General features: G+C 47.9%; 5 protein-coding genes and 1 pseudogene across 9 annotated transcripts; 4 read left to right on the top strand and 2 right to left on the bottom strand.

The window, feature by feature from the left end:
• Positions 1-5,111: 5,111 nt before the first annotated feature.
• On the top strand, positions 5,112-6,065 carry GPR31 (G protein-coupled receptor 31; the record flags this gene model as incomplete). The annotated part of the gene is made up of 1 exon (XM_079716323.1): positions 5,112-6,065. One exon carries the CDS (start codon positions 5,112-5,114, stop codon positions 6,063-6,065), a length of 954 nt encoding a protein of 317 aa, XP_079572449.1.
• A 15,703-nt stretch (positions 6,066-21,768) lies between these two features.
• Positions 21,769-37,644, bottom strand: CCR6 (C-C motif chemokine receptor 6; the record flags this gene model as incomplete). The annotated part of the gene is made up of 4 exons (XM_079716752.1): positions 21,769-22,887; positions 22,986-23,095; positions 37,413-37,467; positions 37,567-37,644. 4 exons carry the CDS (start codon positions 37,642-37,644, stop codon positions 21,769-21,771), a joined length of 1,362 nt encoding a protein of 453 aa, XP_079572878.1.
• Positions 37,645-93,592: 55,948 nt separating this feature from the next.
• Positions 93,593-95,126, top strand: LOC307061577 (methionine adenosyltransferase 2 subunit beta-like; annotated as a pseudogene). Its single transcript has 2 exons — positions 93,593-93,661; positions 94,068-95,126. The product of its transcript is annotated as a methionine adenosyltransferase 2 subunit beta-like (transcript).
• A 7,748-nt stretch (positions 95,127-102,874) lies between these two features.
• Positions 102,875-128,162, bottom strand: CEP43 (centrosomal protein 43; the record flags this gene model as incomplete). 2 transcript variants are annotated; one of them, XM_079716918.1, is made up of 13 exons in its annotated part: positions 102,875-103,298; positions 104,875-104,971; positions 105,869-105,908; positions 107,531-107,599; positions 108,998-109,110; positions 111,181-111,407; positions 119,172-119,231; positions 121,669-121,749; positions 124,138-124,275; positions 124,728-124,816; positions 125,296-125,350; positions 127,277-127,330; positions 128,061-128,162. In XM_079716918.1, the coding sequence occupies 13 exons, from the start codon at positions 128,160-128,162 to the stop codon at positions 103,224-103,226; spliced, it is 1,200 nt and encodes a 399-aa protein (XP_079573044.1). In that variant the 3' UTR covers positions 102,875-103,223. The 2 variants fall into 2 exon arrangements, with proteins under 2 accessions (XP_079573044.1, XP_079573045.1); XM_079716919.1 differs by lacking the exon at positions 119,172-119,231.
• Positions 128,163-156,485: 28,323 nt separating this feature from the next.
• RNASET2 (ribonuclease T2) lies at positions 156,486-178,558 on the top strand (the record flags this gene model as incomplete). Its single annotated transcript, XM_079716563.1, has 9 exons — positions 156,486-156,562; positions 159,517-159,577; positions 162,655-162,707; positions 164,036-164,093; positions 167,541-167,614; positions 171,634-171,747; positions 175,133-175,175; positions 176,514-176,585; positions 177,379-178,558. The coding sequence occupies 9 exons, from the start codon at positions 156,486-156,488 to the stop codon at positions 177,568-177,570; spliced, it is 744 nt and encodes a 247-aa protein (XP_079572689.1). The 3' UTR covers positions 177,571-178,558.
• Positions 178,559-211,222: 32,664 nt separating this feature from the next.
• RPS6KA2 (ribosomal protein S6 kinase A2) lies at positions 211,223-549,439 on the top strand (the record flags this gene model as incomplete). Of its 3 annotated transcripts, XM_079716505.1 has the most annotated exons (23): positions 211,223-211,285; positions 214,966-215,025; positions 257,982-258,032; positions 464,574-464,690; positions 470,420-470,501; positions 484,405-484,485; positions 486,736-486,815; positions 489,611-489,717; positions 492,750-492,787; positions 495,094-495,236; positions 498,890-498,960; positions 500,628-500,716; positions 512,946-513,010; positions 520,764-520,866; positions 527,396-527,526; positions 528,533-528,658; positions 537,647-537,736; positions 539,499-539,657; positions 541,151-541,312; positions 543,860-543,936; positions 545,179-545,296; positions 548,515-548,652; positions 549,314-549,439. In XM_079716505.1, the coding sequence occupies 23 exons, from the start codon at positions 211,223-211,225 to the stop codon at positions 549,437-549,439; spliced, it is 2,277 nt and encodes a 758-aa protein (XP_079572631.1). The 3 variants fall into 3 exon arrangements, with proteins under 3 accessions (XP_079572631.1, XP_079572632.1, XP_079572633.1); XM_079716506.1 differs by lacking the exon at positions 257,982-258,032; XM_079716507.1 differs by lacking the exons at positions 211,223-211,285; positions 214,966-215,025; positions 257,982-258,032 and adding an exon at positions 391,820-391,946.
• Positions 549,440-551,590: the final 2,151 nt, after the last annotated feature.

Below are 551,590 nucleotides of genomic sequence, written 5' to 3'. Positions count from 1 at the left end.
GTGGCCCGCCCGGCGGTCCCATGCTGGGAGGGCCGCCCACCTCTCTCAGCCTTGGTCAGCGGCTTCCCCACAGACTCTCAGAAGTCCCCAGAGCCAGGCCACGGCCCGGGCCAGAGTCCTGCCCTTCCTCTTCCCGAGGGGCCTCTGCTCTCTCCCACGCGGGCTGACTCTGCAGGAGACTTGCTGACTCTTCACTCTCTCATCTGATTTTCACCTCCGGCCTGGGAGGGGAACCTTATAGAAAGGAGCTATGTCATTTCCAGGAAAAGAGGTCATTTCAGAGGAAGAGGCTGGAAGCAGTCCCAGAGGTTGGAAGTCCCCGCCTGGGGCAGTGTGCAGGGGTCCTGGGCACCAGTCTGAGTTTATGGTTCATGTCAAGGAAATTTAGCAACCTCAGAATATTGCTAGGATGTGAATAGCACCAAAGGAAGGAATGAGTGCTTCTTGCCTAAGAAATCACCTTGAGCATCATTTATTGTTGCAGAAAAAAATTTAATCTTACAAAGGTAAAATTTCAGCAAAAGTTGAATAATTGTACTTAATTATTTTTTTACATCTTTATCGGAGTATAATTGCTTTACAGTGGTGTGTTAGTTTCTGCTTTATAACAAAGTGAATCAGTTATACATATACATATATCCCCATATCTCTTCCCTCTTGCATCTCCCTCCCTCCCACCCTCCCTGTCCCACCCCTCTAGGTAGTCACAGAGCACCGAGCTGATCTCCCTGTGCTATGCGGCTGCTTCCCACTAGCTATCTACTTTACGTTTGGTAGTGTATACATGTCCATGCCACTCTCTCGCTTTGTCACAGCTTACCCTTCCCCCTCCCCATATCCTCAAGTCCATTCTCTAGTAGGTCTGTACTTAAACTCCAACACGGTGTGCAAATGCACTTCCTAGTTAAAAAAAAAAAAAAAGCCCTTTAATTTTTTTCTTCATTTTTTTTCACTACAGGTGTAAATGAACTGAGTCTCAAACTCAAAATGATGAAAATCCCCTACCTAGACCTTCCTGAGTGGATACACAAGAGGCAGATGAGGACAGACGTTAAGGTGGCAGCACAGGACTGGTCTTCAAAGGTGTCTTTTTAGTTTCATTGCTCCTGGAGAAATCAACTTATATCAAAATACGGCATTCCTTATATTTTTTGTGAACCTGAGAATTTGTAATTATTTATTCATTCATTTGTTTATTCAAGAAATCAGTGGGGACTTCCCTGGTGGCGCAGTGGTTGAGAATCCGCCTGCCAATGCAGGGGACACGGGTTCAAGCCCTGGTCTGGGAAGATCCCACATGCCGCAGAGCAACTAAGCCCGTGCACCACAACTACTGAGCCTGCGCTCTAGAGCCCGTGATTCATAACTGCTGAGCCCACATGCCACATCTACTGAGCCCGCGCACCTACAGCCCATGCTCCGCAACGAGAGAAGCCACCGCAATGAGAAGCCCGCGCACCGCAACGAAGAGCAACCCCCGTTCGCCACAGCTAGAGAAAGCCCGCGAGCAGCAACGAAGACCCAACGCGGCCCAAAATTAATTAATTAATTAATTTTAAAAAAGAACTCGGTGGATCACTGCCACACACCCAGTCCCGCTCTGCCCCTAGGGGTGGAGCTGCGTCTGATCCAGGTGACACACCTGGGTCCCCCAGTGGTGGTGAGTGAGCAGTGATGACGGCAGTGCTATTTTCGAAGGCTGGTCCCCGAAGGCCCTCTTGAGAAGTGACAGTTGAAGCGAGTCCTTGAAGGGAAGTGAGGGCAGGAGCGTCTGCGTGTGAGGGGGAGACACGCACGATGGCGCCTAGAGATTGAAGAAGTTTTTGTGACTTTCACTTGCAAGAATAAGTAAAAGTATCCAAGAGCATTTTGTAAATTAGATACTACCACGTAGTCTCAGGTTACAAAAATTAAAACAACCTCATCTTGATGCAGGATTAGAAAGTTGAAAGTTCAGTGGAAGGGAATAAGTAGTAAAGAAATAAAGTCAAATATGTAGAATATGATAAATTTGCTTTTGAATATTTTGTACTTTTGTTTAAAATTTTTCCTTCTGTTGCATCATGGGAAATCACAGACGCCCTTCTGTGGAGCTAGCACCAGCGAGTAGAGGCGGTCCATGGGGGACAGGCTCCCAGCGGGCGGGGTCGGCGTGGGGTGCGGCCAGCTGAGTGCCACCCGCTGTCCCGGCCAGGATCCCTGCAGGAGGCAGGTTTCAGCAGTGCCTTCATGCCGCTGTTGAAATTTCCATGTTGTAAATGAAACGAAGGTCACTGGGAGCCGTGCCACGGCAAGGAAAGGCAGGGAAATCGTTCCTAAGTCTTTTTTTATGTCACTAGCTATCACATTATGAAAGATTCTAAGACATGGAACTTGTGTCTAAGGTATAGGAGGGCTTTGCGTGTATTTGATTTTAATTTTTGTTGTTTGTTTTTAGTAAATAGGTGTAAAGTTGACAAAGAAGATCTTACGTTCCTTTGGTGTTCTTTCTAGATCTATTAGGCCAGGAATCCGGGGAAGAAAAATAATTTGAGGGGACCTGCCGAGGAGGCACTGAGAGTGGATTCTCCAAGGACGGGACCCTGCGTCCACGGGCACCAGGCCCTACCCCCTGACCCAGACTTGCACCCCTGGGACTGTGTCACGACCCGGCAGAGCTGCAGCCCTGTTGCTCTGTCAGTGACTTGAGACATACCCCTCCAGCCTGGTTTCACTGGGCTCGCCCCAGGTCTCTTCAGCTCTGGGAACTTGTACTCGGCCCACCGAAGTGTGAGTTTCAGGGACAGGCCCTCCTTTTCCTGTTTCTCAGGCTTGTGGTTACGAAGAGCCGGCCGCTCCCCAAGCTGTGACACTGGACGGGCAGCCCCCTCGTGGGTGAGTGGGTGGTAGATTCCCACAGGCCTTGGAGGTGAGGGAAACTTTGAAAGAGAATCACAGTTTACTGACCAAGTATTCTTCATTTATTGACATCGAACAAAAAGTGAAACCAATTGGAGTGAGAACAGAGAAGCTTTCTTAATAGGAAGAGTATTGAAGAAATAGAATGGTTTTTGAAAATGGAGTTTCTAAGGGTAAAAAGATTTAACAAGATCCCTAAGGGAAAAGCTCGAATATTATAACTTTAAAAGAGAGGAAGTAAAGGACAATTCAGTCTTTCAGAAGTAAGGAAAATACACCAGGGTGCTGAGAAAGACAAGCAGAATTTTCAAAAATTCTGTAACTTTGATTTTCTATTTTTAAAAAGTAAAATGTGTAATTATTAATGTTTATGTTACCTATTGAGCTAGAATATTTATAATTTAGAAAGTCTTTGGTGGACTGTGGACAGAAATCTGCAATTAAGGGGTAGCTTTTAACGTCTCTCAAGTTATCAATGTGTTAAGAGAAAGGATTTAATCCGTTTCTTCCCTGCATTTGTGTAACTCCCATCCCTGAAAAGATGAGTGAGTGCCAGCTTTCCTGGTGTTACCGTGAGTGTGCTATGGCATCCCTGGAGGTGAAACACGTGGTCCCCAGCCAACCCTCACCTGGAACAAACGCATCCTTTTGTGCGCCCAAGGAACCCTTTATAACAGGCATGCAGTTCATGGGAGGTGTCACTAGAGGCACCAGTCGGGACATTTCTGCAGCTCTGGACGCTTGGACGACTCTCCAAATGCACCTTCTTAGGAAACACGAGGCCGGTGAACCTGCGTGACACAGAGATGGGGGAACGTGTGGGCTGGTGGCCCAGCTGGAAAGGAAAACCCTGATAAAATTAAAGCAAGAAGGACTACAAGTCAAATGACCCGAAATGTCATGCAAATCAATAGTCGTGGTGGGCTTCATGAGACATAGACTTTTCATGCACACAGGAGTGAGGCTGCTGCCAGCAGGGAAGCGGTGGGCAGCGTGGTCAGGACCCTGGGCTCTGGTGCAAGCTGGGCTGGGGGGACCTTGCTTCTGCCGCTGACTGCCCTGTGACCTGGAGCGAGTGACCTAACCTCTCTGAACTGCCACGCCTTCATCCATAAAATAGAGCTTTCCCAATGCAGCCAAAAATAAATAAATACATTTATAAAAAAAATAGAGCTTAAAATTGTACCTACTGCACCTCGTGTTGCTCGGCTCATTGCAATAACACAGGAGAGCACATGACACGTGGAAAACATGCAGCGAACTAGTAATTCTTACTGTTGAGACCCCTTGAAACTTCCAAGTTAGGTCTCAGAAACGAAGGCATCGAAGCACCGTGGAACTGCAGTTGGGTGCAAAATTGTATTACTACATTGGGAGAGAAAAAAAGTTTTGTTAAAAGTCTAAGCATCAGACAGGTTAATAATGACTGCAGCAAATGTATCTGGCACCCGAGATGTCCCAGATACAGTGCACAGTGCTGTACCTGTAAGAGTATCTCACATACAAGGACCCCGCAGGCAGGTATTATCATATTCACCCCCACATTGCTGCTAAGTGGAGAGACCAGATAGAACCAGAGTCCATTTAATTCCAAAGCCCAAACCAGGCTGAGCAGGGACTTCCCTGGGAGTCCAGCGGTTAGGACTCTGAGCTTCCACTTCAGGGGGCACGGGTTCCATCCCTGGTCAGGGAAGCCTCCTCAGCAGAAAATCAAATCTAACAAAACGAAAGGACAGGTGAAAATGGGCAACTACAAAATGGCCAGGCCCTCCCCCACCCATACCCTCTTCGAGGGGAACGCGGGACCAGATCTACCGGAAAACAATGCAAACTAGAGAACAATCTATTTGTTTCTGTCATTATTTTAACTTTATAGACAGCAAGTCTTCCCAAACTTCCCAAGCCCCTTCAGTGACAGCTGTGGATGGAGAGCCGTGCACACACAGAGACTCTCGGGACACTAGGGCTTCCATTTAATGCCAGATGTGGGAAGTGAAACACAACTTCCCCGCTTTCAGGGCAAAACAAAACTGCAAGGGGTTTTTTCCCTCTGCCTCTGATCCTCTTTCCACAGACAAATTTTAGTTTGCCTTTGGCTTTATCCGGATGCTGGTCAGTGTGCTTTCTGTCCTTCTGCGGGAAAGAGAGCAACCTCGGGCCTGCGTCCCTGCCTTCCGCTGCGTCAGGCTCGGCCGTGGCGGGGACTCGGCCCCATGCTGCCACTCAACTGCTCGGTGGCGCACAGCTACGCGGCGGAGGTGACCACAGCCTTGCTGCTGCTGCTGGAGTGTGCCCTGGGCACGCTGGGCAACGCCGTGGCGCTCTGGACTTTCTTCTTCCGTCTGAAGGTGTGGAAGCCCTACGCCGTGTACCTGTTCAACCTGGTCCTAGCAGACCTCCTGCTGGCCGCCTGCCTGCCCTTTCACGCCGCCTTCTACCTGCGGCACAAGACCTGGGGCCTGGGACGTGCGTCTTGCCAAGGGATGCTCTTCCTGCGGTCCCTGGGCCGCGGGGCGGGTCTCGCCTTCCTCACCGCCGTGGCCCTGGACCGCTACCTCCGGGTGGTCCACTCGCGGCTCAAGGTCAACCTTCTATCTCTGCGGGCGGCCTGGGGGATCTCGGTCCTGGTCTGGCTCATGATGGCAGCCCTCACCCACCCAAGTGTGCTCCTCTCTGAGGCCGAGTGCCCCAGTTCTGAGCCCAGGACGGAGTCCTCCTTCAGCCTGATCTGGCAGGAAGCCCTCTTCTTCCTCCAGTTTATCCTTGCCTTCGGCCTCATCCTGTTCTGCAGTGCCGGCCTCATCAGGACTCTCCAGAAGCGGCTCCGAGACCCACACAAGCAGCCCAAGCTGCAGAGGGCCCAGGCGCTGGTGGCCGTGGTTGGGGTGCTGTTCACGCTGTGCTTTCTGCCCAGCTTCCTGGCCCGCATCCTGCTGGCCATCTTCCAAGGGGCGCTCAGCTGCAGGGCCCTGAGCTCCATGGTCCACGCCGCTGACGTGACCGGCAGCCTCACCTACCTGCAGGGCGTGCTGAACCCCGTGGTGCACTGCTTCTCGAACCCCACCTTCAGACGCTCCTACCGCAAGCTCCTGTACACCCTCACCCTCAGGGCCCGAAAGCAGGAAGCAGAGGCTCCGGGCTGTGAGCTCAGAGATTCTTACTCCTGAGGATGGCCAGCTCCCCCCTCGCGTCCACGACAACTACCCGGGGGACGCTGAGCAGTCACGATGGTTAGTTAAGATTCCGCACTACAAACTTGAACGCAACTTCAGCAAGTGTCACTGTTGTTTACCAGGATTTCCTTCAGCTATTTTGTGTCGCAGAGCAGTTCATCAAAATGAGCGATCAGAGCCTCCTTCACGCAATTCCGATGCACATTCAATCACTAAATGACTACGACACATTCATAGCTGGGAAAAGATGCTGTGGTGGACCGGTGACGCAGAAGGTGGTGGAAAGCGGCATTGCAGATGCGGTCCTGACTCTGTTTGGCGTTGGCAAGTCACTTTATCCTTCTGTGCTTGAATGCAAAAAATGCAAAAACTCTAAGCTCTTTTCCTACCTATTGCACAGACTTGTGGTAACTGACATGGGGAAGTGGAGCTTTGGGTCTAAAAACAGGTTCCATAAGGTGTAAGTGTCCTGAGCTCAGTTCTACTTAGCTCACAACTGATTGGTAAACTTGAGCTTCACTTGCACAGGTTACACATTACATCCAAGACAACATAGTCAGTGCCCTCGTTTATTATAAGGAATACTTTCCTACTAAACTTCTCAAAATTGCTTCTAGTACTTTCTTTTTAAGTTTGAATGTCTGAATGCTTTTGGAACTCAATCTGCTTCCCCTGCTCTAAAAAAAATCACTGTACTTTAAGCCTCCTGGGAGAAACACACAGTATGAGATACCAATTTGCATGTGAAATGGTGATTTTCACCCAATGGCAACTCCTGAGGACAGCAGCTAGGGACCAGCCCGGGTGCAAGGCCACTGCAGGGAAGGTGGGCACAGCCCCTGGACACCAACAACAGCGCATCTTTTCCTCTCACTCTTCTTAAATTATGTCCCAAATTTGTAGCTCATGCTGGTGACAAAGGATTTAGAAAGTCAGCTTCCTATCTGCCTTATCTCTCACTCTCTGTTCAAGGCGGTTGTGCTCTCCCCCAAAGGGACTCACCAAAATGCTTAGAAGAGGCCTGGGGTCTGCGTGTAATACAGGGTCCCATGCAGCCCACACCGGGCAGCCTCACCTGGAGCTGCACCTGTACTGCCCCCAGGGAGAGACCTCTGCTTTTCCCAGGAGGTAGTCCTATGATCGCTGTAATATTTAAGGTTAAAACTGCTGGCATTAGGCAATAGAAAAGGGCAAATCTACACCCTCTCCCGGAGCTGTTTGCCTCCCAGGTAGGTTCCTTACCAGAACCAGACTTGAAATGCGGGCGTGACCCCACTATTGTGCTTCTGAAGGCTGTAGACCCTGTTGACACCAGAAGTATAACGTACCCAGTGGTCCCAGGGGAGCGAGGCTCCCATCAGCAACCTTGTGCTGTTTTCTCGGGTTTTATTTCCTCCTTAGTGAACAGAATTTCAAAGGGCTTAGAAGGGAAATGTGACCAGATGAGATGCAAAGAGGTCGAATAAAATTCTCTGATGGGAACATTCTATGCTGTGTTTCTTCCCTTTCAAAGAAAAGAAATGTCTCCATTTTTCTTCCTTTGATCTTACTGCATATACAATTTTAAATGCTGCTTTTCAAAAAATCCAACATTTAATATAAATATTTTCCATATTATGATGAAATCCCCGTAAGCATGACTGATGACCTAATCATCTTCCCAGCAGCTGTTTCTTAACCATTTTCCTGCTGATGACATTTAGATCCTTTACTCCCTACACAAGTCAATTCCACACCCTGAAAGCATGTACCCATCTACAGACATCAGGTGCCCATAGGTGGGGCGAAGCCAGCTCATGTGGTTGCCTAGACAGGCCTGCTGGCGAACACTGGGCACGAATGCTTCCCACGCACGGTCGGTCCTGCCTGGCTCCCTCCACGATGCTACGGCCAGCGGCTCTGCCTGGCGAAACGGGCAGGTCTCCTCACAGCATTACTGCCTCTCGGGCTCTTGCTGACCTTCTGCTGGACTCGCTGTGGGATCCGGGAGCTTTTGAAACCCCCACGTCTCGGCTAACCCCGGGGCTGCCTGACTCGGTTGGTCTGGGAGACATGGGTAGCTTCAAAGTCCCCTCATTAATCCCATTACTGTGCAGCCAGGGCTGAGGGTCCCTGGGTTACTGGCCACGGTCAGGGCCTTTGGGTCAGCATCCTGCTCGGTCACTTCCCTGCTTTGTGACCCGGGACAATTCACCAAACCACTCTGAACTTTCCTCTTCTGTAAAATGGGGGTAATAACAACAGACCATACGGGATTATTGTGGAGACAAAACAATACATAAAACTCTGCTGGGCACAGAGCCTGGCACACGACAATATTCAGTGGGTGTTACTTTGCTGTTTCCAAGCGATAGGTTTATTCTCTGATCCTTGTTTACGTCTCCAACAGTCTGTGGTCCCTTTGCAGACACAGCTTTTCGCCGGTACACCCTCAACACAGAGCCTCGTGAACTGGGTGTTGAGCAGTTCTGCTAAGTCAAAGCTTTATTACTATTCTTTCTTTCTAGTAATTCTTTTCTGCATATTTTCTAAGGATTCTGTGAAAAGGACAATGTTTTGTAGTGGAAGCTTCAGGATCCTCTGAACACCCATCTCTGAGGATGTTTTTGTCACCCTGTCCTGTCACTCCCGTCAAAGACACCAGCTCTGCACTCAGACAGTTGTCTTCTTTAAAGACATAGAGTAACAAGGTCATCTTCTCCAAATTATTTTCTCTGAGAAAGGAAAAGACTCAAAATGAAAGTGTGATTAAGCAGTACATGATGGGCCTCAGAACCACAACTATTTTGCTACCAGTAGCAGATTTTGGTTTCTTTTCCCGTGCGACTCGCTTCTTGTAATACAGCAGGTACCCAGCCTTGGCTGCGAGGCTTGCAAATCTCAGCACTGTCTTAATCCTGACATATTCAGGAGCCCAGATTTTCATTTGGGTGATGCATTTCTTTCTCTATTCAGATAATGCCATCACTGTTTCAAAATCCTGGTCATCTTCACCTTTCTCTTTCCAAAATCCAGCAGGTAACTGAGCCCTCCCTGCACACATCCTGCAGGTGCCGGTGTGCTATCTGGGACACTCCAGTCTCTGTCCTGGGAATTCCTACCCGCCACTCAGGTCCAGCCTCTGGGACCTACCTCTGACATGCCCCAGGCAGACGCCAGCATAGCACCTGACTCAACCCAGCCCAAAGGCCTCCCGTGGGCCTCACGTCTGCTCTCCCCTCCCCGTCAGCTCCTTGCACGGGGCCTGGCACACAGTAGATGCTTAATAAATCTGTGGAATAAATACATAAACAAATCAACCAGATCTAAAGTTAAAAGGTTCACTTTATCCACTATTCAATAGGTTTTAAAAAAAAATTCACTTTGAAAGACTAGATCCAGAGGCAAACTTAAAATTGTATCTTAAAGAATCTTCTAGGGAAACACTAATACAAAGGAAAATATAATTTTCACATTTAATGGAGAAAGTTTTTCCTCTATATTTTCATAATAACTTCTGCCAAGAATTCAGGCAACGATTTTGATTTATCTAAGGGTCGGGATGGTGAACGGACCCCTTGTTTGGCCGTGGCCTTGGCGGGGACTGGGAACTGCATCACGTGCCTCTCAGAGGCTTCCCGAGCACACTGCCAGTGCTCACGGGAACCCCCCCCAAACCACAGTCACCCTCAAAATGTCTCTTTTATAAAACTGGGTAAAATATACATAAAATGTACGCTCTTACCCGTTTTTAAGCACACAGTCCAGCGGCATTAAGTACCTTCACACCATTGTGCGACATTGACACCTTCCATCTCCAGAACGTTTGGATCGTCCCAAACCGACACTCTGTCCCCATTAAACACTAGCTCGCCTGTGCCTCCCCCAGCTCCTCCCTCACGGCCCTCCTTTCTGTCCCTATGGATTTGACTCCTCCAGAAACTTCACATACGTAGAAGCAGACAGAACTTGGTTTTTTCTTAATGATTATTTCACTGCATATAACGTCCTCGGATTTCGTCTACGTTGCAGCCTGTGTCAGTCTTTCCTTCCTTTTTAAGGCTGAATAAGAGTCCACTGCACAAGTGCACTGCGTTCCGTTTATCCATGGGTGTCAGTGGACACATGGGTTTCTTCCTCTTCTTGGCTGTTGTGAATAACGCTGCTATGAACCTAGGTGTGCAAATATCTCTTCAAGACCCTGGTTTAAGTTCTTTTGAGTCTATATGCAGAAGAGGAATACTGGGTCATATGATAATTCTAGCTTTATTTGTTTGAGGACTCTCCATACTGCCTCCACAGAGGCTGCACCAGTTTACACTCCACCAACAGTGCAAGGGCTCCAATTTCTCCACACCCTCGCCAACACTTGTTGTTTTCTGGTTTTGTTTTTTCTTTGTTTGTTTGTTTGTTTGTTAGAGTAGCCATCCTAATGGACGTGAAGTGGAGAAATGCTTCTTTGAAAATCGGGAAAGTCTTGATAACGTCAGAGACTAAGAAGAAGACATCGCTGTGCCTGGATCCCGGAACAGCAGACCCAGGCCCACCATGAGTTCGTTTGTGGCCACACTGTTCTCTAATCCACCGAGATCTCACACAGTGTCTGTTTCTAAGGCTCTTTCTCACTGAAACCATAGGCCTGAGGACAAGTGCACCGGGGATTGTCAGAGAAGCCGTCCCCCGGATGCAGAGCTGAGCCACCCCTCCCCCAAGCTCAGCCACAGATGCCGGACGTGCCCTCGGCTCTGAAGTCAGGACCAGATAGGCTGCTGTCCAGCTGGGAGTCCTTCGGCCTCAGCTTGAGTTTAGCCCTGCTGCTCTTTGGCCAAGGGACCTCAGGCACATCACCCTGTGGAGGTTACGTCTTCATCTGAAAAGTGAGGGTGACGACCCTTTCCTGGAAGGATGGCTGGGAGGACGGCTGACCACCCAGGGCCATGTCCTGACCCATCCACGCTCGATGTCACGGGGTCTTCAGTGAAAGGGCCCCTGCAGAACAGCAGTCTGTGATCAGAAAACAGGAGAACCGGGGGCTGCGAGGCGCCGTCCCTCCTCACACCCGTCCCCTCCTCCCACCTGGTACCCACAGCCCAGTCTCTGCCCGCTTCTCTCTGTCGCACACGCCAGCCTGGCCCCGTGGCCTCTCCCTCTCATGCAAGGTTACAGGCACTCCTCCATGGTCTGGGCTCTTTTATCTTCTCTTCCTCTGTAATCTGACAGGATTTCCACTAATCGGGCAGGTGGTCTCAGGGTGTAGATGGTCTACACTCGCACACACAGGGCGTGCTGAGCTGCCGTGAGTCATCCAAGTCCAAAACAGTAAAAGGACCAGGAGTTCTTATTTACAAAACCTATGAGGTCAGCAAGGAAAATACTATCCCGATCTGCAAAGGAGCAAACTGATGCTCTGGGAGGTTTGGGAGTCTGGCCAGGCCCCCGCAGACGCAAGCCGGGTCCCCTGGAGCGAGCCCAGGGCTCCGCACTTGAGCTGCTCTCCCAGGGCCTCCTCCTCCCCCTCTTCTCTCTCTGGCCGAGTTTTGCCGGCCAGTACTGGACCCCCTTCTATGCAGCGGTGTGCTGGTACCAGGCTGTCTGGGAAGAGACAACAGCCCTGACTAGCAGGAATCGAGAGGTGTCAACGCTCCCATGTGGCTGACTTGAAGCTGTGACCGACTCACAGCGGCTTCCCGAAGGCTCCCCAATGAGTCTGCAGCTGTGGCCCCCTGTCTCACCCTGTCCTGGCCATCGGTCCCTGGGGATGATGTGCATCTCACTCCCGCACCTCGGGTCACCCGACAAGAAGACAATGACAGGATGAAATGCGCTAAGAAGAGAAGAATCTCCCGCAGACCTCGGGGCGGGGGGAGAAGTTCCCACTGAGGGTTGGCAAGGGGGCTGCTCGGGAGGGTGTAAGGTGCCCGTGATCCTGCGCCAGCATTTAACCCTGTCAGCCCTGCTCGGTGTCAACCAAAAGTATCACGTGCCCCTTGTGGAGACTTCTGGAAACATCCTGCAAAGAGAGCTTGTCTTAAAGGCCACCAAAAGGCCAGTCAAACCCAGGCACCCAGAAGAAACCTAGTGGGGTGCTTGAAAGTGTGAGCTTTAGTAAGTAGAGGATAACGGAAGACAAGACCTCGGATTTCTGAAGAGCTAACAGGAAGCCATGTGCTTCGGCAGATGGTACGTGAAGAGGTCGGACATTCTCAGGCTGGAACTCCAGCTTCTCCACTTACGGCTTCCAACTGCCCCCCTAGAGCCGCATGGCCACGCTGTTTGCATGTCTGCAGAGAGGAGGTGGTGCTAGTGTGTGCCCAGTGAGGTTGGCGTGTCCCCTGAGATGCTCAGCGTGACAAAACCTCTGGGTCCCACACATGTGGACGCACTGAGCTCGGGGCCCCTGTTGGGCCAGGCTCAGTCCTCCCTTCCCTAAGGCGTGAATAAAACAGCATCACATCTACAGACAGAGGGAACTAAGATGATTTCTGGAGAATATCTTAAATGAAAACTTACAAATGCACGTGATATTCACCAAAACCGCTACAAGATTTCCCTTTCACATATTTTATTGGAAAAGTATATAATAACACGGAACTTTTTTTTTAAGTGTTCTAATCAAGAATAGCAGCAGATGGGATGAAGCGAGAGAGTGGCACGGACATATATACACTACCAAACGTAAAGTAGATAGCTAGTGGGAAGCAGCCGCATAGCACGGGGAGATGAGCTCGGTGCTTTGTGACCACCTAGAGGGGTGGGATAGGGAGGGTGGGAGGGAGGGAGACGCAAGAGGGAAGAGATATGGGGACATATGTATATGTATAACTGATTCACTTTGTTATACAGCAGAAACTAACACACCATTGTAAAGCAATTATACTCCAATAAAGATGTTAAAAAAAAAAAAACAACAACAGCAGGAATATTGGGCCCAAACTATACTCTTATTTCCTAAGTTAAACCAACTGACTACAGCACAGCGGGAACTGGGGGAGGAGGTGGGGTCTCTTCGAGCCATCCTTAGCACGAGGGCGCCGACCTCCTTAGGGCCCCGCCTTCCTTTCTACACCTCGGGGTGCTCTAGTGTCCGTCCTGGTGAGCCCTGGGGGTTGCACTTCCAGACAGCGCCTGCTTCCTGGACGCGGAGACGTCACCAGAAGTCATGCGGGAACATGCACCTGAGTGTGCCAAAGGGCTGGGTGGAGCCGAGACCCCCCGACCCCCCAAACACCCCCCTCCTCCCAGGGTCACTCCTGGCCCCAGGCGGGGCTGCCAGGGAACACGATGGAATCTTCTATCTGCAGTCCAGCCCCTGACAAGCAGCACAGAATGCTTTCCACATTTTCATTCAAATGGGACGGTTTGCCCAATGGGCCACTTTGAACGGACCAGACAACAGTCTTTGTTCTGTGACATTTTACGTTACATCCTCAGCAGTTTCTTGATCCTGTAAAGGGAGGTCACGGCAGGAGATTGTGCTCCAGAGGATTCCTGTTGATCCTACCTGCCCAGGCAGCCCTGGCAGACGGAGATTCAGAGAGGGGAGGACACAGATCTGTGTGCAGTGGATGGGAGGAGAGACAGGGAGGAAGAGAGGGGGTATCGGGCCCAGACCTCAGGGGCCCTGCACAGCCGCTGCCCCCGGTCACCCGGCTGCACACTGCACCATCACTGCACCAATCTGACAGCCCTGGGGAGGTGGCTCTCCAGTCTGCTGCTGTGTCTGGATGGTTAAATCATTGTCCATCTCAGAATTCTTTAACAGCTGCCCAAGGGCTGCGTTTAGCCCACAGAAGGCTTTTGATTGACTCACAAGTTATTTTTAATGACTTTATATTATACGTAGTTTAAAAAAAAAACCCAAGACTCTACATTTTTAAAAGTTTAGATTTTCAGCTCTTCTTGAAAAGTGGCAGATCCGCCGCCCTGGGCGCACACTCCCCCGGCACTGGTGGGCTTGGAGCCCCGCTCCTCGGGTGGGTTTCACCTTCCAGTCCCTGCGTCTGGGCTAGTGTGTGTCCTTCCTGGTCCCAGCGAGCGTTTACGCCATCGTAGACTCTGATCTACACCTTACTGAGTTTCAAACGCAGTTTTCAGTTTCCCCTCCTGGGTACGTGTGATGGTTAATTGTCTGTGTCCACTTGGCCAGACAGTGGTGCCCAGTGACTCCTCAGACACAAACCCAGTTGTTGCGAGAAGGTGTCTGTGGACGAGGTCAGTGTCGTGAGCAAAGGAGATCCCCTCCATAGCGTGGCGGGCCTCGTCCAATCAGGAGAGGGCCTCAGAGACAGAACCCCGAGGTTTCCCAGAGAAGGAGGAATTCTGCCCCCAGACCGAACACAGAAACCCGCCGGAGCTTGCAGCCCTGGGAGCTTCAGACCTGTCACCCTCACAGACGTAGGAGTCAATTCCTTTAAAAATCCCTGTACCTGTGCACACACCTGCGTCCCCTACCTGCCCTGTTCCTCAGGAAGGAGACCCCTCCTCCACTCTTGCTGTCCGCCTTCCCGTTGATCAGAGGCAGCGATTTCAGTGATGGCTGCCAGCGCAGGTCTTCAGAAGGTTTGCTTTTATCACGTTATTTCTGCTTCCATCACCCCCAGGCTCTCTCACTCACATCTCTTCATGCTCTTCATTTCAGGCTTCGCCTGGGCCTCTGTCTCCTTCTCATCCAGAGCGTCCTCCTGTCCTGTGACGCCCTCGTTTCTCCCCCGACACACTTCAGACCCCTGCCTCTGGCTTTTCTCTACAATCTTCTTGTGCCTGCGCTGGGGACAGTCCAGAGCCCCCAGAGCTCGTGCATTTGGTTTCTGTTCAACATGAAACTGAACGGTTCTCGGTTACATTCAGCCTATATCGGATCCGGCTGTATGTTTGTACAGTCCTGTTAAACATGAATGTTCAGCGCAGAAGGTAGGTTTGTTTCTGACCTCTGGACAAAAGCTCAAACTGCTCTGTTATCTATACATTCGTATCACACCTTTTTTCATTTAGCAAGAAAAACGCAGCCGGGTGTCACCAAAATCCTAACCCCATCCAGCACCTGCATGAAATGCAATCACCAGTTCTGAACTACAAGTTTTTGTCAGTTAAAACTCAACAAAGGTATATTTCATAATAGCACTTATTCCCAAATTAAAAATACAGGCAAAAGAAACCTTCTTTAATCCTGGGGTGTGAACACACTGGCCGTTCTAGAGAAAATAAATGTGTTTTAGGGAAGTAATTCCTCCAGGCAGCCACGAGCTCGGCTTGGGGGAGACTCAGATGCACTGTTTTTGTTTCTAAATGTGCATTTCAATGTCGAGTGGGAGAAGTTCCCCAAGTCTTTACTGACTCACTTTTCTCATTTTTACTAGAACTCTGATGCAATCATATGTCTATTATCTGAGACTCCAGCCCAGCTGCATAATAACCAGCCTGTTATTCTTGTTAACAAGCCTGGGACTCTCCTGTGATTATATTATTTTACCCACAACGCATTAAAAGCATTTACAGCTTTAATTTATGCTAAAACATTTCGTTTGATTCCCAACACCAGCATCCTAAAATTTTAAGAGCTGGCTGCCTAGAAAAATCCATTGGCTATTGCTTTTGCCAATACAAAGGTAAACACTGTTAAGAAAAAGGAAGAAAACAATAAAAACGAGGTAGCAAAATTACCTGGAAAGTTACCATAGTTACCTAGAAACCATGGTACCTTAGCAGTCGCAATACTTGAAAATTAAATTCCCAACCTGACATTTAAGGGGTGTGGGTGTGTGTGTGATGGGAGGAGACTGAGAAAAGTGAACAGATTCACCGGCAGAGAGGCAGACAAAGGGACTCTGCGTCCCCAGTAGGCAAGAGATGCAAGGGGCGTCCAGTGGATTCTGATCAGAGGACTCACAGGCTCTTTGCCTTTTCACACTGGACAGCAACTTGAGTGTCTGCAGGTGGGAAGGGGCTTCCTGGGCGCTGGTGACAGGCGGATGCTCCCCTCCTGGTCCTGCCCAGCTGCCTGGTAGCCATGGTGGCCGTCACCAGCCTGGAGAGACCTCGGGGCCGAAGTTCCTGGCAAGTGTCCGGCCGGTGTCTCTTCCTCAGTTGTGAGACATTGACAGACTCCTTCAGCCCCGAGGGTGGGCGCACAGGGTATGAAAGTCACCAGGTGAGGGTGCAGGAAGCCCAGCTGTGACTTAACAGGAGGGTCGTCGTAATTCCCACACAGAGGGCTCTGCGTCTGCTGCTCTGCGTCTGCTGCTCTGCGTCTGCTGCTCTGCGTCTGCTGTCCCACCTCCGCGCTCAGCTTGGGTCTCACAGGGCCTGCGACCTGCACCCTCTTTTGCCTAGACAAATCGGAACAGCAGTGCTGGCATTTCAGGTGGGACCAAAGTAGTTACGGAGAGCAAAGCTAGGAACCAAGTGCCGACGACAGGCCAGACTTTCTAGGCACAGGGTGAGGACTTGAAAAAATGGCCCCCTGACCACAGGGCCACCCCTGGGGACCTTCTGCCGTTTGAACAGAAGAATGTGTGCTTTTTACACAGCACAGTGGAATCAGAGCTGCAGCCCAGCCCCAGAGATCAGGGAGAGTCGGGCAGAAAAGGTACTTGAGTATGAAAGTGTTAAGATCTGTGTCTTCCTCTGTGTGTTAATTAGACAAACACGCTTTGGGTGTGGAACCATGTGTTAGACACTGGCCGTCACTGGTGAGACAGACACGATCCTGCCCTAATGCTGGCTCGTCTAGAGTTGGGCACAGACTCTAAGAAGTGAAATACATAGAACAAACAGAGGAAGGAATGTGTGAGAGGCTAGGAGGCCACCAAGAGGATGCTGAGTTACAAGACAGCGTGGGGACCCACCTGGGTCAGGGAGAGACGTCAGGAAGACCTCACCAAGAAGGGCACCTTCCAAGGAAACCTGGCAGGGTGAGCAAGCGTGATCCGTGCCCAAAGAGGAGCGTCCAGGCGGAGAGGACAGTGCCAAGGAGGGAAGGCATGGCCTTGGGAGGAAGGGGGCCAAGCTCTGGCTGGGACCCTGGGCGTGAGAGGGGCCTGAGGTGGGTAGGGGGCACTGGGGCCCAGGAAGTCAGGCCTAGCGGGGGGCAGTCAGGATTGTCTTCTACTTGCAAGGTCAGTGACTGAAAGGGGTCAGGCAGGAGAGGGACAGGATGCACTTTGGGTTTACAAATCCACTCGGGCTGCAGTGTGAAGGCAGAAGGAAGGGTGAGAAGACAGGCCATGGTGCTACTGCAATGGTCTGTGTGAAAGAAGATGTGGTGGGATGAGGGGCAGTGGGCCCCGCTATGCAGAGAGGTGCTTAGAGACACAACCGGCGGGCCTGGGGACAGCCTGGAACGGGGGCTCTCCGGGAAGTGGGCTTGGTAAACACGGTGCGCAGAGGCAACAGTCATCAAAAAGAGAAAGACCGGGGCCAACGAGCTCTCTGGGAAAGATGGAGCGCTCATCAAGTTCAGTGTGGAATTCGAGGCTCGGTGGAGGTATCTGGCAGGCACATCCAAGAGACAGGTCTGTCTGCGAGCCCAGAACCTTGGGGAAAGTTCCAGACTTCTCATCAGCATGTGGCGGGGGGTGGGGGAGTCCGGAAATCCAGGGACAGGAGGCGGCCTGGGGGGGGGGCACGTGGGGAGGGGAGAGAGCCCAGTTGGAGCAGCTCTGCGTCGCGGGGGCGGGCAGAGCAGGAGGGGCCCCCACTGCCACACAGAGGAGGAGCCCCAGGAGAGAAAGCCCCCGGCCAGGACACATTTGGAGATGCTGCTGAGAGGCAGGTGGCCCCTGGGTCTGAGGAGATGGCCACCAAGGTCATGAACGTCTCCAGAGCTGCCACCCCGCAGCCCCTGCTCCCCAGATCCGGTGGGTCGGTGGAGGGTCTGTGCGTGGCGGCAGAGACTTGACCTTGGAAGTCAGGCCTGCGGGTGACCGAGGACAGCTCGTTGGGAAGGCTCTCCCCAAAGGTGAGGCTGTCAGCAGCCTTTGATGGGGGTCTCCAGTGCGGCCACCCCTCCCCACCCATCACTCACTCCAGCAGACCAGATGCCTGGACATCTCACCTGGAGCCCCTGTGACCGCAGCCTGCGTCCAGCAGGTGGCGGCAGCGCCCCGTCCAGGAGGCCAGTGGGCAGCACATCTCCAGTGAAGTAAGGACTCTTCTAAGGACCCCTTTACAGCGTCTCACAGATGCACTTGTTCGCTACTAGCGTGGAGAGATGTGCTGGGTCATCGCCTACATGCTCGGTTCAGAAAAAGGACCCCCAGATGTCCTTTGTAAATTCAAATTCTTAAATTCAAGGAGCCAGTTAATCTTTCAAAATGAGGCAGAGAAATAAAACTTTCTCATTAAAATATGAACCCTGATTCCAAACACGGTACTTGGACAATTTAGACTGACCGGCTCCAGATGCTGCGGCGCTGGTTATCACGAAGGTGGGGGGGAGGCCGCTCCCGGGCGGAGGGGGCTGGACCGACCCCTCTTCTCAGAGACCCTGGCCAAGACCATCCCCGCTTCTTGTGCTCTGTGCTTTCTACTGCAACTTGAACGTTTCTCTCAAATGTGCAGCCTTTGCTCTTTTTTCGAAGTGAGTGGTACAGCTGCACTTCCTTCCCTTGAAGTTCATTTTCCCACTGTCTCCCCTCCCCCCCCACACACACAGTAACAGTCCATGGTGACAGAGCTGTGGTGTATGCACTGTTGTTACACGTGTGTGGACACGTGGCCGCCCAGCGGGAGACATTTCTCCAACTCTCTTTCACCTTGTAACCACATGACTAAGTTGAGGCCAATAGGTTGGGAGAAGTGATTCCCACAACTTTCAGATGTGCCCTTAAAGAAAAGGCCACCTGCCTCCCCCTTTTCCTCTTTCTGTTGCCTGGGGTGACAATGTGAAAGAGGGAGTTAGAGCAGCCCCCTTGCACCATGAAGACACACTGAAGTTGAGGACAACAGCATCCTGCTAGTCATCCTGGATTGTCTACCTGGACTCTAATACAAGAGAGAAATAAACCAAGGGGTTAGAAAAGATACAGGGCTTCCCTGGTGGCGCAGTGGTTGAGAGTCCGCCTGCCGATGCAGGGGACACGGGTTCGTGCCCCGGTCCGGGAAGATCCCACATTCTGCGGAGCGGCTGGGCCCACGAGCCATGGCCGCTGAGCCTGCGCGTCCGGAGCCTGTGCTCCGCAACGGGAGAGGCCACAACAGTGAGAGGCCCGCGTACCACAAATAACAAAAAAAAAATTGTACTTTCCTGGCTTCACTTAAAAGCTAGGCTATCTGTCCTCAGAAGCAAATCAACATACAATTTGCAAGATAATACCTCCGTGCCTGAATTTTCACCTTTGCTGAGATATACATATAGTAAAATCTCAGTTATCCAGAAATAGTTGATCGAGACCACGTCTCAACCACTTTGTAACAGGAACCAAGAAAAATTATCCTTTGAGAAAAAGAAAAATTAGCCTCTGGTCAGCACACAGATGTGATTATACATAAACACACACACATACATATGCAATAAATTACACATGTGCATATGATTAATGTATTAATAACAGCCTGGCAGGCACGAACCCATTGTCCCTATTAATACACAGTCCTGACAAGTGTAGACAGATGATCCCCGAACACAGTGGAACAATGTTTGCAAAGAGTCAGAGGAGGGACGAAAGGCACACACTTAAGGTCCAGCCAGAGCCTGACAGTGAGAGAAGATACGAGAAATAGATGAAAAGGAGACCCAGGAACCGTTAAAGAACAGTCCAGAGCCCTTTAATGTAGGAGCAGAGACCCCGGTAGCCCCGGGTCTCCGGGGGTGTCAGCCTCTGCAGCACCAAACAGCTGTTGATGCACCTGTTCTGATGTCCAAGGCAGCCCGAAGAAAGGATGCCATTTAATGAAATAAAATATGTAGCACATTTTAGAAACACCTTTATTCATTATGGCTGAAATCTGAAAAGGGTTATTGCATAAAGAAGCAAGTTTCACTCCTCTGGAGACTGAGATGCAGAAGACCTTGATTCCAGCTTCGCCGAGTCAGCATGATGTTTCTGTGCCGGTTTTGAAACACACTTTCACAGATCTCATCAGTGCGCTGGTCAAACCGAAAGAGGCAGAGGAGGAGTCATGCCTCCTCTGCTTTGATTTCTGAAGTCACACGCTGACAGATTTGAAGGACGTGGGACCCCTGCACACCAGGGTCTCCCAGTCAGAGCTCTGAGACTGGAAGACAATTCCTACTTCACCCACAGAACAGTTTTATTTTGCAAAGCCAAAGCCATGTTTTAAAAATACAGGCTTTAGATCTTAAGAGATCATGTTGAATTTCATGTAGAGATGTAGCTGAAGCTTGTAAGAACAAGAGAAAGTTTCAGATAACACATTAAAAACACATCAGTATCTTTGCAGCTCATGTCAGGACTTTTCTAATACGCATTTGTGGGTTTTTTTGTTTTTTTGTTTTGTTTTGTTTTGTTTGGTCATGCCTCAAGCCTTGTGGGATCTTAGTTCCCTGACCAGGGATCGAACCTGGGCTCTCAGCAGTGAAAGCACGGAGTCCTAACCACTGGACTGCCAGGGAATTCCCATGTTTGTGTTTTTGTAAGATGTGTTGATGCTTTTCCACTTAGGTTCATATATTTACAAAGCACTTTCAAAACTTGAGTTCTATGAACTTTTGACACAGTCAAAGAGATTTGTTAAAAACTGATTCCATAGTTAAGCTCAGACTTTTGGTAAAACCACTTTACTGCAGCAGAAGCCAACGCGATCCAAGGTCTCTGAGAAGCTAATTTGAAGCTCGTCACTACCAGAGTCCCCTCCACACATCTTTCTTCAACTCCACGATGGAAATGAACAAAAGTTCTCTCATTATCGTCTCAGTAAAGTTTCCTGGTTCCTTTTTTAAAAGTACCCTATTTATTAAAAAAAAAAAAAATTTAAACGACTAACTCTTTAAACTGCACTATAAGCCCCAATTTTATTGTGTTTTGTTAAACAAATAATTATTAAGCCCCTTCTGTATGCTAAATGCATGCAGTCTAATGGATTTTTAGAGGAAAATTTCCAATCACAGAGGGAAATTAAGCCAACTTACGCTTCCTGACGGCCTGTTACAACCTCAACTGCCTTATCCACCATGACAAGTGTCACTAGTACTTATGCAGCCACCTCTTCTGTCTCTGAGCTTGTTTTTCTTCTGCTTTTTTATGAGCTCATGCTTGAGAAATGAGAAAAAGCTCATACTTTTTCACAGGGAAATGAGATAAAGCTCAAGTCAGCCCATTTTGCTATTATGATTACCAACAGTAACCATCGCAATGGAAAAATGTTTAACCTTCTGCCTGAAGTGAGTTACATGAGGGCTTTCATTTGTTTTTTCCATTTTGGTTTTTTAAGCCATGGGATGTTTTGTGATGACCAGAAGAAACTGTGGTCTAGGGCTGCTTAGTAAATGTTCCTGAAAGTGTTCACATTTGTCAGCAATTCATTTTCATTCAGCACTTCCCGAAGCCTGTTTTGCAGAATGCCAGCCGTCAGGGACAGGGGCACAGAGCATCCCCATCGAGTGAGTTTGGGGGATGCTGCCCGTCAGTGCCTGCAAGCAGCCCGAGCACGTGCAGCCCTGACCTTGCAGGAAAGACCCCGCTCGCTTTTGCTTCATGTCCACATGCCCCGTGCATTTTTGTCCTGTCTGTCCGCCCGTCCGCGCCGAGCCTGGGGGGCGTCACATGGTGAAGGAGGACGGGTTGTCATTGTCCGCCGTCTCGCTGTTCTGCCGGGAGGTGAAGTTGTCCGACTGCAGCCGGGAGCACGAGAAGCCCAGCGACTTCTGCCTCCTTCTCACACACCACAGGTCCTTCATGATCTTCAGAAAGTAGCTTCGAAACTTCTGACCGACAAAGGCATAGAGCACGGGGTTGAGGCAGCAGTGCAGGAAAGCCAGGACCTCGGTGACGTTCCTGGCGTAGCCCAGCAGCCTCTCGCTGCTGCACGAGCGGTCCGTCCTGCCCAGGTTGACGGCGGTCACGAGAAGCACCATGTTATGTGGAATCTGGCAAGCCAGAAAGACGAGGACCACGGCTATGATCACGCGGATGGCTCTGTGCCTCTTAGAATTCTGCGCTTGAATTAAGGTCTTGACAATAAACATGTAGCAAAATATCATAAACACCAGCGGGATGAAGAAGCCAAAGAGGAGCTGCAGTCCCAGCATCAGCAGCTTCCACCGGATTGGCTCGGAGACAGTGTGGTACCTGGGCTCGCAGACGTCGCTGCCTTGTAGCTTGTATTTCTGGTTGAACATGAAGGTCCAGCTGGAGATGAGGATCGACACGACCCACACGACCAAACAGATCATCCTGTGGTGAGCCAAGGTCCTGGACCGGAGCCGGAAGGACTTGGTGGCCTGCACGATGGCGATGTAGCGGTCCAGGCTGATACAGGTCAGGAGCAGCATCCCACAGTTGAAGTTGATGGCGTAGATGCCGCGGGTCAGTTTGCACATGACGTTGCTGAAAATCCACTCGCCAGTAGCATGGTTGACGGCCCAGAACGGGAGGGTGAGGACAAAGAGGATGTCTGCGACGGCCATGTTCAAGAGATAAACGTCTGTCATAGACTTGGCTTTCTTATAAAAAGCAAAGGTGACCACCACCAAAATATTGCCCAGGAGGCCAAAGACACATATCAAGGAGTAAGCAAGGGGCACAAATAGCCCAGAGAACTTTCTGACCTCCTGCAAGGAACAGAGAAAGCTGTCAACATCGAGTGAATAATCTGAACTATTAGCCAACCCAAAATAATCCTCATTTGCATCGTAGATGTTCGTGGAATTCATGGGTTCCTGGAAAGTGAACAAAGATAGAGTCAGCAGTAGTGTAATTTTCAAGGAGCACGACTGACCGAAATTATACTCCCAACCAAAATTAAAAAGATACTCACCATTCTCATGGTGGTGCTTGATCTGGGCAGAAAGTCTGGGCCTGGTCTAGAAGGGGAACGGACTTTCAACTCCTCTGGCTCACAGCGGAGAGAATAGGAGAGAAGTGAATCTAAGGAGGAAAGAAAGCAAAATGCATTAGTTAAGTATTCTCAGAGAGCCAGAGAATTAAGGAAATAGATGTCTTCCCATTTCAACACAAAGAGTGCACAGCATACTATTTTACACAGAAATATTCATTTAGAGCTGGTGCTAGCAACCCCTTTCTGTAAAAGGCCAGATGGTAAATATTTTAGGATCTTCAGGTCCTGTAGTCTCTGACACAACTACTCAAATCTGCAGGTGCAGTGTGAAAGCAGCTACAGACAACTACACAAATGAGTGAGCAGACCAGACATGGTGCCATGGGCTGTGATTTGCCGATCCCTGATCTAGAGCATAAAAAAGGGTGATATCAGCAAAACCACAGATTTGATCTGCAGAAAAATCTTCTGCAAAATTCAAATTAATTACATTCACAAGATTCCACTGAACAAAACCTATAGAAGTGTAGGTGTTGCTAGGATACTTTTAATTTATAGTCCTAGCCTGAAAATATTATATATAATATTAAAGGCTGGGTATATATTTATGGTTTTATATATATAATCCTTAAAAGCCACAGATATGTCCAATGGACAGTCTAGCTAACAACCACTAATCTGCTGGGGCAAACACATCATAATCCTCAGAAACCAGAGTTTGGGAAGGAAGGTTCAGGTTGGCATGGTTAGGGAAGGCTCTGTAGACAGGCCCACTCTGGGTCCTTGGAGAACAGGTCACCTGCAGGAGACCACTCTGGCTGAAAAGGAATACTGAGCACTGCATGTTTGTGAAACCGTGTGACCAGCCTGGCCGGGTCAGCCTGACTACTACCAAACAACCTTGATGGAGCACGTGACATGCTGGGAATGCCAAGAGGTGTGACACGGGGTCCAGGCTCAAGAAATTCACCAGGAGACTAAGAATGGATGGAGCTGGAGTCTCAGCACGCAGGACTCTGAAATCTATCATTTGAAACAAACAGGAAGAAGGAGTCTTTGCTCCTCCCACACTCACTCCTCCTTTACTTGGTGTTGTTCATCATCCTGCTTTATTATCCAGCCCCACCTCCAACAAAATCCCTGTCCTGGAATCCTGATACTTCTGTGAAATGCACATTCACTCTCCTTCTTTAGCTCCCCCTTTGCCATGCGGCCTAGCAAGGTCAAGAAGACGGAGGAACAACAGAAATGCGGGCCTCAGAGCTCAGACAGGAAGGAGAAATGTGTCCCATAACCCATCCACCTGCGCCAAGTCAGTCCCCACCTCCAGAGCCAACACTGACATCTGGGGGAAGGATTCGGTAGATCACAGAGGTCACCCTGAAGGATTTTCTGAACATACTTCTTGTATCATTTGATTCTCCCGCTGTTGCTTCCCAATCACAGATCAGGTGGCCTGAACCCACTCCTTCCCTGATGCCTGGAGACTGAGTCTTCGCTGCCGCTCCGGTCCCTGCTCTGGACACAGGACTGCAGGGAGGCTGGGCTCCCCTCTGCATTTTTGCAATTGCCTGCAAGTGTAGAGTTCTAATGGGCATTTCAGAGCATGCCAAAGACGCATAATACAGAGCTTCTGTGCTGCAAAAGCATATTGAGGAAGTAGACACGTCGATCAGATTATCAGATTAAACGTATCAATCAAAACTCAAGACTTGTGCTTCCAGTCATGATGGATTAACAGAGACCAAATGCACCTTACCGCATTAAACAACAAGAAAAGCCTATAAAATGCATTAAATCACAGTTTACAGACATCACAGGACTATGGTCCCCGACAGGAGACCAGTGAGGTGGGCAATGGTCTGAGCTCTGCGAAGCCCCCAGCTCTCAAGGGGAGCAGTTCCCAAGGGCAGAGCAGGGGGGTAACCCAGAGAATGGCCCTCTTGCTGAGTTGAGGAGACTGGGACCAGAATTCAGGGGGGCCGGGCGGCTGAGAAAGGAGGCCCTACACACAGAAAAATGAGGAGACCAGCAGAGTGGTGTCCTTAAGAGGAAGCGACACATGACTTGGGGAAGAACCACCAGAAAGGACGGGCAGTGGGGTTCGCAGTGCTCTCCCAGGCTGGAAATAGCTCTCCCATGGCCAGATCGCTGTTGCAACAGAAATTAGTTGATAGCCTCCCTCATGTTAAAATTTATTCTTTTAGCCCATCCGGCCACTCTCTCCCGCAGATTTTTTTTTTTCTTTTTCTTCTTGCTTAACTGCCGTTTGAAAATGATTGTTTTCTGGTTAGAATTGAACTATGCACCTGGTGTTTACTTCTTGGAGAAAACACTCCCTAACAACCCCTCCCTTTGTGAGCCTTCTTCATTCCAGAAAGAAGGTCATGGCACGATAGCCTCAAGGACCACCAGAGCCCATCCTGGGACCACCTGACGCCAGCTTTGATGGGTCTGAAACTTTCCTGAAGTCAAGAAGAATGTGCCGCTTGCACCCTTGTCTGCTGCCCAATTTCCTACCCCTAGACTATAGAGCCTTTCCTACTCTCAAGGGAGGGCACATCTTGAGGGCACTAGCCTGCTGTGGCCCCCTTTGCCTGGCAAAGCAATAAAAGCACTCTTTTCTACTTCACCCAAAACTCTGTCTCCGCGTTTCTACTCGGCACCAGTAAAGAGAGGCGGGGTTTCGGCATCAGTGGCAACCATGACCTTCCGCATCCCAGGGCCCGGGGAGCATCCTCAGAAGGGTGCCATCTTAGGAGTAATGGGGTTAAAATAATCCGACCTAAATGCTGCTCTGGACCTGCCATCCAGAGCAAAGCCTGAGAGGAAGTCTCAAATGATCCATCTGATTCCAATAATACAACTACATTCCAGAATAAAGCCCAAAATTACTTAAAGAAATAAAAAAAATTCAGCCTTCAACATGTAAAATTCATAATGTCAAGCACCCGAACAAAAATTTCCAGACCACAGTAGATTGAATGTGTGCAGCTCCCCAAAATTTGTATGCTGGAGCTGAACCCCCAGTGTGATGGCAGGGAGAGATGGGGCCTCCCCCCATAATGGGATTCGTGCCCTTACAAGAAGAGACACGACAGGGCTTGCTTCCTCTCTCTGCTCTGCACCTGTGGGGACACAGTGAGAAGACCGCAGACCAGGAAGCAAGCTTTCATCAGACCTGGATCCTCTGGGGCCTTGATCTTGGATTCCCCAACCCCTAGAATGTGAGAAATAAAATGTTTGTTGTTTCAGCAACAAATAACAATTTGTGGTAATTTGTTATAGTAGCTCAAACTGACTAAAGCACAGATATTTAAAATAACAGAAAAGTGTGACCCATGATCTACACAAAGAAAGAGAAAAATGACAGAGATGTTAGAATTAGCAGAAAAAGATGCTCCAACAGCTACTGTAAATATACTCCATATGATCAAGAAGGTAGAGGAAGGCATAAACATGATGAGGAATGTCATGAAAGATATAAAAAGACCTAAAGAAAGATTCTATAGATGAAATACACAATATGTAAAATGAAAATACATTGATTGGGGGACTTCCCTGGCAGTCCAGTGGTTAAGGATCCACACTTCCACTGCAGGGGGCATGGGTTCGATCCCTGCTTGGGGAACTAAGATCCCACATACCTCACAGTGCAGCAAAAAATAATAATAATAATAATACACTGATTAGGATTAACATCAGACTGGGCACCGATGATGATCAATTGTAATTCTATGCCTCAGCAACATTTGGAAATTGAAACTGAAAAAAAATCATAATAGCATCAGAAAACATGAAATGAAATACTTATGAATACATCCACCAAAATGTATACATATCCTGAAAACTACAAAACATTGCTGAGAGAAATTAAATAATCTAAATTAATGGAAAGATATGTCATATGTAGATTAAACAATTCAATATTGTTAAAATATCAGTTCTCTCCAAACTGATCTACAGATACAACAAAACCCAAATCAAAATTGTGGCAAGGGTTTTTGTAGAAATTGACAAGGTAAATCTAAAGTTTATTAAGAAATTCAAGGGATTTAGAATAGCCAAAACAACTTTGAAAAAGAGAACAAAATTGTAGGACTCACAATACCTGATTTCAAGACTTACTATAAGCTACAGCAATTATGACAGTGTGGTATTGGCAAGAGGATAGATTCATAAATCAATAGAACAGAATAAATACAGATTTTTAACTAAACTACCAAGGTAATTCAGTGGAAAAAACAGTCTTTTCAGTAAATGGTGCCAGAAAAACTGGATACTCATGTATAAAAGTTGATCCACACCTCTTATATCATACCGTAGGCAAAAAAATAATTCAGAATAGGTTATAGATCTGTATGTGAGAGCTAAAACCATAAAACATCTAGAAGAAAACATAGGAGAAAATCTTCACACCCTTGGGAATGAAAGAGATTTCTTGTATAAATTGCTCAACGCATGAACTGTTATAAAATTGATAAATTGTAACTGATCAGAATTTAAAACTTCTGCCCTCCGAAAGGCTTCAGAAAATGAAAAAGACCATTGAATGGGGAAACAATTGTAAATTTATATGTGATCATTGTAGCCAGCATATTCGAAGAACCCTTACAACTCAATGTCAAGAAGACAAACAACTCAAGTAGAATCAGGCAAAAATTTTAAGTCGATTCACCAAAGAAAATACATAGAAAATACATAGATGTATTTATAAGCACAAGAAAAGGCACTCCATGTCATTAATTATTAGGAAAATGCAAATTAAAACTGCAATAAGAAGTCGTTTCATGCTCACCAGACTGGCTAAAATCAAAAAGGCAAACAAGACTGTGGAAGAAGATGTGGAACCTCGCATTCTCACCAAAGTGGTGGGGATGCAACACAGAGACCCGCTCTGAGAAAACAAGTCAAAGTCTCTCATAAGTTAAACACACACTTACCACGTGAACCACAAGTGACCCCTGCGTGTTCACCCAGGAGAATGAAAATGAAAGACTTGTACTCAAAGGTTTATTCTTAACAGCCCCAAACTGGAAAGAACCCCAGTGCCCATCAGCTGGGGAACAGATGTGTAAATTGCACCCTACCCACACACTAGGACACAGTCAGAAGATGAAAAGTGGCTACTGATGCCCGCTCCACACAAGTGAATTACGAAAGCATTTTTCTGGGTAAAGAATTCAAACATATAAGACCCATGTACTGCATTATTCCATTTATATGAAATTCTAGAAAAGGCAAAACAATAGTGGCAGAAACCAAGTCAGTGATTGCCGTGGGTGAGGGATAGGAAGAAGAGACCGGCGGGACCAGGCTCGGGGACTTTTTGTGGTGCTGGAGATGCTCCCCGTCAGGATGGTGACTGTTATCAAAACCCACTGAAGGGTGTACTTCAAATTGGTGACATTTATTGTTATAAATTATGCCTCAAAAATCTAATAAAAATAACGTGCACACAGCTTCACACAAATGAGCTGATGCGGGGGACTTGTCCTCACTTGGGACTGAGCAGGTTGTGGAAGGTGTGTGGGAAGAGAGACTTTCAAGGACTCCAGAAGGAGGACAAGGTACAGACCGAGGGAGGGGTGGGCTCCAGGTGCATGGGAAGGGGGCTGGGAGCAGGGCAGGGGGGGTGCCACGGAAGCGGGGACACAGGGCTGCCGTGGAGACCACGCTGCTGGGGAGCTGTGCAGGGACCGAGGCCAGACGGAGTCCAGACCTGGGGAGGCAACAAGGGTGCTGGTGAGACGCGGCTGTGGGGTGCTGGGGTGTCAGACCTTCATACCATACGGAGGTGGGGTTGGCAACTGTGGGAATGGCAGCCCAAGAGGGAAGGGATGTGGGAACAGATGTATATGTATAAATGATTCACTTTGTTATAAAGCAGAAACTAATAAAAAAAATGCGGTAAGGGATGACCCAGCATGCTCGGCCCAGCTGGAACCCCACTTAGGGGAGATATTGTTTAACCACACTGTGGTAGATAATGTTTTCTGAATTCAAATTGAATTCAGTTCAACCAACGTTTATGAGTATCTACTGAGGAGAGACACAGAGGATGAAAGATGCATTGAACATAAGCTCCAGCTTCAAGAAACTGTCAGGTAAACAAATCATTATTAAACTGTGCAATACAGTGGGGTGTACAGCAATAATAGTGGGGTGTACAGAAAAACAAGCGGTTCCCTCTGGTAAGGAGAAGGCCAGGGTCAGGAAAGGCTTTGTCATGTATGTCGGCAGGAGGGTCTAAGCTGGCACCACAAGAAACCAGATATTCGGGCCATGCTGCCGGGGGGTGCACTCCAAGCAGAGACCTTAGAAGTTTGGTCTAAATTATGTCTATTCCTGAGACATTATTTTAATTTCCTTTGATTTACTCTTTTTTCTGATTAGAATGGCAGAATAAATCACAATAACCCAAATTTGTAAGTTCTGCATCTTTCAGGGATAGTGTTACCTAACTGTTGGGTGTAAACAATATAGAAATCTGGATGATGACACACATAATGCTATTGTGGTTGAGAATCAGTGTTCACAAAAAAGACTGCTCTCAGATTGACACGTACGCGAGGCACTTGCAGTCACTGGACGTAATTCACCCTGCCCCAGACCACCATTTTCATTACAAAAATCATGTGAGTTGTTTGGAGGAAATTGTGTTGGTGACAGATTGGCATCAGGGGCACCACAACATGGAAAGAACCTTTCTTTTTTCCTCAAGTAAATTACCTCAAATCTTGAGCAGCAATAGTCAGCTTTTTGGAGGAAGAATCTGCGGACTCTCTGTTATGAAAATTGTGATATTAAGACATTTCAAAAATAGATATTTTGTACCTTCTCTAATGAACTGAGAGTTAACTATATGTGTGGTAATTTGTTATGGAAGCAATAGAAAACTAAAATAATGCTCAATAAATGTAGCCTGTTAAAAGTAATTGATGTTTTATTTTTAGGCCAAATTATTGCAAGGCTTAGAATGAGGTACGTGATAGTTTCATCAAGTCTACACTGATCAGACTTACATAGTAATTTTGAGTTGAGCTACGGAAAAAATGGCCACCTGGAATCAATTGAAGCCAAGTGGCTATGATGGTGAAGAGAGACCCCCATGTGTCAGAACTGGAGATGTTCCACCTGAAAGGAGGGAGGGCCAGGTAGGCATGTGGTCATCAGCTACCCGCAAGGCTGTCATTTGAAAGGGGGTCTAGGCTTACCCGTCCCCGCACAGGGTAAGAACGTGCCCAGTGCGTGGAGACGGTATCCACAGATTTGACCGAACGTTAGAAAGAACACTTGAACCGTTTAGTAAGAATGGCACGAGCTGCCTTGGGGGACGGCAAACTCTCTGGCAGGCACAGTGGTGAGTCCTTACAGAACACGAGGTGGGTGTGAGGTGGGTCAGACCTGCTGAATCAGAGTCTCTGGTGATGAGCTCTTTGGTGAGGAAAGGGTTGAAGCAGGTGCAGCTCTGCCTTCCAGCTGCAGACACGGGGGCAGGACTAACCTTGACCGGCCTCCTTGGAGCCATGCTAAGTGCACTTGCCTGTGGAGTCCCTGACGGAGAAGCTTTGAGGCAGACAACACCCTTGTGCCTGGATGTGGAGAATGGGAGCCGCTGGAGCCAGATCCACGGGAGGGGGCGGGGCATGGGAAAGAGGCAGCCTCCAGCTGTGCGGAGAGCAGGTCACACCTGCAGAACCCTGAGGGCAGTGTCTTCACATGTACTGCTCATAACACTGCATAATGATCTGAAACCAAAACCCATGTTCAGTAAGCTGTATCTGATGGTTCGGGGCCCCTCCAGGAAAGCGATGTCACCCTGTGCCTATGCTTGCCTGTGTCTTCTGAGTCATCAGTAAAGTTGGGGGTGAGGGAAGCTCTGGAGTCCTGTGCATGTCCGCTGGGATCATGGACCGTCTCCTTTCACACTGTCTCCAGGTTACTCTAATGCACGTTTGTGTGTGAGAACTGTGGCTTCACCGGGAATTCCAGCATTCAGCAACTTAGATCATTGGAATTTAGATCAGCATTTAAAAGTGAGTTCCGGGAGATGCTCTGGGTACAAAGAACAGTGGGAGGGAGGGAGCGAGGACGAGAAGGGGAAAGATTGCTCTGGGGTGGAGTAAGATTGGGCAGCGCTCCCACCTGCATCCTCCTCTCGGATATTTATGTCACGGTTTGTTACCATGCCTCAGAGCCTTGCTGAGTCACCACATCTTCCTGACTTGCTCACACACAGGAACTTTAGAGTCGGTGTTCTTTGGAAAATACTTTGGAAAAAGCTGACCTAGAGGAGCTATCCCTTCCTTCCTTCCTTCCTTCCAACACAAGTATAAATGCCAGGCCCACATGCCGCCCGGTGGCCAGCAGCTCCAGGCTCTGTCCAACGCTGGCACTGCCTGCTAGGGCAAGCCGGTGAGGGATATCACTAAGGCGAGCAGATCCCCTATCTTTAGGCAGCAAGCTGGTCTCCACGCCGGCCTCCAACTAGGAGTGTATCCACCACTCAGAAATTGCATGAAAGGAAAAGTACACAGGCCTTGCACTAACTCCTGATGGATTCTTTTCTCATCGTGGACATACTGAGAAATCATCTATTATTAAAAGATGTATCTTTGAATGGCTTTTCTGCCATTTATAGAGACACACAGTGATAAGTCGAACCTTCATATGACATTTGCATTTAAGATTTGAAACCACAAGTATATTTACTCTTTTAAGTGAAAAGTAAAAGTGCTAATGTCCCAGGATCCAACGTCTGCACATGGGGAGAGCCTCTGCCTCTGAACTGCCACACTTCAAAGACTTTGTTACCACCCAGGGAAAAAAAAGTGTTACTTCAAGGAAAACTTAATGCCACTTAATTAGATGAACATTTTTAACATAGTGTTTTAAATGCTAATTTACTTTTTCTTTTTTTTTTTTGCAATTAAACAGTGTGGCTTCCTAGTACCATTTTCATTAGGTACAATATGCAAAAGAAGGTATCTCAGAAACTAACAGCTAATTGACTACATCATTCAAAAATGAAAAGAATCTCCAATAATACATGTCCTAAAAATCAGAATAGGCCCCACGAGCGGGAGGCAAGGGTCAAAGCCCACACCAGGCAGTTTAAGAAACTCCAGGCAGGGGGCTTCCCTGGTGGCACAGTGGTTAAGACTCCGCCTGCCAATGCAGGGGACATGGGTTCGAGCCCTGGTCCAGGAAGATCCCACATGCCATGGAGCAGCTAAGCCCGTGCACCACAACTACTGAGCCCGCGCTCTAGAGCCCACGAGCCACAACTACTGAGCCTCTGTGCCACAACTACTGGAGCCCGTGAGCCACAGCTACTGAAGCCCACGTGCTTGGATCCCATGCTCCACAAGAGAAGCCACCACAATGAGAAGCCCCTTCACCGCAACGAAGAGTAGCCCCCGCTCACCGCAACTAGAGAAAGCCCACGCGCAGCACACGAAGACCTAATGCCGCCAAAAGTAAATAAATAAAATTAATTAATTAAAACAAAAAAAATATTAAAAAAAAAAAACTCCAGGCAGTGTCCCTTCTCCCTACGCAGCTGCTCTCAAATCCGCCAGAGGCCGCCCCCCGGGCCTCCACTTCACAGGAGCCACCCCTCTGCTCTGGTCTTTGAGGGCTTTGGAAGCCCTCTGGTCACATGCAGAGGACCAGGGACAGGCAGAAAACAGTTTAGGTCATTAGCAGCCAGTGTCCTCACTGGTATCAGTTGACCAAGGACAGCCTTGCAGGGTCTGTCTGTCAGTTACTGGTCTGCTCTCTGTCCGGACCAGGAGTGGGTGGCAGCAAAAAGGAAGTAAGATCCCCAAGAGCAGAGAAGAGGTGGCTGAGAAAGCAGAAGGGGGTGGGTAACAGCCCAACTGCAACCTTGTTGTGCATTTGGCCAAGGGCAGAACCTACCCAACAAATTAAATACGGGGAAAACATGAATAATTTTAACAAAATATTATCAGCAAGGAAACTGTGTTAAATTTTTGATTTAAACAAATTTAATAACAAGTTTAACAGTTTGTTAACGTTAAAGCAGAAGATTTTAAACCTGTTTATTTTCATAAATAGTGATGGCCCACAAGACAAGGAACAAGAACTAAATGTGTATGTGTACATATGTTGAGTATATGTATACACATGCATACACATGTGTATGTAATGTGAATGCATGTATGTGTGTCACATTGTGTGTATAGGTATATGTATGTATGTCATGTTATGCATTGCATGCATGTGTGCATGTGTGTGTGTGATGTGTGTGCATGTATATATGTTGTGTACACACATATAGTCAGTCACATGTATGTATATTATATACGGGTGTATGCGTGTATGTGTGTGTATGTTTGTTGAGTGTGTGGAAAGTGGGTGTGCACGGTTTAAATTAAGTTCTAATTACACACTGGGCGTTGGGATCACTGCTTTACATCTATTATCCCTTTTAGCCTCACAAAAACCCTCTAAGGTAGACTTATACCCATTTACAGATGGGAAGACTGCAGTTCCTCTAAGGCTGTGAATTAGAGACCTAATTCACCTTGTCTCCAGCAGGTCTTACTGAAGGACTACAAACTTCCCACAAGGTCTTAAATAATAAGTTTATTTTAAAATGATATGTGTATCAGAATCTCACATACTACAAAAGTAAGTATTCAATAAATGTAGGTTCTCTTAATTCATCTGAACCATGGGTGTTTTATCCTTTTTTAGATGAACATCGGTGGAGCTGAAACTCTAGTCTGGTTTCCTTCTGCTTTTGAATAAGAGTGGTTAAGAAAGAAGCCAGAAGGTTTTTTCCAGTGATTGGTATATAGGTTTGTATTTTTTTTGTCTTGGTTCCCTTTGCTTCTTTAAAAGCTCACTTTTACATTTTCTTTTTCATTACAGAAATTATATTTCATATCTCTAATCATTTCCAGAATTATTGATTAATTAATTCAGACCTTGCATTTGTTTCTTTACTGATCTCTGCAATAGCTATTTTCTGCAACTCCATAGGGTCTGGATGGAACCTACGGCAGACTCTTTTAAAGACCACTGTGCATTCTTTTATGGTCATGAGACACTCACTCCACAATCATTGTGGCATTTACAGCCATTATCAGAGCTTTTCCTGTATTTCACTGAGTCTCATAAAAATTTCCACCCCATCAATTTCTCTTAAATGACTGCCTGAAAAGCTCCTTCCCAATCAATCTCGTCATCTTTCAGTGCATAATTCACCTATTGCATGGCCGCCAAAACATCATTTTAGCTCACGTTTTAGCTCTGCAAACTCTTTACGTACTTATTTAAATAAAGAATTGCTCTCCAGACAGGTGCCCCCTGGACTTTTCCCCTATGAAGCAATGCCCGAACCATCGCCCAAGCTCCAGTTCGAGGCAATTAGAATGAAAGGAAGTGTTAGAATGTACAGGAAGTGTCCTGTACATTTAGAGGGAAAGCCAGCTTCCTGAACACACAGTACTATTCCTAAAACTATTAGGACACTGTATGTGTGAAAGTGAGAATGTTTTACTAAGTGTAAACACAGACAACATGCCAGCATTCTGGAATTCTTAAGAGTAAAGCACTTCCATGTCTAATATTCCTTAGATGTGGGTATCAGAGAAGAAAATACACTTTTAAAAGGAGTCGAGGGGGCTTAGCAGGGCTCACCTTGAGAAACGCCGTGATCCAAAGTGCCCAGTTCGGTTACACGCCCCTCATGACACCCCAGGAACGCACAGCACCAGTGTGATTCTCTTAACCAGATGCACTTTCTAATGGTCATTAAGAAAAAAGCAGTGAGAGACCAGAATTAACCAAAAGCAAATCGCTGAATTACCACTTCCTATGTAAAAGGAACGCCTATTTGCCCAAATACAGATGGTTAACCATCTATATCCTGTAGGTTATAAAATAATCATATGACTCCCTGGAGCTGGTGGTAAAGTTGCTGAGAAGGGAGGGACCTGGGTGCTGTTATCTCCCAGAAGAAGGGCTCTGAGTTGCCTTTCAAGGTGTGACAATGAGTTTATGATCAAACACTCACTCCGTCTCCTGGTCAGTTACCTCTGGGAGCAAGGGCACTTTGTGGGCTGCCCGGAAAGATTTAGAAGTATTTAGAAAGGGCCATGTGAGCCTTGTGGTTAGTGATGCAGCCTCTGGAGCCCCCTGTCTGTGTTCACCCCGAAAGCTGTGCACCACAGGGAGGCACTGACCTTCTGCACCCCTCATTGCCTCCTCCGTACAATAAAGACCATGACGGGGCAGCCTCAGAGTGTCACGGAGGACAGCAGCCTCAGTTCATGTGACGCTGGTAGGACAGTGCCTGGAGTGGGGTAGCTACTCAATAAACACTAGTCTTTTGGGGGGATAAAAAAACACAAGTATTACTATTGTATCATTTGGGATCAAAAACACCACGTGTGGTGATGGATATTAACTAGACTTATTGTTCATTTCACAATACATGGAAATATCCAATCATTATGTTGTACACTTGAAACCAATATAATGTTATATGTCAATTATCTCTCAATTTAAAAAAAAAAGAAAAGCGTGAGATGCTAAAAATCTGGGCACTTGATCTTTATGAGATGGCAGGTGACAGATCTAACAAGTGCCCCGTCATTAAGTATAGCAGTTCATGGAAGGAAAAGCAATTCATGAGTCATTTGGAGAACTCATTTTTGGGTGCAAGTGATTTAAAAAAAAAAATGACAGAAAAATAAAAGAAAAAGAATTCTGGAATCATAAAAGTGTTCACCATGATGTAGTGTGTTGTTGTGATTCAAGTCTCAGGAAATAGGTTTTTTTTATTTTTTATTGTTTTTCTTATACATTTATTTATTTGTGGCTGCATCGGGTCTTCGTCACTGTGTGTGGGCTTTCTCTGCTTGCGGCAAGCGGGGGCTACTCTTCCTTGTGGTGCACGGGCTTCTCATTGCGGTGGCTTCTCGTTGCAGAGCACGGGCTCTAGGCGCACGAGCTTCAGTAGCTGTGGTGCACGGGCTCAATAGTTGTGGCTTGCGGGCTCTAGAGCGCAGGCTCAGTAGCTGTGGCTCACGGGCTCAGTTGCTCCGTGACATGTGGGATCTTCCCGGACCAGGGCTCGAACCCGTGTCCCCTGCATTGGCAGGTGGACTCTTAACCACTGCACCACCAGGGAAGTCCCAGGAAATAGTTTTACAAAAAAAATTTATAGCAAAGTTTTATAGCAAATATCAATTAAAAGCAAGACCAGGTTGACTGACATGTTCCCTCCTCCTTTCTCTTTAGCTTCCTTTCTCTTCCTGAGTTGAGCAAGCTGCCCACGGCCCACCCTCTGCTTTGTCTTGACTAAGAGTTAGTCAGGGGTGTCTCCTTCCTACAGACCCCAGAACGTGGCTTGTTCCCAAGTCTGAGCAGCACTGAAACGTGGACCTGTCCCCTTGTCAGCTTCTCTGGGGAATCGTCAGAGCACAGGGGGACCCTCTTCCTGGCCATTGTGGGTCATTTCCCTGCAAAGGTTCTGCTCATCCGTGTCTCCTTCCCCAACCCTATAGAAGAAAAGCCTTTTTCTGTTTGACTTTGAGGTGCTTGCCGACCTCTACCCCAGGGCACCGATGTCGCAATAGTCCCATTCCCTCCCTCACGATGATCCTTTTGAATGTCATTCGCTTCTTTCCAAGTCCTGACTTGTTTTTCTCTGATGGAGCTCACGATTCTGCACTGACACGGGTGTCCCATCCCCTCCCCTGTTTGAAAAGAGCCCTCCACGTGACAGCCCTCGGGGTCCCTGACCTGGGCCACTGATCCCTGGATGGAGAGCAAGGGAGCGTGTCTTTTCTGCGCGTCCCACCGCTGCCCGTCACCACCCACCACCTCCTCCGAGGTCCTGCTTCTTGCTTTGGGTGGAAGCTGCTGGAAGGGCTGCCTACCAGGCCCCAGGCTCCTGGCAGAGGAAAAAAACGGGCCACCTCGGGAGCTGGGGGCACGGGGGTCACGCACACACCTTTTCTGCCCGTTCCTTCTGAAATCCCCTTTGATGGTCTCATTTAGCCAGAAGGTGGGAAGATTGGGGCTTCCCTGGTGGCGCAGTGGTTGAGAGTCCGCCTGCCGATGCAGGGGCCACGGGTTCGTGCCCCGGTCCAGAAAGATCCCACATGCCGCGGAGCGGCTGGGCCTGTGAGCCATGGCCGCTGAGCCTGCGCGTCCGTCCGGAGCCTGTGCTCCAGAACGGGAGAGGCTACAACAGTGAGAGGCCCGCGTACCGCAAAAAAAAAAAAAAAAGAAGGTGGGAAGGTAAACCGTTTTGCAGCTCATTATCACCGTAGAACTGGCTTCTGTCTAAAGCAAGAAAAACAGCTTTGACTTCGCTGAGGACCAAGACAGGAACAGTGAGCAGGACTCAGCAGGTTGAACTACGGGCCGGGAGGCGCCCCCGCTGGAACCACACGCTCCGGCACCAACGCTGGCCCGCCTGTCAGAGGAGGGGGAGACACCCCAGGAGGGACCCCTGCCCCCCACACGACTTCCCTGCCCCCAGAGGGAGGAGAATCTGCAGCGGGTTTGGCCTGACCTCCGAGCAGCTCCAGCCCCGGGCCTCGGGCCTTCGCACCCCGTCCTCTGTGGGACTCCGGGCCTGCGTGGTCCTCATACACCCTCTCCCCAGCACTCCTCCTGTACTTCAAAGGAAAATCCAAATTCTGTGTCATCCCTGGGAAGCTCAGGCCCATTTTGTTTCCTCTCTCTAGAAAATGTCCCACATGTTAAAGATCCTGGGAGCTCTGGCTCCATTTAAATAACATGCTGCTGCTCATTTGCATGACATTGTGAGGGGTGTAAAAGGAAGAAGCACACAATCCGGTGATGCATTTTATAGAAATAGTTTCCAGTCTGACAGCAGGTGTGAAAAATTCATTCAGAACAAAGTCCAGGGACAGTTTGGTAAATTAATATCACGGCCAAGTAGGAAGTGCTTTACACTTTGCAGTGAGGCTGGCTGTGATCTCCTGTGTAGGTCTGGGCTTCCCGGGGACCCCTCCTCTTAACTGCCGGGGTTCACCCCTGGGGTGTGGAAAGGCAGCTTCTCCAGCTGCAGGTCCCTGTTTAATTAGAAGGAAAGGGAGTCTTGGCCACACAAGCACAGCAGAGAATACAAGTGGGTTCCCCTAAGAAGGAAGACGAATTTAAAAGGAAAAATAGGAACTTGAGAAATGTGTGTACATTATGAACAAACACATTTTTTCATTATAAAAGTTAAAGTGATTTTAGGCAACAATTTCATAAAGTTTTTCAATCAAATGGACTTCCTCACAGATGATATTGAATGTTCCCTTAAAGGACAACAAGGTTTTTTTTTTTTTTAATTCTTTCTTTCTTTATTTTAATTAATTAATTTAATTTATTTATTTTTGGCTGTGTTGGGTCTTCGTTGCTGCGTGCGGGCTTTCTCTAGTTGTGGCCAGCGGGGGCTACTCTTCTTTGCGGTGCATGGGCTTCTCATTGCAGTGGCTTCTCTTGTTGTGGAACATAGGCTCTAGGCACGCGGGCTCAGTAACTGTGGCGCACAGGCTTCGTTGCTCCGCGGCATGTGGGATCTTCCTGGACCAGGGCTCAAACCCACATCCCCTGCATTGGCAGGTGGATTCTTAACCACTGCGCCACAAGGGAAGACCCATAACAAGGATTTCATACATTTTCAACTTTGTGGATAATTTCCAAAGATGCATGATACCCGGATCAACAGTATCTGCCGATGGGCTTGTGGCGGAGAAAGCTGATTGCCTTTGGCATTTCAGAGGACCTCGGCCCTCACTGATTAACAGTTCCTGTGTCTGATATTTGCCGGCCACTGTGCAGGCCCAGCAGATGGTGGTTTGCAGGGCTTCTGAGGGACACGCTTGAGTCTTGATTTGGTGGCTGGAGTGTTGGGATCTCGGGGACCTGGAAAATGAACCCAGCTGACATCGGTGTTACCTGTATCTTAATGAGATGTCCATTTCGTGTGCTAGATAGTCTTTGGAGACCACCAGCTTCAAAGCCTTTTCTTCTAAAGTGAGCATGTGGCTCACATGTCAAGAGGTAAAATCTATTTCCCTCTTCTTTGGTCTGGACTGGCCTTGCTGACTTGCTTGACCAATCGTTATGTCGGAAGCAGTGATCCGGGATTCCTGAAGCTGGGTCACAGGAGCCCTGCAGCTCCCCACTGGGCTGTGCTTTCTTTGGAACCCAGCCTCTGTGCTGGGCTGAGAAGCCCAGGCTCTGCAGAGAAGCCATGTGTGGGCAGCGTGTGGAGAGCTCCTGCTGAGACCCCAGACAACAGCCAGCCCCATGGAGCCTTCCGACCACTCGAGTCCCAGCCACCCTCTGAATGTAACTGCATGACAGGCCCCTCCTGAGAACCGCTCAGCTGAGCCCCGCCAACCCCAGAGCCTTGAGAGGTAATAATAAATTGTTGTTTTGAGCCACCACAGTTGGAGGTCGTTTGCTGAGCAGCAGTGAGTCACGGGAGCTGTTCTCTCCTCTTCAGCTTGAGCTCTAATCCTCTTCTGAAGTAACGAGATGTGTTACAAATAACAAAAATCAAAACAAAAACCGACTTTCTTTGTTTAAAAAATATCCTCCCCAAGAAAGCCAACAGTTAGAAGAGATGCTAGAAGTGGGGGGGGATAAGAAATCTAAGCCAGCGATGCTGTTGGAGAGATGAAGCCGGGCAACTTTAAAAACAGAATATCTCCTCCAGCAGTGGCTTAGGTCTGTGCCTTGTGTCTTGGCTTGGTAGCTTTTCCTCCATATAGAAATACGGAAATGCTCTTCATCAAATTCTGCCAGCAAATTCCCCAGTAGGGACAGAAGTGCATTTGACAGAGGGAATGATCAACCATGCTGACCCCTCGTATTTTGGAACTGACAAAGGTTTCGGGTTGTACAGCCTTCGTGTTGAGGGCACATGCTGTAGCGTTGGGCCTGCACAGTTTGATACTCTTTTTCACTCTACGCGCTCAACGATCCAGCCTGAACGTTGTACTGCTAGAGAGTCAGGGGCACACCGATCTCCTTTGCCTGCTGTAAATTAAACTTCCAGATAGCTACCCCGTGCTCTACAGTACATACAGAGGCGCTTTAAAGTATGTGATTTATTTCCTGCCTTTAAGGGACTTCCACAGTTGCAAAGGTGGGGCACAAACACATGACATTTCAGGCAGTGAGTTCGAGGCTGTGACTGATGCTTCACAGCACTGAGAATGCGAACAGCTTGAGGAGGCACAGAGCGCAGTGTCTGTGGGGAAGGGGCCAGAGCTCAGCCAGGAGAGCTGACCCACTGGCCAGGTAGGGAGGGGAAGGGGACAAGCAGCAAGGCGAAGGCGTGGTGGCAGGAAAGCACCGTCCTGGACCAGCCTGGGGAGCAGTGGAGGGGCTGGGCTGCAGTGGGAAATCGAGGGAGGCTGGCCGAAGAGCTGGGCCTTGGTCTCAGTGACAACGCAAAGATGTGGCAGTTTTGTGAGCTGTGGAGTGAGAGGGAGCAAGTTCCCAGCACTGACGTGGACAGGAAGCCGTCCAGGAGGTAGGCGGCTCAGAGCCCAAGAGCGACCGGCAGGGCTGATGGCTCACAGCCAGGCGTCTCGGCGTTGCCCTCACCCTGCTCTGTTCATCTGCACGAGAAGCCTAGGGTGCTGCTGTTGTCAGACTGAAACTCAGAAATGGAGCGACTTCCTCAAGTTCACGCACCTCATAACTTGAAGAGCCAAGACGCAAAGCCATGTCATCCGACCCTGAAGTGTATGCGTTTCTGGGATAAATGTGAAGAAGCAATGATGTTTTGAAAAATCAGTAAAAAGCAAGAGGAAGAAGGAGTAAAAATGATGCCAGATTTCCCACCTCAACAGAAATAGGGAAATCAGAACTGGAAACTGATTTCTCAGTTTCTAACACAGCTCTAACCAGAGAAGGTATCGAAGCTGATGGAAGGGGAAGGAAATGAGATTCGTTTAAGGTGCATGGGGTGTGAGGAGATTGAAGGACTGTGTAACTGGAGAGTCTTGACTTTAGATCCGGGTCAGCCACGTGCTGCCCGGTTTTGAAATTAATCCCTGGGTGTCCGTCTCCTCATTATTAAAATGAAGCGGAGAGAGTTGTGGAGGCTTCGGGTGAAGAGTAGAGACACGGGAAGTGCAGACCTCCCGCACGTTTGGTACGTACCCACGGAGCTGACCTCTCCCGCCTCCTCTCCCTCCCCTCCCCTTCCTCCCTCTCTGCCTCCAACCCCTCCCCCGCCCCTCCCCCTTCTCCTTCGTCCTAAAGAGGAGCTCCAGCATGAGACGCAGGGAGAGTTACGCACGGGAGGTTGTAACTGAACTCAGAGACGCAGATGAAAGCTCTGGGAGCTTGCACTTCAGCACAGGAAGCAGGAGAACAGATTGAAGTGAGGAAAAAAGACAGAAAAGAAGTGCCCAGAAGAATAGGTCCCTTGAAATCAATACAGTGTTATTGGAGCAAGGGAGAAAAGTGCTTGAAGGAAAACCTGCAGAGTAGAGACTCTGAGGACTGAAACTGACCTGTGGATTTAATCACTAGTGTTTACAGTGCTCTTGGAAGATAAACTTTCAGTATGAATGTTCAAGTGAAAGCTTTATGATAAGGATCTAAGACGATAGTGTGGTCTCAGGAAATAGAGACCACAGATGTGGGAAAAAAATCTTTTTAATTGGCAGTGGTAAACAACAAGTTCCTACTGTATAGCACAGGGATCTATATCCAGTATCTTGTAATAAACCATAATAGAAAACAATATAAAAAAGCGTATATACATATAACTGAATCACTTTGCTGTACAGCAGAAACTAACACAACACTGTAAATCACCTAGACTTCAATTTAAAAATGCATAGGGCTTCCCTGGTGGCGCAGTGGTTGAGAGTCCGCCTGCCGATGCAGGGGACACGGGTTCGTGCCCAGGTCCGGGAGGATCCCACAGGCCGTGGAGCGGCTGGGCCCGTGAGCCATGGCCACTGAGCCTGCACGTCTGGAGCCTGTGTTCCACGGCGGGAGAGGCCACAGAAGTGAGAGGCCGCGTACCACAAAAAATAAATAAATAAAATAAAAAATAAAAATGCAAAAATAAAAAATAAAACAAAAACCAAAACCTGGCAGTAAGACGCAAAGAAGTAGAATGGCGTTATGGAGAGCAGCAGGCCCAAGTGAGGTTTTATTTTTTGAGCCCCGGGAGTGAGCAGACCCCACTGCTGACCCCACTCCACACCCCCGGCCCACGCCCGCTTTTAGCTGTGACTGTGGGAACAGAGACTGCCCCCTGCACAGTCCCCATCTCAACCCCCAAACCGCTGGTCTTCTGACTCCAGGCCTTGCTGCTCAGCCCTCAGGCACAGCCCAGGAGCACAGAGGAGCTGGTGGCCCCTGATGGACCAGCAGGGGGAGGGGAGTCAGCCCTCAGGCCACAGAAACGGAGGTCAACGTTTCACGCCAGCAGCAACCCACCCAGCCCCCCTCCTCGTGGGCTGCCAGGATTAGGGTGGCCAACCGTCCTGGTCTCCCAGAATGCGGAAACCTCAGGGCTGAGACCACGGCTGTCCTGGGCAGACCAGGATCTAATAGAAATCACGGCACTGAGGACCAGGGGCGAAAAGGCCTTCTACTCGGCCATGGTGAGGGCGGAGTGTGATTAGAGAGGTGAAGGGGCCTGGGGCCAGCACACGCCAGGAAGGAGGGGCTCGGGAGGGGACCTCAGGGAAGATGCCGCCTTCAGTGTGTGAAGAAAGCCAGCAAGGAAAAGGAACGGCCTTATTCTCCACTGTGCCAAAGGGAGGATGCGGGCCAAAAGACATGAGAGTGGAAGGAGGTGGTTTCAGCCGGGAGAAAGGAGGGATTTTGAGACCCCAGGCTGCCCAGCCACGGAGCGTGTGCCCTCCTCCCGCTGGTTTCCCCAGACATGCTGGGGAGAGAAAGGTTCTGTTAGCTCGTGTGCCAGAGGAAACGGGGTTAAACAGAAAAGATTAAAAAATGAAGCTCTGGGAGGTGGTGGAAGGAGGGAAAAGCTGGGAGGAAGGAGTGATGGGGTGTTGGGGAGGGTGTGGGGGAGGGTGTGGGGGGAGGGTGTGGGGGAGGGGTGTGGGGGAGGGTGTGGGGGAGGGTGTGGGGGAGGGTGTGGGGGAGGGGTGTGGGAAGAAATATATTGAAATGATAACTATGGTTGCTTAGTCGGGGGGGCTAGAAATATAAGAAATGTAATTTTGTTTCTAAGTCTTTGTGGTCTCCATGTGTTTAATAGTGAGATACATTGGTTGTACAATGAAACGATCTCTGAGAACCGTAAAAAGACTAATTGTAGTAACTGTTGCAGATATCACTAATGTTCACTTCTGGAAAATTACACCTTCTAGATATTTCCTGATAATCTTCATTGTCTCACTGCTCCCATATTCACTTTTCCCATCAGTGTCCAGAACAGTGAACATGCTATTTTGCTTCAAATCAGTTACAGTCAATGGTGAAAGGAATTGTTGGACACGACTCCCGGCTCAGAACAGGAAGACCAGAGTGAGATTATTACAATCAATGAAAGAGCTCTAAGTAGCATTAAAACTAACTTCCAGTGGGATTGGCTTTTCTCAGACTTACTTTAAAACTATCACAAAACTCTTCAACGAGGGCATGACTAATTTTACCACAATAGACAGGATTAGATCACAGAGTGGGGACAGCAGAAAGGCCCCCTTTCCACCTGTTCTACCCAATCAAGAAGGAGGACAGGAAGGGCACTGGGGCTGGTCCCCGGCAGACACCCCACAGGAAGCCAGCAAGTCCCTCCGCCTCAGGTCTGGAGAGAGGACGCCCACCCCTGACCAGAACACATGGGAGGAGTTATGCAAATCACTTCAGCCTATTTTACAGAATCTGAAAAGGCTCAAAGTGACAAAGAAGACTAAGCTATTTTATTGCATTTTCATTTAATTTCACATACAAGACAGTGGCTTTTATTTTATTTATTTATTTATTTATTTATTTTTGGCTGTGTTGGGTCTTTGTTTCTGTGCGAGGGCTTTCTCTAGTTGTGGCAAGTGGGGGCCACTCCTCATCGCACTGCACGGGCCTCTCACTATTGCGGCCTCTCTTGTTTCAGAGCACAGGCTCCAGACACGCAGGCTCAGTAATTGTGGCTCACGGGGCCAGCTGCTCCGCGGCATGTGGGATCTTCCCAGACCAGGGCTCGAACCCGTGTCCCCTGCATTGGCAGGCAGATTCTCAACCACTGCGCCACCAGGGAAGCCCGACAGTGGCTTTTAGTTTCCTAAAACCTCTGTTTATCGGCCAGAAACAAATCTGAAAGCCACACATCCTTTTATGTTGGGGACCTCCAATCAAATAGTTCTGATGTTAGATAAACCCTAGGCTCCTTCCTTGAACCCGGAAAGACATCACTGCACCAGTCCCCGGCGGTGCTCTCTGTGCATGGGAGGGAGGGCAGCCAGGCAAAGGGCCTGGGGCCTCCACTGATTCATTGCACTCCTCAGTGACCCAGATTCAGGCCTCTGTTTTCATTCTGTCTAACGGGAACAGCCAGGCTGACTTATAAAGGTGCTACAGAAATGAGAAAGGACGAGGTCATGATAATGTGACAACAGCCCCGCTGCTTTCCTGGCCGTCACCTCAGCAGCCACTAAGATGGTTGGGGAGAGAAACGTAACAACACAACAGCAGGAGGTGCCGCCGCCTCCGAAACAGTAACCAGCCTCTGGATTGAGGATTTCTCTGCCTAGGCGGGGCTGGGGAGGGGGGCAGGGGAGGGGTTCCGAGTGAGCAAACGGAGTGAGGGTCTGAATCCCCTCTCCAGCCTCTGACCGAGCGGGCCTGCAGCTCTTAACACCCCTGGGGCCGTTGCTGCCCAGGAGGCTACACGTGAGCAGGACAGACCAGGGGGTGCGCTAACCTGTGGCTCATCCTCCCTTCCCCCCCAGAATTTCAGGTGGTTGGTACGATGAGCAAGGAGACAGGGCACGGGGAGGATGACGTCCTTACACCTCCATTCAGAAGGGGGCTGAGGGGGGGCAGTGCAGAGGCCTGGCCGCAGCCCAGTCCTAGTGGCCCCTGCCAAGGGCTGAGGGCGCGCCCTGCTCTCGTCTGCCGCCGGCCCTCCCCTGGTCCTGGGTGGCTGCACCTCCCCCTCGATGGCCTGGCTCACCATCTTCACACTTCCCCTCTATCTCACTCCTTACCTCCTGCTCAGACCGCCCCTCCTTCATATCTGCATCCTTTCTTTGTTCCCTTTCCTCTTTTCTCATGCATCCAACTCCTCACGCTACTCCCCAAACAGAAGAAGTTGTGCAAAGTAAAATGGCACGCATTTCACAGACACCAGCCTTCTCTGACATGGAATCCTCTTTAGATCCTGAGACCTCACCCGGCCATCATCAAGAACTCGCTGGGTGCTTGAGTGTACTGGACAGAGGAACTTGGCAATGTCTAATTCACCATGTCCTGGGGGAAGGTAATTCTGAATTAACTTTCAACTGAGGTTGATCGTCTGCAGTTTTAAGTATTTTAAAATTTGAGACCTGATTGATGAAATTCTGGCTCAAACGCATCTTCTAATAAAATCGCCGTTGTCCAGCCCTGCCTTTGATGCCTTTGTGGTCACCACCGCAGACGTGAGCTTTTCTCCTCCGCAAGAAAGCACCAAATTCCAAGCAGAAGTCGCTCAAAGACTGAGGGCTCTTTGCTTGTGCGTTACGTGGCCCCAGACTGAAATATAGCGAGTTGTCGCCTCTGTATTTCGGGGTGTTCCCATCCCACCCTGTCCCCTGTCCTGCCTCGTTCCTCCCGGCGTCTGACTCCAGGAGTGACCTTCCCACTTGAAACTTTTTGCTTCTGTAAGCTCTGGGCTGGGAAACCAAACAGCCCTACTTATCAGAACCTCGCCTGAAATAAGAGTCGGTGCATCTGAACGTGCACCTGAGGGTCTCCCCCGGGAGAGGGGGTAGGCTTTGTGGTATCTATTTTGGCTGCAAGAGTCTCTTTTTGTGCCCATTTCCTCTTTCTCAAGTTGTCTCAGAGGGTTGATGTTATTAGACAAGAGACCTCCAGGTAAGCGAGGGCTCAGAAGGCTTAGGATGTTTAGTAAGAGAAGACATAATGCAAGATTACAGCAAATGCCCCCAGTATTGTCATATTAATGGAATAACAGTATTTTTTAAATGGCGTAAATACATGAACCCACAACACAGTGAAACTCATTGCCACCCATGTGTCACTTTCACTTGAAAGATGATTTTATCATGAGAACTGCTTCCCATGAATGCAGCCTCGTCCGTTCTCCTGAGCCAGACCCGTGAGTACGTCCACACGTGGATCTGTACCTCCGGCTGAGCGCTGAGCCGGCTCCAGGCTGCCGCAGCCCCTCCTCCCATCCCATCCCACCGCCCCCGTTCGTCAGCGCCCTGTGCCTCTCTTCTTCGTCTATGTGGGACTCGCTCCTGCCCTGTCCTCCTCACCTAGAGCACCGCCCTGCTCTCCAGGTCAATTCCTATCCGCCTTCACACAGTCGTTCACCTCCCCCCACCCCCACCCCCGCCCCCCGCCATGCTTCATCCACATTTAGATCCACCAGCACCCCTCATTCTGTACACGGGTGCACAGGGGTGCAGCCCAGCATGTTCACAAACGGTAAGTTAAGGAGACCGTGTCTGGTTTTGGTCTGTAGAGTGTGCGTTTCTTCTTCACAGTCATGGCTCACGTAAGTGAAGGCACTTTCAAAGGTGGCTGTGGTTTATCAGGTTCCTTGCCACTGTTCCTACAGTCCTTTCACAAGTGCTAGTCACCATCAGCAGGGCACAGGTGACCTGAAGGGACTCGATTCCCTCCACGTTACCCACGGATGGTGTAACTTCATCTCTCTAACCCTTTAACCACACCTGCTCTCAGGACTGCCGTCGGAATTATGTAACATAACATAACATAAGATTACTTAGAATGACACAGGTGATGTCTCTTGAACAGTGGCAGCACATCACGGACTCAGCAAACGTTAGTGTCTCCCCTTCTCTCCCCACGGCGCGGCTAAGCGGTCTAAGTGACAATCAATGTCTGGCTTGATACCATAAATGTTCGCAATTTTCTTTTATCTTCAAAGCATTAAAGAGTTAAGAAAACAGGGATACAATGTTTCCTAAATCCCAGGATGAAATAAAAACTTACCAACAAAGAAGTAGCTTCTTGTCCCACAAATGAACAGCCACAGGAGTTTCTTTCTTGAATGTCAGGTTTCTTTCATCTTTAGACGTCTCTTCACCAGTGCAAGGCCACTGGCCTTCATACGGATTAAAGCGGTTCGGATGCTGAGTGCTGAGCGCCTGCGCCTCGCGTGTGCCTGTGCTCGTGCTCTTACTTTGCCCACACTGGGTGGTGTGGTGAACATCTCACCACAAGCTTCATTCTTCCAGCTCACACCTCAGATCGTAGAAAGGTAAAAAATAAGATGGAGGAAGGAAGGCAAGCTGATGCAACTAGGTCACTTAATAATCTCAATTTTAGAGACAATTTTTTTTCTTGTTTCAGAATTATTAGTCTGTGAAATATTTTTTAGTCTTCCTGGAAATTACAAATTAACCAGAATGATTATAAAGTTCTCTGAAAAGCTCCACATAATACCTAATGAACTACCCACATTCTGGCTTAAAAGAACAAAAAGCCTAAAAAGCCACATGACTTATCCTTTAAAAGTAAAGATATGATAAACTGAGAATCTGCACGTCACAAATAATGTAGGTCAACGATCAGCTCCAAAAGAAGGCATAACCCAGTTGTAAAGGAGAAATATCAACCTCAAAAGATTCACGTTGCCTTCTCCACCATTTTCTACAGTGTGTGGCCATTATGTTATAACTTGACCTGTGCAGGGACAGCAGAAACCTGAGTGTCTATATCCCCAGAGCAACTATTCAGTTTGGGAATAGTCCTGTAATTTGAGGGGGAATCTGGGTTACGTCCTCTGAAATCTAAAATAGAATTAGTCAAGCCACAAATTCCCCTATGGAAAGTTCTAAATTGGCCCGTGGTAGAAAACACCAGTGACCCTGCTGGGCAAGAAGTGAGAATGTTCATCCCTGGTTTGTCTAACTGTCTCCTTTCTTTTTTATATGATTATAAATAGTATTGTTAATGTTAGCACATCTAATAAAATTGAAAGAACTTTCATATTTATCATTTCGCTTAATCCTGACAAACTATTTTGGTAAAACATTTTACAGATGGAAAATTACTAGCACATAAAGATGTTAAGTAATTTTCTCAAAAGTCTATAAACCAGGAGTAGTGGATTCAAAAATATAAGGCCTGGGTCTTCCAAGTCCTCTTTACACCAAACCACAATTCATTTATTCTTTCAGCAAGCGCTTACTGAGCTTCTACTATGTGCCAGGAACTTTTCTAGGCCAAAGTGTTGCAGCAGTGAGTGAAACAGACAAATTCCTTGACTTCATGGGATTTACATTCCAGTCATGGGAGCTGGTCCATAAATAAAATAAAGAAAAAGATCTACAATATGGTAGAAAGTAATGAGTGCCATGGAGAAAAATCAAGCAGGGAGGACAGATAGGGATTACCGAGGCAATTTTAAGTCGAGTGGACAGGGAAGGTGTCACTGAGAGGTGACACTTAAGTGGAGCCCTGAGACAGATGTGGGAGCGTGTCATGTGTTTATATGGGGGAGGGGCATTTCAGGACAAAGGAACAGCAAGGCACTGTCCCTGATGTAGACATCTGCCTGACATGTTCAGGGGAAACCAAGGAGGGCAGTGTGACTAGAGTGAGCCCAGGAAGCATGGGGAGAGTTGAAGTCAAAGAGGTGAGAGGGGCCAGGTTGGGGGTCTTCTAGTCCATTGTAATGACTTTACCTTCTCCTTAGGGTGAGATGGGAAGCTATTGGAAGGTTCTGTGTGACATTACATTTTAAGGACTGTCTGACTTACATTTTAAGAAGATTACTCTGGTGGCAATGTGAAACGTAGATTACAGGGAACCCAGGTGGAATTAGGAAGAACATCCCAGTAAGATATGATGGGTCTGTTTTGGAGATAAAGTCAACAAGATTTGCCAACAGACTGGATATTGGATTTGAGAGAAAGAGAAGCACAAAACATGACTCTAAGGTGTTTGACCTGAACAGTAGCAGGATAAGTTGATTAAATAAAATGGGAATATTGCAGAAGCAGTAGGTTGAGGATGGAAGAGGATATCAGGAATTTAGCTAGGAACTTGAGAAGTTAGAGATACCTATTAGAATATCCCAGTGGAGATACCAATACAATATATAATTGCTTATCTGAATGTGAAGCTCAGAGGACAGTGCTGGGCTGGAGATGTAAATTTAAGTGTCATGAGCCTATAGGTGGATGAGATCACTAAGGGAGTGGGCATAGATGGATAAGAGAAGAGGTTCAGTGTCTGAGATCTGGAGGCCAAGCACAAAAGTATTTCAAGAAGGGGAGAATAATCAACTATGTCAATGCTGCTAGCAGACCAAGCAACACAAAACTGAAAAAAAAAATGACCATTAGATTTAGCAGCATGCAATCATTGCAACCCCGACAGTTTTTGTTGAGTGGCATGGGGAAACCTAGCTGGAAGGGGGCTGGAAATAGGAGAGGATACAAACACTTATTTCAGAGAGTTTACACAAGAGGAAAGAGAGAAATGGTCAGGAGCTAGAGATGACGCTGGAGTCCAAAAATCTGTCGTTAAGATGGTAGAAATAAGAGATGTTTACACACTGGTGGGAATGACCCAGTAAGGAGGAAAATGTTGACTATGAAAGAAAGAGAAGGGAGAAGCACTCAGTCCCATCCCCAAGTGGACCGAGGAGGCTGGGAGACTGTGCACCAGCAAGAGACTTCCTCAGTTGTAGGCAAGGCAGCAGCGTCCATGGGCACAGTACACAGGTAAATGTGGTGGTGAGTGTTTATGCAGGTTCTTTTCTGATTGTTCCTTTGTTCACAGTGAAAAAGGAAGCCAGGTCATCGGCTGAGAGTGAAGATGGAAAAAGAGGCCTCAGAGCTTTGACAAGAGAGGAAAAGAAATGCAACAGCCATCTAGGGGAGAGGGAGAATGAAAGGGGTACAGAATTACATAACTGCCAGGCAACATCAGTGAGCAACCATGAATTTAATGCAAGACCAGTCACGACGATTGTTTGTTATCCTTTTCTAGACACATTCATTATGTCGACACAAGAGCCAGGGGGTAGGAGAGTTGAACCCGACAAGAGCTGTGGTTTAGCCAGCTGAGTAAGACAGACAGAGGGCCAGTGGGTTGTGCAATAAAAGTATAAAATGGCCTTCTAACCATCCAAGGATCACTCCACCCCACGATAGTCTAGTGATGGCCCACAGACAGATTCATTGAAAAGAAGCATAATGATCACCATCTAGATTCAGAAACGGGGTCTGTCCAGCTCACAGTTGACACTGGTCTCTGCATTGACAATGTCTCTGACATTGGTACCAAGGAATACATTCTGATGGGATATAATTGTCCTCTTTGATGTCAAGGGCAAATGTAACAATATTGTTAGTAATGTTAGTAATCTTGGTGTTATCTGTCCTTATTGATTAGGAAAATTTGCTAATGGTGCTTTGGACAAACAAATGTAGGTCCAGACACCAGACTGGGCTAGGGTTTGGGAGACATTACTCATGCATAATAAAATAACATGAGCAGAAATTTCTAATATTTGATTTTAGGTTTTCCTGGCCTTTTCCATGATGTAACCAGCACTCCAATATCCCCAAATGTTAAGTAAAATTCTGTTGCATACACTAGACATATGCTAGAGGTGCTTTCCAAGAATGAAAAAAAGAGATGGTCTTCAGAGTCAGGCACCCACAGTGGAAAGAGAAGTGTGCCTAGGGGTTGAGACGGGGTGTTAGCAGAGAAAGTGGCTGCCCAGGTCGTCAGAAGTCCCCAAGCATCCCCAAGAGAGGCCTTGCAGTGGTCCACATGACCCTACAAGCTTTCAACACACTACAAATAAGCATGAAATTGGAAGGTGACCCTGAGTTCCTCTCCACCAGGTTGCTTACTTGAGTCTTTACCTTCTGGACTAATTTAGTCATCTGAGCACATGGAAATGAATAGAACTGGTCAAGGCATATCACCTCAGACAGCACACTGGTTCACTACATTGGTGCCTTCGTGGCCGAGAAGACTCAGAAGCAGAAAGTCGTATTGCTTTGAAAAGACACGCATGGGTCATAGGGTGGGAGATAAGTCTTCTGACATCAAAAGAGCCTGTGTTCTCGAGGATACTCCTGGGAACCCAGGCATCTGGGTTGAAATTCTTTACCACAAGGAAGGCCCCAATCTATCTGCCCTCTTTGGGGTTTGACGTGACATATGAGACTATCTTATCCTAAACCATTTATTGGATGACCTGAAAAGATGCCAGCTCTCAATGGGTCCAAGAACAAGATAGGATTTCCCAGGGTGGTCCAGGCTGGAGTGTTTGCTGCCACTCCCATGCTGGCCTCGAGAGAGGGCTTTTGCTCCCCCTTCTTTATTACCCTCAGGCATGGACTGAGCCCTGATCTTTATTCCCACAGCATGTTAAAGACTAGTTCTTAAACAAGATCTTACTGAAGGTTGAGGATTAATAAAAGGAAGTGCCGATCCATGTGGGAACTTAGGTTGCTATTAGAAGTGACTTCGGGGCTTCCCTGGTGGCGCAGTGGTTGAGAGTCCGCCTGCCGATGCAGGGGACACGGGTTCATGCCCTGGTCTGGGAAGATCCCACATGCCGCGGAGCAGCTGGGCCCATGAGCCATGGCCACTGAGCCTGCGTGTCCGGAGCCTGTGCTCCACAACGGGAGAGGCCACAACAGTGAGAGGCCCGTGTACTGCAAAAAAAAAAAAAAAAGAAGTGACTTCATATTTCCAGAGCCATCCTCAGGGGACCCTCAGACGCCCACTTTGCTTGGCTCCTGGGTGGTCACCTCACTGCCATTGCACTGGGCAAGGCACTAGCCACTCCCACTGGAAAGGCAGTCAGTCAGCCTCAGAGCCCAAGCCTCAGCAGTGGAGGCGCTGGGCAGGGAGACGTCCCCCTGTGCTCCCTCATTGCTCCCTCATGAGGGGCTCTGGCCCCTCATTCCAAGATCTCTTTCTCAGTATGATTAATGGTGGGAATTTCTACTCCCTTCAGGAACCATGGGCATCACCGTCCCATCCAGGCCACCCCCGGGAACATGCCCCACCCTTTCCCAACAGAACTGCCACCTCAGAGCATTAGGTCCAGCTCACCGGAGTTACACATCGCTCTCAAACATTACACCCCCCGGAAGACCTCACCCATCCAGCCCAGGCGGCTGCCCCAGGCCCCATCCAGTGTCTGGCACAAACTTCTCCAGCTCCAGGTGACGGTCACACCTGCATGGCTGTCCTTCAGCCAGATCTTCTGAAAACTCTCCTCAAAGAATTGATAAACCACCCCCAAGAAAGCAAGCAAGGTGTCCTACCAGGATCGACTGCAAGCTCACGTGTTCCTCCAAGGAAGCAACCAGTTCTGCAGAGGCATTGTTGTGACACACACCTCATCTACATAACTCTGGAGACTCATGGCGTTCAGAAGTTCCTGCATTCACACATCCTCATTTCCTTCCAAAAGTAATGACCTTGGTTCACTGATAAGCCCGCTGATGGGGAGACTGTCTGTTTCAATGGGTGTTCAAGTCCTCATCACTTTGAAACCAAAATTCACTCAAACTTTGAAATTTTTCATCAGGGTAAATAATGCACGTTAAAATTGGGACAGCCTGCTAAGGTGGTAACCTGGTCATCAATGGAGCACTTGCTGTATGCACACATTTTATACTTTGTCTCTAATGCTCACAATAGCCTGTGAGGTCCTCAGTATTGTGCTCACTTACTGATAAGGACACAGTAGCTCAGAAAAAAATAGACACTTTGTTCTGATTCCCACCCCCCCCAAGAGGATTGAGAATTGTGCAGAGTATGAATATTCCTTCCAAGAAGGTTTAAAGTCATCTTTCGTTATCATAAACATGTAAGTTAGCTTTTGACAATATTTGCCATTGCTGAAAAAAAATTAGTAAGAGCCAAAGAAGACATTCAGCTTGAAAGAAAGAAGCAAAAATTGGTAAGTTTAAGAATTACATTTTCATCAGCAATAAGACATTCATTCGACCAGAGTATGGAGAGATGCTGTAGCGACACGATTTTTTCCACATTCATTTATCCAGACGTTTTAGTGAACGCTTACTGTTTCTACATAATTGAAAGTGATTTTCAAGCAGATATCGTGCGTGCCCTTCATGTGCCCTCAGGCCTCGACCTCCTAATCCAGCGGTCAGCCTTCCAGCCTCAGGCATCCTCCCTCTGTGCCCGGACTCCCTGTGAAACGAGAGCCTGCTGACCCAAGCATGGCAGACAGGAAGCGCTGGAGAACCAGCACCCACAGGAGTGGCCCCACTCCGTGTCTGGTGGGCCAGGGTTTCCCAGGGGAATCAAGCCAGTTACTCACAATGGGTCCTTGCTGCAAGGAGCCTCGCAGGACAGCACTGCTCTCACTGGCTGCCCTCTCCTCCTGCCCTCAGTCGCTCTCCAGGGTCCTGGACTACCCACCAGGTTGTAAAATACTTCCATTAGAATCCAGGTTCTGCTTCTAGCAAACCCCAAACTATGCAGAACTTATGAAACATGTAAACACTGTCGGAGTTTCATCCTGGGATAAATGTGTCCTTCCGTTTTAATACATACTTTTTTTCAATATGTACAAAACATATTTTACAATTGAGTGTTTTGGCTTTGTTTGTTGAAATACCCAATTACAAGGATGCCAATGGGACCCCAGCAGAGTAAACAAAATAGCCATTTGGAAGTAAAGTTTTTCATGTTTGCTGAAGAAATCAGTGCTAATCACAAAATTCATTAATTCTGAAAGAAGAAAATAGGTCCACATTCTGCCTCCTATAGAGCAAAAAGAACAATGTTGTAGATGATTTTTAAATAAGAACCATCAGCTACTAAAAAAAAACCTGAATTGTGAAGATCTGAGAATGCGCTACCACATGCAAGGAATTTGGAGATTCTGTGTGAATATAATTAATGAAGATTTATTCATTCTAATCCTCAATGTAATTCATTTAATATACATATTAAGATGTAATTATTTAGAAATATTGCCTGCTGGCATCTAATAGTATGTATTGGATTGCCATAATTATTAATGAAAAGCAAAGTTTCAATGATTAGAACAAAAAGGCTCAATCTTTCATCTGCTTGCTTTCCCTCCCGCCTCTCCTAAGAAAAGGTGCCCGTGTGAAGCCTTAAACTCTGAATAAACCGAACATACTCATTACCATTCCCAAGCGTAACCTTATTATTTCTTTTTTTTTTTTTTTTGCGGTATGCAGGCCTCTCACTGCTGTGGCCTCTCCCGTTGCGGAGCACAGGTTCTGGATGCGCAGGCTCAGCAGCCATGGCTCACGGGCCCAGCCGCACCGCGGTATGTGGGATCTTCCCGGACCGGGGCACGAACCCGTGTCCCCTGCATCGTCAGGCAGACTCTCAACCACTGCGCCACCAGGGAAGCCCTTATTATTTCTTAGAATTAAATTTCTAAGCAGCTGTCACATTAGGGCATTCAGATAGGAGCTGCCAAGGGCGAGGTTTTCATTGGTTTTCCCTGTTTCTGTATGTTAGTGCTTCAGAACCAACATATGGTCAAATTTAAAAATTTTTAATAAATAAAAATAAAAAGTTAATCAAAGCACCAAATGTCTGATGTTAAAAGGACAGTGATGATACAAATAAAATGTTGATTCCACTGGCTGAACCATTCAACCAATGAACATATTTCTCTCATTTCTTACTCTCCACAAAATAATTTCTTCCAAATCCTCTTTTATGTTTCTCTCCTTTACTGACACCGTATTTTTCTATTTTCCTTACCATCATCAAGCCTTACATCTCTAAGTGGGCAGAAAAGGTAAAAGAAACTTTCTGTGGCCAATTTGTATTTCGCACTCTTAGGAAGTAGAGCTGAGGATGTGTTGAGATGCCAAGGCAGGAAGCATTAGCTCCTGTGCACTTCGCACAGATCCACACCCCCCATCAAGTCCTTGGAGACCCTTCAAGTTTCACCACTTGTCCCATTAAAGTCATTCAGAGCAAAAGGATCCGACCTAGAATCACACATTGTGCTTAGTTCTCAAAGTCTCCCTCACAATCTGTTTCTTAGTCTTTCCCTGGCCTCACAACCTTGACACCTCAGTCAATTATAGAATAGTCCTCGGTTTGGGTTTGTCTCCTGTATCCTTATGTCTAGATACACGATACACATTTCTGGCAGAAATGTCACAGAGCTGATGCTGTGCTCTTCCCAGCAGGCCCTAACAGGTGCCTTGTCCCTCGGCTTGTACTAACTGTGATCACGTGATAAATGTGGTATCTGCCAGACTTCCCCACTGTGAAGTCATTCTTTTCCCTTTGTAATGAGTAAGTATTGTATGAGGGGAAGTTTTGAGACTGTAAATAAGCCCTACCCTCATCAGACCTTCACTGCCGGTTCTAGCATACCTGGATATTTCTTGGATTGCTTATTGTTACGAGGGAGGGTACCCAAGGGTGATGCTGCCATCCACCTGTCCTTCCACACTGAAAGGCTGGCATTCTGCTACCAAAAGCTTTCTCCTCTCCCGATTTATTTATGTCAGAACAGGATCACGGATTCCTATTTTGTTCAGTAGGTTACTGAGTAACCCATTATTACTTTCATTAATAATAACATCATTATTTATTTTGATGTAAAAGTCTCTCCAGGTCTTCCCTGGTGGTGCAGTGGCTGAGAGTCCGCCTGCCGATGCAAGGGACACGGGTTCGTGCCCCGGTCCGGGAAGATCCCACATGCCGTGGAGCGGCTGGGCCCGTGAGCCATGGCCGCTGAGCCTGCGCGTCCGGAGCCTGTGCTCCGCAACGGGAGAGGCCACAACAGTGAGAGGCCCGCGTACCGCAAAAAAAGAAAAAAAAAAAGTCTCTCCAGATTTGACCAAAATATCCTTTTGACATCCTACCACTGTTTGAGCATTTCCTTACTTCCTGTTTTCAGCCCATCTTGCAATTTCCCAGTCCACCCAGCCCTGGGATCTGCCATTTCTCCAAGTCTGTTTTTTTTTCTGTGGAGAATGGTACATAGAATCTAATAGCTGGGTCTAGCATGTTCATTGCTACAGGGGTGTCTGCTCCCAGCCGATTTTGGTGGAAAAATCTAAAGAGTGTATTTATGTTTACATATACACGCATACACACATACATACAGTAGTGCAAACACATACATACACATGTATGATACATCTATATTTACATTTACATCTATGTACATATATTGAAACCCCGACTCTCACCAATATCTCCAATTTGAAATCAGCACTGTAGGATTCATTCTAGTCTTTCCACATTTATAATTCCCTTCTTTGACCATGAGAAACATGGCTTCCATTAATCCTCAGAATATTTACCAATTTGATCAATCCTCCCTCTATGTAACAGCTCTCCCATCACCACCGCTGCCCTCCTGAGCAGCTACCCTCTCACTTTGCTTTGGTTCTGATCTCCAGTCTGGGTTGCCATCCACACCCCACAGAGACACCTTCCTTAACCCACTTGGGCTCTGTGTCCACATCAGCTCTCCAGGGCTCTTGAATGTTAATTTAAACATAAGTGACCCTGAGAAGGACTGCTGTTCAGAGTTACACAGCGTGTGCCCTGCACAACTCCAGCGAGCACAGTCTGTGTTTTTCAACCTGCCACTTTGGACCATAGTTTCCTTTCCAGCCACCTTGACATTCCTTCAGATGTTTACTAACACAACAGCACTCATGAAAAGATATCTAAAATAGTGAACTCGTGAGCTGTGTTTCTTTCCAACCATCTGATAAAACTTGTAAATAATAAAATTGTCCTCAAATATTTTTCTTTCACTTACTTGGCCAATACTTACCAAGTGTCTGTTTTGTGCTAAAATCTGAAACTTTTCATTAAGATTTATTAGGATTTTTCCAAGTCCAGACTTCCATTCTTCGTTCATTCCCTGGAATCAGGATGTCTTCTGGGCCACAACCTTCAGTTTCTGGGACATTTCCTGGGACAAACAAAAGTGAGAGAAATGACATGTCCATGACTAGGCATTCTAGTTGTTACCAGTAAAAGTCGTTAGTTACATACTTTCTCTAAACAGCCTGTAAACAAAGCCTGTTTTTCTTGTTCATAGAATTTTTTGTCTCTTATTTTGCTCCCCATGTCACCCCATTCACTTCCTGGGGGGTCGTGGTTTTAACCAAGCAAACCCTGGGCGTGCTAGTTACCATCATTGACAGGAGGGCCCTGCACCACATGCACTTTCTGTGTCATCCTCCTCTGGGGCCGGCTTCCTCTTCCCCCACTGCTCTTGGTGGCAGGCACTGAGCCCTGTCCCAGCTCCTTGGGTCTCAGTTGTGGCTGCCCCATTTGTAGGACAAATCTAGGATGATAACAGCTTTTCCTCCCTGTGTCATGAGATTCCAACCATTCACATGGTCACTTTCTGATTTTGAACTGGCTGAACCTGCGTCCTTTGTAGGAAGAATGGAGACAACATGCTTACACTGTGCTCAGGGAAGGTGGTGCAGTCACAGCATCACATCTGAACCAGCAAAAGCCCATGGAACAAGCACCTGAAACTTCTTGATTGTTTTGTCTTCAGGCCCATGGGTGATCCTGTATAAAGGATCCTGTTTAAAGTATAAAGGACATCTTTGCTCCTTTAAGACATGAATATGTGAAGATTGTAAAGGTGGGTGCTGTAGTAGAGACTAATTTCCCCCAATTTCAGTTCTCTCCTTCTTGCACTGTAATAGAATTTTTGCCTGGACACACAGGCACCTTGAAAAAAGGCCCCAAGTCTGCACATGAGCCTCCCTGGTATCTTGGAGCGGCCATGTGGTGAAGTGCTGGCTGTGAGATGTGGGTGCCCTTTGCCCCTCTTCTTTGTCTGTCCGTCCATGCTCCTGGCTGGAACAAGGATGCCACCTTCTTTGAGAGTTTGGGGCCACCCCCTGGTGACTGGGGACGGCTGAGCAGGAATTGCTGGGTTGCCTGAGGGCTGGTGGAGCGGAGCTGGCCCCGCTGACCTGGACGGAAGACCCCAGTCCCTGCCTGCTGAAGGCTCGACTGCCTTCAGTTTCTGTTCTGTGTAGGACCACTTGGTGCCACCTGACACACAGAAGATACAAGACAGCATAAACCAATCACCAGGGGGTTTCCTGGGGGTGTGATACAGTACAGATACCTGGGCTAGAGTTGGGAGGAGCCCTGAAGCCAGGTGTGCAAGGGGACGGTGTCAGCAACAGGACCCCTGGGCAAGAAAGGGGATCCCTGGGCAGCAACTGGACCCCGAGCAGACCGTCCCTGAGAATGAATGGTGGGAGTCAAGGGACAGGGGGAGGTCCCTGTGGGCGGCTTGGGGACAGTGCAGAAACCGGCTGGTCCTGGAAAGGAGACAGGATAAGGAGGTTTGCCGTGGGCTTTTCAGGCAGTGTTTGATGCGGGGGGACCACTGTGTTCGTCCATATTAGGAAACTCACTTCGAGGGGTTCAAACAATAAACGGCCGACGTCTTACCTGTCCCTGAACCTCCTGCCCAGAGCAGCGTCGAGGAGATCTGGGGTTTAGGGACACAGGAAGAGGACGGAGGAGAGGGAGAGAATTCTGTCCTGTATGCTACTGGGCGATTGTTAAAGGGTGGAAACTCAATCAGTGGGGTTTTGTGCCATGTCAAAATATCTTGGGTTGTATTGGTCCCATGAGAATAACTTCCCAGAGCATCTTTGGACACCCCACCTCTGTCGATGGACACTTAGGTTGTTTCCATGTCTTGGCTATTGTGAATAGTGTTGCAATGAACATTGGGGTGCATGTATCCTTTTGAACCATGGTTTTCTCTGGATAGATGCCCAGGAGTGGGATTGCTGGATCATACAGTAGCTCTATTTTTAGTTTTTAAAGGATAGACCTATACACACTGCTCTATTTAAAAGAGTTAACCAACAAGGACCTACTGTACAGCACAGGCAGCTCTACTCAGTATTCTGTAATAACCTAAATGGGAAACGAACTTGGAAAAGAATAGATACGTGTATACGTATCACTGGATCACTTTGCTGTATACCTGAAACTAACACAAAGTTGTTAATCAAATGCATTCCAATATAAAATAAAAATTTGTTTAAAAACAGATTTTAAAAAACCTAGTGAAACAATAGATGTTTTATACCAAAAAAAACCAAAAACAAAAACCATACATAACAACACACAGCCAGTCGTGCTGAATAGCCAGCCAACACGCCACAGAGCGGGGGACAGACAGAAGCCCTGGTCAGCCCAGCTGTGGATGAGGAGACAGCCCGCGTCAGGAATGTGACCGCTACCTGGAGGCCAGCAGGCTGAGCGCCGCCGTGCGCCAACAGGCTTGTGTGTTGGTCTGGACGTGTGGGTGAGGGGTGTGGGACATGCCCTGCAAATGTGCCTCTTTGCTGTATGGATTATTTTGAGCTAAAGGCTCTTGAGTACCAGCAGACACAGGAAAAGCTCTAAAACTATGGCAGAAGTTTTCCTTTTGTAAAGGAAATTTCCATTTGTAACAGGTCTCCCTCTGCTGTAAGGGGAAGAAGACCCCTCTTAACGATTCTCATTTAAGAGGAAGCTGGGACTTGGACCTGTGTTAAACCTCACTACACAGGCCCTGTCGACACCCCTCCCCGCCCAAGCCCAAGCCCCCTTTCCTCGCCTGAGCCCGAGATGGTGCACAGGCCTCCCTTCTAACCACGCCTGTAAGTAGCTCATCTCTGGGTGCGCCGTGTGTAGGTGTGATGCCATGTCACCACACGTCTGTCTGTCTTTCTCTTGGTGGCCTGTCTGCAGTCAGTCCAGTGTGCAGGGTCCCGGCAGGAGAACCAGGAGGGTAGAGGGGCAGGGGGAGGAGAAGGCCTTCCCCCCTACACAGGCCATGGGGGGAAGGAAAGAGGAAAAGGGAAACAGAGGAGAAGCATTCTGAAGGAAGAATTAGCAGAAGTGACCACTGACCTTAGAACCTGAGGGGGAAGGGGGATGCGCAGCTGTCACGTGGGCAGACGTCAGCACCCCCATGGGAGCGCGAGGGCTGAGCACCCACGTGACAGCGATGCCCAGAGACGCCGCCCCGGCCCCGACGGGCCGGCGGACCAGCGGGAAGACGGTAACGCGCAGCCCACACGCAGGTCACTCAGCCCACCGTGAAAGGTCTGGAGAAGCAAGGGTTCTTCAAGAGGGTCTAAAGGCTGGACTCGGATGGGGATCAGACAGCTTCCTTGAGTTGGGAGCTGGAGGGTGAGGAAGAATTTCCCACCAAGGCGTGTGCGGAGAGAGCCCAGTGCTCCAGGCTTCGGGGTCGGGGGCGGAGGTATGGAAGCAGGGCTCCCCCAGTTATCCCGGTCCAGGGCCTGCAGAGCGCTAATCTTGTAGGAGGGGCTCTGGGCCCAACAGGGGAGCTGTGGAGGCCCTAGTAAAAATCTGTCACATGTCCTTGATATATAAGAATATCTCATATATGAGAAAAATCAAATAGAAGGTATTAGCAAACGTATTGAACGGTATCAAACTTCCAAGTGAAACTTTTTCCACTTTTTAAGTGAAAAACTGAGCTTGCTTCCATGAACATAACTTGTAAAAATTTTTTTTCTTCTTTTTCTTCTTTTTTTGAAATTGAAGTATCGTTGATTTACAATGCTTCAGGTGTACAGCAAAGTGATTCAGTTATATGTATGTGTGTGTACATATATATATATATATATGTATATATTCTTTTTCAGATTCTTTTCCATGATAGGTTATTACAAGGCATCGAGTAGAGTTCCCTGTGCCAGACAGTAGGTCCTTGTTGGTTATCTATTTTATATATAGTCGTGTGTATCTCTTCATCTCAAATTCACAATTTATCCCACACCCCCCTTCCCCTTTGGTAACCGTAAGTTTGTTTTCTATGTCTGTGAGTCTCTTTCTGTTTTGTAAATAGGTTCATTTGTACCATTTTTTAGATTCCACATATCATGTGATATTTGTCTTTCACTGTCTGACTTACTTCATTTAATATGATCATCTCTAGGTCCATCCATGTTGTTGCAAATGGCATGATTTCATTCTTTTTTATGGCTGAGTAATATTCCATTGTGTATATATACAACATCTTTTTTATCCATTAATCTGTTGATGGACATTTAGTTTGCTTCTATGACTTAGTTATTGTAAATAGTGCTGTGATGAACATTGGGGTGCATCTATCTTTCAAATTAGAGTTTTCATCTTTTCCAGATATACTCCCAGGAGTGGGATTGCTGGGTCATATGGTAGCTCTATTTTTAGTTTTTAAGGAACCTCCACACTGTTCTCCATAGTGGCTGCACCAGTTTACATTCCCACCAACAGTGTAGGAGGGTTCCCTTTTCTCCACACCCTCTCCAGCATTTATTGTTTGTAGACTTTTTGTTGAGGGCCATGCTGACTGGTGTGAGGTTGTACCTCATTGTAGTTTTGATTTGGAACATAACTTTTTATTTTAGGCTAGAAATGGATACATAGAATTCCCTTGATTAAGACAGTTCAGTGATGATTCTTCAGATTCTGCATGGTCTGAGTGAGTTTTGTGCAGAGGCTAATGGCCTCTAACACCTGAGAAGGATGGAGAGAGGGAAGGATGTCCATGGAACTGCAGGTGACCAGTGTCCTGATGCCCAAAAAGGAGGGGGTGAGGAAGCGGGGAAAAAAAATCACTGAAGACTAGACTTGGCACCCCAGAAATATTTTAGAACATATTGCTTCATAAATATTTTTGTGAGCATTTAGAAGAGTGTGGTAAACACTGCGAGTGCATCATCACAAAGCAACTTCATTTATTTTTTCCAGCTTTATTGAGGTGTGATAGACAAATGAAATTGTAAGATATTTAAAGTGTGCAACGCGATGATCTGGCATATGTATACATGTGAAAGGATTTCCCCCCTCATTGAGTTAATTAATGCATCCATCATCTCACATAATTAACTCTTGTGTGTGTGAGAGAGAACATTTAAGTTCTACTCTCTTAGCAAATTTCAATTATGCATACAGTGGTATCAACTCTAATCACCATGTTATACATTATATCCTCAGACATTAGTCATCTTAAGACTGAAAGTTTGCAACCTTTACCAGCCTCTCCCTATTTTCCCCACCCTCAGCCCTGGCAGTCACTTTTCTACTCTCTGTTTCTATGAGTTTGACTTTTGTTTTTCTTTTAGATTCCACATATAAGTGATACCATGTGATACTTGTCTTTTTCTGTGCAGATTATGTCACATAGCATAATGCCTTCCAGGTTCATCTATGTTGCTGCAAATGATAAGATTTCCTTTTAATGGCTGAATAAGATTCTATTGTATATAAGGTGCCACATCTTCTTTATCCATCCATCTGTCGGCAGACCCTTAAGTTGTTTCCATATCTTGACTATTGTCAATAATGCTGCTATGAACATGGGAGGAGAGATATCTCTTCGAGATAGTGACTTAGTTTCCTTTGGATATGTACCCAAAAGTAGGATTCTTAATCATATGGTAGTTCTATTTTTAATTACTTGAGGAACCTCCACACTGATTTCCATAGTGTCTGTACAAGTTGACGTTCCAACAACAGGCAAGAGTCCTTTATCCCCACATCCTCACTGGCATTTCTCTCTTGTCTTTTTGATAGTAGACATCTTAACAAGTGTGAGGTGATAGCTCATTGAGAATTTGATTTGTGTTTTCCTGATGATTAGTAACGTTGAGCACAGTTTTATGTACCCATTGCCCATTTATATGTCTTCTTTGGGAAAACATCTATTTATGTCCTTTGCCCATTTTTAATTGAGTTTGTTTGTTTGTTTGCTTATTGCTATTGAGTTGTACGAGCTCCTTGTATATTTTGGCTACTAGCCCCTTATCAGATATATGGTTTGCAAATATATTCTCCCACTCGGTAGATTGCCTTTTCATTTTGTTAATGGTTTCCTTTGCCGTGCAGAAGCTTGTTAGTTTAATGTAGTTGCCTTGCTTATTTTTGCTTTTGTTGTCTTTGCGTTTGACGTCAAATGCAAAAAATCATCACCAAGACCAATGTCAAGGGGTCTACTGCCTATATTTTCTTCTAGGAATCTTACGGTTTTAGGTCCTATGTTCAAGTCTTTAATCAATTTTGAGTTGATTTTTGTGTAAGGTGTAAGATAGTGGTCCAGTGTCATTCTTTTGCATGTGGCTGTCCAGTTTTTCCAACAAAATTTATTAAAGACGCTGTCCTTTCCCCATTATATATTCTTGGCTCTTTTGTGGAAAATGAATTGACCATATATGTGTGTTTATTCTGGGTTCTCTATTCTGTTTTATTGATCTATGTGGTTGTTTTTATGTCAATACCATGCTGTTTTGATGAGCAGAGCTGTGTAATAGAGTTTGAAATCAGGGAGCAGGATGCCTCTAGCTTTGTTCTTCTTTCTCAAGATTGCTTTGATTCCTTTGAGTCCCTAGTGGTTCCGTACAAATTTTAAGATTATTATTTCTGTGAATATTGTCACTGGAATTTTGACAGAAATTATATTGAATCTGAAGATCTCTTTGGATAAATGAACATTTTAACAATATTAATTCTTCCAATCCATGAGCACAGAATATCTTTCCATTTATTTGTATCCTCTTTGATTTCCTTCATCAATGTTTTATGGTTTTCAGCGCACAGATATTTCACCTCCTTGGTTAAATTTATTCCTAAGTATTTTACGCTTTTTGATGGAATTGTTTTCCTCATTTTTTGTTCTGATCATTAACTGTGGGGTATAAAAATGCAATTGATTTTTTTATATTGATTTTGTGTCCTGCAACTGTACTGAAATCATTTTTAGTTCTAACCTTTCTTTTTTTTTTCTGTACAGTCTTGTAGGTTGTCTATGTATAATATCATGTCATCTGCAAATAGAAAGGATTTTACTTCTTTTCTGATTTGGATGTCTTTATTTCTTTTTCTTGCCTAATTGCTCTAACTAGGGCTTCCAGTACTGTGTTGAATAAAAATGGTGAGAACAGACATCCTTGTCTTGTTCCTGATCTTGAGATAAAACTTTCAGTGTTTCACCACTGAGTATGATGTTAGCTGTAAGCTTTTCATACCTGGCCTTTATTATGTTTAGATACATTCCCTCTATACGCAGTTTATTGAGAAGTTTTGTCATAAAAGGATGCTGAATTTTGCCAGATTTTTTTCTACATCTATTGAGATGACGATATGCTTTTTATCATTCATTTTTATAATGTGGTGAATCACATTAATTAACCTGTCAATGTTGAGCCATTGCTGCCCTCCTGGAAAAATCCCACTTGATCCTGGCGTGTAATCCATTCAGTGTATTGTTTAAATTAGTTTGCTTATATTTTATTGAGGATTTTTGCCTATAGGTTCATCAGAGATACTGGACTGTAATTTCTTTTCTTGTAATGCTTTTTTCTGGTTTTGGTATCAGGGTAATGCTGTCCACATAAAATCAGTTTGGAAGTATTTCCTCCTGCTCTATTTTTTGGAAGAGTTTGAGAGGGATTGGTATTAATTCTTCTTTGAATGTTTGGTAGAATTCATCAGTGAAGCCATCTGGTCCTGGGCTTTTGTTTTTTGGGAGATTTTTGATTATTGGTTCAATCTCCTTACTAGTAATTGATTTGTTCAGATTTTCTATTTATTCAGGATTCAGTCTTGGTAGGTTGTATGTTTCTAGGAATTTATCAATTTCTTTCAGGTAGTCTGGTTTTTTTGGTGTATAATTATTCATAGTAGTATCTTATGATCTTTTGTATTTCTGTGGTATCAGTTGTGATGTGTTCTCTTTCAAATTTTATTTGAGAGCTCTCTCTCTTTTTCTTGGTAAGTCTAGCTAAAGATTTGTCTATTTGGTTTATCTTTTCAAAAAAACAGCTCTTAGTTTCATTGATTTTTTCCTATTGTATTTGTAGTCTCTATTTAATTTGGGTCTGCTCTGATCTTTGTTATTTCCTTCCTTCTACTAAATTTGGGCTAAGTTTATTCTGCTTTTTCAAGTTCCTTGAGGTGTAAAGTTCTTTGAGGTGTAAAGTTAGTTGTTCATTTGAGATCTTTCTTTTTCCTTAATGTACATGTTTGTTGCTATAAACTTCCCTTTTAGAACTACTTTTGCTGCATCACAGAAGTTTTAGAATATTTTGCTTTCATTTGTCTCAAGATACTTTTAAATTTCTTTTTTATTTTTTCTTTGACCCATTTGTTGTTCAGTAGCTTGTTGTTTAATCTCCACATATTTGTGAATTTTCCAGTTTTCTTCTTATAATTGATTTATAGTTTCATTTCATTATGGTTGGAAAAGAAGCTTGATACGATTTCAATCTTCTTAATTTATTGACTTACTCCATGGCCTGACATATGATCTCTCCTGGAGAATGTTCCATGTGTACTTGAGAAGAATGTGTATTCTGCTGCTGTTGGATGGAACGTTCTATGTATGTTGTTTGGCTCCACTCGGTGTCATGTGTAGTTTAAGTGCAATGTTTCTTTGTTGATTTTCTGTCTGGATGATCTCTTTATTGTTACAAGTGAGGTATTATTGTATTGTATTATATGCTATTATTGTATTGCTGTCTATCTCTCCTTTCAGATCTGTTCATATTTGCTTTATATATTTAGGTGCTCCAATGTTGGATGCATAAATATTTCCAATTGTTATATCCTCTTGATGAATTGACCCCTTTATCATTATATTATGACCTTCTTTGTCTCATTGCAGTCTTTGGCTTATGTCTGTTTTGTCTGATATGAGTAAAGGATATAAGTATATATAAAACCCTTTGCTTTTTAAATTTTCATTTGCATGTAATATCTTTTTCCATCACTCCACTTTCAATCTACTTCTGTCCTTAAAACTGAGATGCATCTTTTGTAGGCAACATATAGTTGGGTCTTATTTTTGTATCCATCCTGTCACTCTGTCTGTACACATGTGGGTACATACTCCCTTCAGGGAGACACTGGGGATTTGGTTTTATTGCTGGAGTGGGATGAAGGGAGAAGGCATGAGAAGTGTCCTCCAGGAAAAGTGGCAGCCAGTCCCTTGATGCTCCTCAGGGGAAAGCTGGGATTTGGGGGTTCCCTCCAGATTGTGTGGCACTGTGCCAGGGATGGTGAGCGTGTGTCTTTATCTTTCCTACAGAATTAGAAGTGGGTATTTTCTCATTCACCTGAAGAATAGGAGTCACTCAGCTAGTCCCTGTCCCTCTTTCAGAGGTAACTGCTCCCTGTGTAGCTGTGTATCTGACATTTCTCTGAGAGCACGGGAGCTCAGGAGCCTCCTAAGTCACCACCTTCATTGGCTCCTGCTTTGTTGTCCTTCGTGACATGTTAGTGTGTTGGTGCATCAGGAAACACCTCCCACACTGAAGACTTTGACTTTACCTCCTGCACATCCTGATTTTGTCAAATATACCTTGATTTTAGAAAAACGTTTAAAATTCCTTCTGAATAAACTGGTAAAATGTAGGCTGAATGACATTATTCTTAGGCAGATTCTTAGCAGATTGAATTACAACCAGAAATGGTAAATCATTTTTTTCAGTATGGAAACAATTCATTGGTGAAATGATATGGGGTTATATTGATCTTGTGGTCATCAGAATTATTTTAAATCAATGACTTGGATACAAGTAGGAAAAAAATGCTTATCAAATTTGCTGAATTATAAGATTTGAGATGGATAACTAATAGTATATATAATGCCCAAGATTCTATATTATTTCATGTGGTTGGAATTCTGAGGTGAAAGCAATAAGACACAGAGATAAGAAAATTATAAACGTGGGCTAGAAGGACACTGTCTTGAATGGCGTCCAGCAGAGACATGATGTGAGTCACATATGTAATTTAAATTTTTCTAGTAGTCACATTTAAAAAGGTCAAAAGAAACTGGGAAAAGCAATCTTCAAAAATGTTAACTCAGTGTATCCAAAATATAATCATTTCAATATGTAATCAGTGTAAAAACTATCAATGGGATATTTTACCATTTTTGTACTAAGTCTTCAAAATCAGATGTGCGTTTGATATTTAGAGCACATCTCAATTCAGACTCACCACACTTCAAGTGTTCCATTGCCACACGTGGCTGGTAGCCACCATAATGAACAGCACAGGTCAAGAAACCGATATATGGGGATTTCCTGGTGGCGCAGTGGTTAAGAATCCGCCTGCCAATGCAGGGGACATGGGTTCAAGCCCTGGTCTGGGAAGATCCCACATGCCACGGAGCAACTAAGCCCGTGCACCACAACTACTGAGCCTGCACTCTAGAGCCCACAAGCCACGACTACTGAGCCCAAGAGCCACAACTGAAGCCCAACACGCCTAGAACCCATGCTCTGCAACAAGAGAAGTCACTGCAAAGCCGGCACACCTCAACGAAGAGTAGCCCCTGCTCGCCACAACTAGAGAAAGCCGCGCGCAGCAATGAAGACCCAACACAGCCAAAAATTAATTAATTAGTTAATTTTTTAAAAAAGAAACTGATATATGTAAAAATTATCAGATAAAGGTAACTGATCACAAGTTTGATGTAAGCCACTATAATAGATAATTCAATCTTGGGTGGCACTAGTTATACAATATATCAGTTATCTATTGCCAAAATAACACTGAATGAAAAACAACCCTGAGACCTTAATGGGATGCTACACTAACCCTTTATTATTGCTCACGAGCCTACAGGTAAGCTACGTGGTTATACTGATTGGGCCAGACAGCCGATGTGACTGGGCCTGCTCATGCACCTGTGCTCAGCCAAGAGGTCAGTCACCACTGGCCGGTGCAGAATGACCTCAGCTGGGACAGCCTGTCTGTGCCCCATGTGTTCTCTCATCCTTCCCAGGGTAGCCCAAGCCTCTCCTGTGATAAGGGAGATTTCTAAGAGGAGATAAGAAAATTATAAACATGTGGACTAGATTCAGAACTGGACTCCATCCCTTTGCCACACCCCATTGACCAAAACAAGTCTCAGGCCAAGGCAGGTTCACTGTCTGGGAAGCTGAGTTTGCCTTCTGATGGGAGATCTGTGAGACCACATCACAGAGGATGGGGTGCTGGATCCTGTTATTTGGGGCCACTGGTGTCATCAACCCAGCTCAGGTGGGGCACTACAGGCGTCTATGCTGAGCAGACAAATGGATCATTCCTTCCAGGCCTGGGTACCACATCTTAGAAGTGATGGGAGCTGCGCTCAGGAATGCAGCCTGAATGGCTGAGTACTTGGGGCTGTGCCCCTTTATGAAGAATTACAGGAACTATATGTGTTTGCTTCCAAAATGAGACGATTAGGGACAACCTGAGAGCTATCTTCAATTTGTAAAGAGCAGGCCTGTGGAAGGAACAGTCTTGTTCTCAGTTCCCCTACTAATTTCTGAAGGTTAATTCTACATCAGGAACTGTGCTAAATGCAAAGACAGAAGTAGAATAAGGGAAGTTTCAGTAGATACCGGCTCCCCCAAAGGAGAGCTTTCTAACAGATGAAAAGAATCTTTACTGTCTGACAACTCACCAGCCTCAAGTGAGTTCTGAAGCTGGAGGCCATGTAAAGGGAATCCCTCCCCCGTGTGGGCCCCGGAGCTGCCGTCTGAGGGGTCTTCAGCTCCCAGTTCTAGAAGCCGATTGTACGGTTGTGGTTGTTTGATTTCTGGGGATCCGTCTGAGCATGCTTTGTGCTCACAGACACATTCAGACCCACAAAGTGCTCCAACCAGAGACTGAAGACCGGTGTTAAAAGCAGCCCTGAGCTACGAGGTGTTCAGGACATTTTGTTATACAGAAGGGCGACAAAGTACAGATGGTCAAGTGACTTAGGTCACATGAGACCACTAGATAAACTGGAAGTGAGACAGGCTGTGGCTACTGACCCGTGCAGCTCACATGGTCCCCGGACCGTCTGACCGCAGCCCCAGAGGGAACGCCCTTGCGTCCTGGGGTCTTGGGAGACCCATGGTTCTCCTGTGGCTGGTGTAGGGGTCTGTGTCAAGAGAAAGAGCATCGCACTGAATTGTTGCTGTTTCTTTACAAATACAAGATAATCGTGAACCTTGGAGGAATTCACGGTGGGACCTGCTGTGGAGACGCAGGTGACAACAGCAGATATGCTGGAGGATGTGTCACTTCAAGGGGGACAGTCTCCGTTCTTCCGCAGCAGAAACAGTAGGAAGCCCTGGAACAGATCTCCTTGGTTCTCAGAAGTTGTTACGTCACTGTGGACCGCGCAGGCCACGGCGGCCAGCTGCCGTGAGACCTTCTGCGCTGGCTCTGCTAGGCTGCGCTTGGCCTCCGAGCGTGCAACACTGCGAAGCTCTGGGGAGAAGCTGCCTCAGGGCCGGGGCGCCCCTAGCAGAAAAGAAATACCTTTCCTGCGTAGGTTCAGCAGTACTAAAATTTCCGATGATGTGGATGGTCTCAGCTGAAGTCCACTGGCCAGGAGGGCATCCAGAGCTCCTGGGGAGAGGAGCCCTGAAGAAAGGAGGCGTTGCCTGGTGACTGGGACCCAACGCTCCCCCGCAGGATGGGTCCGAGGCGCCTCTGCCCCTGCAGCGGGGAGCTGAGCGCACCGGGAATAAACTCAAGCTGCGCGCGCTCAGGAGGCACCCACACTCGGCAGTGCCATCAGCTTCCTGTGACAACCCCTCTGGCCTTTGCGACGCTCTAGACCTGGCACAACAGGGGAGCGCTCGTCCCCCGCCACGATGCCTTCTCCGAGTCGCGGAAGCCCTGACAACGTGACAACGGAAAACGCCCCCCGCCTGTTCCAGCGAGGGGACGCATCAGAGGGCCCACGCCTCCCTCAGCCTTGCGTCTGCGAGAGGAGCGGGACACGCCCTCAAGGACAAGCTCTCAGGATTCTTGGGGGATTGAGGTGTGAGCAGGGCCAGGAGAGGGGAGCAGCGTAGACGCCGGGGCTCCTGCCAGCGTGGCCGGAAGAGCGATCAGGAAGTGACTCTGTGAACAGACGGGACGGTGATGGACTCGTACCTGCTTATCAGCTGGCTCCCCAGGAGAGAAGGAGCCCTGACTGGCAGGCGTGCCAATTCCTGTGGAGCAAATGGTCCCCCCACTCTGGCCGACGTCCAGCAACCAAGTTGATGTCACTGAACGCAGGACTCTGGGAAGAGACGCAGCAGCGCCTCCAGGTCCAGGACACCCTGGATGCAAGGGCGCCCGTGGGAGACTCGGAGAGCAGCAGGCGCCCCAGAGGAGGGCCCCCTGCGTGACGCCGTGACACGGAATCTAGGGGGAAGCAGCTGACGTACGGTGACATAAAAGCCATCGGCGCTGCGTGGAGCGGGGAGGGGCAGAGACCGACAGGAGAGGAGCGCAGGGAACCTTCGAGGGTGGTGGAGACACTTCCTGTTCTGGTTGCGGTTGTAGTTGCACTGGTATAAATTTGTGGAAACTCATTGAAACAATCCTGGAAATGAATGCTTTTTTTGTTGTATGTAAATTACATCTCAATGAAGTTGACTTTTTAAAACACGTGACACCCCTCCCAAGCAGGTAAAGATGCATGTAGGCCGATTTCCAGGATGGGGCCCAGGGGTTGGAGTGAGATTCGATGCCCGTTAGCTCAGCACAGCCTCATTCCCGTAGCAGGAGCCTCTGCCAGAGCGACTTTGCAGACTTGCCCCCAGTCTCGCCCTACTGTTTTCCACTATTACTAGTTCTAAATTCCGTTGGATGTGATGAAAGAAAAGAGGTTCGTCAGGCTCCTCTGCCGGGCCCTCCTCATCTTCTCTCCCTGGACATCCGGCTGCCCTGGGCTGGGCCCTCTGTGACCTCACCTGGACCTCACTTCAACACTGTCTCTACCCTGAGACCCTGTATTAATTTCCTGGGGATGTTTTCACAAAGTTCCACAAACCTGATGGCTTAAAACAAAAGGAATGTAGCCTCTCACGGTTGCAGAGGCCAGAAGTCCAGGGTCAGGGCCAGTCCCTCCTGCCAGTCTGATGGAGAGACCGCCCCAGGGCCCCTCCTGGCTGTGGGAGGGGCCTGCAGCCCGTGGGGCTCCTTGCTCGGCAGTCGCATCACTCCCATGCCTGCCGACCTTCACATCACCTTCCTCTCTGCGTCTCTGTGTCCCCTCCCTTAGCTTAATTACATCTGCAGAGACTATTTCCAGATAAGGTCACATTCTGAGTTTCCAGGTGTACATGAATCTGGGGGAGACACTATTCAACTGACTACAACCCCCCAAACTGTGTCTACGGTCCAGACCCCTCTCTGGAACTCCAGACATCAGGACCCCTACTCAGGACGTTCAGAAGAATCTCAAGTATCTCCTGTCTAAACCCAAACTCAGCTGTCCTTCCCTAAACTTGCTTGTCCACAAGCTCATTTCAGCAACTGGCCACTAAACCCCTTCAACCCCGGTGGCACAGGCTGTGGCCTTGGGGCCCAAGTTCTCTCGTGCTACCCAATGAGCACATCAGCCAATCCCCGTGGCTACCTCCTCGGGGTGTAACATAACTCCTGCATCCCAAACCCCTCAGCCTCTCAATCCTTCCCTGCGGACCACCTGGACCGGCGCTTTCATCTTCTAAGTGGTCCCCTGCCCACTCCTGCCCTCTGCGCTCTGTTCTCCACGCAACAGACCTGTGGGACCTTTACAGTTCTTCGAGTCATGTCTGTATTCCGTTCGAAATCCTCCAGGGTGCCCCCAGTACACGTCTGCACCCTAACCATGACCTACAGGGCACCCTAACACAGGACCCCCGCCCCACGCACTCGCCCTCCCTGCTTTATCTCCCACCCGCTCCATTGTTAACGCCCGGGACCCTGGCATCCGGGCTTTTCCTTGAGTCTGCTCAGCACATCCCTGATTCAGGGCCTTCGTCCTTGGGATTTCTCTGCCGAGAACGCATCCCCCAGACACCCTCGGGGGGCCCTCTCTTCCTTAGGTGTCTGCTCCAAGTCTCCTCCCTCCCTGACCACTGGCAGGCAGTCGCTCGGCTCCAGCCCCATTCCTGGCTTCTGCTTCACTGTCCCACCGGTCATTCCTTTGTCTGCAGCCACTAGTGTGCATGCCCCAGAGAGAAGGAGCCCGCTGTTTGACTCCTGCAGATGCCCAGTCACCTGGAACAGGGCCTCACCACCGGCAGGGACTCCAGAAAGATTTGCTGAGTGAATGAATGACTGGAGTATGATCGGCATGCAAAAATTAAAGAGTGTGGGTTTTTCAAAAGCTTATCTCAAAAGTGCTAAGAAAACAAAAAAAAATCTTATCTCGTTTTTGCAGTAATCTTGAGACCTGATCAGGTATCCACCTCTCGCTGATGCGTAGGTGGGGGAGCTCACCACAATCTGGGACAAGCCGATTTTGTGATTTGTCATCTCAAAAGGGGAAGAGGTTTTAAGTTTAAGAGAAATTAAAGTAGGTGGCCTTCCTGTGGGACACGTGCTCAAAGCTCAGTGGGGCAACTTCCCTTCCAGCTTCTCCTCCCTCTCGACCCTTCGCTTGCCACCTTACCAGAGGCCACAGAGGCGCTACGACAGTCTCGTCAGATGGAGCTCCTTAGTTTGACGGAATACACGAAGACTGGCCATTGGGCAAACGCATCTCAGGGAAACAGATGGAATCCCACACTGGGCTACATTAATTTTGGATTTCCTTTTAAACTTAAAATTCCCCCTTGGTTAAACAGAGATTACAAGCCTAGGACATGAAAGTAAATAACCAATAGGACACTGGAGGACGTGACTGGAGTGGGAGGGTTACTGGGGTAGACGTGCCAAGACAGAGGTCCTGACTGGACTAGGATGTAATACAGCTCAACAGACCTTGGAATTAGATCAGCATCTGAAGCTTATTAACTGGGAGGTCTGTGTAAGTTACTTCATCTCTCTGGGCCTCTGCTTCCTCGTGTGTGACATATGGGGATGTAGCCACCTCATAGGGAAGCGTCACTCCCCAAGTGACAGGTAGTGGATGCGACAAAGTGAAGAGCTAAGAGGGGGAGGAACAGACAGGTGATGCCTAAGTCATCGTAAGAGATGAATGACATAGATCTAATTTTTTGTTGATCCAACTTGTCAGAAGACTGTGAAAGACTTCCACTGAACAGCTAAACTACAGCTCCAGACCTGAGGCTGATAATGCCTTTTGGGAACCATCTCTTTAGAAGGTTAATAGGAAAATTACTCATTCAGGTATGAGGTTTGCAGACACAATCACTGTGTCAGCCAGTGCTTCACATAGAGGAACCCCCAAAGTGGAGGAAGTGGGTATGGAGGAACGAGAAAAGAAGGGAAAAACAAAACAGCCCCAAGAGGTGGGGTGGCCGTTCCTCTTCCTACCACCTGGCGGAAATCAAGGCTAATGACGGGGACGCCAGAGTTTCCATTAATTTGATTATTTAGCAGAGCCTAAAAACTTCCCCTTCTGAAGAGGTAAAAGGAAAATCCTTCACCTGCTATTCCGTGGAAGGAGGAGGACAAATCCAGTCCCCGCTTCCATCCGAGGTCCTCCAGTGAAGGAATCGCCCACTCTGTCCTGCCCACGCAGCATGTTCCAAGGAGCCCAGCCTCGATGCAGCTCTTCCTGTATGAGAATTCCTCCCCGCCAGCCCCATTTCTCCATTCATCGGCTGATCCCTATTCTTGGTGATTTGACCCAACACCAATGGCTACTTCTGCTCTCATCTTCACCTCCAGACCAAAGCCATGGTGGATTCAGGAACTCATGGCAACCTTGTCTGCCCAACCCTGGCCCCAAGGAATATGCTGCAAACGTGACCCAAAGCCAACCTGGGTCCCTGAAGAGATACTGCTGACCTTAGACCTCTGTCTGGAGGAAAGAGGGCAGTGGGATCTCACCATGACCCAGAGCCTTGTATTTGGAACCACACAGAGGCCCACACCAAGAGGCTGCTGTGGTCAGCCACACTTGGCCTTCAATTTCCATGGTCCCCAAGTTCCTAGATTCATCAAGGACACCCAGTTGTTCCCAGGGATCCTGATTTCTCCATGCTGACCACTGCAAGATATGACTCCTCGTTAGAAGGAGGGGGTTTTCTTGACGTTAGCCCACGCTGCAGTCTCTCAGCAGCTAGAACGTCCGTTTACCCCTGACTGAGTCTAGCCTACCCTGACTCGGCCCCATAACCAAGGACGCAGCACCTCTTCCCCTGAGGGTTGCCACCATGCGCTACAGGAGGACGCACGTTAGGAGGGTCCATGTGAAACAGGAGGCCTTTCCTCGGGGAGATGTGCAGCACCGGGCCCAGAAGGTTCCATTTTTAAACCAACTCTTCCACATGATTCTGATGTTGGCTGAACTGAAGAACCACTGAACTAAATGATGACAAGTTTTTTTTGTTTGTTTCCTTCAAAATTTAAGTCTCAGATTGACCCTTGTACCTTATACTTTTCCATGTACAACAATGTTCATTGATACTAGCAACTGATCTGAAATTACTACTTTAAGCCTACATATTTTGTTTTGAAACTTTCAAAGTATCGTATCTTAGTAGTTTGCATTTACAACCTTACACGTGCAACTCCTCCCCCTCCCATCATCTGTGCAACTATTTTCATATATTTTACTTCTACATATGTTATAAACCCCATTTACTATGTTTGCTTCAGTCAACAATCTTTTAAAAAGCTATAAGAAAAAATACTTTAAATATTTGTTGTTATTGTTTCTGGTGCTCTCCAGTTCTCTGTGTAGATCCAAATTTCCATCTGGTGTAATTTTCTGCAGCCTGAAGAACTTCCTGCAACACCTCTTGCAGCACAGGTCTGTTTACATAGTTATCTCAGCTTGTTTGTCTGAAAAAATTTAATTTTTGCCTTCAGTTTTAAAAAATATTTTGACTGGGTACAGAAGTCTGGGTTAATAGATTGTTTTTTCCTTTGGGTACTTTAAAGGTGCCACACTATTACCTTCTAGTTTGCTGAACATCTGACAAGAAATCTATTGTAATTGTTTTTCTTCTTCTTTTTGTAATGTTCCCTACCCCCATCCCCACCCCCGGATGCATTCCATATTTTCTCCATGTCTTTGGTTTTTAACAGTTTAGTTATGATATGTTTAGGCAGATTTTTGTGCTTTTGGGGTTTAGGAGTCTACTTATTTATTTTTGTATTTCTACTGTCGGGGTTCTCTGAACTTCATGGATCTGGAGTTTGTTATCTCGCACTATTTTTCGAAAATTCTTAGCCATTATCTCTTTAAGTGTTTCTTCTGCTCTATTCTTTCCCTTTTATTTATTATACTGGGACTCCAACTGAATGTGTTAGATTATTTGATATTGTCCCAGACCTCTTGTTGGCCCTGTTATAGTTTTTGTCTTCAGTCTTTTATTCTTTTTGTGTATCACTTTTTACAATTTCTGTTGACCTATCTGCAAGTTCATTCACCTTTCCTTAGCTGAGACTAGTCTACTGATAAGCCTGCCAAAAGAATTCTTTGTTTTATATCATTTCTTTTTAATTTGTAGCATTCCCATTTGTCTCTTATAGTTTGTCTCTCTGTTGAAATTTCCCATCTGTTCATGCACATTATATATCTTTTTCTCTAGATAATTTAACATATTTATCATGGTTATTTTATTATTTATTTATTTATTTATTTTTGGGTTGCACTGTGCAGCTTGTGGGATCTTAGTTCCCTGACAAGGGATCGAAACTGGGCCCACGGCAGTGAAAGCGCTGAGTCCTAACTGCTGGGCTAACCAGGGAATTCCCTATCATGGTGATTTTAAAGTTCCTATCTTAGACTTCCAATATCTGGGTCATCGCTAATTCTGGTTCTGTTGGTTGCTTTATCTGTTGGCAATGATTTGGTTTGGTTTGGTTTTGCTTTGCTTTTTAAAGTATCAACTTTGGATTGACTGCTGAAAATCATGCATAAAGAAACAGTAGAGATCAAAGTAAGTAGTTTTTATGCTCATAACAAATCATTTTATGTGTGGTTCCAGGGGTGAGGAGGTTGTCTATCTAGTCAGGAGTCGGGCTGGGTTTGAGATTTTTGGGTCTTTAATCATTACTTCCGGTGCACTACAGGCTGCCTTCCCTTACAGTGGGTAACGTGCTGGTGGGTTTCTCTCAGTGTCCCTGCTCCAGCCCCCCTCTCAGCCATTCCTGGGTCCCTGTGCCAGACCGAGGTTCTCTCTCCCGCCCCTGACCCTCCTGCAGAAATGGACGGCTACTGTTTATGATTCGTGCTCAGCTCCTGGTGGCAGGAGGAGGGATTTTCTGTTGTCCTGAGTCTTAGGTAAGCCCTGGGAATCTGGGCCTTTACATAAGGCAGGGGTCCCCAACCCCGGGGCCACCGACTGGTACCGGTCCGTGGCCTGTTAGGAACCAGGTCGTACAGCAAGAGGTGAGTGGCGGGTGAGCGAGCGAAGCTTCATCTGTATTTACGGCCGCTCCCCATTGCTCGCACTACCGCCTGAGCTCCACCTCCTGTCAGATCAGTGGCATTAGATTCTCACAGGAGCACAAATTGTACTGTGAACTGCACATGCGAGGGATCTAGGTTGCGTGCTCCTTATGAGAATCTAATGCCTGATGACCTGGGGTGGAGCTGAGATGGTGATGCTAGCGCTGGGGAGCGGCTGCAAATACAGCTGATCAGCAGCAGCGAGTCTGACTGCACAGAGACCATCATAAATCAATTGCTTGCAGACTCATCAAACCCTATCAGTGAGTGGAAAGTGAAAACAAGCTCAGGGCTCCCACTGATTCTGCATTAAGGTGAGTTGTATAATGATTTCACTACATATTACAGTGTAATAATAATAGAAATAAAGTGCATAATAAATGTAATGCGCTTGAATCATCCCCAAAGCACCCCCCACCCCCACTCTGTGGAAAAACTGTCTTCCACGAAACTGATCCCTGGTGCCACAATGGCTGGGGACCGCTGACATGAGGTTGTCAAAGCATCCCTGCCCCTCCTTCCCATGGAAGCTCCACTCTGCCTGTATTTGTGGTTGGTCTTGGGTGGGAGAAGGTTTTCTGTCCCACCCCCAGCAGCAACAGATCATTGTCTGTCCTTGGCTGAGAGATTTAACAGCTCTTCTCTCAGTAGCTCAAGGCTTTTGCTTCCTGGCAGAAAAGGGTAATAGGAAAAGGACAGAGTTTTGTGTCTGTTTCCCAGGAGCCTGAAGTCCTCGTGGGAAACTGTGCCACTGAGGGGACTCTCTCCAGGGTCCCGCCCCCAAGCACTCCTGTGATCACCTGGGGAGGCTGCAGAAAAGAGCCTGCAAGCAAGTATGAACGTCCCTGTGTCCCAGGCCCCGCTGTTTGAACCTGATCTTCCAGCCCATCTCTGGCCTTTAAGGATCCTTTGCAATCAGCTGCTCTCTTTGCCATGGTAAGACAGCCAGGTCTCTCTCCTTCCCGTGCCAAGCCTGGGATGCTTCATGCATCTCATCTCTCTTCTACAGGGCTCTCTCTCTCTTCGGAATTTGGCCCACATAGCTGTCTTGCACCTGAAGCTCTCTGAAGGGCTTAAGAAATGCTGTGATTTGACAGATGACCTGGAGTCTCCTTGTTGTTAGGATGGGAACAAATCTCTCCTGAGGCTTCCTTCGTCGTAAAAGGAGGTGGACGTCTAACATCCAGCATTTAATACTAAACACTTGTGTGATTCCAGGGGCTGCAACAAACAAATTCAGCCCCTTCACGGAAGAAGTTCACATTTTAACGTGTGTCCAATTTCCCTCATCCTGGGGTCTCGGTAAAATCCAGAAGGGCCCTGAGCAGGCTGAGGAGATGATGCACCAGGGTCAAAGCTTAGTGGGGCTGGGAGGCACCTGGAGTCACCTGGCGAGAGTGAGCAGAGGCTGCAACCCAGGACGGGCAGAAGGTGCAACCAGGGGCTAGCTCTCCGGAGCAGGGCCAGAAACACGAGAAGCAGCAATGAAAGCTATGAATCAAAGCAAGGAGGTGTGGTCCACATACACAATGGAATACTACTCAGCCATAAACAAGACTGAAATCCTGCCAGCTGCAGGAACATGGATGGACTTGGAGGGTATTATGCTAAATGAAATAAGTCAGACAGAGAAAGACAAATACTGTATGAGATCACTTGTATGTGGAATCTAAAAAATACAACAAACTTGTGAATAGAACAAAAAAGAAGCAGGACTCACCAATACAGAGAACAAACCAGTGGTCACCAGTGGGGGGAGGGAAGGGGGAGGGGCGAAATAGGGGAGGGGAGTAAGAGGTGAAAACTGTGATGTCTATTGTACACCATGGGGAATACCGTCAATATTTTATAACTATAAATGGAGTAAATAACCTTTAAAAACTGTGAATCGCTATACTGTACACCTGTAACATATCATATTACAACTACACTTCAGTTAAAAAAGTAGATTAATGCAGAAGATGAAAGGAACAACACAAAACAAAGAAAGCCCCCAAGCAGCTAGTTAAAAGACTGGCCACGTCCTAAGATGGAAGCCCCCTCTTATGCGTGCTGCTTCAGGAGGGTACGCTGTCCTCGGCTGGCTTACTTAGAGTGCTGCAAGTGCTGATATGAAGTCAAGGTAGAGCCAGGGGGGCCGAGAGGACGGGGCCTACGGACCCATCTGAGCAGCAGAGGCGAGAACATTCTCACATGGTTGTCCTCCAGTCATCCGTTACGGGCTGAGCTGTGTGTCATCTCTCTGTCCCACGAGGAGCCCCGAGTGTGGTCATTAGAGATCAAAGTGCGGAAGGAAACAGAAGACATTTCTCCTCCTACCAGAAGTTTAAAGTTCAGGGCTTGTGAAGCAGCCTTCTTTAATTAGCTGTGCAACAGCCCGTTCTTAAATGAGAACCCAGAAAACCATCATTTCTAATTCTGAGAGTCTCGTGCTTCTCAAATTTAAGGAGCACATAAATTCCCTGAAATCTTGTGAACGCACGGACACTGGGACCACAGCCCTGGGGTGGGCCCGAGAGTCTGCATTTCTAACAAGTTCTGGGTGACACAGTGCTGATACAGTACAGGGACCACTCGCTGGGCAGCAAGTTTCCAGAACACAGACCGGGCGCTGATCTAGGACCCACCGAGCACTCCTAGAAGGTCTGCAGCCCTCCCAGCTCTCCCACCACTAAATATACTCTGGGAGGGGCAAGAATGTGTAACTAGAAACTCTGCAAGTTGACTAAAAGGATTCTCAACTTGAGGACCTGAAACTGAGGCTTTTGTGAAGGGCCTCGCTGTAGCAACCGGGACTTCCCCAGGTTTCCAGGACAGAGAAAACACACAGCAAAAGCACTGATGGAGTTCCATTAAAGCAACTATCAAGCACCCACTCTGAGCCAGACACTAAGCATTTTTAGGTATGTTGCTACCCCCGTGTTCATTATTTACTTACTTTCCCACACTAATACACTCTACAAATGAATGTATTATCATAAGCCTGGGACAAAATACAAGCCTATTGTTTGTCAATTTCAGTTTGTCTGCACATTTCTAATCCTTCCCCTAACCCCTGGAATCTACCCTCCCAGCAGAAGGACGTACCCTTGTCACTCCATTACTCACAATCCCTGAGTGTTTCTGCTGTGTGTTCTTCTATATTAAGTAACATCTCAGTCAGTGGACACAGTTTATGCTAAAGCCAACTAGACATCTGCTGCTATCGGTGAGATCTTCTAAAGTTACCACTTACTGGAAGATGTGTACACTGGGCACACATCTTAAGAAAGACCAGTTCCCACCGTAACACAGAACTCGTGGGGTCTTATTTAATAACAGATCTGTTGGCATGAAAGTTGTCACCAAAAAAAAGTTCCTGCTGACACTTTAAATGGGAATGTGGTCCATATGAACCCGCTGTCTTTTCCTTAGAGGTTTTGTTATCAGCCTCTCAGTGGCAAAAATTGTTGAACACTTAATTTCTATTAGGAGCAATGATATTCAGCTTTTCACTTCAGATAAAATCACGGTTCCAGGCTCCAAGTCTCTAGGTCCCAAATCCATCTGTATCTGATCGTTAGTTCCTCGAAAAAGCTATTCCTAAACATCACTGTAAATTCAGCCGTGAAATGATGGGTCTTGTTTGGAATTTTCCTCTGGGAATCAAAGAGGACCACGTACCCTGCCATCCTCCAGTGCAGCGCTGCCAGAAATGCAGAGTCCTTTCAAGGGGGAGGTGGAATTGGTGTGCTCAAACACCCTGCTTCTGTATACATGTCCATACACACGCACAGGGCAGATTCCAGCTCCCCACCGAGTTGGTTTCCTTCGTGAACATCGAGACTGGAGGAGATCTCTCGCACTTTCAGGCAAGCCCCTTAAGTGCTGGCGTCCAAGTAGCCACATCCTCTCTCCTCTCGTGGTGCTCCAAACGGGGGAGCCCTGTCAGCTTGCCTCCCCAAGTGATGGCAGTGTGGGCCAGGCCTGGGAGGGACACGGATCTGGGAGAGACATGAGGCTGCCACCGTAGCAGAATCTAGCCTACCCTGAGTGACCTGGTTGGTTTATCATAAGTGACAAGTTTGGAAAACTCAAAAGGTAAACAAAGGTCTCCCTAAAGAGAAATGATCTAAAATTTTCTTAACTTCTTAGAACACTTCTTCAAGAGGCATACTTCAACGGCTCTAAAGCAGGGTTATTTTAGTCCTTTCTTGCCCTTTGAAGAGAGTGGGCTCCACCTCCTAGAGGGTATTAGAAAAGCTGCACTCAATTCCGGGTGCCATGCCTGGGTCCCTACCTCTGCTAATAAGCACTTTGCATGGGTAATCTGCTGTCTCCTCCACACACCTACGAGGAGGAAACATTACAAACGAGAGCAGAGAGGAAACGTGCCCACAGTCACATGGCCAGGAAGCAATGAAACCAGGATCGGACCCCAGGACCCCCTTATGTTCTTAGTAAATGGAGTACTTACAACATACTGACTTATCTCTATACCCACACCCTATGTACAGAAGACATACCATCTGGAGATGCTGACTTTATACTGGTGGCCCCATAGATCTTTGTTAAAATCCACACAGATTGCTTAGGAATAATAAGTCTTAGAAAACAGAGGTGAGGAGGAAGACGATGAATTAATATTGAGAACCCACTGTGTGCTGGATGCTGCTTTCTTGCTTAGTATTCACAACCTTTATGTCAATGAGGTGCTATCTCCATTTTACAGATGCACAAACTGAGGCTTGGAGGAAGATTAAATAACTTGGCCCTAATACATGTACTGCATATCAGAATTAGATTTCAATCCAAAATCTGTCCTTTATGTGGCCCATGCTCTCCCCGCACATGATGGTGCAAGGTGTTTCAGAAGTGGATTACAAGAAAGCCAAGTTTTTCTGGAGGTTGCTAGAAAGATCCGGTGCCTGGCCAGCTGCATCATGAGGAATAAGGCCACGGGAGACACCAGGGAGGAGAAACGCTGTAAAGGGAGCTGAAGAAAGCTCGTCTGCTTTGTCTTTCCATCCCACGGCCAGGCCCAGGCCAGAGCAGAGCCGCTTTGTCTCCCTCTCCGATCTGACTGAAATCAGAGTATTTTTAAGGGAGTACTCAAATCGGGTACTCTTAAGGAGAAATCAGAAATTTAACTGCTTTTTTGATAAACTGATGAAGTTTTATTCTGGACAGAAAAAGGCAATTTAACTGATGGCCAGTTTTCCCACTAATTCTATTCTCCCCTGCTTTCTGGACACAAGGCACGCAGCTGGGGAACAAACTTTCAAAAACTGGAGAATCAAACTTGATTTCTATCATGGCTACTTTTAACTACAAATCAAGAAATCATTTAGTTTAGACAAAATCTATCCAAAATTTGATATTAAGAAATCTAGTAACTGGGATTTACACAATACATGTGTAAATTATTCCACTCTAAAACCGTTTAGCAGGGCCTCCCTGGTGGCGCAGTGGTTGAGAGTCCGCCTGCCGATGCAGGGGATACGGGTTCGTGCCCCGGTCTGGGAGGATCCCATATGCCGCGGAGCGGCTGGGCCCGTGAGCCATGGCTGCTGAGCCTGCGCATCCGGAGCCTGTGCTCCGCAACGGGAGAGGCCACAACAGTGAGAGGCCCGCGTACCACAAAAAAAAAAAAAAAAAAAAAAAACCGTTTAGCAGATAAAAGCACTATAGGTAAATTGCCAGGTTTAAAAAAAAATAAAAGAGGGAAGATGAAAAAAAGGGTCATGGAGTTTCACCTTCCCTTCAGGAACCAACTTAGAATCTTTTTTTTTTTTTAATGTATTTATTTATTTTATTTTTGGCCGCATGGGTCTTCACTGCTGTGCGCGGGTCTTCATTGCTGTGTGCGGCTTTCTCTATTTGCAGAGAGCTGCGGTGGTTTCTCTTGTTGCAGAGCATGGGCTCTAGGCACGCGGGCTTCAGTAGTTGTGGCTCACGGGCTCTAGAGCGCAGGCTCAGGAGTTGTGGCGCATGGGTTTATTTGCTCCGTGGCATGTGGGATCTTCCCGAACCAGGGCTCGAACCCGTGTCCCCTGCATTGGCAGGTGGATTCTTAACCACTGTGCCACCAGGGAAGTCCCTATAGCATGGTTTCTAATGAGAAATCTGCATTCATTTGAATTTTTGTTCCTCTATAAGTAATGCATTGTTTGACTGCTCTAAAGACTTTTTTTGTCGAGTTTTCAGTAGTTTGATCATGATGTGTCTAGAATATGGATTTGGTAGAGGCGGGTGGTTATCCTGTTTGGAGGTTGCTGAGGTTCTCGAATCTGTTGGTTTATGTGTTTTGCCAGACTTGAAAGTTTTTAGCCATTACTTCTTCAAATATTTTTTCTGTACACTCTTTCTCATCTCTTTCTGGTATTCCAGTGATATAAATGTTAGCATTTTTGGTAATATCCCAAAGTTCCCTCTGTTCTTTGTTTTTTTCAGTGTCTTTTCTCTGTTGTTCAAGTCAGATAATTTTCTAGACCTGTTTTCAAGTTCACTGACTCCCTCCTCTGTTACCCTTGTTCTGCTACTGAACCCATCCAGTGAGTATTTTGTTTCCTTTTTTGAAATTTTCAGGGTTTTTTTTTTAACATCTTTATTGGAGTATAATTGCTTTACAATGGTGTGTTAGTTTCTGCTTTATAACAAAGTGAATCAATTATACATATACATATATCCCCATATCTCTTCCCTCTTGCATCTCCCTCCCTCCCACCCTCCCTATCCCACCCCTCTAGGTGGTCACAAAGCACCGAGCTGATCTCCCTGTGCTATGTGGCTGCTTCCCACTAGCTATCTGTTTTACATTCAGTAGTGTATATATGTCCGTGCCACACTCCCACTTCGTCCCAGCTTACCCTTCCCCCTCCCCGTGTCCTCAAGTCCATTCTCTACATCAGTGTCTTTATTCCTGTCCTGCCCCTAAGTTCTTCAGAGCTTTTTTTTTTTTTTAGATTCTATATATACATATATTTGTGTTAGCATATGGTATTTGTTTTTCTCTTTCTGACTTACTTCACTCTCTATGACAGACTCTAGGTCCATCCACCTCACTACAAATAACTCAGTTTCGTTCCATTTTATGGCTGAGTAATATTCCATTGTATATATGTGCCACATATTCTTTATCCATTCATCTGTTGATGGACACTTAGGTTGCTTCCATGTCCTGGCTATTGTAAATAGAGCTGCAATGAACATTTTGGTACATGACTCTTTTTGAATTATGGTTTTCTCAGGGTATATGCCCAGTAGTGGGATTGCTGGGTCGTATGGTAGTTCTATTTTTAGTTTTCTACAAACATTAAATGCTGGAGAGGGTGTGGAGAAAAGGGAACCCTCTTGCACTGTTGGTGGGAATGTAAATTGATACAGCCAGTATGGAGAACAGTATGGAAGTTCCTTAAAAAACTAGAAATTTTCAGTTCTAATTTCCATTTAGTTCTTCTTGATGCTTCTCTTTCTTTGCTTACAATTTCTATCTTTCCATTCAAAAAGCATTATTGGGGTGGGATAGGGAGGGTGGGAGGGAAGGAGATGCAAGAGGGAAGAGATATGGGGATATATGTATATGTATAGCTGATTCACTTTGTTATAAAGCAGAAACTAACACACCCTTGTAAAGCAATTATACTCCAATAAAGATGTTTTTTAAAAAATTCCAATTAGGTTAAAAGCTGAAGCAGTATAAAATATTTTTCTGTAATCACAGCTTGTTTTGGTAGCACTACATTTCACTTTAACTGCTGAAAATCCAAATTGAAAGATGCTCTAAGTGCAAAATACACACCAGATTTCAAAGACAGTATTTAAAATATGTAAAATAGCTTATTAATATTTTTATACTTTTTGCATGATGAAGTATATTGGGTTATATAAATATGTTTTTGCATGTTGGATCTGTTGTGTTTGAGAAAATATATTATTAAAATTAGTTTTCCCTGAAAAAAAAAAGAAGCATTATTATAGTAGCTACTTTGACATCTTAGTCTGAACATTAAGATTATTAATTAATGGATTTGCATTTTAAATATTTTCTATGTTAAAGTTTCCAAATCTTTTATTTAAAGGTAAAATTTAATTAACGAGAGCACTCCACCTATGAGTCATCTTACTAAGCAGGGCTTTACCTCATACACGTATGGCTGAATAAAGGCTGATGGGCAAGGACACCTACAGCATGGCTGCTGTTATATAACAGAACACACACTCAGCATATACATTATTTCTAAAACCACAGAGGCCAAACCACAGTGGAAAATTCAGCTACTCTGGAGAGAAATAGCAAGGTTATCTTCTGCAAAGTTTCCTATTCAGGTATGCATTCTAAGGTGGCCTATATTTCTAATGCTTCTTGAAACCCACACAATGAGTTAGTCTCTATGAAAAAAATGTGTCTTTTTGGAGAGTTTGCCTCTTTGGCCCTGTATTCAATCTCACAGACAGGCTTTAAATATTGGGAGGTATTTAAAATATTTCACAGCACTACAGATTTCACTCCTTTTTCAACATGCAAAGACAGACCTCAGAGAATTCTGGATTTTTTTATCAACTCATTTTTTGAGACTTACTTAGGGAGTAGACATCACCTATAAAAATAGCCTGATATATGTACCTCCCTCCCTGCCTTTTGGATTCTAGTAACCTCAGAACTGGACTAGGGAAAATCTGCTGGATTTTATATCTTGAAGCAAGTAATTTAGTAGATTATTTTGTCCACACCGCAGCAGTTGAGAATATTTCTTCCCAGGAAGTTTCTGTGGCTAATTGATCCCGAAAAGTTAATCACTGATAGAAGAGATAAGACAACTGTGTATGATGGTGGGTCATTACTGTATCGGCTGATGGCCCAGTCTCCTAAGAGGAAGACAAAGAGGGCTTCACATTCTTTCCCTGCAGGAATCATGGATTGCCCCCCCCCGGCCCCGCCCTTGCGCTTTCCTGCCGCCTCCTTCCGCCTCCCTCCTCCTGACCCATTTCTCTTTTTCACTTTCTCCCTTGTCTGTCTCCTGTGCTCTCCCTCTCCATCCTTACTTGACCATAATGAATCAACCAATATTTATTTCTTCGTTCTTATAAAGTTGGCCATTGTATAGACTTACAGTGTTAAAAACTTACAGAGTGTTTAAACACTCTATTGCCAAGTTTTTAGAGTCTTCTATTTTCTCAGTAAAAATTTTTAAAGTTTCTCTGCTGTTTCTTAGGAGACCCATTGCCAAATATCCGTGTAAGCCCATGGTAATTATTCTTTTCTTTTTCAAAGAAATGGAAATAGCTGCAGATAAACTGCGGCTCCTTCTCTAGTGCTAAGATTTCAGAATGCATACTGGGTAAATGACCTAGTTTGACTCGCTGCCACTACTAGGCATATCACAACAGATGATGTTATTTAATACCTAACCATGACACAGAACAACATGACACAGTTTTAGGTGGGTGGGTTTTTTTTGGGGGGGGGGTTGCTTTTAATACATTAATTTTAGTAATTACTCTCAGTAACTTTGAGCAAGACTCACTAGATAATAGTATACACACAAGGTTTTCTTAGAATATGCTGGCCGATCGCTGAGAAGTCCCATCTGCTTTCTTTACAAAACGTTGCTTTCTTCTGCCAGGCGGTTACACCTTCTGGGCAGCATGCTGACGCAGCAACAGAGGCACGCAGCCCAGCAGCATCCCCCAGGGCAGTTGTTAAAGGAAAATTCTTCTTTTCAAATATTAGAACTTGATTATATGTCATGGGCGGATAAGTGGCTTTCCATTCCCCCCTCCTCAGCCCCTGAGGCACCCTGAGAGGCCTGGGCTCCTACAGCCCAGCGTGAAAACACGAAACCAAGGGTCCAGCACCCTCAGCTGACTCGTGAGAGGCAAAGTCCACAGAAGGGGCCGAGCTGAGAGGTCCAGAACCCAGTTAGTTTGACTACAGCCCAGGATTCCTTCTTTCAAACAAACCACTTCCAATTTCCCATGAGCATTTGTTCCTCATTATGTTTGTTTGCTAATTCCACCTAAAATACATATCCTACTGGGTAAAAATTGACCAGTTCTTCTTTATCCTGACGCTCATTTGAACACCTATGTTAACACCTAAATATTTTGACTTAGCACTTAAAGCTCAGAATATTTTGGTCACCAACTTTCTAGAAAATGTCCAGATTTCATTAAACAATCATTTGGTAATGGTAAATGGTAATGGATAGGTCAATGAAGCCATTTAAATGTTCATTTACTATGATTTACCTTGGTTATATACAAACTCCTTCTCCACTGATACAGAGTACAACCAAAGAAAATTACTAAAGCTTCACTTTTTGAAAGACATTTCAAAAAGTTCACTGGTAAGTCAGCGGGTTAACATTCATTTTTTTTGTAGAAACATGTGTACAGAAGTGTAGAAAGCAAGGGGCCAACTTCCAGAAGTCGGCTCATCTCCTAATTTACTATTTCAACTCTGCTTCCTGCTCTGAGGCTTTGCAGCACATATAACAGATCACCCTTTGGATTCATCATTCTGTACATGTTCACAATTTCATGGAAGATCACAGACAGCTATGAAAGGTTGATGCCTAAACTTTATTTAAATTCAAGTGGAGTAATCCAAATTGTGAGAAATCACAGTAAATAGCACAGTATATGACAACTTCAACAAAGTTTGAGGTAAAAATGGGAGTACTCTGAGTCATTTTGAGATACGACCCCTAGAACAGGCAGCCTGGTAATAGGTAAGGAATGAATCAGGATACACTGTTGACTAACAGATGCAGGGTAGGGGGGTTTCATTTGCTGCAGAGTTGTCAAGTGGAAGTTCACAGATCCCCCTCTAGAAATAGCTCAGGGTATCCTATCCACTAAGAGAGGCACAGTTCCCTTTCCATATGTTTTCCTGCCTCCCCACCTCACTTTATGGACATGGGTTCTCTAAAAGACATAAAATTATATAAAGTAAAAATTATAACAGGCAATTCTTGGATTTGTAACACATATAGAGGTAATAACAAAAACAGCACAAAAACAAGGGAAGAGGGAATAGAGCTAGACAGGAGACATATTTCTATATCTCAGTGGAAATAATTTAGGATAAACCTAAAAAGATTCTTATAAGTTGAGAAGTATATTGTAAGCCCCAGAGCAACCATTAAGAAAATAACTTTAAAAAGATACTGACGATACATAGGAAGGTTGTTAACAGAGCAGACCATAAGAGTAATTCCTCATCACAAGAAGAATTTTTTTCTTTTTATTATATCTATGAGTTGATGGATGTTAACTAGACCTACTGTGGTAATCATTTTACAATACATGTAAATCAAGCCATCATGCTGGACTTAGCACCTTACACTTACATAGTGATATATGTGGAAAATACACACACACACGTACAGTGAACAAATAAGGAATCACAGTTACACTAGAAAAGATACACTTAATGCAAAAGAAAGCAGCAAAGAAAGAACAGAAAAACAAAAAATACATGACACATATAGAAAACAAAAAATTTAAATTGCAGCCATAAATCAAACTATATCAATAATAACACTAAATCTGAATGGATTAAACAATCCAATCAAAAGGCAGAGGTTATCAGACTGCACTGAAAGAAAACAAAAAAGATCCAACTATATGCTGTGTACATGAGGCAAACTTTAGATTCAGAGATACAAACAGGCTGAAAGAAAAAGGTACATCATGCAAACAGCTACCATAAGAGCAAGAATGGTTATACTAATATCAGGCAAAATGATTTTAAAAGGACAAAAAAAAATTGCTAGAGATCAACAGGGACATTTTATAATGATAAAAGGGTCATCCATCAGGAAGATGTAACAGTCACCTAATAAGAGAATTCCAAAATACAGGCATTTTGGACAGAATGAGAGAATTGAAGGAAGGAATAGATTGTTAAACAGTAACAGTTGAAGATTTCAATATCCCATTTTCAATAATGGATAGAAAAACTAAGAATAAGATCGAGGAAACAGAAAACTTGAAAAGCACTATTAACTAACTAGACTTAAAAGATGGCTATAGAACATGCTACCTAACAGCAGCAGAATACACCTTCTTAAGTGCACATGAAACATGCTCCAAATGCAAACCCAAACCACAATGTGATACGACTTCACATCCACCAGAATTGCTGTATTTAAAAAGAGAAATAGAGCTTCCCTGGTGGCGCAGTGGTTGAGAGTCCGCCTGCTGATGCAGGGGACATGGGTTCATGCCCCGGTCCGGGAAGATCCCACAGGCCAAGGAGCAGCTAGGCCTGTGAGCCATGGCCGCTGAGCCTGTGCATCTGGAGCCTGTGCTCCACAACGGGAGATGCCACAACAGTGAGAGGCCTGCGTACCACAAAAAAAAAAAAAAAAGAGAGAGATAATAATGAGTGTTGGTAGAAAAAGCTTTTGACAAAATTCAACACCCATTTATAATAAAAACTCTCCAGAAAGTGGGCATAGAGGGAACCTACCTCAACATAATAAAGGCCATATATGACAAACCCACAGCCAACATCATTCTCAATGGTGAAAAACTGAAGCCATTTCCTCTAAGATCAGGAACAAGACAAGGATGTCCACTCTCACCACTATTATTTAACATAGTTCTGGAAGCCCTAGCCATGGCAATCAGAGAAGAAAAAGAAATAAAAGGAATACAGATTGGAAAAGAAGAAGTAAAACTGTCACTGTTTGCAGATGACATGATACTATACATAGAGAATCCTAAAGATGCCACCAGAAAACTACTAGATCTAATCAATGAATTTGGTAAAGTTGCAGGATACAAAATTAATGCACAGAAATCTCTTGCATTCCTATACACTAATGATGAAAAATCTGAAAGAGAAATTAAGGAAACACTCCCATTTACCACTGCAACAAAAAGAATAAACCTACCCAAGGAGACAAAAGACCTGTATGCAGAAAACTATAAGACACTGATGAAAGAAATTAAAGATGATACAAACAGATGGAGAGATATACCATGTTCTTGGATTGGAAGAATCAATATTGTGAAAATGACTACACTACCAAAGCAATCTACAGATTCAATGCAATCCCTATCAAATTACCAATGCATTTTTTACAGAACTAGAACAAAAAATCTTAAAATTTGTATGGAGACACAAAAGACCCCAAACAGTCAAAGCAGTCTTGAAGGAAAAAAATGGAGCTGGAGGAATCAGACTCCTTGACTTCAGACTATACTACAAAGCTACAGTAATCAAGACAATATGGTACTGGCACAAAAACAAAAATATAGATCAATGGAACAGGATAGAAAGCCCAGAGATAAACCCACGCACCTATGGTCAACTAATCTATGACAAAGGAGGCAAGGATACACAATGGAAAAAAGACAGTCTCTTCAATAAGTGGTGCTGGGAAAACTGGACAGCTACATGTAAAAGAATGACATTAGGACACTCCCTAACACCATACACAAAAACAAACTCAAAATGGATTACAGACCTAAATGTAAGACTGGACACCATAAAACTCTTAGAGGAAAACATAGGCAGAACACTCTTTGACAAAAATCACAGCAAGATCTTTTTTGATCCACCTCCTAGAGAAATGGAAATAAAAACAAAAATAAACAAATGGGACCTAATGAAACTTACAAGCTTTTGCAAAGCAAAGGAAACTACAAACAAGACAAAAAGACAACCCTCAGAATGGGAGAAAATATCTGCAAATGAATCAACGGACAAAGGATTAATCTCCAAAATATATAAACAGCTCATGCAGCTCAATATTAAAAAAACAAACAACCCAATCAAAAAATGGGCAGAAGACCTAAATGGACATTTCTCCAAAGAAGACATACAGATGGCCAAGAAGCACATGAAAAGCTGCTCAACATCACTAATTATTAGAGAAATGGAAATCAAAACTACAGTGAGGTATCACCTCACACCAGTTAGAATGGGCATCATCAGAAAATCTACAAACAACAAATGCTGGAGAGGGTGTGGAGAAAAGGGAAACCTCTTGCACTGCTGGTGGGAATGTAAATTGATACAGCCACTATGGAGAACAGTATGGAGGTTCCTTAACAAACTAAAAGTAGAATTACCATATGACCCAGCAATCCCACTACTGGGCATATACCCTGAGAAAACCATAATTCAAAAAGATACATACACCCCAATGTTCACTGCAGCACTATTTACAATAGCCAGTACATGGAAGCAACCTAAATGCCCATCGACAGACAAATGGGTAAAGAAGATGTGGTACATATATACAATGGAATATTACTCAGCCATAAAAAGGAATGAAATTGGGTCATTGTAGAGACGTGGATGGATCTAGAGACTGTCATACAGAGTGAAGTAAGTCAGAAAGAGAAAAACAAATATCGTATATTAACGCATGTATGTGGAACCTAGAAAAATGGTACAGATGAACTGGTCTGCAGGGCAGAAATAGAGACACAGATGTAGAAAACAAACGTATGGACACCAAGGGGGAAAAGTGGTGGGGAGGTGGTGGTGATGGGATGAATTGGGAGATTGGGATTGACACGTATACACTCATATGTATAAAATGGATAACTAATGAGAACCTGCTATATAAAAAGTAAATAAAATTCAAAACTTCAAAAATAAAATCATATCCACCCTGATCACACACACACACAAAAAAAGAGTGTTGGTGAGGATGTGGAGAAACTGGAAGCTTCACAGATTGCTGGCAGGGATGTCAAATGTTGCAGCTAGTTTGGAATGCAGTTTAGCAGTTCCTCAAAATACTAAACATGGGGTTATCATATGACTCAGAAATTCCACTTCTATGTATGTATTCAAGAGAAAACGTTCTCCCAGAAACTTGTATGTGAATATTGTGCGAATATTCTTAGTAGTATTATTCATAACAGCAAAAAGTGGAGACAACTCAAATGTCCATCAGCTTACAAACCGACATATCAAATATGGTGTATCCATACAGAGTATTATTCGGCAATACAAAGAAATAAAGTAGTGATAGATGTCGTGACATGGATGAACCCTGAAAACATTATGCTAAGTGAAAGCAGCCAGTCATGAAAGAAAGCATATTATGACATATTGTATCATTCCATTTATAAAAGAGGCCCAGAACAGGCAACTTTCCAGAGTCAGGAAGTGGTTGTCTTGGGGGAAGGTCGGAGGGGTGGGGAAAAGGGAGGATGACTGCCAGTGGGTATGCGGTTCTTTTTGGTGGTGATGAAAATATTTTAAAACTGACTGTGGTGATGGTGGCACAACTCTGTGAATAGACTAAAAACTGTTGAACTGTATACTTGACATGGGTGAACTGCACGGTGTGTACATACCTCAATAAAGCTGTTTAAATGACTGGAAAGTGACAGGAACTGCATTACGGCATGTTCCGGCCTGCAATGCACACCCTGACCATTTTCTGGCCCCAAAGTTTGTCTCAGCTATCCCAGCTTGTTCTTTGGTGAGTTACACCCAGCAACTGGGTGTGGGACTGTAGGCTGCAGAGAAAATATTTCTATATTTCTGCATGGTTAGGGCTTACTGAACAAATTTTACTGGGACCTTGGACAAAGGGCAGGTCTTTACTGAATAGAGATTCACCTTTCTCATGGTCTGTGCTTACACTTCAAAAGGGTTTGAGACCTGGAGCCGTGGAGATATTCCAGCAATCTCTCCTCCTGGAGACATTTAATTACAATCCAAAGAGTAAGAACCCAGGAGTCTTCCCCCTTTCTTCCTGAGGAGGATTTATTTATACTGGGAGAATCAAGTTGCTTTCCCTCTCTCAGGAGGAGAGAGGAACAATGTGCATATAAGCCTGCAGATTATTTCAGGGTTTCTCACCTACAGTACAGACCCCCGAAAGGGGTAAGGTGACAGCAACCTGGCCCTCACCACCTCACCACAGAAGGGGAAAAACTAGAGTAAAGGAAACAAATCTGGTTATTGCTCTTGGGGATAATCAGTCCCCAGCCAGGAAACCCCACCTCGACTTTCAGGACAACACAAATAAACATGGGCGTGGGAAAATTACCAAGGTATGTCCACTCCGGCCCTTGCCACCATCCGAAGCAAGTCTAGGCCACTATACAGATTTCAACCAAAACTTCAATGCAAATTACTACCCGATTGCCTGCAGTGAGCAGTCCCACTCCTCAAAGACTCCACAACTTGCTCTCTGAACCACGTCCTGGTTCTGCTGGTGGACAGAAGCCCTGCGTTCTGCTCATCTTGTCAGAAAATGCTGAGGTCCTGCCTCTACAACCTACACAATCTTACCTGTAAAAGAGGAATAAGTAATTCCCCTTATGTTGGGAGCATCATAGAGGAGCATTTGTCACCGACCTAAAGGGACAGCAGTGACTGAAACAGAGTACCTGCCTTGTGAACTCCCATCCGCCTGGGAGAGCGCTCCACCAGCTGAAAAGGTTGTCACAAGCCGCTTTCGTCTATTCCTATGCATGGCGGTTATTGGTAACAGTTCCCAATGCAAATCATCTGTTTGAAGAGGCAAAAGGTAAAACCAATGAGAATGCATCCATCATGCCTTCCATTTCTCTGGTGTGTACTAAACAGTCTTGCTGGCTGAGAAACTTTCAGGGAGGGGTCTTTATAAACGTCAGATTTAATACAGTCTGATTTCTGATGAAGGAGCAAAGGCAGTTCGGTGGAGAAGGGATAGTTCTTCTCCAATGGTGCTCGAACAAATGAACATCCAATATGTATAGGGATGGCCAAGAAGTTTGTTCTGGTTTTTCCATATGACGTTATGGAAAAAATAAAATTAAAAAATAAAAATCCTGCTGCGGTACCACCAGGCTGTTTCTTTACCCATCTTCCTAGGCTCCTGCCTGGTTTTATGCCTGATTCTCCATCCTGTATCTTCCCAAGAAACTGCATTTCTGTCTAAGTTAGGGATAGACTGAGACCGTTGTCTGCAACCAGGAAGCTTGCCATTAAACCAGAGGGTACAGAGCAAGCAGCTGACGGCAGCAGGCTGCCGAGGGCCTCTGTGATGCTGATACCCCTGGAGCAGGCGTGATGCCCGGGAGACGACCAGATGTGTCCCTCTGCACGGAGAGCGGCAGGCCGCATGCCCGCTGCATGAAGGCTCGTGAGAATGGGGAGGAGACGGGTGCCAACGGCGCTGCGGACTCTCCCACCAAAGGTGCTCAGGATTCGAGTTTCAGGAAGGAACTTTCAATATTCCTCATTTGATCTACAGAATCTGCTCAAACTTCAGACGCCTACCTATTTTCAATGACCAGCGCTCCTTGATAACAGACTTACACTGTTTTTCCCTCTCCACTGTTTTCTGCTGGCTAGACTCCTAGCCTACTGACTAGGGCAGGGCCTCGCTCAGCAGCCTGTAACATCTGGGACTACCTTCTGCTAGAGGAGGGATACGAAACGACCTGTACAAAGCTAGCTATAAACATACATACTCTGAATAGACACAAGAGCCCAACAAACTATACATTTTAAAAGTCTGACAGATCGGCCGGCCCGGTCCTAGGGGAGGAGGGCCGAGGGCGCTGGAGTGAAAACAAATCTGCGGCGACGCCAACACGGCGGGCACGGTGGGCGGGAGACGGAGCTCTGTATCCACTTTGTCCCCGTGAACTGCCCTTTGGTGGAGGAGGAAGTTAGCAGCCCCAACTGGAGGGTTCTGATTACTGGTGCCACCAGGCTTCTTGGCAGAGCTGTGTACTAAGAATTTCAGCAGAATAATTGGCATGCTGTCGTCTGTGGTTTTAGAAGAGCAAGACCAAAATCTGAGCAGCTTAATCTCCTGGAGTCAAAAGCAGTTCATCACATCATTTATGATTTTCAGCCCCATGTCCTAGTACATCGTGCAGCAGAGAGAAGGCCAGATGTTGTCGAAAATCAGCCGGATGCTGCTTCTCAACTTAATGTGGATGCTTCCGGGAACTCGGTGAAGAAAGCAGCTGCAATCGGAGCATTTCTAATCTGCATTAGCTCCGATTATGTTTTTGCTGGAACAAACCCACCTTATAGAGAGGAAGACGTACCAAGTCCCCTAAATCTATATGGCAAAACAAAACTAGAAGGAGGAAGGGCCGTCCTGGAGAACAATTTAGGAGCTGCTGTTTTGAGAATTCCTGTTCTGTACGGAGAAGTTGAAAAGCTTGAGGAAAGTGCTGTGACTGTTATGTCTGATAAAGTGCAGTTCAGCAGCAAGTCTGCGAACAGGGACCACCGGCAGCAGTGGTTCCCCACACACGTCAAAGATGTGGCCACTGTGTGTCGTCAGTTATCACAGAAGAGGATGCTGGATCCATCACTTAAGGGGACCTTTCACCAGTCTGGCAATGAACAGACGACTAAGTACGAAATGGCGTGTGCAACTGCACACGCCTTCAACCTCCCCAGCGGCCACTTAAGACCGATAACTGACAGTCCTGTCTTAGGACGTCCGAGAAACGCTCAGCTTGACTCCTCCAAATTGGAGACCTTAGGCATTGGCCAGTGAACACCATTTCGAATTGGAATCAAAGAATCACTCTGGCCTTTCCTCATTGACAAGAGATGGAGACCAACGGTCTTTCATTAGCATTATGTGTGGTGGTGGTGTTGTTGTTTTACATGAGAAGTATGGGGCACTTTTTAAAGAAGAAAGGAAATAGTTTTGTACGAGTGTTCTTTAATTGGGACTCATGATCTTTCAGGTGAACGATGCTCTTGCACTGGTGAAACTGTCTAAGGAAACCAAGGACAATAATGCCTTGTTTGAACTAATGAGTTTTCTGTTTATCGTTCTGTTCTGGCTTAACCTGCTGTTTGAATATAGTAAATTATGATTCTCAAATATTTGAGAGCCAGGATGAAACACATCTGCTGTAGACTTTTTTTTTGGATGAAATGCATTGTTCATTCCTATAAATAACCTCTACATTTTCGGGACTTTTGCATCTGTTGGTCCTTCTATGTTTTAAAGTGTGTTAAATAGTATAAAAATCATTGGTGTTCATTATTTGCTTTGCTTGAGCTCAGATCAAAATGTTTGAAGAAACTTTATTTTTGCAAGTGTAGTTTTTATGCTTGAGATGTTTCAACTTGTTGTGTATATTGGAACTCCTGCAGCTTGATGCCTCCTGCTTTTGTAGCGGTGAATGGTGAGCCTCTGAGAGAATGTGCGTGTGTATTTGTTTAATATATATGAAACTGTCCTTTTCACTCCATGTCACCAAGTGATATTTCATATGTGTGGTTATACTAATAGTAATGGGCCTTGTAAGTCTTTTGACCATTCATGAATAAAAATAAATATGTACTGCTGGCATGGTAAAAATATAAAAAATAAAAATAAATAAATCTGACAAATACCACAAACATCGCAAAATACAGGAAAATAAATATTTTCATTGACTGCCTGCTGTATTTTTGTAATACATTTTTCCTACATTGCTTTAACGGCACACTTTCTGATATCACCTCTTCATATCAGAATGACTTTTAAAAATATCTTTCTATGGAGATAAAAAATAATTTGACTCTAGAATGATTGATCAAAATGGTTTTTCAATTACTGACATATTTTAAGAGTTTCATCGATGGATGAATTCAATTACAATTCATTTTGGAAATGTCATGCATCTAAGTTTTAGAACTGTCAAATTTTGGAAACCTTTTTCGAGCTCTTTTTTCACATGAGTTTGGAATTTATAGCATTTCAATGTTTTTTCAGTGACTAGTAACATTTTAGTAACATAGATGCTCTCTTTTAATTATGTCCATTCACCAGTTTTTCATTAATGTTCTTGTCATACAGTATATCATAGTGTTATATGGTCTTCATCAATATTTTGTGTCAAATCAGTAGTAAATCTAAATGTTTTTACAGTGTATTTACATGATGCACTCCTCTTCATTCATTGGGTTATCAAATAACACAAGAGCCTAGTGATTATTTCTATTCAAAATTTAACTCCTGAATTACTACTTTTGGTACGATCTGAGGAAGTATTCTGTTACAATTAGCTTTTAACGTCGGGATAACTTCTGATGTTCCGTCACTCATCTTTATCACACAGACCCCAGCAGCAAGACTGAGCAAAGATGCTCATCCTGTAAATTCAAGCTTGAACCTCACCCCTTAACAGCTCAGTCTGTAGTGCACTAAGAAATTACTTTTTAATCCCATAATTCTTTTGTGAAAGGAATTACAACACATTTTGGGGTGTTAAAATCATAGTTGATGTAAATTTTTATGGCATACTGTGACTTTTTCAAACAGTCTGGGTGGTTTTCATTCTGTTACCACACCAGGTCTCCTTTAAGTGGTGTGCAGTCACAGCTAGAAACCCCGGTTGGGACACCACTGACAGGGACACGAGGAAAACCCAGACCATGAACACGTTACACTGCGGGTAGCTCGGTGGGGGGAAGAAGGCTTGGTGGGAAGTGGCATCCGAATCAGGCCTCGGGAGAGCAACAGAAATTCATCTGCCATCACCCAAGGCGCTCTCTCTTCTCCTTGCCCTCCACATCCAAGTTAAACTACATCCCGTGACTCTTACCTTCTTAGTAAAAAGACCGTTAACATTTACTGAGTATTATTTGCCGAGAACACTGCTCAACACTCTGCATACGTGACTTATGTTTCACAACAACCGCCCCGTCCAGTCAGGCAGTATTCACTCGCCCTTGTACCGATGAGCAACCTGAGAACATCGATGATAAATCACTTGCCCAACAGCACTCAGCCAGGAGGTTAGGTGTCCAGGATCCTGCTCTGTGCAGTGGTTGCAACGTGTACACTCAATCCCTCTGCTACTCAGCCTCCTGCATCTCTGCTGCCACCCACTTCCTTCTGGTGACACCCTTCCTTCTCAGAAGGGCCCCTGGCTCATTCCCCATGAGTCCAGCAACCCTGGGCAGAACCCATCAGCCCACCAGTTTCCAGGGAACCAAAGTCCAAAGATCATCTCGAACGTCATCTTTCTGGTGGTGCTGCGTGTAACATTCTCACAGGGCCCGTGAGCAGCACACGGTGGCACAGACGTGGTATTTCCCAAGTCCCCATTACCGACTGTGCACAGAGCGTGTACACACCTGGCACAGCACCTGGCACCCAGCACCTTAAACGTTTGTAAACATCTGCTGGAATTCTGGTATACTTCCCCCACAACAGGATGTGCAGGGAGTCAAAGGGACAGACGACAAGTACCTGGCACACCAAGGAGACGAAACACTTGCTTCCTCTAACCTGGGCCTTGAAAGAGGAGAAAGGGTAAGCGTAGCCCAGGTGTGTGCAAAGGGGAAGAGGGGTCAGGGAAGGTGGCGCCCCAGCCAAAGAGCCAACACACCTGGGGCTGCCGGAGCACCTGCCATCAAGGCCCAACACCAGACTAAGGACAGTGGGTGCAGCACAGCATTCTGTATACCAAAATTTAAACATAAGGTCAGATAAAAATATCACACATCACATGGACTGAGACAGAAGGGGGAGAGAAATGCTAAATGCCTGAAGTAAAAAGGGAACTCATTCACCAAAAATTTCCATTTCGGAAAAGCTACCATTCAGTTTTACAAACTATAAATGATTTAAAAGAGAGATTAAGATCCATATCCAATAGTCTAGTGATTTATAAAACATGCCCAAGGGCTCCCCTGGTGACGCAGTGGTTGAGAGTCCGCCTGCCGAGGCAGGGAACACGGGTTCGTGCCCCGGTCCGGGAGGATCTCACATGCCACGGAGCGGCTGGGCCCGTGAGCCATGACCGCCTGTGCGTCCGGAGCCTGTGCTCCCCAACGGGAAAGGCCACAAAAGTGAGAGGCCCTCGTACCGCAAAAACAAAACAAAACAAAATGCCCAAATTGGCTTTTAGCAACTAGAAGTGTTTGAAAATTAAACATTTACGGGAAAAATAATTTCATCATCAAATCGGAAGATTGCATAAATTGCCAAAGCCACAAACGCAGGTGAAAATGTCAGAAACGACCCCTGTATATAAGGCCTGGCCCAGACACCTCTATCCTGCAGTTCCCCTGTCCCTAATTCTCTCCATCCACCCTGAGATGCAGGCCCGGGGACCCCCTGCCCTCTCTTCTCCTTCCTGGTTTTGGGGAAGCAGGCCCGACTTTACCCAAAGGCACCATTCTGCAGAGGCAAAGCCCTGGTAAAGGCACAGCGTGCCCCAGAAGGTGGGGAGGGGTCCACAGGTCCCCTCCCACTGCCGGTAGCAGCACAGACTGCCCCGCGGAGACGTGACTTAAGCCTGATGCCACGTGAGAGGTCAGACCCATCTTACCTTGCTTTGCGATCCATTTCCTACAAGGCAGAAAGGTTCCTTTTTTTTTTTTTTTTTTTTTTTCCATCAGGGTAGAAATTCTTTGCTCAAAATTCATTTTCCCTCCTAACTTTGTAGCTATTGCTCTATTACTTGTAGCATCCGGTCAGGCAATTTCATTCTCATTCCTTTAAAATGATCTTGGAAGAGTCTTTTTTTCACACTAATCAGGATCCACCCAGCTGTGGGCCTGGCTTTCCCTCATCCAGACACTCAGGTGTCTCCGAACCTATGCACATTTCTGCCAATGTTTCCTGCCTCAGTTTTAACCCTGTGGATGGACACGTAGCTGCTGCAGTCCTTAGTCAATCCTCTGTCCACATCTCCTGACCATTCTGTTTCCACCTTGGTCTTTTTGCTACACATGCAGGGGGTTCTTTAACTTTGAGGGTTACTAATTTTTTTTTTTTTTTTTTTTTTTGCGTTATCCCATCATTCAATCCATCCACCGAATGACTTGGCCCAACAATTTTTTAATCAAAAATCATTTTGGGGGCTTCCCTGGTAGCGCTGTGGTTAAGAATCCGCCTGCCAATGCAGGGGACACAGGTTCAAGCCCTGGTCCAGGAAGATCCCACGTGCCACGGAGCAACTAAGCCCGTGCGCCACAACTACTGAGCCTGTGCTCTAGAACCCGTGAGGCACGACTACTGAGCCTGCGTCCTGCAACTACTGAAGCCCACACGCCTAGAGCCCATGCTCCGCAACAAGAGAAGCCACCGCAATGAGAAGCCCGCGCACCGCAACAAAGAGTAGCCCCCGCTCACCACAACTAGAGAAAGCCCACGTGCAGCAACAAAGACCCAACGCAGCCAAAAATAAATAATTTTAAAAAATCATTTTGATTGCACCTTTTTCATAGTGGCCTTTTTAAAGTACAAACGTTCTCAAATCTCAAGTAGTGCCATTAGGTTACTTTAAAATTACTTTGTTCTCTGAATCGTTTCCCCCAAGATAAGCCATTCTGCTGGTTCGTCTCAGCCTTTGTCACACGCTGTTCACTTTCCTCCTCCGTCCAGTGTGGATGACCCAAGAGAGTGGCTGCCCTGATTTCCTCTTCACTTGTTTCCACCAAATACGCCCCTTCGTACAATGGGGGCTGGCAGGGTAGACCGTGTCAGGAGGGCAGGGTGGGTTAGTGTGCAAGGGCAGAGACCAGGTGGGGTCCCAGGCAGCCCGAGGCCGAGTCCAGGAGGGTCTGCACCTGCGCCGTGGGGCGTGCTCTTCCCCAGGTGAGCGCTGCCCTCCGGCACGTCCAACGGGGCCGTCGGTGCACGACCTCGAACCCTGCTGCTGCCCTGTGCCTGTGTCCACACTGAGCCGCAGACAGGAGGCCTGCCCACGTCTGTCAGGAGCAATGCTCCGACCAGCCTGGGGGGCAGGCGGGGCAGCCTGGCCCGCTGTCCCTGAGCCACTGCTCAGACTTGAAGCTGGGGCCTCCCTGGGTTCAGGGTAAGGACGGCTGTCCCCCTGAAAGCGTGTCGTGTTGTCCTCGGGCAGCAGCTGCCCAGCCCCAGACTGCGCTTCCCAGACCCCTGGATCTGTGGATGTGGTCGCCTTGGATCCTCACCGGGCACATACTGGGGCTGACTTCTGCTCCAGGCACCAGGGATACACACTGCTTACAAAGTCCCTGCTCCAACGGAGCTTATGGATGATAACCCAGTGCATCTCAGACAGCAATGAGAGATGAATAAAATACACAGGGCAAACGTGACAGTGACGGGGTGGGAGGGAAAACGGGCATCCCGTTCCGGCTGGAGCTTCTCTGAGAACGAGACGGAAACAAGCCAGCCCGGCAGGATTCTGCGGGAAGGACGATCCAGACAAGGAGAGGCAGATACACCCCGAGACAGGACCCACCTTGGTAGCTCGCAGGTGCTGTGCGGCGCTGGGGTGGGGAGCGAGGAAAGAGGGGCCGGGGCAGAGGCAGGCGGCGGCAGTTAGGGCAGGACCAAGGGCAGCACAGCTGGTGCCCAGTTACCGTCGCTACGGAACACAAAGGGCGTGAGCTTTCGCCCGCTTTAGTCATCATCAATAAAACGAGACTTTTATTGACATCCGACAAGCAAAGAAACATTTGAAACACTCCACTGTACAATACAGGTTTTACCATAAAAATGTTATTTCCTGGGTTAATATTTCAACATGTACTTCTCAAGAAAAAGAAAACACTAATCACACTCAAAACCTTCTATCTAATCAAGGGACACATGTAGAAACAGAGCTTTTTCGTAGCTGAATTTTAAGCTATTAAAACTATCTGATCAGATGTATTGCTGATGACAGAGGGAGTCTCATATTTGGCATTTTTCTCCCCAACCTCCCAGATACTATAAAAAGATCAGATTCTGTGGGTAGCAGAAAAATGACAAATTTCAGATGCTACTATTCAGAAGTTTTCTGCAAAATTAAAGCGCCACACCCCGATGATCGTTCCATTGAAATGATTTCAAATCATTGCACAGAAATCTAGCTCCTATAAAATAATATAAAAAATAAATCACACGTTTGACACAGATTCCAGAGGGCCAGAACGGAACCACAAGCTTTATAGAAAATGACTTTTTACAGAGGTGACATCCAAGGAAATACATTTTACAGCGAGCACACAGGGGGGCTTTTAGCAACAGACTGCATCTTCGTGCAGCGTTATTTCCTCACACGAAACAAAAAGCCTGACCGAGACTGAGCTCACGGCCCACGAGCTGAGGGCAGCTGCCAGAGCGGCTCCCAGGCTGCCCCGGCCCACATCCTGTCCTGCTTCCTCTTGGTGTTCGTGGCTCAGCTTCACTTAAGTTGTATAAAATCAGATTCTAATGTCACATAACCTTGATCCATACATTATCATTTCCCTTTACATTTCGGAGCCTACTAAGTATTTCTGTAATGTTTAGACTCGTATGCAATGAAACACTAACATCATACAAACCACAAAGTCTGTTCACTTCTTGAGATCAATGAATTAGGTCTAATTTGCTCCTTTTATTAATAAAGGTGACAATAAAAAGCTTTAATTTAACTGAAATTCAAAAGTACAAAATTTAACACAATCACAGCTTTACTTACATCAATATGAACATGCACGCATCACTTCCAATTGTTCTTTTTAATACTTCAGGATCAGTAATGTCAGCAACCTACATAAATAGCAGCACAATGGATAGAATGTAAACGAGACTGCCTGAAATTCTATCATTGGCTCAACTTTTAAGGGTTACAATGAAACTATGTACAGTGTATAAAGCTTGTCAAACTGGATATGGTCTTAGGCCATTACTACTGTTACAGTCCAATTTGGATTTTAATATAACCAACTTATAGATCTGAAATAAAAGCACTGCTTAATGGTTTCAGATGCATTTTGGTATTTAATATGCTTCAAGGCATCTTTACAAATAATAAATTATAACTATGACAAGGAGAACCTGTGAATAAAGCTTCTTACATGGACATAGCGCGGCGACTGCAAGTGCTGTCAGAGACAATTCCATGAATCAAAAGTCATAACCACATCTGGATTTTAATCTTTAAAACAAGCAAAACTAAGGAGCACACACATGAGTATTTTAATATAACCTTAATGGTCTAACAAACCTTCCAAATGGAAGGAAATATAAAATAAAGTCAACCTATCAAATGTAACTTACAGTGATGGGCTTCAGGACTGCAGATTTTCCAGGCCACCTGCCAACTACCTGCAGAACCACCTGCTGCCGAACGCGCTGACTGCAGACGAACCACCTGCTGCCGAAGTGCCTGACCGCAGGCGGCTACCCCACAGGTGGACACACGGAGCTTTGGGAACCTACGGCTTTACTGGCACCTTCGTTATGCGCTTAATACTGGCATTTCACAGGCTCGCTCCTTGTAGTGAATTTGAGCGTAATCAACTTCCATAAAGCACGGAGCTAAACCAAATTAAGAATACTGAATCTTCCACACATGGTCTCAAGTAAGAGTATTTTGTTTAGTATAATGAAAAGTTAATTTTTTTTTTTTTGCGGTATGCGGACCTCTCACTGCTGTGGCCTCTCCCATTGCGGAGCACAGGCTCCGGACGCGCAAGCTCAGTGGCCATGGCTCACGGGCCCAGCCGCTCCGCGGCACGTGGTATCTTGCCAGACCGGGGCAGGAACCCGTGTCCCCTGCATCAGCAGGTGGACTCTCCACCACTGCACCACCATGGAAGCCCAAAGTTAATTTTTTTAAATATCTGTAATCTTTTTGAAACACAAGGCACCAACAGGGAGCAGACATTTCAGCAAAGAGTGATTGTCCAGGAGAAAAAAAAAAAAAAAAGAACTGATCAGAGTCCTTTGTCCTTTGCTGATTAGAATACTTCCTTCTTTCATCGCCTAGGCAACATCTTCCAGATAATCCGCAACATCACTGAGCTGGGACACAGTTAGGTCCTGTGTCAGGTCATCAAGCTTTGTTGTTCAAAAGAAAGAAAAGAATTAGTGTCAGGATGCAAGCAGAGTCTTAAATAATGTTTAACATCTATTGCTATAACTTAAATACTATCTTATACTCTACAAACTGCTGCATAGTCAGAAGTCCTCGTCCTCACTTTCTTCTTCCTTTTCTGAAATTTTTTTGAAAGCTGAGCTAACAGTTGAACTCTACATTAACAAGAAGACTGGCTGTTAAAATAATCTGTCTGTAGTTCTTTTCGTAACTTTAAAGCAACCTTTTCAGGCCTCTTTGGGATGACATAAGGTAAAAAGAGAAAGACAAATTATTACAAACTTATACCGTATCAGGAATTAGAGAAGGCACGTTATATATTATCACTTAACCTTCAGAACAAGCCTACGAGGGAGGCATTGACACCTCCATCTCACGAATAAAGAAACTGAGGATCAAAGGATGCAGCTCGCCTGAGAAAGCACATACATAAAAGAATAGGAACGCGGGCCCAGATTCACTATAAAATGCTGCTTCTCTCAAAGGCCTTCTCCCTACATGATAGTCCTTGACAGTCACAAGCACTTGGAGAGTCCTTCCTTATTCTGGAAAGCAATGTTCACCTCCAGGCTGTAGGGACCTACAACCTCAAAGGCAGACTCACCCACAGTTTACCGGGGGCACTGATATCTGATCCTGAGATGCTACCTTACATCTCAGATCTATCACACACCGAAGTATCTGCCCTCTGTCCAATAAAAGGTCAAATGTGATCTCCAAAATGCACTCCTAATTTTACACCCTGACTCCCCGTTTCTGCTGTCTTGTCTCCCTGCCTGCTCAGACCTCACAAACACTCCACACCCCAGTCTCTGCTTCAGCTCCTGCATTCACAGGGCTCTTATATACACACAAACCTTCGATACTGACGTCTCTGAAAAGGACCTCCTACCTAGTGTCTACACCCTGAGGTGGTTGATTCTGACTCTCATCCTGACCCACCATGGCCCAGTTACACCCATAGCAATTGAAGCCCCAGTAATAACACGCCAGCATTTCACAAGCACTCAGTTAACAAAGCAGGCGACAACTGAAAACAATTTTACACATTCATTACAGACATTCTTTTTAGATTTGGACCAGGAAACTCTGGCATAAACTTTACGGAATTTTCAACTGCTTTTCTCCTAGTTAGTATAATTTTTTTTATTGGCGTATAATTGCTTCACAATGTTGTGTTAGTTTCTGCCGCACAGCAAAGTGAATCAGCCATACGCGTACACACATCCCCTCCCCCTTAGACCTCCCTCCCCGCCCCCCATCCCACCCATCTAGGCCATCACAGAGCACCGAGCTGAGCTCCCTGTGCTATACAGCAGGTTCCCACTAGCTATCTGTTTTACACATGCCAGTGTATATATGTCAATCCTAAGCTCCCAATTCATCCCACCCTCCCCCCTTCCCCTCCTGTGTCCCACACTGTTCTCTAAGTCTGCCTTTCTATTCCTGCCCTGCAAAAAGTATAAAGTTTTGAAGCTTTACAGTAACTCAAGGCAACAGGCACAGATAGCACTCCATGGGAGAAGCACAACATCATACTTTATCACTGGTATTGACGTCATCTATTTCCACAGAGAGGTCTTCCTCGATCTCTTCACCAATACTTAGCTCACTTTTTTCTGAGCGATGGCTGGTACTAATTTCAGGGGGAAAAAAAAGAAAAATAAGAACTTTGAATATAAACATTTAGAGAGAGTAACTAGCATTCTTCAATCTTTCATGTAATTATTTTAATTCTTTAAATAAAATAGAATAAACTATTACACATCATTAATTCCATACATCTCATCTCACTTGAGCCTTAAAATAACTTAGCAAGGGCACAGGAATAGTCCAGTCCATTTACCAGATGAGAACACTAAGCTTCATAATAGTGACTATGGTCACAATGGCATGAAAGAAGCAAACCCAGATTTTTAAAATTTCATCTCTCAAAAAACTGTATGTTAGATAGTAAACACAAATTCTAAATTGGGGGAAAAAAACTATCAGTTACATAAAATTCTCAAACTCTGATTTAAAATTTCTAATCATATCTACAACAAATGTTACTTCCAAATTAATTATTAGCCAAGTCACAGGTTATATTTTCTTTACATACATAAAAAAATTACCTGAAACAAAATATTAAGAAATGTCATGTGAATCAGAAAAACAACTTGAGAGGGCAATTTGTTTAAGCCGAATGTAGACAATTCCCACCACTGAGATCAGAAAGGGGAGAACGAAAGCACTGAGCATCCAGTGGCCTAACGGCTTCTGCTGGCTTCTGAGTCAATCCTTCAATGTTATCTCCTTTTCTTATTCTTATCAAGTTCCCTGCACATAATATAAATGTTCTTATTCTAACGTAAACTCAAAAACATGCTTCAAAGTCCAATGTATAATTCTGGATTAACTATGTTCCATTCACCTTCAATCAATACGAACAAGAGAATCAAAGACTAACATCAGCACCAGTGTAATCCTGTCACACTTCCCTGTTCCGAAATTGTTCACAATTCACGCATTTCTTTTCCACCACTGTTCTTACCTATTAAAATCATCAACATAGTCATCTTCCTCTCCAGTCCCTGGTAAGTTGAAGAAAAGATATATATGTTATACTTATATAAACACACCTCACAATTTATCTACAATTAGACACACATTTCCTTCAAAAACTACACTACTGAATTATATGGCATCATTAAAAAGAACAGCTGGGCGGCAGTTTGGATTTGGGGGAAACTAACCACTCCCCCACCTTCCTCCGGCTTCTGTAGCCAATTCAAGGACAAAATAGTCACTGAATAATGGGCTGGAGCCTAACATTAGCCTCTGACTTCCTGGTCACACATACAAGCCTGTCCTGAAGGCCAAATCCGCCCACAACCTGTTTTTGTACAGCCTGCAAGTTAGGAATGGCTTTTACATTTTTCAATGATTGTAAAAATACAAAGAATACTCAGAGACTACGTGTGGCCCACAAAGCCTAAAATACCCATTCCGTCCCTTTACAGAAAGAGTTTGCCGACTCGTGCTTTAAACATGTGAAGTGCCTGTCTGTGAACACGAGTGCCTTTGACTAATATTTTTGTCTCCCAAGCTAAACTGTGCTCTAAAGCCTTATTCCAGAAGCGTCAAGGTTCTGAGGGCAGGACGGTGCCCACAAGTGGCCCAGGGCACTTGGAGGCTTCTCCTGCAGCAGGAGTACCGCTCCCGCTGCTGCTCCAGGCCACAGGACGGGGCACAACACCCCAGAGTTCCTGTTACACGTCCATCCCCATCAGACTGACTCCATGGGGCCCGGACCACGTTCCGCCAGCCCCAGGGAAACGCCTCTGCCTCGGCACGCAGTGCGCAGCACGCACTGCGCTCACGGTCCGAACGTCAGGCTCTCCCCTCTGCCTGCTCCGGCAGGTCTCGCAGAGCAGTCACTTCCTGGGAGAGGCTCCCCCATCGCCAAGGCTAGGCTAAGTCAAACTACTACCCGCTTCCGTAAGGCTGCGGCCTGACTCTTCTAACACTCAAAGTACCCGTAAGGCACCTGTTTTTTGTTTGTTTGTTTTGTTTTTTTTGCGGTACGCAGGCCTCCCACCGTTGTGGCCTCTGCCATTGCAGAGCACAGGCTCCGGACGCGCAGGCTCAGCGGCCATGGCTCACGGACCCAGCCGCTCCGCGGCATGTGGGATCTTCCCGGACCGGGGCACGAACCCGTGTCCCCTGCATCGGCAGGCGGACTCTCAACCACTGCGCCACCAGGGAAGCCCAGGGCACCTGCTAGGTTTAAACCTCACAAGGACAGCATCTGCTGTGGTTACTGCTCCCTCCACCCCTGGCCGACAGAGTAAGCCTGGATACAGAAAAACCGTCCAACTGTCTGTGCATGAGGTGCTCACGGTAGGTTGACTGACACTTCATTTAAGATTTTATTCTAAAAAAATAATCGCCTTAGGCCTTCCCTGGTGGCGCAGTGGTTGAGAGTCCGCCTGCCAATGCAGGGGACACAGGTTCGTGCCCCAGTCCGGAAGGATCCCACATGCCGCAGAGCAGCTGGGCCCGTGAGCCATGGCCGCTGAGCCTGCGCGTCCGGAGCCTGTGCTCCGCAACGGGAGAGGCCACGACAGTGAGAGGCCTGCGTACAGAAAAATAATAATAATAATAATAATAATCGCCTTAAAGCAGTCAATACTGAAACTGGAAATCTACTTACCTAAACCAAGTGATCCAATTTTATCATTGACCAATTTAAGATCTTTCAAAATTGTGTTTCCCCTTTTACCTGTGAACAGAAAAAAATATTCACATTAAATTGACTTTTAGAATATAATAGTCTCTAAACCATGTCAACTTTTTTTTGCAGTACAGAGTTTGTTGATACATCATAACCGAAAACTAAGAAGAAAATTACAAACTGTGATTACACTGCATTATGCATTATTATGCATTACACAATATAATATGCTTACACTATGTATCACACATCCCTTTTTTCACCACACTATTACATATCCTTTCTGTATCCATACTACTCTTTATTGGAACCTGACCATCAGAATCATTTTCTACCCAACTATCAGATATCAGCCTTCTATAAAAAGCCCTACTGGGTATGAATTCACGGACTACAGTTAATTATTCTCATCAGTTTTATTTTTCCTTTGAACTTCTAAATTTTGCTTCAATTTAATCGCTATTTCATTTACCAAACTTATCTCCTCATTGGTTTTTACTTCTTCAGTCCCCAGTTCTCAATGCCCTCTCTAAATCATCATTTCCTAGTCAGTGTGAAGAGTGACATGATCATGACTTCCGGATTCCTTCACTGAAGGTGACAACACCGTGGGAGAGGAGAAAAAGAGGGAAACTGGGCCGAATTAACAGACTCATGGCTAGTGTACTTTACGTGCCCTGGGAAACCCTACTACAGTGGTATCACATAACACAAAACGGTTAGTAAGTACTACAAGATTATGCAAAACCCCACAGCAATTTCCTAATAAAGATCTACTCAACGAGGCACATTTATACTCTAAACACTCTGCCAATTAAATCCTGTATTTACTATGATATAGTATACAAAGCTCATCTGCATGATTACATGTTTAAGGCTTTGCTTTTTAAATCCTTGGTCTTGTCACTGTCTGTGTGCAGTAGCAGCGCCATTCCATGTCTAGCTAACAATTCCTACCTCTGCTGCATATAAAAAGATACATCTGATCCAAACCCTAAAGGGAGAATAGTATTTTAACATTCTTACGATGATTACTGTGCTATCTACAGAATCTATGAAACAAAGTTTTAAAAATTAATTGTAAGTAAATCCTACATAAGTCAATTTAAATGTCCAAAAAGGAGAGGTGGCTTAAAAATTATAATGTCTATTTATTATAGAAGACGGTTAAAAAGTCAATTTCCTAAAAATATTTCCATGGCATAGGAAAAGCAGAATACAAAACAATATAGAGAATATGACCACGCTCAAAAGAAATTTTAAAAATAAAATATTAACAGAAAATATCACTGAGTAGTAAAATTATGGGCTATTTTTATGATTTTACATATATTTTTCTGAAAAAATAAACAATGATCATACACTACTTAATTAGAGAAAAAAATATCATCAGCATTCAAAGTCCACGGCTTCAGTCAGCAAACCTAGGGACTTCAAGACACTCACTGTCAGAGTCTTTCAATGAGGGAGCTCCAGGAAGGGAGCTGAGTCCACTTTTTAAAGGGGGGGCGTCCGAGAGCGATGCAAGGCTTCCTACTTGCTTACTAGGTTCACTTCTCCTAGCAAGAAACAAGCGTACAGTTAAATGGGATCCTTACATTCTGCCATTAAAACATAAGCAGCTTGAATATATCTTATAGGCAACACAGGAGCTGGGAAATAAAGAATACACATTTCACAGATTCAAAATCATGAAGTATACCTGGCAAGGCAAAACAGCCTAAGAATCACTGCAGATTCATGCAGGACGTTACCACCTCTCTCTGGAACTGTGTGTGATATCTCGCAAACTAAACTGCTCCTCTTCATCGGCTTCACTGTCGGGGATTTTATCGGAAGCCCCTTCCGTGGCCCAGAGATGCAGCCAAGGGACAGCGCAGGAGCTGACGAGCACAGCACGACAGCCCAGACGTGGCCCTGCAGAGCGGGCCGCAAGTGACGCCACCAGCTGACCTCGGCACACAGCCCTGACCGCCAGCCTGCGGCGGACGCGGAGCGGTGCCCAGCAGCCCGCAGGCTCGCGCTCCGGCCCGGCGCCCTCTCACCTCCTCCGGCGCCGGCTCGGAGGCGCAGCACTCCAGGAATTCCCCTCTCCGGCTCTTACTTCTTTCATCTTTCCTCTTTAAAACCGGGTTGTTCTCATCAACACACGTACGTGCTACTGTTCTTCGCCGTTTAACGTTTCTAGCCCCACATGCCCGCCCTCCAGCCACCGCGCATCCCTCTGCACCCTGTATAGGAAAACTCATCAGGAAATCGCTCTGCCACATACAGTCCTCTCGTCTCAGGCTTTCTTGAACCCACGCTAACCCTGTAACACTGCCCCAGCCCCACCCGACGGGGCCGCCCGCGAGAGGCATCGGGGCTCCGTGGGGCCAAGTGCAAAGGGTGACTTTCAGCAGAACTTAACTCAGCGGCTCACTCGGGCCTCCTCCTCCAAGGACGCCTCTCTCTCCGGTTCTCTGGGTCCCCTTCCCGCTGCAGTGCCCCTTCCTTGGTGACCTCTTCCAGTCTCCTGGCTGCGACCTCAGCCAAGACTGATGACTCCCTAACTGTCACCTCTAGCCCGGACCTCTCCCTGAATGCCCACACCCACACCCGAAAACAGGCTTCACCTTTCCATGGCCGACCTTCTCGAACTTGCTGGTCGAGGGTGAGCTCCGGACCGCCGCGCGGCCCACCTGTGCGATCCGGCCTCGCTCCCCCTGCTCTTCACCCAGATCGATGCATTTCCAACGCCTAGTTACTCAGCCTGGGAACCCCGGAGCTGCCCTTGATAGTGCTTTTCCTCTCGCACACTTAGCAGCAAATCCTTTTGGATCCAAACTCAAAATACATGCCAAACCGCCTATTCCTCACCACTTCCACCATCACCTCTCACCTGGATAACCCTAACAGCTTCCCGCCCGGAGACCTAGCAGCCAGGTGGCCCTGTCACAGCGCAAGTCGGACCGGTCACGCTGCTGCTCACAGCCCCAGGGCTTCCGGGCCCCTCGGGGTCAAGCCAAGCCCTGCGGTCGCCCCGGCCCCGGCCCCTGGCCCGACTCCACCTCCTGCAAGCTCCTTCGCCGCAGGTCCTCGGACCCGCCACACCACACACCTCTCTGCCTGTGCAGGGCTCCGGAAGCCCAGCTCAACGCCTGGCCTGCTCTCCCCTCCGTAAGCTCGCCCTTGAGGTGAGGCCTTCTCCGACAGCTACTGAGAACCGGCCACCCTCCACACCCACACTCCCGCCCTCTGCCGTTCCGTTCTCTCAGTTCCTGTAACACGGGCTGCATCTACACGACACGGCACCTGGGGACTCTTAACTTATTGCTGCTGCCGTCCAGAGTATGAGCTCCCGGAAGCAGAGATTCTGCCTGTTTCATCACTGTTGCACCTGTACCTGAAACGGTACCTGGCATACGGCAGGCACTCAGTACAAACCTACCTGCTGAAATCATAAACATCTAGGTCCTTCAAAACTTGGAACTGTTTTACTACATAGAAGGCTTTAATGACACAAAATCAGACTTACGAATTCAATAATTACAGAACCATTGGTAGCTCATTACTTCTTAAACATAAAACATTTAGAAACTCTATTTTTAAGCCGCTAGTCTGATAATATAAAAGCACAGGTTACTCACCAACCATAGGTTTTTTCTGGTTTAGGAATGGGATCATCAAAGAAAGAATCTCCTTCCATATCATCTTCATCTGGACAAGGACCAGCTTTGTCTTTGACATCTAGACTTTTGTTGCTTAACAAGGATCCGATTTTTGCTTCGTGGGCCAGTAAGTGAGGACTGCTTTTGCTCTTTGGTTCTGGTGATGAGATACTGGAATCACTCTGACTAGCATCATTGCTGGCCTTCTAGGAAAAGAGAGGGAAAGAGAAAAGGTCTCCTTGGCGAAATAAAGCTTTAATAAGACATCTTAAATAATAAAAAGTCACGTGAACATACGCAATTCTGTGTGTGCACGCGCATACACACGTGGGGTCTTGCAACTGCATGAGGTGCAGTGGGACCCCCCCGGACCTACCAGTTCATCCCTAGGCTTCAGAGCGTAACTAACTTTTGAAGGGGAAAAACGTCAAACATGTTTGTACCATTCCTCTCCTCCCTCCCTAAATGGAAATACCTTTACCTAGCCCATTTATAAACAAATTTTCCCATTTCCTCTTACATATATATCACTGCTTCATAAATTACCTTAATATGTTTCCAACTCGCAAATTAAAAGCATTACTAATAAAGGAGATAAGGAAGATTAGTTCATTATCATCAGTTCATCACATAAATGAACCAAGCATTAAAACAAAGTGGTTGTCAACAAAACCAGCAGTTTTCCATCCAGTGCCAAATACAGTGGACATCAGGTGAAAGATGGCGCCTTTACCGTTCACATTTCTAAAGTAAAGTTTTGCTAGTTTTATCACTGGTCTTAATGCAGACTTTCAGAGTAACTCCCTATTCCACACCTCCCTTAAACGTCCATGGGTGCATGTATTGATGCATATGTTTCTATATATCTGAAACCAATGTACAAAATTCTCAAGCATTTTTACTCCTGTCCTACTGATCTGGTGATGTTAGCAAAAATATACTGCACACCGTATTTTCTTGTTTTCAGGTAGCCCTAACCCTCACAACCTAATTTTATTCTATCCTTGGTCAGATTTCTTTTTATCTTTAGACACTTCTATGTCAACAACAATAAAAATAATAACAACAAAACCAAAATATCATGATAGTAATAATAAAAGTAGCTAACATTTATGGAAAGTCTTCAAATGCTTCCCATGTGTTACCTCATTTTAATCCTCAAAATAACCTTATGGTGCGTGGGGCGGGTTCTGTTTTCTCTGCAGAAATGGAAAAGGAGATGTAGAGACACTGCAGTCACTTGCCAAGCCGGGGAGTAAAGACGTCTGATATCAAAGTCTGATTCCAGAGGTTAGCTCTAATGCCTTATGCTCTGCTATTAGGTTGAGTCATATGAAACTGTCGTTTTTATGGGTTAAAAATGACAGTTTCCCAAGATTCAGCCTTCACACTACAGAGAGCAGTGCTGAGTAAGATGCCACAGTGTGTGAGACGAGTACTCTCCTGAAACATGGAATGTGTAATGTAGTCCATACTCTACTACCAACTATATAATTTTAAGGAATTTAATGTTCTCAGGCATGAGTGTCCTCAAGAATTGAACCGCAGCAGTCTTTTCCAAGTCAAATTATTACTAGGAGGTAAGGAAAAAGGGATGGGCAGCTGGGGAACGGTGGTAATAATGCAGGTTAGGAATTACTCAACGAGACGCTGAGGATGCCTGCACGTTCAGTCTGTGCACAGACAGAAGGTGCTGTGCAGTAAGACACACATTTAGAGTTTCACACTAATTAGAGGCCATGATTAGTCGACAGAAGGTAAGATATATGCTACACAATTTTTAGGGCCTTGTATAGAGCTATACATTCCGTATGTTATTAATAGAGACACATCAATGGTTGTAAAAAGAGATGTCTGGAGAAATAAATACCAAGTTATCACCCTTTTAGACAACATAGGATATTTTCAAAGAAGCAGACACTTTTTCAAATTTCCCAATAACTTTCTTGAAGTTTTCCTATTATTATCAATTACAGAGAACCACCATCCACCTATGTATTTCTTAAGTATATTCATGCCCATTATAATTTGACTTATAAGTGTTTTAAAAATTGATTTATATCTTTTCAAAGGAATATGCATTTGGAAATAAATACCCTGCATTCTTGTGCTGTTTAAACACATTTATGATTACAGATACTAAGACAGTGAAAGACTGTCTCCTTCAAAACATCCCTGAGAAAATTCAAAAGGACACCTGACATGAAACGGACAAATACAAATGTAAAGCACATTACAGGAAACAATAATTATTCCAAAAAAGTCTTTCTTCCCCATGAATTCACAGCAACATAATTTAAGTCCATATAATGAACTATCTGAACTTAATAACCAATATATATCCATGATTATTTTTGACAGGTTTTAGTCTTGCTATGAAACAAAAGACTAGTTTTAGGAAGACAAGTTTCATGGAGTAGCACATTATGATGTTCAACACAATACATATTTTTTAAAATAATAATTTGTTTTAAAATTATAGTTCTATTTATCTATGGAGTAAAATTAAACTTTAAAAACACTCAATCTGCTTTGGAAGCGCTGTCAAAATCAATTTCTAAATCACATAGGAACGTGTCATTTACTTTGTAACTATGGCTCATTTTTTATCAAAAAGACCATTACCTAACCGGGTTACTAATGAATTCACTAAACTTAATTCCAAATATTTTTTACTATTAAAAAAAAAATCCACAGGAGGAGAAGCATTTATCAAAACATTCTGCAGATTGAAACAAAAGTACTGCAAAACTTTAAGAGCAATTTTCATGGAGGAAGTCCAAATTTTCTGAGCAACAACAGATCAACTCACGATGCATATACCCTGGGATCTATTTATTTTTTTATTTTTTAGATTTTTAAATGGTAAGTTTAATAATGGAGATACACATGGAGTACAGAGAGACACCAAATACAAACTTAGAAAAAAGGAAGCATTAAAATGTCTTCTTGGAGGTAAAGATGTCTAAGCTGAGTTTTAAAAATAAATAGAACTTTGAAGACAGGAGTTAAGGACAGGGTATTCTAGGCAGTGGATTAGCTAGAGCAAAGGCACAAAATTGAGAAACAACAGATATGCACCAAGAGACACAGAGAGTTCAGAATTGCTAAAGTGTGAACTTAAAGCAAGGCTCAGCAGAATAAAGCAAGACAGGTCCCAGATCACAGAGATATTTCACAGAGGAGTCATGTTTGCATATTAGAAAGATCACGTGACTACGTAAAAAAACAAACTTGAAGAGCCAAAACTCTTAAAAGAGGAGAACAGTTAGGAGGCTGTTTGAGTAACCCAAAAAAAGGTACAAGGGATTTAACTAGAGCTGTAAAAGCAGCTGGATGCTGTGCATAAATCCCAACTCTTCTATGTAACTTTACACAAGGCCCTGATCTCCCTATGCTTCAATTTCTTTATCTGTAAAGGTGGCATAATAATGCTGACAAGAATTACACAATATCATCCCATTTTGCATATGAGGAAACTGACAGCTGGAATAAGGATTAATTAGACGGGACAGTTCAGACAAGTATATACAAGTTAAGTTAGCAGGACTTGGTAATGGATTTAATATGGGAACCGCGAGAGGAGTGAGATTTAAGAATGGCTCCCTGTTTCAATTTTGGAGACTAACAACTGATATTGAGAACACAGGAAGAAGAATTGGTCTGGTGAAAATAAGGTCTATTTCTTATAACTGAAATTGAAACAGACTGGGATCTGTTCAAAAATCTTTTATCATGGCTTAAGACAAGTCTCATACACATAAACTTCAGTTAATTGAGTCTCTATCACCTAGATGTGGACAAATTAAGACTCAGGATAAATCTAAACAGCTAAGATTAAGAATTGTTTAAAATAAAGAAATGCAACCAAAAAAAAAAACTTCCTATGACAAGGCCTTAGAATTCATTCCCTGGACAACCTCAGAAGCCTTGGAGGTTATTATGGGTTAAACTGCATCCCCCCAAAAGGTAAGCTGACGTCCTAACACCCAGTACTTCAGAACGTGCAGTCATTTACAAGTAGGGTCACTACAGATGTAACCAGTTAAGGGGAGGGCACAGTGGAGGCAGGCAGGCCCCTAACTCAATACGCCTGGTGTCCCAACAAGAGAGGACAGGCACACACAGGGAGAAAGCCCCGTCAACATGATGGCAGAGACTGGAGCGATGTGTCTACAAGCCAAGGAGCACCGAGGACTGCTGCGAGCTGCGAGAAGCCAGGAGGGAGGCCGGGAACAGAGTCCCAGCCTCAGAAGGAGGCAATCCCGCAGACACCTTGATCTCAGACTTCCAGCCTCCAGAGCCGTGAGACAGTAAACTTCCGCTGTTTTGAGCTACCAACTTTGTGATGCTTTGTTACAGCTGCCCTAGGAACTAAGAGGTAATTATAATAAAACATAACAAAGTCTTGTCTTTCCAGATCAGGAGGAGGCCTACTGCACAGCACTACAGCAGTCACTTAATCCCTTGGATGGACCCCAGGGCTAATAAGCTTTATGGTAAATTACAGCCAAACTGTAAGGAAGTTCTAGTGTATGCTTAGTTTTCTACTAGTACACTTACACATTCAAGATTTCAATCATTTCTAGATTAACAGCAAATCAGCATCATAAAGAAGTTTCACAGAGAAATAACTACCAATTTTCCAGTACCCCAAAACTGAATTATCAGTAGAATGTCTTAAAAACCTGGAAAAAATAATTTTGTTTTTCTAAACTAAAGGCTTAATCTGCACTGTTCATAACAGAGGAACAGCAAAACCAAAGAAACATCGCCATTTTGCAAAAGTATTCAAAAATATTTGTGCGATTCCAATTCTCTTCCCCACCCATGCTTCAGCCCGCAGCTCCCCTCCCGGACTCCGCCAAAGGCAGTCTGTGACCCATGACTTCCTAATGAATTATTTAGAAAAGTAGTTTTACTACCATTGTAACACACATATATTTAAAGGTTTAATTTACTTATCTAGAAAGTAAACACTGTGGAATTTGAAAACCACAAAACAGACATACAAGCCCCTCTTTCTAAAAACTCAGTTTTTCTAAAGAAACGCTATCCCTATGCTGTATAAACAATCTGTAATTCCCACAGATGCACATGAGAACCAATGTCTGGCTGTGAAATCGGCCTGAAGGTTACCCTCTGTCCAGCCACTCTGCTCTCCTACCCTGTGCAGCCAGCTCACAGGCTCAGCGGACAAGAAGTCTGTGATCTGAAGCAGAAGGCCAGGCACAATTATGGGTTATGGGCCAAGTGCTGGCATCCTGTTCACCCACATGCATTCCTTCATTTAGGTGGTGTGGTGTGGTGTGGTGTGGTGTGGTGTGGTGTGGTGTGGGGTGTGTGTGTGTGTGTACAGAATAATACTGTTTTGTTCATCTAGAAAACCCTAAGGTGAGACTATACTTTCGGGGATCATTTCTACAGCTCAAAAACCCAAAGGCAACCGCAAAAGATGAGGAAACACACGCTCCCAACGTACACAACACGTGATCCCCATCAATGCCCTAAATAAACATAAAGCTGGGCTTATCCCAGAATTTTGAAAACAAGGAACAAATTAAGAAACGTCATTTATTAAGAACTTGAAGCAAAAAAATACCTCAACACAAATCAGTCTTAAAACACCTAAAAATCGATTATGAAAAGAAAGGATAACCTTCCATGCTACATTTAATGTGATGATTAAAACAGCTTCGTGTTAAAAACAAACAAAAACATCAAATACCTTATTTAGTTTTTTCAACTGAATGGTAAAAACCTTAGTGGAGCCTACCAAAAGTCTGTTGTAATAAATAAAACGCATTTATTTTTTTCAGACAACTAGCACCATGCTTGGTACAACAAAATGGTTCACACCAAAACAGCTTATCACGGATGATACTTTGGAAGTGTTAATGCACATTTAAAATGTTTAACGCGTTAAAGAAATGCCCTCCCGTCTAATATTTATGCACCTTGTATTCTAACTCTTCTAGCATCCTTTATTGTCCTACAACAATAACAAAAAGAAACATAACTTTTATTTTTACTCAAATTAAATTAGTTCAAAACCCTTAGATTTTGCTTTGCATATTAACGGGCTTACAATACTAAGTACAAATCAATTATACATGTAACTGATTTTTTAAAGTTTATTTCTGATATGAATATAGTTTCTCTGAAAACAGCCAGAAGTCTCTGAATGAGCAATTAATACTTGTGCCTTCCCGCAGGCAAAAGAAACAGTAAGACACAGACACTTCCTGCTGGGCGCCCTGGGCTACCACTCCCAGCTCTGCCCACCCGAAGGTGCCACTACCTACCCTGTGAACGGCTCCCCCTGGAGCCTGGCTGTGGACAACCCCCATGACCAGATGCAGCTCAGGATTTGGATTATTAAGATGTTAAGAAAGTTAGGATACTAAGGGTACTGGGACCCTGCTGCATGCACAGGGCAAAAGATGAAGGCAGAGGGAGGGAGAGCTAACGGCTCCTCTACTGGGCTGGAGACAGGCAACGGTGGGTACAACACAGACTTCTTATAGACGCAATTCGGAAACAAGAGCAGGGAAGTAGAAGGGAAAAGGTTTCCAAGTTGTTGAGCAAGTGTTTTGGGCTCAGGAATATAATCGTGAAATAAAAGGGGCCCAACTTGCAGCCTGCAGCTCCAGAATAAGGCCTGTGCAGACTCTTCAGTCACCCGCAGAGCACCTGAGGCCCTGCCCGGCGCAGAGGGAGGGCGATGTCTGGGCCCCCGCCGCTGCGTCCAGCACACAAAGTGAAATGTGCCTCCTAGTGGCTTTGGTTCTACGTATCAACTTCTTTCAAATGTTTTAACTTCTTTAAAACTCATGACACCAACAAGATTTTTAAAATTTAATATTATGAAATATACTTTACAAATGTACAAGAAACTGACTTAAAACATCTATAAAAAACATGCTAGTTTATATGCTTAATTATTTTTCTTAAGATCTGTCTCACGTCTCCAATTTGACCATAAACTGCTTAAGTGAGGACCCATGTTAAATCTGTCTTGCCCCCAGCACTTAACAAAGACTTTCACTATGTAAATGTTCAAACATACTCGAATACATTTTAAAACATCTCACGTAGTAGTGCATAAAGAATAGTGTGAACAAATATAATAACAGGAACTTACCATTGAAACCACTAGAACTAAAGCCAGCTAACACAGCAAATACAATTTTTCAAAAGCCTTTAATTTTGGAACTCCTCAACTTAGCGAAAAAAATCTATACATAAACCTAGGCTCAACAAGGACTAGTGATTCTCAAAGAATTGAACGTTAAATAACTTGATCTTATTCTAAATAAGTTCAAGAACTATACAGATAATTAATGCTTCTGAGAACTCCAATACTTAAATTTTATAAGCAGTTCATCTACTAGCTTAGTCGAATTTTGAGATCTTTTGGGAAGGAAAAAAAAGCAGGCAAGGCAGTGACACAGAGCGCCCCCGTGAGTCTGCTGTGAGGCAGCACTCAGAAAGGCTCACAGACATGCAGGGGCTGACAAGCTGCTCAACACAAACAGAAGTGTCTTGAAGGAAACTAGGGTTGGCCTTTACTCATCGGCTGGCACTTATCCGAAAAGTAGTGTGATGTTCTAGTTACCTCAGATAAAAATGATAATGTTAAGAATACAGAGGTGACGATCCATTCAAGAGGAAAGTATCTTCAACTTGTTTTTGTTGCTAAAAAAACAAGGAATTCTCAAAGCAAAACCGAGAGCAGAGTTTTAAAATACAAAACTATGATTTTCACCTGGATAAAAACTGAAAGTCAAACTACTTTTTCTTTTACGTCACCATGACTTTGGCATGTTCTGATCACAGATAAAAGAAAGTGACATTTCGAAGGAAAACGCAACCCTAGGCCAATGGGAACTCAGCGCCCGAGGAGGCCCGCGTGAGGCCGGCGGTTGGCCCGGCCCAGGCCGCTCTCCTCCTCGGCCCTCCCGCGTTACCTTGGCACCAGACTTCCGCCTGCTTGGCTTCTTCTTACCTTGTCCTTTATACCTTGGTATCTGAGCATGAGAATAAAATGACATTTTACCACAAAGTATAAATCTTTAAAAATAAACTAATTCATACCAAACCAATACAGATTCCTATTAGAAAATTTCTTAAAAATGGAAAATCTAACTAATGTGCTTCATTTTGAAATGCACTGTTTTAGTCTTTTCTTCACACTCTTCCTAAAGTGGTTCAGCTCACGTTTAATTCCTCTGTCCGACAGTCACGGGGTTCAACGTAGGGACCAGAGCCCCCTGCTCAGCTCCCATGTGTGGGGACTCACTCCTTTCCCGCTCCGTCCAGCAGCACGCTAAGAAAGCCAGCCCGCAGGCCTCAGCAGCTTCCTCTGGGACCCGCCCTGGCCTTACCTCTCCTTCCCCGGGAGGACACAAAGCGCGCTTCTAAGGGCCAGGCTGGACCCTGTGCTTGGCCCCAGCTTCCCGGAACTCTTAGTGCTCTCCAGACCGATGAGGCACCCTAATGTGTAGGCCCTTCGTAGAGCCCCCAAACCACTCAAAGACAGAAGAAAGCAGGCAAGAAAAGGGTGGGACAAGGGCTGGAATCCCAAATCCAGATCCTGTAGGACTACAGGGGAACTGCGGTTTAACTGCCAAAAGAATGCCTTGTCTTAAAACAGACCCCCATCCAGCCCACTGGAGGGGGGATAGAGATGGGCTATGGTGTCCGGAAGTGCTCACTGCGCCCGCAGGCCTAGGATGCCAACTGAGAGCCCGGGTGAAGCTGAAAACCATCGGAAGGTGGCAGAAGCAGGGGCCACCTGGAGACACCTTAAAAGTTACCATCACTTCTCTGTATTTAGAGCAACATTTCCTGACTTAAAACTTAAGATTCTCTTGATAATTCTCATGACAGAGCTTAATTAAAACTCTTTTTATGTAGAGAGCATACAGATATGTAAAACAGACATTAACATTTTATCTTGAAGACACACAATATGTGGAAAATTAGTATTGCCAGTATGCTTTAGAAAATAATATGCTAAAAAGAGAACTTCCAAATAACTCAATACTACAGGTATTAATAAGTATTTTGGAATATGGTTAATTTTAATCCCTCTAAAGCCAGATATTTTCACAGAAAGCAAACCTTTCTTTTTACTAAGGCTCTTGTATCTGGCACTTAATTTGAAGTGAATTTTAGATTCACTCACAACCTCGTTCTCCCTGTACAGCAGGTTCCAGCCTCCAATGAGCATCACGGGAAAATGCTTCCAAGACCAACCGACCCTATTAGGAAAGGCTAACTAGGCCTCGGGAAACAGAACAGCTACCAGCAGCATGAGAGCCTCATTCCCAAGGCACAGCATTCCTCTGATTTCTAAATCTAAAGAATAAAAAGGAGCAACAAAATCAAAGAACCAGCAATAAACAGCAACAGGAACCATTCACTGGTGTCTACGCCCAGGCATCTGGAAAAGCAAGGAACCTAGCAGTACAATTGCTGCCCTCCAGACATTCACCTAATTTAAAAAGACACAACTTGTATCAACAAATAACACAGCACCAGGAGCCACTTTTGGGAGGTACTCCATGGCACCTCTCCAAACAGAAGTCAGAGGAAGTCACACAACACAATCAGACCCAAGCCCACCCTTGGGTAAGATGGGCTGCTTCATCCACCGTGCTGTGCTCAGCCAGGCACAGGAAGATGCCCTTCCAGACCACCACCTTTCTATCCATTCCTACTATTATAGAGAGCCTTGATTTTAAATTCAAGTGTTCCATACAATTTTTTTCTCCGTTGATCCAAATCCCTGAAATCAGAAGGCCTTAACTTTAACAGCTCATACAAATATAACCAGAGTGCATAGACTTTTTATAAATCCTTAAAATATCTCATTAGTATAAAAAAATCATCGTGATTTACAATTCCAAATCTGGGCACCTGTCTACAGTATTCAACACAACAATTCTATATTCTGGAGCCTGATATTCTCAAATTACAGGAATTTATAAGTGAAAAGTAAATTTCCTTGTTAATTGAAGGACAAAACGCTCAATGTACCAAATGAATCCAAATATCCTACAATTCTGTTATTTAACAGCATATTTCTTTCTACGATACAATATTCAGAACAATATCAAAGCAAAAGAATTTTCAAAAATTAAAAATTTTTTTTAATAAATTCAGTATTTTAAAAATGGAAAGTATAGTACTGAGATCCAAATCTCATGTGGCTCAACATATAAATTGTTGATAAAAAAATTTAAGAGCATATTTACATGGCATTTTAAAAAACCTACTGTCTTGCATAATGGTCCCAAAGGAGCTTACTAAAGTTTTAGAAGACTCTCTAAATAAATAAATAAATAAATAAACATTAAAATATATACTTCATCAAAGACAAAAAAGCACTTTAACAACAACAAAACTTGTAACAAGAGTAGAGACAGAAAGCAGAGCCCCGTGGAGTCTTAGCCCACTCACCTTACTGGGAGGAGTGTGCGCACTTGTTTTTCCTTCTGGTGACTTTGGTGGAGAATGTACATCAGATAGATCTAGTGCACCCTGAAATATTTCACAGTTTAAAATTAAAACACTTAAAAATAAAGCATGAACATACCAATTATACCTTAACAGAATATCAGCATTTAAAACCACTATACAATATTGGCACTTTTATTTCTTCCTATTAATATAAATATCCTCATTAGATTTTCTTCAAATTTTACCAAAACACAAAGCAAACAGATTTGTGATTCTAATTACCTGTTGAGTATTTCACCCAAACACCTTAAACAGGCTATACTCAGGCCGCATTTAAACATGCCCCCCAGCTTCCTTTCCAGAGTTATTTAACCTTCTCACTTTGCTTTCCCAGCTCGCCACACTAACACTGTCCTGCGATTCTCAAAGATCTACTCTTTCTACCTTCCCTTGACTTGCTTCCTTACTTCACTGTCTCAAAAAAAAAAAAAAAAAAAAAAATCAACTAGCAACTCTCGTAAAAACAGGAGTACATTCCAAAAGTGGCTCCTGGTGCTGCGTTATTCGTAGATATAAGCAACTCTCATAAAAACAGGTAACTGGGTGGGGGAGGGATGAACTGGGAGATTAGGATTGACATGTACACACTATTATGTATAAAATGGATAACTAATAAGAACCTGCTGTCTAAAAGAAATAATAATAAAATTAAATTAAAAAAAAACAGGTAACTACTACAACTATGCAGGATGAGGCACTAAATTACAGGGGCTGACAGGAGGGAGGGAGTAAAAACAAGAGAAAACGTCCCCGAAGTCAGAGTCAAGAGAACATGGATGGTGGGGATTCCCTGGTGGCGCAGTGGTTAAGAATCTGCCTGTCAATGCAGGGGACACGGGTTCGAGCCCCGGTCCAGGAAGATCCCACATGCTGTGGAGCAACTAAGCCCATGAGCCACAACTACTGAGCCTGCACTCTAGAGCCCGCGAGCCACAACTACTGAGCCCATGTGCCACAACTACTGAGCCCGCGAGCCACAACTACTGAAGCCCGTGTGCCTAGAGCCCGTGCTCCGCAACAAAAGAAGCCTCCACAATGAGAAGCCCGCGAACCGAAACAAAGAATATCCCCCACTGGCTGCAAGTAGAGAAAGCCTGCACGCAGCAACAAAGACCCAACACAGCCAAAAAATAAAATAAATAAAAATAAATAAATTTACTAAAAAAAAAAAAGAGAGAGAGAACCTGGATGGTAACATTGCACAGCTGGGTACAGGAGAGGATGTACCATTTCAGGTGGAGAATAGATGAGAAAAGGGGGAAGGCAAGAAAGCAAAAGCCACTTTCAAGGGTAAGCTCCACCTGGCCTAAGCACAAGGTTGCACATTTCAAAAAAAGGCATAAGGCTAGAAAGCCAGGTTGGTGCCACATCATGCAGCATCTTAAAGTTGAGGAACCTGGAGATTATTTAGTTGCCATTACATAGTCACTGTGATGTTTAAAGAGGGAAGAAATAGACAAAGAGCTGAATTAATTCAGCAATCATGAATAGAAAAGACTGAAAAGATGTGGGCATAGCAACCTGGTTTTTAAGGGGGGGTTAAAATGCACTTTTGGTAAAAGCTTCACTGAGTTCAGTGGGCTAATCCACAGCTAGTTTTCTTCTCTAGCGTCACAAGTCCAAAGTCCGTTACCTTCCACATTCCTACAGACCAACCTGACTAAAAGCACACATTTAACCAAGTATCTGGAACAGTCACGACGTTGTCTACATCCATGAAACAGTATCTTTATGTAAAACTAATGTTTGTAAAGGAAATCAGACCATTAATCTCATTAGCACGATTTCTAAAAAGAAAGGATAAGACAATGGCTAATCAAAAAACGAAGTATGAAAATGTTTAGAAACTGCAAAATCAACAGCTTAAAGTCTTAAGCCTAGTTTTAAAAAGGCTTTAAGTTCAAAAAATTGTTAACTAGCCTATAATTCAGCCCTTCTATGTTTAAAAATAGTAGTAAAAGTAACAACCAACAATTGAGTGTTCTCAGCATTTCACATGCACCAACTCACGCGTGTACTAACTCACACTTGTAAGCCCCACAACGCCTGCCAGGAAGACTACCATCTCATCTACAAAGGAGGACCCGGGGAGGGGAGTCGCATGACCAAGGCCGGAGGCTAGTTAGTGGAGAAGCTGGGATTGGCTCCACACAGCCCAGCCCCTGAACTCCCTGATCTGAGTGTCACTCCCCAGGACAGGTGCAGCAGCAGCCTCAGAGCTACCGCATCTCCAATTTTCATCAAAATGTGCATTTATACGATCTCTGAGTATGTCTTCTTTTGTTTTGAAGGAATAACCTCTTTTTATTTAAACCTGACTCATTACGTATGCACTAATCTGCGTGGCCGCACTAGACAGGCAATGACTGGAAAACAGAAACAGGTAACAAAGGATAGGACTGTACTTACTTCCCCGCTGGGTGGCCCTTTTTCTTTCTGTTGACAGCGTCTGATCACTTCTAATAATAAGGGTCCACCCACCGTACCTTCTGCTTCAATAATTCCTAAATCGCGGGCTAAATTCTCTCGACCTTCGAGACCTTGAAACTGGGAAAGAAATAAGATATAAAGAAGTATAAATGCACCAAAATATAGAAAAGTTATTTTCAGAGATTAAAGAAAAATATTTTCAGAACTTACAGACATCTCTAAACTCAAAGAGGCCGTTTTTCTAAGGAATGAAATGTCCATTTTTAAGAATTATATATTTCTTTTACCAAGTCTCTGCATTCAAAGTCTCCATTACCAGGTATAGGCTTAGAGCAGAACAAGTTAACTCTATAACAACACTTCTGTCAAGTTATGTGAAGCAGGGACACTGATGCCAGCTATCTGACAGCTCAGATGGCTTTTGAGAAAAAGATAATCAACTATAAAATATAATCTTTATGCAAGATTAAACTAAGTAAGTTGTCACATTTTGCTAACTTTCAGCTTGTAATGAACCCATCTGTATCAAAGGCAGTTTCAAAGACAGACGTAAAAAGCATCATTCTTACTGTGCTAGTTTCAGGTTGAAAAACAGCCAAGGTGAAATCAAGATTGAAGAACTGAAGAAATTCGGCAACGAGACTAGCCACGAGCCGGCCTGCAAAGAGCAGAAGAGAAGGTGGGAGAGGGTCTTCAGGAATCCGAGGCCTCCCCACTGACACTGGGAGTAAGATAACCACAGTAAAGGGAGAAAAGAAGTTTCTCAGTGTTTCAAATTGCAAATTTCTTCTCTTGAATAATACAATTAAGTGATGAACATCTCAGTTCCACCATTTCCTCATTAGGACCATTGGTCTGGAACTATCAGTAACACAATGTGACATTTCATAAATGGATGAGTGTTTTGCTTTTCACAGTAAAATCAGCTTTTTACAACAAAATTGGCTTTAACCAACTATTTCCCATGACCACTGATATCTAATGGCAACTCAGTTGTACAATAATATACAATTTAAAATGAGAACCTAGAAGAATCAGATACTTAAAAAAATAATCTGAAATTCCTCATTTCTCCCAAATGGAGTCAAGATTTGAAAATTCAGAGACAGACAAAATAAACAACAACAAACATCTTACCATCTTTCGTATTTAAAAACTTTTTCAGGCTCTCATTGACTAAAGGAGTTTTGTTCTGTTAAAAAATGAAATATTTTAAGTGTTATACATTTATCCCCAAACGACTACAAAAGGTAGACTAAAGTTTAATTTTTTGGCAAAGATATTAAGTTAAATACTGTCACTCACAAAGTGATGGCTAAACCCATTCTATAACTACTGATTACTACAGGAGCTACTTTTTGCTAAGGTAAGGACTGAGATATACTCAATTAGGAGATCCTTCTTGACAGCAGCAAAAGAAATTACTTAGGTGTAGTAGGGATGGATTTAAGATGTTAATGAATTAGAGGGTGCCTGGAGCACAAGGAAAGATATAAGACAGACACAGTCTTTCAAAACTGAGGAAAAAAGTTGCAGAGGTATTAAAAAGCAGAACATGAGTCAAGAGAATCAGCTTTCTCCTTGAGAGAGATGTAAACATGTTTCCATGCTCAACAGAAGAGCCAGCAGAAAGGGAGAGGCCAAAGATAACAGCGTAGAGAAGAGGCACTGACAGTAACACCTAGAAGGTAAAACCCAGAGAAAGTGATTATTCTTGGACAAGATAGAGTCGCCTCTGCTAAAGCAGGAAGGAAGGAGAAACAGATGAACACAGATGCAGGGGAGCTTCTTCTGAGATGAGTGACAGATTGTGGGGGAGGACACAAAAAGGTAGGATCTGGGGCTTCCCTGGTGGCGCAGTGGTTGGGAGTCCGCCTGCCGATGCAGGGGACACGGGTTCGTGCCCCGGTCTGGGAAGATCCCACATGCCGCGGAGTGGCTGGGCCCGTGAGCCATGGCCACTGAGCCTGCGCGTCTGGAGCCTGTGCTCCGCAACGGGAAAGGCCACAACAGTGAGAGGCCCACGTATCGCAAAAAAAAAAAAAAAAAAAAAAAAAAGTTAGGATCTGATGCTTCTATTATCTAGTGAAGGGAGAGACAAGACCGTCTGTCAACAGTGAAGGAAACAGGTGATGTAGGAGGCTAACGTGAAGGCGAACTGGGAGCTGCTGAGCAGAGACGAGGATCAGCCAGCTCAGGACCTCAGAGGCTGGAACCACCAGCCAGGAACATGAGCAGTCCAGTGCGGGGTGACTGCTCCAGCGCAGACGGACACAAACGGGGAGGGGAGTTAATCTGCTCAACTAAATGACCCTTAAGATTTTTCCCCAAATCAAGTATGGCTGGAAGGCAAGGTAGGGAGGATTTTTGAGATATGGACCATGGGGTCCAGACCAGCTAAGAACAAGAGGAAGCTAAGAGAAGACTGACGTCTGGAAAAACACAGAAGAGCCAAGAACTGAAGACCTTCATGACGTTAAAGAGGAGCAAGGCATCTAGGTCTAAAGTGAGGAGGAGAAGAGGCTGATTTGTCACAGAGGAAGTTGAAGGCCTTGATTATGGAGTAACGCTTGCTGACGGCAAGTTCGAGGATATTTACTCAAGCTGGTGGCAGGACGTGCCGTAGAGAGAAAAAACTAAATACACTTATACACAGAGAAGTGACAGGACCTTTGACATAAGAAAGACTACATGATTTTAAAATGACTGGGTGACTGGATAGCTTGGAGAAAAGCTGCATACGATATTCCTCCCACCTGGTGGGGATTCACAGTGCATATTAGCATATTAAAGGTTCTAAGGGGTCCCGCAGTAAACCCACTTACTGTGAAACCGTTTCTTCAGGTGTTCTGGATTTCCCCTAGGGAAAGAGATCTATGAGATTTACTATTGGCCTCAGAGTTGTGGTGCCTTAACTTTCTTTAGATTACTCCAAACCTCTAAAATATACATGAAAAGAGAATAATCTTGACCCCCTCACAACAGCAAAGAAGTTTAATCCTTAGTTCAAAATTGTCCCTGGCTACACACTCCTCTAAACAGTGTTCTAGAGTGGCTTTTAAGTAATTAGAAATTAAACATAAACGAATACAGTCATTAAACTTTGTAGATTTCGTACCTCTACTTTTTCTTGCTCCTCTAGCGCTAAAAACACAGCTGCTCGGAGTTCAGCCTTGAAAAAAAGAGGGGGGCGGGGGTAAAGGAACAAAAATGATCTCAGGACATTTTCAGGACAAGAAGCTCACCAGCTGAAATTTCAAAAGACAAAAGGAAAACTAGCAAGGTGATAACGCTCAACAGGCAGGTGCAAAGAGAGGCCAGAAGGCGTCCCGAGACATCCCGAAGAAAGGGCGCAAGCTCTCTGGGCCCCGTGCCCACCGTCTGGCCCCCTGGCACTGTCAGCACCCATCACTCTGGCTGCGGTCCTGATTTCCGGTCCTTCATGACGCCCATCGGTCGCGTCAAGGTTGCAAAGTACACTCCGAGAAGCAGCCCGCCACCCGCTCGTCACCGCCAGCGGGAGGGGCTCGCTGCCCAGCAGGAGAGGCCAGGGGCGGGGTAGACCCAGGGGCGGAGGAGACCCAGGAGCGGGGGAGACCCAGGGGCGGGGAGTAACTCGACCACCGGGCCTGGAACGGGACCAGAGTGGGTAGCGGGCGACTCGACCACCGGACGCCGCGGTCGGCCTCCTCCGACGAAGGCTGGCCGGTCCCCCCCACCCGCTCGCCGCCGCGCGGCCCGGAAGCTCCCCGGGAGAGATCCTCGACCCGAGCGCGGACCGCCCCCGAGGTGGCCCGCGAGCTCGGACCTCAGCCCGGGCGGCCCGCCGGATGTGCCCCTTGCCCCTTTGTGACGCCCGCGGCCGGCCTCCCCTCCGCCGGACCCCCGGCCTCCCGCCCAACCTTGATGCGGTTCAGGACCCCGCTGTTCTCCAGCGTCTGCACCAGCAGGTCCCGCAGCTCCGTGTCCTCCTCCGCCACAACCGCGGCCGCCGTCGCCGCCATCTTGCTTCTCCAAGACAACCGCCCAAGCCGCGCCGACGGCCGACGGTTGCCGCAGCCCGCACGGCGCGCGGCAACGCGGCTCAGCCCACGCTCCCGGCGCCGGCGCGCAGCCAGCCGTCACGTCGGGGCGGGGCCTAGGGAGGGGGCGGGGCCTAGGGCGTCGCCGGAGGCGGGGACTTTGGGGGCGGTGGCCGACGCGGAGGAGGTTCTGGTGGCCCGTAAAAGCTAAAGCTGGCACCAAGTCATCTCAGTGCTGACAGCTGGAGGCTGACCCGGGTGCAGAAAAGGTTCAGCTGAAAGGCATATGCGAGTGCCTACAGACCTGCTGTACCCCTAATATCGTGAATGCTGCTGAGTGTTTTCGATCAATTATGGGCAAAGTTTGAAAGATGTAATCATAATTGCAGAGGCGAATGCAAATTCTTGACAGTATAAAAGTAAAACTCAGACTTATAACGTTGGTGGGGGGTGAGAGAGTATAAATCTACTAATTTCCTCATCTCCCTTTGCAGGGAGCCAATAGGGAATATGTAAGTTTATAAACAATGACACAGGTAAATAAAGTCACAAAATCTTCCACCATTAGAACTAAAAGTAATGTAAGTTTTAAAATTAGGAGCTGAAAGAGAAGATAAAATTTTATCCTTTGAAAATATGCTATTTATGGTTGATGGGTCAGGATGTATATTATTTAGAGTTATAATGAAAAGAACCAGAAGAATTAAAAACAAACTTCATTGTGGCTGAGTCTAGGGTATGGTACCAGGTGTGCGTAGGGGAACAGGGAGGTCTCAGAGACCTTTCAGTATTTTCCCCTTTTGTTTGGCTTTTTTTTTTTTTTTTTTTTTTTTTTTGTGGTACGCAGGCCTCTCACTGTTGTGGCCTCTCCCGTTGCGGAGCACAGGCTCCGGATGCACAGGCTCAGCGACCATGGCTCTCGGGCCCAGCTGCTCGGCGGCATGTGGGATCTTCCCGGACTGGGGCACGAACCCGTGTCGCCTGCATCAGCAGGCGGACTCTCAACCACTGCGCCACCAGGGAAGCCCTGTTTGGCTTTTTTTTTTTTTTTTTTTCTTTTTTTTTTTTTTTTTTTGCGGTACGCGGGCCTCTCACTGTTGTGGTCTCTCCCGTTGCGGAGCACAGGCTCCGGACGTGCAGGCTCAGCGGCCATGGCTCACGGGCCCAGCAGCTCCGCGGCATGTGGGATCTTCCCGGACCGGGGCACGAACCCGTGTCCCCTGCATCGGCAGGCGGACTCGCTACCACTGCGCCACCAGGGAAGCCCCTGTTTGGCTTTTTAACCACTGATCTGAGTAACCTCCACAGCAACAAAACAAATGCAAATGGACCGTAGTCTAGTCACAAAGCATAACTGTGAAACATCCTTACACAGAATGCAGGAGCTAAAGAGAATGAGGCAGAATATATATATATATATATATATATATATATATATATATATAAAGATGATTAGGAATTATGAAGTGAAATTAGTAAATTAAAAGACAGCGGGTGAGAGGGCTTCCCTGGTGGCGCAGTGGTTGAGAGTCCGCCTGCCGATGCAGGGGACATGAGTTCGTGCCCCGGTCCGGGAGGATCCCATGTGCCGCGGAGCGGTTGGGCCCGTGAGCCATGGCCGCTGAGCCTGCGCGTCCGGAGCCTGTGCTCCGCAGCGGGAGAGGCCACAACAGTGAGAGGTTCGCGTACCGCAAAAAGAAAAAAAAAAAAAAAAAAAGACAGTAAGCAAAGGATCCAAATTAGGGAAGTAGAAAAATTACTTGTGTGTCTGTAACATGTCTACGAAAAGAAGCTGTCTGCAACATCTCTGCTCGTCCCAAATAAACCTGTTCTGCCTGCATTTGAGGAAGACCTGAAGTGCCAGGGAGTTTGTACCTCCCGAGAGGGCCTGCAGGCAATGAGTGGCTGAGGACCCCTAGCCCCTCACCCCTGGGGGCAGGAGGTACATCTAAGTTGTGTCCACTAGCTTCCAGTGTTTCGAGTTTGAGCTCTAGTTAAGTAGAAACGTGCTTGAAAACACAGCCTTTATTAGTTCCTTCCCTGCCTGGCCCCATGTCCCTACTTCCCCACTGGTGCTTCCTGGCATCCTCTCCCAAATAAACTGCACCCAAAGCCTTATCTTAGGCTCTGCTTCTGGGGCACTCAAACCAAGACAGTCGCCCCACATCGGGTCATGTGAAGCAGACCTGGGAAGGGGGTTCTGGAATCGGGTTACTCATCAGCCGGATGGCCACGAGGACCCACCCTTGGTAGTAAGCAGGGTGGCCATACCCCCCAGGGTGGTGCCACAGCTTTGCAGTTGTGACTAAGCGGGAGGGGATGCACGTGGGGAGGGGGCTCTGACTTGTGCAATCTCTCCAGCATTTGTGGAAATGGGGGCAATGGTAAATTTTAAAGACTGTGGAGTCAGGTTTTTTTATTAATGATAGAAAAATGCTGAAGGAAGAATATGACAGCCAACTATCAACCCAAGGTGTGTTCCCATGATATCACATTGGTAGCTTGAAACCCACTATGGTAGGAAACACTAAGGAAATTGGCAAATACTGTAAATGAGGGCTTTAAAAAAAAGAAAAAACCAGAGAGCCAGGTGTTAAACGTTTACTAGCACATCTGCCTTCACTGGGTTTCCTGAGTCTGAAGATTTGTACCGTTTGTTACTTCTCAAGGCCTCTTGACCTTTCTAAGCCTCGGTTTCCTCAGCTGTCAAGTATTAACCTACCTCATAGAGTTTTGTAGTTTAAAATAACATAAATGTGGATCTGCTTCGTTGGTGATGGGGGTGAGGGGAGATGGACGCAGGCAGAGGGAACTTGCGGGCAGTGAGTAGGCCACTGTGCACTTGATCTTTATTTGGCTTTTTCTAGGTCTGCAACTAGAGTTCCTCTTTCAGCTAAGCTACGGTTCTCCATTTCGATTCTTTTAGCAGCTTTGTAAGAAAACTTTCGAAGTCACTAGGGTATTATTTCAATTACTACTCTATCATAAAAGTTAGTATAACTCCGCACTCCCAGGGAGTCGTTTATACAACGGGAGAATTTGCCTTAAAACGCATGCGTTTTTCCTATCATAAAGTCAACAAAGTAGAAGCTCTGTGCAAAAGCATTCACTTCCTTGAGCACTTTAAGGCCGAAGATGTCACTGTTTATCATTTGTAAACATGGGATTTTTAATACTACTGCTTAAAGTTTATTTTGCTAACTGAAGGAAACATACCATTAAATTTTTAAAATGTCCCAAATAAGCCTTAAATTAAGGAAGAAGAAATGGGAAATGCATTATTGTTTGAGTTGGGAGGTGAGAGAGCTACTCATTTATTAATTTCCATATCTCACCAAAACTGATGGATTAAAAGTTAAAAAAAATACTTACAATGAAATGATAGAAAAGATGCCCTTAGATGTGGTACCAATTTATGTGCTCACGTTTAGCTTGTTCTTGTATTTTCTAATTTAGCCTCCATGTTTTATTTAAGAGAAACAGCACACAGTTGATGGTTTGGCATTATTGAACTCACCTCCTTATGGGAGTTATTCAGTATATCGCTCTGTTTGTCACAGCTTTGTGGAGAAATAATTCATACGTCGTACATTCGTCCATTTAAAGTGTACAAGTCAATGATTTTCATACATCTGCAGAGTTGTGCAACATCACCGCATCCTAATTTTCATCCATGTTGTGGCATTGACACTGTAATTCATTTCGTATTACTATTAATACGGGGTAATATTGCATTGTATGGTTATAACATTTTATTTATCTACTCATTAGTCAGTGGACATTTGGATTGCTTCCTAGTTTGGGCTATTATGAAAAACACTGCTGTGAACACTCATGTACAACTTTTTGTGTGAACATATATTTTTTCAATGTATTTCTGATTGACACCTAAAAATAGACAATTTGCTTTAAAAAAAAAAAAAAAGAAGGGCCTGGACTCATGCTGCAATGCTGCAGAAGTGAGGGTACAGAGAAGATGAACTCAAGAGATGTGACTATGTTATAGAAACAAACTCTTTTACTAGATTCTGATAATAAGTTCAGGAGGCTGGAACAGGGGAAATGCCTTCTGACTTCCTACTTGCATATTCTTGGCATAGAAAGTCCCTGTTTCTTTAATATCAAGAAATTGAAAATGCATATTGACTCATGGGGATAGTCTCTCCACCTGCACTCAGGAGTATTAATGTTTTCTCTCTTGTGCTTGAGAGGTCGGGATGGTTTACACAGAGGTGAAGAATGAATAAAGTGCTTCATGACCTATGAGTTCTCATAAATGCTTCATAGATTGTGCGAACGACACTAACATGCTGGGAAAGAGGAGAAGTCTGTACTTCCCCTGTTAGCATATTCATCATACATTTCTGAAATTACTTAGTTCATTATTTCAATGAAGATTTTCTGATAACGGGTTTTGTGTCGTGGTTAAAAGTATGGACTTTTGGGGCTTCCCTGGTGGCGCAGTGGTTGAGAGTCCGCCTGCCGATGCAGGGGACACGGGTTTGTGCCCCGGTCCTGGAAGATCCCACATGCCGCAAAGCGGCTGGGCCCGTGAGCCATGGCCACTGGGCCTGCGCGTCCGGAGCCTGTGCTCCGCAACGGGAGAGGCCACAACAGTGAGAGGCCCGCGTACCTCAAAAAAAAAAAGTATGGACTTTTGAGCCATGTTGCATGAGTTCAGATCCTCTTACTGGTTGTGTTGACTGTAGCAAGTTCCTTAATCTCTCCGTGCCTTGGTTTCCGATTTGTAAATGGGGTAAAATTCTCCTTGTGTGGGAATATGTATAGTTAGAAAGATTGCTAGATAGTATTGAATGTCTAAAACAGAGAGCACGATAAGAATATTAACTATTATGAGTTGGTTTTATATACAGCCTCGTCGCATTTTTTCCATGATACTCTGAGCTAATTTTTGTGTTTTCTAAGCTCTGTTTTATGGATGAGACAACTAATGCTCAGAGAAGTTAGGCAGCTTACCCACAGTCACACAGCAGCTAAGGTGAACCATCCAAGTCTACTTGGTTTTCAAAATATTTTATGGAAATACTCCTCCCAATGTTTATATAATGTAACTTGATTAAATCAAATGGAATTAAAGAAATAGAAAAAAATGATTGGATGAAGACATGGACTGCAGGAGATAGGAAAGGTGAGTCTACCTTCCCAAAGATGCATCCAGAGCCACCAGGGGGCAGCGTGCACCAGGACAACTGGCAAGGATCACCTTTTCACTAATTTTCATTAACTGCTCTAAGATATGACAGCTAATACTGTCAGATAATAGATTCACCACTTAGCTGATGCCTTTAAATTAAATATTCTTCAATGCCGAGGACAATAGGAAAGTGGTTTTCTTCTACCCCACGACTTCTCTCAGGTTTTATTTACTTAATTTAGCTTTACAATGCTTAGCCCTCTTTATGAATTTAATTATCTTGTTGCTAAGTACATGTCTAAGCATAAGTAGCTGGTACAAGAAGCCATCTCTATGGTACCATATCAGTGTATGGTACATTGACACCTTGGAAACGTACACTCTCTGTGTTTTAGAAGCTGTGTACTACTCATTCTTGAAGAACTGGGATTTTTAAAAATCACTTTGAGTTGTCGTTACTATTTCGATCCATTGTTTTAACCCCTTAATTAAATACCTTTGATGCTGAAGTTCAGAATTTGACCAGTATGTTAGAGCTAGAATAAATTAATTAAAACCATTAACTTAATTAAATTGAATAGAATTTAATACCATTATAAGTCCAAGATAGATGTGAATTCATTCTCTAAAACGTGGGTGATATAGAAAATTAGGCTCCTTTAATTGGTGAATCTAAAAAATAAACAAGAAGAATAAAATATACACAACACACAAAGATCAGGATATGTCCATTGAAAGAAACCCAGCCTCTTCAAATGTCTCATATATACGTGTATATATACATATACCATCTCTTCTTTTTGCTTTTGACGTTTCTTGTACCATCGACTCTAAAACAGTGGTTCTCAACTGGCGATTTTGCCCTCCCCAGAACATCTGGAGACATATGGGTTGTTGGTGGCGGAGAGCTCCCTGCCACTGGCATCCAGTGGCTGGAGGCCAGCGATGCTGCTCAACATCCTTCAATGCCCAGGACACCCCACAACAAAGAATTGTCAGGCTCAGAATGTCAGTCAAACCGATGTTGAGAAATCACGCTGTAGAGCAACACCCTAATTATCATCAGTGCGACGTATGTGCAAGTTACCCACTTTTCGGCCCACTGTCAGTAAGGTTTCGGTCCAGATTAAACCCCTTCTGCTTTCTAACACAAGGCCTCTTTCTCGCCTGCTGAAGCAACTGCCGGCTCTTATTCGTAGCTTTCCATTCAGAACCCAATGAAACTTTGCAAGTCTAAAGCTGAAAGGAAACAAAATAATTTCATTTTTAACAGAAAAATGTATGTGTAACAAATTATTTTTAAAATAGAAAAGTATTCATGCATTCATTTTATCATAAGACATCTTAAAGAAAATTTTGAATCTTTAAGAAAGGCCACTTCAAGGTGCTATGAGAGCCTTAGACTAAAGAGCTACATCCTGTGTGACTTTCACGAATCAGTCATGTTTCCAGGACTTCATAGCCTATAGCAAATTGGGGTTGGAGCTTTTTGTTTCTGTTTTGTTTTTTTTAATTTAAGACGTACAGAAAGTGACAAGAATAGTACAAAGAACTATTTACCCAGATTTACCGAAAGTCACCATTTTGTTGTATTACTGTATTATTGTTTATCACCTATGAATGTATATCTACGTATTGATCAATTAATTGATCTATATTGAACTGTTTGAGAGTAAGCAGCAGACATTGGGTCCCTTTACCCTCAAATACTTCACTGTGGACTCCCTGAGAAAAAGAAGGTTGCCCTACACAGTAGAGGACCAAAATGAGGAAATTGAACATTGTCACAATCCAACTGTCACGTGGCATGCTGGTGCACTGGGGGTGAGGCAGGGGGCTCCTAATTCCTAACACTTGCCACTTCCATGGGAAATGGCTCACCATGGCTGATTTCAAGTTACCAATAATTTAGCACCCAGTTTGCAAAATTCCTCAATACTTAACCATAAGCTCTGGGCCACCTGGGCCCACTACGACTGGTATCTAATCTGCCATTCATAGTCAAACTTTGTTCCCATTTGTTTGTTCCCATAGCAGATGTTGTTCCCATTTCAGGATTCAGTCCACAGTCACCACTGGTCAAGTCCCCTTAGTCTCCTGTAATCTGGAGTGGCATCAGCCTTTCTTGTCTGTCATGACATCGCCGTTTTTGAAGAGTACAGGCTAGGTCTTTTGTAGAATGTCCTTTAATTAGGGTCCATCTGACGTCTTCTTGTGTTTAGATTTAGATTATGCATTTTTGGCAGGAATACCACATAAGTGATGTGTCCTCAGTTCGCCAGCTTAGAAGCACATGGTGTCGGTTTGTCCCATTACGGGTGATGCACATTTTGGTCACTTGGTGCAATGGTCTGAATGTTTGTGTCTTTCCCCCCAAACTCACATGTTTCAATCCTAACCTCCAGTGTGATGGTGTCGGGAGCTGTGCCTTACAGGAGACCTAAGAGAACTCTCTAGCTCTCTTCCCGCCCTGTGAGGACATGGGGAGAAGTCGGCAATCTGCCACCCGTGGAAGAGGGTCCTCCCCAGATCCTGACCCTGCTGCCGCCCTCATCTTGGGTATCCAGCCTTCAGAGCTGTGAGAAAGTAAGTGTGTGTTGTTTGTAAGCCACCCAGTCTGTGGGACTTTGGTACAGCAGCCCGAACTGACCAGGGCTCTTGGTTAAGTGGTGTTTGTGAGGTTTCTCCCTTATCAAATTATTGAATTATTGTTTTCCCCCGTAACTAATAAGCATTTTATGAGAAGACATAATGCAAATATCTTCTCCTTCATTAAACTTTTACTGATTTTAGCATCTGGTAGCCATCCTCCAAAATGGCCCCAGGTATCCCACAACTGGCACTTAGGTCCTCCCACACTGAACAGGGAGGACATAGGTGTGCACCCAGTGGGATGAGAGGGAAATGGTGGCGTCTGGCTTCGGAGGCTGGGTTCCAGAGGAGGGCGCTCTCTCCTATGTTGCTCTCTGGGATCACTGGCTCTAGGGAAGCCAGAAAGTCATGCCTCCCACATAGGTGGGAACGATAATCTGATATTTTAAAATAAATTAAGGTGGAAATTAATAAAGGGAAACCTCACTAAAAGATTGGAGTGGCCAGAAGGGGGAGCGCTCATGCACGTACCACTCAAGGTCAATACAGACTCCAACAAAAAGAGATGTACCTTGCATCTCCCCCAGGGATGGATGCTACTTTACTATCTCCCGCAGTGGGGAGAAAGATTTTTTTTCTCCTTGTCTGGAAACAGCTCAGCCAATGAACAGCCACTATACTTTAAACTAATTTCTTCCAAGGGTATTTTGTTTATTACAGCCTCCAACGTCCCCTTGTCCTCTAGAAAAGAGTTTTCTCTCCTTTGCTTTACTGGGCTTGCATGTGGTTCACCATAGTTGCCTGTCCCAAATAGCAATTCTTTGCTGCTCCTGAATAAACCTGTTTTGCTGGTAAAATAACTGGCTGTTTTATTGTTTTAGGTTTATAGCAGACATAAAGAATGACATAAGATATGGAAAGCAACATATGTCAGATTTAGAAAAACTCAGAAAGGAAGTGACAAACTCAGGAAAGAATTTAAATTTGTATGTGTTAAAAATAACGCATGAGGGCTTCCCTGGTGGCACAGTGGTTAAGAATCCACCTGCCAATGCAGGGGACACGGGTTCGAGCCCTGGTCTGGGAAGATCCCACATGCCATGGAGCAACTAAGCCGGTGTGCCACAACTACTGAAGTCCACGCACCACAACTACCGAAGCCCGCACATCGCAATGAAGAATAGCCCCCATTCACCGCAACTAGAGAAAGCCCTCGTGCAGCAATGAAGACCCAACACAGCCAAAAAATAAAATAAAATAAATAAATTTATAAAAAATAATAACAAGAGAGCAAATTAACCAAATTGATAATGCACTAAGAGAAATAAGTGAACAAAATTAGGAAGATATAAAAGATATGTAAAGTGGCCAGAATAATGGGTACCCAAAGATATCCACATACTAATCCCCAGAACTTGTGTGTATGTTTTCTTATCTAGCAAAGCAGATATTGCAGGTGTGATTAAATTAACACTTTCAACACATTACCCTGGATCATCTGGATGAGTTTAATCTAATCACACAGGTCCTTAAAAGCAGAGTATTTTTCCTGGCTGTGGTGATGCAAATACAGTAGAAGTGAGAAGTAAACAGAAGTCCTGGGAGGACAGGTATACAGAAGGGTTAGGAAGAAACCTATTTCTACTGGAACGGAGGATGATGCCAGAGAGACTAAAACAATAACTCCCCGATGTGCTGATATGCTTGGCCATTTGGAAATAGCAATTAGTTTAGTTTTGTTTTTTAACATAATTCTTTTGGCGAGGCTAAGAGGAGAAATGATAGAAGACACCTAAATTTTTAACCCTAGGAAAAGCAAACATTGTAAAAGAAAGAAATAAGAAATAGAATCATGGTATACAACTTGTCTTGCAGGAAAAAGTACTTATATTTTCATATAGGGTAAATTAATGTTGTTTTAATTCTTACTGCATGGCAGGAAAGAGGAAAATTTGGGAAGATGATTAGAGAAGCCATTAAGTCTTTTATCTTCCATTATTGGATGACCACCGAGAATGTCTTAGAGTGATACAGGGAGAGATGTAAGTACAAACACAGTTAGAATGAGGGAAATGAGTATCTGTGGAAACAGCAAAAGGAGCTGAAAAAGGCTGCTTCTGGGAACAGTAAGATATGACTGGAAACTATTCACGAATCAGTTGGGAAATAATTTTAAATAACTTTAAAAGGATAATAAAATGAATGTTTTTATTAGAAACAAAGTATGTTCTACTTTAAGATTTTCATTTTACTTTAAGAATATTTCTTCATTAAGTGAAACTATTGTAACACATGTTATAACATTAAAATGTTATACTTTTTAATTTACTAACTTCTTGTGTTTAGTATATATTTTATAGTAAATTTCATGTGGTAGACACTGACCTCCAAATGTTATTTAAAAAAACAAAGTATTATTCTGACTGATAATCAGTCATTTCATGCAGCTTGAAAGATTTTAATTTGGAGGTTTGCTTTAACATTTTTCTATATACTTCTATGCTACTTTGGGTGAGAATTCTATGCCTGATTTTCAGTATTGTGCCCAGTATTCTAGAACAGCTAAGACTTGTGAATTTAATTAGATTGACAAGAAACCAGATGAAGATGAAGTTTTGTATTTCTAGATTTTAATTTTTTAAATTATACCTCTGTTTACGAAAGTAGCATGTGGTCATTATAAAACCTTGGAAAATAAATAAAAGAACTTTTTTTCAGAGTTTTTCTCTAGGCTTTTTCTCAATACATATATATTATGTATACACATATGTGTTTACATCTATATTTAAAACATCATTATTTAAGACAAAACATTCTTAATGAGAGAACTTCTAGAATGTCATTTACATTCGCCCAACCCCGTTATAAAGGGACATAAGGTTACAAAGGAAAAAATGAGTTTGCCCGAACCTGAGTTTTATATTTAGGGCTTCTGATACCAGAACAAGGGCTACACCTGGATCCAGATGGATTTCATGGGGTCCTAAGTTTCCCCAAACCCAAAACTAATTGCCAGCTGTGAGATTTTCTTGGGATAATTGGTTATTGCCAAAATTGGATTCCAAATTTCTCTCTTAGAGCCAAACCTCTATATGTTTTACTCAACAGTAACACCACACACCCAATTTTATGGGAATAACTGGATGACATGGCTTTCAAGGCCTTAGAAGAAAGTTTGATGAACCCACCTTCCCTTGGGCATCTCAGTTATCACATTCCTTTTTGTACATGAAAAGGAAGGGAATGCCCTGTGGTTACTCACCCCAAAACATGGGGACCACCATTGACCCATAAGGTTATTATCCTCCAAAACTAGACCCTCTGGCAGAGAACTACCCCCTTGCCTCAGAGCCATTATTGCCTTTGCCCTTTTGGTTAAGGCCACCGAGGAAATCCTGGTGGATTCCCTTTAACCATTTTTACCCCATGCAGCGGAAGCCCTCCTGAATTCCCACCACACTCAGCATTTCTCAGCCAGCCACCTCACCTCTTAAGAAGCCCTTCTGTTAACTGCCCCTCACATACCTCTTTTACACTGTAATAACCTTACCCTGACTTCTCTGCCCTCCAGCAATGACAAAGTCCCTCATGACCATTTAACACTGATGGACCACATCCTGATTCCTTGTGATGAGCCACAGGAAATTCCATGGTTCACGGAGGGTTCTTGTGTAAAAGATGACAAAGGAAGACCTTGTGTTGGGTGTGCTATTACAACCACTTCTGATGTTGTCTGAGGTAAGGACAACAAGAACCTATGGCTTCTTCAGCCTAACAGGCTGAATTATATACTCCTGTGCTTTAGCCAAGGACAAAACTTCCAATATTTATACTAATAGTAGGTATACGTTTGGAGTAGCTAATGATTTCGGAATCTTGTGGAAACAATGTGGCTTCCTTACTTCCAGTGGAAGTAAAATTTAAAATGTTCCCTATGTTCAGGAATTATTAAATGCAATACTTTAACCTGCCATTTCAGATATCAAGATTCCAGGGCATTCTAAACTTGACCCTCTAGGGATCAAGTTAATTTTTGAATAATTATGAACTTATTAATAATAAATTAGGAATGCCGCCCTTAAAAGGACCAACAGGAGCCAAACCTCTGTCATGGTCCAAAGGGAAATTTCCCCAAAGAATAACTTAGAAAAATTGCCTAGAGAAGTCCAAGAACTGGCTTCAGAAAAGGAAAAACAAGATTGGAAATTCAACAACTGTTTGTTGGATAGAAAGAGAAACTCTGGTTGGGACCAAATAACCCAGTCCTACTGGAGACTCTACAATTCCCACTCCCCACTACTGTACATGCATCAAACCATTGTTCTGGCAAAATGATAGCTATTATGAATCAGTATTGGTGGGGAAACTTTTTTGTTTGTTTTAGCTGTGTTGGGTCTTCGTTGCTGCGCATGGGCTACTCTTCGTTGCGGTGCGCAGGCTTCTCATTGTGGTGGCTTCTCTTGTTGCAGAGCATGGGCTCTAGGCGTGCAGGCTCGGTAGTTGTGGCTTGCGGCTCTAGGGTGCAGGCTCAGTAGTCGGGGCACACGGGCTTAGTTGCTCCGCGGCATGTGGGATCTTCCCGGACCAGGGCTCGAACCCATGTCCCCTGCATTGGCAGGTGGATTCTTAACCACTGCACCACCAGGGAAGTCCCTAGTGGGGAAACATTTTAAAAGGCCGCAAAACTGCCTACCTCACTTGTCCCACTTGTCCAAAGTACAACCCAGGGAAGACAACTCACACTGCCCTGGACATTTAAAACTGCCCAAAGGATCATTCAAGTTCTGGCAAGTGGACTTCATACAACTCCCTTTATCTCTTGGATAGAAATATGTTTAGTCATGGTCTGTATGTTTTCACACTGGACTAAAGTCTTCCCTTGCAGACAGGCTACTGCCTCTTCTGTGGCTGAAGTCCTTTCAGAAAAGATTGTCCCCTCAAACTGTACAGTGATGGAGGAATCCATCACTTGGCCAGGTGCTCGGATAGGTCTGTGCTGTCCAGCTGCTTTTACAACGCTGCCACTGTGCTAACCACCTTCAATCCTCTGGTTTAATAGAACGTGCTAAGGGAATTCCTAAGACTCAGTTGGCAAAACACCTTGGGCAAAAGTTTGCCACTGGTCCTTGTAAATCTCAGATGCATGTTTTTTGGAATTCACAACCTCTCACCCTTTGAGATGGTCCCAGGGACTCAACGCACTTGGCTCCTCCTTCTTTTGACCCACGGCTGATAAAAGGAGAGATACTCCAATACTGTAAAAGCCTACTTGCTTCTATTTAAAAATAGCCATGTTGGGCTTCCCTGGTGGCGCAGTGGTTGAGAGTCCGCCCGCCGATGCAGGGGACACGGGTTTGTGCCCTGGTCTGGGAAGATCCCACATGCTGCGGAGCGGCTGGGCCCGTGAGCCATGGCCGCTGAGCCTGCGCGTCCGGAGCCTGTGCTCCACAACGGGAGAGGCCACAACAGTGAGAGGCCCGCATACCGCAAAAAAAAAAAAAAAAAAAAATAGCCATGTTTTGGTAAAGCAGTCTTCACAGTGTGCCCTCAGGAGATACTTTAAGCATCACACCTTGCAGCCTGGAGCTCTGGTCTGTTGCAAAAGTCACCTCCAGAAGAACTCTCTTCCAGCTCACTGGAAAGGTCCCTATCAGGTGCTGCCAACCCACCCCCGTGCCACCAAACTCCAAAGAAGAGACTCTTGGGTTCACATGGCACACCTAAAAAAAAAAAAAAGCACTGAACCCTGACTGGACCTGCATGTCATCTGGTGACCTGAAAGTAAAGATTTCCCAGAATTGAAGCAGACAACATCTGACGAGACAGCTTTCCCAAGATATCTAGACCAGGCCGGTTGGAAGTTTGTCTCCAAACCTTTGAACATGACATACTGCTTTAGATGATCTCCAGTGTCTACGATCTTGATAACATATAGACTTTGACAAAAAGTGTCAGAGTTCTCCCTCCCTCCTGGGTCTCCTTGCTACTCAAATGTGACCTCAATAGGTTTCCAATCTGTGCACTTTCCCTCCGACGTAGGACACTACACGCTGAAAAGTCCTTCCTGGCACTGAGGGACAAAAATCCACTGAAATAGAAAACCTGACTCTTGATCAGTGATGCTTTCAGAGAAAGATCTTGATCAAAAGGGGAAATGTAAAAAATTAATACAGAGAAACCTCAGTTAACCAGGGTTGGGAGACCAGAGGAGGAGCTGTCACTCCCTGTGATGGTTGATGGCAGAGCCCAACAGGAAGAGAAAGAGGCATCTTCTTCCCGCAAGGACTCAGCCAATGAAAAGCCATGGACTCTTTGTTTACTGTAGCTCCCGCCCCCCAACTTCCTTTTCCCTATAAAACCATTCATCATCCCTTGCTGCGCAGGGATGGCATGTGGCTCACACCGTGGTTGCAGACCCTGAACTGGTCTGCAATTCTGGTCTCCAAGTCTCTGCTGGTCCTGAATAAACCCATCTTTGCTGGAGAAATATCTGGCAGCCATTTGTTTTAGGTCAACAGCCCCGTTTAACCTAATTTCTCCTCACTCTCTGTATGAATTCTGCTCTCAGCCACGTTGAGCGATTATTCACGGGCCCTGATCACAGCATGATCTTTCGGTATTCTTCATTCCCTCCACCCAGAACATGCTTCCTTGTGTTGTCTACCTGAAAAGTCCTCATCCTCTAAGATTCAGCTCAAATGCTGTCTACTCTGAGGAGCCTTCTATGTCTCATAGGCAACTTGGCCATTTCTTTTTCTGCATCCACATAGCACTTAATTTACACTTTTATTATAACATTTACTACATTTCTACAATTATTTGTTACTCATCAATAATTTACAAATGTTTGTCTCTTAAGTAGATCATGGACCCTTTTAGGAAAGAGAGCATTTTCTTTTCGTATTTATTTCCCCATAATGGATGCCTGGCAGAGTAGGAAATTAATTTGTTGAGTGAATAGGTAAGTGAAATGACTTCAGTGTCATAATGTTTAGAAAAGGTATTTTTCAATCAACACACACACATGGTGCATGTACATATATGTATGTACATGCACCATGTATATATATGCATGTGCATGTGCATATGTGCATGTATGTATATCTCACAGGCAGAGTTTTGTGAGAGAAACCGGATAACAAATAGAAAATCTGTGAATTTTTCACTCTTAGTCATTTTTATAGCTTTCATTTCTATTTCCATTCCAGTTTGCTTAGACATTTGAGTGGCTTTTAGGATAGTGGCCTTGACCAACAAACAAACAGGAAAATTGAGCTTTCTGCACTTTATGATTTATATCAATTTTATGTAATTTAAGTAATTCAAAGCTGAATTTCTGAGCTCATAATTAGGATTTTAAAAGCTTATATAAGACTGTTCTTTCAAAGAGAATTACTTCTTAGATTTAGAAGCAGATATAGACAGAAGCATTTAGATGCTGTCAAAAGATATTTGTGTGTGTGTGTGTGTGTGTGTGCATAAGCCTCTCATGAAGACTGACATTACTTCCAAACTAAATTACATGACTGTAGCTTCTCGAAATTTAACCAAAAAGAATGTGATAAAAACATAGAAGGATAGATGCTTTCTGTTCAGTGATTAACCTCTATAGTTAATTTCACTGGATAAAGTTAAAATACTCTAAGTCAAGACTGTATTTATTCCTAAGTCAGTTATGGGAGAACATTCTTGTGGAAATGACTGAGCCTTTTCACCCTCAATTTAATGTTTAAAAATTTGGTCAATTGCTATTTTTCAGACTCTTGTCCATTGAAATCTTACACAGCTCATTGTTCCATACAATAAATGTTCAATATATGAGGCTGATTCACTATATATTGCTTCACGTGCTATTCTTGTTTTAACTATGAGAAAGTTACTGGAAACAGTTGGAAATGCATAAAATATTTTCCACATTTCTAACAGTTTTAATTTCTTCTGGTCCAGAATTTGAGCCTTCATCCTTTTGCAGAGACATAAGAAGTAGCTCTAACATAGAGCCAGAATATAGATGTGATTAAGGCTGAAAGCTTTAGCAGGTGGATGCTTTTCGTGAGGAGGCTTTAGAAAAAGAGCAAAGAAGCAAATCATCCACATATTGCAACACAGGAGAACCCCTAGGGAACTTTAGATCATCCAGATCAGCCTTCAGAATTTGTGAGAAATAAGAAGGACTCTCAGTAAAACCCTGAGGCATTATTGTCCAGGCAAATTGCTTTTCTTTCCAACTGAACGCAAAAAGGTATTGCCTAGGTTCATCCGCTGGGATACTAAAGAATGCACTGCATAATCAATTACCGGAAAGAATTTGCTTCCATGGGAATGGATGTTAGTAACATATGAGGGTTAGAAATAACAGGGTGTCACAGGGGTAATGATGTAGTTTATTGTTCAGAGGTCCTGGACAAGCCTTCACACTTGGCCCTTAGGTTTTTCTCATTGGTAAAATGGGAGTGTTTCAGGAGCTAGTACAAAGGGCAATGAGACCTTGAGCCTTGTAATCTTCTATTGCAGGCTGTATACCTTGAAGGGCTTCTTTACTTATAGGGTATTGATTAATTCTGGGGAGAGATTTTTGAGGGGTCTGTTAGAACCTCAGTGGGAGATGTGCTGTTAATTCTGCCAGTTGGAGATTTGGCCCATAAGGTGGTGGTAGCTGATTCAATAGGGACAGATGACCAGTGTTTTCAGAATCAGCTCTAGTACAACGAGAGACAGAGGAAATAAAAGATGTCAAAGCGTCATTTAATTCACTTGGTGGGTTACTTTGATGACTACTCCCAAATTCTAGAATTATTTCCACCTTTTGGGAGAAAGAAACTGTGGCATGATACTTCTCTAAGGAGTCTCAGCATGATACTTCTCTAAGGAGTCTCAGCCTGATAAATGGCTGGAAAGGACGAACTAAGGAGAAAAGGCTGGGTATTTCTCAAAGGGCCTAAACAAAAGGGAATAGATTTAAGGGCTTCCCTGGTGGTGCAGTGGTTGAGAGTCCACCTGCCGATGCAGGGGACACGGGTTCGAGCCCTGGTCTGGGAAGATCCTACATGCCGCGGAGCAACTAGGCCCGTGAGCCACAACCACCGTGCCTGCGTGTCTGGAGCCTGTGCTCCGCAATGGGAGAGGCCACAACAGTGAGAGGCCCACGTACTGCAAAAAAAAAAAAAAAAGGGAATAGATTCAGAGACAGGGACTTATTTTTTTTTTTTTTGGCTGTGCTGGGTCTTCGTTTCTGTGCAAGGGCTTTCTCTAGTTGCTGCGAGCGGGGGCCACTCTTCATCGCAGTGCACTGGCCTCTCCCATTGCGGAGCACAGGCTCCAGACACGCAGGCACGGTGGTTGTGGCTCACGGGCCTAGTTGCTCCGCGGCATGTAGGATCTTCCCAGACCAGGGCTTGAACCCGTGCCCCCTGCATTGGCAGGCAGATTCGCAACCACTGCACCACCAGGGAAGCCCAGAGACAGGAACCTTTTGAGGTTCATTAGAGATCCCCACTATTTGAACTGTGTTAGTACTCCAAGGCAGGGACTGTTTTCTATCAATAGTAGTGGGGCTCAGCACTGAGCATGTGGCTCCAGCATCAGTTAGGACTGGAAAAGGTTCATCCCCATCTGGAGAGATGTTCAGGCCAATGAAGAGGGAAGGTTGGGAAGAGCCCCTGTAGTTACTCGGAGCCCCGTCACCGGGAACCGGGTGGACCCTGGAGAGGCTGCTTGGAGAGCTGAAGGCCCCTGACATGTTCAAATTTGTAACCATCTCCTTTCCAATGTCCTGGCTCTTTGCAACAAGAGCAGGAGCTAGGAGGGTCTGGGGTTTGTTCAGGAGCCTTCATTTGCTGGAGGTGAAGGTGAAGAATTTTGGTGGCCTTCCTTGGAGGTGAGTGATCTAGAGTGTGGGAGAGCTGACTTGGCAGGGTAACTAAATCTGGAGTGGACACAGCCTCCCGTTCCATCCTGGCCCTTATGACTAGAAAGGTCCCAGTTCAGCCTATTAATAAACAGAATTAAAAGCTACCCAGGTGGAGTCAACATCTGTAGAAAGACCAGAATTTTCTTTAAAAACATTCTGAAGTCAATTATAATAATCATGAACAGTTCATCAGATTTTTGTGTGCAAGCTTGAATTTTGTTCCAGTCAACAGGCCTTGCAGAAGCCCTAGGAAGGACTGGTCTCCCAGCTGTGATTCTAGACACCTTTCGGGACTTTCCAAATTAGCAGTTTTCATTGAATCTGGGCCTGACCCTCGCTGATAATCCGAACTGGCTGCTACGAGTCAGAGAAACCACGTTGATAAGTTTGAGTGACTATATTAAACTCCTCAGCAAATCTGGGAGGGTCTTCAGTTACTTTGAGAAAATCCTTGGCTATGGGTTGCAGTTCAGCTTTAGTCCAGGGAATATGAAAAATGAAGGGTTTAGTCCCTGGTTTCTCAGAAGGCTTAATTTTAAAGGGACGGGTTCTGACAAGTTCAGAGGAAAAAGGAGTGAGAAAAGAGAAAGTTTGGTGGGAAAATTTGTGTGACTGGACGGAGGTTATAGCGAGGCATAGGTGGCTTAGAAGGAAAGGAGGAAGGTGGCCCTGGAGTCAGAGCCCGAGACAAAGAAGCAAAGGAGAGGAACCTGAGGCTTCCGGAGCTATTTTGTCTTTTCCTTTGCTCACTTCAGTTAATCCAGCCCGAGCCCCATTTTCATCTGCAAGAAGCACCGAGAGACAAGCTGGTTGTTTACACTTCAGTATTTAGAAGACATTTTTCAAGAGTGCATGGAGTTAGTCTGTCACTTCAAGGAAAACAGCTGACACTATTTGTTGCCAATGATAAAATAAATGTTTTCAAGTGAAAATTTTGATAGCTTCTGTGAGTCCTTGAAAGCTTCCTAATATTTAAAGAGTTTTCTGACGAAGTCAGTGTGATATTAATGATTCTTTGAGACTGTGTAATGAACCACGTCAACACTGGGAAAATCTGCACATAACCCAGTGAACCACTACTTTCCAAATGACCAGCTCACGACATTACAAAGTCTACATGGTGTCAGCGTTTCCCGTTGCTGCTGCAACAAACCACCGCAAACTTAGCGCTTCACACAACACAGCTCTGTGATCTTGCAGTTCTGCAGCTCTGCCGTCTGACATGGGTCTCCCTGTGCTCCTTTCTGGAGGCCCCAGGGGAGAATCTGCTTCCTTGCCTTTGAAGCCAGCCACGGTGGGTTGAGTCCTTCTCCTGTTGTCACTCGCTTTGTCTGTCTGTCTCCCTCTCAGTTTCCCTCACAATCACAGCAGCATGTCTCTTTTGCCACGTTTCCCAGGTTCAGGCAGTAGGACCGGGATGCCTTTCGGGGCCGTTATTCTGCTACCACACGCGGATAAATAATGCCCTTCAACGTTCCAGAAAGGGCAACGGATTCCAAGGTCACAAAGTGCAAAATGTTCACTGATAGAGCTTCAGATTCCACACTGCCGCTGATCTTCTATCATTTTAGATTATTTGTCCAGTTTCTAAAAGGCTATTAAAATACTCCTCCCCTTTCCAACTACATACCTGCGTGGGCCTGGATTTTCTTTATCCAAGCAACCTCTTGCAACAGACTGAATACAGAAGCAAATATGAGAATCCAATTTTCTTCCATTAAGCCAGACATTGAGGACATTTGCAAAAATGTAGGAACAATGCCACTCTTCTCACTAAATTGGTTTTGTTTTGGAACATATGTTAATTTTTATTAAAAATATGTTATTTATGTTAATCCGTAGTGGGCTTGCCATTATTTTAAAATTAAGTAATAAATGTTTGGATGTTCCTCAGCTTTAATTTCAAATAAGGTAAATATTGTTAAATATAACACATATTTACAAAAGTTCTTTGGAGTCCTCAATAATTTTTAAGGGTATAAGGGATTCTGAGACCAAAAAGCTTGAGAACTGCTGTTGCAGAGAATAAAGCATCCTTGGGGGGCCTGTGAGGTGATGTTCCAGGGTGACACTCGAAGGACCTGGAATCATCTTTTTCCATTATCGCCAAGCTTTTAGGTAACATTTCTTACACATTTTCTAGAACTATTGGGGTACAGGAGGAAGAGAAGTCTGAAGGCTTACACTGGCTCTGCCGTTGGCTCACCCACCGAGGAGCTGTGTCTTCATCAGGTGCTGAGCTTCTCAAGGGCTCACTTTCCTCCTTTTGGAAAAGGGACATAAATCCTGGCTCTGTCCACCGTCAGGGTTGTTAGAAAACTAAGTAAGATAATGAAAGTAAAATGCTTTCTAATCCAGAAAGTACTATATAAATGTAAGTTGGGTTTGGTGGGGTTTTTTGTTTGTTTGTTTGCTTGCTTTGTTTTGTTTTTTAGCACATATAGGGGCATACCTGCGGACAAAGTGCTTTTGGCTGAACGGTACTAAAGCAATAAACCAGCTTATTAATAACTATTAAGCGTCTGCCCTGTCACAGCACAGCGGAGACATGCAAGGATTGAAAGACCCAGCTCTGTCCCGAGGAGTTTATAATATTGTGGAAGAGAGGGATAAAGCAATACACAAGAGTACATTTTCAAAGGTTTTAGCCTACAAGAGAAATTAGAATTCAGGAGCTGGGGAAATTAGGTGAAGGAGGTCAACGTTCAGAAAAAGGATGAAACCTGAGTTGTGTTTTGAGGAATGGAGAGGACGTGAGGGGCAGGAGGAGTCAGAGCTCCCAGCAGAGATGTAAAAATGAAACACTAGCAGTGCAGGAGGGAGACGACTGGGAAGAAGCAGGATTTCTGGTGTTCTGAGCCCACGTACCATGGCTGCCTTTACGTTTGGGGTACTTCCAGGCTCTAATCCTCCTGCTGGTCTAGCGGGAAGCAGCCTCCACTCTCTTCCTGGGGCCCCCTTTTAACTCTTCTTCCCCTGCGGCGTTTGCTGTTGCATTAACAGACCTGTAAGGAGAGTTAATAGCAATGATGTGTCAAATGACCCCCTACTTCTTTTTTTCTTTTTTTTACATCTTTATTGGAGTATGATTGCTTTACAATGGTGTGTTAGTTTCTGCTTTATAACAAAGTGAATCAGTCATACATATACATATGTCCCCATATCTCTTCCCTCTTGCGTCTCCCTCCCTCCCACCCTCCCTATCCCACCCCTCTAGGTGGTCTTCTTAAGATCATGATGAAAGGCAATTGAAGATGAAATCCTCCTTACTTTAAGCAAGTTAAGACAGGTTATGAGTCGGCATCTTAATCTGGTCCAGGTAAACTACTCTGTGGTTTAATCAGTTTCCCAGGCTAAAATCAGCCCCAAGGTGAAGGTAAATTACTTTAATGACTAGCTAACCCGTACCCTAAACCTAACCCTAACCCTTACCCTAACCCATACCCTAACCCTAAACCTAACCCTTACCCTAACCCGTACCCTAATCCTAAACCGTACCCTAACACTAACCCGTACCATAACACGTCCCCTAACCCTAACACGTTTTGGTACCCTCACCTGTACCCTAAACCTTACCCGTTCGCTAACCCTAACCCTAACCGTAAACCTAACCCTAACCCTAAACCTTACCCTAACCCGTACCCTAATCCTAAACCGTACACTAACACTAACACATACCCTAACACATACCTTGAAACTAACACGGTTCCGTACCCTCACCTGTACCCTAAAACTTACCCGTTTGCTAACCATAACCCTAACCCTAAACCTAAACCTAACCCTTACCCTAACCCGTACCCTAATCCTAACCCAGACACTAACAATAACCCATACCCTAACACGTACCCTAACCCTAACACGTTTTTCGTACCCTCAACTGCACCCTAAACCTTACCAGTTCACTAACCCTAACCCTAACCCTTACCCTAACCTGTACCCTAACCCTAAACCTAACCCTTACCCTAACCCGTACCCTACTCCTAAACCGTACCCTAACACTAACCCGTACCATAACACGTACCCTAATCCTAACACATTTTCGTACCCTCACCTCTACCCTAAACCTTACCCTTAAGTTTTCATGCATTTCTTAATTTCTTTAATCTCCCTTTTTGCACCGACTTTCTCACAGACTTAAAACATCCCTAGTGGCATTAATATCATGATTATTTGCTGTGTTTATTTTATTTATTTAGTTTCACGGTAACAATACTCCGTGCTTAGTAACAAAATGGAAACCGAAAACAGTGTAAGTTTCCTCTGCGGGAATTTGGCCTTAGGATATGTCCCACTAGGAAGTACTAGGAAGTAAAATCACTGTGTTTAAAAAAATACTTGAGGCCTTCCCAGGTGGTGCACTGGTTTAGAGTCCGCCTGCCGATGCAGGGGACACGGGTTTCTGCCCCGGTCCGGGAAGATCCCACATGCCGCGGAGCGGCTGGGCTTGTGAGCCACGGCCGCTGCGCCTGAGCGTCCGGAGCCTGTGCTCCGCAATGGGAGAAGCCACAACAGTGAGAGGCCCGCGTACCACAAAAAATAAATAAATAAATAAATGAAAAATACTTGAAATACTTCTTCCTGTGTGGTCAAGCAACCTACCCAATACCTACAGACATTTCTTTCACTTTTCTTTTAGTTTTGAGGGGTGGCCTTTTAAGAATTTTTATGTAAAACATTTATTCTACACTGTTCTAAAGTTAAATCTACCAAACAATTACGATCAAAGAATTCTGGCTTCCGTCCTGTCCCTTGATTAGTTTCCTCCACTCGTCACCAGTTGTTCCAGTTACTGAGGCTACAGAAGAAAATGCCCCAAACCTAGTGCCGTGCACGACCGTCCATCACACTCACTCATTCGGGGCCACAGCTCAGACAGGCCCCTGCAGAGTGACTTGACGCTGCTTGCTGATGTCGGGTCTCAGCTGGAAGAGTGAGGTTGGGTGCTGGGGTCACCTGGGGCAGTGCTGCTGGCTCCGGTCCTTCCTAGGTGGCCGTCCCACGTGCCTCTCTACCTGAGTCTGTGCTTCAGCGCCTGGCAGGCTTGCTCTGGGGAGCATCCCAGGAGAGAGAGCCCAGGGAGGCTGTTAGACCTCAGAAGCCACACAGCGTCCCCTCCGCTACATTCTCCCAGGCGAAGGGTCAGCAATCCCACCCAGGGTCACTGAAGCAGGGGCCTCCATAACTCCACGGAGCAGGACAAGGTTCTGGAAGAGTCTCTGGGCTGGCAAGAATGCCGTGGCCACTTTGGAAAATGACACGACACTGGGATGAGGTTCGGTTTGTCCGTCCGTTTTAAATGCTTGAAGATGGGAGAAGAATGGGGACAGTTCTGCAGAGGCATTCCACGAGGCAGCGGATCTGGGAGGGGACTTGGAAGGATGGACAGTGCTGGTGGCGACAAGGACAGGGGCCCCAAGAAGGTGGAAGTGGGCACGAGCAGGAAGCCAGAGCTGCGCTGCAAGGCCAGCAGGAGGCCCACGCTTCTCATTCCTTTGGGGGAAAGAGGAATCCCATTTGAATGAGCTGGGATTTTTTCCTTTGAAATTGACTTGTCAGTGCTTGTACATAAGGGATAATTATTTGGGACTTATATTCACAGCAAGCACAAGCTTGCACAAGCTTTTTTCTGCACAGCAGCCTCCTATATATAATGCCTATGGGCTCCCACTACCCATCTCACTCAGAGGAGGTCTTTGTAGGGGGGCAGGGCCGGTGCAATGAATGCAGGGTGCCAGGCCCTCTCCCGGGCATGCATGGGCACAGCTGGAAACCTCAGCTGCACCTGTTCAAGGTCACACAGTAGCTTTAAGGCCACTCGATGGCTGACTTCAGAGCTCTTTCCAGTATGTCTGAGCATTAGTTATACGTATTTATATCAGCTACTAAACACTATTGACCAAGACTAAATATTAATAGAATATCCACTACATTAACTGTTAATGAATATTCAACTATTATTTGTAAGGCAGAAGTGCTTATCTAAGGGAAAACAGCTCAGTCATGTCGTAAAATCTCAGAAGTCTAAGTCTGCTTAATTTTTGGTTTTCTTCCAGTTTTATTGAGATATAATTGACACACAGTGCTGAATACAGTTTAGGCGTACAGAATAGTGATTTGACTTTTGTACATCCTGAAATGATGACCACAATAAGTTTGGTGAACATCCATCATCCATATAGACACAAAATTAAAGAAATAGAAAAAAATTTCTTTGTCTTGTGATGAGAACTCTTAGGACTGCTCTCTTAACAACTTTCATACATAACGTACAGCAGTGCTCATTACATTTATCATCCTGTACATGATATCCCTAGTACTTATTTATCTTATAGCTGGAAGTTTGTCCCTTTTGACAGCCTTCCTCTAATCCCCCTCCCTCCTCCTCTGCTTAGTTTTTTTTTAAGATAAGTCATTTTTAAAAACATCCAAGTAAACAGTCTCTTCTAATATCCACGTAGGAATGTGTGTGGGATGTGTGCACAGGTGCATGTGTGTGTGTGAGTGAGCTCATTTTTTTCTTTCTTTTTTAAGGAAGTGATACATTCCTTTATTTCACATTTAGAATATTATGCTCTTTGGCTTGATTTAGTCTTATTCTCACTTCCAAAACGTTTCTTCCCTGCAGTTCCAACTATTAAAGTGAATCTTCAAGAAAAACGACACCATGAACAACACTTGGCTGATCTTTTCCTGTTCCTTTCTTGTTCCTGTTTTGTCATAACCACAGCTCAGAATAAAGCAGCTCCACAAAATAGCTACCTCGGTAGCCAGGCTGGCATGGCAAGGCCACACATATTGGTCCTATGAGAGTCGGAGAAAGATCAGAGGGAAAACACCCAGAAAGTGTCCTATCTTTCTCAATATATAAATAATTTAGAATGCAAAGGAGTTTTTAAGGAAAGAGTCCCCAAAGTGTGACAAAGCTACTTAAAGCTTCAGAACCTAAAAAGATGCCACAGAGACTGGAAACATTCTCTCCTGTTATGGCTTTTAATACAGAAGGTCTAAAACCAACCCCCACCATCACCAAGCTCAGGGCTAAGGCAGAATCGCCGAGACCCCCAGGAGCCCCTTGAGGTCCTTCCCTCCCAGGTGAGGGTCCACGGGCTCTGTCATAAGAAACAAAGCAGCACTGGGCTCCTAATACGTGCCAGGCGCAGTGGGCTCGCACTAAGCCACTAATGACACTTTTTTGACCATCATGACAGGTCGTCAGAGCGCGTTGCTTTCCTGTTTTACAAACGAGGAAGCCGAGGCTTCTCGAAGCCAGTTAGCTTACCAAGGTCACACAGGTCATAAGTGGAGAGTCTGAACTCACCCTCAGACAGGCCTGTTCCCAACCGCTGGAGACACCTGACCCAGAGCCCCCGTTCACCTGAGCCTCCCCTGGCCTGGACGGGGCGGCAAGACTGGACGACGCCAGTAAAGGTGAGCGGGACCCCCCAGCTGGCAAGCCCCTCCCGTGGCTCCTGTGGGTTACGCAGCCCCCAGCTCCGGGCTCTGTTCCCCGAGAGCCAATGCAGACATCCAGCGCGGAGCGCACTGACGTTCGGCACAGGTGCCTGCTCTGCAGCTGGGCGCTCGTGTTCATCAGTTCGCATGTGACAAGTCCCCCACCAGCGGGTGCTGCGCGCCCACCCGGGGCTTTTCAGCCAAATCTGTGCTGCTCCGTGGTTCCTGTTACTCTGCCCACTGGGCGTCTCTGGGGTGGGGGGAAGCACGGGCACACCCCCGGCCAGCACAGACGAGCAACCTGAGTGCACTTCCCCCACTCTGCTTCCCCACTTGGCTTTTCAAGGCCTTCTTCCCACCTCATTGATGGTGGACCATGTTACTTTTCCCAGCTATTGGCTGACGTTCCCCGTACGCTCTCAACATTTGCTCTGTGACTACAATGCCCACCTCTGTGGGAGGTGTACACTTCCTTCCTCGTTCTCACCAGGCTTAGCCATGTGACATGCTCTGGCCAAAAGAATTTGAATAGAAGACCAGATGTCAGGTGCTGAGGGATCAGAGCCCGGGTGTGGTTCTGCCACCACTGGGTCATTGGAAAGGCAGGTACCAGCTCCGGCTATTCCTTCAGCCTGGGTCCCAGAGTGAAAATAACCTGACCCACCACCAGCATGGAACACGGGCAAAGATTGACCTTTGTTGTTGTAGTTAGTGAAGCCCTGAGATTTGGGAGGTGCTTGCTGTTGCAGTATAACCTGCAGTGTTTCCTGAGTTGGGAACAGGAAAGCAAAGGGAATTAAATCAATAAGAAGTTGTGTAATAAAGGTTCCTGAGAGTCTGAGGCATCAGCACTGGTTTAAGGCCGATCTGGTCATGGAAATGGTTGTTGCCATCTTGTCCCCTGCCTCCTGTGGACATGCTTCTTCACAAGCTAACTCCATCTCCTAAACAGCATGATTTGTAGTCTTCTACGCTGCGCTGTGGGAGCCCGTAACCTTACCACTCAGGCTCCTCCCAACCTCCTGAGGCTACAGCCATCAGCCGTCTCCACCTGTCCCTGTGACAGCTCGCCAGCTTCCAGAGCCCCAGTTTGGCCTGGACCCCAGCTGCCCCTCCCACCTTCTTCTTCTTCTTTTTTTTTTTACATATTATTTTGTATTGAAGTCTAGTTGATTGACAAGGTTGCGTCAATTTCCACTGTACAGCAGTGACTCAGCCATACATATACATACATTCTTTCTTCATATTGTTTTCCATTATGCTTTATCATGGGATATTGAATACAGTTCCCTGTGCTATACCTTCTTTCTTGTACGTTTATTGAACTCTCCCTCTGCTCTGTTTAGGATCTAGCTAGGTGGACAGCATTGAACAAGATGACATCCCAGGTCCACATCCAGGTTCGGGGGTTGAAAACTTGTACAATTTGGAGGTCCCTCACTGAGAACCGGAACAAAAACCCATGAATACAAAATGGAGGACAGGGCCTTGGAGGCCCAGGCCAGTGAGGGGCCTGAGCTGAGCCCTCATCAGCTTCACGGTCAATGCACCCCGGGGGGTGGGGTGAGGAAGGGGTGGAGAGGATGAACACAGAGATAACAGGAAACCCAAAGGCGATGAAGAGAGCCTTGCTGAAAATAAACAAGGTGATGCAGTGGGAAGTAGCCAGTGGTGACGATGCTGAATTTTACTTGAGCCTGTGATCCTGAACCACAGCAAAGGTTAAAAAGTATCCCTGCCCTTTGTGTTCCAGAAAACAGCTCACTGCAAGGACTCAGATACGACTGCAAGATGCCCCAGTTTACCTGGGACAAGGCCAGACACGGACCCTCCGAATTCCCATTCCTCACCTCACTTCAGTCCCCAGTGGTCATTCGGAACATTACGCTCAGTAACCAACCTTTTTGTTCAGCTTCTCTCCTTCCTCCAGGCCTAGACCTTTGGCCCAGCCTCACCCAGAGCCAGCAGGAGCCCCTCCTGACGTCCTCTCCTAGGAAGCCACACTCCCAGCCCATCTCCCACCCCCGGTTCTTTCTAGCTGTGTTTACCTCTCTCTGTAAAGAAACCCCTTTTTGCCTAACCCTTGAGAAGCTTGCAGATCTTTAAGTCAGAGCTTTCTCCTGTTGCTAGAGTCTCCTCGCCCTGCAGTATCCTCGAGGATAAAACCTTTTCTAAGTCAGGTTCTGTTTTTATTTGACTGTGGTCAGGAAAGCCCTCCCCGCGGAGGAGAGATTTACACAGATGGACCATGGTTCAAGGGAGAACTAGGATTATGGGAAGTGATTTTGTTTTAAGAAATGGATATTTTTAGCCTAAAATAAAAGAGAGGGAAGAGGACAAAACTGGGGGGGGTGCCTAGGTTGTTTAGAGGAAGTGGTTAAAGGAGTCTGAAAGAGGCAAGCAGTTGGAGAAACGGGGAAGGCAAGAAAGGCACAACGCTGCGTAAGACCACGGAGGAGCTCATGCATTCCTTCCGCAGGCGCTATTTTATTGAGCACCTACTACTTGCCATCCATCGTGCCAGGCAGTGAGGACTCGGTGGTGAGTAAACTAGATATGAGTGTGGACTTGCAGTCTACAGGGAAAGACAGAAGTGAATGGAATAATCACACACATATTTCATTTCAAACAGTGGTGTGTACTATGTGGGTGAGTAACAAGCAGGAGGGCACTTTACCGTGCCATGTCCTCCAAAAGGGGCGTGGCGTCGCGGCCTCACGTGGCGTGTTCGCCAGCCGGGCGCGCGTCCGTCGCCCAGGGGCGTGGCGTCGGGGCGCCCTGGGCGAGTCCGAGGCTGTGGGCTGGTCCCGGGCTGGGGGCGTGACGTCAGGCGCCCGGTGCGGAAACAAGCAGGGCTCGGCTTGGGCCGCGGGGTCCAGGGGAGGGTCGCGGTGAGAATCGCGGTGCGCGCGGGCCGGGACTGCTGTGTGCCTGGAGGGCCCGGTGAGGTGGAGGGGCCCCTGGGGCTCCCGGTGGTCGGCGGGCGGGGTTCAGGCGCCTCTCGGGGGCCCGCCGCGTCCTCGGCTGTGGGCGGGGGTTGGCCGCGCTGTTCGGTGGCCGCCGGCCAGGTACACGGTCGGCTTAAGGAAATCTGCCCCTTTTCAGGGAAGCGCAGGGCCTGGCGCTGGACACGGCCTCGCGCCCTCGGAAGGCCGCGCCTTGGTGCCCCTGCGGGGTCCTCCGCCGGGTTCGGCCGATGAAGCCCGCGGCCCGCCTGGGCGCCCTGTGCCTGGCGCTGTGCTGCCTGGGCGGCGCGCGCGGGCTCTGGAGGAGGTGAGCTGCGGAGGGGCGCGGGCGGGGTGGGTGCGGGAGGGCCTGCAGGGGGACACGGGTGCCCGGAGCCTCCGAGCGTCTCCCGGGGGCGGTGCGCGCACGCTTTCCGTCCAGGGTCCGGTAAGATCCTGGTGAGGTGGTCGCGGTTCCTCTGTCCCGGTTTCTTTCTCTCGCCCTTCCTCCGCTCCCTCTCGTTCCCTCTTTCCATCCTTTCTGTTGCGGCCGACAGTTTAAGGGGTAAACAGGCTGTCTGGGAGAGGAGTCTGATTTACTTCTGTAGTGGAGACCGAGATTTGGGAACCAGATTTTAATTTTCTTCTGTTTTATTTGGGTAATGCTCCAGTTAACAGAAGGATTTCATACTTACTTCGCAGGCCTGGGAAAAGGTCAGTTTTCTTTTCAAAAAAAATTGGGGTATAGCTGCTTTACAACGTTGTGTTGGTTTCTGCTGTACGACGAAGAAGTGCATCAGGTGTATGTATACACACATCCCCTCCCTCTTGGACCTCCCTCCCACCCCACCCCCCATCCCACCCATCTAGGTCAGCGCAGAACATTGAGCAGAGTTCCCAGCGCTATACAGCAGGTTCTCGTTAGTTATCTATTTTATACGTAGTAGTGTATATATGTTAACGCCAGTCTCCCAATTCATCCCACCCCACTCTTTCCCCCTTTGGTGTCCATACGTTTGTTCTCTGCATCTGTGTCTCTATTTCTCCTTTGCAAATAGGTTCATCTGTACCATTTTTCTAGATTCCACATATATGCATTAATATACGATATTTGTTTTTCTCTTTCTGACTTACTTCACTCTGTATGACAGTGTCTAGATCCAGCCACATCTCTACAAATGACGCAACTGCATTCCTTTTTATGGCTGAGTAATATTCCATTGTATATATGTACCACATTTTCTTTATCCATTTGTTTGTCGATGGACATTTAGGTTGCTTCCATGTCCTGGCTATTGTAAACAGTGCTGCAGTGAACATTGGGGTGCGTGTGTCTTTTTTAATTAATGGTTTTCTCAGGGTATATGCCCAGTAGTGGGATTGCTGGATCATATGGTAGTTCTATTTTTAGTTTTTTAAGGAACGTTCATACTGTTCTCCATAGTGGCTGTGTGGAGAAAAGGGAATCCTCTTGCACTGTTGGTGGGAATGTAAATTGTTTTTCTTTTTTAATGAACCACCCTTGCTGTTTTATCACTTTAAAAAGTAACATTAAATTTCAGTTTTCCCAGAAAGTGTATTTTCTGAAAAAGAGCTACATTAATTAACTAATTGTTGCTGTCAAGTTAAGAGTGTATCATCGGAGAGGTAGTGTGGTGCATGGGTTGAGTATGAACTGCTAGCTCATATCCAGATGTAGGACCTTGGAGCTCTCCATCAAGGTCGTTCATCCTAAAGTCGAGAGAGTGACAGCACCTGCCTCCTAGCCTTGGTACCAGGAGACATCAGTTAAAGTACAGAATGTGCTTAGAACCATGCCTGCCCGATAGTAATCAATACATGTCAACGAAGACGTTAGGCTGTAGTATGTGTAGTATGTGGTCACCTCCAGCTGATTCTCACGATTCATGCCACTGATATAATTGGCGAGCAAGGCATGGTTTCGAGAACATGAGGGTGATTCAGACCCTGAGGGCCTCACAGGTCAGCGGGTGTTTTCCCAGGCCCTCTTTCTCTGCTTAGTGGGCGTTTCTCTTTACAGCACAGTCAGCATCTCCACCGCTTTGGGAGGATGTTTCTCTCTGCGTGGTAGGTGGTTATTGTGTGACAGATGTTGTGAGTCTTGGTAGTTTTATTGTAAACTGCATACTGGTGGTCTAGTTTTCCTGGCCTCTGCCTGACCTTCCAGCCTCAGTTTCCACCTATGTGAAATAAGGTTTTCGTACCCAGAAAAAAAAAAAACAAAAAAAACCCTCTTGTAATGCTTCTCCCAGCTCTAATGCTCATGCTGCAGTTCTTCTCCTTTCTCTTGTACTGAGCACTTGCTCATTAGTTCAGACTGAAAAAAGTTTTGAAATATTGTGAAATCTCTACTTATTCAGCAGTACTCAACTATTTACAAAACTAATGTGTGAGAACTTAATACTGTTTTGCTATTGAGTCTTTGCTTCTAAAAATGCATTTATCCTGAATTACGTGTCTGCTCGAGTTGTATCCCCTGTTGCTGCTGCTGTTTTCCGTCTGTACAGCGAGTATTTTCACAAGCCGGCCTTTCTGCCTCTGTCTCTGTGTGTGCTAAGCCTTGCACACCTGGTGGGAGGGAGGATCCCCGTGTGAATGCTACTCCACGACCCCTCATGGAGAGTCTCAGGGAGGGACGGGTGGGTTTCACGGGGACGTGGGAAGGAGCCCCTAGGATCAGACGTCACCCATCCTGCAGAGAACGAGTAAAGATTCCCGGTGGGTGGGGTGGTGACAGCAGCCTCGCGTGCCACCCTAGGTGGTGTTCTGTGGCCCCGTGAGCTACGAAAACCATTCCGTTTTCAGGCTTCTGGGTCTCACAAATGCTGCCGAGGGGTAAGGGGTCTGTGTCTGCACTGCGTGAACCCCTGAGGGGAAGGGCGCCTTCTGGTTCATTCCCTCACTGCCACTCTGTTCCCCTTCAGCGGGGGCCCTCCCGGCTTCTTGATCCAAAATCTCCACCCCGTCCCCACCTGGCAGGCCTGCTGTCCTCCTTAGTCGTAGTCCTTGGCCCTCGGCGCTGTGCGTCCTGTGCGTCCTCAGTCGGCACGGCCGTCGTCCCCCTTGCTGGCAGGTGCACTGCGGGACGGTAGGGACCCGGTCCCCCAGCCGTGTCAGGGCCGCGTCCACAGCTGCAGCGCCGGGCCTGTGGCGGGCGCCCCGTGTTCCCTGAATGAACGCTGGCGTGAGTGGATGGATGAATTGATCTTTCTGTAACTTTTTTAAAAGCTCCTGAAAAATACGTCCCTTGTCTTTTAACAGTGACAGCCACGAGTGGCATAAACTAATTATGGTTCACCACTGGCCTGCGACAGTGTGCAAGGTGAGTTCTGCCTCGACCAGCCCCTCTGACCAGTGACCCCCCGGTGAAGAGGAGGTTGCCCAGCATGTTTCCTCGCCGAGTGCCGCTTGCTGAGCCTGTGCTGCCTCACGAGGCGGCGCCTTCCTCGCCAGAGACCGTCCCTCAGGGAGGGCCTTGCACGAGGTTCTGGGGGCAGTGACATAGGCCCACAGACGGCGGTGGCTGGCTCAGGCATCACGAATGTATTCTCCCAGTTCTGTGGGCCAGAAGTCTGAAACCAAGGTGCGGCAGGCCCCTTCTGGAAGTTTCGAGGGAGAATGTGCTCCACACCTCTTTTGGGCTTGTGGCGGTGCCGGCGCTCCTTGGCTTGTAGGCACAGCCTTTGCCCCGCCTCCATGCCGTGGTCTCCATCTGTGTGTCTGTTTCTTATAGGAGCCCCAGGGATTGCACTGGGGGCCTACCCTCATCCAGTCTGACCTCCTCTTAACTTGATGACACCTGCAGAGACCCTGTTCCAGATAAAGTCACATTCAGAAGGGCCTGGGGTTAGGACTTCAGCGTGCCCTCCGTGGACAGGCCTTGACCTGTGCCCTCCGTCCACTATTGCAAGTCTCCGCCGGAGCCTTGCCGGCCTCCGTTGCTCCGCTCGGCACAGATGGCGCCTTCCCTCCTTCAGGGTGGCCTCCGTCTGGCCCTGCCTCGCCTGGTGCCCTTGTCCTTGTAGAGCGTGTTGCAGAGGCTCTGTGCCGAGAGCAGCCAGCTGGCACCCTTCCTGCTGCCTGCAGTCCGTGTTCCCCCCGTCCATCTTGGGGGCAGTTGTCGCGCCGATCCTGGTATTGGTGCCACGACTCTAAAGTCGTTTCATCATATTGCTGAGCTGGCCCTAATTTTGTTGACAGTGTTTCTGAAATTTTGACTTGAAAATTCTCAATTCTGAGGCCTTTTCTTTAAGTACTTGGAGGTGGAGACACTTATAAATGGCAAAGCCTCACCACCATAGCATTAGCTACCACCCCCCTATCACACGGCCACCACATCTTTCTTGTGGTGAGAACATTTGAGGTCTGCTCTCTTTGTAGCATTCCAGTGCGTGAAACAGCATTATTCGCTGTGATCACCATGCTGTTCGTTAGATCCCCAGGCTTGTTCATCTTGTAACCGGAGGTTTGTACCCTCTGAGGAGCATCTCTCTCCCCGTTTCCCCAGCCCCGCCCCTGGCGGCCACCACGCTGCCCCTGGAAACTCATTTCTAACAGGGGATCTCTTACTGTATTAGACTGCTCTGGTTTTAGTTTCCCAAACTTTACAACTTCCTGTGTCTTTCTCCCTCTGGTGCTGGTTCTTTGCTCCAGGGTGGGGAGGACAGTTGGCGGTGGGTAGAATGGAGTTGCCTGTAAGCTGTTTTCAGTTTTGTTGGGAATCTAGCTCTCACTCCTACGTAGTGAGGACGCGTGGGAGCCGTGGGTTCCTTCAGGAAGGACCTGTGTGTGGAGCTCCTACCCTGGGTAACACTGGGAGATTTGCCTTCAGGGCCTGGGACGAAACTTGTGGGTGTTCCTGTGTGCTGACTAAATATGCATGGAAGTGCATTCCTGCCTTGAGGCTTTAGAAATGAGATGAAAAAAATCAATTATTAGCAAAATATCATTGTTAGGGGATTCATTTCGATCGAGGGCGGCCATGACAAGGGTCCTGCTATCCCAGTCAAGTGTCGTCCTGGGGACAGGGCTGTCTCTGGGCTCCTGCCCCCGTGAGCGATGCACGTGTTACAGGTGCAGGGACAGGTCTCTCCTCAGTGCCTAGCACGGCCCCTCACGAATACTTGCTGACGCGGGAAAGAAAGCTGCACCTTGACCTCAGTTCCCCCCGTAAAGGCTCATCTGAGACCCTGGGTGTAGAGCTGAGGTAGAAGATCCCCTCTGGGGCCTGTCTCTGCCCGTCCCCAGCCTTGCACTGTGGGAAAGGGCCCACCTGCTTTGGATGTGGTTTCCTTGGGGATGAGATGAAGTCCACGACCTCTCGCTCTGATCCCACCCTTGTCCTCCTGCCCTCTGCCCCCTTGTTCTGTAGCCTCACATCAGACGTTTCAGGCACCTAAACCAGGCCTGCCCTCATTTCCAGAGCAACCGTCAAAAGCAGCAGCCTCCCTACATCAAAAGGTGATTCAAACAGGAAGGGCTTGCAGGTGAGCGGGATGCCTCAGCAGCTCCTCACCAGACCCGGCATGTACTATCCATTTGCTTATTCACTGCGGGGCTACTGGGCCTGGGTTCTGACCCACTGCCTGATAGCTGAGGTGATTATTGTTTTGGAAAAACCCCATTTTAGCTAAACAATTTGGAGGTCCCTAAAAAGTGTTACACTGAGATTTTTATCTCTAGAGTTTATCTTTAATGTTAAGGATATGCTCCTATTCTCACCTTGGCATTTTTCTTGGCTCCAGATTTTCAGGACTTATTATTCCACTGTTGTATTTGGGCCTGGTGCCTGCACAAACTTGAGTTTAGCAGGATACCATCAGCCTCTTGTTCTCATTTTTGATTGTATGACAAGAAAATTATTCATGGGTAAGTATGAGTGTATCCATCAGATTGACTTAATTTTCAAGCACATGAAAAGAACAAAAGTAGCTATTAAGTTCTGTTTTCCAAATCGTTGCTTCACTCATTTCAAATGAAATATCCAGCCGCCCCCCTCCCCGTGGTTTTCTCACGAATATTGCTTATGGTAAATTACCGCGGAACTTATTTCATGTTAGTCCCGTATTGGATCTCATTGATGTTTGTCAAAAGAAAGGAAGGTTGGGCTTCCCTGGTGGCGCAGTGGTTGAGAGTCCGCCTGCTGATGCAGGCGACACGGGTTCGTGCCCTGGTCTGGGAAGATCCCACATGCCGCAGAGGGGCTGGGCCCGTGAGCCATGGCCGCTGAGCCTGCGCGTCCGGAGCCTGTGCTCCGCAACGGGAGAAGCCACAGCAGTGAGAAGCCTGCGCACCGCAAAAAAAAAACAAAAAACAAAAAACAAAAACAAAAGAAAGGAAGGTTGTTAAGTGTATTTAACAGACAACAAACCAGTTGTCTTCTCTGTCTTTTCTCCATAGGAAGTTAACCACTGCAAAGACCCCCCAGATTACTGGACAATACACGGATTATGGCAAGTACTTCATGCATTTAAAACTTCAGCAGCCTCACAAGCTGGCTGACCTGGAGATCTAGCTTGAGTCTGATCCTGATGTGTATACTTGTGATTCCTGTTAGGGGGTTACTCAGTAGACCAGATCCTTATTGAAAACATCTTCAGTCTTTCTAACATGACCCTACTTCTGCTGTACTTGAGTTCTGTTTTGATAGAACAGTAACAGTCTAGTTTAAATATGCATTTAAGGATTCTCGGTACATTTTAGATCACTAAATCTTAATTTTCTTATGTTCTTCTTTTGGGGCCAATAAATAAATGCATAACATTAAATAAATAAATAAATAAATGTGTGTATATTACATATATATATATATATATGATGTGTATGTATAGTATACATACTTCACAGACACCCAAATTTATTTTTCTGGTTTTGCCTGCATTTTGTTTAGTTTATTTTTTTGTTCTATGTGCGTATATTTGTGATGTTAAACTATGTGTGCTCATTTGCCCAAAGGGATTGGCCTGGTCCCCCTTGTCCCTGAGAGGAGGGCCATCCTGGCTCTTACTGGGCTGCTCATCCCTCAGGGACGGGGGTCAGCAGGAAGCAAATTAAACCGGGGCCTGAGGACCTGGCCTCATCCCACCTTTGGGTTTCTGGGATTTTGCTCACGTCCTCGGCTGTCCTTGAGCTGGGGGACAGCACCCAGCGCTGTGGGAGCTGGGCTGGTCTCGGGTGCTGGGCCGGCCTGCTGACCCCGGAGAAAGCAGGTTTGGTCCCTCATGATGTCAGCTGCAGGTGGAGGCTGAGAGTTGACACGTCCAGAATTAGACACGTGAGGACAGCGTCACATGCGCAGGTCGGGGGGGTACACGTGCTCAGTGCTAAAAGAAACGTACCAGCCAGTCTTAAGCCGTCAACAGGCACTTCTGAGCATGACACATATGTTGTCCCATTAATCCTCGTCGCCTTTAAAGAGACGGGAACGCATGCTCTTCTCACACTGTGGTTGATGAGTGGACATTTGCAGACTCAGAACCCGGCCAGAAATCCCCGCCGGGCCGGCTCCGGGGCGCCCCCTACCGGCTTGTTTACTTTGCTTCCTCTGCTAGGAAGTCGGCTGGTTTGCGTTGTGCCTGGATGTTTTGAAGGACTTTCCACTTTGAAACTCCAACAGTGAGCGCTTGTGCCTGAGCATGACTCACGTGGCAGAAGGAATCCCCAGTTAGAAGTCACCGCCCTTTCGTTCTCTACAGACCCTAATGCAGGTGTTTTCTCATGCCGTTTGGAACCAGCCCAACCAAGACTAATTTCTCTTTATTTGTTCAATTTTAATTTCAAGGCCTGATAAAAGTGAAGGATGTAACCGATCCTGGCATTTTAATCCAGAAGAGATCAAGGTATTAACTTTTTTTTTTTACTTTTTATTTTATATTGACGTATAGTTGATTAACTATGTTGTGTTAGTTTCAGGTGTACAGCAAAGTGATTCAGTTATACATACACATGGGTCTACTCTTTTTCAAATTCTTTTCACGTTTAGGTTGTTACGTAATACTGAGCAGAGTTCCCTGTGCTACAGTTCCCCTTTTTAAATAGAGCAGCGTGTACGTGTTAATCCCAGTCTCCCAATAGATTCATTCCTCCTCTAAGTGTGCCCTCAAAGTCATGCTTTAAGATGTGTTCACCAGCATTTACTGATATCTGAAATAGTCCCACAAGTTAAATACGATTTGCATTTAGTTAAATCCTCCTCTGCCCTGGACCCGAAGTGCCGCAGTGACTGTGTGGGGTGACCCTGGCCCCAGCCCGCGGCCCGTCATCCCTGCCCCGGGACCCCCGGCCGCTCGGCGTGTGCTCAGGCGTGTGTCACGGCCCTGGCTTGCAGGGGCGCTGTGGCGCCCAGGCTGTCCTTGCTGGCTGCGGGCAGGGCGGGTTTCTCAGTGGGCCCCGTGAGCAGTGGGGGAGCGGTGGGCCTTTCTAGGACAAAGGCTCATGGTACAGAGGGACTCCTGGCCCTGGGGTATGCGAGAGTCGGTAGCAGACACTCCTTCTGCATGTGCACACACACCTACATGCGCACACGTGCATACGCGTGTGTTCACCTCTCCACAGGGTGCTGACAACCCCTCATGTGTGACTAGTCAGCTGTCAAGATAACTAGTACCTGGATTCACAGGGCAGGTCCTGTGCGGTTACTGAGGCCTCCCTGAAGACATGGGGTAGAATTAGGATTTGCTAGAATTTCGGACCCTTTTTTCCAGGAGTACGTGGCCCCCAGGAGGACAAGGTAGTTAGTTCCAAACCCATCACAGGTTTTAGTCCAAATGGAATCATTTCCTCCTCTTTCCTTCTGACGAGGACCCTCAGTGCTGTGAGCCTGGAGGCCTGAGCCCCAAAGCCTGGTGAGGTCTCTTTCCTCAGACATACTTTTCTCTTCCCGGACTGACTTCGACTCCCCCTAACATTCCTGGTTGGAGTCTGGTGATCCTGCAGCGGCATCCAGGTTAATTTACTCATAACAGTGTTCTCCGTGCCTGCAGTGTATCGGGCACCGGGCCGGGGGCTGGGGACATGGGGAGCTGAGCCAGACGAGGTTCTGGCCCACGTTGCCTGCCGCCGGGAGCCAGCACACACATCACAGAGTGACACACGGAGTGCCTGGGGGGAGAGCACTTAGAGCTTCGGACGGTGGACCTGGGCCAGGCTCCCCTGAGGAGGTGATAGTGGGCTGGAATCTGACTTAACCAGGAGACGGGAGAGGAAGGCTGGGGCAGGAGCATGTGCAAAGGCCCCGGGGTAGGACGGAGCTTTTGAGAAACTGGGGGGAAGCCAGTGTGGCTGGCGGGGGGGTGAGCAGTGGGCTGGGACAGTGTTGAGGGCCAGGTCCTACAGAGCCTGTGTACTGGTTAAGGATTGTTTGTCTGTGTGAAGACCCAGAGGGAAGTCGTTGGAAGCATTCAAGCTGGAGAGTGAAGGAAGCCAGTGAGGCTTTTCTATGGTTGCCCCGGCTGCCTGCCTGTCAAGTGAGGAGGCTCTGCAGGGTCCCTGCCAGAGGCCAGGAGCCTTGAGTAGACGGAGGCTGTGGGGATGGCGGGGGAGGAAGCAGCAGGCAGGACCGACTCCGGGTGGGGGCTTGTCCAACTCGGTGGGTGTCAGCCTCCTTCCCCGGCCCAGGGGGCCGGGCCTTGGCAGATGGACCGAGGGTCAGCTGGGGACACATTGAGTTTGAAGTGCCCTGGAAACATCCAGGTAGGGTAAGTGTGTCAGGAGAGAGGTCTGAGCTGGAGATGCACTTCGCCATCAGCGCAGTCAGTCAGGCGTACGCGTGAGTGCGGATGGGGTGGTGTGGAGCCGGCGGGGACGAGCCTCCAGTAGCCCCGGCGTTTACAGCAGGAGGGATGAGGGCCTTGCGGAGAAGCAGCCAGAGGGCAGCTTCTCAAAGGAGCGTAACCAGGGTTCCTGAAGGGAAGGCGGGGGGCCCTTTGGATGGAGGGCTTGCGGGCCCAGGCTAGGAGGTGACCGGCAGCTGCCCTTTGTTCAGAACAGTGCCACTTTACTTGCTTTGTAGCAGAGTGTCCAATCTAGCATCTGTCCCAACCAAAAGCAGCCTAGTTTGGGCAATAAATTATATCGTCACCCTGCTCCCCCGAGGGCTATGGGGGCTGAAGCCAGCTTGCAGCCGGCTGAGGGTAGGTGGGAGTGGAGACAGTCGGGGAGGGCAGCGTCCGGGGAGGTGTCTGGCTGTGCGGGGTCGGGGTGTGTGTGTGAAATTGGTTCATAGCTGCTGGGCTGAGGGGGAGGACCCGTCACAGCGGGAGTGGTGGCAGGACGGGGAAGGTGAGGTCACCCTGGGCCTGTTGACACACCTTTTTTAAATGGAACCTTTTCTGGCCTCGTGGGTGTGTGGGAATTGGAAAGTAAACTTGAACGCTGCTCAGTTTAGGGTGACTATCTGACCAGTGTAGGGCTAAGGCTGCCCAGCCCAGACAAGCTCTTCTCTAGGGAGAGCGAGAACCTGTATTTTGTGTTTGATTTCATTAAGTAGACACTATTTTTTTAGAGCAGTTTTAGAAACCTAAAACGGAGAATTTAAATGGAAAGGACAGCGTTCCCATACCCCTCCCCCCACACCCCTACCCTGTACAGCGTGTTCCCCAGTCAAAACATCTGCGTTAGTGAGGTACACGTGTCACAAGTGATGAGCCGGTATTGATACTTTATTACCAACTAAAGTTTATAGTTTACGTTAGGTTCACTCTTCGTGTTGTGTGGTTTTTATAGGTTTGGACAAATGTGTAATGACATGTATCCACCACTATAATAGCATACACAGTAGTTTCACTGCCCTAAAACCCCCCTGTGCTCAGCCTGTTCATCCCTCCCCAACCTCAACCCCTGGCAACCCCTGACTTTAACTGTCTCCATTGTTTTGCCTCTTCTAGAATGTCACGTAGTTGGAATCATACGGTAGGTAGCCTTTTCAGGTTGGCTTCTCTCCCTCAGTGATATGTACTAAGGTTCCTCCACGTGTTTTCATGGCTTGATAGCTCATTTTTTTAGTGCTGAATAATATTCCATTATCTGGATGGACACAATTTGTTTATCCATTCACCTGTCAGAGCTTGTATTTTCAAATACACTTTCACGATTACCCACATTTCACGTTTAGATATGTCTTAAGAAACACTTCATGCAAAATAAACCCAGAATCATTTTACTCACCTGAGTGTTATTAATTCACAGAGCTCAGTTCTATTTATGTATTAGTTTCTCAGATTTGCCTTCTAGGTTTTGAGTTGTTAGGTCCTACCTCGATTTATTATTATTGCTGTCACTCTGCACAGGACCTTTTGCCAGACATGAAGGTATACTGGCCTGATCTGCTCCATTCGTCTCCTAACCGCAGCCTCCATTTGTGGTGAGTCTGAGTTCTGGGGGCCGTCATGAGCCTTGAAGCACAGGTGTGAGAGCTTCGGGGCTGTTCCGGATGGAACTACGGGAGCGCAGGTAACGTAGAACCTGTCTCTCGAGGCTTGGAAGCTGGAGTGGCCTTTCATCTGCTGTGCCATTTTTGGAGCTGGTCTTCAACGAATAAAAAATGAGGGCAGGTAGAATTTACTTTGTAAACTTGCTTTTTAATCTGTTAGATCGTTCATTACTTCATTTAAAAAACTTCCTCTACTGAGGTTAATTAAGCCAAATACCTGCCTATCTAAGATGACATCACTCCAAATCAGACAGGAGAGAATGTTTCTCAGAGAAATGGTGCTGTTGTCCTGAAATAGATCAAGAAAAAAGAAGACGTCCTCACAAGACAATGATCTCGCTCCTGTGACTCAGGGCAGAGAGAAGGTGAGGTCTTCACGGAGGCGGAGCCCCGTCGGTCCCCGTGTCCTCAGTTCAGCAGAAGCTGAGCCGAGGAGAAACGTGCTCTGTTTAATTCAATAGACCTTTTTAAATCGTTGCTTTTGGAGAAGATAAAGTTGACATTCCTTTTATTTATATTACATTAACCAAAGATAATTCTTCATTTTCTCCCTCACTGCAGGGTGGCAGTTTATAATTCACATGACAGTGAATCAGATTTTGTCCAAAGTGATTAATTTAACTTCGAAATATTTTTGTGTAGACTCTTCAGGAAGAGTTAAATTTGGAGAAAAGCTTTTTGAAACAAAATGGAGTGACAGTGACGTCTGGCCCCCTGGTTCACTGGTGTTCGGTTTGAGTTCACTCGAGGGTGTGTGGCCGGGAGAGGTGTTTTAGGACGCGCGGGTCTGGGTCTGGAGGCTGCCGTGCCCACTGCACGGGAAGAGAGAAGCCCCCTGTGAAAGTTCGGGAGATGAGTGGTCCAGGTCTCCAGTGCTGGCTCTGTGCGGCCTGTGTTCTAGAAAGTGGTTTCAAAGTAGATTATGGCCTTGATGAGTTGAAATCATGAAAAACAATTTAAAAATTTCAGATAGCACTTCACAGTATACTTCAGAGCAGAGTTTTTGGTGACTAAGTGAACAAAAGAGAATATTTCCAGTTGTTAGGATGTTCCGTGATAGAGTCAATCAGATTTTTGTCTAGTGGCTTAAAAATACATCACTAAACGTACACAAAGATGGCCTCCCATGAGCTGAGTCCTTCAAGATTTGATCCAATGGTGTGCGCGGAACACACATTCAATTTTGTGTTCTAATAAAGACAAAATGATTTACCTTTTCAGCAGAAATTACACACTTAAAAACTGTTGTTCTAAATGAAAAAGGTAATATCACACTCTGGCTAATATTTATGCCTTTGGATGTGGACTCGGCTCACGTGGCCCTACCATTACCGGCTCCCTGGTTATTGCACTTGGGTAGCTGTGGCCCAGGTCGCCTTGGTGTGCAGGTGATAAAGTGTCCATGGAGGCACCCCGGCCTCTCCTGTCCTTAAGGGGCAGGCTCACGTCCAAAAACTTCTCTCCTCAATCTCAAATAAGAATCATATATGCGAAGGAGAGGGTCTTGGTATCACTTGGTGCGCGAGATAATTCCCTAAGATTAAATCTATTAACACAGTCAGCCATCCTGAAAAATACTATGTGCACGACCCTCTGCAAAGGAGAATTTTTGTTGGTTTTTTTGATTCTTGTAAGAAAAAGAGTGAGAGTTTGGTCATTCCTGGTTGGCGGTGCAGCCTCACTGTGGATGGTGTCCCTGGGCCTCAGCAGGAATTGTTGCCTCTCATCCCCGAGACAGGCCAGGCCAGGCGGTGGTGGAGGGTGACGTGACATCACTCAAGTGCCTGCTGGGGGTGAGAGGGCCACACCATAGTCGCGTCTGATTGGTGACGGACAATTTCGTGTTAAATGGAAAGTGTCCGCTTCCAAAAGATGTGTGATTCGATGTTTTGAACGACAGTAATATCAGGACTTTAGCATCCTCTTATCTCTAACGTCTATTGAGTTAAACTTGCTCCAGGGGGACTTCCCTGGTGTCGCAGTGGTTAAGAATCCACCTGCCAATGCAGGGGACATGGGTTTGAGCCCTGGTCCGGGAAGATCCCGCATGCCGTGGAGCACCTAAGCCTGTGAGCTACAACTACTGAGCCTCCACTCTAGAGCCCATGAGCCACAGCTACTGAGCCCGTGGGCCACAACTACGGAGCCTGTGCACCTAGAGCCTGTGCTCTGCAACCAGAGAAGCCACCGCAGTGAGAAGCCCACGCACCGCAACAAAGAGTAGCCCCCGCTCACCACAACTAGAGAAAGCCCACGCTCAGCAACGAAGACCCAATGCAGCCAAAAATAAATAAATTAAAATTAATTAACTAATTAAAAAAAAACTTGCTCTAAGGACTTCCCTGGTGGCGCAGTGGTTAATAATACACCTGCCAATGAAGGGACACGGGTTCTGTCCCTGGTCCGGGAAGATCCCACATGCTGTGGAGCAACTAAGCCCATGCGCCACTGAGCTACTACTCAGCCTGTGCTGCGCACAGCAACGAAGACCCAAGGCAGCCAAAAATAAAAAAATAAAATTTAAAAACAACTTGCCCCAAGAATAACAGCAGTGGACATCTTGACGGTTTATTGCAGGCTAGGAATGTTTGGGCGTGTGTGACGTGCTTTGTGAGCTTCAGCCCCTCACTTCTCCAACAGCCCCTGCAGGACGTTCTAGAATTGCTGCCCCTGTCCTACAGAAACTGAGGCACCCATAATTCAGTTACATGTTCAGTTAGCTGGAAAGAGTCTCCTTTTTCTACTTCATAGAGTTTAGAAAGTTATCAAATACATCACCCTGGAAGCTATTCTAGGTGAAGAAAGTTAATTACTTAATCTACTTTTATTTTTCTTAATGGCTTTCTTAGGTCTGAGAGACTTGTAACTTACAGCCATTGCAGTCACTTAGAATTGGCACTCTGAGTGATGTTATCAAAGAATTAGTGCACATTTAGATTGTATTTCTGTGAGACTGCATGTGGGTGCCTTTTGAATGCTTGCGTGAACATTTTTTGTGAACTCTTCATGGATTAATCACTGATAAAGCTGAGGAGAGCTGATGCCCGTTTTGTTTTTCCAAGCTAACCATGGTTAACTTCTGAATTGACAAGTTGTCAGTCATTCTAAAGTGGGTATAAATTACGTTCAGCAATTGATTGGCTGGCTGGCAGCGCAAGGCAGTGGGAAGTGCCCCCAGCCTGGGCTCGGGTGCAGGTCAGGGGCTACCTGGCCGGGGGGCAGGTAAGCCAGGTTCCTAGCCAGCCCCTCTGAGTCTCAGTTTCCCCATTTCTAAACCAGCAATAATGTTTTCACTTTGCAGAGTTGTGAGAATCAAATGAAGAATGGGAAGACATTTTGTAAAACTTTAATTGTTGATAAAATGTGAGGAGTTATGATCAATAGCAATGTTTTTCTTGAATACAAATAGCTGCTTGTTTGCAGACACTTGGCTGGGCTGTTGCTTCAGAACAGGTGTCTGTGTAAGCAAGTGGGGAACTGGCCCCAGGCAGTGTTGGTGATTAGTGAACCTGCCTTTTCTGTGCCAGTGGCTTAGAAGTGGCTGTTCAGCTGCTCCTGTGAAATCCCCTGGCTGTCAAGCCGTGGCTTTCCGGGAGGACGCCCAGTGCCATGTGATTCTGTGGGTGCCTGAACGATGGGGTTCTCTTTTTTCTCAGCTTGGGTTTGTTGTTAATTGTAGAAGCGAACTGGAGCTGGTGAGCAGAGGAACGTCTGAACAGCAGTGCTCGTGGAGCTCGTGCTGGGTTCAGGGGCCTCGGTCCTGAGCGGGGGTGGGGGGCTTTGAGTAGCTGCCTGTGTTGCGGTGAGGAACTTTACCCCTCCCGCTTTGTGAAAGCAGCAGCATGCCTGCCCGGGAATGCCCTGCACGAGGAGGCGCCCATGCAGACGGTTTACTGGGAGGTAGTTTCATTACTTTTTAACCAGAGATTTAAAAAAAAACATCCTTACAGGAAGCATGAGTGGGAGAAGCACGGGACCTGTGCCGCCCAGCTGGAAGCCCTCAATTCCCAGAAGAAATACTTCAGCAAAAGTCTGGATCTGTCTAAGGAGCTTGCCCTGAACAGGTGGGTGACTTGGTCCTGTAGCCTCGCCTTCCTTGCCCTACTCTCCCAAGTCACCCCAATCCCGGAGCAGCATCCCTGCCTCTGCTGCTGGGGACCCGGGGAAGCGGCCAGTGGGGTCGTCCCTGAGAAACACCCACTCCTCCCCTGAGCCTTTCCAGATGCCTGGGGGCCCCGACCAGTCGGAGCAGCCTGAGAGTCTCGGGGGGCTCATCGGACGTACTTCGGCCTGAGGCGGACAAGACCGACGGGGACACGCCTCTTAGCTGTGGATCCTGATAGAAGCATGTTGCGTTAGCAAGACCCGCATGCCCAGAATCCTTAGGTCTTTGCTCTGGTGCCCCGTGACAAGCAGGAGGGGGTTCGGGGTGAGGTCCTTGAACCCCTAGCGATGGTCAGGCCCCGGGTGAGCTCTGGGGACTCGGAAACCCAGCGAGGGCCCTGCTGAGAGCCAGGCTCGACCCAGGGAGCTGGGGGCAGGCCAGCCCGCCACGTGGGCAGCATTTCTTCCTCTCCTTCGTCTCAGTGCTCAGAATAAACCGGGAACTAGTGTAAAAGCTGCGGCGGGAGGTGACACAGCTCACTTAGGCCGAGCAGAGCGCGCCCAAGTCCTATGGAGAACCTTCGCGTCTCCTTGAGACGAGGACACCCCCACCGGTTCCCCGCACCTGCCCCGACCCCCCAGCGTTGGGGGCGCCACGGGACGTGTCCCCGTCCCACACCCCACCCCCCTCACTGTGATCAGAGCAGAGTGACAGCTGGGATCTGGATGGGAAGGAGCCCAGGCCGAGGCGGGAGGGCAGCGCCCTTGGGGACACGGAGAACCACGAGGCACACCCGAAATCAGGCGCTCAGCGCCCCGGCTCCCGATGGGGGCCAGTCGTGCAGTCGTGTAGCTTCTCCCTCCTTGGGTCTGCTCCCTGCTGTGAGGTGATGGGGACCGCCCGCGGAGCCCGAGGTCGCCTCCAGCTCTGGATCCGCAGGGCTGAGTGCCCGCGCTAAGGATGTGATAGAAACGGCAGCCTCTTACACGTCCTGGGTGTCCTGCAGCGGCTTCGTGCTGGAAGCAGAAGAACAGGTCCTGGGCACACATTTCCCCACTGCAGAGGTCCCGGGGAGAGGCAGCCCAGGGCGTGTCAGGCAGCGCCCAGCGCACGAGAGCCACGGGTGCTTCCCACCCACCAGCCCCCGAGGGAAGGAAGGTGCCCTCTGTTTCCCACTACGGACCTCACGGTCCCAATTCATGAGCAGCGTGAGTCCCACTGCACAACAAAATGAATCAACCATACGCATGCAGGTATCCCCTCCCTTTTGGACTTCCCTCCCATTTAGGTCACCACAGTGCACCGGGTGAGTTCCCTGTGCTATACAGTGTGTTCCCATCAGTTTCTATTTTATACAGAGTATCAGTAGTGTATATGTGTCCATCCCAGTCTCCCACTTCCTCCCACCCCACCCCTTTCCCCTTGGTGTCCATACATTTGTTCTCTACGTCTCTGTCTCTATTTCTGCTTTGCAGCTAAGATCACCTGTACCATTTTTCTAGATTCCACATATATATGCGTTATTACACGACATTTGTTTTTCTCTTTCTGACTCTATATGACTCTTTCTGACTCTCTTTCACTCTTTATGACACTCTCTAGGTCCATCCATGTCTCTACAAATCACCCAGTTTCATTCCTTTTTGCAGCCCAGGTTTTATTGAATCAAACAGGAAAAGGGGAATAAACCGACATGCTGAAAGTTTTAAAGTCAAATATCTGAATAATTCATCCCTTCATCCAGCAGCTGTTTATTAAGGACCTCCTGCTTAATGCTTTTTGAATGCCGGTGCTTTACCTTTATACACACAGGTGCAAAGCTGCTGAATTCTGGAATCACTGGAGTGTGTTCACAGGGGTCCGCGGAGTGAAAGGCACTCCTGGGAATAGAACGTCTGTTAAAAACTATATAGAACCACAGAGAAATCCTATTCTTTCTCAGTTTCTCCAAGGAAAACCTAAACTCTTGGTACTCACAAAATTAAACTTGAGTCAAAACTTAAACATCCCTTCTATTTTTCTCTAATTATAAACCATGACTACAGATTGTCTTTTTCTTAGAGGTAAGCCTGTCACATTATCATAAAGTAGCAGTTTTAAATTCAATTTATAATATATAGAGGTAGCAAACCTGGAAAAATGTGAAATAACTTGAACCAAAGCTCTCAGATTACCCACAGATATGGACCAGGGGATTAATGCCAAACTAATCTTAACTCGGTAGGAAAAATTATACTCTATCCTGGTCTAGATACCAAGTTTCCCCCAATATTTCTCTCTCTCTTTGCCGTATTTCCTTGATGCCCTAACCCAGGAGGGCTCTAGAGCAGTGTTACCCCAAAGAAATAGAACTCAAGCCACATACGTGGTTTTAAATTTTCTAGTAGCCTAATTAAAAAGAGCAAAAAGAAACATTGGTTTTATAGTGTATTTTGTTTAACCCAATATCAAAATATCACTGCAACTTGTAATAAATACTTAAAAATCATTGAGAAGTTTTGCATTTGGGGGGCATAAAGTGTTTGAAATCTGGCATTTATCCTACGGTGACAGCGCTAGGACGGGCAGTGGGTGTGTGTCTTCAAGGACCTCTTCCCGCTTGTTCTAGGACCACACAGCAAAGATCCTTAGGTCACCGATGTGCAGTCTCTAGAGAAACTGTCTCGTTAATGCTTTTGCCAGAAACATGACTGAAGGAGGCAGGGCCTGGCTGGAGTCCTGTTTCCCTCAGGCAGACCCCTGTCTGATGATGTCAGCGCCAGGGGTCCCTGCATCTTCTCCGCGTGGTCACAGCTGGGATAATCCAGAGCCGTGATGGGGGATACAGAGCATTTTTGGAATTATTAATCTGAGAATATTTTTACGCTGTACTCTACCATTTAGTAAGTTAACCATATCATACTATGATTAGCATTCACTAGAGCTGGTTAAAACCACGTGCTTTAGGAAGTGATTCCAGGCTGTAGGGATTGAACGTATTTTAAAGATCTGACCAAATGCAAGGTTGTTGGGATAAGGCTAGAATGCCAAATCAATTGCTAACTGTCGTTTAGGACAGGCGTGGCAGATGCGTGGTTATGTGATAGCAGCTCCAGTTGGTCGCTGCCATCCGGACCGCTGCCGAGAGGTTCCGGTGCTGGAAGGGGGGCCCAGGGTAAGGGGAGGTCCAGGCGGCCTGAGCACCATTTATGTGCTGCCCTTGTCAACAGATTTATTGCCCCAGGTAATAGAAAGTGCACACTTGCCTTTAAGAGTGTCTTCATTTTTACTGTGAAATACGGTCAGAACAAGAAAGGAAAATGGACCTTCATTATACAGTTATTTTTTTTTACTTTAAATTTTAGGACGCTCCAAAAATTGGGGATAACACCATCTACTTATTACCAGGTAAGTCTTGCTTTCAGCTTAATCAAATGTGTGTCTGCTAACTGGGGAATCAGCCTGTGAGCTACATTCAGGTTTTAAAGCGACCCAAACCAGACCCTCCGACCTATTATGTTTCTAAATAGGTTTTATTTAAATCTTGTTTTCCTCTGTGTTTTGAGTGTAAACTAAAGGCTCCTTAAACCGATGATTTTGAAGCAGATTGATGGTTTCATGGTGAGAAGTGTGTTCTGGGTTCTGAAGAGGCAGGTAGAATATGTAGTTGGAAACCACCGTTGTATAATAGTTTGAGGAAGAAAGTGAAAATTTGTTTTTATGATATAACTATGCTTTGTTGCGTGAGAAAACTAGAAATTTAAACATGGCAGAGCCTATTGGCTGGTGGCCTATACAGAAGGTAATTGTTTCCACCCAGGGTAACCCTCTGTGAGCACAGTTGTGTTTGTGCTCAGCCAGGCCACTCCTGGCATTGGTGGCCGCCAGACCACGGGCCTGAAGCCTCTGCTCTGTGGCCCTTTGCAGATATAAAAAAGCCTGATATAGGATATAAAAAAGCCTGAAAGTCACTGATTTTTGCAGTTCTGAGTTCCGGTGTCATGGCTAGATGCTGAACCATTATTCTGGTGTCTTGACAGTTTGTGAGCTAAATCTGGCCTCGAGTCTTGCTCTTTGTATCTGCTGTTCTCGTCCCTCCCTGGAGAGTAGGGACCAGAGGGAACAGTGCCCTTCAGCAGTGTCAGCTGCCCTTTGTCCATCCTGCCAGGAGGCCAGGAGGCAGTGGCTTGCAGGCCCCTTTGGTTTCATCTGGACTCCCGTTTAAGTACATAAAGAGAATTTTTTACATCCTTGCTCAGAACTTGACATTCAGAGAACTGATTTTGATTCTTGCAAAAGCAACAGTGACAGCACATGTTTTGTGAGCTCCTTCTCTGTACTGGAGGCATTAGGTTTGGTGTCTGAAGTAGCGTGATGCACGGCACAGGCAGGGTCCTGACCTCTGATCTCCTAGCAGGAGAGTCTCTGCTTTTAAAAGCACCCGGCCTCCAGGCCCTGGATCAGGACAGCGAAGAGGATGGAGACCCGTGTAGAGCAGCTTGTGTGGATTCCGGTCGGGGGCGGGGGTGGCCAAGGGGGCAGCCTCGTCTCCTTCGGGGGTGGGGCAGTTCATTCACCAGCATCTTCCAGTTCTGTCTGTGAGCCAGGGGAGCTCAGGGGGATGACGCTGTTGTCGATTGTTTGCGTTCGGGAGAGTGGAAACCAGTGTCACTCGTTCTGAGTAGAACGGAACTGTTCATTTTCTCTGTTGAAGTTTCATTTCTAATGCACTTTATCTAATTTCAGATTTCAGATATTAAAGATGCCCTTGTCAGTGTGTACGGAGTCGTGCCCAAAGTCCAGTGTCTTCCAAAACAGGTCAGACGTGTGATGTTCCGTCACCCTTTCTGTCCCTGTCAAGAAGACAAGTTCAGTGTTTCTGAGAGCTTTGTCCTCACCGTGGAGTTCCCAGGACAGTGGTATATGTGTGGGTGTGCAAACGGGCCTGTGCTTTGTGTGCATGGGCGCGCACGCGTGTGTGTGCGTGCACTTTGAAATAACAAACTGTCCTTTGACACCGTGCTAGGATGGGTCTTGTTTTCTGGCAGCTTCCCCCTGACAAGAAGGCTCCCGTTCTGGAGGGGTGGTGCCGTAGGGGCGGAGCAGTGGGGGTATATTTTGCAGTTAAACATTTCTCAGTGTTTGCATTGTTAGTCTTAGACATTTCAGTTGTAGTCACCTGTCCAACTTACAGATGGATTATACTTGCTTTTGTCAGCTGATAAAGTCTTAAATTCATTTAGTGATAGGGTGCTGTTTACCTACTTATCTACAAAAAGCCATGTCTTCTCCTGGGACTGTGATGCAGATGCGGTGTGTCCGGCTGTGTCTGCACGCACCTTTACCGATGTGTAAATTTCTAAGCTGAAAGTGGGGTCCCTTCCCTCCCGCTGCCAGGCTGGCGCAGGGGAGTGGCTGGATGGTGACCACAGGTGCTGCCTTGGGCCCCAGCCCCACTTCACCGCTGGAGCTAGGGTCCTGCTCCTGGAACACGGATCCTAGGTCCGGAGCCACCGCTTTTGTTTTTCTTCAAGTTCTAAAACTCGCCGATTGTAGAACCGTCATGATGATCCAACCTGAATTCTAAAACGTCTTTTGTTCCTCGTTGCAGGGCGGCGAGGAGGTGCAGCTTCTTGCGCAGATTGAGGTGTGCTTCTCCAAGGACCTGCAGCTGCAAAACTGCGTGGAACCCGGGGAGCTGGCGCCCCAAGGGCCGGAAGCGAGGCCTGCGGCGAGCCTGGGGCTGGAGATCTGCAAGGACGGCGTCCTCTTTTACCCCGCACTCAACAAGACCAATCACTGATGCCCACATTTTGTAAATAGTCTTTATTTTGAAAAGCAAGAGGAATTGACAAACCACTGCTTTTTAAAAAGCAACTCCGAAGTGAAATCTCCTGTTTACAGCCTCCTTTACCTAAACCTGTTCTGTTTGTTTTGCTTTGCACTCCGTGTCTGGGAGTTGATTTCCGTGGTACATTAAAGATGGGGTGAACATTGGGTACAGTGAAAGGGAGGAAAGTTCTCTACCTCTTGGCTGCTCTGTCTCTGCAGTAAAGCTTATGGTTTTCTTTTTCTCTCCTTTATCAATCTCTGTGGCAGCCTTGGAAGACAAATCTGGGCAGATGGTACCGATTCAGGAGAACTCTCTCCTGTGTCCCTCGCAGTGAGCTGCCTTCTCGCTCTGAGTACTCCTGGGGGGCCGTTGGGACCAGCCCTCCAGCAGGAGCCTGGGCCGCCTCGCAGGGGGCGCACAGGAGGGCATCTCCACCTCCGACCTCAGGGCTGTCGGCTCCTGTTCCGTGGTCACCCACCAGCGTCTCCCTCGGTGACCTGGCATGGGTGGGCATGGGCGTGTCCTCTGAGGGTGAGATGCTCTGTGTGTGGGGGGGGGACGGGGAGGCGGGGTGCTGCAGGCTTCTCTCTTCTCGCCAGAGGAAATCTGGGTGCATGACCAAGTGCCAGCCAGCACCCCCGGTCAGTGGGGGCTCCTCCCTGCACACCAGAAATGCTGCAGGTCAGTCTGTATCCACTTTCCTTTCCTTTCTGTCAGAAGGCAGCATCAGGCCTTAGAGCGCTGGGGCTGACGTGGCCCCAGGGGCGGGCTGCATCCTTGGGTAGTGATGCCTGGTGACAGGGCTTGTCTCGGAGATGATGCGAGTCCCAGGCTCAGGTGGGCTGCTGCAGGCATGGTCCTTACCTGCTGAATGGCATTTCACCTGTAAAGTGAGGATACCTAAAGTTTTCTGTGAAGTGGACTTCCTGTGCTTTATTAAAACTACCTTTTAACATTATTTCTCCCCAGTCTCTGTCCTTTTTTAAAATGTTTTTAGCTGTGTGGGCTAAACTATGATGCCCAACACTCTGTCTTAATCAGGTTGATATTACCCTGTTTCTTTTACTTAACAAACAAATTAGAACTTACTATGTGCCAGGCATTATGTTAAGCACTTAAAAATATTTAATCCTAAGAACAACCATATTTTCAAAATAATCCTATCTTTAAAAAATAACCTTGGGGGCTAGGCTTCCCTGGTGGTGCAGTGGTTGAGAGTCCGCCTGCCAATGCAGGGGACGCGGGTTCGTGCCCCGGTCCGGGAAGATCCCACATGCCGCTGAGCGGCTAGGCCCGTGAGCCATGGCTGCTGAGCCTGTGCGTCTGGAGCCTGTGCTCTGCAACGGGAGAGGCCACAACAGTGAGAGGCCCGCGTACCACAAAAGAAAAAAATAATAATAACCTTGGGACTTCCCTGGCGGCGCAGTGGTTGGGAGTCCGCCTGCCAGGGCGGGTGACGTGGGTTCGAGCCCTGGTCCGGGAGGATCCCGCGTGCCGGGGAGCAGCTGGGCCCGTGAGCCACGGCTGCTGGGCCTGCGCTCTGGAGCCCGCGAGACACAACTACTGAAGCCTGTGCACCTGGAGCCCGTGCTCCGCGGCAGGTGAGGCCACTGCAGTGAGAGATCCAGGCACCGCAACGAGGAGTGGCCCCCGCCCACCACAACTAGAGAAAGTCCGTGTGCAGCAACGAAGACACCACGCAGCCAAAAATAAATAAATTTAAAAAAAAGAAAAAAAGATGGGTTTCTTGGGATCAGCAGAGAATCGCCACGCGGGGGCGGGGGCGCAAGCCTGTGCGAGTCTCCGAGAGGCAGCGGATGGAGAGCGTTTGGGAGGAAGAGGAAGTGGTGGGAGGGCTGCACTCACGGTGCGCACGGTCATTGGCCGAGTCCTTCTCTTCCCGTCGGGCTCCGCCAAGGTCACAGGGCACAAGGCTCCCTCTCTGGCCGCCCAGCTTTATTCGATCGGAGTTTCTGCTGAGTTTCTACAGGGGTGTCTCCAACGTTCTTTAACTGGTAGAGGCCCGCGGTGTGGCCTTGCGTGTGTCTCCCTCTCCCTTGGGCCCTGCTGCACGCCGAGGAGTCTCTGGACTTGGTGGAGGCTGCCCTGGGGCCGGGGGGCCCGCTGGCCGGGGCAGGGCCGTCCAGGCCCCCAGAGGTCGGGGGTCAGCAGAACAACCCTGCTGGGGTTCTGCGGACACAGACCCCCGGACCCCTCCTCAAATGGCTCTGTGGACGTCCGGGCAGGGGCGCTCTGACCACCTGTGCCCCCGGCGGCTCTGATGATGCAGTGACACCGGGGTGGCGTCCTGTCCGGAGACAGCAGGCTGCTCTCGGCCCCGCTGATGGCGGGAGCGCTTTACCTCAGGGGCGGCTGGTTTTGTGGTGACGCCTTTTCCCCGAGTTCTTCGCTGGAGCAGAGGGTGGCGCTGACTCGGGCCTGCGACGTCTGTTCCACACGTGTCACCTGCAGCCCGCACAGCCTCGAGGGCTCTGAGTCTCAGGAGGACTGGGTGGCCTGGGTGCCTCCTTTTTTTGTGGGAAGCACGATGACAGGTTCACTGACACCTTGGGTTCTGGGGACAAGAGCCCTGAAGACGATCTGAGCCTTTTTGGAAGCAAAGCGTTTTCCAGATTGTGTCCTATCAGCCTCACACCCCAGTCCCGGGTCTCTCACCTCTGAGTTGTACCCAGTCCGGCCAGCTTTGAGGAGGGCGGCACGACCATGTTTGTCGATCAGAAGATTCGAATGGTAACTTCCCGAGGTTGTGACGGCCAGGCAGATGGCAGGTGAGTGTGGCTTGCTATGATAAAATTAGTTGTTGATTCCTCTTCGCTCGGCTTTGCTGTTGGCGTTGCTGTCACTTCTTAGTTTGCAGGAACGGCTGGGTGATCAGCCCACGATCCGTGAGCTCTCCTCTGCCATCCTCCCTGTCTGCTGGGATTCATGTCTCACCAGGGACTTTCTGTGGTTGACAGTCTCTCTAGGAAAGAGTCTGCCAGCCTTGTAAATTCCACAGACGGGTCACTCACTCTGCTGAGCTCAGGATGGGTCTGCCCTTGTGTTGTCTTTAATGCTGCAGGGGGCCACTATGCTATCCATCACACTGGTAGCGCAGGGGAACAGGGACATGGATGTTTGAATATGTCACCGCACTCGGGCCGTAGCCATGAAGTTCAGGCAGTTTACCCCATTTGTATTAAAATAATGAAACTATATCATGAAAAGACAGCCTAGGAGAATTGAAAATTTATTTTGCTTTCCTTTTGGTCTTTGTGGTCAATGTCTTGATCCACTGTGATGGTTCATTTATTGTGTCAGCTGGGCCAGGCCACAAGGCCTAGATATGTGGTCAGACATTTTTCTGGATATTTCTGCAAGGGTGTTTTTAGATGAGATTAACTTTTAAAGGGGTGGACTTGGAGTAAAGCAGATGGTGCTCCCACTGCGGGTGGCCCTCAGCCAACTAGCTGAAGGCCTGGATAGAGCAAAGCCTGACCTCCCTGAGCAAGAGGGGACTCTGCAGCAGACTTCAGTCTTGGACTGCCGGTTTGGGGCTGGCCTGCTTCCATCACCATGTGAGCCAATCCTTAAACTAAAATCTCTCTCTTTCTCTACACACACACACACACACACACACACACACACACACACACACACACACACACGTTGGTCTCTGGAGAACCCTGGCTAATGTATACACTTTGGGTTACGCATTGCCTGTTTGACACATGCAAGGCCCCCACCAGCTGAGCTCCTGGGTCTCTCTCTGAGCTGGCTGTTTTGCTGATGTTCTCCTTTGTAGGGCAGATGAAGAGATCATCTCACGCTTTCATGCCGGGCTTCCTGCAGGGTCCCCACTTCCAAGAAAGAATGAGCATGTGCAGATACAGACTGGGATGCTCAATGCTTTGTGTCAGCTTGACCGGGCTAAGGGTGCCCAGGCTTCTGGTTATGTCTGTGAGGGGTTTCCAGAAGAGAAGAGCATGTGATTCAGTAGCGTGAGGTGGGCCCGGATGAAACAAACAGGTTAAGAGGGGCGAATTCTTCTCCCGCTGAAGCTGGGATGTCCACCTTTTCCTGCCCTTGGACATGGGAGCCCCCGGTTCTCAGGCCTTCGACCTCAGCCTGAATTACACCATGGGCTTTCCTGGGTCTCCAGCTTTCTCATGGTCGACTGTGGGACTTTTGGTCTCCATAACTGCATGAGGCGCTTCCTACAATAAATCCCCTCTTACATGTATCTCTATCCTGTAAACCTGCAGGTTTCTCTGGGGACCCTAATACATGGATGTTACTACCAACATGAACAGAATAGGTGGAAACAGGCAAAACGTGGGGCCAAAGTATGTGGTGACCAGTGGCCCTCCCTCCTGGTCCTGCCCCTTAGTCACTCAGGGACACGTGGCCACCTGACACCATACCTCTTCCTCTTTTTAACGAGTTTTAAGTATTCAGGAAAGTTGCAAGAATGGTGCAAAGAATGCTTTCCCCCCTGAAGGCTTTGAGAGTAAGTTGCTGCCACGACGCACATCATCCCCAAACATTTACTGTGCATTTTCTACAAAGAAGGACATTCTCTTCCACACTCACAACCCAGCCGCCTGGATCCAGACAGTGCCCCTGATGCCCCACCGCTGCCCAATCCATAGACCTCACGCCACCTCCACTGATGGTCCCGACATCACCTCCACTGATGGTCCCGACATCACCTTTGGAGCAAAGCATCGCCCAGGACCCCCTCCTCACACTTAGTGGCCACCGTCGGCTTCAGTCTGGGCCATTCCCCAGGACTAAGGTGCCTCTCATGGTCTTGGCACCTGTGAACTCAGAGGCAGGTATCTTGTAGGCTGTCCCCCGCGTGGCTTTGTCTGATGTTTCCTTGGGTCACGCGTCTTTGTCACGCCTGCCGGGTCTCCGCGGTCCCCGCTCAGCTGGCGCCTGGTTCCTATGTGACCCGTCAGGTGGGTGCCTGTCAGCATCCCCGCAGGTGCCAAGTTCCTTCTTTGTAATTAAAAACTGTTTTGTGTGTGGACAGATTTGGAGTTACGTTAATATCCCGTTTCTTATCATAGTTTCTATTTAGTAATTGAAGTCACTGTGGGCTCAAGGCTCCTATTTTACTCCTTGAGTAACAATCCATTCCTTCTGTTATTTGTTCTGACGCTCGACAGCCCACAGTTTGGCTGGCGGGAGCCTGTGGGCTGGTCCTGTTCGCTCCAGGCGTCTTTGTCCTCAGTTGAGCATTTCCTGACCTTCTGGTACAACATGCGTCTCAGGGTTGCGTCGTACCTTCCAACGCTGGAACCAGCCTTATCTCCAAAGGAAAGATACCTTCTACCGTTAACATCTACACATACTTCTGTATTGATCCATGTCTATGGCAAACCATGAGTTCACACCAACACCTCCAATTCCAGTCGAATGCTGGAGAGCTTACTGTAGTTTTTTCCTTTTCCATATTTGTAACTTTCTCTGATACCGGCAAACCCGGCTCCCAAGATCCTCAACATCTTTTTTTTTTTTTTTTTTTTGCGGTACGCGGGCCTCTCACTGTTGTGGCCTCTCCCGCTGCGGAGCACAGGCTCTGGACGCGCAGGCTCAGCGGCCATGGCTCACGGGCCCAGCCGCTCCACGGCATGTGGGATCTTCCCAGACCCGGGCATGAACCCGTGTCCCCTGCATCGGCAGGCAGACTCTCAACCACTGCGCCACCAGGGAAGCCCAATCCTCAACGTCTTTACCTTTATGATCAACCCATCTCCTGACCCTGCTGCCCACACATGAGCTCTGACACCCCAGGTTGGGCCTCTGTGGTCCTCCTGTCCCCTCACTACAGGTCCTCGTCACTGGGGCCCCAACACCCCAGAGGGAAGACAGTGAAAAGGAGGGAGGGGGGAGGGAGGGAGGGAGGTTTGTACCACCTTTTAAAGCATCACAGTGTTTGCATTTTTACAATCTATAGAGTCCGTGCATGTGCATGTTTTTGTACGGAAGTTCTTATTGAAGATTAAAATGTGAGCAGTGAGACGAAAGAGGATGATGTCTGTTTAGTAAGAAAGGATTCTAACAGCTGATGTTCAATAACTCTATCCCATCATCTGCCTTGCAAACCCACCCAGAAGACTGGCCAACACCTTGGCCGAGGGTTAAATTAACCAAGGCTGTCTCAGGTGTCTCCCCAGCGAGCAGAGGTCCAGCTGAGTGAGGCCTCTAAGGCCGTGGAGATGCCTCTTCCTGTGGAGTGACAGGGCGTTTCTATTTCAGGATTTTTGTGATGTCGTGATAACACCTTTTAAAACTAATTTGTTGGGGCTTCCCTGGTGGTCCAGTGGTTAAGAATCTGCCTGCCAATGCAGGGGACACGGGTTCAGGCCCTGGTCCAGGAAGATCCCACATGCCATGGAGCAACTAAGCCCGTGCGCCACAACTTCTGAGCCTGCGCTCTAGAGCCCATGAGCCACAACTACTGACGCCCGCGCACCTAGAGCCCACCCCTCTCTGGTTGATCACTGGAATCCCCATGAGCAGGAGAACCAGGGAGCAGAATTTCTGGGAATGAAAATTTCCATATTTCAACACAATGGACGTTAGTGCCCCTTGGGTCTCAGCCAATGTGCCACCTTCTGTTGACTTTGCCCCAGTGAGATGCCAGTGAAGGGGGGCTGTCATATTTGTGAGTCGTGAGAGGGGACGCGCATCACGCCAGAGACCCCACAAGGCCACGGCCTGGCTGACACTCAGACCGACCCTCTGCCTCGGCCGTCACTCTCCCCACTGTCAGGGCCCTGTCACCTGCTTGGTGGGCAAAGGGTGGGCTCAGAAAGAGACCCCAGTAACTGCACTTCTCCACTCCTGGGGGACTTTTTTTTTTTTCCCCACATCTTTATTGGAGTATAAATGCTTCACAATGGTGTGTTAGTTTCTGCTGTACAACAAACTGAACCCGCTATATGTGTACATATATCCCCACAGCCCCTCCCTCCCACCCTCCCTATCCCATCCCTCTAGTCGTCACAGGGCATCGATTTGATCTCCTCCTCCGCTGGAGGTTGCGGGCTGGCAGTGCCTATGGGAGCAGGTGACACGGAGGAGAGGTAGTGAGGGGAGAAGCAGGAGGACCAGGCCTGGGGCAGGAGGAGGCCGGTCAGGGCAGAGCTGGACCCGGCACTCGAGTGAACGGTCGTCCACTGCAGGGGTTCAGGACCATTCACGGAGCTTGTGGAGTGGAAGGAGGGCGTGAGGCCATGGCTGGGTGGGTGTCAGGGGCCACAGCACATTCTGTGGGGAATGACCGAGAGGCCGTGTGAAAGGTCCCTCCAGAAACCTCAGACCGAGAGTCACCAGGATTCCTAGTAGCTTGCTGGACAGAAATTATTTTGCCAGAGTGTCCCATCTGTCCTAAGGAAAAGAATGCATGAACTCTGGAGGGATAAAATGTACATTGGATACGCGTGGAGTTGTGTTTTACATTTCTGTGATGGGTGGTTTGCAGGCTCCTTACTTATGGTGATGGACGTTTTCCCAGGGCGGGTCTGTCACCCTGTCCTCTGCAACTCCTGTGCTTCCCACCCGGTGTCGTCTTCACTTGTTAATTCGTTTATTCAACAGCAGTTCACGGAGTGCCTGCTGGGGTGAGGGGTGGTGAGCCCCAGGCTGCGGACACATGTGAGCAGGAGAAATGTGGCCCCTCCCTCTTCCTGCCCATCAGAGGAGACAACGCTTAAATGCTCCCATGTGAGGTGTGAGGTCAGGGTCGGGAGGCCCTCGGGGACGTCCCAGGTCACGAGCGATCTTGCCCAAGTCCCAGATGTCTCTCTTCTATCTGCTTCCACATTCTGTTTGGTTCCTGCCCTGTGTCTGTGGTTTCCAGAACAGAAAAAAATTAAATCTCTCTCCAGACCTCCCCAAAGACCTTCAGGAGTTCAAGACCACTGGGTGTCCTTGCTCTTCTGCCGTGGACGTTACGTAATGTGTTCTTGCAAGTGTCCAGAGCCGAGTGCTGTGAGCCGTTGCACCTCCGTGGAAACCCAGCTCAGCCTGGGGGCCCCTCCCACCACAGCCAAGGCTGGAGCAGAGGGAGGAGGTGGGCCAGGATGCGGAAACACAGAGCCACAGGCTGGACTTCTTAATCTCGGTGCTGGGAATTGTGACCTGAATTTCAAAGCCCACATCTGTCGAGTTGGGCTGAGGCTACAATTGCGGTATTTTGCTCCCCAGACAGTCACTGCACTGAATGGCCCTGCACCCTTCTACCGGGTCATGGTCCTGCACGTGCTGTTACTTGCCAGCTGTGTGGTTTGCTCGGAGCCACGTGACTGGGTAGACCAGAAGGCCCAGCTGACCCTGAGCTTTACTTCTCCAGCTGGGACTTGCTGGGCAAGTATTTAGTGGCTCTAACATCCTTTTAACATTATAACCCTCAAGGAGTAAGGGAGAGACCAGAAGTGACACACCTTTTCATCCTTAAATTACATCCCAGCCAATGTGCTCACCTGGGATTTACCCAGCATCCTCTTGCCCCCGGCACTGTAACAGCAGAGCTGCTGGTGTCCATCTCACCGTGTCACCAGCTGACCAGGGAACCGTCAGCCGGGAGCCGTGTCTCGTGGATGCTTTTTTCCCCGCTGGCTCCTGCCATCTGCATCTTTTTCTTCTGTGCGGCCTAGCGGCCGGCCAGCCCCTGCTGTCAGCCTTCTGAGCTAAGATCTCCGCTCTGGTTCCTCAGGGTCTGGCCGCAAGGAACCCAAAAGGTCCCTCCAGCAACAAATCACTGAGGCGTGGGCAGAGCTTTTTTTTTTTTTTTTTTTGCGGGTCGCGGGCCTCCCACCGCTGTGGCCTCTCCTGTTGCGGAGCACAGGCTCCAGACGCGCAGGCTCAGTGGCCATGGCTCACGAGCCTAACCGCTCCGCGGCATGTGGGATCTTCCCGGACCGGGGCACGAACCCGTGACCCCTGCATCGGCAGGCGGACTCTCAACCACTGCGCCACCAGGGAAGCCCAGTGGGCAGAGCTTGGATTTCACTGTTTCCTCCTGCTGTTACTCACCGGGTCCTCTGAGCAGCCCTCGGGAGGGAGGGGGCAGGTGTGCTCACGCTCATCTTAAAGGACGTGGAAAACAGCTCCTAGAGGTCAGGTCACTCCAGTGTGGGCCCCGGCCAGCAGCATTGGCCCCTCTGGTTAGAAGTGCAGCGTCTCGGGCCCTGCCTAGCCCTGCGGGTCAGAGTCTGTATCTTCACAGGGTCCCAGGTGATGACTGTGCTTGGTGAAGGGTGAGAAGCATGCTTTCAGGCGACACACCAGCCAGGGGCCTGGAGCTGGGGGGTCTCGCGGCCTGCGTGACCCCGCCCCGTCCTTCCCACGGGAAGTCCAGAAGCTTTCTCTCCGCTCCACGCTGCTTCCGGTCAGGCAGATGTAGGACTGGGCTCTAGATCGAGGGCACGGACCCACGTGTATTCACAACCACTGAAACAGCAACCAGAAGGCTGAGTCAAGCCAGGAACACAGACAGGGCCGGGGGCTGGGGGCTGGGGGCGGTGAGAATGGCAACACAACCCATAGGCAGGGGCCTCGGATCATGAGGGTCCAGGAGGGATGCAGAGCCCTGTGTCTGCCTCCCAGCTGCCTGCGGCGCCTACCGGCTTCCTGACTCACTTTCCTCGCTGTGAAATGGGATGCATTAGGGAGTGCCAGGTATAAAGGGGTTAGATTGACTCTGGCACGAGCTGAGGTTTCGCAGTTATCACCCTGGTCTGGGAGGCGGCCCACCCTCCTGCGGGTGGAGGTCCCATCCTCATCCTTGCCCCCAGCCTCACGTCCTCCTGTTCCACGACTCTGAGGATTCAACATTCCCGGTACGTGGCTGCATTCCAGCGTGGATGTGGCTGCCTGTCCCCTGTGGTGGAAAGAGAGTTGCTGGTTAAACAGCGCTCGGACACCTTTGCGTGAAAGGGCGTCACTCACTCCGCAGCCATGTCAACTCTCCCACAACCCTGTGAAGCCAGTGGGCTACGTGACCTGTGGCCTCAAGGCCAGGGTGGTAATGACCTAACATCACTGGCCTTGTTCAGATGGTCAGAGCTTTGTGAACCTGCTGGAGGAACAGTCCACGCAGCCTGACTCGGGCTGGCCCAGAGCCGCCTCCACCCCCAGGATGGCACTGGGATGCAGGGGAGGTGAACAGAGATCGCAGGGCACTGGGCCGTCCACACACCAGTGTGCAAACCAGGCTTGTTGATTTGCAGAGACCCCTGCTCCCACCCGTTGCCTGCTGTGTTCTGTACCACTGGGGCGACCTAGCTGCTGTGATGACATGCCCAGCGTTTCAGCGACTCCACACCCTGCAAGTTTACTTCTCACTCCTGGAATGTCCAGCACCCATGTTTTACTTGTTGGGCAGATTCCACATGGTGACTCGGGGTCCAGGCTCCTGGTGTGGTGGCCCCATGGGTCCCCTTTCTCCTTATCGCTGGGCTTCATCTTTTTTTATGCCATGAACCCCATTTGGTGGTCTCGTGAATGGGCTTTTTCTCAGAATAGTGTTTTTAAATACATTTTCGAAAGCACATAGGATAACAGAGAATGTAATATGAAAACGTGATTTCTATTAATACAAAATCATTCATCCTGGTGCAGCTGCGTTTTTTGCCTGCATTCATAACTGAAGGAAATGCTAAAGATCGCGTAGAGATTAGAAATAAAAATGTCGTTTTCTTCTGGCATTCGAGTTCACAGACGCCCTTGAATTCTGACCCAGGTTCTGAGTTCCGGGCAAGAGTCAGGGAAGAAGAGGCAGCGAAGGCACAGCCGCTTCTTGGGCCTCTGCTGGGGAGGACACCGTCCCTCTCACGTCCATCGGCCAGAACCAGCGACAGGGCCACATCCAGCAAGTGGGCGTGGGAGATGCTCTCTGTCTGACAGTCAGTCTCTCGTTTCAGTATCTCGTGTCTGTCGTGTCCCGAAACACGGACACTTAGTGATGGCTCCAGCATACGCTCTGTAAATGCTGGGAGGGAAAATTAAATCGGGGGGCCTGCTCAGGTCTGTCCATAAAGCCACCAAAAGCTGTTCCCAGTGCGTGATACCAGGCAAAGGTCGCCCTCAGTTCTGCATGGGGTTCAGCCTTCAGGTGGCACCAGCCAGAGATGCTGCGGAGGGGAAAAGCCTGCACATCGTCTCCACTCAGGAAAGACAGACCAAGAGATGGTCCTTGTATCCCGGTTCTGAGAGCCCGTGAAACACAGACCGCAGGCCCCGGGGAAGAGAAGGAACAACTTCTGGGCCTTTGCAGAACGGCAGCCCCTCTGCGTTCCCTCTACCACAATCTATCCCTCCTCCCTCTGCACAGGGAGTGAGGCCGGCACGAACCTTCTACTATTCAGGAGTCACAGGGGAGTCACAGAATCACAGGAGTCACAGGAGAAGAAGCGGGTTGGTCCTCGGGGCATCAGGCCACCTTCCGTCCCTGTCATCTGCTCGATAAACACTGTGAGACGTTCCGCTCTGCCGGCAAGGGGAGAGGCTCTCGTCAAAGTGAAGGGGACTCAGAGATGCTGCAGAAACCTGCCCGGGGCCGGGGCTCCAGCTGTTACTCCCTGGTCATCGCCTGCTGAGTTGGCAGGTCTGGCAGTTAACACAGGATAGGGGTGGAGCTCGAGTGAGAGGTCTTGCTTGTCTTAAATTCCGAGGGCTGTCCTAACAAATTGCCACAAACTGGGTGGCTGAAAATAACGGACGTTTCTTCTCTCCCAGTCCTGGAGGCCAGAAGTCCAAAACCAAGGTGTGCGCAGAGCCGTGCTCTTTCTGAAGGCCGTAGGGAGGGTGCATCCTTGCCTCTCCAGGTGTTTCTTGGCTGGTGGTTGTCTCACTTCAGTCTCTGCCTCTGTCTTCACGCGACCTCTCCCCTGTGTGCCTGTGTCCAAATTTCTCTCTTCTTGAAGGTCACCAGTCATTGGATTACGGCTCACCCTATTCCACTATGACCTCGTCTTATTACATCTGCAAAGACCCTGTTTCCACTTCTGGCTGTGAAATGTGTGTGGGTTCCCTGCCCAGCACCAAGCGATTCTGCAACACCCGCTGGGTGGCCTACAGTTCACTTCAGTTCTGACACCGTCTACCGGGAGAGAGCACAGACTCCACAGGTGAAGGGCTCAGTCCCTCGAGGCTGCCCTCACCACCACTTCAGATGCCAGACCTGAGTCCAGGCTGTCACCTGTGCTTCTGTGACTGGCTGTACGTCCGAGGTTTCCACAGCCGCCTCCTTGGGTTCCACTGATTTGCTTGCTTGGCCCTCAGAACTCAGGAAGACAGTTCACTTACTATTATAGAGTATTGGCTTGTTGTAAATAATTACTCTGTCGCAGGGCCTAGCAGGTGAGAATTAGAGGTACACAAAACTGTAGCCAGCACTCAGCTGACGAATCACTGGGTTTATTGCACACGGTGAGCACACAACAGGTTAGTCAGAGTAGGGAAAGGGGGCAACGAGCCCCGCCAGGGAGAAGTCGGGGAGGAGGCATCTCAGGACGAGCAGCGGCTCTGGTCTGGCAAGGGTCCCGTGACAAGCCTGAGGGGTAAGTCCCCTCCTCTCCCCCAAGGCCTCCCATGGAACCTGGACCAGCTCTCGGTGACTGGGGTCGGGTCCTGCAGCCAAGAGCCTCCAGGTCACTGGGCTCAGTGGTCTCCTTTTAAGGAGTGTTACCCCAGGGGAGGGGTCTTGGCTCTACCAGTGGTCTGTTTGTCCCAGTGACGTCCGTTGCCCATCAGACTTCTTATCTAGAGTAATGTTTCTTAGAATCACTCTAAGACACTCACATCCTACAGCGGCTGTGTCAGAACAGCTAATATGGAAATTCACGTTGGCCACTGTGACTCCATTTTGAACTCAACATGTCTTAAACTCTAAGTTTCACACAAGATGAGTAGGAATTCTTAACAACGAAGAACGAAGAGCATTTTTGCTCACCACCCACTTCTACAAGGATGGAGTCGCACCCTGTGGCAGGCTGTGACCCATGTGCCCTCTGAGAGGAAGTTAAGAGGGTAACAGGCTGCTCTGTGCTGTGGACGAGCAGCCCCTTAGACAGGTGCACATCTGTCTCAGGAGGAACTCGATGAGCCCAGGTTCTTGTCGCTTCCCAAACACAGAAAAGCACTAAAATCGTTAACTTGAGATGTCTCTTCTTTGTGACTAGCAGTAGTCCTTACCAAGATGTGTATACTTGATGTCACACATTCCCCAGACAAAAGGCACCTGTAAACTGGCTTCCCCCCTCCTCTTCAGAGCAGCTGCTCAGAGCTACTGGGAGGCCGTCTGCAGGGCTGAAGTCCTCAGTAAGGTCCCTGAATAAAACTTAGACTCACAGCTCCTATGTTGTGTGTTTTTCTTTAAGTTGACAGAATCAAAACACAAAGTCTCATCATTATAAGAATATTAAAGGCTACAAATGAGGAGCTAGATGAAGAGGTACACAGGGGAGGGTCCAGAGGTCCCAAGCACAGGAGCTTCTGTGCCTGCGGAATGTGCATGCACCACCCTCCAGCACGAGGATGTATTTTTGTTCATCAACCTGGAGGCTCCCTGAACCCCATGTCCCATTTTGTTCTTATAGAGGTTTCATTACGTAGGCTTGACATTAAATCCTTGGCTGTTGGTGATTAATTCAGCCTCCAGGCCCCACCCCTCCCTGGAGATTGGGGGTAGAGCTGAAAGTTCCAACCTTCTAATCACATGGCTGGGTCCCCTGCCAATCAGCGCCCACCCCTACCTAGGGGCTTTGCAAAAGTCACCTCATTAATATGAACTCAGAGGTTTGTTATGAATAACAAAAAAACCCATTTCACCTTTATTATTCTGAAGCTATTTCAGGAAGCAAGGCCTCCGAAAACCAAATGTTATGACAAAAGATGCCCCTGATGCTCTAATCAGTTAGGAAGTTATAAGGTGTTGGGAGCTGGGAGCCTGGAACTGTAGACAAAGACCAGGATCTGTATTAATTATATCACAACCTTATACCTCCTTCCTCCATCTTCAGATCCTGCCCTGGCCCATCAGCATTCCCACTGCAGCGCCCTGATTTGTATTTGCCTCCTTCTGTGCCTTTTAAAGACTTGTGATTACACTGGGCCCACCTGCATAATTCAGGGTGATTGCCCTATTTAAGATGAGTTGGTCAGCAACCTGAATTCCCTTTGCCAAGGGAAGCTGAGTAAGCTGAGCTAGTCACAGTTTCTGGGGATTAGCCCTTGGGTGTCTTTAGGGGGCATTTTTCTATCTGCCCAGCCACATCTGCATAACAATCTTGAGATTTACCTTGTTGTTTGTATCAGTCCTTGCTTCCTTTTTATCGCTGAGCAGTATTTCACTGTATCAGAACAGTTCATTTCTCCATTCTGTTGATGGACAGTGGGGATTTCCCACATTTTGGGCTATTACGATTAAAGCCATTTTGATTATTGTTGTTCAAGTCTTTTGATGGGCATATATGTTGCTTCTCTTGGGTAATTACCTAGTATTGGAACTGCTGGGTCAGAGAATAGGTATATGTTTAATTTTTGAAAACTGCAAGCCTTTTCCCAAAATGGTTATATGTCATTTTATACTGGCGCCAACAACGTGTAAGAGTTCTGGTTGCTCCACGTTCTTGCAAACATTTGGTGGCACTGCTGCTTTTATTCTTTATTTTATATATATATATATATATATATATATATATATATATATATTTAACATCTTTATTGGAGTATAATTGCTTTACAGTGTTATGTTAGTTTCTGCTGTATAACAAAGTGAATCTGTTATACATATACATATGTTCCCATATCTCTTCCCTCTTGCGTCTCCCTCCCTCCCACCCTCCCTATCCCACCCCTCTAGGTGGTCACAAAGCACCGAGTTGATCTCCCTGTGCTATGCGGCTGCTTCCCACTAGCTATCTATTTTACATTTGGTAGTGTATATATGTCCGTGCCACTCTCTCACTTCATCCCAGTTTACCCTTCCCCCTCCCCGTGTCCTCAAGTCCATTCTCTATGTCTGTGTCTTTATTCCTGTCCTGCCCCTAGGTTCTTCAGAACCACTTGTTTTTAGATTCTATATATATGTGTTAGCATACGGTATTTGTTTTTCTCTTTCTGACTTACTTCACTCTGTATGACAGACTCTAGGTCCATCCACCTCACTACAAATAACTCAATTTCGTTTGTTTTTAAGGCTGAGTAATATTCCATTGTATATATGTGCCACATCTTCTTTATCCATTCATCTGTTGATGGACACTTAGGTTGCTTCCATGTCCTGGCTATTGTAAATAGTGGTGCATTGAAAGCTGTGGTACATGACTCTTTTTGAATTATGGTTTTCTCAGGGTATATGCCCTGGGATTGCTGGGTCATATGGTAGTTCTATTTTTAGTTTTTAAACGAACCTCCATACTATTCTCCATAGTGGCTGTATCAATGTACATTCCCACCAACAGTTCAAGAGGGTTTCCTTTTCTCCACACCCTCTCCAGCATTTACTGTTTGTAGACTTTTTGATGATGGCCATTCTGACCGGTGTGAGGTGATACCTCATTGTGGTTTTGATTTGCATTTCTCCAATGATTAGTGATGTTGAGCATCCTTTCATGTGTTTGTTGGCAATCTGTATATCTTCTTTGGAGAAATGTCTGTTTAGGTCTTCTGCCCATTTTTGGATTGGGTTGTTTGTTTTTTTGATATTGAGCTACATGAGCTGCTTGTATATTTTGGAGATTAATCCTTTGTCAGTTGCTTGGTTTGCAAATATTTTCTCCCATTCTGAGGGTTGTCTTTTCTCCTTGTTTATGGTTTCCTTTGCTGTGCAAAATCTTTTAAGTTTCATTAGGTCCCATTTGTTTATTTTTGTTTTTATTTCCATTTCTCTAGGAGGTGGGTCAAAAAGGATCTTGCAGTGATTTATGTCATAGAGTGTTCTGCCTATGTTTTCCTCTAAGAGTTTTATAGTGTCTGGCCATACATTTAGGTCTTTAATCCATTTTGAGTTTATTTTCGTGTATGATGTTAGGGAGTGTTCTAATTTCATTCTTTTACATGTAGCTGTCCAGTTTTCCCAGCACCACTTATTGAAGAGGCTGTCTTTTCTCCATTGTATATTCTTGCCTCCTTTATCAAAAATAAGGTGACCATAGGTGTGTGGGTTTATCTCTGGGCCTTCTATCCTGTTCCATTGATCTATATTTCTGTTTTTGTGCCAGTACCATACTGTCTTGATTACTGAAGCTTTGTAGTATAGTCTGAAGTCTGGGAGCCTGATTCCTCCAGCTCTGTTTTTCTTTCTCAATATTGTTTTGGCTATTTGGGGTCTTTTGTGTTTCCATACAGATTGGCACTGCTCTTTTTAACTGTAGGGATTCTAGTAGGTTGGTGGTAGTACCTCATGTGGTTTTAATTTGCGTTCCTCTCGTGACAAATCATGTTAAGCTCTTTTTCATGTGCATATTGGCTATGTCTGTACCTTCTTTTGAGAAGTGTCTAATCAAATCTCATGTCCATTTCAGGGGATTGTTTGTGTTTTTATTATTGTGGTGTAGAAGTTCTTTACGTGTTGTGCACACCAGTTCTCAGTCAGATATAGGTTTTGTAACTTTTTAAAGTTGTAGCTCGCCTAGTTATTTCCTTGATGATGTAGTTTTTGTTTTGTTTTCTGTTTTTGTTTTTGTTTTTTTGACAGTGCCACACAGCACATGGGATCTTAATTCCCCGACCAGGGATTGATTCTGCGCCCCCTGCATTGGAAGCACAGGGTCTTAACCACTGGACCGCCAGGGAAGTCCCTCCTTGATGATGTGTCTTGATGAGAAGTTTTTATTTGAATAAAATCTAATTTTTTCTCTCATGGTACTTCCCTCTGTGATCTATCTAAGAAATATTTGACTATTCTTAAGTCACAAAGGTTTCTTCTTACATTTTCTTCTGAAAGTTTTGTGGCTTTAACTGTGATTAAATGCAAATCACTTTTTGTGTAGGGTATGAGGAGTCAAGATTCCTTTTCTTACCACATGGTTATCCAGTTATTCCTTTCCTCATTATTGTTTTGGTGTTTTTTTTTTTGAAAATCAGGTGATTACGTAAATGGGGGTCTATTATTGGGGTCTCCATTATACTCCATCTATTTGTCAGTACTTCTGCTGAATCATACTGTATCCTACTGTCTTGATTTCTGTAGCTTTTGACAAATCCTGAAGTCAAGTAGTTCAAGTTCTCCAACTTGGTTTTCCTCTTAAGGGATTTCTTTGGTTATTCTAGGTTCTTTGAATTTCCATAGAAACTTTAGAATCCGCTTGCCAATTTTTATTTTAAAAATCTGCTGAGGTTTTGATTGCGACTGAGTCATTGGGTTGAATGTATAGATCAATTTGAGAAGATTTGACATCTTAACAGTACTGAGTGTTCCAATCAATGAATATGATGTATCTCTCCATTCCTTAGAATTTCTTTAATTTCTCTTAACAATATTCTGTAGTTTTCAGTGTAGAGGTCTTGTGCATCTTTTACTGAATTTATTCTTTTTGTTGTTGAATTTATTTTTAAATATTTTATTTTTTTATGGTATTTTAAATGTGCTTGTTTTAAATTTAATTTTCCATTTATTTGATATTAATACATAAAAATAATTTTGTTTTTTAACCTGATTACCTAGCACTATTTTATATTCACTTATTAGTTATAGTAATTATTTCATAGATTCTTTAGGGTTTTCTATATATAGAGCATTTTATCAATAATATCCTTTTCTGTGATATATATATATATATATATATATATATATGTATATATACACACATACATACATACATATATATATTCTTTTTCAGATTCTTTTCCCTTATAGGTTATTACAAAATACTGAGTATAGTTCCCTGTGCTATATAATAGGTCCTTGTTGGTTGTCTGTTTTATACACAGCAGTGTGTATATGTTAATCCCAAACTCCTAATTTATCCCTCCCCCGCCTTTGATAACCATAAGTTTGTTTTCTATGTCTGTGGGTCTATTTCTGTTTTGTATATAAGTTCTTTTGTATCATTTTTTTAGATTCTACATATAAGTGACATTGTGTGATATTGTTCTCTGTCTTCCTTCACTCAGTATGAGAATCTCTAGGCCCATCCATGCTGCTGCAAGTGGCATCATCTCATTCCTTTTAAAGGCTGAGTATTCATATACTCAGTATTCATATATATCCCCCACATTCATTGGTTTTATTTTATTTTGTTTATTTTTTTTGGCTGTGCCATGTGGCTTGTGGGATCTTAGTTCCCCGACCAGAGATTGAACCCATTCACCCTTCAGTGAAAGCATGGACTCCTAACCACTGGACCACCAGGGGATTCCCTTCATGGGTTTTTTTTTTTTTTTTTTGGCCGCGTTGGGTCTTTGTTGTTGCACACGTGGGCTTTCTTTAGTTGCGACGAGCGGGGGCTACCCTTCGTTGCGGTGAGTGGGCTTCTCATTGCGGTAGCTTCTCTTGTTGCGGAGCATGGGCTCTAGGCGAGCAGGCTCAGTAGTTGTGGTGCACCGGCTTAGCTTCTCCATGGCATGTGGGATCTTCCCAGACCAGGGTTCGAGCCCGTGTCCCCTGCGTTGGCAGGTGGATTCTTTTTTTTTTTTTTTTTTGCGGTACATGGGCCTCGCACTGTTGTGGCCTCTCCCATTTCGGAGCACGGGCTCCAGACGCACAGGCTCAGCGGCCATGGCTCACGGGCCCAGCTGCTCTGCGGCATGTGGGATCTTCCCAGACCAGGGCACGAACCCGTGTCCCCTGCATCGGCAGGCGGACTCTCAACCACTGCGCCACCAGGGAAGCCCGGCAGGAGGATTCTTAACCTCTGCACCACCAGGGAAGTGCCCCCTTCATTGGTTTTAAAACCAGAAATTCTAGCTGCTATTGTCTTCCCAAATACCAAATCTGTTTCCTTAATTCAGGGGGACCACTAGACTCTGTTTAGACTCTTATTTCCTGCTCTGTCACCTGGAAACTCTTCTCAGGCAGTAATGTGGGGCAGTCCTAGGGTTCACTTTATCTGTTTCTCTTCTTTCAAGCAAGTGGTCAGTGGGATCTGTGTCCTGAGCTGAAATTTAGTATGTCCAGTGTCCAGTCAAAATGATCAGCCAAGCAAAGAAACAGAATATGATCCATATCCATTGTTTCACATATTTTGAAAAATATATTTGTTTCATATCTTTTTATTTAAGCTAGGAGGGCAAATCCAGGCCCTGTTACTTCATCCTGGCTGAAAACAGAAATTCCTGTGGGTTTTGATCAGTTTTAGCTGAACCACACTGTGACAATGCCTAAAAAATCATAAAACAAGAAACTCACCATGTGTTATTTCTTAATTCCAAATTTTGTTTCCCCTCCAAAACCTGCTTTAGTTTACTCTCAGAGCCTTGGGGTAGTTGTTTTAGTATTTTGTATACAGTCAGTGATTGTTACTTTTAGGAGGTTGGTTTGCTGAGTGATGAAAACAAAGTTTATCTTTTCTCAAAAAAAAAAAAAAAGCATTTTACTTAATCCTTAAACACTATTCCTATCAATACTGTCAACCAATGTAAAAAATATCCTCATGCTGTGGTTCTTTTTCGCCTGGACCCAGTGTCAGTCCAACCTGTAAACTCCCCTGATAAACCCATGCTAACTTCCTCCCTACCATCTGGTCTGTTTTCTGACCTGTGCTGGTCCTTGGACCACTAGACACACAGCTCCAGCTGGAATGAGGTTTGATCATTCTGTGATGGAAGCAGTGTTAAAGTGATAATAATAATTCACTTTATTAATTCATTAAGCAAATTCCAATGCATTCTGTAGGTGTTAGAGATAAAGCTGGAAAATTAAGATCTCAAATCATTTGATTCTAGGTCAGAAGACTGAACAGGTGGGCATAAAGCATCAGGGTGTGAAAGTAAGTACAACACACTTAGGTAATTGTTATAAAGGTCCTAACGAAATCTAGTGTGGATTTAAGAGAAGGATTGTGCCAAGCAGCCTGGGAACAGGGTCACTGCGTGCAGCTGTGTAGGCACAGGACAATGCTAGTGGCACCATTGACATTACAGCTCCCCTCCTGCATGAGTTGTGCACAGTGGTACACAGTGGCCTTGCAAGAATACAGGAAAGCCTCAAGGAGAAGAAAAGAAAGCCTCAAGGAGAAGCATATTTTGAAGGAAGGCTTGAAGTATGAATAATCAGTCACCCACAATGATAGAACACATTAATATCTGTATAGTTGATTGTGATAGACAAAAGCCCTCCACACTTCCACAGGCATTAACATACTTGATCCCCTAACAACTTGGTGAAGTTAATAGAGGTGACAGGTTCCCGTCCTCCACCCCCAGCTGGTGCTCCCGTTCAGGAGCTGGTGGCCGGCACGTGGAGGAGGGAAGACCAGCCACCGAGAGCACCGCTCTCCCGACCCAGCAGGACTCACTGTCTCCACTTATTCCAGACGCTTCACTTAGCACGTAGCTCCCTCACCATCTGACCCATGGACAGCTTTCAGGGGGCAGCCCTTCCTCCCGGGTTCTGGGTTGGCACCGCTCTGTAACGTAAGTGGGAGATGCTCCGGCCCGTCGTGGAGCTGGGAAGCTCGCTGATCACCCTAGGTGTGTTACCGACCAGGGTTCTTGGCCTCTTTAGCTGATAAGAGGAATTGATAAGAAGCCGGACAAGAAATCCAGGCGAGGCTTTATTGGGGCCCCTGCTGCAGCAGGGCGGAGTGAGAACAAGTAACAGCTTCCCTTGCTCGCTTGCTCCAAGGTGTGGGGAGGGCCAACCTGGTTCCTTGCTTGCGGTGGGGGTGGGGGGCGTCCAGGGCTCGGCAGGAGGGGTGGCTTAGGTGGTCTGCCCCCCCCTTAGGTGGTGGCGTGTGCAGGGGGCATGTGCAGTGCCCTGCTTCTGCTCCCAACACCCTGTTTTTGCCCCTGGCTCTTCAGAAGTGGCAGTTGGGTTTTTGGTGTTTTTGTATCTTTTTGTCCATAATTTGCCCCAGCTGCACATGCACAGTTACTCTTAGTCCCTTATAGTTTCTTTGTATTTTGTTGCTGGAGGAGACGTGTGTCCAGGTACAAGCCGTGCAGCAAAGGTGCCCAGGTCCCAGCCTGTCTCTGGTGTGAGCTGTGGTGTCCGGCAGGTGTGGTTGCCGTCGCTGGTGTTTGTAAGGCCAGCGTTCTTGTTGCTGTGGAGGAATTGAAGCCCAGAGAAGGGAAGCCATCAACCCAGGTCGCGAGATGAGTAACTAACAAAGCCGGGGCGTGGACTTGGGTCTTGGGCTTGGACTCAGTGGTCTTTTTAGCCCAAGCTCGTGTTCTTTCCATAGTGGATTTAACACCTTCTCTTTATTCACACTCAGGTCATGAATCATCTGCTGAGTCATCTGCTCAGGGGCTCACTCGCCGCCTTCCCCCACCTTCCTGATTCTGTATTTTATGTGGCGACTATTCTGCACCACTCTGCTCTTGCCCTGATCTGGCCCAGATGAATCTAGCTTTTTTGCTGTGTTTTGTTTTGTTTTGAATCCACTTGAAAGTTTTCCTCAAGGCTACACAGTGATGTACACCTCTGTCCTTGCAAAGAGCAGTCTGGCTTTTAGGACACACTTGTACATTTCACCGGATCATCTTGAGCTGCCTGTCTGGGGTCCTATTTCTAAATGTACAGTTGCATCCTGGTTTCTCGGAACATTTAGATCAGATGGTAACCGTTAAATCACCACCAAGAATGTCAGCAAAAAGAAGTCTATAATTTACACAATTACTAATTTTTTAACTTTTGAAACTAATTTTTGGACAGATGGTTCATTAAAATGTAGTAGAAAACATCAAAAGTCTTACAGACATGTAATGAAATATACGGATAATGCTTCAATTTCATGTTTGAAGAGACGCCCTCCCCCCAAATAGGAGAAAGGCAGACATTTTTGTTTCTAAGCCAAAAAGGAGAGGGAAGATTTCATAAATATGTGCATATTAACAACGATGTGGATTTTTCCATCTATTTCAAATGTAATTACATGAATTATGCAAAGGTGGTCGTGACAGACCTTTTCTGTCCACTTTGGGATTTTAAGTATAGTCTTTAAATTTTTTTTATTTTTGGTCACACTGCGCAGCACGCAGGATCTTAGTTCCTCGACCAGGGATCGAACTGGCACCCCCTGCGTTGGAAAGGCAGAGTCTTAACCACTGGACCACCAGGGAAGTCCTTAGTCTTTAAATTTTATGTAAGCAAATCTGTTAGGCTATTCCTTGGTGATTTATTCCATTTTTATGTTTAAAAAGTTATTCCCCAACCAAGTCACATAAATATTCACCTATATTTTCTTTTTGTTGTTATGATTTCATGTTTTACAATAATGATTTTAATTATCCCTAATTTTGTGTATTTGGGAAGTGAGATTTAAGCTACTTTTTTTTCCTCCAAATGGTCAATTTCCCCACAACAGTCTCAAATAATCTATCACTTGGTAATTGGTATTCAGTATATTTTCTATCATATTTTAAGTCCCTGTATATTTTCTGCAGCTACTAACTGAACTGCTCTCACCCACGGTTTATGTGTATATTTTTATCCCATTACCACTCTGTTTTAATTAATGTGCCTTGAGAGTGTATGTTATATCTGATATAGCAGGGGTTGTTCTTGTTATTCTTTTTTTTGTTTAAACTTTTGTTTATTTTCTTAAATAATAAACCACAATTGGACTTTTTACTGTAGTCACAATACAATTAAAATTAATTTTTGTAGACTATCCACATGTACGTTTTTCAGCTTTTCTAGTCAGGCACATGGCATAAGGCTTAATTTATTCATGTCAGTAAGTCAATCCGTTTACTGCTCCCATATCTACTTTCATGAAAGTCGGCCAAGACGGAAAGTGTGTCTGGGCTGTAGAAATCTTTCAGGACACTTTTAACATCACCCAGAGAAGCAAAGCTCATGCCACCTAATGTAAGACAAACCTCGCCTTAAAAGCGATTTTATTGCAGTGTATAACAAGAGGCATGAAAACGTTCATAGCCATGTACCGTGCAAGGCCACATTTGGGGATTTTCTGAAGCACAACACAAAAGCTCTGTGCACAGAGGTGTTCACTGGAGCAAAAACAGTCCTCTGTGGGGAGCAATTCCACAAATTAAAGTATGTCAAAATAATGGGATGTTACATAGACGTTTCCAATGATTTTGAGGATGTAATAGTGCTGGAAAGCATCTTTAATATGCTGTGTTTTGAAAGATGCCTGCAGGATGGTGTGTCAGTTGTAAGCGTTTCTTCCTTATGTTTCCTACTTCTCTCCCTTTCACTCCCTCTCCACCAGCCAGGCCGCCTCCCTGATTTTTCTCACACTTGCACATGCCAAGGTCAGGGCGCCCTCAGGCCTCTGCACCTGCTGGCTCTGCTGGGACGGTCCCCCCGCCCGCCAGACAGTGCATGACCACGCCCTCGCCATCTCCAGGTCTTTGCACAGACTCTCTTCCCGTGCGGACCTCCTGGACTGTTCCATCTGGGATTTCAGCCCCTGCCCGGCTCCCCATCCACCTGCCAGTCGTCATGTGTCAGATACAGAGTGCTTAGTTATTGGTTTCTCGTCGCTCTCCTCCAGCTAAAATGTGACCTGGACAGGGAATTTTGTTTATTTTGTTCAGGTCGTATACCCAGGCCATATGGAAAGGCACCTGGGCACATAAACAAGCACTGTAAGCAAAGTTGAAGTGACAGAGCGCCTGGGATCATTGGATCATTGATTTCCTCCTATCTTGGCTACATCAGCTTGCCAGTGAGGATGGGAAAAGCTGGCTTGGCTCCTGCTGGAAGCAGCTTTGCACACCCATCTGTATTCACCACTGAGGATCTAATAGATAAGAAAAAAACTGGGAGGAGGGACAGGGACCGACCCGAAGGGGCTACAGCTGACCAGTTTCTTGAGGGCGGTCTCAGAACAGCTGGGAGGGCGCTGCTTCCCTGGGTGAGAGTTAGGTGGGAAGGGTGTCGCCATTTCAACAGCGGAAGAGCATGCCCTCCCCACGCCCCTCCCCTCCCTCTCTCTGGATTGGGCTGGAAAGGCTCCCAGGTTTCAAGCAGGTGTGAGGACCCTTACCTATAAGAGTGGCCCCTGCTTGGGACACTTCCTGCCCCCCAGGGTCTGATGACTTTGAGTCGGTCAGGGAGGGAGAAGGCAGATGCAGAGAGGCTCAGGGCGTGTGGCCTGCGTATCGCGCTGGCCAGACTCAAGCTGACCTCTCAGCCTCCTGCCCTTCTCAGAGGAAGGCATGGTTGACAGCTGGGCATCACGTCTCACACCCCCATCCCCCAGGCTGGTCTACCAGACGGCCAATGACACATGATCTAGATGTCCTGAAAAGCTGTTCTCCCTCTCTTCCGGCTTTTCGAAAAGTTGTTTAGAAACTATTTCTTCAGAGACAGTAAAGATTTATATGGATGAGGGATCAGCATGTGACAATGCAGAGAAAATTCCATAAGCTCCAATCAGAAAACATCTATTTTTACCGAAGAAAAAAAAGTCTAGCTGAGCCTTCTCAGCTGACAGAAGTGCCACCTAAAAAGGCTGCGGTAATCAGCTGTGTGGAAGAAAAACGTATTCAAAACATGATCCAAAAGGCTGTGTTTAAAGAAAATCAAGGCAGATAACAAAAAAAAGCTGGATGAAATAAACAAATCAGAAGGCTATTTGGCTTGTTTTAAATAACCCAGACTTCAGTATTTTTATGTGAAAGGAATCCAGGATATGAAAACACATAATGAAATCGCTGGCAGAAAGTGTGAATGTTCTGGTCCCACGGTTCGGGCTCCAGGTGGGTCCAGCAGGTCCCCAAAGAGGTGGGACATGGATTTGAATAAGCACTTTGATTTTAGCTACACTGTGGATACGACATGCTGGGGATCAAATATAAAAGCTGGAAAGAACAGCACAAAGTAATTTTCTTTCATTATCAAGGGCGTTCAGGCTTTCCCAGCTCCACACCTGATGTTGTCATTCAAAAGCCCAGAAGTCTGACAGCTGTAAGATCACATCCAAGGCAAGGCTGACCCCCTGTCCATCGCAGGGAAAACCAAACGTGTGTTAGAAGACCCAGCCTGTAAACACAGCTGTGCAGAAACCGTTGCACTTCTTTTCTGTAAATCGAATGAATTTTGAGATTCAATCCCAGACCCCTGGGGGACCTCCGGAGGTCTCCCCCTAGTTATACGATGGCTCTATAGCACCGGGGTCCTCTCTGGTCACCTCCTGCCCCTTCTGCCTGTTCCCTCCAGGTCCAGCTGCTTCCCTAGGCATCTGTGTTCATCCACGGGGAACCTGTGTGGCTGCGAGCTTGGGGTGGTTGGGAGAGGAAGGGGTGTGCTGTGGGCAAACGGGGGCCCCTAAAGCCATGGATCCTTGACGCAAGCTCCTGCTTAGGCCCAGAGGGCCTCCCTCACTGGCTGGATGTCCCAGCTCAACCCAGGAGCTCTATCTGCCATCACCTTGAAGGATCGTTTTCCTGGGGACTTCAGGGGGAAGACGGAGAACTGGCTTAACCGAAGACTTCTTATCCTTGCAAGAAATACCTCCTACTTCATTCCCTACATTCATCTGAGAATTCAAGGTTAGGTTGAACTGTTCTCAAGAAATACCTAGCAATACTAAAGAGACACTTCCATTAAGTGGAAGATGAAGATGAAGATTCCTTTACCGGTGTTTTCATTAATGCACTCAGTGTTCATCTTAAAGAATTTGCATTTAAAACTGGAGAAAAAAAATCATCTCTCTTCTACCCCTATAACACTTTGGCAAAATCAATGATCAGTGCATGCATCCTGGGAGATAGATCTTTCTGGGTCCCATCCATTGTTTTTATGTCCTACCCCTACCACTCCTAACAACCAAGCCCTCAACTATCCCTTTATCCAGCAGAGACTTGTCCAAAGACAAAATGTGGACCCAGTGCTGTGCTTGTCTGCTAAGCGAGAGTCCTGCCCTCAGGGAGGCGCCCACAGCAGAGTCACAGCCCACATGGTTTTGCTTGGAAGAGTGAAGAACCCGTCAAAAGGGGTAGAGAGTACTTGGTAATTCTGGAACTTCATTTTTTCCAGGAAGTGCATGGGTTACATGTGCACAAACACACAGACTATTTTGCTGACACCTTAAAAAAATCCCCTTAGCAACTAATCAATTATCATTTATTAAGTGCTAACACATATTCAGCACTGCATTGGGTGCTTTGGTGAATGCAGAATAACTTGTCCTCTAGCATTTATTGGCATCTTGGTTTATGTTAATAAACATAAACCCTGTTCCTGAAGCAGGGACAGAGGTACCCCCCCAACCCAGCCTGCAGGTGAGACTGAGGCTCTTGGGCCCACACACGGGACACCTCCAGTCTTGACCAAGGGAGGACTGTCACTGCGCCATTTTCTCACACACTCCCTGACATCCCAGCCTGAAAGGGCACCTCTCTGGTTCGGAGGAGTTTTAACGCGCCCTTTAAGACCCGTCAGGGTGAGAGTGAGTACCGGTGTTAGGTGTGTTGGTGGTGGTGGTCCTTTGGTCTTATTAGCTTATTATCCTAAGGGTATCTTTCCATGCTTTTGCTTTGCAGAATTCTTTTCAGATCTCAAATGCTGATGCAGAAATGGCCATGGCCATTGTTTTTACTGGTCTAGTCATCCCTTAAGCTAAATGCTTCAAAGAAAATCTTGCTTCTTGTAAGACCTTGTGTCAAGGTTAGCTTGTTCGCTCTGTTCTTACATTTTCCTAACAAGATAAGCAAGCGTGAATCTTTTAAAAAAAAATCAGATGTAGACATTAAAGTTAAGAGCATAAAAGTAGGCCACACAAGCAGAGGAGCCAGAGCTGGGGCTTCTGGCACCTAGAATTTGGGTGTGTTCTTGCGATTGGAGAAGTGCATCTCACATTGGAAATGCTCCTGCCCTTGGGTTCCTCTCTTAAGGAGCCTGATTCAGTTGTGGTTTCAAATGGCCCATCTCATTTCCATTTTCTCCAATAAAACAGAATTCTGTACCACTATAGTCATTATTCTCTAATTGTGACTATTATCATGTACTTCAAATACTTTCACCAGGAGTAGATACTTGATTCCATAGATTATTCGGAAGATTCCTATGTTTCTAGTGGTTGTTTATATTCTAAGAGTGTAACTATCATGGTTCTAAGAATTTACCAAGTACCATTTGTGCATATGCTTAATTTTCTGATGTCAGTACTGATTATGACTTGTTCCAATTCCTTCCAAGGTCTAGTATAGAGTCTGGGGCAGAATGGTCTTCAAATTTTTACTATTTATGGTCTTTAGTTATTTTTATTGTTTCTTGCCTTCTTGCATTCTTAACCTGATAACTGATGGTCATTTCTTTCTTAGTAAAGAGACTCAACTATTATTAAAACATAAGTAAAACTCAAAATAGAGCTATTATATGACCCAGCAATCCCACTCTTGGGCATATAACCGGAGAAAACCATAATTTGAAAATATACATGCACCCCAATGTTCATCGCAGCACTATTTACTATAGCCAGGACGTGGAAGCAACCTAAATGCCTATCGACAGAGGAATGCATAAAGAAGATGTGGCACATATATACAATGGAATAGTACTCAGCCATAAAGGGGAATGAAATTGAGTTATTTGTAGTGAGGTGGATGGACCTAGAGATGGTCATACTGAGTGAAGTAAGTCAGACAGAGAAAGACAAATATCATATGATATCACTTATATGCGGAATCTAAGAAAAAGGGGTACAAATGAACTTATTTACGTAACAGAAGTAGAGTCACAGAGGTAGAAAACAAGCTTCTGGTTACCAAGGGGGAAAGTGGGGAAGTGATGAATTGGGAGACTGGGATTGACATATACACACGACTACATATAAAATAGATGTCCAACAAGGACCTACTGTACAGCACAGGGAACTCAGCACTCTGTAATGACCTATATGGGAAAAGAGTCTAAAAAAAAAAAAAAAAAGTGGATATATGTGTATGCATAACTGAGTCAGTTTGCTGTCCGAATCATCGATCTGGGCTGGATGCTGATACTCTTCACTTCTCCTCAAGGCCAGTCACTGTGTCTACGGTTTCCACAGACTTCACACCGTCTTTTTAAAGAGGTATTTTATATATTCAGCTTATAGATATCAACATTAATATTTTTGTTTTCAAAAGGAACCTGAGTTGTTCCAACAGGGAGTGCTTTTTAAAAAAATCTAGAAATATATTTATTTTCCTTTAGCATTCTTTCTTGAAGGCCATGGTTTCTCACGTGAATTCCAGCAGAAATGCCTGGTATTTGCAAGGCCAGCATCTTTCAGATGAGGACTGGCTTAGGGGAAACGGCAAAGGTCCCATCTTTCATATGATGTTTTTTTCCTGTGGCGTTAGCTGATGTGCTGTATGATTAGCCTATGAAAGCTGAAATAAATTTTGGAACAAACATATGTGGCTCAAAGCTAAATTAAATAAATCCCTGAAAATTACTTAATTGACAATTACTGCAGAGTATACCAAATTAGAAAAGAGGACAAGACCAGCAAGTTAGTAAGACTCCCAACCGGGAAGGCTGCAAATCACCAGGTAGTATTTTTACAAGACTGTGCTAATTTCCGGGAAGCATTACATGTGGGCAAAGGAGTGAGTTGAAGAGGTCAGTGTAGCTATTTCATCATTTTTACTGTCTTCTGTATTTGCCTGTGCATGTTCTTTCTTACGAATGGCATTCATGCGGCTGGAGCCCAGGGCTGTGTTTCTACCCAGAGGTGAGGTGCCCTCGTGGCACAGAAGACCTGGGCCCCAGCTGAGGCGACCAGAGCTCCCGCGGCTGGGGTCACACTGACTTTCCCCAGCAGAGAGGAGGCGTTAGTTGGGAAGCCTGCAAACAAGGCTCCTTCTTTAGAATGTTCTCCTAGCATATAATTTACTTTTCATAATAAAGAGATGCTGTTTACTCCGTGCTCAGCCGTTTTTTCTTCCTCGTGAATAATTTCTTCTGGAAAGAAGCCGCCGTTCTGGTTCAGTGTCACGACTCTGTAGTGTTGGAAATGGGGCTTTGGGTTGGTTTGGATTCCAATGAGCTTTTGTGTCTTTCTGGACCAAACTGCAGGATGTTAGTATATAAAGTGGTTTCTGGAAGCCTCTTTGGAGGCTTAGGCTTCTTTGAAGCTTAACAGTCGCCAACTGAAATGTTGTCCCCTGTGCCCTGGCTCGTCCCTGAAGAAGGAAGGCGTGAGCCGGGGTCTCCATGGACCAATCTCACTGGACCTTTGGGTCCTGATCACTGTGGGACTCCTGATTCATTGTTATAGTCTCCCCTGGTCCCCTGGGGGGTGTTACCTTGGCTGCCATAACAAAGGACCACCAACTGGGGGGCTTAAACAATAGAAATTTCTGCCTCTCAGGTCTGGAGGCTGGGAGTCTGAGATGCGGGCGCCGGCAGCCGGGCTCCCTCTGAAGGCCCCCGGGAGGGTCTGCCCCAGGCCGCTGTCCGGTTCTGCCAGCTCCCTGGCTGTGGCAGCAGAAGCAAGTCTTCACAGGGCCTCCCCCTGTGCCAGTCTGTGTCCACATTTCCCCCTTTTGTAAGGACATCGGTCGTAATGGATTAAGGTCCACCCTACGCCTGTATGATCTCAGCTTTGCTAATTACAGCTACACAGACTCTATTTCCACATAAGGTCACATCCTCAGGTAGTGGGGTTAGGACTTCAGCGTGTGAATTTTGTGGCAGAGGGAGCTGGGGAAAATACACTTCAGCCTTTCTGTTAAAATGAAAATTAGTTTCGTTTTGAGGTTTTTGGAGAAATTTGTGAAACCTGGAGAGTGAAATACCAAAGCTGGTGATCACTTCACTAGAAATGAGTAATTCTCTTCACTTTACCAAATCCTTTGGTCACAGCAACCTGCAAAATGGAACAGCCCTGGGTAAACCGTCGGGTCATTTAGCGCGGACGTCAAGCCCGTCTTATCATCTCAAGTACCGGATAACTCGAAATCAGCCGGGGTCCCTTCCTTTAGGTCAGGAGACACATTTACACACACATTTCCTGCCGTGTTGTCTGTGAGAGAGACCCCATCATGCAGACGAGAAGGTGAACTGCAGAGAAGTTGGGTCTTGGTGTCAGAAGTGAGGTCGCTATCAGAATTTCTGATTCCATTTCTGTTCCGGGAAGAGGCCTCTGGCTGTGGAAATCCACAGGGCGAACGGGCTCCCTCCCTCCACCCCCCTCCATCTCCCTCCTGCCCGTCTTGCTCAGAAAAGAGACCCCTTTTAAGATTCAAGGCGTAGTGAGTGCAAGAGGTGCTGGGAATTTTTCATTAGCTCAGGAGAGTGGGGATTTTCGTTAGAGGCTGGTTTCTGTGAGCTTGATGTCAATTCGCACATCTCGTTTCACAGTGGCTGTGACCAGGGACTCTTGAGACACTCCCACTGCTTTTAGTCTGCAGGCTTTGCTTCGTGAAAGACTCATTTCTGCATGGATGCTTCAACTACTATTTCTTCTTGGAAATTGATGCTTGTGTGTGGGGTTCTTGGAAATCAGCTTCTTTAGGTATTGTTCTCGTTGAAAAAGTTGTTCGAGTTTTCTTGGGATTTAGGACTCAATTTCTTTGTCCTTTATTTGCACCTTCATCCTTTTAGTTATTTGGGTGTCATCATTATTTCCCTTCTGAGAAATAGTCCTCCTCTCATTGTTCCCGTTTCCTAACTCGAGCTTTACAAATGGGGCTGATCTTTTACTGGACAGATACATCTTTTTGAAAGTTGTCTTTTTTACTTTACTTTATGTTTTGGTTTCCTAGGTAGGCTGTTCTTTCCTCTCCATCCAGGACGCTAGGTACCGTGTCTGGGCAGGTGGCACCCATGGAGGCAGACATGGGAAGAGACTTCGCTGAGGTGGTTGTTTGCTTTTGAATAACAGTCTTCAGTGTTTGAAAAGCAGCCGTGCAGAGCGCAGTGGGCACGGACACGTGATCCCAGGCTCCTGGGTACAGAATCCAGTCCCGCCCCCTCGATTGATCACTTCACTCCTCCAAGGAGCCTCTGCTTCACCTGCGAAACCGCTGAATAGACTTCAGTCTCTTTATTAGTGTCACATTTGCATAGTTTAGAAAGAGATGTCATGCTAAACGATGCACCGTGTTTTCAGCGACTCCTAAGATATGCCTTTAATATGAGCTCTTTTGCGTCTGCAGACAGCTCGTCTGATCTGTACGATTCCAGCCCATCAGCCCAGGGATGCAGGTGGCTGGTCCATCACAGGAGGTCCCGTCCAGCGTTCCTTTCCTCCTTGTTCCTCCCCCAGATGAAAGGACCAGTGTTTCCCTTCAGTCTGCCCATCTCAGAATACTTGTGGAAAATTCCAGAAAGTGTAGGTTTTATGAACTCCCAGTAAGGAGCCCCATTTTACTTTTCTCCCCATTGCCCTTCAAGATCTCCCTGTACTCAGTCCTTCAGATGGAAAAGTCTTGACATCTCTACAGCACTACTTTTTACGTCAATGATTTCCCTCTCTTTATTACACAAAACCATTTCAGTTTATCTGTTATTAATCTGTGACCTTTTACTTTATGCCCCAAATTACCTTACTTTGGTGAACACATCGGAACCCTTTGCTCTGATCTGTCAATCAGTGAATGCAACCTTTGAAAACAACAATATTGGTATTATTTTTATTTTAATGGAATTAATTTTTGAGATCCTGACTGGCCCCATTTTATAGAAAGATAAAGTGACTTTTGTAAATCAACACTAAGAACGGAAACTTTACTGTTAATTCTGACTATATTTTTTCCTCTGAAACATGAAGTATCTGGGATTTGAGGGAGTTTGTTGTTTTTTGCTTTGATAGTGAATTGGATTTCTTAGGGATTTTATTTAAAAATAAAAAGACAGAGATTACTGATAAGTTTTGGAAGCAGTAAGCCATTTTCTTAGATATTTTTCCCAGAGATAAAGGAATTTGCCATAGAAATGAATACTTCTTCCAGAAGCAGCATTAAATTGTATTAGACTTTAACACCATTTCCCAAAAGAGGGAACGAAAAACAGATTAGCCTCAGAAATCTGGGGAGATGAATGGATTTCCATGTGCACATGTCTTTTATTCTAAGACAGAAATGGTGTGAGAAAATAGACAAAAGAGACCAAGAAAAAAAGAAAAGAAAAAGGAAATAAAGGAGGGAAATGTTCCCTAGAAAAAATTGCACTCCTGGTTTCCCTCCTGCAGAAAACTGGGATCATAGATCCTCAGCTGAGTCAGCCCGGACTTCACTTCCGGTTCTGCCACTGGGGGAGTGTGTGTCTTTGGGCAAGTTCCCCTCTCTGAGCCTCAGGGTTTTCTCACCTATGAAATGGGATGGTAAAATCCACATCAGATGGAAAATTAAATGAGAAACTGCGCGTGGTGCACGCGGCATCCTTCCTGGAGCTTAGCAAAGGGCTGATAGTACATTGTTTGGATGAATGCGCCTCCCTGCCCAATCCCTGTCCGGACTTCAGCAGATCCCATCGTCTGGGAGTTTAAAGAGCCCACCCTCTTTTCATCCTGTCTCCCGAGAACAGCACAGCTGCTCCATTCCCGAGGTGCTGCGGCCACACTCCTGCCCCAGGGCGGCTTGGCTGGAGCAGGACAAGCCCAAGGCCTCAGGGAGAGGCAGCTGGGCGCCGGGACCCCGGCCTCACTCCCAGCCCTCCCGGGCCCTCCTCTCCTTTGCCCCGAGCGTGTTGTCCCAACGCCTGGGGGGCGGGCGGGGGGACCCTGTAGGGGAGAGGCTGCTGCTCCAGCTGCCCCGTCAGCGGCACTTCCACGACGCAGGAGTTTCTGAAATATTGATGCAGGAAAAGCATCTCCCCCGCACCTGGCCTCTTGCCTCGGCCCCTAGTGTTCCACGGGCTGAAGGTGGTCGTGCGGGGCTCAGAGGAGCCCTTGGCGAAGGGAGGGGTGTGTGTGCGTGAGTGCACGCGCGTGTGCGCTGGGAGGGATCCGGGCAGAACCTGCCGCAGGCCCCCTCCTCTCCTCCCCTCTTCCCCAGCCCTCGGTTGCTATGAGGTTTCTATGGCAGCGGCATCCTCAGACCCAACTTTCACCCATCATTTAGAGCCAATTAAGGTAAAATAGTGGGGGGAGGGGGAGGGAGGGGCAGTGCAAGGGGGAGGGGGCGAAGCAGGGAATCCAATCCGAGGCTGCGAGGGGAGCGCTCACTCCGCCAGAGTCGCAGCACAGAGTCTGAAGCTGCAGCTCTGTCTCCTGCTTCCCCCGCCCAGCCCGAGCGAGCGGGACGCAGCCGCAGCCCCTGGCGCAGCCCCAGGGGCGGCGTGGGGCGGGGAGGACGCGCCAGCCGAGCAGCCGTGTTGAAGCCCCGCGGCCCCCGTCGCACACCCAGGACCCCAGGGCCCCGCCGGCGCCCGCGGTCGTCCCGGCCTGACTTCACCCTCAGCAGCCCGCTTCCTGCCAGCAGCGCCGGCCTCTGCCGCGGGCTCGGACGCCCTGTCTGGCCATCTCTGTGCTGTTTGGGGCCTCTGGTTATCTTCTTCCTCACTCTCAATACTTGATCAGAGGGAAAGTTTTCAAAGATGCCGATTGCACAGTTGCTGGAGCTATGGAAAAAGATAGAGGTGGAACCCATGGAAATAGAGGTGAGTAAGGGCGAGAAAAGAGTGTCCTTTTCCACAGTATCCTGAAAAACCCTGACTCTGCGGCCGGCGGACGGTCTGTTTACCGTAATGAATTCATGTTTATTGAGTGGCTATTACGTGACCGAGTCTGGGATTTTTAACGAGCATAGATGTGTATGTGTGTACACACATATGAACAGTACATATCTGTGTGTACACGTACCCACGCGAGGCGTCGTGTGTGGTGTAACAATATGAATGAAAATGAGTGAATTGAAGAAAAAAAAATGGTTGCTCTTAAGCCAAACTTCAGGGTGCTTCTTAGAGTCTGTGTTTGCCTTAAAGGAGGCACATGCTTCCAAACTAATCTGCATCAGTGTGATTTCCTTCAACAAGTGGCTTTAAATGAAGACCTCCCCAATTGCTGCAGTGCAGGATAAAACCAAAAGGGAAAACCAATGATGAATTCTTGTTTAAGAAACCAGGCGTACAGATTATGCAGCCTTAATAGGGTGTATGTTTGAATAAAGGGGAGCGATTGAAGATGAAAAGATAATGAAATGGATGTGTCAGGGCTGGCTGGCCTGTGGGGAGCATGTCTGACACCGCTTAACTATACTCTCCCCAGGGACACGGAGCTCTCCTTGCATGGATTTTGATTTGTTTAATTTGAGTCAGAAACAATCAACGTATATTTTTCCTAGAAGAGAAAGTTCCCCGAAGTTATTAAACCTATTAAATTGATATGCCTGTGCTGTGTTTATAGCAACTCAAATCGCATTTATACATGGCAGATTTTAATAACTGACTACCTCTTTGCAAAATCCAGCCTTTAACTTTTGCCTTATCTCCTGTATCCGGCATTATAAGCTCAATCTTACTATTTTAAATGTTACTTATTTTTATATAGACGTACTATATACTGAGACATTGACAGAATTTTAAAGAGGAGGATTCTGTTTTAGAAGAGAAGTTAGTTAATATTTTATATTTAATACTTTGTCGGAAGCCCGACTAACTTATTCATGCTGGGAATGTATACTTTGGTCAAAGGAGATTGTCAGGCATAGCACAGACATTAAGCTTGGTTTTTAGATGGAACAACACAGACGCTTTGCTGCTGAGAAGCACCTAAGTGCAGGGAGATGACAGCACGGCTCTCCAGGGCTATTGATTCCTCTCTGCACACGATGTTATTCCTGGTGGTGACGGCACTGCCTGAGAAAGAGCCTCTCACAAAGGTTGCCAAGTCACGTTTATTTTTTTCTTTGGAGAAAGATTGGGTTTTTAAAGAGTTGAATTAGTAATGGGCCAGAAGTCCCACTCTTATTTTCTGAGGCTTTCCGAACCCCCCTGGTTATCTGAACTTGCTGGTGGTGGTAGAGGCCCAGCTGTCAGCCCCTCAACAGCCAGGCCCCGTGAAGGAAGCCCTTCTGTACGGGGGAGGATTTGGCCCTGGGCTTAGAAAAAAGGACGGGAGCGAGGAATGAAGGAGGCTTGGAGAATGTCTCCTGGCACTCTGGACTCTACGTCTTGGCCGCTCACCCAAGCTCTGAGGAGTAGCGTGCGCTTTAAATACTTCCAAAATGATTGAAAGTGGACCAGCAATAAATATACTCACATCATTAAAAAATGATATCATGATCCTAGAAAGACCTTGCAAATGGGAAGAATCTGAAGCAGAGCTGGCTGAGAGACTGCACTGCCTTGCCACCCCATTGAGAGGGCAGATTTATAAGTTTTTGAGGTTGATGTGTATGCAAAAACAAATAATAAAAATTCCATAAATTAAATGGTCCTGGAGCAAAAGAAATTTTCTTCAGGCTTCCTGGGTAAATGCTTTAGGGTAGTATATCCTATGCAGTGCGTTAAGATAGAGCATTTAATCCCTGTTTATTTGGAACCCAGAAATTAGAGTTCTTTCTACAGAGAGATTAAACCTGAACTATTAACCCTGAGATATTTCAAGTTCTCAGGAAAATATGAAATCTCTCTATTTTGGAGCTCAGAGGCTGATTTTATTTTCCAGTTTTGCCCATGTTTTATGTTGTGTGATGTTAAAGTAGCTCACGTATCAGGAAATTGGGCAAAACTAGATGGAGTACATTTGGCCTCTGAACTCCAAGTTAAATGTCATAAAATCCCGCATAAAAAGCATGCGTGCTTTTTATGAGAAAATCTGCTGCGTGATGTTAGTGCTTACATTATTTGCTTTCACACGCATTTAACATGACCGATTATTGGTTTTCCAGGGGTAGCAATCAACGCTCTTGGATTCTAGGTTTTTCCTGCCTTTATGAGTTGCTTCCCCTCTAATTTCTTTTCTCATCTGCAGTGAGAGGGAACTGAACTAGGTTGGATTTGAGGGTCAGTGGACTGTTTCCTTATAAAAATCATTTCTGCTTCAGCACACAGACCAGGGGAAATTCATTTCATTGTCTAGGAAAAGCATTTATGGTTTATGAATTGTTTTGAGGTATTTTGGAAGGCGTATTTTACCCACGAAGGAGGCATGTTGAGAAGGAAACGTATGCTAATTAAAAACTGGGACCTCCATAAAATCCCGGAAGGAGCTGGCATCAAAAAGAAGCATGCAGTGTTGTGTGAATGGTGTTTCAGCGAGTTAAATGCATGTCTCCAAAGCAGGACTTTTCAGTCACTGCCTTCACTGGGGGCACAGCACCCAGGGCGTGCTCTGGGGAGAGGTGAGGACACCGGAGGTGTCATGAGGAAGGCAGTGCGGGAACCAGCCCACAAGGGTCGGCCGGCCCGTTTTGTTTGTGTTCCTTTCGAGGAGTGAGTGTGATTTCTCCTTCGGGGATGTCATCACGCATTAGAGAAAGGAGAAGCCCCGTTTTTGAACTGTGCAGCTCAAACAGGACTCCCTGAAGTTCACAGTGTAGCTTGTACAGTGACGATTGTCTCACGGCTCCTGGGCTAGAAATGAAACTAGGAGAGGTGATGACAACATCCGACTCTGAGCGTCCACTGCTCGCTCAGCAGAGCCAGTGCTGAGTGCTGTGAGGTCTTATTTCCCTGAATCCTGTCCGTGTCTCTAGGCGGTAGATATTCTTATGGTCCTGATATTATATATGGGGAAAGTGAGGTGTGGGGTAAGCAATATTGCCTAAAGTCATTAAGTGGGAAGCACAGCTCAGACCCAGACCCTCCTGTTCAAGCCTTACCTCGTGCAGAGACACAACGCTTTATGTTTTTATGAGCCGGAGACTTGACTCTCTCTGGTTTAATTCATTCTCTGAGCTTTGGCCTGAGATTTTGAATTTGTTCCACTCAAACAACTCCCCTGTAACCTGTTCCTGTCCTGACAGCTCGAGTCTTTCAGGGTCATGTAAATCTACACCCCGCCGTCACCTTGCTGGTCAGGGCTTTATGTAAACCACCTGCTTCTCCTTGCAATTGTGGTATAAGCCACACACATTTGGCTGATCTAGTAATTTGTAATCATGGATATAAACACTCACTGCCTTATTTGCCTCCTGTTATATAAAGGATCTGTCTCTGGCATGAAGCATCATAGGGTTTCAAATAAATTCTGGTGGAAAGGGACCTTGATGCCATTCCATGTCCTACTATCCTAATACTGAGTACCTGGTTGGTCCTTTGCATTTATTACCTGTGTGATGCTATTTACAAGAATGTAGGCATGCTAACCGCATTTAATGTGTATCTTTTGTTATCAGGCCACCGAGGAGGATCTGAACCTGGACCCAGAGCCCACCGTAGCAGACGCTGTGGAAGAAGTAACTATATATATATTATGATTTGGGGGAGGAAGTGGGGTAGAGGGAGGGAATGGAAGATTGAAATTAATAGCCCCCGAGTGGTTATGTGAGTGCAATATGTGTATATATACATACATACGCACAAACACGCGTGCACACGGATAGGTTGCATGCATGTTATAGTCAACAGTTTCCCTCAAGAGGGATACTTAAAACATAGGAGGAAAAATTACCAAGCAAGGTAAGATTCAGAGTCTTCCGGTGTGAACTTGTCAAAGGGGAAAGGCAGGTCACTGTCAATTAAGCCAAGCATGGAGAGTAGCCAGTCGGGCATAGAGAAGTGATGAGTCGTTTTACCTGCCGGAGGTTAGGTAATGTAGCCTCTTAGAATGTCTGGTGACATAGAGTCGGAGCCCCAGGCGGAGGTGCGCTCCCTTTGCCAGGAAGCAGCCCCTGCAGCGGTGGCAGGAGGAGAGGCGTGCGCCAGCGGAGGGCCGAGCGGGTCTGGAAAAGGAGCGATGGGTGTTGCCGGGAGGGGGGTGTCCTGCGGTGGACGTGGGAGGGAACAAAGCGCTTTGGCATCGCCGACCGCCTGGTCCTCCACTTCCCGCCCTGGCGGCAGGGGCCTGCCGGGCTCTCGCTGAGGGGAAGGTCCAGGCGGCATCGGCGTCGTGGGGGAAACGTGGCCGACAAGCACTCTCAGAGGGCACCTAGGACATCCAAGAGCTACATCCAAAGCAGAGTGACGCTGTAGCAAAGGAACCCTGTTTAAGCAGACGTATTTCTACCCCTCGTAAAGAAGCTCCCTCAGCAGCTGGAGCCGTGGAAAGTCGACAAGGCAATTAAACGGAGGCCTCAGCCACCCAGGCTGCTCAGCCCCGTGCCACTCGGAACCATAACAGTTGTAAAGTTTTGCAACTCTGTGGCCTTTTAAAAATGGCTGGCGAGGGAGGTCTGGTGGGCTGGGAGGGGCAGATCCGTGGACACTGCTGGCTTTGCGAACGGTCTGCTGGGATGCTGAAAAAGCGTGTCACTTCCATCCAGACGCGTCCACACCACGCACGTTTTAAGCCCAGTGCCCCTGGATCTTATGATCACATGACATATTATGTGGGTTAAATAAAGAAGAAATGCAAGAAGCTGCCTCATCCTTAGCTGCCTGCTTTCCTTCTGTGCTTTTGTCACTGATCTGGGAGCGTGGAGCCCAGCTGCGCTCCTGGCTTTGCAGTCATCTTCCTGCGTTCGTGAAGAGAACTTTTGTTTGTTTGTTTGTTTTTTGCGGTACGCGGGCCTCTCACTGCTGCGGCCTCTCCCGTTGTGGAGCACAGGCTCCGGACGCGCAGGCTCAGCGGCCATGGCTCACGGGCCCAGCCGCTCCGCAGCATGTGAGATCTTCCCGGACCGGGGCACGAACCCGTGTCCCCTGCATCGGCAGGCAGACTCTCAACCACTGCGCCACCAGGGAAGCCCCTTGAAGTTATTTTTGGCAACAGAACAGGAGATAGAGGCAGTGATTACAGTTTCCCCATGTCACCTGGTCCGGATGACAGACTATCCGTATGTCTTTGGCTCTTAACGAATGCAGAGTATCTTAGGAGTATTTTACAGGCCACAGCATTGATGTGTAGGTGCATTCGTAGCGTTTGTGGGAAAACTGAAAGGCACGGGGTGTCCAGCTGTTGGCGGCTGCTTCTGACAGATGATGCTGAAAACTCTGCTGCAGGTTTCAGCCCAGCAGCGAGTGAATGTCACCTGGGGGTTCTGAGTGGTTGTCTAATTTTTACTGGGGCCAGATTTCCCCTGTACGTCCCCCTTAGCCTTCAGAGTGGCGCTCTGCAAGGCATCTATAACTGAAGGATTTGTGGCTCAGATCAGTGAAATCAGATGGCAACTGAACTGGGCGTGAAAGGCTTCGCACCTTTTGCCGATCTGAACGTGTACAATGACTAAAAAGTCTTGTTTAAGAAAAAATATCATTCACCTCAGCAACAGTGTGTTCATTTATTCAGTCAATCAGGGATATTTATTGGTAGCCTGTGGGTAAAGCCTCGTGCTCGGTGTGGAAGTATGAACAGATGAGCAGGAGTGACTGTGATGACTCCAGCCTTGTGGCACCTTTACCTGATACGGCTTCTTGCATGTGGCATGTTCTTCAGGGACACGTGTGTGTGTATATTAATACGTATATATATGTAAAGTATAGGACACATTTGGGATAGTTTATGCGTAAGTATCTCCACGTGTGACTCTTGTCCACTTGTATCTCATGCCGCAGCTCGGTCCAACCTCTGAAAAAAGAGCTCTGGTGAAGTTCAAGACTGAAGATTGAAAATAAGACAGGAGTCGGGGTCAGAAGCTGCGTGTTCCCTGCCAGTTACCTTTTCCTCAGCTCTGCGGAGGGAAAGGCGTCCTCTCTCGGAGAGTCCGTGTCGTGTAGGGATTTGTGTTATGAATTCACAGGGGGTGACTCAGCATGATTTCACTTGACCCATCAGAGACCGTCACCCTTCATACTCTGGAAAACAAAACAAAACAAAGAGCCTCAGCAGATCCCATTAGGAAATGTTCCCTCAGCTGCTTGTTTGAGGGGTTCCTGGAAGGGGCCAGGCAGAGGGAACAAGTCTGAGGCACCTGCTCTGTGGGGTTTTGTGGTCCTGTTTCCCGGCTCCTTTTGGCAGGTGGTGCGTAGCAAAGCCAGTGGACATGCTGGGAAATTAGGACACCGAACAGAGTTAAAAGTTTAACGCAGAGGCACATGCCTCGGTGGGCTGGGACACTGCGGTGCAGAGTGGGAGCCTCTGGAAGGTTAGTCCAGGGGTGACCGCAGCCTCCCAACCCTGTGCACAAGAGCCCCATGGTTGATCTTGAAGGTGGGGGAGGGGTGCTGTGTGGAAAGGGGAGGGCAAGTCCAGGCGAGCGGCGGCCCGTGGCTCCGGGCTGTTTCCCCGTTGCAGAGGTGGAGGTGCTGAGCCTTAGTGCCGGTCAGCAACAGCTCCTGCATCCTTGCTCCATCCTTCAGCCTTCCGTCTCCAGGTATTTCAGACACATGGGGGATTTTTAGGCGAGTTTCTAATTTCACAGAACAACCTGTGGAAAACATTAGAACTTGTTGCATGTATTTTCTAAAGTGCTTAGATTTCAGGAGTCTGTTTATTAATAAAGACCATTTTCTTATCTGGTCAACCTTAGAGACCAGGTCCAGAGAAGCTGTTTGCAACATTATCATGGTTTCACCTTATTTCCTTGTGACTCCTGGGGTGTTTCCCTCTCCTCCTAAAATTCTACCCTTGGTTTTCATAGCAGAAATTCTGGCATCTCGGAGGCAGAACAGAGCGGGGGTGGGGTGGCAGTCCTGCTGTCAGCATCGGTTGGCAGGAGAGCGCTGTTGTCACAGAGACCTGCCCCCGAGGGGTGTGGAAGAGGAAGGCAGATGCAGCTCTCGGCCGAGTGAGGATGCTTGAAGATGGAGTGCCAGCTGCCTGGCCCCTACCCTCTTCTCAGGTGTCAGGGGACGAGTGGGCAGTTCCTCGGGCAGGTGTACCATGACTCCCAAGCATCTGTCAGCATGACCTCCTTCAATGGCCAGCCACCTGACTTCGGAGCAGCTGCAGCTTGGACATCCGCAGTTCTCTGCTGGGGAAGAGGGGCGAGGCGCAGGACAGGGACAAGATTTGGGGGAGCCCTTTAAGCTTGACGGAGAGAATAACCCAAGGGTGTCTTCAAAGCCCTTTGGCCTAAGTCATGGTAACAGCAGGTTCTCGCCCAGGTCAGGACTGAGCCGCCTGCACCCAGGTCACCTGCAAATGCCAACAGATTGCCTCTTACCTGTCCTGCCCCAGGAATCTAGACAGTTTCATTGCTCCTTAAAAAAAAGAAAGACGGAAAAAAACAATCCAAACTGGATTGCATAGAAATGAGACAAGAAGAGTAATGAAACCTCAGAACGAATAAAGCAGTTATAAGCAGTGCAATTACAACTTAAGAAGATGGTTGGGAGTTTGAAAAGAGATGGATGGATGATCTTCCCAGCCTGCTTATTACCTGCCGGCAGTCTGCCTTCACAGCATCCACCTGTCTCTGGGGCCTGGAGTCGGCAAAGGCACGTCGACTATGTCACTGTCTACATTTGTGTTCCGTGTTGTTTTCTGCCCAGCAAAAGGCAGGGATCCCCGTAATCCTTACGGAAAGTCTAGAAAAGAGCAATGTCAACACAGTGCATTTTGGAAGAAGGCTAATGTGACTAAGCCACTGGAATTCCCATGGGCGTTTAAATGCCCTGCATGACCGTAACCGTAACATTGGCTTCACCAAACGTTAGCACTTACTGGGGCAGACATGAAGGAAGAGGCACGATTGGGGGCTGAAAATTGGTACAGTGTATTTGATGTGTCAGTGGTTGTTATTTGCAAGAATCAACATGAGCCACGAAGTCTGGCTGTATCATCAGGAGACATCGGTCCTTTCGGTTATCACATCATCTCTTAGGTGTCCGCCGTAACCACTGTTGGAAGCAGGAAGCCGGCTTGCAGCTATTTTCGGTTTCTGCGATCCTTGTCTTTCTGCTTCTGTAGCCAAGTCAGCAGGAGCACGTTTCAGAGTGCTTTCTCTCTGAGAAGAAAAGGACTACTCCATGCTAACAGGAACATTCTCTAGAACCCTGGGCACCTGTGTGGGACGCTGTCTGCTGCCGCCCCATCTTTGGGCGAGCAGAGCGAATTGTTCACATCTTACTGGGTACCAGCTGTCGCCCGTGTGAACAAGCCAGCGGCCTGCGTCTTCCTGACAGCCCTGGGAGGCGGGGCTTTCCCTGCCAGCACAGTGACTTCACGGGTGGTCTCGCTGGGAAAAGGTGCCCACCCTGTCACGGCCAAGAGTAACCTCCTGTGTTGAGATGGTTGCCAAATCATGAAGCAAAACCGCTAGGCAAAGCTGCCCTTTCCCTGCAATCTAATGCATAACAGTGGCTTGGAGGAAGCCCTGGGATCAAGTTTGGGTGTCTTTTAGGGCCTCCTGTGTTTGAACCCCCATAGGAATGACCATGCACCTCTGCCTGCAGAGATGCTTTGTAAGAACCGTGCTTTTAATGTATCTGATTTATATCCTCTTCCATCTTCCCAGACTCGGGGACCTGGAAGGGAGGTCTGTTACTTTCTCTATTTTTCAGGTGGTGAAATTGAGGCATCAAAAATGATGTAATTTGCTAATTATAGCAGAGAACCAACGAAAAGGGGACTTCAAAGCAAAGCTTTTTCTACTGACTTATTTTCTCTTCCTAAAATCACTGATTGCCCCCAAGATACCTGATATTAGGTGGTAGATTGTTGGCTGATGGAATCAGGGCCTGGGGTCAAAGGCTATGCTCTGTCCTCTCCCCTGGGTTTAAAACAACATTACAGATGCCTCAGGGACCCTGCCCCATGTCCCCGGGGGCTCAGAAGCAGCGTTGCTGTAGCGCCATCTGTTTCCAGTGGCCGCGTGGAGCCCACCGACCCTGCAGCGTCACTCTGCTTCTCTCCCCTTTTCTCTTTTCAAAATTCTCTCTCCTTCTTCCTTCAAATTGGGAAAATAGAAAACTTGATCTTTTTTATGTGTATGAAAAACACAGGGGAGCTTGAGCTGGAGGTGCTGTTGAAAGATTACACACCCCACCCCTACTTTTTTGGCCAGTGTCTTTGTCATGGGTGAGATACATTATTGACTTACTAGAATCACGAAAGTTTCTTATACTTTATTAATATCAAATGGATCATTTGAATAATTATGGTAAGAGAGGATATATATATATATATATATATATATATATATATATAGAGAGAGAGAGAGAGAGAGAGAGAGAGAGAGAGAGAGAGAGAGGGAGGGAGGGAGAGGATTTTCCTGCATGATAATGATGTACATGTGTGGGTAAGATTCAAAGTATGAAATAGAAAACTGTGTAGTTTCTTATCCTTCAGATACTTTGAAGTAATAAGAAGTAAAGCAACCCCCCAAAACCCGTGCTCTTGTAACACAGATGCAGCTGGGAGCTGGGTGTGGAGACACGGACTTTGCAATTTATGTGAGTCATAAAAACCTCCAGGGAATCATTCAAACGCTTTTTTCTGAGATGTGGCACCAAAACAGCCCACGGTGCCAGGTGCACATTGAGCGAGTGCCCGACTCACTGCAGCACGCGCCTCCCTGACTGCTCCCTCCTCCGGGCACCTTTGGGGTCACCACCGGGGGTCCCGGCTCCTCCATCCCTAAGTCTACCTTCTGTCTCAGGTAGAATGAACGGAGCAACCGCCTGTAACATATACGGAGAAGACAAAAGAAGGATTCCAAGTCCCGATTTGAGGATTCAGACACATAAGTGCCTGTTTTTAAAATAATAGGAGAAATACAACAAGAGGGTGATTTGTAGCACCCTTCCTTGAACGATGGACGGTCTCAGGTGTATCCCGGTGGGTGTGGCAGGTTGCCTTGGGCGTCACGGCCCACGGCTGTACATCTGGCTCCAGCCAGTTCTCCCTCCCCCGCCCCCGTCCTCCCTGCCTCCCTCTTCTTAATTCTTTCAGCAAATGTCTACTGAGTGATGGTGCCGCGCCTGGCACTGTGCCAGGCTCCTGCGACTCAGTGATTCAGATAAATGAGGCCAGCTAGAGTCTCTGCAGCACGCACCTTACATCTTAGCGTTCTTGCACGTAAACAACTAACGAATAAGATCATTCCGTGTCGCAGTGAGGGCTGTGGAGGGAGAAAGCAGGGAAACCGAGAGGGATTTGGGCTGGGGCCCGTATTAGCAGAGCAGTGGTTAGGGAAGGCCTCACCCAGCAGGTGGAGTTTAGGTTGGGACTTAAACGATGGAAGAGACCAATCCCCCAAACCTGGGGGAAGATGGTTCAAGGCAGACGGAACCGAAGGGCAGCTGGTGGCGGGGTGGGGGGGGGTGGGGGGAGTGGGGATGGAGCAGCCCCTGCCTGCAGCAGGCCCCGGCTGGCAGGAGCTGAGGGAAGAGAGGAAGGCCCTGTGAAGGAAGGGATGCGGAGACCCCGCAGGTCTTCGGATTTTCTTCTGATTTTTCTGGGAAGCCACTGGCGACTCCTGGGCAGGAAAATGGTGTGATCGCGTATATTTTCTTAAAGCACAGTCACTCTGGTTTTTGGGTGAGGAAGCAGGGAGTTCCTGGGGAAACAGTGAAGGCAGGGAGACTGCTTAGGAGGCTGCCGCAGGGTCCCGCGAGGGGCGGTGGCGTTGGGATGCAGGGTCCCGAGGTGTCGCCCTGTTGCTGCTCGGCCTCTTCTGGCTGCGATACTGGATCTTTACCTGGGCTGCAGAAGGAAATTCCATGGACGGGGCGGCTTAGACAACAGCAATCCATTCCCTTGCTGTTCTGGAGGCTGGAGGTCAGATCAAGGTGTCAGCAGGTTGGTTCCTTCTGAGGCTGTGAGGGCGAATTCGCCCCAGGCCTCTGCCCCAGGCCTCTGTGGTTGCCGCGGTCCTTGGGGCTCCTTGACGTGTGGACACATCACGGGTCTCTGCCTCTATCTTCCCGTAGTCTCTCCCTGTGTGGTCTTCACCTGGCCGTCTTCTGATGAGGACACCAGTTGTATCAGAGTGGGGCCCACCCTGGTGACTTTTCTCCTAACTGATTATATCTGCAGAGACCCTGTTTCCAAATGAGGGCACGTTCTGAGGTGCTGGGGCTTAGGGCTTTGACAGATCTTTTGGGGACAGAGTTCAACCCATAACAAATATGACACTTGGGACACTCAGTTTTGTTGGGTCCAGGTCTCAAAAGTCTTGGCCAGAGACCCTGCTTTTCTGGGCGTGAACTAAACCCAAGAATGTCCACGGACTGGATTTCTGTGGCCCTCTCTGACTCTCCCGCCCCCGCCGGGCTGTGTGCCTAGTCCCATCTGCTGCGCTCTGCCTGGCACACGCTTTCATTCAGCAGAGTCTGGGTCACTTCTGAGGCTCGCCCAAGGGCACCAGAGCACAGGCGAGCACCTGAGACTTGGGCCACCCCGAACTCCCAGTGCTGGGGGCGCCCAGTTTGAGACCAGAGAATACTTTGTGGTGGTTTTGCATCAGACCCCTGTCCTCTACCTGCACGACGCTTACCCTGGCCAGTCCTTGTCCCATTTAGAGGGTAGTCGGCTGGTGTCACACTGACACCAGTGAAAGGGAGGAACACGACACAGGTCCTGTCACTGTGCCGTGGACACCCTCTCGCCTTTTCTCAGCGAGGGAGCCCGACAAGCAGGTCCCTTTCTAACCTGGCCACCGTGCATCTCTGGGGGCCCAGATACAGTCCCCGCATTGTCCTCTTACACCGCTGTAAGAGCTGCAGCCTTACACCTTTCCATTTCTGTTTTCTTGCTCTGCAGTTAGGTTCTTGTCCCGTCATCTTTCTTCCTGTAACTTTGAAAGGCTGTTTCTTCTGCAGCTTTCCTGACACCTGACTCGCTCGTCTTCCGCCCTTGGTGGCTGCTAGTCCTGACCTGAGACCCCTGCCTCCCAGTGGCCACTGCAGAAATTAGAACACGTTTGCGGTTCCGTGTCCGGAGCGCTGCCGATGAAACTGATGAGGAGGTGAAGTCCGGTCCCTTTGCGTTACTATTGGCTTTTGGTGGCACTTTGGAAGCGACCCACCACCACCATTTGCCCAGCCCTGGCACAGGCTGTGCCAGGCAAGCTTCCTGTGGTTTTCGGGCCTGGGCTGCCCCACAGAGGGTCAGCTGTGCCCAGGCTGAGAGGCGGGATGAGAGGGAGGAAGCCATCCAGCTCCCCGGAGGTGTGGACCCTCCGCGGGCATCGGGTCCTGTTTGCCGAGCTCGAGAACCCCCTGCAGATGCTGACAAAACTGCACGTCTGCATCAGTGGGCCTCGGTGGGCCTGAGAGTCTGCATTTCTAACTGGCTTCCTTCCCAGGGATGAGGTTCTTCTGGTCCTCGGACCACACTCCGAATTCTAATGGTGACAGACCCTCAGAACAAGGGCACGGTACTCAGAGAAGGCACTTCTAGGGGCAGAGGAGACGCCGGGGTCCGTCTGCGAGAACACTGTCTGTCCTTGGCTTCCAGATCCTTTTTTCTCCAAGCAAGTGGCATTGTGGCATCTACTTTTTTGTTGTTGTTGTTAGTGTCTACTTTTATTGCTATGTCACAAATATTTTGCTAAACATAAGACTAATACTAATTTTATTCGGTAGTTCAGCTGATGATCTCCTGGGGAGGTAGATTTTTGTCTTTTTCTATTTTAATTATTACTAGTTTTAAACAACACAAACTGGGACTTCCCTGGAGGCGCAGTGGTTAAGAATCCACCTGCCAATGCAGGGGACATGGATTCGAGCCCTGGTCTGGGAAGATCCCAGATGCGTGGAGCAACTAAGGCCGTGCGCCACAACTACTGAGCCTGCGCTCTAGAGCCCGTGCTCCGCAACAAGAGAAGCCACCTCTATGAGAAGCCCGTGTACCGCAATGAAGAGTAGCCCCCGCTCACCGCAACTAGAGAAAGCCTGCGTGCAGCAACCAAGACCCAACGCAGCCAAAGATAAATAAGTAAATTTAAAAATTTATTAAAAAAACAACAACGACACAGACTTTTAATCTCACAGTTCTGGAGCGCAGACATCCACCGTCACTTACATGGGGCCATAATCAACATGCTGGCAGACATGTGTTCCTTGTGGGAACTGCGGGGAGAATCCGTTTCCATGTCTCCTCCCACTTCTGAGGCGCCCACACTTCTTGGCTGGTGGCCCTTCCCCTATCTGCAGAGCCAAGAGCCAGGCACCCTCTCTCGTCTCTGACTCCTGCTTCCTCGCTCGGACTGTGACCTTCTGCTTCCCTCTTATAAGGACACTTGTGTTACACTGGGATGGCATTCGTTTTTAAACTGGTAAACTCCAAAGTCTCCATTCTAAGATGAGAAGTAAGACAGTTTAGTTTACATTTAGAAAATAAATGTAAAGTAACTAAACTCTCAGATATGGTGTATTTCCCCATTCCTCCTTACTCCATCTTCTTTTATTTTTCTTAAAAGTTACTCCAGGAATAGTAAACATTTATCCACTTATTTATCTAAGAAATATTTCTTCAGCATCTACCCTGTAAAAGGCAATTTAGAAGACCCGGTGATGAATGACACACGTCCACTGGTTTCAGGGTGTTTGTTGTGTAGGAGCAGTGATAACTGTGGTACAAAGTATACAGTGATAAATGCATAAATGATACAGAAAGGTACTTTATTTTATTTATTTTTTTAACATCTCTATTGGAATATAATTGCTTTACAATGATGTGTTAGTTTCTGCTTTATAACAAAGTGAATCAGTTATACATATACATATATCCCCATATCTCCTCCCTCTTGCATCTCCCTCCCTCCCACCCTCCCTATCCCACCCCTCTAGGTGGTCACAAACCACCGAGCTGATCTCCCTGTGCTATGTGGCTGCTTCCCACTAGCTATGTATTTTATATTTAGTAGCATATATATGTCCATGCCACTCTCTCACTTCGTCACAGCTTACCCTTCCCCCTCCCCATATCCTCAAGTCCATTCTCTATGTCTGCGTCTTTATTCCTGTCCTGCCCCTAGGTTCATCAGAACCAATTTTTTTTTGATTCCATATATATGTGTTAGCATACGGTATTTGTTTTTCTCTTTCTGACTTACTTCACTCTGTATGACAGACTCTAGGTCCATCCACCTGACTACAAATAACTCAATTTCATTTCTTTGTATGGCTGAGTAATATTTCATTGTATATATGTGCCACATCTTCTTTATCCATTCATCTGTCGATGGACACTTAGGTTGCTTCCATGTCCTGGCTATTGTAAATAGAACTGCAATGAACACTTTGGTACATGACTCTTTTTGAATTATGGTTTTCTCAGGGTATATGCCCAGTAGTGGGATTGCTGGGTCGTATGGTAGTTCTATTTTTAGTTTTTTAAGGAACCTCCATACTGTTCTCCATAGTGGCTGTATCAGTGTACATTCCCGCCAACAGTGAAAGAGGGTTCCCTTTTCTCCACATCCTCTCTGGCATTTATTGTTTGTAGATTTTTTTTTTTTGCGGTACGCGAGCCTCTCACTGCTGTGGCCTCTCCCGTTGCGGAGCACAGGCTCCGGACGCACAGGCTCAGCGGCCATGGCTCACGGGCACAGCCGCTCTGCGGCATGTGGGATCTTCCCGGACCGGGGCACAAACCCATGTCCCCTGCATCGGCAGGCGGACTCTCAACCACTGCGCCACCAGGGAAGCCCTCGTTGTAGTTTTGATTTGTACTTCTCTAATGATTAGTGATGTTGAGCATCCTTTCATGTGTTTGTTGGCCATCTGTATATCTTCTTTGGAGAAATGTCTATTTAGGTCTTCTGCCCATTTTTGGATTGGGTTGTTTGTTTTTTGATATTGAGCTGCTTGTATATTTTGGAGATTAATCCTTTGTCAGTTGCTTGGTTTGCAAATATTTTCTCCCATTCTGAGGGTTGTGTTTTCGTCTTGTTTATGGTTTCCTTTTTGTGCAAAAGCTTTCAAGTTTCATTAAGTCCCATTTGTTTATTTTTGTTTCTATTTCCATTTCTCCAGGAGGTGGGTCAAAAAGGATCTTGCTGTGATTTATGTCAAAGAGTGTTCTGCCTATGTTCAGAAAGGTATTTTAAACATAATTACCAAGTTATAGGGAAAAAAGAAGAAAGAAACAAGTGAAAGAACACTGTGACTTAGCACTCAGATTGCTCAGGCAGGTGGTTGTATTAGTTTCTGATTGCTGCTGTAATAAATGATAAATAAATAAATAATAAATAAATAAATAATAAATGCTGATTCAGTTTTATATATATATATAAATATATAAATTTATATGTGTGTGTGTGTGTGTATATATATATATATATATATATATATATATATATAAAACTGAATCAGATCCTTTTCCCTTATAGGTTATTACAAAATACTGAGTACTATATTCCTGTGCTATAACCTTATTGGTTGTCTATCTTATATATAGTCGTGTGTATATGTTGATCCCAAACTCCTAATTTATCCCTCCCCTCCTTTCCTGTCTGGTAACCATAAGGTTGTTTTCTATGTCTGTGGCCTATTTCTGTTTCATAAATAAGTTCATTTATATCTTTTTTTTATATTCCACATAAGTGATATCATGTAATATTTGTCTTTCTCTGTCTGACTTACTTCACTTAGTATGATAATCTCTGGGCCCATCCATGTTGCTGCAAATGGCATTATTTCATTCTTTTCATGGCTGAGTAATATTCCATTGTATATAGACAACATCTTCTTTATCTCCTCCTCTGTCGATGGACATTTAGGTTGCTTCCATGTCTTTGCTATTGTAAACAGCGCTGCCATGAACATTGGGGTGCATGTATCTTTTTGAACCATGTTTTTCTCCAGATATATGCCCAGTAGTGGGATTGCTGGGTCGGATGGTAGTTCTACTTTTAGTGTTTTAAGGAACCTCCATACTGTTCTCCATAGTGGCTGTATCAATGTACATTGCCACCGAGAGGGAGTTCTTCTTAATAGAAGGAAGTTAGTTAATAAATGACAAAGGAATGATAGAATTTGAAAATCACCATTTCAATCTCCAGTTACTAAGGAGTACAGGCAAGGATCTTGGGTGGACACTGAAACCACCGGGTGACAGGCTGGGAAGCAGGGCAGTCGCACAACCTCCGTGTATTGCCACACAAACCACTCGTGACCAGGGACTAGGAAGGGGGCTTTTACAGTGAGAGGTCTGGCAGACACCTCCTCTATCATCCGATCACACAGGGCATGAACAGTGATGTCCCTCTGGTGAGCAGCAGAGGAAGATACACAGCACCACTTCCGCAGCCTTCTCGCCAGAAAAAGCCTTGGCCAAAAAAAGGTCTAATCTCATTCTAACAGGAGGAAACAAATAGAAAAATTCAGGTGTGGAAGAGTCTGCAATGCAACTAGCCTGGACTCTTCAGAGATAAAAGGGTGAGGGTTTTTCTAGATTAAATGAGACTAAAGAGCTGTGACAGCACAATGTAGAACAATCAACATTTTGATCCTGGCTTAAAAAAGAATGCTGCAAAGGGCTTCCCTGGTGGGTCAGTGGTTAAGAATCCGCCTGCCAATGCAGGGGACACAGGTTCGAGCCCTGATCTGGGAAGATCCCACATGCCGTGGAGCAACTAAGGCAGTGCGTCACAACTACTGAGCCTGCGCTTTAGAGCCTGCGAGCCACAACTACTGAGCCCGCATGCCACAACTACTGAAACCCGTGGGCCTAGAGCCCGTGCTCCGCAACAAGAGAAGCCACTGCAATGAGAAGCCCACGCACCGCCACAACTAGAGAAAACCCGCATGCAGCAACGAAGACCCAACAGAGCCAAAAATTTAAAAGAAAAATTTTTTTAATTAAAAAGAAAAAAGAACGCTGCAAAGACATTTAGGGACAATTGGAGAAATTTAATTAGAAACTGTACATTTTATATCATTAATTTTAAATTTCTCAGACATGATAATATTATTGTGACCATGGAGAACATCCTGGATCTTAGAAGAACACGCTGAAATGCTAAGAGCTTGAAATGTCAAGATGCTTACGAGTTACTTTTGATAGGTTTGGCCAAAAAAATTCGTATACAATTATATAGAGAAAAATAAGAGAAATACTGCAAAATGGTAGCGGCTGGTGGACCAAAGCAAAGAGCACACGGGTGTTTGTTGTTCTATCCACCTTCCTGTGGGTTTGTGATTGTTTCACATAGAGCATCTGGAGGAAAAGCTAGACTCTCAGCAGATCTCAAAGGGGGTCATAGCAGCCAGCGGGCAGGTTTTTAACTTTACAAACCTGTGTGTGGTTCTGCTCTGCTGACTGTGGTCCATGGTGTGTGTGTGCGCAGTGTGTGTGTGTATGCCCATGCATGTGTGCGCTGCTTTCTTGGTTGGCTCACGAGGATCTGTGTTCCCATCTGATTACAGAGCAGTGATCTGTGCATGGCTGCACTGAGCCACCAGGAGTGGTCCTGAATTTTGTGGCTGGGAAATACCACGGCTTCTGGTGACATTTTCACATCCAGTGCTTACATCGTGGTGCTGAGGGGGAGAGGCACAGGAAAGGGAAGAGTGTAGCTTTTTGACATCCAGGTCAGATTTGTGACTTTTATTAGATGCTATTAGAATGAAATACATATATGTTTTATTCCTTTTGACCCTTTACTCCCAAAGGCTCACACATTTCATCCTATTTCTGTACAAAATAAGAATCTGACTTCTCTGTTGGAATCCTGCTTTAGGTCACTGCAGCCCCATCTGGAGGAAGCCTGTGCGTTTGTGTTTTGGGCATGGACCCCTGGGTGCATGAGCCCTTGGTGGTGCCGACCCATGTTGGACCCAGGTATTTGTCAGTGGGTTACTGCTCTATGGACCAGTGCCTTGTGGGTTATTTTTTTAAACCATACCTGTCTTAGGAGGGAAGCATATGAATCCGTGTGAAGTTGAAACTTTGCTTCTTTTCCCCCTAGTTGCCCATTTGATAACCTACTGAGAGATATTGTGACTCTTAATTTCTTTAATGCTTCCACTGAGTAACACATACAAGAAGTTCTGGTTTCAAATATTTTCAAATCAGACTGAATCGTTTTATATCCACTTACCATTTATTTTCCTCAGAGAAAAAGTAATGGGGAAGGTGTTCCTACCACCTTCCAATTCAGTTCACTTCAGTGATGTCTTAAGGTAAACACTGAGTGCGCACTAAGAAAACATAGACCCTGCAAGGTCTTGTGATGTGGCACGTGCGGCTGTGGAACATAAAGCAGGATTCCCATGTAAAGTTGTGGAAGGGTTCTTCCCTTATTTTAAAATCTCAGTGGAAGTCTTTCATATATCTGTCATCTGTACTCATGTTTTTAAAATTGCGGCACAATTTTTACACTTCTTCATCTTTGACATCTTCAGAACAGGCATCAATATCAACAGCACTATTTTTTAAAACTACTGAAAACTCTCTTATCAGCTTGGTGCTGTGTAGAAGCAAATAGTACGGCTACTATGCTCTGTGAGCTACGCTGTGGTTTTTATTCACTCCTTTTATTTGTAGAATGAATTAGTATAGATGGAAAACTAAGAAAAAGTAGACAAAGAGCAATACAATATCCCTGTCCATGGTACTGAACCCTCCTCAGGCTAAAAACTTCTGGGATCATTCCTTGCATACTCACTCAGCAGTTCCTTTGAATTTCTCTTTTTATTGTCTCTTTCTGTCTGATTCTGTTGCCATGGATACATCTCAGGCCCTCCCGCTCTCCCTGAAATGCCTGTCCTGTTGGCTGAATGGGGAGAAGAGATGGGAATGGACCCTCTAAGGCAGCGCCACCTCTCAGTGGGAATTTCTCCTGAGCACTGCACTGTTTCTTAAATTAATTAGTATCTGTAGGTCTTAAGTTATAGGCTAGATGATACAATTTTGGTAAAGTATGTTTGTTTGAATTTAGGTTTCAATAGTATGTAAGTCATACGGGCGTTATCGTATGTTAGCAGTTAGAAATCAAAGGAGGCTGAAAAGAGTAACAAACTATCCCAATAGCTCAGCAGTTTGAAGAAGTAAGGGTTCATCTCTCCCCGTGTCACGTCCAGTAAAGTATTTGCTGGGCAGCCTTCGCAGGCAGTGCGCTGCGGCCCGGCCCCTTCAGTCGGTCAGTGCCACCACACCCTGGTGCACCTCGCAGGCCTCACTGGGTCCCCATGACAGTCAGAAGGGAAATAGAAGGGGTGAAATTTCTTCTAGACTGCAGAATGGTGGCTGCAGAATAATTTCTAAATTCATGTTTCACGTTCATAAAAAGCGATTTTTGATCATTGTTTCTTTAATAGATCATGCACAGGAAACAGCATTTCCCTTAGAGCTCTCTCAAATGCTAGGCTCAGATATTTCCAGCTTTAGAGAAAACATTAGCACGTGTTGCCAAGATATTTTCCTTTAGTGTCAGTGAATAATAATGGGCAATTTGAAAGGCAGATATTTATTTTTGCTCTACTGTGCCTTTAGATAAACGGGCTCATATGATTTTTAGATTAGATTTTAAAAATATGTTCTTTTTTTTTAAATGTGTTCTCATGGTTCTTTATGGGTTAACGTAGCCAACATTTGAAAATGGTTCTTGATTATAATTGGTTTTGCAGACAATCCTTTTAAAAAACATAATATCTTTGATGTGGTGTCCCAGTAAGATGGTCTGGGTGCAATTAGAAGTCTTGGGCATAAAGCCATTCAATATCTTTGAAAAACTTTAAATATATTTTATGTTTATTATTCCAAAAATGTGTGTATACCAGTGACATGGAGTTGATCAGTAACTATATCAACTCGTCAATATTTATTGAGTGTCTGCTGTGGGCCAGATAGAATACTAGGTACCAGTCATCCCTGAGCTCTGAGGTACAAGACAATCCAACTTAAATATCCATCATACATGTGCTGGAGGAAGGTGAAGTAAAAATCTAGTCTATCTCCCATGTTATTACTCCATAATGTACTCTAAATTCAATTATAATTTTAACATGCTTCCTTTGAAAAAAAACCAACAACAATAATGTCCAAAGAGTTTTCTTTATAGTGAAAGTAAATGTTCCAATACTATATGTTAGGGGTTGACTTGAGCCCCCGCCAAAGATGTGCTGTAGTTCTAACCCCCAGTATTTGTGAATGTGACCCTTTTTGGAAAGGGGCTCTGCAGATGTAAAGAAGCGAAGCTGAGGTCTTCAGCGTGGGCCCTGGCCCAGTGTGGCTGACAAGAGGAGGAGAACAGGTGCAGACACACACGTGACAACAGGGACAGGTGTTGGCTGATGCTTCCACAAGCCCAGGAGCACCGAGGGTTGCTGACCACACCAGGAGCTGGAGGAGACAAGGAAGGGTCCTCCCTACAGCTTTCAGAGGGAGCCCAGCCCTGCCAGCACCTTGACCTCAGACTCCCGGCCTCCAGACTGTGAGACAAGCACTTCTCTTGTTTTCAGCCCCCCAGTTTGTGGTGCTCAGTTATGGCAGCCCTCGGAGACCTATACAATGTATTATAAATAAACTCAGAAAACAAATGATAAAATATAGAATCAGTTCCTTTTAATCTTGTGAGAGCTCAACATAATCAAATCTGGTTTTAGCAGAATCACTTTATAGGTTTCGCTGGTTGTAGGAAGCTGGTCGTGGAGGTGACAGTGAGGCTTGTTCGACAGCAGCAGGGAGGGGGTTTGTCAGATGTGGCTCCTGGTTCCCGCTCTGGGAGCCTCCATGTCACCTCGATCCCTGGAGGGTCGAGAACACAGAGACAGGACCCAGAGGACACAGAGATGCCCGCATGAGGGTCTCATCATTCAGTTTGAGTCATTTGAAAATACAACCTGTGAGACCGCTTTTCCTCTGAATTGTCTTAAAGTTATTTTCATTTAGGAAGGGAGAGTTTTCTGACTTTTACAGGAAGTACTCTTTATCTGGGCGCTGTTTAGTTTGGGACGGGATCATTGAATTTATAACCCATCAGACGCTCCTTGGCAGATTTCTCGGTGGAGGAACAGTGGACCTAAAAAGTGGAAAACCCGTGACACTGTTAAACGGATCTGCTCATTAGATCACTCGAAAACATGCAACTGGGTAGGGCCTTTCAGGGCGTTTGATGTTTTTAGTTTAAAATTCCTCATAATATGAGGTGTGAAGTTTCAGGTGCCTGCCTGAGAAGGTGCTGGGAGCAGGTCACCTGAGCTTCTCCCTGTTCACTGTCGAGTCAGGAGAGGGGGCCAGGTGCCCAGCACACATGCGGCATCAGGGTTCCCACGGCGCTAAAGGCCAGGAAAGAAACGCAGAGGACACTGCAGGCTTGAGAGGGTGTCTTAGGGGATAGGGGACTCCACTCCACAGTGCTGCCTGGGGGGGCCCCCCCTCTTAGGGTGATGTTTGAACTGAAGCCAAAGGGGGCTGTGGATGGGTTGGACACCTGCTTTCATCCCCTCATCTTCCAAGACAAGACGGTGATAAGGTTTTACAAGACGTTCCGGCTGCACAGTTCTGAGCCTACAGTGAACTGGTAACTATTTTTCAGCTTTATAATTAACATCCTGAAACAGGTACTGAAATATCTGAGATGACTTCGGAACCCCCGGAGAAAGAAGGGCTGCATTATATTCCAGGCAATTTTCTTGTTAAGTAAATTTTAATTTTTGAGAGCTATTGTTCTAGGTATTGTATATATGATAACTTGATTAAGAAGAACAGTTAACCAAGACTTTGCATTCCTTGATCGTGCAACTCTAGCTTCCATGCTGGACTCAGATTTCCAAAGATGCTATTTTGGACTTATTTTGAAAGGTCAGGGGATACCTGCCTTTGATCCAAAGATTAAAAAGAATTTTTGAACATGTGAACTATATTTTTAAATTAGTAAGTGTTGATTTTAGAGTACATTTTTTTTTTTGCGGTACGCGGGCCTCTCACTGCTGTGGCCTCTCCCGTTGCGGAGCACAGGCTCCGGACACGCAGGCTCAGCGGCCATGGCTCACGGGCCCAGCCGCTCCGCAGCATGTGGGATCTTCCCGGACCGGGGCACGAACCCGCGTCCCCTGCATTGGCAGGCGGACTCTCAGCCGCTGCGCCACCAGGGAAGCCCTAGAGTCCGTGTTGAGTCAACACATCCTAAGAGTGTTCTGCTTTCAGGGGGTCAGAAGTTCCTGCAAACATCCCTGATAGGAGCATTTGGCGCTGCGGGTTCTCATGTGGCGGCGTTAACAGAGCCCTGGCTGCTCAACACAGACTCCTCCTGGGACGCCATCAGTGCCGCCTGAGCACAACTAGAACGTGAGGCATCGGGAAGTTCCCACGGCTGTTTCTCTCCATTTACAGCAGGAGCAGCTGTTTTATAGATGCAGGTGACTGTTCTGTGACCTTGAGCAGCCTGACCAGGAAGCCCCCGGTGGCCCGTGGTCAGGCGTGTTCACGCACGTGGAGGAGAGCTGAGCCACGGCCCCCCAAGAAGAGTGTTTGGGTCTGGCCCACCCACCACGGTGTAGCATTGGGACGGCCCAGAGCTGCTCTTCGCGATGCGGGATGAGGGGGCTACTCTCATAGGCGATCTGTGAAGGTGGACATAGGAGAGGAGCCCTGTACCCACCCACCTCGCCCTGTTACACGCGCTGGAGCGAGTCCAGACCGTCGTGGTGATGTGTGTTCCCTCCACCCTCATCTGTTGGTCGTTGCCATGCGCACAGCGTGAGGTTTCCTCCCCAGAACAAGCATCCCCACGGCTGGTGGTCATACTGGCTTATTTTACAACCAACTTCGGGTGTATTTAGACATTTGCATGGAATTCCGACGGAGAGGAATTCCCTGGGTGAACCCCGACCCCCAGGCTGTGCCCGCCTGCACCCCCTGCAGTGTGTGGAGTCCTCTCTGCCACCCTTGGCATTGCCCAGAGTTCAGCTTCACCAAGCCGTGGACGGTAAATTAATTTGCATGTCTCTAATTAATGTCAATTTAACGGCCCCATCATGAGCTCGGTATCCACTTGGGTTTTCTCTTCTGAGAATTGCTTGTTCATATTCTTCACTCATTTCTGAGTTTGAATTCTTGTCTTTTTCTTTGGATTTAGAGGCTGTCTTTATTTATTCTTGATGTTAATCCCTTCTTAGTTTTAAGAAGTTTAAGTATCATGTCCTAATGCATCCACTGTACAGTAACTCGGTCCTTTAGTGAATCAACATGGTAAAGTTGATATTATCAAATCCACTTTTGTTTTTTGCCTTATGGTTTGAGCTTTGGGGGATTTTTTTCATTTAAGCATCTTTCTCCATTCTGGAGTCACAGAAGTTTACTCCTCCTTTATAGAATAGATGTTCATTCATCCTCTACAAGCTCAAGGTTTAATTTTCCACTTTTAGTTCTTTCATGCTTGATGACTGCATCATTACATGTAGTGATGCTAGGAATCTGACTTCACTTTTTTTTAAGATTTATTTTATTATTTATTTGTTTATTTTATTTATTTTTGGCTGCATTGGGTCTTAGTTGCAGCACGCGGGATCTTTGTTGAGGCAGGTGGGCTCTTCGTTGCGGTGCGTGGGCTTCCCTCTAGTTGTGGTGGGCGGGCTCCAGGGCATGTGGGCTCTGTAGTTTGCAGCACGCAGGCTCTCTCGTTGAGGGGCGCGAGCTCAGTAGTTGTGGTGCTTGGGCTTAGTTGCCCTGTGGCATGTGGGATCTTAGTTCCCCGACCAGGGATTGAACCCACGTCCCCTGCATTGGAAGGTGGATTCTTTACCACTGGACCACCAGGGAAGTCCCTGATTTCACCTTTCTTTATGTTGATCCAGGTTTCCCAAACCACTGATTAAAGGTGAGATTAGAACCGACTCCAAGACAAGGTTAGACATGCAAAGGATTTACTGGGGAGGGAGTGCAGAGACCACAAAGCAGGAGAGGAGGGAACAGATAAGGACTGGAAGAGTCCCCGACCAGAAGCAGCTGGGCCATGAGTCCAGTCTGCCCCCAGTGGGAGGTCTGAGCCTGGCACTAGCGTGGCCACCGTGTCAGTAGAAGTGACCAGGGCTGTGGACGGCGGGAGGGGAGTCGGGAGCTGGGAGTGGAGCTGATGTAGTTTTAGCAGCGCGGTCGGTCGGGGAACCGAGAAGCCATCTGAATAAAGACCGCAGTGAGTGAGGACGGGAGCCTGGCAGCAGCGCAGGCAGACAGGAGAGTGCTGGCCATGTGGACACAGCGAGGAGGAGTGAGATGGCCGGTGAGGCTGGTGCAGAGTGAGTGCAGAGGACGCTGGGTGGGCCCTTCCAGACCACGGTAAGGACAGGGCTGTGCCTCAGCCCGTGGCAACCACTGAGTCTGCATGACATGCAACTTGTGTTCCCACTGGGTCACCTGGCCTCCGTGTTGGGACAATTCTGCCCTGATCCACGCGAGAGGCCATGACTGCTTGGACCAGAGGTAGGTAGAGAGGTAGGGAAGTGGTAAGAAGAGGTCATCCTGTGGGCATATGCAGAGGGCAGAGCCAAGGGCACTTCCTGAAAGATTGCGTGTGGTCACGGGGGAGTCTGTGGTGCCAGGGGCTGAGTGAGAAGGGTTTCAGGGAGGGAGTGATCCAGGTGCTGACACGGGCGGAGACCCTGCTGGACTCAGCACCGTGGAGAGCAGGCGTGGCTGAAGCGTGAGTTCCAGAGGGACGGGGAGAGGAGATGCAGCAGAAGGGGGAAAGGAAAGCAGTGCGGGCAGCGGGGAGGGGGCCATGGGTCATCTCCGGGGCTCCAGCGGGAAGAGGGGGCCATGGGCCATCGCCGAGGCTCCAGCACGGGCGTCCAGTGAATTTGCCCAGGACCCCGGGTCCCACCCCTGCCCCCGAGCCCCTGTGGGCCTGTGCCCTCTGCTAAGTCAGCGCCTAGAGGTGGTGCTTTCTGGTCGCTGTGAATGAGGCCTTCTTCTTACCGTATTTGCAGCTGGGTTTTGCTGGATTAGAGACATGTCATTCATTTTTATAACGTGAACTTGTCTCAGGCAAGCTTACTTACCTGTCATGAGGCCCCCAAATTTGTGAGTCCATCAGTGTTTCCACATGAAAGGTCACATCCTGTGCAGGTGACACGGTGTCCCATCAGTGTCGTCCTCCTGTGGGAGTGTCCGGAAGTGGCGGCTTCACACCCATTTAAAACTGTTGCTACACGTTTTAGCCAAGTTCTCCTCTGGAGACTTCATTTCTTCCTTGTGGCCACTCCCACACTTTGGGGGTGACAGGCACGGGTCCAGTGGCTTCACCACGGGTGGGCGGCGAGTCCACACCTCGGGGCACCCGGGAACTGCGGCTGGCGTGGCTCCCTCGGAAGGAGAGCCTTGGACGGAACCAGCAAGAAGTGAAATTCCTAGACGGGATTTATGTACATTTCCGCGGCGACCGGATGGACCTCATTTTGAAATTCAGGAAAGGGTCCCAGGTGCCGGCTCCGGTCACACATCGTCCTTCTCTGTAACGTGCACATCAGACAACGGTCCTGAGGAAGGGGGGTGATGCTGGGGATGAGCCCTCGCTTCTGAGGCTGATGTTTCATTACCTTCCGATGTGCAGATAGATGTGGGACGGGCCGATGAGCCCATGGGGTGCTGGGCACAGCTGACCTGGGGCCCAAGAATTTACTAGACTGTAAACTGGCCATGTTGCAGCGGGGGCCGTGAGGAGGCACATTTCTTTTTAATAATAATAATAATAATAATTTCTCAGGAGGAGAGGGGAAAGGCCAGCCTGCTGCCTTGGTTGCTGGACCTGCCAGTGCACTGGTTTCCTTTTGCGGGTTCACTACATGCATTTTCTTTGATTGAAGTCTAAGTATTTGGGATGCTTTTCATCTCCCAGCTCCACGTCACCTCTCCTGTCAGTGCAGGTGCACAGATCACTTCCGTTCAAGGAGAGGATGACTTTGCTCTCCCCACAGGGGGATTCCAGAGAACATGAATGCACAAAATGCTTGTATCTTTCATAGAATTTTTAACATTAATGGATAATAACGAAAAAGGGATAAAGTACACAAATAGAGGATCCTTATATACAGATAAATATAAAATACTCTTGGTAATGCCTGGACCTTTCATGGTGCTCTTTATTTTTATGGGCCTGAGGGTCATAATTTATCTTATGATAGGAAACTTTAGTGCTAACTGCAGCTTTTTTTTCTTTTTTAAAATTTATTTATTTTATTTATTTATTTTTGGCTGCGTTGGGTCTTTGTTGCTGCGCGCAGTTGTGGTGCTTGGGCTCCTCACTGCAGTGGCTTCTCTTGTTGCGGAGCACAGGCTCTAGGCCTGCAGGCTTCAGTAGTTGTGGCACGTGGGCTCAGTAGTTGTGGCTCACGGGCTTAGTTGCTCCGCGGCATGTGGGATCTTCCCAGACCAGGGCTCGGACCCATGTGCCCTGAATTTTCAGGCGGATTCTTAACCACTGTGCCACCAGGGAAGCCCTAACTGCAGCTTATTAATGAATTTAATTTTATGTCCATATAGTATCTTAGTCATATTTATTATTTCACATTGTAGCACTTAACTTTTAAAAACCAGTTAGGGAGCTCAGAAGCATAATCGACACAACAACCAGAATCTTCAAGACTTTAGGAACCTGACAGAAGTTTCAAGAGGAAGATTCTCAGAGGCTCACGTGTGTACAGTGTGGGTTCCACAAGAACAGACTGATAGTGACCTGAGTGATTTCAGTGGCAGTTCCACAGCAGCCGTACATCTAGCCGTCCTCTAACATCTTAAAAGCAATTTTCAGCTATTTTTGCTCATCCCCTCAGGAGTTTCCACGTGGGAATCTTAGAAAATGGCTTAGAAATGCAGCTGTGGAAAATTCAGGGACACTTTCTAGATGTTACGCAAATTAAAACGTCACATGCTTCCCAGCTCTTCCCTCCGAGGTGACCGTGAACGGCGCAGGAGAGTGGAGCAAGGTCCTGCCCTGTGGGTGCAGAGTCCCAGATCCTGTAAAGTCTGAGTGTGGGACGTGGTTTTGCCAAAATCCAGATAATTCAGCAGGCATTTGGCCCTCAGTGGTCCTGGCCAGGCCTGTGATTCAGGTCTCGTTGCCGGGCTTGTCGGGATACTTCCTGCCCTGTGACTGCCGCGACTCAGGTCTTTAGGTAAACTGCTGGTTTGGGGCTCATGACAGGGACCCCTTCTCCTTGCTTCCTCAGTGCCTCCTTCCTTTCCTGCTACGGCGGGTGCCCAGCCCGTGTCCCCCTGCTGGGGTTTCAGGAAGGACCACGGGACCCTGTATGGGGGCAGGACCCTCACCAGGACCCTTGCCGCGCCCCCCCACACCGTGCCTTGCCCACGGGGGCTTTTCGTTCTCAGCGGCTTCTCACCTGTGCCTTCTGCCATGTCTCTCACCTCCTCAGCATGGCCAGGTCCTGGGTGAAGGGCACGGACACCCTGGCTGGGGTCCTCACCTCACAGATCGGCCAGGTGAGCGGGGCTCAAGGGCCCATAACTGTGATGTCCAGCCTGGCTCGGGCCTCTGTTTCCCAAACAAAACCACGTCTGAAATAGAAGGGCTGTTACTTGACACTTGAGTCTGCATCTCGGCATCCTGGTGCAGCATTTATGAACTGTGGGCACGGGTGCACTTACCACCTTTTGGTACAATTACGCTGCAGATGTGAACACCTTTCACCTGTCCAGGTAACACCCAGTGGGCTTGATAAACCATTTGCTTCTCCTGCACTTCACCAGTGGAAGCTTCATGTCTGAAATACTTTTGATTTTCCTTTTGGAGGGATATTTAGTCAAACTGCGCAATAATTTCTGGATCCCATTTCTGGACATTCTCTTTTTAAGGCCCTAATTAATTAGTCTGTACAAAACCTCAGGGCCAAAGAGACATATTTAATACCCAGTATTTAAGGAGTATTGGTTAAAAGAAATGACATACAGTCAATGTAGGTTTTAAAAGTTGTTCTTCTTGGTCTCATTTCATCATTTTATAAACATGTTAGGTACTGTTTATCATTTGATCACAGAGATGATCACTTTAATAGTGGTAACTATACTTTAAGTAGCAGTTTAACCTTATGGTTACATGCAGATAAATTATTTTGTTTTTATTAATGAGGTAGCTTGTCTAAGTTTCTCTATTTCTTAGTAAAGCTTCCAACCACTGGTTAAACTTGGCTCTGATGTAATTAGTCCAGGGAATCTTCTGGGTCAGTGGTGGGCTGGGTGCACCTGGCTAGTGCTCCCAATTCCCGTGCCTCAGTTTCTCCATCTGGGGGTTGGGGGTGCCTGCTGTACTGCCCCCTCCCCCAAGAGGGTGACCTAAAAACATGCACTCCAGTGCCTGGCACCTGGCATCGCCCAGCAGAGGTGGTGGCTTTACTGTGGGAATGTCCCCATCTCCTGGTGTCAGAATTCTACCTTATTTCAAGCACTTAAGACCCTCCAAAATCTAAGACTGGGTCTTATTTTAAAATCTTATTTTATTATCTAGTCTATTTTTCTATTTTTTCATGAATAAGTTAAGGTAAAGGGTCCCTACGACTAGCTGGAAGTAATTCACTTCTCTTCTGTGTTTGCTGAGGTCTAGGGAGGGATTTTAAAAAAACATTTTCTGGGGCTTCCTTGGTGGCACAGTGGTTGAGAGTCCGCCTGCCGATGCAGGGGACACGGGTTCATGCCCCGGTCCGGGAAGATCCCACATGCCGTGGAGCGGCTGGGCCCGTGAGCCATGGCCACTGAACCTGCGCATCCGGTGCCTGTGCTCCGCAACGGGAGAGGCCACAACAGTGAGAGGCCCGTGTACCACAAAAAATAAAAATAGGGCCTCCCTGGTGGCGCAGTGGTTGAGAGTCCGCCTGCCGATGCAGGGGATACGGGTTCGTGCCCTGGTCTGGGAGGATCCCATATGCCATGGAGCAGCTGGGCCCGTGAGCCATGGCCGCTGAGGCTGCGCATCTGGAGCCTGTGCTCCGCAACGGGAGAGACCACAACAGTGAGAGGCCCGCGTACCGCAAAAAAAAAAATAAATAAATAAAAAATAAAAATAAAAAATTAAATTAAATTAAATTAAAAAAACATTTTCTGAAAATGGCACCCCCCCAAAACCCTACCCTGGCTTTTTGAAATTGCACACCTTTAAGACTATGAAATAATTATCCTCCTAATCCTTTTCCTTTAATCGGTTATAAACTATTTACACAACTAATAAGTGATAAAACATAAATTGAACAAATTTGATTTCTCAAAATATTAAATTTTTTGCAATCAAATATACTCATTGATTTAAAATTATGTGTGTGAATATATGTATGTGAAACATTTTTAATATAAAATATTTTTAGTGTTTAAAAGTTGAATATAGGGGCTTCCCTGGTGGTGCAGTGGTTGATGCAGGGGACACGGGTTCGTGCCCCGGTCCGGGAAGATCCCGCATGCCGCGGAGCAGCTGGGCCCGTGAGCCATGGCCGCTGAGCCTGTGCGTCCGGAGCCTGTGCTCCGCAACGGGAGAGGCCACAACAGTGAGAGGCCCGCGTACCGCAAAAAAAAAACCACCAAAAAAAAAAAAAAGTTGAATATAATTATAAAAATAAAATTTGTTTCATTAAAAGTTGTATAAACCTTTCTTTTCCCTTTACTTCCCCTCCCCCCTGCCCCTTCTATTTCATTTCTCTTTTCTCTGGATTCTCTATGTTTTACCTTTGGATCGATAACTTTATCAATTATGCTTTTTCTAGCTCTGATATGCTAGATAAATCTAGCATATCAGAGCCTTTTAAATGCTTTAAATTTCTTTAAAAGCACACAGTAAGTGGCCTTAAAAGATACACAGTTAAATTATTACAAAACTGATGACAACACTTCTGAAAAACCACTTACGAAAGTGCTAATTCCGCGGTTTAAATTGTTTTCCTTGTCTTCTTCTGCAGAGACATTGAGTCCGTGAGAACCTCATGAATTTCTCAATTTCACTGTTAATTCTGTTATATCTAAAACTTTTGGCATTTAGCCAGTTCCTTTTGTAGGGTGGAAGTTTTATTCCTTCTGGATTCTTCCTGTTTAAAAGCTGAAGTGAAGAATCATATGTCAGTTATTTTACATTATAAATGTTCTTTGCAATTATAAATGTTCTGAAGACTTATGCTTCCAGTGCCTCTCATGAAGTAAAATATTTTCCCTGGGACAGATGATGAAGTTAAGGGCGAGGGAATTTGAAATCATCCCAGGTGAAGGAATGCTGACTACGCAAATACATACAAGTGCGGTTTGGCTGGTAGCGCATTCTTACAGTTTACATTTCCCTTCTCAACCCCTTCCTTTTTAAAAAAAAACTTAGCCGCTCACAGCTCCTGATTTAGCAGGGGACCAGGACGTGGAGATGGACCGTGTCAGGAGCTGGGCTGCATCTCATCCCCTGCCTGTGTTCTGGGAGGGCTGAGGGCAGACACTGCCACAAATGTGTCAGAATCACCGAAAACCTTTTATCCGGACTCCTACTCTGTGGGCCTGATTGCACCAGAGTGTACTCCTTTCTGGGACTCAGATGAATCACTGACTTAAAATATTTTTCTAGAACTCCTGAGGAGTTGTCTTATTTGAAACAACTATTTTCCAGGATTTAAATGAGTTCATCACATCAGAGACTGCCAGACTGCTAGAAGCAAAACAAGTGCCTGATTTTTTTTTTAACATCTTTATTGGAGTATAATTGCTTTACAATGGTGTGTTAGTTTCTGCTGTATAACAAAGTGAATCAGTTATACATATACATATGTTCCCATATCTCTTCCCTCTTGGTCTCCCTCCCTCCCACCCTCCCTATCCCACCCCTCTAGGTGGTCACAAAGCACGCAGCTGATCTCCCTGTGCTATGCGGCTGCTTCCCACTAGCTATCTGTTTTACGTTTGGTAGTGTATATATGTCCATGCCACTCTCTCACTTTGTCCCAGCTTACCCTTCCCCCTCCCCATATCCTCAAGTCCATTCTCTAGTAGGTCTGTGTCTTTATTCCCGTCTTAGCCCTAGGTTCTTCATGACTTTTTTTTTTCTTAGATTCCATATATATGTGTTAGCATATGGTATTTGTTTTTCTCTTTCTGACTTACTTCACTCTGTATGACAGACTCTAGGTCCATCCACCTCACTACAAATAAGTCAATTTCGTTTCTTTTTATGGCTGAGTAATATTCCATTGTATATATGTGCCACATCTTCTTTATCCATTCATCTGTTGATGGACACTTAGGTTGCTTCCATGTCCTGGCTATTGTAAATAGAGCTGCAATGAATATTTTGGTACATGACTCTTTTTGAATTATGGTTTTCTCAGGGTATATGCCCAGCAGTGGGATTGCTGGGTCATATGGTAGTTCTATTTTTAGTTTTTTAAGGAACCTCCATACTGTTCGCCACAGTGGCTGTATCAATTTACATTCCCACCAGCAGTGCAAGAGTGTTCCCTTTTCTCCACACCCTCTCCAGCATTTATTGTTTGCAGATTTTTTGATGATGGCCATTCTGACTGGTGTGAGATGATATCTCATTGTAGTTTTGATTTGCATTTCTCTAATGATTAATGATGTTGAGCATTCTTTCATGTGTTTGTTGGCAGTCTGTATATCTTCTGTGGAGAAATGTCTATTTAGGTCTTCTGCCCATTTTTGGATTGGGTTGTTTGTTTTTTTGTTATTGAGCTGCATGAGCTGCTTGTAAATCTTGGAGATTAATCCTTTGTCAGTTGTTTCATTTGCAAATATTTTCTCCCTTTCTGAGGGTTGTCTTTTGGTCTTGTAGGGCCCCTAATCCCAGTGGAGCTGCTACTTTGCAAATCCCGCACCGGACAGAGGGGTCTCCCTGGCTGGGTGTGAGGGGAGGGGCCTGCAGATCACCCTTTTACAAGTTGCATCTAACAGTCAGGTTTGTTAGTTACAGAGGGAATGTCTTCTGACATTTACAAATGGTGGTATGTCCAAAGAAAACAATTGCAACACTCTGAAGCGTTTCCCCTGCAATCTAAATGCTGTAGCAATTTGATAACCTACCATGATTCTTCTGAAAAAATACATGAAAATGCTTTTCTCTAAACAGGCAAAAATATTTTGTGACTCCTTTTTCTCCTTGAATTCAGATTTCTGTCCCACTTGCCACTTAGAATATTATCCTAATGTGATATACATGGATATTTACTAAAAAGTCTTTTATTCCTTATATTCTGGCATAAAAAAGCCTGTTCATAAATTGAAATTGATCTTTAAACTTAATTTTCTGTAACCACAAGACTCAAGTTTCTTTTGAATTATTATAGTTATTGGTATACAGTTGATTAAAATAAAATATTTTAACTTGATAATTATTAAATATAACAAGTAAAATGATGGGACATTCAGAGTATGTGAGTGACAAGGACAGCACCCCAGGTTCATGTATCCACAGGGTGCTGCCACAATGACAAGGACCAAGCGTCAGTATTTTCTCTAGTTTTCATTCTTATGAGCTGAGGCAGCGTGGTCACATAAATAGAAGTGAAAGATGGAAAAGGAAAAAGATTTGATAGAATAATGCCAGGATTTTTTTCGAGCTCCTTCCAAGCTGGATGCCAAAAATCACCTTGTGATTATTACAAAAGATTATTTCTAAAGCTCTTATCAGCTGAAAATTTGAATAAATTCTCCTTCAAATTTGTTGAAAGTAAAGAATTGGAAACTGTCAGACTTGCTAGAAGATTGGTTCCTTGGTCATCCGAGTGCAGTCCGCTCCTCATGTTTCAAACAGGAGCTCTGTCCACACTCAGGAGGTTTCCATCCCCCAGAGAAAGGTCTGGGGAGGGGTGAGAGGTGTACCTTTATTTTGAAAAGTGGAAGCAGAGATTGTGAAGGGTCAGGTGGAAACGGGGCACTGGCCAGAGGAGTTCTTACATAACTTTTAGAAAAGAGTTGAGGACCTGGAAATCATACACAACTGCTTTCAAAGTACTTTGGCCACGTGCCCCTAGGAAGGTGTTTGCACGTACACTTACTGGGTCCGAGGACCACCGAGGAAGGGATCTCCCCCGGAGCGCTGGGCAGCCAGGTCTGAGCACAGCCTCTGGGAGAGCTCTGCAGGTGACCGCCTGCATCAAACTGGGCATGTTTCGGAGAAGCTCAGGGCTGCCCTCTGTTGGCACTGGGATTCTAGAGGTTTGCCCCTAAGAGGCTGTGGGGACTGAATCCTAATACCAGAGTCGCCTGCGTTTAGTGGTGAGGACCTCACACACACACGCAGAGGTTTGTGCAGCTGTCATAGGCTTGAATTGCAGGTGGTGGCAGACCTGCCTGCCGGAGATAACATGAGATAACCGTCAACTCCTCCGTTAGGCCAGTGAAGTGATGCTCTGAAGGCTGGCAGGCACACCTCGGTGCTCAGCAGTATGAGCTACCCTGCGAGAGACACAGAGACCGCGTGGCTGAATGGAAATAGACAAGCCACCCACAATTCTATTTAGCCAACAGTTTGATCTCCACTCAGTTCACGTAGCCTCCTGGACGGGGAGGTTGTTCTGTGAGCTCTACCTGCCTGTGCCCCTCCCCAATACACAGAGGTGCCACAGCGGAGCCTGTGATCAGGGAAATGTCTTCTTCCCAGCTCGTGGGTTGTTTCCGCCTTCATCCTCAGTTTTGTTCAGAGCGACTGACCTGTGCTATGACTGGTTAGTCTGAGCTCGAGACCCACCCTTTTCAAACTGCTGTCAGCGCTGCCCTGGAGAGTGGAATGCAGTGTAGGGGAGGCAGAACTTTCCTCTATACTCTTATGTTCCTGACTGGGGGGCTGTGAATTAAACTGACAAAGGACAGATGGGCAAGAGAAGAGAAAGAACTCATTTACAGTCGCAACGAGCATACATGTGGAGTGCTCAGGGATGAATCATTCTAAGGAGTGGTCAGAAGTGGGGGCTTCGATACCGACTAGAGGGAAGAGGGGGAGAAAGAAAAGGCTCCACCGGGAAGAACACGCAGCTTTGTTTAGGAAGCATAAGTCGGTTTGGTGATAACATTTTACTGTGAAGGTATGAGCGCTCTTTCCATCTTCGTCAGGGCTCTAAAACTCCCCAGAGAGGGGGCTTATTGTAGGTTGGTCTTGGTTTCTCCCCTGGGAATAGAAGCTGCCCTAAAGAGGGAAGCTGTCCTAATTTCTCAGAAGTTTCTGCGTTTAGTCTGATAAGGGAAACTCTGAGAAGACCTTTTTCTGCATCTGTTGAATCTCAAATGTCTTCAGCTTAAAATAAACTTTATACCGACCCCTGGGCTCCGAGCGGGTCCCCAGATGCTGTTCCCACACCCTATGCCTTCCTTGATTTCTGGTCCACGAGGCGTGAACCGAGCCCTTGACCCCGATCTACCCTCTCTTGCTCTCTTCCCTCTGCCGGGACCTACCCTGCTCCAGTCTGCCTGGCTGTCGGGCCCAAGCACCAGTTCCGGTAGGAAACCCTCCAGGTTTTCCGTGGGCTCGTTAGTCCCCGCCATGGTGCACGCACGTACCTGAGTTTGCACCTGTGGCCCCTCAGCCCTGGGGTGCAGCCATTGGTCTCTGTGAACGCTGAGCTCCTCCAGGGAGCTCTGGATGCTTCGCTGGGTGCCGGGGACCAGGAGGGCCTCCATCTGGGAGGCTCCCTGCCCCATGCAGGGAAAGGGAAAAGGAAAAGCTCAGAGGAGCCTGGGGAACGAGGGTGTGTGTTTTGTCCGATGAGTGGCTATAACAGGAAATAAGGATCAGGGGAAGACGTCCTTCCTGCTGCGTTGTGCCCCTGATGCCACTCGGTCGTGGCCAGTCTCCTTTGCGGCCGGTTTTGATGCCTTGTAGTTGCAGGGTTTGGGAGTAAGAGCAGCTGATGTGTGTCTGTGCTGTGTTCTTTTAATGTAAAGACTACATTTTCCTTATTTTTCCTATTGTAATGATAAAATAGCTATGATAGAACAGCAAGGTAAATGGAAACACACTTGGGATTTGCAGGTTCCCTTTCCCTACAGACTTCTAGTCTATCCTAAATGGATTTGGCTTCGAGACTTTAAGACGTTGACGAGCCAAAGAGGGTTTTGTATTGTTTATAAATACACATAATGTATATTTTGTTTCTCCGTCAATATAGAAGAAATATACTGCAGTACAGAAAATGTGAAAGATGTAAAAAGCTCTAAGTAAAACATTTAGAATCGCCTTAGGGGGTTCCCTGGCGGCTTAGTGGTTAGGATTCCAGTCTTTCACTGCGGTGCCTGGGGTTCAGTCCTTGGTCGGGGAACTGAAATCCTGCCAGCCGCACGGCGCGGCCAAAAAATGAATGAATAAGCAGAGATAATCCGTCATAATAGTGGGTGTATTTCTTCATCGCAGGACCTTTTTCCCTGGGCCTTGCTATCTCCATACCTGTATTCACACATCCATACTTGGATCACCTAGAAACAGCACCACATATGTTTCTATATTTAGATCACCCCAATTTATACAATTTACCAATATTGAATCATACTTTTAATAAAAAGCCCCTGCTGACCGAAGGACCCTGAGCCTGAGGGTCCTGTCACTGCTGGTCCCTCGGACCTCCATGTCTCCCGGAGGTTCTGAAGTTACTTGAATTCCCGTTTACATCCACTGGAGGCGGCTCTTCTCTGCTACCCGACCTGAGTGAGAACTTCCAGTCTGAATGCCTGAGACTTCAGCTCAAGACAGGAAGATTTAATTAGCGATTCCTTTCACTTTTGCTTCTGGAATTCTTTTTTTTTTTTTGTGGTACGCGGGCCTCACCGCTGCGGCCCCTCCCGTTGCGAAGCACAGGCTCCGGACGCGCAGGCTCAGCGGCCATGGCTCACGGGCCCAGCTGCTCCGCGGCATGTGGGATCTTCCCGGACCAGGGCACGAACCCACGTCCCCTGCGTCGGCAGGCGGACTCTCAACCACTGCGCCACCAGGGAAGACCGCATCTGGAATTCTTATTATCCCCATCCTGCATCTCCTGAACTATCCATGATAGTTTCTTTTTTCCCATAGTTATTTTTATTTCTACATTCTTTTCCTCTGAATTCTAGGGAAATTTTTCTGTTTGTCTTTACTTTTTAAAAAAAATTTAATTGTATTTCTTTATTTGGCTGCGTTGGGTCTTTGTTGCTGCGCGTGGGCTTTCTCTAGTTGTGGCGAGTGGGGGCTGCTCTTCATTGCGGCGCGCGGGCTTCTCATTGCGGTGGCTTCTTTTGTTGCGGCGTGCGGGCTTCTCATTGTGGTGGCTTCTCTTGTTGTGGGCTCAGTAGTTGTGGCTCTCGGGCTCTAGAGCGCAGGCTCAGTGGTTGTGGCACACGGGCTTAGCTGCTCCGTGGCATGTGGGATCTTCCTGGACCAGGGCTTGAACCAGTGTCCCCTGCATTGGCAGGCGGATTCTCAACCGCTGCGCCACCAGGGAAGTCCATAAGTGCTTTTAAAAACAAAATGCTTGGAAGCAAATTATAATGGTTAAGAATATAGGCTTCGGAATTCACTGAATTTCAGTTCAAATCCCAGCTCTACCAGCTGTGTGACTTTGGGAAAATTTCTTACCCTCTGTCAGTGTTCGTTTCATCATCAGAAACGTGGAGTTCACACCTCGAGGAGTTACCATGGGGACCGAGGCAGGGAGGCATCTAATCTGTTTGCTGTTCTTCAAATGTTTCTGGAACATTGTGTACAGGAGGTAATTACTTTAGAAAGAATAAACCTTGTAGTAAGTAGAAGAAAAGAGCAATAGCTCCCATAAACCAAAAGAGCGAATAGTGTTTATCCATCCTTAGAACCCCTGACATGGCGGTGAGGCCTCCAGAGCTGGTCTGACCTGCCCAGGCAGCCTAGTGGGTGGTGCCGCGTGAAGTGTCAAAGAGAAAAAGGACCAAGTCCCTTCCCTAGCTTCCCGGGCAGGGGGAGATTTCACATCGAGCTGGAAGTTTTGAGCGTTGCAAGGCCTGGGAGAATCCTCTCATTTCAGAATAAGAAGTGCCTTTAGGAATGAACGGGACTGAGCTAGTCAGGGTTCCCCAAAGAAACAGGTCCACAGGAGGTATGTGTATATCTGTACAGAGAGAGACAGGCAAGAAATTTATTATGAGGAATTGACTGACAGGCTGTGAGGGCTGGCAGGTCTGCAATGTGCGGGGTTGCCCTGCAGGCTGGCAGCTCCAGCAGGAGTTGATGACGTAGCCTGGTGCGCCATCTGGGGGCAGAATTCCTTCTGTACGGGGACCTCTGCCTTCTTAAGGCCTTCAGCTGATGGATGCAGCCCACTCACCTCAGGGAGGGTCATCTGCTTTACTCAGAGCCTAGTGATTTAAATCTTAACTGCGCTGCACCTAAAAATAGCCTTACATCCACATCTACACTGGTTTCTGACTGAGCTCTGGGCACCGTGGCCCAGCCCAGTTGACACATAAACTCACCATCCCGGGAACCAACGGCGTATCTTTGGCTGAGGCTGAGCAGACAGGTCCCAGGCGGGTCTCTTGTCCATCCAGGGCAGGGGCAGCACCGCTCTGCTGCGGAAACCCACCACATCAGGGGGAATTCATGAACACATTTCTAAGCACGTGCTCCCGCCCTGTACACACCCTGGTCTCTGTCGGGCGCGAGGCTGAGTGGTGGGGGCCGTCCCTGACAGCAGGGAGGCCCTGGTCGGCGTGGCCGGCTGCTTCCCCCTGGAGCCCGGGGTAGCCACTTGCCTCTGCCCTGCGGATCAGGCCTGGAAGGATCCTGCCCGTGCCGAGGGACGGTTCACGGCGGCCGGCCTTGCTCCCTGGGCCTCAGAACCCAGGCACGCTTTCTTCTGGTGGCTCTGACCTTGAGCTACAGTCTTAGTACAGGGCTTCTGAGCTGTTCTGGAGAGCGTGGCCAGGACCTCTTAACAGCCCCATGTGTGGGTGTGAGTCTCCTGTGATACCCGGGTCCTCGGCCTCCAAACCTGGCCCGGAGCCCCGACAGTATGGAGTCTTGCCCCTGAAGCCGTGGTTGGTTCTCGCTGAGAGGTGATCTTGCCCCACCCTGGCCCGGGGGATGCCTGACACTTTGTGGGGATGGTTTTGGCTGTCAGCGAGGGTGGCGGCAGCGTGTGCTCCTGGCACCCGACGGGTAGAGGCCAGGGATGCTGCTAAACTAAACATGCTACAGGGCGAGGACGGTCCCCGGCACCCCAAATGTCAACGGTGCTGAGGCTGGGACAAGGGGCCCCAAATGCTGGCTCCAGGTACCCCGCCAGCTCCATCAACCGGGGTTCAGCAGCAGAGAAAGGGTTTATTCACGAGGGCGCCACGCAGGAAGATGGGGAGACGGATCTCAAGTCCACCTCCCCGGAGGCGAGGGGCTCGCGGCATTCGTGGGGTAAAGCTGAGGTCTGGGGAGGAGGGGAAAGGTGACTGGAGAGAAGGAAATGGTGAGGTCGTCAGGGTCCTGTGAAGGCTCACCTAACCTGCAGGCTTCTCCCTGGACGCATGGCAGCGTCGGCCTGCTCCGAGGGTGGAGTTTCCGGCGTCAGATGGTCACCGAGGGGACACTCGCACGTGCCCAGTTGGCGGGTCATGGGTCCCAACCAGTCTTAACAAACTTGAGCTCGAACTGGGCACCGCTGACTCCAAGCTCCCGAAAAACAACTCAAGCAAACATCTTCTCGCTTAGGCCACGTGCCTCTTGGAGGACGTGCAAGATTTTGTAAAAACAAAGCAAGCTCGGTCGGGGGAGGTGGCTGACAGGTGTAAGGGATGGAACTGGCGCTCATCCGCGATTCCCTGGGAAGAGCCCGCCTCTGGAACCTCCTGGATCCGCCCCTCCTGTGTTCCGCCGTCTCGTGGCCCACGGCTCAGCCCTCTCTCTGATCTGAGATGCCGTGTCCACACCTGGCTGCTCTGCCCTCTGACGGCAGGAAGGCTGCCCTTTGGTCCCTCCATCGTTTGCAGCTGGGCCTGCCGGCTGAGCACCTGCCCAACCCCAGGAGTGTACGGGATCCCGGGAGTCGGGGAGTTAAGTAGGAACACACTCCAAGGACGGGAGAAGCCCCTCATATTATCTCAAATAATCCAAAAACGCACCATCAATTTGTGGACAGTTAAGAATGAAATAGCTTCTAGTTTCTTTGGGAGAGTAGTTGATACCCAACTTGGCCCTAAATACCCTTGTTTCCAGGCTGGTGGGAGGGGTGGGTCTTCTCCACACCCGGGTCCTCTGCCCTCAGTTTAATCCGTGTACAGATACAGATTGGTCTTCGGAAGGCACGGCCTTCTTAAACGGAGGCAGAGAGGAAGGAGCGAGATGGTTTGTGTTTCCATGAGAGGAGAGAGCTCTGCCCACAGTCCTGCAATACTGTTTACTTAGGCGGATTTCTAGTCCTCAGAGGCTGGGGGAGGAGCTTGATGTTCTAGTCGGATTCGATAATAAGTAAATAATAGTCTCTTTGTAGTAGCAAAGCAACACAGGACATCCAAGCGGTTGTGACTTGGACAAGGTGGCCATGGGCCACGTGTGTTACTGAACGAGCAGTGATTGCTTGGTGTAAGACATTTCAGAGTCAGAAAAACTGGGTTTGGTGACCATGGTGACCACGCAGGACTGACTTGCAAAGCAGTATTGCAAAGCAGCCTGAGTATTTTAGATAAGCATGTATTTTCTACAGGTGCAGAGAAAGGCTATAAACAGCACGTTAAGCACCCATAAGACAATCCCAGTGGACTCTTCAATGTCTAGGAGTGGCTTATATTTCAAGTCTAATTACTACAATTGTTTAAACACTCAGTGGATATTTTGACCTAGTTCTCTGGCTATTCTGGGTTGACCCACAGAGGAATCCTCTGGCTTCCATGACTGTTTTGTCAGCTAGAGGTGCTGTAACAAATACCATGACTGGACAGGTTAAACACCAGAAATGTATTTCCTTTCAGTTCTGGAGGCTGGACGTCCAAGATCAAGGTGTCAGCAGAGTTGGTTTCTTCTAAGACCTCTCTCCTTGCCTTGCAGATGGCTGGCATCACCCTGTGTCCCCAGGTGGGCGTCCCTCTGTGAGTGGCTGTGCCCTAGTCTCATTATATGTGATTAGGGGCACCCACATGACCTTATTTAATTTAATCACCTCTGTAAAGACCCCATCTCCCCACATGGTCACATTCTAAGGTGCAACGGGCTAGAGCTTCAAAATATGACTCTTTGAGGGAACACAACTCAGCCCACAATAGTTTGTATTTATAAATGATAGGCGTGTTTTAAATTTTTACATGGATCCCTTTTGAAACTTACTATTTAAAAAACTTTTTGATATTTTTGAGGTTTATTCATGTTGATCATGTGCTTCTGTTTCATTCATTTTCAGTGCTGTGTAGTATTTCATGGTATAAAAAATACCAGCTTATTTTTCTGTTCCCCTACCAAGGAACCAAGTTAGACGACTTCCATTGTTTTGCTCTTTTAAGCGGTGCTCGGTGGAAAATCTTGTATGTCTCATGAACATACACTAGAATTTTTCTCCCTGGTCTAGAGACTTAAAAATGAAATTGTTGCACCACGAGATACGTGCATTTTCAAATTAACTTGGTATTGAAAAATTCCTCTGCAAAGTGGTTAACTCATTTATTCTCCTTCTAGCAACGTATCAGATTTCCTGTTTCTCCAAATACTCACCAGCTGCCATTGGATACAATTTGTCACACTCATGCTGTTTGTAGGAGCAAAGAAATTCTACTCCTAGATGTATACCCAGGAACTCAAACACGGACATGCATGGTTATTCATATACACGCATGTTCATACATGTACATGCATGGTCATAGCAGCATTGTTCACAAATGCCAAAAGGTGGCAACAGCCCAAGTGTCCATCAACAGAGGAATGGATAAACAGACCATGGGGTGTACAAACAGTGGAATGAAGTAGTGACACACGCTACAATGTGGATGAGCCTCAAAAAGTTGATGCTAAGTGAAAGAAGCCAGACACAAAAAGCCACATGTTGTCTTGTCAACCTTAGAGAGAACAAAGAACAATCTTATTTAAGCAAAAATGAGTTTCCTTGGGAAGAGCAGGGGAACTGCAATGTGGGACACGCAGGCGGTGGCAAGCCGTAGCCAGATCCAAAGAGACAAGGGGAAGGTTGGCCTGTATTGGGTTTTAGGAGGAAATTGGGGAGGGATGTTTTGAACCCAAGTTTACTAGGGAAGAACCTGGAGTTGGAGGTTTGGCGGTTTCTCGTTGGCTGCAAGCAGCAGCTATAGCGCCTTGTCGCTGGGGCAGGGAGGGATCGGATCTTCCTTCTCTTCTTAAAGCAGGAGATGAAATTCCTGGGTGACAAGTGTCCCTCCTCGTCAGAATGAACCTCATCTTCCTTCTTCCCGCTGTGCTGAAGGGCTGGTGTACAAGGGAGAGTTGCCCCTCAGGGCTCCCCAGCTCCATTTAAAATGAGGTGCCTTTATTTATTTTCACAGTCTGATTCCACTGATGTGAAATTTCCAGCGGGTACATCCGCAGAGACAGAGCGTAGACTGCTGGTTGCCAGGGCCTGCGTGCGGGCGGGGAGTGGGGAGGGACTGCCTAGTGCGTACGGGGTTTTCTTCTGAAGCGATGAAACTGTTCTGGAACTGGATAGTGGTAATGGTTACACAACACCGTGGATGCACTAAATACCACCGAATTATACATTTTAATTGCTTCATCTTATGTGAAATTCACCTCAGTGTAGAAAATTTTTAAAAATCTAAACAGAGATTGCAGACCCCAGGGGTGGTCCAGCCCCCTGGGCCCCCTCTTTTAGCCCCCGTGGGTTCACCTCTCCTTCCTTCTTTCTTACAACTCAGTTATTCATTGAGCCACTTTCTGTTCTGTTTTCCCTCATCTCTAAGTGTGCACAGTGACCTAGTCCTCGGGTACCTTTATCTGCTTCTCACTGGAGGCAGATGTCCTCTGAGCGGCTCTCCATCCATTTATCGCGGACCCGGCCCAGAGCCGGGGCAGAGGGGAAGGAGCCGCCGCTGCCAGGCGGGGCAGCCATTCCCGTCCAGTCAGGGCTTGGCCTCCCCCGCAACGGGTGACACACCCCTTGGTTTGTTTTATCTAGAAAGGACACGGGTCACAGCCCAGAAACCAGCAAACGGCTGAAGAGGGCCGCTTTCTTGGCTGACACTGTAACGCACCTATTAACCCCTTAGAGTCCATGGAAACCCAGACACAGGCCACGGATCTCTGGAGCTTTGGGTCCCCAGGGCGTGGGGAGAGGAGGGTCTTTAAGGAGAGGTTATGGAGAACAAGCCCCGCCTTCCTTACAGTTGGTCCGCGTGTGAAGGCAGCGCTTTATTCCCGGGAGCCTCGGTAAGGCCTGAGGACAAAGGCCTTTCCGGCAGCAGGTGCCCAGGCAGGAGGTTCTCCCGGGCTGCGTCCTCTGCTGCCACCTCGTGGTGGACGACGCAGGTTGGGCGGGAGAAGCCACCACGATGAGCCAGGGTTATAGGACACGCGGACCCACAGACGCCCCCAGAACAGCAGGCCCCGCTGCAGGGCTGTGTGGGGGGCAGGGGTGGATGTGGACACTAAAGCCACCGCCGTCCAAAGACATTTAAGACTCAGTACGGCAGAGGAACGGTTTATCCAACAGGTTAAGTGAACTGTTTTGGTAATTTCTAAAGGGTTCCAAAACGGCAGACCCTTGCATTGATTTGTAGCGTACTGGTTTATAACGAGTAGGATTTGGGTGGTGTCCAGCGCGGTCTTCGGGTCAAGCAGGCCTCAGTCCTGTGTACCAGTGTCTCTGGTGCCCTCTGCTGTCTCTGCTTTGCTGTTCCACCTTCACAAGCCAGCAGGTGGAATAAAGGACCCTTAGATCTACTCAAGCCCCTGGATGCTGACTCCTCGGGGATCCCAGAACGGATGGCAGTGCTCGCAGACAAGGGCGGGCTGTCTTGGGGCCCCTGTGTAATACTCCACTTGGGGAGCCTCTTCATCTTCCTGCAGCATCCCCGTGGCCAACACTGACTGAGGCTCCTGCGTGCTGGGCGCCTAAAATGTACAGCTCGTTTCTCCCACCTCGCCCAGACGGCAGGTACTGCCTCATCTCAGCTTTGCAAATGAGGAAACCGAGGCACAGAGGTTAAGTGACTTGCCCAGTGCCTGGTGCCCGGAAACACCCTCTGGTCTGCTGCTCCAGGGCCTGAGCCCCAGCCCCACGCTGCTGCGTCTCCTGAACGTTCAGCAGTGCTGGCTGCTGGGCCGGGTGGCGGGGCCAGGCAGGAGGGTGAGCGCCAGCCTTCTCCAAGACCAGCAGCCGTCAACTGTGTGCACATTTGTTAATTAAAGACATCAGCAATACGCCAGCCAAATCCTGGCTTGAAAGGACTAAGCTCTCCAAGAATTAATCCCATGTACTAATTTCATTTAGGAGGTAAGAGTGTATTCATTCTGTCAACTGCTTACCTAACTAAATGCGGCTTTTGAGGACTGTGCACAAAGTCTAGTAAACAGGGAGTCGGGGAGCGAGCCAGACCCCTCTCGCATTATAAAACTGGACTGTCAGCTTTATATACTTAAAGGCTGCTGTTAAAAGACCCACAAAGATCACATAAAGCTTTGTCATTCAGACTAGAAATTCCAAACACCGTGAACACAGCAGCGCGTGCCTCTCACGTGTGTCCCACGGCACACGACTGCTTTCTAGAGCTTTATGAAAATATTCAAGCCACATTTTTTCCCAAAATGGTCATTGATCATTTGTTTAGAAATTTCTGATATTTTATTTCAAACCAATAAAACACAAAAATAGTTGCTTGCCCAGGTTTGTTTCCCACAAACAAGGCTGACAAGTTTCCCCTTCACAGAATATACCTAGAGTTCAGTCCACTTGTACGAAGGGTCTTACATCACCACACTCTAGCTTTTTTTCCCTCGTGGAGCTAGCCGTGATGGTATTGAAATCACGCTAGACACATTTTGACGTGAACGAGGCGGCAGGGATGTAACAGGATGGGCTCTGGGGAAGAGGAAGAAGAGGAACATGGACCGCTTGAGAGTCAGGATTTCCTGCTGGGCCGATAGAAAACCCCGAGCCGGGGGTGTCATCGGGAATTGTGAGCATCCTCGCCGTCCCACTGCCTTCTCTGTCTTCCACCCCACCTGCCACCTGCATGCGTGCTTCCGGGGAAGGAGGTGGGATCTGGAAAGGCGCCCTGTGCTCTCCACCACACCGGGGACTGCAGTAGTGAGGCCTGGGGCTTCACCGTTGGAGTTGAAAGAGCCCCTGCCCCCGTGCACCCGTGTTTGAGTTTGGCTGACTGTGGAGTGGAGGGGATGTATGGGGGGCAGCGGAAGGAAGAGGACGGACCAATGCCGGGAGAGTGTGGCTGCGGAATGACTGGAGAATCATCATTTCTAAGTCATTCCTGATTCCCCTGTTCAGTTCTCTAAACCTTATCTGCAAAGTGGGGACCCAGAAAAATGAGAAGGAGGATTAGTGATCCTAAAGGAGGGAATATGCAGAATTTAGCAACTTGTCTTTTTCAGGGAGAACCCCCAAACACTGAGTGCCCTGTGTGCACAGTCCCTGGGTTCTGAGATGGCCAGGGTCAGGGTGCACCCCGCATGAGAAGGTGGTCCTTGGGGGTTGGTCGTGGGGTAAGGTAATGGGTGAATGCATGGTGTTGTGGTGCTTTGGGGACCCCCATTTCTTGCTATTAGGCACTTATTTGTAAACACATCACTTATGTGGCATTAGGGCTCACCCCTTTTCAAGTTGCAGAAACCAAACTGGCTTAAGCAAAACTGTCAATTTATCAGCTCCTGTCATTGAAGAGAGATGGCTTCTGGCAGGTTGGAATCCAAAGGTCTTGAAACTGTCAGTAGGACGCTGACTTTCTCTCCATCTTTGATTCCAGGCCCATTTCCTAGGTAACAAACCCCAGACTGAGAGCATCTGCATAGTGGCCACCAGGGGCTCCAGCCTGGGCGGGCCTCCCCTGCTGTGGGTTTCATGCCTGTCTCTGAGCCAGCACTGCACCCACAGCATGACGGGGCCTGACTCACACCCCCGCCAGGGGTGGGTGATTGTGGTGGGGTCGCTTTCACTGGACCGTGTGGGGTTTCCTTCCCACAGAAGGAAAGGTAGCATTTTCTGAGGAGGGAGAAGCACTGTGGGTGGAAAGACCATAGACGTTAGCCCTAGATGCCCCGGGCGGTGCAGGCTGGTATAGGAGCTGCAAAAACAAGCAGCAAATCATGTAGAAGGAAACGTGTGTCTGCTGTTTAACAGTCACTGTCCAGCTGGGGGACATAAAGCCAGGACAGAAGAGCAGGAGCCGGGCTCGCAGCCTTGTCTGCACTGAGCTGCACCTGGAGGTGTTACAGGTACCGATGGGCCAGGATTCTGTCCCCAGACACACTGGTTTATTGGATCTGGGAGTTTGTTTCTAACGTGCATCCAATGTGGAGAACCAGGAATGTAAAGAAATTAAAGCCCTTGCACGTAACTGTCCTCTCAGTAGTGTTGGGACACAGAGGCGGTGTCACCCTTGCAGGGTGAACTTGGGATGGTAGTGACCGCTGTGCAGATTTCTCTCTCGGTGGAGTCCCCCCAGAGCCCCCATTCTTCCGCCCGTTAGGCAGGAGCGTGTCCCGTAGTCGTGGGGGGGATTCGGCCCCTCTGTCTTCTGACCCTTGAGCCACTATTATTAGTCAGGGGTGAAAGAGATTAACTTAAATGTGGCCCCTTTCTCCATCTTGTGTTTTAGTGGGTTTGAGCCCAGGAACAGAGAACAGAGGAGAAATGAGGAATAATGCAGAAAATGAAAATTGCACATCCACAAGGTCGTGTGTGCAGAAGTGGGCAGAGGCGTGATTTCTGTTCTCCAGACCCTAAAGCCACGTTCCTAAGTAAAATCTTCAGGTTATTTCAGACTTTGATTCCAGCCAAAGAGAGGCTTGGGAGGAGGAAGAGTGTCCTCGACATGTGTGTCTCTAGGCTGAACCCCGATGACTGAACATGATTGGAAGTTTAATTAGGTGTCCCTTAGCCTGCTTACAGATCAGAATTCTTCCCCCCTGTAGCTGGAATGAACACCATCTGTAGGATGGAGGGCCTTGAAGTCACCTTAAGACGTTAGCCCAGCCCCTGGTGATAAGCACAGCTCCCTAGTCAAATGCTGTGCGTCTGGAGATTAACAAGTGACTTTTTTTTTTTCTGGTTGCGTTTTGAGGTTGGTGATGGGAACATCGCTTCCTTTAGCTGAATCGTAAAAGTTGCACAAAAGTTTGCCAGTTCCCTTCTTTCGGCGTTTACTGAAGGGCTTCCTGAAAGCTAGTGAAACTCCTCAAATTATTGAAAATCATGTGGAGATTTATGTTTAGAAACAAAAAACTGCCAGGCTTGGTGAGTGTCCGTGTAACTGTCCTCACTAAGGAGCTACCGTCAATGAGGTCCTGTGACTTAAAGGAATTTTCTTCACTTTCTGCTCCCACAGGGCAAGTGTGACCCGACCTCGCTTGAGACAAAGGCAGCCTCGTCAGCTGAGGTAAGTAGCACTCGCGTTGGCTTATCTTCCTCCATGCAAATATCAGTTACATTTTTTTAATGTTAAACGTGAAGTCTTTTTCAGTTTTTTGGGGTTATTTTACACTGCCCGAAGTCCAGCAGAGCCACCTGTGGTGTGCTTTCAGAAGAGCACAGCCCTACACAGTACAATTTAAATTCTTTGATGTTCTGCGTGAAACACAGAAATGCGAGTTGTGTAATAACGTCTTCGTACGGCAGGGGTCTGCCTTGTGCGTCAAACTGGAAAAGTCATCCTGCTTTCCCAGGAAGACTGAGAGTTTTATTCTGAGTCTGTGGGCCATTGGGGGTATAATATATGTGATTTTCTGTGCAGCCATTCTTTTAAAACTCTATTACGTGCCTTCACAATACGCTGGCGTTAAAAGCAGCAAGTGAGATATCAAAGCAAGACAGGGCTGGGATGCCGGGTGTCGCATGCTGTCTGCCTGGGGATTGGTGGGCTGGCGGCCAGCCAGCTTCAGCACCCTACTGCGTGCATGTTCAGGGTCCATCAGAAGCTTTTGTAGGAATTAGGCCTAAAATGAATTGTTGTAGATGGAGGTAGATTTCTCGTAGTATTTCAGGCAGCTGTCTGGTTCGAATACTCAGATTATAAATAAGGAATTTTATGAGGCGGTTTTCTGGGTGTTTTGTTTCTCCAGCTCCCATGATTCCAGCAATAGTAATGCTACGTGTACTAGCAAAGCCGGGACACCTGTAATTGTCGGGGCTACAGATTCCCCGCAGGCACGGCAGGTACAATGGGCCCGTTCCCTGTAGCTACCAAACAGGTCACAGAAGCCAGGGTTCAGGTCAGGCTTATTTAATTTACGTGATTGCATCAGACTATGTTCTGTTCCTCCTAGACAGAAATACTCCTGTTTTTCGGCATATTGGCATCTTTCTAATAGTCCTGTTTCACCAGCCTTGTCAAGGTGGTGGGCCACCTGGAACCTGTGCAGGTCGGGAGCTGCTCCAAGAAGTGATGGCTTCTCAGCAACTCACCGTGGGTCTGGGGTCCCCAGGGGCTGTGCGGAGCCCCAGTAGTTCCAGGACCTGTATTCCTGGAGCAAAGGAAGCTGGGGCTGTGAGTGGCCGAGCTTGCATTGGGTTGCTGGTATTCATGCAAACAATGCTTATCACTGAATGCCAGGGGTTTACTTTTTACACACTTGGGCTTTTCCTCTCTGGGTCTGATTATATTTTTATCAACAGCCCAACACGAAGAATTTGGTTGAAAAAAAGGTCCTTGCTACTGTCAGCTTGTATGAATTAGATTTCCTTATTAGACATAAAAATTGTGTCAGTAGAATTAAAAATTAATGATTTTTTATATGGCTATATAAAATCAAGGTGGTTCTAATTATTTTAGCTAAGTGACTAGACAGATGTCTGGACTGTTTTGAACTGTGTCCTAATTTTAGTAAACTCAGGAAACAAAGTGAGTTGTGGCACGAAATTGACCTTTTATACTTTTCTCATCACCTTTTCTTGGTCTAGTTTATAACCTGTCCAAGGAAAAAATAATTAAGCTCTAGCTGGTGATTCTTAGCAGAATTTTATTTGGCTTTATATGGAAGCACACAGATGTGTGAGGAACTGTGTGTCTGTTGGAAAAATCAAGTCTCATCATTCTACTCATCATCATGATCCACATTTAGACCAGCCACAGCGGACAGGAGTGACGTTTCAGGGTGAGCACATTGCTCTTTTCTTGGTTGTAGAAATGAACGTAGGCAAATAAAAGGAGTCTGGTGGGTGATGGACTGGGTACTGGGGTGGGATAGAGATGTGGGGCCCTTGGGCATCATTTCCTCCGCAATCGATGGCCAGGCCTACAAGGTGTGACCTGTAAGAGCCACGGTCGGGACTGGAAAGCTTTTCAAGGAGGGCGGTTGTTGCCATCAGGCCTGGGTCACATCCTAGTCGAGGCTTCTGGGAGCCCAGGAGCAGCTGCTGGGGGCGCCTGCTCCCCTCTAGGACTGTTGGCCCTCCAGTGGGTGAAAATGCTTGGCCGTGTTTTCAGATCCACCTTGAATATGATGAGCGGGAGTCCCTTCTTATATTGAGGATAAAACCCACAAATCAGACCTGGGAGCACCCTGAAAGTATGAAGAAGGTCCTAAGGCAGCCGTGAATCCCAAGAGTTTCCCTTTCCCTCTCTCTCTCCCCCTCTCTTTCCATATGTATTTTTAACAAGACTTTGCAAAACTCTGTGTTAAACAGATTGTTACACCAACTGAGAGTATTAAAGGGGCTCCTGTTTAAAATCCTAACACAGATTTAGCTGCTGGGGTGTGAGCAGGTGCCACTTACAACTTTGATAGGAAATATAATGATATTTTACCAGGAATGTCGTGGAAGCTGCTGATTGGCTGACACAGCGATTAGTCATTTGCATCTTTCACGTGATAAACCCCCGCTGGCCTCCTGTTTAACAGCTAATTGAATTTCCCCTTTCTCTATTATGGTTTCACTCTTTATTTGATTTTATAAGAAGAAATTTAAAAAGGAGACAGAGGAGGTTAAAATTCCAAGGGGAGAACATTTCTTTGCCCGAGCACTCACCTTGCACAGCACAGAAGGGTGGCTCTTGAGAGCAGCTTCTGCCCCTGTAAGGGTGGTTTCGGTCTTTTCCCTCTTTTTCCTCTTTTTTTTACTGCTTTGGAATGAACACACATGCCCTTTTTAGAGAGTGGATTGTTCAGTGAGCTATTGATTGGGTGGAACTTTATAAGAAAGAAAAAGCAATTGTTCCCTCAGTTTCCTGCTGTTTGGAGCACAGGAATGAGGCCACTCCTGGTCCTTACTGGGCAGGACTTGAGGATGCCTTGTAATGACCGCGCCTTAATCTTCTCATCCAGGACCAAGTTGATCCTCTGAGGATTTGGAGCCTTGGAATAAGGGTGATTTTTCTGTTTACTGCGTCTTTTTCATCAGATCTTTTCTTGCCTCTGCCTTGAATCCTGAAGCGTATGAATTGATGCTCACAGATGCACTTTGTGTGTTGGTATGTTGATGAGGTGACAGTGATGGGTGACATGAACAGATGTGTGGAGCAGAGGGAATCAAACGCAGGAATCTGGGTTTTCAGTCTGTTTTCAGGGGCGGAAGTTCTACCATGGAGCTGAGCTGCCTCCACCTCCACTAACTCAGCTCCGGGTTAAGGCTCTTCCTGCGTTCAGGCCACAGTGGATGTGTGGACGTCTGTGCAGGGCCGGGGTTATATTCTCCCCCACCCCGCCACCATCGCAGACCTGGAGCAGGTAAACGAAGGCACATCAGGACTGCAGTGTCACAAGGATGGGTGCAGACATCTCCACGGGGCAGGTGGGGTACCAAGGGACGGTTCCAGAACAGTGGTGGTAGCAGAGGAGATGCCTACAGCTAAAAAGAAGCACAATGCAACCTCTGTGCTTTTTTTCATTCCCTCCTTGAACAGTCACGAAAGAGACAAATACAGTCTTATTCCTATATTTCTGTAGTTGTTCGATGATCTCTCCCAGTCTGCGTGTAGCCCGTCATTGGAAACTAGCTAAGTATTCAGAGGCAAATGTGGAGCTAGGAATATCCTTTGATCGAGGTCATACTTTTAAATTTCCCTTGGGGATATCTGGGGGAAAAAACTAAACATTAATTTTAGAGAAAAAGCTCACCCCAAATTTTAACATATTCAGCTACAACTTACTTCCCATCCTCCAACCAAAACTGACCAGATTTACAGGCAAAAAAGTCCCAAAGTTCCTAAGCCTGTTCATTATGTTCTAGGATCCCAGGTGATCCTTTCTTCTTCCTCATGCTTTTCTACAATTTCCAAAGAAATCTAAACTACTAATGCAATAATCATATTTTAAGAAATAATTAGCCAAGACTCAAGTCATCCTGAAAATATTAAAATAACTATAATCACTGGGTGATGATTATATTACAGATGTCTAGGATTTAATAACACATGGCTAACACTAATACCTTAGATAATTTCACCAACTGAAGGGGAAATTTAGTGGCATTTAGTGACAAATAGCATGAAAAGAAGTAGTCAGTTCATTAATTGACAAGTCATTGCAATTTGCTATGCAGCATAAGAGCTGTCATCATAATTATACACCCAAGCAACCCAAAGGGTTTGAGATTTCTGCTTGACATTTGTAGTTCACCTTGTAAATGTCTCAGTCATCATCAGGGCTGTAATGACATGGCCCTGCGGCGAATCAGAGGAGGAAGAAGTGCTGTTTGCTTCTAACGGCGTTAGGACTGTGCCGTAGGGGCGGCCAGCGCCTCACCTCCTACCCCCTCCCTCCAGTCATCAGAGCTGTGTACCTACCGTCGGTCAGGCAGCTCCACGGGGTCACTGTTTCCTTACTGTTGTTACTGCTCGTGCAGACGAGGGGCTGGAGGTCAGTACAGCCAAAAGGTGATGCTTAGTCTTGTGTCTTTCAAACAAGTGGGAAGCTTTTCAGTTCTCTCTTATAAATGCCAGCTCGCCACCTTACACCTGGTACTGCAGTTTAGGGTAGCATTTTCTAAATCATGGTCTCATGGGGGAAAAAAGAGCCATGGGAAATCATAGCTATCTTTTATAATCTCCTAAAAGTTAAACAAAGCTACTATTGTTTTATTACAAGTTGGCCTTGTGTGAGGCTCTATACTAGTGTGCACCCGGCCTGTCGATCAGCTACAGATGCAGTGACTCCAGGGGGGGATTAAAAATGTCAGAGTGGGGAGCTGCTTGGCCGGCCAGCCGTACCTGACGCACCTGCGGAATAGCAGCCAGCAGCTGCCCCGGCAGCGCCTGGGAGCTTTCCCCAGCCCTTGGTTTTCTGTGGAGCACAGCCTGGGAAACACAACTTACTGGGCTAGAGATGCCCCAGGCCTTACGATGTCAACACCCGCGACTGCTTCGACAGAAAGAGCTCTCCATGCTCCTTTCTCGAAGGCATAATGTCGCCCTAATCCTGTGATGCTTCTCGTGTGATTTTACCTTGGGATGCTTCCCCTCCTCAGCACACAGCGCCCGTTCTTTATACCGTTCGTTACAGCACTGGCTTTGGCCAGTAGTGCGGTCACGTTGTAGGATGAGCAAAGGAGCAGACCAGAAGCCCACGGACCTGGGGCGGAGTCCTACCCTTGCCCCACTCGGCTACTTGGTAAATATGACTTTGGTTAGAGGCCAGGTCACCTGACTGGGTGGCTGTGAAAGGGTGAACTGAACGGGAGATAAACTGTCAGATCTTCTAAGTACTTAGTTTTTCTTCCATATATATACTTATACGTATACATAAACACACACAGATATACTCTATAAATATATGAATGTGTAGTATACAAATGATACGTTCACAAAAATATAGATACATTGGTTGCTTGTGGTCTCCTGATTCTTTTCACAAATGTTCCGCTCACGTTATTAGAAGTTGCTCATTTGTCATCAGTGGTTTCCACTGCGCTTTTGAGAGTATTGACCCTCCAGCTCCGGTGCTTGGGGAGGCTCACGGCCCTGACTCGAGTGGGTGGTAAAAAGCCAGCATCCCCCCACCCCCGGTCCTGCACACCTGCTGGCCGTGGGCTGACCACCCTTCCCGTCAGGACGTCCCCGCATGTCAGCTTCGCCCCTTTCCACCCCCAGCCCTCTCTGTCTGCTTGTGACCTACTCTGGTCGCTTCGATCTCACCACAACCGCTCTTATGAGAAGGGAAACGTGCTCCGTGTTGCTAGATCCCCTGCACAACCTCCTAGTACGTTTTCAGCTTGATCTGCCAGCAGCGGCGGTAGCGTGGACCACACTCCCTCTCGGGAACGCCCGCGCCCTTTAGCAGTGGTGGGTCAGTTTCCTGGCTTCCCCTTGCCTTGTGGTTCTTCCTTGTGGGGCCCCGCCTTTGGGTCCCTTTCTTCCACCCATCCCTTAAGTGTCCCTAAACCCCAATGTGCTCTCAGCTCCCGTGCACCAGGAGGGCCATCTATACCCCTCCTCCACTGGGAGTCACCAGCCCCTGAGCAGGGATCCCCGAAGTGCGGGTGTGACCGTATGCTCGGTGTTAAGACACTGACAGCAGCCCCAGTGCCCACAGACTCCACGCGTGACCCTTCCATTTAGAACTCTGAGTGCTTCCCACTCTTTCTAACTAAACCATAAGAATCCTAGAATAAATGACCTTAGAGGAGTTCTTGAAAAGCGTTACGTGTGATATAATCAGTATTGGATGGTGGACGTGTGGACGGAAACCGAATCATGAGGTCATCAATTCGAGGAAAAAAATCTTTAAAGGACTTCTCAAGATAAAAGGACATTTATATCTCTTGTTTTGTTGACTTTTTTGGTTTTTATTATTTCTTTACTTTTTGTTTTCCTTTAATTTGTTTAACAAACCCTTGTATAATACTTTTATGTCCCAGGCACTGCTCCAAGCACCTTACAAACATTAACTCTTTAATGCTCATATCCGTATGAAGTAGTCACCGTGATCATTACTGTCCCCGTTTTACAGGTGGAAACGCTGAGGCAGTTACTGCTCAAGGTCGCACAGCCGAGGGTGGAGCTGAGACTTGAACCTGAGCTCTCTGGCTCTAGGGTCTTAGCCCAGCGATGGTGCTAAGCTGTAGACATTTGCCAAAATCAAAGACGGTTTTCTCCTGTGATTTCTTTTGTGGAAATAAATAACATTTTTACATTCTCTTCATATAACCCTTTGATGACTCAAAAATAATTTGCAATTACTCTTAGCCTCCACTTTTTCCATGCTAAACAAACGACATCAAGCAGGGTTCACCTAAGCCTGGAAATCAGAAACTCTGAGGCAAGAAATCGGACTCCTCCTAAGACCCTGCTCTTGCTCCAGGACCTCTAAGTCAGTGGGTCCCAATTTTTTTTTTTTTAATATGAGACTCCTTGTTTAAAATAAAAACAACAATAATAAATCACAGGCCTCCCACCCACATCACAGTGGTTGCGTTTTTGTTATCCATGCATTGAACAAAGCTGCATGAATCCTTCAGCGCCTCTAAATGAAATGAATTGATTCATCGTGGTGTTCATATTTGCAAGCTGTACCACGTGTACATTTGAAACAGCATCCGTTCAGCCTACGGAAGGTGATCCAGGTACCGTGTGGTCACCAGCAGTTTGCAACAGTCTCTGTACTCTCAGGTTGGGGGTCTCTGTTCTCTATGGAAAACTTAGGGGTCATGGTTGTTTTTTGTTTGCACCTGGAAGCCAGGGCAGAAATGAAGCAGTTTCGCAGGCCTCGATGGGATGGCAAAGAGCTGCTTTTCCTCTGTGGAGTTGTTGATTTACCTGAAACTTGGAAGCTGCTAGGATTTTTACTAGAGGCTGACTGGAGTCGACGGAGCACCCCGACACTGGCTGTACCCCGATACAGCCCCGGTGTGTGAGGGATACCTGCGTGATAGAGTCCAGCTCGTACATGGAAAGAGGAGGCAGCCCCCCCAAGGATGCTTTCATTAAAAAAATGTTTGTGGGCTTCCCTGGTGGCGCAGTGGTTGAGAGTCCGCCTGCCGATGCAGGGGACACGGGTTCGTGCCCCGGTCCGGGAAGATCCCACATGCCGCGGAGTGGCTGGGCCCATGAGCCATGGCCGCTGAGCCTGCACGTCCGGAGCCTGTGCTCCGCAACAGGAGAGGCCACAGCAGTGAGAGGCCCGCGTACCACAAAAAAAAAAAAATTAAATTAAATTAAAAAAAAATGTTTGTAAGCATACCTCATGCTGGGTACTCAGAGAGGTCCGCCACGTTTCCATACACAGGCCCACGCGCACACACACACACACACACACGTACACATACACACAACCCCTGTGGCTTCTGAAGAGAGCTAAGGGATTAGGCCAACGTGGTTGGTGATCAAGAACGATGCCCCTCCATCCGTTTAGGGTTAGGGTGGCAGCAGCAAAGCCGAGGGAGGTTGAAGAGGGGAGGAGTGGGTGACATCACTGTCCCTCCGCCCTACTGCATGGCCTCTTTGGACCTCATTTTCCTTTCCGTGAAGCTGGGTGATCTGTCTGTAAGGTTCCTGCACTTGTCTTAGCCCAGATGGGATAGACTCCGATATTTCATGGTGACCAGCAAGTCCCAAATACCAGAGCCTCATGATATGGGGGCTCACGTCTTTCTCGCGGGGTCACTACACCAGGGGCTGCTCTCGGCAGCTGCTCTCACAGGCCCAGGGGTCTCAGAGCTCCAGGGGGCTTCCACCTGGCAAGCCCATCGTCCGAGGGTTCTTTGTTCTAATCACGAGGCTGGGGTGGGGTCAGGGAGGGTAACTTATGCCCTTTATTATTTTTTTTTTGCGGTACGCGGGCCTCTCACTGTTGTGGCCTCTCCCGTTGCAGAGCACAGGCTCCGGACGCGCAGGCTCAGCGGCCATGGCTCACGGGCCCAGCCGCTCCGCGGTATGTGGGATCTTCCCGGACGGGGGCACGAACCCACGTCCTCTGCATCGGCAGGCGGACTCTCAACCACTGCGCCACCAGGGAAGCCCATGCCCTTTTTTTTTTTTTTTTTTTTTTTTTTAAATATCACTGATGTATTGAGACAGTGGTGTTTGGTCAGGTACAGGGCTGGTGTTGAGGGTAGATTTCTTTTTTTTCTTTTTTAAAGGGCTTCAAATGCTTGGCTTTTATTTATTTACTTACTTATTTATTTTTGGCTGTGTTGGGTCTTCGTTTCTGTGCGAGGGCTTTCTCTAGTTGGGGCAAGCGGGGGCCACTCTTCATCGCGGTACGCGGGCCTCTCACTGTTGTGGCCTCTCCCATTGCGGAGCACAGGCTCCAGACGCCCAGGCTCAGTAGCTGTGGCTCACGGGCCCAGCCGCTCGCGCGGCATGAGGGATCCTCCCAGACCAGGGCTCGAACCCGTGTCCCCCGCATTAGCAGGCAGACTCCCAACCACTGCGCCACCAGGGAAGCCCAAGCCCACGCCCTTTTAACGTCACATGCACTCCTGATCCCAGCTGTGAGGACTCAGCCACGTGGTCCCATCCTAACCAACCTGCCTGCATCCCGGGCCTGGGAAGAGGAAAGACGTGGTGAACACGTGGGGTGGCTTTGGACACTACAGCTCTGAGATGTCTGTCTGATCCCTTGGGGGCCCAGAGAAATGGAATTCTAGGTTTTGTAAAGGAAGCCACGGCCTGATGCTTCAAAGTTGACATTATGGTGTCATGGAAACACAAAATGGATGCTTTTTATAGTGGGGATGGTGGTTTATTTCCTGGGCTTGATTGTGCCAGCATTTTTGATTCTGCTGCTGGAGGACAGATGCCCAGTCTGATAGCAGTTCCTTTCAAGCAGGGACCAGTAAACAGTGGTAGCTGTTTTTCAAAATAATTTCTTTTAAAAATGTATTTGGAAGATGAGTAAGCCAAGATTGTCATGACAATTTTCTATGGCATAAAATAAAAGGCAATTTCTTGCTATAGTCACCATGGCAACATTCAGTTCACATACTTACACATACCTGCCGTTAAATTCCATCGGCAGTGAAGGGTTTCTATTGCAAAGCCACTAGATCTAACACGACCATGGCTTAGCCAGAGACCGAAGACCCCATCTTTTTGCTAATGCATTTTCCAAAGGACTAAGCCCGAGGTAATTACCTTTTAATTCCTGTGGCAGTTTGAATTGAACTGCAGTTAGGATAGTGTTATAAAGAGTCTGATAATTTTAGGTCGGGGTTGTTCAGACAGATACAACGTTTACTTGGATAAATGCGTGTTAATCAATTCTCCTATTCAGGAAAAAGAACATATAGAATATGTGCTTCAGAAGCAATGGAATGAATGATAAGTTGTTTTGGAAGAACAAATTTCCTGGAATAGCAACCACTTGAGAAACAACAGCCGTACTTCAGCCATTTTCATTTGATTGGAAAGATGTGTTTACCATATTAAAGGACGAGATGGGCAGGGCTGTGCACGGCCCCACATCTGGGCCATTTCTGTCCATTTCAGTCTTGAATATCCTCTTTATCTTCAGTTCCTTCTTTTCATGCCCTATAATTTTATACCAATATATTTTTACACCCACACCCTTAACCACGACTTCTATTATCCGTCACCTAAAAAGCTGATTGTTAGTTGGTAGTTTTTTCATATTGCATGTTTAGGTCTTCAGAGGAGGAGCCTGTTTATGTATTAAAAGGAAGCTTAAAAAAGGAAGCTCTTAACCAGCAAAGGTCCACCTCTGAGCTGCTGCTCTACTCAAAGGTTGCTTTGATGCTACACCTTGCATGCTTCTGGCTGTACCAAGACAAAGCTTGATACACGTACATACAGGGCTGATCGTTCTGGAGGAAACATAGGGATTCAGTTTTCACAGGGAAGGCAAAGCAGATTTTTTTGTTACCCACATGGGACATACTCCAACTTGGCCTGTAGTAGATGGAGAGAAAAAGTGCATGTGCATGGGAGAGCGTGCACCTGTGCACGTGTGTGCACGTGTGCATGTGTGACTGTTGTGTGCGTGCGTGTGCGTGTGCAGGTGTGTGTGCATGTGTGAGTGTGTGTTAGGCGTCCATGTGGAAGGATTGCTCAAAGGACTAATAACACCGGTTAACGCAAACCTTGCACAATCAGTGTGCATTAGTTGACCCGGTGCCACCTGAAAAACTAAGCCACCGTTTTTTATCTGTCTCCTTCTCTTAGTGCCTGGGGGTGCCTTTCGCGCTCCGGCAGGTGGCAGGTGTGCTGCGGCGAGGGGCTCACAGCCCGCCCCTCGTGGCGTCTCTGAAAATTTCCCAGTTTTGAACACTTGACTCGGTCCACGTGGACTCCGGCTTCGGCGATTCGGCCGGAGGCCGGGTACACCTGTTGAGGCTGCGAGCGCTGCGCGTTGACTCTGCGAGGAGACGGACGCGGGCAGCCTGGGGGTTGGTTCTCCGCTCCTTTCCCCCCGGTGGGCGCGCAGGCCGGCTGGGCTGCGGCCAGAGCACGTGCGTCCCGCCGCCAGAGCCCTGCCAGCCCCGCGGACGTCCCCTGCTGGGGGAGGGGAGGGGCGGGGAGCGGGGGGAGGGCGGGGGGCGTGGTCCCGGGCGGCGGCCGGGATGCAGGATGGGAGGAGGCGGCGATGCGGGATGCGGGACGCGCGATGGCTCAGACCAGCCCAGCAGCCCCTGGGCTTGCGGACCGAGGATGATCGGGCTGCCGCGCAAGAAGCTGCAGAAACTGTTTCTCAGAAAGGTAGGGGGAGCCCTCGCACTAGCACTGGGGTCCGGGGAAGTTTTCACGGTTTTTATTTACTGCTGGGAAACTGCTAATGTGACAGATCTTGGCAGGTGAAGGGCAAGTTCGAAGGTTGTTTTCTGGGACAGAGTGAAGTTCTGTGTGTCCTTAAATGTGGAGGGGTCATAGGTCACAGATGGAGGCAAAGAGCAGGTCAGCGACTGGAGTGAAGGCGGTTGCCCTCTTTCTGAGGTTGTGTTACAGCCCGAATGGATTTAATCTCACGCTCTCGTGTATTTTCACAGTCGAGGGGAACCGGGGCCACTCAGTCATTTTTCCTGCAGTTTTAGAAGCAAAGGGGAGAAAATGTGACAAAGTTGATGTTTATTGAAGCTGTTACTGAAAGGTAAAGTTTTAGGTGAAGAGAATCAGATTTAGAAGTTTGCCCTTAAAAAAATTTTTTTTGCCTTTTTTAGAACCTTTTTTTATTGTAGTAAAATATACATAACATAAAATTTACCATTTTAACCCCTTTCAGTGGCATTAAGTACATTCACACTGTTGTGCAGCCGTTACCACTGTGCGTCTCCAGAACGTCTTCGTCTTCCCCAGCTGAAGCTCTGTGCCCGTGAAATTATAACTCCACGTTCCTCCTGCCCCGCCCTGCCGAGTGTGCCCGTTTTTAAGTGAAATAACTCAAACACATAATTGTCATATGTAATAAGTATGCCTCAGATTACAGTCCAAACCAGGTCATGCAGAATAACTCCTGCAGTCTGTTCTCTGGATTTGTTAGAGAAATTACTTTGAATTGTATCTCATATAACTGTCTTTAAAAACAATAGGTATGAAATACAGGGTTTTAAAAATCACAGACATACGCAGGGGTATAGGATTTGTGAGTCATAACACTTTTTTGAAGAAAATCTGTGACTTTCCAACAATGTGCATATAATTTTTTTTAACTTGGGCAGGAAATGTTCTGATTCTCTTGTTTTAGTAACTATCCCTAGGTGTGCATATGCATATATTGCAAACTTGTGGTTAATAAATATTCTTTATTTGTAGATCTGTATGCATGAAAATATAATATTGAACTAAACTTATGTTTCACTTTAAAATCACTCCTGAAATAATATTTCTAATGATTTTATAAAGGGAAATTAAAGTCATTGCCTTCCAGTTTGGGGGTTAAGAAAACTGAGGCATTAAGGAACCAGGCACATGTCCACTCTGAGAAGCATGAACGGATCTACTTGTAAAACCTGCACCCCCTGGATCCCAGCCCTTAGGTCTGCGACGTCCTTCCCCTCATTCCCCTTGCGGCCCTTTGCTCTGTTGTAAATGAACCTCACATCTCTGGGAGTACTTCCTTATTGATACCCCTTCTTATTCCCAAAGACGTCGATAAAGTTAGCAAATATATTCAATAAGAGATTAAAACGTGAGTAAATGCAGATATTGAGGCCAAGGAAGGAAGGTAGAAACTGGATCTGAAGGCAGAGGCGAGGTCAGAAGGCACAGCAGGCTGGAGGCCAGCTCTGAGCTTGCTGGCTTCCCAGGGGTGGACAGTGTGAGCTCACACCGCAGACAAAAGCCCAGACCCAGTTGTTCGGGTGGACACATCTCTTTCAGTCCCTGAGCCCAGAGCGGAGCATCTCCCGCAGGCCCTCCTAAAGAGGACACCGCGTAAAAGCTGTGAACAGTATGCTTAAGGGTAGCCTCTGTCAAGTGCAGCACGTTTCTCAGTCATGCCTTTTGTAATGCTGTGAATTGTAAGCGGAGGGGGTCAGACCAAAATACAGAGCAGAAAAGCACTTCTGTCCAAAGTCAGCTGTATGTGGTTCAGGTAAACAGCTCTCTGGAGAGCTGCATCATCCAGGGACATTTGAAGCCATCTGGATGTCATACCCCCAGACAGTTCTCTGTAGCTTTGGGGAGGAAATCCACACATTTCGTTAGGATTTAGTTTGGGTTCCTTGACAAGTACAGGAGTGCAGATTCTCTGTGTCGCAGGTTACGAGGTGGGGCTCATAACATTTGGAAGCTGGAAGAGGTCTTAGAAATCACACAGCAGCCCCTACACTTCATTTTCTAGATGAAGAGACTGAGCGCCTGAGAAGTTGAAATGCCTTGCCCAAGATCACAGGGTGAGTGCGTGGCAGAGCCTGGGCCAGACCCGAAGCTTCGGACACCCACTCCTGAGCTCTTCCCTTTATCCCATGATGGGGAGGGTTCAGCAGAGCCACTAGAGGACTGGAAGGGTGTCTCCCCGCCTGTGTTAACCCTGTCTGTATTATGGGGCTGCTGACCCTGGAGTGACTGCGCTGTCCCAACCCCGGGCTAGCTAAGGCAGATTCCAAATCCCTTGCTCAGGAGGGTACCTTCCGTATACAGACCAACCACCCAGAGCCCACACCCTAACCACTCGCTCTGTGGCACTCTCCCGCTCCAGGCCACCGTCCCCTGCCCTGATCACTCCAGGGCCAGCTACCCGACAGCTGGGAACAGCCCCGGGAAAGGTTCAGACTAGCCTGTGCTGAGCTTGCTCTCCCAGCCATGTGCCTGTTCCTTCCCGTGGAAACTGCAGTAAAGGCTCGCGTCCCCGCCCTCCTCCCGCCTCCTGACTGGCCAGCCTCCCTCCATGGTCCTCCCCACACAGGGAGCCAGGGGCCTCCCTCCCTCCTGGGAACTGTGGGTAACAAACGGTCTTCTCAGTGGTCATTGTCTCCTGATCCACTGGCCTGGCCATACCTAAATAATAATAATAATAATAAAACCTGGACTTTAAAACACTGTTAGTTGTTTTTGAAACTTTCAGCATGTATGTTGTGGGCAATGAGACGGTAGTAGGACCAAGTTCCTGTAATTAAGAAACCGCTCCAGGTAAGGACGGGCACAGGAGTGACTGTAATGAAAGCAAAGACCACACAGGTTCTTCTCTGAGGGGAGGCTGCAGTGCTACGTGCCCTGTCCTGCGAGGGGCTGAGATAGCTGAGGGCTGCAGGTCTGGGGCCGCCCGGCCTGGGGGGCAGCAAAGGAGCGTATTACAGGTGAAGTGCGCAGCTGAGCAAAGGTGTCTCCCAGAATCTGGGTTCCTCATCACTGTTGCGTTGGATTACTAGGTTTCTGACACTGATCTGTCTTAAAATTTCAGATAAGTGAGCATCTTCATGTTTTCATTGTTAAGCCTTCATAGCCCACGGGCAAATCAATCCTGGATATTTTTCCAGTTTCATAGATATTGAGGACTGTTTCACAGTCACACTGCCTGTAATAATAATAGGTACTTAGTGATAATCACACATCACATTAACAGTCTGCGTAAGTAGCAGTCCAAATGGGTTTCCAATGATGTGATGAGTTCCCATGCTGACAACAGTTCATCTGTTTCCCTGCGGGTACATTTCTAAACTGTGGTGTGATTTTATTCTCAAAGCCATCTGAGTCAGTATGTTTTGCGCTTTTACAGCATGAGAAAAGACAGCTGCGGAAGAATGTTGCATAGGATCAACCCAGAGATGGTGATTTTTATATAAATATGGGACATTTTGTGTTTAATAAAGGATGAGAGGAAAACTTCTGACAACATCATACACAGCTATTTTGTGATATAAAGTGTAAGCAAAGTTTTGACTTGCTCGGATTAGGGAGGAGAAATGTAATTGTGTTGTCTTAAAAACGTAAAATTGTGACAGATTTCTACCACATTTAAGAGCCACGGACAGAGACGCATTTTAAAAAGCAGTTTATATTAGAGACGACGTGAAGACAGCTAGTCCCAAACATTTGCTATTTGAATTGTTAAAAAGTAGCTGCAGAAATACATGACCCACGTCAAGGAGTAGAGGGCGGGGTCTGCAAAATGTATCCAATAAACATTTGGCAATTTATTGATTCTCTCTTCCCATGTTATCAGTGAGAACTTATGTTCCGAGGAAGTTCACAGCAGCGAAGCTTCAGAGAAGCTGAGGAGACGGGGTTAAGAAGGTCAGCTAGAATCCAGGGAAGAAAGTGTCAGTGTTCTTACTGTGGGTGTGACTCCAATAGCCTTGTGCCATCCTTGTGGCTCGTAAAACCCCTTGTTTGTGGCGGTTTGAAAACAGAGTGGAAAGAAACGTGGATCCACTTTCTGTCACGCAGGGCGGTATCAAGAAAATACTGAGACGGCCCCTGCCTTGGAAAATATAACAGAGATTTTAAGATATATGGTCTTTACAGAGATTAATTTTCTGAAGTTATGGCTAAAGTTTCAGTTGCAAGAGGTTTATTTTGAAATGGACAAAGAAAATCGGGTGAGTCCTGCTATATAACCCTAAGAGATGGCATCTCTTTGCTCTAGCTGAGGACGATGGTCCATCCCCTCCATAAATACTTACTGATGGGGCACTTGATTTGCACCAACTGGGGACTAGGGGTACAGCCCTAACAGACAGGTGGGCTTCCCCTCAGTAGCTTACAGTCTTGCAGGACAGTCAGCCCCTGTGCCCTAGATAAACTGTGCTCAGGAGCGAGATACAGAAATAGCATAACTGCAGACGAGAGGAGTTCGTTTTTAATGCCACGTGCAAGGGAAACGGCATCTTGTTTCTGCCCTCCGCAGTGACTACACCCACAGAATAAACCTCAGGATTGGGCCCTGTGTATCAGAGCAAGTAGACCAGGTGCAGTTGGCGCATGGAAATGTTTAGCTCGTAGCAGAATACATGAGGCTTGCTACGAGGATCAGGGATGGGGCCTCGGCAACCTCCCAAGTAAATCATCCCCAGGAGCATCCATCCATCTGGCCCAGAGTTCAGCAAGAAATGAACCAACACCAGCACAAAACTGTGGGGAGGACATGGCGGGGGTGGTAATCTCAACAGACAGTAAACAATCTCCAAGGCCAAGAATCATCCTCTTCTACGGTAACCTTATCACTCACTATGGATCTACCATCCTTGAGTTAATTTAAATAATTAATAACTCATTAATATTCTATACCAGTGTCATCTTTTGAAGTAACTCTTTCCCTACAGTTTTGCTATCTACTGCATAAAATGAGATTTCTCTCTCTCTTTCTGTTTATTTGAAATTGTCTCCTTAAACTCAAGTGCCTCCTGCCGTTCTTGAACTTGAAGCTGAGGTTTTCAAAGACTGTCTGTGCTCTAGTTTTCCTTTCAACGTCGTGGGTGTGCTTCACAGACCCACGACTCAGAGGCTGTGCCCCTGTGTGAAGTCTCCATCATGTGTACAGATGGGCCTTAGGTGGGTACTGCCCAGGTGACTAAGGCTAGCCCTGTCTGGAGGGTCACAGATTATTAATAACTAACTCAGAAATGAAGTCTTTATTTAAAATGATACGCATTGATCTGATCTAGTTTCTGATAAATGCACATGAGCCATTGATATAGCCTTTAGAGCAAGATTTTTAAAATATCAACAGCCAGGTGCAGATTAAATGCCCTCTTGTTGGGACAGGAAGAAAGTGGTAACTCACGGTCTACACAGACCCTGCCTGGTCTTGCCTCTCTGTTTTTTAGGGTCTCTTTTTCATGAGATGACTGGCTTCTGCCTTTCAGGATTTTCTTTGCTCCTTGGGTATGACTATGAATGTCACGAAGACCATTCTGTTTGGTCTATAGATTTCCAGGAGTCTGTGCATCTGTTTGGCTTTGCATAAAACCCCCAAAATCAGCTAAGTATTAGAATCCACTAGTGATACAACATCCGATGCATCTGGATTGAGCAAAAAATGGGAACTTACGGGGCTGACAAACTGAAAATTTAGAAATCCGTGATTCAGAGTTCAGAGACACTCTCCATCCAGGCTCCTGGCCTGGGTGGGCTCTTCCCAAGCTCCACCTGGTGGTCGCTGGCTGTTTCAGACTCGTGTCGTCACACAGGCAGTCCAGCAGAAGACAGGGTCCTCGTCCCTGCCTGCTGTCAGCATCTGGAATCTGTCACCGAAGAGCAGTTCTCCATGGGGACAGGCCCTGAGACAGACAGGTGCATACCAGCTTCAGGCTCCCCTCTGAGGGTTCAGGCACGTGCTGACCATCTCCTGCAGTGGAGCAGGTTGCCCGCAGCGAACCTAGAGAAGTCATCCCGTGACTGGGGTTGTTGACACAGGACTGTGCAGTCCCCTCCCCTGGAATTCATCAGTACTCTTGGCCTGTGAGATTCTCCATCTGATCTCTCCTGGCCACAGGGTCCTCCCACACCTCACCTACGAAGAATAAGCTGACAGCTTTTTTTTTCTTTAAACATCTTTATTGGAGTATAATTGCTTTACAATGGTGTGTTAGATTCTGCTTTATCACAAGGTGAGTCTGTTATACATATACATATGTTCCCGTATCTCTTCCCTCTTGCGTCTCCCCTCCCTCCCACCCTCCCTATCCCACCCCTCTAGGTGGTCACAAAGCACCCAGCTGATCTCCCTGTGCTATGCGGCTGCTTCTCACTAGCTATCTGTTTTACGTTTGGCAGTGTATAGATGTCCATGCCACTCTCTCGCTTTGTCACGGCTTACCCTTCCCCCTCCCCATATCCTCAAGTCCATTCTCTAGTAGGTCTGTGTCTTTATTCCCATCTTACCCCTAGGTTCTTCATGACCTTTTTTTTTTTTTCTTAGATTCCATATATATGTGTTAGCATACAGTATTTGTTGAAGTCACAACTGTGAAGTTTTCAGGGCAGCGTGGGGTTAGCAAAACCTCCTGCTGATTTGCTGAACTACTGCTGTAATATCTTTTTTCTGTGCTGATTCCCCGCTGACCCAAGGAGGCTGCCGTGACCTGTAGCTGCAGGTCTTAAACCTGGTGAGCTCAGCAGTTTGCTGACACCCCAAGGAAGGACATTTCACACCTTCCGTGTGGCCAGGATGCGGCCCCGCCTCTGTTTAGGGCAAATAGAATTTGTCCCCCGAGAGCTGTGCTTCCTCTCTGGATGTGATCACACTCTACACAGCAAGAGGGAGATCACACCCCTGGGCCAGTTTTGAGTGACTCAACGCGGGAAGCTTGGATTTGTGGGATTTCCAGCTTCACGGGTCACAGCGACGCGGCAGATCTGCTTTACTGCCCGCCCCTTCCCGTGGATGGTGCACCTGGAGGACCCTGTGTCGGGACATGGGCTTCCTTCTCGCTGTGGCCACCCCACAGCGGGAGGCCCCACTGTCCCTCTGCTGAGGCAGCAGAGACACCCAGCAGGAGGGTCCCTGGCCCGGGAGAGCTGGCATGAGCGTGCACTGGGTGCCCCGCGTCCACACTGTGTCGAGGCCTCTGGCAACCAGAGTGAGCAGGTTTGCCGTGTGAGGACACGGACTCCGTCTCGGGACTCAGGACGGGCGTCCCTGGGGGACGTGGAGGGGGCATCCTTAGTGCACAGTGGCCACTAGGCAGCCCCGTCGTCCTGAGATTGTTGTCAGGCGCTCTGGGTACTGCCTGGCGGCATCCTCACTGGGCACCCGCGGCAGCACCACGAACGTGCCACGGCTCTTTCCTGTCAGCCCCTGTCTTCTGAGTCATCTGTATTTGTAGGGACGATGGGTTACCATCTCCTCATTTGGTAGATCGTTTTAGACAGTGACCTGCTAGAGACTCTCTGCCAGGCCTGGAGTCCCCCAGGGCCTGAGGTAGGTGGAAAAGCGTTGCCCGCACAGACCTGCGAGCTTGTAATGCTCACAGCAGCAGCCCTGGCCGTGCCTGCCTGCTCCCTGAATGAGTGGCCTGCAGAAACTCAGCAAGTGGATCCAGTCCTTGTTAGGGGCTGAGCTGTGCCCTCCAAAATCCACATTAGAGCCCTCACCTTCTGGGCTTCAGAATGTGACCGTATTTGGAGACGGGACCTTTGCAAAGGGGAGTAAATTAAAATGACATCATTAGGGTGGGCCCTAATCCCACATGAGTAGTGTCCTTATAAGAAGGGTGATCGGAGCATAGACACACACAGAGGGACGACCATGTGAGGACACGGGGAGGACAAGGAGAGAGGCCAGAGAAAGCAGCCCTACTCACACCTGGTCTCGGACTTCCAGCCTCCAGACTGTGGGATGAGGTGTCTGCTGTCCGAGCCCTCAGTCTGGCTGTTTGTTACGCAGCCCTCGCTGACTCACGCAGTGAAGAGTGCTGAGCAGGAAGGCAGAGGGCAGGGGGTGTTCCCGCTGCCAGGACGCATTGCCCCGGAGGTTGGGGTGGTGGCCCCCCCTCCCGAGGGCGCTGCGTCCAGTCTGCAGCTGGAGTCCAAGTTCAGGCTCCAGTCACTGAGTGCACTGGGGTGATGCCCCTGCGTCCTTCTGTAAGCGGGGACGGAGCACCGCCAGCAGGACCCCCGTTCTCCCCGGTGTTCGTGGCCTCGCCCTTAAGGACACGCAGTGTGTCTGAGCCGTCAGGCAGGCGGATGCTGCCCCAGCCTCTCCGGCCCAGTCATCATCCCTGTGCACTCCCTGTCCTCCTCCCTGCGCCCCTCTACCTGCGGCTACGGCTCTCTGTGGGGCAGGGAGCTGGCCCTGTTATTTCTCGTGCCCGTTGTCGCGGAGGCCTGTGTTTTGAAAGGCAGGAAATACCCCTGGGACTCTAACTGCTCCAGGGGCCTCCCCAGGTGACGGGCTCACAGTGGTTGCCAAGCTTCCGTGTGTTGGCATCAGCAGCCACCATGGCCCACGACCAGCCTGCCTGCCCAGCTGAGGGGGAGGGATCCCGGCCCAGGCCTCAGGGAGCCACCTCGGCTGCAGGGGTGTGTCCTCGGGGACTCTTTAAAGAGGAAAATGCAGGTCAGTGGATGGGGTTTGCTGAGCGCAGGGGGCTGTGTGCCGGGAGCGGCCGGGCGGTGCTGGGTGTTTACCCCGGGATGGAGGAGCATCTGTAGAAACCCAGGTTCTCAGGGGCAGGTAGACATGACCAGACTTGCGATGCTCTGACGTCTTAGGGTCCCAGCAGGACAGGCCTTCTGACAGCAGGAGCCAGTGCGTGAAGGAAAATACTCAAAACTCCCATGTCCCTCTGAATCTCCGTGTTCTCTATTTCTGCCTGGAAGGGAGACCAGGCCCGGCCCAGATGGGGGGCCACGGCCTGCATGATGTGGGCCTGGTCTGTACTGGGTCCCATGGTGGGACGGGTGAGGAGGGACGGGGAGAGGCCCCCTTGCAGCATCTGTGCCCATAGGACGCTGCACAGATCCGCCCAACAAGCCCAAGCCTCGTCCGATCCTCGTGCGGGTTTCGCTGCAGCAAGGGTCCCGAGGGAGCAGGGTGCCCCCACCCCGGGTGCAGGGGGCATAGTGTGCTCTCCACAGAGTAGCAGGGCTGTTGCTATGTCAACCGGGGGCCGCTGACTTCCCCTGCCTGTTCAAGTATGCACGGCCAGAAGCATCTGCCCGATGGTGGTTTTTGTTTTTTTTTTAATTTTTTATTGGCGTATGGTTGATTGACAATGTTATGTTAGTTTCAGGTGTACAACAACGTGAATCAGTTATACATATACATATATCCAGGCTGTTTTTAGATTCTTTTCCCATATTGCAGAGTATTGAGTAGAGTTCCCTGTGCTCTACAGCAGGTTCTTCTTAGTTATCTATTTTCTATATAGTAGCAGATAGTGGTTTTATATCCCACACGCCTTAGGACGCGAGCCGCGGTGAAGCACTGGAATTCGGAATCCACTTAGATTCAGGCCTGTTCTGCACTCTGCCTGGGCGTCTGGCTCCGTGGTTTCCCATGGGTACTGCTCTCCAAGTCCTCCCCAAGGGGCCAGTCCTGCCACGTGGGCTGAGGGGTCCTTGCCTGCCACGGGGCCTATGAGCCTGAGATGCTGGGACATAAGCTCTCCACGGCGCCTTCCTGGAGGTGGTGGCTCAACCCTCAGACGGTGCCTCGAGGTTCCCTGTGCATCCCGCTGTGGGGCTGACAGCTCAGCCCCGTGCAGGAGGGTAGTTCTAGTCTGCCCTGGCTCTGGGCCTGCCTACTTTCTCAGAGAAATATGTGGAAACAAAGTACAGAAAAGCCAGCTCGGGTGGCAGTGCAAACAGATCTTTCTTGTCTTCTTTTTCCCTATAAGAATAGTCTTTGGGGAAATATATTAGCTTTTTTTTTTTTTTACAATTCCTTAGCTCCATCATAAATGTCTTGGGGAGAATTCTGGCGCTGCCGGGCAGATGGCTGGTCGCGGTCTATCCCAGTGCCTGTATCCCCAGCAGCTCCGCTTCCTTCCGGGACCCTCCATGGTGCTGGGGTCTCTGCGTGTCGCCCCACCGTGTGGGTGCAGGCACCACCTGGAATGCGGTTTGTCCTTGTCCTCTCATTCCCCGGATGGAAATTACATTTGAGTAAGCAATTCATTAAGTGAACGTTGTAAGTAGTAAAAGTGTACGGCGTGAGACAGTGATGCCGTGGAGAATAGTAAAGGGCAGAGAAGGAATAGAGCTGGGAGGGAGGGAGGCTGAGGCGCGAGTCGAGGGGTGAGGGTCCAGGTGCAGCCACAGGCACCAGCACCCGGAGGAGGGTGGGCTCTGTCTCCGCCCTCACGCGGCTGCTGGGTTGGGCCCTTCCTCTCTTGCACACGTGGGGTGGGTGTGAGCAATACATGAGTCATCAGCACATTCTTAATGACAGGAGGATTCTAATTATCCTGATTCAATTAGGTGGTGTGCTCATTAGGGGCTGTTGAGTTATTCACTCAAGTGCCAGCTTATGTTTGTTTTTGTGAGTTTCCATTTTCAATTAGGAGGAAATTAAATTTAGGGACCTTTAAAGGATGATTTCACATTCAGCGTTTGAACTCAGATATAACACTCAGTACCCACCACGCCAGAATAACATAGAGTACGTTTGCTTCAGATCGTGTTAAAATCAACCAGAGCCCCCTTTGAAAACCCCCTCAATCACACCCACCACCCAGTCCCCGCCAAAGGCAGCCACTGGCTTCAGTTGTACGTGTGGTCGGTCCCTCTTCTCCACGTCTTTGTGTTTTAAAGCGTACGTATAACCAATCTGTGTATAAACAGCACGTGGAATTGTTTTATGCATTTTCAGCATTTCATCAGTGGAATTACAGTGCACGTGTTTTTCTGCCACTGCCTTTTTCCTTCAACATGTTACTGATTGTTTGGTCTTTCCCCTTGATGGGCATTCACATTATCTCCAGTTTTGGGCTGTTAGACACGGCTGCAGTGGCAGCCCGAGTTTCCTGCAGTTACAGCCATAGGAGTGGAATTGCATCATAAAGTATGTACATTTTCAACCTGATTAGGTGCTGCCAATTGCTCTCTATTTCAGTTTCTATTAAGTGGGAGGACTTGGTGTCTTCAGACTTTTTTAAACATTTTGCCAAACTAGTGCATGAAATATTTTGTGTTTCTCTGTTACTGGTGAGGTTGGGCATTTATTGAAATATTTTGTTGGCCATTTTGGTTTCCATGTGAATTGTCTGTTCACGTCCTTTGTTTATTTTTCTGTTGGGTTATGTCTTCTCCTTAATGATCCCTGACGTTCTTTATAAATTTTAGACACTCATCCCTTGTCATTAAGCCTCCAAATAACTTCACATGGTTTGTTGTCTTTAACTTTGTCTGTGTGTGGGGTCTTTTGCAATATGAAGGTTTTGAGCTCTTCAAACCCATCAATATTTTTGTTGTTTTTCTCTTTGTTTGTCATTTAAGAAGTTCTTCCTACCTAAAAACATAGACTGTCTCCTTTTTCTCCTAATACTGAATTTTTGTACTAAATTTGATTTTGTATATAGTGATATAGAAACCTAATTTTATTTTTCTTGTAGAGAGACAATTATTATCTGTGGATCCATTGAACAGTCCATCTTCGAGTTGCCTCTTTTTCTCTCTGTACATTTTAGGTGCTATGAGCCCCTTAGCCACCAGGAAAGTAAACAGATTATTAAGCTGAAAATTATTTTTGACATAGGCAGTAGGACACGTGATCATTCTGAATCATAGTTTTCAACAGTGCTGGACTGGAGTCAAATCGTTTCTTAGGAGGCAGAAGAAGAGGCATTGAATCTGGACCCGGAGCGGGGCAGATCACACCTGGTTACTGTGTTGTGCTCACACCCTGCACTCTGCAGGGAACAGAAACCAGGGGGGGTTCATAGATCTCTTAGGGGCACCCTTCCCCCACCTGCTAGAATGTAAGGGCCTTGGATGTGGGCCTCGGCACTTGGAGCAGGCCTGGCCCTGGAAGGTGTTCCATAAATATTTAGTGAATAAGTTCCTGTAAAGCATGTCCTATAGGAAACAGTGAAGGAACTGGTGTCGTAACATGCAGGAAAGAGCCCAGTGAAAACAGGCTAGGTTTCCAAATACTTGACCATTTTGTGGAGAGGGGCTCTGGATGCCGTGGGTGCAGTGGGTAGAGGCCGTGGGGAGGCATGTCTGGTTCACACGAAGCTCTTCTCAGATTTGGAGCCTTCCCAGGATGCAATGACTCACCTAAGTGGACATGTGTGTCCTGTCCTGGGGTTTTACGTGGGGTGGCATTGGCCAGAGGGCGGGCTGTGCAGAAGTGTGAGTGTCCTCTGTGATCTTGGTGGTCCTCAGCCCGAGGCTCCCGGCCCATCAACAACAAGCTCCTTCTCTGTCCTCTATGGAATTTACAGGGTCCATGCTCTTCTGTCTCAGTCACCTGACTCAGGTACAGTGAAACCTTAAGAAATGGCGCCGATGGACTCCCGGTCTGGTCTAAATGGCGGCGCCCAGTTTTTAGAGAAAGCTCTATAAGGATGTCCCTGATTAGAAGCTAGAGTGTTTTCATAAATGTTGAGGGTTATGCTATTGACCTAACAGTCATGTTCACGTGATCCATTTGGGGATCCTTATACATAGGGGGTTTCTTGGAGTTCATAATTCTATCTGACCAAGGATTTTTTGCATCACAGCTTTAAGTGACTTGCAGGTTTAGAACTATTTAAATATGGAATAGCACTGTGAAAAATATCAAGGAAAAGAGGAAATGTTAAAATTGGTGAAGATATGAGTTTAGACAAGTTAAATCTGAATGAATCATTGCAGACACTAAGCTTGTCCTGAGTTTTATAAATATCTGCTAACTCTTGTAAATTTTATTTCTGATGTTAGGGGTTTCTTTTTCTCCCTCTCCATTTAAAAATAACTCTTGATTTCTTCTACAGTCTCCATTGAAACAATATTGCTGGCGTTTGTATGAGACTGTTCACATTTTCAACCTGTATGTGTTTTCACACATACTCATCTTGTAAACATACAATCGATGTGTCTGGGCTCTAACCACGCCCCTGTTTTGTGTTAGGCTCGGGAATGTGTCATGGAACCATTGGCAGGAAAGGACTGAATAACCTCTCATGCCTTTGGGCATTTTCTTGGTGGCAGATCCCATTCCTGGAATCAAAGATTTCTCCTTCAGGACTTTTCTTTTGAAACTCCATGGATTGGTACCACCCAAGTTCTGTGTAAAAGTTTGCCATCTCCCTGGCTGATCTCACTGTATCCAATTATGTAGATTTTTTAACTCAAGAAAGCCATATTCTCTTTCATCTGTGAAGTGGGACCCATTCTGGTAATATAGCTTCTAGGGCTATAGGGACAATGGAAATGGTCAAGCTTGGAAGACAGTTAAATATGCCAAACTGTAAGGCAGCACCTGGCTCAAAGTCACCATGAAAGGCTCTAGTGTTAGCTGCTGCCAGCACTGCTCTCTGACTGCGACGGCCACAGTGGAGCCCTCTGTGTCATGATCTGCCTTGGTCTCCTTGCTGCCCAGTATCTGGCTCTGCTCTTGAATGGTCTTGGTACCTGGCCCTTCCCTTCTCCCTGCACCTGTCCTTCCAAGTCCTCCTCCAAAGCTGGGCTCCATTGCCTTCCAGTAAGGAATGCATCTGGGGGACGGACCTATGGAATTTTCTGGAAGCGTTTCTAAAATGTTGAGAGACTTCCTCCCAAAGCAGTAGTTTTTTTAGGATTGTTGAGTTATAACTTTCCTTTCTGTCATTTTACTTTTGATAATAACGAACTGGAAACAACCTACATTAATACAGGATTATATAAGTATATGACTGTATCCTGTACATTAATACAAAATTGGAATATTCAACAATAAAATAGATATTGAAATGTTAGTTGATAAAAATATCCACATGTATGAAATGCGAAAGACGAATTATGACAGTCATTTGGCAAAAATTATATTTTAATTAAAAATGAGTATTATCTATACATACAAATTCTAGAAGGACATAAAAGACAATGTCAGAAATGATTCTCTGTAAGTGGTAGTGTTACAGACTGTTTTTATTTTACTTGGTATACTTTTTTCCCATTTCTTTTGTAATGAGAAATAATAGTTTTTTTCATAATGGGAAAAATAAGGTTATTTCTCCTTATGAAAAAATTAATAAATAGGGTAAAATAAAGGGGATTTAAGGTTCATCTAAGCAGGGAATATAATGCTTTCAGAGTATTTTCTGAGCAGTGAGGATGGCTCTGTTTCTGTGGGCGGTCTCTCGTCCTCTAATTGTCATGTGACTCCTGCCCTAAATTTTCCAAAAGTAGAGGCATTTTTTTAATCTCTAAGTTACATCAGGTAATATTTGAGCTCTTCTTGTGTACATAGCCACATCGGGGCTAGAAGGATGTTGGCCCTGATGCCCTCAGGTGGCATGTAATCTAGCTAGGACCATAGGCTCAAAAAACTCTGAGACAGAGTTTCTGAGACAGGATGAGGCAAGTACAGTGATGACGAGGAGAAGACGGATCAGGTTGTGAAAGTGCAAAGGAGGGGAGGGGGTAGGGGTGGGGGGACCCAGAAGTTTCCAGGGGGAAGGTGGTGTTTGGACAGTGCAATAAAAGAGGAGTGCATTAGTTATCCACTGCTGTGTAACAAACCACCCCAAAACTTCGTGGCTTAAAATAACCCAGGTTTATTACTTCACAGTTTCTGTGGGTCAGGAATCGGGGTCCTGAGCTTCAGGGTCTTTCACAGGCTGCAGTCTGGGTGTTGGCCGGGACTGGTCTCGAATGAAGACTCAGCTGGTTAAGGGCTCACTTCCAACCTCACTTGGTTGGACCAAGGGCCTCAGTTTCTTGACATACAAGCATCTCGGACACAGCAGCTTGCTTTATCAGAGCCTGCAGACTGAGAATGCAGTAGATCGCTAGCAACACGAAGTTATAATTTCTCGTAACCTACTTGCAAATGTGACATTCCATTGTCTCTGCTACATGCTGTTGGTTAGAAGCAAGCTACTGGGTCCGACCCGCACTTGGGGAAAGGAGGAGCACAAGGGGATGAGTCCTAGGAGGTGTGTTCGTGGGGGCCATGTCAGAGGCACACGTGAGTCGTTTGTGCAGATTTGGGGGTGGGGTGGGGGACTAGCTCCTTCAAAAGCAAGGAACAGTGAGTAAAACAAGTGACGTTAATTGTAGACACAGAACCCTCCTCATAGCCCTTTCAGAAAGCACATCCCTTTTCCGTACTTTGCTTTTCCTTCCCTGGGAGGGAACGACTGGTTTTCTCTATCCTTTGCCCAGTGTTTCCAACGTCAGGGTCATTATATGAGCTTCTGGGTCACATTTAATGTGGCAGGATCACAGCTCTTCTTCCCACAGAGACCCATTCCCTTGGTGCCACGTCTTCGGGTTCACAGGTGTCAATGGCTCCTTTACACCAGGAGCCAGACAGGGGACCTCACACCTGCGGGCCGCATCCTGGCGTAGCAGGCGTGGCCGGCAGGGCCCCTCGCTTGAGCTTGTCTCCGTAGCTTTAGAGGAGTACGTGGTAGTTTCCTAGGTGAGAAGGCTCATTCTGTTAATTTGCAAAGAGGGAGTTTAGAGTGGTCCTTCATACCTCCGGAGTGTACAGCGCCTTTCTGATTTACCTATTTTTCACTGATTTTCACTGATGCTGAGTACAATAGAGGTGGATAAGTACACAAGTCGTTCCCCAAGGTGTCTGAACACACACGCCTAGGAATCAAAGGAGGTAATGAAGCACTGTGTGGAGTAAAAAGCAAACTGAGAGTACGTACCAGTTATATTACACCGAGCCGCAGCTGGGGCGAAGGTCACGGCCGAGCGTGATTTATTGGGTAATAGGAAGTTGACAGCTTTGCAGGCCTGTTTGCTTATAAATAATTTACAAGTGCCGTCCCTTTCTCTGTAGATAGAGCCCAGAATGATCACTATCTGGCAACTGAAAGGAAATGACCTGAAAACTTTGTATCTTAGGATTTCTCAAAGTCTAGAACCTTCCCGGCAATAGGACAACCTGCCTCGTCTATCCTGTTGCCCCTGTTAGGTCGACCTCTCTTGCCTTCTCTTCCATCTCCTCCACCTCCTCCCCTTCCCGTCTTCCCTCCCTTTAATCAGTCCTGTTCTGGAAGTACAGGTCTTCAGGGATTTTCCAATTTTGTCAAATCTGCCAGGAGGTATTTTGCATTTCCTCTTGCCATTGTAACTGTCAGCTAGGCTGTGGTTCATGAACTTTCTAACTGGAAGAAAAAGGCTTCTTCTCCTCCCTCTGAAATTCCCCTCATCAGTTAGCTGCACCGCCCCCTCCACAGAGAGCCTGCGCCCACAAACTGATAATCCGCAGAAGTTGTGCAGGGATTGGGGGTGGGGTAGGGGGATGAGCCCAGGGCAGCTGGCAGAGCAACAGGACTGCTGTTCTGACAGGATAAGCTGTTGATGCTATTTTAGTGTTTTTAGTGTTTTGCGTATTTTGGATGGATTTTTCTTGTGGCCAAGAAGAACTTTTGAGTGGTCTTGACCTTCCCCACTACACGCAACCTGGATATTTTGTGCCTGTCTCTTGAATTTGGATAAATTTTACTGCAAAATGAAAAGGAATTGGAAGAAAAAAACAGCAGAAACATTACAGAGTCCATTCTGTTGATTCCACTGAGATGGCAATGGTGGCAGAAATAAAATTTTACTTTGGGACTCACCTGAGAGTAGTGTGCAAGTGATACACAGTGACGGTGTGCTCTTCCTGTGTAAAATCATTTTGTGTGGCTCTTGAGAAAAATCTCAACAGAGATCACTGCTTTGAAGCAACATCCAAAAAAGAACAGAACAGCATGACTCAGTGGATTGAATATCTTTCGAGACAAGTCACTTCAACCCTATCTTGTTAGATGTGAAGTACAGACGCCTTTAGGTCCATGAGCCTCAAGAATTTTCCAGAGGTAACAGAGATAATGTCACATGTGCAGATTTAATTTCCAAATTATTGGTGTATGTTTAATGTCATTTCAGTGGTAAACAACTAGAAAATTGGTGGTTCTGCATTTGTTGATGGGCCTGGCTGTTTCAGGGAGTTTTACCATGAAGTTTATCATTTGGGAACCTACGTAACATATTTTTAATTAAACAATCAGTACATTATTCAGTGAGATTCAATTTGTACCCATAAATTGTACATTACACTGCCGCTCTCTTACTTAGTTTTCCAGAGCTCTCTGTTGTAGTGTCCCCGTAAACGTAGACTAGTCCATCATGAGGGTATTTTTATCAATTCTCTCACCTGTAGACATTCAGGTTTTTTTCCTTTTTTGATGTTATTATTATTTTGCATTGCAGATCATTGCCATAAACACATTTCCTTGTGCGTCTATGGCATGTGCCTAAAAGCAGAGCAGCTGGGGGACAAAGAACAATCATTGCCGGTGTTGCTTATGCTGTTGATGGTTCTCCCATGTGGACAAGCAGAAGGACTTCTCAAAGTTCTTTCAGATTAGATGGGAATTTAATCCGAGATCGTCTTACCGTGAACCAAGACTCAGAAACTGAATCTAAGGTTGCACCAGGATGTAGGTGCAGAGTTTTATAGTTTGTAACCCGAGGCTCCTTTCTGTTTGAGTAGGAGACAGGAACTTTCCAAATCTGCGATACTTTATCGTTCTGTGTCTGAAAAGGCTGTCCTGAGAAAGGTGAGGTTGCTTAATATTTCATGAGACAAATTTATAAAATATTTAAATACCCCCGAAAGAGGAAGTGCTGTATAAATAAAGCACGGCTTTGCTCAACACTGGCTCAGCGTCCCTCTCAGGTGTGCTGAACCCAGCAGCACACGCTCTCGTTCCCGTGAGCAGGTGTGAAGACACACCTGTCATTGGCTACTCTGGCGGTGCTGTCAGGGCCCGTGTATCTGTGTGTAAGTTCATTAGGTCTCTTAACACCCTTAGTGAATAATGGCTGAGTTAACTGGCACATAAAGGAAATGACTGCTGGAACCTCCTAATTGCTTTATGACTCTTGATGCTGCCCGTGCGCACAGAGTAGTGACGTCCTCCTGAAGTGTAAGATGCTGATGCGATTGCTGACACCTCACATCTGCGTCCTGGAGTCTGAGCAAGGGGAGGAGAACCCATGTACCTGACACTGGAGTAGATGGCGCTTCGGGAGAAAACTCTGTAACCCACTGCAGTGTAAACACTCACTCCAAAGGGCCCAGGTCAAAAGCTCAGACCTCTGCTAAAGAGAAAGAGAAAGCTGGGTGGTAAGAGTGATCCCGTACCGTTAAAGGCTTTGGAAAAGAGCAGCAAGAAGAACAGCTGATCTCTTGTCTTTGAGCTCAAGCCGCGCGCCACTCTCTTGCCTGTTTGTCAGGGGCCCCCTGAAACTCTCATCTCTCTTCAAGGCCCTCCAACTTCTAAACAGATGGCCTCACATCCTATTGTTGGAGAAAATAGCAATCCATTTGCAGTCTGTCAGATGACCTCAACTTCCTGTCTCTCTTAATGAATGAATCTTTGCCTGGACCCACCTTCACTTACTGTGCGCAGCCTCTGCGGCCAGGGGCCCTCTTCCTATTTGAGGTCAACACCCCCTAACGCGGCAGCTCTGCCCTGCCCTGCAGCATCCTTTGAAATCTTATTTTGTTCATTTTACCATCTCTCCTGTATCACCGAAGTTCTCCCTTTCTGTTGGTGTGCCCACTGAGCCTATAGACCTGCTCAAATCCTTTCTCACGAAGAAAGCCTGGATGGTTTAAGGCGTGCGGTTCCCATCTCCACTGCGCTTTCCTGTCCGACGTTCTAGACCTCTGTAAGTAAGGTCAAGGTGGCCCTTCCCGCAGACTGCACTGATTCCGAGTAGCTTGTCGGGCAAGTCAGTCAAGAGGAAGGGGTCAGAAACCCCAGTAACTTTTTAAAAAACTTCCATTAAGAAAATACTGTATCTGTATTTATAGACTTTATTAGAAATGACACGCAAAGCCACAGCTGATGACTTTGCTGTCCCTCTCAACCTTTGCTGTCCCGCCCCACAGTTGTCCTAGGACAGCACGGCACCTGGGCGTGCCACCCTCTGCGGCAGACAGGACCCCACTTCCAAACCTCGGAGACTAGTAACCTTACCATGTCATTCAAGTAAATATTTGTAGTGAAGATCGCGTCCGGCTTGTCGACAGCTGAAGCTTGAGCATCCGAGAGGGCCCAGCTCTCCTGAGAGTGGGAGCTTCACCGCGGGCTGTGTGACTGGCACGTCCCCACCTCCCCGAGACCAGGGTGCACAACTGGAATGTGAGGACCTCGGGTCACTTTGAAGGTCAAATAAGATGACCGTGTAAATTACTTACTCAGCAAATAATTGTCTCTCAAGAAAGGAATTAAGGGCTTGAGAGAGTAAAACTTCTAAAAACTACCATTCAAAGAACAAAGATAAGTTAAAATTTTAATTAAAAAATATCAGAACCCTGTAAACTTTCTTAATCAAAATAAGAACATGCTACAGATGAATAATAGTACCAAGCAAATTCTCTTTTGACTGCATGGCAAAAATGGGAATGTTTGGGTACGTTTTCTTTTTATAGTTGGCCAAATGTGTAGTATATTTAGTTACTAAGTTCTTTTCTACTTATGAAATTATTTTTCATAATCCATAACGTTTATTGCTTGGATGCTCCCCTTAGTGGTGTGTCTGAGCCACAAGCAAGATGCAGAAAGCTCTAAGGACACTTGGCATGATGGAGAACACCCCAAAGTCACCAGAGTCGTGAGGAAGGGGCCTGGCGACAGGTTTTATAAAAATTGTGGTTGGGGGGCTAGAATGCATAGCTGGGCTAGAATCTTTGAGGTGCTAATGTGGGAACCCAATTAAGTTTATTCTGTTCCGGTCCAGTGGATAAAACAGGAACAAATGTGGAGAAGGGGTCGGGGGGAGCCAGTCAGTTTTAGAGCGAGGTCACAGCTCCACCATCACAGCCAGGGCTGGAGTTACCTCCAGAGACAATGGACTCCCCATTCCTGGCTCTTTTTGAAGAGCAGGTACCTGAGTGATGCTAAGGAAGGGCCATCCTAAAGGGGGTTTTGTATCTAAAATGCATCTAGATGGCCTCTGTGTTCTTTTCAATCCTGAGATTCCTGGACAGAAATGGTAGAATTTTATCCTCATTAAAAATAATGAAAGTTTCATTTAAAATGCTCTAGAAGTCTAGTGGATAATAAAAAGAATTAATGTAGAGATAGCATCCTTTTTTTTTTTGGCGGTACGCGGGCCTCTCACTGTTGTGGCCTCTCCCGTTGCGGAGCACAGGCTCCGGACGCGCAGGCTCAGTGGCCATGGCTCACAGGCCCAGCTGCTCTGTGGCATGTGGGATCTTCCCGGACCGGGGCACGAACCCGCGTCCCCTGCATCGGCAGGCGGATTCTTAACCACTGCGCCACCAGGGAAGCCCCCCTTCATTTCTTTTTCATTTATTTCTGATCTGATCTTTATGATTTCTTTCCTTCTGCTAACTTCCAGATTTTCTTGTTCTTCTTTCTGTAATTGCTTTAGGTGTAAGGTTAGGTTGTTTATTTGAGATGTTCCTTGTTTCTTGAGGTAGGATTGTATTGCTATAAAGTCCCTCTAGAACTGCTTTTGCTGCATCCCATAGGCTTTGGGCCATCGTGTTTTCATTGTCATTTGTTTCTAGGTATTTTTTGATTTCCTCTTTGATTTCTTCAGTGATCTCTTGGTTATTTAGTAATGTATTGTTTAGCCTCTATGTGTTTGTATTTTTTACAGATTTTTTCCTCTAATTGATATTGACCGTTGTGGTTGGAAAAGTACTTGATACGATGTCAATTTTCTTAAATTTACCAAGGCTTGACTTGTGACCCAAGATATGATCTATCCTGGAGAATGTTCCATGAGCACTTGAAAAGAAAGTGTATTCTGTTGGTTCTGGATGGAGTGTCCTGTAAATATCAATTAAGTCCATCTTGTTTAATGTATCATTTAAAGCTTGTGTCTCCTTATTTATTTGCATTTTGGATGATATATCCATTGGTGAAAGTGGGGTGTTAAAGTCTCCTACTATGATTGTGTTACTGTCAATTTCCCCTTTTATGGCTGTTAGCATTTGCCTTATGTATTAAGGAGCTCCTATGTTGGGTGCATAAATATTTACAATTGTTGCATCTTCTTCTTGGATTGATCCCTTGATCATTATGTAGTGTCCTTCTTGGTTTCTTGTAATAGTCTTTATTTTAAAGCCTATTTTGTCTGATACGCAAATTGCTACTCCAGCTTTCTTTTGATTTCCATTTGCATGGAATATCTTTTTCCATCCCCTCCCTTTCATTCTGTATGTGTCCGTAGGTCTGAAGTGGGTCTCTTGTAGACAGCATATATACGGGTCTTGTTTTTGTATCCATTCAGCCAGTCTATGTCTTTTGGTTGGAGCATTTAATCCATTTACATTTAAAGTAGTTATTGATATGTGTGTTCCTATTAGCATTTTCTTAATTGTTTTGGGTTTGTTATTGTAGGTCTTTTCCTTCTCTTGTGTTTCCTGTCTAGAGATGTTCCTTTAGCATTTGTTGTAAAGCTGGTTTGGTGGTGCTGAATTCTCTTAGCTTTGCTTGTCTGTAAAAGTTTTAATTTCTCCATCGAATTTGAATGAGATCTTTGCTGGGTAGAGTAATCCTGGTTGTAGGTTTTTCTCTTTCATCACTTTAATTATGTCCTGCCACTCCCTTCTAGCTTGCAAAGTTTCTGCTGAAAGATCAGCTGTTAACTTTATGGGGATTCCCTTGTATGTTATTTGTTGCTTTTCCATGGTTGCTTTTAATACTTTTTCTCTGTATTTAATTTTTGATAGTTTGATTAATATGTGTCTTGGCATGTTTCTCCTTGGATTTATCCTGTATGGTACTCTCTATGCTTCCTGGACTTGATTAACTATTTCCTTTCCCATATTAGGGAAGTTTTCAACTATAATCTCTTCAAATATTTTCTCAGCCCCCTTTTTTTTTCTCTTCTTCTTCTGGGACCCCTATAAATTGAATGTTGGTGCATTTAATGTTGTCCCAGAGTTCTCTGAGACTGTCCTCAATTCTCTTCATTCTTTTTTCTTTATTCTGCTCTGCAGTAGTTATTTCCACTATTTTATCTTCCAGGTCACTTATCCGTTCTTCTGCCTCAGTTATTCTGCTATTGATCCCATCTAGAGTATTTTTAATTTCATTTATTGTGTTGTTCATCATTGCTTGCTTCATCTTTAGTTCTTCTAGGTCCTTGTTAAATGTTTCTTGCATTTTCTCTATTCTATTTCCAAGACTTTGGGTCATCTTTACTATCATTACACTGAATTCCTTTTCAGGTAGACTGCCTATTTCCTCTTCATTTGTTAGGTCTGGTGGGTTTTTACCTTGCTCCTTCATCTGCTGTGTGTTTCTCTGTCTTCTCATTGTACTTAACTTACTGTGTTTGTGGTCTCCGTTTTGCAGGCTGCAGGTTCAGAGTTCCTGTTGTTTTTGGTGTCTGACCCCATTGGGTAAGGTTGGTTTAGTGGGTTGTGTAGGCTTCCTGTTGGAGGGGGCTGGTGCCTGTGTTCTGGTGGATGAGGCTGGATCTTGTCTTTCTGGTGGGCACGACCACGTCCGGTGGCGTGTTTTGGGGTGTCTGTGAACTTATTATGATTTTAGGCAGCCTCTCTGCTAATGGGTGGGGTTGTGTTCCTGTCTTGCTAGTTGTTTGGCATAGGGTGTCCAGCACTGGAGCTTGCTGGTCGTTGAGTGGAGCTGATCTTAGGATTGAGTTTGGGATCTCTGAGAGAGCTTTTGCCATTTGATATTATGTGGGGCCAGGAGGTCTCTGGTCGACCAGTGTCCTGAACTCGGCTCTCCCATCTCAGAGGCTCAGGCCTGACACCCGGCCAGAGCACCAAGACCCTGTCAGCCACATGGCTCAGAAGAACAGGGAGAAAAAAAAAGAAAGAAGGAAGGAAAGAAAAATAAAATAAAGTTATTAAAATAAAAAATATATTATTAAAAATAAAAAATATTATTAAAAATTTTAAAAAAGTAATAAAATAAAGAAAGTGAGGAAGAAAGAAGAGAGCAACCAAACCAAAAAACCAATCCACCAATGATAACAAGCACTAAAAACTATACTAAAAAGAAAAAACAAAAAACGGACAGACAGAACCCCAGGACAAATGGTAAAAGCAAAGCTACAGACAAAATCCTACAAAGAAGCATACACATACACACTCACAAAAGGTGAAAAAGAAAAAGTATATATATATATTAAAAAAAAGGAAGAGAGCAACCAAATCAATAAACAAATCTACCAATGATAATAAGCTCTAAATACTAAACTAAGATAAACATAAAACCAGAAACAAATTAGATGCAGAAAGCAAATCCCAAGTTTACAGTTGCTCCCAAAGTCCACCTCCTCAATTTGGGATGATTCGTTGTCTATTCGGGTATTCCACAGATGCAGGGTACGTCAAGTTGATTGCGGAGCTTTAATCCGCTGCTTCTGAGGCTGCTGGGAGAGATTCCCCTTTCTCTTCTTTGTTCACACAGCTCCCGGGGCTCAGCTTTGGATTTGGCCCCGCCTCTGCGTGTGGGTCGCCGGAGGACGTCTGTTCTTCGCTCAGACAGGACGGGGTTAAAGGAGCCGCTGATGCGGGGGCTCTGGCTCCCTCAGGCCGCGGGGGAGGGAGGGGCACGGAGGCGGGGCGAGCGTGCGTCGGCGGAGGCCGGCGTGACGTTGCGCCAGCACGAGGCGCGCCCGTGCGTTCTCCCGGGGATGTTGTCTGTGGAGCCCGGGACCGTGGAAGCGGCGGGCAGCACAGGCTCCCGGGAGGGGAGGTGTGGAGAGTGACCTGCGCTCGCACACAGGCTTCTTGGTGGCGGCAGCAGCAGCCCCAGCGTCCCACGCCCGTCTCTGGGGTCCGCGCTTTCAGCCGCGCCTCGCGCCCGTCTCTGGCGCTCCTTTCAGCAGCGCTCCGAATCCCCTCTCCTCACGCACCAGGAAACAAAGAGGGAAGGAAAAGTCTCTTGCCTCTTCGGCAGCTCCAGACTTTTCCCCGGACTCCCTCCCGGCCAGCCGTGGCGCACTAACTCCCTTCAGGCTGTGTTCACGCCGCCAGCGCGCTCTGACTGAAGCCCGAGCCTCAGCTCCCAGCCCCGCCCGCCCCGGCAGGTGAGCAGACAAGCCTCTCGTGCTGGTGAGTGGCGGTCGGCCCCGATCCTCTGTGCGGGAATCTCTCCGTTTTGCCCTCCACACCCCTGTGGCTGCGCTCTCCTCCGCGGCCCCGAAGCTTCCCCCCTCCGCCACCTGCAGTCTCCACCCGCGAAGGGGCTCCTAGTGTGTGGAAACCTTTCCTCCTTCACGGCTCCCTCCCACTGGTGCAGGTCCCGCCCTATTCTTTGTCTCTCTTTTTTCTTTTTTCTTTTGCCCTACCCAGGTACGTGGGGAGTTTCTTGCCTTTGGGGAGGTCTGAGGTCTTCTGCCAGCGTTCAGTGCGTGTTCTATAGGAGCAGTTCCACGTGTAGATGTATTTCTGATGTATCTGTGGAGAAGAAGGTGATCTCCACGTCTGACTCCTCCGCCGTCTTGAAGCTATCTGCAATGTACTTTTATTTTATCTGGCATATTAAGAAAGACACATTTCAGATAGCAAGCAAACGCTGTGTTTACATTATGTTCTATCCACCCCTAGGGAGGCTTCCAACAGGGAAGCATGAGCAGTGATGCTCCAGCAGGCTAAACGTTTAGGGAATGAAGCAGCCTGTCAAGTCGGTCCGGGTCATCCTTGTGTATCAAATGCCTGCATTAGAAAGCTGAGCACCACTTTTTAAGGGGAGAGCTTTTTCCTTATAATAAAAGAAGTTTTTCCTTGTTTATCCATGTGCAAGGGGACCTGCTCGTGGAAGGAGAAGCAGTTCTCTTTGCTGTCAGCTCCCCTGGGTCCCACTTGGCCAGGGTCCTGCAGCACAGGGGAGCCAGACGGCTTGCCCATTGCCAGGGTTTCCACCTCACGAGGGTAAGGCCGCTGAGTGTGGCCACGTCAGCGGCTGCGGCGGGAACACGGCTCGGGAAGAGTCCGTGCACAGGCGTGCACTTGCTGAGTGCTCAGAGCTTGAGAAGTGCTGGATGCGGATGGGAGTTTATTATCTCTGACCTTCACACCCATTCAGTTCATTCATTTGGCAAAATGGATCGAGCACTTACTTCCCTATTCCAGGAACCCAGGGGTCTGGACTGGGGGTCAGTGCCCAGGTGAGATGGGCGGGAGGGGGTGCTGGAGGACAACATGGCCGGGGACACGTGCGGGTAGATTTGAGAAGCGTTTAGGACTAATGGAATGCAACAGTGCAAAAGCAAGAGCCAAAAATCAGACCCCAGTCTTTAGCCTGGGCAGTCGGGGAAACTGGGATGCTACTTGAGATAGGAAATCTATTTGGGGGGAAGGAGGTAAGTTTGTTGTCAGACGTGTTGCTTTTGAGATTTCTGGGGTGCTTTCTTCCTGAGTCTCCAGGTGACGTTTAGAAATGCAGATTTTAGAATTTAGGACTCAAATGGCAGCTTGAGGGAGAAGATGAATTTTTGACATGTACGTGGCAGTAGAAGCCACATCACTGGATGGATGTCCCCAGGCGAGCAGCAGGGGTCAGCCCTGGGGAGGGAAGGGGCCGTAAAGGGCTGAGGTGGTGGAAGGCCTGATGAGAGGGCAGGAGGAAGTGGAGGGGCATGTGACAGAGAGGTCGCTGGGGTGAGGGCTGGGCTTGGGGGGCCGTCGGGGATGCTGTGAAGAGCCATCGGGAAAGGCAGATGCGGGGTCAGAGCCTGCTGAGCAAAGGGGCAAGTAGGTGGTGCAGTGGGGGATGGACTCGGACGGGCGGGGCTGCCCGGAATCGTAACTAGAAGGGCCACCAGTGGATGCAGGTCCCAGGGCCGGGACAGAGCGAGTCGCGAAGCAGCAGGCGGGGTGGGCGTGGGAGAGTCCAGAAGACCCGAGGGTGGAGGACGAGCAACTGACGACTCGCGCCGCATGGCCCTGACCTTCTCTGTGGAGCAAGAGCCCGGGTCTCCTCTTGAGAGTGACTGGGACGCTGGGTACCTCTCGGCACTTCTAGGACCAGCAGCAGGAAGCAGCTCATCTCGGGAGTTTCAGAGGTCCTTGAGCCGGAATAAATGAGGAGACACAATGGAAAGGACACCCTGCCACCTGTCCTCGCTCCAGCCTGAGTCTGTGTCCTGCAGGATGTCCAGCACGTCCAGCTGTCTAACCGCCTTCTTTCTCCAGGGAGCAACCCTGGCCTCTCCCTCAGCACTTCCGCCACTTTGCCGGAGACTGTCGCCTGCTTCCTCTCTCCTGCAGGAGGTCTTTCCCTCCTTCAACTCTCCTGATCTAACTGCTCAACAGCAGAAGAGCAGGGCTGTCCGATTCTGAGCTTGCATAAAAGCTTGATACATAAATGGGCAGTGTGTATAAAAGCAAACCCTGGCTCCTCCACGTGGCCCTAGAATAGGGGAGAGAGAGGAAGGCACAGCTCGTCGCAACCAGGCTCAACCAACCAAGCTCAGCGTGTTCCTAGGACGTTTTCACTCAGAAAGGAGAGTTTTCCTCTTAGGGCTTTGGTCACACACTTCGATAGAGGATTGACTGTCCTCAGTTGTGTTTTACCCATCACAGTTACATGAATTCTGTGATGGTACCTTCAAAGTGATTGCAAATATTTTACTTCCAGTAACTTACACATAAAAAATGCAGTTTTAGCACCTAACAAGATCTAGGTCTTGAGAAAGCTAAGACAAATTTTGCTCATAATAGGATGTGGAAGCAAGTCAAGAGTTGATCATGTTGACCATCAATTTTTTAAATCAAATACAAGTTTGAATATTTGTCTTTTTTTTTTTTTTTTTTTTTTTTTTGCGGTACGCGGTCCTCTCACTGCTGTGGCCTCTCCCGCTGCGGAGCACAGGCTCCAGACGCGCAGGCCCAGCGGCCATGGCTCATGGGCCCAGCTGCTCCGCGGCATGTGTGATCTTCCCGGACCGGGGCACAAACCCGTGTCCCCTGCATCGGCAGGCGGACTCTCAACCACTGCGCCACCAGGGAAGCCCGAGACATTTTTTTAAATAAAGGAGAAATCAGTTATGGAGCAATGTTAATAAGCCTTTCTTTAAAAAAAAAAAAATTTAAAGTAAGCCCAGCAAGCTAAGGGATATAGGGAAAGCCATGGAAAATAGAAAACATTGAGTCTATTTAAATACAGAATCGAAGCCAAATAACTGCGGGATTTTGTTCTAGAAGAGAACGTAAATGTCACCAACTTGAACCATGTAAAATCGGAACGAGCAGGCGTGGGCTGGGGAAGATGACGTGGGAAAAGCCTGCATCTGTCTCTTGAACTCTCAGAGCCACGAGTCAGGAGAGAGTATTTCAAGTTGATAAATCAAGCGTGAAGTTATTGAATTACTAGAAAAATTAAATATTGTGATTTAATAAAGTAGAAATGAAAGGTAGAGAGGAGCTGGAGGAAGTAAGCAAACATGTTTGTCTTTCAAACTAGGTCACCAAGGGAGTCTCTAAAGTTGATGAATCAGGGATAAATGTTTACATTTATCATAAAACTGTTGAGTTAAAACAAGTTGGTCCAAGCTAACAAAGCCCAAAACTCAGAAAACGGACAAGTGGCAAAACACAAGAAACAGGAAAACTGAGAAACATAATATGAAATATGACAACAAAATTAAGACCTAGCATAGCTGTCATTTCAAAAAATATAAATGGGTTAAACATACATTTAAAACATTCTCAGATTAAGTTAAAAAAACAAAACCTACCTATTTGTATTTTAAAAATGCATCCTAAATAGTGTATCTGTGAAAGATTGACTCTAAAAGTCTGGACTAAAAGGATTTCAAATAAAAAGGGAAGCAAAGTCTGCAAGATGCATAACAAAGAAGGTTCAAGTCAAGGAAAAAAGCATTAAAGGACACTCATTATGACGCTAAAGGTACAATCGATAATGAAGTTCTAACTGTCATGAAGCCATAAATCAAACAGCAGCGTCAAAAGTCATGAAGCAAAACCTGCCAAAAATACAAGGAGCAAAGAATCCCCAAGTTAGGAAATTCCAGCTCGCCTCTGTTGGGATACATTGGTCTCCCCACCACTCTCCTTGCCCCCAGAGTGTGTCAGATCCACCTGTCATCACCCTGCACCCTGGGGACCGCCAGCAGCTCCAGGGGGCTGGTGTCCATTCTTCAAGGTGGCAGCTGGAGTCAAATTGCAGGAGGAAAATGAAAAAAAAGTGAGGGCATTATTTGTGATCAGAGAATACACTGTGATCAGAGACTATGGTCTGAACTGAAGCTACTTTTAGGAAATGACAGAACTTTTCTTTGAGGACAAAATCAGAGTACATTTCCCTAATATGCTTTGTGGGTGCTTCAAAGGCAGGTACAGTCTCTCTCTGTCTCTCTCTTCATGTCTACGTCACACACACGTGTATGTATCGGTAGGTTTGTATGCGTCCACATGGCGTCTCATTGGTCCTGAGGAGTTAGGGTTTTACTTTTCAGAAGGGGGACCTTGGAGATTCTTCATCGAGCCAGGGACAGGACCCTTGGCCACGGCCTAGGCTCTTAACACTGAGCTGGGTCCTCCTGAAGGCACACCTTCCTTAACTCACCTGTGGTTTTGTACCACCTTATCTGGTCCCTATTCAGACAGTATTCTAGGCCCTTGTACTGTTCATCTTTACAGAACGTCTCTGTAATTCCCCCTGGGAATACAGGCTCAGAAGATTGCAGTCAGCATGGAGATCTTCCCGTGGACCCCAGTACAGGGATGGATCAAGGTGGGAGGGGTTGGTGCCACGTGGAGCTGCTCAAAGTAGAGTGGCTGAAATTACTCCAGAAATGCAGAAAGGAACAGGATTCATGAACTGAAAATGAAGTGGTTGATCCCACAGAAACTGAAACTGTAGAATAATTGAAAGTAAAATCTCAGTAGACGGAAGAGGGGCAACTCTCCAAAAGGGATGATGTGTTTCACTCAGAGAAGCACAAAGCACCAGATCTTTCGGAGGACGAGATCAAAGAAGGTGAAAAAGCTTTCTGGCCACAACAAACTTCAGGCAGCCCCACCTGAAAGGTGTCCTGGCATTTTTCTTCTAGAACTGCAGAGAAAGGATGATAAAAGAACCAACAGTGAACCCAAATCGAATGAGCATTTTACTCCCGTCAGATGGTTGATAGACGATGCTCAGCTCCATAGTGTGACCCAGTGGTCAGCTGGTGCCTCGGGACGTGGCACAGGTATTTTTAGAACCATGACCCGTTTGTCCTCACGACCAAAAGAGGAACATAAGATGTGGTGAGGCTTCCTACGAGCTTGGCCTCTGTTTCCCCATCCCCACTGCCCCTCCATTTCTTCCTCCTTTTTATCTACTTTGTTGAGTGTCTGCCGGACCTTGCAAAACACTCCTCCACCTTAAATCTGTTTTCAACCCTTCCGTCCCCTTGAAGAAAAGAAGTGGGATGTCTGACCTCTAAGTGCATGCATGCCCTGACATGACTTTGGAAAGAGGTTAGAACACAGAGCCAGAATTTGGAATGAACTGTGGGGATCTCTGAACCATTCCCTACGTCCATGTAACCGATACCCAAAATGTATATTGCTTTTCTGGGCAGTCCAGTGTTTCAGAACTAGACTCTGAGGAAACCAGCGCCTACTGATTTATTCTGCTTATACTTTCTGGGTTTTTTTCTGATTATATTTTGTCTCAGTTTTATTTTCCTACTATATTTTATATTTATTCTGCTATGACATTCCAAATAAAATCGACTGTTCTAACGACTATACGTGTGAAATGCGTAGCTAACTATTTCAGTGGCATCCTAGCAGGCAGAGCCGTGTAGTAGCAATAGGGCTGTTTGGGGATGGAAGGACGGGGGTCTCTGGCACTTGCCTTTCTCCTCTGAGTTGGTGGCCCCTGAAGGCAGATGGCTCAGCTGATGGACAGAAGTTGCAAAACAAAGAAGGGGCTTCATTTGAGCTCCCAGTTCTGCTAATTCCATTGCCATCCAGGGAAACAGCCCAAAGCAGCTCAGTGTGCTGACCTTCCCTTGGGGTTCTGCCTTGGGGGAAAAGGACTCATTCTCAAATCGACTAGGATCAACCAGCACTATCAGGAAAGCACACTGTCGTTTAGTTTTTAAGAAGTTCTAACACGTTCATATGTGATTTTTGCTCAGAAAACAAAAAGAGCCATTTAAAAAGCTACATCTTCTAGAAGTTTTTTTTTTTTTTAACACACTCTTAAAAAAAAAAAAATCCTTGGTGAGAGAGAGACTTGAGAATGGAGAGATGCAGAGAAGGGCCTGGCTACGTGTGCCCCCTGTGGGGAAGGGATGCCGGGCTGGAGGTACAATTCCTTTTGTAACTGTCTTCACTGGGTGGTGAAAGACAGAGCTGGAAACTAGAACCAGCGGCTGCCAAAAATCAGATTCTCTCCAAAGATGACAGAGCTCCTTTCTACATCATCGGCCCCGTGAAAACCCCTGTAACTTCCACCACTTTCTGTCCTCTGCAGCTTCCAGCAAAGAGCCTTGAAACGTTTGAATGAATGAATGTTCTCACAAGGCACCTTAAAACCCAGCCTTACCAAGGATCCGCCAACCAGGGTAGCCAGTGGGAAACAGCAGGAAACCATGAGTGGCACAAGGCTGCCCATATGGGATGCTGCATGTAAATGTACTTAGTCAGCTACAGAGCACCTTGGGAACGTACAGGAAAGTCCAGATGGTCTCGGTAGTGGACATCCTGGTGGTGGGTGTGAAGACCGAGGTTTTGTCCTGTTTATTTCACAAATGACTGTACGGTACAGTACTTGTTATGTACGCGCCAGGCACCGTTCTGAGTACGTTATCGGTAGTAACTTATTTAATCCTCACAACAACTTATGAGGTGATACTATCATTACATTTTACAGAGGCGGAAACCAAAGAGCAGAGAGGTTAAGTCATTTGCCCAAGGTCACACAGCTAGTGATAGGTGGGCGTGGCACTTGAACCTGAGCACCTGACTGCGGTGTCTGCTCCCTCACCCACTACATGAAGTTGCCTGTGTGTCGTGATGGACAACGTGGGAGATTTTCATTGGCTGCAAGACTGCTTGTTTAGTCCATTGATACCTGCCCAGCCCCACCGTCCCTCCCTGTAATCCTGCCTGACTCACCAGGGCGTTGGCATCATACCTGCCAGCTCTTCTTTTGTTGGCTTCCCTCTACTCTGTAGTGACCGTTGTGGCTTTAAATAATATTGAAGTCTTTGGGGAAGTCAGTATTTTGTTGCAGGTGCATAGTTAGAGCACTGTACAGTCTACAGCTGACGTTCCTGTCACATTGATTCCCAAGCCTACCGTGTGAAGTACAAGTGTGGTCACGATTATCCGTGTTTTCCAGATGAGGAGACTGGCCCTCAGAGAACCCACACCACGTACCCAAGCCTCTGCTAGTCAGTGCGGGGCTCAGGCCGGGGGTCCTGACTCCAAACCTGGATGCCTGCTCTGCAGTTTCTTCTCCATCAAACACAGGGCCCCGAAGTCCTCCAGGCTCATCCAGGACCCCGTTCAGCATGCTCTCCCACCTTCAAGGTCCCTCAACTGCCCAGGCCTGATTGACCATGACCCAGGCTCTGTCCATCTCCAGGGGCTCCCTGCTGGCCAGAGCGGGTGCTGTGGGCCGGGTCCCAGTAGCTGGGCTGTACATCCTCTCCTGGGCTCCACGTCTGCTTGGAGAAGCTGCTCCGGAGGCAGGTGCTGCCAGAGAGAGAGCCTGAGAGCCCAGCGGGAGGCCAGTTCCTTAGGACCAAGCTCCCAAATAAACCTGGACCACTGAAGCCTTAGGGCGGCTAAAATTACTTGACAAATGCCCCAGATGTAATTTATTTTTCATGATTATTTGAACATCATGTCCTTGTCAAAATATAAACATTACAGATAAGGTGAAAGTCTGCTGGACCATAGAGTGTACTCCTGCCCTAAAATTCCCATCTTACCAAGCGTACCTGTCTCTAGAGTGGGTTTTCTTCTTATTGCAGAAACATACTTGGTTATATAAAGTATACAGCAGTACTTTGAGAGGATTCATATAATTATTATAACTGCAACTCGCTTTTTCCCTCAACAGCGTGTCTTGGAGGTAACTCTCCATTATCCTTTCAACAGCAGCAGGCAAGCATCGTCGCCTATTAAGTCATTTCCGTATAGATGGGCATTTAGAGTTGTGGTTTTTTTCTATTGTTAACAACGAAGCATGAGTATCTCAGGACCATTGTTCTGCTAACTGCCAACTGGCCCGAAGAGTCTCCTACTGTAGCCTTAGAGTTCACAGAATTTCAGAGCTGGGAAGGACCCAGCCCTGTAGGCTCTAACTTCCTCATTTTAAGGATGAGGAAACTCACCAAGTGACAATTTCCATCCACACAGAAGCAGACTGACTTCCGGCAGCTCCACTGAGCCCCACCTGAAACCCGTGGTGTTGGTTTGGCTTCCCCGGTGACACAACCTCCTTTCACACCAGCCCCATGGTGTGGAATCAAATGTTTTGGACGTTTGCCCGAAGGGTGGCCTTCCACACAGGGGTTCTGGACAGCGAATCCTCTTCTAAGTTCACTCGGTTATAACTCTTCCTCTCCAGTGCTTTAACTTTTTGTTGGTGGCTGTGAGCACTTTGGAAAATCTGTCCAAGTGGCACCATAACACTTCAGGCATTGACCCTTTTGTTATTTCATTTGCCCTGGTCTATAATTGTTTCCAAATTAAACCACTTTATTAGTCACACCAATTTTAATTACGGACTTTGAGTTGAGATCCTCAGGGAATGGATAAGCAATTTAGTCATCTCATAAAATAACATAGAGTATTTGTATGAACCCAGGTGTTGTAAAATATGCAAGCTGGGAAAGTCACTTCCGTTTTCTGTGAAATTTGTATAACAGGACTTTTAACAGCAAAATTACCCTTTATTATTGAACAAGCAACTTCTTAAAAAGTATCTTCTTCTCAAATATCTTAGGTTAAATATGGGAGTTTATTATATGGGAGTTTATTATATGAACACTCTTTGTGGGAGGTGATAGGAAGTTCGTGGTGATTTAACAGGAAGAAGTGAGGTTGGTGATTACTCAATACTAGTTTCTCACTCAAGCACTGACTCAACTTCCTTCGATAATGCATTTTTTTGTCTTACGCTTTTTTTCTTGAAAGGCAGTTTTCTGTGGAGGTTGATGGCTCTGTGTCTGGGTGAGACAGCCTTGGGTTTCCTCTGGGTTCCTGGCTTACTTTGGGGAAAGAAGTACATCAGTGGTATTCAACTTTCAGTGCCGTCCCTCGATTATGGAGAGATTCGTTCTTTTATAGAGTTAACCTATTCACCCACTCCTTGTAATTGTTAGAACATTACTCTGTGTAGTGAGCTTGGAAGAGGAATATTGTAGTTAATATCATGCTCCCAACTCAAGGGTTTATCAAGTAGCTACCACATTCTTAGCACATAATAGGAGTTCACTAAGTGGTAGTGATTGTTATACAGGATTTACCAAATGTGAGTACTTACCACCTAAAATAAAATATGAATAGGTATTTAATGAAAATGCCTATATTACATTTTATTATTTAAATATATATATTGAGTTATTACAATAAGAAGTGCTTATGTAAGTGAAAGTCTTATTAATAGTAGTGATAAGAAGCAGCTCTTAAGACTTGGGGGCTAAGGGCTTCCCTGGTGGTGCAGTGGTTAAGAATCCGCCTACCGATGCTGGGGACACGGGTTCGAGCCCTGGTCCAGGAAGATCCCACATGCCACGCAGCACCTAAGCCCGTGTGCCACAGCTACTGAGCCTGTGCTCTAGAGCCTGCCAGCCACAACTGTTGAGCCCACGTGCCACAACTACTGAAGCCCATGCGCCGAGAGCCCGTGCTCCACAACAAGAGAAGCCACTGCAATGAGAAGCCCACACACCACAGCGAAGAGTGGCCCCCGTTCGCCGCAACTAGAGAGAGCCCGTGCACAGCAATGAAGACCCAACGCAGCCAAAATAAAATAAATATATGTTGTAAATCTTTAAAAAAGTAATAGTTCTATTTTCAGTTTTTTGAGGAACCTCCGTACCGTTTTCCATAGTGGCTGCACCAGTTTGCATTCCCACCAACAGTGCACAAGGGTTCCCTTTTCTCCACAGCCTCTCCAGCATTTGTTATTTGTGTTCTTTTTGATGATGGCCATTCCGACAGGTGTGAGGTGATATCTCATTGTGGTTTTGATTTGCATTTCCCTGGTGGTTAGCAATGTTGAACATCTTTTCATGTGCCTACTGGCTGGCCATCTGCTATTGATGAGTGTTTTGATGATAAGTGAGCAGAATTTGAGATGCATCATTTAATCATTCCTTCATCTGATGTATTTAACAATACATTATCGATCAGTGGACTGGATCTAGAATATCCATCGTGGGGTTTAAGAAAACCATTCAAAACAGAAGTGGATACACAGAAAAACGAGACAACGTGTTGTTCAATTGACGACATTGGAATGGGAGAGAAGGCAGGTTAGGGAAGCACATACATGACTTCGAGACAAATGGAGATTTGCTCAAAGTTCTACCTGATCTCAAACCTCGCCTGCTTTCTGGTGGTGTGACATTTGGAGAAGGAAGAAGGCTCCGTCAGTGCCTGGGGCCATTTTAGCAGGTGGCACTGAAGGATCAGAAAGCATCAAGGGAAGACCAGAAAGTGGACAGCACTAGAGGCCACCCCCAGAGCAGAGCAGTGAGGGGCCTCGGGAGGGGCCAGCTCTCTGGTCTCCAGGAAGGGCCAGGACCCTCCTCTTGGTCTTCCCACCAGTTGGCTGCCGTTCATTCTCAGTTTCATCACTGATGTGCTCATCCTTTGTTGACCCTCGAGGGATGGAGGCACCACAGTCCCATGTCATCAAGCCACTGCCCACCACCTGTCTGTGTGGTCCTTAAATTTAGAAAGAGTTTTACATTTTTACATGGCTGGGAAAAAATCAAAACAGAATATTTCATGACCCATGAAAATTATGTGAAATTCAAATTCCAGCATCCATAAATAAAGTATTATCAGAACCCAACTTGGCTCATTAACTTACCTGTTGTCTATGGCTATTTTCCTGTGGCAGTGACAGAGTTGAGTGATTGTGACAGAGGCCAGGTGGCCCCTATAATATTTACTATCTGCCTTCTACAGGAAGACTTTAATCCACTGACTCTCAGAGTCAACCTTTGGTTGAATATTGAGGATTTCATCCCTGTGTTATTAGACAACTCTCAGGTTCTTTGGCTTCCTGCCATTCTTAGTAACTTTCAGATGTCCAATTACTTATCAATACACATATATATGTACATGTACACAGACACACATACAAGTAAGAAAAATATCTAATGGCTGGATTTGTAATCTAGTTAACCTTTTATTTACCACCACCCCCAATTTTATTTGCAAGCAAAAGGCCTGTTCAGTGTGTCTAGAAATATTGGGATCTCACTTTGCATAACCTCAAGGTCAGCTCTTGAGACATAACTGATCTCAAAGTGTTTGCCAAGTTCACGTTGCCTGTGTGTGTGTGAGGGTGCAGATATCTTACAACAGTGGGTGAGATTTTGAGATATGTCTGTGTTGAAGTATTTGTTAGTTACTTTCTTAGAAACACCTCATTAATCCATGTTTTGGGGTCAAGTTATTTTGACCATTTTAAGAGGAATGTATGCCCAAACTCTTTTGTTTTATATTTTCAGACATATTTGTATTTTACTGTATGATTAAAAAGTCAATATGTATTGGTTTAGATTTTGATACGGTCTTAAGATTATTCACTTTATTCAAACAAACATGGAATGCTTAGTCTTTTTAAAGGGAAAATTATTTTCAAAGGCTTTTAGTTTTTCCTGATGCACTGGTTTAGGTTTCCCCTTGTAAACTAAAATTCAGCCTGACAAATAAGGCTGAGCACTGTTTTCTAAGGACCATCCTGCAGTGACTTCCTCCCAAGGCCAGCCCCTGATAACTGCTATCTGCAGACAGAATGGCAGCCTGTGGTAGATAAGATCTTCGCTGGTTCCCTTTGTGCCGGTAACTAAGCTCTTAAGGGGAAGTGAAGGTAGACTCATGAAGCTATTTTTGTCTTTGTAGAAAAATGCCCAGTAAAACAATCATCATTGAAAAATCTCTGTCGAATGTACCTGCCTCAAGAACAAGTTAGTTATGAAAAGCACTGCTGATGAAATGTCTGGGGCATTTCCAGGATGCCAGTTTGTATTACTGGGACATTCTGGAGCTTACACAGATACGCTCTGTGTGTCCAGCACGCCCTCCCCCTTCCCCCCACCCTGTTCTTGAACTTCCACCTTTGTCCCCCTTTGTCTCTCCTCCCGGACTTGGTCCATCCGCCCATTTTCTGTCCTGGAATTCCAGTCCCTCCCACTCACTGGGCCCTTCTCAGCTTATAAACAGGTTCCTTGTTCTCTTACTAATTTGCATAAGCTCTTTAGATGGCACATTAACTCTTTGTTATATACATGTTATGAATTTTTTTTTTGCAGTTTGTTTCAATTTTGGTTTTGATATCCAAAAGTTTTAAATGTCTTGATTTCATTTGAAAAGTTGCATCCATCAAAAGATGACATAAATGTTCAGTCTTGCTTTATTTTAATACTTTGGTCTAAATTTGTCACATTTAGACTTTTGATTTTTCTGGCATTTTAGGTTGTGAGTTGTATCCTAGGGATTTAACTGATTTTTTCCAAATTGCTGACCTATTCTTCTCTAATCACTTGTTATTATAACTTTTCTTTTCTGTTCTGACTACAGCTATCACTTATGTCCTAAACTCACATATACCCGCTCTGGTTTTGGATTTTTCTCCTACATTTGTCTGCCTCTTCATACTATTTTTTCCAGCTTTATCCAGATATAATTGACAAATAAAATTATATAAATTTAAAGTGTACAGTGTGTTGATTTGATACACATATTACAAGATGATTACCACCATAATGTTAGCTAACACCTTCATCACTACTTACAATTCCCATTTCATTTTTGTGGTGAGAATATTTAAGATCTACTCTTTTAGTAACTTCCAATGTATAATACAGTATTCTTAACCACAGTCACCATGCTGTACATTACAGCCCCAGAATTTATTCATCCTATAACTGATATTTGTACCCTTAGACCAACATCTCCCCGTTTTCCCCAGCACCTGCCCCTGGTAGCCACCACTCTACTCTCTGTTTCTGTGAGCTTGGCTTTTTTAGATTGCACATATAAGTGATATCATACAATGTTTGTCTTTCTCTGTGTAGGACTTATTTCACTTAGCATAATGCTGCAAGGTCCGTCCAATTTGTTGAAAATGGCAGAATGTCCTTCTTCCTCATGAATGAATAATGTATATATCACACATCTTCTTTACTCATTAATCTGTTGATGGACACTTAGGTCATTTGGTTGTTTCCATGTCTTGGCTATTGTGATGAATATTGCAATGAACATGGGATTACAGATATCTCTTTGAGATCCTGTTTTCATTTCCTTTGGGACATATGACTAAAAATGGGATTCCTGGATCATATGGTAGCTCTATTTTTAATTTTTTGAGAAACCTCAATACTGCTTTCCACAGTGGCTGCACCAGGTCACATTTCCACTAACGGTCCACGTCCTCACCAGCACTTGCCATTTGATATCTTTTTGATGATGGCCCTTCTGACAGGTGTGAGGTGATGTCTCATTGTCGTTTTGATTTGCATTTCCTTGACAGCTAGTAATGTGCAGCACTTTTTCATATACCTGTTGGCCATTTAGATGTCTTCTTTGAAAAAATGTTTATTCAGTTCTCTGTTCCTTTTAAATCAGATTTGTTTTTGCTGTTGAGTTGTATGAACTCCTTATATATTTTGGATAGTAACCTCTTATCAGATATATGGTTTGCAGATATTTTCTCCCATCCTGTAAGTTGACTTTTCATTTTGTTGATGGTTTCCTTGGATGTGTAGAAGCTTTTTAGTTTGATGTAGTCCCACTTAGTTTTTGCTTTTGTCGCCTGTGCCTTTGGTGTCATACCCCAAAATTTGTTGCCAATTTTCATACTATTTTTGGTATTATATTTTACACTTGATCTTAGCCAAAAGGCCAAGAGATATTATATTTTAATATTTGCTAAGATAAGCTGCCTCTCATTCCTCTTCTTCTCCAGGAATTTCTGGGCTGTTCTCACAGATTTAGTCTCCTAGATAAGTATAGTTCCTTTTTTTTTTTTTTTAAATGTGTGATTTTTTGTTGTTGTTGAGATATAATTGACATATAACATTATATTAGTTTTAGGTGTACAACATAATGATTTGATATTTGTAAATATTGCAAAATGATCACCACAATAAATTTGTTTAACATCTGTTGCTACATATAGTTACACATTTCTTTTCTGGTGATGAGAACTTTTTTCTAAAAAGGTGAGTCATTTCTCTGTGCATTGATTATCCAGTTTTTGAAATATTAAAATGCATAAGTAAATTTTAATCATAAAATTAACCCCACAAATATTCAGTCATTAGTACCTACTATAAAAAGATCAAATTATCTATGGGACTCATTTTATTCCCGTGTCCTGCACTCTAGAAATAAAATTGAAGATTGAATGTCCTTGAGTTTATGATGGAATATTTCACATGAGAGCTATGCTTTTTAAATAATTTGTTTTGATGGGTGACAGACACGTTGAATATTAAAGTGATTTTAATGTAATGATGTGACTTTTTGTTGTTGGTGGTTTTTTTGGAATGGTTTGTTGCTGAAGTCTAGTTGATTTACAGTGTTTCAAGTGTGCAGCAGTGAGACCTTCCGAGAACTCTCCTAGCAGCTGTCAGGTTATTAACTCATTAACTATAGTCGTGAGCTCTGTGTTACATCCCCAAGTCCTGTTTACCGTATAACTGGAGTTTGTACCTTTTGACCCCCTTGGCTCACCCCGCCCATACTCCTTTATAAAAGGCAGCTGGTGGGGCTGGTAGGGCTCCCTCGGCGGGGCTCACAGGCCCTCCTGAGAGCTGCAGATCAGGAGGGTAGTTCACGCCCCGACACCCTCCTCCTGAGGCGGAGTCCTGCCAGCTCACCTGAGCCCAGGTAGGGAGCAGGGCACTGGGCAGGGTTGGCAGGGGCTCTGCTGACAGCTGCCTCCCTCACAAGGGTCCCTCCTACCCGTTCTCACTGTCCCCTTGCAGAGGCCTCTCCAGGGCTTCTCATGAACCGCTGTGTTGATGTGGTTCGGTGTTTATGTCACCACGTCCCTAGGCTGGATCCAAAGCCAGAGAAGCACATGGCAGGACACGAGGCCCAGTGAGGGTGGCCACCACACGCGTGCCCAGGGCAGCATGAGGCCTGGGCCCTCAAACCACAGAGAACAGTCTAGAACACAGGGTTCTACACATGGTGCTGAAGCCAAATTGTGCCTTCTGGCAAAAAGTTGCCCAGGAACAGGTAATAGTGTCCTGGGTGTGCCATCTTGAGGGACTACAGACTGGGTGACTTTGCAGGAATTGAGTCTCCCACAAGTCTGCAGCCACACACTTGAAGGGTGTCAGCAGAGTTGGTTCCTCTAAGAGCTCTGAAGAAGAATCTGTTCCATGCTTTTCTCTTAGCTTCAGGAGTTGTGGGCAGTCCTTGGAGTCCTTGGCTTGTAGCCACATCACCCCAATTTCTGTCTTGTCATCACAGGACCTTCTTTTCTCTGTGTGTCTCTGTCTTCTCGTCTTAGGAGGACACCCATCCTATCAGATGAGGGCCCCCTAATGACCTCATCCTAGCTACTTAATCTGCAAAGACCCTATTTCCAAGTAAGGTCACGTTCTCCGGTTCTGGGGGTTGGGATATCAACATATCTTTTGTGGGGACACAATTCAACCCATACTTTCTTTCCCTCCTCCTCCACCCTCCATCTCATGGCTCTATCTTCTTGCGACCTGAGCCTGCATTATGGACTCAGCTCTGAGTCAGAGGCTTTTCTGTGAACCAAACATGGTCCAGAGTGTTGCTTCCACGTGGGGATGTGTCCATGTTTCAATCCAGTGGCACACCATCCAAACTCGAGTACCTTCGCTCCCTGCTCACCCCCTGCAGGGTGTTGGGGATAACCAGTGTAGCCATGTGGGGCTGGAATGACTGGACAGGTCAGGAAGAAAGGATCCACCATAGACGACTGAGCAGGGAATGGACATGGTGGAGCAGGTGTCAGGAAAAGTAGCCCAGTAGAGCTCTTGAGATACTTGGGAGGGAGAGGCGGGGTCAGACCAGCTACCATGGGGGTTGAGGCATGGAGCAGTGAGGCTTGGGACTGGGTGGCGGCCACAGTGATGGGGTTAATGTGGTGACAGCAGAGTGACTTTCTGGAAAACATCAACAGGATATGGGGACTGCTCGGCTGTGACGGGTGCACTGGTGAGCTGGTCACCATGACATCCATCACCTACGCAAGTAACATGGACAAAACTGACCCTCGGGGAAAAAGGTCTTATTTATTTTTTGCCTCTGGTTTCACTCTGAATATTTCATTAAACTCGGAGTGTCATGGTTTTCACTTGCTCATGTAGTGAATCTGAACAAATGACTCAGTGGATCTGGAATAATCTCGCTTCTGGAACTCGTCATCCATTCCTTGTCTGTTCTTTTTGTGTTTTCAGCCACTCCTAGATATTCCTCTTCTTTGTTTTCCTTCTGTATCATGCGTGAATGTTTTTATATTTCTGCTCAGGGCTATGACCCAGATATCTAGACATTTGTTGTTTAAAAGAAGAGAGCAAAAAGCAGTAGCTGTTTTCTATATTTTTCTTGCACAATCCATCTGCACAGATTGCACCAATTTTTCATAAAAATCTTCTCTGTCATGCCCTTCAGTATCCCTTAGATTTATTTTTCTCCTCATTTTATTCAATCAAGTATGATTTTTTAAAAAAGCTCTTACACTTACTTTCTCTTGTTGTGTTCTTCTAGTTTATAGGAATCCAACTGGCCACAAGGTCAATTTGTGGCTACAGGGTTCCTACACTTTGAAGGGAAAAAAAATGTATTCTTAGACTAGGGTGGTGAGTAAAAGTCAGTGGTGGGAAAGTGTAGGTGGTGAGGCAGAGTGTCTGTGCAGGGAGATGTGATAGCCCGGGTGCTACAGGGAAAGGATGGAAACTCATCAAAAACTAAATTTGGGACCGAGCCCTGGAGAACGTGACCAATGATGCAGCTTTGGAGGAAAGACTGATCATTTCTAGTGATTTTACGACTGTTTTCATGATCTGTTCCTGTGGTTTTTGGCTTAATTCTAAATAAGCTGTCAGGGAGCCAGACCTCGATCGTGGAGAGTCCTCTCTCCTCCCAGCAGAACCTTCACTCCCACCTGAGGGTAGCAGAGCAAGTAATTAAACACAAACAGCTGTTAAAGAAATAACTGCCAGGTGGAAGGTCTCAGATGGTCAGCTCCCAAATCTGCATGCTAGTATGTTCTAATTAACCCACCTCAGTGAGATACTGACTAGCTTACTTCCCTGCCAATAAAAGAAGAAAACTCGGGATAAACTTTATGTCTTAGTAGCTACGTAGATCATGTTTTTCCATCCACAGAAATCATGACAACATATAGGATGAGGAATTGAGAAGGTAGAGCCCTCTAGCTTCAGTAATTTTCTAGACATGTAGGGACACAGCACAGCTGTGGACCTTGGTGGGACCACATGGAGACAGCACGGAGGGAGTAGTGGCCTCCCCAGGGTGTGTGGAGCTCATGTCAGTGCTGCAGGCAAGTGGTGCCTCTTTCCCCAGGCTCTCATGGCCCCTCTGGGGTCTCTTTTTACCACCTGACTGTACGCTTAGCCCAGCTCCTGCTCATTGCAAAGACCCATAAATGCTTATTAAATAAAGCCACATATAAACCTACAGGATGGGTGTTAACTCTGGCCCTAAGTCCCTAGTAGTTTTCTGTATCTTCTAACTCACAGTCATCCCCTCACAGTAGCAAGAAAAAAATCTCTAATCAGTACAGTCCTTACACCTGGACAAGAGGAGCCCCTGGCCTGGGCCCTGAGTCCTAGAAGCCCCCTCTGGCCTGCACTGGCCTTGCCCCTCACTAAAGATGTGCTCCTCCAGATTCTGTTCCCCTCCCTTCTAGACCATGCTCCAGGTGCCTGGAATCCAGAATTTCCTGCACCCATGACCCCAAAGCCTCCTTCTTGAGCCTCGGTGGGACTCTTATGGAGGTCCATCCACCCCAGGGGTGGACCACGCCAGCAGTGTGTCCAGTGTGTTGTTTTTCTGTTTCCAATTTCATTTATTTCTGTTATTTATATTCATTGATTCACTCATCCATTTCCTTGTATTTATTTATGTCCTTCCTTGTGCTTGCTTTGGGTTTATGTTGCTCTCTTTCTTTAGGTTTTTGAGATGAGAGTTTTCTATTGCTTAATTCTCCATTTCACCCATTCCTTCCTCTTTTCCCTTCATTCAGCTACTGAGCTCAACCTGTGAATTTTTATTTTGGTTACTGTGCCTTTCAGATTCCAAATTTCCACTTAGTTCTTTTTTATATCTCCTGTTTCTTAGCCGAGACTTTCCATCTCTTTGCTGAAGTTTTCTATCTTTTTTTTTTTTCATTTGTTTCCAGCCTGTTTGAAATTGCTTGTGGATGCATTTTTTTTTTATGTCTGCTTTGAAATCTTTGTCAGATAATTCTAACATTCTTGTCATCTCGGTTTGACACCCATGGTTCTCTTTTTCACTCTGATTGAGATTTTTCTGGTTCTTGGTATGATGAGTGATTTTTTATTGAAACCTGGACTTTTGGGGTATTTTGCTATGAAACTCTTGATCTCATCTAAGGCTCTGGTTTAACAGGCATGCTCGGACACCACTCCAGCAGAGGAAGTGAGGGTCCACCTTATTACCACAGGGATGGGTGCAAGAATTCCAGGTTTTCATAGCCTCCACTGGTACCAAGGGGAAGCGTGTCAATACCACTGGGCAGTGGTTGGAGCCTTTGTGTCCACTGGGCAACGGTGGTGGTGTTGGGGCATCTTGTTCCAGCCTGGTGAGGGAGGACAATAGGCTTCTCACATGAGACAGCAGGCTTTTGTTGGGGCTTCTTGGGTTATTTTTGGTCTGTGCCCATTGGTATTTCTGGGTTACTGGTTTCTTCAGCTGCAAGTCTGAGATACACAAGGCAAAAAGCAAACCCAGGGAACTCACGACTGTGTCATTCCTCAGGGCCTGAAGTCTTCAGCTGAGGTCTTCTTCTCTCCCCCTTCCAGAGTCTTGTTATGTTTGTTTTATATGAAATGTCCAGGATGTTCAGTTGTTCATAATGAGAGGAATAGGGAAAAGAGCATGTGTTCCATCTTCCTGGAAGTAGAAGAAAAAATAAAATTTTTTCCTTCCAGGAAAAAATAAAAAGAGACGGTGTTGGACCACACACACACACACAGAGACACACACACAGAGACACACACACATGCAGGTGTGTGCACGTGCACCTTGTTTTACAAGAAAGTATACTGAAGAATTCAGAACAAAGTGCATTCTGCTGGGGAAATGATCACAATACTGAAGGCAGTGTTTGAGAATATCTGTCCATTATTATTGATTTAAAGCCCTGACATGCTTCAGGGATTAAGGCTAAAGTTTTACCTTTAGTGCTCCAGATTTGAAATAACACTTAACATAAGCAAAATTGGAATGAATCTTGCAGATGTTCAGAGATTCAAGTTTTACATTTTTTAGTTGACTTGCCCATGATGGTACTGAAAGAGTATCATTACAGCAATAAATCAAGAGATTGGTAAGGAAAGGAGAAAAAGACATTGCATGGTGATTTTAGACATAAACATGATTAAACTTAAGTTGCATTGATTTCATTAGTATTCCATGGGTATTTTGAACATTATACTGTCAATTCTGGTTAAATATAGAATATGGCGTCTATGAAAATTGAAGCCCTCTCAGATGTTTAAAGATGTCCTTCCATTTAGAAAATCATGGTGTTCTGTACATGATATGAACCTTTTTAATCCCTAATTTGCTTTCAGCTGTGATGAGTCAGAGGCAGACGCAGAAACTGAAGTGTTTACTTGAAAAATACTTCTTGATGGTAATTAAATCCATCTTGGAGAATAGAGGCTATGTTTATACATCTATAAATCCAAGAGATGGCAGGGACCAGAAAGATTGCATACAGCTCACTGAAGAATGGACCAGGATTTGATTCATCCTTTCTTCTCTTTTGTTATTTGACATTTACTAATCCTCTCAACCCACCTCTATCTCAGGGTCTTCACCAATTTCATTGGAGATTCTGACTTTCCTGAGAACAAGGTGGTGTAAAGAATAACAATGATTAGAAATGGAATGTGAGGGACTTCTTTGATGGCACAGCGGTTAAGAACCCACCTGCCAGTGCAGGGGATGCAGGTTCGAACCCTGGTCCGGGAAGATCCCACATGCCTCAGAGCAACTAAGCCCATGCACCACAACTACTGAGCCTGTGCTCTAGAGCCCGTGAGCCACAACTACTGAGCCCATGTGCCACAGCTACTGAAGCCCACATGCCTAAAAGCCTGTGCTCTGCAACAAGAGAAACCACCGCAATGAGAAGCCCGCGCACTGCAACGAAGACCCAATGCCGCCAAAAATAAATAAATAGATTTAAAAAAAAAAGAAATGGAATGTGATTTGAGATTAAGGTAGCGTACAAAGTTATCTTAAGTAGTTTCTTCTTCTCTGCACGTATGTATCCTTAAGGACATGTCCGTCTTTATTTCTGGCTTCTGGGGCCATTGTTCTTATGCCTCCATTAATGAAAGTAGTGATTTGTTACATTAGTGCCCAGCTTGACGGGCACCTCCACGGGCATCATCCCTGTGATGACTGGGGAGGTTCGTATGTGAATTATGCCCAGTTTAAGTAAGAGGTAAATGAGCCCCCATCGGGATAAGTGACGTCCCAGGTGGCAGAGTCAGGGATGAGCCCTGTCCAGGCTCCCGACTTGCACATGTGTAACCCTGCTCCTCCTTTTCTTCTCTGACGGCTACACACTGTGGAGCTCATGACTGTCTCTTATTCCTCCTGGCTGTGTACATAATTAGCTCAACTTAAGCCACAGAACTCAATACATTTTTTTGTTTGTTTGTTTTTTTGCGGTACGCGGGCCTCTCACTGCTGTGGCCTCTCCCATTGCGGAGCACAGGCTCCGGACGCGCAGGCTCAGCGGCCATGGCTCACGGGCCCAGCTGCTCCGCAGCATGTGGGATCTTCCCGGACCGGGGCACGAACCCGCGTCCCCTGCATCGGCAGGCGGACTCCCAACTACTGCGCCACCACGGAAGCCCCTCAATACATTTTAATTTGCTGGTACAACTGATCATGTCTATCATTTCTTGCTCACGGAAATCAGTGGTGGGGACTTCAGTTTAGAAATCACCTATTCTGATCATGTAGTGAAAATGTAAATGTAAAGATTTCAATTGTTTGGGAAAGTAAGCCATGGTGGTGAAATCTAGAGTAAGTTAACAGCTGTTAATCATTAAGCTAGGGGTCCGCGGCCGGTCCGCAGCCTGTTGGGAACCGGGCTGCACAGCAGGAGGTGAGCGGCGAGCAAGCGAGTGAAGCTTCACCTGCTTCCCCGTTGCTCCCGTTGCCACCTGAGCCATCCCACCCCACCGCCCCTGTCTGTGGAAGGATTGTCTTCCACGAAACCAGTCCCTGGTGCCAAAAAGGCTGAGGACCGCTGATTGAAGCAGCAGCACGGGTCTGCCTGGTTCCCAGAGCTGGTCACAGGCACTTCATCTACAAGACGTCATCCAGCAGCCTCTGCATTCCTGGCTCCGTGCCAGAATCACAAGGCAGGAAAGATGGGAGCTGCAGGGAAGAGGCTTTGTTTATACCAAAGTTATTTTTTAACATCCTAAGTAACATCTTTTTAACATCCTAACAAACATCCTATTTACAGCATCCTAATAAAGGAGACTATTGGGTACACCTCAGCGTTTTGAGAGATGGAAATTTTCTGTGTAGAATCCAAGTGATTCAACTCTGTTATTTGATATCAAGCTTAGTCCTAGTATGTTTCCAACAGAATTAGTCATGACAAAAATATACTGAGTTAAATTAGTTTTTTTCCAGATCCAATAAAGAACACAAACATTTTAATGAACTAAATATGAATTTTAACTGTCAATACATAGATGTAATTACACTAGAGAATATTTTCCTTTTTTCTGTGGTTGTGCAATATTAGCAAGAAAAATTCTCTTTAAAGATAATGAGCAATAATAGGGACTTCCCTGGCAGTCCAGTGGTTAAGACTCTGCACTCCCAGTGTGTAGGCAGCACAGGTTTGATCCCTGGTTGGGGAACTAGGATCCCGCAGGCCACACAGGGCAGCCAAAAAAAATAAATAAAAGATAATGATCAATAATAATAATAGCTAATTCTTTAGTCCACTTCTCAGTCTACTTCCTCTTCACCTTTCTAGAATAACTCTCTCATAATTTCCCTTTTTCTTGTTAACACCTTTATTCTCTATTTCTTCCATCATTTTAAATGTGCCCAGACATTCACTAACCTTTAGTATAAGTCAAGATAATTTGTAAATTTATTTATTTTTGGCTGTGTTGGGTCTTCATTGCTGTGCACGGGCTTTTTCTAGTTGCGGCACACTGGGGCTACTCTTCGTTGCGGTACACTGGGGCTACTCTTCGTTGCGGTGTGCGGGCTTCTCACTGCAGTGGCTTCTCTTGTTGTGGAGCACAGGCTCTAGATGCGTGAGCTTCAGTAGTTGCGGCACACGGGCTCAGCAGTTGTAGTTCTCGGGCTCTTAGAGCGCAGGCTCAGTAGTTGTGGCACACGGGCTTAGCTGCTCCCTGGTATGTGGGATCTTCACAGACCAGGGATTGAACCCGTGTCCCCTGCATTGGCAGGTGGATTCTTAACCACTGTGCCACCAGAGAAGCCCTAAGTCAAGGTAATTCGAATTCTTCTGTTACCGCTAACCCAGCTTTGTCCCTTCCCATGCCACTGAAATTGTTTCTAGAAGGCTACTCTTTACCTTTTTCTTAGTAACATCAATATTTCCTCATTAAGACTAATGCTGCATTTGGAAGCTGATTATTCTATTGTTCCTGAGCTGTAGCTATCCAGGTGAGGTGGAGCTGGGTTCTAGTCCTGCTGTCTGGTTTTAGGGAAGTCACCTCTCTATCTGTGTAAAGAGATGACACCGCCTACTTCAGTGTTACTGAGAGCATTTTATAAGATGATAGATGTCAAACCCTAACCACAAGGTAGATACCTAGTAGATGCTAAGTTTCTTTCTCTTTTCCTACCAATTCTCTTCCCTAAGCATCCTTTATTCTAGACTTTTCTGGATAATTTTCCTCTTCCCAATCACTAATTATAGATATCTTGGACCTTGTTTTATTTTGAGTAATACTCCTTCCCTAAATTAAACTCATCCATTTGAATGGCTATCACCACGCCACCAATAATTCTAAAGATTGCCACTTAATCTTTTAGTATTTTTGAAGAACTTCATATGCAGACTTTCATTACTACAATTCAAGGCTCTCTACCACCGTTGTCCAAACAAGCCTCTTGTTGGATTTGATTCGATTTTCCCCTGATCTCACCCTCTCCTTGCCATGGGAACACACTCTACTGCACTCTCCCTGTTCTTAGGCAGGTATGCATCCTGTTCATTTCCACTGATAGTTGTCCCAGGGTTTTACTGTTCCCCCCACCTACCTTAGTGATCGTGCCCTTGCCCATGTATCCCCAGTCATGTGGGGAGGGTGTCCAGGCCATACAGCATGGGGTGGATAGACCATAGATTGTACTAATACTTAATTTTCATTACTGCTAGAATGTTCTCCAGAGAAGTGACAGCAGTTTATCAGAAGAGCTGCATGAAATTCTGTATTTCTCCCCATGCTTATGAAATCTTTTTTTTTTTTTTTTTGGCTTAAAACAAAAGAAATTTATTGCCTCACAGTTCTGGAGGCTAACGTTCAAAATCAAGGTGTTACTAGGGCCGTGCTCCCTTTGGAACCTATGGGGAGAATCCTTCCTGCGTCTTCCAGCTTCTGGTGGTGGCCGTCCCTCCCTCCGTGTCCCTTGGCTGGTGGCTGCATCACTTCAGTCTCTACCTCTGTAGTCACGTGGCATCCTCTGTGTGTCTCTCTTCTCATAAAGACTCCAGTCCTAGTGGAGTAGGATACACCCTGAGGCCTTCATCCTAACTTGATTACGTCTGTAAAGACCCTATTTCCAAAGAAAGTCCGTTCACAGGCCCTGGTGATGCGGGGGCGTGTGCGTGACGGGTTACATGCTCACCGGCTCTTGGTGCTATCATTCTTTTAAAATTTTATATAATGGTTGTAAAGTGACATCTCCTCATTTTATTGTATTTTCTCATCATGTTTAATGAGTTGAGAGTGTCTTCATATACTCTCCAGTCATGTAGATTTCTGTGGCTCCAAACTGCTTTCAGAATTTTCCTATGTTTTGATTGGGTTCCTCTCTTTTCTCATTGATAAGTACATTAACGATGTGATTATCTCTATTGATACAGAAAAAGCAGTTGATAAAATTTCAACACATAAGTTTGATAAAAACTTTGTTTATTGTAGACATAGAGAAATACTGTTGATTTTTAAGCAGATTTTATATCCCTCAATCTTTTGGAACTTTCATTAGTTTTAAGTCCCTCTGTTCTGTCGGGATTTCTATGGTTAGGATCGTGTCATCTGCTAATAAGGATATTCTTTCACCTTCCCCCTTCCAAGCCCTGTGCCACTCGTTTCTTTCCTCCCTCCCCTCCCGCTGTTTCTCCCCCTCCTCCCTCCCCTCCTCCCTCCCCTCTCTCTCCTCCCTCTCCTTCTTTTATCTCACTGCATTGGTAAGGACCTTTGTTGAACAGTTGTGATGTTAACGAAGAATCCTTGCTTCTGATTTTAAGTTTTCTCCACTAAGTGTGATATTTGCTAAATGTTTGGGGAATGTGGCCTTTACCACGTTGAAGACATTTTCTTCCACTCCCAGTTTTCTGGAAGAGTTTAGACGGGGGGTGGTGATGTGCTCAGTCTGGTGTCTCTTCAGGGTCACTTTGGCCATTGCACGTGGAGGGTCCAGAGAGGGGCTGCTGCGGTGGCCCAAGTCCAAGACTGCAGCCTGCATCAGGAGGGTGGGTGGCGGTGGAGACAAAGAGAAGTGAGTCATTTGAGAACTGCTTAAAGGGAGATTAATGGGACTTGGTGATAGACAGGATGCGGGGAAGGAGGAACAGGGAATGTCAGAGCTGACTGCCAGCTCCTGGCTTGCTCAGCTGGGTGGACACCATTGTTGGGGTAGGGAACATGGCAAGAGGTGCTGACTGCGCAAGGTGACATTGACATGTTTTCGAGGTAGTCACAGTAGGATGCTGAGTAGATACAGGATCCAGGGGCCTGGAGCACAGAAGAGGGATCTGGTTCAGTCTAGACTCGAACCTCATTGAAAGCTGATGGATGTGGACCACTAGGAAACCAGTGTGAACTTCAGTATTTTAGATGTTCCAGAGGGGCAGAATGGAACAGCAGAAACAGAAGCAATAATCAGAGACACAGCTGAAAATAACTATCTGGGGAAAGATCAGAATACCCAGTTTGAAGAGGTGTTGCAGGGGAAATTGAAGAGGCTCCCATTCAGGCAGAAAGTTTTGTTCCTAAGGGCTAAACATTACATCACAAATTATAGCAATTGTACCTGAATGTCTAGGTAAGTGAATAATTATAAACTCCTCAAAGTTTTAGTAACAACCGTGAACTATGAAGAAAGTAATATATTTTAAGTACACGAATTATAACTCCGTACATCCACCACCATAACTGGATTAAAAGTTAGTGAGACACTGAATGCAATGAGCTGTTTTACCTTTGAAGTTTTCAGGAATGAATTGGCAGTACAGGTGTGTTACTGTGAAGTATGCATCATGCAAAATCATCCACTGAAAATAGCAAGGATTCGGGAAGATGTAGGGTTGGGAGAGAATACTCAAAACCTTGGAAATTTTGTAACCAGAACACTAACCAAAAAAAAAAAAAAATCCTAATTAAAGATCCTTGCAGAGAAAGGGCATATGAAATTCCTAATAAATGAAATAAGCTGCAGTACACACAGAACTTTAATAAAGAGGAAGGCAAAGGCAGCTTGATGAAAGAACAGGGGAGGACGGGTGGAGGTGCCTGGCCTTGGAGACAAGGACAGAGATGGATGGTTGCAGGCAAACGCAGCGATGCCAGGGTCGGGTGTTCTGGACCACTGTCTGTGCTTGTTTCTTTTGACAAAGATCCGGAGACGCATGCAACACAGACACTTTCAAGACGGAACATGTGACCAAACGGGACCAAGAGAGACAACGTAGGGTCAGAGGGCATCGTTTATAGAAGAGTGCGCCTCTGTGTCTTGCTCACTTGTGTTAGCCTTTTGTGTTCAGTGTCGTGACTTACAACACTTGTGTGCCAGAGACATTGGCCCACGCCCGCTGCAGCTTTTACGTTATATTCACACCTGATTGGTCCCAACTCCATCAGTTACACATGCATGTTATAAAACATGTGCCCCTAGCAAACCCGCTGCATTTCATCCACAGCTTGCATATGTCTAGATGTGCTTTTTGTAGAGGGTCCAGTGGTGGTGAGATGCTGACTATCTGCAGATGCTTCTGGAAGGAGAAACTGCCCTTGAACCACCTTGGCTGCAGACTGTATATTACTGTTCTATCTGAAGATTTCCTTGTAAGTGTGAGGGGTATTTAAGCGTCTGTTATTTATGATCTACTTGAACTTATCCTAATTATTGGGGAGATGGGGCAGTTCTTTTCCAGATGCAACGCTCATATCTTATGCAAAATCAAGTTACAACTCCTTGATTGTGAGAAACGTGAGCCAGTTTCTTCAAAAAAATGAAAATAATATCCAGAATTAATTTAAGTCCTTCTGAAGACAGCGGTTAGAAGAATTGAAAGTTGACCCCTAAAACAAATGTTCCCTGAGGAAGAAATGCCAGCCACACTCTTCCATTTTTTTAATCAGTTACCTTTCATATTCTCATAATTTATTTCATTCTCCTTTTGTTTTCTCTTGAGTGGAAAAAATTAACACCTTAAAGCAGAAAGGTACGCATAAGGTTAATTGAATTGCAGAAAAGAAATTGGAGGCTGCCAGTTTTTCTGAACTGTAATCACAGTAAATACAGTTTTGCATTCTTCTAAACGAAACCCTGGTTCTTTGATTTCGTGTGCTACGTATTACTTTTTCTTCTTCTTTGTATTTCTTCTGTGAAGAAACTTTGAGCAACCAAGGGGAACACTTGAGAAGAAGAGAAGACGTATTTTTAATGACGCGGGGTCTGAACGCAATGGCACACCCCTGATGGCAGCCGTTCCCATGTGACACACTGTTGACCTGCTTGAGCTCTGATGTGAACTCACTCCCCTTCGAGGCTGTGTCTCTGTTTGATTAACGTGGCAACTTGGTAAAATCATGTTCTCTGCTTCCTCAGGAAGTTAAAACATATATCCTTTGAACTTAAAACTGGTCTCAGCTCATGTGACTTGAACCCTGTGTACAAGATAGAGTGTCAGTCCAAAGAAAGCTGTCATCTCTCTCATATGGCCTATGGTATAGCATAAAAAGATAATTAAGATTCAAAATGTGTCAAGTTATTCCCATAATGACATAATTGGAAAAGGGGGTTTAAATCAACATGCGTAGCCATCGACATCCGCCGGTGAATAAGTATTCCATGGGTTGTAAACTTAAAATGACAACATAGTTGATAACATGGCTTTACCTGTTTTGCTTGGTGAGATGAGTCATGGTTAGAGAGCGACTAAGAAAGTTTTAGCAGATTCAGAGAGACGGATGGATGCGGGAGTCAGAACGAATGATGCTGTACTTGCTGTGCCCCCAGCAAAAGGCCCGTGACTGCAGGGAAATCCGTGGGTCGTCAAGGGGAAGCCAGTAAGGAAGGAGATGGGAGCGGTTCATCGGGGGAGGTCCGAGCAGAGGTTCAGGGGACAGTTGTGTCATGGAGGACGAGCCAGGTGGTCAGACGTGTCCCAGGCTCCAAGGAGGTGGGCCTATGAAGCAGGTACTTTGACAAAGCTAGAGGGAAACAACTCCCAAGAGACATTCTCAGTGCACCATTTAGGCGATGCAACTTCACGTGGTCCCCGTGAAAAGGAAAAGGGAGAAATTATTTTCAAAAATTCAGTCTGATCCCACAAGTGGCTTCCCAGGGGCAGCTTGGAAAAGCACGGGTGGGAAAGGCCAGAAGCAGACACACCAGGGGGATTAAGACAAATCCCTCATCACAGCAGCAGAAGGAATCAGCCCCCACTTAGGAAACGCATTTTGAAGCTATACGCCATCTTATGTTTGCCCAGAACTATAAATGGTCAGCTGCACTCCTGCTGTGACCGTGAGAGCATGTACCTCTCACCGCTCAGCGCCCACAGTGGTGTACGAGGCAGGCACTGTAGGGCGCTTATCTCCCTTTATAAGATGAGGAGATTACGGTTCTTGGCTTATGGGATACTCCCCATAGGCTTCTCAAGGTCACAGGGCTTGTAAGCGGCAGAGCCGGGGCTCAGAAGACCTGTTCTCAGGGCCCAGGCTCCCTTGTTTTGGGGATACACAAGGTTAATAGTAATAGAGAAAGGAGTATAAAACTTCTCTTGCGAAGCTCAGCGTGGGTCCCAGTCTCCTGGTCTGGACAAGTTTCCTCACCGATTACATGTATACATCAATCTATGAATTTGTGAAACTGAAGGTGTCCGAAGCCCGTGGATGACTAGACGAGGTCCAGGACGGACGGTGTCTACAAAGCACAGTCCACGTGCATCGACGAAAGAAACAGCAACTGATTGATAAAGGACCGGCCATCTCAGACCGACCCCTTTTACAGCAACAGACAGATTGTTCGGGAAAGTACAGTAGAGTCTCTGTCAAGGATGAAAGATGGAGTCACAGCCATCGGATGAGTTTGTCAGCCCCCGGGGGGGTGTGCAGCGGTCCCTGCAAGCTGACCAGAGCCTGTGTCCCTTTGTCCCGTTACCACTCAAGGTGCAGCCTCGTCAGCCAGCTGTGACCATTCCCACACTCATGCTCTGTCGCTCCACACACCCTCCCAAACCCAGCCTTCGGGACATGCCTCTCCCCACCCACCCTCTCCGACTCCTAAACGCCCCTCTCGTATCCCTTCTGCTCTGTAACCACGACCTGGGTGGCTCCTGATCCTGTGGGATCCTCTCCAGTGGAGGCCGTTTGCCCGCCCATTGGCCCTCACGCCCGAGCGCCGGAGCTTGGGTCACCGTCTCCCTGCCCTCCGGGTGGCTTTCCGACCACAGCTCTTCTGTTAGCTGGGAAGCTCTTGCTCCTTTAAACCTCACACAGTCTGGCCTCACCGCCTTCCCCTCTGCCCCTGGCTGTGGTCTGCCCCACGTGGTGTGGCCGTGGCGCCTTCTCTGGCCATTTGGAGAGCACCCTCACGTAGGGCCCTCGACATCCACACCAGAAACTCGTCTCGTACACACGGTCTCTTCCTTCCTCTGCCCCCTCACCCCCAGTGACTGTTTCTTCTACTCCAAACCGGCCCCCTCCTCTCAACTTTGTCATGCTGGAAATTCATCAGTCTTAATTTACAAAACCACTCTGTTTGCCTCTGTTTCCTGTGCTAACTGGCCAGGTGTGGGGACACACTGGAGGTGCTCATCCTCCTGTTGAGACCCTCCAGGCCATCGACGAGTCCACCCACCTGCCCCCCCGGCCCTTCCTGACACCGCTTCCCTTTCGTCCAACAAGGGTCCAGCAGTTAGTCTATTGCGATCCTCTAAAACGTCTTGTCCTGTAGCCATTTAATTCTGTTCATCTGGGAAAAGCACAGCCCTGGAAGAAGCCAGTCTTTTTCCGTCCTCCGTGTCTGTGTCTGAACTCTGACAGTAGATTACCAGAGAAACACATACTGGGTGGATCATTACTCTAACAGCCTCATCAGCGAGCCTTTCAGAATGCCCCTTTCTTCACAGCATGGTCCTGCACTCACTCTGCTATTTCTCCACGATGACTGTTTTCAACTTTTTCTGTTCACATCAGCTGGGCCCCTATTCTGGGCACCATTCTCTCCGGTGGTTCACCCTGCTTCCTACTCTACAGAAAGAGGAAAAAAAATAGAAGCCAACACTCAGAAACATCCTCAGATACCTGCTTCTGACCCTACAGCTGATACTTGTCTATACCCAGCCCCTCCTTCTTCCCTTCCAGCAGCGTTAAGAAAGTATCCTACCCCCGCTAAGGGTAATCAGGAAATTCACAAGGCTGTTCAATATTCATTTCTTTTGTGGCTCACTCCTTTCTCTACTGTATTTGTTCCATTTTTGTTTAACTCTGCCCTCGTCGTTGCTGTGTTGCATTCGTGCACACGTGCCTTCATGCTCATGCAGAGACACTCAGATGGTTCCTTAGAGCCGCTCCCTGCTCTTCAGCAGATGTTTGTAACAGAGATGTAACTCGATACCCTCTCCCCACTTCTTCCCGTTCAATTCCAGTCTGGCATTGACGCCCCCTATTTATTCACTCAACACATACTTGCTGAGTGCCTACTATGTGCAGATACCAGTAGTTCCGTCCTCTGGGGCTGCAGCAGTGAACACAGAAGACAGATGTCACTTCTGTCCCCACTGGGGGGAACCGCAGTGATTCCCCATGTGCTTAATCCCATATGTCTGTTTCAGTTATGATAAAGCTGAACTGCTGTAACAAAGAGACTCCAAAATATTGTGAGTAATAGGGGAGAGCTTCATCTCTCTAATGGAACATAGTCCAGAGATGGACAGACAGTCCACGCTGGTGTGGAGGCTCCGCTCCATGAGGTCATTCAGGGACCTTGATTCCTTCCATCTTCTTCCTCCACCATCTTTCAGAGTGTGGTGCTTGTCCATGGGGTTAAAAGTGGACCAGTTTTAAATTAGGTTTCCGACCTTGAAAAAACAGAAGAGGTAAAGGTCTAGGAAGATGACTTCACCTCTACTGAGATGTCCTGGAGTTACATCAGTTTCCCCTCATGTACTGTTGGTCAGACCCTAGCCACACCGCTGCACTTAGCAATATACAGGTCCGGGAGGTAGAGCCTCCAGCAGGGTGGCCATGCACCCAGTGAAACTCGGCCACAGTCCAACCTGCAGGACTTTGAAGTAAACTCTGGCCTCATTCTATTTCTTTGCTCTAGTTTATTCATGACATCGGGGTACCCTGTAACTTATATGAGTTTTTCTGGGGGCTTTTGTGTGTGTTGTTTTTTACTTTACCTTCTTCCCAGGCAATACCATCCCCTCTTTGGCTGGTGTATTTGTCAGGCTTCTTCCCCGAAACAGAACTAATAGGAGATACATATATATATATATACACAGCAAGAGAAAGAGAGAGAGAGAGAGACAGGGGATTTACTACAAGAAATTGGCTCGTGTGATTACGAAGGCTGACAAGTCCCATATCTGCAGTTAGAGCTGGAGACCCAGGAGAACCAGTGGTATACGTTCCAGTCTGGAAGCTGGCAGCCTTGACACCCAGGAAGAGCCAATATTCCAGTTTGAGTTCAAAGGCAGGAGAAGACTGATATCCCAGCTCCAAGGCAGCCGGGCAGGTGGAAGTCTCTCTTATGCTTGTTCTTCTCAGGCCTTCAGCTGATGGGCTGAGGCCCGCCCACATTAGGGAGGGCCATCTGCTTCACTCCGTCTGCCGGTTCAGATGTTGACCTCGTGCAAAAACTTCCCCACAAACATGCCCAGAATAACGTGTGACCGAATTCTGGGCTTCCTCTGACCCAGTCAAGTTGATACACAAAATTAACCATCACAGGTGATTGGCAAATTGTAGGGCATTTGCTATGATAAGGAAAAATGGAGGAGCTGTTTGTGCTCATGGCTGAGTCAGGGGAAAATGATGAGTTCAGTCTGGACGTGTTAGTCGAGCCTCCCGGGAGATCGTGGAGTTACAGTTTCCAGCAGCGAGTAGATACGTTTGTCTGAAGCTTGGAAGATAAGTCTGGGACGGAAATAAAAATGGAGATACCATGTGAGTATAAGTGGTGTGTCTCCAGCTAGCTACCCTGTCAGGTTTCTGACCATCACCTTTGCCCTCTCGGTTTTGTCCGCCCTTCATCTAGTCCATCCCCAGTCCAGCTGAAGCTCCCGCCCACGAGATCTCCACGGGCCTGCTGTTCACCACACCCTGGTCCAGCCCCACCCATCTGCTTCCTGGAGACGTGCCAGGACCTCTTACCCCTCTTTTCCAGCTCTTCCTGGATCAGAGTCAGTTACCACACAGAGTGTAAAATCGGAGAAAAACATTCTAATTAAAGCCCCTTAGTGGCCCCGTTGCACTCAGGACAGAACCTAAAGTTCTGGAGAGGAAGGCAGGCCCCTGTCCTCCCTGCAGGCCCCTTCTCACGGGCGTTGAGTACACCAAACTGTCTCAAGCTCGCGGGCTGTTCGCGTGGGGTTGGCTGTGTTGGTGTCTGTGTTTTGATCAGGACTCCGTATTCTTTGTGTGGGTGGTTCTCTTCCCTTTTTTCTTTTGCCAGCATAATTCCTAACTCACCCTTTGGTTTTCATTTTCCCTGGGGCTCCCCTGTCTCTCTGGCCTGGGATGAGGCCCTGCTGTTCCTTGTTCCCTTGACAGCCGTACATGCACAGTGAACTCTGTTGTCATTTGTTCCATGACTGCTCCCCCACCAGAAGGCCAGCTCCGTGAAGCCAGCATCTCCCTGTTCACCACTGCTTCTCCAGAGGTTGTTTCACAGCCTCAGGGATTAATACTGATTTCCTGAATAAATGGATATTGCAAGCAGAATTGCATAAACACATAACACACTGATCCCATTGGTAGCTAAGACCAAGCTGGAGGAAAGGTGAATTCATGAGGCGATGGAACCAGAGTCCAGACATTCTCTCCTGACGACCATGTGTTTCAGCTGTTGACAGGAAACACACCTCAAAGCTGGGATTTTCTGAGCGGCTTGACATGTTAATGTGAATTAATTCACGGTATCTTCTATCTTGATAGAGAAAGAGAGTCATTAATTCCTTTCAGAAATGTTATTGCAGTATTAAACAATTCACATAACTGTTAAATTTGCCTATGTAACCTTAGACATATATATGCATGCATTTCATTTCAGAAATATTTATTGAGCAGGCAGGCTCCCAGTGGGGCTGTGCAATCAGAGTGACCACCAGCACAACAGGCCCAGAAGTGTATAAGTGGAGGCCCTCCTATCACATATTTTAAAACATTTAAAAGTTGTAAATAAAACATGTTACCTATTCCCACCCCAACAAATAGAGTTGCCAAACACCAAAATTTCAAAAAATAAGTTTAAAACTATGCGTTATCTATGACTGAAAATCAATAAAATACCCATAATGACTAAATTTAAATATTCTCATTCATGTCGGGTTGTTGACAGGCTAATGATAGTTGGATGAGTAATAAAATTAAAGCGTACATAATGTACAAAATATTATGTTATTCCATCCATTTTATTTTTCTTCCCTTAAATTCAGCAAAATTAACTAATTATGCTGTTATAATCAGGTTTTTCACATACACTGTGCTTTATGAGCAGTAATGCCAAATTACATAACCTTTTTTGAGTCAGCATACTTAACTTATTATTCATTTAATTTTAGAAAACTTTAATTCTGCCCAAAGCAACTGAAATCATCCATAAAATTCTTTAAAGCATACTTAGATTTAGATATAAACTGTGAAATTTGCATATCATGCTCCACCTTTGTCATGAGGTCTCATAACTTTGTTATCAGAAAAAATTTTACAAAACATTGTATTTCATCATATAAATTGATGTCACTCATATTGCTATTTTTACCATTTCTCAAAGTAGCCTCTGGTTCCACACAGTGGAGATGAGAGAATCAGCAGCGTGTCCACGTGTGTGGACGGATGTTTAGGGGAGCAGGTTCACGGTCAGGAAGGACGTGAATTGTTAAATATTGTAAAATCTTCCTCAGCTGCCCCCCGCAATTTTTGCAGATCCCACAGTGCTGCTTAAATCATGCATTGGCACGTGAAGAGAAGCGAGGAAACGTGCAGGTGGCACCCGTGGGAAGGGTGTCTACACTGAGAGCGGGCTTGACTCGCCTTGTCTAGCTCGGTGCGGCCCGTCCACACCCGTGCCGCGGACCGTGTCCGTCTGTCTGTCTGTGTCTCCCAGGTCACCGCACTCACCCTCACGGCACCCACCTTCGTGGGGTTTGACTCTTCAGCTGAGAGTTTGGAATAGCAGTTCCTGGATTCTGAACAGAGCCGGTCACGACACCGACCCCTCAGGGCGTGGGTTGTGCTGAGATTGTGAAGGCGAGGACCCCTGAAGCGCAGGCCCAGGCTCTGTCTGGGTCTGGGGGTGCGACTGTCCTTAAGAGGGCAAGTAAGGTCCCCCCGCCGGCCCACAGGGCCCTGAGGACAGGGGGCGACAGAGCAGGACACGGCTGTTTGCGGGCAGGGCGGCCCAGAGTGCCCTGGGAGCGCAGAGGGTGGGTCAGAGATGCCCCCTGAGAGCTGAACGGCGGAGCCAGCGTCCGGGCTGAAGGTGCCGAGCTGAGGAGAGTGTGGGTGAGGCCGGGCTGGCTGAGCGGGAGAGCAGGTCGGGCCTCGGGCGCCGATCTAAAGGGTTTGGGCTCCTCCCTGAGGATGACGAGGGTCCTGGAGGATTTAAGGTTCTCATTTTAGAGCCGGTCTGGATGCTCCGTGGAGAATGGGTTGAGACGGAAGACTGGACCTGGAGGTCCCGGGCGGGGCCGGGGGTGGCCATCCTGCAGGAATCCGGGGGACAAGCAGCACCCGCCGGGGGGGCAGAGGCTGGCGATACAAAGACAGGGCGGAGAGACGGGTCGGTGTGGGGAACAGAAACCACTTCCCCTTTTCTGTCCTGAGTCACTGGGTGGAGGACGTGCCATCGCTTGGACCATGTCCTGCGCAAGCAGGGAGGGGGTGGGGAAGGAGTTCCGTGTGGATGTCCGGAACCGCGTTGCCTGCTGGACGCCCAGAGGACCTATTCAGCAGGTGGTAGGTGCCGGGTTCTGCAGCTCAGGAGTAGGTGTCGGCTAGAGACCCCGCTTGGATCTGGCAGTCTGTGCGTGATGTTTAGAGCCGAGGGGAGAAGCCAGCCTCACCTTCCTGGGGCCTGGAATTACAGCCTTAGTGACAACAGCCAACAGTGTCCCCTGCCATTTACCCTGGCCACACACGTCGCAGGTAATGGGAGGTGGAGGCCATGCGGCCAGCCTTGGCGCTGGCGGTGTCAAAGGTCTTTTCATTTGATCAGGAGCTCCATCCTCACCTCTTCGACGTTACTGGAAATCTCTGCACAGTGCAACAGTGACCGGGTCTAGGTACCACGATGGTGACTTCACTGTGCTGGAAGACGGTGGACAGAGGGGTGATTTCCAGTGACACGGGAAAAAAAGCAGGCGAACTTCTCCTGCTCTTCTGAGACCCAGGTGATCGCTTCACCAGGAAACAAACGCGTGGTTTCTGTGTAGGTATGATCTGCCCAGTGGAATTCTTTCCCAAGCCTTTAGTCTCCACGTGGTAGAAAAACCACGTGTGGGCAGTGGAGAGCGTTTGGACGGGCCTCCCTGGGAGATTTATGGGCACAAAGGTACGCTGTACCTTCTTGTTAAAGATGATTCTTGTTAAAGAAATTTCCGAGGAACGGCAAATCCAGGTAATGCACGATAGAGACATTTCTTGATTTTGTCATTCAGCGGAATGGTGAGACTCATAATTAAGTGAGGGAAGAATGTCCTTGCGGGGTGGACGGAGAGACACCTATAACTAAGGTCATGTGAACTGAGGTGCCGGCCCCATCGCTCAGCAAACCAGGCCAGTAACCTTTGACTAAGAGGTGTGTCGGCCAGAGCATGATGGGTGGAGTTTATTTTGTACGAATTGCCTTTATTTTGCTGCTTTCCCCCAAAATTGCTAATCCCAATTAAGCTGCTCTTGGGAAAGCACAGAACAAAAATCTAGTGGCTGTGGGTGGAATTTGAAGTTGGTGGACGTGCTGTACTAACGGGGAAACAGAACCACGCCGCCTCACCGCTGTAGACTTTTTTAACGACATCATTACAAAACTGCTGGGAACATTGTCTGAATAATCTGAGTCTACTTTAGCTACTCGTGGCTACAGATTGGGAGAGAGGTTCTGATTTAGGACCCTAAGGAGAACAGCCTGGACATGGGGAACAGAGAATCCTCTTTGTGGCTTTGTGGTCAAGCTGTGTGGCCTCGGACTCAGTTCTCCCAGTGTTAAGTTTCTTCTGGAGAGGACCTACCCAGGGTGCCAGGAGGTCAGAGTTTCAAAATGACACCAATAGAGTCTCCAAGAAAAAAAATGCATAAAAACAATATCAGCAATGCCATTAAGAATCCCTTTCTTGGAGACCACTCTGCAGCCTTCCAGGTGAGCAGAGGGACCAGAACACTGCACGTGGCAGTGAGGCCAGTGCCCGCGGCTCGGTGCCGCCCTGTCACCTTTTGGCTGCACGACAGCGGCTGGCTCAAGACAGGCAGGCTTGCAGCAGAACAGGTGGCCAAGCTTGGAAAGCTTGCCGCCCACGGAAATAGCAGGCCCTATATTAAGTAAATGACCCCGAGGCGCTCGATTAAGTCAGTTACTGAAAGCGGTTCTGACTTACCCTCGCCCCAAGGAAGCGGGGCTGTGTCCTCGACCCCTTTTCGGGTGACGAACCTGCCTGAATGTTTACAAACTTCTCCTAGAGGTTTGCTCTCTGACACATGGATGAGTAAGAGCCTCGATGCCTGAAGAGGAAGGCTGCTTGGTTCCCCGGCCATAACTGACATCATTTCTCATTAGGGGTCATGCTCTCCTGCCTCCACCAAGCCTTCTCCAGATTCTATGGGGCACTGTTAGTAAGTACCTTGGCTTACGTTTTTACAGAGCCCTTTGGAGTGTGCAGGGCTTTCTTTTCAACACGGTCCCCAATCCTATCTGGAAGTCAACTGGCCAGTCACTTAGGTAATGATTTTTTCAAAGTCATGCATGACATTTGTAACCCTTTTCCCCCCTCTGTTCTTATTTTCGTTAATGTCAAACTTCGAGTATGATGTTTTAAACATTCACTTTTCTCATTTTTGTCTTCATTTGGGCCCAATCTCGTTCTCTTTTATTTCTATTTTCCTTTCAGTTTTGGCTTGCAGAAGCACCCCGTTCTGCAGAGCAGGGGCTCTGTCTCCTGTTACTTGATCTTGTTCTTGAGTTTGCTGAAGTTCTTTTTGTCCCGTGTGTCTCTGCACAGGTTCTGCTCACAGGGCTGCGTGCTTACGGGGGACGTCCCTGTGGTTTCTTTACAGTGAGGGCTGATTTCAGTTTATCTGAAGCCTGAGCACTAGCCAGTGGGAGAGCTGTGTTTTCTCTGCTGTTTCTCTCGTACCTCTTCTGTCCATCTTTCCTTTGTCTTTTTCTCCTTATTTTATTCTGCTTTCCTCCTTTTCCTCCCCATGCTTCCTTCCCTAAGACAGCAGGTGCTGGGAGGGTGACCGTCATCCCGGATGTGGGATCCTTGTCCTGGGCCTGGTCTGTGGGACTTTGTCTCAAGGACCCTCACTCCCATCTCTCTGTTACCCCTCTAGAATGTTGCTCGATTTAATTGCATCTTTGCTAATTTGTAGTTCTTTCCCCCCAACACGGGATACCCTGTCCCGTTACTGATCCCAGATAAAGGGGATGATTTTAATTGATGGGCAGTGCTTCACTGAGCATCGTGAATGCTGCAGCGGGCCTGTGGCCTGGGTAGCTTCCTTCCAGCCTACTGTGCTTCTTTCTCTTCTGTTCTGGTCTGTGGATAAGTAAGTAATTACCTAAGTAAATGCCTGAAATGTACTGAGCACTGTTCTTTGGAATGTGCCTTCGGTCCTTCTGAGGATAAGCTATTTAGATAGGGGTCCTTAGAAACCGTTCCATCCCTTGTGTGTCACGCACGTGGTGGTGTGGATGCAGGGTGCAGACAGAATCCGGAGTCCGGTGCGTGCCGTGGTTAGGAAAGCATCACGGAGGGGGTCAGGCCTCGCTGGGCCCTGCAGGGTTGAAGGCGTCCAGAGGGGACACTGGCTGAGAGCCCTGCGCCCTGGAGGACTGGGATGGGGGGTGCAACGTGGGAGCGATGAGGGCAGTGGGCCACGGGGAGAGGGAGGCGTCTGAGCGGGTGGCGCAGAGCAGAGGTGTCTGGGGACATTGGCCGGGCAGGTGTCACGCTGGACCGCTCTGTGTCCCAGAGCAGGTTTGATTAGTTGCTCTGGACACATCGTACACATTTGTGTGAGAGCCTCGGACAAAGGCCTCTGCGGCTCCAACAGTGGAGCTAACGACGGGTGTGGAGCTGGGAGGTGACCAAGGGCAGGGGGGTCCTGACCGGGACTGTCGCATCCGGGGGTCAGGGATGTACAGCTTCTCGCCTTTATCCTCCGCCTCCACTCCCACCATGGACTTTCCCTGGACAGGCCACCTCCCAGGGCCCTCGTGGGAAGGGATGTGGTCAGGACCCCTGGCTCCGCCAGCAAGATCGGGGACCTCGGAGATGCTGGTGGTCCCACTCCAACTTCCTGTCAGTCAACTTGGAGGCAGAATACCAACCTGGCAGGTGGCTTCACCGGTCACAGCCTCCTTCTGCAGCATGGGGCGTCCTCTGGAGCAGATAGACGCCCACCCTCCCAGCAAACTGCCCCGGGATCTGGGCTCAGCCCCGGGCAGTGAAGGCCTTGCAGGTGCCGGCTTCCTGAGTTGCAGGTGGACAGTTTTGCTCAGAGGTGCCAAGTATTTGCCTAGGGACTATGTGGGGGGCACTTATTTAGATGAACTTATTTACAAACCAGACAGAGACAGACGTCGAAAACACATTTATGGTTACCAGAGGGTAAAGCGGGGAGGGATGAATGAGGAGTCTGGGATGAACATGTACCCACGACTGCACAGAAACTAGATAAAGAGCAGGGACCTACTGTCTAGCACAGGGGACTCTATGCAGTAGCTTGTAACACCTATAAAGGAAAAGAATCTGAAAAAGAATAGATATATGTATGTATAAATGAACCACTTTGCTGTGTATCTGAAACTAATGTGCTACTGTAAATCAACCATACTTCAGTTGTTAAAAAGTGGGTGTTGGATATTGTCTAATGCCTATTATTAGCATCCAAGAATCTGAAAAAAATAAATGCACAAGGCTGCTAGCAGCTGAAATGGTTGCATCTGCTGCCCACGCCTATCCTGTGGGGTCCGTCCAGCTGGTCCAGGGCTGAGGTGGCAGCAGGAAGGGTCTGATCCGGGAGAAGCACTGGGAACTAAGTGGTGGAACTGGCCCGGCTCAAACCCGACCTCCACTCTCCTCGGCATCCTTTACTTGCTCATTCAAGGAGATGGTTACTGTTTTTCATATGGTGCCTGTATTTTTGCTCTTTTCGTCAGACTGAGGGAACACACGCACACATACCCGTGGCGGGGCGCTCAGAGGTCTGCGTCGGAGGTTTCCTTGAAATTGTCACAATCTCTGCTCTCAATCCCAGGTGCCTGGGTTTGAGTGTCTCTTCCTGTGAATTCAGACATGAATTCTGCTTGCAGAAGGGGAACCAGTCCTTCTACAGTAGAAGAAATAGTGTAGATTCATACAGAAGCGTGAGGGACCTGGGGTTGGGAAAGCAGTGGTTTTATGGCATGAAGTTTTTAGGGCAGCAGCCATGAGTACCCAGAGTGAGGTCTGGGGGCCGGCACTGATCCTGGCTGGTCTTACATGGGGCCTAGAGGAAGGCGGCTTTAGAGGCTGCCTTTGGGTGGAGCCTGGTTACGTTTAAGTGGTTTCAGTTGTTTGGACTGAAGAAAGGGAAAGGTATCTCTACTTCAGCTGAAGTGCTTCACTTCCATTCAGGGGACGGCCAGGCGGAGGCCCTTTCTCAGGAAATGTGGTCATTTGACAGAAACGGCCAAGGTCAAAAGCAGGCCCGTTAGGCAGCTGCGTCTTGGAGAAACAGATGCTGCCCGAGCCCCGTGGGCAGAGGGACCCTCTCTCCCCAGAAGAAGCTGAGCCCGGCGAATACTGGGGAAAGGCGGCCTGAGATGGCGATGGGGAGGGAGAGCACCCCGTGGCGTCACGGACGGAGGTACCCGCCCCTCTGGGCTGCGTCTGCCCGCCGTGTGCTGGCAAACGCGCTCCTTGTTTCCCGAGCTCGCGCTCCGCTCCCCGGTGAGTGAGCTTTTCTGAGCAGGGGGGACGGTGCAGAAGAGGGGAAGGAAAGGGTCCGGGCCAGGAGAGGCGGGCGCGCCATGAGTCGGGGTCTTGGGGGCAGCGGTCGGGATCTGCTGGAGGCACAGGGTGCCGTCAGGGCACAGCGCGTGCTGGGGCAGGTGGACGGCCTGGGGCTCATTCCTTCCCGTGTCCCTGGAGTCGCACTCTGTCTGTACACCCCGTGGATTTGGGGGTCTTCCTTTATGTTTGCCCTCCACCTTGAAGGGGTTCCCTCTGCATCGTGAGCCCTTATCTGCTTACTGGGGGTTACGCCCAGGTTTTCTTGATGGTCGTGACTTCCTGGGGCTCAGGTGTGCGTGGGTGTGCAGGTGTGTGCAGGTATGCATGGGGGCTGACCTGTGGCTCACACTCTAGGGATCCCTGATCCCTGCGCTGGTCCATTTCCTCTCCACCTTTCAGCTCCGACCTCGCTCCCATAGCTGCCGTGACAAATATGTTCTCACCCCGGGTCTCTTCCTAATTCACCGATTCCTTGACGTTAACAGTAGGTCCTCGTTGCTTAGAGATCTGAAATTCTCATTCCCCGATTAAAAGTTTGCCAAGCACATCCCCCATAATAATTCATTTAACTCTTCATAATTCTTGCCCCCACCCCCGCACAATTACTATCCCATTTTACAGGTGAGGAAACCGAGGTGCTTATGTGTGAATATGTCGGTGGGTATAAAGCTGTCCCCAAGCTCTCCTTGCGTACAGGATCGCGTCCGGCAGCTGAGCTGGGCGTTTCCCCAGCGCCGCACACACCTGTGGTTCTCCTCGGTCACCCCGGCTCCACTCGGCCGGCCTCACCCACACCTTCCCCTGCCCAGGTGTCACGTCACCGTGTGCCCTCGGTTAGCTGTCTTTCTTCCCTAGAAAGTTATCAGTGGTGATAAATTGCTTCTGCCGTTTGCTGAGTTTCCATGAGTGGACGTGGTGAGGCTAACAGAGTGCTGACCTGGGATGAGGGGTCCTCATTGCCGGCCTCCCGGGAGTCCTGCCCTCCACAGGGGTGTGGCTCACGTGTGGGAATGTGACCCCCTAGCGGGGACCTTGGGGGTGAGAGAGCAGAGCCTCCACCCTCTGGCCCCGGGCCCCCGTGGCACGCTGGGTCCACCAGGCGCAGACGCAGACTCGGCTCCTTTTCAAATCGCCCCGGATGTCCTGATGAGCAGCTTTGGGGAGCAGGGAAGACAGGCCCAAGGTTCTGGGGGGCAGGTGGAGAAGGAGAAAGACTACACCCACCATCTCACAGGAAACCCAGAAATCCTGCTGCATCTTCTGCCTCCAGACACCCCTGCCCGCTGTACCCCTGCCCGGGCTTTCCCGCCCCCAACGCACAGCCCTCCCACCCAAGCCCAGGCCCAGCGGCCCCTGCTCGAATCCTCCCCCCACCCCACCCCCTTCCCCCGCCTTCCTCTCCCCTCTCTCCCCGCCGTCAAATTCCAGTCCCACCCGACCGGGAAGCAGAGCTACTCTGCTTGCCCAGCTCTTCCCAAGCTGGGAGGTCCGGACTGGTGACGAACCCCTCCGGCCAGCGCAGGCCGGAGCCTTGGGCGTGAGCACACACGCAGCATGAGAGCAGTTCTGGGGACACGGTTACTTGCGGCTGTGCTCACTGTCCTGACAAACCCTGATAGCATTTCACACGGGGTGGTGTCCGCGAGCCACTGCCGCTTGCTCAGAGACGGTGCTGTGCCTTCTTTAAACATTCCCACATTTAATTTGTTTGAACATTCTGTGTTTGCTGTTCAGCACAGAAAATCAAAGTCTAACAAGCTCCATCTGGGCAAATATAAATGATTGGATACATGCAATCCAAATAATCCAGTAAACTGTCTTCATGGGAAAACAAATATGATGACATCAGATGGACACCAACAGTTTTATAAAATTTTTTAGCAGACTCTTTTTCCTCGAAACCACCTGTTTTTCTTCAGTTTTAGTGGCAGGAAATTCCACTGCCTCTGCGGGTCTGGCCTTGACTCCCAAGCCCCTGGAGGGATGCCCCGGGACAGAAGGGGCTGCGGCCACTCTTTCAGGAGTGAGTATTTCAACAGCACCAATTTACCCTCCATAATAGTGGTTTATACCGTCAAGCACTTGAGCATGTAACTGTCCAGTGCAGTTCACAGCTTCACTTTCCTCGTCTGAAAGTTGAGCCTGAAGAGGGTGCCTGCCTCTCAGCCCGAGGTCAAGATCAGGTGAGGTCAGGCAGGGCGAGCGGTCACCTCTGCTCTGCATACAGTAGGCACTAAGCATGCGGAGCTGTTGTGATTAGGGGCTGTCACGTTGTCAGAGATGGTGGAAGCGGGAGCGGGGAGGGGAGGACCACGTAGCTGCGCTTCCGTTTCTCTGGCCTCGAGCAGTTGTGGGCAGAAGTGCAGGTGGCCAGAGACTTGACCCATTTCCTCTCTTCCACGTGGGTTGTTCCAACTGCACGGGGAAGGGCTGCTGTGACCGTGACCTGCAGCTGCCTCTCGCACTGGAGTCGGTCCTTCCGGGCTTGTCCTGGGGCCTGACTCTGCCACCGCTGATGAAGGAGCCCCACAAAGACGAATGAGCACCCACTGCAGAGACGCAGAGATGAACACAGGGCCCTCAGCCGGACTGAAAGCATTGCCACAGACGTTGTGGAAAGACAGACGAAAGATGTGTAATCTAGGGCAGTCAAGGCAGGCTTCCTGGAAGAAGTGGCGAGTCCCACAGGAGAAGCAGGCTGGGCCAGGGTAGGCAGAGAGGAGGGCACACAGGCTGGGGCACAAAGGGCTGTGGGTGCGCCTGAGTCTGTAGGCAGAGGACAGGCTGCGGGGCGTGGTGTGTGCTGGGCGGGGTTTATCCTGAATGACCCGAAGGTAGAGAGGAGGGCAGAGGCCGGGGTTCTTTCCACTCTGGATCCGAGGGAGGAGGGGCGGGAGCACGGTGATGGAAGTGACCAGGGCGTCATCGTCCCCGCAGCCCTCAGAGTCCCTCCGTCCTCCCGCCCGTGCATCTGTGCCTGTGCTTAAAGCCTCTGTGAGCATCTTCACGCTGCTGCCTGCTGGAGGGGCTGAGCAGGAGGCCCTGGCGGGGCGGGGCTGCCGCCCAACACCGACACCTCCCCTCCCCCAGCATCCTTTTTGGGAAAAAAATCAAGTTGTTTGGGGGAAAGTGTTTGATAAACGTTCATGCTGGGAGGTGAAGCTGATGAGGGCTTGTGGGGTCCCTGGGCCCTCTGGGGCAGGCAGCCGCGAGACCCCACCTCTGCCTGGGAGGGTTACCTGGCCCTTGGTGTCCACACAGCTGGATGACAAGACCTCCTAATAGACTCACTCGTTCCCCTAGTTTGTTGCGGGACGTGTGGGACTGATGCTGCAAGGTGGAATTCGGGCTCTGGAACCCTTTGCTGTGAACCCCAGTGGGCTCTGGGTCTCAATGCAGGAGAAACTCACGGGAAGCAGAGGGGACATTGTGTCGCTGGATGCCTGCGGCCAGTCTGGGGTCCAATCCTGAGAGGCCAGGTGGCGGCCGACGCTCCCCAGACCCCTCTCTGGCTCACAGTCTGTGGCTGGTGTGGGGACCGGCTCCGCCGTCTAAACCGTGGGTTTCCACCCCTCAGGCTTCAAGGCTCTGGATACATTCTCCCTCTGTGCTTCTTAATCCGAGATGCTCTGGGGGCATTTCTGTGTATATAGTGATTTTCCTGACAGGGACGCACTGCCGGGAAAAGGGACCTTTATTGATTAATGGAGGGAACTGTTTTAGTCCTGGATCATCCCTAGATGAATCACTGATTATTGCAAATGAAACTCGACATTACGTGACCACATAAGTAATTAGGTAAATTCAAAACTAATCGTCCACACTGGGACCAGTTGAAATATTTCTGATCTCTGGGACAGAGGGAAGGTGGCCTGTAGATTGTAATGGACTCCGAGAAGCAGACGTTTTGTTGCTATTGTTGCCGGATTTGGAGAATATTGTGTCCTTTCTTGCCTTTTCAATGTTTTCTCCTAATTAAGAGAACATGAGTGCATATCATTTATAAATTAAAACCTTCTGGGGCTCTAGACGTCTGTGATCTGCAGTAGTGTGCTATACAGAGACCCTGTGTCAACTGCGATTGAGGATGCATTTGCTTCTGTGTTCAGCTTTGCCTCTGTGGCCAGGGTGCTGACAGAGGCCCTCCTGGGAGCTCCTGCCCTGTGGGTGACACTGGCCTTGGGGTGAGGCGGGAGTCCCTTCCGACAGGAATGCAGCTCAGTGACCTCAGGGCTGGCTTCACCAGACCAGCGACTGGACCACGTGCCCACCTGCTGCCTGACCTTCCTTCCCATCATCCCTCATTTAATTTTCTCATTTATTTTTTCACTTTTTAAATAGAGTGATGTGGCTGTAAAGAACATGATGATAAAAGGACTTGAATGACTAAAGGTTTTACAAGGAACATCAGTTGCAGAAGGGAATGCAAGTCTTAGGACGCCATGGAAGCACGGCTGTGTGTTTCCTTGAAGTGGGAGGTCAGAGAACATTCTAAGGACAGACAGACAAGGCAGTGGTTTCACTGGGTTGGGGATAGAGGCTTATTTTTGTTTTCCAGTTTTGTTTCAGAGTGTCTGATGAATCATCTTGTTCTAGGTATGAAACAACCCCTGTCTCCTTTGTGTCACTGTATTTTTCTCAGCAGACTCTGGGGGAGCCTCAGGGGCCCCACGGCTCTGGCCACCCCCTCTGGAGCTCGCCCTCCGCGCCTCGTCCCCAGGCTCTCCCAGCCTGGCCTGTACAGGGCCAGCACCTTGCAGGCTGCGGGAGCTCTGGGCTCCGATGGGGCGAGGTGAGCGGACGTCCCCTGCTTTGATGGTGTGAGCTGGGTGTCAGCCCCGAGCACTAATATTCATTGTCTTCCAGTGGCCTTTCAACACCAGTGCTTTATTAAAGGGACTGAAGGAAGAGCTAACGGGACTGAAAGAAGAGCTAAGTGGTGCATGTGCCTTTATTTATTTTTTTAAATAATTTTTTATAATTTTATTTTATTTATTTTTGGCTGTGTTGGGTCTTCATTGCTGCGCGTGGACTTTCTCTAGTTGCGGCGAGCAGGGACTACTCTTCGTTGCAGTGCACGGGCTTCTCTTGTTGCAGAGCACGGGCTTAGGCACACGGGCTTCAGTAGTTGTGGCACGTGGGCTCAGTAGTTGTGGCTCGCAGGCTCTAGAGTGCAGGCTCAGTAGTTGTGGTGCATGGGCTTAGGTGCTCCGCGGCATGCGGGATCTTCCCGGACCAGGGCTCAAACCCGTATCCCCTGCATTGGCAGGCGGATTCTTAACCACTGAGCCACCAGGGAAGTCCCTGTGCCTTTGTTTTTAATTGAGCTCTTATGTTCCCCAATTCATTAACAAAGGAAAAGGAGAAGCTGGTACATTTTATTGCCTATAATTATTCAGTGGAAGTTTATTTTGAAACGTATTCCTTGGGTAAATTGCCCACAGGTTAAATGTAAAAGCAGCATCTGAAAACCCTTAGACCTCTCCTTAAGGATGAGCAAAATTTCACAATAAACAATATATTGTGTAGGCCATTTTTCTTTTATATTCTTATTTATCGTCATAAGCCTTAAACCTAAGCCCCCATCCTGAGAGAGAATGGCCTGGTGGGGGCTGAGAGGCATGCAGGGGGAATTGAGTACAGGGTTCCCTCCCAGGACCGCTAGCCAGGGGCCCTGGAGGGTCGGCGGGATTAGCATCCTGGGGGATGTGTTGGGGGTGTCAGGGCCCCAGCCCCAGCTCCTGGGGGTCAAGATGGGACGTTTGTCTCTGAGAGAGAGGCCCCCAGGAGCAAATCTGGAGCAGAAACTAAGCAGAAGCGCAGTTCTGGGACCTGGGGTCTCGTGAGGAGGGGACTGAGGCTGGGAGCCGCCCAGGCACGGTCTCCCCTTCGATGCCCAGAATCCCAGGCACAACCAGCAGAAAGAAGGCTCGGCCTTCCTGGGGTCCAGGCCAGCACCAAGAGGCAGGCGCGAGAGAAGAACTGAGGGCAGTCCTGCCGGGTGAGGATGCCGAGTGGGCTTGCTGATGGGGGACTTGGCCCCTGTGTCGAGACAGAGCTTGGAACTGGGGCTTGGCTTCCAGCGGGGCAATGATTCCATGTATACTATTGCCTCCCAGGCCGTCAGGTATGGGTCATTTGTATTAGGGATGGTAAAAGTCAAACCCACCAGGCGGCCCCCTGATTCTTTTTGTCTTGGTGTGTGGTGTCTGTTTCTTGTCCTCAGATGATTCTTCAGAGTGCAGTGTTCTAAGCTGTGGAGTCTTGCTTATACGTCTTTGAATTTTTCGGAATCTGGGTGATATTTCGTGGAATAGATTCTTTTGCTCCTGCTCTAACGTTCACTCCCTTTTTCCTTCTGGCTCTTTTCTTTGACTCCCCTCCTGTCTTTGGTCTTAACTGTGGAACAAAGACTTACTTAGAGCAGAAACGGGTAAGAAGAGACAGAGGAGACAAGGGACTGATGGGGAAGACGAGCATTCCTGAGTCTAGAGCTGCTCAGTCGGCCCACAGGCAGGCCTCCCAGAATTAAAGACAAGAGGAAAATGGCCGTGAGGCTGGAGCATTTCTGACGTTACATCTAGCTGAAACTTGACCTACGTTGCTGGTTGCAGAATGTCTCATTTTACTTTTATGTCCTCTTTTTGACTACGTCCTGCATGTTTTCTCAGCTTTTCTTAATTTGCATTGTCTTAAATGGCAAATCTAAGTGAAAATATTTATAGTCATCTCTCAGTATCCGCAGGAGATTGTTTCACAACCCTCGCGGATACCAGAATTGGTGGATGCTCAAGTCTATTATCTAAAATGGTGTAAGATTTGCAAGTAACCTACATACACCCTGCCATAATACTTTAAATCATCTCTAGATTGCTTATAATACTTAATACAGTGTAAATGCTATGTAAATAGTTGTAAATACAATGTAAATGCTATGTAAATAGTTGCCAACACTCTGCAAATTCAAGTTTTGTTTTTTGGAATTTTCTGTAATTTTTTTCAAGTAGTTTTAATCCACAGTGGGTTGAATCCAAGGATGCAGAATCCATGGATATGGAGGGTAGACTGTACTACTTTTTTGTTGTGTTGTGACTTAAAAAGCAGCATCTTCCACTTAACTTGTCTTTTTGTTTGCAGTTTTATTCTCAAGACTTACTATTTTCTTAGCTATTTGTGCTGCTAGTTGGTCAAGCCAGGTTTTGTGATGTGAACTAAATCCTATAGAATTAATATTTGTGGTTAAAAAAATTATGGTTTTATGTACTAATGGAAATGATCCAAAATTTATTCTAATACATAATAAATTCACTTGTAGAATAGACATCTAAGTCTGCACAGTTCCTAGAGTTTAAACTCTTTTGCCACACTTTAGAAATTCATTTGCGGTCACCAGGTATTTCCTATGTACTTGTGTATTAAATATGGTGAGCAAGGTGGTCAGGGGCTGCAGCAGAAGATGCAGAAATTGGAATGATGGATAACCAGCAAGGACCTGCTATATAGCACAGCGAACTATACTCAATATTTTGCAATGAGCTTTAAGGGAAGAGAATCTGAAAAAGAATAGATATGTGTATACATAACCGAATCACTTCACTGTACACCTGAAACTAACACATCATTGTAAATGAACGATACTTCAATTGAAAAAGGAAAGAAAAGAAAAAACCACACTTTGAACCTTTTGGGCCGCTTCCCAGCTGGAGTCTGATGCAGGTCTCCTGGCCTCTTTGAAGCTCAGTCTCTCGCCTTGCCTCACAGCCACCCCTCCCCTGGGTAAGAGTCATGAATCACAGTAATTCCCATGTATCGGGTGAGGTATGAGAACATCTGCAGAAACGATCTTACCTGTTGGGAAAGATGCTACTGCATCATCCTCACCTGGCAGAGCTTCAGTCTTACTCAGGAGAACCAACATTTCTTATGTGAAACAAAGGAGAGAAGAAATGAAGGCAGAAACTTGTGTCTTTATTTAAATTGCTTTTAAGTAAAATAAAAGTTGAAGAAGACTTCGAGCTACCTTGTTGTGGGATTCATCTTCCTTTGTTCTGTGGACTTTTGGGGCATCTTGAAGACTGGAGCTGTGGACGGATTTGATTCCACAGGCGGAGGATGAAGGCACATTCAGGGGGGTGAGGAGATGCTCTGAACAACGGAGGAGCCTTTCTAGGGAACAGAGAGGATCTGAGGCCCTGAGAGCAGCTGAGTGGAGGAAATAAGGTGAAATGGGGAGCGGGATGAGGACGTGGTCCCCATGGTGGGAGACTGTGGTGAGACGTTACAGAGCCTGGCGGCCGTGTGTCCCTGAGCTGGGCTGGACAAGGGGAACACCGCACAAGTGCAGTTCAGTGCAGAAAGTTAGTTCTGTATTTGCTCAGGGCTCCAGCTACGTCTGAGCACACCGGCTTTAAACGTGGCTTATTCCATGCTGCTCTGGGAGTGGTTTTGGTATTAGAAGCTTTTTAAAAGCCATAACCTCTACAAATAACATACAACCACAGTCATTTGCTTGAGAGGTTAAATCCCTTCCTGCAAGCACATATAGAAGAAAAGAGTTGAACAGACCTCCATGGATGTGTCACCACAGTTATATAATTTCAAAAATTATCAAGGAAAAGCCAGTCTTATTTTATTTATGCATCTACCCTCTCTGCCTACCCCCACTCCAGATTATTTTGAGACAAATCGTAGTCATCATATAATTTAGTCCAAAAATATCCTCCCCCAATTTTTTAAGTGGCAAAAATTAAGTAGCACCAATACCTACTTAAGGTTGGTAGATGAAATTGATGTGGACAGGTTTATTATTATTTTTAAATTCTCTATGGTGAGATCTTGTACCTCCTCCTGTGTGTCCCCCTTGCTGGTTCCCATTTCTCAGTACCAGGTGGTCCCACCTCCTGTGTGTAAAATCCAGCCTAGTTGGGTCTCCGGGGAGGGGAGCCAGCACTGACCCAGCTCCCTGGGGGAGTTGTTGAGATTTCCAGAAGTTCTTTATACATTTTCAAAATAGGCAGACAGCTCTACGGAAATTCCCCGACGTTTGGTAGAATTCAGTCCATTTGCGACAGGAGAGTCTTCCCCCAAGTTAACTAAAAAACTCCACAGGAGAGAACTCCAGATGTTCAGGCACCATTTCCTTCTGTGCTGGGTTGTGGAAGAAGCCTGCCCAGGATTCCAGAGTCCATAGTAAGTGATCGGTCAGAACGTGGAGGCAATGGGAAGAATAGTTCAGTGGTGATGATCAGCCATGACCGTGCTCGGTGGTGCAGGTAACGCGCAAAGGTGTAAACTGCCGGAGTTTGAATCTGATTGGGAGTAAGCGTGTAGACTCTCAGTGGTGTTCACACCACAAGTTCAAACGTGTTATCAGGCGGGGGTCCACAGAGTCTGCTGCCGGTGGGCATGGCACGGGGATGCCCCCAGAGGGGCTGGGCAGGAGGAAGCGGGACCATCTGGGGCCTGCCTGCTCGGGGTGGGTGAGATCTTACCTTCATGGCTGTAAATGAGAACTAGGGATTATAAAGTGTGAGACAGACGCGGAGCCACTGAGGATTTCAGGAGCCAAGGGGCAGGGATGGAATTCACTTCAGGAGATTAATCTGCCCCGTTTTATAGGGGAGACCAGGGAAGGGCTGTCTCAGAACTTCAGGAGAGAAGAGATGGATAAGGATGGTCTGAAGCTGGTCCACCCTGGAGCTGTCGTCTGTGAGCAGTAAATTCCCATATCGAGGCAAAGCCAGTTTGCACTTGGCTTTCTGTCCTTAGCTGGAGAGAAAACAAGACAGTGACCTCAGAGAAGCAGAGAGAGCTCGGAGAACAGATGAGACCTTAAAACCCAAAAGATCTCCGGGCTTCCCTGGTGGCGCAGTGGTTGAGAGTCCGCCTGTCGATGCAGGGGACACGGGTTCGTGCCCCGATCCGGGAAGATCCCACATTCCGCGGAGAAGCTGGGCCCGTGAGCCATGGCTGCTGAGCCTGCGCGTCCGGAGCCTGTGCTCCGCAACGGGAGAGGCCACGACAGTGAGAGGCCTACGTACCGCGAAACAAACAACAAACAAAAAAACCCGAGAGATCTGAGAACATACGTCACTAAAGCCATGACTAAACGGGATGGGATGAAGAAGGCGTAATCGAGGGAGAAGAAAGCGTTCTTTTAGACTTAAAACATATTTGCTGAAAAAGAAAACCAAAAATAGTGGGGAAATGCTGACGAATTATTCGAGTACGAAGGAAAAAGACACAGAAAATATGATTGAAAAGAGAAGAAAGTTCCTTAGATCTTCATCTGTCATGGCGGTGAGTCCGTCGCGTTCTTGACTCACCAGGGAGGAAGGGACCCGATCATTGTCCACACCCGCGGAGGGAACCACCCAGAAGGGCTGAAACCAGGACCGGGTGACACAGGGGGCTTATGAACTGAGGGGAGCCCCAGGGCGACTTGGGAGCAGGGCTGGGAGGTGAGGCCGGGAGGGACTGAAGGTGCCGGGGGGGGGTGGGGGGTGGGGTGCGGGTCCCCTCCCCCGGGAACAAGTGAGGGGGGCAAGGTTCCACAGGCCTGCCCGGGGCTCTCTGCTCCTTCCTGAGTTCTTTTCCAATGAGGAGGTGGGTGCTGACACCGACCGGGTGCTTGTCTGTCCGCGAGCTGGGCAGGCGAGCACGGAGCCCAGGCCGAGGGCCCTGGAAGCGGGAGGAGGACCTCTGGAACCCCGGGGCCTGACTTCTTTGTTTGCCGCAGATACTTTTCATATATCTGTGTTAGTGTCAGAAATATTTTGCAGAAACACGAGTTGAAACAGTTTGCTTTGGGATCATGGTGTTTATTTCTGGTTCACTTCCCACTTCTCTCAAGTAGGAGCTCTGTCTGCAAGTAAGTTGTGAGCATCTCCCTAGATTTCCTGCTCTGTGCTTCCTAATTCCCAGATGCTCAACTCAGCCGCCCCCCTGCAGAGGCATCAGCCCGTTGTTCTGTGTCCGGCGGGCTTCGCAGCCGGCTGTCCCCTCAGACCCAAGGCACTGACAGCTGGCCACCTCCCTCCCTCCCCGGGACTGGACGGAAACGCAGTGTTCCCCTCGCTCCCTGCTGCCCGCTGCCCGGCCAGGCAGGGTTCCCGCTGAGAGCCCGCCCGCCTGTGTGTTCAAAGCACTGTTGTCCTGAATCAGAGGCAACCAATCTTCAAATAAGAGCTTTCCTGTTTCACAGAGATATAACTTCCTGAACGCGTTACATTGCTCTCCTTTTTAAAAATAATCTATTTATTGCCACGGATGCCTATAATGGATTGTCTCGGTGAGGAGCTCTCGCTACTTCCTGGGTTTGGACTCTGCAGGGGCGTGAGAGCGCTGGTGCCCGTGTTCTTTATCAGAAGGAAGAACTCTTTCCCCCGAGACAGCACCTCCCCTCGGTGCCCGCGGGCACTCTGCGGACAGGAGTGCTCACAGTGCACGTCACCAAGGGCCAGAGTCCTTGGGCTCTTTTTTGTTTATCGGATGGCAACCTTTCTGAACAAGCACATTAGGACCGAGTGACAAATCAAGGCTATTTTTGGTGCAAACGGGGAGGAAACGGTGCCCGCCTCGGAAGCCTGGCTGCAGCCTGCACACCCTCTGTGTGTGCCCTCGGCCAGCGCACACCCCGCCCAGCATACCTGCAGGTGCTCTGGAGCTGGGGTCGGCTGGGAACTCAAAGAACCCGTCCAGGAGGGTCCCTGGCGGGTGACCAGGCGGCCAGGGCACACCAGGCCGTGGGCTCTGTGCGCTGCCCGCCGGCGGTTGGCAAAGGGGGAAGAGGCTCCGGCCCCGGGGACCAGTGCTCCCCAAGGCCTTTCCCAGCGCAGAGCCCAGCTCTCAGGCCAACTGACTGAGGCCCTAGATGTGTGTGTGTGCGGAGGAGGGAGGCTGAGCACGAGGCAGGGGGCACGGAGGGGCCCAAGTCCCACGGGGCTGTCGTGATAGTAAGCGTGTGTCTGACGGGGAGGTGGAAGGAGGTGAGGAGGGCGGGAGGAGGGCTGTCCGGGGCTGGACCCCCTCCGGCCCCTTTCCCGTGGCTCCCAAAGCCGGGGGCACAGGAGACTGTGAGGCCTGCTTCTGCGAAGGCTTCGGCCCAAGGTGAGCCTTTGTCCCTCAGCTGAGAAGGCTTCCCTCTTGAGAGGCAAGAACTTCCTGTCTCTACACGCAGAGTCCGAAGCCTTCCCGGGATGGGAGGGGAGGCCGCGTGTCCCGAGATGCTCTGGTGTCTGACGATCTGACCCCGTCTGAGACCGTGTCCTGGTAAAACGCTCGCGGCCGTCAGAATCGCAGCAGACGGTTTAGAGGACTGAGCAGTTTCTGAATTTTTCTTGTCTGGGATCAAGGAAAAGGTGCAGAGAGATCTGATGAAAGTGAAGTATCACCCTGTCTCCACTGCACTCAAAGAACCAAGATAGAGATTTGAAAATTTTCCACCTGTTACTAGCCGAGTGTTCAAAGAGGGGGAATGCAGGAAATCATGGGATTTAGTCTCTGTGGGTTAATTAATTGCTTGTTGTCTGGTGTGACACTAACAGATGAGTGTTACCAGCTGACTGTTCTTACCTGCCCTGAATTTTGGAGGCACGTCACTTGGGTTCCGGAGGCCTGCGGCGCTCTCACCGGTGGGTCCCCTCTTCCATCCCATGTCCGCCGTGGCAGGGCCTCCTTCTACAGAACTCTGTGTGCCTTTAGTCTCCAATGATTATATTTCAAGACCATTTTCTTCTTTGTTTTTATGTATTCTCTCCAGACAGACGTCAGAATATACACACAACCTGTAATCCCTCAGCTGGTAGGACCGTCCAGAGACTCAGGGGCTGTGTACGTGGCTCCGACTTGTAAGTCAGGATGAGGTGGGCAGGGGCTGCGTCTGGCAGGAAGGCTGATTTCAGACCTTCAGCATCTCCCCCTCCACCGAGCATCGACCTTTCTGATTCTGCCCCGTCTGCCTGTAAATCTGAGCCTTGGAGAACTCTTATCCCGATTCAGACCTCGGAGGCTGCTGGTTCACAGATGGGGAATTAGAAAATCCAGCTCCCCCTGAGATTCCCAGTGTGGGCTGGTCCAGGCCTGACTCTGGCTTGCTGGGCAGCGCCTCCCATTCAGCCTGTGTCTTCGCCCAGGCTTTGCATTTCTCCCTTCACTCGGTTGATCTCAGAGCCTAGAGGTGAAGGCAGATGCTGGTGAAGCTGACGTAGCAACCTGAGGCTGTGCAATGCCTTTTCCCAGCATGACAGCTCAGTTGGGCTGGTACCACTGAGCGTGAGTGTCTGTGTTCTGATGTTGAGGAGACTCATGCTCTGGGGTGGCTGTCCCTCCACCGTCCACACACCACTGGGGGTGACACCACCTGCCTGGGGATTTCACATCCAGTAATCACAGCTGTTCATAAGAAATGCCTTCTACCTGATGCAGCTGCGGATTGGTGCGTTGTGTCCAGTTGTGCGTCGAGGTGGTTACCAGACACACCTGCCCTAACGTGCCCCGTTTAGGTGGGGCTGGAGGGATGGACGAGATGTGCTCCCTCTACCCGAGTTGTACTTCACTTAAACCTGTCTGACCGTTTACTCTGCGGTGCGCTGGCAAAAAAGAAAGCAGGAAAAGTGCATTTAAGTAACACTTTGGACCCTTAGTGGAATTGTAGAGCAATGCCTTTCATTCCTACCATCTGTAGGGACTATAAGTTGTCACATTTCAACAGTGACAAGTAAAATTTTGGATAAAAGGCTCTCGGAGGTGAGGATCACACTGTGACGTGGTGCACAGTTGCCTGCTTTACCTTGGCAATCTTGATGAATTAGTGCATAAGATTATGTTTATGTTTAAAGAGGAATAAGCATTAAAAACTAATCATCTCAAAGTCTGGGAGTCATGTTATCTCACAGTTAAGTAGTATGTTTCAGCTTTTTACTCTCTGTATTAAGTACCTTTTAATGGTTAGCAATGTACCCCAAAACTTATCGGCATTAAAAAAACAGGCATTTTTAATGCCTGTGGCTAGGGCTGTGGTCTCACCTGAAGGCCTGACTGGTGGGGAATTGCTTCCACGCTCGCTCATGAGACTGTTGGCCTCGGTCCCTCGCCACATGGGCTGTTCCGCAGGTCTGAGTTACAGCATGGCAGCTGGCTCCCCCCAGGGCGAGCCATCCAAGGGGTAACGAGGAAGCACCAAGACGGAAGCCATAGTCTTGTTGTAACTTACATCCCGTCACTTCTGCTGTATTCTGCATGTTGAAAGCAAGTTACTAGGTCCAGCTGGAATTCAGGGGGAGGGGATTGTACACGTGGGTAAATGCCAGGGGGCAAGGATCATTTGGGACATTTTGGAGGCTGCCCAGGACACTCCTGCTTAAGACAGGAATTATTCATTTCACGGGGAAAGAGGAGAGAAAGAAAGATCACAGCTAACGTCTTCCTTAGAAATCATGTTTCCATATTATTTTGGGTTTTTTTGATGGAGAGGAGGATGATTATTGCTATTATTTTGTCAGTGTTGTGAAAATCCTTAAGGGCGTGAGACTGGAAAAGATGCTTTTTTGGATCACTCCTGAATCACAAATTCTATAAGCAAATTTCAAATGCCATTTAAGGCTTCCCTGGTGGCGCAGTGGTTGAGAGTCCACCTGCCGATGCAGGGGACACGGGTTCGTGCCCCGGTCCGGGAAGATCCCACATGCCGCGGAACGGCTGGGCCTGTGAGCCTTGGCCGCTGAGCCTGTGCATCCGGAGCCTGTGCTCCGCAACGGGAGAGGCCACAACAGTGAGAGGCCCGTGTACCACAAAAAAAAAAAAAAAAAAAAAAAAGAAATGTCATTTAAAAAAATTCCTTTAAACCAATTTCGTCTGCTCTGAGTCTGTTCCCCCCAGACTAGCAAGGGCGGCCCAGAAATTCAGTCCTGTCATTAACTGTTCTCTTCTTCTTTGCATTTTCCCATCCCAAGCCCCATCAGGAAACTCCATGGCATTCTTAATCCAGGAGGACATGTGGGGAGGACTCTCCTCTCCAGTCAGACCTGGTGGAGGAGAAGCACAGCTCGCTTCCCCCAGGGCAGAGGGTGCGAGAGGGAAGCCCCATCACACAAGTGTCACATCAGCCAATGGCCCACCGACCAGAGCAAGTCATGGGCCGAACTCAGCATCTCAGGGTGAAGTGGCTGCAGGTGACGTGGCAAAGCGCAGGGCTTCGTGGGCGGGTGAAGAATTGGGGCGTTGGTGCCACCTGGTTAGTGACACTGGGAAGGCCGTCCTGAGGATGGGACTTGAGCGACGGCACTGACTGGAAAAGAATATTCTCCATTTTCAATTAAGGTGGCGGTGCTTTGGTTTGCACGTCTGTGAGCTTGGTGAGTGTGAGCCACCCGGAAGGGCTGAGGTTCTGGGCCTGCACGTGCGAGGGCAGCCCCCAGCCTGGTGACTGCCAGGCCACGCCTCCCAAGGAGGATGTTCTTGAGTGTCTTTAGATCTCGGCCTTTATATTACACACTTTTTGTTAAAATAACTGGTGTGGTTTCTAGTGTCCTGATTGGCCCTGAGTCGTCCACACGCCGAGCCTGTGCCCGGCTGCAAGGAAGTTCGTGTTTGGATGCTCTGTGACTTGGGGATGAAAACGGCCACAGTCAGGCTGGAAGCAACGTGTTCTCGGTGCTGAGTCAGCCTGTGAACTTAGGGGCGAAGTTCAAAGGGCCCCTAAGCGCAGGATTTGTGACTGTGTTTTTCTGTTCTGGGCTGTAGGCGGCCTCCTCACTCTGTTTTCTGCAGTTTGTCCAAGTGTTCCAGTAACCCTTCATCATTGCTCTGTGGTCTCACATTCCAGGACCAGTCCCCCAAATTTGTGTTTGCCCCTCTGGCCTTCCAGGGCCCCCATGCTCCCGTGCGCTGTCTGCTTCCATCAGGGAGATTTTGTTCAGTGGGTAGGTTACTCACTTCCCGAACTTCTCCTGGGCTCCCATGAAAGGTCCTGTAGTGTTCACACCAAGTACTCTGGATCCCGCATCCAGATCTTCCAAATTTCGTCATATTCAAAATATGTAACCAATGGCGTTACAAGTGTGGTTCCCCCAGGAGCTGTTTATGATGTTCTGTTTACCCGGCCACTGTCTTCGGCGTATGTTTCTGCATCTTCACAATAGGCAGGATTGCAGTGAGCTCTTTTTGACCCATCCAGGTGGTCCACAGTGGGGAAATTTTGAAAGCTGCTGTCTGTAAAGAACTGTGCATTCTTCTGATACATTTTGTTGACTAAATGACATGAAATCTGGCCGGTGTGCCTGTTCTGTGAAGAGGTCTGAGCGTTTAGATTTTACACAGATACATGCAGCACCAAAAAGTTTCAGTATGAATTATAAATTCAACTATGGTTCGATCATGTTAAAACAAAATAGCAGGACAACAAGCTATTTTCATTGAGTTTATATCTGCAGCAGTTTTTCATCCTCACATTAAAAAATTTTTAATTGTGGTAAACTATGCATAACGTAAAATTTACCCTCCTAACCATTTTTCAGTGTCCAACTTAGTGGGATTAAGTGCATTCATATTGTTGTATAGGCATGATCACCACCCATCTCCTCATGCATCTCTTTCTCCTGCAGAACTGAAACTCTGCACCCATTAAACAGTAACTCCCATCTCCCTCCCTCTGGCCCCGGGCACCCATCCTTCTACCAACACTTTCTGTCTCTGGAGCTGGTGACTCTCAGAAACTGTCCTTTGTGACTGACTGCTTCACTGAGCTTAATGTCGTCTTCAGGGCTCATCCACGTTGTAGCAAGTGTCAGAATGTGTTTCCTTTTTAAGACTGCCTAACACTCCACTGTATGCACGGACCACATTTTGTTTATCCACTCATCTGTCGATGGACATGAGTTGCTTCCCCCTTTTGGCAACTGTGAATAATGCTGCTATGAATGTGGGTGTGCAGATGTCTCTTTGGGACTCTGCTTTCAATTCTTTGGGGTATATATACTCAGAAGTGGGATTTCTGGATCATATAATAATTCTATGTTTAATTTTTTGAGTACCTGCCATGCTGTTTCCAGAGCAGCTGTACCATTTTATATCCCCACCAACTGTGCACAAGAGTTCTGATTTCTCGGGCTTCGCTGGTGGCGCAGTGGTTGAGAGTCCGCCTGCCAATGCAGGGGACACGGGTTCGTGCCCCAGTCCAGGAAGATCCCACGTGCCGCGGAGCGGCTAGGCCCGTGAGCCGTGGCCGCTGAGCCTGCGCGTCCGGAGCCTGTGCTCCGCAACGGGAGAGGCCACAGCAGTGAGAGGCCTGCGTACCACAAAAAAAAAAAAAAAAAAAAAAAAAAAAAAAACCGAGTTCTGATTTCTCTACATCCTCACCAACACTTATTTTCTGTTATGTTTTTTTTTCTTTATTATAGCCATTCTAGTAGGTGTGAGGTGGTATTTTCAAAGTGGCTTTGATTTGGATTTCCCTAATGATTAACAACGCGGAGCATCTTTTCACGTGCTGTTAGCCATTTGTATATCTTCTTTGGAAAATTTATCCTCGTGTTTGACAAATGAAAACAAAAATATATTGGCATTTTAAAATGGTATTTTATAGCACTTCTACAGATCAGACAAATGTCAGATTCCGATACCTGACTGACCAGTTAACCAAATGGAACTTTATTGACATCAGCAGGAAGAAGGATTGGTTTAGAAACCATCAGCAACATTTAAAGAGGCCCCTGTGGCCTGCGTCCCCGGGAAGATGCCACATGACCTGCTGTCTCTCTGACGTACAAGAGAACATGCAGGCCTAGTGGACGTGGGTGACCCAGGCGTGCCTTACAGAGCGAGTCTCCAATTTTAGAGCTTTTGCCAAGGTCACGAACTTCTGACAAGAGTTCAGCTTTTTTCTTCCGTCGTTTCTAGATCCATCAGCTGGAAGAAGCTTGCCTTTCAGTAACTCTTCTATTTTGGGATCGCTAATCACTGCTCTTCTCAGCTCACAGGCCCACGGGAGGGTAAAGTGGACGATGAGCCCTCTTGATGTTTCCCACTTTGATGTAAGCCGTGCGTGTGTAATCAGGCTCAGCACCCTGACTCAAGGCAGATTCTCAGGACTGTGAATTTCTTCTCTGAATTTCCCCCCAGCGGCAGCCGGGCTGCGCCAGCCAAGCAGGGTCATCTGCTCTGTTCTGAGCCGCTCCTGCTTCTGCAAAGGTCCCTGCTTTCTCCCCTCCTCAGCTTCCTTCTTGGTGACGTGGGGGCAGAAAACCAAATTAGTCCCCAAGCGAAGCTCGGAACAAGTTCTGAGGGATGCACTTTTCATTCCACCCTGGATTTTGGTTGGGGCTTTGCTTCCAGCTCACTGGGTGATCTTAGAAAGTAACTTCCTGCCTCCGGTCTTGTTTTGAATGAGGGTTGCACCAGCTCTGGGGTCTCCCAGAGTGTAAATGTGACTCTGAATGTTTCTGTGCTTGTGCTTGGTTTCTGTACTTGATTCTTTCCTGAACTATGATTGTCTGCACGAATGGGGACGGCCACCTGGATGTTTCCCAGAGAAGAGAGTGGGACTGAGCTCCCGGAGTTTTTGCTGGAGGTTTTGTCTGACCACTGCTGCAATGGAGCCTTCGTTAGGTTTGGTAATAGTGCCTGTAGGCGCACAAGAGAAAGCCCAGTGCCAGTTGCAAAGGGTTTTATAACATACTTTGATTCCTTTAAGCCTTTACTTTGTATTCTTAACACCAGTTTAGGGACGCTGTGACTTGAGTGCCCTGTAAATTCAACCACGGTGTGTGTGCCTCACGACAGATCCCCAGGGATCTCCTTCACCTGCCTCAGCATCAGCCGGGGCTGTTTCTCTGTGCACCTGCCCTGTAGATTTTGTCCTGTTTGCAAAGCAGAACCCATCTGAACATCTCAGCAGCTGTGAGACTGCAGGCTGGTTTTATTTAGTGCTGATCTTCTGAGTATAAATGGATACACCTAAGAGGTGTACTCCTTCTCCTTCCTGGAGAATCCCATAAACAAATGACTCTTTTCAGCACCCTGATAGCTTCCACACTTCCCATGTTTCCAATGATCTAGAACTCTTCTCCTTTATTAAAAAAGAAATCTTTTTGAAAGCTATTTCAAATACAGATGGCTATACCAAAATTTGGTAATAGATGGTTCTGTAAAATCGTTCTTATATTCATTCTTTACATTTATTAATCATGTGCTGTGGGCCAGGTAGCTAGGTATTTCAATAGACTCAGGTCTCAGTAGAGCACAACTGGGACATGCAGGCCTCGTGGGTGGATGGTTCATGGGCTAACTGCTGTGGCTTCACGTTCAATGCCGTGATAAGAAACAAGTGAAGTACTTTGTGCCAGCCGGTGAGGTGCCTGTCGAGGCAGGGCACCAAACCACCCTGTGTAGATGAGTCAGGAGAACAGCAGGACAGGCGGACGTGACGGCATGAGCAAAGGCCCTGAGGCACAGAGGAGAGTGGGCCTTGGAGACGCGCACCAGCTGTTGGAGGACGTGGTGCCGAAAACAGAAGCTAGAATGTCAGATAAAATAATACCCACAAAGCGCCACGTGGGACATGCATGTCTGAGCCCACGGGACAGGAATCTGGGAGAGCGACGTGCTCAGACTTATGCAGGCAGGTTGGGGGGAGGAGGGTATTTAATGAGGTCATTGTGCTCTTCAGGGAAGAGCTGGAGAGCTGCAGAGGAATGTGGATGAGAATTCGAGAAATTTACGGTAGTAACATTATATTATTGGCATAAAAATATTGGGCCTCTAGCTTATGTTTATTAAACTAAGGATTAAAATAGGGCCATTATTCTCAACTGGATATGGAATCCCATAGCTTCATTTATGGAAACATGCTACAGGCTTGTGAGGTAGAAATGACCCGGCTGTACTGGGGAAGAGGTGAGGGTCCAGAGGCGTCCAGAGCTTTTGCCAAGGTCACACCACTGTGTGGCTGAACCATGACTGGACCTTGGTAACTGCTTATAATTTCTATTCATTTACCATCTTTTTTTAGTATGTATGCCTGCTGTTTGATATAGAAGAAGCCAAAAAGCTAGGCTGTATTGAATTTTGTATGTGGATAGTGGGGGTAGAGGGGAGAGTTCACGCTCCAGACATCCACAGGCCTGTGGAAAGGTCTGCTGGAAATTCCAGCAGCTAATTTCGGATACATACACTTTGGCCAGAGGGAACCATGCTGTAGCCTTAAGTAAAAGATTGATTTGCAAAGTTTGACACGGCCTGCTTGAATTGGTGATCAACCAATGATTAGTAAGATTTTTTTTTTTTTTTTTGCGGTACACGGGCCTCTCACTGTCGCGGCCTCTCCTGTTGCGGAGCACAGGCTTTGGATGCGCAGGCTCAGCGGCCATGGCTCACAGGCCCATCCGCTCTGCGGCATGTGGGATCTTCCCGGACCGGGGCACGAACCTGCGTCCCCTGCATCGGCAGGCGGACTCTCAACCACTGCGCCACCAGGGAAGCCCCTAGTAAGATATTTTTAAACATCCATTTGGTCTTTACCATTTTGTCGTCGTGTTGACCCAGTGCTGGTATTGGACCGTCTGCTTCCCACCAGGTCTGAACCCAGAGCGAACACTCTCGCCTTAAAGATCTTCCTGAGGCTGATGGCTTGGATTGTTGCTGCCACTGCTCAGTCACGGGGGTGACCGTGAAGCAGTGACCCTTTTGCCCTACCTTCCCCTGCCAAGCATGGCCAGCATGACTGTTCAGCCCAGAGGAAGCAGAAACGGCGAGATGAGCCCAGGTGCCCCGCTCGCCCACCACAACCACTGGGGCACCCAGAACTCTGGAGAGCAACAGCTACTGTCTCTCTGCCTTAGCCCAGCCCAGCCGGGAGTTCAGAGACCTCGCCCTCCAGTCCGCATGGGGCAGTCCCTCGATGACCTCCTGTGCTTTTCCCACCCTGGGGCTGGGTCGTGAGAGCACAGCAGAGCAGAGATCAAAGCAGCATGACTGCAGTGTTGTTGATCCATACGTGGTAACACAGTCAGTACCGTCCAGCCTGAAATGATAGCCATGGAGGGAAATGAATGGGACGCCCGTTGACAGGTGTAGGAATCCCGTTGATACACCTGTTGGCAAGGTGGGCTTCCAGAGGGGCTCCACCACGGACAGGAAGTGTCCTCTCATCCTCCCACATCCTTCCTAAACTTGTGTGTCCAATTTTTCCTTATACAACTGAGTACGTGACAGAGAAGAGTGCGTAAGACAAGACAAGCCAGGCATCTTTGGTGATCGTGTGGCCATGATTTGGGGTTCAGACACTTGCTCTTGATCTCAGAAAGCAAACTAGTAGAGAGCTGTGAGGACACACTTGGAAATCGGTCCCACCTCGAGATTTGCTTCTGGCTGCTGTTCTTCACGTGCTGTTGTGTGGATGGCATTGGACCCAAGTTCAAGAGCCTGGGCTCCATCCCCAGATGGTCTTAAGTGTACCAGGATCCTTAAGCCTCGGTTTCTTCATATGCAAAATAAGACATTTGATGAAAGCAGTGGGTCCCAGCCTTCTAATCATCTTTGTCATTATGTTTCCATGTTTTCTAAGACTTTTGTATCAAAACTAATAAGCAAAATATATTTTCAGAGAACTTTTATTATTCAAACACATAACTGCCAAATTCTGATCCGGATAAGTCAACCAGTTGTACCATGCCAAGTAGCTATAACTGTAGCCAAAAGCATAGAGACTTATCTCTTTTGTCAGTTTTATCATGGGAAAAAGTTTTATAAGAGACTTCTCAAAATTTGAAAATCTGGGAACACGATTACTGCTTAAGAAGGCCCACAGGGATCCCAAGAATAACATTCTTTGTCAGGTTTCTAAAGCTTCTTCTGGTGTCAGAATTCTATGATTGAGGGACTTCTGTGGCGGTCCGGTGGTTAAGACTCCACGCTTCCACTGTAGGGGGTGCGGGTTTGATCCCTGGTCCAGGAACTAAGATTCCGTGTGCCACGCAGAGCAGCCAAAAAAAAAAAAAAAAAAAAAAATTCTATGATCAGTGCAAAAAAACCCAAAAGACCTTATTATTTTCAAAAACATTTTTAGTACAGCAGGTTCTTGTTAGTTATCCATTTTATACATATCAGTGTATATATGTCAATCCCCAAAGGCCTTATTTTTTAGAGCGGTTTTAGATCACAGCAAGGCTGAGAGGAAGGTGCAGCAGTTTTCGATAGGCCCACTGCCTTCAGGCATGTACAGCCTCCTCCGCTGGTAGCATCCCCATCAGTGTAAGCTGATGAACTTACATCAACACACTGTACTCTCCAAAGTCCATAGTGTACCAGTTACCCAGAGTCCATAGCCCATTGGGATTCACTCTTGGTGTTGCAGTCTATTAAAATTAGTAAAATTTTCAAGGTATAAAGATAAACTCGATGGACGAATGGGTAGAGAAGATGTGGTACATATGTACAGTGGCCTGTTGCTCAGCCATAGAGAGGAACACAGTTGGGTCATCTGTAGAGACGTGGATGGAGCTAGAGGCTGTCATGCAGAGCGAAGTAAGTCGGAAAGAGAAAAACAAATATCATATATTAACGCATATATGTGGAACCTAGAAAAATGGTACAGATGGACCAGTTTGCAGGGCAGAAATAGAGACACAGATGCAGAGAACAAACGTATGGACACCAAGGGGGGAAAGTGGTGGGAGGAGGTGGTGGTGGTGGTGGGATGAACTGGGAGATTGGGATTGACCTGTATATACTGATGTGTATATGGAGAACTATTAAGAACTTGCTGTATACAATAAATAAATAAAAATTTAAAAAAATTAAAAAGTAATAAACTCATTACTGTTATACTCTGGGGAAGGATGAAGCCAAAATGGAAAAGGAAAAGTTGACTTTTGTGTAGGCACCACTGTCTCAGGCCCAACGTTATGAACTTGGGGAATGAGGTCCTCATTCTGGGAAGTAAGGGGGTCACATGAGGACCGCATCCCCTCATCGCATCGCTCTGCCTAACCCGTGCGCCCGCGGCGGGAGGGGCTCCGTGCAGGGGACGGGGTCGCCAGGGCGGGCAGGGAAGCCCAGGCTGCTGGGGGTGGGTCTCGTCCAGCTGGAGACACACCAGTGATCGAAACCGTTGAGGTGGGAGGAACGCCGGGCAAGGAAGTCTAGAAAGGCGGCCGTGGACGAGGGGCAGGCAAGCAGCCTCCCAGAGGAAGCTGTGCTGAGCCGAGGCCGGTGGCAGAGCTTCCAGGGAGTGGACGGGGCCCCAGGAGGTGCAGGTGGGACGTGGCGACTTGAGACCTGCGAGAACGCAGACTCCCCACAGCGTGAGTGGTGCGGGGGGTTGAGTCTGGGAAGGAAGGTGGGATGCGGGTTTGGGAGGCGCCTCCTAGATGGCAAAGCGGCACAGGGTTCAGGTGGGGGCAAAGAAGAGCCGGGGCCAGGGGAGCTGGGAGCCCGGCGAGCAGATAAGGACAGCCTGTTTGCAGTCAGTGCAGGTGTCCAGAGCTGGGTATGTGTTTCGTAAGGCTCAGAGACCTGCCTGCAGAGTTACTTTCCCTTAAACCCTGGGATACAGTAAGGAAGGAGCGGGCCCACGGGGGCGGCTGCAGCAGCATCACCAACCAGGCTGGTGAGGCCGCCAGCTCAGGCGGGGACCAGGCCTGGCCGTGGCCGCTCTGTGCCCTTGGGCTGCACTTGAAGGGCTCACAGAGGCCACAGTGCAGCTCTCAGGCTCCCGATGCTTCTGTCGGCAGGACCGTGGACTGTGAACACCAAACGGCACGCTTTGCAGAGGGAGGAAAGCATGGTGAGATGACTCCCCTGTGACCTGTCAGAAGGAGCATCGTGGCTGGAGCCCAGGGCTCTCTGTGTCCCGGGAGCAGCGCCATCAGCTCCCAGCCCCGCAGGCTGGCTCACGAGGCCGTGAAGGTCGGTGAAGCCCGTGGCCCGTGCCCTGTCTCTGTCAGGACAGACACCGCCCCACAGCATCGAAGGGACACCTGCTTAGCAGGGTGATTCCGTGACCAAATCCTGGCAACTCCCCTTTTCCTCTCAATCCCACCAGCTCAAAGTCTGCGATCTTTGGCTGAAATTTGGCTTTAAAATCAGATCAGGATTTGAACTCTGATTTTGTATTTACTAACTGTGAAGTGACTTATTTGCTCTTACTCTCAACTTCCAAATCTGCGAAATGGAGCCTCTGCCCCTGGGGTGGTCATGAGGATTATGTGATTTAAGGAGAGTGAAGCCTGCCGTTTGCACCCCAGATCTCGGAGGTGCTGTCAGTTGTAATGTCTCCTCTTTTTCTAGTCCAGCCACTGTGGAATAATCTCTCACAAATACCACGTAACAGGCCATTTTCTTCTTCTGTAGGTTCTAAAATATAATATACAAAATTGTAATTTTTATTTAGAAATAGACAAAATTTTGGAAATTTAATGTGACTCAGCCTAATAATTTGTTTATTATACCATTCAAGATTCTTTACCGACGGCTTTGCAATTCCTATTCTTAAACAAACAAGTAAAACACAATGAAACAAAATAAAACAAAAGTGGGTGTATGTGCATAAGTATTTGTGTGTGTGTGTGTGTGTGTGTATTCCTCAATCTCTCAAGAACAGGCCTTTTAAAGCATCTTTTAAAGTTCACATTTGATACTGAGTATTTGTATGAGTGGTTCTAAGAACATTTTATTCATAAGTGAATATCCCAAACATTGGCCTTGACTCTTGTCTCTCTTAAACTGTGTTTATTTTCCATTTACTGGTGGCACTGGGCTTTGTAGGAAGAGGCATAATGCCTTGTTTGTTGCCAAGGTTTACTCAGAATGACAGCCAGTAGAGACAAAAACAGAAACATCATGGTGATGTTCATTATGGCCTTGGAAGCTGAACAGAGCAAGGGAAATTAAATCAAGTTCAAGCGTGATGCTAAAAAGAGTGGCCTGCGCCATTTGCTACGTGCAGATGGACAAGTAAGATGCTAAGAGTTCTAACAAGTTTCCTCTATAAATTTAAAGTTTACAAAGCATTTTCAATCATTACTGAACTTTCCAGAAAACCTGTGAGTTGGGTAGAGCTTGTCCTGTTTTACGGGTAATAAAACTGAGACATCTCTTGTCCGAGTAGTCTGTTTAAAGACCCACAGCTAATGGATCACCAATTTAGAGCTTAAAGGCCGGCCTGGACAGGGAATCTTCTGCCGTTTGCTGATACTGAATTCCTCCCTTTCAGCAGTGAATGAGTACAGTGCCACATGCTGGTTTCCTGGGCGCTCAAGCCAGTCGTGGTGGCCGTGTTCCCGTTCTGTCTTCGGGGACTCTCCTCCCGCCTGCCACCCCCTCCTCCAAAGCCCTTTCAGAGGGAGGTGAGGACCTCCAGCACCTGCTTCTCGTCCAGGTGCTGTTCTAGGGGATCCAGGTTCCTTGAAGGACAGTGGGAATCGTTATTCTAACCATCCAGAAAAGAAGGTACTCCTTTTGGAGCAACAAAGGGGGGGGGGTGCCCCGGGCTTCCCTGGTGGCGCAGTGGTTGGGAGTCCGCCTGCCGATGCAGGGGACGCGGGTTCGTGCCCCGGTCGGGGAAGATCCCACATGCCGCGGAGCGGCTGGGCCCGTGAGCCATGGCCGCTGAGGCTGCGCGTCCGGAGCCTGTGCTCCGCAACGGGAGAGGCCACAACAGTGAGAGGCCCGTGTACCGCAAAAAAAAGGGGGTGCCCCTTTCATGCCCCCCATCCGTTGGGGCATCCCTGGAGCACCCCTCCACCTGGGCTCTGCAGTTTCAGGGGTGAGCTCTGGGTTTTGGAGGTGAAGGGGGCAGCAGGGGCTCTGAGCATCACAGCTGCAGACCGCAAGCGCCTCCCACTCCCCGAGAGCTGTCCTTTCAAGCTGCGTCAATAGCTCCCCGGTGAAGCCTAGCGTGTCAGAGGAAAGATTTCATTCTTACGGGCAAGTCCAGAGAGGTAGGTTATCCATCAGTTTTTGTTTCCTGACAGTGTTTCAGTTCAGATCCCTGGTGGGGAAGCAGTGGACATGCCAGTTTTCTGTTACTGTACTATTCTCCTCGGACTGCCATAGCAAAGTGCCTCAGACGGGGCGGATAAAACGGCAGACGTTTATTTCTCGAAGTTCCAGAGGCTGCAAGTCCAAGAGCGAGATGTCGGCAGGTTGGTTTCTTCTGAGGCCTCTCTCCTCCCCTTGCAGTCAGCCATCTTCCTGTAGCCCCTCCTCATGGCCAGCCCCTCTGTGCAACAGCAGCCCTGGTGTCTGGGTCCAGGTTTCCTCTTCTTATAAGGACACGGGTCAGATGGGGTCAGGGCCCACCCTAGGGGCCTCGTTTTAACTTAATCACCTCTTTAAAGGCTCTATCTCCAAATGCAGTCACATTCTGAGGTCCTGAGAGTTAGAACTTCAACCTCTGAATTTGAGAGATGGGTACAATTAAGCCCGTAACAGTTACTTTTGTTTAATGGGTTGTGATGAAATGTTGGATTTATACGCAAAATCAGAGAGCCCAGGTATGTGCTACAGGAGTCACATTTCTGTGCCCCCGACACTGTGTCTGGTTACACTCACATGCATTCAGTGATGTCGCTGTGTTAAGCTTATTTTCTGTTTGCTTCCACATTTACACTGAGTGCAGTGAGCCAGGCAGGCACAGATGGTTGTGCATGAGGATGGGCTGGTTCCAGACGGAATATTTGTTCACCTGTTGTGTTTACATTAAGAAATCAGTCTTCTCTTTTGTATTTCACTTTTGGTCTCTTTCCATATTTCTGCATGCAAGGACCTGGTGTTAATTGATTGATGTTGATACATAAACAACCCCTTGTAATGCTAAGTGACGCTTTCCAAATATGGAAACAGGGGGGTTGGGCTTGCAGGCAGAGCTGTTCCTACAGCCCCACCCCCAAAAGCAGACAACTCACCGGAGTCCTGTAATCTGCAATCTGACGAGTCTCCGTATCCCGGGAGCCAGCCATCTCTCACCACTCCTGCATCAGATGTGGCCATTGCCTGCCAACTGAGAGCTAACTTACCTCCCCCAAAAGCCTTCACCCCACCTTTGCATCACATATTAGAATGGTAACATCCCAGAAAGAGGAGGACCAAAGAATTAAATTCATGTGAAGCAATGAATTGTACAGCTGTGATCATCTTAAAAGAGAAAAGAGTAATTTGGTAAAATCTAAGGTGTTTGTAATCTTAAGATAGTAAATAGTTAGAAATATTTGTAAGATGATAAAGAAAACCTGTCTTCTTCACATAAGGCAGCACTATTAAGTCAGGAGCAAGGCAAGGATTCCCACAAACCCCACTAAGAATTCATGTCGGTGAGGTGCTGCACAGGAGTGAAACAGCCTGAGGTAGTTCTTTAATACTTAGTGTGTAATGAAAGAATCCTCAAAATTGGGGGAGATATATACGATCAATAAGTCATGTTGGAAAGTTGAGTATGGGTCATGAAGACCCTCACTTTATTATGTGCTCCAAAACCAACTCCAGACGGGCTATAGTTAAAGAGAAATTACTAAATCATAAAGAAATGAAAATATGGTTGAGTATTTAACTGATCTCAGAATGGGTAAGGGCTTTCAAAGCATATAATGGAAAGGAAGGAAAAAAATCTCACAAAAAGAGATCTTTTGATTTGACTTACTAAAATACTGAGAACTGAATAATTTGATATTATATGTTAAATTTTATAAATAAGATGATAAAGCAATAGACTAGGAAAATATATATACCCAAACTTTGATAAAGGGCTAATTGCTTAATATATAAAGAACTCTTGGAAAATAGTGAGAAAATACTAACTTGCCAATAGAAAAAATGGCCAATAATATGCATATACTTTACAAAATAAAAAAATACAGCCACCAAATTTTTTAAACATTACTGAAATAAATGCAAAATAAAATAGTAAACAATTTAAAAATATTTATTATTAATAATAAATAAATAAAACAGTAAAACAATTTTTTAAATATTTATTTATTTATTTGGCTGCGTCAGGTCTTAGTTGCGGCATGTGGGATCTTCGTTGCGGCACGCGGACTTCTCTAGTTGTGGCGCGCAGGCTCCAGAGCACACGGGCTCAGTAGTTGCGGTTCGTGGGCTTAGTTGCCCCACATCATGTGGGATCTTAGTTCCCCGACCAGGGATTGAACCCGCGTCCCCTGCATTGGAAGGCGGATTCTTAACCACTGGACCACCAGGGAAGCCCCAATAAACGATTTTCGACCTTGCAAATTGGCACTTTTTTAAGGACAATACTTACTACTAGTAGGTGTTCTTTGAGTGATGTGGTTTAACTCTGCTGGGGAGCGTGAATTGATTCAGCTTTTGAAAAACAACTTGAGGTATGTATTATTAATCTCAAAATTTTTGTGATTTTTAACTCAGTATTCCAACTTGTAGGAAAATATTCTAAGAAAATAAGACATTAGTTAATGATTTATGTTCAAGAATACTCCTTGCAGTATTATTTTTAACTTAAGAAATGTAACAATGGGGAAATGATCAAACTGCACTATCCCATATCATGATACTATGATGAAACCATTAGAAAGCCTGTGGAAATGCCTGTTACACAATCAGGCTTGAAAACTGAATGTCCTGTAAAGCCTTAGTGTGGTGGGTGTTCTCCTGTTATACACTCTCATGTCACCCAAATTGTTCTTTGCGACACTTGATCTTTTGTGATTAAACCATTAATTGTGAAAATAATTGTTTATGCTTTTCCAGATAGAATTTATGCTCCTGAGGTAGGAACTGTGTCTATTTTAGTTGTACCCCCAGGAAGGATATTCCCAGCATGCTGTGTTGTGTGTTAGGCAGGCACTCAAATATTTGTTCAATAATCTCTCTCTTGCTCTCTGGCAGACACACACACACACGCACGCACACAGAGTGAGATGCAGGCGGACTCACACCCACACATTGGAAGAGAATATACCAAAATAATAGTACTGTTATATAAGTAAGATTCTTTACTTTAAAAAACATGCCATTATGTTTCCATCCAATTTATGAAACAATTACCCATTATAAGTACTGTAAAGGAATTGAGAGTGAAATTCCTTAGTTCTCCTAGTGGGAACTATTAATGCACTGCACTTATCTAGTGCTTTCCAGTTTATAAAACTAATTTTTGAACATTCTTAATTTCCCTTGATTCCTTTGGTTCACCCACTAAGATAAGAGCAAACATCCCCCTGTGTTCCCACTAAGGAGATGGGGTCCAGGAGGCGCTATCCCTGGTCACATGGTTGGTGTAGGAGCCAGAGGACAGCAGGCCAGGGGCTGGAGAGTGAGCCCGCTGAGTCTGGACACTCACCCCGGTGCAGTCCCATCACTGCCTCGGGGACCAGCGGCACTGAACCACCGTCCCCCTTCCGCCCAAGTCCCTGGAATTAATAACCCACTACACTTGCAGGAAGTGAAATGCACATTCATGGCTCTAGTCCCCATTTAGAAAGAAGAAAACAGAACTTGGAAGCAAATCCTTTCTTTGCAGGGTAGTGAAGAAAAAGAAGTCAGCCCATCACCCCTGAATAACCTCAGCTCTGTCCTTCTGCAGAGCAGGTGAGCCTTCTGCGGCTGGCATCACCGGGAGGTGTCCTAGGACCGTCAGGGCCAGCAGGGAACAGTGGGGGAGATTTTTCATGCAATTAGTTTTCTCGGCCAGTATTTAAAATAAAGACTTAATGAGTGATCCGACATAATTTTAAATTTGATTTTTAATTAATAGGGCTGACGTTGGGAAATGGCACTTTTTGTCTTCATATATTTAGCCTATTTAACTTGTTTTTCTTCCTGCTGCATTAGCACTTCCTTTCAGGTATCTGTCCAATTTGTATCATCAGCTGGTGACTCCGTGGTCCCCGTGTAAGTGCCACGAAGGCCCCTGGAAGTGAAGTTGCTTTATGGTCCCGTGCGGTGGGGCTGAGGAGGGAAGGACAGATGGTCACATGATGGTGGAGTTCACTGGGGGGGCAGATATGATCCTGGAGGGGCTGGAGGTTGGTATGTGTCAGGGGGCAGATTTGGCAGTCTTCGTTCCAGGGTATTTAATTATCCGGTTAAATGTCAGGGATGTTACATCAGGGCTACGAGGCGTGTTCCCAGCACGTCCCCCCTCTTTGAGCGCTCCTGTGTCACATGCTGACATGCCTGTTGCACAGGACAGACGGGAAACGGGGCAGAGTCGGCTGGGCTACCCCGTGTTGATGCCTCACTGCTTCCCCGTCTCGGGCGCCGCTTCTGCTCCAAGAACACACCGCTGGTCCACGTCCAAGGACTCACGGTCGGAGTCAGTCCACTCCAGCCCCCAAGGACAAGTTCCAGCCACAGCTTCTACTCTCTTGTCTTGTCCTCTGCTGTCGGGGACGGGGAAGTTTAGGGTCTTGCGTTGCCGGGATTACGTGGCTCAGCAAGCCCCCTGGAGATGCTGGAGGTCAGGATCGCCCACGTGAAAGCCACAGCCGAACCACGTGGGGAAGCCCGGCGGCTCCCACTTTGGTGGGTTTCTTGGCTGTTACTGGTGTCTTCTGCTCCCAGAGCCCCTGGATGATTCTCTTGAGGTGTCAAGGTGCATCCTCAGGTTGATGATGGCTCTTATGAAGCAGTTTGGCCTCTTTGTCTAAAAGACCTTCAGCACATAATTTTAAAGTAGCCTCTGACCCAGGATGCTGACCTGCCCTGATGCGTGTCATGTCTGAAGCCAGCATAACATGAAGAGTCCGCGAGTTGCAGCGGCAGAGGGTGTGTGATGCTGCCCGGGCAGGACTCGGATGGAGCCTGGTCCCAAGTCTTCAGCTTAAACTCCCGAGGCCTCGGTCACCTGTGTACCACGGGCTGTCGGGAAACTTAGTGAGACTCTACATGAGCTCTTAGCAGGGTGATGGACACAGAGTAGACACTCAGTGTTGACACCTGAGGTTGATCCGGGGCAACCTTCCTCATTGCTCCCCATCTGTCACAAATGATCCTCGAGTCACAAATCAGCCCTGGCTGAGAACCGTCAGTTCATCCCAGCTCACCTTTGGCTGAACTGCACCTAAGTTTCCGTTCTCTGTCATAAGATGTCTCATAGGTATTTGCATGGCTTCTTGCCTCAAAACCTGCTTTTCCCCATGTCCTTTAGGGATGAAACCTGCTTAAATGTGAGGCTTTGCCGCTCTCCAGTTTCCCCCCCGCCCCCGACACCCTTCTGCACATCCTGGCTCAGAAAGGATGCGTCTCTGCGTGTGCTTCCCGTGTGGTCCCTTCCTGCGAGCCCCACACAGCCCTCCTGCAGTTCCCCAGAGGTTAGTCTTTCATTACAGGAAATGAGGGATATTACGGTTATGCATATTTGAGCCTCATCTATGCCATCATTTGGTGAACTTACGTTTTTTATCATTAAAACATATTTGTCTCTCCTAGTGTCTATTTAAAGCTTCCCTAAAGTTTTCTTTTTTTAGAAAATCAGCAACGGTGGGACAAACTGTTTAGCATCTAGCATTTACCCAACACAAGGACACTTGTCCTGTCACCCAGCCTTGTTCATTGTTCTGTTTCTTTAAACTGGAAGTGACACCCTCGCCCAGGTGGTGGATTTCATATCCCGTGATGACTTTTTAAAAATTTTATTGAAGTCTAGTTGATTTACAATGTTGTGTTTAATTTCTGCTGCACAGCAAAGTGATTCAGTTACACACACACACACACACACACACACATATATATATATATTCATTCTTGTTTATATCCTTTTCCCTTATGGTTTATCACATGGTATTGAATATAGTTCCCTGTGCTTTACAGTAGGACCTTGTTGTTTATCCATTCTATATATAATAGTTGGCACCTGCCGACCCCAACCTCCCACTCCATCCCTCCCTCACCCCCTCTTCCCCTTGGCAACCATAAGTCTGTCCTCCAGGTCCGTGAGTCTGTTTTTGTTTCATAGATACATTCATCTGTGTTGTATTTTAGATTCCACATATAAGCAGTATCATAAGGTATCTGTCTTTCTCTTTCTGACTTACTTTGCTTAGAATGATAATCTCTAGGTAGATCCATGTGGCTGCAAATGCCATTATTTCATTCTTTTTAATGGCTGAGTAATATTCCATTGTATATATGTACCTCATCTTCTTTATCCATTCCACTGTTGATGGACACTTAGGTCGCTTCCACGTTTTGGCTATTGTGAGCAGTGCTGCTATGAACATAGGGGTGCATATATCTTTTCAAATTACAGTTTTGTCTGGATATATACCCAGGAGTGGAATTGCTGGATCATATGGCAACTCTATTTTTAGTTTTTTGAGGAAACTTCATGCTGTTTTCCATAGTGGCTGCACCAATTTACATTCCCACCAACAGTGTAGGAGGGTTCCCTTTTCGGCACTCCCTCTCCAGCATTTGTTACTTGTAGACTTTTTAATGATGGCCATTCTGACTGGTGTGAGGGGGTACCTCGTAGTTTCAATTTGCAATTCTCTAATAATTAAAAGCGATGAGCATCTTTTCATGTGCCTCTGGGCCATCTGTATGTCTTCTTTGGAGAAATGTCCATTTAGGTCTTCTGCCCACTGGTGGTGACATTTTAACTTTTATCTTGTGGCTCCTGGGGCTCAGGGACCAATGACGCTGCTTCTTAGCCTCGAGCCCGCCTCCCATCTCTTATCTCATTGGCTCATCCCCTCCCCCAACTAGGTGGTTATTCCCATTTTGTAGGTGAGGAAGCAGAAACTCAGAAGGCTTAAGGCTCTTGCCCAAAGCCATGGAGGGAGTTGGTGACTCAGATCCTGGTCCTAAGAACAGAGCAGCTGTCCTGTCCTCTTTTTTCGGTCAAGGTCTCACCAAACCCAGATGCTGACAAGAGTAGCTCTGTTGGTTGAGCACCGTCAGTTACCAGGACATTTACCCGAATCATCGGCTATCGGTCAGCAGCTCTTGGGAGGGGCTGTACCTTCTTGGACAAAGGGGATTGAGAGGTTCTGAAATGTTCCAGCCTGTGCCAGAGCCTGTGTTCTGGGTCAGGGCCGTCCCCCTGCACATCCTGCCTCGCTCCATGCTGAACTGAGTCCAGTGATGGGCAGAGATGACGTCTCTCTGGGGGCCTGTCACGGGCATCCTGGTGCACTGGCCTTCAGCTTGGGGTGCAAACGCTCGTCTTCCTCTCAGCCTAAATCAAGAGCTCCTTGAAATCAGGCACCGCACCGTGCTGCCTTCTAATCTCTGTCTGAGCACGGAGCCGGGGTGCTGGGCGGAGGAAGGGTTACGTAAGCACTGATCGAACCACTCCGTTCTGTGCTGATCAATATACACTTGCTGATTTCAGCCTCCTGCCAGTGGCTCTATTTTAGGCAACTTGCAGTCTCTAATTCGGGAAGCACACAGCGAGGGGACACGCACTGCATCTGAGTCACACCTTGTAAGGCATGTGGGGTGAGCACCCACGTGGTCAACAGAGTTCCATCTGGGCTCACGGCACCTCAGACCTCGGAGGAGCCATCTGAGCCGGGCTGGGAGGAAGAGTATCTCTCATTAGTCTGAAACACAGTTCACATGTGCGAAGGCTGCCTGGAGGACAAACATACATCTGAAGAAATGACCAGACACCCCACTCAGGCCGGCCAGCCCTCCTCCCCGTCCAGAGGACACAGACGCCCCGAGCGCTGTTTCCTTAGCGTTTACCCCCGTGGCGTGTCCTGAGCAAGAAGTGTGTTTCCCCTGTTTTTGAAGTTCATGTAAACAGAAACCATCTTCGCCCTTTCTTTTGTGTCTCTCTTCTCTCGCTCATCCTACGTTCACGAAGAGTCTCCATGTCACCGCGTGTGGTTGCAGCTCCCTGTTCTCTCGTTGGAGATGCTCTCCTGCCTGCTTTGCCTCAGTGTGTGTGTTCCTTCCACCACGACAGGTCATTTCCAGTGCGAGGTGACTTCCTGGGCGTGTCTCTGAGCATTCAGCTGCCACATTCTATATGGTGGCTGAGGTCTGCAGTCCTGAGCCACGGCGCGTGAAGACCTGCAACCTTCCCAGATGGTTGCTTTCCAAACTGGTCACACCAGTTTACTCTCTTGCCAGCCAGTTGCTCTGCATTCTTGCCAACCTTGAGTAGCAAGCAGGATTTTAACAGCTGTGAGCTATTTCGAAATTTAGCAAGAAAGGAATATGGATCTTCTGGATACTTTTAATTTTTTATTTGCTAACTTTTGTGAAGTTAGTAACAAATAGAATCTCTCTTGTCCGACCTCCCATCACCCGCCCACCAGCCTAACCTGCTCTCAGCCCCGTCCCATGTGCAGAGCATGCAGCCCACACCCCTGGGCTGCACAGCCATGGCCATGGCCAGGGCGGAATCCTCCAGCAGGTCGGTGTGGCTCAGCTCCACCAGTGAAGTTACAAGCTTTCCAAGAGCCACCTGTACTGGCCCCCTAGCCTGTCCACACTACTTTGTGCACGTGGCACCATTTATTATAGGAGTGAACACCGTCACTGAACTCCGATGCTTCTTACAATCACGCTGTGTCACATCGAGTGGGCAGTGTGTTTGCGTCCTGGGTGAGGTGTAAATAATAGTGCCCCTTGCAATCAGTGTTACCTGAGGTTCACGAGGTATGATAATTAATTACTACAAACAGATGAACCTTGAGTGTGGAGAAAAGAAAGCAATATCTATGGAAGGTAAATTGAATACTTTGGAAACAATCAACATACATGAACATGGATGACAACTGCTATTGAAAAGTGCTGGGTGAGATACTTGTAAACATTTGGGGAGGAGAGTCACAGTTGTACCGAGGGAGTCTCTTCCCCTGGGTGCTTTGCAAAGTTAATTTAAATTCTCCCCATCCTTCTACCTTGAGAATTCACACCCGGAAACCGTGGGGTGCTGGAAACCCCTGGTGACCACTCACCTCAGCTTCTCCCTCTCTTCTTCCCAGGATGCTGCTTTTGTTCAGGTGTTGTCCCCTCACCTCTACACCCATGTGCTTCGGGACAGACTTCATCTCAGCCCAAGAATGGGTGCACAGCCCACCACACTACACCCTACTCCCTGAGGCAGGCAGCACCTAACTGGCACCTGACGTTCTCTTACAGTGCTGTTGGTCTGGGGGTGAGCCTGTGATCTCAACTGGCCAATTAAACCAAGGGTAAAATGTCCTCCTATCTCACTGGTGCTGAGATGTACCTTGTTTTACATGTTAATACTACTGAAAGTGGAATGCGTTTTAGAATGGGTAGCATCTCCGAAGAGATGGAGTATAGGGTTCCGTAATGGGGGCGAGTTCTCACTTTCCAGCTGAATGGACGGAGCCCTGCTTCACTGATGACTCTGAGGAGAGACGCACTTTGCGTCGGGCTGACCTTGTGGATTGCAGGGGAGAGTGGGAAGGAGCTGGGACCTGAGCTGGCATTAACCCTTGGAGCCCTAGATACGGGAATAAGGAATTTGTTATTACTTATGCCGGTTTGAATGGCTTGCAACTGAAAATAGCCTGCTACAGCCCAGTATGCGGGGGTATGGTTTAGCCAAAGAAGAAAATGGACCCACATTCAAAGAAGCCTACCTAAAACATTTGGCAAATAAATACATGGGTTTTATGTTAAAATAGAGTGTTTGGGGAGTTAATCTCATTTTTTTCATAGTTTCCTTTATTTTAGCCAAAACTTCGCATTTCCTGATACATTGCTGGTAGTGACTGGTCAGGTGAGACAGTCTCTGCTGAGTCCTGGGAAGAAACAAAGGCGTAAGGGGGCGTGGAGGCGGGTGGAGGACTCGGGGGGCGTGGTCTCTCCAGGGTGCCTGTGACCCCCAGAAGCTGGATACTTTTCAAGCTGGCTTTTGGAGGCCGAGCACACCCGCTTGTATATCTGAACACAGAATTTGTAGGCTGAACGGTCTTGTGCTTCGAGATGTGACAGCATTTAGCACCCCTGCTGTCCTGGCCCCTGGGCTATGGCGGGAGTTCCCGCCCTTTCTTGCTCATAGACAGACACTGAGCCCTAGGACTTCCTGTGATGATGGAAATGTTCTGGAAATGTGGCCTGTGTGACTAAGAAACTACATTTTGTTTTGTTTTGTTCCGGCTTTTGTTTTGAAATACTTCTAGATTTACAGAAAAGTTGCTAAGATAGAGGGGTCCTTGTGTGTTCCTCAGTCAGTTTCCCTATTAACAGCTTAAATGGCACGGCCACAGTACGATTGTCAAAACTAAGAAACCAACATTGGTATGTTATTATTATTAACTGAACTGCAGGCTTGACTTGGATTTTTATCCGTTTTCCCTTTAATGGGAGCTCAGCTTTAAATTGCATTTAATTTTAGTTAATTTGAAGTTAAGGAGCCTCGTGCGGCAGGTGGCTCCTGATTGGACCGCTCGGCTGTGGACTGTTTTCGCCATGACAGCCGAGGCCCCGTGGCGGCTTTAGCTGGAGCTGCCCCTCCCCCGCTTCTCTCCCAGTGACAGCTGAGCCCTTGCCCTGCCTGCAAGCCGCCCACACTCCCCGTCCTCGTGTCCCTGGACCCGCCCTCTTGCTCACCCTACCCAGCATGGCCTCTGGGAGCAGAGGGAAGTCATGGTGCTGGTTAACAGTTTTGGTTCACATCACACACCTTCTTTCTTAGCCGTGCCGGGTCTGCAGGTGGGAGAGCGTTGGGCTCCAGAGACAGGACCACCTGATTCCTTAGTGGCCTCAGCACGTATGTACTGCTGGTCTTTGCCATGCCAGGCCCTCTTCTGAGTGCTGAGGGGACCAGTGGAAGGAACAGGCAAAGTCTCCATCAGCAGGGAGCTTGCCTTCTAATCGGGAGCACCAGAAAACGAAGCAATAAACAGAGGTGTATAATAAGCCAGGTGCTGATAAGTAACATGAAGAATGTAAAGGAGACACCTAGACGGCGCTACTCTCAAAGCAGGGGCCCTCGAATCCCAGCTTCACGCCTCTCCAGCCGAGCGTTCTTGCACAAGGAGCTAACTTTGCTGATGATCCGTGTCTTCATCGGTAGGATGGGGATGTGCGTTCTCCTTGATCACAGTGGGGATGAGGTGGGATATTCCCGAGGTGCCCAGCGGGACGCTGTACGTGCAGGCGTTCTAGTAACCTTCCTGTCTTCTCCTTCCTCCTTATTAGAACCTTGGGCCACAGGTCGGGAGGAGGGTGCATTTACCAGAGTTTGGTTCTTCGTGTAAATGTGTAACTGTATTGAGGGGGAAGGTTTAGAACGCACCCCCGAGAGCATCCATTAGAAACCACGCATTATAATCCAACTGCTGAGACTTTGCCCAACAAACCGAATGTATCTTTCTCTAGTTTTCTTGGGGGATTTACTAAATAATACGGAGAGAGAGGGGCAAAAGATCATTATTTTTTCTGGCAATTTCCTCTACATTTCTCCTTCAAGATGGTAAGACCGTTAGGGGAAGGTTGGTTGGGGCACAGTTACATAATCTGAACTTGAGGCACAAGTTACATAATCTGAACTATCTGTCACGCCTATCATCCCTGTCGTGCTCATCCGTCACAAAGGGAAATGTCATCTTTACAAAGAGGATCACCAGACAGAACGTGGTAACTCAGTGATGGTCACTTGGCTCCCCAGGCCTCCAGAGACACTGCAATGCCAGGTACTCTGGTTGCCTGCACTCTTCCTGCAAATATTCTATCTTTACCTCTAATCAAGAAGAAACAACCAGGCAAGTCCAGGCTGTGAAGCATCCCCCAGGACAACTACCTGGGGTGCTTGTCACAAGTGTAAATGTCATAAAACCAAACACAAATAGAGGACACTCCCGTAGATCAAAGAATACTACGGAGACGTGACAAATGAATGTAAAACTTGATCCTTGGCTGGATCTTGGATGGAGCAAAATAAGTTGTTTTAAGGGTATTTGGGGGAAACTTGGAGAAATTGAAAACGGACTGCAAATTAAATAAATAACATTGTGCACGTGCTAACTCTCTAGGCCGTGTTAACGACTGTGATTGTGTCAAGTTTGTTAGGAGATGCATGCTGAAGCATTTTAGGGGTGAAGTGTCATGCTAGCTACAGTTTGCTTTCAAAACCACCTAGTGAAAACATGTGTAGAAATATTTATATGCATATGCATATGAATGAGAGAAAAACAGTAAATGTGGCAAAATGTTCACAAATTGGTGCATTTAGATGAAAGGTGTGCAGGACTACTGTACTCTTTCTGTAGGTTTTCAGTTTTTCAAAAATAAAAACTTAGATGGGGCTTCTCTGGTGGCACAGTGGTTGAGAGTCCACCTGCCGATGCAGGGGACACGGGTTCGTGCCCCGGTCTGGGAAGATCCCACATGCCGTGGAGCGGCTGGGCCCGTGAGCCATGGCCGCTGAGCCTGCGCGTCCGGAGCCTGTGCTCCGCAACGGGAGAGGCCACAGCAGTGAGAGGCCCGCGTACCGCAAAAAAAAATAATAATAAAATAAATAAATAAAAAGTTAGAGAAAAAGAAAAAATGCAATGGCAGACTAACAGGCCTTGAAGAACAAAGAAGCGTTTTAAATGACATCTAATAAAACTCTGGGGGGAAATAAGTGACGTCACCACTGGATTTCTCAGGTTCTGGGAACTCCCTTTCCAGTCCTAAGCTGGCTCCCCCTGCAGGCCGATGGCCATGGAGGGAGTTGGCTCCACTGCGTTCCTTGTGGGTCTCTGACAACATAACCAAGTCATGGGGTGACAGGATGCAGAGCCAAGGGTGTGGAGCATCCCTTAGGCCTCTGAGGCCCCCGTGGCCTCGGGGTCCACAGCAGCTCTTCACCCTCTCGGAGGCTGATTACCCACCCCTACCCCTGCCACGTGGCTCTGGGTGATGTGGAAAGGAAATGCCATGTGGAAAAAGAAGCTCCATCAGGGAGACACCCTGATGGACTGTATTTCACAAATTCCCAGTAATTTCCTCTTCCTTAAGAAAATGAGATTCTTTGATCATAACGTGTTGGAAATTATCTGTGAGATCATCCAGTAAAACACGCTGACTTTACAGAGGACTAGAGGCTGAGAGTGATAAGCTGCCTAAAATCATAAATGCAGAACGCAGCATAACCCCAGCGTAACCTCAGCCTCACCGCCCACACCTCTTCCCCACCTCCTGGGTCTGCGAGAAGGTCTGTGTCTGTGCGAAGGTCTGCTGTAATTCACGGAGCTCACAGACGGGACCTAAGCCCTTTCATGCCCAATACAGCCAGTAAGGTTGCTTGTTCCACGTTCAATACTTGATGGAAAGCATTTGATTATCTTTATTGTGGTTCTGTAATATTATCTGCAGAAAAATATCGAATTTTCAGAAGAGTAACATGCAGCAGTGGCTGCTTTATTTTCTATCATTTACCCTTTTTCCTTTTAATAGTTTGGAGACAAACACTTATCAAATAGAGGACATTAAGAATCTTTTACCCCGGAGTATGGGGAAGTGTTTTTGAAAACTTGACCAACATGGTTGAAGAATAATTCAATTTAGCTAAAAATACAACCTGCTATTACATCTCATTCGTCTTCCTCGTTTCACAAAAGATATTTTTCGTACGAGGGTTCTGCCCGGCATCACAGTGGGTGGTGGGAAGGATGTCCTTGTGACACAGATTGAGACTATTCATGACTTTGGCAAAGCATTATGATCCACAATAGCAAGCGTTTGAAAATGTGTTTCTACTCGGTGCCACTCCATTTATTTCTGTGCTCATTATAACCGAGGAAGCCCCTGCTTAGACAAGCACAGCACTTCTTAGACCTAATGTCAGTTATCATTCCTTTCTCTCTTCCATCTGTTTAGTTCATAAAATGAACCAAGGGTCACAAATAAAATGCCACTAGCTATTGTCATCAGGTCATAGGAAATCTGTGCCAGGCTGGGTTCCTCTACACTCTGCACTCCTGGTTATTCATAGGAAGTCCAGGGAAATATCTGTGCTTTTCTAGGAAGAGAAGATGGTTTGTGCAAAGGCTTACGAGCCTTTCTAAATGCTGATGACAATGTAGATTCTGTCTTCTTGCCTGATTCACGAACAGAGGGGCCCAGCTTGATTGGAGCTCAGACCAAGATTGAGCCTGGTGGTTTGATGGGAATGATTTACCTCCTCAAAAAAAGACTTACGGGCTTCCCTGGTGGCGCAGTGGTTGAGAGTCTGCCTGCCGATGCAGGGGACACGGGTTCGTGCCCCGGTCCAGGAGGATCCCACATGCTGCGGAGTGGCTGGGCCCGTGAGCCATGGCCACTGAGCCTGTGCGTCCAGAGCCTGTGCTCCGCAACGGGAGAGGCCACAACAGTGAGAGGCCCGCGTACCACAAAAAAAAAAAAGACTTAGGAGAAAACAGTGGCCTAATGAACCACATTGTGGCAGGTTCTGGGGTTCAGGGCTACTCTGGGGAACAGATCCCCCACATCCCGACGTGCAGCTCGTGGGGAGCGAGTGTGACAGAGGCCGAGAGGCCGAGAGGCCGGTGCAGCCGGAGGCGGTGGTGTACCACGTGTGCTCGGTGTGGCTGATGGCAGGGAGAATTTAAATAGGGCGCTTGCCTGTTTAATTAAAGAGAGCGTCCCTTAGTCTACACTGACCAAGACAGGGGGCTGGAAAACCCCGGAGCAGCTCCCAGGGACCAGCAGGCCTTCCAAGCCGCTGGACATGCTCTGACCCCAAGCCAAGCCGAGCAGCCGCTCTGGGGTTTTAGCAACCAGGTGCTTAGAGCAGCATCGGATGATGTCACCTTCTGCCACGGGGGCGGGCTGTTTATCAAGGATGCAAAGCAGCTCCTTAGGAGCAAAAAGAGGAAATAATTTGGTTCAGTCAAGAAGTGGTGTTGGGTTCATTGTTGCATCACCTGAAAGCCATCTCCCTGTGTCTTTGGCTAAGTTCCTCAACCATCACAAAGTGAAGAGTTAAACTTCGTCTGGTAACATTTAAAGGAAAGCAAACGAATTTCTTTTATGTTGAAGACTAAGTACTTTCAACCATCCCTCGAGTAAACCCAGTTGGTGTGAATGTCCCAAGAAAAGTTAATTTAGCTCTGTAAACTGTTTGAGGTTGGGAAGACAATCGGAATGTAAAATGCACATAATAATAAGTTTCTATCAAGACTTTTTTAAAAATAGCAAATAGAGATGAGAGGGTGTCATACCCCAAAATGGCCTTTGCCACGTGTAATTTTCAGGTTTTTCCTCTTTCTGAGGCAATCTGCAGCGCTAGCCCTCCGACTTCTACTTTCTGTGTAGTGAAGATGTTCAAAGGGCAATATTCTCCTAGAGCCTCTGTTTTAACCTTCTCTACCATTCTTAAATTCTTTTAGCATCAGTGGTTTTGAAAACCCAGTAGCAGAAATAGATGAAGGTCTAGTGAAAGTGTAGCAGTCATGAGAACACGCTTTCAAAAGCCTCCTGCCCCCAGATCTGTGCACTGTCAGCATTCGGAGCCGAGCAGACAGGGACTGGTCTGGCCCGCAGTGACGTGGGCGCCTGCGATAACACAGAGCCATGGCTCACACGTGGATTCCTCGGGAGAGAGCACTTTCCAAATGGGATGCATTCAACTGAATATTCAGCTGGCAGTGTGCTGTATCCATGCCTCTTTTTTTTTTTAAGACTTATTTACTATTTTTTAAGTTTACTTATTTTTGGCTGCGTCGGGTCTTAGTTGTGGCATGCGGGATCTCGGTTGAGTCATGTAGGATCTTTCATTGTGGCGTGTAGGCTTCTCTCTAGTTGTGGCGTTCAGATTTTCTGAGGCACGCAGGCTCCAGGGCACGTGGGCTCTGTAGTTTGCAGCACGCGGGCTCTCTAGTTGAGGCGCGCGAGCTCAATAGTCGTGGTGCCTGGGCTTAGTTGCCCCGCGGCATGTGGGATCTTAGTTCCCTGACCAGGGATCGAACCCGTGTCCCCTGCATTGTAAGGTGGATTCTTTACCACTGGACCACCAGGGAAGTCCCTGTATCCACGCCTCTTAAGCATACACACGTCGCTACCTGAATGTCATTGTCATCCCTCGCCAGTGAGTTAGACATAATATTTAAGAATCCTGGGGCTTCCCTGGTGGCGCAGTGGTTGAGAGTCCGCCTGCCGATGCAGGGGACACAGGTTCGTGCTCCGGTCCGGGAGGATCCCACATGCCGCGGAGCGGCTGGGCCCGTGAGCCATGGCTGCTTAGCCTGCACGTCCGGAGCCTGTGGTCCGCAACGGGAGAGGCCACAACAGTGAGAGGCCCGCGTACCGCAAAAAAACCAAAACAAACCAAAAAAAAAAGATTCCTGCATAAGGGTTGTTGGCATCTCTATGGCTTCTAAGCAAGCTTAGTAACTGGTGGCATATTTGATCACTGTCACCAGTATTTCAAAGTGACAGCATAAAGTGCTTCAAGGACATTTTTTCTCCCTTCCTTGAGATAAAAGCAGTCATACTTTTCCTTGGGTTTCCTTTGTCATCCTGTGAAGGATTGTCTCCTATTGATAAAATGTTCTTGCTATGCAAGGAAATAGCCTAGTGGGTATCACAAATCCTTTGCAAGGTTGAGAAATACAACAGAAGTGAATCAACTGCACTTCTCTAGTTTTACTCCTTGTAATGGCCTGTTTTTCAGGTGCACTTACATAATGCTGTGCATTGAGGTAATTGCATAATCTGGTTAAAAAAAAATCTTTGAATCGCTGCCCACATGATACAACACTTTTCTGTACTTGCTGAGCTGCACAAATGGTTGCAGATGGTCGATTACAAGAAGATATGTTCTGCTTTTCACCAAAAAGAATTATAATATTAAGATGTAACTATGAGATAGAGTAGAAAAAGGACCACAGTGAAGTTGAGAGCTCTGGGTTCCAACCGAAAATGTGCTCGTGAGCAAAGCACTGGTGTTTCCTGGTGGGCAGGTGTCCCCAGCTCTCAGAGGAGGTGCTGGGTGAGGCTCTGTAATGGGGTCACCTCGGGTTCAGGTCCTGCAGACAGGAGACCTTTGCACGGAGCTATCCATGGGACATAGTTTTAGGTGCCAGAAATAAACAAACAAACAAAATGGCCTGTCCAGGGGCTAGACCCAAACCGACCTGAGCATCCGCAGCTTCCGCACCTCCTCAAACCCGAAAAGCTGCCCAGCGTGGATGAGTCCTGCAGTCCTGTCCGAGGTCCCGGGGGGAACCTTTCTACAGATGGGTCTGAGGGTCGACACCATTTAGAATTTCAGCTGAGACATCAGGGAAAGAGAAAGAGAAGGAGGGAAGGAGAGAGAGAGGGAACTGGGGAGTTTGAAGCCAACTAATTCAATTCTTCCCACCCATGGAATGTCGCCTTTGCTTACATGCCTGAATCAGCTTACCTTTACTCCCAGCATTACAGGAATATTGATGCTTTAGGACTTTGCGTCTGAGGCAAGCTGTAGTGCATACAGGACGCGGGCGTGAAAAAAGGTCATCCTTTCTTGACGCTAAAGTGATGATAGTGGAAAGAGGACGATAAAAAGGGACCCCCACTCCCTCTGCCTCTGGGCGGCAGGAGATTCTCCTCTCTCTCGTCAGCCTCTCCTTGTGCCGGCTGCAATTTGGATGTCGCGTATTGTTTCAGTGTCTGTGAGTAAGAATGCCGTGATGAAGGACTTCCCAGGAGGACCCCAGAATAGAAAGCCCAGCAGGGCTAGTCTCATTCCCACAGAGGGAGAAAGGGAATCTGGCTCGGCAGCTTGGGGTGTAAGGAAATGGTAATTCCCAGCAAAACAAATGAGCATGATGCTGAGGGAATCTTCCTCGTGAATATAAATCTCTGCTTTTAAGGGACAAGAGCCCATCATGTTACCCCGACTAACAGTTCAGCCTTCAGGTCTTTGTTCTTTTAAGGGAGACAACGACTTTTTAAATAAGAATAGTTTAAAGAAAGACCACCATCTTTCTACCCTCAGGGTGACCACTACCTGTCAACTTAGGTCTGACACACGATTCCAGATTCCGCGCTAGGAGCCCGTTGTTGTGAAAGGTGGCAGAAAGACAAGGCTCCAGACAGCCCTGTGCTTCCGGTAGCACCAATCACGGGGGACATCACCGTGGTCCCCGCTTCACCTGCACACAAGCCCGCGTGCCTGACGAGGTGCAGGGGATCCTCCGGCATCAACTCACTCAAGTGTCTACAGTCCAGTCCCAAACCCTAATCTCTTACTGAACACCTGCTACGTGCAAGATGCTGTCCTCAAAGTGGAGGCCACATGGAGTAACATAGATCCCTGCCTGTAGGGAGCATATGACTTAACAGGAAGGATCACACAAGAGCGAACACAGGCAGCCTCGGAGCCACTGCGGGCTCGGGCCCAGACACCGCAAATAAAGCAAATATCACTGGGCTTCCCTGGTGGCGCAGTGGTTGAGAGTCCGCCTGCCGATGCAGGGGACGCGGGTTCGTGCCCCGGTCCGGGAAGGTCCCACATGCCGCGGAGCGGCTGGGCCCGTGAGCCATGGCCGCTGAGCCTGCGCGTCCGGAGCCTGTGCTCCACAACGGGAGAGGCCACGACAGTGAGAGGCCCACGTACTGCAAAAAAAAAAAAAAAAAAAAAGTGAGTATCACAATAAAGCCAGTGACATGAATTTTTTGGTTTCCTACTGCTTATAAAAGTTTGTTTACACTATACTGTAGTCTATTAAGTGTGCAGTAGCGCTATGTCTAAAAAGGATGTACACCTTTTAATTAAAAAATACTGTATTGCTAACTTATCAAAAAATGCTAACTTATCACTCTCGGCAGGGGAAGTTGAGGGCTGAGCAGTGTAGGGGCACGAGTCTGTTCGTGATGCGTGAACTGGACTGAAGTTGAGGAAGGAGGTCGGCAAGGAGAGCCTAGACCCGGGGGCAGAGGTGGTCGATGGGAAAGTGAATCTTTGAGACGCTGCACAGGTGAATTCCACGGGCCCTGGCAATTGGTGGAACGCCTAAGGGGTAGTGCGAGGGAAGAGTAAAAGCGCCGCTGGTGCCAGGCACCCTCGTTCCGAGACTGAGTGAGCAAGGGACGGGTGATGCCGTTATGAAGTTAAGGGCATTGGAGGCTTCCCACACGCCCTCCACAGCCGTTTCCTGCCCTGAGCGCGGAGGCTGGCATGCTGCGGGCACAGAGGTGCAAGAGTATAATACCTCGACCAGCAGAGGTCAGTCCGCACAGCCGGGCTGTGGACAGAAGGGAAAGCAGCTCAGACAAGGAAAGATTGAACCCGGGAAGCACGATGCCCATCCTGAGCGGGGCTGGGTCACCCCACAGTCAGTACATTCCCAGAGGCCGTAGGAGAAGCAAAACAAAATAAATCTTCTACCAAAAGAAGAGCTGTAGTATTCAAAGAACAAAATTAAGCCGTGGAATTGACTGTCAGCGGCATTGACATGGAAAGGATAAGTCCTAGGAGAGGAGGGAACCCCAAGTAGGGAGGGTCTACTCTTTTTTCCAGAGGCTGTGTCTGTGCAGAGGGAGCCCCCCGCCGGGGTGGCCTGTCCTGGGGCTCAGTCTCTATCCTGGACACGTCCTCCTGGCTCACCCGGCCCTCCCTGAAGGCGGGATCATCTTCTGGGAGGCAGTGTCGGGGACCCTAATTCTTTCTACAGGGGGGCTTCTTGCACCAGTACTTCTCAAAGAAGTGACCCCCAAGGCCCCCGCCCTGCCCCCGGCTCTCATGATGCTCTCCCCTTGCCAAGGCGTTGGCAGGGCTGTGCTCTCTGAAGGTGCTGGAGAATCTGTCTCCAGCTTCTGGTGCTGGTGAGTCTTGGCGTTCCCTGGCACGTAGACGCATCGCTTCAATCCCTGTCTCCATGGTTGCATGGTATTCTCTCTGTGGGTGTGTGTCTTACAAGGGCACCAGACATTGGATTTAGGGCCAACCTTCATCCAGTTGTGACCACATCTTAACCTGATTGCATTTGCAAAGACCCGATTTCCAAATGAGGTCTCACTCACAGCTATGTGGGTGGGGACACCAGCCACACCCCCAGTCATGTTAAGGCTACGTGAAAATGACAAATTCCCAGGTTTTTCACATTTTTAGACCGCCGTTTAAAATATTTCCAAGGTAAAATGCTTTTGCAGTATGCTTTCATGTTTGCAACTTCAGTCAAATCCTTCTTGAGAAGGTTGGGAGATTTAGCTGAGGCAGTTGCTCCTGGCAGAGTGTGGCAGGATTGGAGTCTCTGACTTCCTGAAGTCACCAGACTCCCAGCCAGTTGTCCCGGGAAGGAAGCACAGTCACAAGAATAACCGGAAGCAGTGACGTCATGGGCTGGGGGAGCAGACACCGGAGATGGGGCACGCTGGCTCAGAAATGTGGGTTGTACACAGCGTCGAACTTCAGGATGTACCATTGTGAGTCTGACATCTGTTCCCTGCGAAAGAATTCTCTTTTTTTTGGAAAGTATATGTCATATGTCCTTAGCATACAGCTGATTTGGCCCTCAGTTATGGGAGGTGATGTGCTAATTACTGGCTGAAAGACAGGAAGAGGGAGGGAGAGAAGAAGAGGGTGGGGAGCTGATCTTTCCAAGCCAGTCCGCATTCTACCCTCCGTCCTGCGTCACAAAAGCACATTGTGTTGAAAGCACTGGTGGCTCTCAGCCTGGCAGTCCACTGCCTGATTCGCTCATATGTCCACTCAGCAAATCTTTGCTTTGCATGTTCAGGCATCATGACAGGCAGTGTGGTTAGTGGTTTGCAAAATAGACACGATTCCCGCCCTTGTAGAGTCTACAGTCCGTTGGGAACAAGAGCATTAACCAAATCATCACACATGGACACCTGAGTATTCCAGTCTAAATAGTTGCCGTCGCCTTAAGAGCATCTCAGTAGGGGACTGGCTGATTCTGGGGGTTCTTGGAAAGCATCTCTGAAGGACTGGTATTGGAGGTGAGAGCTAGAGGTGGAGTCTGACCTCGTGAGTGTGAATGGGAGCACGGCATGGTCCAGATGGGGGTAACTGGATGTGCAGTGGCCCCGAGAGAACAAGGAGGGGGCATATCTGAGAGCTGAGAGCAGGTCAGTGTAGCTGGAGCTCGGGAGCAGGAGAAGACTGTGGAGAGGTGAGTCGGAAGGGCTGAGGTCAGTTCAGTTCTTGACATCAGGCTCTTTCCATAGATTTGGGTGAGGACTGGCAGCCCTGCTTGGGTTTGTAGGAAAAGGAAGGCAGCCCAAGGCGCTGATCTGGAAATAAGTTTGAGATCTGTGTCAAAACATTATGGCTGTTTCTTAAAGCCTCTGATAGAGGGAATCCTATTAAAATTGTACTTAAAACTTTTCCAATCATATGGGGTTATTGATAATGACATAAAAGTGATCCTTGTGGTATGGTAAGAAAAATCAATCTACATGGCAACAATTACTTGTGAGATTTTTTTTTTGATAGTTTACTGCTCTGTGCTTTGTGCCTAGATTAAAACATGGTCAACTTTTTGTGAATATTTCATATGAACTTGGAAAGAATGCACAGTCTAAAGTGGTTGGATATATATACATATTCTTTATGTCAACTTTCTTAAATGTATTGTTTAATTATTCAAATATTTACTGATTTTTGTTCCTCTGCTTGATTTATCATTTATTGCGAGATGTGTTGGATATTTCCCCAAACGATAATGGATTTGTCAATTTCTCCCCTTGATTCTGTCAATTTTTGATTAATATGTTTTGAAACTTTATTATCTGGGGCATACAAGTTTGGAAGTATTGTATCTTCCTGGTGAATTTAAACCATCAATATGTAGTGAGTTTTTTATATCTTCACATGCTTGTTGTGTAATTTGTATTGCGTTTATATTGCTTCATGAGCTCTCCTCTCATTAGTATTTGCATGATAGATCTTTTCCATTCTTTTATTTCAGATTTTCAGTGTCTCTAATTTTAGAAATGTCTCTATAACTAAATTCATTTTAATCCAGTTTGACACTGTTTGTCTTTGAACTGGAGAGTTTAGCCCACTCACACTGATTGTAATTTTTGATATATTTTTATTTGTTCCTATGCTGTTAGTTTGTGTAAGGTCTAGGATCTGACTCTGCCTTACTTACAAACTAACAATTAGCATGTTCCCGCTTTATGGGTGTTGTAAGAAGACATAAGCTTCCAGGATCAGAGAGAAGGGACGTTACCAGTCTAGTGACATGAGTACCAGATTTGCATTGGTTTCCTTTGCCCTCCACCACTCAAGGTGCAGTGAAGGGGGACCATATGGATGCCATGTTCACAGTGAACCTGCATCCCAGCCGAGGAACACTGAGCCTGGGGACCTTGTGTTTAGAACGCAAGGGGTAAGCAGGCCTGTTCTTCGTCCTGGAGGAAAATGTTACCTCATCCTGCAAAGTTGCTCACTGCAAACACAGCCCTGAGAAATGGGTTAAGAGTGCTCAGTGTGCAGTGTGTTCCTCACACACTCGGCATGAATGGATGAGGAATGCAGAGACGCTCTGGGCCCTGGTGGTTGCCACTCCCAACAGCTTGTGTTTTCCACTTATCCTCCTTTTTCTGAATTTCTTTTTTCCCTTCTTTCTTGTCTACTTCTGGAATATTTTCTTGCTCTATACTTTTGTCTCTATTAAGTTAAGAATTCCAGTCAGCTCTCCCATATCTGCAAATTCAGCATCTATGGATTCAACCAACCTTGGATCCACCAATGGTACGACAGCATTTTATAAAAGGGATTGAGCATCTGCAGATTTTGGTATCCGAGGGGGTCTTGGAACCAGTTCCCCATGGATACCAATTGACAACTGTACACAGTGAATTTCTACTTTTTCATTGGTTGCCCTAGAAATTTTAGCATGTATATTTAACTTAGTCTAAAAGTAATTTGCATCTTTATTGACTTCCAGAAAAAATACAAGGACGTTAGAAGATTGTAACTCTGATCACCCTCCTTATGCATATGCTGTTTTTTCAATCAGGGTTTCATTTCTAACTTGATTTTTATTTCTTTTTATGCAGTCCATGAGTGTTTAGCTCTCCCCATATGTTTTCATTGGTAGTGAACTTTCTCAGGTTCTTGATCTGGAAGTGTCCTTCTGGTTTGCATTCTGTCAATTTTCAGCAGATCTAACTTTTCCTTTATCAACTCTTTCTTGAACTTTGTCTAAAGTGCTATTTAATCTACCTGTTTTAAAATTTACATCATTATGATTTTATCTATTTATTTATTTATTTATTTATTTATTTATTTATTTGCAGTACGCAAAAAAGGCCACTGTTGTGGCCTCTCCCGTTGCGGAGCACAGGCTCCGGACGCGCAGGCTCAGCGGCCATGGCTCACGGGCCCAGCCGCTCCGGGGCATGTGGGATCCTCCCAGACCAGGGCACGAACCCGTGTCCTCTGCACCGGTAGGCGGACTCTCAACCACTGCGCCACCAGGGAAGCCCCCGATTTTATTTTTAAAGTTCTACTTTTGTTTACAAATCTGCTGGACCATTTTATAACCTCTAATTTCCTTGTAATGCCTTCAGGCCCCCTTTTTGGTCTTCAAACATATTAAGCAAATGTATTTTATATTATTTATACGAAAGTTTCAGCCTCTGCAGTCTTCGTGTGTCTGATTCTGCAACTTGCTGTTTCTACTCACTCTGTGCTCCTGGTGGCTTACCTCCTCGTGTATTTAGCAATTCATGATCCTGAGCCCATATTCCTGATAATTTTCTCCGTGGTTTAACTTTGAGACCCCTCCAGAGTACTGACATTTGCTTCCATGTGGCCCTCGGGCTGCTATAAGCTGGGATCTTTAAAAAGTAAATATCTGGCTTGGAGTTTTTCAGAGTGTGAATTTTGGCCTCCACTGGCGTGAAGAGGAGGCACAGAAACATCAGAGGAGAATTCTCTTTCTCTTTCCAGCCCTCATAACTGCATAAGCAACTCTCCTCCTGCAGGGAGAGAATTTCCCAGCTTACCTTAGGGTCTGCCCCGCCAGGGTCCTGACTTTCAGGGTGGGTCTGCCCTGCCCTCCCACCTGCGTGTGGGCCCCAGGCTTTCTTCAGTTCTCCCCCAACCCGCCCATACCCCAGACCCTGATAAGACCTGGGTCTCGATCACAGGGATTGACACGGGCCACAGGACAAATGCTGCTCAGAACACTGCTTACCTTTGGAGAACATCTTCTCATCCTCATCCTTTGTCTAAGTTTGTTTCCCCCCCCCTTACTATTGGCCCAGCCGTGCTTTAAAAAAAAGAGAGAGGATTTTCCCTTTGTTTTACGTATCTGCCTCTACATACGTAACCCGCTGTATTGCCAGGAATGCCCTCACCCTGCCCCAGCCTGGTCCTGTGGCCTTCTGATGAGGATGATGAGGGATGGACCACAGGACACTACACGCCATGGAGCCTAAACCCCTATTGTTTTGTTGTTAGTGTCCCTGAGTATTTTTTCATGTGCTCATCTAGTTCCCATCCCTAACATAAATATCTAGTGCCTGAAAGGCTGTAGATGTCTATGAAACATTTTTTAAAAGATGAACATTTCCTGCTAAAAAAAATTCTGGCAAGGATTTCACATTCTCCTTTGTACCCAATTCCAGGTCTTGAGAGACTTTTCTATTATAAGAGTTTTTTTTTTTTCTTTTTAAGTTACAAAAATCCTTCCTGCTGTAGTTTTCACCTGTTTCCTCTTTCCGGCTAACTCCCTTCCTTTTAAAGTTCCTCTCTAATTTATGTACAGGCTCAGGTTGACAAGAAAAAGCCTTTATTTCTCTATTCACAGGTCAGTTTCCTCACATACTGTTAATTCTCCGTTGAGTTGTGAGCCTTCCTACTGACTGTCTTTGTCGTGAAGGTTCACTGCACATTTGTGGGATGAGAAGTGTGTTTGTCTCCACAACAAAGGGCTGCCGGCACAAAGCCCCACCAACGGGGTGGCTTCAAACAACAGAAATGTATTGTCTCATCATTCTGAAGGCCGGAAGTCCAAGATCAAGACATCAGGAGGTCCCTGGTCCTCTGAAACCCGTAGGGGACTCTTTCCTGCCTCTTCTAGCTTCTGGCCATGGCTACATCTCTCCCTTCTCTGCCTCCGTCCACGTGGCCTCCTCCACTGTCTCTGCCTTCACACGAGGACACCAGTCACACTGGATTATGCCCGCCCCACTCCAGCGTGGCCTCATCTTACTGTGTCTGCGATGACCCTATTTTCAAATAAGGCCACATTCTGAGGTCCTGGGGGTCAGGGTTCTAACCTGCTTTTAGAGGGGACACAACCCAACCTGTAACAACACGTAAACAATAGTGAAGCTCAAACCCGGAAGCCCTACGGATGCCGTCGCCTCCCGGTGACAGAATGTGGGGTTTTGCCCCTCCGCCCTTTAAAACACTGATAATTAGAAAAGGCCGAGTGAGAGCACCGGCACTAATGTTTTCAAATGTCCTACGGCGGCACGGACGCGTAGTCAGAAGCCTCACCTTGGTGCCCCTCTGCTGCATCCTGAGTAAACTAAGTTTTCACAAGGAAACCGAGCCTTTCTGCTCCCAGAGCACAGCATTCTTTTGCCAAAGGCACTCACGCTGTCTGTCCCCAAGGCCATAAGGAAGCCGCTGGAGGCTGCCACCTGGACTTCTGTCTGTGAGATGCTCCGATGGCAGACTCTGGGCCCCAGTGGCATTTCCTGGGCAAGTGCAGTTGTCTAGGGAAGTGAGGACCCCAGCCCGTCACCCCTTGGTTGCCACCCCTCTTGTGCTTTCTTTTGATGTCCAGCCACTATTGCTTGATACACTGTGAATCTGTGAGGTCCTGGACGTGCAGACCTTGTCTGAATTCTTCTCTTGTTGTGTCAGTTCAGACGGTTGGTTCACCTCCCTGGGCCTCAGTTTCTCCACCTCATAAGATGGGGTTCACTGTGTCTGCTTCATGGAGTTCCCAGTGTGTTACAGAGATGGAATAATAATGTAGGTCCAGATCTTCCTAACCAACAAATCTCTGATAACAGTCATCACAGAATCCCTTTAAGCCAGCGTGCACAGAGTGCTTGCTGCAGACAGTGGCCGTCCCATGTGCTTCCAGGTGGGTAAGAGACACACGGAAGCCAGGAGTCGTAACCCGGCACAGTAAGTAAAACAAGGACCCCAGGGGAGGACTCCCTAGCACAGCCTGCGGGTGCGGGGATTCCATTAGGCTTCCCAGCAACAATAGTGAATCTTGAAGAAGGTGGGAAAGCGGGTGGGAAGGACATCCAGGCAGTGGCCACAGCGCAGTGGAGGCTGGACGTTCCTGTTGACACAGGTGTCCGCACAGTGGGCACAAGAGGAGAGGGCGCCGTGATGGAGGAGAACACGGCCTCCTGGCTCTGGGGTCGCACTTCATTCCTGCAGACGCTGGAGCTATGGCGTGCTATTTGCTTCTAAACAGATTGCTTTGGTAGTGGGATCGCAGACGGGTTGCGGGGGTGGGGTGGGCAGCATGGAGCCAGGACTTACTATATTCCTGCACGAACAGTTACTGATTGCGGGGCTGGAAGGAAGGGAGACAGGGACGCTGCTTAGAAAGCGTCACAAGTCTGGGTCGTTACGCATACGGAATGAAGGAGTGACAGAGTGGCTAATAGTTCTCATCTTCTGCTTCAGGCGGTGGGGTGACTGGCCGTGCCCTGCACAGCACAATAGAGTTTAACGGAGAGAGCTTTCAGGCCAAAATTCTAGAAGAGGGGTATCTACTCCTTTCCCAGGCGTGCCATTGATTTTTCTGTGTGAAACTCCAGGATTTTAACACGTAGCATCTTGGTTGAGCCCTGTACAATTTACGGAGCACGTCCTCCTACTGGTTTCCTGTGTGGCGTTGCCAGTTCTGTAGGTGACAACCTTGTGAGGAAAGTAGACAGGTTTCTCCCCTCCCCGCTCCCCTGCCCCGCTCCCCCGTCATCACACAAAGCGGGCTTTCTGGACCTCAGCGCTGACGCGTTTGGGATGGGCTCGTTCTTGGTGGGGATGGCCTGTGCGCTGCGGAGATTCATCGGCAACCCTGGCCTCTGCCCACTAGATGCCAGCAGCATCCTTCCTGTCACCCCCACTTGTGACAACCCAAAATGTCTGCAGACGTTGCCAAATGTCCCCTTGACAAAGTCACCCCCAGTTCTAAAGGCTCGGAGGATTTTGGCAAAGGTGAAGTCATAATCGGAACAGTGGGTAGAAATTTAATTCAAGATGTTTCACCTTCTGACGTGCATTCCACGGTGCGATGCTTCTTACCACGGTACGTTTTTAGATATCGCTCCCTGAGCCACAGCTATGTCGTATTTGCCCTTTAACAAGGAGGACATTTATGTTCAGCTACATCTATTCCGTGTTCAGGATTACATCCTTTTAATTTCCAGAAGTATTTTATTCATTTTTACAGTCTCTTGTTTGTTCATCACATTTTCATTTCTTCCTTTTATTTCCTTAAACATATTAGATTTGATAGTTTTCCATTCGACGTCTGCTAAGTCCAGCAGCTGAAGTCCACGCGTCTGATGCTGTGGTCGGTTGTCTTGCTGGCTTTGCCGACACCCCGTGTCCTTGTGAACTGTGCGTTCAGTGGCTGTGAGCTTGTGCTCCTGGTAACTGTGTGCGAGGAATTCTTTGAATCCTGGGTTTAATGTGGATTTCTCTAGAGAGCATTTCTGTGTGTTTCTGCTGGGCACCTGGGCTTAGAACCATCTGAGCCCACTTTAAGTTCTCAACTTGAGTTTTCGTTGTTGCTTTTGCTTACATGGAAAGTGAATTAGGTCCACAAGCCTGTGTCAGAGCTGCCTTCCCTGCCACCCGACCCTGCGTGGCTGGGCGTCTGACCTCCGTGGCCCTTGAGGGTTAAATTTGAATCTCCAGATTGCAACCGTGGACGGCATTCTCGACTCCGCACTGACCACTTCCATTGTAACTGGTTTGTTGCACAAACCTGGCTTGTGCTTGGATCATCACACACCTTCCACTCTTTGTCGGAAGAGTGGACAATGAAAGGACCCTGGCAATTTCGACGGCTTTCCTTCCCTCTCTTGAACAAGAGACAACTGCATGCACTTTAGGTTTTAAACTTGATCAGGAAGTTAGTGTTTCCAGTCCTAGGACTGATCAGACTCAGACATTCTCTTTGCCCAGCTTGAATTTCCATCACACTGGAAGCCTGCAGCATCCTTTTCAGGGTCAGAGCGGGAGGAGAGGAGAGATGAAGACGTACTTAAACTGCTCCTGGCCCGGCTGAGCCCCTCTCTCATGCTCAGCTGTCTCGTCTTCTTCCGCAGTTACTGTATCTGGAGACCCTGCCCCCGTGCCCTCTCTCCCCAGCTGCAGCCCACTTACAGGACAGCGGCCTTTCATTTTGGGGGTTACTTAGAATTCTTCCCTCAGCCTTGGGCCTGGTGCCGGCCAGGGCCTCAGGGACCTCCACACGTGCCCGTCTCCAGCACGGCCACGTCTCCTCTGTCGGAGACATTGATATATCCTTCTCCCCACAAGCCCCGGGAACGCAGGCCACTCCGTGAGCCGTCCCTCCTGGTGCCTCCCTGGGGCCATGGCCGTCCTCTCCCTCCTTTAGAAGCCAGGCCCCAGCACATCACAGCTGTCACGGTGGGGCTCGAAATATAGGAGGGGGCGTCCCCCCACCCCCGGAAGGTCCTTGGGGAGGAGGGAAGGGAAGGTGGAACGGCACAGGGTTTGCCAGTCACGTTGCTGAGAAAAGCCTCCCTCCCCTGCCTGCCCAGGGCGTCCTGCGTTCTCAGGGACGGGGCAGCTCCAGGCCTTGGGAAGCTCTCGGTTATCATCCTTGGAATTCTGAAATCGTTAACCTCTTGTGTATCGGGGACTTGGTAGGAACTCTACTTTCCGTTCATCCATCATGAAATTCTGTTTGTTCCAAGTTCTCCATAATCTTGTTCTTCCGCAGCTGGGGACCGCGTCCCCTCTGTCCAGGACACGCGTCCTTGTCTGCAGAGCTCACCCCAAATGCCGCCTCCTCGGCTTCTCCAGTTAGGATTCGCTCCTCATTTAGCTCTGTTCTTGTAGCATTTCCTTACATGTTTCTTTCACATTATGTAAAACCTGCATCCGATTTGTCTATTCGCTTTCCTTCTCTAACACACGGCAGTGTACTTCTGGAGGTCAGGAGCCGCGTCATAATCACGTCCGTTTCCCCTGGGCCGAGCACTGGGCCAGGTGCTCAGAGGAGCTTCATAATCGTGTGTTCAACTGAATCGAATGCACACCAGCCAGTCTGGTCCTCTCTTGGAAGCAGCATTAGCCATGGAATTCAGTCCCAGACCGATCGTGCTTAAGTCAGGGAGAAACTCAAGATAATCAGGTGTCTGCTGAGCTCTTGGCCTTCTCTCCAAGCTTCCCCACCCCATCATCTGGGCACCAGCCCAGCCTTTATTAAGCTCACTTTTTCTTTCCCAAAATTTGCTAGGGATCATTTGGACCCAGGTTAAAGTGGGCCCTGATACCTACCCCAGATTTGGTGGTCTGGAGGGTTTGGTGGTAAATGATTGCCAGAGACTTTGATATACCTCTGTTTTACTGGCAGAAGGGCAAACACACTTGTTCTAGCAATGAAATGAATTTCTCAGTTGAAATATGGAAGCTGCTTTTTTTTTTCTTTTGAGATGTCCAAGTTCAATAGAGCCATTTTGTAGCACTCAGTTGTGAGGGATTGTGGATGTCCCATAGGACACTGCCTTCCCAGTCCTGTTACACCAGGTCAAAATGCTCTTTAAAAAAAAAATAATTTTTTTAAAAAAATTTATTTACTTATTTGGCTGCACCGGGTCTTCGTTGCAGCATATGGGCTCTTAATTGCAGCATGCGGGATCTAGTTCCCTGACCAGGGATCAAACCCAGGCCCCCTGCATTGGGAGTGTGGAGTCTTAACCACTGGACCACCAGGGAAGTCTCAAAATGCTCTTGTTGGTAAAACACAAGCCTTGTGTTAAAACACAAGCCTGCCCCAAGGCTATTGCTCTGAGCAGGGTGCCCCTGAGCTAGCATCATTGACAAACCATACTCCTGTCTCTGAGTAGTTGTACCATCTACCCACAGCCGGCTTCTTCCTCATTCTCGGAGCAGGTGACCAGACCGATGTCTGATGTCCGTCAGCTGCTGTCTTTTCCAGAGAAGCAACATGGCACAGCCCTGGCCTGTCTTTGTTTGCTTAGAGCTGGGATACCTGAGTGGTGGTGGCAGGACACCCAGGGTGGTAAGAAGCTCATTCCCAGCATAGGGATAATGGCCCTCCAGCAGAAGAATCCTTGCGGGAAGCAGGAACCGGTTTGGGGCATATTTTCATCTTAGGGATGCACAGTGGGAACACAAAACATGCAAGTGTGCTCAAGCTCATCAGGCAAGGAAATGGCAGTGCCAGCATCTTGATGCTAAGCTGTGCTTACCACCATTAAACCCCAGGGAGACTATCTGACCTCACCTCTTGACCCAGATGCAGCATGAACCTACCAGTTCTTATCTGGGAGCATCCGCTGTCTTTACTCACTTTAGCAAAGATAGCCTGACACAAGTATTAATGCGACCTTTGATTAAGCCAAGGGATGATATGACATGTAGATTTTTCACAATCTGCCTAGCAAAGCAGTACTTAGCACACAGCAGCGGGTGCAAAAATGCTTCTGGACTTTTCAGGGGGTGGTGGCAGTATGCTAATGAGATTGTTTGGCCCTGTTTTAAACATAAAAATACGTGGACAGTGCACAAGAGGAAAACAAAAGACTGCACAGAGTCCTAAGCTCACAAATCCAGAACTGCCTACAGCCCTCTGGTGAGCATTTCTAGGAAAAAAAGAAAAACAAAGGGTGTTCCCCTTTAAGGTAAATCCCCTGCAGCCCTGCAGCTGGTTTCTGAGAGCCCTGACTCAGGACAGTCTGTGTTTAGGCCCTGATAAGTCATCCGTTTGGATAATTTTCTATACATGGAGTCGGAGGTCATGGAGAACGGATGTGTCTTTGTTCTCCAAACACTGCCCTGGGAGGCTTCTCCAGCTGGCTGCCGGCGTCCCGGGCTGCGTGGGGATCCGTTCATCACCCGGGCAAGGACTGGCGGACCCCCAGGTCGGGCGCCTGGGCCGCGGGGACGGGCTCAAGAAGAGGGCCCCAGGGGCCAAGGGTTGAGGAGAGGTGCAGAGCGCACGTGAGCAGGCTCATGGTGCACCCTTCCACCCTTTTGTTCCATGTTCTAGAAGTGTTTGCTAATCAGCAATTAAAGTTTTGTACAGCACAGAAGAGCATGATTCCAGGGTGCTTTAAGGAAAGAAAACATGACACCCCAAGCTAGAAAAAAGCCCAACAGGCCAATGAAGTAGAACAGAGAGCAGGCGACAGGCACAGCTGAGCCGCCTCAACGCTCACCGCCCGCCCCGCGCGGCGCAGCAGTCCTCCGCGGGCTCATCAGGCATGCGCCGCCGAGGGCGCTGATTGGCGGAGGGGGCGGTGGGCGGGGCAGAGCCGCAGAGAGCAAGTACTTGGAGGCGGGTGGGGTGGGGGGGGAGGAGAAGTGAGAGCCTGGGGCTGTAGGGCGGTGGGCGCTGATTGGCGGTAGTGGCTGAGAAGAAGGAGGTGGGCGTGGCTGGGCGCGCCGGCGGGCTCTGATTGGCGGTAGTGGCGGGGGCCTGCTCCTCCCTGGGCCTGAGGAGGAGGAGGAGGAGGAGAAGGGGGAGGAGGAGGAGGGAGAGCTTGGGGCGGCGGACTCTGATTGGCGGTAGTGGCGGAGGGCCGGGCGGGGCGGCAGGTGCTGATTGGCAGTAGTGGCTGGGGGCGGGGCGGGGCGGGGCGGGGTTGCCCGGGGCTGGTCCTCGCAGGCAGGAGGAGGAGGAGGAGGGAGCGCTGGGCCCCCGGCCGCCGTGGCCGGCTCGGCCTGCCCTTTGTGCCCGCAGCCCGCGCCCCGTGCCGATGGCCGCTGCGCCGGGCTTCCCGACCGCTCGAGCCCGCAGACGGACCTAACCCCGCGCGCCTGGGATGCGCCGGGGATGCGCGTCCTCCGGCCCTGCGGCTCCTCGCGGCTGGGCGCCGGGCGATGGAGCTGAGCATGAAGAAGTTCACCGTGCGCAGGTTCTTCTCCGTGTACCTGCGCAAGAAGTCGCGCTCCAAGAGCTCCAGTCTTAGCCGACTCGAGGTAAATGCCCTCGCCTCTGAGCGCGCAGGTACCCAGGTCCCCGCCGCGCCCTGGAGGATGCTGCGGGTCTTGGGGCCATCCCGAGCCCTTTCCTATTGTCACATGCACGGTCACCCTGAGACCCATGTCAGGGAGTTAAAGTTGAAAGCTGGTCCGGTTTTCCTAAAACCGAACGTTATTGTTGGGACTTATAACTGGACCGGTCCTCGGGTCCTCAACAGGGACTAAACTTCGCCCCCATTGAATTTCTAACTAATTTTGTTCTACGCTCTGCGCAGGGTTTGGGGTAGTCACCCTGGGTGCCCACAGGGGTGCTCCGGGTGGGGAGGGCTTTTCAGCCCGTTGTCGCTCGCTATGGCACCTCAGAAGTCCCAAGTACAGAACCTGCCCAGCCCCACCCTAGGCTGGTGTTGATCGGGTTTATTTTGCCTTGACCCAGAGCCACACAAATACTACCATGTAGTGTAGATTGTTCGTGTATTTGAAATCAGTGTAGAATTGACAAAAAGGGATTTTTTTTTTTAAAGGCAGCAACACAATTTACTTGGACCAGTCTGAAACGGTGCTCAGTAGTAAAGTGCCTGATGCAATATCTCTGCAGCTCGGGGTTTGATATAGATTCGTCCCGAAAGCCAGAGGACCCTGAAAATAGTGTCCTTTTCTCGGGTCCTGCATCATGTCATCTTCAGGTTTCCAAGTCATCTGTGGACGGTTCTCTAATGTGTTTTGTATTTCAACAATCACATCTTATTCTCTTCATCCCAGTGTCCAGAGTACGTGGTTGAATCTATAGATGACCAAACTGTGAAGCATGTTTAAGTAAAAAAAAAAAAAAAAAGACATTGTGGGGTTTGGGGGGAGGGGGTGGGAGCTGATGACACAGCCTAGAGATTTCTTTTGACATTGCTCTCGCCTGTGCCACAAGGCTGGCACCTATGGAGGTTTTGATGTGTTTTTTTCTAACGAAGTCAAATCAATTGGAACAATGTCACATTTTTCATCTTGAGTTTCTTTGTCCTGGCTGCCATGATATTAGATACAGGCATGGGTTCTGCAACAATTAAGAGGGCTTTAGGGAAAGCTCAGGAATAGACATGAAAGCAACAGGGAATTACTTGTTTAAAAAGTTTCTGTTATGATATCACTAAATCAGAATTTTAAGAACTAGGCTAGGTTTCTGAGGGTAAAACATATCTTTCAAACAAATACAACTCTTAATTAAATTGTGGAGGAGGGCTTGCTTTAAACCTCATGCTGACAGAGATGAAGCATAAGTTCATTGAGATAAGTCATTTTCCTGGGTCTCAGGCACTCAAAAAACGAAAGTGGATGAGAATAGAAACTCAGAAGAGTATTCACCTTTATACCTAGTATGTCTTTATTCATCGAAATGCCAAGTTTATTATTCAGCTCCTTGTCCCCTTCCATTTATTGTCCTTGTCAAGGCGAGGCAGTAAACTCCCGGAGTCGTTTAAGAAGAGGAGCATAAACACTGGCAAACCCGTGGGGGTCAGGAATCCTCTCTCAGCACGATATACTCACCTCTGGTGTTCTGGTTTGCCAAGGAGAACCGGGTTGTGGAAGTGCCTCAAAAATATATATAATAGGAACCAAGTGTTGCTTAGAAACGATGTTGCTTCAATGTGAAAATAAAATTTCTGTATACAAAATAAAACTATAAATAAACCATCAGCTATGCAGAAGGTCAAGCTGACGAGGAAGAAATGTCGTCTGTCAGCATGTGGTCAGTGAGCACTTCGTCTGACCCAGGTGCCTGTGCTGGGGGCTGGACAGAAGGTCTGATAAAGATGCCCAGCACTGATCCGCTGCTCTGTTCTCTGCAGATGCTCTCAGCAGCTGCTTGCAGTTGATACTTGTGAAAATCCAGGTAGACATGTGTTACTATCCTCATTCTACTGCTAGGGAGGAAAAACCCTGAGAACAAAACCTGAGAATCATGCTGAACACCGAACAACTAATTCACTCTGCAAGTGTTTACTGAGAACCTCCTATGTGTGCAGCTCTTTTCTGGGCATGGTAGGTCCAAAAAATATAAGACGTAGCAGCCCTGGCCTCATGGTGCCTCCACCTAGTGGGGGATCGAATCAGTGACTGACTGACCTGTGCTTCAGTCCAGTAAATTCCATGTTCCTGCCCGGCTACCTTCCATCATTTCCCAAAGAAGCCTGTCTATTCATTTGTATAGTCAGAGCAGATTATAGACCAAGAAGCACTCACCAAGAATTGTGAAATTTAAGAAGCAGGTTTGTCAATAATTTGAGGTTGAGAAATAGGACATATAAAGTACTTAACAGGGATATGTACAAAGTCCTCTGTTTGGACTAATGAAAAAGATAACTCATTTTGGAAAAAGAAACGTAGTTATTTTTAAACTCTTTCTGTGAAATTTATATTTTAAAATATACACAGAGACTTTGAAAATTTTTGTTTTCTTTACATTCAAAATCTAGTGATATTAACAGGAAAGTAACAGTACTTACTTTAAGGTTGAAACAGTATCATCTTTGTCAAAAAGACTTTTAGGGAGAGGATTAGTGTTTCACACTTGCTTTTAAATTTGACTTGACTTTCCAATCTAGAACTCAGCACTCTAACCACCAGAGAAGCCAGGTTGTTTGATCAGATTTGGAATCAGTTTAGGAATTACATCTTAAATGCTTTTACAGTGTATCAGCATTGCAGCAGCTGAGACGGCTAGATCTTGGACTCTGGCAAGGATGATTTGGGGGGTTTCTAAAGGCAACTTGGATGTCTTGCACAGATTTCTATGTGCATGGCCTAGAATGGTTTCAGGGCTCAGCATCTGCCAGACCCTCACCCCCGAGAAAGCTCTGATATCAGGTCATTGACAACATTGCCTGCGAGCCATAGTACCTCTAGAAGGTGTAACCATTGCCTCATCTAACTGTCCATTTCATAGATGAGAAAATGGGGCCCAGGGAAGCAAAATGACTTGCTTATGCTCCTAAAATGTTTGACAGGGAGTTCTTTACTATAAGAGCATGTACTGTTTATTATTCATTTTAGCCATTTCAGGTTGCATGGTTATTGGAGTTTACCAAGTATTAGATGATGCATGAATGAAAACTATTACAAGTTTTAAAAGAAAACTACTCTAGGGGATATTTTGGAATGTGCTTCATAACCTAAAGTTATTCTAGAAAACCTTTTCTGGAAGTTAGAAAGTTCCAGGTGAATTTGGGCTTTGCATCAGATTTACTCAAATTGGATTCTCACTTCTACCTCTCACAGCAGGGCAGTTCCTTAAACTCCCTAAGCCTCATTTTTCTCCACTGTGAAATGGGGATGGTAATAGTTCCTGCCTCTTGTGGTTAATATGAGGCGTATGAGCTACCATATGTAAAGGCTTAACGCGGAGTCTGGATGATAAAATCAATAATCAATCATTGTTAGCTATGGATATTGATAAAATATTTCCCGGGTTTATTGATATTTTTCATATTGTTTAGTGTCTGCTGGTTCTGTCTGAAGCTGAGGTTGCCCCTACGGCCTGCGGAACCCATGGCTTGTGCTGTCTCCCAGCCTGGTAATTAATTAATCGTTGAGGCGCCCTTGCTGAGCGCCTTGGGGAAGAAAAGGCAGAGATCAGTCTTCCCAGGCTGGATTCCAGCCTGTTTCATTCGATAGGACTGGCCCCATTTGCTAAGATGACAGCCCCAGTCCGTCATCTGGCTGGGATGGTGATAGTCCTTTTCCTTATCTTGCCTGTCACCCTGGGATCTGAGAATGCATTACAGTGCAGGTCCTGGAGCCGCGGCACCCAGAGCTCAGGCTGCTTCTAGAGTCAGGACCTGCCCCAGCGTCAACGTCCTGACTTAGCAGAGCTTTGGGAATGAAGCCTGCCTGCTCATCCCTCAGTAGCCCAGGAAAACCTCCAAAGTGTGAGCAAACTCCAAAGCCTAGCCTTGGGGCTGGGGAAGGTTGAGAGAGGTTGGCCAGGAAAGGCTTGGGAGAAAATATTGGGTTTCAATTAGTGAAAAGTGCTATTGTTTACTCGGGGTAAGATTTATCTACCCATCTGCTAAACGTATCAGTACTCAGTGTCGGTTCATTTAGGGAACACGTATTTTGCTTGAGGTTATCGCCAAAGATGGGAAGTTGGTTCTCTTTGTTTACCTATCATTTCATCTGGTTTTGACATTTTTACTGAAAGACAGTTGGGGGTGGGTGAGAAGGACAAAAGACAAGTCCTCTCTCTGGGGTATTGATGGTGGTAAACTGTTGAGTGGAGGAGAATTTCATTTATTTAGTAGCTCAGTTATCTACATACTCGGACTTTTTAGTGTAGACCATGTGCATTGTGCAAAGCAGTTGAGATATAAAGGTCTGATCCCTGCCCTCAGTGAACTTAACGTCTAGTGAGAGAGGCAAACACGTAAATGGAAGCCCCCTATGTAGGGTGTAAGTTCTGTGAAATTATTGGCATCATTGGCGTTCAATGGTCTGATTACATCAATTGTCAATTTGTTCCGATTTCCAACGCTCACAGATAATCAAGCATTATCTATGTGCACATGGGCACACATGAATATATTTTAATTGCTTACCCCTTTTTAAAGGAAACATGGTATCCTAATAAATTAAATGTTAGGGGACTCTTAGCAAACAGAGCAGTGTTGGCTCCGGTCATGAAAAAAAAAAAAAAAGAAAGAAAACTTCCTGGAAAGTTGAACATTCAAGCTTATTCTTGGTCCTTGACTGGTAAGCTCTTCTTGATATTGGGAGGTTTCCAGGAAAACCATTTCTAATTAAAATAATTTTCAGGTAATTTCAGTAAATACACCCTAAGAAATTCTGTGTTAATCCTGATTTTGTTGGGCTTTTGGATAGCAATAACAACAACAGAAAGTCAGAGAAGACCACAAGAAATAGTCCCTTTTAGTGAATACTTAATTTGCTTATTGTTTTGCTTATTTATGCTTTGTTCTGTTTTGAAGACACTAGACTTAATTCCTTATTTGTGGTCTGCCTTATCTTTGCAATTTCATTACATACTTTTCTCTCCTTACATCCAAGAAAACTCCCCAAAGTACTGTTTCTTATTTAAAAATATGTGAAAAGACAACCCAAAATATTACTTCACCCCCTTTTTTTTTTTTTTTTTGCGGTACGCAGGCCTCTCACTGTTGCGGCCTCTCCCGTTGCGGAGCACAGGCTCCGGATGCGCAGGCTCAGCGGCCATGGCTCACGGGCCCAGCCGCTCAGCGGCATGTGGGATCTTCCCGGACCGTGGCATGAACCCGTGTCCCCTGCATCGGCAGGCGGACTCTCAACCACTGCGCCACCAGGGAAGCCCATACTTCACCCCTTTTTAAAAAAATTTATTTTATTCAAGTATAGTTGATTTACAATGTTGTGTTAATTTCTGCTGTACAGCAAAGTGATTCAGTTATACATATATATACATTCTTTTTCATGTTCTTTTCCATGATTGTTTATCCCAGGATATTGAATATAGTTCCCTCTGCTCTACAGTAGGACCTTGTTGTTTATCCATTTCTATATATAATCGTTTGCATCTGCTAATCCCAAACTCCCAGTCCATCCCTCCCTCACCCCTTCCCCCTTGGCAACCACAAGTCTGTTCTCTCTGTCTGTGAGTCTGTTTCATAGATTCACCCTTTTTTTTTCTCCACCTCTTTGACCTATTCATTCTGAGTGTCTTCCACCACACACCCCGACGCAGCAAAGACTATTTATATATATTTTTCATGCATTCAGAAATACAAGAATAAAATGAAATCACACTAAGTAAAAACTGGAATATCTGTCCACATCATCTGATTTGCTGCTTACCCAGGATTTCACTCTGTTTCTTGCATGCTGGGTGGGCGATTTCCTAGATGTGGCAAATTTATAAGTGGGTAGGAGGCCTTGGAACCCTGAGGCAGGGAGAGACCAGGGGCTTGAGCAGGAGGTGAAGAGTGAGCCTTGTGAGCCGAGGATTAGTCAGTGCAGGGCTCCAGTGGGGAGTGCTGCTTTCCAGTGTAGGCAGACTGGGGGTGAGCTTGTTCTGTATGAAATCCAGTTGGTAACCAGCAGTTTAGCCAGAAATATTCTTCATCTTTGGTCCAAGCTTCTGTGCTTGTTAAGTAAGTAAAGCCAGTGTAGCACTAAAAGCATTCTCTAGAATGCTTTGCCTTTATTTCCGATGACGCTGGGTTCTGTTGTGTTGTATTTTTCCCCCAGCGTCATATGTTTGCTGATATATTTTCACTGGTAAAAGCTATTAAATTAAACTCAAGGAGGAATTATCAACAAATAGTCTGTTAAGCTACAGTGTGATTTAATCAAGCAAATGGCTCAGGCACAAATGTATTCAGTATAAAATATTGTTCATCGTATCTGATTTGCAGCTGTGTAGGAAGCCTTTCCTGCTGATGAGTTGGCTAAGGAGACGTAATGGCGGTGCAGCTATACTTAAACCTGGGAACCTGCCCCCTGGGCTTTGGGGGTGACTGCAGTGGCCGCATCTCCGTGGTTGATCACCAAGTGGGCAGGAGCCAGTGTTCGGGACCACCGAGATGCGCACTGACAAAGCTCTCCTCCCTCAAACTTTAGCCCGGCTCCCCGGCCCCTCTTTTCACCTCGGCCGGACCTTGGGCTTCTGTGTCATCCTTGCTGGGCCTGCAAAACCCGGTTTAGCAAGAATTCTGCTGAGTTGATTTAGAGAGCACCCCGATCCATCCTCGGCCTTTGATCACCCTCTATATCTGGTCCAGTTCCCCATCCCCACATCCCCGGGTGAGATGAGATGACCCTGACCTGCCTTCAGCTCAGTTTAGAAGGAACTGCCCTACCCCACCGCCCCTCACCTGCCCCTTGGCTGCAGATCCCCACGTGTCCTTCTTGTGTGGGGTCTGAGCTCCATCTCATCCCCCCTGTGGCAAGCCCCACTGCAGTGGTCCCTTGAATAAAGTCTACCTCACCATCTTTAACAAGTGCCAGAATCACTTTGCTTGAGCAGCACCTATCATTAGTAATAATTTGCATGTGTTCCTTGAGATCTCTTAACGGGGGTCCCAGGAACACCACTGATCAGAGAGCCCTACTTGATTCCAACCAGCAAACACTCAGCAGCCGACCTTTCTCCACGAGCTTTGGTTTGCAAAGGTCCCTAGGGTCTGCAGGCCGCCCTCCCCCTGAGAGCCCCAAGATTCTGTCCCCGTGGGCCAGGCGGAGGTGCTTTCCCCCTATCCCTGCATTGGGCCCCCTTCCCCGGCCCGGGGCTCCCACGCTTCCTCCGCTGGATGTGCCCGGATCTTGCTGGCTACCGTTCTCCTGGCCCCGGGCACTTCCCTCGTTCTCCTGCTGGCAGCCCCACCAGGCCACTTCATGCTTTTGAGCTCCTATCTCCTCAGCTACAAAACAGGGATTTCCCCCGTGGTAATGCTGTGTCCTCAGGTTATTAAATGCTTAGAAGGTGAAATGGGCCTGATCAGGGAAGAGTTCGCCCTTGGCATTCTGTGATGTCACACAAAGCTGGCTTTGATTGGACCCCGTGTGGAAGGGGGTTTGAGCTACATTTTGGGGGAAGAAAGCTTTCCCTTCTCTGCCAGCCTCCTCTCCCTCGCGCTTCGGAGGACTCATCTGTTTCAAGTTAGTCCTGTAACCACGGAGCTAGCTTTCCTAGGTTGTAGCTACGCTGAGATTCCTGGGAGTGATGCTCTCATCCATGTTGCTGTCACTTTAAACATAATTCATGGAAACAGCAGCTCTTGTAAAGCTGAGAGGTTCATGCTCATGCTGTTCCTGGTGTCAGCCCTGCAGCCAGGGGCTGAAGAACCGGTAGAAATGATCTGGCTTCTTAGGGAGAAGAACTGCTTTTTTTTTTTTTTTTTTTTTGCGGTACGCGGGCCTCTCACTGTTGTGGCCTCTCCCGTTGCGGAGCACAGGCTCCGGACGTGCAGGCTCAGTGGCCATGGCTCACGGGCCCAGCTGCTCTGCGGCATGTGGGATCCTCCCGGACCGGGGCACGAACCCGCGTCCCCTGCATCGGCAGGCGGACTCTCAGCCGCTGCGCCACCAGGGAAGCCCAAGAACTGCTTTTTCTTTTGGGTGGTCTCCTCTCCTACGTTAAATTAATAAGATTCAAAAACACAAATCAGAGGAGTGTTTACTTTGTTGGCCTGCGTGTTTCCTCCTGTCGCCCAAGCAAAGAAGGTTCTGAGTAAGACTGAGAAGCTCTGAAAAATCTGCCTCACACGCTGGGGTGATTTGGGTTCCAGATCATCAGTCTTGGGATTTTCGGGTGGATATTAGCCAGACCTCGCGTCCGGGACCTCTTTGACGTGTCTGTGCAGTCAACGTGAGCCGTGACATTCTTTGAGTCAGGACACCCAAGCCACACCAGCCTGCTCGAGGTAGCTTTTACTCCTCGAAACATGCGGTCAGATCTTTAAGGAAAAGGGACGGAGGGATTTACTTTGAAAGACTCTTCCGGAACGCCTGCGGCGGAAATGCTCCAGCGACTGCTTAGGAAATCGCTCATTCAGGCCCCAATTCTAACACTTTTGGCCCAGGATAATTGCCAACTTTCCACAACTAAGGAAAATTAGTTATATTATCTAATATAATATTAGATATAATATTAACCTCCAAATATATATTTAACATGCAAAATATAGTGTGGACAATCACTTTCTAAGAATGAAAAACTAAGAAAGCTTCTTATTCTGAAAACTGAGTAGAACGCAGATCGGAGAAGGTGCTCTGGAGAGCCTTGGCGGGCGGGAGGCTGGCGGTGCAGGCGGGGCGGGCAGCGGCAGAGAGGAGCCGCGAGAGTGGGGCGGCTGGGCGGGCTCTGTGCCCCGAGACCCCCGAGCGGGGGCCACAGGAGGGACACTCTTGCCTGTGACTTGCTGCAGCGACTCTGTTTGGCTGACTTTGAAGATAAAGTAAAGAAAAAAAAACCAGAAAAAGCAGAGAGGAGCACTTCTTTTTAGAACACCTTCGGCTTCTTGTATCCTGCTTAGTTTGTAATCAGGTTAGGGAACAGGGCAGATGGGCTGCTGGAACAAGGTTGCGATTATTGCTCCCTGACTTCACCCCAGAGAACCCCAAGAAGCAGCGTGAGGTTGGGCGTGACTTTTGTATTTCTAGATCTCAGCAAAAAAGAGAAGGCGTGAATTTTTTTAATATATACTTACATTCTTAATAGGATTCCCCTTCATTCTCTCTCTTTTAAAAAAAATAGACTTATTTATATATTTATTTACTTTTCTGGCTGTGTTGTGTCTTTGTTGCTGTGCATGGGCTTTCTCTAGTTGCATTGAGCGGGGGCTACTCTTCGTTGCGGCGCGTGGGCTTCTCGTTGTGGTGGCTTCTCTTGCTGCAGAGCACGGGCTCTAGGCGCGCGGGCTTCAGTAGTTGTGGCACATGAGCTCAGTAGTTGCGGCTCGCGGGCTCAGTAGTTGTGGCTCATGGGCTCTAGAGCGCAGGCTCAGTAGTTGTGGCACACGGGCACAGTAGTTGCGGCATGTGGGCTTCAGTAGTTGTGGCTCATGGGCTCTAGAGCGCAGGCTCAGTAGTTGTGGCACACGGGTTCAGTAGTTGCAGCACGTGGGCTTCAGTAGTTGTGGCTCGTGGGCTCTAGAGCGCAGGCTCAGTAGTTGTGGTGCACGGGCTTAGTTGCTCCGCGGCATGTGGGATCTTCCCGGACCAGGGCTCGAACCCATGTCCCCTGCTTGGGCAGGCAGATTCTTAACCACTGCGCCACCAGGGAAGCCCCCGAAGGCATGAATTTTGATGTGTGACTCAGTTAAGACTTTGCAGAATCCACCCCGACAGAGATGTGAATAAAAATGTTCAACCTGGTCAGAAGATGCTGAAGCCCATCTGTGAAGGGTCGGCGTGCAGGACAGCTGGGGTACTTAGAGCCCCGTCTTACGCCTTCATCAGCGTGTCCTACTTTCTTCTTTGACTCGTTGCTGAGGTTCGCCACAGTGGAACTCCAACAGTGGGTGTAAGGAAGTGAGGCTGATTTGTCAGAGTGAACCGGCTGTAGTCGCTGTGTATGTGCATGAGGATGGGGTTTATGCTCAGCGGGGTGACAGACATTCGCCCAGACCATCACGGGAGTGGGAGCAGCACCTGCAATTCCTGCCAGTGCCTCCACTTCCCACCCAGCTGAGTGAGCTCGGCAGAGCCCCTGTCCCCCTCCGTTGGACCCTCCTTCCCTCCACCCAGCCTGTTCCATCTGCTCCCCCCCACTCCATGCACACCCTCCTGTGACGCCTGCCACTCAGGCAACTGGCAGCCCACATCCATCCACCTGCTTCCATTCCCAGCCTCCCCCTTGGCTCTGAGCTGACCCGTGGCTTAGATTCAGGGCCATCACTTTCTTCCGAAGATTCTGGCCTGCCGCACTTGGATTTGGACAGGGGAGATCTGTGGGAATTGGGGAGAAGTATTCATTGCTGTGTGGCCCAGGGTGGCATGGAGCCCACTGCCGGAGTCGGAGCCTGCCAGGGCGGTTCGTGTTCATCACACCCCATCTCCAGAGGAGGGTGCTGGGCAAAGAAGCCACTAGAAGAGTTCCTCCTGGTGGCTTGGGCTCTGTCACCCATTTCCATCAAGTTCTGGGTTTAAGGAATTTCACTGAATCACAGAGCATCCCGCGGGGCCAGGCCGGGCCCGGGAGCTGCGTGCCGCCTCCACTGTTGGGGAGATACCCCGTCCTCTCTGAGGGCATCCTCCCTGTGGACGCTGCCCGCACCTCTGCGCGAGCTCCGAGCCTCGCCTCGTTGCTGTGCGTGAATTTGCATAAAACCTTCTTTAGCCAGCTTGTGGCTGGTCTGGGACACGTCAGGCTCGGCTCCGGTGGCTCTGTGTCCAGGGACAGCTGTGGGTGGCTGTCAGGACCCTTGCCCTGCCGTGTCCCGCACACGTGTCCTCTGTGGTGCGTGCCTTCTGGGTCAATGCGTGTGAAGTCTGTGGAGGTCTTTTCGGAACTCCTGTCTTAGGTATTAACTGAACATTCACCGTGTGCCTGGAGATTATCTGTAGGACTTGAGTTTAGAGGGTTAAAAAGTAGGAAGAAATGGCCTTGACCTAAGACTAATTGTGGCAGACTAAAACCTCTGTAGAAGTGAAGTAACAAAGAAGCCATTACAAAAGCACACACCCGCTTGAGGTAGGCCCACATACGGCAGTTCACAAACTGCAAGTCTGCTGTTTGGCGTTTAAAATCTTCCATAGAAAGAATGTCTCATCTACATTCACAATATAGCTGAGAGAGTGTCACCTGCAGGAAAAAGTATGGAAAAACAAAATAAATCATTTTCATCCCTTAAAAAATTTTAAAGCAGTAAAATATCTTCGAAGGGTGAGAAACTGTCAACATTTTAAAAGCAAATTCAGAAATTTCAAAATGTTTGAATACTGGGCTTCCCTGGGTGAAAAACTGTCAACATTTTAAAAGCAAATTCAGAAATTTCAAAATGTTTGAATACTGGGCTTCCCTGGTGCCACAGTGGTTGAGAGTCCGCCTGCCGATGCAGGGGACATGGGTTTGTGCCCCGGTCCGGGAAGATCCCACATGCCGCGGAGCGGCTGGGCCCGTGAGTGAGCCATGGCCGCTGAGCCTGCGCGTCCGGAGCCTGTGCTCCGCAACGGGAGAGGCCACAACAGTGAGAGGCCTGCATACCGCAAAAAAAAAAAAAAAAAAAAGTTTGAATACTAGCAATTTTTAAAAACTGAAAAACGCTAAAAGTCAAGGGGGCTTTTATTTTAAAAGCCGGTGCTTACAGAGGAATAGGGTTAATTCCAGGAAGATGGCTTTTATGACATCTTGAAGCAATTTCTAGTCAAATTTAAAAGCTTTTGACTTCCTAATGTTGAGTTTTGTGATGCGCGATTTCACTTTAAAGCCTACCAGCCCACGACTGTGCCCTGGCTCATGAGAGGGAGTGGGGTGCCCTCCTCCCAGGCGGAGCCTGGCTCTCTGAAGGATTCCCTCTGTGCTTGGGACCTCGGGCCCCTTCCTTAGGGACACAGTGGCCGGCTGGGCGCCCTCTGCTCGCAGCGCCACGCCTGGGCTCGCAGCCCGCGGAGCACATGAGCCTGCGCCCCTGCAGGAAGGCCCTGGAAGGCCCCACCTGCGGTCCCCAAACCCTGTACCTGGCGGGCCGATCCCTGTGCTCTGCTCGGCCGTCCTGGGCGTGTGGCCCAGGCCGGGGCAGGACAGGACAAGAAGGACGGCCGGCCTCCGGGGACCCTGGGAGCAGGTGCCCGAAAGCCCAGGGTCCAGTTTGTCTTCCTGGCGTCTCTGGCCCCGAGCAGCCCCCAGCCCTGAGAAGGAGCTCCACCCACCCCGTGGGGAGTGTGACTGAGACGACCCCGCTCAGGAAACAGGAGTGCCTTGCTGGTTGCTGGCTGTGCAGGGGCTTAGCCTTTGCCAGTGACGTATAGTTATTCCTCCTGCCTTGGCTTCACCCCTCACCCTGACCCGCACCACCGCCAGCTAGGTTGTTCCTGCCTGTGGGGTCAGAGGAGACCCCACGTTTCTGTTGCTGCTCAGCCACATAGTTCTTGTGTGACTTCAGCAGGTGGCCAGCTAACCCTTCCTGAGGCTCAGTTTCCTTCTCTGAAAATAGGTACAATACCTGCCTGCAGGGATCTAGCCAGGAATAGATGGAATGGCCTGTCCACGGACCCCGGCGGGCACTTAGTTTAAAAAAAACAACAACTCCATGTTTCCCATTACACTGCAATCTGTTTACGAAACTCAGTCCTAGCTTCCTGCAGCACTGCTTCTAGTCTGTACACCAGCCTCAGGGTCCGGCACACCGGCCTCAGGGTCCTGCACGCCGGTCACTGGGTCCCGCACACCAGTCTTGGGTCCTGCACACCAGTCTCGGGATCCTGCATACCAGCGGCAGCCAGACGTGCTGCAATCAGGGGGTTTCTTAAATACAACATCAGAAGCATTAGTAAAAAATTACAAATGCCACTTAAAGTGAAGGGTTCCAGGCAGAGGCACTCACATTCCAGGACTGGACTTTTTCCTGACTACTAGATCAAACTTCCCTTCCCACCTAGAAAATTTAGGTGCCTGCTTTTCACTAAAGGCTTGAAATATAAGGAAAGGTTCTGAAAGTTCAATACAAATGGACAGCTCCATTTCCTGTGGCTAAGCCTGCTCTCTGAGCCCTGATAATACCAAACTGCTGCTTAGCTTTGAAAGGTAATAGAGGAGTGGGAGTGGAGGAGAGAGAAGGAGGGGAAACAGAGAAGGGAAGAGGAGGGGAGGGATGAGTGAAAGAAACAGGGAGGATGCCGGCAGCAGAGGCCAGGAGGGAGCAGGGACAGGTGGGAAAGACACAGAAAGAAAGATGCCTTGAGAAGGAGGGGGACTGGCACTGAGGAGATTTGAGGTGGCCGCTTAGGGAAAAACACCAGCATGTGGGAAGCAGTTACATCCAAACTGTAGAGTCTGGCTGCCCTCACCCCCCGAGCGTGAAAGCAGCACACGCCTAGCCCTGTAATAGACAGAGTGTCACCTGTGGACTCCCCAAAGTTGTTTCTGACTGAATTAGAGTCATAGGATTAGACACAGTCAAGAGGAAAGGGTCAGCGAGCAGCCAGCAGGGATGCTAGACGGAGCTCCTCACTCTGGTCTCCTGCCCTGTTTGTAGCTGAGGCACAAGGTGTGGAAAGTTCCAGAGCATGAACCTGGGGTGAAGGCTACGTTCCTGTAGGGGACCCAGAAGCATGTGAAATCTTCCTGCTAAAGAAGAGCTAGGATTCTGGATTCCACCAATGCGCTGGTAGGGAGGACCAGCATTGTCAGCAGATGGCCGAGGTACCAGAAATACTGGAGTCGCGGATTCCTTGCTTATGTCATACCTGGTGGACACGGCAGGACAGGACCGGGAATCTCCAGGCCCTTCTTCGGGGAACAGCTGAAGACGTCCCTCCTGCCGACCCAAGCCCTCCCTGAGACGAGTGGGCAGAGCCTGTCATCCAGGGTTGAACAGCAAAGAAAAACTGGAGGAAAAAACAAACAGGATTTGGAAAGGGACCTTGGACACACAGTCATATGCTTCACGAATTCACAGTGTCTCTCCTGCAGTTGGCAAGTGCAGCAGGTAGGCAGGGCAAGGTGGCCCTGCTCTCAGAGGATGCTTGTACTTGGGTGACTGGCTGCCCGTGCACAACCCCACACCGCCTCTCGAGATCCACGTTTGTGCCTTCCCTCCAGCCCAGTGGGGACATCCCTGGCCCGCTGGTGGGGCAAGATGAGTTTTGAAAACGATTTAAAGCTTTATGGAAATGTAGGAAGGTACTGTATTGTCATCCACACAACAGTGGAAAACATTTCTTAGGAGCCCACAGGACTGATTTTATAGAGTTTTTACAATGTCTGTGATGAAAGAATCCAGAGTGGCAACTTACAAGGATTTGTTTTCCTTCCCCGAATTCTTTGTAACCAACATATTCTATGAATTTAACTCTTTTACAGTCTTATGTCAGCATCAGCAACTCACCTTTGTGTTTGAAAAGACATGGTTATCCGTAATTACCGTTCAAGTGCATTTCATGTTTCCAGACACACATCTGCCACTGAAGTAGTGAAAGATACTCTCACTCCCAGAGCTCTTCCATCTGGGAGAAAAGAAGTAGAGACAAGGGCTTCCCTGGTGGCACAGTGGTTGAGAGTCCACCTGCTGATGCAGGGGACACGGGTTCGTGCCCCGGTCCGGGAAGATCCCACATGCTGCAGAGCGGCTGGGCCCGTGAGCCATGGCCGCTGAGCCTGCGCGTCCGGAGCCTATGCTCCGCAACGGGAGAGGCCACAACAGTGAGAGGCCCACATACAGCAAAAAAAAAAAAAAAGTAGAGACAAAATCAGGATTAAAATAACTATTATTTTTCCAGCCAACAGATCTTTCATGCACTTTATAGGTTTTAAGGTGAAGGGATCTGAACCATTTGAAAACTAAATAATACAAGTTTTCTTTCTCAGCAAAGATGAGTTTGAAATATTCACTTTGACAACCTGGAGATTAAAACGACCAGCTCTCTATAAATATTTAAGTTTTTATGTACCTGTTTTTAACTATATGTGTGTGTGTGTGTGTGTGTGTGTGTGTGTGTATGAGGGCGCACACTGCATGTGGCGTTTTCCTGGCCACAGTGATTAGCTCAGAGTTGAGCGTGCGGTCCAAGACAGTCAAAATGGGATGTAACTTGGGACCTTTGTTCATCGGCTGTGGAGGAACAAGGAGGCGTGGAGCCTGGGAGCTTTCTGAGACCAGGAGGTCACCCAGCCCACAGAGCAGCCAACACAGAGCGGAGAGCAGAGCTGAGAAAACCGTAGAGAAGTGAGGCTGGAGCCTTGATCAGCCCATGCCTGAAGTCCTTATGACCTGGGGACACTGTGGTGACGTGATCCGACCAGTTCCACGTATTGTTTAACCCAGTTTGATTTGGGTTTTCTCTTATGCAAAGAGAATCGTCCCAATACACTTACTATCTAATCAACTCTTTACTAGAACCCTAAAAATGAGTACAATTATATTCTTTTCATAGATGAGGCAACTATATTAAAAGATCAAATAACTTGACTGAGCTCATCCTGATAGTAAGTGGGGAATCAGGTATCAAACTTGGTTCTATTTTCCTGCAAAGCTTGTGCCATTAACCACTGTGATATATACTAGACCTAAAATAACACGTTTAGACCAGATAATTCTGTTCTATTCACACTGGCCAGGAAACTGCTCTCCTGAAGACGTTTTCTGTCTAAAAAAAATCACAAGGGGATTTGCTTACAAGTTATACATTGTGTTTAAGGTTCAGGCTGCCTTGTAGCAGGTGCCTGGTGTACCTAGGTGCTCAGTTAAAATAAGTGGTGAAGGAATGAGCGTGTGAATGCTTCCTGGCCCTCTCCCGGGGGACCTGAGAGCTCAGTGGGGCCAGCCCCTCCGGGTCCAGGGTTCCAGATGCCACTGAAACACAGTGCTGTTGTTGCCTTTATAATTACAGAAGAGGCATGTCCCCATCTTCCTTTTTGCTCACCTTTTGTGTCCCGAGGTAAAGGTCCCAGTGAGAGGCAGGATGAGGATACTGGAAAGCGCAGGTGAGGCTTGTGCTCGTCCCCAGAGGTCGTTCCAGCCTGTTGGCTTCTCTGCCTGGGGGCGGGGTCCTGCTGATGCATGTGTGTTGTTGGTTCATTTGGACGAAGGGACATATGTGGTATATTTAACAGTTTTGCAAATGTAGATAGAATTCTGCCAGGTGGCTGTCTGTGAAGAATAGGGACATGTCGTCATAGGATAATAACATACATTATTTGGAAAATATAATAATACCTTTAAATTTATGTTTCAAAACATAGTAGAAAGACTTTTTTTCAGATTTTCCAGTTTAATTGAGATGGCAAATTGGGAACATTAAAATTAACTTTTTTTATTCATTAAAAAACTGATGTGTTTTTTAAAATTTACTTTATTGAAGTATAGTTGATTTCCAATGTTGTATTCATTTCTGCTGTACAGCAAAGTGATTAAGTTATAATATATATATTATTATATATGTATGTGATTATGTATACATTATAATATATGTAATATATATATTATATATATTATATGTATATATGTGTATATATATACAATCTTTTTCATATTCTTTTCCATTATGGTTTATCACAGGGTATTGAATATAGTTCTCTGTGCTAAAAACTGAAATGTATTATTTTATGTTTGCAATCATTCTTTGTGTGTTTAGTGGGTCTAAGAATACTTTTGTTCCTTTTCTGACTACTTTTCTTTGTCATAACTATCTCCAGTCTAAAATCTAGACTATGTAAATAATAATTTAAAGAAATAAGGATTCAAAACAAGTTAGAAGTGGTATTGATTCTAGAAAGAGTATTTTGTTTATTATACTTAGTTTCCTGCTCTTAAAATTATTCAGCCATAAAACTCTATGTAAAAATGGATATGCACATATTCATTTTATAGAATACATTTTGTGAAAACACCGGAACATTGTTTTCTTTGCCATTATTTTTCATATACTTTTACATCCAAATTTTTGCCAACACTATCTTTTAACTGTAGTGGTCACATTTTGATAAATTGCTAGAAAGAATTTGTTATATAAAACAATGTACAAAACTGTGATATATAAGATAAAGACTAGTGAGCAAGCAGCCTTTTCTACCCTGGAAGTATCCACAAACTTTGTACTTGGTGCATTTCTAAGTGTTTGGCACCATGGAACGTGTAACCTAATTGCATCGGATTTTATCTTTTTTCACCATCATGAGTTCTTTCCTTTGAATTGTGTCCTTGATTTTTGCTTCTAACTGATGGACAGCTAATTCCTCCAGAATTCAGGAAATTCACATTAATTTCCTGCCTCTCACTCTGCCACCAGTGTCTGTGTTGGTTTGATTATCTTTTTATTCACAGGGATGAAAAAGAGAGAGCCTTTTCATTTTCTTCCGTGGTGGTGTCATACTGCTTGATTGGAGAATAATGGCTCGCTTTCATACATTTATTAAATGATAAGCCACACCCTGTCGTAAATGCCTTCATGCTCACAGAGCCATTTCAGAAGACCTTTTTTACATGATATTTACCAGTAAGTATTGCTGTTTCTAGCAAGCTACTTAGTAGTGAAAGATATTGTGTCAAAATAAATATCAAGAGATATAGTAAGGAGAAGGGAGTGGAGAAATAAATTAAAACAAGAAAAAAAAAGAGTAAGAAGGACAGAAAAAGAGAACAAGAATAAGTGATTTAAAGCTAATAAATTCTCTTTATCTTGAAAGAGTGTAGACGGATATTTTCTGATTACATGAGTATTCTAGTTTGTGAATTCCCCATTTCCAAATAAGTACAAGTTAACAAAATATACTTGGCGCTAAAACTTCTCTGAATAAAATTAAGCTTTTGATAATTCAGAATGTACTTTATGGTGTTTCCATATTCCTAGGTCATCAATATAAATATCCAACATTGTGGTCCAGCACTGTAGCTATAACAATACCGTATCATAGAAAAACGATGGAATCATTTGATCTAACGGTCAAGCAGCTCAGCGATCCTTCCTGTAATTACCCTGAAAGTAAATTTGAATCAGGGTTTTTCCATTTGTCTATTACACTGGAATCCTGTTTCCAAACATCTCATGCGGACCTGCAGTACATGAAACAGATTTTGAAGAAGAGCCACTTTGGTTGCAAGGGGATGAGAGGGTCTTGGCCTCCTCCCTCCCCCATCGATCTGTGGCCAGATCACAGGACCCCAGGGTCCCAGAGAACCCCAGTTTGAAAAGCAACCAGTCTAGACAAGCAACTAGATAGCAGCCTTGTCCCCTTTATTGTCTCTACACATTAGTCCTAGAGCAAAGTTGACAGAACAGCCTGCTCTCTTCTCTCCAAATGTCAGCAGAGACCAGGTTGGATTTGGGCTGTGACCCTACTGTATATTCCTGAAGTTGTGCTTCAGGGTCAGTCCCCGATCCTAAATTGTTTAGTTATTCACGTTTAGTTCATTTTTCTCTTTCATAAAAGTTCTGTTTTTAAAAAATGTCCTTAGCATCCTGGTTGTTTGGATCTGGGAGTAAACATGACTTTACGTCTAACTGTGTATCAGCTGTGGAAGACACAGAATAAACACCCCCATCCAAGAGAGCGGCCACAACTGAGAAAGTCTTTGCTCGTAGAGCAGGACTGGAAAGGGGTCAGGGAGCGTTCTGTCAGGTTCATGGGGAGAAGTCCTCAGACCCTTTTTCCAAGCTCTGCAGGGTGGCCTCTATCTGTGCGGGATCCAGGGACATTGCTTTCATATGCCTTTTAGATCTAAATGGTAGGCAAAATGTTATGTTTTCCCCAAGACTCAAAAGTTACTCCTGATTTCATCTCCCTCACAGACGGAAATGATTCCGAATCTGTAACTGGAAATTCTGGATGGGGATTTTTTTTCTTCCATGTACTGATAGACTGTTAAATTAGATGTGAGAATTTTGAGCCAAACATTTTTTTATTTTTGTAGCACCAAATTGGATTAAGTTTTCTTGGATATAGAGATACTTGTTGTTACCACATACAATTAAAGTTATCCAGCTTCTAAACTGTGAGTGGTTGCTTTATACCATTGTTAAGGGAGGGTTGTCTATACCCTGGAAACTCTGTTTCCAAAACGTGTTAAATGCCCATCCTAAATTCTCTTGCACTGTCAGTAAGCAAATATCCTGGGAGACTGCTCATCATACATTCAGCCAGTATCTCCTGGGTGTGTGTGGGGGGGCTGTCTTTGTGAAAAATTCTAAAAATTTTTCGGAGAACTGACGCAGAATTAAAATCAGATACGTGAGAAGCGTGTACGCTGCTTCGTTTTTTAATGTGCACTTTATGAAAGGTACCAAGAAAGTTCTCCTTTGAATCACCTCAGTAGTTGTTTTGTCCTAAGTTCCCTTGAATGCTATGACTTTTTTCTTGTTTCTATAAACAGCTTTATGAGATCTAGTTCACATAACATACAATTTACCCCTTTAAAGTATACAGTGCCAAGGTATATCCACAGAGCTGTACAACCATCACCACAATCTAGAACTTTTTCATCACCCCAAAGTAAACTCTGGACCCATTGCCCATGACCCTCCATTTCTCCATCCACTGCCCCTCCTTGCAACAGCCCAGGTTAACTGCTAATTGCTTTTAATCGCTATAGGTTGGCCTATTCTGCACATTTTATATAAATGGAATCATAGAATAGGTGGTGTTTTGTGACTGGCTTTGTTCATTTATCACAGTGTGTCCACGGTTCATCCATGCTGTAGCAGATATTTCTCTTTATCACCAAATACTCCATTGCATGGTCATAGCACATATTATTATCCAGGAATCAGCTGATAGACATTTAGGTTGTTTCCACTATTTGGCTATTGTGACTAAAGCTGGTGTGAACATTTGTGAACAGGTTTTTCTGTGGACATATGTTTTCATTTCTCTCGGGTAGATACCTAGGACTGGAATTGCTGGGTCATATGGTAACTCTATGTTTAAGCTTTTGAGGAACCTCCAGGCTTTTCCAGAGTGGTTGCAGCACTTTACCTTCCCACCAGCAGTGATCGAGGGGTCCAGTTTCTCACCAACACTTGTTACTGCTCACCTTTTTGATTAGAGCCATCCTAGTGGGTGTGAAGTGGTGTCTCACTGTGGTTTTGGGTTGTGTTGCCTGATGACTAGTGGTATTGGCATCTTTTCATGTGTTTATTGGCCACATCTTCCTTGGAGAAATATCTATTCAGATCACCTTTTTCAAATATTAGGTGATTTTTTAATTGTTGAGTTGTAAGAGTTGTTTTTTTATATTCTGGATACAAGTCCCTTACCAGCTACATTATTTGCAAATATTTTCCCCCATTTTGTGGGTTGTCTTTTCGTTTTCTTGGTGGTATCATTTGCGACATAAGTGCCATGGCTTCTGTGTTCACCCCGTCACCCCACCATGATTTGCAGTCACTTTCAAGGCCCTTTCCAACCCTGCTTGGACATCCACATTTCCAGTGGGTGTTGTGTCCAGGATATATCTTTTTTTTTAACATCTTTATTGGAGTATAATTGCTTTACAATGGTGTGTTACTTTCTGCTTTATAACTAAGTGAATCAGCTATGCATATACATATGTCCCCATATCCCCTCCCTCCTGCGTCTCCCTCCCACCTTCCCTATTCCCACCCCTCTAGGTGGTCACAAAGCACCGAGCTGATCTCCTTGTGCTATGTGGCTGCTTCCCACTAGCTATCTATTTTACGTTTGGTAGTGTATACATGTCCATGCCACTCTCTCACTTTGTCCCAGCTTACCCTCCCCACTCCCCGTGTCCTCAGGTCCATTCTCTAGAAGGTCTGCGTCTTTATTCCCGTCCTGCCCCTATAGGATATATCTTTGAAGAATTGAATTCACAGGGCCACTTGATTTTCTCATGTAATAAAGCAAGGAAGGCAAGGGAGACCCTTAGCTTGGTTTCCCCACTGTGAACAGCTAGTTGTATTTCAAAGGAATCCATTTTAACTCCTACAAGTACTCAGGTCTATGGGTCTCAAAAGAAATAGGGTACAGTTGGCTGAAATCTGATCTATTTATTCTTGTACTGCGTCCACCATCTTGTTTTCAAATGGGCAGGAATTGCTAAAACCACAACCCAGGGCTGTAGCTATAACAAAAAAGGATTGAAGAATCTCATGTATGGAGTCTGCCTCGCTCCCATCCCATCCCAGCGCAAGGGTAGCCTTGCACTGGCTTTGCTTTCATGTAAACGCTAATCAAGGTTTTCAACCTGCAGTAGGGAATCAGGACCCAGAGGCCAATGATCTGATAACAGGTGGTGATTTTGTGCCTTAGGCTAAATTTGTATCAGCCTGCAAAGTAAAAAAGCTTTCTATTTGGGTTGTCATGTCTTTGGCACGATAAAGCCTTTATATCTCAACCATTGATCATATATTTTCATTTCAGGCCTTATTACCACAGAAAGCAATCTTTGGGTTTGCTCTTTTCAGTAAAATGTGTATGCTATTTTTATTTTTATGTCACCTTTAGAACATCTCAGCTGAATGCATAACAGGGAGTGTATGGGTGTTCCCGCCTGCGTTTCTATCTAAAACGCCTACCCCACAGCCCTTTCACAGTTAGAATCATAGCCTGCATGTTCATTTGTTGCTATAATGTCATATCAGATTTTAAGTGCCTAGAGAGAAAGCATGGTATTTTAAAACTTAAATAGGAAAATCTACTAGAAACTTACAAAGATAAATTCTGATATTTTAATTGGATTAAGCCTAAACAAGCAAGTTTAAGTTCCAAGCCAGAACTTTAGGACCCCGTATTTCATCTCGTTTTCAAGGCTAAGTGGTGACCCAAGGGTTGCCTTTTAAGGGGCATATAATCGAATTAAGGAGACAAGAGTAATATTCTTGCAGTAATTATGAATGCTGTAAGATTTTGTCACATGCATGGCATAAATTACCTATCCTAAATCTATTGTAAATCAACCGTAAGACCATAGGGTCTGCAAAGAAAGAGAAGTCTCTGAGGGCGGAGCTCTTCAGTGATGTAATGAACTCATGTCCGTTGACCCTGGGAACCAGGACCCGAATGCAGATGACTTGTTGCAGGTTGCAGCTTCCACCCAGCCGGAATCTCTAGAGAAAGTCTGATTGGGGGAGGTTTTAGGAGAGGCACAGAGGGGGTAGGATGGCGAACGTGAGAGTGGACGGGTGCTCCGAGTGAGGACACCACGCCGGTGAAGCCCCTGGTGGAGATGGTAGGGGAGCAGCTGCAGGGAGCCTGTGTGCACAGCCCCGGCCGGCGCCCATTAGGTGGGGCGGGCTTGCGCAGGCCTGTTTGTGGTCTGGAGTGACGTGAACCATTGCTTTGCTGGAGAAATCTCTGCGTTTCTTAGTGGTTTGCTTCCTCAGGCCCCAGATGCACTGTGCTCTAAGCAGGCTCCATATTTATGTTTGATCCTCACGACAGCCCCACGATGTAAGTGCTTTTATTCACTTGCCCTGCAGGTGAGGCCGTGAGGTACCAAATGATTCCATGACTGGCTGAAGGTCCGTGGGACCACGTGTGCATCCCAGCCTCACCTCCAGCTCAGCTGGCCCCAGCCCAGAAGGCCTTCCCATCCTGTCTGACAGAAGTCTGCTGTTTGCACGCTAGTTGAATTAGCTCAAGACGATTTCAGTCCCTCTCGCAGGGAGCCATGGGCCCCTGTGGATAGTATTAAATGTGGAGGCCATCCCTTTATTTGCTTCTGGCTTTTTCCTTTTTCGTTTTTTGAGTTTTCCACAAGCTCATTCCAAAACCCCCAGATAGGTCACATAAGCAAACCTCTGTTGGGGGAAAGTTTTAAGAAGAAAGTAAGACATTTTTCTACTTTTTATTAGTGCACTGTGATGTTCCCGTTTAAGTAAACTCTGAAACTTCCAAACACTGATTTTAAAGGAGTTATTTCCTAGACCATTTGTCCAAATCACATCTCGATGCCAGAGTGTCTGTAAGGGGAAAGTATTAGTACACATGTCTTCTGAAACAGTGTTGCTCACAGTAAAAACTTTAAATTGGAACAGTCTCCTGCTTGGGAATGTTTCCATGGAGGGTTAGTAAGAACAGAGCTTTTAGAAATGTTTTCATTATCACTTGTTTTTAAATCTTTTGGCGTCCCGTTCCTCTTACTCTGCAGGCCTTCGCCTTTTTCCTTCGTGACCTTTAGGAGCGGCAGGCGTGGGCCCGGTTGGAGAAGTTCTCAGTGACAGGCTCACCCCCTCCCACGTGGACACGTGGCACTTGTCCAGTCTCTGCCTGCAGCAGCATCGGCTGCCAGTTTGGCGGGTGTTGGGGGAGGGGTCTTTGGATCCCCCACCATCCCTGACATTCCGTCCTGCTGCTCAGAACGAGGGGGCTCATTTGGTGCACCTGGGCCCGCCCCCTCCAAGGCTCTGCGCTGTTGAGGGTCCTTTGTGATGCCTGTGACTTTGCTCACCTGGTACCTGGGTCAGCTTGAACTTGCCGTCTTTCCTGGCACTCTGCCAGGGAGAGTGGGGAAAGCCACCGTTAAAATCCTCCCCACAACCTCTCAGGAGCCCCACTGTCTCACAGGAGAGCTCTCTACCCGGGCGTCCTCGACTCCCAAAGGGAACTTGGACGCCCCAACGCCGATCCCATGTCGAGCCAGATGAAGCGCTAAAGAGCCCGCGTCTGACCCCAGCCCTGTGTTCCTGGCGGAAGATGGATTGGAAGGAGGGCGTCACCCCGCTCCCATAGCTGTGCCGCCACCGCACCCCACCCCGTGCTCCAAGACTGCATCCAGTTCCTGAGTGACTACGTGAACTAAGGAGCACAGTGCTTTTCGGAAGTGCCACGCCCATCGAGGCAAGAGTGCACATGGCGGATTCCAGCACAGCTTCCCTCCCTCCGCAGCCGTGGTGTGGGTCATGTGGCTCTCAGAGAGGGAGGAGTTGGCAGAAGGAAAGGTCTTTCTGGATCTAGAATATTCAGTTCTTGACCCCCCAGTACCCTTTTATGTTGAGGGCTTATATCGTCATTTCAGAAGAACATAACGTCAACAGCCTATGTAGATTTAAGTGAATGTTCACACTGACAATCACTGAGCTTTTAGTCTTCGAACAAACTCATTCAGAGGGTGAAAGCCACGCCTTTCCACTTTCGCGACTACGTACATAGCCTGTTGCTCTGCAGAAAAGGGCCTCGATTCAGTAAACAGAAATATTGACTTAACTCCTTTCTCATTTTTATTATGAGATATTTCAGACATAAATGCAAATAAAAAATACTATAACAGACACCTGCATACCCATAATTCAGCTTAGGAAATAAACATGATCAATACAGCTCCCCGACCTCCTTCCTGTCCTTCGCATCCAGAAGTTACCGTTCCTGGATTCTATGTCGTCATCCCTCTTAACTTCTTCTGATTTTTCCTATGTATATATCCTAGACACTATCATAGTTTTTCATGATGTACATGCTTTATAAATGGAATCACATTGCATATATTTTAATGCACTGTGATATTGTTGGGATACATTCATGTTGATCCAATAGCTTGGTTCCTTATGTTTGCATCTGTGTGGTGTTTGCTATCTACTCTATGAATATTCATGATCAGTCCTCCTGTGGGTGGACGCCTGCAGGCTCCTTCTGTCTTTACTGTGAACAGTGCTGCTTGTACACATGGGGGAGGGTATTTTCTAGGACATATTCCTGGGAGTGAGGTTGCTGGGCTGTGGAGCACAAGTTCTTCAACTTTACGAAATGTTGCCAAATTTCCCTCCGAGTGGGTTGTATAACCTGTAGCCCCAGGAGCAATAGACGCGGTCCAGGTCTCAGCATTCGCACTGTCAGCGGGCGTCGGAAGTTAGGCGTCTGCCCTGTGATGCCTGTGGGGTGATGTCTCGTGGTTCGAACTCACTCGGCCCACGACGGGTGTGGTTGGCCCTCTTTCACGTGTCATTGGTCATTTGCATTTCCAGTTGCACTGCCCCTTTGTGTAATTGTTTTCAATTCTCCTTTTCTCTGGCTCTTTAATTGTTTTCTGGGAGTTGTTTATGTATTCTGAATAAGAATTCTTCATCGGTTAGATGTAAGGTAGACAGCTTCTAGTGCGTGACCCATCGTTTAACCTTTTTATGCAGAAGTCTTTAGTTTTTATGTAGCTGAATCTGTCAGTCTTTTTCTTTATGGTCTGTGCTTTCTGCATTAAATCTGTCCTTACTCTGAAATCATAAAGACAGTCTGTTTTCATCTAAAAGTGATAAAGTTTATTTTGGCCTTTAACTACTGGACATGAATTCTTTTTACAGCCTTTGTATATGGAACTAATTTTGTTTCCTGTCTTTTAAAATAATGTAACCGTTTTCTCAGCCCCACTTGTTGAATTGTCCATCTTTTCTCCACTGCACGGCCTCTCTGCCACATTGCGGGATTCTCAGAAGGACTGGGTCCATTTCTGTCCCATTTATCTAACCTGTGCTGAAACCACCGTCACTTCCTATTGATTTAAAATAAGTCTTGGTATCAAATTCAGCAAGTCTTTCCTACCTCCACATTGTTTTTCTTCAGTATTATCTTAGCTTTGATGGCAGTTTATCATTGACACAAATCTTGAGCCTACCTGGATTAACTTATTTTCAAGTTAGCTAAGATGTTTTCTGTGGAAGTGTTTTATAAGCAGTGGGGAGCTACACAGATTTAAGTTGTGGGTATTTACATCATGAAAGCGTTGTGATTTCTATGGATTTAAGAAAATTTTGTGTATTCCATGGATCAGCTAGTATGTAACTTGCTTACAAGTAAAGAAATATGGCCTGATTTTCATTGTTTTCTCTTTATAATGTCATGTAGCCTCTAGGTGCTCAGTAAGTATTGTCTGAATGGAATCATCAGTCAGTCAGGCTCAAGGTCGATGAGTTAGCTCTTTGGTTGGTTGGTTTTTTTTTTTTTTTAATATTTCTGACACTTCCTTCCTTTATTCACATCTTTTTGAGGCGAGGGCAGGAGGTTTTTTTTTTTCTTTTAAGAAGTACTAGATACACAAGGTATTTTAATAAATTGCTCCCTTTGTCTACTAGGCAAAAGCAAAACAAATTTAATAGGAATATAATAATAAAAATGGCTTCAAGTTTAAAATTTAATTTCCTACTGATTTTGATAAGACCATTTGCCATTGTATTCACTTTGTGAACTAAAGAGCTTTTTTCACTGATTTCTACACATTTGGAATTTCATTTCACTTTAAAAAATTCTACATGCAACTTTATTATTTAGTCAGCAACTTTTATGTTAAAAGAATTATCGTTTGTTCTCCCGTCATTTATTCAACCAGGCTTTGGGCGTGATACTCTAACCGGTGCTTGTTCAAAGATGAATTAGGCACACTCCCTGCACTAGAGGATCTTAAATCCATCAAGAGTAAGAGATGTCCCTGAGTTCCCAAGGAGTATGTCAAAGAGGACAAGTTAGAGGAATTCAGATAGGAAAGCCACATCTGACGGAATGACCCGTTCATGTCTTTGTGAACATGTCCGTATGGAATTTCGACAGCATGCCAGGCGCCGCCTTGGGAAAACGTCCAAGAATGAGACAGAGACCGTCTCTGCGCTCGGAGCCCGTGGTCTGCTTGGGAAGACAGACGTTGGAGCAGCAGTTTTAGCGTCCTGAGTGGAGTCGTAGAGAGTGCCGTGGTGCATGTAACTGAAGGGTGTAGTCTGGGAGGGGAGAACAGAGAGACCAGCACAGGCCGAAGCCCAAGAGTGTGTCTGGGAGCAAGTGTGGCAGGGCCCCACTGGACATGATCTGACCCGCCCAGAGGAGACTTACGCTGTCGTCTCCCTGTTGCGTGTAGAGCTCATCCCATCCTTGTCACCATCACATGGTGAACTCATGTTGGGCTAAAACCTGTCGCTAGTGTGACTCCTCTAGTCTGTGGCTTATTCGTTTTTTGTTTGACAAGAGTAAGACCTTACGTTTATTTTTGTTACTTTAACTTGTTGGTAAGTTCAGCCTCGCAATTTATCGGTACTTTTGGTAACATGTATTCTGTCTTCTTGCAAAGGACAGGAAGCATCCTGCTTCACACAGGCACCTGGACAAACGCTGCATAGAAGAAGGCAAGGCTGGCCCGTCAGAAGCTTTCCTGGTTGACGTGGGTTGATTAATTACTCTGCTCTGGTTAAGGCAGCTATTAATCCATCCGTCATTATTTCTTCGTTTTATCCAGTGTACCAATGAGAGAAACCTCATAAAACGTCTTCCCATGTTTACCATCTCCCTCACCTATCTATCAGGTAACCTCAACGACGTAGAAAAGGAAGTCTGCCTACCTTTAGTATAACTCTCTGATTACTGTTGATCCCAGCTTTCTGTCTCACATGTTCTCAACTGCCCTCAAGTCTCCCGGCCTGTAGTTCACAGAACGCACCTTTCTAAAAACCTTTGCATGTTTTCAGTTCTTGCTGTCAGTTCAGACTCTTCAGAAATCGCCAAGAGTAGGTTTTCAGGTCGCAGTCACTGAGCTGTGACACAGGTATAAACCCAGGTGAGCAGTTACAGCATGTTAGATGTACAGGTGACCTGGGCAGTGCCTGTACACCTCCTGCTTCCCAGCCATCCCTACCCTCCTGGGTCATGAGGGACCGGCGATCCATCCCATCCTCTGAGAGTGGCCCAGGGGTCTGATGGGGCTGAGTCCTGATCCACTGGGAAGGGGACAGGGATGGAGGGAAGAAAGAAGAGAGGCCGAAAAGAGAGATGCTGGGTGCTTAGACAAAGAAAACCCTTTTTGTTTCCTGGATCGTGACAGAATCTAGCAGAATCGGGACACGATTTCTCTTCCCCGCCTCCATTCTCCCAAAGAAAACAGGCTTCCTTTTCCTGACACAAGAGGAAAGAATGTTGTATAAACAGAGGCACTTAGAACCAAAATGTTTAGAGCTTTTACCCACACGAACCACACAGGATTTAGTTCATGATGAGCGGATTCCAGGTTGTTTAACCAAAAGTCTTGACGTTCAAAGGGTCATCTTTTTCCAGCTTCTCTCTCCAGGGCTGGCTCTGAAGTTGCATCAGCCCTGAATGTGGGTGGCTTCTCAGTCGCTTCGTTTGCCCTGCCTGTCTCCACTGTGGAGTCCAGTCTTAATTCTGCAAACCATTTCATCCATCCATAAGCCTCTTTAAATCGTTCCTGTAAGAGCATACATGCCTATGAGAAAATAAAACGAGGTATGTCTGCCCCACTGCCTCTGGCAGGGACCCCCGCCCACCATCCAGGCTGTGGAGGAGGGCAGAGGGGCGGGGCCCCGGGAGGCCGAAGCCTTCAGCAGGGGCAGCTCCTGTGCTCCCACCGCCCCCCACACGCCTTCTCTCCCCTCCCTCCTGAGAAGCGTTTTATGTGCTTTCTGCCTGAGAGGTGAGCAGTAAGGGGAAATAACAGCAACACTATGGTTGTTCGGAGTCCCTGGAAGAGCAAACCGTGTCCCAGTGGGACTGGACGTGTCTCCTGAGCCATTTGGATGGGACCAGAGTGGCACGTTTTAACAGAGGAAGGAGAATGCCATTTGCACAAAAGCTCTGTCTGCTGCATGACTGCGGTGCTTCTAGGAGGCAGACAGGAGCTCCCAGTACAGCCGGAGATGCTGGTGGAGAAAGCCCAGCCCAGGCCGGGTGCAGCAGCCGGCACAGCGGAGGGCAGAGCCGGGCAGCTGGACCACTTTCACCATCCTCAGGCTCTAGACCTGTTTCTCCTCTCCTCTGTCCTCCATGGGGTCTTGCCCCTTGGGGACTGCTTGTCTCTTTCTGTTTAATTATTTGAAAGGTCCATGTGGATGTTACTGTTAAATCCAAAGAAAAAATCATGAACGTTTTGCTTTTGCCTGTGTTATCGATCAGATGAACAGTTTTGTATATCATCAAAATCATTGCATTTCCTTTCTAACATCCCTGATATTTTCATTGAACTTTTTCCCTTATCTACTGAATATCTTTATCTGCACACCAATCTCTCCCCCTCTTTTTGTTCCAGAAGAAGAGAAATTCTTCCTTCTTTACTGACGAATTCTCCCTTAGCTTCCTGACCCCTTGTCTCCTCTGGCTGTAGGCCTCCCTCCCTGGAAACGCTTCCCCTCCTGCATCGACAGCTGCTCCTGCGCTGGGAGGATGCGCAGGTCCCTGGGTCGTACCGGCTGCCAGCGCGTCTCTTCTGTTCCAGCTTCAGCCCTGGAGCTGCGCTTTCTAGAGCTTCGTGCCAGCCAGCCCCTCTGAAGACCCCGCTTTTCTCCACGGTTGCACAGCCCTTATCTGGTGCCACCTCCCCTCCCTCCCTCCCTCCCGCCCGCCACGTGGCAGCCTGTCTTGTTTCTCCTCCTTTCTCTCTGAGATCCCACTCTGCGAGGTGTTCGTTGATTTCTCCTTTCCCCAGCAAACGCGGCAGACTCCACAGTTAGGTGCTTAGGGTCTGGGTCTCAGCCCTCTCCCTGCCCCAGCTGCACACCCCTCACCTGGTCCCCCGTCTCTAGCTGCACAGCTGCGGAGATACACCACATGCCCCTCCAAAGCTCCCTTCTCCGTATCTCTGTGTGTTGGTTTTGTAACCTCTCTCCTAGTCACAGTGAAAATCTCAGTGGTGGAAACCCTCCAGCCTCTCATCTCCCACGTCCAGGTCACCTTTTCCTTCCTTCACTCTGGTGCTTACCCTGTTCCCTCCCCTCAGTGACTGGTGACCACGCCTTCCAGACTCTACTGCATGTCACCTGCAGAGCAGCGTCCCTGGCATCTGAGTGCAGTTCACAGATTTTAAACCCATCGAAACGCTTTCCCTTCCTGCAAGGTCAGATACCAGTAAGTGTTCAGAGATGTCTATATCCAGACCCGGCTCTAGACTTCCACGCTGTCTTATTTTAAGCTTGTTAAAACTGACTGAATACCATTCCCATAAATTCTAAGAGGCATTCCACGTCTAGAGGTCTTGATCTGTGATTGGCTTGGATTGGTCATCAGGCCGGCCAGTAAGGGATCCCATTCGTTGATTCGGTAATAATCAGTTGAATTCGTTAAAAGCTCTTCTGTCTTTCTTTTCTATCCTTTACCCATCTTTGTCAGCGTAGATCAGGTCGGCACAGAATGTCTCTGAAGGTCAACGCACATTAGATGAGTCTAAAATGTGTGGGCTGGGTTTCCTAACAAGACAGCTTCTTAGCAGTGTGGGTCTCAGTGTAGTTACATAGGGTTTTTGTAAAGTTATTACGATTTCTAGAGGTTACTAATGTGTAAAAATATGTGCTCACTGGCAAAATAGAACCAGCTGTGACTGTCCCACTTTTCTATTTTTCAGAGTGGAAGAGGGGCTTACGATTAAAAAGTTATCCGAGGAGTGAAGTCCCAGTGGATGGGCCTCGTCTGGGGGGACCTGGGGCCCAGCCCACCTCCCTGAGACTTCCTATTGTTGAGCCCCGGGCTTTGGAATTGTGACACAGCATCATAGACTTTCAGAGGACAAAGTTGCATTAGGAATTATACGATGGTGTAACCTTTACAGTATTTTTCTTCCAAACACTTAGAATTCTTTTTTCAGGATCCAAAAATCCACATTGAGATTTCAGGGTCCCCAGATACACATAATTGGAACTCTCCAATTGCTTTCCTGCAAGCAAGCACTTCTGTCACAGAGGCTGCGGAGTGATCAGCTCCAAGACCTTGACTAACTACAATACCTTTGTTTTGCCCTCTCGTGTGATTAATACTGGGATAGATGTTGACTTAGAGGTTCAAGATCCTTCCCCTCCAGATTTCATGCTGATGTTTTTGTTCTCAGATGTCTAAGGATCCCTTGTTATTGATTCATACTCATGAATAAATGAATGTAATTAGGAGAGGTTGCTGGTATGGTCTCTCCACAAGCCTCTTCTGTAAATAAGAGAGGACAAGTCTGAGGGCGGTGTTCCCGTCAGGCAGCAGGTGGGCTGGGACCCCGCGGGTTGCCAGGTAAGTAAGGATGCTTCACTGGAAGCCGTGCTCCAGGCAGCCCTCGCCTGCAGGGCGGCCTGCCTGCTCTCCCCACTCCTCCCCGCCGCCCCTCCGTGCCTCTATCTTTTATCCCCCGGGGTCTGATTGGGACAGGCATTAATTAACTCAAGTTCTGACTGGCTTCTTTGCATGTATCTTGCGCTGTAGTAGGTAGAGTGGTCGGAAACCTTGCCTCTGGGTCCTGGCCTCAGACTCCACTTGCTAGTCAGGGGAGGAGCTCGTCAGTTACTTTGTTTCCCTTGTGTAAAGCGAGGTTAGCAAGCAGGGCCTAACTCGTAAGCTCGTGTTAATCCGTTAGTGCACGTGGCGCTCTGAGGACAGGGCCTGGCACGTGGTAGCCACTAAGGGTCAGCGGTCACTGTCAGTGTGTGCAGTGCCCACGCCAGGCCCCTTCTTTCCCTGGAGAGCTGTCCTCTGGTTTCAGCTGGAGACAACACCCAGCTGATGCGCTGGAGGCCCGCTCTTCCCGTGCAGTGGCTCGTCAGTTACCCTATTGATTTCCTCGTGACTCCCACCTACTGTTTATAGTTTTTGACCCTGCAGTTCCCTTGAGAAATAGTACCCTTTCTGCTGGTTTGTAACATCAGTTTCCGCTTTCCCACCTTTCAGGCTTTCTGCAAACTTTCCCAGCCATTGCTGCATCCTGACAGGTTGTCCAGCAAGGTTGTAGGGTGATTTTTTTTTTTTATTAAGTAAATCTTCCATCATTTTCTCATTTTCCAAGCTCTGATCAAGTTCTCTGTCACAGATGTTCTCTGTTCCTTGAAGGTACGAAAGATTCATCAGTCCTTTGGGTCGGGGCTGGTTCAGGTTTGGTCGCTGTTATTATAAAATTTGTGATACTGATTTTGCACAGTGTAGGCAAACTCGGAAGGGGTCATGGTGGGTCACCGCGGGCCGTTGGTGTCCTGGTGATGGTTTAGGAAAAGTCGCGGTGCTGGCTACATGCTGGGTTCATTTCCTGTGGCTGTCAGAACAGACTACCACAAACTGGTGGGCGCATCAACAGAAATCCATGTTCTCACAGCTCTGGAGCCCAGAAGTCTGAAGTCAAAGTGTGAGTAGGGCTGTGCTCTCTTCAAGCCCCTCGGGGTGGGGGGGGTCCTGCCTGCCTTCTCCAGCTTCTGGTGGCTCCAGGTGCTCCTTGGCTTGGAGATGTGTCACTCTAACCTCTGCCGTCACCTGGCTCTCCTCCGTGTGTCTGTCTTCACGCGGCCTTCTTACAAGGACAGACTACATTAGGCCACCCTACTGCAGCCTGACCTCGTCTTAACTAAGTACCTTTGCAGTGACCCTATTTCCAGATGAGGGCACATGCTCAGGGACTGGGGGCTAGGACTTCAACATATATTTTTGGAGGAGACACAATTCAACCCATAACACATGCCAATGACCATTTTGACCAGAGCAGCCCCACCACTGCCCGTCTAAAAACATGCTGCTAATGCCACAGGGAAGTTTTCCATTGCCCAGCTTTTAGCTTTGTTCCGTATCTTGATGTCACTCAGATGTGCTTTCAGTACTTTCTGGAAGAAGACGGCGCGGTCGCTGTCTTTGCTGAGCCCTTGAGATCGTCTCTGTTTCCATTCCCTGCATCCATTAAAACTGAAAGCAGTCCGTCTCCGGTGCTCCGTGCCCTGAAATGGGATCTTCTCTCTCCCAAATCTGAGGGAGATGGGAGGTCACATCCGGTAATCTGTAAATCAAGTTTCAGTTGATGTTTTATCTGCCAGACCCTAGTGCCTCTCATACCTCCCAGATCTTGCGGCGTCCTTGCTCTTCTTGGCCTGTTGATATGGAAACTAGTAACTTGCTATTCTGATCTTATTTCCGACTATTTCCAAGTTTTATGTAAAACGTAAAACAAAACAAAACAATGGCAGACGTAGTCTCTATTGTTCGAATGGCGCCAGCGCCAGCCCCTGTGTCTTTCACTTGGGCTGCTTTGTCCCTCCTGGAACGCCCTGCCCCACCGTAATCTTCAGTCCCTCCCGGAAGCGGGCCCCAGCCACACCAGCCCGTCCCCGCTCCTGTGACCTCTCCTGCTGTCATCTGTCGTGCATCTCACGTTGCATGTCCATGACCTTGGACACCTGTGTTTGGGGATAGATGATCTGCCTCTCCAGTTAGATTACAAGTTTCTCTCCATTCTGCTCATTTTACCAGAGTTCACTTTGTATTGTATACAAAGTAAGGGAGTTAGACATTTTGAAAATGTTTCTAACAGTTACCACGTTGGGCCTGAATAGTCCATGAGATTCTTTTTATGAGACTGACATTGCACGCCCTGTTTTAATGAAAAGCTGTGTCTCTAAAACGCAGCCCTACTCTGCACTGCATTTCCTCTAGAAATCGGCATTGAAGCGAAGCTGCAAGTCCAGAGGTCCCGGTCTCCTAATCTGCTTTTTGAGCTGGGTTAGAAGTTCTTATTAATAAAATGGAATGAAAGGAAAAAAATAAGGATAAAACAGAGCAGAATGGCATCGTGAGTGCAGTTTTTCTACAAATCGTGGCTCATTTCAACTGATTTCCAGTTGGAAGTCACAGCCCCTCCTGCCAGGAGGAGAATGGATTCTGATCACGGGGGCAAGGTCGTTGGGCCAGTGAGTCAGGCTGGCTCACCCTCCAGTTCCAGGGTGGATTGTAAGGGTGGTAATTCGGAACATGTGTTTGCAAAGCCTCCCACTTAGTCCAGTAGTTCTGCAGACGAATTCCACCCGTCCCGTTTCTTTCTTCCCCTGAAAGTGAGCAGAGATGCCCACGAGGGCTTCCGGCTTCTGCGGGAGGTAGGAGGCGACCGGCCCCATGGCCAGTGTTTTTGTTTTCAACCCGACCATCTGTTTCCGGAACGTCTGAGCTCTTTTTTAAAGCACTTAATTTTTGAAAGAGGGGCGACACCCCGATGTCCTTGGGAGGCACGTTACTAATTTCAGTCGTGATTCATCAAAGGCTGAGAGCTTTTTCCTCCTGTTCTGCAGTGGGCCGACCCTGGCCAGCCACCTCCTAGATTCCCTGACCAGCCACCTCCTAGATTCCCTGACCCATTCACTCCTCCTCGCCCATTCGCAAATAAGCCCTGCGGGAGCGACCCCCACCCCTTCCACAGCCGGAGGGGTGGCACCCGGGATTCAGTCCAGAGTCTCCTGGTCCTGTGGACACGGAACAAGGGCGTGTGTCTGGCCCTGGGCTGAATGTGCAGCAGCGTTTTCCTGGGTGCTGCTACCTCTCCTGTTCTCTCGGGGCCCCGGGCCTCCAGGAACCCCTGGGTCAATCATCAGGGCCACAGTAGAAACCCCGGGCTGCAGTGTTCCTCAGTCACCCCAGCCACCAAGTCGACAACTGTAGGAACTGAGGTCAGGATCCACGCTGCCTCTGATGGTTTTCCTGTAGGAATATGAACCATGCTCGTGCAGAGCTAAAGTCAGCACTGGAAACCGCTCTCAGGCTAAGTGCCATCAGCCTGGCCTGGGTGAGGGGTGGAGGCTGCAGAACTTCCCGGCCCTGTGCTGGCTTGGCCCTCCCTGGAGAGAAGGCAGTGAGGCGCGTCTGTGCCAGCAACGGGGAGGCGTCCCCTGAGACCCGGAGTCCCAGCAGCCACGTGCCCTGGGTCCATGCGCACCTGAGTGCCCTGCTCACCCATCCAGCAGAGACTTACTCTTTCCCCGCCTGAAAATAGTGACTCATTTTTTTTGAGCAACTTCCGTGTGGCAAGCCTTATAAATGGTGCTTTGAATATTTCTTTAAAACTTTCAATTTTTTATCTGATCCTCAGAACGATCTTACTGTAAATATTATCTTCCACATCATCCTGATGAGGAAGAAAGTAGGTTCATGGAGGGTAACAAAGGTCCACGGCTGTTAAATGGTGGAGGTGATGGAATTTAGCTCAGATTCATTTGATCCAAAGAGCGGTGCACACACATGCATACACATACATTCACATGCACGCGCACACACACACATACTATTTCCGTGAAAACATTTGATTATGCTGCCCGCATCCCCTCTGAATGTGAAGGAGACTGCTTGGAGGTCTCTGACCCTCTTTTCAAACCTCACGCCGAAAGCAGCCGGGGGTGGAGGCTGAGCGGGGTTGGGGGGTGCTGAGTTCCCACCTTCTCCTTGGGCGCACCTGGGTTACTTCAGATCTCGACTTAGGCTTTTAAATTGGGGAGCAAAATGGAGGAACCTCCTGTTTCTTTGGGAGAAGTCCAGGTTTAGTTCCTGGTCCTAAAATTCTTGAACTGTCACCAGTGGTGGGGAGCTCACATCTATGCAGGGCAGGGGGCCAGGCCCTCCCAACGCTACAGGGAAACGAGTGTTAGCGAGATCGTGCTGTGTGTGCCACTGTCACCACCGTGAGAGCCAGGAGGAAGTCACACTGCTGAAAATTTCAGCAAGACCAAACCTTTGGTTTTATCATCTCAAGATGTATTTTTTTCAGAGATTCAGGCTTTCCATCTTATGCTTCCAAATTTGTTTATATATCATGTTTATTTTATGATGGCTTGCTTTCTTGATCTTTTACTACAGAAGCACAAACTTTTTCAAGGAAGGTATTGTGTCACCGTATCAGATATTCACGAGTCATCATCATAATGTCTCATGACAAGTAGTATTTTGAGGGCCTACCATGTGCCAGGTATTGTGACGAGTGTTTTGCATGTGTTACCTCATTTATTTCTCACTTCAGCCAATCAAGGTAGGATTGTCCCATTCGGCGGAGAAGGGGACGGAAATAAAGAGTAAGGTGCCTGCCTAGAATGACAGTGACTGGAACTGGCTTGGGTGAGCGGCTTCCCAGCTTGTGCTCATTTATTCTCCAGTCACTTCGTCCTGACCCACAGTGTGTGAGCTTAGAAGACGTCCGCTAACCCAGCATTTCTCGGGCTGCAGAGTCACGCGGGGGCTCTGGACTTTGCTGCTGTTTTGGTGCCGTGCCCTGTGTGATACTGCAGTGAGGTAACAAAAGCAAGATTCGTTTCTTGCTCAAGTATCAGCCAAATGTCAGTGTTCCTGGTCGGTGGGCAGTTTTCTTCTGCACCAAGTTAGGGCTTCAGGCTCCTTCATCTTACAGCTCCACCCCTCCCAGGGCCTGGAAGGCTCTGCATTCCCAGGAGAGGGGGGAGACTGAAGGAGAAGGCAGCTGCTTCTGAAAGGTCCACCCCTGCTCCCCTTCCATTGGCCAGAGCTTTGTCACGTGACCGCACCTGGCCGCAAGGAGGGCTGGGAAATGTAGTTCGGGCTGGGAGGCCCTCATCGTGCAGCCTACCTATGAGGGGAGAAGGTGGATTGCAGTTGACGGTGGTATTCAGGACATGGGACTCCACGTGTAACTGATTTACACTGTCTGTCACTACTTCAGAATAAACCTTGGTAATTCTATGGGGCAGTTCCTAAGCATTATTAAAAAATCTTTTGATAGCATGTTTGAGTTTTTCCCTTTAATGTTATAAAATCATCCTGGGCAATTGCGCACAGTTATAAATAAATTTCAAAATTAGGTCTGTACTTAGATTGACAACCAGCCATAATGGAGAACTGTTAACTAATCAATACAAATATGTAAGCACACCTCAGTTCCTCACTTCCCAAAGGGAAACACTTATAATTCAGAAGCTGTAGTTGAACATGTGAGAATGAAATGATACCCCAGTGGGGTGTCTTGATTTCCCAACCCTTGTACTCACTACCATCTACACGTAGCCAGTGTCATATCTACTTGTATCTATTTTGGGACATTCTCGGGGGAAAGGAAAATATGGAGAGAACCTAGGCTTCCAGAGCCCCCATCCTTGCAGGCACTTGTCTGTGCGCACGTGGCCTCCACAGGGGCAGAGACGCCGAGAAGGTGCAGGTCCCCGCATCAGTTGCCATAGTAGAAATCTGCCGTGTGTTTCTCAGACACTCTGACGTGCCACCGCCTCCGATGACGTTAAAATATCCCCCGGTGAATCTTTAGTCGCTGTTGTTCATCTAAACCCCCTGCGTTCTGCCAAATGTTCCTGAGTTTCTGGACCAGTATCTCATTGCAAATAGATCATTCAGGATCTGCTCAATGGGAGATGATTCCTTCTGGAATGATCTTTGTGTCCACAGCTCTTCCCTGAATTTATTGACTGAAAACTTGGCATGGCAGCCTAACTGCTTTGTCTCATTAAACTTTCAGTTGGACCCACTGTAAATTAAGGTTGAAAAAGTGACAGATGTGATCACAATCACAGATAAAAATGAGCCAGTGGGTGCGCTATATGACTCAGTATGTTGCATGCTGTAGGGCTGTGTGCTAGGCATAGAGTGCCTAAGCATTTTTCATTTATTGACAGTATTTCATGGCATAACTGCATGGTATATCCTGCCCATAAAATAGATTTTAAGATGTAAACTTTTATTGGCCCTTAATTGGAGTGTCTCTCTCACCACTGGGTGAGCTTATGAAATTGCTCTAAATAGATGTATTGACTGTTGCACTGTTAGCTATGTCACCATTAAATAGACCCTGTAGTGCCTTTATGGAAATAAAATGCTGTAGAAAAATATGAGAACCAGCGAACGTGCACATTTCTTTTTGAACAGATTCATTTTTCATTTTGTACAGTGCTTCCTTGGGTGGAGATGAACCTAAACAGAGACATCCATGGCCCCTGAGAGTGGGGAGCCAGGAATCTGGTGATAGTTGTCATTTCTTTGGGCTTTTAATAAACATCCAAAAGGAGTTTAACGGGCTTGGCCTAAGTTTCCTATGTCATACTGTCAGATGCAAACCTTCCGCAGGGGTGTGAGGTGGAGAGTCACAAAGGTGTGGGGCGAGCAGAATCAAGGGAGTCATTCCCACAGGTCAAAGGGGACAGTGTGATGGTCCTGCCAGGATGCGGTCATTTAGACCCTGGTCACTGACACTGGACATCTCACAGATGAGGGCCATGTGCTTTCTTTCTTTTTTTTTTTTTAACATCTTTATTGGAGTATAATTGCTTTACAATGGTGTGTTACTTTCTGCTTTATAACAAAGTGAATCAGTTATACATATACATATGTTCCCATATCTCTTCCCTCTTGCATCTCCCTCCCTCCCACCCTCCCTATCCCACCCCTCTAGGTGGTCACAAAGCACTGAGCTGATCTCCCTGTGCTATGCGGCTGCTTCCCACTAGCTATCTGTTTTACATTTGGTAGTGTATAGATGTCCATGCCACTCTCTCACTTCGTCCCAGCATACCCTTCCCCCTCCCTGTGTCCTCAAGTCCATTCTCTACATCTGTGTCTTTATTCCTGTCCTGCCCCTAGGTTCTTCAGAACCTTTTTTTTTTTTTTATTTTAGATTCCATATATATGTGTTAGCTTATGGTATTTGCTTTTCTCTTTCTGACTTACTTCACTCTGTATGACAGTCTCTAGGTCCATCCACCTCACTACAGATAACTCAATTTTGTTTCTTTTGATGGCTGAGTAATATTCCATTGTATATATGTGCCACATCTTCTTTATCCATTCATCTGTTGATGGACACTTAGGTTGCTTCTATGTCCTGGCTATTGTAAATAGTGCTGCAATGAACATTGGGGTCCACGTGTCTTTTTGAATTACGGTTTTTTCAGGGTATACGCCCAGTAGTGGGATTGCTGGGCCGTATGGTAGTTCTATTTTTAGTTTTTTAAGGAACCTCCATACTGTTCTCCATAGTGGCTGTATCAATTTACATTCCCACCAACAGTGCAAGAGGGTTCCCTTTTCTCCACACCCTCTCCAGCATTTATTGTTTGTAGATTTTTTGATGATGGCCATTCTGACCGGTGTGAGGTGATATCTCATTGTAGTTTTGATTTGCATTTCTCTAATGATTAGTGATGTTGAGCATCCTTTCATGTGTTTGTTGGCAATCTGTATATCTTTTTTTGAGAAATGTCTATTTAGATCTTCTGCCTATTTTTGGATTGGCCATGTGCTTTCTAAACAAGCACAAATTCAGTGCTTTTAGCTCATAAATAGTAATTTGGTAGTTTCCAGGAACTAATTTATGTGTAATATGATACTTTGATAAAAACACCCAAAGTTAGAGTAAAACTTATCAATTGAAAGAGAAATAAAGAAAACCATCCCACTTACAGTGGCACCAGAAAGAATAAAATACCCATAAATAAATTTAACCACGAAAGTGAAAGACCTATATACTGAAAACTGTAAGACATTAGTGAAAGAAATTGAAGACACAAATAAATGGAAAGGTAGTCTGTGCTCATGGATTGCAAGACAAGCTCACAGACACAGAGAACAGACGGGTGGTTGCCAGCAGCAGAGGGTGGGGGTGGGAGAAATTGATTTTAAAATTGCTATATCTTAATTAGAATTGATATTGGAATAACTATTTTGTTTTCCAAGTTCAATATTTATATGTGCTTTAATTCTATTTTCTGCAAATGATATTTTCGTGAATAAACAAAATTAAATTGAATGTATTTGAAAGTAGGTTCTGAGAAAGCATGGAGGATAAAAATATACTGAGGTGTTTTTCCTTCAAAGTACTGTCCACATCAAATTACAAAAAATATTTTAGCTTTTACTGTTCAACGTTTTTTTTTTTTTTTTCCCCTTGGTAAATGGGATGCATAATAATGTTCCTTACATAAAACTCTAAAAGTTTCTTTCAAAGTATTCTGGCTTTTTCAGTTAAGATGGAAATCACAACTAGCATTTTTAATAGTGGAAATTTTATTACTGTCTGTTTATTTTTTGGCACTTTTTCCATAGAGAAAATAAATGCCTATTAAATTTTGTATGCATTTCTGTTATGCTATGGATTTGGTAAAAATTAATTGCTACTATAAAACTTGTGATTAAAAAAAGAACTCTCACAGTTCCGTGACACATTTGAGTTGTGAAATATAATTTGTGCTTCTAAGGTTACTGCACGTTCATGGACACCGGTTAAAGAGGTCACTGGTGCCAGGCCACTGGGAATGGTCCATGCGATGGGTTAGTAATGGTCATTTAAACATCTTTCACTTTCCCTAGGAGTTTGGTTTTATTTATTTAAATACAAAGGCTTTATTTCAAAGAGTTCATGTCCCTAGAAGCCAGCCTAGCAGATCCAAATAGCGCTTGATGACCCATAGTTGAGATGGGCCCTGGTCTGCATTCTCCCGGGTCCTTTGTCTGGGCCCTCCTGCCCCGGCTGCACCTGCTCAGCCAAGGTGAGATGCAAGTGATGATTTCTAAGGGCTTTTCAAGTCATGTGTCTGGGCCCACGTCCACGTAATTCAACGTGAAGGGTACAGTGGAGGAGAGGTTCTCAATGACACCAGCCACCCAGCCAGCTAGAAGCTGACCCCTCATCTATGGCCTGACCTTCTGCTCGGGCCTCTCCCTGGGCTCGTGGGAAATACTGAATCCCTTCTCGGGGGAGGAAAAACTGCCGAGAGGGGACTTCAGCTCCCTCGCTGTGGTTGGGCGGGGGTCAAGGTGGACCCAGGTGCCCAGGTTGGGGTGGGCCTGTGGCAGGTCTGGTGGAGAAGTCCTGGAGGTCAGAGAGGCCCAGGGGCCGTCGGGCTGGGCACCTAGGCAGGTTCGGCTTCCTGTGTCCGTGTTCCTGGCACACGTGTCCCAGGGAAAGTGTTTGTAGTGGGAAAAGTAGACGATATCAAAGGTGGACTGGATATTTGAGTGAATTTTCAAGCAGAGAATTATAGGCAGTATGGATATGCAGTGGGGATGATTTAATTGCTGCATTTTGTGTCTTTCTCCATTTAAAGGTTTAACATCCCCACTCATTCTCCCTCCATCAGACCCAACATCCAGTCCTCCCCCAGCGGCTTTGGTCTCCCCAAGGGGCAGGCAGCCCCAGGAGGGAGGGGGCTGGGCTGAACTCTCACCCCGGGTGGGAAGTTCCCCCGGCAAGTGTGACCTTGACCTGTGCTACCCTTGGTGGGAATTGTCCACGGAAATAATCAATAAACAATCTATAAACGGAATAGAAAAGAGTTTTACTTGAGCCAAACGGCATGAGACTCCTGGTGGAAGTTCGCATAGCTGAACCAGAGGTCTCATTCAGCAGGCGGGCCGGCACCCTGCATTTTAGCACCCCTACAGGTTCAGATGCCATCTGTCCCGGAGGACCAGTTTTGCAAACCCTCACCTCTACATTTGAGCCAAGAGGGAGTGTTTAAGCCAGGAGAGAAGCAAGCAGTGAGTTACAGTGGGAGCCAAGATTCCTCACATGCTCGCTTTGCTCTGAATAATGTAACGTGCTTAGACTTCACTGGTGAAGCTCCCGTCTCTGCTTTGCAGAAGAGAGAAGTGAGTAAGGTGCAGAACGGCCACGGTACTTGCCGGGGTCACGTGGCTCACGATACTGGTGCCAGGACCTGGGCCCAGGCAGCCCCCGACACCAGCATCCTCCAGGCTCAGGGCTCGTGCTCTCCTAAGGTGTATCTTTCAGACTCACTGTTTCAGAAGCCTTCTATTTCCTAAGATTTCCGAGTGTAAGCTCATTTTACAGAATGTACATCTGTGTGTGTGGCAGCCACGTATTCGGGGCAGGGATGAAGGGCCATGGCAGTTGCTTCCTGATAGAAGGAGCGCTAGGTGAGTGTTGGGGTCACAGGACCCCGGGTTCCGGGCCTGCCTTGTGCTGTTAGTGACTTCAAGTCATTTCACTCTCGACTTAAGAATCATTTCTTCATCTGAAATGATGGATGTCCTGACGAGTTCCCTTTTGCCTGAAAATTTTATTCTTCCAACTCAATCCATGGAGGGATTTCTGTTTTAAAAAGACATGGTGGGGCTTCCCTGGTGGCGCAGTGGTTGAGAGTCCGCCTGCCGATGCAGGGGACACGGGTTCGTGCCCCGGTCCGGGAAGATCCCACATGGCGCGGAGTGGCTGGGCCCGTGAGCCATGGCCGCTGAGCCTGCGCATCCGGAGCCTGTGCTCCGCAATGGGAGAGGCCACAGCAGTGAGAGGCCCGCATACCGCAAAAAAAAAAAAAAAGAAAAAAAGAAAAAAGACATGGTGATCCTTATTGGTAAAGAGACAACAACCCATCAGGTTTTTTGTTTTGTTTTGTTCTTTGTTTTTCGGTTCATCTAGCGGGTGGGTGTTGTTCTGAGCTCTTAACTCTCTTCAGATAAACTGTTTAGTAACAAAGAACCTGCAAAAGCAGTTAAGTGGTGAGATATTTCCAGATGTAGAGAGAATAAACAAAAAGTAACACCAAACTCATTGGCAAATCAGTGCATCATCAATAAAAACAGAAATTGCCTTTTTTTCTCTGAAAAGCTGCACTTCTCACATAAACTAAACAGGAAATGAGCACTCTTGCTCCTATGAAGTGCTTTTTGTCTTGGCAAATAAGGTACCCACTCTTGCTGGATTTGGCAAGTCCGGACTCCACGCCGAAGCCAGTGCTGGAAATAGCCCTTCTCAGTACGTTTGGGAGAGCCCCTACGTGCTTCCCCAACCCCAATCAGGCATGTAATCTGGGGTCACGCTTCTGACTTTTTAATGTAAAGACAAAAAAATTCACAGAAGCCATTATAATTCTTCACAGTTTAACTTCACCATTTTATATTTTTAAAAATCTTCCCTCCACTGTGGTACGAGAAGTTGTAAAGCTTTTACCAACGTGCAGCTTGTAGAAGCAGAAGCTGTGCACAAGGAGCTTGGTGATTTATGTTTATAGTTTTGGCTGCGGCAATAACTCTGGTTGTTGGGAAGTGAGCAACGTTAGTGTAGGGACTGTGGGTTTTTAAGTATTTGCTACATCTTGGTTTGTTAGTTTAAAGTCATTCTTGTCTGTTGGTAAAAATGGGACCCCCTCGGAACTCTTCCTGATTGTCTTAATAAGACTATTATATTTTAAAGTAATAAAAGCTTTCTTTTTATGAAGGCCATTACTCAGATATTTTACTACTTCAGAAAGTCCTGCTTTTCAAGCTGCCTGCTGAATTAACAGGGTTTTCGTGCAGTTATTTGTATGGTTCCTGTTTCTGTTTTACCGTCATATTGATGTACACTTACCTCTGACGTACTCTTGTGGGCCGCCGTGAGTCCGTGCATCAGGACGTATGGATGGAAAGTGTGTGGAGTCCGTGTGTTACCTGTCTGTGGGATAGAGAGATGTATAATTACCTGTGATGTTGGCTAACTGCACCTTGATCACACTGAATAGAAATGGGTTTGAGTTTATTAGAACTGAAAATCTTTTGCCTTTGAACTCTTTAAGGTTTTTTTTGAGATATCTATAACTTTATTTCAAAATTGGCAAAATCCCAGACCACTTGACGACCCAGCTTATCGATTCTAGGTTGGACTCCCTCCCTCTTCAGCTCTAATGACCGTGGGAATCTCAGGAAGAACTTATCCCAGGACAGTCGATACAATAAGCCCGTGTGACCTATACGACGAAGAATCACTCTGTAAACAGAGGGATTGCTCTGGATGCTCCTGGGACGGGGTGCACGGAGACACCTGGCCACCTCCCCGGCAGGTGTCTGTCGCTCCACCCTCTGGGTAAGAAGCAGCAGCCCGCTGGTGGACGTGCACACGGCGTGCTGTCCTTGACCCCGAGAAGGACGAATGCACCCTGCAAGCCTCGCCCTTCTCCGCAGCAGCAGATCGCAGGGTGATGTCTGCGCCCGTGCGCACAGAGCATGCAGTTCAAGGGCACTAAACAGAGGTCAGGGCGGCTTCTCCGGGGCGTGTAAGGCCCGGAACTGGTGAGGCGCGGCTGGGCGTCACGGGGCTGGCCTTGTCTCTGAAACAGCCTTTCCGCGTCTGGTGCAGCTTCACGGATGGAGGAAAAGGCAGGAGGCTGCCCCCGCCAGACAGGGAGGACCACTTCCTAGTGGTTCCTGACAGCCCCGGGCACCCGTGGGCGCTCGCCGGCACCAATGTCCCCTGGTGGGGGAGGGGTCTCCCCACCCCACGGCCTCTGTGCCCGAGCCCGAGGGGCTCCTCTCCCAGACTGTAGGGACCCTGGGGCCCTGGGAGCTCTGGTCTCGCATCCTCCGTGTAGGGGGCACCCGTGGTGTCCTTAGTGACCGGTCCAGGTGTGGGTCCTGCTGCCCCTCGGGACCTGGGCAGCCGGAGGGACAGGAGCGCTGGCAGGTCCGGCTCCACACCCAGCGTCCCAGGTACGAAACCCTGCCCAGGGGGCCCGGGGGCTCAGCCGGGAGCCTTTGAGGAGGGGACCGGCCACCGGGAGAGCCGATCAGGGACTTGTTTCATTCGTGACCCGTAGAAAGCATCTCAGTCCTCTAGGGAGCTGCTCCCAGCGCAGAGCTGGTAGGGGTCCTTCCCGTGAAACCTGAGGAGTGGGCATCCCTCCACGCTCAGGAGCGCCAGGCGACAGCCACTGCCACCGGCTGCTACCAGGAGGATGGTCCTCTTACACTGATCAGTTCTTAATTAATTTAGTTTCACAAGAGGTTTTTGTTCTTTTCCTAATATAAAATGAGTAATTGCGTATGCTTATGTCAGAAATTGGAAACACTTTCCTTCTTTTTACCAATATTTATTAGCTACTATATGGAAGACACTACACCAGCATGCAGAAAATGATCAGGAAAGTTAGAATCCTCCTAAATCCCACCACTCAGACCTAAATATATGACATTTGGGGACGTTTTCATTCTTTCTGAAGTGCATGCCTGCATAATTTTGCTATAATTCTGAACACAGAATTTTGTATCCCTTAAAATAACTGAATATTATAGTATGTTTCCATGTCATTAAATATCATAAATGAATTTTATTTTATATGTAAAGATCTGTCGCATGTCTTTAATTTATTTAAACAACACAGAATATTAAGTGCTTTTCTTTTCCCTCATGTGTTTCACTGTGATTAATGCTAAAATGGCGTCCTTACACGTAAGTATTTGTCCCTCCCTCTGATTATTTCCAAAGATTTTGAAAGTGAAATCACTTGTTTCAAGATTAAGGTTTTTGGTACAAAGGTGCCGACTTGCTTTCCGGAACAAGTGTTGAATCTCAGTTTGCCCTGACAGCTGCCAGCAGGTGATCACTACAGTTTGGCAAACACTGGATATTTTTATTTTCAGCATCTTGGCTATTAGCTAGGTAGACAGAAAAGTCTCATCTATTTAATTGTATAGGGAGTCCAACCTAGAATCTGGGATAACTGGTGAGGTACTTTAAAAAATAATTTTCTTGGATATTTAATTTCCTTACATGTAAACCCTCTCCTCTTTCCATTGACCACTTCTCCATTTGTAGTGCCGGCACCTGCACGCAGACACACACATACACATCACATCACAGACATACACACACATCACACCATAGACACAAACCACACAAATCATGCCACAGACACACACATCACACACACACACACACACACACACATACACACACATTAACTGTTGCTTTGGTTCCAGGTATTTTTCCCTGTTTGACACTGGCCTTTTAAGTGTTGTTTATGGGCTCTTAACACCTAGAACTTTTTCCGTAGTCACATCTCTTTCTGCTTTGCCCCGCCTCTACCTGCTGTCCTCCCATCCTGAGAGCAGGATGCCTTCATGTCTGCATTTCCTAGTTTTCCACGGTGTGTGTGCCTTGACCTTAAACCAGCTGGAAGGTGTTTTGGTAGCTGATGTTGGCTGGAGAGGGGCTGGGTTCCCCCGATACCAGGCTCTTCTCCCGGTTTGCTTGCGGGTTGAGTGGGGCGTCCCCGTCACCGAGCGCCGGCTCTCCACCCCAGGTCAGCCTCTGTGTCCAGCGGGTCTGCCCACCAAGCTGGCAGCTCCTGTACCTGCTCCACACTTGGTACCTGTTCCAGACTTACAATATAGGTCAGCGCCTGACAGGGCACACTCCCCTGGAATGCTTTCCATTTCCCCCAGATTTCTGTCCTACTCTTTATTATTTCATGTAAAATTTAGAGAAATCATATCTTTAAAAAATCTCTAAAGAAGCCCCTTAAAATTTGAATTTAAGCAGCGTTATAAATATGTGAAGTGGTGAATGTTAATTACCTCGACGGGGGGTACATCCTTTCACGATGTACACGCAGATCAAACCACCACGATGTACTCTTAAAATATCTTACACTTTTATTTGTCAATTATACCTGAATTAAGCTGAAACTTTAGAAAATTTAAAATAACAGAAAAACTGAGCTAAACCTCCATTACATTGGAAAGAATTAACAACATCCAGGCTTCCCAGCATTTCCTGCTACTCATTCAAATCCACTGTTGTGTCTCTGTAATGTTTTGGTCTACTTTTCTATATACCATTTAGTTGTTATTTTTAGTGTTTTATTACTCCTTTGAATGTTATCTGGTTTCCCTGTTGCATTCACTATCTTGATAATTTTGAGTTATAAGGATGGAATTGAGTTTTGTATTTTGTTTTGCATCCAAACCTTCTATTATTAGATCTAATATATTTATTTTGGTTTATGCTCTTAGTATATGCTAAACATACTCGCTACTGCCTTTGACTTACATTTGTAATTCTTATTTCTATTTCTGTGCTTATTGCATTTTCTAGAATTTCCAAGAGACTGTTAAATAATGATGGTAATTATGTGTGTTTTTGTAAGCCCTGTAGTTTGCCGGGGGTTGTTTCTGTTTTTGCAGATGAAATACGAGAAAGATAGATTAAAGCGTTGTCATTGCCGACATTAATTTCTGACTGTGGAACGGTTATAGCTGTCCAGGTAACTTCCGATCAGGTCGGTGGGCAGAAGGCAGCTGAGACCAGATTGCATGACCCCTTTGTGTCCTTGGATGGCTCTCGGGAATTCTGGGCATTCTGTGACACGTGTCCTGCGTGTGTTGCACTTGTGTGATTTTCTGGGAAGAAGAGGCCAAGGATTCTGTCACATTCTCAAGGATTTCTGTCACCCCAGGAAAGTTGAGATCTGCTGCATGCAACGAAGTTCCCTTTGGTGGTTACAGGGGACGGGGAGCGGCAGACGGGTGACAGGGTGGTTCCTGGACCCGCAGGTGAGGGCGCTCTGGGCAGTGGGCGTCTGTCCTCATCCTCCAGACCAGAGATGAGACCCAGCCCTTGGGTTTCCCAGGAACAGGGCTGCCCTGGCGTGGATGCTGCAGGAATTCCACTTCGGTGCTGCTCTTTCCCCAGTTGAGTTGGCTTTTAGATTAAGACAAAGGAGATGGGTTTCTCTGGGCCATTTTCGAGCAGACCCTTGGTGAATTTAAGTTGATCCCGGATTACCTGAGAGAGGTGTACGCTCCTGTGTTCCGCTGGTCTGAGCAGGTCTCCCTGTCGCATTGCAGCACCTGGGTTTCCTCCGAGCAGACCTTCCAGTGCAGACGGGCTGGGTCTCATCCCAGCTCCATTTCAGCGATGCAGTGAGTTGCACATCCTGTTATAATCACCTGCTGATGTGGCTCTCTCTGCTTGGAGCTATTAGCCTCCTGGTCAAGAATTATTTTCTTGCGTACCTAGTACTGTTAACACGTCAGCATTTCTGTGGAGTTAATCTGTCCAAGTCTACACTCTTGTATTAAATTGGAGCCCTGGGAAATGGACCAAAATTAGTTCTCTTTTTCTTATTTCCCCTTTGGGTGTTGCTCACCTCTTACTGTCTCTCTAACTTGGCCGTCCATTTTTCGTTTTGGTTTTTGAGTCACTGCTTTGAATCTTCTGGCTGCAGCTTCTGTTAATCACTCATGCCCAGCGCCACGTATGGAAAACATATACCAAGATCAGGTCCAGGTTTGCAGGCCAGCAGCCAAGGACCCGGGCCGTCACTAGCAAGTCCCTGGAGCACCACTTCTCAAGTCATGGTTAACCTGTAGTCAACCCAATTTAAGAGTCTGTTTTTAGCAAAAAAGGTATTTGCAGAAGAGTGTTAAGAGGACCCCTGATGTTCTAATGTCTTCCTAATTTACCTCAATAGCTCATCATGGATCTCTTTATCCATTAATTCATCCGACCCTGTTCTAGAAGCTGTTTTCTGCATACTCCCAACTCTTTGGGCCTTCACTTTACATTTGCCGTCTGCTGTGTAAATAGGGCTTTTCTTTTGTGAGTCAGTAGAATCTTTTTTTTTTGCTCAGTTCACCCTCTGTGACATGATGGCCTGTGCTCCTCTGGCCCTAGGCCTCTGGGCGGCTGCTGTGTGACCTTGAGCCATCCTTGAGCCTCTCTGGGCCCAGGTGGGTGCAGGTGTGAGGAGGAGGCGCTGTCCCTCCAGCCTCTCAGCAGGTGGAGCCCTCACCCAGAGGCCTGAGGGCCAGAAGTGAACAGAAAGGCTTGGGGAGACTCCAGGCCAGCGCTGGGCGATGCTCAGAAACTGAGGGGACCAGACGCAGGGGAGGCCTTGGGGCAGACGACAGGGTTTTGCACAAACGCCCCTGTCCCCGCCTGGTGAGTTCTACCCACCGGGACCCCCAGGGCCCATGCGTCCGAGTCATCCAGAGACGAACCTCTCGCCGTACCTGGGGGCAGAAGCTCCACACCCACAGGGACGTTGTCAATCAAGGCGACAGAGGAGAGGCAGCACGGGTCCCCCCTCAGGAGGCTGGGCGGGGGAGCAGGGGGAGCCGGGGCTGGGCACACTCGTTGGGCTGGGACCCGGCACGAGAGAGGGTCCCTTTGCAGATGCTGAGAAACAGCCGGTGGGCGCTTTCAAGGGGGAACATTCAGAAACGACACTGATGTAGGCCCCTCCTACAGAGGAAGGTAGCCTCGTCCTACAGTGACGGCAGTGAGAGGGCCTAGGACATTGGGTTCGGGGGTGGGAGAATCTCGTGCCCACCTGATGGTACGTGGTCACGTATTCAGACGTCACTTACAGGCGAAGCCCTGAATTCTAGTCTCTGGGTTGATGTGAAGACCTTCCATTCTTTATCCCTTCCCGGGTTCCAGGTGTCTCTCTTGAGAGGCAGTTATCAGAGCGACATGGCAGCTTTACACCCAGACAGGTGGCCTTCCTCCTGGCATCCTGGCTGCAGAATTCACGGACAGTGTCTCCTGAGATGGCCTGAGGTGACTCTGGACCCACTTGGGATCCTGTGTGCCTGCACGCGGCTCAGAGCTTGCCGTCTTCAGGGATGCTGTCTGGGGGCTGGAGTCCACCCTGGTCCGTGCTGGCTCTCCACAGGCTGCACACCACCTGTCCAGGCTGGCGCTGGGCTCCCACGGCTGGTAATTCACGGGCTCAGGGCATCCACTACTGATTACAGTCTAAACCATCTGGGCCTGGCTCTGCTCTGCTGCCAGGTCCCGGCGCAGCTGAGGAACAGAGAGCTGACAGCACTTGGGGACCAGCCAGGCCCACTTGGGGAGCAGCTACTGGGCCACATGTGCAGCTGAGGGGCCGAGCACACTCAGGGAAGCCCTTCCGGGCTGGCGGCGGGCAGGACCACTGAGACCCTGACCGTCACCGACGTCGCCCAGGGTCACTGCCAGCTCAGGCATTTGGACCCCGGGGCCTGGTGAGCCAGAATAAAACACACATCGAGAGCCTCCTGGGGGGCGCTGGAGAAAAGACAAACGTAGGATGTGAAAGAGAGAATCCAGGACTTTAATTTTTAAGATTCCTTCTCATTGTCATGGCTGTCTTTCAGCTTGAAGAGTGGACCTGTCCCCTGAGTTTAAGGATTTGGAATTGGTTGTAACTTAAATTACTTGGATGGGAGAGAGGCAGGGGAGCCAGAGCCCCTCAGCAGGTGGCCGAGCAGCGTGTCACCCTAACCCAGCTCTCGTGTCACAGGCCAGCATGAGCGGGACCAGCCTTAGGATTGTTCAGCTTTTATAAAAGCCCCGTGCGAGCCGTTAACCTAGATTCACTGATAGATTCATTTTAGTGGTTGAATAAAATTGGCTTCTCTGAAGCACATCTGCATCGTTTAAAACAATTTTATACCGTAGAACACGAAGTGTGGCTTTGGGCGAGATTTTTGTAGAAGACCCATTTTTCTTTTCTCTTTTAAGTGTTAGGGATTTACTTCCCGAGCCTCTGAGAGGAGACAAGCTGATTCCTTGTTACACAAGGGGCTGTTTCTATTTCTTAAAACCCCGTGGTGTTGAAGTCCCGTTGGATGAGGGGGTCTTCTCGCTCACATGAACTTCAAGCAGGAAACACCCTTCCCACCTCATCCAGCAGCCGCTGGTCGTCCGCTCTGCTCGCTGCTGCAGCCTCTTAGGGGTAATTAAGTCAAAGCCTCTCACTTAGCACTGCCAGGTCACGGCCCCAGGTGGACGGCTCCGACACGGGGCATCCCGTATCCTAAGGCCTCCGTCCCCTCCTGGACACCCGGCTCTGCTGAGACGAGGCCTGACCACTCGGGGTCGCTGAGGAAAGGCTGTCCTCCACCACAGTGAACAGACACCCTAGTGGTGACCAGGATCAGGTGACCTCGAGGAGAACATGTATGCACACCCCAACCTGGAGGAAGGTCTATTTAAATTATTGTTACTACTACTGAAAATAATAGCCCTGGGTTTCTTTTCTTTTTGAAATGGTTGGTAGGTTGAACACACTTCCCTCAGGGTGGTAGCAAGGGCTTGAACCCCAGATGCACACGCTGGTGAGAGGCCAGGACCCCCGGGGGAAGAAACACCACGTTGGGCTGAGAAACGCTCCCAAAGGACCACAGGACAGGCCACCTGCATGGGAATGAGTGGCCACTGGTGGCATTTCTTGGGACCTACGCTCGGGGAAGGGTCAGGGAAGAAGAAAAGATAAAAATAAGACAATTCTAAGGATGGCACAGGCTCGGACCGGGAAGCCGGTCTTTCCCTTCATGGGGGAGCGATGTGGGGGGAGGTGCACCCGAGCCCGTGTCCCCTGCAGCACTTGGTCCCCTGTGCCCAGCGCCCGGGATGTTGGTGACAACTCCATTCTCTTCGACTGCTACTACTTACCTGTCCCTGTGGACGTGGGTTTTGTGCCCCTACCCAATGACACATCCCCTCTGGGCATGTCAAGACCCTGAACCCCATCTGAATTCTGATCACACATCTCAAGGGGCGGGCATGGAAGGCAGCACTGTTCATTACGCTGCCTTGTGACACGTGCCTTAGGAGAGTCATTTCTTCAGGAAGACAAAGCAGATAATGTATTAACTTTGTATCTTCCTTCATTGTGCTTGGTTACTATTTATTGTAAGGTACTTGTTAAGACCTTTAAAGAGACACTGAGACTAGTTTTTCTTTGAAATAAAAATCTATTTCATTGAAGCACATTGAAATATGTGCTTACAGTCCCAGGAATTGGACAGTAGATCCAGATCCATAAGGTAGGAAGGTGTGGGTCGCGGTGTGCGTCGGTGTCCTGGATGATGGCCTGTGTCCAGGTGTGGCAGGGGGTGTGCAGTCTGAACGGAGCACACGTCCGTGTAAATAGCTTTGCTCTGCATCTTGCAGCACAAGTGACCAGGAAGCTTCCCGTGGTGTGACTCCGTGTCAGCTCACACCCGCATCTTCTCCAGTGTCTTCCCAAACACCATGAGAAGAAATGATTGATAGTTCTTGGAAAATATGGGCCATTGGTCCTAGCATAGATTTCCTCTTTTTGGTAACATTTAAGAGAACACGATGACCATTTTTACTCAGATATGTTACTGAACCTCAGCAAAGTCTATTAGTGGTATTTTAGACCTAGGATGTAGATATTGACTACAGTGTAATTATTAACTAGTGTTTAATAAGAAAAGTGTTCATCACTTAGCACAGTGCTTTTCCACCCATTCTGACTGAAGATTTCAGTGTTCAGAAATTGTATGAGGATTTGCGTATTTGGCTGATGGATGCACGTTTGGGAAATGAGGTGGTGCCAGTAAAACTCATACGTCATATACTCCTGCCCCAGTATTTCCTCCTAAGTTCTATACTTGCAGCTCTCTGTGTGTTGAAAAAGAAAACACAAGCTGTCCGGAAGCCCTGCTCTCCGCACTCCACGCATCAGGAGATGGCGGTGCCTGGAGAGTCACACTCCAGTCCCAAAGGCCTCCAGCTCCAACCAAGTCTAATCCTCTTGCGAGGGTTTGGATATCCTCACACTATTCATTTTTGAACATCAGGATCCTATGTTCCCTCATTCTAAATGGCAAACGTTATAATATGTCCCCAGCTCCACCAACTCAAAAGCATAATCCTTTTCCCCGAATATCGCTAAAACTCTCTGAAACTCCAACAGGATAATCACCCCAGGATTCCTGCCAGACACAGAGCACGGGAGACCCAGGCTGGCTGTCCCCATGTTCACGGTGGGGTCCGTCTCGGACGAGCCACGGCTGACATCCAGCTGCACAAGCTCACCTCTCGAGCGTCCTGACGTTGAACTTCCTCCCGCTGGGCAGGCTTCTCGGCCCCTTAGACTCACCCACTTCCTTCATGGGGTTTTCTATCATCTTAGAGGACATTTCCATTCCCCAGGTGGGGCAGACGACAGTGACACCCCACACCTATAGCACCTTGGGCACGGCCCCCATCCTGTGGGAGGAGAGCAGCCTCTCCCGCCTTCTCATCGGTCCTGAGGGCTGTCACTGGGGCACACGTGTGGTCCAGGCTGTCCCAGGCTTCCTGCATGGGGGGTGAACTGGGGTAACACGTCCTGCAAGTCATTATAGGGAATATTAGGAAAGTGAGGGTTCAGAGACAGGGATCCCGTATATAAATTAAGAGCCCAGAATGATTTCAAGTTTTATTTTGATCTCTTGATACTTGCCTGGGAGTAACTTGACTGTCTTGTAATTTATCTCTATTACTTCCTCACATTATAGAAAACACTAGTTGTTTTAGTACGTGGCATTATATCTTCATTAACACTTTATTTATTTATTTATTTTTTTGCGGCACGCGGGCCTCTTACTGCTGTGGCCTCTCCCGTTGCGGAGCACAGGCTCCGGATGCGCAGGCTCAGCAGCCATGGCTCACGGGCCCAGCTGCTCCGCGGCATGCGGGATCTTCCCGGACCGGGGCACGAACCCGTGTCCCCTGCATCGGCAGGTGGACTCTCAACCACTGCGCCACCAGGGAAGCCCAACACTTTTTTTTTTGCTAACACACAGCCATGCAAACCCAAATCCAATTTTTCTCCTTTCAGCTTGGGTGACAGAAAAACTCTCTCAGTTGGGATGTTGGGTAGAGGAGATATTGGCGTAATTCAGTCCGTTCATTTTCCCCAAGCTCCACAACAGAACTTCAAGTGAACTTGAACTGAGTCACAGCCAGGTGCGATGAGACACCACTCAGCGTGAGAACAGTCCAGTTCCAGGGTGACCCGAGCTGCCCACTGTCGAAAGTCTACAGGGGCTTGGTTACCAGGACCCCATTTATGTTGGTCAGAGAGGCTTCAGGGCTTCATCTCCGCAGGCGAGCCTGGGAAGGATGACCTGCAGCCAGGCACGTGTCCCTGTGCACTCAGGCCTCCCTTGTGTCTGCTGCTGTGTGTCGGGGGAGGGAGCTGCCCAGCTCACTGCGCAGACAGGATGAGGGCGTACTCACCATGGGCTCTGCCCCGTGCACAGTCAGTGCCATTGGACGACCAGAAAAGACAGCATATTTGGTAAAGCAGGGTATGATCCGTAGGCACTGGTTAGTGCCCCTGGCATCTGGGTGTTGGCATTTGGCTTCTTGGCACTGGTCTAACTGGGAAGGTGTGGAGTTGTTGGGACAACGGACACCAGTTATACACCCAGTTCATGCCCATCACCCCAAGCCTCCAACAGGCTCTTAAGGTGGCCTCGGTAAGAGGATGGAACACGTTTCTTAGAGCAGTGTACTCTTATCAAGAGTACCCAGACAAGCCTTTGGGTTTGGTTTGGTGTCTGGTAGAACTTTTTGGAAGACTACAGGTCCTTTACCTGGAATAATGATGCTCAATTCAGACAATTGGATGCAAAAGTGTTATGTTCTGCATGAAAACAGCAACTTCAGATTCTCTCTTGATAATGTTCTTCTGTGTAAAGGAAGGTGTGCGTTGCTTCCTGGTTCATCTGGCCTCATCACGTGCCACCTGCCCACACGTGAGTCTGTTCCAGGCCATTCCCGACAGTGTTCCTTCCTGGGGGTGGGAGTCTCCTGCCCTCTAAGTACTAACTGATCTTCAACCGCAGCTCTTATGGAAGTTCACGTTTCTTCTAAGATGAAGGACCAGTTTGCTGAAAAGACCCATTGATTCAGAGGGGAGATGAACATATTTAGGTACTTTTCAATGGGTGTAGGAATGGTCTTTTCCATAATGTCAAGTATTAAGAGGAAAGCCTTCAGGGGCTCACAGGTCAAGAAAAATGAAAATGTGATGATAATGACACAGAGGAACCCATTCGGGTGGATTGAGCACCTAGTGTGCAGGGCCAGGTCCCTCACACAGCCATTCCTGTCACGCCAGGCAGGTGACACAGCTGCTCGGGAGCTGGAGTGGGGTCTCCTGTGGAGGGGAGGCTTCCTGATGACCTGGAACTTGGGAGAAGGAGCGCAGAACAGCCCGGGAACAGACTGCTTGCTGAGTCCCCAGGAGATTAGCTCTGGGTGAAGGACGTGCTGATCATTCCTGGCTCGTCAGAGACAGAGACTCAGAAGTCGCCTCTTTTCCCCCCAGGTTTCCAGACGTGGCCCCTCCGTGCGGCACTCACTGACCCCAACAATCTGCCTCCTCAAGAGCCTCACATACGTGCTTTCATGCTTGTCGTGGTCCATTCAGGCTCCTGTTACACAATTCCACAGACCGAGTGGCTGACGTACAGCAGAAATTTATTGATTGAGGTCCTGGAGGCTCAACGTCTAATTCAGTGTCGGGTGAGGACCCGCTTCCTGGTTCATAGATGCCGTCTTCTCGCTGCGTCCTCACGTGGCAGAGGGGCGGGGAAGCTCTCTGGGTCTCTTCTGTAAGGGCAGTAATCCCATTCCTGAGGGCTCCACCCTCCTGACCAATCACCTCCCAAAGGCCCAGCTCCTGTTACCATCACATTGGGGTTAGGGCTTCAGTCTTTGAATCTCGAGGGACACATTCAGTTCAAGGCAGTGTCCTGGGACGTCTCTGTCACCTTCACCCTTAGTGGTCCCTTGTCTAGAGGCCAGCGTCCCTCAATCCCTTTCCTTTCCTCAAAAAGGACACTCTCGATCGATGATGACTCTGTGTCCTCTGTCAGAATGAAGAAATCTCAGATATTGGAGCTGATAGGAGTGTCTCAGAAAGAGAGGTGTGAAAAACCATGATGTGGAGAAGGACCCTGTCTGGTCCGTTGTGTAGATCCTACCACATCCCTGCGAGGAAAGCAGGTTTGTTTGCTTAGGCGCAGCGTTCCTGGTTCAAGCTGTTTCAGTACATCTGAGTCCAAATTGCTGAAGAAATGGGTCATTTTTACATGGTGTTTATTGAATGGATGTTTTCTGTCATCACTTGGACCGTATTCTAGCTACACAGGGAAAAGGTCAAGGAATGAAAAATCCCTGAGCTCATTTCAAAATCAGGTTTTTAAAATGACCGATTAATTTATCTTTGTAAAACTCATCACTGCCTTTCGTTTGCTGGGCCCTGAGTGTACGTGCAATTTGAGTATTTTTAAGACTTTCGATAGAGTTGCTGGTGGTGTCGTCCAGAGTGTCTCCTCAGCTTTACCCGGGGTGGAAGGTCACACTGTCTTCTCAAAAAACCAAAAAAAGAAACCCGCCACGCTTTCCGGCAACGCGTTGGTTTGCTTGCTTGGTCTCATGTCTGATGGGCCAGTGTGTGTCCTTTGGGGACCGTGGCCAAGGGACACCGTGTCCTTACTACCACCAGCACATCTGCCTCTGTCTTCTCGTCCAGTGAAGGCTTGAGACTCAGGCTTTATTCCTGCGCCTCTCTGTCCACCTCCTCTAAACAGCGTGCACATTCGGAGTCAGGGAGAAGAGGGCACGGAAGCTCCCCTGGGCTTTGTATTCAGTCAGCAGCTCCCAGTCCAGTTCTTAATTCTTTGTGTCCAGTTTTCACAACAAAAGAGACAGGTTACGCTTTGTCTCACATCCACCTTAGAAAGCGGGCCTGGCGATCTGGGAATATTGTAGTCACGAGGCTTGAGGCAGAAGTTGAGATGTGCACAAACTAGTGAAAATTTGCAGAGCTCGCACTTAAGGAAAGGGGTAGGAGTAATTTCCCAGGGAATCATTATTTGAGAAGTTCGAAGGATAATGAGAAAACGACGTCACTCTGTGGGAAGAAGTAGCTGAAAGCTGAACTTATGAACTGTCAGCTGCTTCACCAATCATCCCAAGAGCTGCCTGAGATCATTCCCTGGAGTCCCCCTGCGCGCGCGCGCGCACACACACACACACACGCACACGGAGGGCTGGGTGCAATTTCAGCCACCACTTTGGGGCAGCCTGCTGGCGAGAGCCCCTTGCTAGACACAGATGCTCTTTTCCCATGAACAGTCTCTGACCTAAACCTGTGATTTTCCCAGTGGGGCTCAGTTCTGGGTAAGATCCAAGAGGACGATGGAAATCCCAGTGGGATCTGCACTGGTGCTCCAGAGCCATCATTCTGGGAAAGAAGAGCAACTTGGAGACATTCAACAACAGACGATAGTCGGCTGGTTGTCCTCCTTCAGTCTATCAGTGTGTAACTGCCGACAGAAAACAGCCAAGTCCATTTAAAGCCGTGCCACATTTGGCTCAGGAATAAAGTCATTGACAGGGAGATGCGCCACACGTGTGATACTGGGACAGCTGAGTCAGGGCAGGACACAGCGGGGAGAGAGAGGAGAGGGCGCTGGGACGGAGGGTCCCTGCTGCTCTGCCCAGGAGGCCTGCCACTCACGACTCCACCAGTGGGTGCCAGTCTGTTTAAATGAATCCTGGTCCTTGTAAGCATTGCTTGTATCAAGGAGTTTAACCAAAAAAAAGAAAAAATAGTGTGAAAAAACATGAGTAAGTGGCCAAGGTACTTGATACCTACAGCGTATGAGCTCAGCCTACCATGAGAATTTTAAATCCAGCAGTATTATATGAGTGCGCTCATATGTTAGTGATTATGGAACCATTCAGACTGAACACTGTTGACCTAGCCTGGTAGATGGCATGTTACAGCTTGACCGCAGAAGTGACACAGCACCTGCAGCTGTCGCCAGGCTCCCAGCCTGCATCCGAGGTTCAGGGCTTAGGTGTGATGGTTGGTTCATCACTGCTGTATCACCAAGTAAAGAATTAGTTGTCTTTGTAGGAAATGATAGAACTTTTACTCAGCAGTTTGGAATAATAGCCTCAGCTGAAGGGGTTTTCTAAACAAATTTTCAAATCACTTTTTCTGGTATAAATAGTTAATTTTTGACATACTACTACCAGAGTCTCATAAAAGTCTTAGGATTTTCTCCATCATCACTTAAGCCTGTTGTAGACAAAGTGTGTGATCTTGAAGTACAGCAAGATACCTGGAATTGCTGGACGGAGCTGAAGCATTTTGGCAAAACCCAAGCTAAGATAGACTTTTACAAACTTTTATAATATGATTTCTTTGAATTTCAAAATCGTATATAATGCAGATCATGACTCCACGAATGTGGGAAGTTCCCAAGCCCATGTCTTACACCATGAATCAGATTGCGTCTCAGCAGGTTGGCTCGGTTGTGCTGCAGGCCTGGTTCTGCAGACGTACTCTGGACCGAGCATCCCATGGATAACAGACATGAGGGCGTTCAGTGCACCTTGTTTAAAGCACCCACAAGGTCTTCATTTATTCCTGTACAAACACGTATTGAGTAAATGCTGTGTGCTGGGCGCTTTGAGATAGGAGGGTACCACCGAGGACAAAACAGGTATTTGCACAGAGGGGCCAGGCCGATGGGGGATTCAACTGATGATGACAGTGATGTTGTATGTACCCTGTGTGTAATCTCTGATTTCTCCAAGAAGTGTTTGCAGGTCAGCTGCTTCTCTCAAACAGCCTCACAGGTCATTGCGTAACAATCAGCTTGAGTCAGATGAAACCCATCTACTGTGGAGTAAAATTTTAATTGTCCAGATTCCTCGGTGGCCCTGCAGGCGTCCTTGGATTCTCAGTCTCTGGTGCTTTGGGAACCGTGGCCATGCTGGTCGCAGGGCGCTGCATGGCAACAAGGCCACTGTACCCTGTAAACCAAATCAGTTTGTCACCTCACTTGACATACTTCATCTGTGCTCATGCCTGTTTGGAAATCTGCAACTTTGGCTTTTAGGGGCAAAAGCTAACCTATGTGTGGAGTTCACCAGTTAGCTTCATTCCATTTGAGGGGTCACTTGGGGCCGAGTTCTCGCAGCTCTGACAGCTCCACCCTTGGGGGTGGAGGGCAGTGTGATGTGGATGGGCTGATGGGGGCATTTGAAAACTTTAACACGTATCTGATTTTTTTTATCAGAATGTTTTATAATTTTTTTAAATGTCAACTAAGTTGGTTTTAAAAAGAGGAAGAGGGATGGTTATTCAGCTAACTTCTTTGAATGAGGTTTTTAGCCAAAAGTTTCATGTTTTCAAAAATTTGGAAACCTGATAAAAGCACATTATCACTGAAATTGTTTAAGCTTAATTCTGAAGGTCATGACTGTTTTCTGTCTGGATTCTGTTTGTAAAAATCTTCGGGATAAGAAAGGGGATACAGCCAGGGCTAGCTCCATGTCATGTGTGTTCTGAGATTCTGATGGCCAACGTGGCAGTCTTCTCTAAGGATATTTGGGACGATCTACTTTCAGCAGGAAAAAATGGCTGGGACCCGAGTGTTCACAGAAGTTCTCATCTGCTGCCCTAAGCATCGCCCTCATGCATTGGCCTTGTATGGGGGATGCCACTCACGTGGAAACTCCCCTCGAAGATTTAGGGATTATTAATCCAACACACATACACATTACAAAAGTGACTACAGTTGATTTTGCTTAGATTACTACTCACGACTGTTGAAGAAAAAAAATTTAAACCCTTTTATATTTATATCTATGAAACTATTTAAGAGATAGAAATTTATCACACAAGTCATTTTGTCTAATACGCCAGAGCAGACAGTCATCTCTAATTTCACTTTTAAACTTTTTTTTCCCTCATTTTTCAGTTTCCAGTAAATTCATACCACCCACCTCCCAGGAAAAAATTCTATTAACTCCCTGGCCGCCTGCCAGGCTGGGAAGTTTGTGTTGGTCTCTGCGTTGCACATTCTTGTGTTTACCATCTGTGCCCTGATTGCAAATACTGTATTCATCCACAAGATGAACTTTGCATGTTGAGTTTAAAAATTTTAATAGCTTTAAAAATATCGAGCCTTTCTTTTTCACCAAATGGTAGGTTTATTCTTCGCATCCAAAAAAAGGTATCCAAATTCTTTCATGTTGGCTTCCATCTTTTTGTATTCTTGCAGCAAGTTATTTGATCTTATCTGCTTTTCAAAACTCACAGTTCATTTTGCATAAACTTTCCATTGTATTTCAGTTTAGCTGGATATGATAGCAGTGGGTGAACATAGGAATCCCACATCGATGGTTAACAAGGTGACTTTATTGATTTAAATTTTCTTATATGGAAGCCTGAGTCTTCTTGCTCACGTTTACATTTCTATGTAAAAGATTTAGAGAACAAAGGAAAGAAAATTAATCACTTACACGTCTCTAATACTGTCATTGCGAACTTCTTGATGTGTTTCCCACTGATGTTTTTCCAACAGCTCTTTTAAAGTCAACATAGTCATCATATACATAAAATTTATTTACTGCCTTCTTTAATTTAAAATCTTATAACAAGGCTCTTTCAACATTGCAAGTAGACTTTAAAATCACTTTTTAAAAATATTTTATTCTGAAATAATTGTAAAATAGCAGAAAGTTATAGAAACTAGTACAGAGGTCCTATCTGCCCTTCCCCCAATTCCTCCACTGGTAATATCTTGTATAACCACAGTACAGTATAAAAACTAGGAGTTTGGGCTTCCCTGGTGGCGCAGTGGTTGAGCGTCTGCCTGCCGATGCAGGGGACACGGGTTTGTGCCCCGGTCCGGGAAGATCGCACATGCCGCGGAGCGGCTGGGCCCGTGAGCCATGGCCTCTGAGCCTGCGCGTCTGGAGCCTGTGCTCCGCAACGGGAGAGGCCACGGCAGTGAGAGGCCCACGTACCGCAAAAAAACAAACAAACAAAACAAAACTTGGAGTTTGACACTTGATGCAATCAACAGAATTTATACAGATTTCACCAGTTTTTCATATACTCTTTTGTGTGTGTGTGTGGTTCTGTGCAGTTTCATCACACGTGTAGATTTGTGTAACCTGCACCACAATCAAGACAGAACTTTTCCATCTCCACAGAGACCCCTCCTGTTACTCTTTTGTGCAAAACACACACATGCACACGTGCACACGGGCACACAATCCCTTACCTCTGGCAACCACTAATCTCTTCTTTTTCTCTAAGATTTTGTCATTTCAAGATGTTATAGGGCTTCCTGGTGGCACAGTGGTTGAGAGTCCGCCTGCCGATGCAGGGGACACGGGTTCGAGCCCCGGTCCGGGAAGATCTCACATGCCGCGGAGTGGCTGGGCCCGTGAGCCACGGCCGCTGAGCCTGCACGTCTGGAGCCTGTACTCCGCAACGGGAGAGGCCACAGCAGTGAGAGGCCCGCACACCGCGATGAAGAGTGGCCCCCACTCCCCGCAACTGGAGAAAGCCCTCGCGCAGAAGCGAAGACCCAACACAGCCCAAAATAAATAAATAAATAAATAATTTTAAAAAAAGAAAAAGATGTTATAAAGGGCTTTCCTGGTGGCATAGTGGTTAAGAATCCGCCTGCCAATGCAGGGCACATGGGTTCGAGCCCTGGTCCAGGAAGATCCCACATGCCGTGGAGCAACTAAGCCTGTGCGCCACAACTACTGAGCCTGCACTCTAGAGCCCGCGAGCCACAACTACTGAAGCCCGTGTGCCTGGAGCCCGTGCTCTGCAACAAGAGAAGCCACCGCAGTGAGAAGCCCACGCACCACAATGAAGAGTAGCCCCCAGCAACTAGAGAAAAGCCCGCGCTCAGCAACAAAGACCCAAGGCGGCCAAAAAAAAAACAAGATGTTATACAAATGGGAATCATATTGTTGATGAAAAGTTAATCAATAGTCAATCTAAGAAAGAAATAGAAATTTTAATTTGAGCCAATCTGAGCATTATGAGCCTAGAGACAGTCTCTTAGAGAGCTCTGAGGACTGAAGAGGTAAGGGGGAGTATATACTCCCCAGTATATACGTGATTTTCACAAAGGGGGTACATGCAATCAAGCACACACTTTTTTTTCTTTTTTTGGGGGGGGGTACACGGGCCTTTCACTGTTGTGGCCTCTCACGTTGCAGAGCACAGGCTCCGGACACGCAGGCTCAGCAGCCATGGCTCACGGGCCCAGCCGCTCCGTGGCATGTGGGATCCTCCCGGACCGGGGCACGAACCCGTGTCCCCTGCATCGGCAGGCGGACTCTCAACCACTGCGCCACCAGGGAAGCCCAAGCACACATCTTGATAGAAGGTTACTGCTAAGTACAAGGAAAAGACATCTTAGTTAATGGTTTCAGTGCTTTGGTAAGTATGGGAAGATGCAAGAATCCAGGTTCATAAAAAACTTCTCAGAATATCTAACTCTCTGAGGGCCGGTTCTGCCCGTTTTCCCAGAGCACAGAGTGCCTCATCCTTATCTTTTTTCTGAATTCCATTCAGGGTGTGTTGTATGTCAGCAACTGCAGTGGCTAATGATTTGATTCTTGTAGAACTGGATGGTAAGCAACAGTCTTTATTTTGCAATCCCTTCCCTTTCAATCTTAGTTTTGACCAAGGTTTGAGAGGCATTTCCTGACCAATTTGCCCCAAGGCGCTAGGAACGCTTATCCCCAGGTCAGGGTAGGATTTTGTCGAGAGGTCACTCCAAGTGCTGTTACTGGTCTAGGTCCTGTTAACAGCAGCCAAAAGCCTGTGGACCACCTGTCTTACTGGTCTGTTATGGTCCAGGAAACAGTGCCCTCTTGTTGCTTCTTCCCAAATCTAGAGTTAACACTGTTACAATCATTCATCTTGTAGGACTATATGTTTGATTAATCCTTTCAAGTCACCTAATCATTGTTATTTTTATCTGACACTCAGTCACACATTTGGTAATGCAAGAACCAATAATCTTGTAAAAGAGGCGGAATACAAGTAATATAACTGGTAACATTAATAAGGTCATAAGTAGGTATTTAAGCTAAGAACTTCCCTTAGGTGTGGCTCAGTATCTCCTCAGGTTGTTTTACCAGACTGCTCAGCACCAATCACTATCTTTAAAGGAATCGATGTATTGGCATTGGACATAAGGCTTGTCTGCACGTACAAGGCTAGTGGTGGGTGATCGTGACCCCTTACGGTATTGAGGAAGGAATGCTATCTTCTAAGGAGTTGTATGGCTGACACAGAAGGAGTAAATTTGATCTTCATGGCTGAGCTGGCGTTACTGCCATTGGGGAGGTCTGGTTAATGTATAATGCAGATGCACAGAGCAAACTAGAGGGGAGGGAGGAGGCCCAAACAGGCAGAGAAAACGTTTTATGTTTACATTTTTCTTGTCTTGCCTCAAAATAGGAATTTTTATTTCATCAGTGTAAATATAATCTTTTGAGATTGGCTTTCTTCACTCAGCATCATTCTGCGGAGACTCACTCATGTCGTGTGTATCCGTAGTTTGTCCCTTTTTTATTGTTGCCGGATGATGTGTCCCAGTTCGCTTAAGCATTTAAGTTAGAGGACGTCTGGGTTGCTTCCTGTTTGGGTGTAAGGCTGCTGTAAACTATCACATTCAGGTTTTTGTGTGAACGTACGCTTCATTTCTCTGGGATGAATGTGCGAGAATGCAATTACTGGGTTGTACGGTAAGTTCGTGTTTCATTTTGTAAGAAGCTACCTGACTGTTTTCCAGCAGCTGATCCATTTTCCATTCCCACCAGCAATGGATGAGAGATCCAGTTTCCCTGCATCCTCACCAGCATTTGATGTTATCACTATATTTTCTATTTTAGCCACTGATATGTGTGTAGTGATATCTTACGGTGGTTTTGCCTTTCTCTCATGGCTAATGATGTCGAATATATTTTCAGGTGCTTGTTTGCCATTTGTATATCTTCTTTGGTGAAATGACTGTTTCTCTCTTTTACCCATTTTCTAATTGGATTATTTGTTTTATTTTATTGTTGAGTTTTGAGAATTTTTATTTGTTATAGCTACAAGACCTTTGTTGCATAAGTGGTTTGCAGGTGTTTTCTTCCAGGCTATAGCTTCTCTTTTCATCTTCTTAGCAGAGTCTTTGTAGAACAAAAGTTTTAAATTTTGATTAAGTTCAATTTACTGATTTTTCCTTCTATGGATCATGCTTTGGAGATCATATCTAAGAATTTTCCCCTTATTTCTAGGTCCTGAAGCTTTTCTCCTAAAAGTTTTATAGTTTGATGTTTTACATTTAAGTCTGTGATCCATTTTCGGTTCATTGTATAAAACGGGATTTAGGTCTGTTTTGTTTTGTTTGGTTTTTTTTGCCTTGGAGGTCCAGTGCTCCAACACCATTTGTTGAAAAGACTTTCTTTCCTCCACTGAATTTCTTCTTCAACCCTCTCAAAAATCAGTTGGGTGTATTTGAATGGGATGGGTTCATGCCCAGGCTCTCTGTTCTGTTCCATTAGTCTGTGTGTCTGTCCTTCCACCAGTACCTCACTGTCTTGATTACTGTAGCCACGTTGTAAGCCTTAACATCAGTAGAGTGATTCCTCCCACTTTATTATTCTTTTTGAAAATTGTTTTTAGGGATTCTAGGTCATTTGCATTTCCATATAAATTTTATTTTTATTTTTTTATACATCTTTATTGGAGTATAACTGCTTCACAATGCTGTGTTAGTTTCTGTTGTACAACAAAGTGAATCAGCCATATGCATACATATATCCTATGGAGGTTCCTTAAAAAAACTAAAATAGAACTACCATATGACCCAGCAATCCCACTACTGGGCATATACCCTGAGAAAACCATAATTCAAAAAGAGACATGTACCAATGTTCATTACAGGACTATTTACAATAGCCAGGACATGGAAGCAACCTAAATGTCCATCAACAGATGAATGGATAAAGAAGATGTGGCACATATATACAATGGAATATTACTCAACCATAAAGGGGAACAAAATTGAGTTTTTTGTAGTGAGGTGGATGGACCTAGAGAGTGTCATACAGAGTGAAGTAAGTCAGAAAGAGAAAAACAAATACTGTATACGAATACATACATATGTATCCATATAAATTTTAGAGTAAGCTTATCTATATCTACAAAAAGCCTTGTTCAGATTTTGATGGGAATTGCGTTATACCTACAGATCAATGTTTGGAGAATTATACTCTTTTTTTTTTTTTTTTTTTTTTTATTTATTTATTTATGGCTATGTTGGGTCTTCGTTTCTGTGCGAGGGCTTTCTCTAGTTGCGGCAAGTGGGGTCCACTCCTCATCACGGTGCGTGGGCCTCTCACTATCGCGGCCTCTCTCGTTGCGGAGCACAGGCTCCAGACACGCAGGCTCAGTAATTGTGGCTCACGGGGCCAGTTGCTCCATGGCATGTGGCATCTTCCCAGACCAGGGCTCGAACCCATGTCCCCTGCATCGGCAGGCAATCTCCCAACCACTGCACCACCAGGGAAGCCCGAGAATTATACTCTTTACTGAGTCTTCCAATCTGTCAACATGAATGTCCCTTCATTTTTTTACCTCTTCTCTGATTTTGTTCAGTCGCGTTCAGTAATTTTCAGCACACAGATACTGTACGTGTTTTGTTAGTTTTCTCCTAAGTATTTCATTATTCTGGGAGCAACTGTAAATGGTGTAATCACTTTTAATGCCTTTGTAAAATTTCATTTGGTGGATGTCATCATTTACTCAATTCTTCCACTGTTTGCTGGACATTTAAATTGTTTCTCATTTCTTCACTCTTATTTAAAAAACATTGTAACAAACAGCTTTCCATATTCAGATTCTTTTGATAAAGTCTGAGGAGTGAGATCCCTGGGTCAGGCGGTGTGAACGTGTGTGCCTCTTGGTGACCGTGGGATTTGTGTGTGAATAAAAGCAGGCTTCCTGCTCAGTGCCCACCAGTCTGCCCAGTTGTCCAGTAAGACCGATGGCTTTCTGTGCATCATGGCATATATTTTTCCAAGACGTGGACTCAGTGGTTTTTAGATCCTTTCCTGCCTTGTGACTGATTACTCTCTGTCAAAATATAAAATTCTTTGTAGGGCACAGTCATTGTTTTCCCAAACATGTGACCTCGTCCTGCACACGTGCCCACGTGGTAAAGTGTGCCGCCATCATTCCACTCACCCAAGTGGCCGCTTATGAGCCTTTTGCAAATTATTCCCATTTGCTAAGATGTTACCAGTTTGAATAATTCATCATTATCTACACCCCACAGATTCTGCTTTGTCCACCCTCATGAAGATCACAAACATGCCTACTAATGAGAGGGGCACCAACATCACTTTTTTTAAAAATAAATTTATTTATTTTTATTTTTGGCTGTGTTGGGTCTTCATTGCTGCGTGCGGGCTTTCTCTAGTTGCGGCAAGCAGGGGCTACTCTTGGTTGTGGTGTGTGGGCTTCTCATTGCAGTGGCTTCTCTTGTTGCAGGGCACGGGCTCTAGGCGCACAGGCTTCAGTAGTTGTGGCACACGGGCCCAGTAGTTGTGGCTCACAGGCTCTAGAGCGCAGGCTCAGTAGTTGTGGTGCACGGGCTCTAGAGCACAGGCTCAGTAGTTGTGGCGCACGGGCTTAGATGCTCCACGGCATGTGGGATCTTCCTGGACCAGGGCTCGAACCCATGTCCCCTGCATTGGCAGGCAGATTCTTTGAGGAAGAAGTGATCTCTACTTTGAGGAAGGGCTATAAATATAGACATTCCAGCATAAGACGTTCCCAATCATAGCGATCAGTTTTAGTAACTGTTGCTGTGTGTTTTTTGCACCATTAAAAAAAGCTTGTTACTTTAGCAGTGTTTTCTTTGCAGAAACCAAATGGCCCTTCTCCACATAAGTGTTGCTTAGAGATGCCCAATCAGTGCCTGCTCACTGGACAGGAGGGTGCAGTGTACTGGTCTGTGGTACCCGAGTCAGGTGTCTTCAGAGGATGTCTGAGTGATTGGATGGATACAGCCCAGAGCTTTTGCTATAGTTTGGTGTTTACCCTTGAGTCACTGTTTATGTCTCGTGTGCCAGTGGGTGATGGATTATCTGTACTTTCGTTACAATTTGTACCTTTGACTTAAATGTTCCCATGCACAAATTTACAGTGATGCTCTTCCCAGTAGAGCAAGAAAAACACAAACAATCCACTAGACTTTGAATTTTCACATTATCTTTGAGAATATTCTTGCTCTTTTGAACATTCAAACCTACCATCTGACGACCAGCTTCAAATGCAAAGAAATTCTTACGGATGGTTCTGGAGGACCTTTGGTTTCATACCTGAAGAGGAAAATAAATGGAACCTTTGTAATGATGCTGGTAGATGTTCTGCCGCTAATTATGTGTCCCTATGAGTCCGTCACCTTTTACTAGAGAAGGAGCATGAGCTGGCCTCATGGAATAGTGAGAATTGACATCCAGCTGTCTGTACGGGTGGCTCAGCCTGTTTTTGTTGTGGAGAGAGCACAGTTGTGACCGGGGAATGCTGGGCCTTCCGTTGACAATAGATACAGAGACTTGGAACAGAAAACAGCCTGGCAGGAGGGACACATCCCACGGGCACAGAGTCCCTGACACCAGCTGACTCAGCATGTCCTTATCTCTATCAGAAACATCACAGTTATCAACAACTTGTTCTGATAGAGATATTTACCGAAATGTTGATTTTGAAGACAAAAATTGGATATCAGGTCAGAAATATGTAAATAATTAAGTCTTGGAGATGATGATATTCAGATAAGTGAAATTTTCCCTTTTCTGGAAAAAAACATGAAGCTGTCCCAGTCAATCTCACTGGGATGAGACTACACCGATAGTGGGTGATCGTCGCAGAGGTTTTTCGTTTGGGAATTTCAAGCCCACGTTGTCAGCTTTTCTCAGCTCTGGGTGCAGCCTCTCTCACTTTCACACCACGCATCTCAGATCCGAAGTGACAATGCTCTGAGTATGAGGATGGATGGGAAACGGTGATAATTGCCTGTTCGGTGCACGGCAGGCAGGCAGCCTGGTATCATTTTATCACCCACTTTACTCAGCACTATTTTTAACGTTGTACTAAAGAATAAAGACTCAGCCCTGTCAGCACACGTCCCACTGCCCCAGGATGGACCCTGTCCCCACACAGAGCTGTGTGTCCGTAAGGAAACTCCTCTGCTTTGGGACCTAGCGACATACGTTTCCATCCACAGTTTTGAGGCTCTTTGGCGATTCCTCAGTGCCTCTTGACAACTGCAGATAACGACTTCCTCATCCGTGTACCAAGTGACTCTTTACAAAGCACATCCTTGAAGGTGGCTTTCTGGGTGAGATGGAGATTGTCCATGGCCACATCTAGAACCTGCTCCTGAAACACCACACCCAGGTACCAGCACCTCTGTCACTTCACAGCTCATGTTCCACAGAACGTTGATTTCTCCGGGGGCTCAAGGATTGATGGAACTTACTAGAACTAACCCACCTGAGGGACGTCGAGGTGTCGGAACCTGGGAGCCTGCAGCCCGTGTGCCGTGGGCGCCTGTGCCCTCCTCTCTCTGTGCAGGAACGCTGCTCGTCTGTCCGTCACCGCTCTAATCACAGCTTCCAGGGCATCCAATTTGCATAGACTGTGATTTATAAAAATACCAGCAGACCGAGAGGCTTTCAGAAGGATGGAAGGGAAGATAATTTGAGGGAACAACAGGCAGTGAGGGCGAAGAAAGACAGAAGCCGTGAGGGGGGGCACTTCCATTTAAAAACAGAGGGAAAAGCCCACCTTGCCTTTAATAACAAAATTAATAAAAGGGAGGTAGAGGGCAAAAGTCTGGATGGGAAGGAGAAGGCAGAGAATAAAAATGAGACGTGTCTTGGTTGTTTCTCCTCCCCGCTCCTCTGAGTTTCTTCCCTTCCCCCTGCTGTGATGTCTGAGTCCCAAGTTCGGCCCAGTTCAGACCCTGAGGGGCCTCAGGAGTGGCTCAAGGTTTCCTTCTGAAGGTGGACACACCTGGCCGGTTGTCCCTGCGTGTGAGTTACTGCCGTGACTGCCCTGGGGGCTGGGTCACTTTCTTTGGTAAAAAAAAGGGAAAACGCCATTCCAAGATGCATGAGAAAAGAGTGTCCTGCGTGCCCTGCACGATCTGTCCCTCGGGGAGTTGCAGCATCCAGGAGGGCGTTGCACCAGGTGGGTCTACGGTTCAGGCCCTGGACCCCACCCGGTGGACCCCAGGCAGGGGCCACCGCTCCGTGCATCGTCCTTCTCCTGAACCTCAGAGCCGCTGCCTCCGGCCAATGGTTTCCTCCAGCGTTTTCCTTTTTCGTTCCCTTGCTCCTGTGCCTTCACGCAGGGTTTGTTCTTCTTCAGTGGGCCGTCTTTGTTCTGTCTAGAGGCCAGCAAGTGCCCGTAGAACCAGCTGGAGTCCCACTCTCGTTGGGGAAGTGTCGCCATCCTAAATGCCTTAGCTTATATTTAGCCCTTTGGAAACGGAGTGGAAACTTTCAGTAGAAATAGTTTCCCGAGGAACCGATTGGACCAGTGCAGCTGGTCCTGTAATTTCATCTCACATTTGCTCACGCCAGCGGGAGCAGACACATTGGTGGAGACGTGTGAAGGGCAATTTAAAGAGCAGAGAAGAGTCTGCAATGCATGAGCCACGGCATCTCAGAGGCTTCCTCGGGCGGGTGGGAGAGGAAGCCGTGCTGCCCGGAGCCCGCATCCCATCCGGGCCCCGGGAGGTCGGGATCCGCTTGCGGCTCGGCCCCTGGGTTCCCTTGGAGAAGCCACCAGACCTGCCTAGAAGGAGGAGGTTCCTTCTGGCTCTGAGTCTGAGGCTCATGCCTGGTCTTTCTACCTTGTGTTATAACGTGTGCACAGCCATCTCCTCGGGGGTCTTTGTAGTGAACGGCCCGTGTCGTTGATTCTGGACGCTTTACTGGGGTGGGGTGCGCCTCCCCAAGGGACTTTTCAAGGGTCCCCTGTCTTCACTCCCTGGAAGAGACTGATGAGCTACTTGGTGACTTCTCTCCACTTTCAAAGCATTTCTGAACTTTGTTCCTAGCAGTACGGTGGGCTAGGTGTGGTGAGCCCTCTTGCTAAAAACAATTGAAAGTATGGATAAAATATCTCTTTTAAACAGTTAAATGCATTGATGAGCTGGGAAGTGGTAGGAGATACTCAGAGGCCATGCCCCGGGTCAGAGCAGCTGACAGGGCAGAGGACCAGCGACAAATGCCAGGTTCACCCCGTATCCCTTTCCCCTGCCCGCGTAGAGCGGAGGCCCTGGGAGGCTCCCAGCCGCTGCGGTCTCCCCGACTACACGCGCGCTCAGGACCTCACCTGGGATGAGCCTCACGTCTGGAGTTCTGGGGGCAGGTCCAGACCTGAGAGCTGTCGGTGTTCAGACGGTAACACAAAAGCCCCGAGACAGGACTAGGTCCCGGGGGGGTGATGACGGGGAAGAAGAGCCGGGGTCCAGGGGATGTTGGGAGACCCGGGGGGCGTGGTGTCCCGGAATGCAAGTGAGGGAGGTGTTTCGAGGAAGATGGGGTGATGGATGGTGCCCAGTGCGGCGGATCTGAGGTCTGACCCCTGGGTTGAGCCCCGTGGAGGGTTTTTGTTTGTTTGTTTGTTTGTTTTGTTTTTTGCGGTACGCGGGCCTCTCACTGCTGTGGCCTCTCCCGTTGCGGAGCACAGGCTCCGGACGCGCAGGCTCAGCGGCCATGGCTCACGGGCCCAGCCGCTCCGCGGCATGTGGGATCTTCCCGGACCGGGGCACGAACCCGTGTCCCCTGCATCGGCATGCGGACTCTCAACCACTGCGCCACCAGGGAAGCCCCCGTGGAGGGTTTTGATGACTTGATGAGGTGAAGAGAGTGGGTGGCAGTGGGTGTGAGAGAGGAGAGCAGGGAAGTGAGGCAGCGAGTGTGGAAATCCCTTCGGAGAGCTGGCGGGCGGCGGTGGGACCACGCAGTCTGTATTTCCTGAGCAGGATGCGGACAGGACAGCCTGTTTGTGTGCCGCAGGGAACCGCCCTGCAGGACGGGGAGTGGGGCTCGAGGTGAAGTCCCGTCCTTCGCAGAGATTCCAGGCTCCGTAGTCCCGCCCGGGGCCTGGAATCTGCATTTTTAACGAGTTCTCTGGTGGTTCTGATGCAGGGGCACCACGGCCATAGCCTCTGGAACAAGATGTCATTCCCTGGCGAGGACGTCCTGTTTTGGGGTCTAGAAGAGGGAGCCGTGGTGCCCTGATGGGAGATGCCTCCGGCCGTTTCCATCACTGTCCCTGTGTCTCTAATACCTGCACAGGAATTTCCTCCATCTGTCAGAATTTCAACAGGGAGTCTAAAATTCACTGTCATAAATTATTTTGTCCTATGTTGATGTCATTTCAGCAATTCATTTCTCTAGTTTTTCTCTCTTGCATTAGAACATTTTTGAAATCCTTGCTTACGGAGCAAGTGCCTGACCACGACACCAGGTTCTCCCCACAGATTTCTCAATTTATTAAAGAAAATACTCTTTCATAGGAGTTATGCTACAAACCAAATTTTTAGTGCTATATGTAGAGGGAACAGACTTTATTTTCTTAAGGGAATGGCATTAAAATCCACATCGAATTCTAGAAAAAATGACCTGCCTCATAAAAGGGAAAAGGCATTTATTTCAAAATGAAGCATAGACACTATTTTATGTCTGGTTGCCCTTTAAGGCAATAGTCACAAAATGATTCAGAAAATATCACTGTCCACTCTGGAAACAGAAGCAGACAGGCCCAGGCATGTTCCCCGTGCTCCCATCTGGGTGTTTCCTGTGCACACAGCAATCAGCATTGGATTCCAGACCTTTTCTCTTTTTTTTCTTTCTTTTTTTTTTTTTTAAATTCTTGGGAAAGAGGAAAACAAAATATCTCAAGCAAGTTCAAGCCAAAATGTCACTATGAACGCAGAACTCTAAAATCTAAAATGTGAAACTCTTGGTTCCTTTTTCTGTGGGTAGTTGAGAGTCTTTGCTGCTCAAGACCTTACTGATTTTAAATGAGACATCAGCTGCCTTGCAGCCTTATCTGGGAGCAGCCTGAGGTTTTAACGCCTTTCCCGAGGAGGAGGTTAGGTATGTGCTTTGAGTGCGTTTGCTGTAAATACTTGGACAGCAAGAATCTACACAAAGTGAAAGGTTAGGAGAGATCTGCTTCTAAGCCTTTGTTTTGAGTTGAAACGTTCGGGCAGTGATGACTCGGGAAGGTGAATACTGACGTGTTGGTGGGATGCGCTGGGCTGGGGAGACCTGGTGGCCTGGGTGCTGGACTGCTTGTTCACAGCAGGGGTGAAGCGGGGCCCTGGGCGGGGATCCTGGGGTCCGGGGCACAGACCCCTCCGGGGATGCTGCACTGCAGGATCTGGGTCACCTGCCTGCCGAGGGGGTCACAGCAGGTTGAGTGACCTCATGCACCTCCCCACAGAAAAACACCTACTTTACAGTTTTTCCATGTCAAATAGCTGGTGGTGGGTAGGTGGCAATGACCCCTTACAGGTAAAGTAATATGTCTCTGGGGACAGGTAGTTCTCTGATGAGAATTTGTAGTGATTTCTGCCAGTGTTTTAATTTAAATATCAAGGGCCTTTTTTTCCTACTGGGAAGGCTTCTGGACTGGCAGAAAATCCTATCTGACTGCTTCTTCTGAAATATAAGCTTTGGGATGGCAATGAATCATTCTTCGCATTAGCTCTGGCAAAAATATAAGGGAGAGTAGAATGATAAGAAGGAGGAGAAAAAAAATCTGCGTTTCACAGACGACTTCTGCCTGTGGATCCTATTGGTGACCTTCTTTTTTTTTTTTTTTTTTTTTTTTTTTTTTGCTGTGTGCAGGCCTCTCACTGTTGTGGCCTCTCCCGTTGCGGCTCCAGACGCACAGGCTCAGCGGCCATGGCTCACGGGCCCAGCTGCTCCGTGGCATATGGGATCCCCCCGGACCGGGGCACGAACCCATGTCCCCTGCATCGGCAGGCGGACTCTCAACCACTGCGCCACCAGGGAAGCCCCTGATAACCTTTTTGACCACAGCAGTGTAGACGTTAAGACAGATTCTCAGAGGTTCATTTTGTTCCATGGTTCCCACATTCCTCCCTGTCCAAAATTTTGCCCAAACTGTTAAGAAGCAGAATGGATTTCACTGAGATATTGGTAAGACCACATGACACAACTCCATGGGGTAAAGAAACAGTTAAAGGCTCACAAACGGAATCATTGGTATAAATAAGCAAGTTGATTTTGTAAAGCTCTGTGGTGTCACAGCTTTAAACTCCTATCCTGAAGATCCATAACGTACCCGACTTGTTGTAACTTCAGAGGACGAATCCAGAGGAACCCCTTGATTTGTATTTTTGTCATTTTTGTCTTGCAGGAAGAAGGCATCGTGAAGGAGATTGACATCAGTCATCATGTGAAAGCAGGCTTTGAAAAGGCCGACCCTTCCCAGTTTGAACTGTTAAAAGTTTTGGGACAAGGGTCCTATGGAAAGGTAAGTTAGGTCCATGGTTCCCTCCAAGTGGGTCTCATTCCCCTGGGGCTTGTCCCGCACGTCAGGGTGAAGCACTTGAATGTCTGGTGAAGGAGACGGCAGAGGTACCTCCTGAGCCCAAGGGAGAGGTGGCCCCAAGCTGGGGGAATGAAAAGTACGTGTAGCGCCCACATGGTGGGTCCCGTGGTGGCTGGAGCTGGGGCCTCAGTTTGCCTGAAGCCCGTGACCGTGGAGCTGAGCTTAGGGACACCACACACCTTCCCTCTCCTGTAGCTTCCGTGGGCCTTTCGTGTATCACCGTGCTGGCTAAGTCACTTGAGCCATGCATCTTTGGAAGTGCATACCCCACAAGTATTTCTCAAAAAGAAAGAAAAGGTAGGAGAACAAGGAAGAAGGGAACAGAGAAGGCAGTGCCCTTCGGGACCGGTCCCTGTGACCGTCACCAAGGAGTCCAGGAGGCTGGGACTGCAGGCTGGCTCCCCTAACCCTACGTGTGAACTGTGCAGATAGTTTGCCTGTCCAAGCCTCAGTTTCCCCATCTATGAAAGGGGCATAATGTGAACTACTTTCTATAATTATTCTATGGATTAAATGAGACATGACTCCTAGACGTCTAGCAATCGTCTACGATGAATCTGTGCACTAGAATTTTTCGTTTCCTTTCTTTTTCACCTTCAAATTAAAATGAAAACTGATTTCTCTCAGGAAATGAGAAAGAGTTGTCTCTTTATATAGGGCCACATCCATATACAGCACGATGTCAATACATCTTTCACGAGGATAAGTGAATTATTGCAGGGCAGTGCTAATATCTCTACGTCCTTGGTGTAACTGTTAGAAAGTATACAGACTTAGGATTTCTAGAACACGAGGGCCTGAGGTAGACAATGAAGCCAGCCTTTCCTAGAGTTTAAGCAGAACAGAGTCCTGGCTTTTTAAAGTAACTATTTTTGTATGGTATGTGGACATTCACCAAATTTCCCCATTCTTCATAAGACTTTGTGCCAAGATGAAATCTGGCACATGTCAATTTCACGTAGGATTAATAGTTTGTTAGTGATGTTCTAGATAATCTCTTACAGACCACGAAAATTGATTGTTTGTGAAATCTCTCTTTCGGCATTCTTAAAAGGTAGAATGTCTTTTTATTTTATTTTTTCTTTTCCACACAATGTGGTACAGAACATGTGTTTATACTAATGTATCTACAGACATGTTCGTTTGAACCATATGAAATTATCAGTGTTCAAAATGTTGTGGCCTCCAAAAATGGCTATTTCATATGGTTTATAAGGCATTTATGAAAGTAGGGAAATGAAGGTTTCAGGCTCTCAGGGTAAAAAGCTGTTACTAAAACATACAGGCAGGCCTATTTATGTGGTAATGGACTGTCTTCCCATTAATTAGAAATGTTGGAAAAAGATGAAGCGGCGTAAGTCTTTCTCTAAGAACCATGACGTGGAAATAGGGACAAGCAAGGTGCCCCTTGCTCCCTTTCAGAGACGCTGCCCATGAGTTGTTTCTTGAGGACACGCGGGACCAGTGCAGCTGAATCACCTCTGCCCCCAGTGATGGAGATCGGGACCCACCTCGCAGGCGAGGCCCAGGGTTGCTGGCTGGGTGCTGGCTGATGCCCTGGCCTATTGCAGGACCCTGATTTCACTGAGCGCTGTCCCCCCAGGGTGTCTGGAAGCAGCAGAGATGGAAAATGCCTTCTGAGCTCAAGGAAAATGGATCTGAGCCTGTCCGTTCAAAACTCGACTGAACAAAAGCTACGTTGACGATGCCCTGCTCAGAGATCTGGGCGTTAAAAATGAAAGGAGAAAAGACTTTTTCCAATTCCCTGCAAATTTTGAATTTCAATTTTAATTAAAAAAAAAATTCTTTGGGAAACAAGTGAAATCCTGGTGTTGGGCGGAATCCCCTTGGAATGACAAGCTTCATAACGCTCCACACTTTTCCTTCCCAGCCATCGTTGTATGAGGCATAAGAAAGTAAAGTTTAAAAGATTAATATCTTCTGATATTAATAAATAAAGAGATTAATTAAGAGATTAAAAGTAAAATAAGTAAGTGAAGGGAAATAAAAGGAAGAGGCAGTGGCAACGCCTACAGATGTTCAACCTCCATTAACTACTGACTCACGAGCTCAACCGCTGCCTGTGTGTTGGGCCTGGTCACCGGATCAGGACCGTCGCGAACACTGGAGGTGAAGCTCAGGATTCCCGGTGGACGAGGCTGCTGTGCCGACGCAACAGGGCTCTGGAAAGTTCCACCCAGAGGTCCCCTGGGAACGGTGGGCACTAGAGAACCACAATCACAAATCTTATGTGTCCACACAGCAGTATTTGTTATGAATGTTTTATAAAAGCCAAACTAACGACAAGAGGGGGAAATCCATATGTCCTACCACCCATATTATTTTATTCTTCATCTCTAAATGGAAATCACATGTCCTTATGCAGGAGTATCATCATTTTGCTCTCGGTAAGAGAGAAGAATGGCACAACTACGTGTTTCCATCCTGCAGGAAGCTCCTGTTAAACGGACGTCTCTTGCAAAGACTCCAAAGAGTGGGGAGCTGGCGTGAACCTGGGCCCCGGGGTCACGTTCACCCCCCACCGGGTCCCTGTGTTCTTTCTCTCACCCCTTCAGTGACTGCAGCTGTTGGAGGCACGGAAATGGATAAAATGCCACCAAGACCTCCTCGCTCATGCCTGCTGCTGGCCCCACACTGCTCCTGGGAATCGCCCAAGTGACCTTATCCTCCGCCCTCACCCGTCAGTCCCCTTTCCTCAGCCCCCGCTCTCCCCTTGTGCAGCTGGCAGGTCGTTCCTGGAAAGGAGCAGCGCTCGACCCCAAGGGGCGGCCCCGGCTTAGGGTTAGGGTCTCTCACAGGGATGTTTGAGGCTGGCGGCCTCAGGATTGTCCCCAGACGGGACCACACAAAGGGCAGCATGCACTGCCATCCCCACGCTCCGCCCTGCAGAGCCCAGGGAGCCAAGTAGCCCGTTTGCTGAAGGAATTTGCTGGGAATCATGGGGACAGTTTCTGGCCGTTAGTAATTTGGTCAAACCATGATTATTTCAGTGATGGCCAGAGAGCAGGGGGTCGTAGTGCTTGGGACCAGCGGAAGACAGCCTGTCCTTAACGGCCAAGCAGGCAGTGGGAAAGCAGCGAAACACTTTGAGGAATGGGGCAGAGGGTGTCTGAGTGTTAAAATGTGTGGTGCTGCCCAGATGTTCCCCGAAACCTTCAAGGAAGGTGGAGACAAAGCTTTTGCCCCCTCCCTGGCTCATCACCTGCCCCTCGGTCTCCCCAGGCAGATAAGGACCAGCTTGGGATCCCATGTTCTGAGGTGGGACCAAACCCCAATGAGAAGCATCCTCGCTCCCCCGTGACTAAGCGGTGGGGTTGGTAAGAGCAGGTCTGTAAATGTCTCCCTCTGGGGGGGAAGGTTGGTGCCCTGGCGTCCTCTGGAAACGCACGGCTGCCATCCACTTGGGTCGTGCGCTGGGAGGACACTGCAGACCAGTTGCCAGGCTCGAGTGTTGAGGGGACGCTGCAGACCAGTTGCCAGGCTCTTGTGTTGAGGGGACGCTGCAGACCAGTTGCCAGGCTCTTGTGTTGAGGGGACGCTGCAGACCAGTTGCCAGGCTCTTGTGTTGAGGGGACGCTGCAGACCAGTTGCCAGGCTCGTGTGTTGAGGGGACGCTGCAGACCAGTTGCCAGGTTCCGGTTCTGAGACAGAGTTGAAAATCTCGCTCAGAGAATGAGGTAGTGATTTGGCTGATCGCGGTGATACGTGGAGACTAGGGCAGCTTCGGGTGGCACGGCATCTGTCTCCACGTGTGCTCTCGGAAGCGCTTTGCAGAGTCTCGGCTGAGCTTCTGAAGAAGCAGCTCTAAAAATAAAACGCGGGAGTGCATGAACAGTCCCCTGGGTTAAGTGTTAGAGATTCGGCAGCTGTCTTTGTTGAAATTGTCCAGTCGTTTGGGAACTTATCTCACTACATTAGAATGTGTTCCTGAATCACGTAAGGATGAAGAGGCAAGAGGTACGGGATGCCTCGGACGGGAGGGCTCTCCCGGGGCAGACAGAGGCAACCTCTTCACTCGTATTAAATCCACTTTTAAGTCGATTGTTACCTTATTTTGTTGTTTCTCTCGAAATGCGTTTGTCTCCTTTTGGATGCTCTGCTTGCTGTAGGGCTGTTCCTGCTGCGTTTCTTGCAGGACCTGGCGTGTGGCAGGAGCCTGACAAATATTGGTAGTGTGGAGATTTTTCCCCTGTTCTTTTGAAAATAAAAATAGAACTCCTTTGTAAAACAGATGAATATAAATAGCCATTATTACATCATCTCATTTTTACTAATAAAACCTGAGTTGCAATAAAAGAAAAAAGGTTCATGTGAAGCGATCCATGCAAGATTTGCATCCTTGAAACTAAACCATCATGTGGTCAGATGCCATGTGAACATGGCCTTCCGTGTGGACTTGAGTGGACAGTCTTCCCTACTTCTGAACCCACGCATGTACCTCATATACATATTCACGTGTGAGCTCCTACGGACCCCCTTATATTGTGGGGAAGAGGCGGAGAAAGGAATGAAAAGGGGGACAGAAAAGACCGACTCTGGATATTCCAGAGGCTCGACCTTCCGGACGCACATCCTTCATACACCTGTCCTCATTTTTCTCCGTCGTCCCCTCGTTCTGAAAGAGGGGTCTTACTCTTGTCACTAGCGTTCCGATGACGAATGCCTCGTCTTGGGGCTAACGGGTCATCTTCACTTCAGTACGGTGGGCAGATCACCCTGTCCCACAGCCCCTGTGGGTTTGAACATGATCCGTGGCGACTGCACGCAGGGAAGCTCCAAGCACACACGCGGGCAGCACCTGTGCCTTCTGGACACACACGTCTGCACCCGCGTCTCTGTCATGACAGCAGATTTTTGCATCTATTGGTAAATACTGTTAGAAAAAGCAAATACTGTTGTTTCATCTGTGTGGAAGGTGTTCTGTTCGTAACGGATACCCCAGGTTGGTTGGTTGGTTTTTTTACTAATTTTGTTCAACGACTACGAATGTGACTTTTAAGCTCAGCCTCCCAAACAATTGTCTTTTCCTCCATGATACACGTCAAAATGTATCCCAGCAGATGTTGTGTCCACATAAGATGATGTAAGAGCCATTTAGAAACCAACTCCAACTATAAACTTAAGCTACTCAAAGCTGAAATTTGGGTGAAGAAAGCTCAAAATAAGAGAGCCTAGCTCATATTGAGAGTCAGAGAGTGTCCTGTGTGGTTCACAGTGACTCTCAGGGTGGCCTTTGCCTTGGGGATTTACAGGGCATATTCACAATAAACCAAATGACCCCCCTGAAAACTTCTGAATAGTGTCTGTTTTTCTAAACAACTGGTCTTTTTTTTAAAGGAGGGTGCTATTCCCTCTGATATAAAATGTTTCATAGAAAGTGAGTGGTGCCGAAAACAAACGCGATTCTTCATACGAACACGTAACACAGCTCCTCACAGGGTGGTAATAAGTTAGATGAACTTTTCCTGACATCCCAGATGTTGGAGAAGATTTTACATTTAGGTTTTTCCTACAGTGTATTTATTTTCTTGGAGTTTCCTAAACTCCCTGTGTATCCCCGTGTCAAATCAAATAAGGAAAATGAATTTACAGTCATATCAACTGCAGGTGTTCTGTGTTCTCTTTCTCAGGTGTTCCTGGTGAGGAAAGTCAAGGGGTCGGATGCTGGGCAGCTCTACGCAATGAAGGTTCTGAAGAAGGCCACCTTGAAAGGTGAGAGGTCACAGAGGGGGAGACACGTAACTGTGGTTTATCCTCTGCTTGTTATTGGGGGAAATAGACATTCTGTTTAGTGTTGCATGATTTCTGTATGTCGACATGTTACTCTCTGATTGATAATACACATTAAAAGCATGTCCCTGAGTATCTAACATAGCCCTGCAAAATTTCCACAGTCTTCAGAGGGAAAGCCATATTGTGTAAATACCATCCTCCACATATGCTCTGCTGTAACGTGCCATTTGGGGAAAAGAGCATTGAGGAGGAAAGCAAAAGCAGGTTGTTTTGGCTGTATTGGGCAACAAATCAGCCTAAATTCATCCTTCAGACTGGATTGCTCAGTTTTAAACAAAATGTGATTCACGGCTGTATTATTTCCCTTTCTTCCCCCCGGACTGGGTTTTAGAAATTCAGTCCAACACCTGATTCCCTGCTTCTATACTCCTCCCCTCCAGAAAAGTATACGCACATAACGCAGGTCAAGGTAAGCTATCATCTAAAATCTCTATTCTAAGCTCAGGGTCATTTAACCAGCAATACGTACAGCTGAGCACCAACTACATCTGCTCTGATCACCTCCTATTCACCCATTGGTGAGGGAGGGATCTGTGTCCTAAATAGCGCTAGAGGCTGGGCACACAACACCTGGCCTGGGCAGGTGAGACGACAGAGTTTATCAGTCACCTACACTTCTCACTGGGGGCGGAGGGCACTGCACAGCATGCTGGGCCACGAGGGGCTGCACAGGAGCAGAGTGAGTTGCAGGGACTGTGAGATGCAGGCTTTGTAGTAACAAGAGGGTGGGGTGGCCCCTGGTTCCAGGGAAGATGTGATGGGCTTATTTGAATAGTTCTGTGGGCTGGCAGGGAACTGAACATGTTAGGTTAAAGACCAGATGGGGTACAGCTGGTCTGGCTTATAGGGAACCAACAGGGTGGGGAGCCTTTCCTGCTAGGTGGGGGGCATATCTGTCAAGGGCAGGGGAACTCGTGGTTAAGCCTTTCGGGCCCATGAAGCTCAGAGGTGTCAAGGCAGCTCTTGAATTTTTAGGTCTTATATCATAATGTCCTCAGCACCTACATGCAGGGGACAGTACAAAAATATGTCATTCTTTGCCTTCAAGTCACTTACTGTCTAGCTGGTAAATAAGATATATTTTGAACCACACAGAACCAATAATATAGAACAATAAATGCATAGACCAAATATATATAGACCTAAACATTTTAGATACAAAGGAAGAAAGAGTTCTTCCACATGAGGCCATTCAAAAAGGATTTAGAAGGTGAGCGAGACAGTTCTTAAAGGATGGGTAAATACTTCTATAGAAAACAGCAATCAAGTTGACACTGTCAGCACAACCCATGAAAGAAAATACAAAAACTGCCCACTTTGGCCAGACTGGAGCCTGCATCAGAATCACCTATATGTGTTTGGGGAAAGTTGTTAAAAATAGATCCCAAGGCCCCACTTCTGGCCTACTGGATTGTAATCTCTTGGGGCAGAGCCTAGAATTTGAGTTTTCTAACAAACTGTCCCAGTAATTCTTCTGTACACAAAAGTTTAGGGTTCTATGATATAGTTTTGGTTTTATAGTTTATTGTTGACACTGGAGTTTTTAATTCAACAACATAATTTAAACCGTGCTATTTATAGTGAACTTTTTTTTATTGTAGCTATAATAATATTTCTAAAATTGTTTGTCAATTGATCGTGGCCAAATAGTCCAAGATCCTCATAATAATATAATTTTAAAGAATGTTTGTTAAAAGACGTATGGGAAACAAAGCAGGTTTTGGCTTTCTATCCCCAACTTTGAATAAAATGATCTCTTCACTAAACGGTAGTTCCATAGAAATAGAAAATCAAATTAAACATATGTTAGTTCAAGATCATCGGACTGTCTAAAAAAGTGAACAGCTTCTCTGGCACTGCCTCAAAAGTTAAATAGAGTTACCGTATGACCCAACTATTCTAGCCTAGGTGTATAACCAAGAGAAGTGAAAACATACATCTACACAAAAACTTGTGTACATGAATGTTCATAGCAGCACTAGCTAATTCACAGTAGCCAAAAAGTGGAAAAACCCCAAATATCCATGAACTCATGGATAAAGTACGGTACATCCACACAGCGGAATATTATTTGGCAATAAAAAAAGTGAAATACTGACTCGTGTGCCTCAGCCTGGAGGAGCCTTGAAAACATTATGCTGGGTGAAAAGAAGCCAGTCACAAAGTTTCCCACATCGTAGGACTCCATTTATGTGAAAATCCAGAAGAGGTAGCTTCCACAGAGACAGGAAGTAGATTAGTGGTTGCCGGGGCCTGGGGCGTTAGGGAGACAGGGTGTGGCTTAATGACTATGGGGTTTCTTTTGGGGGTGATGACAATGTTTTCTAATTGACTGTGGTGATGGTTGCACAACTCTGAATATTCCAAAAACCATCGAATTGTGCACATTGGGTGGATTGAGTGGTACATGAATTATATCTCGGTAAAGCTGTTTTTATTTATTTTTTTTTGCATTACGCGGGCCTCTCACTGTTGTGGCCTCTCCCGTTGCGGAGCACAGGCTCCAGACGCGCAGGCTCAGCGGCCATGGCTCATGGGCCCAGCCGCTCCGCGGCATGTGGGATCTTCCCGGACCGGGGCACGAACCTGCGTCCCCTGCATCGGCAGGCAGACTCTCAACCACTGCACCACCAGGGAAGCCCATAAAGCTGTTATTTTTAAAATGAACAGCTGGTACGTAACATGGCCATTTGCTAAAACCCACTCTCTCATCCTCAAAGCATGGAGGTTTACTCTCTCAGACACAGAGCGGGCAGCTCCCTGTGGTTGAAGATGAGGGCAGGTCGAAGCAGAAGCCATGTCAGCTCATCCTCTGACCAGACTGTTCCTGGTGAGATCCGCCGCCTGTCTCACCTTCCATCAGCACGTCTGATAACCTCACCAGCATGTGCTCAGTGCCCTTCAATTGTTCCCTTTCTCCTCAAGTTGTAACTGTTCCTTCTTTCCCATCAAATACCATCTCACCCTCTCCTGCCCCCAAAGGAGGAAGAGGGAGAAGTGGGAGGGAAATTGGAACTGTGGGGGAACTTGTGTGTTCACCCTGCTCTGGAGGCGTGAGAGAGAAGCAGCCCATCCATCAGCCCCAGCCTTGACCTCTTAGCGCGTGTGCAAACGCTCATCTCGGTGATCTCAGCTTCCACGGGAACGCAAGTCTCCACGTGTGTTTATGATCCGATCCAGTGTCCTTGAGAAAGCGCCCCTGATACAAGGTTACATGGATTAGGCAGGATATGAAACTGTGTTACAGGACGATAGAGATGTTGTTAAATGCATGCGTGCCTCCACGTGTATAGGTAGGTGCCTGTGTGTGTACGAATATTGAATATATGTCGTGCTCGTTGGAAATATGCCAAAACAAAAACACTCATAGGATTACTGGGAGCTTTTATTTTCTTCTCTGTGTTCTATATTTCAACTTTTCAACAAACATAGAATATATTTGACTTTGTATAATATAAAGTTTTTGTGTAATATTCCAAAACAATACACTTGACTATGTAAAATCATTTTTACATTGTGAGAATGAGCCATATAAGCATAAAACTTACAAGCACAAAGTCAGAAAAATTTCCCACTTCCTAGTGCTCCTTTAAAAGCCAGCTTTTGAACCAAACGTTATCTTATATCGTCTACTATTTTAGCTTTTCAAAATGGTCCATCACTAAAGAATATATTTTTTCCCCAGAAGTGCAATCAGAGCTTATTTCCCTAAGAGAAGATATAGACGTTTTACAAAACAGTCCTTTGTGTGAGGTGGTGCTTGGAACCATGATAGGAGGACCAAGTACATCCAGCACGGAGGCCAGGTCTCTGAGCCACCGAGGGGCCTTCTGAGCTTTCTAGGCATTCCTTTCTCCTCCCGTGTGAAAGAAGCCGGTTGTTTAGATTTGTTTTGGCTCCAACACCTCTGCATTCTGTTAGCCTGAGAGATTCGAATATTCGTAAGCCATTCTCCATCCTCAAAGCATCACCAGTTTGCAGGCTCATTAGTGAATCAGAAGAATGGGTTAGAAAAGAAATGTGGGTGAGAGCGGCGCCCTCCAGGAGTGCAGACCAGGAACTTCAATAGTGAAATTATTTTGAAAAGGGGAAAACGGAGAAGGGGGCGGAGGACTCATGGCAATGACTGCAAACTTCCGGATGGTTTCTCAGAAACGCGGATGGCTGTCCCGTGTACAGAAGGGAGTGCCGTCGTCATTTGGATTCCAAATAACTTGGCAAACGGATAATAGTCTCTGACAGCTCTGTTTCTCCTTTAAATGGGTTTGGAGGGGTCAGGCGCCTGCCTCCGCCTTTCTTTAAAGAGGTGGCACGCCATTTCTAAGGAAAATGTCAACGGCTGAAGCAGCTGACAGTGTGACGAGCAGGCAGGCGTGAGCCGCCCCCAGCCTAACCCGCAGCCCCCCTCGCGAGCAGGGATGGTGCTGCTTTTCCCCCCGTCGTCGCTTAAGGACCCTTTCAAAGTGTTCAATGTCTCTAATTGACAAAGTTTCTCTATTCGTGACTCAACACTGAATTATCGCAGGTGACAGTTCTATGTAAGGAATTCCAAACATAATGAATTCCAAAGGGTGACGCCCCACTTTGTGTTGTAGAGGAATTTGGTTTAAAAGACTGTCAGTGTATTCCCAAGCATGAGACCACAAGTGAAGCAAGCCTGGTCTCCATCCCCCATTTAGTGAGCTGGCAAGTGGGGACTGTCACCCACATTAATAAGGTGGTTCCCAGCCTTGGCCGCAAGCTGGAATGGCCTGCAGGACTTTCACAGAATGCTGGGGTCACTTCAGGTCAACTCCTCGAATCCCTGGTCTGGATGTGGTCTGGTTATGAGAATCCGGGTATCTCTAAGGTACTGCCAGCAAGAGGACCCTGATGCAGTGGCTGGGAGCACAGACACTGGACCCTGGGACCCCATCCGGCTTAGACTCCACTGGCTGTGTCACCCTGGGGAACTTCTCCTGGCCTCTGTTTCCTCCTACTTAAATGAGATGTCAGTAATAGTATCTACCTCACAGCGTTGTTGATGTGAGGATTAAATCCGTCAGTGCACGTGAGGTGCTGCTGCTGGCACAAGGTTCACGGTCACCTGTATTCATTTCTGGTCCTTTTCTCCATGAAAACTGGCATTGGAGGTGTGTTAGGACTCTTCTGGTCTAGGTTTGGCTTAGGTCTGATTAAGTGGGGGGCAGGGGGGCAGTGAGGAGGAGGGTTGAGCGTTAATTACCATCTGGTTAGAAAGACTTACGTCTCTGTTCAGCCCCGGTTCCTCCAGCTTTGTGAAGAGCCTGTGATGGTGTTAGTTACCAAGGGTGCCTGGCACCTGCTGGGGACCACAAACGTCCACCCCAGGAGGGCTCCTCTTGTAGAATTCCAGTGAGGATTGAAACAGCTCTCCACAATGTGGAGAGAGCTTCTATGTGAAATATGTCTTTGCAATGAAAATTTTCTGGTAGGACTTCATCTGTGTTCTCATGCCTAACTAATTTTTCAGCCGTTTTCCTTATAAGTCAACTTTCTAAGCCCAAAGGTAATACATGCTCCTTCCTTTGAAGGAAGGAAGTTGTGTCCTGTTGATTCTAAAGGAAGAAAATATTATTCTGGCAAATCTCTTTGTTTAGTAAGTAACTAATAGACCATTACGGTCACTTCATGGGTGTTTCTGGCCAGCTGTGTGTGTGGGTTACTGCCAGAGCCTGGCTGGGAGATAAGATGGAAATGGTCCTGAACGGTGCTTTCCGAGCCTGTCGGATTGTCCTTTGGAGCCCAGTTTCTGTCACTCCTCTATCCTTTCTTTAAGTAGAGCTCTGATTCCATCCCTCGAATGTCAGCAGATACAGGAGGGAATGCGGGAGTGTGCGGGGTGACCAGGACAGAAATGCGTGGATTACCTTCACGCTGATTACAACATTTTGAAATAGCCCCTGGTCAGAGTTAGCCTGGTTGGTTTCAAACCTCAGAATGTGGTTTCCAGCACCATTTTATTTCCTTTTCTCTTACACCAAGATGCTTTGTTTTAAAAACACTGACTTAGAAACTAAGCTTTAATCGGTGCCTTAGTTTGAACAGCTGTTATTTCCATGCTAATTCATTTATGTCATTTGATTCACATTTGGATGATTACAGATTCCTAGGGGGGAAGGTAAGGCAAGTTCCAAGCACACGCTTTAAGTGCCCTTATTGGTATTGTAGGAAACTGAGTCACAATGCAGTGAAGCCACACACTCAGAATCACATGATTTGGAGGTGGTGGGGTCTCTATCCCGTGTTCCTCCCCTCCCAGGAGGGGGGCACCTGGGACCAGCCGTGCCCCCCACCCCTAGGGCATCATTTCCTCATCAGGAAGCCTCATCCAGCTGTCCCTGGGGTATTTACTATTCAGGGGAGCTGTTTTCCCAGTAGATGATCTAAGACAAGAAGTAACATGTAAACATCATCCTTAAGTAATAGCTCTCCCGTTTGTTGTAATACACCGGCTGTGTGCCTTGGCATTGTTTATATGTTCATTTCTACCAGAATTGCATTTCTTACATTGTAGAGAAAAAGTAGGAAAGAGATTTTTTTTTCACTACTTGCATCTTTAATGCCTGTAAATATGAAAACATAATGGGCTGAAGATTTACCCACAGAAGGATTCTCTGGTAAAGAAGTTAGTTAAGTAACCATGTCAGTCTTGGTTTGAATAATCTAGCATAGAGACAAATCTTGGGGAATTGTGCCCGATAGAATCATCAGTGTGGCTAATGTTTTAATTTTCATCATGCGTGGTTTTCTTCCTTTTCTCTCTGAGGTGATGAGCAGTACAAAGTTTTGGTCACCAAACGTTTAGCAACACAGCTTCCCACGGGAGGCCCCTCTTTGCTATGAATTAGACCTTTGAAGGTTAAAAGATATTGTGTGAAGGTGGATTTTTATTCTGCATCCAGGAGACCGCTCGGGATATAACTGCAGACCTGGCAGGTTTTTGTGGACAGAGGCAGGAGGCAGTAAGTGTGGTCACTCAGCTGGGCAGAGCCTGAGTTCTTCACCAGCCTGGTGTCCGGCTCCAGTTAAAAGGCTCAGGCCTCCCCGTGACCGCGGCCGCCTGCAGATGCACGGCTGCGTGCAACGCGTGCGGTCCCGCGCCCCGCGGTCCCTGAGGGATGTCGCAGCCCCGTCCACAGCAACCCCGGGCTTTTCTAAGGTGTACCTCCTACCTGGCCATCTCTCATCTTCACCGTGACCGATAGGACTTGTTTTTATCTCACGCTTCATTTTCTTTTCAAATACAGTCTCTATATAGTAGAATATAATGTAACATAATGTAACATGATATGACATGATATATAATGTAGCGTAAAAGTAATGTGTATTGAGGGAGGTCATTTAAAAACAGGCAAATACAGGCAATGGTGTCCAACTCTAACGAGAGGATTTCGGTCCCAGCCTCGTTGCAGATGGAGCTCTCCTAAGTAAATCCATCCTCCAAAGTAGGTTAGTGATTCTTACCAGGGGTTCTTATGCAGCTTGCAGTTGCCACGTACTTCAAGACCAGTTTCATGAGCATTTCCCGACTGGCTCTAGGAGATCGTATGGACCATTTTTCAGAGAGTTGTGGTGACTCACTGAGGGTGGGGATGCAGGAAATCCCAGGAGGCCTCAAGGCTCAAATCCGCTCAGGGCGCCAAGCCGTCGGCTGGCTGGCAAAAGGGACCTGCGTGCATTGTGGTTCGTCACTTGCCAGAGACTTCAAAGGACTACGGATGTTGAGACCTTTTTTTTGTTAGGGCACAAGGGGCATTAGCCAACTTTTTAACTCCAGAAGTCCAGAACAGGCCAAGTGGTTGAGGAAAGAAAATAAACAGGATAGCATGACCTGCACCTTCAGTTCCACAGGAGCACCTGGGAGCAGGTGCCCCTGAAGTTGTCTGATGGAGAGGAGGGCGTGGAAGCCTTGGGGACGTGGGCCCAATCCGAAAAATGTGTGTGTGTGGGGTCCAGAAAGCAGCTCTGGTTTTGTGTTGTGTGTCACGTCCAGCAGGGTAATCCCACAGTGTGCTGCATCCTCTACTTTCCTGGGAAGGAAACTGTGCTGAACAGGTAGGACGAGTTTACAGGCGCTCCCGCCTTCATGTCAGCCCCAGGGGCAGCCCCGGGCCCGGAAGGCTGAAGGACGCGGGAAGGTCACAGCCGGCGCCTGGAGCTGCAGGTTACCGTACAGAGCAAAGCAGCCGTGCAAAGCACATCACCGTAATCCTTCGCATGGCGGGTCAGCCACAAGTACAGGGTTGATGTGAAGTGTAAAAGATTTTAGTTTATCACCGATGTCTACGGTTTATTAGTGAATCTCAAAATAGTCTAGGACATTTGGGTTTTTCCATCTATACGGTCAAGCCCCGCTCGATTCCAGACTCACATGTCTCATGCCAGAGAGTAAATATCACAGGGAGGCAGTGGCCTGGCTCCAGACCCCGCGCCGGTCCAGAACACCCAGTGGGAGATTACTGGGGACGTTTCGCCTCAGGCTGGCGTGTCTCACCATTTCTGTAACTCGTTGGCACGATAGCAATGGAAGGATGAAGGAAACATCTCTCTGGGCTTTTTTTTTTTTTATGCATCTGAGTCTTGGGACTCAAAATCCCTTGGAATCCTTAGCCTCCAGGGGCAGCTTGAACTGCTCAGCATCAGAAATGAAGCACTTGCTCTCATGTCGGTTTTCTTTCTTGGTGGAGGGACCACTCTGCAGCTGCCCATCAGATGGCTGAGGCACCGTTCAGGGCCTTTCCCTCCATCCCTGGTGGCCCGAGTGACTGCCGCCACCTAGAGAGGGTGGTGGTGAGGTCTGGTGCCGGTTCAGCCCGGCAAAGCCAGAGCTTGCAGACCCGGAGATGCCCAGTCACCTTTGCAGAGCTGGCCTCACGCCTGCTGTTTCACATCTGAAGGGCATTGCCTGTGTGACAGCTGTCCTTGCGCATCGTGTTAGCTTGGCCCCGGTCACTTCCCCCGTTGGCCGTCTGCAGTGATAAAATCCTGCGCCGCCATGAACACAGCCTTTCCCTTTTCCTGCCACCTTGGACCCAGTATGCTTGTGTTTCAGCAGTTTATGCCCCGGGGGTCAACCTTACCAAACATGTTTGAAAGCATCTTCCCCAAAGCGATGTGTCTTATCTGTGCTCCATTAGGTTCACTGTTGGGGCTGGAGTCTTGGTTTCTCCTCTGTTACTTTAGACAGAATAAGAGTATTTAGATAGTGTGTGTATTTAGGCTCCTGGCCCTTTTTCTGCTTGTTTCAGATAATCTCTGAATTTTTTGTCTGCCTTTTAATTTTATGACCTTTTGGATGGGAAATCTGTTTGGTAACTCAGTCTATCACTCTCTCCTAGGTTATTTCTTCCATTGCTTTTATTTAAAACAAAGATTCCCACCCAGACATCAGATGAGTATTCATCTTTGTTACCATTTTTACAGCTTGTTTTTTTTTTAACACTTACCTCTTTAATCGATCTTGGATTTATTGTTGTGTAAAATGTAGGGAAGAAATATGTATTTATTTTACCCCTATAACTGGACAGCCCCTTGGAAATTTGAATGTAAGCATCTCTTTCTAATTTTGTCACCAGGCTTATTGTGGCCTTTGCTTTCCATGACAAATACTATCTTCAGATGCGTAAGTAACACTAAGCAGTGTTCCTCATTCCAAAGAGGTCTGAACCCAAGATAATAACATCAGTCCCATTTAGAGGATTTTTAGATTTTCTTAACCAAAGTCAAAGAGTGAGCTTTGCAACAGGATGGCAAGACGGGGGTGGGAACACAGGGTCCCAGTCCTCTGCCACCTGCTTCACCAGATCACGTCATGGGGGTGGGAGCGGACCAGGGCTTCTCCCCAGAGGAGGACGTGCCTGGGGGTGGCAGTACATGGGGGTGACGGACGACTGTCTCCCGCGGACCCTTCTCAGCCGGCTCCACTCCCTGAGGCAAAGGACGCAGGAGCCTGAGATGCGTCGGATGAGGTTCCCACCATGAAGAGCCCGTGGGTCCGCACAGCAGCTGCTCAGAGAGGCGTCTTGTCGGCCAGGGTTGGGAGGGGCGGCCCCAGGCCCCCTGTCACTGACGCATCCCCCCTTCCTTCCTGTGACCCTGTCCCACCCAAGGTCTCCTCCTCAGCCTGTGCACGTGTTTGGAGAGACGTCTTTCGGATCCCACTGCTTACGTGGGATCCCGTTCTCCCTTCAGGGTCTTTAGCTGGCATCCTCTGCGTCTTTTATTGAATGAATGGGTCTCAGCTTTTGCTTCTGTTGACCCTCCTGAAACCCTTTCTCTGCTGTTCTCCGTGGCAGAGCCACTGGAACCTGTAGCTCGGGATAGACAGGAAATGGAGCGACTCCTTGTACTGTCTGCCTGGGAACTGTCTGCTTCTGCCCCCCTTGTTCATTCTCCTAAGTGGTGGCCGTGCCGGGGTGTCCACGGCCAGAACTACCACGGGATGAGCTTGTGTTGGGGACGTGTCCTGATGGAGCCGCACAGATGCTGCCGTAAAACCTTCTCTCTGGTGTAGCTGCAGTCGTGTTCAACAACAGACCCTCTTATTTTTACCTCTACCATAAACTACTTTTTAAAGAATGAATAGATGAAATGTGTTTTAATGAAGAAGCATATCAAAACTTCTTAAAACGACACCAAAAAAAGCCACCCAGAGACACCGACCTCTCCTCGGGTCTTGCTCACTAACCCCATCACACACCCGGTGTCTCGCCTCCCTCCAGGGGTGAAAGCAGTCACGGCTGCGTCCCCAGCGGAGGAGTGCTGCCCTCCCGCGGCCTCTGAAGGTGGCACCCATGGAGACTCCCCCGGGCGCCTGGCCCCCCCTCCCCCAGGCACACAGCCCTCGGGAGGCTCCCCTGCTTCCCTCTTCACACTGTGGCCCCCAGACTCCCGCTTGCCGGGGCAGCTCTGCATCCTGGGTGCCAGCGCTCGGCCCTTCCAGCGTCTCAGGGCGATTCAGGGCCACTGCAGTCATAGGGGTCTGTATCGGACCGGGAACAGCCAGGCATCAGAGCAGAGAGGAAGGTCAGGGAAAAGCCCTTGACTCGTACCATGCAGTGAAGCTGACTCCACTTACTAGGCAGTAAAATGACCCCAGTGCAGGCATGGCCTTGGCTGTGGGACCAGCACCGTCGTGCTCACACACTACCCGTTGTTCTCGTCATGACCCCGTGAGGCAGGTACCATCTTCACCCCAGGTTACAGAGGAGGAAGCTGAGCAGGGAGCCACCTGTGCGCTGGGAGAGACGGAGCCCGGGTGTGTGTGCTCCAGGCCGCGGGCCCTGGGCTCTCAGCCACAGACCCACCGGGAAGGTGAGCGGCCAGGGCACCAAAGCAGAGGTGGACCCCAGGGAGCCTGAGCACCCGAGTGTGAAAGAGGAAGCCAGTCATGGAGCAAAATGCAGGAGACTGTCCTGGGGCCCAGGGACAGGAAGGACTTCTGTGCTCTTTCATTGTGATAAAATATACTTAATAGGATATCCATCATTTTAACCATTTGTAAGTGGTGTTAGTAAATACATTTGCAATATTGTGTAACCATCACCACTATCTCTACCCCAGACTTTCTCATCATCCCAAGCAGAAGCTCTGTCCCCATTAGAACAATTTCCTACTTCCCTCCTCCAGCCCCTGGCACCTACCCTTCTACTTTCTGTCTCTATGAATTTGACTTCTCCAGGGACCTCATGTAAGTCGAATTATATGGCATTTGTCCTTTTATGTCTGGCTTACTTTGCTTGGTGTAGTGTTCTTAAGGTTTATCCCTGCTGTAGTGTGTGTCAGAGTTTTATTTTTTAGGGCTGAGTGATAGTCCATTGCGTGGACAAACTCCCTTTTGCTTATTCAGGCATCCATCAGTGGACCCTTGGGTTGCTGCCATATTTTTGCTATGGTGAATAATACTGCTGTGAATGTGGGTGTCCAGTATCTGTTGGAATTCCTGTTTTCAGTTCTTTGGGGAATGGAATTGCTGGGTCACATGGTATTTCTGTGTTTAACTTTGTGAGGAACTGACAAACTGTTTTCTACAGTGGCTGCACCATTTTACATTCCCACCAACTTCTCCACATCCTCACCCACGCTTGTTATTTTCCATTGTTTGTGGGTTTTTTTTTTTATTATAGCCATCCTTTGGGAAGGACTTTTTAAATAAAACTTTAAAAGTACATATCATAAGACCAAAGTATGAACGACTTAAATACTTGGTCCATACGGTGGTATTCATCATACTTGTCACACTTAGGAATATTTGAGGAAAGTTTCTGCCTTCACACACACGGGGCCATAGGACGTCACTCGGACATTGCCCTGGGTGTACCAATTTGCTTGTGGCATCCTGGAGTTGTTCTTATTCTCAAGTGGTGATTTTGTTTGTTTTTTTGTTTATTTTTTCCTCAAAACTAATCCCATCTGTATTCCCAGATGGCTAAACTTTAGGCAATGTCAGCACTGAAAAGAATAATATTGTAATTGGTTATAACACACTCATTTTTTTAAAAAAATCCATAATCCATAGTTATCCTCAGGAAGAGGAAGAGAAGGGATTTTCCTCTTGATTTCTAGTCCCATCAGAAATGAGAACATTGCCATTTTGTAACCCTAAATGACTCACGCATCCTTGATCCGTATAAGCAAGGATCGTATATGTAAGCTAAAGGATGAAGGATTGTAAGGGAACCCACAGGTCATTCCATACCAAAATATCACCCCTCACGTTATTTGTTACTTACAAGGGGATGTACACATCTCTGCAGTGAGAGGCTGATGACTTGCCACCTTGACCCACTAGAATTTAGCATCACTGAGCAAGGGTAATGCGGCACTCCTCCCCACATCTGCTGCACCTTGAGGCCTGCAGCATCACCCGGGAGGTATTTTTGCCAAAAATGTTTAGCCTTGGGGCTTCCCTGGTGGTGCAGTGGTTGAGAGTCCGCCTGCTGATGCAGGGGACGCGGGTTCGTGCCCCGGTCCGGGAAGATCCCACATGCCGCTGAGCCTGCGCATCCGGAGCCTGTGCTCCACAATGGGAGAGGCCACAACAGTGAGAGGCCTGCGTACCACACACAAAAAAATATATATATATATATATTTAGTCTCAACCTTATGAAGCGTCCAGACCTAACCTCGGTTTATAAGAAATATAGGAGTTAGAACAACCAGTAAAGAAACAATCAGACACACGTAGGAACAATCTACAAGAAAACCGACCTGGACTTAACCAAAAAGCCCACAAAAAGCACAGGGGTAAAAAAGATGCGGGACCATTGTATTCTAGAAGCAAAAAGAATAAGGAAATATAACAACCAGATCAAACGTGTGAACCTCGACCGAATCTGAGGTTGGAAAAAATAACAGCTGTAAATGACATGTCAGGGCGGGCAGGATTGGAATATGTATCAGATGTTAGATGATATTATGGAATGATGGTGAATGTTCTTCAGGGCAACAGTCGCGTTAGGGTTATGTAAGAGATTACCCTGTTCTCAGGGAATGCTGCATGTAAATGCGCCTAGGCGTCGAGTGTCACAGCGTCGACAGTTTATTGTCAGATTCGTGGCTAAAATGTGTGTATGTGTGCGGAAAGAGAGGGAGATAGAGAGAGGGGGAGAGAAAATGTATCGAAATGTAAGCAGTTGTTGAATCTAAGTGGAGTACTTGGTGGGGGGTCATTCAACCTTCTCTTTCAACTTTTGTGTATGTTTGAAAAGTTTGTAACAAAAAGTTGGGGGAAATTATTTATATCTAATGTCTTGTGTTTCACATCCTGCCATTGAAAGCCTTCGATTTTTCTGTCTTGCAGTTCGGGACCGAGTCAGATCGAAGATGGAGAGAGACATTTTGGCAGAAGTGAATCACCCTTTCATCGTAAAGCTTCATTACGGTAAAGGGAGGGAAAAAAATTCCCTGCTGTTGAGAGGACCTAGACCAACCCTCCCCCAAATCGGAGGAAATCGGCATCGATTCCTTGTCTCAGCGTCCGGCCCTATCTGGGGTGGAGCTTTCTCCCCCCCGGGTTCCTGAGCCTCAGATTCTTCTTCTCTGGGGGAGGAAGATGCCCTGTTTCATCTCGAAAAACCGAATCTGAGGGAGCGAGAGGTTACCCTTAATTAAATTATCAACATGGAGGAAGTGGTTTTAAAAAAAGGTCTCAACCTAGATGGGGTGAATGTATGACATATTTTTGTGTTGTTTCAGAGTAAAGTGCCTATGACCCCATAGTTTCTTTAAACCAGAATGGTAACATCTCCTGCATTTTAGGTAAAGACTGTATTTTAGACATTTGAAAGACAGTAGCTCTTTGAGCCCTCAAAACTGCCTTTCAAGGTAGACTATTGTTTCCATTTCTCAGAAGAGAAAACTGAGACTCAGATGGAATAATTCTGATTTCTGAGGCCACATATCTGCGATACCACACAAGGCTTCTTCGTTTGCTTTCTGCCATTTTACCTACTCGGAGGAGCAATAAGTGAAATCTTCAAATTAAAAGTAATGAGATGGCGGCTCCAGAGTCATGGCAGACTGCATTACAGCTTTGTGCCCTAATCGAGTAATTAATATGGGCGAAGCGCTGGGCACAACAAGGACAAGTCCCGTACCTTGTTGGTACAGGGTTCAGGGACGGGCACAGTTGTAGGAGACTGTCTGTGACTTTTACCCACGTCGGGAGTGAAGGCATGAACACATGCAAAGGCGGGAGGACAGAGCTCTTTGCTCGTGAACTTCTGCTATTCCTAAGAAGACAGTTTAGAAAGTCCTGTTTGGAAAGCACGGGGCCTCTCCTTTCAGAAATAATAAGAGCCAACATGGATGTGACCTTGCGGGCAGCTGCGTGGTGGCCGGATCCCTCAGGCCACGGGCAGGTGCCCTTAGATCCCAACGGTGGCAGCAGGCTGACCCCCCTCTATCACATGGCCGCCTCAGTGCTGCTGATTCGCTGGTGTCAGATCCGATCCAGGTGTCGTTTCGGTTGGTTTCCTGGGTGTTTTTCTGAAGAAGTTGAGAACTGGGGTCTTGCAGAGATTTTTAAAGGCATCCTCCACGTGACCTCTGTGATGGATCACAAGCTACTTGTCCTCTGTCTGCCTGTCAAGCCCTAGGATGGAGCATTCATCCACGCTGCAGTTTACACAATTCTGACAAAGGGGTTTCTAGTTAGAGGCTTTATGTTTCTAAAACCCCAACATTTATAATGCTTCTGGCATTGACTTTTAGAAAATGAAAAGTTCCCAAGTGTGTGGGGATGTCAGCACCCCTCCCAGCCATACTTCCTTTGTGTGTAAAATAGATGCCACGTGCCAGACCAGCGGGAACATTGAACTGACCATCCAGTAGCCACGGTGGTTAGTTTCTCTTGAGCCTCACATGCATGCACCGTCCCCCCCTTTGACCAAGGCGTGCCCTTGCTGGTGGCGGGCGGGGCCTGAACCGTGAACTCCATGCCCATAACTGTGGCCCTCAGGGGCCAAAGTGAGAGCACGAGCGCTGCTGCCACCAGGTACAGGTAGCTGGGCTGACCCATCCCCGGCGCAGCTGTAAAAGAAGGAACAGGTGGTGGATATCCTTGAGCCCTGAGTTGTACGGAGCACAATTCCCTAGGAAGGGGAGGGGACTCATCCCAGATGTCGCGGCAATCGCCCTGCTGCTCACCAGCCACCTTCCAGCAAAGCCAAGTCTCTAACAAGACACGGATGTGCCCAGAGCTCCGTGTCAGTAGTGGTGATGAGAGCAAGTGGAACCTACACATACTTTTCTCCGTGTGTCTTTCAATCCCTTTGTGATTAAAAAAAGGCAGGAAGAAGGAGAGGGAGGGAAGGAAGAAGGAAGGAAAGAGGAAGGAGGCGGGGAAGGCGTGGGGAGAGGAGGAGAAATAACCTCCAGACCATGAAGAAAAGTGAGAGAGACAGAACTCATCACCATCGACTCCCTTCCCCAAGTCCTGCCCTCACTCCGCTGTGCGGTCTCCAGCCCGGCCCCAGTCCTGTTTCTGAAATGACCCAGGGTTACAGGCTACGCGGTATTGTTTGAGCCAACAAGAGACGGGCTTTTTGCACTCAGAGCCTGGACCCAGGGGAATGATGTCTACCGCAGGGGACCATGACGCCGAAATGCTCTCAACTCTCTCCTTCCACAGCCTTCCAGACGGAGGGAAAACTCTATCTGATTCTGGACTTCCTGCGCGGAGGAGACCTCTTCACCAGGCTCTCCAAAGAGGTACACGGAGTGCGGGCTGTGGGTTTCTGCCTAGAATTCGAGGGACAGGAGAGCACGGGGCGGGGTGGGGGGTGTGTGCGTGCGTGTGTGTGTGGTGTGTGTGCAAGAGAATGTGTGAAAGTGCGTGTACATGCACATTGTGTGGTGGGTGGCGTGTGTATGTGTAAGTGTGTGTGTGGTGTGAGGGCGTATGGTATGTGGTGTGTGCGCGTGTTTTAAAGATGTCTCACAGTCACACAGGGAAGAAATTTGTTGTCCTGGAAAGATCTTAAGAAAACGGACTCTTCCCAAGACCCCCGTGGAGCTCTAGAACCTTCCCTGTGTAGAGCAGATGGAAACTTGATTTGTGTTACGTAGGGAAGACTTTATGTCACAACGTTTCACTTTCCACCATAGGAAGACGCTATTAACACGCTGACCACACATTCTGGGAGGGGCGTTGGGAGCGTCTAATTAGGGCTTCACCCATGAGCACTCCGTGACCCCCAGGGCTTGTCCTTGACCCCCACTACCTGACTTAGGAACTTTCCAGGATGTCTTGCAGCGCAGCGTGAAAGCTCTCTGGCCCCTGCTTCATGGGATGGAAAACCCAGCATCCTGCTCGAGGCAGTGATAATGCCAGGCTTTTAATCCTGTTGATTCTGTATAAAGTTTCCTTTATACAGAAGAGAGCGTGATGAAGGTGACAGCGTGTTGACACAGTGCACAGAACAGGTTCCCGGCCCTTCTGACGCAACCTCAGCCGGCACCGGGGTTCTTACTGGGCTGTAACAGGGTGTTCAGGCTGCCTTCCCCCTTTCCTCACCGCCCACTTTTACAGCAGGAGGTCCCTCCATCCTGCGTGAAACTCCAAAGTGCAGTCAATCAAGGTGGAGCGGCAGTGGGGTCCCCAAGACCTCGGGTTGCTCTCTCCCTGTTTCCTGATGGTCCCTCGGGCAATGGCACAATTGATATATTGGACTCTTGGTGATACAGGTTGAAAGCACGGGCTGGAGGATTCAGACCCAAGTTCTCCAAAAGCCCTTTTGGATCAGGTCTCTGGTCCCTTAACCTGCCTCACAGCTGAGCTCACGTTTCCAAACATGGTGAATCGTTGACCTTGGCCAGTTTCTCATCTGATGCCTGTTGATTTGCTCCCTTCCCACCCCGGCCGAAGGAAGTCAGGCCACTGGGGGTTGGTCTGTCCAGCATCCAGTGTGACACACCCTGTTGTTGGGCTTCTTGACCAAAAAGGCAACACACAAGGTACCCATAGGACCCTTTATTTCAGAGTAGAAGTGAAGTTGTCCAGCCTGGGCTCAGCAGGGTCTCAGGGTTCACAGAAACACAGGAATGAATGATACCCTAACCCTAACCCTAACCCTAACCCTAACCCTAACCCTGTGTAAAATAGTATTTCCCTTCCATCCTCTTCACCGAGCCCACTAGACAACATCCTTGTGTGTGTCGGTCTCCGTACTGACTGCCTTTAGGAACTCACATCCATGGGTGTTTCACTCCCATAGAGAAACCCTTTGCATTTGCACTTGGAGGCCACGCAGATCTGTGCCCTAAGAGCGGCCAAGGAGAGTAATACGGCCACCCCTGAGCACTAAGCTGTAGACGTGCCTGTGTGGTTATGTACAGAGATGGAGAAAGTCGGGCCAAAGAGAATTCGACAGCCAGCAGGATTTCCTACAGGGAAATCCTTCTCACAGGGAAGCCCACTGAGTATGCTAACCAATTTAGAAAAGAAATACCCAACCAGGAAAGGTGTCGGTCAAGTGTGAAAGACAGAACAGGAGATTCCAGAGGCCAGAGGGGCAGTGAGGGTTGTTGGCACCCGCGTGTCATCCAGGACTTGGGGTTCATGTCCTCCCCACTGGGAGGCATCCCTTTTGTGAAATGGATGTGCTCCACCTTCATTAGCCTGATGTATTCACTGTTCAGTTCCCCAAATTGCCCTTATTCTGATTCTGAGCTTCCCAGGCAACCTTCTGATCATGTATTGATTTTTCACGCATCTGCCTTCAGAGAGAATTCAGTCATGACATGGATTTCTAGTCTCTGTGACATTCATTTCTCAAGGGGCGGGTAAAGAATGGTTTCTGATATCATCTGGCTTGCTGGTAAGGTGACTACAAAATTACATGCTGGTTCTCACAACTGCAGGGACAGGGAAACAGTAGGAGACAATGACCTTGAGGTCTGCTGGGCACCATGGCCTCGTGTGTGTTTTAGCTAAACCAGGGTCCCTCTCCCGCCAGCCTCTCCGGCAAGGGGCACCCACTGATGCTACACGGGTGGGTTGTATTTGGTAAGACTCGTACCGCTCTGGGGAGATGTCAGTTCCTAGTTTGCATAAACCCAAGGGGTGAAGAGGTGAACTTGAAGGAGGAGGGATGACATTTGAGACGTATTTTCGGTACATCCTTCAGGCCTGTTTATGTCAGACCTTCACAGTGTGGTTTAGTTTTTTGTATTAAAGTGTTACATCAGCAGCACGCATATTAAAACATAAACCCAGAAATACACTCCAGAGCTGCATGGTTAGTGGGGCAAGAAAGCTCGGGGGAGGGAACTCTGCCCGGGGCTCCGCCCACAAGGCCGAGTCGCTTTGTGAGGAGTGCCCCCTCCCCTTCACGGGTCCTAAAACTTTGCTGAGAGCTCACGTTTCCATTGTAGGAGTCGGAAGAGCCTTGTCTGGGGGCCGCGGTCTGCAGAGCGGAGCGCAGTCTTGGTGGGGCTGAGTGCCTCTCTGTCTGTAATGCCAGCAGCCGCAGCGCAGGCTGAGGTCTTGTCCTCTCTCCTGGCAGGTGATGTTCACGGAGGAGGACGTCAAGTTCTACCTGGCCGAGCTGGCCCTGGCGCTGGACCACCTGCACAGCCTGGGGATCATCTACAGAGACCTGAAGCCGGAAAAGTGAGTGCGGACGAGGCGGGGCGGGGCCCTCTTGCTGCCCACGTCACCTTGTCCCTGTACTTAATTCCCCAGTGAGGCCGTAGCCTGGGGACATTCCGGTGCTGGCACCCCACAGGCAGGGATTCCACATGCCCGCCCCTGGAAAGGTGCCCAGACATAGGTGTGGCTTGTGCTGATTTGTGTGGGATGGTCGCAGCCCATTCTCACCTGACCCTCATAACACCCCCCAAGGGAGGCAGGGCCAGGCCTGCATCCCTGTGGTCCAGGGGAGGCTGGGCAGGTAGTGGAGGCTGGGCAGGTAGGCAGCCCACCATTCCTCCTCCCACATCCCCTGCCCTCCCTCCTAGGTGGGCCCCATCCTGCACTGGGAATGTCTCACACGCCACGTCCTCACTAGTTTGTGTCTTCTGTGCCAGTCTCTTCCCCACCTCCACCTCCACCTTGGAAAGCCCTTTCAGCTGTCTTGACAGGCCCATTTCTAGGTGACGAGTCAGATGAGCCTTTCTGACTTTTTCTAAAAGACAGTGGCACCCGATTCCCAGCCCAAATTCCAATAAGGTCTGTGTGTCGTTGGCCGTGATCACCTGTGATGTCATCTCCAGGGCGTTTGGCTAAAGTTCCTCCAAATAATAGTGTTCTTATTTCAGGTTTTCCTCCTGCTGTTTTCTGTGTCGAGCTGCCACAGACTAGGAGGGGCCCACTGAAGATGAAGGACCTAGAGGATCTAGAGGATCTAGAGGAGGATCTAGAGGATCTAGAGGAGGATCTAGAGGATCTAGAGGAGGATCTAGAGGAGGATCTAGAGGATCTAGAGGAGGATCTAGAGGAGGATCTAGAGGACCTAGAGGGTCTAGAGGATCTAGAGGATATTCTACTTTCAGTTCATTTGGTTGACCTGACAGTGGTCCCTGCAGCGAAGTTGATGATTTTCTCCCTCTGGCCTGTGACGTCGTCGTTAACGGCCCCCTGTCCCCCTATAGACTGAGGTCCATGCCTGCCCCTGCATATGTGGGGCCTGGTGGGACCCAAAGCTTGGAGCACAAGGTAGCCCAGGCCCTGAGGGCACAGGAAGTAGATCCCAGCCCTTCTTCCTGGTCCCTTAACTTCTTCACCTGCAGGGAACTGAGAAAAATGCAAACTCTGCTCTGAGAAGTGGCAGTCGTTTAAGGGAAACACCTGGGTTTGCCTAGAGACTAGGAACGTTGCGTATGTCCCTGAATCAAAGCGTATTTGCCTGTGACCAGAGGGAAGTGCTCCCCACGCATGGCTTCAGCTTAACCACCAGCTGGGTAGAGCATCACTGGCTGCACGTGTAAATGATGTTTAAATAACTGTGAAAGGCCCTCTCCTGAGTATCCGCATAAGAGCCACGTCCCGCAAACTCAGCATCGCCTTCAGAAAATAGTCACAGCCAGCTCGGCTGACCTGCTCACCTCTGCTGTGAGCTCTGCCCCATGAAGGCAGCACCCTGATTCTCCCTCTAGTTAAAGGTCAAAGGGATCTTTATAGTTAAAAATAGTAATATGTAATTGCAGTATTGAAGAAAATGGATTTTGTCGTCCATTAGAATTAGTAGGGAATTAATCTTGGAAGTTGCTCACTTCTGGGCAAAGATTAAGTATAACTGAAAAACAGAGATAAGAACATTTGCTTCTTTCATTATAAATTATCATCTTAATTATACACTGTAACTTTTTCCTTCTCATTTCCATAAAATAGTAGGTATGATTTTTATTCCCATGGCAGATTTTTTTAAATTGTGGTAAGATAAACATGACATAAAATTTACCACCTTGACTGTTTTCAAGTGCACAGTTCAGTCGTGTTCAGAGCATTCACACCATTTGTGCAATCGTCTCCACCATCCATCTACCAGACTTCTTTCATCCTGCAAAATTGACACCCTGTGCCCATGAAACACTAACTCCCCACCGCCCTCCCCCAGCCCCTGGCACCCTCCCTTCTATTTTCTGTCTCTGTGGATCTGACTGCTCTAGGGACGGCATGTAAGTGGGAACACACATTTGTCCTTTTGTGGCTGGCTTATTGCATTTGGCATGGTGTCCTCGAGGTCCATCCGTGCGGTAGCCTGTGTCAGAACTTCCTTCCTTTCCCAGATGTGTTTAAGGTACCACATATTAATCCTCACAGCCCACGTCCTGGTCTCTTTAGATCCAGGCTGGTGCCTCCCAGGAGCTCATGGAACAGAGTTTAATTACAGCAAAGAAAGAAACAGGGCAAGCCAGGAGCCCCAGGGGCCTGTGGGCTGATGGGCTGGAGAAGGGCCTCGTGGAAGGCTCGCCTGCGTCCATCCCCTCAGACTTTCCCTCCACCCTCCTGTGGGCGTCAGCCTCGCCGTACTCCAGAGAGCTGGGAGGAACAGGGCAGTGCTCCCCGTGGGGCATCTGAACGTCAGACGCCTGCATGCCAAGATCTTGGCCCAGGGCACCAGGAGGGACCCCGTGGGACCGGCTCCCACAACATGGCTCCCGGGGGCTGAGGCCTGAGGTGTCACAGACTCCCCCGGAGGTCACAGTGGTCCCCAGGGCCAGGCGGGGCTCGTGGAGGGGTCTGGCCAGAAGAGCGGGCTCTAGCCGTCGCGGGCCCACCTAGGTTCAGGAAGTCCCCTCTGAGCAGCTCTGCGTCTGCACAGGCCAGGGCACTCGCGGACCCTCTCAGGTCCATTCATGCAGTACAGACAGCCTGGGGGGGTCCCCAGACCTTCCCCTGGGCTTGAGAACGCCTCACACCTGCAGTCCCCAGTGTGAGCCTGCTGAGCCAGGCACAAGAACATGGGGGTGCCCTTTGCACCCCACACACTGCAGATGTGCCTATGCTCCTGACCCAGCAGAAGCTGCTGACAAGGGAAGCAGTGGTCTGAAGGCCACGTCTGCGAACAGCAGGTGACCTGCCGCCCCCCAGCCAGCGTGGAGACTGCTGCCCAAGGGCCTGGGCGGCTCCCCTGGGGTCTCCATGCCCTTCCGTGTGTCTCATCTCTTTTAAAGTATCCGTTTTCCTCCCCTTTCTTTCAGCATCCTCCTGGACGAAGAGGGACACATTAAGATCACAGGTTTGTAAAATTCCACCCGCCACCGACCGTTGACTTCACCCCGGCGGCCCTGGTACCTGGGGGCCGACTCAGAGCTAAAGCCCTCTCTCTCATCACACCAGCGTGTGCAGACAGGGCTGCCTTCCCCGTGGCCGTGGCTTAGTTCTGTTGGTGTGTGTCTCCCCGGGGACGCTCACGCTTCCCAGGTCGGCCCTCCTTCCTTCTCTCCCTCTGACTTAAGACCCTTCTAGCGCCTTTCCTGCTGACTCTCAGCGTCACTGGATGTTTTGTTCAAGAATCTCATCTTAGCATGTCTGCGGGGCCGATCTCCCCACTGAAACCTCAAACCCCTCCCACTGCCATCGGTTCAGCCAGAACGAGCACCACCCCCCCTTGTTCCGTGACACCCACTTGTGCTAGTTTCCTCTTGCTGTGTCACAATTACCAACCTCGGTGGCTCAAAACAGCATCAGCTCATCATCTTAACAGCTCTGGTGGCCAGAAATCCAAAACAGGTCTCACAGAGCTAAGACCAAAAGGGGGGTGCACTCCTTTGTGGAGGCTCCAGGGGAGGATGGTCCTGTTGCCTCTCCGGCTGCCCACTTCCCTGGGCTCACGGCCCCATCCTCCTCCTTCAGAGCCAGGGGGCAGCACCCCAGTCTCTGTCTGACTCTGGCCTCTGCCCCCAAGTCCATGTAAGGACCTTGTGCTTATTGTGCTTCATCCTGGCGCCCCGGGATAACCTCCCTTCTCGAGATACAGCAGGGCCCCCTCTGCCAGGAAGGTGACCTATTCATAGGTTCCAGGGTTGGGGCGTGGACGTCTCTGGGGGCCATTCCGCTGGCCCCCCGCTGGCCGGGTCCTGGCCTGGTCTCCCCTCACGCCCGCCCCCCGTGTCCACCGGCGGGCTGTCCCTGCGCGAATGCTCCCCCCTCACCTCCAGTGGCCGCTGTCTCTGCTTGAGGGGGGGCACCTGCTCTGTCCCTGTTCTGTCTGCAGAGCCTCCCGTCCTCTGCTTCTCAGCCCCACGCTGTCTGGTCTCCCTGCTGCCTGTTCCCTTCTCTGGGCTGGTTCACCCCGCTCCTGATGGAGCCCCAGTCCCAGCAGAGTGCCCAGAGCAATTGACAGTTACTGCTCGTTAATGTCAAACAGTGAGACTTCTTAAATTTCTCATGAATTATGCACAAGAGCCTGGCACTCATCTGACAGACCCTGTAGACGGCGACCTCCTGGCAGGGGCTGCACAGGTCCGAGGGCGTCCGCAGTGTCTGCTGGTGGGACCTGCCCCGCTCAATGAGTCCAGTTTGACCTGCTGGGGCCTTCTGTGCCTTGCCACGTGTAGAACAGCAGAAGAAATGAACCCTTAACAAGCTGAGAAAGTAAACCTGACTTCTACAACGGGTTAAGGCCGTTCAGAAGTGCCAGCGTGGCATTTCGTGGAGATTGAAGGTTCTGCTAGTACTTGACCGGTTTTCTCTGCTGAGTGAGGAACTGCACGTGTATTATATAAATCTCACGTGTACAGAGGTAGCTGGAATGGGTAGGAGCTGCCATGTTAAATTTACATGTCATATTATAGAGTTTCGGCTTCCCCTGTTTTAGTCATTGTGGTCAGAGAAGCCCCGAGACTCTGATGTGCAGAGTGTCACTTCGGCAGTGAGGCAGCAGACCCACGCGGGTGCTGCAGGCTGTCACTTAGCCGTGAGCTCACTGGGTCCTCACGTGGCCCTGGGAAGAAGGCACGTCACCCTTAACCTCACAGACGGTGAACCTGGAGGGCTCTGTGATCTCAGAACCAGCGTGTTCACTGTGTCCTTCACCCACTGGGTGCAGTAACACGGGCACTGGAGGACGGTGGCCTTGGCTGAAGGTCTTGAGGACAAGGTCCAGGGGAGGACAGCCCGTGGCAAATGCTCTGAAGCCCCGTCCAGCTTGCCCGCCTTCCCCTCCGTGCCTCACCGGCCGGGACCTCCTGCTCGTACCCCCTTTCCCGCCCTTTCCTTCAGAACAAGCGCCGTCTTCCTGCCTTTCCTTCAGAGTAGTCCCGCAGGCCTCTCCACTGGGGCCATTGACGTCCAGGGTGTCCGGCTAAAAACAGGCTCCCGGGGAATTGGTGTCGGGCGTCAGGAGTGCAGTTTCTGGGCGCCCTCAGGAGCACTCCTGAACGTGTGGGTCCCTATAGAAGCTGACCGGGAGGTGTCGGGTTTGACTCAGCTTCTGCGGGCAGCTCGGCCCCAAGAGGACAGCGGCGGGAGGTGGGCTGGCCGGGCAGCCAGGGCTCCAAGTGCCACCTGGACACTGAACGCTGTGTGCTCTTCCTCTTTTAGACTTCGGGCTGAGTAAGGAGGCCATCGACCATGACAAGAGAGCCTATTCGTTCTGTGGGACGATCGAGTACATGGCGCCCGAGGTGGTGAACCGGCGGGGCCACACGCAGAGCGCAGACTGGTGGTCCTTCGGCGTGCTCATGGTATGGCGTGCTCGTGGTACGGCGTGCTCGTGGTATGGCGTGCTCGTGGTATGGTACGGCGTGCTCATGGTATGGTGTGCTCGTGGTATGGTACGGCGTGCTCATGGTACGGCGTGCTCGTGGTACGGCGTGCTCGTGGTATGGCATGCTGGTGGTATGGTACGGCGTGCTCATGGTATGGTATGGCGTGCTCATGGTACGGCGTGCTCATGGTACAGCGTGCTGGTGGTACGGCGTGCTCGTGGTATGGCGTGCTGGTGGTATGGTACGGCATGCTCATGGTATGGTATGGCGTGCTCGTGGTACGGCGTGCTCGTGGTATGGCGTGCTGGTGGTACAGCGTGCTCGTGGTATGGCGTGCTGGTGGTATGGTACGGCATGCTCATGGTATGGTATGGCGTGCTCGTGGTACGGCGTGCTCGTGGTATGGCGTGCTGGTGGTACGGCGTGCTCGTGGTATGGCGTGCTGGTGGTATGGTACGGCATGCTCATGGTATGGTATGGCGTGCTCGTGGTACGGTGTGCTCGTGGTATGGTGTGCTCATGGTATGGCATGCTCGTGGCTTGACTTGCTTGTGGTGTGGCATCTGCGGTCCCCAAGGTGCCCGTGTGGCTGCCCCTGAGCGCCCGCCCGTCTCTGGGGTTCAGAGATCCAGGAGTGACCCGAGGAAAACACTGCCCATTGTGTGACTCAGGACAAGGGGGGCCACTGACTCCTGGCCCTAGCGTTTCCTGGCAGCCTCCTCTCTGTCCCCCACCCAGACTCCCAGCATCAGGAAACAGAGCTGGGATTCAAGTGAGGATGCAAATGTGTTCAGAGTCAGACCTTTGTACTTAATGCTGTTTCGGGTTTAACATGAGGATTTTAAGGGACGCAGCTCTCTCCAGATTAAAGATATTTTCTTATTTCAAACACAGAATTCCTCCACTTAGTCAGCAAAATCACCACGAACCAAAATACATGTGGAGCAAAGCATTTGTACATCTGCATCGAGAAACTTGGATTTTCTTTGGGTCATGTGTTCGCAGACAGAGCGTGCAGCAGACACCGTCTAGCCAGGCGGTCTGTAGTCACAACAGAAGCGGGGTTGGCTGCTGTTGCCCGGCCTCACGCGGTCCTTCCTCTCCTCCCTTCCCCCTCCCCCCACCCATCCCCCACAGCCGGGCCCTGTGCTGGCAGCCCCTCCAGGCCCGCCATGCCCTCGGCGTGGACCAGACTTCCGAGGCTGTGAGTCTGACATTGACTGGATGGGAGTAGCATCGTGGCATTCCTGGCTTGTCAGCCCCCTCCTTGTGCATTTCACAAATGAGGAAACTGAGGCGACGGGAGTTTCCGTAGATCCGTCGCTCAGCCAGCACTGGCGTAGCCTCCTTCGCACACACGTGCCTCTCGCCCTGGCCCCGGGACCGCTGGGCTGTGTCCTGCTCACAGTGCGGGGCATCAGCTGGGTGCCCCTAGGCTGGTACCCAGGAGGCCACACTCGGTCTCTCGGTTCTGGTCCCCGGCCCCACGGGCTCGGAAGTGCTGGCTGTGTTGGATTTGTCAGCACGGACGGCTGACCCCTGTCTGTGGGGGGCAGACACATCAAACCAGCTCAGGAGGCAGTTCCCACGGCTCCGGCCGGGATGCCAGCTCACGGGCGTACAGTAGGTGACGTCACACCACGCGGGGCAGTGCCCCCGTCTCCAGGGTCAGTGCGTCCTCCCCCCGTCAGCCCCCTACGAGGGAAGTCAGACTGTAATGAGAAGCCTGTTCCCAAAACAGAATCACAATAAGTTAAGCACATTAATACAGGCAAGTGATGGGCCCAAGCTCGTGACCTGACAAGGGCTCCGTGAGCATCAGCTGCCAGGGCGCTGGTGACGCTTGCTGTGTTCATGGTTATGCAGACCTTGAATGGCCTCTGCTGGGGCGCAGTCCGTCTCCAGGCCAGAAGCCACGGGGATGTCCCGCTCTGCTTACCTTCCCACCCATCATCTCTCTTTAGATACGTTGGTGAGACCGTCAGGGTAGCCTCTCCCTCTGCAGGGTGACTTTGCATCCTCAGCTCTGCTCCTGTCCACGTGGGTGCTTCCCCGTTACCCTGCCTGGAGGGTGTGTACTGGGGGGCGGGCATGGGGGCCTCGGCACCCACGCTGTGGGTTTTACCGGAAGTTTGATGTTGTCTTCCCGACACCGGATCCCAGGCCCGAGGTTACAGCTCTGCATCTTCGGGAGTGATTCCAATTCCTAAGCCCGCATCCGCCTGAGAAGCACCTTCCTCTGGAGGGTGGGGTGGGCTCCCGGAGGGAGACCACAGGCTTCATCCTGTCCCTGGATCCCAGGGATACTCGCGAAGCCCTTAAAGATGTAGGCTGCGGGCTTCCCTGGTGGTGCAGTGGTTGAGAGTCTGCCTGCCGATGCAGGGGACGCGGGTTCGTGCCCCGGTCCAGGAAGATCCCACATGCCGCGGAGCGGCTAGGCCCGTGAGCCATGGCCGCTGAGCCTGCGCGTCCGGAGCCTGTGCTCCTCAACGGGAGAGGCCACAGCAGTGAGAGGCCCGCGTACCGCAAAAAAACAAACAAACAAACAAAAGGTAGCGAAGGAGGAGGGACAAGAAAGGGAGGAGGACAGTGGCCCGTCCTGAGCCGATGCCCCCAGTCAGGCTTCTCCCCACTTGTTTCCTCCACGTCTTCCCCAAGCTCCCCACACGCACGTCTGGAACCTCTTCTGGTTCCCCAGCTGTCGACAGCTGGTGCTTTGCTGCGTCGCTCTTACGGGCCCTGTCATCTTGTGTTGTGAACACACATATCTGTGAGGGTCTCCCGGGCACAGGGCGGGACCTTCACGCGTCCCTGGCGCAGGTGGCGGTGCCCGTGCCCAGGAAGGTCTGTGCCCCGAGGGTCCACAGGCAGGGAGAGCAGAGCGGGCCTGGGCTCCCCGGGCGCCTGCCCCCCCCGCCCCCATGAGACGGGAAATGCCCCTGGACTTTGGAGAAGCTGACCGGAGAGGTTGGCCCCTGGCCTCTTCCAGGAGAGGCCCGGCCTCTGCTGTCTGCCACGGTCCACACGCCACCAACGGTCCCGCCACCTTGGTCTCGGGCACAGGGCAATCCTCCCTGAATTGCTCACTCCTTTGACAGACTCGTCCCCTCCACGTTCGGTGTCTCGTGACAGCTGGGGACGTGGGTCAGTCGCCTGAAGGAGGCGGGTCGTCATGGGGATGATTCTTCAGGGCACTCGGTCTGGAGAGCAGCCTCCCGTTCCATCTGGACCCGGAGCTCTCTCTCCCCACCCCTGCCCTCCCCTCCTGGCTCAGCTCCTCCACGGCACCCGCCAGAGAAGGGCGGGTCCTCCGTTGACCCCGTGGAAGGCGTGTGGCCATGGGCTGCAGGTCCCCATCCCCCTCTCCACGGCACTGAGCACCTCCTCACAGCCGTAGAGCTGAAGCATTTACTGTGTCCATCATCCATCAGTCTCCCCACTGAATGCCAAGGTCCACAGTGCAGTTCTGTTCGCTGGTGTACACCAAGCACGTAGGCCAGCGCCTGCACTTAACTGACCAGGATTTCGAGTGGGTACATGAACTTGGGCTGCATTTTGCCTGTCTGGGTCTCGCCACTGTGAAGTTCGTTTGTTCTGAACTCTTTCTCCTGTTCTGTGTTGGTCTGCAGTTCGAGATGCTCACGGGCTCGCTGCCATTCCAGGGGAAGGACAGGAAGGAGACCATGGCCCTCATCCTCAAGTGAGTAGCACACCCGCTTGGGATCCACCCCAGTATGTGTTAGCGCCTGCTGATATCAAGAGCTTCGGTCTTCAAAACCGGGACTGTTGAGGAGGCAGTAACGGTGATGAGCATTCCTGGCATTTTCATGTCAGTGGGTGAAGCCGGTGGCATCTCTGAGTGATTCTGATGAAATCTCCTACCAAAGAGAAAGTTTTCCATCAGTAAAAATCGTCTAAGTTGTCCAACGGCAAGGTCTTTGGACATGATGGTTGGTGACCTTCAAAAGTGCAGGTTTGGGGGGCAAATGGCCGCAGGGGCTCCTGAGAGAGCCTTCCCTTCTCTGCCTGTTCACCCGTTCGTGCACGTGCCTGAGCTCTCCTGCCTGACGTCAGCAGGCATCATATGGCCCGAGTCACTGAGTACGAACATAATTTTCTCCTTAATTCTCATGAAGAATCTTTTAACACAAAAATGGGTTTTGCTCTTAGAACCCTAGAAGGAAGCCTAAACCCAGAGCCAGTCTTGCTGTAATAGCTTTTAAAAAACAAACAAAACAAAAAACAAACAAACAAAAAAACACATCATTTTATTTTTTTGGCCGTGCTGCGCAGCATGCGGGATTTTAGTTCGCTGAGCAGGGATCGAACCCGTGCCACCTGCAGTGGAAGCACAGAGCCCTAACCACTGGACCACCAGGGAAGTCCCTTGCTGTAACATCTTCATCAGAGCAGGCTTCCTCTGAGCGAGGTGTCAGAGGGCAAGCTCTGGGAGAGAGAAGCGGACGGGGTGAGGAAGTGGCCCTGGAATCAGGCAGGCTTCAAATTACTGTCTCCCTGCTCAGTGAGAGGGTGGGCCCACTGCACCTGCAGGAGAATCCATGAAGGTGCTTGGCCTCACGACCAGCTTTCTCAAACTCTGCTTGCGGGTGGACACGCAACGTTTGTAAAACCAGGAGGCACCTGCAAAGCTTACGGTTTTGTAGATACATCGTTATATAAATAGAAGGAGAGCAGTTCGTGGAAGACACCCCGTAGAGAGGATGTAAATGGTGTTTCCCTGTGTCACGTGACCTTACACTGTGGATGACATGCGTAGCTACGGTCTACTATGTTTTTTTTTTTTTTTGATGGCCTCTGTTCCTTTTCATTTTAAGAGGGAACAAGACCTTTTTTTCTAAAGCTAGAATAATTCCCTCCAGCAAATCCCAGGTGTGAACTTGTAACCTGTCGTTGGGAGTGACAGCATTTCTGACGGGGCAGCAACAAACTGTGGACATGTGGTTCCCAGAGCGAGGTCCTGCCAGGCCGTCCTTTCCCAGATGTGGCCGCAGACCCCACCGGAGGCAGAGGAGAGAATCCAGCTGTCTCCTCAAGCCAAGAGGAGAGTCCTAAAATGTCAGCCACACTGGCATCTCTCCAAAGCCTTTTTTGTTGTTGTCTTGGAAACCATAGTTAATTTCCATTTAAAATGTTCTGTATGTTCGTGGGATCATTCTTGTTTATTTTTAGTGGCCTTGTTATTTTTAGTGAATCATTATATAGCTGTTGTAAACAGCTGCTCTGGGTCACGTGGATATGATTGGACTTGTCTGTGAATGCTGACTGCAGAACCATGGAGCCCTGAAGAAAACCTTGCTCCCTTTGGGTCTCATCCTTCTTACCCGAACATACGACTGTGCTTTTCAGAGCCAAGCTGGGCATGCCGCAGTTCCTCAGCGTGGAGGCTCAGAGTCTTCTGAGAGCCCTCTTCAAACGGAACCCCTGCAACCGGCTGGGTAAGACTCCCTGAGCCCCCCGGGCCCGCCCCGGGACACCTACATGCTCACACTCTGCTCTGGTCTGGCCCCGCATTTCACCACGTTCTCTGACAGCAAAAGGCCCTGACGCAGGGGTGGAAGTTCTATCACGTGTTGTCCGAGCTCTGAGGATTTCAAAAACACACGGTCGCTGCCCGGGTATTGTTAGCTAACAGTCACCGTTTTTACACAAAATGGTGGCACTTACTTTAGAACTCTGTAAACTAAAGACAGAACCCTGGAAAAGCCACCCCGTCTAATTTGTCTTTGAATGTTACAGAGAGATCATAATGGTTTGCCCAGTTCTGATCTGGATCATGAATTAATTGATTACTTTTCGTTAATGTCTCCATCAGTTCAAGAGAGACACTGAAATAATCTCTGCTAGTCTAAGGCCAACTTGTCGTTCAGCTCAGCAGATTTTAACCCGATTTAGAACACACCTGCCTCAGAATCCGGTTTGCAGAGCTGTGAAACATCAAAGTGCATGTAAACCTCTTTGCACATCATTTCTGCTCCTGTCTGGACCCCTGAGCCTGCCTGGTCTAGAGCCCCGCCCCCGTCTGGTATCATCAATCTTTTAATGTTTGATCCCAGCAATTACTTTGGGTTAATTACCCCTTTGTTTTGATTCTGTGACTCCTTCCTCGTGCTCTACCCCCATCCAGTGTAGACACAGGCTCTCCGTACAGCACTGAGAGGCCAGGCGGCTGGGGAAGGCAGGTACACGGCCTCTCACAGTCCTCTGCTGATTGGTTCTTTCACAAACCAGGTAAATAAGTCATTTCTCTTCCTGAGCCTCTGGTTCCTCTCGGGATGACAATGATACACATGGAATTCTGCACTAATAAAATTATTATCTCATTCAAATCCTCACAATACTACAAAGTAGATAAAAGGAGAAATGTTAGATTCACTTATGAAAAGGGGTATATCCCTAAGAATTGCTTTTAGCTGCAAAGTAAAGAACTCTTAAATAATTTAAAATTATTTAACCCAGCTAATTTAATGTTTCAAACTGCAGTTTATTCTTCTCACATTACAAGCCGTGTTGCAGTAGAGGGTTGTAACCACTGGCTGGGCAGCTGAACTATTGCTCTCAAAAGCCCGGATAGGTCTGTCTTCTTACTTTACCATCCTCAGTGTATTGCCTTTTCATCCTCACACGTGGTGTCTTATGATCACAAAATGGCTGCTGCAGCTCCAGGCATCACATTCATGTTGAAGGGAGCACAAGGTGGCTCCTGACCAGAGCCTCCCAGCTCTGTGGCCACAGGGTCCCACGTGTACCCCCCACGTCCCCGGGCCCCTGGGGCCCCCCTCATCTCATCATGCATCCTAGGAAACCGGCCCCATCGTAGCTCATCTTCTGGTCCCTGTGGTTGACGGACTGTGCAGGTCTGGGGCACCACGTCCCTCTGGTGTTTCCGAATGCCTGCTTTTTAGGCAACTGGGGGAATATTGGGGCTCCGTACTGATGGTCTCAGGCTGACCATCCACCTTTGAGAGGTAACTAATTAAAAACAGTCCCCCCCAGTTTGACTGTTCTGTGATGGGAGTGATGGAGAATGGCTCGGTGTTTCGTGTAAAATAGGATATGGGGGTCTCTCGCCCTCCCCCCACTCCTTTTCTCTCCAAGTGTCAACCCTCACCCTCCCTCGCACTATCTTTAGCTCACAACTTGACTCTTTTTTACTTTAATTTGAGCTGAGGATATAATTCTTCTCCCTTCTCCTGTAGAGAACTCCCTGAAATTTCATTGTAATTGGATTTAATGAATTGTGTGAAAATCTCAACTTGTTTTCATTTTATATGGAATTTTCTTTCTGTGGAAAAATTGGACAAAAAGTATCAAGATTTAGAAAAACACAAGAAAGATAATACATAAAATCACAGTCTTGAGGAATAAAATGGTGTATTTATCAGACCCAAACATGAGGTGAGGGTTTCAATTTTTAGCTAAAGACCTCCCTATGTCATAACACAGCTAGCCAGAGCAATTTTTTTCTTGCTTTCCATAAGTGCTATACTTTTAAACCAGTGAGTGCCTGTACAGTTCTTTGTGATATCTTATCCCCCTCCTGTCTTTTCCAATTGTGGTAAAATACACACAGCAAAAAGTTTACCGTCTTAACCATTTTTTAAGGGCACAGTTCAGTAGTCAAGTACATTTGCAGCGTTGGGCAGCCGTCAACACCATGCATCCACAGAACTCTTTTCATCTTGCAAAACTGAAGCTCTGTCCCCATGAAACAAGAAACCCCCATTCGCACTCCCCCAGCCCCTGGCACCCACCCTTCTGCTTTCTGTCTCTGTGTTTTGACTCTCCTTGGAGTCTCATGTCGGTGGAAGCATACAGAATTTGTTTTTTTGTGTCTGGCTTATTTCACTTAGCATAATGTCCACAAGATTTATCCGTATTGTAGCATATGTCAGAATTTCCCTAATTTTTCAGTTGAATAATATTCCGTGGAACGGGTGTACCACACTGTGCTCATCCATCCTCCCTCCATGGACATTTGGGTTGACCCACCTTTTGGCTGTTGTACATAACGCTGCTACGAACATGGGTGTGCAAATAGCTCTTCAAGACCCTGAGTTCCAAAAGTGAGAATTCCTGGATCCTATGGTAATTCTATTCTTAATTTATTGAAGAGCCACCTGACTATCTTCCACAGTGGCTCTTCCTAACTGTAGAAGTGTTCTGGACCATTTTAGCCTCTCCATCCGGCATGGCGGCCCATGTCTGGAACCATCCATTGTGGTGAGGTGTCAGGACAGGGGAACCCTTGGCAGGGGGTGCTTTTGCCCCGATCTCTCCATACATCAGTTGAAAATGTCTGTCAAAGTAAAGCACATACTCTTCGTCCAAGTAATTCCACTTCTGGGATGTTTCCTAGGACGTAGTCGCACAAGTACCCAGAGACATACGGGATGTTGTTAGTGCAGGAAGGAGGGAAGAAAGGAGCCCGCGTTCCCGCCGCCGACAGACGGTTCAGGGAAGCGGGGTCCATCTACCCGGGAGGTGAGGCAGGTCTGCACCACTGGCTCGGTGATGCGTCTCAGCCAGAAATGAAGAGTTAAGGAAAAATAGCAAAGGTCCAGAATGATTCTATTTGCCTTTTTAGAAGAGAGGGAGGGAAGTGAGCAAAGAAAATTTCTGGAAACACACACAAGTAGCTGTTAGCAGTGAGTGTGGAGGGCCGGGTGGGGAGGTGAGCTTTTCCTTTCACCCCAGACATGTCAGTAGTTTGATTCTTTAATCAATAACACACACTTGTTTTATGATGAAAAGCCTAGTTTTTTAAAACTTGGTTTTGAGAGAAACACGGGATATTCAGAGACTTCTGAGTGGTGCAGGAACCCATTCTTGGCCTCGGAACTGCCCAGACGGGCAGATGTCAAGAGTGTGGACTCGTCGGGGGCTTGGGGCCTGGCCTGCCTTCCTCTCGGCAGATACTAAGGGTCCTTCAATTAGGAAGGAGAGGGACGATGTATATGTGACCCAGAAACACACACACCTTCACGGGTTCCCTGATACTTTCCAGGCTCTGGCACTGGGGAAACAGTGGAGCAAAACTGTGGCCCTCGTTCTCATGGGGCCTCTACGATGGTAAAAGATGGGGCACGCAAATGCCCCTCGGCTGCCGTGAGAAGGAGTGGGGGGAGACAGACCTCAAGGGACAGGAGCCGGGGGGCTGCTGGAATGTGGAGGGAGCACAGATGTGAGCCGGGGAGGGAGCTAGCGAGGAGCCCTGGGTGGCAGCACCAAGCAGAGGGCGGGGATCCACCCCCCCAGCAGTGACTTGCTGGGTGACCTTGAGCAGATGGCTGCCCCTCTCTGTGGTTTCCTGCCCTGTGAACCGAGGGTGATAGCAGAACCTGTTCAGAGGGCTGTTAGGAAGATGCAAAGAGCTGGACCAGTGCCTGACACGTAGGAAACACTCGAGTGTGTTTGACAAATAAATGCATAAAAAAACAGAGATAGGAATTCCCTGGTGGTGCAGTGGTTAAGAATCCTCCTGCCAATGCAGGGGACACGGGTTCGAGCCCTGGTCCGGGAAGATCCCACATGCTGCGGAGCCACTAAGCCCGTGTGCCACAACTACTGAGCCCACGTGCCACAACTACTGAAGCCCACGCACCTCAATGAAGAGTAGGCCCCGCTCACCGCAACTAGAGAAAGCCCACAAGCAGCAATGAAGACCCAACGCAGCCAAAAAGTTAATTAATTAAAAAAAAAAAGAGAGCAGAGATCATCGGAGCGCACGGACCTGTGGGGTGGGGGAGGGCATCTGGACTCTTGGCCGCATTGCTTCCCGCCAACTGGACCCTTTTCTTTCTCTGCCACTTGGACAGATAGAGAAAGTTACCAGAGGCACAGTTACTGGTGGAGAAAGCTATCGGCCTTTGCGATGCGTTTTAACAGATCTTGTTCAACTGCCTCCTGACAGCATTGCAAAAAGGGAGAATGAATGAGGGAGGGATTGTTTGACTGTCTCTGGAAAGCCCCGCATCACTAGACAGAGAAGCACCTGGCCAGGTCCTAAGTTCATGCTAGAAGCAGAACAAGAGGGAACCAGCTACAGAGAAGAGGGACCTCTGCAGCCTGTCACCCTCAGAGGAGTCCTCATGAAACTTGCCACCAGTAACTTTGCCGATGGTCAGAACTTTCCTTTCAGTACCAAGTTTTGTTATGAAAATCCATCCGGTCTCTGCCTTGTCATTCTTGAGTGCCAGAATAAAACCCGGACACATGTTCTATTATGAATACATATGAGAGCATGTGTGCAAAGTACCTGCCTCCTAGGTAGGGGCATGCCACTCCACTCCTGACCGCGCTGCCCTTGGGTAGTGCCCAGGTGTGGTCTCACCTGCCTGACCTCCCTGGGGGCGGGAACTGGAATCAGGAAGGAGAAATGAAGACATCAACTCCTTTATCCACCAAAACACACAGGAGAACAAACAACTCAGTCTCATCTCTTGCAGCGACTGAAGTTGTCTTGAGGGTCACTCTTTTCTTGCAAATATCATTGCATTTGGTGGAGAGGATTGTCACAGGGGACCAGGTGACTGTGACCAAGTCGGGGGGTAGGGGGTGCTAGATTTGTTCTCCCCTCGTTCTGGAAGAAGGAAATAATTTTCTAAATCTGTTTTTATGTCTTAGAATTTAACATCACAAAAAATCATAGTTCTCTAAACCAAAATATTGTTGTATTATTTAGCTCGCATACCTGATGATAGAGAAAGATGGATTTATCTCATTAGGTGGATAGATAACCATCAGTTAAAAGATACTAGCCCAGTGGGGCCCACAGAAGCATGGAAAATGGCCCATCCATGGCCAAAGATTGCCCTTCAGATAATTTCTAAAGTGAATTATCATAAAGCTTTCCAGGAGTTATGGACCATCCTGCAGCAGTATTTCATATCCTAGGATGTCCAGACTCACATAAAGAAGAAATTATAGTCGGAATTATTACTCACCCAACTTGACCCGGGTCAGCTACTAAATTTAATTGCCTGAAAATCTTTAGCCTTAAGGTGGAAATTATCTTGGTCTGCACAGGGAGCTAGACTAGGAGGCTGGGACTCTTCCCCTTATGACTGCCTTGAGCCTTGTTCTTGACGCCCCCAAAAACGTCCACTGACCACTTGGGGAGGTCATCAATATCAGAAGGCCTCACCCAAACCCGGTTCCTCACGCAGATCTGTGGTTTAAGCACATTACCTTCAAATCAGCCCAGATCTCTTGTCTCTTGACCCTTGAACTGTTGGAGAGACCTGTCTGTCCACATTTCCCCTCTTGACCAGGACACCGGTCATGTTGGATCCGGGGCCACCGCTGCCCCAGCGTGACCTCATCCACACTAATCACACCTGCGATGACCTCATTTCCACGTAAGGTCACATGCTGAGGTTCTGGGGTTAGGACTTCACCGTCTGAATTTGGAGGAACACAGTTCAGCACCTCTGAGAGGGTGTCCATGGCATTTGCAGTGGAAGAAACGGCAGAGGTTCTCCTTGTTGATGTCACGCGCTCGGCAGGTGATGAGACCGCGGTCCTCGCCCCAGATCACCTGTCCAAGGCGGCATGGCTGCCAAGTCTAGAGCTGGCGTTTCCACCCCGTTGTCCCCTTAAGGTGCTGTGTCCTCACCCAAGGAGTCCGAGTCTAAGTCTCCAGCCCACCTCTGACCGCAGTGTGCACTGCCCAGTGAGGTGCCCCATGCACCTGTGGCAGGTGCCGGTGACACACAGGTAGAGGGTGCTGCCGCGTGGGCAACCCAGTCGTGTGGGCACAGAGGCCAGAAATCTCGGGTAGAGATCCCCCCGCCTTTCCCTGCAGACCTGAGACACCTGAGGAGCCAGCCAGAGGGAGCCCCCTCCTCGGGCAGGACGCTGGGGCTGAGGGGTGGAGGCAGGGCCAGGGTGGTGCTGGAGGGACAGACAGATGGAGAAGGCAGACAGGCCCCCACCAAGGCCGGGCCTGGCAGGGCTGGGCGGTCAGTGGAGAGGAGGGAGGGAATGGGTGCTTTTCCGTGCCGTGAGTGGAGAGAGTTTATTTTTGTCAAAAATGGAGTCAAATGTGAGTTTATTTCCACCACGGTGGCATGTGGACCTGGCAGCTGGAAAACTGGATTATTTGGGTTTCGCACTTGATGGAAGCAGGTGCAAAATGCCCGCCCAGCAGGGCTGCCTGGGACCCTTGGGCAGCACCTGCAGGTTTGTGCGTGTGCTGGGGAGGGGGCAGTGGGGGGCGTGAGTTCTGGGCCTGAGAAACGTCACAGGCGCAGTTGCAGACGCGGAGAAGACTAGCACGCGAGAGCACGCGTGTCCTCCAGGCGGCCTGGGTCGGGGGCTGGGAGGGCAGGGCAGGCGGAGAGGCCTGGGCCCGGCCGGGGCTGCGATGCCCCTGGTCGGGACCCTCGGAAGGACGCGGCAAGCGGAGCGCGGCAGTCTTGTTTCTCAGAGGATCGATCGTTCTAGCCGTGAATTAGAGAAGGACCCTCTTGGGGCGTCTCTAGCTCACCCCTGTGAGCATCTGTAACGTAAGTCCTGGACATGCTGGACTCCTGGGGGCACACGGGGCAGAGGTTAGAAAGGCGTCAGACATGCCCGTGAGCATAAAACAGCGCAGCCAGTTAACTACCGCTGGTGCCCAGAGAACACGTGTGGGCAGGGCCCGTCCACTTGCCCAGGGCTTCTGCTTTTCGTGTTTCCTTTTTCCATTCCAGACTCGATCTCCAGAGGGTGTGCTTTCCTGATCTGACTTCAAACACCGTCCGCTCTGGGCTCCAACCATCTCATTCTGGTCCCACGGGCATCGCTGTGACCTTTTGTAAAGGGCCAGCCTTTGACGGCTTGGTCAAGGCTGAGCGAACGCCCCAGCCCCTGGCTTGGAGCTGGTGGTCCCAAGCCAGCCCTGAGGGTGCTGCCGGGGCCCCGCCTCAGCCAGCAGGGTCCCAGAGGACACAAGCTACACCAAGCAAAGATTTTAAACAGTAAATGAAATTTCAAGCTGACCGACAATACTTTAAGACTCTAAAAATAATGTGTAGATGATCTGTGAGTGACTGAGAAGTGAAAAAGCAGACCTGGTGTTCAAATCCTGGGTGGTTATGGACTGGCCTTTAGGAGTATGCGGGTCCGGTAGAGTGCAAAGTACGCAAGGAAAAGAGGCAGACGTGAGTTTATTCTGAACGTGCCCAAAAGCATTAGAGGGGGACTCTGTGTGACTCTCAAACGACAAAAACAAATATTTCAACAGAGTCACAAAGGGTCCAGGGATTAAACATTTCCCAAAGCTATCTGTGGACAGGAAGATTCAAGGAAAACATTTTTGGCCAATCCCCAAACCTTTTGGGGATGATTTACTGTGAAAGTGGAAGCCCGTTCATGATTAAGCCCAGGAGGAAAGGAACGGGGTCGCCTCCTTAAAAATGTGAGGTGGAAGGGCTGCAGGTACCCAGGGCCATAGAAGAACAGGTCCCAGCCTCAGGCACAGCGCTGCGTTTTACAGCCACGTGCCGCTGGAAGACAGTTCCAATGGGATGCACAACTGCCCCTCAACCAACGCGGAGAAATCCGAGACGGGGGACCAGATACAGAGGTTCAGGAAGACAGCCCAAACGCGATTGGAACAAAAGTAATTAAATGTTCATACGCCAGAGAATAAGCATGAATTCTTGAATCTGCTGCCCCAGTGAACTCTTTCTGCATATTTGCCAGGCATTGGGGATCTTAATCAGGACTCGTCAAACTGCATAGAGAGAATGCTGTTCTTCCGTTCTCCATGTTTCTGTCCATAAGTACCTGTTCTTGTCAATTCTTCATGAGCCCTCCTCTTGGGGACAGAGTGAGACTTGAGTGCATTTGGTGATGAACCCACAGCAAGTGAGCGGAGATTCAGAGACAGACACAGACACAGTCTCTGGACTGTCCCAGCTCAGACCTCTGCTCACTGCTGTTCGTCAAATGTATTAAACAAAAAGGAGTTGTCCAGCACAAAGTAGACTCTTTTAACATGTTTCAGGAGAGGATAAATAGAACTAGAATCCAAAATAATAACTCCATGTGCCCTAGGAAGGTTGGCAAAGGCTTTAGAGAACTCTGTGCAGAAATTCTTTCTCTTTTACGTTTTCCCCTCTTTGGAACACCTGGAATTTTTGAGTAATAACCAAAGTGTTAATTCACTCTCGAGTGTTTGTTGAGGCCTCGAAGCACGAATGTGTGCAAAATCTCACTGCAGTGGAAGAAAGAAGATGCAGATAAAAATGTGCTGAGTAGGAACCCGAAAAAACCCAGCTGGTACTAGCAAACGATTGTAGTTACACCAACACCTGTATTTCCTTTCTGTTTTACTTCGTTTTGATTCTTGCAGAGCATACTTGCAAATGATGAATGAGCATGAAATGCAGTGGGTACAAAATGCAAAGTAGATTTTTCAAAGTCACACAGTCAGTGAGTCACTGTACAGGTGCCTCTACCTGGGCTCAACGTGTAAGCACCAGTCTCCCACCTTTGACTAACCCACAGAGCTTCCGGCAACGCAACCAGCATTCACCAAAAGAGCGGGAAGAGGTCCAAATCAGAGGCGGTTTTTCTTTCTCTTTAATCGTCGTGGCCAGAAGTCTTTTTCAATCCTGAGCTCTGGTCTTCATCAAAGGAGGCCTGCACGCAGGTGGGCACGAAGCCAGACTATTCATTCTCGACATCTTGTTCCAGCAGCTGCTTGGGCACCTGTGGAGGGCCTCTAGGTGGGGATGCCCAGGCTGAGACCAGATCTCCGGACTCAGGTCAGGGGTTTATACAGCAAGGGATGGACATGGACATCCGGAGCGTCCTCAGCGTGAGGTCCTCAGTAAAACTGTTTCTCTCTACTCATAACAGCACTCCTGACACCAGACGTGTGGGGTTTTCCACACCAACTGCGTCTCCACTTCTCTGCAGACACCGACTGTGTGTCCTACGATTCAGCTCAGTTCTGGCACTGACCACCCAGAGTTATCTCAGGCCCCAGGGTCAGGGTCACTCCCACCAGACACCCCATCTCCGATGCCAGTCCCAAGTGCCAGGTTGTCCATGTGCTTCCGGCCCACCAGCTGTAAACCCAGGGTTCCCAGGACCCCCTCCTCAGCTGTGATAATTCACTAGAACAGATCACAGAACTCAGGAAAGCGCTTTAGTGAGTTACTGTTACCGATGTATTACAGAGGATGCTCTAAAAGATCAGATGAGCAGCCAGATGAAGAGGTGCATAGGGCGAGGTCTGGAAGGGTCCGCAGCCCAGCCGCTTCTGTCCCTTTGGGGTTTGGGGGGAGCCACCTTCCTGGTTGTTCACCAGCCCAGAAACTCCCCTAACCCTGGTGTTCAGGTTTTGTTGGAGGTTCCGTCATGTAGGTGTGATTGATTCAGTCACTGGCCGTTGGCGACTGGACTCAGTCGCAGCCCTTCTCTGCTCCCTGGGGTTGGGGCGTGTGGGCGAGTTTGTCAGAGGTGGATGGAAGTTCCAAGCCTCGTCACAGGCTTGGCTCCGTCTGTAGGGTCTTTCCACGGGTCACCTCATTAAGACAAATTCAGGTGTGGTTGAGAGGGGCTTATTATGGGTAACAAGAGATGCCTCTTTCACGCCTGGAGCCCTTCCAGGAGCCAGTGACCAAAGCCAGACATCAAAACAGGAGATGCTTCCTTCATTCTTCTGACTCAGGAAATTACGAGCGTCTTCGGAGCTCTGGCCAGGAGCCCGAGACAAAGACCAAAATATATACTTCTTTATTATATCCTAATGTCTCAGGAGAAAGGCCAAATTGGTTACACACGTCGGGGTGGGGTTCTGGGGCGCGGAGCGGAATCTGTCTTCCGGTTCCGCTCCTAAACTCCCGTTTGGTCCTGGGCACGTTACCCAGCCTCCTTCAGGCTGGTTCCTTATCTAGAGAGTGGGGATGGTGTCCAAGGCACTGGGTGTTGGTGGCCTTTAGCGGGAGAACGCCTGTGATGTGTCTGCCCCGCGGCACTGCCCCGTGTCCCTAGAGGGGGAAATTCCAGGTCTGACAGCTTCCTCCGTTCCTTGTTCGTCCATTTGCATACCAAAGGGATAATCCCCAGATCACTGGAGTCCAGCGTGGTGACAAGGCCAGGGGCTCTTTCCCAGGGTGCTGGCCCGGCCAGGCTTCCCCAAGGAGTGGGAGCTAGCCGGGCCCTCGTCCACCTAGAGGCGACCCCGGTGCCACGGGCAGCTTCGCGCCTCCTTTTCTGCCCATGTCGTGGCTTCGACCAGGAAACAGGGCTGGAGGTGACAACAGGAGGTGATGAGCCCACAGCGGGCTGTGTCTCCCGGGACCCCCGGCGTCCTGGGGGAGGGTCCTCCCGCGTCTCAGGCCGGACGGCGAGGCCGGGCCGGGGGCTCCGCGGTGACCTCCCCACCTTCCTGCTTCCGGCCTCCCAGCCGCCTGCCTCCCTCCCGGGGATGAGGGGGGCGGCTCAGCCTAGCGGGGCAGACGCGGGCCGAGCCTCCGAACGGGGCGGGGCTGGGCCCCAGCGCTCGGGGTGCAGAACCGGGAAGCCTGTGTGGGCCTCACGCACGACCAAGTCGATTGAGACGCAGGAGCCGTTTCCCCAGACAAAGCCGGAGCAGGAGTCGCCCGGCCCGAGGCCGCCTGCCACCACTTCCCGCATCCGCGCTGCTTCCCGGCCCCTCCCTGACTCACCTTCCCATCCTGGAGAAAACGCAGACCTCATGGGGCCTTAGGGCTTGGCTGTTTGATTTTTGTTTTGGGTTTTTTTTTTTTTAATTAATAGACTTATTTTTAGAGCCATTTTAAGTTTGCAGAAAAAATAGGAGAGAAGGTACAGCGAGTCCCCACATGCTCTGTCACCCCCTGCACGCAGTGTCCCCTGGTGTCAGCTCTTGCTGATTTGATGCGCTTGTTAGAAGTGATGACGCAGTATCGGCACATCATTACTACCTGAAACGGGCGGTTCACGTCAGGGTTCACTCTGGGAGGGGTAGCTACGGGCTTCAGCAAGTGCATGACGACGTGTGTCTCCCATTAGGCGTCCGAAGTCCTGTTCACACCCTCACCCATCCCTCTCTTGGGGCTCAGGATTTCACGTAAGCAACGAGGCAGGGAGAGATCAGGCAGAAGTAGCCAGCAAAGCAGCACTGTTTGTACACCGTGTCCAAGTGACAAGAAACCTGTCTCGTGCAGGCCCAGGTGGACACAGGCCACCTCCGTCTCTCTCCAGGTTCCCGTCCTGCTAGAAACGGCCTCTCCAGGCCCTGGCTTCCTTCCGCTTCCCCGTAAGCCCCGGAGCAGCCTTATAGGGCTCTCTGCGCTGTAGCCTCCACCCTGCCCTCACCCGCGTTTTCTCATCCTCTGGAACGCCCGGCCTGATGCTGGCTCTAATGCAGACTGGGATGGGCCTCCACTTCCTCGCCCAGATGCCCGGGCATCCCCACACCTGCAGCAGGAGGTTCTAGCCTGCCCGCCCCCGTCTCTACCACCTCACCTGGTCACAGCTCTGCAGGGCTGAGTGGTGGCCTGTGCGGGCTGTGAGGGGGCAACTGGCAGGAGAGGTCACAGCTGGGGGCTCCTTCCCCCTGGAGGGCGTCAGGACCCCAGCCCCCTCCCTGCTGCGTCAGAAACTCCGCAGAACTGCAGTCACGGGTCTGCTCTGATGCTCATCTCTGCTCTGTGGTCACCGCAGGTGCTGGCCTGGACGGCGTGGAGGAGCTCAAGCGCCACCCTTTCTTTGTCACCATCGACTGGAACGTAAGTTGCAGGCCGGCGTCCCGACTGCACAGAAGGCACAGGGAGGTGGGGCCGGGGAGTCAGCAGCTGCTGGGTACAAACCCGAGGTCAGTACAGACCCGTCACCTGGAGGCGCGCGCTCCCTCGGGGGCTACGAACGCGCAGGCATTTCCCCGGCGCAGACCAGGCGCCGTCACCCCTTCCTTCCCTGCGGCTCCAGGCCTGGAACCCCTTCCACACTGTCCCTGTCAGAGATCGGCCGTCCTCAGTGGCCCTGCAACCGGGCCACCTCCCCGAGGGCAGAGCAGAGGCCACCCTGGGCCCAGCAGAAGGCTGAAGGGGCCCCTCGGCCGCTCCCGGGCTGCACAGGCTTTCAGTTTGGGGCCTCTGGGCGCGCAGATTCGGTGCTGCTTCCTGGCTCTAAACAGCATCCCGCCCGCACTCAGCAGTCCTGTAGAAGTTGCTGCAGAAAAACATTATCCAGACTGGAAAAGACAAAGCCGTTCGGGACGCTTGTTAAAGACATAAAGAAGACTTCGCTCAGGGGGCTGTCAAGATGGCGTGGGGACCACTGCAGGGGGTTAGGGCATCCAGCCGTCGGGAGAGAGATGGGGCTCAACTCCGAATACAACAAGGAAGGAGGGTCATGTCAGGGGCCAGAAAGGGACTAAGAGGAAGCGCCAGGGTAAGGGGCCTCTGGCTAAACCCACCGACCAGGATTCTTGCTGAGCCGGGTCAGGTGTCCAGACAAATCCAGCAGTCAGGCCTGCTGGGAAGAGCTCAGGGGCCCGAGCAGGTCAGGTCAGAGTCAGGGGACATCACCGGCTCCATGCTGCCGGATGGATGTGGACTGCAGCCCCCACCCAGGGAGGACCCTGGGTCCAGTGCTCCCAGCCGCCTGACGACGCGGCGTGGAGCTGGACGCCAGCTCAGAAGTTCCCGACTCTCACTTCCCCGGCGCCCGGCTGCTGGCTCTGCGGGGGAGGGTCAGGGCAGGCGGCTCCCGAGGCACCAGCCGCCCACCGGGCCAGGCTCCCCGTCTGGAGGCGGCAGGCCTCCTCTGGGAGCAGGTCCTAGGTCCTTTCCCATTGGGTAAGCACAGCTCTTAGCTTTGGGGTTTTCTTTTCCTGAGCTAGGATTTGACCAGAATGTTTACAAAGTGAAGGTCTCTCTATGCTGCGGAGGGCAGTGCCCGCGTCTGCCTGCCCCCCTCCCCGCAGAGTGTGGGGTGTCCGCGAGCCTCGGGAAGGGGTGGCACCTCGGCTCCAGTGGGTGGGCAGGCCCCGCCCCAGGTCTCACCTCTGGGGACATTTTCGCACAAACGGCACGTAAAACCCGCTGCTCGCCGAGCTTCCCAGCCTCAGCCCTACAACCTCTCCTCCGCTCTCCACCTCGGCCCAGGAAGCACTCTGACTGGCAGTGGCGGCAGTTCGCTAACCTAGTTTTAGATGCCCGTGATAGGATACATGCACACGATTAGACTCGGTTTCAGAGGTAAGAGTAGAGAGAAACCTGGTGACTCTTCGGTGACGTGAGGCGCCTGGGAAACAGGGACAGCATCGCTGGGGCAGGGGCTGCAGTGGGAAGGGACCAGCACAGGAGGGGAAGGAAGGAGGTCCCGGCGGCCACACCGCTCAGCACTAGAGCCTGGCTGGGAGGGGGCCGTGGGCAGGTGCTCGGGAGATGCTCATCCCAGGACGACGCCAAAGAAGGGGCTTGTCACGGGGGATCCAAGTCAGCTTCGTGAGGTGCGTGGGATCTTCACAGCGCAGTGGCCCTGGAACACTGCACGCTGGGTTCCCATGCGTTCCAGAAAGCCCAGCTCTGCGTGAGCTCTGAGCAAAAGCTGAGGCCATTTAGAGCAGCCCTGGTGCACGACTGGGCCTGGCTCTGTGGTCGGTGCAAAGTCCGTGGCTTCCTGTACCAAGAAGGTGGCACTTGTGCGTCATGTCAAAGCAGTCGAGCTGGAGTTAGGTTGGGAAGTTTCTTTCGTTGCTTTTAGCATTTTGTTTCATTTCATTTTGGTTTGGTTTGGTTTTTGAGCGAGACCCTTCTGATGCCCTCAGACAGCCTTACCTACTGTCATTTCCATGTTGACCCGAGGATGACCAGGAAGGGCCAGAGGCGTGGAAGGATCTCATTGCATCCCTCGCTCTGGATGAAGCAGCCAGAGACGGGGGGGACTGTGAGAGACCACTTTTGTGCACATTGATGTATTTAATGACTACTTGGGGCTCACCCGTGTCAAGGTGAGCAGGTGCCCGAGACATAACGATGGAAAGGCACAGCTGTCCTCAAGCTGCTTCCAGTCCGGGGATGCAGGCGTGCCGTCACCCAGCCACGGAAGAGGCGTGCGGTGGGGCTGCCCCGTCTGGGAGGGGGTGACGCCGCAGAGATTGGAGGAGGATTGACAAGGGGGGAACGGGGGAGGGGGAAGGGAGTCCTCCCAGCAAAGACCTCCTGGGACCGCAGCCTCACTCCAGCCGCTCGGGCCCTTCCCGGGACGATGAGCTGTCGTCCTCTCCAGCCCCGGCACGAGCTGGTCAGCCCCGTAGGGGCCGCTGGGTCCTGGCCAGTGACCGGCCCTGGCTTTAGAAAGACGTACATGGGATAGATTTGTCCAGATGTGCTCTTTCTGCTTTCGGCAGCTTAGATAACTGGAAACCACAGGGGAGGGAGACGCATTTGCAAAAACCGTTAGTACCAACGGGCCTTCCCACTGCCAGGCAGGTGCTCAGAATGACAGTGACAGGGCATCTCCTTGACTATTGGACTCTACCCCAGAGCCGGCCTCAGGATCCAGCTTGGAACATATAAGGATATAATTTCATCTCGGCTTCGTTCTGTGACCCAAAACTGCCAGCAGAAGTTTTTGGTTTTTTTAAGTAAATACCTGTCATCCAGCGCTTCTCCCTGGGGACTTGGGGCTTCCTGCCGGGGCACAGTGAGTCCATGGACACTGCGCGGGGGGGCGCTGCCCCGTTCGTCCTGCTCTGCCGTCACCTGTCCTCAGGGCCTAGCAATTAGCGCCTGCCCAGGAGGCATCCGCCCTGAAAGCTCGCTCCCTGCGATAGGAGAAATGAAAAATTACAGGTTAATTATAGACTGAAAGCCTCCGCAGCCAGTGATGGGAGAGTCAGGCACAGAAGCTGCGTTTACTTTTCCCCTGTGGCTGGAGCAGTGCTGAGAACACGAAAATGAACACTTCGTCAAAGTTAATCACCTCGGGCCCCGTGAGCCGGGCCAAGGAGCCCTCCAGAGCAGCCGGGCTCCCCTCACAGTGGGAATAAGGCTTCCACAGCCGAGGCCCTCCCTGTAACTATGACGACTCATCCTTCCAGTCACTTTTATTAATGCTGGGAGTACACTTGTGCTGTTCTGTTTACTTTCTGAAACCCTTCCAAGCACATCACCGGTTGGCGGGTGTGAGATGGGGGGATTCCCCGGGGGAACTGAACCCAAGGCAGTGAGAGGCGTGCGCACCGTCCCTGGGCGACCTGGCGTCGTGTGCAGAGCCCCCAGGTCGCTGGCCGTGTGGGCTGGCAGGAGGAGAGTGGGGCTCCGGGCCGCAGAGGGGGGACCCTTCGGTGTGGGTCCCGGGAGCTACCGGCTGCTGCTTAGCATCTCACCGTGCGTGGGCCCCTTCCACGGCCACTGGAAGATTGCTGTCGACCTACTTCCATGTTAAGTACACCAAGAGAACTCACCCTTCCAAGGAGCCGACAAGTGTCTTTGTTCAAAGACTTCGTCGCCCTTTGGCTCGGGGGTTTTGTAAATCCAGATACTGGGGTTGGAGCCGCTCTTGGTGGGGTCGCCAGTGGAAACAGAGCTATGCACCTCGTGGACCTCGTGGACCTCGTGGACCAGTGCTGCGTCACTGAACTCCTCCCTGTTCCTCCTCCTGCCCTGCCATCGCTCTGCATCTGGATCTGCATCATTTCTGCGTTGCTATTTCAAGAATCATCTCTAACGGTGCCCTTTGCCTAATTGGAGCGTGTTGATTTTGAAATGCCCGGAGCCAAAAGTGCCGGCAGAAAACAGGCGTTAGGTCTGTGGCCCCGAACTAGCATCAGTCTTCTCTTCACCATCCAGTTGCTATTTTTATTTTGCTCCCTCTGTCCTTCCCTAGTCACCTGAAGGTCTTTCAGGTATACGTAGAATTCGGACGCACCTGCAAAGAGCATCCCAGCCTGTCCATGTGCGACGTGAAATCCGTTCCAGCGCTGCTACGACTTGCAACTTGAGATCATCATCCTGAGATCCTGGGACAAATGCCGTGATTTAAAGTGACGCCTGGTGAATTTGCTCATGAGATCCCACTTTCTTTCCATCAGTGTGGGGTACATTGTTCCAGAGGCTCAGAAAGGGGAATCTAGGTCAGAACTATGCCGCATCTCATCAAGCTCAAAGCCCACAAAATGCATCTGCCTGTTCATTCTCCATTTGACCCTGTGCACAGCGGCGGACATTACAGAATGGGAAGCAAGGTCACCTTTTCCCTAAATCCTCAAACCCACGCCTAGGTTTGGACACCTGGAAAGAAAGAAAAAACATGTATAAGAATAACACATATTAGCACTTTCCAAAATGTTTATCCAGTAACAGGAAGACATTGACAGGCCTTTAAGACTGCAGCAAACACAAGGGTGTATCCAAAGGGCAGGGTGACCAAACACCCCAGGTGGCCTACACAGCTCTTTTCTGCCCACTTGAAACCAGGATGAAATGGCAGCAACCGCCGGAGACGGAGAGGGTGGTGGTCTGGGGGCCGGTGGGCAGATTATGCTCACAGGCTCTGTCTCTGCAGGGACCAGTGTCGGGGTGAAGAGGGGTCTTCGAGAGGACTTCCTGCTGCCCTCCTGCAAGCCTTGGGAAGCTTTCTTCCACGCTGTCCCTCGGGTCAGTCAGGCTCTCCGTAGCTGATGCACAGGCTTACAGAGGCGGTTTGGAAAATGCAAGGAAACACAGACATGTGCTTGCACACGTTGCCATGTGAAGCCAGAGGTTGTACACGCTGCACACCAGGTTCTGGGACTGGCTTGGTGGGCATCTGGAATTGGGATTCTGCACAGGGCGTGAGCCGAGCACCGTCCTGGGCGGGGAACCCCGGGTACCACATCCTCTCTTGCTTCCCGAGTCATCACTAGATACTTCAGTTAAAAGGGTGCCATGCTCTCCACCCAAACCAAGTCCACAGCAGCTCACGGCCAGGGGACAGTCTGATTCCGATGAACTCTTCTCTTTATGGCTGAGGACTTGGAAGTCAGGGGCTGTGTCTTTTCCCAAGGGGTCAGCCTCCCAGCCAGGACCAGTGAGCTGCAGTCAACGGAGGCAAGTAGAAGAATCGGCCTGGGAGTTGGGGTGAGGAGAGGAACTGAAATGTATGAGCTTCAGCCTTCAGATGCAAAATGTCTCTCATTTGCATGAAATGACAGCCAGTTCTGTGTGTGTGTGTGTATTGAGATACAGTTGACATATAACATTATGTTAGGTTCACGGTTTGCAAGGCAGAAATAGAGACACAGATGTAGAGAACAAACATATGGACATCAAGGGGGGAAAGCGGGTGGTGGGATGAATTGGGAGATTGGGATTGACATATATATATACACTAACAGGTATAAAATAGATAACTAATAAGAACCTGCTGTATAAATAAATTAATTAAATTTTTTAAAAAGAGACAGCATGGGCTGTAAAAAACAAAAAACAACCCCCCCCCCAAAAAAAACTTGGTCATTTGTAAGCTAAACAACAAATAAACTGTTTGAAAAAGAAAAATAAAAAGTAAAAAAATAAACTAAAATTAAAAAAAACATTATGTTAGGTTCAGGTGTACAACATAATGATTTGATCTTTGCATTGTGAAGTGATCACCACAAGTCTAGTTAAAACCTATCACCACACAGTTATAAGAAGTTTTTTTCCTGTGATGAGAGCTTGCAGCATAGTCTTACGAACTGTAGCCACCAGGCTGTCCTGTACATCCCCAGGACTTATTTATTTTATAACCGAAAATTTGCACCTTTCGATCCTCTTCATTTCATTGGGTCCATTTCAGCCGCTCCAACCCCCCTCCCCAAACTCTCCCAAGCCCCACCCCACCTCTGGCAGCCACACGTGTGCTTTTATAATGGAAATCTCTCCTGTAAACAAATTCCCGCTCAACATAGAAGCAGGAGTCCTGCTGCGGTGGAGATTCCTCTGTCCTCCCCCTTCTCTGGGAAGTAGCAGGAGGACTCCTGAAGGCAGAGGGAGAGGCTGTGATTTTTACTGGATCAGGACAAATATTTATTTAATAACCCAGCTCAAATATCGCTGGTGGGAGGGGGAGAGTCGAGCCCCGCAGGCCAGGCTGGGCAGCATTTTAATCGGGGTGCCGAGCTCGCCCCTGCTTATTAGATTTCCCCTGACAAGTGCATGCGTCAGGGAAGTGCATTCCCACCCTACTGGTGTGTCCGCGTGGAAGGCATCCTCTTTCTATCTGGAAAGGGCTTATAGAGGAACTCAATTCGGAATGAAATCTCTTCACCCAGGGCAGGAAATGACCGAATAATGCTCCACTGAATTAACTCGTTTTTTTCTCCTCCGATGGCTCCCAAGTGCACTGCCCGCCCCCCCAGCTCCACACGTGCACCTGCAGCCGCAGCTGCTCTGAACCCCGGGAGGGAGGGAGCCCAGCGGTCACCGGTCAGTGCAGCTGTTTGACAGCGGCGCCTTCTGGAAGGGTGTGCTCTGGGCGGGGTCTCCCCTGGGATGGGAAGAGTCTGGCAAGACCCAGGCCCTCCTCCCGTCTGCCCATTCGTCGCCCTTGACCCTGGAGGGGGTCTTACCTGATCTTAGCCTATTTCCTCGTCTGGAAACTCGGGTGACAAAATCTGCGTTACTGTGTTATTGAAAGATTGAGAGTGGATCTCCGCAAGTCACTGGCTCCATTTCCAGACTCCCCTGAACTGGGGGGTCCTGAGTCCAGACCTGGTGAAACAGGAGCTCTGAAAAGTGCCTGAGCCTGGTGTTTCCAGCCGGGAAACAGTCCTGATCGGTCCTGCATCAGGACCCCTTCCAGCAGAAGGGGTCCTTGCTGGGCCTGAGAGGCTTGGAACAATGTGCGTGAGGGTGTGGCCTCTGCTTCCCGCCAAGGCAGTGCCACACGTGGCCACTTCTCTGGCTGATACTCCGTCAGGCCGTTAAAGTGTGCAAAAATGTGTAACTAAACCCAGAAGCCCGACGCAGCCCCTCGACTTGAGCAGAGGGGTCTGGACACCCAAATTTGGTGGCAGCCGGAGTAGGTGCCCCAGGGAGGTGCACAGACATTGGGGTGTGGGTGAGGAAGGACCTGGATGGGGTCTGTGTCCCCGCAGAGCAGGGTCCCAGGTGCTGGCTCCGAGGTCGCCGGGGCGGGGAGCCCTTGCCAAGGAGCAAGGCTCTTCCTGCTGTTACCTGAGGGTGGGGCAGGGTGGAGCCGTCCTGTCAGATTGTACTTGAAGAAGAAGATTCTACTGCCCAAAAGAGGTTGAAAACCATTGCCCTAAAATCAAGAATACTTAGATATTCCCAAACCCTTTTCCCTCGAACTATGGCTTTTATGTCTCTTTATAAACTATGTAACTATATTCTATGTCGTATACAATAGATACCATATTTTATGTGTGTTACGAAACGTGTCAGAGCTCTGGGAGGGGCTGCCGTGTGCTGGCACCTGATTGGCGGGTGGCACAGATGGGTTTCCCGCCCGCATTCTGGCCCTCAGCGCCCTGTCTTGCTGTCCACGCAGAAGCTGTACAGGAAGGAGATCAAGCCACCCTTCAAGCCAGCGGTGGGCAGGCCAGAGGACACCTTCCACTTCGACCCCGAGTTCACGGCGAGGACGCCCACAGGTGTGTGCGGGCAGGGAGGGGGGGCGGGCCTGTGTGTCTTTCCCATGGCGGGTCCTCCAACCTGGCCAGGTAGGGACAGGCATCCAGGAGCCAGAGAGCGCCATGTTCAAGGGCACTTGCATGGGATATAGTCCTCAGTTCTGTTTGATGCTCTTGTTCCTCTGCTCGTAGTAAAGGCTTACGTGATGGAACCACTTATCAGTTAGCCCCCAGGTAACAGCCGGCTGGGAAATCCTGGCCTAAGTTGTCAGTCCAGTGACCACCTGTCAGAGGGACACACCCGGGCAAGCTCGAGAAAACAACCTCAAGACAATGAAAATCTCTTGTTTAATTAGGGAGGTTTTATGGGAAGAGGGAGCCTGTCGGTTAAGTCTGTTAATGTGTGGACTATTGTTCTTATTCATACAACAAAACACCTGTTTGAGAAGTTGCATCAGCTACTGTATCTCGGCATGGCAGATGGACTTGTGTATTTAGCCTCTATGATATGTCTTAAATTACTCCTAAGGTCTACCAAATTCAATCAGAACTGGTCAGCTCCCTTTAAAATTTGTCATTTTGTGATATGAATAAATTAATATTAACCTTGTTTAGATATGGTAATTGTCCTAGTCTACCCAGGCGGCCATAACAAAATACCACAGACTGGACGGCTTCAACTAGAGAAAGTTATCTTGGTTCCCCGTGAGAGCTCTCTTCTGGGCTTGCAGACGGCCTCCTTCTCTCTGTGTCTTCGCATGGCCTTACTTTGTGCTCGAGGCGAGGGAGAGAGAAGCCCCTGGTGTTCCTTCTTCTTCTTATAAAGACGTCCGTCTTGCTGAATCAGAGTCCCACCTCCATCACCTCATTTAGCCTTAGCTGCCCTCCGCAAGACTCCTTCTCCAAAGGCAGCCACATTGGGCTTCAACGTGTGAATTTTGTGGGGCACAGTTCAGTTCATCCCAGTGAAGGTGTGGTGATTTTGTCTAAAACACAAATTAACATGCCCCTTCTGGAGATATGGGTGGGAAAAGTTCAGCCAGTTGGTAGCTCTTGGGGCTGTGTGATGTGCCCATGGGGGGTTCCCATGCTTTTCTCACTGTTATTGCATCTAAAATTTTCTGTGATTAAAAAAGGATCATGAAACAAATAGATGGTCAGATACAAAATATCAAGTAGGTAAAGTTGCAACAGAGAATCCACTGGGCTCCCTCTGGTTTAAGCTGTTGGTGAGAGCCTGTGTCCCGCACGCCAGGGGCAGGCACATTAGGGGTGTGAGCTCTGTGCAAACACAGAGGGTTGGGGGTATCCCTGGGGCCGCTGGTGGTCCCAGGGCAGCTCCTGACCCAGGCAGCAGGGGCTCCAGGGCCGAGAAAGAAGCAAATTCTGGGGGTTGCCATCAATGAGGGAGTCGGGACGCAGACACTCACTCATTTCTTTTGGGTCCTCCTGCAGCCCCCAGATAAAGCTAAGACTGTCCTCAGGGACAGAGCTAGAGTGATGCCTGCTGTCACAGTCTGGGGTGATCGCTGCTGCGAGATGTACCGTGGCTGCCGAGGAGGTGGAGGAGATCTACGTCTGTCCTCTCTAGTAGAGACGGTCCAATGTTTCTCCAGTTCTCGGCGGCCTCAGAAAGTTCTTGGGTGTTGGGGTCAGTCCTTCCTGTTGACAGAATTGACCCACTTCACAGAATCAGATTACTTTTTAGCTTCAGAGTTTGGAAAGACGGGGCAGGACTGGGGATTCCATCCCGGGTGTGCCCGCAGCTCACCTGAGCAGGTCGCTTTCTTTCTCCTCCTGTGGTTTACCTGAATGGAAAGGAACGCAGAAACGATTAACCCTGACAAAGGACACTGCCTGTGATGACCACCACCCACACGACCTCCCCCCCGGTCCTTAATGAAATGTGCACTGTGTCACCGAGGGTTTCCGTCATTCAAAACTCTGTGCTTAAAATACTGAAATAAAGACCATGTTTGTGCTGCCTGGCAAGAAAATGCTCATACAGTCAGCTCGAAATTAGTCACCTTTACATGCTTTTTGTGTTATCCGCGAAGAATTTAAACTCCGACCTAGTCAGCCTGTGTGATTAGCAGGCTTTTTTTTAGCACCTCATAAACCTTTCGTGCACAGAGAATTCAAATGTATTTTATTTTTAGCCGAAAGAAAACGTAATTAGACACAATGCATTTTAATGACGTCCAGAAATGGCTTTTTTATTCCTTGCTATTTGGATTTCTCCAATGAATTGTACTTAAAGTCAACTTATTGCAGGACACAGTTTGCCTTTGAGGAGGTAGTAATTGAAGTGCCGAGACACAGAAAAATCATTCTCTCTATATATTTATAGGAGAGTAGAATTTTCTAAGCACATGAGCTGAGCGCACGGCTCTTAAAAGGGCAGCAGAGGTGATGTGATTCTGAAGCAGCGGATAATCCACATCCTGCATTAGACTTGGATGCTGCACTGTCAGAATTTTTTGTAGTGGCCTTAAAGTGTTTCTTTTTTAACTTAAACCAATGCTAAAGCTGGTGGATATTCCCTGAAGACACACCAGCTGCCCATCAGAGCCTGCTGACCGATGGGAGATGCCACTCTAAGATTTAAAAACCCAGAAACGTATTGCACACGTCAGAAATCACTCCTAGGATCAGCGAAGGTTGACTGTACTCAGCTTTAAATTTCCTTTCATCCAACTCACATCTTTGCTCTTCTTTTAGTACTGAGCTAAGAATCGGCGCTCCCTAGCCAGTTATAAAGCGTGTTAAATGCCGTTGATACCACCTACCATGTGGTCACCATCTAGCTACAGGGACCCAGTGTTGGCTGTGACAACCTCTCATGAAGTACATGTGAACCTCAGCTGATCTCTTGGTCTGAGCAGGGAGAGGCAGCCCGGGCACAGAAGGCATGGCCCTGGGCTTCACGCCTCCTTGGTGGCTGAAAGTCCTTTTGCTTATTTGATCTACAGACTTTCCATTCACTAGGGAAGGTGTGTATCAGTTCAAGTTCACCAGATGGTACCTCCCCACCACGCGCACACTCCCAGGTGCCGTAACTGAGCCTCCATCCGCTCCGCCCTCAACCTATGCACAGCTCACACTAGTTCCTGGGACGGGCTTCAGTTCTTCCATCTAAAACCTGTGCCTCGGGGCTTGACGGTGGCTGAATCGATGCTATATCCCTGTGCTTGGTGCAGACCTAGGGTGGGACACGGTAGCCTGGGGACTTTTTAAGAGCAGGCAGACCTCAAAGCCAGGGTTCTCTGCAGGGCAAAGCAAGGCAAAGCGCAAAGCCAGCCCGGGAGCAAAGCCCAGCATCTTCAGAGCACACTTGCTGCCTCTGCTGTCTTGGGGTGCATAATTTCCAAATTCTAAAAATGACTCAGCCCAGCCTTGTGCTTTTTAATTAAGCTTCTCTAGCCTAGCAGCTTATTTCCAAACACAGTCAGCTCTGATCTCATTAACTCCGGGGTGACTCTGGAGTTCTTTGCAAGGCAACAGGTACGGGGCTGAGGCCCGAGTCCTCTCCCTCGTGGTCCAAGATGCTGAAGGTGCGGTGGGCCAGGCACGTGAAGCCCCCTGTCACCTGGCAAGGTCTCCCTAGAAGAGCCGTGTGGGCCACCAGGTCGGCCGCTTATCTTCAGGGAGAGATCCCACATCACGCAGCTCGTGGTGTAGCTCCCAGGTGTGGAAGGAGCGCCCCAGTTGCCTTTCCCTCAAAATAAAATGCTCAGGAATAAAACCCACATTCTCTGCAGCAGCTCACCCCTGCAAGCCCCCAGCCACCTGCTCCACCATGAAAGCTTTAGTGTATTGTTTCCACATCAAAGGAAAGTATCAAGACCAAGTAAAAAGGTAAAAAGTAGAAAAGCAAACATGGCATTTCCAGCCCCACTCGCCAGAGTTTTCTATATAATATGGATTTAAATCTTACATATGTACGTTGTAAGAAAAATTTAAATCCACATTATATACTTTATGTATTATTATAGATTTATATATATATATATATAATGCCTAAGTGATAGCATTTATGTTATCATTGTTATATATTGCTATGAGTTTAATGTGTTTTAGTACATATATAGCTGATTTCACTTTGTTATACAGCAGAAACTAACACCATTGTAAAGCAATTATACTCCAATAAAGATGTTAAAAAAAGTTTTTAAAAAAGTTTTAAAAAAATTTCCTACGTTCTACAGCTTGTTTTCTCCTTTTTGAGTTGACAGACTATTGTGTCAGTTCACACAGCCGTGTCTCACCCCGGGTATCGTAGTCTTACTAGTGTTACCTGCACGCATGAACATTGTTGGTCTTGTGCATGGTTTCCTCAGTGGTGAATATTTAGGTTGTCTCCAGTTTTTGTTTGTTTGTTTGTTTTGCTATTACAAATATTGCTAAGACAAACATTTTCTTTTTTTAGTGTTTTTAAAGATCACATTTTGTTTGATTTTCAATTTTATTGACGTATAGTTGATTTACAATGTTGTGTTAATTTCTGCTGTACAGCAAAGTTACTCAGCTATACATATATATATATTCTTTTTCATGTTCTTTTCCATTATGGTTTATCACAGGATATTGAATATAGTTCCCTGTGCTCTACAGTAGGACCTTGTTGTTTATCCATTCTACGTATTACAGTTTGCATCTGCTAACTCCAAACTCCCAGTAATTCTGTTCCCCACCCCCCCTTCCCCTTGGCAACTGTAAGTCTGTTCTCTATGTCTGTGAGTCTGTTTCTGTTGTGTAGATAGGTTCATTTGTGTCGTATTTTAGATTCCACATATAGGTGATATCATATGGTATTTGTCTTTCTCTTTCTGACTTACTTTGCTTAGTATAATAATCTCTAGGTCCACCATGTAGCTGCAAATGGCACTATTTTATTCTTTTTAAAGGCTGAGTAATATGCCATTGTATCAGTATATATCTACACCAAGACAAACATTTTCTACATTTATTTCTATGCACTTTTGAAAGTAATTCTGTCGGATAAATTCATAAAAGTCGAGTTGCTCTTCAAAAGACAGGTGTATTTTATACTTTGGTAGATAACTCCACTTCTACCTTGCAAAGATTATGCCAGCTTAGGCTCCCACCTACCACCGCAATGTCCAGCCCCAGCCAAACCTACATGCAGCTGGTTACTTTACATTTTGCTAATTTGTTAGGCAAAGTGTTACCCCGGTTAAATGTGTACGTGCCCCCATTAGAGGGACTGAGCACCTTCTCAGGTAGGAGAGCAGTCGGTGTCTGAGTCCTGCCCCATTTTTCTTCTGGGCATGTTCCTTTTTCTCATTGATCTCTGGGAGCTCTTTGCAAAGTAGAGAGTTTGGTCCCTTGTCTGTTGTATATGATGCAAATATTTTCTCTCCACCAATCTTTTATCCTTTTGTTTTCCTTAATGATAAACTTGAACTGGGACCCGTCTCACCAGCAGTCAAGCCTTCAAACAAATCGACAGAGCTTAGAGGGGTCACGATTGAAGGGCTCCCCTGAGGGTCCCTGGGAGCACAGTACCCTGCGTGCTGCCCTCGGGCTCCTCAGGCCTGGGTCGGGGGGACAGAGGAGTCACCAGTGCCCGGGCCTGCGTCCCGGTGCCCGGTTCCTGCTGACCTGAGAAGCTCAGAGGGTGGCCTCCTCTGCCCTGGCCCAGGAGTGGCAGCTCACCCCGAGGTTGCTGGTGGCTCTGGGCTCGGTCTGGAGTGCGCAGGGCAGAGGGCTGCCACTGAGAATGAGTATCTAGTAAGTGATGATCAACGATCACCCTCAAGTGTTTGTTCTGGGTATTTTTGCCGTGTATCAAACCACTGGCACCACCCAGAATAAAGTGTGGTTTCATATGGGTCAGCCTGTCTAATCTCCGTTTTACTTCATTCTCCAACACACACACTCACCACACACACACACCTCACACCTGACACACACACACCACACATGTGCGCGCACACCTGACACACTGAACACACGTGCACAACCTGACACACATACGCCCCACACCTGACACATACACACATCTGACACACACACACACCTCACACCTGACACACACACACCACACATGTGCGCACACACCTGACACTGAACACACACGTGCACAACCTGACACACATATGCCTCACACCTGACACATACACACATCTGACACACACACACCTCACACCTGACATACACACATCTGACACACCTCACACCTGACACATACATCTGACATACACCTCACACCTGACACAGCAAACACACGTGCGCACACACCTGACACACACCGAACACACACGTGCACAACCGGACACACCTCACACTGACACATACACATGCACACATCACACAGATGCACATGTGCGTGCACACACCTGGCACACACATCTCACCTCACACATGCACACATGTCACATAGATGCACACACACTTGCACACACACATCTCACACCTCACACATGCACACACACCACACACATGCACACACGCACGCACACCTCACACACCCACAGGGACACCTCACCATGCGTGGCCGCTGACTCTCTGGCTGTTTCCCCTGCAGACTCACCTGGCGTCCCCCCCAGCGCCAACGCTCCCCATCTGTTTAGAGGATTCAGCTTCGTGGCCTCCAGCCTGGCCCAGGAGCCCTCGCAGCAAGATCCGCACGAAGCCGCAGTTCACCCCATCGTGCAGGTAATCAGCCCCCGTGGTGCAGGGCACCCCACAGAGCCCAGCTCCGCTCGCCCCCGGCAGGCTGGGGCAAGGAGGTGGCCACACTGAGGTGACCTGTGGACTGAGAGCTGCCTCAGCCGAGTTGGGGTGCACTTCCTTCACGAACTCCTCCCCCTGCCTCCCCGGGGTCATTGAGACGGTGATCTGAGCCGTGCTTCACGTTCGTCCTCAAGACAGAAAGAGTCCTGAGAAGGATGTCATCGTGGTGTGGCTGTGGCTGGAGCCCCAGCAGGGCTCACGCTTGGGAGTCTCTGCTGTGCAGAGTCGAGCCAGCACCGCAGAGAGTGGCTGGGTTTGTGGGTACCACTCCCCATCAAGACATGTAGTCTTCGGGGGGTCAGTGAAGGTGCTATTTTTATAAGGAGTTTCCCACCGTATAAATATGAGCAGAGGTAGAGAATCTCAGAGGGAATCATGACAACATTTCCTTTAAGAACCAAGTCAGGGTACAGTGGATGGCGTTGGACTCCCATGTTTCTCTCCCCAGGGGCCTCCGGGGAGACACAGCGTGTCTAAAGTGGACACTTGCTGTGGCAGTGTCCAGTGCACTGGGTGACTCTCTGCGCCCTTAGTCAGTAGGGTGAGGATGACGAGGGGGTGTCGGGGGTCAGATTCCCGATCAGACGTCGGCATCCGGACACCACTCTGGACACCAGCGTCAGAGCCGCACCCGGTCTCAGGGACGTCTGACCTCTCACCTCTCTCGGACCTTCGGGGGGAAGCAGGCAGGTCAGCCGACACAGGGTGCTGGGTGTCTGAGAACAGGGTCCTGACCCGACAGATGGGGAAGCTGGGTTGAGATCTGGAACCACTGCCAGCTAGCTCCGTGACTGTGGTCCGAGGACGCCACCACCTCCCGGCCTCCGTGTCCCCCTGTGCAAGGGCTGAAGCCTCCTTTGCACCACATTCGGTGCCCTTGCACGAGAGGCCCCTGATCGCGCTCTCTGCCCGCCCGCTCTCTCTGCAGCAGTTACACGGGAACAACACCCGCTTCACCGACGGCTATGAGGTCAAGGAGGACATCGGGGTGGGCGCCTACTCCGTATGCAAGCGCTGTGTGCACATGGCCACAGACGCCGAGTACGCCGTGAAGGTAAGAGCGGGGCACGCGGCGGCCGCACCTGCAGCTGCCCGGGCCCCAGGCCCCGGCGGGCACGCCCAGCCTCGCAGACACTCTCCCTCGGCCTCTTCTAAGCTCTGATGCGGGGCCGTTCCGTTGGCTTTGATATTAGGTCACCCGTTAAAAAACTATTTTGCAAATCCTGAATATGTTCTGCTCCAGCCGACGTGTAGGTACCGACCACCTTTAGTAACTTTCTACATAGAACACGCTGGAACAAAAGCTCTGGGCACTTAGCATTTTGGAAAATATAGGGTTGGGGGCCAGGCAGAACATTTGGGGAAGGAGGGGAAGGAGGAGGGAGGGGGAGGAAAGGAGAAGGGAAAGGAAGCTCCAGTCACCGAAACTGAAATCAAAGAAATAAATAGAATCAAATGTTTTGTAGTATTTGCAAAACCTTAAGGACAGAGCTGGTAGTTTTACCCTGAATCATGAGGAACAGAAAACAGTAACAGGGAACTTCTCTGGTGGTCCAGTGGGTAAGACTCTGCGCTCCCAGTGCAGGGGGCCGGGGTTTGATCCCTGGTCGGGGAACTAGATCCCACATGCATGCCGCACGAAGAAGCCTGCATACCACAACTAAAAGATCCCGCGTGCCGCAACTAAGACCCAGTGCAGCCTAAATAAATAAATGAATACATAAGAAAAGAATAACAACTACAGCCCAGTTTGGCACTGTCTCCACCCTGCCTTTGGCTTCTGTAATCGTTGCTAAATTAAATATTTGATCTGGAAATCCAAGATACCAGTTTCTTGCGTTTCCTGGTGCGTAAAATGTGGATGAAAGCTGAAGCGTTCTGCTAAAGTCATAATCTAATTTTTGTAAAAAGCATGAATTGTACATTCTCCCTCCAAGGGAGTGAGAGCTGGTCTGTCCACCACTCACCCACTCAGCTGACCTGCAGGCGCTTGAGAACCCAGGTCCGGCCGGTGGTGTCATGGTGACCAGACCATCCTGGCTTATCCCAAACTCATCTGGAGCACGTGACACTACCCTGCTCTTCAAAGAACTTTTGGGGACAGATGGAGCCTGTCCAGCAGACAGCCGTGTAAGAGGAGTCATTCCGTCCTTTGTGATTTTCCTAAGCTCTGAGAAGATTGTTCAAAACGGTGACGATGAAGCAATGGTCTCGTTCCATCTCACCCACGGCTCATGGCCGCTCTGTGGAAGCAGGTACACCCTCGTATCTGCTGGGATGTCTGCCCAGTGCTTCTGGCCCTGAGGAAATGCGCTGCCCCGTCAAAAAAGTCACCAGCCCCAAAAAACGCAGGCCCGTTGGTTTAGTTTTGGGTTGGGAATTTGCGGCTTTTGGGCAAGGTTATCTTGAATTCCTCAAACAAAAAAGAACGTTTACGTTGGAGGAAGGCTCAGTGTGTGGGTCCTTTGGGTCCATGGTTATCAGCCTGCCCAGTGTCTTGAACACACTGAGGAGTGGGTGACGGAAGGAAACTTCGCACGATTTAAAATTCCTGGGAGAGGGGCCTTGAGGCTGCACTGGAGCCACTGGCATGTGGGTCTGAGGTATTTCGGGATTTGGATCGTTGAGGAATTTTATTTTTCCCCATCCTTGGGAGAGTTTGTAGGGGAGCTCGGATGATGCCATTCCCGTATCCAGACGAGCCAATGGTGGAGAGGAGACCCTAGTCCTGCTTCAGACGAGAGAATTTCATTTTTACTTTAAATATATTTCACATACTTCATAAGCGTGCATAGGTATCTTAAAATTCTTTCTGCATGTGTCATTTCTCGCAGAATTTCTTTAGACAGTTTATCAGGTGACCAGCAGCAGTCCTAGAAACAATTGCGGCTTCCACTGAGCGCAAAGAAGCCCATCTAGTGTTTGGCAAGCTCGCTGACCCTGATGCCTTTCTAGAAAACAGCCTGATGCTGGGAGGTGTCTGAAAATAAATCCCCAGACAAAGGCAATAGTGTCTTATGTCTCCATATCCAGCTCTCACAAAAAGACACCATCTGAATCAGCTTTGTCAACAAGTGGCTTATAACTCAATCCCCAAAGATCAGACCCCACGATGGGAATTTCTGGGGAATTTCAGCCCCGGCCTCTCTGGCAGCAAAGCCAGGAGCTGTGGCTGCAACTGATGGAGAAAGAAAGAGGCAGGCGTCCTGTTTGTGTTTTACAAAAGCTTGAAGTTCCCCGGGTGAACGGGGCAGGTGGACGTTACAGGGATTTCCCTCATCCTCTCCGAGACTCTGGTGGGTCATAATTCATTGTCTGGAAGATGCTTGAATTACCCGAGCACAGGAAGAAGCAGCGACTTTCCAGTGAGATGAGTGCCCCGGGACCCAGGGCTGTTTCGAGGCACGTTTTAAGCTGTTCGCTGCAGGTCGCTTCCTCCATCCGAGGGCAGATTTCCTTCAAAGATGGAAGAGCTGGCAGGAGTGCCGTGGCAAAGAGTGTTTAGAATGAGCCCGTTTGCTACCCAAACTGCTGTAACCCACCTAGGGTCACTATTCTGTTCCCTTTCCAGCGTTTTCTGGGTAGAACGTAGCTGAAATGTGTTTGGGCTTTTTTCTACTCTGTATCTTGACGGGCAGCAGTACCCCGCTTACTGATGGAGGAACTGAGAAAATGCACGGCTCAGCGTGTTCTCGAATATAGCACGGAGCCAAGGGTGCCGTTCAGTGCCTTGGCTGAGAGTGGATCTGCAAAAGCCCCATTGAGATTCAGCCACTAGAGTTTAGCATCACCTCTCTGGGCCACCACAGTTTGCAAACCCAGCTCTGCAAATTCTTGGATGGAAAACAGTGTCCGTTTCATTTTGAGAGACATTCCCGTTGGTGCCTCCATCCAGCTACGGGGAGGGTTCAGGAACTTCCCCACTGAGTACAGAGCAACAGGAATAGAACAGGTCCCCAGGGGACTGTAGCTCTGTGGCCCGAGTACACGGGCTTTGCCTGAGGCCGTCGTATCAGGGTGATTTTGCCCCCCACCCCGGGGATGCTGACAGTGTCTGGATACCTTCTGATCGTCACACCTGGGGCGGAGTCGCTCCTGGTATGTGGTGTACAGAGGCCGGGGTGCTGCCCTGCCTCCTGCACAGGACGCCCGCCCACACACCCCAGAGACTCACCCAGCCAAAGTGTCTGCGTGCCAAGATTGGGAACCCCAGCCGAAAGCATAGAGTTAAAGGGGTATCTTCTGTAGATAAGTTCCAGCAGCTGGTATCCGGAGATGAGGCAGGGTTTTCGTCTCTGTTGGGCCTCTGCTCACTGTTCTGGCAGCAGGAAGGTAATGGACCAAGAGCACAGCGGCTCCCACCCTCTGTGCAGGGGCAGGAATCCAAGTGCGGTCCTTCTGAGGGGATGGCAGTGCCAGCCCTTAACGGGCAGCCTCCAAACTCAAGAGTATGGGATACAGCGGGTCTCACATTCTTGGAAATACCATTGTGTTTTCCTTTAAGTTTATGTCTGTCTTATAAGTACCTAATTTTGCACAATAATTATTCTGTCATCATATTAACTGCATTTAAGTTAAACTTAACTGATATACTTAAACCAACCTACCCCAGTATATTCCCAGGCAACAGGATTGCTGGTTTTGCATTTGCTCTCAGCTGCATATTTATGCGCAGGTCCTAAATTAGTGAGACCAATTCTAGCTACCACTTAACAAAACCTTTAGGGCAGTGCCTACATGGAATAGCGACTCAGTAGTGTGGGTTCACTCAGAGTCTGGGTCCCTAGGCTTGGTCCCTCCCTTCTGCTGTGGCAAAACACCGTCAGGCTGCCCGGGATCCTCCACCGGGAGAATCTGGCCTCAGAGGACAGGATGCTGATGCCTTCCTCCACCTGCTGGGGGTGTCCTCCCAGTTCACCTGCCTTGGGCTAGGATGGCTGAATGAGACAAACCGTGACATTCTCTCAGACACATCCCAGTGAACAGATGTGCCCTACTTTCTAAGATCTCGGAACTATTTCCATGGGACAAAATAGCTCAGGAGTCTGATGTGAAGCTCAAGTCCACCTTTGTCTTCATAGCCAGCCCCAGAGGCTAGTGGTAGGAGGTGAAAGTGTATAGGACTTTGAAATAAGCATGACATAATGCTGCATAGATGCCAAGGCATTAATGCACCTGTCATTTAAAATAAGACTGAAATGGAATCAACGATGAACTGCAGAAAGTAACTATGATAGAGTAGATTCAAAGGGGAGAGGTGTACTTGGAAGGAGAAGATAATATTCTTATTTCATGAAAGGTTCTCTACTCACTTTACAAAAATTGCACAAGGTTTCATTTTTATTTCAGTTTTAGGTCTTTGTGGCTTGACACGATCGGGTGTGTATTCTGGACACTGCCATTTGCACAAACCCCCCTCTGCAGTGGTTTCCGTCTCGCTCAGATGGAGCCCAGATCCTTGCAGTGGCCAGCAGGGCCTCACAGCCCCATTCCTGGAGCTCCTCAGGCCCCTCCTCTGTCCCCAGTCCTCTCCCACAAGGGCGACACACCCTTCTCTGAGCCCAGAAGTTTCCTCCCCAGCCTGGGTGCTGATCTCTGACCCCGATGTGGTCCTCCCCATCGTCCTCGCCTTCAGTACCTTCTTTAGGGCTTTTGTAACCCCTGACATGCTTCGCAGCTCACTTCCTGTCTCCACACCCCCGTTACGGTGCTTGGTGGTGTCGAGGACCAATGTTATTTAAGAGAGAAAATTATCGGGAGTTCCCTGGTGGTCTAGTGGTTAGGACTCCGTGCTTTCACTGCCGGGACCTGGGTTCAGTGCCTGCTCGAGGAACTAAGATCCCACAAGCTGAGCGGTGCAGCCAAAAAAAAAAAAAAAAAAAAAAAAAAAAAGGAGAGAGAGAGAAAAAAATACAACTCAGGAGCTTTTCTTCAAATTAAAAATCACCTCATCCCTTTCTTTGCCTTTTTTATTGTCCAAGTGGGCAGTACGGCTGCTCCAAAGAACATTTCTTGTCTCTAGAATGCATTTCATTCTGCAGGGACTCCCCTGTTCAGTAACCAGTTCCTTTCATTCGTTTTTACAAATTTTTTATTAACGCTTTTTCCGAGGCAGACGCAGTGCTAGGTTCCAGGCAAAAACAAACCTGTTCTCAGGGAACTCACAATCCAGCCATGTAGGGATTTTACTGATCACAGAACCAGAAGCCATAGCAAAAAGGAGAATGTCACTGAAGAATCAGAAACTAAGGGAGATTTTCTGTCGCTGTAGCCTTTCCTGTTGGCCTGTTTTATCTTCCAACATACAGACACACGCTCCTCTTCGTTCAAAGCTCCACTTGCACGTTTTCCCCCTACTTTGTCTGAGACGCTCACTCAGGGATGGATGGATATCACCAGCCATGGCCACGTTTTCCTGGAGGGAAGCACAGCTGCGTGTCCTTTCAGGAGCAGATTTTTGTGTTATTAAAGTAGCAATAGAAGCAGGTAAAAATAAAGCGAGATCCTTGAAATTGTACAAGAGTCTGTGTCATGCAGTCCTTAATTCTAGTGAAGTGTGGCTGACACACTCAAGGCTGAAGCTGGGCTGGCTCTCTCCAGAAGGAGCCCCAATTTGTATTCACAGCAGACCGTTGACAATTACATCGTGTTTCTGGGCTCATTGTCAACCAGAAAAAGCAATGGAATTGACAGATGCCTGACGTGAATAGAGCTTATTTTTAGAGGGAAAACTGATTGGCATGGAAATTTTAATTTTTTCCGGCAGGAAAACTTGGAGTCCTTTCTCTGTGCCATTTGTTTAAAGCAACTGAACAGGAGAGGGTGTCTGTTGAACTTTACAAGGGGTTCCATGCTCTACTGCTCTCGTGTCAAATGTATCGATCCTCTCGACACGTCAGCAGAAACGCCCGCCTCCGGAGGGTGTCGGGCCGGCCTGTGAGCTCAGGCCACCTCTTGTCCACCTCGAAGCCCCACGCCATTCAGTGTCTAGGAGGGGAGCCTCTGCTGGAGAGAGCTGGGGAAGAGGAAGATGGGGAAACGCAGAGACCAAAAGGGAGCGAGGAGAGTGTGTGGATGGTAGTGAAGCCTGGACCAATCCTGCCCCCGCCTTCAGCCACCGGGAATAAGGACGTACCAACACCCACCTGCACGCTTCACCTGCTGAGGAGCATCACGTTGTCTGCCATCCTTTTGTTGGGGCCAGACTTGCTTCACGGACTATGGAAATACACAGCTTGTCCAACAGCAGCCCCGTGAGAGTCTGGTTTGCCAGCCCCGTTGGGTGCTGACCTGTGGGTGGCCTCCTGCTGCAGGTGAGGACAGGTCCACCGTTCCTCCCCACTTGTGGTCCGTCAGCATCATTTGAGCATCGGCATGGAGAGAGGAGGCCTTGCGGGTGAACATGTTTGCTGAGAATGCCTCCCTCGGTTTTGCTGCATCAGCAAGATTATAAAACAATACTGTTCTCAAAATAAGGGACTCGATCAACTAGCGCTCGCTTGAACTAGAAGCCAGTCCCACAATAGCAATCCCAAGAAGTGGACCCCACGTAGAAGAAATGCCTTCCTGGATGCATCGGAACAATATGCTCGAACCACTCCCCCCCGGCTCTGCTGTACCCCACAGACCTGGGCTCTGCGCTCAGGGACCAGTCATCACACCTCACTGCTCTGTGTCTCTTCTTCCTGACCTTTCTCCCAAAACAATCCCAGAAAAAGATTTGTGGATAGAAGCTGCCAGCCTTTGCTGACAGTGATCAGGGTCAGAACGCTGGGTCTGAACAGAACTTGCTGCTGTGGGTCGGTCCCACGTTGCCCAGACTAGGAAAGGTAGCGGCCAGCTGGGCAGGTGCAGGAGCCTGTGCTCAGCTCCACTCCACTGGGGCCTCCCTTCCAGGCAGGCACCCACCCTCTCCTCCGTGCCCACTAGGGACCCCATCACCCCACCCTGCCTGCCCTCTGGCTTCCAGTCAGTTCTGCCGGGGCAGACACCACAGGAGGGAGGAGCCGCCCCTCTGGTCCCATAACTGCTCCCTCCTCCCCCTGCTCTGGGCCATCGGCATAGAGAAAAGGCTTCCTCTTTCTTGTTTATCTTGCATCCTATTCTATTGTGATTTATGCTAAAAATACATCTCCTTTATCATGAAATTTTATTTGAAAAAAAATGAATCTACCACTAACTTTTTTAAAAAACCACTAGTGATTTTAACCTTCTCAAATTGCAAAGAGATCGCAGCCCAGGGATTGAATGGCCCGGCAGGCAGCTGGGGCAGAGACGGTCCTAGAACCCTGTTGGTCAACATGTGATCCGGGCAGTGTAAGGATTTTCCCCGCGGCCGCCTAGGCGTCCACATGTTAAGCCATCCCCTCCACCACCCACTGAAGGAGCCTTTAAAAAACTCTCCTCTAGAAGGATGCATGTGTGTCGGCTTCTATCAATAACAGAAGTAATCCTGGTGTCCTAGCTAGAACTTTAGTAACAAAAGGAGGAAAGCTGTGTCAAGAAAGGAAGCTGAGACTTCCCTGGTGGTGCAGTGGGTAAGAATCCACCTGCCAATGCAGGGGGCACGGGTTTGAGCCCTGGTCTGGGAAGATCCCACGTGCCGTGGAGCAACTAAGCCCGTGCGCCACAGCTACTGAGCCTGAGCTCTAGAGCCCGCGAGACGCAACTACTGAGCTCACGAGCAACAACTACTGAGCCCACGTGCCACAACTACTGAAGCCCACGTGCCTAGAGCCCGTGTTCTGCAACAAGAGAAGCCACTGCCATGAGAAGCCTGCGCACCACAATGAAGAGTAGCCCCCACTCACCGCAACTAGAGAAAGCCTGCGCACAGCAATGAAGACCCAACGCAGCCAAAAAATAAACAAAAAGTAAATAAATTTATTTTTTTTTTTAAAAAAAGGAAGCTTGGGCTTTTCCCTTGTTGAACAACGTGTGTCATGGGGCTCACGGTCCCGGGCGCCGATGTCGTCCGAGCCTGGCAGTGGGTTTAAAACTGAGAGAAGCGCGGGCACCACGACCGTCTTCCACTGCAGTGAAGGGGCCTCAGGGCGTTGGGCGGGCAGAGCTCCAACACTGGGTCCTGTGCCACCCGAGCATTTAGTTCATCTAAAGAAGAAAGTGAGTTTCACGCAAGCCTCCACTCAGAGCCTGGGACGTGGTAGAGAGTGAAAGTGAATTTCCCTCGTACTCCAGCAGTGAAATGACTGCACATCCTCCACGTGGCGAATGTTTTGAATTTGAGTGAAACTAACGCACAAAAACGATCCTCCTCTTCTGAGTGTCGTTTCCCACACACGTGCTGTAGCCTTCGCCTGAGTGGGGTCCCCTCCCCAGCCAGCTCCATCCCGGTAAGAAGCAGGAGCTGGGGCCCAGGAAGCTATCCTCAGAGGTTTTAGTCACTATCCACCAACAGGTGACCCCCTGTCTCCAGGTGGGCTTTCATTCATGACACCCTGTGATTGGAAGCCATCTGTTTTCATGGGGTAAGAGGATTTTATCTGCCACCCTAAGCCCTGGGCTGCACGTGCCAGGAGGAGGAGACAGGAGCCAGAAGCAGCATCCGCACGTGTAAGTCACAGCGCAGCCTCAGCACGCACGCCGCTGCGGCGTCTCTTGGTGAGAACCACGCTGGGTCTCACTTTGTTGCCGGCGTGTGACCACCAAACAGAGAGAGAGACGCACAGCAGCTGGAGGCCCGCTTTGGACGGAGCAGGGGGCACAGGCCGCCAGCCCAGAGCCTGCGCTGCGAGTGGTGGAAGAGCACCTTCTGTGTTCTCGGTGGGGCCTGTGTGAGCTCCCCAAACCCACCCTTCTCCATCCAGCCCTGTCATAGCTTAAAATTAGTGTCCGGAGGCAGGTGCTCTCTTTTTTTTTAATGTCAGTCTCTTCTGCTCGTTGGGAAAGCAAGGATTGCCGTGACTTTCCAGGCAGTTGTGGGTTGTCTTGGTGGAGCCTGAGCCGGAGTGGGGGAGGGGCAGACAGGGCCCCAGCCGCGGGCGCCAGCTGGAAGCCTCACGTCCACCTCTGTTTGTTTCAGATCATCGATAAGAGTAAACGGGACCCCTCGGAAGAGATTGAGATCCTCCTGCGGTACGGCCAGCACCCCAACATCATCACCCTCAAAGACGTAAGCGCCTTCATGCAACAGCGATGTCGCTTGCGCTTTGTGGCTCTCCGGCTGGCACCAGAGGCCACCGTTGATTTGGTGCACGCTGGCTGCTCGGCTCACCAGCTGTTCCTGGCGCCCAGGAGCTCAGAGCCGGAGGGGGCTGCTGCCCAGACACCTCGGGGTCCCCCAGCAGCTGGGTAGCCCCACCTGCCGGGCCGCTTATTCACCCCTATTGATGGCACCCCACTACTCCCAAATCACAGAATGCGCACGTGTGAAAGAGGAGAGAGAGCTGGTGTGGGTTCTCACCCAGGTGTGTTTCACCTCGCTGTCACGGAGAGCGTGGGGCCCGTGAGATGGGCTCCAGCTCTGAGACTCCAGATCCGGAGCCCCTCCCAGCTTCCTTCGCTTTCCCGACTGAGCGATCTGTGGCCCTCATCCCTGAAAGAGGGGAAGGGAGCAGGGACCAGTCACGCTGGAGCCAGTTGGATGCACCTGGCAGCATCCACAGGGGCCTAGGGCTGGGCCTCTGGGGTCAGGCAGGGGAGAGAGCCTCATCTTCCTCTCCAACTCCAGAGCGATCCCAGCATCGTGAACCCCAAACCTCAAAATACTGGGGCCACCTCAGTTTCCTTCGGGCCCCACAAATGCCTGGAGTAAGAGGCCTTCCAAATGCCAAGTCAATTCTGAGGAAAGCGTGGAACAGGCCTTGTGTGAACAAAGCTTAAAGTGAAGCCCAGCCACATCCCTGTGGGTCACAGTCAGCACCCCCGCACGAGATCAGTCCCCTTGCTGTTTCCTTTGTCGTGTGTTTGCGAAGACCCGCAAACAGAAATCAGCGAATTTGAAAACTCCCGAAGAGCTCTGGCTGGGTTTGGGATGAGTGATGTCACCCGGGCACATTCTGGAAAGCAGAGCATTTGATCATAAACTCAGAAATAAATACAACAAGATCAACTTTACATCCTTTATAGAGCTCCGTGCCAGCCAGATTGTCTTAGTGATTTGTTCTGAAATCATTGACTTGGAAGCTAGAAAGTCACTGTTTTTAGGTGCTTTGCTCCATTTCTCTCTGGTTCTTCTCAGCACTTGGGCGGCCCCTCTGCTGGGCCATTGGCCTGACGGAGACCCAGAGCTTGTTGGTTTGGTTTGTCTTTTAAGTTCAGGAGATTAACGCTAGTATGACTAAAGCTCTCTTTATCTACTGCTTTTCTGAAATAAAAGCAGATCAGCCCTCCTACCTTCTCTCCTCCCGGACTCCCAGGGCTTGTCCCCCGCACAGGGCACAGCAGCGTAGAGGGCCCCCGGGGTCAGGCTCCCTACCAACCCCGGACCTGCTGGGTCCGGGCCGGCCTGTCACCCTGCTCTGTAAGGTTTGAAAAGCGCGGCCCTGGAGAACGCTGCCACCCGGGGCTGGGCCAGCGTCGCGTTGTCAGTCTCTGAACATCGCTCTCCTGGAGGCGGGGCAGTGCCAGGGTTCACTGCAGCTAAATCCATCCATGCAGCTCTCAGCCCTGCTGAGCCATGCCCTGCCCAGCAGCAGGTCATTAAAGCTTTTTTTTTCCCAATAAGAGCCTTGTCTGGCATGACTAGAAAATCCTCACTCATTTTCTACAGAAGTCTTGTGTCTGCTCCCAGGGGAGCACTGGGACTCCAGGCTCTATGCACTGCGGCGCCCCCTGCCCCTGCCGGGGTGGCCCCTCCTTCCCAGTGGCCAGCAGGCCCGCGAGGGTGACCGCGAGGTCCCTGAAGCCTGTGTGCTCTCCTGCCCGACCCCCAGGTCTACGACGACGGGAAGTTCGTGTACCTGGTGATGGAGCTGATGCGGGGCGGGGAGCTGCTGGACCGCATCCTGCGGCAGAGGTACTTCTCGGAGCGGGAGGCCAGCGACGTGCTGTGCACCGTCACCAAGACCATGGACTACCTCCACTCCCAGGGGGTAAGGCCACGCCCCCCGGGCAGCCCCGCGGGGAGGAGGACAGAGGAAGAGCGGGACCCGGGGGCGCTGGGAGTCCACGGGCTCAGGAGCTGGGCACTCGGGTGTCCTCGCCTTCCTTGTGAATCACAGCCGTCCCTCTTGGGTCTGAATGATTTTAGACACACACGCTGTGTGCCCAGGAGCTAGGTCAAGAAATTAAATTCACCGAGACCAGGTATAGCAAAAAAGTAGTTTGGGCTTGATAAAGGGAAACTTGGAATGTTCATCAGTTGCCCTATTTAGAATAGAATTCCTCCACCAGTGCCAAGGGATATGGTGACAAAATGACAGTGACCGCTGCGGGTTCCAGGTGCTGCTCTAAGCCCTTCGTCTGGGCAGTTCTAGACTCTGGATCACACCCATTTCACAGATGAGGAGACCAGAGCACAGAAGGGTTGGGTATCGTGCCCAGAGCTGCACACACAGCCGGGTTCTAACCCAGCACCATGCTTCTAGACCCCTTGCCCTCAGCCCCGGACCCCCACCTTCTCAGCACCTCCCAGGAAGCAGCAGTGCTTCCCTGGCCAGCAGTGCACGTGTGCCTGTCAGCTTTTAAAATGCAGCCCCGTCTGACCAGAACATTCCTCCAGGGCCGCACGATGGTCATTTCCCAGGACGGTCAGACTGTAGAAGCAGCCCTTCCGATGATGGTTTTGCAGATTGACTTCTGTTGCACGAGGTGGGGCAATAGACCTGGAACCGAAGTCTTTTGTTTCCCGGCCATCGGAGCCGCTGTAAGCCGGCTGCCGGCCGTGGCCCTTTAATCTCCCTTCTCTGTCCTCTCCCTGGGTATTAGCAGGACAATGAGACACGTGGGCCCCAAGCCACATGCAGGCACACCACATGTTCTTACAATCGGCCTCTGTCCCCTTCAGAAGAAACCGCTTTGTGCCCTAAATAGCTAAATAGCCGCTGTGCTCTGAGGTACCGCTGGCCCCATCCTTGGTGCTCAGAGCGCCCTGCGGCTCACTCCGCACAGATGCAGCTCTCGGGTTTCTGTCCACTGGCCGTGTGCACATGACAGAGGCTTCTTGTCTGCATCACCCGCTGGGGTGCCCGGCACCTGCCCGCTGGAACGTGGCATCACACAGCAGATGTTTATCTTTAGAAATCTTCCATCCATGTTACTGAGCTCACCACCGGTGTCTCTCTGTGTGATGGCCCCAGCGGGCCTCCCTGATCTTGGACACATGCTGACTTATTTATTCATCCAAATACTCACTCACCATCCAAGGGGCTTAGGCGGGGTCCTCGATTTTTGAGTGTCAGTGTGAGAGAAAGAGAGGGGGGAGGACCTACAGAGATGAGAGCATCCCAGCCGATTGCTTCCTGCCTCAGGACCTGCCCAGAATAAACGACTCCACATAAGCCCTCATGTCCTGAGTGCGTCCCCGCTTCTCTCTCCCGCTCCAGCCTGGGCCCCAGCCCAGGCGTAATTCCTCCTGCCTCTCCAGGTTGTTCACCGGGACCTGAAGCCGAGCAATATTCTGTATATGGACGAGTCTGGAAACCCCGAATCCATCCGAATCTGTGACTTCGGGTTTGCCAAGCAGCTGCGAGCCGAGAACGGGCTGCTGATGACCCCCTGCTACACAGCCAACTTCGTTGCCCCGGAGGTGAGAGGACCACTGAGCCAGCGGGGCGACGGCCCTTTCCTACTTTCAAAGTCACTGCACAGTTTGGTGTATTGGAGTCAGCAGTAATTCTAGAGGGTAGAAGTGAGAAGCTTCGGTCTTTTTTTGCTCAAACACAGTTATTTTATCATTTTATTTCCTATTCGTAAAATTTGTAAAGGTGAGGTTTGCATGTGGAATTGTCACTGTGCTCTAGACGACTTCAATCAAATCTGCCTGTCCGTTAGGAGTTACGGTGAGAAATAATGCGTCAGTCTCTCCTACAACCGGGAGGGGAGCCAGTGGGTCACCTGGGATCAGAAATCTACCCAGCAGCTGCACCAGGAGAGTGCATGTGCGTGGACTTACTTGGTGCCAGAGTTCTTGCTCCAGATTGTTTTCCAAAGCCCCAGAAGCGAGTCGGGTGCTATGGGACTGAACGTTAGGCTTCCGCCGAGATTTGTGGATGAGACGCACGTGAATCCTGAGGGCCCCTCCCTCCCGCTCCCTCTTCTCAGGGCATCAGAGGCCTCGGCAGCACATCTCGTATGTGCTGTGCCCTTTTCAGCCTCCCGGGGATCATTTCCGGTAGGTCCTGAAGTCACTGATGTGTTTGTGAAGACAAATCCACTTTCTTGCTTTTTAGAAAAGCAACCAAACCTGAGATGCTGGTGAGAGCAGGAGTGGAAACAGAAGAGGCTGACATTGCTGATGGGGGCGGGGGTGGGGGGCGGGGAGGAGGTCAGGAATGAAAACAGACATTAGGTTCTGCGTGGATCCTTCTGGTGGTTGGTGAAGCTGCTCCAGAGTGGCCCTGGTGGGTGCAGTGACAAGTACAGAAAGTCCTAAGAGAGAGGCATGCTGGCCCCTAGTGGCCAGCCTGTGAGCTGAGAGGTGACCCAGGTGGGGTCCACAAGGTGACCACGGCCAGTGGTCCACGAGGACGATGTCCACATGCCTGCCAGGATACGGATGGATATGCAGCTGGGGCCATCATTAGGCTGTCCAGATGCTACCTGTAGCCCCTTTAAGAAAATCTGGTTCTATTTGAGCAATATTATTGCCTTATTTGATCACTACTAACGTTAATAGTATTAGTTTTAGTGACTAGAGACTACCTTACGTTGGTATATTACTTTACCATTTACTGAGCACTTTTACCAGTATTTTTTGCTTTTATCCTCCTATGCCACATGGAGTGGGCAGGGTAGATAGTGTTAGCCACAAACACCTCACAGATTCAAAAACAAACAGACTCCATGTGTTGAAGGGACTTTGAGGATCACTCAGCTAGTGAACATGGGTAAGGGCTTGAACACCGAACGCTTGCTGTGTCCACACGCCTCGGTGGCCTGCCATGCTGCAGGCACCGCGCCTGAGGTACAAAGATCCCCGCCCTTGTGTCTAAGGAAATTGAACACGGCTCTCCTGACTTCACGTTCAATGTCAGTCCAATAACCTGCAGTCACCCGGAGTGCCTGTGCTGCTTTCTTTATTGTTATTCAACTGTAAACGTATCAGAGGATTGCCCTCCCCTGAAGTGTGTAATCCTGGGACATGAACACTCTCCCGTGTTAACTAGTCCTCAGAAACTCAAACGCAGAATTACCAGGTGGCCAAGCAACTCCACCTCTGGGTACAAACCCAGAAGAGTTGAAAGCAGAGGCAAGAACAGATGTCTGTCCACCATGTTCACAGCAGCGAAAAGGTGGAAACAAGCCAAGTGTCCATTGATGGATGGGCGGTACAGTGGAATATTAGCCTTAAAAAAGAGGGAAATCCTGTCCTACGCCACGACATGGATGAACCTTGAGGACACTGTGTTGAGTGTGATACGCCAGGAAGAAAAGGACAATTATGTGATTCCTCTTACATGAGGGACATAGAGTTGTCAAATTCATAGAGATAGAAAGTTAAATGGTGGTTCCCAGGGGCTGGGGGCAGGGGAGGGGGCGTTGTTGTTTCATGGGGACAGAGCTTCAGTTTTGCAAAAGGAAAAGAGTTGTGTGGACGGGTGATGCTGACCGCTGCCCAGCAATATGAAGGTACCTAGTGTCACTCAACCGTACACCTAAAAGCGGCAAAGATGGGAAATGTTATGTTTACCAGAGTAAAAAAAATTCTTCTGTTTTGTTTTGGTTTTTGTTTGGTTTGGTTTTGGTTTTTGCCACACCGCACGGCTTGCAGGATCTCAGTTCCCCGACCAAGGATTGAACCTGGGCCACCGCAGTGAAAGCCCGGAATCCTAACCACTAGGCCACCAGGGGACTCCCCAAATTCTTCTGCCTTAAAAATAAACTGTTTCCTTTTCAGTCTGTAGTGTATCTGGCAAGAGCCAGGGCTCCCTGTGTGCACAGGTCTTTGGGGAATCCTACTGCACGGAATTAGGGTTGGCTTTGCGGCGATAAGCGACAGTCCCACTGAAGTCACCCTGCATCCCCAGCCATCCCCCCGACCCCCGCCGGGGTTATGGACCCATCACAGCAACATGCTGTGACCTTGAATTTTCCCTGCCAAGTGCTTATCCGTCGTCTGCTTTTCCCCTGGCAGGTCCTGAAGCGGCAAGGCTATGACGCGGCTTGTGACATCTGGAGTCTGGGGATCCTGCTGTACACCATGCTGGCGGGGTAACGCAAACCCTCACGTGGGTGTCGGCGCTCAGGGAACCCCTGCCGAGGCTGCTGGCCCTTGTGGGCCTGTCCCTGTGCACGGGTGTGGGCCCATACCTACAGGCCTTGAGTTCAGTCTCCCGAGGCCCCTGCAGGACAACCAGAGAGCAAGGGCAGGAAGTCATGCCTTGTCGTTCAAGTATGTCTCTGGAATTAGGGAACTGGGGCTCCACAGCTCAGCTCAGCTCATCAACAAAAACCCAAGCCTCTGACCGCGGGTCCACGTTCTCACCTCTGCACCACGCATCCTCTGCAGAGGTCACAGCATCTTTCCTCACAAACATCTTCTCGAGCCAGGAAGCAGCAGCGTCTCGAAGAGGCAGGCAGCCCAGGCTCCGGGTCGTAGATTCACCCTCACTACCTCTGCTCCCGGGTGAATCACAAGAGTGACTGAGAATGGCCTGCTTTGGGCGTGGCCTCTGTGAGGTATTTCCTAGTCAGTCAGTGACTAGTGTCGCAGTGGAGCGGGGAGCCCCGGTGAGCCTGGGGCCGTGCCCTGAGGGCTGCAATAGCAGAGGAGGCCCTGCAGTTTCTCCCCAGTGCCACACTTTGTGATTCTTCTGGTGCTTACTTTGTCAATACATAAACTAGGAGTACAAACCCTGCCACTGAAGGAAGTGCATTAGGATTACATATAATTGCCTTTCTGGGGAGGCTACACTGACCCACCCTGGTTTATGTGAAGGGGTGACGATAAACATCTAGCACACACTTACAGTAGGGCAAGAACCTTTTGCGTTTTGTGTGTGTTTGTGCGTACCACTGCTGTAGACCCCTGCAAGTGTATTATTCTGCCCATTTTGCAATTGAGGTTCAAAAAATTCATTTGCCAGAGAAGCCAGAGTTGGTAATAGATCGACCATGGGTCTCTCAGACTTCAAATCCCAGGCTCCCATCCACTATATACCACTCTGTCACCATGGAAACCACATCACCAGGCAAACCACTGTACCACACTGTCACCAGGGAAGCCAGAAACGGTCCAGAAAGGCTCATCCTTGGGTCCACAGAACTTTCTTCACCGGCCGAGTAAGGAAAAGAGACACAGCAGTAAGAAATAAATTACACTTTACCATGAATCCTGGATTTGGGGCATGATGGGAAAGAAAAAATTATTCTTTTTACAACAAAGAGGCAAAATGAACTTTATCTTAGACTATAAAATGGAAGCTCATTACCACAAATTCTCTCATCACACAGATTTACCCCTTTTGCAAACGGACCAGATGATACCCCTGAGGATATCTTGGCAAGGATTAGCAGCGGGAAGTACGCCCTTTCCGGGGGAAACTGGGATTCCATATCTGACGCGGCAAAGGTGAGGACATGGCCCAGTGCTCTTACTTCTTAGGCGTGGAGATTCTGCAGTCACCATTTTATCTTTGAGGAATACTAGAGGATACTTTTTGTGTAAATAATATAGATATTTTATACTCATAGATTTTTTTAAGACACACAGCTAAAAAAAAGAAATTTTGCAAAAATATTTCATAGCACTTTTCACATTTTCTACAGTCTTGGTGTATTAGGGTTCTCCAGAGATACAGAACCAATAGGATGTGTATGTATAGAGACAGAGACAGAGAGAGACTAAGACAGAGGATGAGAGATTTATTTTTATGGAATTGTGGAGGCAAGTCCAAAATCTATAGGGCAGGCCAGAAGCCTGGAGACTCAGGGAAGAGTAGATGTTGCAGCTCTAGTCCAAAGGCCGTCTTTTGGCAGAATTCCCTTTTCCTCGGGGACTTCAGTCTTTTTTTCACTTAAGACCCTCAACTGATTGGATGAGGCCCACACACATTATGGAGAAGTTGACAGATTTAATTGTTAATGTCACCTTCACAGAAACATCTAGACCACTATTGGTTCTTTTTTTTTTTTTGGGTGGGAGGGGTGGGTTGGCCTCACCACACGGCCTGTGAGATCTTACTTCCCCAACCAGGAATCGAACCTGCACCCTCGGCAGTGAAAGGGCAGAGTCCTAACCACTGGACCACCAGGAAGTTCTCTAGATGAGTGTTTTTTGTTTTGTTTTGTTTTTCTTTTTTTTCATTGAAGTACAGTTCATTATGTAAGTTTCAGGTGTACAACATAGTGATTCACAAGTTTTAAAGATTATACTCCATTTATAATTATTATAAAACAGACGGGTGTTTGACCAAACACTGGGTACCATGGCCTAACCAAGTTGACGCAGAAAATTAACCATCACACTTTTAGGGATGTTGCAAAATGATTGCCCTGAGTGTTCGCAGACTGATCAAGTAGAGCTCTGGTACAGGGGTGTATTTCTGTTATTAAAAAATACTTTGAACTGGGGCTTCTCTGCAGCTGCACCATTTGTGACCAGCCCTGTTTCTCTGTCCATCAGACTTGGAATTCCTCTCTAATCAAATAGTAAATTATAGTCCAACCACAGTAAGAAACAGCATCAACAGTCTATTTCCTGTGTTTCTATAAAATGACCAGAGGAGGAGAAATTCTGGGGTTCTGATTCCAGCTCTGCCATTACCATCTCTGTATGACCTCATACAGTGATGGTGGAGGAGATGATGGAGGTGATGAAGGTGGTGAAGAGGATGGTGGAGATGGCAGAGGAGATGATGGAAGTGATGGTGAAGGTCATGGTGGAGGAGATGGTGGATGTGGTGGTGAAGGTCATGGTGGAGATGATGGGAATGGTGAAGGTCATGGTAGAGGAAGTGGTGGAGGAGATGGTGGAGGTCATGGTGGAGGAGATGGTGGAGGTGATGGTGGAGGAAGTGGTGGAGGTGATGGTGGAGGTAATGGCAGCTGGCATTTAGTGAGCACTTCCCCTGTGTCGCATCCTGACACCCGCATTGCTCCTTCCATCCACTCTGTTTTGAATGGGTATGGGAATTGTCTTAGTTCCGGTTCCCACAGTAGAGCCACAGACCAGGACTTGGGTGCTGGTGGTTTCTTTGAGAGGTGATTTCAAGCAGGAGTTGGGGGCATGGAAAAGGTGGCAGGAAAGGAGTTCGTCAGGTACAGGACACGTTACCAAGGTCACAGCTGCAGGCAGAGGGCTTCGCTGCCTCCCAGGACGTTTTGCTGACCTCTTCCTGCTCCTTCCCTGCCATATCTTCCCCTCTCTCGTTCCCCTGTGCCTTTCCCCCCTCTGTGCTCACCACACAACAAAACCTACAATCCTCCGAAAACAGGCAAAGCCTACGGATTTGTATGTTTTTATAATACTTTATCCGCCTCCTGCATGCGCTGTATAAAAACACACTGCTTTACTTTTTTTTTTTTTTTTGGCCTCGCCACGCAGCTTGTAGGATCTTAGTTCCCCAACCAGAGACTGAACCCCTGCCCTCGGCAGTGACAGTGTGGAATCCTAACCACTGCACCACCAGGGAATTCCTTACTGTGAGGTCTTGAGCAAGTCAGTAAAGGTCTCCCTGCTTTCATTTTTCACACATGGAAATGGGGAGAACAGTCCTTCCAGGAGATATTTGTTTCAAGAAGTTACCAAGATTAATGTTATCAAATGTTAAAAGGCATTGTATTTCTCTGTAGAAGAAGGATATTGTATTAGTGTATAATATTTCTTTGTTGCGGTTGATGACCACAAATTCTGTTGAGTGATGCAACTTCACATTCTACAGATACTCTAATTGATTTCATTTCATTTTGGAATGTGATGGGAACAATAAAAGAAGGAGAGGAGGCTAGTGGAAAAGCACGGCTTCTCGCTGAGGCTCTTCCTTGGGCACCTGGTGAACAACTATACACCTCACGTTTTCACCTACAAGACGGGGATGTAATATTCACCCGCTTTCCCCCAAGGACAGCCCTGATGACTCACAAGGGCAGGTGCCTCAAGCGAGTGAAGACAGTCTCATGAATTCCATGCAGATGCAAATCACAGTTCTAATTGTACGTGTGTGTACATGTAGGTACACACATTTGCACGTATTGCCACATGTAAATCTAAAGTGGAGCTCAGTCTTTAAACCCATTGTAGGAGTTTTTGTTGCTATTACATTACAATCAAATAAGAAAATCACCTCTATGGAACATGAGCCCCTTTGGACACAAGTAACGACAACAGATTGTTAATTCCACAGTTGGTGATTATTTGTAGCAAATATGTGTGGATTTGAGGATAGTAATATTTATTATATGTGATAAAATGTAACCGAGGACATTGTTATGATTGGTTTATATCTGTGGGATAGTCATTATTTCAGCTTCTCCCTTTGGAAGATTATCGTTTTTACGCAAATAATATTTCAGTAACTTACACCCGCTATTGAACGTTTCCACATGTGATTTCTCTTCAGACATAAAATGTTTAATACTGTATAAACCTAGGGTGATCCACCAAGTTGACGATGGTTAAAGCTTTAAAAAAAAAAATTCACATGTGTATAAACCTGGGGGTAAACGTTCGGCCCCAGGTGCGGAGCTTCACTCTCAGCACGGTGGTGAGGTCTCGCCGTGAGGAGGAGGAGAAGACTTTTGCTGGGAAGCCTCTGAGAAGCAGCAGCACTCACTCCCCTCCCCACACAGGATGTCGTGTCCAAGATGCTCCACGTGGATCCTCACCAGCGCCTGACAGCAGTTCAAGTCCTCAAACACCCGTGGATTGTGAACAGAGAGTACCTGTCTCCAAACCAGCTCCGCAGACAAGACGTCCACTTGGTGAAGGTACCGACCGCGGGTCCCCACGGCAGAATGGTGGGGGCGGGGACTCCAGAGAGCTGCTCCGATACCTGCACGGCTAACCACAGGGGTCACGGGGTGCCGGAAGGGAACCAGTAACAGGCCCAGATAGGCATCCCAGGTGTATTTACGGTTACCTGGTTCATCCCATACATGCAGTCACATGCCAGACTCTGAATAAGTGACAACTTCTGTTAACACAGAAGGGGTGGACCCTCTTCTGGGAGGTGTGCACTGCCCCCAGCCGTGCAGCGGCTGGGGTTCTCCTGCTGGGAGCCGCCCATTCAAGACCACCCGAGGGTTTAGAGCTGCTCCAGGAGGGGCCCAGTCACCCAGGTTGGTCCCGGATCCTCAAGATCGGCAGAGCTGGTGTGCCATTGCCAGGAGGGCACCCCAGGGACCCAGCAGCCGCAGGGCAGATTGGGGGCCGGGAGGACCTCACCCCGGGGCTCCCTGGGAGCCCAGTCACCGCACGGTTCACAGATGGGGTCGGGGGCGGGTGGACACGGCAATCAGAGCAACACCCTGATGATTGAGAGCCGGTGCTCCATGGTCCTGAAGGAAGGCCTCCCGTAGCCCAGGCTCGGAGAGGCCCAGGCCGGGTCGGGGGCCGGCACCGCGTCACCGCCGCTCCCTTGTGTTGCAGGGAGCAATGGCCGCCACCTACTTCGCCCTGAACAGAGCCCCCCAGGCCCCGCGGCTGGAGCCCGTGTTGTCCTCCAGCCTGGCCCAGCGCCGGGGCATGAAGAGACTCACGTCCACGCGGCTGTAGCCGAGCCCGGCGCCCGCTCATCCTGCACCTTCTTGGGCAGCCGGAGAGGATCCAGGCGGGCGGCCTCCCGACGCCTGGCTGCGCCCACCTTGCCACCTCCGCCCCCAGCCAACCAGACGGAGGCCTTCCTCCGCGGACCGCGCCGAGCGCCTGGAGGCTCCTCCAGCCTGTGGGGCTTGCACAGTCATGGCTTGTGTTTCCATGGAGACGTGTGTTTTCCAGTTTTAAAGTCAGTGACCTGGTCTGATTTCCGGCACACACAGCCCAGGTGTCACGGTGTGAAGGTGACAGTTAACGGCAGAGCCCTGGGGGCCCGGCTTCTGCGCCTCTGCCCACGGCTGAGTGACCGGTGGGCACAGGGCACCTAGGAGCAGACGCCTGGTCCCTCCAGATGATCCAAAGAGCCCTCGTCTCATTGCCCCCACTTGGCACTGAGGCCCCCGTGTTCTCTCCTGTTGCAGATCTGATGGGGTGAGGCCACCCCGGCTCCGGGAGCAGCAACTTCGCCTCGGTGGCCACGTTTCACAAGAATCGCTCGCGTCCCCGGGAGGGAGCCAGCCCAACTTGTGCCCATGTTTTCGCGTTCTCCTGAGGACCGGGGGCTGCAGGAGCGGCTGCTTCACGCTCCTGCCCCGGTTCCAGGGTCGCCACGGCTGCCCCGAGCTTCCGAGAGGGGCTGGCTTTCCCCTTTCATGGAAACCCTGTGGCCCGTGGGAACCCTCAGTTGGGGTGCCTCCCGTCAGTCCCTTCTCGGTTCCCCTGGAGACCCCTGCCCCCCGCCCGGGGCCGGAGGAGAGCAGAGGCCGTGTTGCCGGGAGCGGGGGTGCCCGCGGGGGCGCCCTGTGTGGAAGCTGTGCTTTTGTGTCGTGCTTTGTGTTTCTGTTGCACAGGTCTGTCCTCACCTGACATGTCAGGGATATTTAATGTGTCCCCCGGGGCGTGTGAACACAGGAGTGGGTGTGATGCAGGGCAAGCCACCGCCGGGGCCTGGAGGACAGAGGCCTGTGTCCTCCCAGCCGGCCCCAAACCAGGGGCCCACCGTGCTGTGACTGGCCGGCATCGCTGGGCACCCCCTGCCCTCGGGGGAGGCGGAGCACCTGTTGGCCTCAGCCGGGTTTTCACCAAGAAGACGATTTTTGAAAGTCTCTCCATTTCAACTCACTCTGGTACCCAACTCAACCGACAAAAACAAAAACAATGCCGCCTTCTAAAAAATAGCTCCCTAGCTTGGTCTAATGGTTTACAGACCTGAAAATATAAATGTATCGCAGAAGCTTTAATTACCCCATGAGCCTTTTTTTTTTTTTTCCTCAGAACCACAAGGAATAAAAAGGTGGGGACTCATTCATGTACCTGTTTTCCCACAAAGCCCTCTTGGGCACTTTGCATATTTCTCAATAGAAAGTGCTTTTTCCCAAGGCTCAAAAGATTTCCACCCACAATAGTTTTGTTTTAGGTCAGAACTATTTTGTCTGTTATTAGAAACTTAGGAAAACCTGGGTGGTCCCAGGTCACAGATTTTGCCCTCCCAGAAATCGACAGCGGTCCTTGTATCTTGTGTTTGCCGCACAGGCAACGGCCGGTCCATCAGCCGCCTGGGCCTCTGTCCTGGGCTTGGGGACCCCGGGACTCGCCCCGCAGCGGACCCCGCCCGTGGCAGGGCACCCCGGCTGTTCCCCACTCTCTGCTAAACCAACTCGAATGCCCTGAGATACCTCCACGCCCTCACCCTTGTGCAACCAAAGTGGTACTTGAAACCCTTCTGCAGAGAGGCAGCCTAGAGAAGCTGAGAGCCTGTGTTTAATTGAACTGGCTTAAGTCTCAAGTAGCCAGTGGCTGGGCTTCCTAACCGGCAGTCGGTATGTGAATGAAGGTGCCATCACCGCGTTATTCACCTGTACGGGGCACCTCCACCATTCACGCAAGGCCTTGCGGGATTTGCACACGTGGTGTGACAGCCCAGCAAGTTAACTGGCTGCCCTGCCTTCCTGTAGAGTCAGACCCCCTCTGGATCACCAAAACCACAGACTTGGTTGTGATAAACCCGAACCTGGGGTCTCAGGCCTTCGGCCCTGCCGGTCCCCCTCCGTGGCACCCACTGTAGTCCCATCCACCCCAGCGCCTGCCCACTTTAAGAGAAACACCTGGCGC

The sequence above is a fragment of the Hyperoodon ampullatus genome (genome assembly GCF_949752795.1).
Source record: "Hyperoodon ampullatus genome assembly, chromosome: 12".
NCBI lineage: Eukaryota > Metazoa > Chordata > Mammalia > Artiodactyla > Ziphiidae > Hyperoodon > Hyperoodon ampullatus.
This window is presented reverse-complemented; position numbering and strand designations above follow the sequence as displayed.